Source organism: Pantherophis guttatus, chromosome 2 (assembly GCF_059756535.1).
Source record: "Pantherophis guttatus breed Tessera chromosome 2, ASM5975653v1, whole genome shotgun sequence".
Lineage (NCBI taxonomy): Eukaryota > Metazoa > Chordata > Lepidosauria > Squamata > Colubridae > Pantherophis > Pantherophis guttatus.
Window position 1 is genome coordinate 49930013 of NC_142064.1, and position 512386 is coordinate 50442398.

Below are 512386 nucleotides of genomic sequence, written 5' to 3' on the forward strand. Positions count from 1 at the left end.
TTTGAAATGGAAGATTTCTTGATATAGGAGTTAATGGTGCGGTGCTGAAAAGCTGTGATATAGCACACCAGGGCCAAAAGGATTGAAGCAAGTTGTTGGTAAACCAATGTGGGATAATGTCTTTGCAAAGCCAGGGAGGTTTCTGCTTAGCTTTCCCCATCAGCAATAATGGAATTGAATTCTGTGCTATAGATAATTGCCTCAAGTCATTCTCCGGACACAGGGAAGGTAAGATTAATAAAGAGCATTTGTTATGATTCTGCAACCAATTTATGTAATGGAGCTCATAATAAATAACCATGCCGAACACAGACATTCATCACAGCCAATTTATAATGTATTTGTTCACTATGTGTTAAACGAACCATTTATATGAATAAGCCTTGTTTTTACATCTGCCCTGTTCCACTGAGTGAAACAAAAAAGGATCATTAGTGCGTGTTTGAGGGAGGGGTGAGGTCATGTTCTGTAGCAGATATCGAAGGCTGGTGGGCATCATTTCCTGGAGCATAACTTAGATTCTTTAGACAGTGAGAAGCTCTTTTAAAGTAAAGAGCTCATCTCCATTTCCTAGACAAACCTATATATCTCATCTAACTGGATGCAGCTACAGGGAGAACAAAAAAACACAATTTACTTATTTATTTTATTTGAAAGATTTGTATAGCCATTCATTATACTGTACATAACATAACCCTGGACAGCTGATAACAGTGATAAAAAAAATAAAAGTATACAGATAAAATAATACAAAGCATAAAAACCAACAAAAGAGAATATCTCCAACGCCCAACTTGCATCCCTGTAAGTAAAACAACTGTAGAGGTTCCCTGGACTCCAGCCTCACATCTATCCAAGGCTTGTGGGAAAGGTCTTTTTAGTTTTTCAAAAGGCCATGAAGACAGGGGCCTGCCAGATCTCAGGGAGAAGGGTGTCCGATGATTGTTCTAATGGCAACCTCATTCTTCTAGGGGAAAAAATTTTGGAAGCTTCTGTGTAAGCTTCCTTTAACAAACACCCTCTCAGTTAGGTATGCAAACTACATGACATGTTCAAAACATAAATGAACATCTACCTTTTTGACCTTTCTTTGAAATCATCAGGTTGTCTTATCTTGTCCGTCCCCTGCTTTAAAAAAAAACACTAAGGAAATTTTGCGACTAAGAGCTGTGGGGAAGTGTAGCACAGTTGGATACTTGTGTTAATACGAGCATGAAGGAAGAAGCAATGCACACATTTAGCCTTTCATCTAGTTAGCCATTACACAGTGACTTGATTTTAATCTCACTCACTACTCTTAAGAAACTGCTTCTGCCTCAAATTTGCTGTAATATTGATTTGCCTAGGGGACCAAAGTCAGAATTGGTGTGCTTGGGTGCACAAAGTGTTTTTCACACCCTTACATTCTCATGGTAGTTTACAGATTAATTCCTACATGCTGGAGTTAGACACATAGGGTGTAGTGATAAGTTAAAGGTCCATTTATTTGCCAAAAGACTAAGAGGATGAGCCATATTATTAAGAAGACTTAGACTAACATAGGACTTCTGGAAGTATTCTCAATGGTGATGCAAAGCCCTATGAACTCACAACCTGGGATCACAGAAGAGACACTTCTCATCACAAGCATCAGCAAATATGAGATACCCCCCTCCCCAAATACCTGACAATACACAGACACCTACAATTTAAAGCCAAAGATATGAGAATGCAAGACAGTCAATTCCAAAGATATTTCTACAGTTCTATTAAAGAAGAAATACTCAGGCATGCTTAGGAATCAGACTTTAATACCAGATAGTATTGCTGATGAAAAACTGGAGCCATGTAGAAATTCTAGAGATTGAAGTAACAATATTGACTAAATTGGTTTTATTAATCTATTTACATTGTCCTCTTCTCTGAAAATTTTCATTCTTCATTTATTTGTTTGTTTGTTTTCGCCTTTGGTTAAACAAAACAGGAAAAGGTGGGGGGAACTAGAGAAAACAAAAGCAGGAAACTCAATTAAATTTATATAAGGGCTTCTTTTTTTAAAAAAAATTAATTTTTATTAATTTAAGAAACCACATAATACATTTATAAATGCAAGTAAAACAATTTACAACAAGCATCATCTTAATGACATCTACCTATAATATCTGAATTGTTACAATATCAATATCCTATATTCTTCAATATACATTATTTCTCTCACCTTATATAATGATATTATTTTATTGATATCTGGTGTCTCTTAAATTTCATTTGATGTAAAAATTTATTTTACTCTATTGATATCTTTTCTTTTATTTAATTTTTCTTTCTTTCTTCTTCTCTTTTTTTTCACTTCCTTCTAACCATTTATATTACTTTTGCCAGACCAGATAATATTCAGATTCTTCCTTTCCTTGGATCTCCTTGGTGAGTCTATCCATCTCAGCGCATTCCATAATTTTGGATATTAATTTCTCTTGAGTCGGGACCTCTTCTTGTTTCCAATTTTGTGTGTATATAATTCTTGCTGCAGTCAAAATGTGTGTTATTAAATTTCTTTTTCATATTTGCTTGTAGGTATTCCTAATAAGTAAGTTTCTGGTTTTAATGGTACCTTTTGAGTTATTATTTGTTCCAATTGCATTTTTATATTGTTCCAGAATTTTTTAGCTTTGGGACATGACCACCATATATGATAGTATGTCCCTTTATGCGCTTTACATTTCCAACGGAGTGGAGATGTACTGGGAAACATTTTAGAAATTCGCGCCGGTGGTATTTAAGGGCTTCTTATACGTGTGTGTGTGTGTGTGTGTGTACAGTATATACATACATACATACAACTGTTACAAAAAAGAATGGTCATATTTCATTATGATGGCCCACACCTAATGCATTTTTATACATTATGCATAAATAATGTATATTTGTTCATAAATTGCAAATAACATCAAGTTTTCAATCCACTAATTAGGCCATGAATTTGTCTATTCAAGAATCCATTTCCATTGCTCAACAACTTCCATGCAATTGTATAAAGTTCAAAGAATTCATTTCCACCGTTCATCAATTTTTATATAATTATATATAGTTCCAAAGAATATGGATATCCAAAAATATTAAACTTTGTCTCACAGTCAAATTAAAATGTCAATTATTTCTTCCAAGAATAAGTCCATTTTTTTTTATTGCTTTCTTGCTTATGTGCCATCAGGTTAAAATTGACAGTTAGTGGCCATATAAATAGATTTTCTCCAAGACAATTTGTCCCTAACCTGGTCCTCCATATTTTCCAACACTGCAGCCATTGCCACTACAGCTATGTATATCCATCTTGTTGTTTGTCATTCTCTTTTCCTCTATCCTTCCACCTTTCCTAGTATTAATTCTTGTCTGGAGAACTGGGTCTTCACACAATATGTTTATAGTAATATAATTTGAGCTTTATTATTTGTGCCTGAAGTGAATTGATTTGTTTCATGATCCATTTTTAATTTCTTGGCTGTCCATGTTATTCCAAATATCAAAAGCATCAATTCCTTTCTAATCCAATAACTACTGTATTTTAGGGTATTGCAAAAACATATCTTAATGAAGCATTATTATCCAGCTAAAAGATTTCCTCATTCCTTTTCCATACAAATGCAGTGGGTCCTAATACAACCAGAATATTATTTTTCTTAAATAAATTGTAGTCTAAGATCTATTGACTTCTTTATATGAAATCAATAGATCTTAGACTACAATTCTTCTCATTGTTCACATAATATTGAGATCCCTCATTTTTATTCAGCCTTCAAATTTTCATATAAAATTGATTTTCACATAAAAAGTATTTATAAGGACTGGTTATGAGCCTTTTTATCTCAGAAGATTTAGTGATCTCTTCTTTCAAATTAGGTGTAGCTGAAGCTGAAAATGGCCTAGAACAAGATGTTAACAGATGTTCCTAGTGGGCAGCAAGAAACAAATTATATTTATTTTTTCACATAAGAAATGATAAATAGTCTTCATTATCAACCCATAATGGATCTAAAATAAAAATTCAACATCCATCCAAATATTTAATGTAGCAGGCATACTGTAAATTTAATATAGGAATAAAGGATAAAATGTAATTTTCAAGGAGTATACCACAATTTTTGAACTAATATCATATCTGAACTATTATATTTTGAGCTTCAAACAATCCAATTAAGTAAAAATGCTATGCATTCCAAAAGACCAGGAGACAGAATTTATACCAAATAAAGCCAGCCAAAAATATGATGCTTATGTAATTTATAATGATATAATTCAAGATTTGGGATATCATATCCCAGCCCTTAATTGATAACTGCATTTTTAAAATATAAATTTTGGACATAGAAATAGCACAGCACTGAGTTTTGAAAATGTTTTTCTAACATATTTAAATCTTTTATGCTTTATTATGAATTCAGGTTGTGATTCTTGGAATAATTCCCCAATCAAGGTTATAATATCTGGCTGCATAACTCCAGATGTTTACTAGATGATAGCAAAAAGATACAGAAAAGTCTTTGCTACCTCCTACTGATTGTCTGGGATTTTGCAGCAAGATATCATAGTTCCAACTTGACCTTATGCTGCAAGATAAACTGGGTTTACAAAGAGTGATGGGCCCAAAGACAGCCAATGATCTCCACAGTAAACTGAAAACTTGAATCTGGGGCTCCCTGGTCCAAGTCTAAAACCGCAGGCAGAATAATGTAATAAATTTAACATTAGATATGTCTCTTTACTGACGTTTGAGATTATTCAACTGACCAATATGTTCCCGATATGTTTGACCTATATTCAAGATCCAATCTAATATTATATCTGCTCTATTTTTGACTTCCACTGAATGTCACAGTTTCTATTATACTTCGATCTTCATCCAAACTTCTTCTACTTCTATACCTCAGACACTACTAATTGTGAGAAAAGACAGAGTCTTCAGAGTAGCTGCCCCAACATTGTGCAGTATTTTCTTTATGATGGTCCATTCCTTATACTGCCATCTGATGAAAGCATATTACTTCCAGATTTCTGTTTTCTCGGTGAGATATTTCATTAGTGATAATTTAATGTTGGCCTCTACGTTCTTATTTTTGTTTTGTTTTGTATTCTTGTGTGATTCAATGACATCAGTGACTATTTATCTTGCAATTTTAAATTGAAACAAACAAATCTGAGTACATGAGCACTACAAGGGTGAGAAAAAAAATATTTAAATATGTATGTTTCTTCTCAAGCATGGTTGAATATACTTCCAGAATTAACTGCACAACTACTAATTCAGCCTCTAGTCATGGAAAAAGAGAAAGCCATCATCTGGCATTTCGTTGAGATTTCAAAATGTCTTATGCCTGACATAATAAATATCACATGCTTTATGTCTGATATTCCTTTTAAAATTTGTTTTAACGTGTATTTTTAGTTCTAAAATATCTCATTTACATTTAGTGCAATATGGGTTAGCAATTATAGCACACACTGCTTGTATCATCAGCATCAACTCGGGTTCAGCTACCTCAAGTGTTGTTATTTAGCTAGACATTAATATTAATGGAATGACAATGTAGATTGCTAGAGAAATGACTCATTTTTTTCCTACTTCTCGACTCTTTGTAGGGAATACACAATTTGTGGATTTTAAAGATATTTTAATTAAAAATATAAAACATAATTGTGAAGTAGATCATTAAAAGAAAATAGCAGAAATACAGCAGAAACTCAATATTGGAAGATATTTCTTTATACCATGCTACCTATTCCTAAATGAAAAAAAATACTATATCTTCTGAATATATGATTAAATCCAATATTTAGTCAGCACTCTTTTGATGCATTGGATGAACACAGAATTGTAAAAAAAATTATAACTCTGGATCTGATTAGAGCTTATGAATGGGTAGAGATTACAAATGACAGTCTGTGTTTGAGATTTTGAATGGCAGTTAAGCAAAACATTACAGAATTTAAATGATAGCATAACTACATGTATTGTAAAGTTTCTAGAAGTAGAGGTGTTTGATGCTTCCAGTTTAATTTCAAAATAGTGCCTTAGAGCATGCAGGAGAGCAAATGTAGAACCTATCTACAATTCTTCAAAGCAGCCCTTTATTTTCCCAGGAGTACCAGTAATGATCTTGAAAATAAATATTTACTTGCTTTAAAGAACTATATTTAAAGCACTATATTCTCATTTCTGTGCATTCCAAAGTACCTTTTCCAAAGAGTTTTCTGAAGCACCACAAGACAATGATATATAGAGGCCTGGTCGTGATATGAAATAGGCAAATATTATGGGTCCTCTTAACATTTGAATCATCTAAAATGATACCATTTCACCATTCCTTTTCCAAAATAATGCCTTTAAAATATTTTGGATGGCACCTCCCATTTTTCCAATAATTTGTAATTTTGACCGCAGATGAAAGAAAGAGAAGGAGGAGGTAGAAGAGCACTAACACAGTAGGATATATGTATGTAGGTCTGGTCTCTTTTCCAACCCTGTTATCTGAGGATTTATCTATCATCTATCTATATCTATATCAGTGGTGGGTTGCCCCCGGTTCGCACCGGTTCGATCTTCTGCGCTTGTGCACGTGCGACCGTGCTGCGAACCGGTAGTAAAGGTAAGTAGAACCACCCCTGATCTATATCTATCTATATCTACTATCTCTCTCTCTCTCTTTCATCTATCTATCATCTATCTAAATAAATAAATTATCTCTATCTCTATCTACTATTTATCTATCATTTCTGGAAATGCTAATTACTGTAATGTCACATGTGCTACACTTTGAGAGACTGGTACTCCTTCCCCAGTTCAATTATGCAATCATTCTTTAGTTCAGGACATTTGCACTGTAACAGTTCAGACTAGCCACTAATTTCCAGTCTGTGTTCTGCTAATCTTGTAGAGCAACCTCTTTAATCTTCATTCAGAGTGAAGTGAAGTTAGGAGATGATACACATGTACAACTATATTTTCAACTGCTCTTCATTGGGAACTGTGCTAAAGTATTTATCTAAATATGTTGATATACACACAGAATTCTTTGTTTCCAAACATATTCATAATTTGGTGCATCTCAGCCTCAAATCTGGTGCTACTCATCAAAAGACTGGTACTATCTGTGAGATATTGCCTCTCAGAAATGTTGTTCTCAAAATATCTCTGTGGCAGGATAGCCTTCAAAATTAATGTGCTTGGAGCTTTGTGTTGGCTCAGAGCAGTGCTCAGAGTATTGGACCATAATAATTATATACCAGAAATAAAAAAGATGTTGGCTAACATTGTACTATAAGCATTTGGAAGTTAACTCTACCTTCTCTTCAGCTACTTCTCAGTTTTCTAGTTATAGGTTTTTCTCATTTCTTATGTTCACAGAGTAATTATAGTGAAGTGTTGTTAGGGTTGAACATGAATAGATAAAAAGTGTAAAAACCCACCCAATCAAAAATACATATAGGTAAATTCTATTGGTCTGAGCAATATGCACAAATAAAGTGGGTGAAGGTTTGATATATTTTTAATTGTGCTATTTTGCTTAAATCCAAATCATTTCCGAAGCTGTGTTCTAAACAATCTTTTTTTAGGGCCGATATAAATAGTTGAGCTGATACTTAATTCAGAAAAAAAAAATTAAAAGTTTCCTCTTCCCTAAAGCAGATGTTTAAAAAAGGTCTGAAATAGAAATATAGATCTTGGAATTGATAGTTGTTTTATTTTGTAAGCAGATGTTGCAGAATCTCAATAGGCATTACGTGTATTTCAAAATTCATAGTTCTCCATCTCTGTCATTTTTAGCACTTTACACAAAAACAGCCAGCACAAAAATAATAAGCTTCTGGTTATTTTTAACAATATTGTCTTACAAATTAGTATTTAATCTATTTTTTCTCATCTGGGAACATCTGCTATACAAATCCCTTGTCTTATTTTACAGTATTTGTATTCTAACCTTCCTGCAAGGAATATTTTATACTCATAGCCTATAACATAATGGTAGACTTCATTAAAACAGGTCCTATTTTCTCCAAGGCCTTGTTTTTTCTACTATAATATGGCTCCTTGTTTTTCTCATATTCTCATTATATATCTCACTAAAATGTTTATATTAAGAAACAATAAATAATAGGCTGTTTTTAGATGATCAGGGAAAGGAATGGGATGCACTGAGTGCTTAATTAAAATCCTCCCTCCCTCTCTCCCTCCCTCCCATAGAATGTAAATGTAAACCAAAAAATGGTTTGGACGATTTTTACTGTGAAGCATATTAAATGAACATAATACAGCCCATTGAACTGGATAACCAATACAAATGCTAATTTGTTGCTGTGTACCTCTCCAAGGGGGGAAATATCTACAACATATGAGCTGCTTTAAGTTGTGAAATCTAATTACAGTTAATATTGCAATTCACCCAAAATTCCTTAGGGTAGGATTTGGCTTGGCCTCTTACCATGCAGAACTTTCCTTATTTATTGACAGAAAAACAATAATCTTCCTCAACAATGCCCAAGACATTCATTATATTAATTTTCTTTCTATATGCTATTAGCAGCAACAGCTTAGAAACAAGTTTCTGTTCAATATTATAGAAATGCACTGTGACTGAAAAAACTTCACTGTTTCTCCCTTATTTTTCTTTGATCTGAGTGCAATTGGTGTATTCTGTAACTACCATTCTGGACTGACTAAAGCATGATTAATGGATTCTGATAGCTATCTCAGGCATATGAGTACTAGTTTTACAGAGAACCCAAGTGTAGTAACAACTATTATTCTAGCTAAAGATTCATAAGCTGTGTGGTTCTGTAAAGCCCTTGTCACCCCTGTCTAACAAACTGGTGGTTGCTTTCTAGCAAATAAGTCCTTCGACTGCTGTAAAAAAAAAAAAAAGGTGAATGTACTATTCTTTGAGAACTGAATAATATGCAGAAAAATATGTGTGTTTTCTCTTCCAGTCCTCTTTCAATTACTGTTCTTGCACTATTCAACTAGGAAGTAGCTAGGGCCGTGATGGCGAACCTATGGCACGCGTGCCACAGGTGGCACGCAGAGCCATATTAGTGGGCACGCCAGCTCAGCTCTGGGGCGCATGCGCGCGCCGGCCAGCTAATTTTCGGGCCTTCTGGGCCCACCAGAAGTAGGGAAACAGGCTGTTTCCTGCCTCTGGAGGGCCTGGGGGCGGGGTGGGGAAGGCCCGTTTTTCTTTCTTACCTGGCTCCACATCCTTTCTGTGTATCTGGGAATGGCGAAAACAGCCTTTCCCACTCCCTTGGAGGCCCTATGGAGGCTGAAAGGGCCCATTTCCCCACTCCCGGTGGGACAGGAAGTGACGTTTTTTCCTGTTCCCCAGCCTCCAGAGACTCCTAGAGAGGCTCCTACAGACTCCTAGAGAGGCTCCTACAGACTCCTAGAGAGGTTCTGGAGGCTGGGGACAGCAAAAAATGTCACTTCCTGTCCCACCGGGAGTTGGGAAATGGGCCCTTTCAGCCTCCGTAGGGCCTCCAAGGGAGTGGGAAAGGCTGTTTTCGCCGTTCCCAGATACACAGAGAGGATCTGGAACCAGGTAAGAAAGAAAAACGGGCCTACCAGGCCATCATGTGCCAGGAGCGGGGGGGAGGGGGTTGCGCACACATGCGCGTGGGCACGTGCACGCGCGACCCTCCCCCGCCCCCCCTCTCCTGGCACGCGATGGCAAAAAGGTTAGCCATCACTGAGCTAGGGGATATGTAAACATGTCCTCCATTTCTTCTATAATCATTTTTCAAGTAGTCTGTTACCTTCCTGGCTCCTCGCATTTCCATTAGGGTCAGTAGTGAGTTTAAACATTTTTTACTACCGGTTCTGTGGGTGTGGCTTGGTGGGTGTAGTGTGGCTTGGTGGGTGTGGTGTGGCTTGGTGGGTGTGGCTTGGTGGACATGGCAGGGAAGGTTACTGCAAAATCCCCATTTCCTCCAAATCAACTGGGACTTGGAGGCAGAGAATAGATGGGAGTGGGGCCAGTCAGAATTTTTACTACCGGTTCTCCGAACTACTCAAAATTTCTGCTACCAGTTCTCCAGAATGATCAGAACCTGCTGAAACCCACCTCTGATTAGGGTTCAAGAGAAGATATTATTAAAGAATTCTTCCCCAGAACTTTTTCACTTCACTTACTAAAAACTATGGGAAGCCAGGGACACTTCAGAGTTATGGAAAAATGTACAAGTAGCCCTCAACCTGAGTGCACTGGTACCTCTAATGGGTGGAATTTTGAAGGAGATGGTGTTACTCTTCCAAAACACAAAAGACACCATGGAGAAAGGATTTAAGGAGATTATGGAAAAAATGGAAAATACCATACAAGGGATGATGAGTAAAGAACAAGATGCCCAGGAAAGGGAGAAAAGCAGAAAAGCAGAAGAAATTTTTTAAATTTATTTTTTATTTATTTGTTTTATTTATTTGTCAAGCATATATAAGATAACAAACTATAAACATGCATAAAAGTATAAAATGTATTTTAAAAGTATAAGCATATATAAATGAAGGAAGAAAAAGACAAAGGAGACAACAATGGAAATAACAGTGATCGATGAATTAAACCAGGGGGGAAATCAGTGGTGGGATTCAGCCAGTTCGCACCATTTCGGGAGAACCGGTTGTTAACTTTCTGAACAGTTTGGCAAACTGGTTGTTGGAAGAAATCATTAGGGCAGAGAACCGGTTGTTAAATTACTTGAATCCCACCACTGGGGGAAATGTATTAAGAGAGTTGGAAGAGATGTTTGAAAGGGAGGTAAGGGCCTGGGCAGAAATTTTGGGAACTAAGCAGTGAAAGAGGGTAGAGGTGGGAGAAATACCTAGATTGAATAACCAAGAAGCAAATTCTGACAGAGATAGAGATCCAGGAGAGGAATTTGGGAGGCAAGTTTTTAAAAAATCATAGCAGTTAAAGTATTGAATCAGGCAAGGGACGATGGATAAATGATTTTTCTTCTCTGTTGTTGTTTTGATTTGCTTTTCCTTTTCCTTCTCTTTCTTTTCTTTTTTTTTAGGTAGGTGACATGATTAGAAGCTAGGTAGGATAGAAAGAACATGTTTTTTTAGTAAAAGGTGATATGATTAAAAGTTAGAATAAGTGATAGAAATAAGAGAAGGGGGAATGTTAGTGTATACTCTTTTATATAATAAAGCAAAAGTAACAATAAGAGAAAACATGGAATAATTGAATAATGAACAATTGCAACTTATTATAATTATGTATCATTATTAGAAATATGTAAGTTGATTGAATCTAATAAAGATGATTAATTTTACAATTTTATTTGTATTAGAATGTTTGACACCCAGGTGCCACATTGATTTGATATGTTTGTAAAAAAAAAAAACTTTTAAAAATGTATTCAAAATATGATAGCCAATGATTTGTACCTTGAACAAGAATTCTGGATTGGTTGTGCTTTGATACATTTGCTTTCCTGGCTATCCGTGGTATTCTCAGGAGTCTCTTTTAACATAAAAGTTCCAAAACATCAATATTCTTTCTATATCGCTCCTTCAAAGTCCAATAGCCACATCTATTGCTTGCCACAGGGAAAGGCTTGTCTGCATGTTTCCAGTCTCTGTAGGTATAGACATGTCAGAGCCTCTGAATTTCTTTTTCAAAGCCTTCACTGATACCCTACCAAGTGCTAGCCAGCAGCAGATTTTTTTAACCATTATTTCCTTTCCTGTTGATAGTTTATCTTAAAAACCAGAAACTAACCACTAATGTGTTTATCTTTAATTCTGAGGCTAGTTGTTTCACTTGTCATTAGCTGAATCTTGCTCCCATTTTTCTTCACTGTGGTCCTTCATTTTCATTACTTGAATTTACAGACCATTTGCATTTTCAGCCCAGAGTAATGTCATCAGTGTAGCACAAGTTATGCCACATCATGCCCCACTGAGCCTTTGTCTTCCTGGCCTGTGTACAGATTTTGTATGTTAAACAAGTTGTGTTTGGATTCCCATTTTTCTAAGAATATTCCATGGCTTGACATTGTTGACAGAAATGAAAAGCTTTCTATGTGCACTAAAGCAGATATCGACTTGTTTCTGTTATCCTTTGACCTTCTCATTTATCTGCCATGCATCAACAATAATGCTTTATGATCCTTTTCTAAAACCAGCTGAATATCTTGTTTTCATTTCAATATAGGACTCAAATCTATACTGGATGATTGTAAGTATTATTTGCTAATGTGTAAAATTTAAGCTATTAGCTACAGTATGTCGCCAACCTCATTAGTATTCTGGAAGATCCTCAGTTCTTTCTCTGTATCATGTTGGGTACCTTCTGACCTGAAGGATCCATCATTCAGCATTATACTAACAATCACTTTATCTTGTCTGTCCATGCAATTTTATTGATAAAATGAAGGAAAGATTTAACATTACTTTCTTTCATACAGCATGAAATTATATTATATAGTGCTGCTGCCCAGGATAGATACCTGCTTGTTTTAGTTGGGCAGCAAGACCTTTCTCCTTCTTTCTTTCTTTCTTTCTTTCTTTCTTTCTTTCTTTCTTTCTTTCTTTCTTTCTTTCTTTCTTTCTTCTTTCCTAATCTTCCTCCTCCTCCTCCTCCTCCTCTTCTTCTTCTTCCTTCTTCCTTCTTCCTTCTTTCTTTCTTCTTCTTCCTTTCTATCTGTATTTTATTGGTATATGTATATGTGTTTATTCTGCTCAATGTGGGTTTTTTCCTAAGTAAACTCTTGGCATTTAAAAAAAAAATATCCAATTTTGTAGGTGGAATTTAAAAGCTACCTAACCCCCTCCCCCCCAACATTTCAGATGTCTGACTTTGCAAGTCTGTGGTGAAGTTCATTTTAAAAAGCAAGTGTTTAAGATGAAGGGAAAAAGTTTAATAGGATGTCACAATTACATTCATATACATAAATTTGAAATGATATGAATTTGCTTTTCATAAAGAAACCATTTACAAAATGCCATAGAGCAATGCAATACATAGCAATAGTAGAAATAATGTGCTGACACTTATGACAGAAATTGTATATTTTAATATACTAAGGATACACTTTACATTACAATCACATTGTTAGTGTTTAGCAGTTGTATTATCTGTTTAAATTTCCAGTTTTTGAATATGAAGTGCTGAGTTTTATTTAAGTGCAGGAGATTGCAAAACTTTTTTTATTTATTTGAGACTGAAGTAATAAGGAGATTATGATTGATCTAAAATTCAACATGTAATTGACTAGTAGACACTAGGCAAATATGTATTACACTAATCTCAAAATAATTTAAATTCCAGGTAGAATTTATTGTCCCCTAAATATGAATACAGCTACTTCAAAGATTGCTTCTTTCCTTCTGGATGTGCCATGTAATAATTCAACTATCAATTACCTTCTCTAGAATATGATGGCTCATTCCATTTCATGTAACAAATCTGAAGAGACAGCTGAAGTTTGATCTAAACAGATAATAAGCTAAGCTCCCATACCATATTTGAGCACTGAAAATCAATTTATGAAATAGAGAATCATGTATACAATATGGCAGATCATTGTTCTGTAAAACAAAATAATGGCAGGAAAATAAGTGGGCTCTTCCATTGCTAATCTCAGTACTTTCCACCTGATATATAGTTGCTTTGCTCAGACTTATCTCTCTACTCCTGGCTTCAGTTTGGGCTCTACAAACTGACAGCAAAAGGTCTTGAGATTATAATTTTTCTCACTTATGCTTCTTAAACCTGCTTGCTAAACCTGAATAGATACAGCTGTGGAACAGAGTTAGTTCTGTATATGTGTATATTTAGAAAATATAGATAATTTTTAATACAATCCAGAGTAATAAGACTATATTGTTCCTTGCATTGAGTGCCCAGATAAACTCACTATTTTTCCCTACAATTTTTAATTTTAATTGTTGTGTGTTTAAAATAATGTAATTGGTCTTCAGCTCTTTCTACTTTCCCTACTCTACTGTCTTCTTGAATTTGGAATATATATAAGGAAATCATCAGATATTTTATTTCAGGCAATAATATTATAAAAGAAATGGAGTTGCCATCATGATTAACAAAAGGACGACAAAATTAATGCTTGGACACTACACAAAAATTGATAGAATAATTTCCATTTGCGTCCACAGGAAACCAATCAATATTCTAATGATCTAGTATATGCCTTAATCATAATGACAACTTCCACCAATTTATGAATGCAGATGATGATGATGATGATGATGATGATGATGATGATGATATTATCAGTGATTGAGATGCTAAAGTGAAATAGCATACAGGCTAATGGAAAAATTGAAGCTTGGCCTAAAATCAAAGCAGAGGACATTTATAACATTCTATCAAGATAATTCAATGTTTATAGCAAACATCTTGACCTAACAACTCAAAGATGACTCTATACATGGATATAGTCAAATGTGCAATACTATAGTCAAAATTATTATAAACTCTGCAAACAAAGTTGGAGTAGCTCTGTTCAGTCAGAAAAATAAGACCTTAGAACACAAGCTGCTTTTTGCTGAATTACAATTTTTGTAGAATTACCAACTAATGAATATAAGCAAAGTAATCAAACCAGCAAACATAATTACCCAAATTCATGGGCCAGATGCAGGACAACACATACTAACTGATTGCAATGCTGAACATGACTGAGAGAGAGAGAGAGAGAGATGCTGTGAAGGTCATAAAAGTGAACATTGGTTTTCAAAGTTACTTTTTCATCACTATTGTAACTGCAAACAGTTGCTGTTTGAAGCAGTTGCTAAGTGAGGATAACCTGCATGAACGAAGCCTTGATCACTGAACAGTTTTAAACATTCTGGAAACTGTAATTAAGTGCTCAAAAATATTGTTAACAATAAAGCTGCAGGAGTTGATGAAATACCAGCCAAACTATTTAAAACCTTGCAAGATGATGCACTCAAAGGACCACCTGTGGTTGCTAAGCAGACAGGAAAAGCATAGAAGTGGGCAAGGGACTGGAAAATATGAATTTAGATCTCACAACTAAAAAAAAGTGCAATGCTAAAAATATTCGCATCTATGAAAAACTGCATTTATCAAACATACTTCTTAGTGTCATGGAAGGTGAAAAATGGAGCAGAAATCTGAGGCGGAAGAAAACCAACTTATTGGGAAGATTGTTGGGTTCTTATTGACTGCTTCCTAATATGATTTGATTGCTTATTTGTTCCCTATGACTATCATTAAGTGTTGTACCTTATGATTTTTGACGAATGTATCTTTTATTTTATGTACGCTGAGAGCATATGCACCAAGACAAATTCCTTGTGTGTCCAATCACACTTGGCCAATAAAGAATTCTATTCTATTCTATTCTATTCTATTCTATTCTATTCTATTCTATTATTACTGAAGTAGAAGAACATAGAACAAAAGAAAAGAAAGACCTTTAAAAATTTTGAATTGTAGAGTGGGAAATTCTATGGCTCTAATTCGCTGCCAGGATTTTATAACCTTAGAAGGAAAACTAGATAAATTTTGACTGTGTACTGAGAGCTTGGCAACCAAATTGCCATGCTTGGAGCTCAAACCAATAATATAACTACCAACCCGAGCTACTAATATTCAAAGACATTTCAACTGAGAGCTCTTTTACTGTTAAGGACAATCACACTTTTAAAAGTGGCAATAGTGTTAGAAATAGCCATTGTCACTTCTTAACAAGCAGAGGAACATTGATGGATTAGTGTTTCTACAGTTTTGCTTAATTATATTGTTACCTTTTCCTTATTAGCTTTGCCTTAGACAATTGCACAGACTGAATCTCCACTGCCTCTAGTCAACTTCATTTCACCTTTATTAAGGAGAGATTTTTTTTTTTAAGCAAGGAAAGAATGGAGATAATCTGGGAAGGAATAATTTCCTTGGTTATGATGGCTTCATATAAATATAAAGCTGAACCTAGTCTCTGTTACATCCATAGGGACAGAGGGAGATTTCCTAAAAACATATTCTTTTTAATTTCTGCCACATTAGATGGTACTTAAGAATTTGCAGTTCAGATTTCAGCATTGCAGATTTTGGCAGGACAAGAACTGCCAGTTATACAAGCTAGATTTAGAAGAGGCAGTGACACCTACTATCTCATTTTAATGGCGAATGAAAAAAGGCACAGGAAATCAAAAAATGGCATATACAGTGTTTTTGCTTTGTAAAACGTAACACATTGTGGGTATTAACAACATGGGCATAAAAATATGGGCATAAAGGACCATTTCACTTACCTATTGAAGAATTCAAATGATGACTAGGAAGCAACAAATGGGCCATAAAGCAACAAAATAGTTCAAAACTGGAAAAGCAGACACCTTATTTTTATAACATGGATAACATATCAAGAGAATGCATAACATATCAAGAGAACTGTTGGACAACCAAAATAAAATTTGGGATTAAAATGACTGGAAGAAACATCATCAATTTCAGACATGCTGATGGCCAAGGTGAGGAGAATTTAAGGAATCTCCTTTAGGAAAGTGAAATAAAAGAATATAAATACAAATCCTTTGCTTTGCACTTAGAAAAAAAAGCCTTTTAGGATTATATCAGCATTTGATGTCAATCCAATAATAATCAGTGAAGAAATTGAATAATAATAGACTTTATCTTCCTAAGTTCAAAAGTTCAGTGATGATTATATAATGATAAAACAAATAAATGTCTGCTTCTTGGAAGAAAATGACAAAGTAGACCAAAAAAAAATAAAAATAAATGTGAAGACATAAGCTTTTGTTCTTTTTCTTCTCCCCCTTAGTTTCTAACTGTGAAAACCAAGTTTTCAGAAGGAAGAAATGAAGATAAATTCACATTTTTGGATTGTGGTACTGGAGAAAATTCAATTACAAGAAAGTACAATAATGGATGTAACATTCTAAGTTCTTTTCCCATTTCCCAGTTCTTTTCTGAGTTCTTTTTATTCTCTTGGTCAATTTAAATTTTACAGGGCTCAAAATCCATGAATAAATATGTGTATAAATTTATATATTTAAACATAAATAGATATTATTTTAATGTTTAACATTATTTAATATTTTATTTAATATGTTTGTAAACCAACCAGAGCCATCTCTGATGAGATGGGAGGCACATAAATTTAATAACAAACAATAAAATACGGTGTAAGAAGTAATCACACACCCCTCTAGAGAATGAAATATTTTGGGGGATATTAAATGAGGCAGAATATTATATTTCCCCAAAGGAGAAATGGAGAAACATGTTCTTAAAGGCAGAAAGCAGCTCCAGTCTTTCTTAATAGCCTCCAGCAGATGCCTGAAGTTTTTAGAGATGGATATTTTGTGCCCTTTAAGAAATCCAGTCCAGCCTATTCACAAACAAAACACCTTTAGCTCCAAATGATAGGATTAAGAATTTACATCCCCCCTCCACCCAAATTTTAAGAACAGGACATGACCTTTATGACATAATAGGATTAACCCATCACCATTAGAATAGCAAAAGACATCAGGCTCTCTCCACTGCACAACCCCCTGCAGCATTTCAGAAACTGTATAAAAATCCTTACACTCATTAAGCTAATTTGTCAGCTGTCCCAGAACTGCATGCTATGGTTGGTTCTGCTGATCAGTAAACAGAGTCCTTCTTTCCAATCCACTTCCATTTTATTTCCCCTGGCCTTTCTCCTGGCTCGGAACTGAAGTGAATTTTTCTTCCAATAACAGTTTAATGTATTTACTTACTATGTCATTGTGATTAATATTAATATATCACCCAGCACATTGAATATAATATTTCACATTTATATATTTTAATAAATGCTTAATAAATCTTGTTTATTGCTGTTACTGTTATTATTGTACAGGTAGCTGGTTTTATGGTGCTCATCTTTTGAATTCAAGACTTATTGCATTGTTTTAGTGTCTGCTGTAAATCTGAAAGCAATCAAAAAACAATTGTGCGCTGAAGGTAAGGGGTACATTTCATAAATAATAAATTAATAGCAGCCTCTGCTACTTTCCTCTGTAATAAGCCACATATAAAATCCTTGAAACAAATGCTGGAGTTTAATAGATTTTTGCCTAGATGATTCTCCCCCTTCGCCCATGTTCTTGGAGGAATATTTGCTATGCAAATGTTTGCATTTCATTACTCCCCCCTCCTGATCCAAAAACAAACAGAAGCCAAATGGGAATAGAAGCACCAATAGGTATGCTTGACATTACCTTTCTCTGGGTGTTCTCCAACAGCAATTTGAACATAATGGTCCAAATTCAATCAGTGGCACTCTCTCCGTGGTTTTGAACAGAAAGCCTGTTTTTGCAAATATCAGACACCTTATAGGATGTCCCAGGCTCAGCACTGCGTGTTCCTTTTGTTTGTACTGACAAGAACAAATCAGTGTTCTTTCAGAAGAGATGTTTGTTTCTAGCCCGTTTGCCTAAAGCATTGAGTGTTTTGTAACTAAAGCATGCTACAGACAGTTGGGAATTGCGAAGAAAGACGAGACAAAAGGCTATTTATATTCTTTTGTCCTCTCCTCTCCATTCCCTTCTTTCAGAAAAGATCAATCATTTAAATTTAAATTGGGTTCCAGGAAAAAAAAAATCCACCAACCTTTCTCCATTCCCATCCCCCTACCCACCTTTTTTTTTTTTTTTTTTTTGCCTGTACTTCCTGGGTTTTCTAACAGTTACTTTGCACTCAAACTAAATTTCTCCTGCACTCTTGCTCTGTTTCACAATATCTAATGCCACTTCAAATATTTCATAAGTAACATTGTTCCAGAGAATAATTTACATCACAGAGAATATGTGGCTTTCAACCATGAAGACTACACCATGGGAAGCTCTATAGATCTTTTCTATTAGCTATCATCCTGATCAACTGGCTGGTATATAAAAGAATCCTGGCTTTCTGTTACTAATCATAGCAGGAAGCCATCAATCTTCTTCCTCTCAGAGACACGGTCAGCATTGCAATGGAGACCTAAAATACCAGGAGACCATTATGATAATGGTTTCTCTTTCTTTTGTTCTGGTTTTTTCTTTTCCCCCCAGGAAGGTGCAGGACCATGGTTGGTGGCTGTAATTAAATACTTCTGGAATTATTACTTGGTGGGGCTGATCATATAAATTTTATATAGAATTGTTCTTGCTTTTGCTCTTGTTTTTATTCTTCCTGTTTGTTGCTCTGATTTTAGCAACAATTGTGGCATTTATTTACCTGATAAAATGATAGAAAGAAGAGGGAGTGGGTTTAGGTGGTAAACTTCCTATGCGAGTTTTTTCTTTTGTTCTTATTTTATGTTTATTTTCCATATTTTTATCATTTTTTGTAATATTTATTTTGTTATTCCCCTAAGTATTACACACACACACACACACACACACACACACACACACACACACACACACACCACTGGTGGGTTTCAAAATTTGTTACTACCGGTTCTGTGGGTGTGGCTTGGTGGGCATGGCAGGGGAAGGATACTGTAAAATCTCCATTCCCTTCCCACTCCAGGGGAAGGATACTGTAAAATCTCCATTCCCTTCCCACTCCAGGGGAAGGTTACTGCAAAATCCCCATTTCCTCCTGATCAGCTGGGATTTGGGAGGCAGAGAATAGATAGGGGCGGGGCTAGTCAGAATTTTTACTACTGGTTCTCCAAACTACTCAAAATTTCTGCTACCGGTTCTCCAGAACTGATCAGAACCTGCTGAAACCTACCTCTGACACACACACACACACACACACACACACACACACATCACTATGGTTTATATTTCTTAGTTTTATTTTACTTTTTATTATAGTTTATTATTAGCTTATTCAGTTGGAATGCTAAAGGCATGTGTAATCATATAAAGTATAGACATTTGTTTCAAACTATATAGATATAGATATAGATATAGATATATAGATATATATATACACAATCTAGTTATACTACAGCTTGTCATATGTTAGTGTTAATACTAAGGAAGCTGGAGTTATGATTTTATTTAATAAATTCATAAATATAGTTACAGTTTTAAAATATTTGGATAATGAGTTATCTTTTAGTACTCTTTGTTTGAGCACATATCATTTTCATATTGTTACAGTAATTTTTATGACCTCACAAGAATTTTTCCAGAAGAATCTTATGGATGTTTCTCAAAATTATTTACAATACCTTTCAATTATTTAATTGTCGCCAGAGATCTTGTAATGGATTTTCAATTGGACAAAAACAATTCCTCCTAAGAATGTATTTTTATTAAAATTAGAAGTGATGCTAGCTTATATTATTATTATTATTTTTTATTATTTATTAGATTTCTATACCGCCCTACTCCCGAAGGACTCAGGGCGGTGCACAGCCAAACAATAAAAACACATACAATACAAAATTTAAAAAATAGAATAAAATCAAATTAAATAATTTTGGCCCCGACAAATTTAAAACCCCAAACTTTTAAAACCAATTTAAAATTGAATATATAAATACTAAAAAATATTTAAAATTTTAAAAATCTTTTATAAAAGAGGGGGAAAATTAGGCCAGGCCGGCCTGGTGAAATAGTAAGGTCTTTAAGGCGCGGCGGAAGGTGCGCAGATCCGGGATCCTCCGTATCTCTGGGGGGAGCTCGTTCCAGATAGTAGGTGCCCCCACAGAGAAGGCTCTCCCCCTGGGGGCCGCCAGTCGGCATTGTTTGGCTGACGGCACCCGGAGGAGCCCCTCTCTATGGGAGCGTACCGGCCGGTGGGAGGCTATTGGTGGTAGTAGGCGGTCCCGCAAGTACCCGGGTCCTAAGCCATGGAGCGCTTTAAAGGTGGTAACCAAAACCTTGAAGCGCACCCGGAAGACCACCGGGAGCCAGTGCAGCTCGCGCAGGAGAGGTGTTACATGGGAACGCCATGTCGCTCCCATTACCACCCGCGCGGCCACACTCTGCGCCAGTTGGAGCCTCCGGGTGCTCCTCAAGGGGAGCCCCATGTAGAGAGCGTTGCAATAGTCCAGGCGGGAGGTGACAAGGGCATGAGTGACCGTGCGTAAAGAGTCCCGATCCAGAAAGGGACGCAACTGGCGAATCAGGCGAACCTGATGAAAAATCCTCCCGGTCACGGCCGTCAAGTGCTCTTCTAAAGACAGCCGTGAGTCCAGGAGGACGCCCAAGTTGCGAGCCCTCTCCGTGGGGGCCAATGATTCGCCCCCAATAGTCAGTGATGGCGTCAACTGACTATATCGGGACGTCGGAAACCACAGCCACTCAGTCTTGGATGGGTTGAGCCTGAGCCTGTTCCTCCCCATCCAGATCCGTACGGCCTCCAGGCACCGGGACATCACTTCAAGGGCATCGTTGGGGTGATCCGGGGTGGAGATGTACAGCTGGGTGTCGTCAGCGTACTGATGGTACTCCACCCCGAAACCACGGATGATCTCGCCCAGCGGCTTCACATAAATGTTGAACAGGAGAGGCGAGAGGACCGACCCTTGCGGCACCCCACATATGAGGGGCCTCGGGGTCGACCTCTGTCCCCCTGTCAACACAGACTGCGACCGGTCAGAGAGAAAGGAGGAGAACCACCGCAACACAGTGCCTCCCACCCCCAACTCTTCCAACCGGTGCAGCATGATACCATGGTCGATGGTATCAAAAGCCGCTGAGAGATCTAACAGGACCAGGACAGAGGAGCACCCCCTGTCCCGAGCCCTCCAGAGATCATCAACCAACGCGACCAATGCCGTTTCCGTGCTGTACCCGGGCCTGAAGCCCGACTGGAACGGATCCAGATACGTCGTTTCATCCAGGTGCTGGGGGAGCTGTTGCGCGACCACACTCTCAACAACCTTCGCAACAAAGCGAAGATTGGAGACCGGACGATAATTTACCAACATTGCCGGGTCCAGGGAAGGCTTCCTGAGGAGAGGCCTCACCACCGCCTCTTTCAAGGCGGCGGGAAAGTCACCCTCACTCAGCGAAGCGTTTATAATCCCCTGGAGCCAGCCTCGTGTCACTTCCCGGGAAGCCAGTACTAACCAGGAAGGACACGGGTCCAATAAACAAGTGGTCGCGTTCAGTCTACCCAGAATCCTGTCCACGTCCTCAGGGGTCACAGGATCAAACTCATCCCAGATAACATTCTCAAGACCTGCCCCTGTCTCTCCCCCTGAGACTACCCAGTCGGAGTCCAAATCTTCCTGAATCTGAGTGATTTTGTCATACAGATACTGAACAAAATCCTCGGCTCTACCCTCCAAGGGGTCCTCCCGCGCTTCCTGGTGGAGCAGGGAGCGGGTCACCCTAAAGAGGGCGGCCGGGCGATTATCTGATGACGCAATAAGAGCAGCAAAATAACTACATTTCGCTGCTTTTATCGCCACTAAGTAATTCCTAATGTGGGATCTTACTAGTGTCCGGTCAGATTCAAGAAGACTGGCCCTCCAACTACTCTCTAGGCGTCTTTTCCGGCGCTTCAACTCCCTCAGCTCCTCGGTAAACCAAGGAGCCAATTGAGATCGGCGCCGGGTCAGAGGCCGCAAAGGCACGACCCGATCCAGAGCACCAGCAGCCGCCCTATCCCAGGCGGCCACCAGGTCTCCAGTCGAGGCATGTGCCAGAACCTCAGGAAATGGCCCAAGCTCCGTCTGGAATCTGTCAGGTTCCATCAGGCGCCTGGGGCGGAACCATCTGACCGGCTCCGCCTCCCTGCGGCGGGGTGCAGCGGTTCGAAAGTCGAGACGAAGGAGAGAGTGATCTGACCATGACAAGGGTTCAGTAACTATATCCCCTATATCAAGATCCCTCAACCACTGTCCAGAGACAAAAACCAGATCCAGCGTGTTTCCCCCTGTGTGGGTAGGGCCATGAATTAACTGGGTCAGGTCCATAGCTGTCATGGAAGCCATGAACTCCCGAGCCATCTCTGACGTCTCACCCACGGACGGCAGGTTGAAATCCCCCATAACCATAAGCTTAGGGGTATCAACTGCCACCGCGGCGATGACGTTGAGTAGCTCGGGCAGGGCTGTTGCCACGTGGCAGGGAGCCAGGTACGTGATCAGCAAACCCATCTGAACCCCATGACCCCATTTCACAAAAAGGGATTCACAGCCGGCCGTCTGAGGAACAGTGGCCTCCCTCGGTCTCAGACCTTCTTTAATGATAACCGCTACCCCCCCGCCCCTCCCCTGTGACCTCGGCTGATGGAATGCTTGGAAACCTGGCGGGCACATTTCAACGAGGGGAACCCCCCCCTCCTGGCCCAACCAGGTCTCCGTAATACCTGCCAGGTCCGCACCCCCCTCCTGAACAAGATCACAGATGAGGGGGGCTTTATTTACTACGGACCTGGCATTGCACAGCATCAGCCGAAGGCCTGGGTCCTGAGGGTCTATGCAACCTGAGGAGCGAGTAGAGCCTTGGGGGCCGGAGCACGCCACCGCTCGTAGACAGCGAGTGCGCACTCCCCTAACACGATATGGCCCCCTGCTCCCGCCATATCTACCCCTCCCACCTACAGTACTGATGTTCAAAAAACTATCCGGACAAGCTCTAACCCCCCCCTCGATCCCGGGTCCTCCATCCCCCACACCACGCTTCACTGCCAGACCCGACCCTCCCCCTTGTGGGTTATCCCCCATACCCACAGCCCGAATTCCAATCTGACCCTCCCCCTCCCTAGGACCCCTTAAAAATTTGACTAAAAATTTTGTTAAAAAACCCCTCAATCCCCTCGTTTTCACATGCCACCTCTCTGGGTCCCAAAACCCTTCCTTGAGGTGGGCCCTCGATAGTGAGGAGGGCCACATCTGCGAGAAGGGGGAATCTCGCAGCGCAAGAAGATCTGCAGTCGTATACATCTCCAAAATGCAGCGATGGAGGCCCAAAGCTCAGACAGGGGACTTCACAAAAGATGTAACACAGCCAATTGTTCATCGATGTGCTGTTGGTGTCTCAACTGTCCTCCCACAACAGCAAGAGGGTCCTAAATTATCTCCTCCAATGGGGGCGACCTCCGGCCCGCCCTCTCACAGCGGAACCCCACGGGGCCGTAGATTGAAAAAGTTCTCCCGCAGACAAGAGCCATGATGTAATAGAGGACCCCTCAACAGTTGCATCAGTTTGGCTGACCATGGTCGGAAGAAAGATTTATCAGTCTATCAGTCAGTCTATGAGTCACGCCAGGGGTGAAGATGGAAAATCCTTGGCAAAGTCTTATACTCAAGATCATATTCGAGTAAGTCCCGATGAAAAAGGGAAAGAAGGGAAGGGGAAGAAGGAAGAGGGGAAGAAAAGGGGGGGGGAGAGAGAGGATTCCCTCAATTAGGGCGAATAATAAGCCCATTTAGGCAGACACAGTACCTGGGAGGGGGAGGAGAAAAGGGCTGGTATCTATGTGACGGAAAACTCCTCCGTCGCCCCCCAGCCCTACATTCCTCAGATAGTTCAGTTCTTCCGGGATAACAAATCCAAACCCCAGCCTCCATTGGATGTCACAGGGGGCCTCCAGGTCCTCTACAGCTGCCAAGATATCCCGGGAGGGGGTCTTTCTTCTCCAGTCCGTTATGCTCCTCTCAGTTTTCACCCTCTAGCAAGGCCCCTTCTCCGGCAATAGGGCCTGAGAACAGCTCCAGTACTTCCATGGGGTGTGCCATGGCCCAGTTTAATGTTGGGGCCGGCCTCACCACCCCCGCTGATATCCACGCCACCATTCCCGGTTTCCAGGGGCCGCTGAGGAAGTTCCTGAGTGAACAATGTAATTTAAAGTTGAAATGGGCTGCTCTACAAATTGATTAAATGAATAAATAACCTGTATACATGGATGAGTCATTACTTATGCCTCTGTGAAAAAGAGAAACCTTAGATACCAATAAATGAAAATTTGAATAAGGAATATTTACAAGGAAAATTTGAATAAGAAATATTTATGGGCAAAGAACCCCACAGAGCAATTATTATGTATTTCTCTAGTAAAAAAGAAGGAAAATTGAAACAACTGAAAACAAAACATAACACTGAAAATGTTAATAAGTGATTGACTAAGAATTTCAGATGATGAATATAATAATATAGAAAAGAAACTTGATGATACAATAGATAAACAGCAAATAGGTAATTTTTGAGTGAGATTGATATTCAACTATTATCACAGGATTGGGAAGCACTTTGGCAGTATAAGAGATATTGGATACAACTCAATTGATGAAAAACTGGAAAGGCCCCAAACAAAATAGCTTTCCTATTGAATGATATAAATGTGTTATAGATTTATTGGTTCCAAAATTATTAGAGATCTGCAATGAATTAATTAAGTGTAGCAAATATCTTTTTTATCAATCACTAAAGATACCAATAGATTATCTGCTTGTTGGCTAAGCAATTGCCAAGAGTGTTACTATATATTATCCACCCCAGACTGGATTTATTAGAAATAGACAAGCATCAAATCATACAATTAATAGATATGTTTGATATAGCTCAAAATAGATTGGATTCTGCTGTATTAAATACTTGATAAGGCTTTTGGGTACATTCAGAATGGTTTTTTTTTAAAGCAAGACATTTGTAGATATGGATTCTCACTTTGTTTCATTAAATGAATTGTGATTTATTACTTGCAATGAACATTAAATAATATTTTCTGGATCATATAAGTTACAACCAAGCACCTTTCAAAGAGGCTCACTTTCTATTGCATTTTTATTTAATTTTTGAGTTATTAGCAATTAGTGTTAGGTAGATTCAGGACATTACAGGCATTACACTGACAGATTCTGAGTATAAATTATTTTACATGCTAATGATATTTTGGCAATATTGGATAATTATTCTGTTTAATAGCCTAACTTGATATGAGAGTTGTTAACAATCCAATTGTTAATTGGATAAATATTCAGGTTATAAGATTAATTAGGAAAAAACTACTTTCTTTACAATTTAATATATCAACAGAGCAAATAAAGATGTTGGGCTTTATAATATGTACAGAATATAATAAATATTTGGCTATATATATTTACAGTAAATATTTCAAAATATGTGGAAATATCTGTTAAATGATATAGATAAGATTGTAGTAGACATTACACTGATGGATGAAAACTATTAAATTGGTTGGGTAAGATTAAAAGGATTATCAGGAATATTATTTTCCATATAATTTGTGTTTTAAGAAGGATTTCAATGTTAATTCCAAACAGAGATTCAGACTGGTTTCCTGTTCAGGAAAATTATATGGGAAGATATACCACAAAGCATTTCATTTGGCCAAACTGAGATTAGATTTTGACAGAGATTTTAATTTTCCAGACTTTAAAAAACATCACTGGCTTTTTATTTTATTATCTATACTTTTTGTAGATTGAACATTTAAATGAATATCAACCACTATGGGCTTTATTGGAAAATTATGTATCTATTTTAAGATCCTGACAATTAAACAGGTAAATATATAGCAAAAAAAGAAAGTTCATTTCCTGGCTTATGTACAGTTACACATATTTGAGTTTTATTGGGATTTAGATTGAAGCTTGATGATTAGTCTCATGAACTCTTAACTTTATGGAAGAATACTCTAAAAATAAATTATATTAAATTAGATAATATTACTTTAAAAACATTAAAAAATATTTTGAGGTTGTTGTATTGTTCCATAACAGCAGCAAGTAACATGGGAATTGGTGCTAAGCCTGTGAAAAATAAAAACCAAATTATCTAAAACTTACTTTGCAATACTATGAAAAAAATAGATGCTGATCAGAATACAGTCATTAGTGTAATGTATTGTGCCGAACTATGTAAATATTTGAATTTATATTAGAAAATCTGACATTTCTAAATTCACTTTGCTCTTTATAAATAAAATCCCAAGAATGCATGTATATCAATTAAGGCAGTTGGATTTATTGTAATATAATCAGTGTTTCAAATGTTTATAATGTTCAGGCAACCAATCTATAGTTTAGATACATGAGAGGTGAGCTGAATCCATTAGGCACTCCTTTCTGCATATGTGGTATGAATATATTTTCCATCTTTTTTTCCTTTTCGGTAATAGCTGATTATTAAGCATATCATAGCCAGCACAGAATTCTGACAAATATTCAAAGTTTAATATATGTATTTCCGTCTGTTTTGAACAGATGGCAGTGGGTTCATAAATGAGTAATTGGAGAAATATGTTCTGTGGCTTTGGTTGCTTTTCATATTTCAAAGAAAGGGGAGAGTATATTCTCAATTTGGAGACAGGGTACCACATGCTCATCTTCTCATTGGCATATATGTAAAGCCAAGCATATTGGAGACATAAGCATAAAATATTAAGACACATGCTTTCCCCCAGGAAACTGAATGATAGTAATACCAAAAAGGAACAGATCACAGCAGGAAATATATGTTCATCTCATGCATGGTAATCTTTCAGGGTTTTTTAATGGAAATATGTTTAAAGTCACCATTCTACAAGTCTTGATGGAACAAAGTGTCATATGGTCATTATATTTAGTGACTATATTTGCACATGACATTTAACCTGATTACCTATTTAACCCTGGGGGGGGAGGGGGGTTCACTACACACCATATCATAATCTTACTGAATGAGCAACATTCCAAATCATAACAAATGGAAATAAAGTTAACACTAACTAACCTAATCATGTTGTACAAGGGTAGCCAGTAGATTTTAAATGAACAGGTTAAAGATACAGTGTAATCTCAATCAAAGTGACTCATCAGTCATGTCAAGCTCTTTACACAGAAAATATTGCACTAGTAGTAAATATGAATTTGAAGGCATGTATCTTATTCATTGAAGCCCCATAGTTTTTCCAGAAAAACAAAGTCCAGTTGCCTTTTGAAAAAGCACCTTTGGGACAACTATGACCTGGATGACTGAGAATGTTCATAGACATATTCATCGAAGCATAAGATTAAAGAAGCCTAATGGATAGGAAAAACACTGAATCAAATCTCAGGTGGATTTTCCTATGGATTTGCCTGATGCTGAATGGTTGCATTTGAAATCACACAGAAGACCTGGAATAAGGTAATCGAAGGTGTTAATTGGTTCATTTGAATTTTTATCCTTGGAGGCTACTGCCATCTACTTAGAGCCCTATTCCCATTGGGTGAAATTGCCTTGTCTTCAAGAGGCTGTTTATGAACAATGACTTAAATTGGCTAAAAGCTCCTAGGTAAATAATTTATTTCTAACATTTTTATAATATTTATAAAATTATTGTAACTATCCTTGATAAATTAGCATAGCTTAGTTATAGTTGATTGCCTCTGAAGACAATCTTTTGGGAGATTAGTTGACCACTGTGGGAACAAATGCTGATAGATCAGTTGTTCAATCCAGCAAGGTCCTGCTTATATTGTTATGTTATGGGAAATGTAATATCATAAATTTCCCATAACATAACAATTTCCTGCTATTTTAAATAGTAACTGGCCATTTATCTGTTCCTTGATCAATTATTTAAAAAGTATGCTCAACTGAGAATTGGAATCATTTTTACATTTTTTGATTAGCTTTGGGAGTGGTCTTATCAATGGGGCAGAGTCTGTTACATACAGATATGTGCATGTTATGGAGAACAAAAGAAAGTTCTTCAAAAAGTCTCTAAAGATTTCAATATTTGGCCCTCGATTTTGAAGTGTCCATGCTAATTTATTGTTGTGCCTGCTTCTGGAAATATATTAGAAAGAGAACCTGATAAGTGTCCTAACTTTCAAAATTACAGGAGTAGGTAGGCAGTAACACATGTCAGCAGATTTCTCATAGAATTATATGGATTCAACTCTAACATGTCTACCAATATTTCAACTCTAACATGTTTACCAATATTTCTTTTCCCCCCCCCATACTTTAATAGAACACTTGTAATGGTAATCATAATGGTGAACTCCTTATTAAACAAGCCTGTCACAACTTAGCTGAAAATAATCACTTTAATATCAATCAAAAATGTCTTTAACATAATCATCAGAATTACTAGTGAAGCTAATCATGTGAAAGATTACAATGAGCCTCAGCTACCTCAGCTACTTTTCTAGAGTACAATAACTTTTTTTTTTGTCAAGTGGGAAGTAACTAAACTCTACTGGTCCCTTCATACAATTTTAATGTATAGCAATTTTATTAAGCAAATTCCTATATATTAAACAAAGTTAAAATGTAAGTTCCTTGTATGCATATTTTACCACCTAACATAATCAGATGTTGAACATGTATAAAGCATCCCTCTCTTTCGATCAGGATAAGCATCCTGATCAAAATAGAGGGGATGCTTTATACCTGTAAAATATCTTGTTATATTAGGTGGTAAAATAATGCATCCCAACACAAAGGTGTCAAGTCGGTTAACACTTGGTAAGGATCCACCATTTCCTTTGGTTCAAGGTTACATCTGGTTTTTATGAGCCTCAGTGGCGCAGTGGTTAGAGTGCAGTACTGCAGGCTACTTCTGCTGACTGCCGTCTGACTGCAATTTGGCAGTTCAAATCTCACAAAATTGACTCAGCCTTCCATCCTTCCTAGGTGGGTAAAACAAGGACTCAAATTGTTGAGGGAAATATGCTGACTCTGTAAACCGCTTAGAGAGAGCTGTAAAGCATTGTAAAGCAATATATAAGTCTAAGTGCTATTGCTACTTGGCATGTCAAAGGACCAAGTGAGCCCTTTCTACTTTCTAGTGGGCCAAGATTCAATATTTGGTATAAGGAAATTCAGAATTTTAAATTTGGGCAGTATTTAAAGCAGTTAACCCATGTCCAATCCCCAAATATGTATACAATGAGATTACTTTTTAGGTTTGCCAATTCTGCAGGGTTCTGCAGGCCACAAAAAGAATGTTCTTAACCTCCTTTTTTGCAATCCTGTCTTAGGCTAAACAAATGATCTAAATCAGGAATTCCCCAAACTTTACAGCATCATGCTTACTTTGGGGTTTTTTGAAACCTTCACTCTAAACTTTCATTTAAACCAATCCCCTTTTAATACCCAAAATCCATTCATAATTACAAATAGAAATAAACACACAAACTTGATACATATAATAAGAATAAATAAGAATAAATATTTTTCTTTTATCAAAAATAGAACATTTAAAAATATCAGGAGTAGCATAAATACAGTACAATAGAAAAGATTTTCACTTTTTTTCTTTATGAACTGAAAATTCTAGGCTGGAGAAAATGGACAACACACATCAGTGTTGAGATCTGTTCCTTTGTTTAAGTTTTCTTTTAGAAATAAAGTTTTTTTTTTAATCAAAGAAAATAAAATAGTAAGACATGCCATTTTGTCTTTTTCATCCAAATTGGGAAATATTTTATCCAAAATCCAAGCTTAATTTTTTCCAAATTATCCTTTTCAGTGAAATTATGATTTACTGTATACTGAGTAGTTCTTCTAGTAATATGTCTGGCAATGCATCGACATCAACACTGAAGAGATTACATACTAATTTATGAATACTGTTGCCAGAAAAGCTATTTGGAAAATAGTGGATGAATGCAACTGGGAGACAGTTGAGTTGAAATGCAAAATTGTACTTCACATTCCCCTTACAATGTTCAGTGAGTAATTAAAATGTTGAAAAAGATAAAAAGTTGGGCACCTCAGCTTGTTTCCATTGTTTCAGAAAGCATTTTTTTGTGTGTGTGTGAATGCTTTAATGGCATGGTGATGTAATTGTTTCTTGGCAGCTTGAAACTGAGGTTGTTCAGAGAATCAAAACTGTCTACTAAATGTGCCAAAGAAAATTGGCAGTTTTGGACTGCAAAGCAAAATATAATCCCAATTTCTTATGTTGCTTGAGGACAAATTCTACTTCATCCTTTAGCTCAACTAATCCCAAAAGCATTCTTTTGGAAAGCTATTGTATGAAACAAAAGCAGTTTATGATCTGCTTCCAAATCCATATAAACAGATGTAGAAAAAGGCTTATTTTTAAAATGCTACTCACAAAATGTATAACTTTTATACAAATTTAGTGTATCACACAGATCATCTGGAAGAGTTTTAACAACCAATACTTGCCTGTATATGATGCAGTGAATCATACATATACACCAGGGGTGAAATCCAGCAGGTTCTGACAGGTTCTGGAGAACTGGTAGCGGAAATTTTGAGTAGTTCGGAGAACTGGCAAATACCACCTCTAGCTGGTCCCAGAGTGGAGAGGGAATGGAGATTTTGCAATATCCTTCTCCTGGAGTGGGGTGGGAATGGAGATTTTGCAGTATCCTTCCCCTGCTACACCCACCAAACCACACCCACCAAGCCACACTACACCCACCAAGCCACGCCCACAGAACCGGTAGTAAAAAAATTTGGATTTCACTACTGATATATACATATACATGTATAAACACTTAGCAACTTTAAGACTTGCGGATCTTGGCTCTCAGAATTCCCCATCCAGCATGCCCCATACTTACCAAATTTGGGAAGAAAATAATGGATTATAGAAAAATAATTATGTACAAAAGCTAAAATTCTCAGAGGTTGATATTCTGTTGAACTATGTACCTAGTTCATCTCTTCCCCTGAGAAAATAGGATTTGTTCATCCACCAAAAGTGGAAAACAGACACATATCTGTTCTTTTGTAGGCAGATGATATTGTGCTTTCTCAAACACAGTTTGGCCTGAGACAGGCTCTTTATATACTTGCTGAGCACTGTCAAGAAAACTGACTAGAAATTAATTACTCCAAAACCAAGGTCATGCTTTTTGCTAAGCATCCTAAGGCACATATCTGGCAGCTAAATAATCATTCAATAGAGCAAGTCAAGACCTTTAAATATCTGGGGACTGCTTTGCATGCTATGGGCAACCGAAAATTTCATGCTGCTTATATTAATCTAAATGCACAAAACCCAGCATCTTTCTACTTCTCCAAAGAAGTTCAGAATGTACTTGCAGCCATTGAAGTCTTCTTGGCTAGGATCCAAGCCCAGCTTCTTTTGGGAGCTCAGGTGGGCCTCTACTGATAATTTTTTTTCTTTTGAAATCCAAGTTCTTGAAATCAATTTTTCAAGTACCTTGATGTGTTCTAAATGTGGTGTTTTGCAGTGGAGCTGATTACTTAAAATAGCAACTTCTTCCTGTATTTTCATTTTCTTCTATTGGCTTAAGGAATCCATTTTTTCAGCTGCTTGGCTCCTCTAATTATGACGATAGTTTTCAGCCTTCCTGGTACAAGGCAATGCATGCCAATCTGCAACTTTGTGGCTTTTTGTGACTAATCATCACCCTGATGTGTTATGAACAGCAGGCCATTGATTTAGAGCTGCAAGCAGTTTTACCAGTTCTACCTAGAAACATCTTTCTAAGCTAGTCTGTATACCAACAGCCAGACACGTAAGAATTCCATAACTTAGAAGGGCCCTATCCTTGACCAAGTTATTGAAAGGAAATACTGAAAGATACATTTGGTAGAGGAATAATTGAAACAATATAACACATAATTTTGTATCATCCCCTCTATACAGATACTTGCCAGGAATTATCTCCATTCCTTACTAAACATTCTGGTCATTCTGACTTGTTTTTATTATCAGATCAATCTGATTTTACTTCTTGGACCACAACTAAGTACTGCTCTATAGTTGGCACAGTATGCCATAGTATTTCTTCTAGATATTTTATTTTTTTTCTTTTTTCATTCTAAATAATTATGACTTTGTTTTATTTGCTGCTCAATAACTGAATAAAAATTGATTGATATCTAAGTCATGGAATTTGACAATCAGAAGATGTAAATGAATTCACCACGCAGATAAGCCTACATGCGGACAAGCCAACCCTCAAAATGTTTCTATGTTTTAATTTTCAGAATTGGCTTATCCATGATTAATCCACCAATTATGCATTTTTCATGGTAAAAAATCTTAGGGTCATCAGATGGGCTTATCCATAAATATATGCAAGAAATACATGTCCTTTTAAAAACATTACTGTATATATTTGTGGCTAAGCCTATCCACAGACAAGCCAAAACCAATTTTGGGTGTGTACTTTGGCACCTAAAATTTTTGGCTTATATATAAGTATACGGTGTATTGTAACATCATTCCTGTGGATAAAATCAGAAGAATATTACCTCTGTCCATTCAAGGCACCTTGTTTCAATAGTAAAGACCATACTGATAGAATACCAATGAAGGTTCAGTGGAAATGTATATGGAACAACTGTATGGCTTTTATTATTCTTGTTATACTCAAGATTGTCTCTTGATACCTATTTATCATTATAAACCTGCCAAATCCAATTGAGGAAAACAAGGATAATACCATATTTGTCAAGAAGTACAGCAGGTTTTTCAATTATGCTCACTCTTCTTCTGTAAAGATCTCTAAATGTTTCTGAAAATGTGAAACTGGAGATTGACAGGATTCTCTTGCATAGACACATTCAAGAAGAAACATGAGACAAAAACTTGGTGTGCTTTCAGATATATGTGCTGGCACTTCATGTTTTTGTTCTACATATGATCCCACAATGGCATGTACTACGCCTAAAATACCTAGAAGAAATACTATGGCAAACTGTGGCTATAGTAATTTGTAGTGTAGTACTATAAGTTGTGAGAAGCTTTAGAGCTACATGATAATCACCTCAAATGTGTGTACAGAAATTAAGTATAAAAAAGAGTTCTTTAAAAATGAACACCAGAAGACATGCTATTGCTTTCAGCAGGTTTATACATTAGAGAATATGCCTTAAATTGCTTGAACGAGCATCATACAAATTTGGATAAATGCATAAAATATCCACAAATAAAAAGAAAGCAATATGGCAAAATTGGTAGCACAATTATGTAGAGAGGAAGGAAAGGCTTTGTGTAAGTACAAAGTAATGAGAGGAGAATATAAGATTAGGAAGAATTTAATGGCAACAGAGAGACCATTGGATAAAGATATTACTAAGCAATTTTCAGGTGGTTTTTCTTGACATTGTTTAGAATATCTGATTATGCCAAAACAGTAACAAAAACAAAGGTGTGATGTAATCCAGAAACACTAGTTTCAGAAAATTATTATTCCAGAAAGAGATTCCCCATATTTCATGGGAGACAATTCAATTAATCATTACGTATCAGTGTTATGAAACTGAAGACAGTGTCTTGCTGAGCTGCCTTGCTAAGATGAGAGGCAGTGCCTCACCTTTTCCTCATCTTCTGTGTTTATATGCAAAAACACTCTCAAGCTGGTCTAACTTCCCTCATAGGATTTCTGATATATTTTTATTCTTATAAACACACATGTGGAACATCACAATGAAAAACTGTTGGAGAAGCAACTGCAATCAGGAATACAGCAGCAATTATGGCTTTAGCACTTTCTTATCCACATTTCATTACTCAATATTGCAGAGCTTTAACTCAAAAAAAAAAAAAGAGTGTGAGAGGGGGAAAGAAGCTTTAATACATATATTTGCCTTTAGGGTGTAGTTATCTTTTTACACAGCTGGTTTCCATGTTTCTGACAGTTATACATTTGACAGCTGAGTGCTGCTGCTTGCTTCTGCTGCTTTTGTGTCTTCATGTTTAAAGGGCAGTTCGTATGGCCTGGTTGTCTTGTGCAGCTTTTCTAAGCGCCATATCATTATTTGCCTGAAGTGTTCCTCTTCCAACTTTTCCTTTGCTTGACGCTCTAATTCTTGGAGTTTCTCTTCTAGCTGAAGCCTGATCTGCAATTCCCTTTTCCACTGTTGCAAATAAATAAATGAACAAATATAACATTACTTAATAGAGATTTTGGCATTACATAAAAACACAAAACTTTGATTTAATCATTTACCAGATACTGTAGTGCAGATAATAGATAATAAATTAGGAAATGGATATTAATAGGATTAGACATGGTAACATTTTAGAAGCAGGAGCTGGTATTATGTAGCGTATAGAGCAGGGCTGTCAAACTCCCAGCCTGCGGGCCGGATGCGTCACGTGCTGACCACACCCATGCCTGGTTTAGTGAAGGGGGGGAGTCCCGATATGTCACATGATGCTGATGTGACGACATGAGTTTGACTCCCCTGGTATAGAGAGTAAGCAATCTTTTAGGTGCAATTGGTTAACCTGAAAGCTCATGAAGCTAAGGCTGATGTATTTCCGATATCTCTTAAGATATTGCTTAAGTGACTGTCAACTTGTGAATAAAACATTTGAAGAACAGGTATAAGGACCAAATATATAATACATTTTCACATATGACTTCATATCATCTTCATCATCATTTCATTTTAAAACTTTGGAGCCAACAATACTAAATGTCAGGGGAAACTGTTGAAATAGAAGAACTATTCTGCTTCCCCAATATGCCTGCCATTATTACCTGAAAGGGAAAGATATACACAGCTTGCATGCTGTCAACATCACAAAAGAAATGTAACACATATACTCCCTATGAACTAGCAAGCATGCTGTTTTCCAGCTTATGATTCCTCAATGAACATACTCAATAATTAATTGTATTTGAATGCATTATTTTATCATACTCCAGACTAAATGGGCTGTTTTGGAGGGGAAAAAGTAAATGTTTGCTGAAAAGCAATCACTGTTTTGATATTCCCTTGTTATTATCTTAAATATTAGAAATGACCAAGGTGTAGCTGTAGTACTTTATCAAACTTTAGAATACATTATTAAATGAGAACGGGTTTATATAATGTATTGGTGGTGACATTAAAAATATTCAGAAAGCAGAGAAAAGAAACTGAATTTGAGAAGAGAAAATGTTTTCTGTGAAATAATATATATTGTAATATTACTTTCACCTTTTCTCTGGTATGGCCTATAATTAGTAATAACCTCTACAGTTCTCAAAAAAAAAAAATCCAATTCTTATTTTGTTCTTTCCGCCCCAGGCGCCTGATGGATCCTGAGAGATTCCAGATGGAGCTTGGGCCATTTCCTGAGGTTCTAGCACACGACTCGGCTGAGGACTTAGTGGCCGCCTGGGATAGGGCGGCGGCTGATGCTTTAGACCGAGTCGTGCCTTTGCGGCCTCTGACCCGGCGCCGGTCTCACCTGGCTCCTTGGTATACTGAGGAGCTGAGGGAGATGAAGCGCCGGAAAAGACGCCTAGAGAGCAGTTGGAGGGCTAGTCGTTCTGAATCCGACCGAACACTGGTAAGATCTCATATTAAGAATTACCTAGTGGCGATAAGAGTAGAGTAACTACTTTTCTACTCTTATTGCATCATCAGATAATCGCCCAGCCACCCTGTTTAGGGTGACCCGCTCTCTGCTCCATCAAGAGACGCGGGAAGACCCCTTGGAGGGTAGAGCTGAGGATTTTGTACAATATCTGTATGACAAAATTGCTCAGATTCGTGAACAGCTAGACTCTGACTGGATTGATCCAGAGGAGATGACAGGGGCAGGTCCTGAGAATATTATTTGGGAAGAGTTTGATCCTGTGACTCCCGAAAGTGTGGACAGGATACTGAACAGACTAAATGCGACCACATGTTTATTGGACCCGTGTCCATCCTGGTTGGTACTGGCCTCCCAGGAGGTGACACGAGGCTGGCTCCAGGAGATTATAAATGCTTCTTTGAGTGAGGGTGTCTTTCCCACCGTCTTGAAAGAGGCGGTGGTGAGGCCCCTCCTCAAGAAGCCCTCCCTGGATCCAGCTGTATTAGCAAATTATCGTCCTGTCTCCAATCTTCGCTTTGTTGCAAAGGTTGTTGAGAGTGTGGTTGCACGACAACTCCCTCAGTACCTGGATGAATCGAATTATCTAGATCCGTTCCAGTCGGGATTCAGGCCCGGGTACAGCACAGAGACAGCATTGGTCGCATTGGTTGATGATCTCTGGAGGGCTCGAGACAGGGGTTGCTCCTCAGTCCTTGTCCTATTAGACCTCTCAGCAGCTTTTGATACCATCGATCATGATATCATGCTGCACCGGTTGGAAGGGTTGGGGGTGGGGGGCACTGTTCTACAGTGGTTCTCCTCCTTTCTCTCTGACCGGTCGCAGTCTGTGTTGACAGGGGGGCAGAGGTTGACCCCGAGACCCCTTATATGTGGGGTGCCACAAGGATCGGTCCTCTCGCCCCTTCTATTCAACATTTATGTGAAGCCGCTGGGTGAGATCATCCGTGGTTTTGGGGTGAAGTACCATCAGTATGCTGATGACACCCAGCTGTACATCTCCACCCCAGACCACCCCAATGATGCCCTCGAGGTGATGTCCCGGTGCCTGGAGGCCGTACGGATCTGGATGGGGAGGAACAAACTCAGACTCAACCCATCCAAGACCGAGTAGCTGTGGTTTCCGTTGTCCCGATATAATCAGTTGGCGCCATCTCTGACTATTGGGGGCGAGTCGTTGGCCCCCATAGATGGGGTTCGCAACTTGGGCATCCTCCTGGACTCACAGCTGTCTTTTGAAGAGCATATGACGGCCGTAGCCAGGAGGACTTTTTATCAGGTTCGCCTGATTCGCCAGTTGCATCCCTTTCTGGATCGGGACTCGTTACGCACAGTCACTCACGCCCTTGTCACCTCATGCCTGGATTATTGTAATGCTCTCTACATGGGGCTCCCCTTGAGAAGCACCCGAAGGCTCCAACTGGTCCAGAATGCGGCCGCGCGGGTGGTAATGGGAGCAATGTGGCGCTCTCATGTAACCCCCCTCCTGCGCGAGCTGCACTGGCTCCCAGTGGTCTTCCGGGTGCGCTTCAAGGTTTTGGTTACTATCTTTAGAGCGCTCCATGGCTCAGGACCAGGGTACTTACGAGACCGCCTCCTGCCACCAATAGCCTCTCACCGACCAGTTCGCTCCCATAGAGAGGGACTCCTCAGGGTGCCGTCGGCCAAACAATGTCGACTGACGGCCCCCAGGGGGAGAGCCTTTTCTGTGGGGGCACCTACCATCTGGAACGGGCTTCCCCCGGAGTTACGAAACATCCAAGACTTACGCATATTCCGCCGTGTCCTGAAAACATTTCTATTCCAACAAGCTGGTCTGGCCTAACTCTCCCTTTTTAATTGGCTTTTAAACTGGTTTTTAAATTGGGTTTTAAACCTCTTTAGATAAATTTGGATGTTTTTTAATCTTTGAGCCTAAATTACTTAATCTGTTTCTTAATAGTTTTTAACTTCTATATGTATTTGTATTTATTATGGCTGTTCACCGCCCTGAGTCCTTCGGGAGTAGGGCGGTATACAAATATGAATAAATAAATAAATAAATAAATAAATAAGTGAGAAACATTCATTAGACAGTGAGAGCCAGCAACTTTCTCAAAGACATTTTAACATAACTTCTAATGCTTATACAGAAGGCACCTATCATTTGTTTTTATCAAATATCATGATCAAATATGTGTCTCCCTGTGTGCATTATAGTTCAAGGTATATCATTCCACTGTTAATATATAAAAACCTCAAAAGTTGGCTCTGAGTAGGACTAGTGACTTAATAAGGTTAGTTATATGTATGTAAACATAACACAGTTATGTTTCCCACATGTGTCCCTTTGCTCCTCCATCTCCTTCCGGGTAAAATGACCTTGGAGATAAGGCTACTAAACATTAGACTTTCCTGAATGCCATAAGCAATTTCTAAACAAATATAAAAGTATTAGCATGTAAAATTAATATGATAAAATATTTCACAAAGCCATCTTTCTTTATGAAAATAGAAAATGTTAGAATGCAAATGGTGGCAGAAGATGGGTCTTAAGTATAAAAACTGCAACTCATAATTATTTCATTATTAAGAGAAAAGTACAGATTAGATTCAAATAGAATAATAAAAAACTAATATATTTTTTTAAGAAAAGGAAGTAAAATGCTTTGAAAATTTATACAGTGAGATTTTACATTCTGAGAAAACTATTGGTGGGATGCAATTTAATATTAATGCAATCCAATTATTTTGTGGACAGACTAATCTTAAATAATAAAATGTCTCTCCTACTGAAGTAATGGAAGCTTGTAGGCATTTTGCGCTGGTTATCAGGGGGTTATAAAATACATTTCAATGCACTTACAATATTTGTTTGGTGAATTAATGAACCAGAAAAAGTGTATTTCCTTCATTCAGTCCTGAAATGGATTTTAAACACTTTTGAAAGATGGGAAGCCCTGGACACTTCTTCAAAAGATGGCAAAAACGAAGGCCATGTTTATTGAAACAATACCTCATACCACCATCATTTCAATACTCCAATCTATCCAGAACAATCTGAAATTATCCAATTACTCTCGCAAATCTCAAAATACTGTAAACAACATTATTGCTTCGTCCCTAGAGAATCAATACAGAAACACAAAGAATGCCCCAGCTTGTCTACATTTTCAGCTCATGTTGCCTTTGCTTCTTTGATGATTCCCCACATCCCCACATGCACAATAAAGGGGGCCTATAAAGTCAATAAGCCCCTATCCTTCGGTTGAATTTGAAACTGCTGCAAAACTTGATTCTCTGACCTCTTTAGAGAGAGAATCTGGTTTGAGAACAAGTGTCAGAGTGAAGTAAGAGATGGAAATGGCCCTATACTCAACTGAGTTTCAGTGTTCCTAATGGAAAATAACCTTCAGTGTAATCCTGGATATACTACAGCTAAGTTGGAAATAAATCAGCTCAGTTATCAAACATAGAAGATATTTATTTATTTATTTATTTATTTATTAAATTTATATCCCGCCCTTCTCCCCGAAGGGACTCAGCGTGGTGAACAGCCGAGAATTAAAATAACATGCAATATAAAAGTTAAAATAATTAAGAATAAATTAAATTAAACGGCCACCCCAATTTAAAACCCCTAGCAATACAATTAAAAAACCCTTAAAACCTATTCAGGCTAGGCCGGCTTGCTGAAATAAAAATGTCTTCAGGGCCTTACGGAAAGTGCGGAGATCCGGAATCAGCCGTATTCCGGGAGGTAGCTCGTTCCAGAAGGCAGGTACTCCCACAGAGAAGGCCCTCCCCCTGGGGGCCGCCAGCCAACACTGCTTGACCGACGGCACCCTGAGGAGGCCCTCTCTGTGAGAGCGTATTGGCCGGTGGGAGGTTATCGGTAGCAGCAGGCGGTCTCATAAATACCCTGGCCCTAAGCCATGGAGCGCTTTAAAGGTGAGAACCAACACCTTGAAGTGCACCTGGAAGACCACCGGGAGCCAGTGCAGCTCGAGCAGGAGAGGTGTTATATGGGAGCGCCATGTCGCTCCCGTAATCACCCACGCGGCCGCATTCTGGACCAGTTAGAGCCTCTGGGTGCTCCTCAAGGGAGCCCCATGTGGAGAGCGTTAGCGTAGTCCAGGTGAGATTGCATAGATGATATTTTGAAATATGCAACGGCAATGAGTGGATGTGCCTTTATTCATACTACTCATACCTAGGGCTGCATTTCCCTCCACTATTAGGATGATTGTATTGGCCATATTTGTTTATAAAGGAATCAAACGCACAAGAGGTCAGTAATGTATGATACTAATGGGGAAGATGTATTGATTCCTTATGTGCCATCAAATCAGTGATAAAATTGTATTTGCACTCATTGTTTCCCTTCCCTCTTTTTCTCTTGCTAGCATAATCATAAAGAAGGTATGGGAACAAACAACATGAAAGGTTCATCTAATTTATCACTGAAATTATGTGTAAACCAGGCTTCTGAAACATTAAGGAGATATAAAACAGAAATAATTTACCATGGTGCACAAGCATGCACAAGCACATGCACTCGTGTACACCCACCCACGCACACACTTTTTCTTTATCACATATTTCTCATAGTTCAAAAAAACCTAAAACTATCAAATAAACAGAAGGTATTGTATATAGTATAAATATAAATATTTCACTTGGTTTCATGATTGAAAATAGTTAATTTAATATTTTAGATGTTATGACATTCATCAGAAGTTGTCTTATATTGATGACCATATAGTAAGTACTTTTAAAATGCCATACCAGATATTGACTATTATAAGCATTGTAATCTAAAATATTTGAATATAAAATGCTAGCTTCAAATGATGGCACTATATAAAATATATCTAGTGTTTCCAATAAATAAAAGAGAACATTTAAAATAATAATTTTCAGGGGACACTTTTTAAGATAATTTTCAGCACTTTTGTATAAATATGCAAAAACTATCATTCACATATTAATTAACTGGCTGTGCAAAACAATTGAATGTTTGTATGTTGAATTGGGCTACCTTGATGCTGTGAGTTTGACTTGTATATCAGTTGAACCTTCTGACATTTCATTAAAAATAGAGAGAATAATTTTCAAATTTCCCATTGGCTGGTAACAGGGGTGGGTTCCACTTACCTTTAATACCGATTTGCAATGGGAGCACACACACGCACTTCTGCGCATGCGTAGAAGCTTCTGCGCATGCGCAGATCAGCGGTGGGTTTCAAAAAATTTTACTACTGGTTCTGTGGGTGTGGCTTGGTGGGTGGGGCATGGCTTGGTGGGCGTGGCTTGGTGGGCATGGCAAGGGAAGGATACTGTAAAATTTCCATTCCCACCCCACTCTAGGGGAAGGATACTGTAAATCTCTATTCCCTCCCCAATCCAGGGGAAGGTTATTGCAAAATTCCCATTTCCTTCCGATCAGCTGGGACTTAGGAGGCAGAGAATAGATGGGGATGGGGCCAATCAGAATTTTTATTACCGGTTCTCCGAACTACTCAAAATTTCCGCTACCGGTTCTCCAGAACTGGTCAGAACCTGCTGAAACCCACCTCTGGCACAGATCATCAGTGATGATGTTGGGGCATGTGGGTGGAGCCTCCCGTCGCCATTACTACCGGTTCACAAGAACCGGACCAAACTGGGAGCAACCCACCACTGGCTGGTAGGTAGTTTCTAAAATATGGGCCAGTAAAGTCACATAGACTGATCCCAGACTCAGACTGCACTCTAAAATAGCACCTGCAGTCACTCAACATTTTCTCCCCATAGGATAGAACTGTGTATAAGTAGCTTAAGTAACGAACATATATCTAAACAGTGTTCCCTATGGCTCATTCATAGGTACATCTATTCATTTCAAATTGCTTATGCTGTGATATGAGTAGTGTATATACCATAAGAAAGTCTATGTGTTTAAGAGTCAACACCAATTTGATGTATATAAAATCAATGAAATAATTAATGCAGAAGGGAAGGATAGATCTTTTCATAATCTATTTTACAATAATATCTTTAGCCTTCTCTTTCCCTGCATCTGACAGACAGAGCCCATACAGAAGGCCAAAAAATAAATGGCCTTGAGAATAGTTATATTAGATTTAATGGGCTTGAAATCCTTACTATTATGCTCTATAACCTGTAAAAGATAGTCATTTGTTTTTCTACTGGTTGAGAGTAGGGCAACTTTTTCCAATTCTTAAAAATATGCATAAATATATCAAAATTTCATATATATGTGAAGTAGTTATGACATAGTTAAAACTTGGTTAGAATACATTATTTCCCAAAAATATCAAATTTATTTCCCAAAATTCAGGAGTTCCTGAAACTTACTGATAGTGATAAAGATGATCAGTTTGTGGCTACAGTAATGCAAATATACATTTAATCTCCAATTTTACCTGAGCATTTATGATTCTCCTTAGTTCCATATCAGTACGTGTAAGGTAATCAGGATATGGATATTTTGGTACACCAGCTTGCAAAAGTTCTTCCCTTAGGAAAAAAATGTTAAATGGAAATGTTATTTGACCTGAACTCACCTAAGAGATATCAAGTTTTTCAATGTTTTTATACATTGCCAAGACTAGTTTGACACACATCCATTACATGCTCATTTTTACATCTCTAAAGAAAAGTTATGAGTTGTCTTCTAGAGGGTAATATTCTAAATCTGTGTTACATCTCCAGTGCAATAATGTTTTATGTGCAATCTATTTAGTGGATATAGTAAAAAAAAAAAAACATTTATAAGCTGTATCTCATATATTTTATTTCTGTAGTTATGTCTGGCTATATAATTACTTTGAGTTTAAGCTATAATTATAATCATAAAGATTATTAGTTGCTGCAGTTTTGTGACTAAAATATAACACATGTTCATTACTGAAACATTTCCATAATTTCATCCCATCAAAATATGCTGTGTTTTTCGTTTTCCAAAGGAAAAAAAATTAAACACTAATATAAACTATAATGCAAAATTAACTAACATGCAGATAAAAAGTTTGTTCAGATAAACTTAAGGAAATGACACTATGTGGGCAGGAAGTCCCTGAAATTAGATGTTATAGCTGAGAAATCCCTCTCATATATTCTAACCAGGGGTGAAATCCAGCAGGTTCTGACAGGTTCTGGAGAACCGGTGGCGGAAATTTTGAGCAGTTCAGAAAACTGGCAAATTCCACCTCTGGCTGGCCCCAGAATGGGGTGGGAATGGAGATTTTGCAATATCCTTCCCCTGCCGCACCCACCAAGCCACAGCACGCCCACCAAGCCACGCCCACAGAACCGGTAATAAAAGAATTTGGATTTCACCCAGTGGTGGATTTCAAAATTTTTTACTACCGGTTCTGTGGGTGTGGCTTGGTAGGCGTGGCATGGCTTGGTGGGCGTGACTTGATGGGCAAGGCAGGGGAAGGATACTGTAAAATCTCCATTCCCTCCCTACTCCAGGGGAAGGTTACTGCAAAATCCCCATTTCCTCCTGATCAGCTGGGACTCAGGAGGCAGAGAATAGGGGGCAGGGCCAGTCAGAATTTTTACTACCGGTTCTCCAAACTACTCAAAATTTCTACTACCGGTTTTCCAGAACTGGTCAGAACCTGCTGAAACCCACCTCTGATTTTTCCACTGATTCTAACCAATTACAGACATATAGTATTGACCCTGTTTTTTTTTTTTAATAAGCGGACAAAATTCCACACGAAAGTCTCTTTAGTTATCCTAAGCCTAAAATGCTTGGGCTTTGAAACACAGCTTGCTCATCCATTTTCTAAAAGAATGTATGAGATGGCTCTGATGTTTGTGGGATTTAGGAGAAATTACCAAAATTATCCTCTGCCTATATGAGCAGCCAGTTGTAGATAGGGGAATTTTGACTGGAATTGATTCATTTCTGTTGATATAACCTCGGATATGAATTATAGAAAAGTATAATGGAGAAGTTGCTATTATAGGTGTTTTACCACCTGTTTTAAGAAATAACCAAGTTCTGTTGACAAATATTTTTGTTCAGTTTCCTCTTTTTTACTTCTCCTATTTTTGCCAATCTGGTTTATTAGATTCCATTCAGCCCCTTTATGCTAATTCTCTAAATGTTTTGCTGGTATTATTACAGCAGGAGAAATCTAGCATATTTTTATTCTGATACTAATTCAATGGCACCTGCCATGCAATTGGACATTTACTGTATGCACAAAAATGGCTTTGAATTAATATAATATATAACAATGAGAGTGCAAGGTAAGAACTCATTAGAAATAACCATGATAGAGCTTTTCTTCAATTATGTCATACAACTATAAGGATTCCAAATTAATGAGAATCTAAGAAAAAATAACTACTTCTGCTCTCCCTCCTCTATTCTGTGATTAAATAGATGGAATACTTTAGTTATGCTTTCCATGGGCTTTTGGAGGATTTTGTGCTTATTCAAGGCGATGCTGATTCAGCTTTTCTCATACCCAGTAGGTACTAAATAATTATTCTGAAAAGGTTTGGTGACCTCTCTATACAAGTCACTATTGGACTGAGGTGTAATTGTTCTTTTATTTAGCTTGGATATTCATCATTCATGGGTCAGTGATCATTCTGCCAGTTGGCTCTCTTGACATATATAGGCATGTAATAAACAAAGAAACAAACAAACAAACAAATTCCATTTCAATCCCTAATTAATCTCAGGTTCCTTACCAGAGGCCTGGAAGTTTGACGGTTCTGCATAGTATCTTAGCTGTTTCCAGCACTGCCCTTTTCTGGACAGAGTATTCTTTTGTTGTTCCTGGGATCTGTTGAAGTCCCACTTTAGGAGTCACAGGCTGAGTCTCCTACTACTACTGGGATCACTTTGACTTTTGCTTTCCAAATTCTTTCTACTTCCTCCTCCAGGCCTAGGTACTTCACCAGCTTCTCATGCTCTTTCCTCCTGATGTTGCTGTCACTTGGCACCACTACATCTATCACTACATCTATCATCTAGTCTTTGTCTACTATCATGATATCTGGGTGATTGGTGAGTACTTACCTGCCTGTCTGGATCTGGAAGTCCCACAGGGTCTTAGCCCTGTTATTCTCCATGACCTTCTGTGGAATCTCCCATCTGGACTTGAGAAGGTCTAACTATACACTGCACAGATGTACTTGTACATAATGCCAGCTATTTAGTTGTGCCATTCAGTGAGTGCTGTTCCTGCCTACATCTTACACTATGTAATGGACTGTTTCTAAGGCTCTGCACCTTGAGTTCGGTCTACTATAGTAGACCCCTATTTCTATCTGGTTACATAGTGCTTATTCTTGTGCTGTAATGATCAGTGCTTCAATGTTGTCTTTTACTCCAGTCTTTTCCAGCCACTGGTATCTATCTATTGATAAACCATCCCAAGATCAAGGGTATTATATTGTCTTTCCATGGTATTTCCTCTGCTTCATCTTCTTCCCATATCAGCAGTCTCTCAGCAGTTCATCTTTTGATACTGTCTTAACTGATATATTCGTGGTTGTTCTGAATTTCATCCAGGACAGTGATTTGACACTCATCAGATCCTGCCCATCATTTTTCCAGCTTTACAGTCTTGGGTGTTGGAATTGGGATGGAAACCTCTGTATATTGTGAGAAGCTTCTGCATCAGCAGTCTCCATGACCTCCTTTGGGCAGTTTACTATACCAGTCATTGACTCTCTTACCATACATAGCTTTGCATATATAACAGTAACAGAGTTGGAAGGGACCTTGGAGGTCATCTAGTCCAGCCCCCTGCTCACACAGGAGACCTGTACTAGGGATTCGAACTGCCGAACTGCCGACCTTTCCGATCAACAAGCCACTGTCTTAGCCAGTGAGCCACCTAGTCAGGCATATATACACATACATACAGGCATACACGCATACATGCACACACATACAGATATACACAAACATACATGCATGTGTACACTTACATACCTTTCATACAATTTCATTTTGGTATAAGCAGTGTTATAGAATACACAGAAAAAGTGTAAGTAAAAGAATGGAGGAAGCAAAAGATATTGAATATATAAAATCAGGAAAGGAAATATAGCTACTATAGTGAAACTGGCACACACACACAAATTGGAAGAAGACTAGCAAGTAAGTCTGGATGGCTTCAAAAGGGATCCTAGACTGGCAGAGAAGTGGGTGTTTTTAAAGTACCTTTTCCATGATCCCCTGACTCAGCAAAATTTGGGCAACATAAAAAAAACCAATATTTAAAATGCTGTCAAGAGGAGATATGCTTGGTGAACAGATGGCACTCCTGATTTTTTTTAATAACCAAGGAATCTTATCAACCTCTATTACCTTCTTTACTAATCTTTGTTGTAGTAGGAAAGCCAGAGTAAGATGTAAGCTTGCTTATTTAAGAAACAGACAGAGGGATAATTATTATACAGACATGCAAGCTCAACTGCTATATCTTTCTTTTTTTATATTGAATGTGAATGAAATGCAACACGCTCTATATGGGGCTACCCTTGAAAAGTGTTTGGAGACTACAGTTGGTCCAGAATGCAGCTGCGCGAGTTATAGAGGGTGCACCTAGATACACCCACATTACACCAATTCTCCGCAAGCTGCACTGGCTCCCTATCTGTCTCTGGGCGCAATTCAAGGTGTTGGTTATTACCTTTAAAGCTCTACATGGCTCAGGACCAGGCTATCTTCGAGACCGCCTTCTACCACATAGCTCCCAGCGACCGGTAAGATCCCACAGAGTCGGTCTCCTCTGGGTCCCGTCAGCTATACAATGTCGGCTGGCGGGCCGGCGGGGGAGGGCCTTCTCTGTGGCTGCCCTGGCTCTCTGGAACCAATTACCTCCTGAAGTCCGGACCGCCCCCACCCTATTGGCCTTCCGGAAAGCAGTGAAGATCTGGCTCTTCCGGCAGGCCTGGGGCCGTTGATCTCGTTATAGTGATCTTTAATGTTTTAATGTCTTCTTTTAACTTTTGTATGGGATATTGTTGCATTGTTTTATTCTCTGCTGTAAGCCTCCCTTGGGAGTTGGGCGGCATAGAAATGCGACAAAATTAAATAAATAAATAAATAAATAATCGTGAAACTTTGGAGTAATCTGTAATTCAAAGTTCCAAATCTACCCAGCTTTGCAGAAGTAAAGCCCTTTGACTAGGATAACAATTGGCAGATGTTCCTCTTGCTAAAAAAATCTCCGTATTTTTCCCCTCCTCTCATCACAGAAAGGGAAAAATAGATTGTGCATTTTTTTTCTGTCCATTTGACAACTTATTGTTTCCTGAAATCTTAAAGTAAGAATTTAGTTTTGTCCGTTTATTTGCTCATTTCTGCCAAAATATAGAAAAATATCTATCAAATTGCCCCTCAATCATTCAGCAGGTCATAACACTGGTTTCTGTTCAATTAAGCAAATTCCTCCACCCCCACTTCCTCCTTCTCCTCCTCCTCCTCCTCCCACCTCTTTTACATATAGGAAAATATGGGGGATTTTTGCCCTTTTTTCCAAGAACTATTCCTGACACAAACCAAAAAAAATGATCTGTCCTACATTTAAGGCTCCCACCACTATGCATCATTTATTAATTTATTCAATACAGTATTTCATCCACAATGAAATCAGCCATAATTTTAGGTTTAAAGTCATTCCATTGCCATAAGGATAGCCTTATGCTTAAACAAAATACTAAAAACAGACTTTTTAAACACAGTACTTTCATTTGTTTTTGTATGTCCACACACACACACACACACACACACACACAAACAAACACACAATTGATAAACAGCCAACCTCCCAAAATAAGGAATGTTCCCAACCTCCAAACATTGAAAAAAGATTTAAAGACTTTTTTACCACTATGAACATAGAAATGCTGATGCTACTTCAGCTGCCTTAGTTAATTTGACTTGCTGATCATTTTAATAGTTATTTTGCCTTGCATTATAAATCAGTTCAAGTTGTTTTGGAAGTAGACAATGAATAAATAATTGTATTAATTAATAAAAAAATAAATATATTTGACATTTGAGAGAGATTGCTGTATTAATAATGATATTATCATTAAAAATATGACTGACATGAGTTTTAAACGATTAAGCAAATACCAGATTAAACCCTCATGGACTTTTGCATAAAAATGAAAAAAAATAATGTGATTTATGATTTTGATGATTAGATAGGACAGATTATAGAAAGAAGAAAATCATGATGAAACCTTAAGAGACAGAGGTTAAAATATAATTGTATTTGTAACTGTTGTGAAAATCAGAAGCCAAATATGTTTAAATATTTTATTTTCTTCTTTTTCTTCCTTATCTTCCTTTTACTTTTTTGCACTTTTAGCTTTTTCTTTTATTTCTCCCTTTCTCTTTTTTCTTTCTCATTCTATTTTAATTTGCAGCATTCTTATTATTAAAACTCTCAAAAATTATATTTAAAAAGGGATATATGAGGCTATACACAAAATGGAAAATAATATTAATATATTAAACATCTAATCATTCTCCATTTATCAAAAATTTGGTTATTTCATGCTTGCATATATTTCAGGTAGATTTTTTAAGCAAATACTTATAACTATTGAAATACATAGAGATGATAGAGATTAGAGACAGAGATGATAGAGAAACAGATGATAGAGATAGAGATAGCAATAGAGACAGAGAGATAGAGACAGAGATATAGAGATGATACATATGACAGAGAGACTTAGTGTGATTGTTTCCAGAGACGTTTGACATTATATTTCAAAAGCTCAAATTATTATGCCTATTAAATATTAATTTAACTGCTTAACTAATACAAGAAACATAGTGGGGGATTTTTTTAAAAAAAATAAAACGGTTACAGAATCCAATAACTTTCAGTCTTATATTTTCCATTAGTATACATATATTTCCATACAATTCTTATACCGTGAAAGTCAGATAAGCATCTGAAAAAGAATCCTGCTCAGTCTGCTGTTAGCAACTGTTGCCTATTTCTTTTTCGTTTTTCGTGAAACCTGTCATCTCAGATATACTTTGCATTTTATTTTTGTTTAGGATGCAGTATATGTTGTTTTTCTTCCAATGATAAACTCTCTTAATTATAGCCTTTCAATTAAATGACCATAATTACAGCCCATCAGAGTGTGTCTATGTGCATGAAATATTCTAGGCTTTTTTTCTCATTTCTGGATTTAAATATTGATTGTTTCATCTGGGTTCATGATGATAAATTAATGCTTCCCTGAGTCTTTTCTGATTGCTTGTCATTGGAACCTAGTGTAAAAAGTGTTTTCCCTTTTTCAAAAAATACAAAGATATGTGCTGAATTGTAATTTTTTAATTTCAAGGAGGGACTTCACATTGACTTCCTGCTAGGTTGATAATTGAAGTCATTTTATTTATGTCAAACATGTCAGATAATAACTCCTTCAATATGTATTATTCCACTATGCACACACAGTATGAGGCTAATGTACATTAAACAATATGGGGGTGATGAGGCCTAACATCAACTAGTGAAAGATATGTGTACCTCAGTACAAATGTCTCAATTCTTAAAAATGAGTGCACAGTTTACTTTAAATGGATAGGAGCTGATAGCTGAAAACTATGGCATTTTGCCAATAAACCCTCTATAAAATGGCATAATAAATAATAAGCAACTGACACACTGCCAACTTTTTCAGCACTTTTGTGCACAGTTGACTACTGGGGAAATGTTATTTAAGTCACAGTGCCTGACATCAGCAGTGTCATGTCTATCTCAGCCTTAATTGCAGGTTCAATTGTTCCCCGGCTGTACCTTAGCCATTAAGGGAGTCTGATTAGTTAAAAGCCTCACTTTTATGGACAGGCACTGAGGAGGTTTATGTTTGCTTGAGGAAGAATAGCTCAGTTGTATTGGCAATGGAAGATGATACAAAATCGGCTCTCTTGCTCTCAAGCGTTTATCATGCAGTGGTTTTCTGAGCCCTTACATTTAACACAGCAGATCTGATCCGTCCAGAATGTCAGCATATCATTATGTCTGTTATTTAAAGCCTGGGGCAGTGGGAGGGAAACCTACTGGTCTAATGATTTCAGTGGTAAAATCAGAATGCTTAAGAGAGGTTACTTGTATTCACAGCATGGTCCCTTTGCTATCAATTTATTTTAAGGTTTGGTTCACCTAAGCGTGAGATGTGCTAAATATATTCAATGGAATTTCTAACAGCCTCAGTCTTGAAGTCCACCTTTATAAATTTGGGCTGATACAAGTAGGGACCTGCTCAAATTATAAGAAGCAATAACAGTGGTAGGAAGCAAATTCCCCAACCACAATTGTGATACAACTGGCATGTAGAATATATAGCGTAATTCTAGTCACCCGATTTGACGATCCAATGCCACTGAAACTACAGTCCTACTGATTTCAAAGAGATCTTGCTCCACCCAATAAAACACAGAAATTCTTTCTAGAATTTTTTTTTGTTCAAATATTCATTATTTTTTAGTATAAAGTGGGAATGTTTGTGAACAAGTTATTATTGTTGTTATTTTCATAAATCAATTATTCTAAAACTTGTTATTAGTATTTATTTCTTTATTTCCAGCTATTTAGATTTAGTTAGCAACTTATACAACTTTCTAATTGTTCTCAAGTCATGAATAATCTTCAATCAGTTAGTAAAAATTAATACTTCTCCAGCTTTGTTTTGTAGACTACGAAATTCTACTGCTGCTTGAAAAATATTGTCTCCTCATAGTATTTTCCCTGAGCAGCAGTTTGGTTATATACTGATTGAGAGAATGAATTCTTGGGGTCTTGCACTCACTTTAGAGAAGACCAGCCATATCAAAATTGTCTTCTTACTTTTTGCAAAACCATTTAATCTTTCTGTAGAAAGACATGAATGTTTAAAGTTTGGTGATCCATGAGAAATATGTTCAAATCTTATAATAAAATCTTATCCCCAAATTACTCTGGCTAGACAAAGTCAAGGAGAGGATATGCCAAGCACAGGTGTAATTCCAAGTTACATTCATATAGTGAATTTATGACTCTGCAGTGATGCTATTATAGCTATAGTATAATTTATGTTGCTGTCACTTTGTAATTATTTTACCAAGTTCACTCAACTATGAAATCATAATTGATAAGGTTGCTATTATATACTAACAATAATAACTATATATCAGGGAAAGACAACCATTTTGGGTCAATGGACTCATTTGGAATTGTATTTAATATATTGAAAAAATATGTTACTTTTCATTATGCCCTTGTCATAAGTGCTCCTATAAACCAGCTGCCTATCACAAAATATCCATCCAAGAGAAAGCAAAAATGGAAGCTGGTAAATGATGAGACATTTCATGGGGTCCTGATACTTATGGTTGCTCTGCTACATACATGCTTACACATGTGCTGTGCTATGTTATGCTATGCATACTATCCGTGAAACTCAAAGCTGCATGCTTCTAATTATCAGTCATGGGGAGGGGAGCAGAATACTATATCAGACCTGTGTGAAATGCTTTAATTTGCTTTACAAGGGATTTCATACCAGAGAAGCAATTCTATTTGCCTTGATGAATTACAAAATATATGTTATAGATCTCATCAAGGCATTTCATATCTATATATAATTTTCCAGGATGTCAGTCTCATGTAAACGTGTTAAGAAAGACAAGAATAGGGCTAGGAAAACAGAAGAGTAGAGTACCATACTTTTTGGAGTATAAGATGCATTTTTCCCCCCTAAAAGAGGGTAGAAACGTTGGTGCGCCTTATAGACCAAATACAGCCATTTTTGATCTCCAGAAGTCCCACCCTGTGCATCCCATTTTTGTGAAAAACAGGCCTGTTTTTTGCAAAAACAGGGCACACAGAGCAGTGGTGAAATCATCAGAGGATTGCCACCAGTTCACTGCCCGCACATGCACGGTGCACACCAAACACGTGCTGGCACATGCATGTGCAGTGCACACCAAAAGCACGCTGTGCACGCATGCGCAATATGCACCAAACGTGCGCTTCACATGGAAAAAGGAGGCTTGGGAAGCTAAATAGAACAGAGGGGGGGGAACAGCTGTGCCGCATGATTTAGTTTTGCTAGAAAGCAGGATTTCCTGCTTTCTAATGAATATAAACTGTGCAGCAGAGCTAATAATCGGAAATACCGATTTGGATGAACCGCTAGCTTTTTTTAACTAACGGTTCACCTGAACTGGTAGCTTTTAAACTATTGGTTCGCCTGACCAGTAGTTTTTAGCACTACTGGTTTACCCAAACTGATATGAACCAGTAGCATTTCACCCCAGCACAGAGGCTTTGGGTGGCCTGCAGAGTGCTCCTGTGGGCTGGGGAGAGCAAAAACGCCCCCATTTTTGCAAAAAAATGGGCAAAAAACAGGCATGTTTTTGTAAAAACGAGATACGCAGAGGGTTTGGAAGACCTGCAGAGTGCTCCTGTGGTCCAGGGAGGGCAAAAACTTTTTTTTCTTGCTTATCTCTTGAAAATCTTTGTGTGTCTTATACACTGGTGCATTTTATAGTCCAAAAAATATAGTAATCACTATTCCAATCAGTAAAATAGGCCTTTGGTGCTAGACCATCCTACTATGCCTTTCATTTTAGAATTTCAAAAACAAGTTACTGGAGCTACAGCAATTGGAAGAACCTGTGCTTGACAGGGTAGCATGGAAAGCACTTGCCTATAAAGTCACCAAGGATAGGACATGACTTAATGTTTAAAAACAAACAAACAAACAGTAATTACAATCCAACAGCTATCTTTCACTTAGTGAAGAGTCTCAAAAATTCTTCTATCTCCTTTGCTGAAAGCCACCTGCTTTCAGTATGGACCACTTATGAGAGAGAACAAATGTAAAGGAATGAATATTACTTGTCTTCTTATGCCATTGCCTTATGATGTTATCAACAGACACTGACCAGAAATGCTAACTCTATGCCTGCAATTACAATTATAAAAGTTTTATGCAGGTAGATCAGAAAAATAGTTCTCACTAGGATATTATCTACTCCAACAACTTCCATGTACATCCTAAGAAAAGTGCTGATCAAACATAGTCACGGGAAATAGAAAAATAGTGGCTAAACATTTATCATTTATTCTGGAGAGCAGCAACATTTTCAGTACATATTTAATAGCCTATATGAATAAGAATAATCTTAAGGAACAGGAGGAAGATCTGCAAGCAAGACAATGTTCAGATAAAAGAAATTTCAGTCCAGGCAGAAATGTAATTTGAAAAAACTCTGAGAGTTTTGAGCCCCTTAATTCTCAAAAGATAAATGCGGAGGGGGGATGTATGCAGACTTACAAGATTTTATTACTGTAACCTAACAATAAAAGTAATATCAGCATTAATAACTTTGATTTCCTAGCCCAGTGATGGCAAACCTTCTTCTTGTTGTGTGCCAAAAGTGTGTGTGTACGCGCGCAATAGCGTACGTGCCAGCACCCATAATGCAATGTGAACCTTCCACATTGTGCATGTGCGCCCCCCCCCCCACAGTAACAGACTGCCAGAGCTCCGGCTTTCTTCCCTTGATCCTAGTAAGACAGGATTAACACTCTGTGGAACCGGAAGTCAGCAAACGGGCCATTTCCAGCCTCCGGAGGGCCTCAGGGGGGAACCTGTTTTTACCCTCCTCAGGCTCCTAGAGAGGCTCTGGAGCCTGAGGACAGCAAAAAACGGGCCTTCTGGTCCCACCGGAAGTTGGAAACAGGCCATTTCCGGCCTCTGGAGGGCATCCGGAGACTGGGGAAGGTCGTTTTCACCCTCCTCAGGCTCCTAGAGAGGCTCTGGAGCCTAGAGCAAAAAACGGGGCTTCCCCACCCACTCCCAGGTCCTCCAGAGGCAGGAAACAGCCTGTTTGCCTACTTCCAGTGGGCCCAGAAGGCCCGAAAATCATCTGATATGGCTCCACGTGCCACCTGTGGCACGCATGCCATAGGTTCACCATCACGGCCCTATAGAGATACCTTGTAGAAAATTATCTCTATGGGAAGTAGATTCTCAAACAGCTAAACATTTTAAAAATCCTCTTGTACCTTCTTCGGTTTAACAAGATTTTCACATATTAACAATAGTATCTGGTTAGAATTGTTAAATTTCTTTTTAATAGAAGAGATCATCATCTCAATCCAGTTTTCTTGCTCTTTCCTAAACCCATGGCAGAACATGCCTATCATTCATGGTGACAGCCTCTTTCCCACCTCTGCCTTATTTGTGCTTAAACATTTGGCAGCATGGCTCCCTATTTTCCAGCCCAGTGAAAGAACCAAATTCTCTGTCTAATAATAGCATTTCCCCCCAACATTCTCTATACTCCAAAAAGTGTGATAGATATTTTATAATGAAATAATAATAGTAGCAGTATAGTAGATATATGCACCAATATAATTTGCTATGCATTTCAACAAGCAAGTTCCATGCTTAAAAAATATTGTATTCTTTACCATTTCATCTGCTTCGAGAAAAGAATGTGATCTTGATTTTTTTTTCCCCAAAGGAGAATAAATTTTCAGCGAAATTCTCAAGGATGTTACAGTGTTCTTGCAGTTACCTCACTACATAAGGCTGGGATTATAGCAGTTTTTATTTTAAACAGAGAGCTGCTTTATTCTCAGGTATCATTAGATTATTTCACAGATTTTCTAAAATTTTGAAACTTCCATGGCTTTCATCGCTTCAATTAAATTCTAAAGGAAGAAGACACCATGAGGAAAGTCTTCCTATATGGTATTTTTCAAATCAGAACGCATGAGTAGCTAGGCAGTCTGCAAAGGGACAAACGTGTATAATAATGGGAAAAGCAGCATCTTTTGCCATCTATAAATTGAAAAATATAATTTATATAAAATATTGTAAGTATATATGTGTGACACACACACACACAGTATATACACACATACATACACACATATACGTATACATACATACATGCATACATACATACATACCAGTGGTGGGTTGTTCCCAGTTCACACTGGTTCTATAGAACCGGTAGTAAAACCGGTGGGAGGCTCCACCCACCGACCCTGACATCACCAAAACACTTCTGCATGAGTGAAGCGAGCATGCATGTGCGGCCCCGCTGCGAACCGGTATTAAAGGTAAGTAGAACCCATCCCTGATACATACACTCACTCATTCATTCATTCATTCCCAGGATATTTATTTTTTATTTTTATTTTTTTAAGTGTTTTATTGTAAGAAGTTATAATAATACAATTTTTTCTCCATCCGGTTACATAGTATGGAAAAAGAAATAAATGCAAATTACATATTAAGCATAAGTGAGTAATTTTTTTCAGACCAGATACATAGTAGTGCATAGCAGTAAATAAAGAAAAAGTGGAGAATTGTGTTCTCATATCATTTAGGTCATATATATATATATATATGATAATCTTCTACTATACATTAATGAATACATAGATTTTTGTCTCCTACTTATCCGAGTGTCCTCTCCTTGCCATCTTATCTTTCCTACCATCCTCTCTACATCTTCTCTTACTATTCCGTTTTACTATTTCTTGTTCTGGTTCTGGTCTCTTCCCTTTTTATTTCAATTTCCTCTTCTCTAGCCACCCGTACCACTTGTCCCATACGCTGTAATAATCCGAATCATCTCTGTCATTAATTTCTAATGTTAATTTATTCATCTCGGCACACTCCATTATTTTGCCGATTACTTGTTCCTCATTCGGGATTTTTTTCTCTTTCCATTGTTGGGCGAAGGCAATTCTTGCTGCTGTTATTATATGCAATGCCAAATATTTCTTCTTTTTTGTCATTTCCTTCTGAAGAATTCCCAGGAGAAGTATTTTAGGATCTAATTCGAAAGTTTCACCTATTATTTCTGAGAGCCAATTACAAATCATCTTCCAGTACTTTTTTGCTTGGGAGCACATCCACCAGCAATGGTAAAAGGAACCTTGCTGGTGTGCACACTTCCAACACCTTGGGTTAGAGTTAGGGAAGATCTTAGCAATTCTAGCCGGTGCTAGATGCCACCTATAAATCATCTTGTACTGGTTTTCCTTATAAGTGGTTGCCTTGGTGAGTTTTATGTTAATGTTCCATAATTGATCCCATTCTTCCAAATTTATATTTTTCCCAATATTTTTTGCCCATGCTAACATTGGGCCTTTAACTACTTCTTCCATCAGATCATATTCTACTAAGTAGTTATATATTTTAGCTAATAATTTATTATCTGTACCCATCCAGATTTTATCAAAATCTTTGCTCCCCATTTCTATGCCATATTGTACTTTATCTTTTTTGTGTCTTGATTTTATCTGCGCATATGTCCACCATTCAATACAAATGCCTTGTTCTTTTAATTGTTCTAATGTTTTGAGGTTCCCTGCCTCATCTAGAATTTCTTTGTATTTTACAGTTTTGCCATAGTCCAGAACGTTTGGGTAGATTATCGCCTCCATGGTTGAGAGCCAACTGGGAATTTTAGTGTAATGTTTCCGTCTTATTTCGTCCCACGTTGATTTCAGTATGTCCCTCAATTTATGTTTATTGAAATATGTTTTGGTTTTTTTCCCGGTTTCCCATAGATAGGCATGCCAACCCATCTGAAGATCATGCCCTTCTAATATTAGAATTCTTTTGTTCGCTAACGTCGCCCATTCTTTTAACCATACAAGGATTGCTGCCTTGTGATATGTTTCCCAAATAGGTAATCCTAGCCCTCCCCTGTTTTTTTTATCTTGTAAACTCCTGATTGCTATTCTTGGTTTTTTCCCTCCCCATATAAACTTCCTGATAATGGCATTGAGTTCATTGAAAAAAATTTTATCCAATTTGATTGGCGCTGTTTGAAACAAGAACAGCAATTTGGGTAGGATACTCATTTTAATGGTCGCTATCCTCCCGAGGAAGGAAATTTGCAACTTCCCCCACTTCTCCAAATCTTGTTTTATACTTTTTACCAGGGGTATATAATTGTCTTCTTTAAGGGCCGAATACTTTATTGAGATCCATACTCCCAAATATTTGACTTTTTTCACAATTTGGATTCCCATAGATTCCTCCAGGACTTCTTTTTGATTTTTCGTCATATTTTTAGTGAGCATTTTAGTTTTAGATTTGTTTAATTTAAGTCCTGCTACTTCTCCATATTTATCAAGTGTTTCCAATATATGTGTACCTGTTTCAACCGGTTCTTCCATGATTAGGACGACGTCATCCGCAAACGCTTGAACTTTATATATTTCCTTCCTTATTTTGAGCCCTTTAATTTGACCGCTCTCTCTAATCTTTTTCAATAGCACTTCTAGTGCCAGTATGTACAAAAGTGGTGACATTGGGCATCCCTGTCTTACTCCTTTGCTGATCTGAAATGTTTTGGTGAGTTCCCCATTTACTAGAATGTTGGCCCTTTGTTTCTCATAGATCGTCTTTATTGTATTTGTAAAATTTTGTCCAAATCCCATTATGTTCAATTGTTGCTTTATAAACTCCCAATTCAAATTGTCGAAGGCCTTCTGTGCATCTAAAAAGACTAATGCTACCTCTTTTTCCGGATGTTCCTCGTAATATTCTAGCACATCCAGGATCATCCTAGTGTTATTCCTTATATGCCTCCCTGGGAGGAATCCGTTCTGATCACTATGTATTATCTTATTTAGAATTTTTTTTAGTCTTTCCGCTAATATATTCATATATATTTTATAATCCGTGTTAAGAAGTGAAATTGGCCGGTAATTCTGTATCAATTTGGTGTTCGATCCCTCTTTTGGTAAAAGTATAATATAAGCCTCTCTCCAGGATTCTGGTATTTTGTTTTTCATTAGGGCCTCATTGAAAATTTGTAGCATTCTTGGGAGTAGGATATCTTCTAATTCTAAATTTTTGTATAGTTCCCCTGGGAATCCATCCGGGCCCGGGGATTTGTTCTTTTTCAATTTGGCAATTGCAGTCTTTACCTCTATTAGTGTAATCTCTTTGTTTAATATTTCTTTTTCCTCCTCTCCAATCTGTGGCATTCCCTCCTCCAATAAATATTGTTTTACTTTCTCTTTGGATATATCCTCTTCCTTATATAAAGACGCATAAAAATTGTATGCTATCTCCAATTTTTTTTCTTCCTTAGTTGTGGTATGACCTTCGGTGTCTTCAAGTTGAAAAATGATTCCTTTCTCTTTCTCCTTTTTAATTCTGTAAGATAACCACCTTCCTGGCTTGTTGGCATTCTCGAAGTAATATTGTTTTGTTCTCTTAATGTTAAATGCAAGTTTTTCTTGATCCATTATATTTAATTTATGACGGATATTCATCCAGTTTGCTTTTATTACTTCATTGTCAGGGTTTATTTGAGCCTCTTTCTCTGCCTTTGCCAGTTCTTCTAGTAATATTCTTAGAGATTCTCTCCTCTCTTTATTTCTGAACGCTCCATAAGATATCATTAGGCCTCTTAAATAGGCCTTCATCGTATCCCAGATTATCCCCGGGTTCGTTGGTTCTTTTTCATTTTCTTCAAAAAAGATTTCTAATTCCCTCTTGACTTTGTCGATATTTTTTTTATCTCGTAAAAATTGTGTGTTCATTCTCCACCTTGTGTTTTTTCTCTTATATGTACTCTTCCATCTAATTTCCAGTGGATTATGATCTGCCCAGGTATTAGGTAAGATTTCCACTGACTCAATGTCCATACCCAAGTTCCTGCTTACCCACATCATGTCTATTCTGGACCATGATTTGTTGGGATTAGAGTAGAAGGTATACTGTCTCTTGTTGGGGTGTAGTGTTCGCCAAATATCCACGAGATTTAATTCATCGACTAAGTCAAAAAAGGTTTTTGGTAGGTTTTTCCTCATTTTCTTTTGACCTCTGGGTCTTTTGTGATCTTTATGCGCATCGACCACTCCATTAAAATCTCCAATGATGCAAACATTATTGTTGTCCAGTCCTCTTATTATATCTCTTGTTTTACTATAAAACTCTTTCAAATTTTTATTTGGGGCATAGATCGCTACTATTAAAATTGTTGCATTGCCTCTCTCGATTTCGACAATTAGTAATCTCCCTTTGGGGTCTGCATACTTCAATTTCGTCTTCATCTCCTTTCTAATATATAGTACCACCCCTCTCTTTTTCTTCGTAGCTAAAGAGGTATACAGATTCCCCAGTTTTTTATTATCCAAATATTTTATGTGTTCTTGTTTAATATGTACCTCCTGGAGGCATACAATATCAGCATTTTGTGTAACTAATTTGTTAAAGAAAATTTTTCTTTTTTTATGATCGTTAAGTCCGTTTACGTTAATTGATATAATTTTCCAGTCGTCCATCCTTTTTACTTTCTGTTGATTTACTTAAATTTGATGTTAGTATTAGCTCGAACTGCTCTTTGAGGCCTTTGTTGCTTTCCTGCTTCTCTTCTTTCTTTCTCTTCCTTTTCTTTCTCGCCTAAGCTCTCTTTCCCCGTCAAAGCCTCTTCTTGGGAGCTTTTCTGGGTGAGTTCTTCTTCTGTAGTGCCAGCTTCCAGTTCCTCTTTACTACTTTGTTCATCTTCTGACCCTCTCAGATGGTCAAGGAATTCTTGTGCCTCCACCAGGCTGTTTATTTTAATCCTCCTTCCTTGCCAGGTGATCAGCATCCCCTCCGGCAAGGTCCATCTAAAAAGTATATTCCTTTTATTTAGCTGTGAGGCCAGGAATCTGTAGTCTCTCCTTTGTTCTCTCACCCTCCTCGGCACTTGCTTCAGGACAATCACCTCTTTTTCCTTGTAATTAATCGGTTCTTCTTTTACCATTTTATAAAAGATATCCCTCACTTTCTTACGTGCGAACCTTATGTGCACCTCTCTAGGTAGATTGTTCCGTCTAGCATAGTTAGTTTGTATTCTATACACCTCATCCAGCTCTTTTATTATATCATTTGAATCCTGTTGGAGCACCTCCGCTATTATTTCGGCCATTACTTGGCCTAGATTTTCGTCCTTGTCCTCTATCACGTTTTGGAAGCGCAAATAGAAAGAGGCCTTGTCCATTTCCAATTGTATAATCGCTTCCTCCAGATCCCTATTCTGTGCCATTAATTTTTGATCCACTGTTTCTAGGTCTTTCTCTTGTTGTTCGACTTTAGATTCTATCTTACCTATTCTCTGTTCGTTATTTGAAATGGCTTGTTGTATGTCACCTATTTTCTGGTCAATGCCTTGTATGTCTATTTTGATTTCCTGGTGGTTGTTGGTCATTTTTTCTTGCATTAGAAGCATTGTTTCTTGAATCGTTACTAGTGATGCCTGCATCGCTTGCATTGTTGGAATCACTGATACCTTCTCCGTTTTTGATAGCCCTTCCATCGATTTCTGAGTTGCAGGAGATGACATTGTAATTGTAGGGCTTAAAACACTGGGAGTTATTTTCTTTCCTGTTTTCGCCACAGTGGATGCAAAACTTGTCATCTCCCTGAGGACCTTCGCCTGTTCTTTGACTATCCTTTCTATGTTCCTCCACACTGTCATCCACTAGTTACCTTCCCTTATTTGGTTAACAATACTGAGGAGGAAAAAGTTTTTGAGGCTATTCCCAATTCACCAGACAGGTAGAGATAAGGTTTTAACCTTTCCTCCGCTATGCTACCCACAACTTGGCTTTATTAACTATTCCTTATTTGGAAGCAGCGTTTCTAGTTTGGCTCAATTCTTAATTAGCAATTAATTGGGTTCTCGAATCTTAAAGGCCTTTCAATACCAATACATATGATCGTTAGAATAATACTTAATATCCAGTCATTAAGCACTTAATTAATTGGTGTTATAAATTAAATCACTGTTTTATAAAAAAATTTGTCCTTAAGAATATTAGTAATCTTAGACACCATAATCAATCAATAACCATAGAAGAAAAAAAAAATAGTTAATAACTAAATAGTAGATATATAAATAGGTAAATAGGTAAATGGTTAGATAAGTATATATATAAATGAGTCAATAGATAAATAAGTAAGAAATAAAAAATAGTGCGTTCTAATATAGCTATGCTAATATTTATATATATTAATAGAATATATTATATATATTAATTAATTTGTTTTTTTATATTACTACTTCTAATACCCTAAACTTCTATATGCTTTAAATACTTTGAATCCTTAAGATACTTATATAAATATTATAAATACTTTAAATGTGTAAAGAGAAAAAGAAAAGAAAAGAAAAAAAAGAGGAACAAATATATATCTATTGTGGTTTTAGACTATTTTTAAAATAATAACAAAATGTATTAATATAAATTTAAATTCTAGTCCTCTTAGTCCCTTCGAGTGCCACCTTTATTAAAGCTTATTGTTGGAAAATACGTTAATTACTGCACCCTTCTACTTCTCACTTCTTCAGAATCTTCAACTCCTTGTAAAAGTTAGTTTAATTGTTCTGTTAATTCTCTTCCTGGTGCTTCTTCTTTCCTCTCTAGCTTTTCGCTGTTCTTCTCGTTGGTATCAAGTATGGTTGCACTTCCGGTCCTAAATTTCCGGTCACTCTCCTCAGTCAGCAGAATCTCTTCCCCACGTCCTCCAAGCTCGATCTGTACAGCAAATTAAATCCCAAAAAAAAGGCTAGTGCCGCTGGTCCGCTGCCGATCTCCCTTCCTTCCTTCTTGCCTTCTTGCCGGCCTGTCTGCGATCTCGCTGTCACTCCTCCTCCTCTCTTTCAATCACCGCTTTTTCCCTCTTTGAGCCCTTCCGCTCCGATCCAGCCAGCAATGCTTTATTCGCTCCTCCGATGTCTAGCGCGCTCTGGGGTAGGTGGTTACCGGTGTTCTTGTCTCACTTCCCGGAATCTTTGCTTTCCCTCTTGTTGGCTATCGTGGCTTCGGGTCTGCCATTAAAAGGCAGACGCGCCCCGTTGGTTTGACAGCGGGAATCGGTCGCGCCGGGTGGGTTTGCACACCGCCACTCGACTCACCGAAGCCCCACTATAGTCCGCGAAGCCCTCCAAGCTTCCACGCCTCGAACGGTCTCCAAAACGGTGCGTTAGGTGGCAGTGGGAGAGAGCAAGCACTCTCACCATGCCATGATACCACGCGTCACCAACCGGAAGCCCCCATTCCCAGGATATTTAATATGTATCAATAACTTGAATCATTCCAGATGTTGCTAAATTACCAGTCTCCCATACACTGGTGGGACACCTAAAAAATATAGTTCAGCAACATGTAAAAGGGCTCACATTCCCCAACCATGATAATCTTAATAAACTAAATGAATAGTAAATATCAGAGTAACCCCCAAACACTTCTAGTATCAACAACTCCAAGATTGAAAAGTTAATTCAATACCTCTATAAATAATCAGATTTCAAATAAACTTCATTATTTTATTAATATAATAGTAAAGAAATTCAAATACATAAATAAGATTAATATTTGGTCACTAAGAAATAATTAGCTGAGACAGATTTTATTCTGAGGACTGTAGTGATTAATGAGCCAAAATGTGATAAATAAAATGCTTATACAATAACCTAATTTTCAGGTTTGTTGGGCAGGAATAATAAATAACAGTTCTGCATAATAACAAAAAGCACAACTAGCACTGCCGGTTTTCAGCTCCATTCATTAATAAGGCAGTGAATAGGAATTGGGTTACAGCACTGCCTGACAGATTGCTCTTTAGTGCTGCAATCCATTACTCAAGAATATCATGTAGATTTATAGGCTCTCCAAACATGCATGCATTTTTGCTGTAAAAAAAAGTTAAACCATGTGAGACAGAAAAGATTTTTCACTTATATTTAAGTGCTTTTTCATGTCTCTTCTTAATTTAAGAAACAGATTAGGTTAACGTTATAACCTATTTTGTGCATACTGCTGTTCACAATATGGAACATGTAGTTTTCTCCAAGTTTTCCTTTGAAAGTTCTTATTCCAGAGCTTTTACTGATTAGAAAGAAGTTGAGAAAGATCAGTCAAATTCACAAATAGTACCGGGCAAAACCTAAGAGCCACAGACAAGTAAATACATGCTCTTATTAATACAGTTCAGCTTTTCCTACAGAGCATTATTACATGGACACAGTTTTTCTTGGAAACTCAAGGAATAAAAATTGGCTTGGTATCTATTAAGAAACACAGGATGGAGGAAGCAGAGACTCATTTGCAAACAGGCTTGAACAGCCATTATTATAACTTCTGCATTATTCTGGGACTTTTTTCTTTCAAAAATTCTTGGGAAAATTGATATATTTCCCTTCAAATTATAGATTTATGAGTTTTTCTGCTTTAATATCATTGTTATGCACTATCTACTTAGACATGTATTTGCATATAAATCCTATAACTACTCATGAACAGTCTCAGTGGCATCTAAGGGATTATTAGCAAATGAGTAGTTTCTGGCTCCCTTTGACAGTGAATGTTTTTCTTCTTGGAAACAGAATATATTTTTATAGCAGCTTACTGGAAAAATGGCTTACAAGAAGCATATTGAATAGATATATCTATTGGGGATGTATACCCTTGGGACAGTTTTTCTAATGCAAATACTCTCTGTGTATGTGTGTGCATCAGTGTTTACACACGCAGATGTACACTTAGGATTCAAAGCTATAGCTCAATGCCACTTAACTGCTGAGTAAAGATGCACAGGATGCACTCTTAAGCTGCTCTCTTTGAAAATCAGGACTGCATAACCTCATCTCTTTACTTGCGATGCCAACTTTGTAACAAGCTTGAAGAATAACTGATTCCTTAAAACTGAAATCTACAGCGAGTTGGAAATAAAAAACTTTCTTCAGTTTACCAAGGAAGAGAACAAAAAGGAAACGTTCTTCAGCTACATGAAACAATGAAGCTAAAAAGGCTTTGTTTTTTTTACTTAATAGGATTTATCCCCAAACTTGGTGAAGAACCAAGTGAGCCTAAAATGGAAAGTGTGATTCCCTGAAGATTAACCTGAAAGAGGCCCTCTCAAAAAGGAAAAAATGTATATACATATTGAACTTCTGTTAAAATGTAAATACTTGCCACCTGTCTGCAATAGAAATATGATTCATATACATATCCATGTATACATATACATAAAATCTTTGCCACTATTTTGTTCCACTAGTTTTAATATAAGAACATATATATGAAATATAAATGGAACTGATTTTCCAACTAGTTAAAGATTATCCTTCTGGTGTTTGTGATAAAATAAACAGCAGAATTCATTATTATTCACATGGTAACATAAACACAGTAATCTATGAAAGAGTATGAGAGTGGATTGTTACTCAGTACAAACTATGTGTGCAAATAAAGACTTAATATAGGTTCAATTCCCTGCACATCCAGCTACAGCTAGAAGAGAGTACAATTATAAAGTCTTGGATCATTCTGTTCCTACATTGAGAAAATGGATATAGAAGATGTGACTATAAAAATATCCTCATTCATAGTTCCAGAAGGCAAAAGATAATACACAATAACAGATAGAAATGAGAAGATTTGGATAGAAAACTAGTCTTCAGTAATCTCTACAATAAAGTTAAGATTTGTTTTTTTTCCCCTTTATGTAATTCTTTAGCTCAAAAAGGGAAAATATAAAATTATACCATAATTTTAAGCCCAGATGATGGTGCTTTATACTTTCACTTCTGGGGTGTACCTATTATCACATTTAAGTGATCATTCAGCATTATATAATTAATATTTATTTATTTATTCAATATATATGCAACCCATTTTGCTTCAAGAGCAACTATAGTTAATAAGACAACAGTACCATGACAACAGTGCCATGGAAATATATTGGTGCACTCATTTCTAGTTAGAATTAAAAACATGGTATGAAAATGGAATATGAACCCACCTCCTCCCCACCTGCATCTTGCTCCTTTCCTTCCGATTTTGTCAATTTTAAGCTAATTTTAGCATCAATATTGTTTTAAGGTTTTATCTTTTTTATGATTGTAAGCTGCCTAAAGTCACCCAAAATTGGAAGCATATTATAAGTTTAATAAATAAATAACATTCATTTTACTAATATTCTCCATTTAGGGTATCATTATATATGCAATGCTGTACTGTCAATATTACAGAATCTCAAGGTCATAAGACAATTGCACAGAAATCATTTTATTTTACTACATCACGTAATTTTCAAGCAAATCCATAACCATGTTTATATATGGGTAGAGGTGCAACCAATAAGATACCCTGAGTTCTTTAGAGGAAGGAGATAAATCTAGTAACTAAGACAGCAGGCTAGAAATCAGAGACCATGACTTCTAGCCCCATTTTAGGCATGAAAGCAGTCACTCTCGTTCAGCCCAACTCATCTCACAGGATGGTTGCTGTAGAGAAAACGGGATGGATAGATTACTAGGTATGTTCACCACCTTGAGTTATAAAAATAATAAAGATGGGATAAAAATATTTTGAAAAAAAATGATGATTGCCTATTCTGACAATGAGGTTATGCTTAGCACTGTAAGTAAAATAACAGTATCAAGCACCTCAACAACTATCTTTGGAATGGCCTGAATCCAAAGAATTACATGACTTCGGTTGTGAACTGCCATCCTCCATGACATCTGGTAAATTCTGAAACTGCCAAAAGCAATTGCTTTTAAAATTGCCAAGAGCAATTAGAATATGCCTGCTATTCAAGGGAATGAAAAGCCAAATATCAGCTCAAGTATGCCGTTGGGAATACTTAACTTACTTGTTGGATTTCAACAACTGTATCTGAACATAATATTTCTTATTTGTACAGATGATTTAAATCAGAGGTCCCCAAACTTTCCACCTCTGCAGACTGGCAGTGGTGGTGACGAGAGGGGATGGTTTCATGAGTACCCTTGTCCCTTGCTTGGCCCGGTTTCCCTGTCCCACCGTCCCCAGTCGACAGAGCCAGAAAGGCTTGGGACTGCTGTTCTAAATCATCTGTATGAATAAGAAATATTACATTCAGATACCATTGTTGAAATCCAAAGAGTACTTTAAATATGCCCAACTATACCTGGTTTCAGACCAAAGGTTAGGGAATTTAGTGAAGAGGATATTGATTAGAGATACCAAAAGTAAGCATGGAAGTCATCTGTCAGGCTTTCTGTTCAGGTTGTTATAGATCATGATATAATGTTGGATTCCCAGGAAGGAGGGGCTGCATTCCAGAGAGAAAAGAGATAGCAAAACTTACATAGTATGGTTGGGGAAAAAAGTTAGGAAGGTTTCTCCCTAGCAATTTTTCAGAGTATATCTATAATGATGCAAGTAGTTACTTTAAACTGGCAACATTTCTGTCTATAGGTAAGGAACAATAAAAGAAACTGCTCAGAAATAATTTAATGTGTCTTTCTTGATTCTTAGGACTTGACACAATGATAGGTTTTGAACTTCAAATTTTCCCGTAAAACTTTCCTCCTTTGTTAAGAATGCCAAACTGTACTCTACTAGTTCCAGCTCCATTCCCATCAATAAAATTCTACAGAAGCGGGATTGCTACATTTTCTTTTGGCAGGACATCTTTGCTATAATCAACATGGAGAGATGGAGACTGCTTCAAAAACAACATGAACAATGTAGTGGCAACCTTCACAATGAATTCTATTCACGAGGGGGAAGAACAGCATTCACATTTGAATAGTGTATTATTAGTGTGCTCAATTCATTAAGGGATTATTTTGTAGCGATAATTTGGTTTTGAAAAATGTCAGAATGAGAGCATTATTATATTTTTGAAAATTAGTAATGACATATGCTGACTATGATAGAACAGAATAAAATTCAATCTGCAGATTAATTTGTCTAAACAATATTCAGATAGGCTACAGGTTAAATTAAATAGTGCTTTTGTCATTTCACTTCAATAGTTTTGATCTTAGACATATAATTTGATTTCTATTTTATCTAGTCTGCCTCATTTGAAAATGCATTTGTAATGTTTATCCACTCTATAAAGCCATTCACAGAATTAATGTGATGATTTTAGCATGTGATTGCAGAGTGTTCTTTTCTGTTAACAATTGCTTGTTCTTAATTTTTTTAAAATTGAATATCCTAACCACATGCAGTGATTAGTTATCCTGGTTAGTTATCGTGGCCAATAAAAATCCCTTAGTATGATTTTGGAAATTATGCACACGGTGTTAAATCCCATTACTGCAATGGTTTCTTACTTACAATTCACTGCATTTAACATCGGTTTTATTGATGTTTTGGCATCTAGCATAAATGCATTTATTTACCTATGCATTTATGAGTAGTTGTGGCTGCTGAAACAAATGCAGCATGACTTGTTGGCTGTTTACTTACTTATTTCTATATAGAGAAATCAATCACATATATACCTGGATGCTTCATAAACTAAAGCAGAATATTTAAAAAAGTAGTTATTTAATATTGTTACCCTAACAACAAAAAAAAACACATACCATAAGTGCAACTATAAAATGATCAGCTGAAAAAAATACCTGCTTAAGCCTAACAGGTAGAGAAGGGCCTCGCTCCTCCACGTTCTAGTACAGTGTTTCTCAAACTTGGAAGCTTGAAGATGGGTGAACTTCAACTCCCAGCAACGCTGGCTGGGGGATTCTGGAAGTTGAAGTCCACTCATCTTCAAGCTACCAAGGTTGAGAAACACTGTTCTAATAGGTGCATGAAACTGCCAGAGCACCTAAATCTCTATAGAGGAGGAGGAAGCCTATCAGACTGGTATCCAACCAAAATGGAGTTTCTGTGCAATTAATAAATACCTGGGGCACACTCCTGAGGCTATAAATAGCTTAAAAAGCTCCTTAAAGACAAAAAAAATATTGGGAGTCCTAAAGCCAATCATACTATTGCTACATATTGCACAGTCTGATGTCAGTGCATTTTCTGTTACGGGAAGTTTCATTTGCAGAAAATTATCCTTACGATTTATATTGACTGTTTCCTAATATGATTTGATTGCTTATTTGTTCCCTATGACTACCATTAAGCATTGTACCTTATGATTCTTGACCAATGTATCTTTTCTTTTATGTACACTGAGAGCGTATGCACCAAGACAAATTGTATGTCCAATCACACTTGGCCAATAAAGAATTCTAATCTAATCTAATCTAATCTAATCTAATCTAATCTAATCTAATCTAATCTAATCTAATCTAATCTAATATAATATAATATAATATAATATAATATAATATAATATAATCTTATGCACTCCAGTTTAGAAATGGCCAGAGCATGAACAACTATATAGTGAGGTTAGCTTCAAGTTGATCATTTGTTCTCTTTGCTGATTGCTTCATAGTTTTATGTGTGTCTTGGACTACATTATAACATACAAAGCAACAACAAAAAGCAAAATGCTGCCTCTGTAAAGAAGCTGAAAAAAGAAAACAGTGGACCACCTAGTTATCTGCCAAGAAGATCACACAGAGTTACTATAAATAACAGCATGAAAAAGTAGCAACAATGGTACATTGGAAGATCTGCAAGAAATATTATTTTCCTGTTAGCAAGAACTGGTGTGAACATAAAATAGGCAAACATTTAAAGAAAATGAAAATGCTGGAGTGTTCGGGGACTTTAGAATGCAACAGACAAGCACCTGCTAAGTAACACCAAAGACTTAACAACTGTCAATAAGAAATAAAAAAAGATCAGGATGATAGATGTTGCAGAACCTGGAAACAGCAAAACGGGAAACAAAAGAACTGGAGAAAATCACAGACTAGAAAGACCAGCAAATAGAAGTAGAATGACTGTGGAAAAACAAAGCAAAGATAGTAGCAATAGTAATAGGCACCTTGGTTGCAATCCCAACATATCTGGAGCACATATGAACACCATCGGAATTAACAAAATCATCATCAGTCAATTGCAAAAGGCAGCTTCACTTGGAACAGCTTACATTCTTTTAATACTATCAAAAAATAACATCCACCCATCCCAGATCCTTGTGTAGGACTCAACATGTGGGAAAAAATGTAAAAACCAGTCTAAACATCTGGATGACAGCGCTGCAAACCATAATAATAATAATAATTAGAAATGTTACTATGCAACCTTAAGATATCAGCACAACACATATGCAGTAAAACCTCAATGGATCAGACCCCTATTTAGTGGATATTGGACTCAGTTTCTGTCTAGACTTCCCTCCACTCCTGCCAAATATTTGTCATAGTTTGGCTTTAAAACTATAGGCTGTAATCTGTTCCAGTTGATGGTCCCTAGGGATTTAAGTTTAAAGCTCAGGTATAGGGATTACTACAATATCTAATCCTCCCTTGTCAAGAGACAGTCGTGAAGATATAGTATAGGAACTTGTATAGGAAGCTGTTTTCCACCAACTCAGTGCTGGTTCCTTCTAGTTTAGTGTTGTCAACAGTTTCCCAAATTTTCAGACAATTTTTTGTTCTTATAATAATTCTGTCACAGCCTTGCAAAGACAAAATATATGCTAAGCTTAATAGATAGCTTTTATATCAAAAATCGGTTTAGCTATATTGGGGACTTCAAGTTACAGTGGACAACATTACTATGCTTATGTGAGAAGATAATTTGGATACTAAATCATTTTGTGAAATGGTGTGCCTTTCTTACAGAAGAGGGGAAAATATTAACAGAATCTTTCCTCATTATATTACAAAGATTCCTACCCCTGATTCACCTGTTACTCATATTCCCTTAATCAACGCAGCATGGCTGTTTGGTCTCCCACTGATAATTAAAGTTAACTTGCTATGTATTTCCTCTTCTTAAGATTCCTGTGAGTGGCATCTTTTTTATGTGGTCCAAGTCTTAGTGGTAAAAGATTTTAGATTATATAAAAATTTAGCTTCACTGAACTTAGTGGGACTTATTTTTAAGTAGACGTGAAGCCATTATATCAGTGTTTCTCAAAATTAGCAAGTTCAAGATGGGGTACTTCAACTCTCAGAATTCCCCAGCAAGCATGGAGTTGGAATCCACATATCTTAAAACTTGCTTAGGTAGAGAAACACTGTTAGTTACAAAGTTCAAGATGCTAAACTGAACAGTATAGCTGCTACCTATGCTACTGTACCTAAAAGCTGCTACCTTAAAAAAATCAGAACGCAAAATACAAGCTGGATGGATACGACCTAACAGATGACCCTCACTATGTCAAAGACCTTGGAGTACTCATCTCAAATAATCTAAGTGCCATAGCTCACTGTAACAGCATTGTTAAAAAAGCATTAAGAGTTGTTAACCTAATCTTGCATAGTTTCTTCTCTAGTAATATTGAACTGCAAACTAGGGCATACAAAACTTTTGCCAGACCAATTCTTGAATACAGCTCATCTGTCTGGAACCCGCACTGCATATCGGACATTAATACAATCGAACGCGTCCAGAGATATTTCACAAGAAGAATCCCCCACTCCTCTGCTCGCAACAAAATACCTTATGCCACCAGACTCAAAATTTTGGGCTTAGACAATTTAGAACTTCGCTGTCTTCAGTCTGACCTAAGCATAGTACATAAAATAATCTGCTACAATGTCCTACCAGACAATGAATACGTCAGCTTCAACCAAAACAATACCAGAGCACACAATAGATACAAACTCATGGTAAACCGATCCAAACTAGACTGAAGAAAATACGACTTCAGTAACAGAGTTGTTAACACCTGGAATGCACTATCTGACTCTGTGGTTTCTTCCCCAAATCCCCAAAACTTTAACCTTAGACTGTCTACTGTAGACCTCACCCGATTCCTAAGATGTCTGTAAGTGGCTGGCATAAGCACACCAGCGTGTCTACCATCCCTGACCTAATGTTTTCTTTTATTTGTATCCTTTTCATCTATTTATAATTAGGTTTACACTTGTATCTGTCATGAAATACATGCTTGATGAAATAAATAAATAAAATAAATAAATAAAATAAAATACCTCTTGCCCCAGAAAACTCTACTCAAGAATTAAGATTTTTTCAGGAGGCTTTTTTTCTCCCCAAAAAATAGCATCAGTGAAGAAATATATAATTACAAAAGTTAGGAGCATCTCTATATTGGCACCCAGCCACTTCCCGATAGAGATACTAAAGTCCATTAGAATTGGGCAGCTAATAAATTCAAATAAATAAATACTCTTTTACTTGTATGAAATACAGGTAGTCCTCGACTTACAACCACAATTTCTGTCATTAAGTGAGACATTGGTTAAGTGAGTTTTGCCCCATTTTACAATCTTTCTTGCCACAGTTGTTAAGTGAATCACCGCAGTAGATAAGTTGGTAACTCGGATAAGTGAATCTGGCTTCCCCATTGACTTTGCTTGTCAGAAGGTCACAAAAGGGGATCACATGACCTTGGGACACAGCAACAGTCATAAGTATGAACCAGCTTCCAATCACCTGAATTTTGATCCCCTGATCATGGGGAGGCTACAAAGGTTGTAAGTGTGACAAACTGTCATAAATCACTTTTTTCAGTGCTGTTGTAACTTTGAATGATCATTAAAAGCACTGTTGTAAGTCGAGAACCACCTGTAATGCTTTTCACACAAGGATCTTTCATTTTGATTTCTAAATGACTGATCTGTTTACCTCATTTATTTGAATTATTTTCACACCACTTGCATCTTTATACTGAAATGTATCACATTAAGTACTCCGTCCTGGTATTTCTTACGAATGAAGAAAGATGATAAAAATTGAAGTGGTAAACTAAAGTAAGCTAAAACAATTTCATTTAAGCTATAATTACTGCCTGGTTTAGAGCTCACTAGACCACTTTTTATCCACCATGCATTATGGCCTTATCTCTGTGTGTGATTTGTTTCTTTTTGCATATTTATTTCTCTCTGCTATCGTGGACAGCTTGCTTCCTCACTTAGTTAAAAACACAGGGGACTCTGTTAAACATTTTTATCTGTGCTTTCTCATCTGCAAACATCAACTAAGACACAAAAGAAAGTGACAAGCTCCAGTTACTGCTCTTTGGTCAAGAGTTAAGTGGGTAAGGACAATTCTCTTTATGTATGATGGATGTTAAACAATTACTAATCTTAAATTGCAGGAACACAGCTGGAAAGGGACATGCAAGCTGCTCAGGAAGATAAATGAATATGACAGTTTATTAAATATACATGGTTAGTGTTTGATACTGCTGTGCTGTCTTAGAAGGAAGCACTGGATTAATATTACTTAGAGGCAAGTCATAGAGTACCAAAGTGCAGGAGGAAATTTATAGTATGCAGAGAATTTCAGCTAGAAATGGATAATGCTGACAGGACACTGCAACATTTTGAAATGATGTTCCACTTTAGAGAGAATATGACTATTTCCTCTTTTTTTTAAACAACTAGTTTTGTAACACAAATGAGAGAATATAGTTTAAGAATGGATTCAGTTGAAAACCTGTAAACATTTAAACTGCAATACTTTCCTTGCTCGCAAAAAATATGGATATGATTGCACTTGTTTGTGCAGTTATAGGCCATTATCAAGCTCATATTTAATTGTAAGAAAAAGTAGTTTAAGTCTAAAGGTAAATAAAGTTGCTATCTTATATTGATTCCTGAAGTCAGTAATACTTATTTGTAGTAGAAATGTCTTAATGTCTAATATAATTCTGACTTACAGAAGATAACAGTAGTAAAACCACTAAATTTAATAAAAGCCATCAAGAAAAGCAGATCTTGTTTTAGGAAATAAAAGAAAGCAATGGCCACATCCAGAAGGCTGTTATATAATATTGCAAAGCTGTTGCTTATAATGATGTCAGAGTCCCCTCAGGATACATTGATTTGCCACACAATCCTCTGAATTAATCAAGGCCCATGTAGGAAAAGCCTGAGCATCGATACCAGAGGTATCCACAGAGTCCAAAGGGGACAAATGAAGAAAGCACCACCTCAGTATTGCAATACAAGCTTCGCCTTATTTTTATGTCTGTCATTGATGTCACACACATCTCCTAAAGGGATGGGGCTTGCACAATGCTGAAAGATCATACAGGTTTCTGTAATTCAGACCATGTAATGGCTTAACATGGAGCCGAATTTTTGGAAGCGCCTTCATCAAACTTAATGAATGCTAAGAGTTATAAAAAGTGCAAGCTTTAGGTGTTGTTTTAATACCACTGATGATACAGCTGAAAAACAATGAACAATCTGACAGAAAAAATCCAAAAGTTAATAGAAATTATTATCCATGTGATCAATATAATTTAGTGTTATATTCCTAAATTTTAAAACTTTTAAATCCTTTTAATTAGTCTGTGATTTTTAATTTTTTGGGCCAAATTTTATATATATTTTTAAATGTTTTAATATTTGTATTCTATGTTTTTTATCTTGGCTGTACACCGCCCTGAGTCCTCAGGGAGAAGGGCGGTATATAAATTCGAAATTAAATTAAATTAAAATTAAATTAAATGCTATTGTTTTTCTCTAAGAGACATTTAGCTCCACTTTCAGTTATGTAAGTATTTCAAACAAGCTGTCCACTTAAACAAATTCTATAGCAGGCATTCATATACAAGTAGTCCTGTGCTCAATAAGAGGACAATTGAGTCCAAAATTTCTACTGCTAAGTGAAACATTTGTTAAGTGAGTTTTGCCCCATTTTACAACCTTTCTTGCCATAGTTGTTTACAGAATCACTGCAATTAATAACACAGTTGTTAAGTGAATCTTGCTTCCTCATTGGCTTTGCTTGTCAGAAGGCCACAAAAAGTGATCAAATGACCCTCGGACACTGCAACTGTCATAAATACATGCCAGTTGTCAACCACCCAAATTTTCATCACCTGTCCATGGGGATGCTGCAATAGTCATAAGTGTGAAAAACAGTCATAAGTCACTTTTTCAGTCCTGCTGTAACTTCAAACAGTCATTACACAAATGGTTGTAAGTCGAGGACTACCTGTACCAAGGAATGGAACCCAAATCATGTATTAATGGCACCAGAGAATACTTCCACATAGATTTCTGAACCACTCTGTACCATTTCAGGAATGGCTTTGGACTTCATTGATCCAAAGCCAATATCACCTGTTTTGGGACTTTTTATGTATTATCTGGAGCTCTTCCTTTCCCCAATCCAGCCACCATTGCAACATGCAATAATGGCTACACCAATTGAGAAAAATACTTAGCTGCAAATTTATTAACATGCTGGCCTTCAGAATTCAAAAGTTCTTTTAGAAGATTTTCGTGCTTTTGTTATGTTTTTCCAGTTGCTCTTTCCTTGCGTAGTTTCCCATCACAGTATCTTCTTGGGAATTCATTTTGCAAAACACTCATGTAATGCACAAAGTATAAAGAAAAACATACAGGGGAGCACTAGTAATTTAGTAGGGGTAAGAGAATACTTGACCAAAATTTACCCTAGCTAGGAAGATTGGAAACTGATTCTTTGTACTCTCCCACAATCAGCTTGAGAGAAAGAATGTAAGCAATTATTAGCACAAGATGTTTTTCACAGATCTTTAACTATTGATGGAGTAGTGTTTACTCAGACACAATTTGGCGGTTCTCTTAGATTCATGGTTCCTGTTCTTTATAGCCAAGATTAACATCATTTTATGTGGCAATTGTGCAAATTCTTCAATAGTTCAGCTCAATGTTGCTCAATGTTGCTCATGCCCTAGTCATTTCCTTATGGACTACTGTAATGCACTTTATATGGAACTGCCCTATGGACTGCCCAGAAATTTCAACTGGTCCAAAATGTGACAGTGTAGGTAGTTCTGGGCACATCACTTGCTTACAAACAAGCAAGATGTCTGAAGACTAGATTAAGCAGTTTTGATATACACTGTTGTCAATCTCACTTAGTTATTTCACTTTGGTTTTAAAAGTGAGGAGAGCACACTGCTTCATGAATCAGCTTAAGTGCCTTACTTCATTCAAAACTTCTTCAAAGCTAAGCATTCCTTTGAAGCTTCCCACAGCCTTAGTTAATATGTCTTTCACTTCACTGAGAGCCAAAGACCAAGAAATGCATCAATTTTTATTCCTTTCAATATTCCCCAATGTGACTTTTTATAATTTGAAATAAAATGTAAAGTGCATGCCACCATTGTCAGTATTGGAATATTGATGTCAGATTTTCATTTGCAATTAGTCATCACCTTACAATCATTCATTTAACAACCATTTGAAGTTACAATGGAACTGGGAAAAAACTGATTTACTGATTTTAGTAATTCCAAAGTCATAAGATCAAAATTCAGGCACTTGGCAAACAGCGTATATTTATGTTGGCTGTAGCATCCTAGGATCATGTGATTATCATTTGCGACCTTCCCAGCTGGCTTCGTGCAAGCAAGGTCAATGGGGAAAGCTGGATTTGCTTAACAGTCATATGATTCACTTAACAACGGCAGTGATTTATTTAAGCATGGCAAAAAGGATTGTAACATAGGGAATGACTTACTTAACAACTATTTTGCTTCCCAAAGGAAATTCTGGTCCCAATTGTTCTCATAAATCGGGGAAACCTGTATTGTAAATAAGTAGCAGTCTTCTGTCTTATCCTGAGCTTCCCTATATAGTTTATTTATTTGCAGAACTTCCAGAACTTCTATTTGGTGTGGAAACATAGCTATGTCGGAAGGGGATCATAGATCCAGCATATAACATATACATCAAAAATCCCTTGAAGATTCTTTAAAGGATTAGCTAAAATAAGCTTTTAGAAACTGTGAAGTTCCACACACATGGCTGATAAAATGAAAATATTTGTCTGCATCCCATTTACTCATATTCTGCTTGCTGACCTGTATTAATGTTATTTATTTGACTTCAATTGATGAAATTTATTTTATGCTTAACTTTCTCTTCTTCCCCCCTTCTCTTCTCTCCTATTATTCTCTCTTAGTCTATTAGATATTTTTCAAAAAAACAGTACCAACTCTCAAGAATATTTATAGTTATGAGAACATTTTTGTAAAAAAAAAAAAAAAAAAAAATTCAGGTCATATTCCACTATTCTGTCTGATGTTAAACTCATCATTCATTTTTCATTCAATTCTTTCAGAAGCCAAATGCCATAATGCAACAACAAATGCAAAATGTGTAATTTCAGAGATGGCATTATAAATACTTGACAGCCTAATATGCAGTCTCCGGTTCCAATTCTGCTTCTGCCATGATGTGATTACACTAGTTATCAGTTTCAGTTCTACCACTTGCAATATTAAAATAATAATAATGGCATATCTTTACCAAGTTGTTTCAAAATGTACTTGCATGATAAACCCTAGTTCACTAAAGGCTGGCAAGAAAACGAAGCTTAATTCTTCTAGTTTTCAACCTATATGGCAGAATGGACAACCTGAAGACCATGAGGAACATGAACCCCCACACAGACAAACCAATCTGCAAGGAAAGTGGACTTTAATAGAAAAACAGGTTTTGCAGAGCATCCCATAGCATGTTTTAAAACCCTGGATTTCTCCAATGAGTCATTATCTGAAGAATGCTTGTAAAAAGAGGTGGGGAAGAATACTGAAATAAGGACTAATTAGATAATTAATGTTCTTTATTTTCCTTAAGGAATTTGAATGATTAAAAATCTTAAAGGGATCTACGAGCTATGCCTGCATATTTCATTAGTGTTTAGAAAGAGATTTGTTAAAGTCTTCAAAACATTGTATATTCAGTCCATGTCTATTGAAGTACTGGAGAATACTTCAGTAATTGTGTGAATTATGCTGAAGGAAAAGAAAGCGGGACTATTATTATCTTTTTTTACTTAAAGTCTCATATTTTCTGGGAATTTTCAGGCAAAAGTTGTGTAGCAATTTTTTTAAATTGTTTTTTTCTGCCGAGGAAAGGGACTTCAGCTTATGAATAGGAGACTTGTCTGACTAGTGAAACTGAATAGATTCCAATTGAAGCAAACTTCTTTGAATCTTGGGACCAACTATTAGCCTTACGCACGGTCACTTATGCTCTCGTCACATCCCGCCTGGACTACTGTAATGCTCTCTACATGGGTCTCCCCTTGAGGAGCATCCGGAGGCTCCAGCTGGTCCAGAATGCGGCCATGCGGGTGGTTATGGGGGCGACGTGGCGTTCCCATGTAACACCTCTTCTGCGCGAGCTGCACTGGCTCCCGGTGGTCTTCCGGGTGCACTTCAAGGTATTGGTTACCACCTTTAGAGCGCTTCATGGTTTAGGACCCGGGTATTTATGAGACTGCCTTCTGCCACCGATAGCCTCCCACCGACCAGTACGCTCCCACGGAGAGGGGCTCCTCAGTGTGCCGTCGGTCAAACAATGTCGACTGGTGGCCCCCAGGGGGAGAGCTTCTCTGTGGGGGCACCTACCCTCTGGAAGGAGATGCCCCCGGAGATACGGCGGATCCTGGATCTTCGCACCTTTCTCCATTCCCTAAAGACGTTTTTATTCCAGCAAACCAGGCTGGCCTAACTCTTTTAAATTGTTTTAATTTTTAAATTGTTTAATTATGGGTCTTAATACAGGGGTGTTTTTAATTGTGGGCCAAATTAATTTAATTGGATTTTAATATTGTTTTTAAATTTTGTATTTCTTGTGTTTTATCTGTTGGCTGTTCACCGCCCCGAGTCCTTCGGGAGAAGGGCGGTATATAAATATAAACAATAAATAAATAAATAAATAAATAAAATACTGATGTTCATGTTCTGCAAAACACAGTTTTAGAAACACTGCTATGAAACATAAGGCAACTTTCCCATTTTTCATCCTCTCTTCTGTGTGTTGCTCCATGCATTCATTTTATGGATTTAGTGAATCAAATAGAGTGTTTTATAAAGATGGACACTGTTTGACTTCCGGTTTCCTTGTCTTCGGCGACGGCGGCACCTTTTGAAGCTCCGCCAGCCCCGCCGCCTGTAGAGCCGCTTCGAGACCTAGAAGCGGCTCGAAAACTTCAAAATCCTTAGGATTCTTGAAGCAGAGATCGCAGGGCACAGGTCGAGCCCCTGTAACCCCCCAGGGAATTGTTTCTGGGGAGAGAACAGGCACGGCTCCTTCCCAACCTGCTGAAACTCCGGGCGACGTGGGACGATTCTGCCTTTGCAGAACAAGCCGGCTGCAGGAAACTCAAAGCGAAAGAACCAGCTTTAATAAACAGCGAAACTACCTGAACCCTGAAACTAGGAAACGCAAGTATTAGCGCTTTGTTGACTTTTTAAATTGAGAAAAATGCGAATGAGTGAAAGTGCTTTGAAAAAACATGGCGCTCAGCCTCAGAGTTAACAAGCCAGCGAGTGTGGATTGGTGAAGTTATCTTGCTTTGTTACAAAGTTACCAAGTTGCTACAAAGTTGCCTTGTTTGTAATAAGAGAAACAAGTGAAAAATTTCTCCCTTTTCAATACTTGACTTTGCTTTACTTCAGCTTTTATTTGATCAAATCTGGGGGACTATTTTAGAAGTCTTTGTGCAGGAGGGAAAGGAAAAGGAACTTCCCTCTTTAGAAAAACTAGACTATGTGGCAGGATGGCTTCAAAGAAGCAGGAAGGGAAGGCAACAGGGGGGGAATCCCCCACACACAAACATGAAACGCAGCTTCCCCCTGCTCAACAGCTACAGACTCAGAAAAAAGAATTTGATGTGGGAGATTTAAAAGAATTTATTTCTAAAACTTTGGATGATAAATTTCAAAAATCTCAACAGGAGATAGATGATAAACTTCAAAAATCACACCAGGAATTTATCCAGGAAATTAATGAAGTTAAAGATATGGTGAAACAGAACCAAAACAAGGTGACCAAAAAAATATCAGAAGTGGCATCTGGCCTGGCAGAATTTATTGGGAAAGTTGATTTTAAAGTTGAAGAACTTAAATCAGAAGTTAATGTTAAGATGAAAGACAATGATTATAAAATTGCTGATGTTGACAATAAAATGCAAAGAGTTGAAAACGAGATTGTTATGATACAATTCAGGGCAATGGAGTTTGCCATACGGCTTCGAGGAATTCGAGAGGAGGAAAGACAGGATTTGAGACAAGTTTGTTCTGAGGCCCTGGCCAAGATTATACAAGTTAATCCAGATGTGGTTTTCCACAAAATAGACAAAATTTACAGAGTGAATTCCTGGGTGGCCAGACAAAGACAATTACCTAGAGATGTGGTCATATATTTTACAGATAGAGAAATAAGAAACGATATCCTGCAAAAATCCTTTTACACTTCTGTGCAAGTGGGGGGCTCACGAATTGGAATTTATAAAGAATTACCTCCTAAAATGCTGAAAGCTAGAAAAGAATTTGGCTTTCTTGTTAAGGAATTGCAAAATTTACAGATACCTTTCCGGTGGGACGCCCCAGTTGGTATAATTTTCAGATATAAGGGAGAAAGATATCGTTTGAATACCGTGGAGAAGGCACAGCACTTCTACACTACTATTTTCAAGGAAAGAACACCATCTCCACGTACATCTACAGTTTTGGAGATTAAGGAGAGTGAAGAGAAGCAACCTTTGCAAGGTGCAGAAGGAGGTTTTTTGGATGAGCCTTTGCTGGAATCTTCTCCAATCTTGGACCCGGTTCAGATGATCGAAGTTAAGGATCAACGTATAACTCGAGCTCAATCTAAGTTACTTAAACAAAAGCAACAACAACAGGAAAGACAAAACAAGAAGGCAGTTAAGAGTACTGCACAAGAGACTGGAGCCATGGGGGGAGCGAGATCGAAGCTTTCGGATGACCTTCGATTATTCTGCTCTTTGCTCCAGAAAGATGGAGATGACGTTTAAGTGTTTATCTTGGAATGTTAATGGGTTGAATTCAGCACAGAAAAGGAAGAAATTATTTACATATTTGAAACAATTTAATAATGATATAATTTGTTTACAAGAAACGCATATCACAACTCAAGATCAAAAATATTTGATAAACTCCAAACTAGGAACACATTTTATATCTTCAACTTCGCAAAAAAAGAATGGTGTGGTTATTTATGTAAATAAAAAGTTAACAGCTAAAGTTATAGAAGCAGATGAAGATGGTAGGTTTGTAGCAATTGAATTGCTTACAGCAAATAGCCAATTCTTCTGATTGGAATTTATGCTCCCAATCAACAACAGGACTATTTCTATAAGATAGTCTAAATACTAAATACTAAAATACTGCAATGGGATTACAGATCTATCTTAATTATGGGAGACTGGAATGGAGTAATCGATTCTAAATTAGATAAAAAGAGTTTGGCAAAGTCTAGGATCAGATTACCACAGACCTTTTTTGATATGAAAGAAGATATGGAACTAAAAGATGTTTGGAGAATACATAATCCAAAAGAATTGGATTATACTTTTTTTTCTGATAGACACAGATCCTTCTCTAGGATTGACTTCATTTTGTTGACAGATGACTTACTTCTTAAGACAAAAAGAACAAAGATTTTTCCAAGAACTTTGACTGACCATAGCCCAGTATGGATAGAAATTGAGATGGATAAGGTTGAGAGACGTTCTTGGAGATTAAATGAGAATTTGTTTAGATATGAAAAAAATACAACAGAACTTAAAAAGCATTTGAAAGAATTTTTTGAAATTAATTTGAATAAAGGTACCCCAATTGAAATTGTGTGGGACGCAAGTAAAGCTTATATGAGAGGGGTACTTATCTACATGAACTCTAAACATAGACTGTTTCGACAAAAGATAAGATCTGAACTGGAAATAGAAATAAAGAATAAAGAACAGTTACTTATTAAAAATCCAACAGACGAAAGAATACGTAGTGCTATAAAACTTTTGAAAGACCAATTTCAAATGCTTATGGTGGAACAAGTTGCAACAAACTTACAATATGCGAAGCATAACACATTTTGTAACGCTAATAAACCGGGCAGATGGTTGGCTTACACATTGAGGAAAAAACAAAGTATACGGACTATTGATAGTATTGATATTGGAGGGAAAGAAATCTTTCAACAAAAATTAATTAAAGAAGCTTTTGTGGACTATTATATCAAACTATATGCCAAAGAGGAGGTGCAGAATGGACTTATAGAAAAATATTTAAACGATAAAAGAGTTACAAAAATTACTGATCAACAAAAGGAAAGAATGAATTATCCTATAACAGAGGAGGAGATAATAGTAGCAATTAAACAGTTAAAAACAGCCAAAGCTCCTGGCACGGATGGTTTGACCGCAGTGTATTATAAAATTTTGCAAGCTGAAATGGTGGGACAACTCAGAGATTTATTTTGCAATATTCAACAAGGGGGTAAAATACCCCCATCATGGACAACTGCTTATATATCTTTGATACCAAAAGAACAAGTCGGTCCTAAAAAACCAGAGAACTATAGACCAATATCTCTTTTGAATACAGATTATAAAATCTATGCGAAAGTATTAGCCAACAGGTTGATGCCAGTAATCCAAAAGGTGATTCATGATGATCAAGCGGGATTTATCGAGGGCAGACACATGAAGGATAATGTCAGGCAAGTAATAGATTTATTGGAATATCTTGAGAAGAATAAACAGATTCCTGCAGTGCTGGTCTTTTTGGATGCAGAGAAGGCCTTTGATAGAGTGGATTGGAATTTTCTACTAAAGACTTTTAAAAAGATGGATTTTGGGGATCAATTTATACAGGCGATTTCAGCAATTTACCAAGAGCAAAAGGCACAGATCATTATTAATGGAAGTTTGACAACAGAGTTTAAAATCGAAAAAGGAACAAGACAGGGATGTCCGTTGTCCCCACTTTTATTTATTCTAACACTAGAAGTCTTGCTAAATACAATACGGGACTCTAATATTTTGAAAGGTATAATGATTAGGCAAGAGGATTACAGAATAAAGGCATTTGCAGATGATCTGGTTGTTACCCTATCACAACCAATGGAATCAATAATCCTGATGAAGGACATTATACAAGACTATGGTAAAGTTTCAGGTTTTAGACTGAATCCAAAAAAGACTAAAATGATAGCTAAAAACATGACACAAGATCGTAAACATGAGCTTGAAAGAAGGGCAGGTTTTGAGACTGTACCTAAGGTAAAATATCTAGGAGTTCAGGTTGCAGAATCAAACATGAAATTGTTTCAAAATAACTATGAGGTGTTGTGGCGAGAGGTGCAGAAAGACATGGAGACTTGGAAAAAACTGCAGCTGTCTCTACTTGGAAGAATAGCGGCAGTTAAGATGAATATTTTGCCAAGATTTCTTTTTTTGTTTCAAATGATTCCGGTGCTTAAAAGTGATAAACAATTGAAAGTCTGGCAAACTGGACTCAATAAGTTTGTCTGGAACGAGAAAAAGCCGAGAGTGAAATTGAAAATTATGCAAGATGTTCCAGAAAGAGGAGGTCTTAAACTTCCAAACCTACAGTTATATTATGATGCAGCAGCTTTAACTTTAACAAGTGATTGGTTTGGAAGTAAAAAGGCTGGAATACTGAATGCAGAAAGTTATGATCTTGAATTTGGATGGCATGCTTACTTATTTTATGATGATAAAGTTGATAAAGTATTTAAAAGTCATATACTTAGAGACTCTTTGATGAGAGTTTGGAAGAAGCATCAACTCAAATGGGATTATAAAATACCGCTATGGCTGGATCTTGGTCATACTTTGTGGAATACAAATATAATGTCACTCGGGGGGGTTTTATACAAAGAGGTTCTTTTTATAGATGCGGGCAGATGGCAGCTGAAGACATTGCAGACACTGTTGGACGAAGGGATTAATTTAACTTGGTTACAATATAATCAATTACAATTGAGATGGAAAGAGGACCAAAAAACTGGTATTATGTTGCACGAGGAAGAATTGGTTAGACATATAAGAGAGAAAGGTCCAATGCATATCAAAAGGCTTTATAATGTCTTGCTAGAAAGGGACTCAGAAACTGAATTAGTTAAAGACTGTATGATTAAGTGGGCACAAAATTTTGAAGAACCAGTGATGTTGGAAACATGGGAAAAAATTTGGGTTCAGAATGTTAAATTTACACAGTCGCAGAACCTGAGGGAAAATTTCTATAAAATGTTTTATAGATGGCATTTAGATCCCAAAAAGTTGTCATGTATGTACCCTAATGTTCAGCCAAAATGTTGGAGATGTGAATGTTTGGATGCTACGTATTATCATGTTTGGTGGACCTGTAGGAAAATTAAGGCTTTTTGGATAAAAATTTGGTGGGTCATGCAGAATGTTTTGAAGAAAAAAATTCAATTTTCTCCACAACTGTTTTTATTGGGCATAGTTAAGGGTTTTACATTGGGTGAAACAAAATTGATATTGTATATGATAACAGCAGCAAGATTGTTGATAGGTAAATACTGGAAGAATGAAGCTTTGCCCACTATCGAGGAATGGATTTTGAAGATGGCCAGTTTTGCAGAGATGGCAAAGATTTCAGCATACTTAAAAGATTGTTCACAAGAGACTTATGAATGGGAATGGAAAAGGTGGATAGAATATGTTCAGAACAAATATCAAACTAGAAAGTATCAAATAACTTTTATTTAAAAATAATGTATTAGAAATATTTTAATGTAATGAGATAAAGAGAAAAATTATACAGGGGAGGGAGGGGTTCAAGTTTATATATAAGTGTTATATTAAGGGTTTTTTTTATTTTTTTGGTTGTTTTTCTTTTACCAGTTATGAGTATATTATAGGGAAGTCTGGGGGGAGGGGAGGGTTAGGGAGGGTTAGGGAGGTTGGGAAGTTTGGGGGGGAAGGTGGGGGGGAAAAAAGGGTGAAAATGTAATTGTAAAACTTTTGCAATAAAAAAAAAAGATGGACACTGTTTAATCTGATCTTCTGGAATAGGATTTTCTGTGTAGAACAAAGGCAATTTGGCAAGGAAATCCACAGGGAACATTTTTACAGTCTGCACAGGATGGGGGGTTGAAGACAAAAGGTTTTTTTAAAGAACTGTGCAAAAGAACTAGGAAGCTTCTGGTTGAATTTTGGATCCCGGGGGCATTATTGTATTTTGGATTAATTACAGTTTGCTCTGTTTGCTCCTACTTTGCAATAATGCTTGTTAAGTTCCCTAAGTATAATTAACAGAAATCTCTTCTCAATTACCCTCTATCCAAATAAAACCGATATTGTAATATTCTTCAGGAAAACCAAGCCAAATTACATGGGATGTCGTACTTTACTACCAGTGTTCTTATTATTCCAACAAAATGTAGCTCCAAAAATCTGAAGCAGAATATTTTTATATCTTCATTCTTAGAAGAAAAAAAAAACATAGCTAGATATGGTTCTGTTTTTAAATAGAGGAATGAACGATTTAGCAACAAAAGCTCTGCCTACATTTTTCATTCTGGGTTTTTAAATTGTATTAGGGTAACTCTGCAGCAAAACCAGATATGATTTATGATCCTGATCCTCAAGTGGAGAGAAAATGGGACATAAAGCAAACTTACTTGCATATAGAATCACTGTCCCAAATAAAGCTCATTACAGATAGTCCACAAATTACAATCATTTGTTAACAACTGTTAACAACATTGTTTGTTGTTGTTGTTGTCAACATTGCTGAACAAAGGGACTAATGACTGGTCCCTGAATTTGCAGCCATTGCAGTGTCACAATGCCTTTGTGCACACTACATCCTCCTTCCCCCTTCACTCACTTGTACACCGCATCCTTTTTCTCTGACTTCCCAGTACTCACACATATGTGGACACCCACCAATGCCCTCCTTCCCAGGGCTTTATGTGTTCTCATACACCCCATATCCTCCTTCCCTGGCCTTCCTAAGCTCACTTCGCATGACAGCACGCCCCTCCCCCAACCCACATGCAGCCTGCACCGGGATTCTGCAATGGCCTCAGAGCCAGATTCCAACAGGAAGGTGGATCAGGTCCCACTAGGTCCTGTGCCTGCTGATTTAACAGTGACTAAATCCAATACTGATATCCTCTCGGGTCCTTCCTCAGATGGTACTAATCCTTCTTTAGCCAACATAGGTACCAAGAAGTGGGGCAAACTTCCTAGTCTACTTGGATTATACCTTCTCCTTAGCCGCTAGTAAGTTGTTGTGCATAGGTGCATGCTTTTTCTTGCTTCCACAACTCCTCTTCAGTTGCCTCCCCTCTGTCATCATTTCTCCTGACAATCCTTCCTGATGTTCTTACAAGCCTTGCTGCAAACATATTGCTCCCAAAATGTTCCTCTCTCCCATGCCCAGGATCACTGAAAGCTTTACCTCCAAGCGCCTGTATGACACCTGCAATTTGCTTGCCAATTGCATGAATGTTTTCCCATTTGCTAAAGCCAGGACACAAAATCCTTCCTACCCCTTCTGCAGCACCCCTGCTCCTTACCTGGAACTCCCTCCACTTCCTGCTTAATAACCCACGTGTCTTGGGTTAAAAGAGTAACCAGAATTGACATCACTAACCAATGTGATCATGTGACATCATGCTTTATTACCTCATTGCTTTGCAACGGTAATCCCAACTCTAATTCCAGTCCCATTTGCAGTCATAACTCAAGGACTACTGTATAGAATGACAACTGAGTTGCTTTACCATCAACAAATTTATACCTAAGACCATTTTGATGATAGTATAATGTTACCTAATCAACATTTGGACAGTATCAGTTTCATTTCAATTGATTTTATTTAATTGCAAGCAAAATTTAGTTTAGAATACTTTCATATTCTATGAATATGAATAGAATGATGAAAGTATTTAGAATACTTTCATATTCTATGAAACTATTTCATGTTGTCCTGTAACAAGTGGTTTTAATTTCAAAGATATGTCAGACTTTTTGCAAAAATCTAGTGATGTTCTTACCATAGGATTGTAAATTTAATCAGAGATGAACAAATACAGCTTACAGGTTGTTTTGGTTCCCCAATGATGTAACACAGGTATCCAGGCTGTCTCCTAAACTGTCACCAAAATCTTAGCATAGTCACTGCCAAAATCATGTAACAAACTATCTCTTTACATCATTTTCAATTGTGTATTGAATCATGTTTTTGCTGTTCTGACTAGTTTTTGCATTCCTCTGTCCAATTTTCTCATGTGGTCATCATCAGATTTTTAATATGATCTTAAACACACCCTTCTAAGGTCAAATGCAAAAGTAATCCACCTTAAAGTTCGCATGCTCTATCTGTGGGCAGGTAACCTATACTCATTACTAAGCTAATTCCTGAATCTGGTTTTATGGTTTCTAAAGACATCAGAATTTCTATCACTAAAAACTAAAGACAGGGTTTCCCATATTCAAGCAAGACATTTTTTTAACAAGTGTATACCAAGACAGCTATAGGAACAAAAATCACAGAATGATACAGCTCTGAAATTTCACCCCTGCCCCCTTTAGTGTCATCACTGGTCATCATTTTACATTTTGCATGTATACTTTGTATTTGTTTATTGATATTTTTTTCTTTTTAAATTATTTTTTATGCTGTCTCCTGCCAAGACTTGGGTGGTCTTATAAGTCTCAAAAATAAATGAATAAATAAATACCATATTGATCCATCAACTGCTGTACTTGCTTCCATAAAATACAGCCCCGGCTGCCAAATAGTTTGCTCTGATTACTAATTTAAGGAGAGCCAATAAATCTGACTAAAAAGCATAGACAGGCCTATATCCTTCAAGGGCTTCAATTTGAATGTCAATACTTAATGAAAGATAAAGGAGAAGAAAGAAAGATGAGCATGAAGGATGAATGTGAACAAATTAGTTAGGATAATCAAAGAATTAAATGCAAGTCTTCACAGAAAGAATGTGTTCTGAACCACCAGAATGTTCTGGAAGAATGTTCCTGGGATAGTCAGGAAGAATAAATACATTCATTAACATAATCATCCTGAGATGAAAATATACATTTATAATCCTGGGATTATATACATAGTGTATTTGAATCTCTTCTACAGATACAATCAGAATTAGGCCATGAATATATTATTAATATACTGTAACTCATTTATTTTTCTTGGATTATCATTACCTTTTTTCAAACTCTTTCTTGAATGAATTCTCAATGTTTTAAAAAAAAGCTTTAATCTTAGATATTGCCGTGTCAAATGTTTTCCTTATTCAAAATCCTGTTTTAAATTTAGCAGTCATGTAGAAAGATGAAACAAGAGACAGAGAGAGAGGGGAACCCTTAATTCAAAGCAGACAAATCTCTACTTCATCCAAAATTCTGCTCCATACCAATTAATTTCCAGGTATTTCTTCCAAAACCTTATAAGCCATGAGGATGATGAAAATGAGAAGCATTAAAATGATATCAAAACACATTAAATATGTCTATAGAAACAATAAATAGGCCCAGGAAATTCATACCTTAAAGACAAGCGTTTGGTTTTCTTCTCTGTAACTGGCTCCAATTTTTGATGTGGCAATAATACTGGTTTCCGCTCAGGCAGATGAGACAAAGGGATATTAGGGCCAATGGGTGGCAGGAAATGATGGCACATGGCAGTAGTGACTCTCCAACCAATGCATTGGGATGACAAGAGATAAGTAGAATTTGATGGCTCTTTTGATGAAAGGGAAGTGTTTATTTGACCTTTGGCTTCAACCTAGAGGGGAAAAAACACATACTATTATGTTTATTGTATGAAACAAGAAACAAGAAAATGACTGGGCAAGTCTAACACCAAAGGAGGTTTGAATTTTATTTTAATGCCTTTGAGTCACTGTTGTCTCCTGACAACTGCCTGCAATTTTCTTGGTAAAATTTCAAACATGGCTTCCTAATGCCTTCTTCCTAAGGCTGAGAGAGAGTGAGTGGCCTAAGGTCATCCAGATCAGGGGTCTCCAACTTTGGCAACTTTAAGACTTGTGGACTTCAACTCCCAGAGCAAAACTGGCTGAGAAATTCTGGTTGCCAAGGTTGGAGACCCCTGACCCAGATGACTTTGTGTCTAAAGCAGGACCAGAGCTCATGGTCTCACAATTTCTACCTGATGCCTTCACCACTATACCAAACTGGCTCTCCCAAAGGAGACATAATTATACTCTACCAATGATGCTCTATTCAGGAAGGATGCAAAAGATGTCATGTAGAAGGTGATAAGTATAAGATTATTTCTCATTTCTGTTCTTTGAAGCCCAAGCATATTTATCTTGATTTGAAATGCTAATGTTGATATAATTTATAAACATATAGAAATATTAAAAGATTTAGCACAAATCAGCAATTTTCCAAAAATATTTCCAAAATGACCTATTTGAGATACTTTGTCGATGTTGTAATTCATATTTCTCATCCTATGTGCTGCTGGCAGCCCATATTTTAGGATTTGGCTATGCTTCTATGTTTATCCACATATTTGATTTATTCTTTTTGTTTGTGCTCTGATTAATACCAGTTAACAAAACAAAAATATATAGATATAAAAGGTTAACAATATATTAAAGTTCACATCAAAATAGCCACTAAAGTAGTTTAAAGATTAACACTGTGGCAAATTGCTTATATGCTGAGTGATCAGTTTCAGTCTTCCATTAAACTCTGTATTGGGATTCATTTCAATCTGCCATAGATTTTTTCCTATGGAGTTTGCACTTTGGTCATGTTTGGAGAGTCCAGGAGAAGGGAGATTCATGTGTTGCCTGGGAATTAGGGAGGGGGATTGTCTTTGGAGATGGAGCAGACTCCCTCCCAGCTGGTTCCAGCCTGGTTTCAAGGCCGTCATGCCCTGAGAGTGCCCTGAGTCCCTTAGGAATAGGGCGGTATATAAATTTAATAAATAAATAAATAAATAAATAAAAACAACCTTGTGGCATCACATTGGCTGCCAGTGGACTATCAGGGGGATTGGGTTTGGGGATGAAAGAATTGCTTTGTACTTTGCACAGGCTTTTTCAGATTTTGCCTGATATTACTGTAACCATATTCTCTCAGTAAAAGTTATTTTGATTCAACCCAATGGAGTCATGAGTCTTGCTTTCCTGAGGGATTAGCTGGGGAGCTCCTTACAAAGGTTGTAACTGTGAAAAATGGCCATAATCACTTCACGCCTGGATTCATAGTAGTAATCTGGACATATTATTTCTAAATAAAATCCACAGAAATTTAATTATTTGATTTACGCATTTACTATTACATATTGTTTACTTCTTATACTATTTACTTCTTATATATTATTTACTTATTTACTATTGTATGTTATTGACTTATTTATTTTACACCTTATTTTTAAATAAGATCCTTTTACTTTTTGGGCAAAACCCTATTAGGTTGCAATAGCTAAACCTTTTAACTTCAAAGTGTGTGCAGTGTTTTAACCAGCTCCATTGTTATTCTTATAAGAGAATGGATCTTTCTTCCAAGTTGAGTTCAAAATGCTAGAAATAACAGATGACTATACAAATACATTAAATGAGTAAGCTAGGCTTCCTTTTAAATCTTTTAGCCCTTATAACAGTACACAGGTAGAATAGGAAATGCTTTTTAAAAAAAAAAAACCTTTAAAGCATTTTTAAATATAAAAGATCTCTATTTGGGTATAACATGCTTATTATTATGTTGTTATGTTATCCTACTATTTCAGATTTCAATACTTTCCAAATATAGTAGGGTTAGTTTGGGGTGGGTAGGTTAGCAATAGCAAGATAATCAACTCAACAACAAATCTTACACAACAGAAATGTTGAGCATTAATTAAAGACTGTATTTTCTGGAATCCACATTCTCTTAGTACTAGATAATCCTATTTGATTTGTCTTCTATTTATTCTTTGTAGTAGAACACTTAAAATCACTTCAGGTTTGCTAATACAAAAAGTGTCTCTTTTATCTCTCTTTTGTTTTCTTCCCAAATTTTGTGAGATTAGCCTAAGAATAAAAATAAGCTGGACATAATTCTTGGTACTTATTTGTACTTCCAAACTGGATATCCAACAACAGTTTATTTATTTATTTATTTCCAGAAACTTTGAGAAAGTCTATAATCTACATCATATTCTATTTAAAGCAAAAAATCTTACTCAACTAACTATAACTTAAATCCCAGGTACATTCCTGTTCTCTTTTTTTCAGATTTTCAGATTGCATATATGTTGCAGAGCTATCATAAAATATATACCCCTGACAGAGCTTTTGCCAGATGACATTTGACACAATATTTTACAAGAAAACAAGTGATGAGACCTATAAAAGTAGGGAAATCAGTCCTTGGTGGCTAATTCATATTTCTGTTCTTCAGAATAAGAAACAAAGAATAAGTAAAATCATATTTTATAGAGTAACTCGTCTTATTGAACAGTTTATGGTATGATGAATGTCCAGTTGTTCCTCATTTATTACTTTGAATCCAGCTGTCTTTCCTGCTGCAGGCACAAACAATGTGCTATCACGCTATCACTGAGGAAAATATGACTATATCCAACATGATTTCTGTGACTGGAAATTTAAGTTATGATTCCTCTGAATTTAGGCTCTGTGTTTTAGGGGAAGACATTATAAATTTAGAGAAATTAACTTGGCAGAACAGGGGAGACAATTCTCCCAGCATCAACTCTAGATGACTCCATTTCCCCAGAAGGCTCAGTGTATGAGAAATCAGTCATGCTGTTCCATCTCCCAAATCATTAAAGAGTCAGAATTTCTTCCACACTATAAGTTACAATATCTGTGACAACACCCATATGAAAGAGTTTTCCCAGAAAGAGAAAAATGCACTTCATTTAACTCTTTTCTTATGGTATTTTAACTTAGACAGCCAAGGCCTTCGAATATCCACTCTAGAGAATGGCATATGGCATTCTAACATTAGAGAGAATGAAGCTTATAGCCACAAATAAGGCTCCAAACAATGAGAGCATGGCATCATTTCTGCACATAGAAAATAGATAGAATTACCGTGACAATGGAAAATTCACAGATGGTGTTCTAGAGAAGTGGGCAAAAACATGGCAACTAGAGACATTCCTTATGGAAAGAAACCAAGCCAGAATGCTTCTGCTGTCTGCTCTGTAGCCAAAATAAACTCCACTGTAGCATGGGGTAACCCCCAAGAGTGAATCCAAGGGTGAAAAAGGCATACAATACTATCGGCATCAAAGCTGTGACTGAGGGAAGCAGCATCTGCCATTGCGTATTATTCTATGATAAGATTTCTTGAACAACCACTCTCAAATTATGGGAAAAATCACTTGGGGTGGGGGGGACCTTGAGATGAGCTCATTTTCCACCGTATTCATTAGAGCTTTTGTTCTTTTGTGCTCAATTCAGCAGTGACCACACCAAGAGAGAAAGAGAGAGGGAATGAGAAATAGGCAGGGGAATAAAAGTAAAAGGATTTACTTAAAAAGGAGTCTGTCTCTAATCACCAGAAAGAGAAGGTCAAAAAAGAACAGTGACAGATAAGAAATGAGAGATCTTTTTTGAGGGTGAAAAAAACACTTTCTGTCAGTGTTTTGGGTATTGTGAAGCAGATGGCAGAAAGCACTTACACATGATTCTTCTTCAGTATACCACCAAATGCTTTAGGACTGCTCACAAAAGCCAAATTCTTATTCAAAATTTCCCAGGAATCATTACTAACTCAAACTATTGTGATTAAGTTCAAAATACATAGTAATGTTCCTTGCTTTCCCCCACCCACCCAAAATATGTTCAAAAACCAATAAGTGACAACCCTAACTACTCTACCTAAGACCCTAATTTGTTTTTCTTATTCAAAAGTCAGTTCCACTTTGAAGACATTGAAGGTTGAAGACTGACATTTGAAGACATTTAAATTGAAATAGACAGGGAAAGACATTGACTTGAAGACATATTAGAAATTAGAGCAAAGGGGTCAATCTGAGGAACTCAAACCATTTTTACATCACCAAAAAATCATGGTATAATTTTCTGACACCTTAAAGAAAAAAACAAATATTAACATTAAACATCATAAAGAATAGTATATGGGTAAAAGAGAATACAAAAATCTTTTGATACCCCATCCCACGCAATACATTAGTTTTCCAAGGTCTGTACACTTCAGCATTTGCCTATCCACTATAGCAGTGTTTCACAAAGTATGGTCCAAAACCACTGGGGTTTCCCAAGACCTCCTCAGATGGCCAACTTCCAAGATTTTCTCTAGGCTGGAGTTTTGTATCAACAGATTCATGCCTAAGATTACATGATCATGCAAATTGTATTTCAGGTATCTAAACAAAGGTAGAATAGGAGAACACAAAAGGTAACATTCCACAGCTTGATCTTTATAGTCTCCCAACCATCTTTCAGATGGAAGTGGTTCCTGCCTCTTCCAAGCCAGACAGCATACTAGCACAACTCTACATGGTATCTCATACTGCTTGCTCAGATCATTTCTGGAGTAATTCCAATGTTCCCAGTAATCCCCTGTGCTTAACCAATACGAAATTAGTCATATCTTTATAGCTGAACTTCTGAGAGATCCTGTCCCCATTATCTACCTATTACATCTCTAGTGTGTTTTTTTCAAATGAGTGATGCTGGAGCACATATTGTTCTCCTTTTTCAGAGCTTATTGTTTATACTACTTAGTGGTTTTAGTTCTGTGGTATTCAGAATTATTCTATTCTATATGGTAAGGTTGATATTTATGGTTTCACAACATTAGAGTGGGATAGTATTAAATAGGGTAGATGGAGCTTTTATGTTACTACATTTTTATGAATTATCAGTTTATACAAATATGAGTGTGCTTTAAAGACCTTTACAGGGAGGAGTCATAAAATATGGGTGTGGCTGGCTGATGAAGTCCAAAAAGACAGAAATAGTGCTATCCCAGTCTCCCATAAGTCTCAGAACAAACAACAGAAAATGTCTGACAAGCCTGAAAGTGATGATTTGAGATATCATCCCACTATGGCCATTTAACAACTTGATCTACATAGGAAAAAAACCCTGACTACAAAAATATCATACATTTGAACCTATGAATTAAAAAGAATATATATATATATATATATATATATATATATATATATATATATATATATATATATATATATACACACATACATACACATACACACACACACACACACATACATACATACATGTATTTAAATCTCTGTTCTTTGAGGTCATCATTCAGAGAATTATATCCTCCAATCAGAGGATAAATTGAAGCTTTAAATATGCCAATGTCATTTACATCCTCCCAACAGCAAAATGTTCAGTGATAAATGAGCCTATAGAGATGATGACAACAGCCATTTTTTATATCCCATGTATGCTTATAGCCCCTGATGCTGTTTCTGAGGCACTCTGAGAAAGAATAAACTATATCAAAAAATAAACAGCCACTAGAAAAATTAGCAAAGAGAAATTATATTCATAATAAGTTATTATTTAAGAGCAGTTTCACTGCATGGTGTCAAAGGATTTACAGACCTGATTTTAGTCTTGGCTCATGTATCAGGCAAACTGACCAATAAGAAATCATATTTCTTTATTAAGTCTTCCAATGTGCTGAGAGGAAAGGATTCATTAAAAGACTGAATGCACCCATGTTGTCTTAGCTCACAAAAGGCCTTCTCAAATGTCATGTCGTGACTGCAGGGAAAATTAAAACTTCTACAAGAGAACATTTTATTTAAGAAATATCTGTCTATATCCCTTAGAGGAAATGAATTACAACTGCTCTCTTATTCTCCTATAAACTGACTGCATGAAATGGCCTTGGTTCACAAATTATGTTTTCAGATTTTACATCTTTCATGAATTTCAGCTAATCTGATCAAAAAAGTTAAGAAAACTCAATCAGCAATCCAGTGATAAAGTTATACTTCTATGCAAAAGGTTCAAGATGTAGTTCATTGGGATGTAAAAGAAACCAGGCACAGATATTTTTTTTAAAAAAGTGGTCTGTCATGTCCCTATGGACTCTACCAAAGCAGGTAGCAGGAATTCCTGAAATCTAGTGGCACCTATCATTCTGACTTTTTTTTTCTTTTGTAGACAGGCAGAAAGCAAAAGAAATAAATGGGACTGATAGTGGTAGCAGCAAGAATGCAGAGACAACAACAGTGGAAAAAAAAACAATAGGTGGCAGGCAGTGACAATGAAAAGAATAACAGAACAGAATAACAGAGTTGGAAGGGACCTTAGAGGTCTTGTAGTCCAAACCCCTGCTTAGGCAGGAAGCCCTATACCATTTCAGACAAATGGTTGTCCAATCTCTTCTTAAAGTATTGGAGCATTCACCACTTCTGGAGGCAAGTTGTTCCACCAACTAATTGTTCTAACTATCAGGAAATTTCTCCTTAGTTTTAGGTTGGTTCTCTCCTTAATTAGTTTCTATTCATTGCTTCTTGTCCTGCATTTAGGTACTTTGGAGAATAAATTGATTCCCACTTCTTTGTGGCAACCCCTGAGATATTGGAACACTGCTATCATGTCACTCCTAAACATTCATTAAACTAGACATACCCGGGAGGAAACAGGCGCGGCTCCCTCCCAACCTGCTGAGACTCCGGGCGGCGTGGGACGATTCTGCTTCTGCAGAACAAGCCGGCTGCAGTAAACATTTAAAGCGAAAGGAACCAACTTTAACAAGCAGCGGACATACACTTGAACCCTGAAACTTGGAATTGCAAGTATCAGCGCTTTGTTGACTTTTTAATTTAAGAAAAAATGCGAATGAGTGAAAGTGATTTGAAAAAATATGGCGCTCAGCATTAGAGTTAACGAGCCAGCAAGTGTGGATTGGTGAAGTTATCTTGCTTTGTTACAAAGTTACCAAGCTGCTACAAAGTTGCTTCGCTTGTAACAAGAGAATAACAGAGAAATTTCTCCTTTTTCAATACTGGACTTTGCTTTACTTTGGTTCTTATTTGATTAAATCTGGGGGACTTTTTCAGAAGTCTTTGTGGAGGTGGGAGAGGAAGAAGAACTTTCTTTTTTAGTAAAACCAGCCTACGTGGCAGGATGGCCTCAAAGAAGCAGGAAGCGAAGGCAACAGGAGGTGGATCTCCCACACATAAAGCACAGCCTCCCCCAGTACAACAGATACAGACTCAGAAAAAAGATTTTGATGTGGGAGATTTAAAAGAATTTATTTCTAAAACTTTGGATGATAAATTTCAAAAATCTCAACAGGAGATAGATGATAAACTTCAAAAATCACATCAGGAATTTATGCAGGAAATTAATGAAGTTAAAGATATGGTGAAACAGAATCAAAACAAGGTGACCAAAAAAATATCAGAAGTGGCGTCTGGCCTGGCAGAATTTATTATGAAAGTTGATTCTAAAGTTGAAGAACTTAAATCAGAAGTTAATGTTAAGATGAAAGACAATGATTATAAAATTGCTGATGTTGACAATAAAATGCAAAGAGTTGAAAATAAGATTGTGATGGTACAATTCAGGGCAATGGAGTTTGCCATACGGCTTCAAGGAATTCGAGAAGAGGAAAGACAGGATTTGAGACAAGTTTGTTCTGAGGCCCTGGCCAAGATTCTACAAGTTAATCCTGATGTGGTTTTTCACAAAATAGATAAAATTTACAGAGTGAATTGGGTGGCCAGACAAAGACAATTGCCCAGAGATGTGGTCATATATTTTACAGATAGAGAAATAAGAAATGACATCCTGCAAAAATCCTTTTACACTTCTGTGCAAGTGGGGGGCTCACGAATTGGAATTTATAAAGAATTACCTCCTAAAATGCTGAAAGCTAGAAAAGAATTTGGCTTTCTTGTTAAGGAATTGCAAAATTTACAGATACCATTTCGGTGGGACGCCCCAGTTGGTATAATTTTCAGATACAAGGGAGAAAGATATCGCTTGAATACCGTGGAGAAGGCAGAGCACTTTTACACTACTATCCTTAAGGAAAGAACACCATCTCCACGTACATCTACAGTTTTGGAGATTAAGGAGAGTGAAGAGAAGCAACCTCAACGAGAACTGCAAGAACAGTCTAAGCAGGAATTAGAGGAAATGCAAGGCGCAGAAGGAGGTTTTCTGGATGAGCCTTTGCTGGAATCTTCTCCAATCTTGGACCCGGTCCGGATGATTGAAGTTAAGGATCAACGTATAACTCGAGCTCAATCTAAGTTACTTAAACAAAAGCAACAACAACAACAGGAAAGACAAAACAAGAAGGCAGTTAAGAGTACTGCACAAGAGACTGGAGCCATGGGGGGAGCGAGATCGAAGCTTTCGGATGACCTTCGATTATTCTGCTCTTTGCTCCAGAAAGATGGAGATGACGTTTAAGTGTTTATCTTGGAATGTTAATGGGTTGAATTCAGCACAGAAAAGGAAGAAATTATTTACATATTTGAAACAATTTAATAATGATATAATTTGTTTACAAGAAACGCATATCACAACTCAAGATCAAAAATATTTGATAAACTCCAAACTAGGAACACATTTTATATCTTCAACTTCGCAAAAAAAGAATGGTGTGGTTATTTATGTAAATAAAAAGTTAACAGCTAAAGTTATAGAAGCAGATGAAGATGGTAGGTTTGTAGCAATTGAATTGTTTACAGCAAATGGCCAAATTCTTCTGATTGGAATTTATGCTCCCAATCAACAACAGGACCATTTCTATAAGATGTTACATACTAAAATACTGCAATGGGACTACAGATCTATTTTAATTATGGGAGACTGGAATGGAGTAATTGATTCTAAATTAGATAAAAAGAGTTTGGCAAAGTCTAGGATCAGATTACCACAGACCTTTTTTGACATGAAAGAAGATATGGAACTAAAAGATGTTTGGAGAATACATAATCCAAAAGAATTGGACTACACTTTTTTTTCTGACAGACACAGATCCTTCTCTAGGATTGACTTCATTTTGTTGACAGATGACTTACTTGTTAAGACAAAAAGAACAAAGATTTTTCCAAGAACTTTGACTGACCATAGCCCAGTATGGATAGAAATTGAGATGGATAAAGTTGAGAGACGTTCTTGGAGATTAAATGAGAACTTGTTTAGATATGAAAAAAATACAACAGAACTTAAAAAGCATTTGAAAGAATTTTTTGAAATAAATTTGAATAAAGGTACCCCAATTGAAATTGTGTGGGACGCAAGTAAAGCTTATATGAGAGGGGTACTTATCTACATGAACTCTAAACATAGACTGTTTCGACAAAAGAAAAGATCTGAACTGGAAATAGAAATAAAGAATAAAGAACAGTTACTTATTAAAAATCCAACAGATGAAAGAATACGCAGTGCTATAAAATTTTTGAAAGACCAATTCCAAATGCTTATGACGGAACAAGTTGCAACAAACTTACAATATGCGAAGCATAATACATTTTGTAACGCTAATAAACCGGGCAGATGATTGGCTTACACATTGAGGAAAAAACAAAGTATACGGACTATTGATAGTATTGATATTGGAGGGAAAGAAATCTTTCAACAAAAATTAATTAAAGAAGCTTTTGTGGACTATTATATCAAACTATATGCCAAAGAGGAGGTGCAGAATGGACTTATAGAAAAATATTTAAACGATAAAAGAGTTACAAAAATTACTGATCAACAAAAGGAAAGAATGAATTATCCTATAACAGAGGAGGAGATAATAGTAGCAATTAAACAGTTAAAAACAGCCAAAGCTCCTGGCACGGATGGTTTGACCGCAGTGTATTATAAAATTTTGCAAGCTGAAATGGTGGGACAACTCAGAGATTTATTTTGCAATATTCAACAAGGGGGTAAAATACCCCCATCATGGACAACTGCTTATATATCTTTGATACCAAAAGAACAAGTCGGTCCTAAAAAACCAGAGAATTATAGACCAATATCTCTTTTGAATACAGATTATAAAATCTATGCGAAAGTATTAGCCAACAGGTTGATGCCAGTAATCCAAAAGGTGATTCATGATGATCAAGCGGGATTTATTGAGGGCAGACACATGAAGGATAATGTAATGCAAGTAATAGATTTATTGGAATGTCTTGAGAAGAATAAACAGATTCCTGCAGTGCTGGTCTTTCTGGATGCAGAGAAGGCCTTTGATAGAGTGGATTGGAATTTTCTACTAAAGACTTTAAAAAAGATGGATTTTGGGGATCAATTTATACAGGCGATTTCAGCAATTTACCAAGAGCAAAAGGCACAGATCATTATTAATGGAAGTTTGACAACAGAGTTTAAAATTGAAAAAGGAACAAGACAGGGATGTCCGTTGTCCCCACTTTTATTTATTCTAACATTAGAAGTCTTGCTAAATACAATACGGGACTCTAATATCTTGAAAGGTATAATGATTAGGCAAGAGGATTACAGAATAAAGGCATTTGCAGATGATCTGGTTGTTACCCTATCACAACCAATGGAATCAATAATCTTGATGAAGGACATTATACAAGACTATGGTAAAGTTTCAGGTTTTAGACTGAATCCAAAAAAGACTAAAATGATAGCTAAAAACATGACACAAGATCGCAAACATGAGCTTGAAAGGAGGGCAGGTTTTGAAACTGTACCTAAGGTAAAATATCTAGGAGTTCAGGTTGCAGAATCAAACATGAAATTGTTTCAAAATAACTATGAGGTGTTGTGGCGAGAGGTGCAGAAAGACATGGAGACTTGGAAAAAACTGCAGCTGTCTCTACTTGGAAGAATAGCAGCAGTTAAGATGAACATTTTGCCAAGATTTCTTTTTTTGTTTCAAATGATTCCGGTGCTTAAAAGTGATAAACAATTGAAAGTCTGGCAAACTGGACTCAATAAGTTTGTCTGGAACGAGAAAAAGCCGAGAGTGAAATTGAAAATTATGCAAGATGTTCCAGAAAGAGGAGGTCTTAAACTTCCAAACCTACAGTTATATTATGATGCAGCAGCTTTAACTTTAACAAGTGATTGGTTTGGAAGTAAAAAGGCTGGAATATTGAATGTAGAAAGTTTTGATCTTGAATTTGGATGGCATGCTTACTTATTTTATGATGACAAAGTTGATAAAGTATTTAAAAGTCATATACTTAGAGACTCGTTGATGAGAGTTTGGAAGAAGCACCGACTCAAATGGGATTATAAAATACCGCTATGGCTGGATCTTAGTCATACTTTGCGGAATACAAATATAATGTCACTCGGGGGGGGTTATACAAAGAGGTTCTTTTTACAGATGCGGGCAGATGGCAGTTGAAGACATTGCAGACACTGTTGGACGAAGGGATTAATCTAACTTGGTTACAATATAATCAATTACAATTGAGATGGAAACAGGACCAAAAAACTGGTATTATGTTGCATGAGGAAGAATTGGTTAGACATATAAAAGAGAAAGGTCCAATGCATATCAAAAGGCTTTATAATGTTTTGCTAGAAAGGGACTCAGAAACTGAATTAGTTAAAGATTGTATGATTAAGTGGGCACAAAATTTTGAAGAACCAGTGATGTTGGAAACATGGGAAAAAATTTGGGTTCAGAATGTTAAATTTACACAGTCGCAGAATCTGAGGGAAAATTTTTATAAAATGTTTTATAGATGGCATTTAGATCCCAAAAAGTTGTCATGTATGTACCCTAATGTTCAGCCAAAATGTTGGAGATGCGAATGTTTGGATGCTACGTATTATCATGTTTGGTGGACCTGTAGGAAAGTTAAGGCTTTTTGGATAAAAATTTGGTGGGTCATGCAGAATGTTTTGAAGAAAAAAATTCAATTCTCTCCACAATTGTTTTTATTGGGTATAGTTAAGGGTTTTACATCGGGTGAAACAAAATTGATATTGTATATGATAACAGCAGCAAGATTGTTGATAGGTAAATATTGGAAAAATGAAGCTTTGCCCACTATTGAAGAATGGACTTTGAAGATGGCAAGTTTTGCAGAGATGGCGAAGATTTCAGCATACTTAAAAGATTGTTCACAAGAGACTTATGAATGGGAATGGAAAAGGTGGATAGAATATGTTCAGAACAAATATCAAACTAGAAAGTATCAAATAGCTTTTATTTGAAAATAATGTATTAGAAATATTTTAATGAAATGAGGTAAAAAGAAAAATTATACAGGGGAGGGAGGGGTTCAAGTTTACACATAAGTGTCATACTAAGGGTTTTTGTGTGTGTGTGTGTGTTTTTTTTTTTACCAGTTATGAGTATATTATAGGGAAGTCTGGGGGGAGGGGAGGGTTAGGGAGGGTTAGGGAGGTTGGGAAGTTTGGGAAGTTTGGGGGGGGGAAAGGGGTGAAAATGTAATTGTAAAACTTTTGCAATAAAAAAAAAAAAAAAACTAGACATACCCAATTCCAGCAACCATTCTTTATATTTTTTAGCCTCCAGTCCCCTAATCATCTTTGTTGCTCTTCTCTTTCTAGAATCTAAACATCTTTTTTACATTGTGGCAACCAAACTGGATGCAGTATTCCAAGTGTGGTCTTACCAAGGCATTATAAAGAGATTGTGTATGGCAAGGAAGTGTTAAAAAAAGAGTACTGGCAAAGAGACAAGCAGTATAATGGGCAGGCAGCCTGGTGACATTGTTCCCCACTGAACCCTGTCTCTTCATATTTGGTGGTCCTGACTGTATTTAACAATCAGAGAAAGATGATTTTCTGGACAATTCATGACAATCTTAGTTTCTGAATTTGAGATTAATAACACAACACTTACAATAGGCTGAAATCCTAAACTAATTTTCAGGCTGTTTTCAGTCAGATCTTTTAATATGTGATGTGCATGGTTGGTTATGGCAATTTCATGGAGCATTAAGATCTTTTCCTCTTAGTATTTCTTCTAAGCTTAACAGTAAGTTACTCAAAAATTTCATTCATTTATGTAATTATATATATATTTCCTATATTAGATAATGGTTGCGCAATGTTCCTTTTCCCTAATTCACACTCTAGAATTAGAAATAGATCAAGATGCAAAACCCTATGTGTGTCAATGTAAGTCTTTCACAGTTAAATGAAACAAATATATTAATTTTCATGTTCATCATAAAGTTTAATATCTTACTACTATTGTTATAATAGCACTTAGCAACAGCACTTATATACCCTGCTTCACAGTGCTTTACAGCCCTCTCTAAGCAATGTCAGCATATTGTCCCCAATAATCTGGGTCCTCATTTTACTGACCTTGGAAAGATGGAAGGCTGACTTAACCTTGAGCTGGTGAGACTCGAACTGCCGAATTGCTGGTAGCCAGCAGTCAGCAGAAGTAGCTTGCAATATTGCATTCTAACCACTGCACGACCACAGCTTTTTCTTTCTGAAGGATTTTCCACATTTACACTAAGAATTACTTACACGTCTCATCTTTTATACAGTATTTATACACTCAGATATATATGAATATATTATTATGATTGTAAGCAAGAGGATCCATTGTAAGTCACTGTTTTCAGTGCCATTCCAACTTCAAATGGTCGCAAAACTAATGGTTTTAAATTGTAAGGTTGTTTTTTTGTTTTGTTTTGTTTGATTTTTAGAGAGCTCCTAAATTAGTTATTAAGCTAGAATGAATGTTTCTTTTAATCAAATGGAATCAGAAGAGCAACTACCCTTCTGTTTTTAGGTAGCTTCATTATTCTCTTACGAATGGGATGTAGATAAGCCATCCAAACTACCATAGCACCAAATGGTACCAGTTTGCTCATTACAACTGGGGGGGGGGGAGAGAATAGGCTGTTTTTTAAAAAAAAAGATACAAAAAATAAAGATATGAATGAACCTGCTGACAACCTAAGCTCTACCCACTGCCCATGGGAAGTCCTGATATATTTGGCAAAATACCACATAATTGTAAGGGGATAAATGTTGTTATTTCAAAAATGAGAAAAAGAAAGAGTCACCAGTCAATCTGACACTGAAAGTTGGAAAATCCTAGAGTAGGTCATAAATTTGTCATTCTGCAAGTGGCTTGAAAATGAAGCAGTGATTATCAGAAGTTAGAATGGATTTGTCAAGAACTGATTTTGTCAGGATAATGGTATTTCATCTTCTAGCCAGGCAAATCGCCTTAGAAGACTCTGATAATGCTACAGGTATAATACATCTTGGGTTCAGCAAAACATCTGATAAATTGCCATATTAGATTCTGATAAGCTAGCTAGACAAGTATAATTTCGATATTTTGTTTATTAGAGGGAGCCATACACATCATGTAAACTATATTCAAAGCATGTTCCTCATCTAAATAAAGTGATATATAAAGTGGGGTTTAGTTCTCCTTGTTTTCATTAATCGTTAGGAAGAAGAGATGGAGGGAATGCTTCTAAAATTTGCAATGACACAAAAGAGGGCAGGTATCTAATAACCTATAAAACCAAATTCAAAATTATCTTGATTGATTAGATAAGTGCTCTCATATAATAAAATAAAATGTAACAAAAATTAGTGCAAAGCTTTTCATCAGAAAAAAAAAAATCCAAATCCATTTGTACCAGATGGTGATACGTGACTTGAAACAAGATCTTAGAATTGTGGCTGAATGAATGGAATGAATCAGCAGTATAACATTTCGCCATAGAGTCCAATGCAATTCTAAGCTGTATTAATAGAATTATATTTTCCAAATCCCAGGATGCAGTAATTCCACTATATTCTGCATTCAAAGTACCGGTTTGTTTAATTCTGGGGATCACATTTTAAAGAATTTCAAAGAAAGTGGTTCAAAGGAATACAACAAAGATGAATCAGAGGCTGGAAACTAAGCTTTATAAAGTGAAAAAGGGGAAATATGATATGTCAGCTTCAAAAAAGACAACTTTTTTGAGAACATTCTCAAGTACTTTCATCTGTGTCACAAGAAAGACAATCAAGACCTGTTCTATATTAATTAGGATGAAATTAAAGCCCCTTTCAACTATGTTCTATGAATACTAGTAATACATTTTCTAAGTCAGTGTTTCTCAACTTCAGCAACTTTAAACTATGTGGACCAGGGGTAGATTCTACTTACCTTTACTACCAGTTCACAACGGGATCGCATGTGCACGCTCACTTCGCTCACACATGCGTCTTGCTTCTGCGCATGTGCAGATCACCAATGATGACATCCGGGGCGGTGGGCAGGGCCTCTTGCCGGTTTTACTACTGGTTCTTGCGAACCGGTCCGAACCGGGGGCAACCCACCACTGGTGTGGACCAACTCCAGTTTGTTGGGTGGGAAATTCTGGGAGTTGGCATTGCTTATGTCAACACATAGCTTAAGGGTGCTGAGGTTGAGAAACACTGTTCTAGTTAGTTCTATGCAGACGAGTCCTAAAAAGAAAATTTTTAAAATTAGTTCTAGTATTCATATGCAATGAAAGGGCTCCCATATTGCATTGCCCAGCAAAGAGAAAACACTGCTCCTTTCCACTCTTATTAAGACAGTAATTTGGAAGAATTAGGAAAACACTTCTAGTTCCCCTAAGTTTATAATTCCCCCAAATCCCAGCCACAATGAACTAAAAGAGCCTGCTTTTTCCATAAAAAAACCTTGCGAGGTATGGTGAACTAAATACATTTCTGCAGAGAGTAGAGACAACAATCATGGCAAGGCCAAAGAACTGATGAATAGACAAGACTCTAGACTCTCCACGCAAGAAGAGAACAGAATATCATCGTGCTCCTGACAGCTGTTTCTCAAAAGGACTACAGGACACAGTCTCTTGTGGGTTTAAACACTGGGAAACAAAGAGATTAGCCATCATCCTCATAACAGCTCTGAAGTCTTTTAAATGGCATTGGGTTTGCTAAACTTACTTTCTAATCACTTTCATAAATTATTTATTATTCTAAGGCTGTTAGAGATCTTCAGAGTGACATATTTGAAAAGCTACCTGGTGAGTCTACCTTCCTTCTTGAACGAAAGAAAAATTAATATAAATATAAGAATTTATATTCAGCAAATATCCAGCAAAAGGCTGAATATGATTTTGATTAGAGGGTTATACATGAATTAAGAGTCCAGACAAATTGCAAACCCTTAGACATTTACTATAGGATTTTGGAAATAATTAAATAAAATGAATGGCATCCTGTGGAAACCAAATTGCTTTGTTTATATCAAGTCAGAATCTTGAGACATTATGATTTCAGAAATTGGTCACTAAAAGGGGATGACAAATTCCATTCAGACCTTGCCTCCTCCTTTTTTTTTTTTGGTTAGTATAAGGATTTACAAAATGATACAAAATGTTAAAACCTTTAAAATACTTCAGGAGATTTTCAAAGAATGGGCCAAGACATTAACATCTATAATATCAGAAATGTCATTAATAATATCTGCTTCTATGGACAGACTATGCCCAAAAGAGGTTAAATCTGATGCAAATTTAAGTTTGTTAAAGTTTTGAAAATCAAAGTGGAAATGCAAATGATAGACCAGAAGAATGATCTGGATAATGACTTTTACTGGATTTACAAGAGATTTCTTAAAGCCTCAAGAATCCTTTGCAATGGAAAAAGAAAAATTGAAGAGAGGCCAAATCCCACAACGTCATATGGATGAATGAAAAGTGAAGATTGTTGGACGTAAAGGGAAAGAATATAAAGTTGGTTGATTTGATCAAGCTTATAATAAAATATGTTTATGAAGCTCTGGTAACACTTTATAAATTTTTGGTTGAACATCAGGCCTGAAAAGTTGATGATTTATGGACGAGGGTATAGATGTTATGGGAAGAAAAGATATTTGCTACCTTATAGAGTTGAAGAGTTTTCAAATTTGCTTTCATTTGTGATGAAGCTCTAAAGTATTTTTTATGTATTTTTTTTAATCTTCTATTATTTTTTTATTTTTTTAAGTTTTTTATTTTTTCTATTTCTGCTTTCCTAGTTACAAATACAAAAATGTATTTGGTTTTACTATTGTAACTAAAATTAAAAATATGAAAAAATAAATAAAATTTCAAATCACAAAGTAAAATCCATTTAGTGCAACCAACCAGCATATAAAAATATGCTCTGCTGCCATGCCTTAGTAGTGAATTTTACCATGGAAGGTTGCTTTTTCAAGCATTCCTGTTCTTGGATGACTAGGCATGTAAAACAGGGTAATTGGCTGGATTTAGTATTTCACAGTATGACTGACTGGATAAAATGGATTTAACCCTATGCATGGCTGGATCTATTTTGTGCTAAATTTAACTTGCTAGAACTTAATTGGCTAAAGGTTAATTGTCCCACTGACCCAAATAAGCTGTTCCCCTCTTTTTCGGAGATGAACCTACATTGTATAAACTGAATTTTGGTGCATAATTTGCATTTATTCAAATATCCAGGCAGGGTGCTTATATAGGAGTACCTAGAATGACCAGCAGGCAAATTTCTCTATCTCTACAGCTACATTTAAATATTTTAAGTGTTTTCCTTTCAGTTCAATAAATCAGACTTTGTTATCTAATTTCCTAAAATAATAAGAACAGGCAGAATGTTTAATGTATAATTAAATTTTGCTTATAACAAATTTATCTTCCTTATCTGTTGGAATTATAAATTGTATTTCTCCAATGTCATTTAACTCTATGAAAAATAAGATCTGATTTCAAAAGGAAACACATATTCTTTCAAGCTGCCTGACATTTAATGCACAAATACACTACATACATTTTTTTTGTCCTTGTGAGTGAGAAATATTGCCCTATTTGGAAATGATATGCTATTTCCACAGCATTTATATAAGCATTACATTATCCTTACATGACTTTTTGTGAAATGCTAACATATACTTTATTTCTGCTTGTGTCTTCTCAACTACTCTAATCATAGATATATAATCTATATATCTAAAACATAGATATATAATCTTTTATGGAAAGCAAAAAAAAAGCAATATATAGTAGGTCAATCATTCTTGCCTTTTCTCACATGCAGGGTATTTAATATTTCTAATAGCATAACATTTTAAACTATATGGCCAGACACTCACCAGGTGACTTGACAGTTCAAAACAATTTAACTGTTTTTAAACATTGCAGCGCTGGTTCCAGTGACTAAAAAGTACTGAGAAGGCTCATGGAACAAGTCCAGATATGCATACTTTTGTCTATAACATACATCCCCATTCTTTTTATACTTTAAAATATTTTTAGACAATGCTCACATTGCTCATAGTCCAGTATTCATTCCATGTGAATGATGTGTACTGCTTTGGATATTTTTAAAATATACATTTCACTGTTTATATGCTCTTTTATTTGTTTATATGCCTTCTCTTTATTTCTTCACTATAAAAAAACCACATGTAGGAAAAAATAATGCTTAAATTATTTTGAATAGTTTTACTATTCAGACTTTGGATACATACATCTATCTGTAAAATATAAAAAAAGATCACAGCTTTGGGGCAAAATAAATGCTTTGCAAATACTCAGTTCTTCAATCTTTTTGGAGCAATCACAATTGCCATTTGGGATGGCATGAAATGGGGACCACTCCGAAAAATGGGGACCTGTTCCTGGGAAGGCCACACAGAAGATTGGCTGCTTCTCTTTCCCAAAGACAATCTTTGAAAAAGGTAAGTGGACCAATATGTGACAGGAGTGGAGGAGGCCCAAGAATGGAGGACCCAGCTGGCAGGAAGCAGAGCAAGGGGTAACTTCAGGGGGTGGGGTAGGCCCTGGGATATCCAGGACAAGTCACATGTGAGCTAGGTAGGTGCTGCAGTTGCAGGCCTGGGTCTGCGCCAGGCCACTCAAGGTCTCTCCCATCCCTGAGGCACCCCATGTTCCGCTTAACAACTACAATAAGGAGAGCAGGATTTGTGGTTAAGCAGGGCAATCATATAATTCCTCATTCAATGACCACTACAACTTATAACCATAATGATCAGGCTCTATAACAGTCATAAGTCAAGGAATGCCTGTATAATATGCTCATTCTAGTTTATACCCTGTTTTATCCTAGTGGTCTCCAATCCAAATTCACCAAATCCAACTCTGCTTAGCTTCCAAGTTCGGACAAGATTAGTCAAGTGTTGCCACTTGCTAAAATATTTAAATCAAAGCTACATTTGCACTATAAGCTTTGATAGTTTGTGAACAGGTTGAAAACCATCGTCCCTTCCCTGAAACTATAGGACACAGGAATTATACTGGGGGTCAGGAGCAAGAGATATGTAATTATGTCAAGTGATATGGCTATCTCATAGAAGGAAACATAGCCCAAACAAAAGGTGAGAACTGGTAATTTTCATAGCAGGTGATCCAGAAATTATAGAAAACAGGACTACGGCTAAAAAATTCCCTATGCTCTCTCACTTTCACCTCGTTATAGTGGGGGCAATTTGTATAGCTAAATCCTATTCCAATGAAAAGCAAAGCAAGAAATCAATCTTAGTCACATGCTCTATAAAACAAATACAAAATTGAAAAAGAAGTTGGGGACATTGGCTGAAAAAAAAAGAAAGATATTTAATAGAAATAAGTGATAGCTTTGTTTAGGAAAAGAAATCAAATATTTTTGCTCTGTTGTATTCTGTGGAGGGTCTACAGACTGGGGTGAGTTATAAAAGTTGTGAAATAAATAAATATACAGCCTTATAAAGTTGCATAATATGAAGGAAGATATGAAGGAATACCAGCTTTCTTGTAGTAGTTAAGGAGTTGATCTAGAACAGGGGTGTCAAACTGGCAGCCTGCGGGCTGGATGCATCACACGCAGGCCATGTCCACCCCAGCTCTGCAAATGTGAAAAACATCATGAAACATCACATGATGGCAACATGATGCCGCAAGTTTTACACTCGTGGTCTAGAAACAAGGACACTGTGAGTTCTCGGCCTCCCTCAGCCAGTTGGGTGATTTTAGGCCAGACTCCTCCTCTCAGCCTAACTCAATTCACAGGATTGTTGTGGTAGGGAAGTAGGAGACAGCTGTTGAAGTTATAACATTATTTAGACAATGATTTAAATATTAAATTTCAAGCTTACCTCTGCTACTTTTGCTGCATCCAGGACGCGATCATCCTTTTCAGTACCCTTTTGTTTTTGTAAAGTTCGCCAGACAGCATTTCTTAATCCTTCTCGATTCACATCTCCCAAGAGTTCACTACGCAGGATAACAAGATTGTAGATCACACCGTAACGTATAACCCAGAAGGGATCATTATCTGAAATAATGGTAGACCAGGGTACCATAACATGACTGCTCAAAATATGAGAAATGTTTTCCTGATCAAATCAAGAAATCCACATAGACTAGAATTCTGCTTTAAAAGCAGACAGCTGACACTTCTGCAAGCTCAGGCCAAATTTAGACATGTCCTTTAAACAATTATGGAAAGCATTTTACCATGTAAGTAATTCAATTAGCTGTTATTGCTTTTAAAAGGCATTTCTCTATGCACTGAGCCTTTGGTGTAGAACACTAGCATCCTAGCAATCATCTTTCTAGTCCACAGATGGTTGTGATGCTACTGCTAACACAGAATTGTTCAATTAATGTTATGACTTTTGAAAGAGTTGCCAGTAAAGGTAAGCCAGAGGAATTTACAGGCTTTTGACAAAAGCAACATCACAACATGTTGTACTCAAAACAGGTCCTAGCCTGGTGCCAAAGTCAATAAAGACCACAGACACGAGAAATGGCATTTTCAGCTTCATTTATTGGTATACTCCAGCAAAAGGGTCTCAGCAGCTAAAGGAGCAAGACCAGAGATGCTACCGGTTCGTTATCGGTAGTGTGCGGGTGCGTGCACTTGTTTTACAAGCGTGCGGTGCTTCTGCACATGTGCAGAGTATTTTTGATGACGTCTGGGCGGGTGGGCGGAGCCTTCTGCCACCACCGAACCAGGGCGAACCGGTAGAAACCCACCCCTGAGCAAGACCCCAAACAATGCACAAACACAAATTTTATTCAGCTATGATTAAGAAAGTTAACACCCAAAGAATCAAATATTGGTTCCTTGACACATGTTTCTTTTGATCCGTTTCTTCTACTTTACCCTCCTTTTTCTAAAATCTCATCTTTATGTTAATAAGCTTTCTTATCAAAAAAGGTGCATTTTTTACTATTATAATAAACTAGAGGTTACCAAAGTTTATATATCTACATGCCTTAGCTAGCATCCTTCTAACAAGTCCTTCTAACTTGTAACTTTTGTGTAACTTTCTTGTTGCTAGGCAGTAATGTCCCACTGTTGTTACACTCATTACAGCTGCAACTTTCTGTGTCAGCAATTCCTTTAACAAACTTTTCTAATTCCAACCTGAGTCCTTTAAACGTTAAACTGAACACTCCAGCCTTCAGTGAAAAGGGGGCAGGACTTACACTATGATGTTGCTTACATCATTCTACTTCCCTCCCCCTTGACTTTCACCATTGGCCTGGCCATATTACAGCAGAAGTAAAAAAAGTAACAGCGATCCCTCTGTAACTACTTCCAGTTTAGATAGTTAGTTTAGAATACATTATTTCCCTTTTAAAAAAAGAATCCAGATGATTAATATCTGCACTCTAGTGTTTTTCTACTTCTATTGTTTGATAAACCAGATTTTAAAAAATAAACCAACAAAATGTCAGTGCTGGCTTTTCAGGTGTTGACTTTCAAAGAACAATTGAAGCTATTTATGATGGTCTGGCTTTTGCTTATTAACTTTTGGGGGGGTTCTGATTGCCCCATTTTTGGGGGGGTTTCTGATTGCTTCCAGTTCAGAGCAGCAGCATTTCTATAGAGTGATTAATAATATCTCATAACTCCCACTCACTCAGTTCCACAAGGAAGAGGGGTTAATTATTAATTTCTTCTATTTTTTTTCCTTCCATTGTACTGCAGAATAACACTGTTTCACCAATTACACTAATTAAGGTGCAATTAAGAAGCAATTCATGAGCAATGCTACTGCTGTGCTGATCAAGAAGCAATGAAATGAAACTGCATGGAAGTAAACTAATCATTCTACTGTATTTTCTAGCTTTCATGATTTATTTTACAATTGTACATTGTTGTAAATCATTTAAGCACTGCCAGTATAATAAAAAGGTCAGTTACACGCTTTTAAAATAATTAACACTGCAGAAGAATTTTGGTGAATGATGCTTAGATTTGTGTAAGCCAGTGTTTCTCAATCTTCATTAATTTAAGATGTATGAATGTCAAATCCCAGAATCCCTCAGCCTCATGATCTATTGGCTGGGGAATTCTGGGAGTTGAAATCCACACTTCTTAAATGAAAATGGAACTTTTCTAAACTTCATGTTTAATATGCAAAGAGTTAACTTCATTAATCTGTTGCAGCAAAAGTAGCCAAGAATCATGTGGCATTTTTAAAATTATTACAAATTCATTACAGAGCTCTATAGTCCACAAAAGTGTATGCGGTAATAAATTGATTAGCCCTCAACAGACACAACATTCTGTTATTTTAATTCCCTTTCCAGTTGAATGCCAGAAAGCAGTGCCTCATCAACGTTAAAAATGCCTCATATGAAAGCGATGGTTATTTTTCCCTCACTTCTGCCATTGGGCTCTTTCTGTAGCCTTGCCAATGTGCTTTCCTCCCATCTTCAAAATGGGGAAGAGGTAAACAGCAGCCTCCCCCCACCGAACCGCTTTGTCACGCATCAACAAAGAGACCAGCAAATTGCTGCCCTTACAGGAGGGCAATGCTAGTTGTTGCTGTCGCAAGCAGCGACAATGCTTTGTACAAAGAAAAGATTGATTTGTTTAATAGCTAGATGGAGCATAGCCTTCAGTTAACATTTGACTTGTTTCTGCAATGCAATTGCAGTTGTGCTGTCTTCATGCACCGAGTGGTTTTGCTTCTTTGCTCACTGTTGTCCTGGATAAAGGCAAGAGTCACACTGCTGTTGCCATTAAGGAAGAAATTCAGTGAGCTACAGGAGCTGAATCAAGGAGACCCCCCCCCATCCCTTCCTACATCAGGAGGACAAACAGGTGAGCCCGTCTTCCCACAAATAGCTGAAAAGATTGGGTACTAAATAGTGGAGAGAAAGGGGAGCCAGGCTCCATGAAAACCCAGAGTTTTCTGCAAAGAGCTCACCTTTCCCAATCTTATCAACCAAATATTATAGCGAAACCCATAAATAGAATGTGGAGGCACAAGAATGTTTTCTATAAATACTATGGCAATGTCCTGAAAGTCCCATGATGATTTACAGCCACGAACAATTTTGTCCACCATTAAATGTTCATTATTCTTCTAAATCTTCATAACTAGTAGCTATTTCCATGCCTTGAGGTAGCATAAATTAATCATTCTCTTTTTTAAAGTAATGCGTATTTGAAGAATGATTCTGAGATTCTTAGAAATTGTTTGCCTCCCTTCATTTCTATTGCAAGAATTCTAGATAATCATCCAGCAATTAAGAGCTTTTCATACTTTCATTCTCTATCCTTTCAGAAGCAGTGTCAAGCTAATCAGTGATTATTACTTCTGTTGGCCTGTGCAAAGAAAGATCACCACATCTCCTATCCAATACAAAAGGAAAGGAAGGAAGGTCTAATCTTTTTGCATGTTGGCTGTTCCTCTTCTGAAGTGAAGGGTATGGTAAGCTAATTGTCCTTTGTATCTATAAAATAGATGCAAAGTCTCCTTTGTTGAGCTCAATTCCCCTTGACTTCATGAACATATCAATGTAATCATCTTGGCAATAAGATGTGGAAACTAATTATCAACTTGTCTCCTGATCATTTTGCCTAGGCTACATGAAAGCTGCAAAGTGACTGAGTTAGCTTGTCCCTTACAACAGAGATGAGCATATCCATGATTTACAGGGTACATGCTCAGGAAATGTGCTTCACTGCTTTTTTGGGGGGGGTTCCTATTTTTTAGTAAACGTACATGGGGCTTTTCTGCACCACAGTCTTCAGCTAGTTTTCTCCTGTGCGTGAACTGGCAGGGATTTAAACCAGTTTAAGAAATTATTTCCTATATTTCAATCCTTCCTTCCACTACAAAATTCGGCTCAGAACACAGTTAACATGGCCCTCAACTGTGAATTCCCTGCTTCTTTTCTCCTCTCACCCTTGCCAAGAGAGCAAGCGCCAGTTGCAAAAACAGTTTTACAGTTCTTCCTGTCACTTGGGCTGGAAGGGGAAACTTGACAAAAGCCTTGTCAATATCACTCAGTTAAAAGAAACATCCAGCATTTCATTATTCCACTACTGAACACACACACACAAACACATCACATACACATACCACAACAAAGATCCAGCCTTTCAGGGTAGCCATCCCAGCATGAAATGACCATTGGAGGCAGAGAGCAGTGACTACAGTGACTGCCCTCCAGAGCATATACCAGTCAATTGAACTGAGACAACTGAAGTGTGGCAGGCAGAAAGGGAAAAGCATTACTTTAATGCAGAGAAAGAAAACACAGGTGGGAGTCACCTTCCCAACAGGCTAGGGCTGGTCTAAAGCTGATGAAATTCACTTCTGCTCTTCCGAAATGGAAAGTCCCCATGCAGGGCAAGGAGGAAGTGCAAATCAGTCCATGGTATCAAGCTGTAAACTTGCAATTTTACATGGAGAAAAGCAGTGTGACTCTCCAACTAATGTTGAACTAGAGCTCCAATCAGCCGGAGCCAGCATGACTAATAGTTAAGGATTATTGGAACTGCAGTTGTCCATCCCTGCTGCACATATTTACCTAAATTGTAAATCCTTTTAGTAAGATTCATTTTGGAGTAAACATGGCTATGTTCTAGCCACACACCTACTAGCAACGATAAGTAACTGAATTAATCACAAGACACAGTCCTGTTTATAGACAGTATTTAATCAGATGTTTTGCTGAATAGGTAATAGTTTACATTTTAAAAAGAATACAGGGGATAATAACAACATTGCAGTACAATAGCTGGGAAATAAGATTCCTAATTAATTGCTTAAGCTGAAAGAACAAATATAAAATACTAGATTCCCCACTGCCAGCAGCTGCGAGATGCCTGGGGGAAAATACAAAAGGTGTTAAAATGAATTTCTTTGCTTCTCACTGGGGGAAAAAAATCCCAATCTGTCAGAGGTTATTCCAAATAAGTGAACTTTTTATGGAAAAAGAAAGTAAAAATAAGATCAAGCTCATAAAGTTACCAGGTAGTTGAACTGTTGTTTTGCGGGGAATCTGAAGCAGCTCTTTATTTGCATATACATAAGGAAATAGGGAAAAAATAATTCAGGAAAGTAGAGCCAGAAACTATTCCATAATTATTTCTGGATGAAAAATTGTGGGTACCAAATGGAAAAAATGGTGGATGCCTCAGCATAATCTGGTGAATGGGACAGATCCAAATGTCCTCATTTCAAAAATCAGAAATAAACCTTGGCACTTAAAAAAGATACTCATTTAAATTATGGTATTACCTTTGCATTAAGGCCAGGCGTAGACTTCAGTTTGCAAAGCAATAGAATATGATAGCGATCAATAGTTAGCAAGTAGAACAAGCAAGATGTCAGGTTCCATTATTTCCTAAGCGGATGAAGGGGGGGGGCATGCATTGTATTATAGCAGATATCACACTTTACTGCAAAATTCTGCAAAGTTTCCATTGAATGAACAAATAAAAGATAATTTGGCTCCTGAATGTGCTTGATGATTTCATCAAATCCTGTAGTCATCATACTTGCCAGAAGAAGACTGGATGTAAAGAGAACATTTTGAAGTACATAGAAGATTGTGGCAAGTGAGCTACCATGACTGAGGTGGTATCCCAAAATTGGGGCTTTTATCTATTTGCCAGATGCATGAAAAGTTAGAAAATTATTGACTTAGTGTACTTAATTAGCACACTTGTGAGCAAGCATTTCTACTTTCTAACTCAAGATTTATAAGTACAGTAGAATATTTGTCATGCAAAGGAATTTTCATAGTTTCATTGTTGTCTGTCTATTTGGACAGTGCTGCACCTGTATTAAAGAGCAAGAAGACTGAAGCTACTGGAGGACAACATGCAATGCAGTTGGAGAGAGGATCTCCAAAGTATATAATGTAGAAAAAGCTAGGAGCACTAAACTATCTACAGAAGGACTAGTGATGAAGTTTATCAATTGTGTTAATAGTGGACACAGGAGGGAGTATTGAAACAGTTAATAAATTGCAAGAAGCTCTGTAAATTAATGTAAGATTGTTAAGCTAAGGCCACAATATATTGAAAAGAGAAGTACATTGTTTTATTTGAACTGTAACAATAAGTCGCTCTCCTTGGCAGAAGAATACTAAATGTGTTTGGATTAGTTGTTGTCCCTTCTCTATGTGTTAATGGAGACATGTTCCCTGTCTTCTCTTCAAACAACTGGACTAAGATGGGCTACGGTGTGATGCAGCAAGACTATCCTTATGTTCATATCCTGCTAAATTAAATATTAAATATTTAAATATTAAATATACTGAGCTAGTTTTTCAACATTGCCCTTGGATAGGGAAGTGTCCTGCTTCCTGCAAGTAGAGGGTGAAGAATATGTTTGCATTAGATATATGCTCTGTTCTTTGTCATGTATTATTTTGCTGATCCTGTCTGTTATTTTTAATTGATATTTTAATTGTATTCTATAAGCTACCTAGAGCTACTTTGTGATTGAAGCAAACAAGTTGATAAATATATATATCACATAAATCAACAAATGGTAACGCATAAATTTGGTATACAATCCAAAACTACATGCAAATATCTCAGGCTGACTCTGCTATGGTTTATGCAAAAAATGATACTATAGAAACACTTGACAGGCACCCAATCAAACCATCAGATACTGATTGGTCAACATGAATTTCTGTCTTCAGAAGCTATTCCATTTATTCTAATCTCCCTCCAAAATCCTATTTGGAGCCAGTTGCTTTTTCTTTTAGCAAGTTGCTGAGTAAAGACTTATGTCTAAAATATGATAATCTCAGAGAATCTCCCTTTACAGACATCCCCAATTTATTTTCTCTTAAGTCTTTATTTTATGAAAGCTAAGTTACAGCATGCAAAACAATTGGGTTAACTCAATTCACCTTAAAATTAACAATATAAATTGTAGACCTTACTGATCCAGTCAACCATACTTTAACTGCTCACAATTTACCAAGTAAACCACTTGGGTTTTTTCCAGTTGAGTTAAGCACTGATAATTTATTACAGAATTTTTAAAAGAAGAGAGAAAAGAGTACCCAGAATATCCAAGTTTCATATTGGTATTGCATTCACACAGAGATACACAAAGACAAGCAGATGGCAATACGCTAGGACTGTCTTAAAAAGTGGACTATAATCTAATAAACATGTCTAGACATTTTGAAAGAAATCTGTTACAAAACTACTCATCCAAGTTCCCAACAACCTCACAAGGCTGTCTTCAGTTCTGCTTTGCATGACCTCATGGCAGCTATCAAAACTGTTACTTTAAATATATTGAAAGAAATATGTCCCTGACAATGCAGCAAGTGAATATGCAGAGGGTAGAAGGTAATATAAAAGGTTCTGCAACAAAAGCTCTTTAAAAAGAACAGAAGAAAAAGAGACTCATTAGATATTCAGGCAAGCTGAAAAGAAAAATGATTCTTTTCATATTCTAATTTCCCCCTGCTCATTGCTAATTGAGTAACCACTGAGAAAAAAGAATGTATTTAGCAATTCTGCAGGTGTTTTACCTCTCCCATTATCTCAAACACTAGTGCTAGAAGAAAAAATGCACTAAATACATTTTAAACAGAAAACATTTCTTTCTACAAAGACCCTATTTTAACATTTAAAGTTATCTTTTTACCTGCTTCATTACAACATCTGTCCTCTAGATCTTAGCCTACATATGGCATAGGTAATTTCAACATTGTGAGAAAACTATACCATTTTTATAAGTTTTTGGACTCCTGCCATGGCCATGTTTCTATGGGCACCTAGATTTCTTTTATGAACTTGAGCTTTAATAACCTTTATTAAAGACAAAATGACAAAAAGTGGTAGCAATAGCAATAGCACTTAGACTTATATACAGCTTCACAGTGCTTTACAGCCCTCTCTAAGCGGTTTACAGAGTCAGCATATTGCCCCCAACAATCTGGGTCCTCCTTTTACTGACCTCGGAAGGATGGAAGGCTGAGTCAACCTTCAGCCGGTGGGACATGAACTGCCAACCTGCTGGCAATCACAGTCAGCAGAAGTAGTCTGCACTACTGCACTCTAACCACTGCGTCACTATGACTCTTAAAGGTAAAATACTCTTATTTTTTTTCAATTATTTATTGCCACTTGCGCTTGCAGTAAAAGGGAAAAGTAGCAATTCCCTGGTTAAAACAAAAAGTCAAGTCTACCATTTCTCTGTTCCATCAGTGAACAGTTTCACCATCCCAGGGGTGAACTTGTAAAAACAATGTCCATGTAAGACAATGGCTGGAGAGGAGAAGGCACTGAAAGCAGAAAGCTTCTTTCTCCAATGGAATGAAGCACTAGAAGCAAACAGGACAAGGCTACTTATGACATTCAAGTCAGAAAATGCTACTTTTGAAGCAGGGTAGAAAAAGACAGGTGGAAATTGCTTTTCTGGTGGGCTGGAGTAGAAGGGGACATTCTTAGTTTTAAGAAGTGATTAGGAGCTCATACTCCTATCAGGGCAAACTGGAATTCTCTTAATTTACCTCTTAAGTTCATTTTAACTTTGTATAATAAGATGTAGAATTGCCTAAACTGATTATGAAAATGCTTGAACCTTACTCTCACCTGATTAATTTTGTAAATTCTTTGATTTATTTGTTCTGATTATTTGTAGTATCGATGTGAATGTCATCAAGATGACATCTCAACTTCTGAAATTATTCTCAAAACCAGAGTATGAAGTGACTGATTAATTACAAGTTGTCATGCCTTTATAAAAAGAAGCATGAATGATAATTTGAATATTCCTTTGAACGGAAATATGTATAAGTTTAGGATTTTAATATTCATTTTAGAGAACAGTGTGTTGATGTTATCAAGAGCTATGTGATGAGAAATACGCCTTGTAAAAACAACTGAAGTGACAAGTTCAGAATTGCAATATAAAGACAACAGTATTATCTAAATTAGGCAGCAAGAGCTTCGGATTTACCCCCATCCCTGATCTTCTTGTTGGACTCCTTCTAAAATCTTCAATGGTATGTTTTATAGTAATTGTTACACATACACATAATCAGGGCCGGATTTTCCTATAGGCTAACTAGGCTTCAGCCTAGGGCCTCAAGATCAAGAGGGGCCTACATTCAAATTGTTAGCAAAATTAAAATTACACTTTCACTATAGGTGAAAGGGTAAGGTGACCAGACGTCCCGCTTTTGGCGGGACAGTCCCGCTTTTGAGCAATTTGTCCCGCGTCCCGCGGCGTTTTAAAAAAGTCCCGATTTTTCATTCTGCCTCCTGGTTCCCGGCTGCCTCCTGAATCCCCGCTGATGGCTAGAGGGAAACAACCTGTTTAAACTCTTGCCGCGGGGCTTCAAAGGGCCGCCCTACGTTAATTAGCTCGGCTTCCCCCTCTCAGCTGATTTGCACAGGGCTCTGCTCTTGCTAAATTGCTCAGTTTTTTTTTCCTCTTTGTGCAAACCAAGCTCAAAACGAAACTGGAAGTAAAACAGGCTGTTGGCTTTGCGGTTTGCTTGCAACGTTGGAAAATTAGGCAGCAGATTTATTTTCCTTTTCCTCACCAAAAAAGGTAAGTGCAAACAATGGAAAATTATTTAGGGCAAAAGAGGAGAGTTCAAGATTTTAAAACACAAAAGAAAAAAAAGCTCTTTTTAACTAGGGAATTGTAATAATTGAGATATTATTAATTGTATACTGTGTTGAAAGCAGAAATGGTTAAGTTGTGGTTTGGAGGAATATATGGGGGAAATTATTTGGTTTATTATTATTGGTAAGTATAATTAATTGATTTGTAAGAAATTGGATTGCATGGAAATAATTGGAATATTCATGTTCATATTGATTAATATACAAAAAAGATAGTTATATAACTAATTGATTTATATTAAAATGTTGAATTTGTATTAAACAACTGTATTACATAATTACATAATTAACCAATGTGAGGATGGATATAAAAATAGATGACAATGGGAAGGGGTATAAAATAGAATAGAAGGGAAAAATTGAATTTGATTAAGATTAGAGATGAGGATGAAGGGTAATATTGTTTTTTTAAAAAAATAGATGAGGAATAAATATGACAAAAAGGAAATATAGAAATTGTAAATTTAATTGAAATTGAACACTGTTTAAATTTGTGAACCAGCCAAATATTCTGTTCAAAGAAAATACATTGTATGTATGTGTGTTTCTAATTATTGCTATTTATTCATATTTGTTCTCTTTTATTCTTTAAAGTTTAACAATTCATTCTTTATCTTAATATCTTTATATTTGTTTGGGGTTGGCTTTCTTCCCTTTCATCTTTTTTATTGTACAGCAATCTTTCTCCTCAAACCTACCACCTCTCTTTTCTTTCCTTCTTACTTTCTCTTCCCCCCCTCTTCTTCTCCTCCCTACTTCCTCTTCCTTTCTCCTTCTCCTCCTCTCTTCCTCCCTCTCTTAACCGTCACTCCTACTCTAATTTCCCTTCCTTTCCTTCATCCCTCTCAATTACTGTATCCTTTTATGCATATGGACTACTCAGAGGGCTGAAAAAGTTATTTTTGACTGGTCCTCGCACTTTTGACCAGTCCTCGAACTTACGACTGTCCTCACATTTTACATTTTTGCCCTATCTTGTCATCATGGTGAAGAGAAGCAGTTGTGAAATGAGTGACATGGTTGTTAAGAATGCTGCATGGGCATAAATATGAGGATGGTCATAAGTGTGAGGACCAGTCAAAAGTGCGAGGACCTGTCAGAAATGACTTTTTTCAGCCCTCTGGTTAGTCCTTTTGTGCATATGGACTACTCAGAGGGCTGAAAAAGTTATTTTTGACTGGTCCTCGCACTTTTGACCAGTCCTCGAACTTACGACTGTCCTCACATTTTACATTTTTGCCCTATCTTGTCATCATGGTGAAGAGAAGCAGTTGTGAAATGAGTGACATGGTTGTTAAGAATGTTGCACGGGCATAAATGTGAGGATGGTCATAAGTGTGAGGACCAGTCAAAAGTGTGAGGACCTGTCAGAAATGACTTTCCAGCCCTCTGAGTAGTCCCTATACACATAGCCATGGCCACCCGGTCACATGACCAGCTAGCCACGCCACCCAGTCACATGGCCTCCAAGCCACGCCCACACAATAAGCCACGCCCACAATGGTGTCCCTCTTACCAATGTTAAAATCTGTTCACCTTACCCTATACACATAGCCATGGCCACCCGGTCACATGACCAGCTAGCCACGCCCACCCAGTCACATGACCAGCTAGCCACGCCCACAAAATAAGCCACGCCCACAATGTCCCTCTTTACCAATGTTAAAATCTGGTCACCTTATGAAAGGGCCTCATAAGTGGAATAGCCTAGGGCCTCTTTTCATCTAAATCCGGCCCTGCACATAATAATGCAGAATTACAAAGAAGAGATGTAACTTACAAAAAAAAATCAGCAACCAGCTGGCATAAATGAATTGGCCATGTAGACCATTGAATCTGCATATGAGCCATAATGTGGTCATTGTAAAACCACACACATACATAATGCAGGAGAAAATTACTACTTTTGTACTTACAGTCATCAGATGGAAGGCAGAAGTTCAAAAGATCAGGAAAATTTGCTCCTCTTAATTCTTTGTCGTTCTCATGTTCCTTTCCGCAGTCACAGAATCCAAGAAAAGCGGTTTTTTGTAAATCTGCATTAATGCCATGCAAACAGATTTCTCTGAGGATATTTGTATATATGTATCCGATTTGCCAGTGCCAACATGACATCTTTTTCTTGTTACTCTTTTCCTATACAACAAAATGTTAATCAAATAGGAACCAAAATGTGTAAAAAAAAAAAAAACCCTACCGTTCTAAACTACATATTTAGAAAAATTACAGAACATTGGCTGCAGCAGGATCAATGCAGATCTTGGAGCAATTCATCTGGGATAGCACAATGATAAACACAATTCCTTTCTACACCAAGATTAACTTGGTTCTTACCTGTTTTTGAAGAGGCACAGAGCTTGAAATAAAATATTTTACTAGGTCCATTAAAATTTTCAGACATGACATATTTAATTTGGCACTTTCTCCCAGTACCATCAAGGCCAGTACTGATTCCAACCTAGATATTTGAAATCAATAAGGACAAAATTAGCCCACTTTTTTCAAAATAAAAATACAACATCATTAAAAATAATGCTAAATTCTCTTGGATTTAGCTGATACCAAATTCTCTTTATGTGCAATTCAGTCGAATGCATGGATTATCCCATGCAAAGTATTTTTTTAAGTGTCAGCCATTTTGAGTAGCAGTTTTATTGATGCATGCTTATACATTGTATATATCCATTCATTGATGCATGCTTATACATTATTAATTCAGCAACAAAATAAGTTGAGTAACTGACTACCAATATGCTAGCACAAAATGCCTAGGTCAAGCACGCAGCAAGCACATTTGAAGAAGGGAAGCAGCCATACAGAATATCAAAGGAACACATGTTCAGGATCTAGCAGCAACAGGAAACATCACAGAGATTTCAGTTTTTCTTATTTTTATTCAGAAAAAGATAAAGAAATAATCATTTTGATTTTTAGCCACGTCTTATCAAAGTAGACAAGTTTTTTTCTCTGAATCATTTTTACATTCTTTTATATGTGAGTCTCTTGCTACGTTCTCTTGGCAAGCATAGTTTAATTTATCATACATTACACATTTTCTCTCTAGACCTGTATGGTTCTCAAAAGCATTCTAGGTAAGAAAATATTTACACAACATGATATCTTTCTAATATATGAACACCTCCATCCAGGTGTCTAATTATGTTTATCACTCAAATTATGTTTATCAATCAATCAGAATAGAGCTGGAACAACCTTGGAGGTCTTCTAGTCCATACCCCTGCTCAAGCAGGAGACCTTATACCAGTGGTTCTCAACCTTCCTAATGCTGGGACCCTTTAATACAGTTCCTCGTTGTGGTGACCCCCAACAATAAAATTATTCCTAAAACCATTGAAAATATGTGTTTTCCAATGGTCTTAGGTGACCCCTGTGAAAGGGTCATTTGACCCCCAAAGGGGTCCCGACCCACAGGTTGAGAACCACTGCCTTATACCATTTCAGATAAGTAACTGTCCACTGATGAAGCACCTACAACTTCTAATGGCAAGCTGTTCCACTGCTTAATTGTCCTCACTGTTAGAAAGTTTCTCCTTAGTTCCAGGTTTCTTCTCTCATTAATTTCCATCCATTGTTTCTTGTCTTGCCTAAGGTGCTTTGGTAAATAAGTTAATTCACTCTTCTTTGTGGCAACCTCTCAAATATTGGAATACTGCTATCATGTCACCCCTAGTCCTTCTTTTCTCTAGATTAGCCAAACCCAAATCCTGCAACGTTCTTCATATGTTTTAGTCTCCAGGCCTTTAATCATCTTAGTTGTTCTTCTTTGCACTTTTTCCAAAATCTCAACATCTTTTTTTGAAATGTGGTGGCCAAAACTGGATGCAGTATTCCAGATGTGGCCTTACTAAGGCTTTATAAAGTTGAACTAATACTTCATGTGATTTTGATTCTACGCCTCTGTTTATACAACCAAGGATTGTATTAGCTCTTTTGGCTGCTGCCGCACACTGCTGGCTCATATTTAAGTGATTGTCCACTAGAACTCCAAGTTACTAGAACAGTAACTCTCACAGTTACTGTTTTTTGAGCCAGGTTTTTCCTAATCTTTACTTATACTTTTGGTTTTTCTTGCCTAAGTGTGAAACCTTACTTTTTTCCACATTAAACTTCATGTGTTGGATAGGGCCCATTGTTCAAGTCTATCAAGATCTTTTTGGATCCTGAGCTTGTCTTCTGGGGTGTTAGCTATTTCTGCCAGCTTAGTGTCAGCTACAAATTTGATGAGTTCCTCTTCTATTCCCTAAGTCATTTTTGAAGACTACTGGCCTTAAGACGGAACCCTGTGGCACCCCACTGCTTACTTCCCTCCATGTAGATGTAGTACCATTAAGGATGACTCGTTGAGTACGGTTTGTCAGCCAGTTTCAAATCCATCTGGTGATGATGCTGTCTATCCCATATTTTTCTAGCTTACCAAGAAGTAAGTTGTGGTTTACTTTGTCGAATGCCTTGCTGAAGTCTAAATATATTATGTCCACAGCATTTCAAACAGTTCAAAGAAAGTGCTTATAAACTTGGTTGGCATTTTAACCTCCAGTTGAACACATTGATGAGATTTGCCTCGGTCTCATCCAACATCCTAAAAGCCTAAGTAGTGGAACTACTCAATTGATTCAGGTTCTTCATCCAAACACAGTCCATTACAGTCCAACAGCCTTTAAAATTGCCTAACCCACCTTGGCCATTGTGAGACCCTTAATTGCCAACCAGGATTTCCCCAGAATTCACATTAATCTTGATGCATCCTCATGGAACTTTCTAAGCAGTCCCCCCTCATTCCTCCAATTGTCTGCCCCTTCTTCTTTTCTGGACAAGATGTCTTATGAGAAACCAAATAACTTATTTTACTAGCAAAGCATAGCACAGAATTAGAACAGGACTCCACACAACATGGCTCGTGAGCACCAAGCCTTCGGTTAGATATGTTTATCATCAGTTGAATAATAAAATAATTTAAAAGTGCAGTGCTTATAAGTACTTCTGCAATTAACTCTGGAATGTTGCTGCAAAATAAAGGAAGTTGGAAATGGAATTAGCTTATTAAGTATCAAAGAGAAAAGGTATCAACAAATTATTTTACTGAGGGAAAAACTATTTCTGTTAATTCATGATCATCCCTAGGTGGGCAGGGGATCTGTATGCAAGCAGAAAGGATATTTAGGTATTGGAGCTTGGAGGCAACATCTCCAAATTCAAATAACAAACTCTAGCCATGCAAAAATATAGACATCCCCATGATTATAGTGAACTAAGACTGTGTAGTACTTCAGACAAAAATCAGAAAAAAAATGTTTTGAAGCATGTGTGCATGCAAATGTAGCACCTGGGACTCTCAGCTGCATAATTTCTTGGAATCACATGACTATCTTCTAGCTGCCTGCCACGTCAACCAGGAAAATATATAAATTGAAATGTGTGTGTATTTCCTGATAAGTATTACATTTCTACCACCTCCCAAAGCCTCAGAGCACTTTTTGGATCAGTAGAGTTAAATAGGTCTATTTGAATTTCACTGTGCATTTTTATAAGAAATTATTTAAATGTTCATTGTAAACAGTTGGGAAATAGATGGGCAGTCACCTACAAAACTTCATTATACCAAACATGAAAATAAGCTTTATAATCTCCCCCACCCATCATTACTGAAATTTTTGAAAGAACTACTTTCAATAAATCTGCAAGAATGAGAATGTATATCTTAGCCTAGAGTGATTCTGCTAGTATGCTAGATCAAATGCACGCTTGATCAGTCAGCATAACAATAACCCAATATTTGTTTTGCTAACATGCAAACCCAACAGTTTCGTGTCTTTGGAATGAATAAGAGTTAATGTGACAGATAGGAATGCTTAGGGTTTCTGACAATATTGGAGACCATGGAATAACTTCTGGTGCATAGTCCTATAATAATTTAGGAGTAGATATTATTGGTGGATATAATGGTATATGAGAATGACCTTAGGAGAAAAGAGGAAGAGTAGCAAACTGGACAACTGGCATTAAAAGATATCTCAGGCCACAGAAGGTGAAAGGGCGTGGGAAGCATTTCAGAAGGGACCTGACCTAGCTTTCAGCAGAAGAAAGAGAGAGAGAGAAAAAGAGAGAGAGAGAGAGAGGGAGGGAGGGAGGGAGGGAGGGAGGGAGGGAGGAAGGAAGGAAGGAAGGAAGGAAGGAAGGAAGGAAGGAAGGAAGGAAGGAAGGAAGGAAGGAAGGAAGACTTTCAGTCTTGTAAGATTGTGCTAATGTAGCCTTACAGTAAACTTAACACTCATAGTTATGCTTCTTGTCTAGACTACCTTGAAGGGTTAACATCATGGATTATTCGCAAATTACAGCTGAATCTGCAATTTATATCACTCACTTCTTTCTATACATTTCTAGTTTTCAGCTGATCAAAATGCTGTGCTCAAGCATCAAAACATTTCTGTTTCAGTTTTAGCTGCTCTCATGATTTTTTTTCTCAAATTAAATTTAAGAAAGTTTAAGCCTGAGTGTAAAGTATCACCTGAGAATATCACCAACATTTGATTTGAAGATTCTATTGGAGATTCTCCTACTTTCTCTGCAAATTATCCCAGTCATGACTCACATTATATGAGGATTCTTCTGATTTCTACTACAAAAGACATATCAAGGAATACTAATATAATGTGGATTCTATGGATTGTTTCATTTGCCTCTACAATGTAAATTTATCTATTTCATCTGTATGATTGTATATGTTTTGCATCTATGCCCTCCATAGAACAAACTCCAGTGTTTCATTTGAGCAGCAGCTATAAACAAAACTGTTAAGGACTGGAGATTAATAGTTGTGGCTGTTGATGAATAATAGAGCATAGATTCCCTTCCATTCAAGCACTGGGTGAAATGCATAAAGTACAAACTAAGTTCAAGCCTTTTTTCCCTATATCATGATGATCAACGTCAGGGCATTCACTGTCATCTTTCACAGTATATGATGTAACCACATTGATGCCATATTGTGAGGCATCACAAACCTAAAAAGGATAATATCTGTACTATGTCTCATGGCTTTGGAGCATTTATGATTGCTTGAATAATCTATATTGAATATTCTCTGTATGCTTCTATATGCTTTGTGCACCAGAGATGCAACCACAATAAATAAGATTAGGTTCAAAGAATTCATATCTGTTATGTTATGCTTGAAGGCCATCATTTGCCAACCTCTGCAGTGCATCTTCCAGATGAACTACATCATTTTTACCAGTGGCAATTATGTCATCTAAATAACCCTAGGTGCCTAGATAATCTTGTAACACTTAGTTCATGGCTCTCTGTCAAACTGCTGGTGCAGATACTGCTCCAAAAACAAGTCTGTTATAATGGATAAGATTATGATGAGAAAATAGTTTGGGATCTTTCTCCTTTTCCATTTGTAAATAACCTTCTACTAGTTCTAGTTTGTCAACCCAAGTGAGGTTAGCAAAACTGTCCTCAGTTCTGATCAAGACTATAATATTGAATTAATAGTTCTCTGGATTATATCACATATTTTGGTATAGAAGCAGGTTTTGCCTTTAGATCTTCATTAAACTAATATTTCTATGTAAAACACTTTATCATCTATGAAGATAGATGATATCTTAATTCGTTTTGATCTGTTACTGTCTGTTGGAATGCTATTGTAAACTTATTTATATTTGCTTTTACTCCTAATTTCAGCTCTGTAGTAATTCAGTAGAAGTTTCCACAGAGATGGCATTTCATGTCTTCTTGTAAATGTTAAATCTGTCCCACTGTGAATCATTTTTCATCTTTTCTTTTAAAATTTCACTATTTTATTTAATTAAGCTACAATTAAGCCCAATTTTTTAATGTCTAGAAAGCTGTTTAAATTCAGGCAGATGTTTGGTTTGTGCTTATAAAGTCCTTTACAGTAATAGTAGCTTTGACACTAAACATTCCTGCCTTATTTCTACTGTTCTACAAAGCTACTGCAAGAGTTTTTATAGAGCAATTAAGCTTTTTCAATAAGCTTTATGCTTTGCTTCCCATAACACTCAGTGGAAAGCCACATTTTATTCAGCAACTATCTCATTTGTTCGAGTCTCTGTATATATAAATGTCAAATCATTTGTGATACTCTGAAGCACATTAATTTCCCCAATAAAGCTACTCATCTTGCTGAACTCGTAGTCCCTTTAGCTTCATTCTCTCTGACTGTTTCAGCATTATTGTTATTCTTTTATTTTATATTGCCCTTTTTTCCTCCTCCCCTACTTCCCTCTAAATAAGGCAAGCCTTAAAAGTGGGTTGGTCTTTTTTGCTTGTTTGTTTGTTTACAATCTCACCCATCCTGTTGTGCTTTTTCTGCTGTCAATTAAAGGACCCTTGAGTTTAAAGTGTTTTTTTCTGCTGTTTACTGAAACTCTTTAACAAGCTCCAGCAACTCTGCAAGTTTTATAATATATGCAGGCTACCCAAGGGAATCAAGCAATAATAATAGGCCAGAAGTATGTGTAATTAATCAATACTAACAGCTACCAAATACACTGTACTTTAGAAAACAGTAAAGAAACATACGAAATAATTGTAACTTGATAGGGCTTATAAGGTCTTTTTAGTATTTCCTCTCATATAATAAACATTCTCTGAAAGATGTATTAATCTTGGCATAATATATGGACATCATTATTTCCTGTACCTATATCATATATAAATAGCTAACTTCAATATTCAACCAATTAGCTAGCCAGCCAAATCAATTTTTATTTTCCTTAAGATGCCTTTATATTTATGATTTTCACAAGCTTATGCTATATTACTGTAATAATTTACATGCTCAAATGATGCAGAATTTTTAAAATTGTAGACACTTCATATTCTAAGTGATCTTTATACAAATTAAGTATGCTTTATCTTCATACTATTTTTATCTGTATGCAAATTTAATAAAGCGAGCTGCTGACATAAACAATAACTTCAGATTTCTTTAATTGGGAGGCTGTTAAATATTTTTACAAGTGATTATTGTTCTCCTAACTTAGCAGACGGAAGTAGATCTATCAGCACAGGACTTCAACCAATATCTTACTAATATTATAGGTCACTCAGTGTAGTCATTGTAGATCAATCTGAATCTTAAATTGTAGGCCCTATGGGTTCTACAGGGTCATAGTACTTCACAGCAAATACTGCTTATCTTGGAAAGAGAATTAACTATGAAAGAATACACTACATTTAGGACATTTCAATACTTCATATATCAGGATATAAAATAGAAACTTCTGGACAGAATAAACAATTCTTTTGTAAACATACAAATGAGAACTACAGATAGTCCTCAGTTAACTACAGCAATTGGTACAGGAATTGCTGTTGCTAAGCAACAGTTATAAACATCATATGACAACGCCACATAGTGATGGCAATTCTGGCACTCCCAGTTGTCATCATTAAGTGAGTAACCATTGGTGGTTAAGTAGGGACCTCACATGGTCCCCATTTGCAACCTGCTACCAGCTTCCCCATTGACTTTGCTTGTCAGAAGCTGACAAAGAAGGTCACAAACAGTGACCACATGACAGCAGGATCCTGCAACAGCTGAAACTATCACTAGTTGAGCCATTGACAAGTATGAATAGTCACTGAACAGTGGTTATTAAGAAAGGATTAACTAAAATATCAAATAATAGAAGCCAACTTGAAAAAATCTGTGCAAGTATAATGGTGGTGAGAGTTACAAAATATAATTGTTGTGCAATAAGCTCACTGTCAACAGTATAGCAAAATATCCACTGTATTTACAAGAGCATGAAGCATATTTGAAGGAGAATAAGGAGAACTGAAAACAGGCTACTTGCTTTGGGCAACAATAGCACAGTAGTAGCAGGAACAGCGCACATGTTCATTTTTGCTTACAGCTCCGTAGCCAGGGACAAAAAAACAGGTTTACCCCACCTACTTGTTCAATATTAAATATCTGATACAATCTTAAAAAGAAATACTTTTTCTGACCACTTAATTTGGGAGAAAGTAGACACCCATTCATCCTACATTTGGTGGAGGATGTTTCCTGATTTCACAGAATGTTAGTTATTTTCTCAGTTAAATTAGCCTTACTTCTGCCTAACTAAACTCTTCTACTCAACTCACAAGCACCAATGACACTGATTGAATTTTCTAAACTGAGTTACTTCAGTCTGGGTTTAGGAGAACTGCTTTCCATGCTTCCAGATGCAAATTATCTTTCTTATTGTAGCCCAAGTACTAATAGCAATGCGCTATTTCTGAAGGAAACTTAACACATTTTAGTTCTTGATTTTCAAACTCATAGATCCAACTCCCAAAATAATTCTTTATGGAATTTTTACCTCACCCCTTTTGCTATATTTTGGAAGTTCTTTCCCACTCATATAGAAAGGCAATTACATTTGCAAGATGTAATGTCCCTATTATTTAACCATACAGATAACAATATCTCCTATTTACATCATTCTTATTGAATTTTAAAGGTATTTTACCTATTACTTCCTTTAAATGGTCCTTCCTCTTAATCCATTTTATTACTCTTTTATTCTTTGATTCTAAATTTATAAATTTTAAAAAGATTCAATTTTTTCTGCTTATATAAATAATGTGTACTTTCTCCAAGTAGGATCCTGTCATTATTGAAACTCAAAATACTTACTAGCTGTAACTGAGCCAAAGAACTGTAATAAAAGCAGTAAGGAAAAATGCAAATTTGTAAGGGGAAATAATATCAGAAGAGTATGTTAAAACGAGTCCATTCTAAGTGTAAAGCAACTGATATAATAATAGTATATAATACTGGTATAAATCGAGGCTACGAATCTGATGAAGTTGGTAAAAGAAATGTGAAATTTAAATAATGCCTTTGCCCGAAGCACCACAGGCAAGGAGAGCAAGCAATGCAGTAGAGAAAGAATATTTAAAATTGGGAAAAAATGTATTACTCTTCCTTGAAGTCACTGTGCTTATACAAATAGGTGCTGCATTTGCATGGAGCTTAGAAATGCTTGGCAGGAACCCTACTCCTTTGAATTCTGCTAGGAGCAGCTTCTACTAATTTCTGTTTTTTTCCTCAATTTCCACAGATGTAACATGCTTTGTTGAGCTTCTTCAGGATATTTATTTTATTTTGAGATATTCTTTCTTATTTGATGGATATTTCATGTTTATTTCTGTTACGTCTTACACCACAGAGATCCATTATTATGAAACTTGCTTGCATCATCTAACTGACCAGTTGAGAAAGGGAAGAAAGAAATATTGTATGGTTAAAACCTCTGTCCATTTCACCCTATTTTTTTTTCCAAATGAAAGAACAAATCTTGTCCAGTTCCAAAGCTTTCAGTTCATGACTTGCTACTTTCTTTGCCCCTGTTACATACCAGTTTTTCATCTTCTATGGGAATAGAGAGAATGGAGCAGCATTATTTCAAAAGTAATACTTTAAATATAAAGTTTATTGTCATTTTACGTATATACACAGTATACCCATACAATGAAATTTACATAACACCCAGAGACCAAGCCCAACACATATGACAATCCCCAGACACACCCCCACCCACCAAAAGTTCCCCACCCCTAAACCACCCAAGCATCCACACAGCAGACCAAATAATGCTGTCCAACAGCTCACTGATGGTGGCCCTTTAGTTCATTGTTGAGTGCAATTATAACTCTGGGATAAAAACTATTCAGAAGCTTGGAGCAAGCATTGGAAGTTATCTACTCTAGCCTAATGCCTACACTTTCTCTCAACTGCTTCTTGCTTCGCCACTTTCTTGAAATTGATGACCATCTGTCCACTGTCTAGATGTCATGGTGTCTAGATACACTGAAGGAGCAAACCATTCATTCAGTATGACTCATTCATGTCAACATCTCATAAAAACTATTGTCTCTAGGAAGGGCAAGATGACTCAGCTGATGCATATTAGTTTTAGAATATATGGCAATGCTACTTTGGTCAACATATATTTATAAAGACCCCTAATGCGTACCTGGTACTACAATCTACTCTGCCAGAAATAAGCTATCCAATCTTTTAAAGATGAATATACAGTATTTGGACAACTTTCTGAAAGTGATGTCTTTTCCACTCCTTTCCTCAGTTAATGATAAGTTGCAGAGTGCAATCTATCCTCTCTGAATCTGAAATACTTTTTTCATATAAATAAATGGGACTCCTTGCAGATTTCAAAACCCTGTGACCTTTAGAAATATTTTTGTTGTATATATAAAATTGGTTTGGCTATTACATTACACTCTAAAACTAAGGGACTTGGTCCATGATCCTATATGATTTATATTATAAATCATACATTGTTGAAAATGTTGTCTATAAATAAGTTAAACGATGCCTCCAAATTGATTCCTAAGTGAAAAGCACATCATTCAATTGGATGATTATCTACCATTGCCGAATTCCCACCAAGTGTAATTCTGTGTCTATTTCTGCAGTAAAAAAAAGATAAGAGCACACTATTGGAAGACATGTTGCTGTTTTAATTGGATAAATTGGATGAAATCATTCTTTCACATCTTCCTGCTGATCCCTTTCCTAACTAAGTTAGTAGCTGGGTGTTTGGGCTGACTTCATGGTGGAAATCACAGTTCATATCACTGTTCTGTCTCAATTACATACTCTCTTAGATGCCCACACTTGCTCTTTTTCTTTGTTATGTATCTTACAGCTATCACATCATTCTAATTGTCATTTCTTTGTTATTGTTTTTGGATTTGCATTCAGATCTCTTAAAGATTTCATGAAGACTTTGCTTCAGTTATATCCATCTTTATATTGACTTGAAGCTTATCTAGAACAATGCTGAAACCATCTGAACTCTTGGTCATATAGTATATTCCTTTTAAAGAGTATCATGTATTCTTTTTATTGCTTAGAACATTATATTTCTCATTTCTGTGATATTTGCCAGGCACGTTAATGATCTGTGCATTCCCCAATCAACATACATACCTTGCTGTGAATAAAAACAAAATAATTCTACACCTTGTCATCCCTTTTCTGCCAAAGAGCAAAACTTCATTCCATTCACTCAGGGATATAATTCTGCATACATTATTCCAAACCTCAGAATGCTTTCTGAAAGCCTTGATCTCCTTAAAAATAATTGGAGGATTTCTAGAGAATAGTTCCCATTCATGTTCTTCCCAGGGTCAAGCAAGAGACTGGGACTAACTCTTCAAAGATCTTTTAAATGGACCGAACTATCATAAGACTACTAGGATCTGACAGAGCAGTTCCTGCTGTTTCTGTAGTTTCTATGAAAATAATGGCAACTTTTCCTCCAAATCCCCTCACAGGGCTATATTGAGCAGCCACTCAAATTTTATCTAACATAGATAAGGGCTCTAGTTGCAGGCCCAGAGGGACCTTGTCTTTCATTCCAAATAATAAAACCATTTGCCTACTTATCTGTAATTAGAGTTCTTCAGGTTATCATTTTTAATTCACACCTTATTTTCTCATCCATAGGAATTTGGATATGTTAACAACTGCAAATACGTTATATGGTTTTCATTGAAAAAGATTCATTGATTCCCTCTTCAGAAAAATGGCTAACTAAACTGTGGGAGTACACTCAATGTTCAGAATAACTTTGCATTTAGAAAATAAATCCAACAGGGCACCGGCCCTAATTTGCCAAGTCTGCATGTTTTGTGCCCATCCTTCCAATAAATATTTCTGTATAGTATTTGCAGACTGGAATTGACTGTGGCTTATGTTGTTCACGTTCTGCTTTGAACAATAAGCGCAATTTGCTCAAACCTGTCTGAGAAGAAAAAAAGATTCAACAATTTGTTCCATTCAGTTGCTCTCTAAAGGTAATGATCAAGTCAACCTATGAATACTGGAAGCAGTACTAAGTCTTTATTGATTTCATTTTGCGTGCTTTACTGTAGAGACATGATTATAATTAAATGTGCACAAACTAAAGAGGACACATAAGCAATGAAAGCCCTCATTAAGGACTTCTGCAAATGCAGCAGAAAAGTGAAGAAAAAGCCAAATTCCCCACAGGTGATCAAAAGTCAAACTTGATATATGTCATCAGCAAAAATAGGAATATTAATGTTGAACAGCAGCACACCAAGAAAAGAAACACTACTAAATTGTGCAATGGGTAAGTAAATAATGATTAAAGAATGCACCAGTACAACTCTGTAAATAATATATCTTAAAGCAATATAATATTTCCTTGTGCATTAAATGTATGCAACCTCATGAAATTATTAGGAATTAGAACTCCACACCAAATACCAAGCTAGTATTTGGGCAAGGAAATATTTCACAAGTTGATTGTTATTAAGAATTAACTTAGGCTGTTCATATTGAAAAAGAAAATACATCTAGCAAATTCACCATTAGTTCTACTTAATATTATTTTTATTTTCCACAGCTATTCACTATAATTTTTAAGCAGCAAAGGCTACTATTTTTGAAATGTTAAATCAGGGGTGTCAAAGTGGTGGCCCACGGGCCAGATGCGTCATATGCAGGCCACACCCACTCCAGCTCCGCGAAGGAAAAAAAATTGTGATACGTCACATGACGGCAACATGATGCCATGAGTTTGACACCCATTGGTTGGGTTAAATTAAAACCAACACTGTGGTTTAACAGTGTATTACATATCAAAACAAGTTTTCATCCTGGGGCAGCTGAGAAGCAAATTTAAGAAATAACAACAAAAATAAGGTCACTACTCAAATGTAAATACCCTCTCTAAAGACTTAGTATTTTCTGGAAAAGGGAAGGGAAGGGAAGGGGAGAGAGTGGTTACATTTTTTAAGCATTCCATTGTATGCCATTATGAAGAACCTAGTGTGTTCTGTTGCATCCTATAATTCACTATCTCAGATAAAAAGATACTTATGGATAATATTTCTCAGCATGGCTTTTACGTGCTCCGTCTTGAAAACATGCAATTATGGATAAATTCCTTATCTCCAATGCACCATTGAACCATTAGCATTTTAAGGTTCATTAAAAAAGACTGCACATTTCAGAGAACATGGAGCTTTTCTTTTTTTTCTTTTGCTTATCAATATTAAGCCAAGAAGTTAGAAATAAGTGTAGATTCTCACTGTTATAGGGATAACAAGAATAATAGTCTTCCAAATTGCCATATCACTTCAATTTCGTCTTCTGAAAAGATTAATGGAGTTAATGTATATAGAAATATCATTCTATTATTATGCATAATACTTTTCAGAGGAAACAGGCAAAAATAAACAAGTATTTTCATATGTACTCTAGAATTTATGAAGATTTGATTACGCAGAAACTATATAAATTAACCATCATCTTGAATTTGTTTCACTAAGTGATGTTGATGTTGTGGCTCCTTAGTTATTACTGTTATAAATATTGTCACAGCTACTAGCCTAAAGGCAACATAGGGTCTAGCAGGCAATTAAGCAGAGATGAGTGTTCTTTACATGAAAAAGTCATTCAATAAAGAGCCAGAATCAGCAAAGTATCTCTTGATGCTTGGGCAAATAGTTAGGGTATTGCCTTCCAGTATTCAGTGAGATTAGTCTAGTAACTCCTCTGTCAATATTTACACTGTGATATGCCTCCTCACTTTTGTTTAGGACCTCCAGACCACCTTAACACTATGAAGAATCCACATTAGAGATGTGCAGATTTCAAGGAATGCTTTGCCTGGTTATAAAATTAAGCTAGGCAAAACAGTGTGACCTCCTCCTTGCACCGCACTGCTGTTTGACTCCTAAAACATCTGTAATTGCAGCCTCAATCATGTCACATTTTTTTCATGCTTCCCTCCTCCATTCAATGGAAATAAAACTCATGGCTCTACATAAAATTAAAGTTACCATGGAAGTTATTTTTAAATGGAAGCCATGCACGTCCAATTGACATTCAGCTAAGACATAACCTGAGTTTGGCATTCCTCCATGTTGTTCAACATAAGAAATACAAAATTAATCCTCAACAATCATTGCGTTTACTCCATTTTGCCAACTTCTAAACCCACCAAAAAGATCTCAGACCAAAATCACAGAACAGGGATATCATTAGCTTTCCTGTAATTCCATATAATTTTGTATATCTGAGAAATTTTTTCTTAGCAAAATAGTTTAAGCATAAGGCAAAGTTCCAATGAGTGCAGTTTGCAATTATAACTTGTTGAGGCTTCAATTAACAGAAGCAATCAAGAATACAGTTCCAGCATAAAATTAATTGTAAGCATGCAAAATTAGTTTTATTACACTTTGCATAAAGAGCACCCAAAAATGAAGGCAAGTATCGGTCCCAGAAGAAGGATTGACACATTGCACTGCAGCTGTTTAGTTATGTGACAGATACTGTACTTTGTAATCATGAAATGAAGTTGCTATCAATAACAGACATAATTTAATAAAAGCAGACTGGTAAATGTCCTAGCCAAAAAGACAGAAACAATTTCTAGATAAAGTGAAGCAATACAAAGTATATAAATTGCTTCTCTTTCTGGCACAAAAATTGTAAATCTTTTTGACAAGCAACTGTAGAGTGATTAACATTTAGGCATAAAGGTTATTTAACATTTCAGCACAAAAGTGGTTTCCATCAAGGGTATATCTAAGTCATAAGATTGCCCTTACCAGTTTTTTTGATGAAGCTGTTCCTTATAGAATAGGACATGCATGAGGACTGCATCTATTTCAGAGCTGCTATTATGTACACAAACCCAAACAAGAAGGCTGTGCCAAAGAAATGGCTTAATTCTGAATTGCTTTTGTTTGGAATTTGACTCAGCTGCTGAGCTGGCAGTTGTGGATGTCTACCAAAAAGAACAAAAAGTTAAATCCATTAATAATACACTGCAAATACAAAATTAATTGGCAATTCTCCTCACAGATTTGAATCTCTTTTTAACTAAAATTTGATTTTAATAGTATTATATTCTCATGCTGAATTCCTCTAATTTCATTTTCATTATGCATTTGTGGTGTTTGCATTTTGTTGCTGCTATTGTTTTCTTAAAAAAAAATAAACAGCAGTCAAAAAAATAAAATATTTTATTTGCTGTTATTCACTGTGCTCTTTGATGTTAGTTTTTCATTGTATTGCATTAATTTTTAAGTAGAACTATGTGTGAACATCCCATTCTTGCTTTATGGTTGGGATCTCTACTGTGGAAGTTTTCCAATCCATCTTGAGACAGGTTTGTGTGTTTTACCAGCATAGGATAGAGTTAGTAGAGAAATTAGATTATTATGGGGGAATGAACATTTCCAACTGTTGTAGAAACTGGTGTGTAGGTGTTTGATGGCACTGCCTAATATGTTAATTCAAACATACTTATCAATAGAGCCAAAGCAGAACTGAGAAGAGGGATAAAGGATATCACTTTTTTAAAAAAAAGAAAGAACACATTTTTGTATAGCTTTATGTAGTAAAAAACTAATTAATAATTAGTGAGATGATGAATGATACCAATTTTCTTTAAGTAAAATATTAGAACCTAGAATATTTGCTGATGTAGAAAAAAAGGCAAAGAAGAGGTAAGGAAAGCAAAATTACATTTAGCACAATTGACGAAGCAAACATTGGACGAATGAGAATGGAAAATAGGTTGACCAAAAAAATCAGTTATTTGCAAGAGAGAGTAGCTTCAAATATAGAACCATCCAAATACTTTTTAAGTGATATAAAGAAATGATGGATTGTTTGTACAATGAATAAATGCATTTCTCTTACTCTCAACACACCACAATCTCACCACCACTCCAAATGGCTGCAATTGGAACAAATAATAGTAAGGGTGACTTGGTTTTGAAAATTGGACTTAATCAGTCTTCAGCCCTAGTTTTTTATTGTTACTTTATCCCCATATATATTGCCCTGTAATCTTATCTGATAGATGGCATAAGAATGATTCCATATATAAACAAATAAGCCGTTTGCATAGGTTGATGCCTGAACATTTTTTAACATACAACATTGTGCTATTTTAAGCATGTGTACCACATACAAAAAGACTCTCAGGAATCTTTACAATATTGCAAAAGATGGGAGAGGATACAGCTTTTGTACGATATATGATGCATGATGCTTTCCCTTTTTGTATCATAAGCAATTACAGGGATCATATTAAGAATCATTCACAAAAAATAAAATAAAGAACTATTACGCCAGAAATTTTAATTAAGATTTATTTTAATTAAATGCAAATAATTTTTTGGCATGAAAATAATTTTATATAAATTATCTTAATATAAATTTAGAGAAGGCATCATTTGAAATTGAAACCATCTGGATCAAGATTACCCAGTTTTAAGTACAAAAACATGTGTCACAATATCACTATTTCATTTAATGATTGTGATTCAATCTGTCACTTATTCAAATAATGAAGGATAAAACTTCAATGGCAACTGTTTTAATCAAGAAAAATATTAATTTGTACTGATTTCTTTATAATCTTAAAAAAATATTTCAATTAAAGATGTAAGACAATTAACTGAAACACTGAGCTATACATTTATTTTCCCCTACATATGGCCTGTCTATAACTTCGTGCGACTCCATGATTCCTATAATTGGGGAGTGGGATGATTGATTTATATTTGTTTTATACTATTTTGGCTGTATTGCGATTAGGGAGATTTACTTATATTATTGTCACAGTAACATGTGGAAAAAGATACCCAATATTCTTAATCCAGTTTAGTAATTTTGAATACATTTTCAGCTTAACTGAGCATGTAAAAAGAAGAGCATCTTTTTCATAAATGTGATGGGATAGGGGAGGGGGACAAGGTACTTCTGAACTGCTAGAGGAAGAAATTCATGAACAAAACTACAATTTAGGCTGATACAAGGCTTTTCCATAGTCCAATTAAAGAACCAATTCTTCAAAAAGTACTTACGGTAAATTGAAAAGTTTGGTACACATATTTAATATGAGAAGGCTTTAAGTACTAATGTTTAGCATACAAACAAAAAATCTCCTCCTAATCACTTGTGCCTGAGGCTTCTTCAGGTAGCCCATCCTCAAAGCAATCATGAGAGCTGAATAAATAGATAGGTGAAATACACCACCATGTTTCAGTTCCATATACAACCTGCTTTTATAACTCTGTTTTTGTTTTCCTTATTTAAACAACTCCCATTCTTTTGGCATAATTTTGAATCTCTCTATAAAAAGTAACAGAGCAGAAAACATTTCAGGGACATTATTAAGAGAGAGCTAAAAATATCAGGGTGGTGATTCAATTACTATTAATGGAGCTCAGTTTTTATAATATATTAAATTGTTCTGGATAATAAATTACTCCTCAAACTTTTCAAACTTGCAGAACACATCTCTGTAATATTCTTCAGGAAGCCAGGAAGAATAAAACAGGAACCCTGGGTCATTTAAAACAAAATAACTTCCAGACTTTCTAGCCCTTGAGTTTTCCATTCCAGATCATGCTGAAAAATAGAGAAGAGGTGCTCTAGCTTCTGCACTGCATTAATTTAAACCTGTAAGATTAGGATACAAATAAGAGCCTCTCTGGAAGCAGGAATGGCACCACTTTGAGTCAGCACTGTTCTTGAATGTCTCCATGAAGCTGTGGAATTTTAATCAATTAAATGCAAGAGTTAACCATATCAACTACTGCTCTAGGATAAATGTAGGTTTGCTTTGTTTCTTCGGTCTTATGAGGTGGCGGGGCCTGCATTGGCAGGAACTCACGTTTTGTCCCATTTCCTGCATCATAGGATCTCCCATCTCCACCTGAAGCAAAGGCACAATAGTGTCTTACTAAAAACTGATGGGAAACCTACCATCTCACAAAAACATTCATTTCTTCTAGGACAGCAGCTAGGCCAAATAAGAATTCATTTTTTGTTTTCTGAATATCCCTAAGACAAGTGTTTAAGATGGTCCTAAACAATAGAAAAGCTAGACATAAATACTGTATTTAGAGAACAGTACATTTTTATTTGATGTTCTAGAGATCTGTGACTCCGCATGTTTGAAGTATGCACAGACCTATTATTTTCAATCACAATATATTGGTCATTACCAAAAATTATAGCTATCATTCATACAAGATTTTTATCTTTTTTTAAGAAAAAAAACTTAACAAATTGAAGGATTATATTTTGAAGTCCAATAGGGCACCTTGCAAAGACAATACAGGTTTAGATGGATAATAATCTAGGCTAGTACTGAAGCAGTAGTGAAGTACCTGTGTTCCTAATGCATGCAGCATCTTTTAAAATTGTTTTATCTGGGCAAAAAGTAATATTCATCATGGTAGTACAGCTGATGTGAAAAACTCCAGCAGCCAATATCATGGTTCACTAAAAAAAAATCACCCAGGCCATTGCAGGGTGTTGTGGAAGAAGGATATCTGCAACCATGCAGAATAGCAGACACTGAATCTGTCAACACTGTACAAGTGAAGGGCTGCTGGTTGGCTAAGCAGAACCTGCTGGAATCAGAAACATATGTCACAGCAACAGCAAATGATTTTTAACAGCAAACAATCTCACAAGGCACTGTAAATCAGGAGTTGTCATCTCCTAAAGCAAAACTGGTTCTCTTAATTTAAAATCTGAAGCTTAGACTCTATCTCTGTCTTATTCTTCATCTATGGTCCTGAAAAATCTGTTAGTTTATCCACTGCTTTTATATCAGAATATATGTCAAGCCTGCCTCTTAATTCAAAGGAAAAATTGGTTATTTGAGGGACTAACAGTTTCTGCCTGCCAAGTAAGATTGGGCAGTGTGGCTGTGCTCAAGGTCCCTTCAATTAAACAATATCATCTATTAGGACCTAAGTGACACACCTTCTCCAATATGCTACCTAAAAGACATCTCTCCAGAGATCCATAAGGGTCATACCTGCAATTATTCTGAAATTCTTTGAAAAGCTGCCTTTGCTCTAAGTCAGTGTTGTTCAAACTTGGCAACTTCAAATTGAAGACCACGCATACGCTAATGACATTCCTTCTTGGATTGGACCTGCCTTTTCTGCCAGATTTGATGGAACAGGTAGACTTGATTGGTGAGAGGCAGTCCCTCAAATACCTTGATCACATGTTGTGTAGTGCTTTATAGATCACTAGATGACCCATGACTCATTGAGCCATAAGTTCAGAGATATTTCTTGTTACCTAAACAGAATGGCCATGGGCAGAGGAAAAAGCAGTGGGAGCAGAAGTGATTTCTGACTTTCTGCCAGCTTCCCCATTGACTTTGCTAGTGGGAAGCTGGCAAGGAGCATCAGAAATCACAATAATAGGACTACAGCTGACTGTTTACAAATACAACGTTTATGAAGTTCCTTCAATTTTAATTACATGAAGCAATAGATCCTCAATTTTGGACACATTTTTAAGTTAGCCCATTTGAAATAACTTGTTTCAAAAAATTGTTGCCTTATGATGCACCATTGTGGCTTACTGAAGGTTACAGACAGACAATAGAGATTAAGTAGTATATAGATTACTAGCACTTTGAATTGAACCTGGAAACAAACTGGTAGCCATCCTTGTCATCACATTTTGCCCCAGGCAAAACTTCTGGATGATCTTTAAGGAAGCCCCTTGTAAAGCTCATTATAGTAATCCATGCAGGAGATGACCAGGACATAAGTGACTGAGCACAGTCATTCCAGTAATGGGGTTAACTGGTGTACAACCTAAAGTTGTACAAAAGCCCTCTTAGCCACAGCTGTCATCTGCTCTTTAAGCAGAAGTCATGAGTCCAGAAGGACCCCCACATTGTGCACCAGATCAGTCTAGGGCAGTGCCACCTTGTCTAGAAGAAAATATGGTAAATTTCTGGATCCTGATGGCCCCAAAACCCAAAGCCCCCTAATCTGCAATCTGTTGGTCTCCCTACAGACCTCCACAGCCTCCAATGACCAAGTTAACATGTCAACTAATTCACAATTCCCATAGCCCTCTCTTATGTCTAAGGATATTTATCCATCTAGTAGGGCTGTATTGCTATTGTCCTTCTCATCTTTCCTATTACATTCTATTATTGGTATCTTATGATTATATTACTGTGTTGTTTGCATGTACACTGTGAGCTTACTGAGAGCTTACATTGAGAGACAAATTCCTACTTTGTCCACTTGGTCAATAAAGAATATTCTATTAAACAGCATCACTGATATCATCACGGTGGAGATATACAGCTAGGTATCATCAGCATGCTGATAGTACCTCATGGCTATGGTTAATTTCCTCCAGTGGTTTCATAAAAATATTAAACAGGAGTGGAGAATGCATCAAACTCAATAGCACTCCCCAAAGTCAAGTTCAGGGGCAGGAACTCTCACTCCCAATCAACACTGACTGGAACAGTCTATGGAAGAAGAGAGAGAACCAGCACAATAAAGTGCCACCCACCCCCAACCTCTGCAGCCAGTTCAGAAGGATACCATGATTAGTGGTATGTAAAGCCACCAAGAGATCAAGGATGGATGCACTATCCAATCCCACTCCCACCAGAGGCCATCTAAAATCACAGCCAATTTTGTTTCAATCCCATACCCAGGTCTGAAATCTGACTGAAAGAAACCCAGTTAATCTGCTTCATACAGAATCCTCTGAAGCTGCTACATGACCAATTTCTCAATAATCTTCCCTAAAAAGGAAACATTGGTTACTGGTCAAAAATTAGCCAGTATATGTTAGTCCAGCTTCTTGACAAAAGAATCGACCAATGCTTCTTTAAGGGGTAAAGAACCATACTCTCTCTCAAAGAAAAATTCACCACCACCAAAACTCAGGAGGCCTTTGCCAGCCAAAGGGTTATAAGTCTAATACAGTAACAAAGAGCAGAGTTCATCCAGGTCAATCAGTTGCCCAAATTATTTTATTCTACATTAAGTGTGGATTGTTTTATTCTTATGTTTGTGAAGGTTTCTTTATCTGAGTCCAAAGATTTCTTTCCTGAAATTAAAAGATCTGTTTTATCTACTGCTTTTGATTTGAAAGGTGTCAAGATTCTCTACACCACATAGTTTGATTTGCAACTTCATGGCCATTGAGAAAAATGGGGGAAATGCCAAATTATCAACAGCAGGGGAGGCGAACCTGCTCTGAATTCTAAAACGATGGTTTTCAACATTTCTCATCATTGATCATAATGCCTGAAATTGCCAGAAAATATAATCCAAAAATTCACATTCTCCCATTCCTAGTCTATTCCAGGGATAAGTAAATTGTAGCCTTCTAGATATTTTGGAGAACAACTTTCATAAATCACTGTCAGCATGACTAGTAATTATGTAGTGTGGTAGCCTTACACACCTGAAGAAGAGCATAGGTTATAAATACCAGGCCTATCTCAAAAGCAATCTTCCAGAATTTCAGGCAAGAGTTTTTCACAGTACTACTTTAGTCACTTCCAACTCTTTGTGACCGAAAATGGTCTGTTAGCATTGGTCACTCACTAGGATGGTCTACCGGTATTAGTACTGGTTTCTTCAATACCTGTAAGCTTTTGCTTGCGTCATTAGTGGCAGCACTCATGATAGCATCTAACTAGCTTGACTTCTGTTGACTTCTTTTTCAATTTGATATTTTCCAAGCATCAGAAACTCCTTCAATATCTCTTACCTTCATATGATGTGTCTAAAACATCCTAAAATTTAATCTAGAGTTACTTATTCATGAACTAGAGTTTTTGTCTTTTTGCAGGCAAGCATGTACTCTCCACACACCTCTAACTGAGGATTAGGAAAGTTTCAGAAAATACAAAAAAAAAAAAGACAAAGTTCCACCAAGGAACCAAAATCAAGTATGATTTTGAGTCTCTGTGATGAGGCCACCCAAATTGGTGATAAATGGGTTTTATACGCAACATCTCATAACTTACAAACTTCTGTCAAGAAGATAAATATTTGGCTCCAATTCTCTATATCTGTACATATGCCTATTAGGTTGACATACTTCTGATAGGGAAGATTTCAAAGAACCAGGCTTTGAACAGGATAATTAATCTTTTTTTTTTTTTTTTACTATTGCCAATCTGCCACTCCAACTACTAAAGTTCTCACTTAATTACTTATTTAATCATGATAATGCTGCTTGATGTACCATATATCAATTATGTGTTACCTACTGTGTCATGAAGTGCTTTTTCCTCCATTTCTTCTAAATTTTCCTGGGATTCTAATTGTGATTCAGAAACCACTGCTGTTTCACAGATAATTTCTCCAGCCTTCAGCATAAATTGCACCATAAAAAGGATGTTTGGGTAAAGTTGATAGCACATTTCACATGCTGCTAATGCTATGGCACAAACAACAACACCTTGTTAGTTTGTCCTGTTGAATTTTAGATACTATGTAATATCAACCATTGTTAGAATGAAAAGTATCTTTAGCAAAGAATTTTCTAGAATGGATATATAAATATTGTGTGACCTCTTGTGGATTGACAAATTACTACATGCACAATTCTAATGGAAGAATTTTATAATCTGTATAAAATACAGAAGTCCATTTTCCTTCCTATATTATTGACATATTTTTCATAAATGTTTCCTCTTCTTTTTACAACTCTTGGTGTAGAATTTTTAAAAATCTATATAAAAACAGTTGGTTTAGGTTGTAATCTTCTTTAATGGTTGTCTTTTTATCTGCAATGTTTTCTAATCTATTCATTTTTTTATACACCTACTTTTATAAAAGAACTGCAATCCAATAGTTAGGCAAAAATGCAGGAGTAGAGGCATGCTGAATCATATGTAGGAAGTGTAATTAATTCAGTTTATATTAAATTACAGATCTGAATTACTATCCCTCAATCTCAGGACACAGAATTTTTCTCTGGCTATTGTCTCCTTTATTAAATGGAAGGATTCAATGTGCTTCTTCTAAGCAACAGCTGCTAACAATGAAGCAGACAGAACAAGCTGGTAATTTAAACAATCTGCTTAATACTAACTTGCTGTTTTGTGTATAGGTCAGTGAATTTCAATGGCAGCTTTCATCCATCTTAAAAATATTATAAATTAAAATATTTATATGCATACAATGTAAAAAAAAATAGCTGTCCAATAACCCCTAATGAAGGAACACACACTTGATCATTATTGTACTGCTACAAGTGGAATGAGAACCTTCTTTAAATATATTTTCTATGGCAAAATGCTGCAACGTGTAAAGTTTTCTGAAATCACACTTTAAAGAATTACTAACATAGTTTAAAAATTAATAAAATATTTTTTAAAAATACTAACATAATCAGGACAATAAAGATAGCCCAAATCTGTGAATGGTATTTCTAATGAAATGTATATATTGGTTTTAATAAAATATTTTGTGGACCAAGTTTTTTTCACTGCCATTTTTCAATCTATATCCAATATCATATTACAGCATTTATTGAGAAATATACTGAGGGGTAGGGGGGTCATTATCTTTTTATACTGGATACTGCACATGGAGGGATACCTTAATGATATCAATATATCATTGATATTGTTTTTAATTGTCTGACTTTATATTCTTGATTTTGGGAATGAATGTGTGGCCATGACAACCAACAGCAGTTGCAAGTTTGCAACACCACTGCAATATTAGCAGCATCAGCCCCTGCCCCCCACCCCAGCCTGCTGAGTCACTGTAGGCTATGCATATGTATGCCAAAAATCTGATGTATATTAGGGAAATCTTTAGCATTCATTAGAAATACCAGCTTTGTGAGCAAAAACTATTCTGGTGTCGTCAAACACCATTAGCTGCTCTTTCAGTCACATTAACCAGCATGAAGTTCTTAGATTGTCACATTTGAATTTCAGGGAACTCTTAAGAAAATAGTGCAATGGTACATTATTTAACCTGTTGCAGAATCCCTTTCTCGTGGAATATGATAGATCATGGCAGCACAACAAAAAGCCTTCAGGGTAATTCAGGTTGAGCAAATTCTATTCATAATTTGGAACTGATCTTTGGTATGGAACCATATTGTTTTAACAGTTATTTTTACTTGCAATGAAAGATTTATTGGCAGAAATAACTTTCTTTTAAATTACAAAATGAGTCCAGACCAGACTGTGTAAAGCAAGTTCTTCCTACAATTAATTATAGGAAACCAAGTATGATCTCAGTATGAAGTCCCCCCACATGTCATCATTAACATTATTTTCTAAAACAGATTAAAAGCAAATTAAAGAAATGAAAATCCTCAAGAAAGGAAATTGGGAATAAACAGAGTGGTGAGTGCCAATATTCTCTTGAGTTGCCCCTTTTAAAGATAACTCCTTTAGATTAATGCCTATATTCTCTGGAGGTCAAAAATAATCAGTTCAAGACAGTCTGTCTGTTTGCCAGCAGAAGAGCAAGAAATGAACAGTGATGCCCTTTCCTCTCTTTCTTCTAGCTTCACCCTTCTATCCCATGCTTACTGGAAAAGACTAGATTGCTTTTGCCAAAGATTTGAACCAATCACTTGTAGACAGCTTGTAAAAATAGGCTAAGGATGTCATAAAATATACGTAAATATAGACCAGATGCATTCCCTATGTCAAAGCTTGCATGTTCCTATTAAGTAGGCAGGAGTAAAAAGAAGATGTCAATCTGGATTTGCCCTCAAGTTTCTTTTGATGTTGTTGTTGTTGTTTCTAACACAACTAGATTGGTCACAGAAGATTCCAAAATACGTTACAAATATAGCAAAGAGAAACAGAATTTTTTTTAAAAAAATCTACCTTTCAAGCCAGTCTGAAGCCTGTATTTGTGTTCTTCGGAATACCTCTGGTAACCAAATAAATATAGCAGCAGTAGTCTTAAAAAGACTAAAAACCCAAGCTGTCAAAAGAAACACACATGGTATTTATTCTATAAATTTCTATCTAAGTATTTGTCAGCGTCCATGTATAAGTTGTCAGATTTAGTAAATATTTATTTATCTAAATATTCAGTAATGCATTCTCATTTGGCTCACTGTTATTCTATACCAGGGGTGTCAAATTGGCAGCCCGCAGGCTAGATGCCTCAGGTGCAGACCACGCCCACCCCAGGTCCGTGAAGGGAAAAAATGTCGCGAAATGTCACGTGACAGCAACGTGACGCTGAGAGTTTGACATCCGTTTTCTGTACTAGATTATAGCTTTTTAACCATGTTTAAGGTATACTATTTTGGAACTTTTTGTTCTGTCCCCGCACCCAACCAGCCAGCCGAGGGTTAAATAAACTTCTTCAAACACTGAATCGTCAGTGATAAGGAACTTCCGTGGCTGCCTGCCAAGAACTTTTTACTCCAATAACACAGACAAAAATACACACAGTTTGAATAGTCCAGTTTGTAATTCAATCCACAGCAAATAGGCGTTGTGTCCAAAGGTGCAAAGTGACTCGCCAGAGATTAGCTTTGTCTGTCACAGAGTCCGAATGGCCACCACACTCCCTTTTATAGCCTGTGGGGTGTGGTCCAGTGACTCAGCTTAATCTCTGGCACGCCTCCTTTTCTGCTGCGCACGCTTATCTCTCCGACGCTGGCGTGGGTCCAATCACAATGTTTCTTCGTCACTATCCGACGGCTCAGAAACACCTGGCTCCTGGCCAATCTCTTCTCCCTCGGGAGACACCTGAGGCATTGCCAGAGATGAGGGTCCTGGAGAGGGAGGCCTGGCCGTTTCCTCTCCTTCATGTTCGGAGCCTTCTTCCTCCGATAAGATAGGCTCGGAGGACGGAGCCACAACACTTTTGTTGACTTATTTGTTTTGTTTTCAATTATTATCATCTGCTTCATGTGGAACTATTTCATTACATACTACTGTTCCAGGTTTGAGGACACAAAAGGTTCTCCAAATATGTAAATGAGAAAGGCAGGATCCCAGACACAGTTATTTTCAATGTCTGACCTCATCCTAAGAAATAATCTCCACCGAGAGATGCAGTCAGATCTAATTTTCCCTTTACTGTCTGACTATTTTATTTTATTTATTTATGAAAGCGTGTATGACTCACTCCCAGTGACTCTGGGCAGCTTACAAAAACAAAAAACCCAGTATACAAACAATAACATGTATGATAAAATTTTGCTTTGTCCAACTATTTCTGAAACAAGTACTAATTTGTGCCCCACAATGTAAGCATGAAAGTAAATTGTAAATATACGTAACAGTGACATTTTAAATGTTTATGTATTTCTTGAAGTACAAACTTAAAAGCTGTGTGTCCTCAAAAGATTTTTAACTCCCAGCAACTGCACCTTGAAGGGTTTTTTTGACAACCTTTTCAGAAGCAGTTTATTACTGCCTAGGGCTGACAGAGTAAGACAGGTTCAAAGTCACCCAACCACTGTTGTGCATAAAACAGGATTAAAATCCATAATCTTTACACTGCCTAAACATATTATTATGATTGGTTGCAGAGTTAGCCAGATGTTTAGACAGGATTTGGCATTTTTATCCACCTATTGAGTCTTTCCCAAGAACCTGGGATAGGTAGATGTTGCTGTTTGACAATGTTAAAATTATCATTGTAGGATGTAAGCTGTTCCAAATAATGCTGCCTGTTGCAATTGACAGATGGTGATTTTGTCAGTGCCATAGGTGTTCAAATGGTGCTCCAGATGTTTTAGAATTGCACTCAAGCTGCCTGTAATTATTGGTACAATCTTTGTTGCTTTTGCCACAGTCATTCTACTTCTACTTGGAGGTCTTTATATATTGTGATTTTCTCTTTTATTCTTATACTTCTTTTATTTTGCTGTTTTTCACGTACTACAGCATCTACCATCCAGACTTTTTTCTCTTTCTTATTGACAACTACTAAGTCTGTGGTATTACATGGCAGAGACTTCTCTGTTTAAATTCTCAAGTCCCAGAGCCCTTCATCTTCACCTGATGTTGACCAATCTTGATCTTTTCTCCACCACTTCTGCAGTTATTATATATTCTTTCATTTCAGCTTCCTTTTTTTTCCTTCTTCACCTCCTTTATCCAAGCCACATTTTTGTATATCTAATGACTAGAATTGTCCAATGATTGAGGCAGTTGTTGTTGTTGTTGTTGTTGTTGTTGTCATTATTTGGGGGAAATGTAATTTTGCACATGCTTTTTCTTTCTTTCTGTGTGCAATTTTAATGGGTGGGTTAGGTAGCATAATTTCGCAAGTCTGAAAACAAAGTTTATGCACAAGGTCTTTGAAGTTTAATTGTTGCCTAGATCTTAGCTGGTGCTTAGTTTGCTTTGGAATTCAAAAGCAACAGCAGTCTACAAATTAATATATCAAGTTAATCCATACTTGGGTCTTCAGAGAATAATTACATACAGTATATCTGCTAAAGTGTAGACTCATTTTAGTTTATCCTAATGTAAAGAATCGTTTTAGCCATTATGTTATTTCATTTTTGTCTGGAAGTTAAGTTATGGCAACTGGATTTTTTTTTTTTTTTTTGCTTTGTAACTGCTAGCTAAGTAACTGCCTCAGACTGAAGAATCTACTTGAATAAGCAGCAAAATCTTTCAAACCAAAAAAGAAAAGAAGTCCAGTTGCCATGAATCAACTTCCAGACAACTCTACTTGGTTGATTAAGAATCTTCATTGATAAATGTTTCATTTTATTTTTAAAAGGGAGATCTTTATTACTTTTCTGTAATATTTCTTTAAAGCAGTGAACATAAAAAATCATTACTTATTAACCAAAAATCATTACTTACTAAAAAAAAAAAAAGTCTAAACATTCCAAAGCAAAAAAAGCAAAAAGTAAATAATCAGAAAAGCAAACAAAGTTTCAGGTACAATCTGAACCTGTGATCACCGGATGCAGTTCCTGAACTATGAAATCTTTCCCAAACCTGCAGAAAGAGCAAGTCTCCATAGAAGACTAAAGGAATATTGGCATATAATGTATATATAAAATCACTGAAGATGACATATCTACATAAGGAAGCAGTGTGTCAATATTAAAAGCATAGCATACCTTCAACAATTTGATTTCACATGAGAATAGATACGGTTTCTGTGCTGCGTCATAACAGAGTTTATACAAAATGCATTCTGCTACAAAAAATAAAATAGTGGTGTGTTCTGGAGCAATGGGGGCATGATCCAATGAAATTCCAAGAATCTCAAGAGCTTCTAAAGGAAAAAAAGGAAAGGAAAAACAAATTCAGATTGGTCTTAATATTTTACAAGTCTACAAAATCTTAATATTTCACACAATACTCATCACACCTGCAACACAATGCTTGCCAAATTCTGAACAAAATAACAAGTGTTAAATCAATTTCCCCCAGATTGTTTGCCGGTTCTGATTATCATTCTGATGAAAATGTAATTAATGTAACTCATCCCTCTCATAATTTTGATCAACTGTTGCTGAAATATTTATGCTAGAATGTGAATTAAATACTATTGCATAATAAAGCCATCTAATAAAGTCAAATGGGCCACCAAGAATGTGCAATGTGAGGCCCTGGGAAGCAATGAAGAACTCAAGATGTGACCTCCCTATCATAAAACCTACTGATCATACAAAATTCTTATAAACAAAAGAACACTGACTCTGACATCCCCTAAACTCCATTGAATATGTTACCTAGTATGGTAACAAAACGTTCGGAAACCAACCCACAAGCTCAGAAAACGAACCTCCACCCTCATCTCAAGATGACTCCACTGACAGTGGAGCTGATGATCATAGCAGAATGAGAAAATGTGAAAAGACCAGTTCTTGGAATTCTTCTCTAGAAAAGGAAAGGATTCAGATTACCCTCCAATTACTCTAGACAGTAGCTCCCTGCAAGGAGACCATAACACAGCAGTCTCCAGAGGCTTTAGAGTTCTGGAAGCTGAGGGATCACCATCTGTGCTTTCTAAAAACTATTAAACAATAGCGATAACAAATCTGTCAAATTCTTTCCCATGTGGGATCAAACTCACAAGCTTACACTGATATATTTTAGTCATGCTAGCTGGAAATTCTGGTTATGGAAGATTCCAGGATAAAAAAAAGATTACCCTAGAACAATCCAGAACCTGGTGACTGACCCAGATTGGCTCCTGCAACATTATTCTATATTTGCCTTAATTTCATAATCTTTTAGAGACAGTTTTATGATTTGCCAGATGAAAACTATGGAAAAGGCAAGTGATTTTTGCTGATTCCATGTTTTTCCTGGATTGAAGGTCCTTCTGTAAATAGAAGAGCATACAGGTGAAACTCAAAAAATTAGAATATCGTGCAAAAGTTCATTTATTTCAGTAATGCAACTTAAAAGGTGAAACTAATATATGAGATAGACTCATTACATGCAAAGCGAGATAGTTCAAGCCTTGATTTGTCATAATTTTGATGATTATGGCTTACAGCTTATGAAAACCCCAAATTCACAATCTCAGAAAATTAGAATATTACATGAAATCAATAAAACAAGGATTGTACATAGAACAATATTGGACCTCTGAAAAGTATAAGCTCAGTACTTGATTTGGGCTCCTTTTGCATCAATTACTGCCTCAATGTGGCGTGGCATGGATGCTATCAGCCTGTGGCACTGCTGAGGTGTTACGGAAGACCAGGATGCTTTAATAGCAGCCTTCAGCTCTTCTGCATTGTTCAGTCTCATGTCTCTCATCTTTCTCTTGGCAATGCCCCATAGATTCTCTATGGGGTTCAGGTCAGGCAGTTTGCTGGCCAATCAAGCACAGTATTCCCATGGTCATTGAACCAGGTTTTGGTACTTTTGGCAGTGTGGGCAGGTGCCAAGTCCTGCTGGAAAATGAAGTCAGCATCCCCATAAAGCTCGTCTGTGGAAGGAAGCATGAAGTGCTCCAAAATCTCCTGGTAGACGGCTGCGTTGACCCTGGACTTAATGAAGCACAGTGGACCAACACCAGCAGATGACATGGCTCCCCAAATCAACACAGACTGTGGAAACTTCACACTGGACTTCAAGCATCTTGCAGTGTGTGCCTCTCCATTCTCCCTCCAGACTCTGGGTCCTTGGTTTCCAAATGAGATGCAAAAGTTGCTCTTATCAGAAAAGAGGACTTTGGACCACTGAGCAACAGATCAGTTCTTTTTGTCTTTAGCCCAGGTAAGACGCTTCTGACGTTGTGTTCCATCCCCCTTCCCCACACAGGCAAACACACAACCAGGCATGCCTGCCAAGATTTTATTAAGCAATCAGACTAGAAACCCTTGCAGATAAGAGTTTTGGCAGTAAACTGCGAAATGCCTGCCAAGTCAGTTTTTACTCACAGTAAGCAAGAGAGAGTTTATCCTCAGTCCGATTCAGTAGTAAAAAGTAATCCACGAAGCAATAGTTTGCCAAGGTCCAATCCAAATATGCACAAGCCAGATTTCAGGTAACACAATGTGACTCTCAGGTTTTTAACTTTGACTGTCACAAAGCCTGAAAAGCAATCACACCCACTTTTATTCCTTGTGGGGTGTGGCTCAGTCACTCAGCTCAATCTCTGGCCCTCCCACGCCTCTTTCATTGCTGCGCACGCTTCTCCCTCCGACGCTGCCTGGGATCAAGCCAGGATTCATCATCCTCACTCCCTATCTGTTGTTGTTCCGATATGCTTTCCTTCTGGCATATCCCAGGCTGTTCCTCTTGGCCTTCGGATGGAACCTGAGGCATTGCCAGAGAGGAGGGTCCTGGAGATGGTCCCCATCACCTTCTGAGTCCTCTTCCTCTGTTAGGACAGGCTCAGGAGTCGGGGTCACAACACGTTGTTTGTTGTTCAGGAGCGGCTTGAAAAGAGGAATATGACATTTGAAGCCCATGTCCAGGATCCGTCTCTGTGTGGTGGCTCTTGATGCGCTGACTCCAGCCTCAGTCCATTCCTTGTGAAAGTCCCCAACACTTTTGAATGGCCTTTTCCTGACAATCCTCTCCAGGCTGTGGTCATCCCTGCTGCTTGTGCACCTTTTTCTTCCATACTTTTCCCTTCCACATAACTTTCTATTAATGTGCTTTGATACAGCACTTTGGGAACATCCAACTTCTTTTGCAATTACCTTTTGAGACTTTCCCTCCTTATGGAGGGTGTCAATGATGGTTTTCTGCACAACTGTCAGGTCAGCAGTCTTTCCCATGATTGTGATTCCTACTGAACCAGACTGAGAGACCATTTAAAGGCTCAGGAAACCTTTGCAGGTGTTATGGCTTAATTAGCTGATTAGAGTGGGACACTTTGAGCCTAGGATATTGAACCTTTTCACAACATTCTAATTTTCTGAGATTGTGAATTTGGGGTTTTTATGAGCTGTAAACCATAATCATCAAAAGTATGACAAATCAAGGCTAGAACTATCTTGCTTTGCATGTAATGAGTCTATCTCATATATTAGTTTCACCTTTTAAGTTGCATTACTGAAATAAATGAACTTTTGTACGATATTCTAATTTTTTGAGTTTCACCTGTATTTGAATCAATTCAATAGCTACCTAAATATTATTTACACTGATAAGTTTTAGAACGATTTCAGTTTTAAATCTCTTTCTTTCTTTCTTTCTCTCTCTCTCTCTCTCTCTCTCTCTCTCACACACACACACACACACACACACACACACATATAATTCCATTGTTCCTGAGAATATAGAACAGAAATACTAAAGGAGAAAATATGCAGCCAGTAGAGACAAGCAAAGTAAGGCACAAGTATCCTTCTCCTATTACCATCCCAGAAACTTGAAAATAATAAAACCCACTCAGCTCAGCCATAAAACATTTAGGAGGCCAAGGAATGTTAATAAACCTAGAAAGTGAACGCATGCTCTGGGAAACAAGATCACCATGATTAAACCAGTAAAAATAGCTTTGGGGGGGCATATTTAAGAGAGTACTACCTTTGTTCCATCTATGTACATGGTTTCTATAGTTCCAACCAATTGTTTCATAGAATCCACCTCATTAATATGATATGCTGCTTTAGCTCATAATTTACCATCAATGAATCCAATCCTATGGATATTTTAATTTACATAAATACATAAAAAGCTGTTGCAGCCCCACTTTTAAGTTTGTTCTTCCTACCTCCAGTATTGTATAGGTAATCCTGGCCACAATTGAGCCCAAAATTTCTATTGCTAAGTGAGACATTTGTTAAGTGAATTTTGCCTCATTTACTATCTGTCTTGCAATAATTGTTAAATGAATCACGGCAGTGGTTATAATAACACAGTTGTTAAGTGAATCTGGCTGCCCCATTGACTTTGCTTGTCAGAAGGTCTTAAAAAGTGATCATCTGACCCTGGGACACTGCAACTGTCATAAATATGAGTCAGTTGCCAAGCATCTGAATTTTGATCACTATGGAAATGTTGCAATGGTTTTAAGTTGAAAAACAGTCATAAATCACTTTTTTCAGTGCTGTTGTAACTTCAAAGAATCACTAAATGAACTGTTGTAACTCGAGGACTACCTGTATTAAGCAGTCTGTGCTTCATCAGAATTGCATACTGGTTCCAGTTTAAATGAACTATTGGGAAAAGCCATGGCCTATTCCAAAGCCCTATTTCTTATCCATGATAAACCATAACAATCTTGTTCCAGATCTCTTTGAATGACATCCCATTTTAGTTCTGCAGTGAATAAATATATAAACTAACAAAGTACCATATTTATGTATAGAATATGGTCACTATTCACTTTGCATATTAAGCTTTAAATCACCAACCAGAACATATATTTCAGGTAACACATTATTATTGCCCTTATCCAACCACTTTATTATTAATTCACCCTGTATTTTCAAAATTATTATTTTAATTCTACTGTCAATTCTAAATTAAAGCTTAGGTACAAGATATACACCGGCATTTTTTAAAAAATGAAATGTTCTGCTCTCCGAAGATTTTAAGACAGAGAACAATTCATATTTTAGAGAATTCCCCATAATCTTTAGGGTCAATTATCATTTTATTCATTGTATAATTATTTCATTATTTAAGGCAAATTATTTCAGTAGTTTACACATTATGCTAAATTACACCCTATTCACATCTAAATTCAGAAAGAATTTCTAAAGCAATCTTATTTGAAAATGAAATCAAAAGAATGATGAATGTACCATATTTTTCATAGTCTAAGCCGCACTTCCCCCCACCAAAAGTGGATGAAAATTTTGGTGTGTCTTATACAGTGAATGTTGCAGGGGGAGGGGGTTGGTGCAGCGCCAATCAACTGTTCTAGAATTGACCGCTGTGGCAGTGGTGAATGGGCTGCGGCAGTGGTGAATGGACCATGGTGGCGGCAAATGGGCTGTGGCAAATGGGCCACGGCGGTGGTGAATGGGTCACACCAAACGGGCTGCAAATGGGCGGCGCCAAATAGGCCACGCCAAACAGGCCATGCTGAATGGGCCACAGAGGCAGCAAACGGGTCGCACCAAACAGGCCACACCGAACAGGCCACAGAGGCGGTGAACGGGCCGTGCCAAATGGGCCACGGCAGTGGTGAACGGACCACGGCAAATGCATGGCAGCAAATAGGCTGCATTGAACAGGCCACGGCAGCAGCGAACAGGCCACGTGAACGGGCCACAGAGGCACTGAACAGGCCACGGGGGTGCCAAACAGGCCACGCCAGCGCCAAATGAAATTAATAGAAATGGCTGCCTGAAGAGAGTGGGATAAAGAGACCATGGGCTACCTAATCTTCAAAAAGCGGTCAGAATTTCTACATGGGAGAAAGAATGTGTACAAAACAAAAAGATTGAAAATAGACCCTCTACAAAAGTTATAATTAATTGTGATGTCAGCAGCTACAATTTCTGATTTTTAAGTGCATATTTTGCATGCTCAAGCATGTACTTTTACCATTCAGTCATGTGTGGGTCATGACAAATGAGTTAGCCACATTATGAGGGCTCAGTAGCTCTTAGAGCCATAGTGGTGATTAGGTTTCTAGTAGTGGAACCCCTTGAGTGGCATAAAATGATCTCTCAGCTTTGAGTTCTTGGTTCCTGGGCCCCTATTGAACATACTCATATGTCCATGATCTTTATGGTCTGAAAGGGATTTAGATTCAAATTCATAGGGATCCTAAAAAAAAAAACCAATGCCATATATTCTAGGCCTATGACTGGATTGCTTCTCAAAGCTAAAAATGTGACTGGCCTTCTACAATTCAGTATCCTCCACAAAACAGGTACAGACAAAATAAAAGAGAATAAAGGGAGGGCAGAGTTATAAAAGCATTGCTAGTTCAAGTAAGTTCCATTTGAATCAATAGTAGTAACTGTGAGAGGGATCTTGGAGTTCTAGTGGACAACCATTTAAAATATGAGCCAGCAGCGTGCAGCAGCTGCCAAAAAAGCCAACACAGTTCTAAGCTGCATAAACAGAGGGATAGAATCAAGAATACGTGAACTGTTAATACCACTTTATAATGCCTTGGTAAGGCCACACTTTGAATATTTCATTCAGTTTTGGTCACCACGATGTAAAAACAATGTGGAGACTCTAGAAAGAGTGCAGAGAAGAGCAACAAAGATGATTAGGGGACTGGAGGCTAAAACATATGAAGAACGGTTGCAGGAACTGGGTGTGTCTAGTTAATGAAAAGAAGGACTAGGGGAGACATGATAGCAGTGTTCCAATATCTCAGGGGTTGCCACAAAGAAGAGGGAGTCAAGCTGTTCTCCAAAGCACCTGAGGGTAGGACAAGAAGCAATGGGTGGGAACTAATCAAGGAGAGAAGCAACTTAGAACTAAGGAGGAATTTCCTGACAGTTAGAACAATTAATCAGTGGAACAACTTGCCTCCAGAAGTTGTGAATGCTCCAACACTGGAAGTTTTTAAGAAGATTTTGGATAACCATTTGTCTGAAGTGGTGTAGGTTTCCTGCCTAAGCAGGGGTTGGACTAGAAAACCTCCAAGGTTTCTTCCAACTCTGTTGTTCTGTTCTGTTCTGTTCTGTTCTGTTCTGTTCTGTTCTATTCTATTCTATTCTATTCTATTCTATTCTATTCTATTCTATTCTATTCTATTCTAAGCGAGGGGACTTGAGAGCATAGAGAGCTATCAGAAATTTAAACAAAATAGAGAAATCTAGATATTTTTTCCAAAACATGTTTTAGTTTCAAATAGTCACTGGTTAGTAAATGAATATAACTTATAATTATTCTTTCATTCTATATCCATATCAGTGTAAATGAACTCAGATCTGTACAATATACAATATTTGCCTTATGCTTTGTTCACATTATTCAAATACTTTGAGTAAAGGTTTCCATTTGTGTTTTTCTTCCATGTGTAACTGAATTAAGAAGAGGTACCTCCCTACATCCTTCCCAAATGAGAATCAAGGAAATTTTCCTGCAGTAGAAAAATTATGCATTGTATTCCTCATTAAGAGATACCACCTTGGATAACTTTTGAACCGGCCAGTTTATAGCATGCCTTTTAAAAAGCAAGTGTATTTTAACTCTGCATAACTCATGATCACTAAAGTTCAGAGCAGCATAAGAATAGCTTCTATTTCCCTTATTGTTTCTAGCTCTCTCTCTCTCTCTCTCTCTCTCTCTCTCTCTCTCTCTCTTTTTTTTTTTTTTTTCTGAAGGCAATGAAGGACTGTAAGGCTAAATTTCTATCTATCAATCACAGCACCCTATTGGCTCTTTGTTGTGTACTTTTGCAATCCTAGGCAAAAGTTTCTAAGCCCCTAACTCACAGGTGTCAAACTCGATCACTTCATGTGATGTCACGTGACGTATCACAACATTTTTTTGCCTTTGCAGAGCTGGGATGGGCATGGCCTGTGCATGACGCATACAGCCCGCGGGCCACCAGTTTGGTCGGGGTCCGTGACAATCTAACTAGTATTTAAGCTACTTCATGCATCAAATTGGAGGCATTGTTTGCTCAGCTATGGTTCATTGCATTAGCCACAGTTGGTCATTTTACAAACCCACAACTGCATCCATACATGTTAAGTCATTCTGAAACAATGTTAAATTATGGATGCCCTGGATGAATTCAAGCAGTACCTGAAATCTTACGCTTATTCTTCATCTTAAGCAACCATTATTCTTTTCTTTGGATAATCCTTGATTTAACTGTTTTACTGATTCTTTGCTCACACTCTCAACAGACACAAACTTAGAAACTAAGCCCAAATTCATTTGGCTCTGGTGACCACACCAAGAATAGTTTCTTTTGTAGTCTTGAGTTTAGATCTTATATTTAGGGCAGGGGTGAAATGCTCCCGGTTCGGACCGGCTTGGGCGAGTAGGTAGCGATGATGGCCAGTAGTTCGGAGAACGGGTAGCAATGGCAGCTGGTGGGCGGAGCCGCGAGAGAAAGAAATTTAAAAGTTTTCCTACCGGGTTCTGTGGGCGTGGCTTGGTGGAAGGGGGTCGTGTGACTGAGTGGGCGTGGCTGTGAGTGACATTGAGTTGGCCACGCCCACTCAGTCACAGGACACCTCCCCACCAAGCCACGCCACAGAACCGGTAGGGAAAAATTTTAGATTTCACCCCTGATTTAGGGCTGCAGTACGTTGCTACTTTCTTTAATCCATGTTATGAACTCTGGGGTAGAAAAGAGCCACTTATCAGAACAAGCGTTTTATTATCCTAAAACACTTACCCAATTTAGCATGTGGAACAACCAGGTGTTCTTGTTTTGCACTTTTTTTGGTGCTGGCGAGTTAGAAGTAATTATAATCCATTCTTTTGCTCTTGCCTTTATTTTTCCTTTCTAACTCTATTTTACTCTGTGTTCCCCTTTCCTAGGGCTACATACTAAGGCATATCTGAAATGCATGAAAATATATGGCCAGTAGAGGGTAGCAAAACCTTAACATTTTTAGCTACTTCCTGCCAGCATTCTTATGTTTGTCCCAACCCATTTCTCTTACAAATACATTTCAACTAATAGACAAACCAACTAATCTTGATAATTGGCCCAATACAGCTTTTAGGCTTCTGATTGCACATCCATAATTTAAAATAATGTAAGAGTAAGAATAAGAAAATAATCTAAGCCACTGGAATCATTCTAAGACCAAAACACACTTGATACAAAATCTTAGGCATAGCATATTCTATCCAAGAGAAAAAAAGCTTTATTTTAAAGATAGCAAACATTTAGTCAATGTTGGATACAACAGCATAAATTTCCTTCTAAATTTCCCCCCAAAAAAAGATTAACTGCATCCAATGTAGTCTAGACAAGTTAAATGTATATTGATTTAATTTTACAATATCTGCACGATTTACCTCTTGTGGAATAGCAACATTTTGCATGTTAAGCAAATTATGCCATGCGCATCAATTTAAGTCATTTGCATAATGACATCATTATTCCAATAGCATGTTGATGTATTTTAGCTAATTGTGTATTTTTATATTGAACAGACATAACAGCTTCCTTCCATGAAATACTTTGTTAAAATGAGGCCCCTGTGTTCATAATTTAGCAGCATTTGTTCAGCAAAAAGAGAAAATGTGTATCAATTAAAATGAAAAAGCAACATACCTTCACTAATTTCTCCTTTGCACTGCGATAACATTATTGCCTCGGTCCATGCGACTGGAAGATTCACATACTTCCCACAACCTAATATGTTGAGACCCAATCGTCTCTGTCCAGAATATAAAATGGAAAGAAGCAAAAGATTATAATACCATTTTCCCCCCAAGCTAACAATAGACTTGAACTAAAAACTAATGAAATGAGCACATTCTGAAGACATTCAGAAGAAATTCTTCAGACTTTGCACGAAGTGCCTCTGAGCTAATCATTAAAGCAGCCTGACATTTTTCAGCCTTCTGCTTAGAATACATGTTGCTGATGCTGCTTAAGGAATGCACAAGACTCTTAAAGCAGTGGCATCTTTTGTCAAGACTGGAAAAGTGGAGCTGCTCTAATAAATAACAGAAACATAATGAATGGCAGTGCAAAATATAGCATTGTCAAAGTATGCAAAACTCTACTTAAAGATAACATTTAAAATGAACTGCTGACAAGAAAATACAAGGGCTAGCCGAGATAGCAATGTTTTCATCCCTCAAGTTAAGACTTAAATAAGAAGATAAATACTGAGTGCAATTATATTGTTACCATCAATTGAAGTGCCTTGAAACAAAGAGCAATTAATTACAAGCTCTGCATTCCAGCAATGACTTGCACTGAGCCAGTTTGTGAAGAGGGCACATATAGTGCCCAAAACCAATCCAATGAAACATCTTCAGGCATTTGGGAGTAAGCTTTGAAAACATAAATCTGTCAGAGTTGGAGTAACTTTGCCTTATTTTTATACTAGATTGCCACAACAATATTTAACTTAACTATAAAGGGAAAGTCTCATTTCTTTTTCCTCATTTCCTGGAACAAGAGGCCATAATTAAAAACTAAGATGTCCTTTCCTCACTGCCAAGATTGTTTTCATGAAATTACTTCAACCTGACTACGTTTAAAAAGAAAACAAGTATTTCAAGCATTTTCAGCCTGGCAATTTCTTACACATTTTAGGTGTCCAAATACAAATTATTTTAACAATGTCCTTTCTGCACATCTTTGATGAATAACTTTAAAAAGAAAATGAATGTGAAATGTAGTAAATGTGAATGTGAATGTAGTAAAAAGTATTTTCATTAATTCTCAGGTCTTAAACAGCACCATAAACATTTAGGTTCAACAGATGGTCTTTATAAATGATCTTGTATATCCTATATATACAAACCTTGCATCTAACAAGCATTTTTTTAGCCAGATCTATGAATGCTTCCTTTCTTTCTGTTTCTGAGGCATTATTGAAATTCTCAATGAATTCTTCAGTAAGTTCAAATGGATTTCTAGAAAGATACACCCAAGGGAATATCAATTTAATTGGATACATACATAGAATTAACTTTTCAAGCATAAAAAAAAAAAAAAAGCATAAAAACAGAAAGCTTATTTAATTTTAAAAGAGCCATTGTGTAATATGAGTCTTTAATATATTCAAAGACTTTCTGCTGCTGTCTCACTTTTACAACAAATTTTATAGCATCTACAGACTTGACAATTCTGTCCTGGTAAGATCAGAAATATGTATGTGTATGACAGGCCACCCTTTTATCTAGATGGAAATATTGTTTTTTTATCCTGAAAGTAATCTATCTTAAGAAGTTGCTTTGAGAGTTCAATATGTTCATTAGCTTTGGCACTGATATTGCCCAGGCTTTGGCCTAGAGCAGGGGTGGGCAACTGTGGCCCTCTTACGACCTGTGGACTTCAATTCCCAGAATTCCTGAGCTAGCTTGGCTGTCTCAGGAATTCTGGGAGTTGAAGTCCACAGATTGTAAAGGGGCCACAGTTGCCCACCCCTGGTCTAGAAGGAAGTTACCAAACTCCTAGCTAGTACATTCCTGTGCATCTTTACCACTTCCACCTTAAGATAATCCTTGCTTACTAACATCAACTGATGCAATTGAAAAGCCCAGTATCACATGATTGTGCCATTCAGTGATGGCAGTTCTGCATGTCCAGTTGGTATACAAATCCCACATCATCGTTAAATACAATCTCACATGGTCGCATTTGCAACCTCCTGCCAGCTTTACAAGTGATTTTGCTTGCAGGAAGATAGAAAAGAAAGTCACAAATTCCTGACTGTGACTGTGTGACGCTACAATGTCATAATTGCAATCCAAATGCTGAACAATCACATGCAGAGATGCAACAACAACTGGAACTGAGTACAGACATAAGTACCATTCGTTCAGCACCTAAGCACCACTGTAAGTTTGAATGATCACTGAAGAAGTGGTTATTTTCATTTGAATGGTCACTAAACAAATGGTTATTAAGTACTAGGAAAACAAAAGCAAGTTGTTTGCCTTATGAAGAGTGGGTCTTTCAGGACGCACAATTTTGTGTATAAGGTGTCTATTATCGTCTCTCCCTTGCAGCTGACATCTTTCTACTGGAACAGTAGTATATGCCAAAGGTACTGGTTTAAGCTCTCTCGGTGGAACTGTGAAGTTCTGTCTGCCTACAGTTAGCAGCTCAGTTGGAATTGCTCAAAGTAGTGTTTGATTTGGAGGTCACGAAAACAATGTGATCATCAACAAGTTCTTCCTGCTACAGGCATTTCCACTGCTATTGAAAATCTTAAATCTTTGCCCAACTGTTTTCCAAAGAAAAGAGAATTCACTATCTTTGCAAGTACCAAGTACAATTAATTTCAAATCTCTTCCAGAATAAAAACTAAGCGAGTAGCTGGAGCCACAAAAGTACAAATATATGCCAGGTGAAGGAAGAAGCACTGTTTATTGATATTCTCATCATTTTCTGAGATTAAATGAGTGCTAGTGAACTGGAAAAGGGATTCTCAATTCTGGCTTTACACTTCTGGCATGTTTTCCCTGAGAGTCACTCAATAATAATTATTGCACTTATCAATGCCATGCTGTAAGCAGGGGTGAAATCCAGCAGGTTCTGGCAGGTTCTGGGGAACCGGTAGCGGAAATTTTGAGTAGTTTGGAGAACCGGCAAATACCACCTCTGGCTGGTCCCCGAGTGGAGTGGGAATGGAGATTTTGCAATATCCTTCCTCTGTCATGCCTACCAAGCCACACCCACCAATACACATCACACCCACCAAGCCATGCCCACAGAACCGGTAGTAAAAAACTTTGGATTTCACCACTGGCTGTAAGCTTCAACCATGTTTATTTTGCCTATTTTGAATTTTTTATCAATTGTGTCCTGTATTTTCTTTCCTTGTCCATATTTTCATTTTTAAACATTTTGCTTACTATTTTTGCTTCTTATGTATCCACACTTGGCTTAACACTGCTTACCCCAAAAGGGAATGAATAATGTGATGTATTTGTTGTGGGTATGTCTGCATCAGTTTTGCTGGATTATATCTTCTGCTGTGAATCAACCACTTCTATGATTCTCACTGATTTTTTTTAATAAACAAAGGATCCACCCTGTGGCAAGTGTGGAATTTTTTCGGGAAAAAAGTAACATTAAGCTAGGGATATTTTTTTAAAAAAAATCTTAAATCCACCTCTTAGTTAAGGAATGTATATTCACTACATTTGGTATGACCTATCAGATTTTGTGCAGCTATAACACAGGAATCACTTGAAATTCTAAGGCAAAACTATGTCTTTTCATTTTTGTTTAATCAGTTGTTTAACTAATAATATTGGCTGAAATAATTCATTCAATTTTACTTGTAGATGTTAAATGTTTCATATGGTATTATAGTTCATATTTATATGTCTTCAATAAGAAACTAACATAGAAAGTTTTAATCAATACCTGAACTTTCAAAAATTAAATAATTGATACATAGGAATGCCAGAAATCAGAGACAGAGCAGAATATCTTTGAAAGAGTAAAAATCATACTTCCTATTAGCAGACTAAGAAAAAAAAACTAACTTATACAATGGTATCTATCTTCTTTACTTTCAAGGCAGAAATTGAAATATTACTCAGAGTAACTGGGTAATTCCAATGTGGAATTACTCTAGTAATTCCTACTCTAATCACTAGAGTAATTCCATATTGACAATACAGGTGGTCCTCAGTTAATAACAGTAATTGGGACCAGAATTATCATCACTAAGCAATGCAGTCATAAAGTGTGACATCACAACTTCATCATTTAGCAACAACAGTTCTGGCAGTCTCTATCATTGTAAGGATCCTGTAGGTCAGTGTTGGTGAACCTTTTCGGCACTGAGTGCTGAAACGGGAGTGTGCACACATGGGGGAAGCACCAGAAACTAGAATAGCAGCTCCCTGGTGCGCACATGTGGGAGCGCCGGAAACCGGAAAAGCAGTTCCCCAGTGCACATGTGTGCGCCGGGAAGCTGAGCTTCTAGTTTACAGCATGTACATGCACACTGGTCGCCTGGCCTTCTGGTTTCTGGCGTGCATGCGTGCACAAAGACCAGCTGGCCGGAATCCGGAAGAGCAACAGGCGACAACTGGCGAGCCCGGAGAGATGGCTCTGTATGCCACTTCCAGCATGTGTGCCATAGGTTCACCATCACGGCTGTAGGTCATTAGGCAAGGACCTCAATTGATCATGACTTCCAAAATACTTGTCAACTTCCCCGACTCTCACTGTGGAAAGCTGGCAGGGAACCTCACAAATCGCAATCACATGACTAAAGGAGTGGTGTGCCAACCAGAATTTTTGAAAGCCAGTCATAACTACCACTTGTTCAGCACCACTGCAAGTACAAACAGTTGCTGAATGAGTGGTTGTTAAACAAGGGCCACTTGTACGAAGCTAGTAAGTATGTTATATCAGTGGTCAACAGAAATATATTAATTATGACCAGTATGACCATCATACTGCTTTGAAGTTAATGACATTGATTAATGGATTGCATTTTTATAAGAAATAACCATTAATAATTTATGAATGTATCTATGTCTATTGCACTAAGCATATATTTGCTAGGAAGTCATCACTGTATCAAGTTATGACATATACCATGATGATATATTGTAAGGCACCTTGGAGTAAGAATTTAATTATGCATGAAATAATCAATTCTCCTCAGCTATAGTTCTTGGAATAATCTGTAATGATAGATGTAGGATGCTATGAACTCTTCATGATAAGTGTATTGTATTATTTTAACATTATTTAATCCAATTTTAATTCAATTGATAAAAGGAAAGTCAATTATTAAAATAAATAGATCCAGCATTTTAAAATGCCTTTCCAAAATAACGCCTGTCCAATTTAACCATCCAATTTTCTTTGCTTTGGAATTATTAACTTCCCCCCTCTTAGTTCCTTTCTTTCAGGCCTGTAGTTTTTCTATATATAGTTATTCACCGCTTTAACAAATAGTTGAGAGTCTCTTCTGAATTTTTTTTCCTCCTCTTTTCTTTTTAGGATTAGGTTTTAGGTAAAAAAGGAATAATCTCACCCAGTTCCATTCACTGTTCATTTACACCACTCCTGCACTTTCTTCGTTGCCAGCTAGGGACAAAAATGGCTGCCTCTTCTCCTCGTGAGCGAGAGGGAAGAAAACCCTGAATCAAGTGGGAGAGATTGCGAGTCTCCATGACCTGCAGGGCACCCCTCTTTTCTTCACCACCCCTCCAGGTTGGCTTTAGCTCCTTTTGGAGCCCTCTAATGGGGAGAATTCAGTGTGGGAACGCGGAGACATGCTCCTCATGTCCGATCTCACCACGACATCAGCCAGAAGTCCTCTTCTTACATTATTAATCTGCCAACTGATAGTAATATACTTATGATAAGACAGATGAATTTCATGTATGTGTGTGTGAAAGAGAGGGGATAAGGGGGAGAGGTGGGGGAGGGGATGACTATACATGGGCTGAAAAAGTCTAGATGTCTAATAGGAGCTAGTGAATTCTTAAAGGTGGCAGAATCTCTTTCATCTCCTCTGTTATTTATATAATTATTTATTGCATATATATTTTACCACAATTATAAACGACTTACACTGATTTATACAATATAACCTTAAATTATCCAAAGTGCAAATTAACAACTAAAACAAAGCAATATAAAAAAGCTATTTGAAGAAATCAATGAAAATAAATTGATGGCAAGATCTAAGCTAAAACTCTCTGCAAAATAACTCATTTTCAGCATCTTCTTAAGTGAAATCAGGAAAGGAGCAAGTCTGCAGAAGAAAGGTTACATTACTACTGTAATGCTCTCTACATGGGGCTCGCCTTGAAGAGCACTCGGAGGCTCCAACTGGTCCAGAATGCAGCCGCGAGGGTAATTATGGGTGCAACTCATTGCACCCATGTAACACCTTTCCTGCGCGAGCTGCACTGGCTCCCAGTGGTCTTCCAGGTGCGATTCAAGGTGTTGGTTACCACCTTTAAAGCGCTCCATAGCTCAGGACCTGGGTACCTACGAGACCGCCTTCTGCCACCGATAGCCACCCACCGACCAGTTCGCTCCCACAGAGAGGGACTCCTCAGGGTGCCGTCGGCCAAATTATATCGGCTGACGACACCCAGGGGGAGAGCCTTCTCTGTGGGAGCCCCTGCCCTTTGGAATGAACTGCCCCCGGACATATGCAAGATCTCTGACCTCCGCTGTGCTCTTAAGACCCTGCTCTTCCGACAGGCAGGGCTAGCTTCATAATTGAGTTTTAAATTTGGAATTAAATTTTTGGGTTTTTTAGTTAATTGGCCTTAAATGTAATACTTTTAATAATTTTTTAAATTTAAATTGTGATATTTGTATTGTGTTTTTACCTGGCTGTACACTGCCCCAAGTTCTTCGGGAGAGGGGCGGTATAGAAATAAAATTATCCTTATCCTTATCCTTATCCTTATTCCAAATTATGCCTAGTGCTTGTCTGGGTTTTGCAGGCCAGAAATGATTACACTAATCAACTTCTGATTTCATATTCTACAAGATACAAACAGATCTAAAAGATATTAAGATACAACACATTTTGTCAAGAACACAAGGACGTGTATTTAAGTAACATTACCACCATCCTCAAACAGTAATTTATCCTCTGTTTCCTTTATTTTTTAAGAAGGTATAACAGAAATTAATTTTATTAGTTCGCATCAAGAAAATTAATGTCATATAAAAATTCCATTTAATGTGGTGATAGCAAACTCTTCAAATCAATTTTTAAAATGTATTTAAATTCATCTGACAGGACACTACTGATATTGACTCACAGATGAGATTCAATATGGATTCTACTATTTCATTGAGGCAAACAAATAATATTATTCTAAGTAATGAGCCCAAGAAAAGAAATTAAGAGTTTCACTCCATCTATTCAGTTAGAATAGAGAGTTAATTTCTTAAGCATGAATCTTATGAATAGTTTCAAGTAAGTTCAGGGCATGGGATAATATTCTAGTTCCTAAATATGAAGGTCAGGTTTATTTTTGTTAACTCAGTTTAAGCGCTAAGATTATTTTGATTTCTTATTCCCCCTTTTCCCTAAACAGATAGTTATTACATTTCCTTATTACCGTGTTTCCCCGAAAATAAAACATGTCCTGAAAATAAGGGCTTTATTTTTGGGATGGACCTAAATATACGCCCTCCCCAAAAAATAAGGCCCCCCCTCTCTCTCACACACACACACACACAGGTCCCTCACCCCCCCAACCGTCCCAAGGCAGCCACATCCCTGCAAATTCTTGCACCCCCCTCGCCCCTTTCGCCACCCATGGCACCAACCATAAACTTCGAGCACCTGCTACTGCTCCATGGTAGTGGCCCGCCTCTCTCTCCCACACGCCGCATCCACATAGCCTGCGCTATGGTTTGGAAGTCTCAGAGGCAGAGTTTGGAGGAGAGAAAGAAAGACTTCTGCTGCTTCTGCTTTTGGCTGCATGCAAGGAAAGCAGCAGAAGCAGCAGAAGTCTTTCTTTCTCTCCCCCAAACTCTGCCTCTGTGGCTTCCAAACCCCACCCAGGGCAGCGGCCACTCTGGGAGTGTGCTTCCCATTCTATGGTGACGGCTGGAGCTGGAGCCTGCAGGGAGAGCTGGCCTAGGCCGTGGCTTCTGCTATGAGCTCAAGGACATGGTGCTCACCGGCTTCGCCCACATCGACATGGTTAGGCCTTGGAGGCGCGCGAGCGAGGGGGGGACAGGCACTCACGCGGCTTGGTGCTCACATTCTACACACACACCTTGCAGGAGGGGAGGGGCTTGATGGGGGCACACAAAGGAAACCTCTCTCTGCTGGACTCCCGGCTATGATTGCGCAGACCGCCCAGGACTCCTGCACCTCCAAAATAATAAGACATCCCCCCCAATAATAAGGCCAAGCCCTTATTTTGGGGTTCAAAAGAAAATAAGACCCTGTCTTATTTTTGGGGAAACATGGTATTTATGTTAATTTTTCCTACCTTTGACTGAAATCTAATAGTATCTGCCTGTCCACAAGTGGTACAGATACCACCATTGGAACAATTTGCTATTGTACATATGGAAAGTATTATTTACATACAGTAAATAATATGCACCAAAAAATGATCCAGAGAAGAATTTACAGGTACTCCTCAGTTAACATCAAAAATTGGAACCAGAATTTCCATCACTAAGTGATGCAATTGTAAAGCGCAATATCACATGATAGCACCACTTAGCAACAGCAATCCTGAAAGTCCTCATTGCTGTCATTAAGCAAGGATCGTGGCTCATCAAGTGAAATCTTCCTCACAACTTCCCACCCACTTCTTTCAAGTAAATTTAATGGGTAAGACAACAGGAAGTTACAAGTCCTAGGCAGCTTGCAAGCAGGTTAGTGGGCAAGTAAGTAGTTGCTATGGCATGATATGATGACAGCCAAGCATGGGTGGAGGGAAGAGGGGCTCCAGACAACAAGAGAGTGCACAAGCCACAGCCCAACACAAATGTAACCAGGTCATGATAGCTCCTGTTGGTGGCAGAAAGATATGTGTGTGGTTGCCCGTGGCACCACACAAGTGCAGCCATGGCACCACATATAAGGCATATGTGCACTACAGAATAAGAGAACCTTGGGATCTCACACTCCTGGCTAGGTTCTTTGGGAGAAAAAGTGATGGGAAGGGGAGTGATTTACAGGAGTGACCTTCCCTGCTGGCTTCCCCATTGACTTTGCTTGTGAGAAGCCAGCAGAGATCAAGAGACATCGCAACTATCGTAAGTGCAAGCCACCTGCCCAATGCTCAGATTGCGATCAGATGACTGCAGGAGTACTGGGATAACCAGAACTTCAAGCACAGATCATAAGTACTATTCATTCAGTGCAGTGGTAAAATCCAAATTTTTTACCAATTCTGTGGGTGTGGCTCGATGAGTGTGATGTGGCTTGGTGGGCATGGCTTGATGGATGTAACAGGGGAAGGATACTGCAAAATCTCCATTCCCTCCCTACTCCAGGGGAAGGATACTGCAAAATCTCCATTCCCACCCCACTCTGGGGCCAGCCAGAGGTGGTATTTGCCGGTTCTCCAAACTACTCAAAATTTCCGCTATTGGTTATCCAAACTGCTCAAGATTTCTGCTACTGGCTCTCCAGAACCTGTTAGAACCTGCTGGATTTCACCCCTGATTCAGTGCCAACATAACTTCAGTCACTGAATTAGTGGTTAACAAAGGACTACCTGTACAGGAAGCATAGGCTGAAAAGGCAAAGGTGAGGTCATGTGCGACCTATCGCAATGTACACTATATCTTTCATTTTCTACATTTTGATGGCATCTTATTTAAACTCTATTGAAGTGTTTAGCTGACTTGCTCTTTTCCTTAAGACATGGGTTGAGAACCCTGAAAACATTGAAGGTATAAATACTGCATCAGTTATGAATATTTAAACTTACCTACGTGGTTTTATCTTGAAATCAGCCAACCCTTTTTTCAGATATTCAGTCACCAGTCTCCGATGAAGCTTCTCATGCTCATCATGGGACACAATGCCAAAGTTATAACGCACCGGCACTTTTAAAATGGGCATAGTGTTGTAAATTCAATCTTAAAACAAAAACGGTATAGCCAAAAGGAAAAATTATCATTTCCTCTACAAAAAACTTTAAAAGTTTTCTGTCATGTACTCCAGGGAACTAAAAGACAAAACAAAACAAAACAAAACCAATAATGTGGATATCCTAAAAAGAATGGCAATTTTAAAAACTTAGGGTTTTTTTAGCACTCCACTTAGAAAACAATTTAAACTACATTTATGTTAATCAAATATTCATAATAGAATAGTTAAAATTGCAATATGTTATGCTGTTTATATCCAAAAAATATAATTAAGTTGAATTGCATCTGGAATCATGCCAAACTGTTTGATTTATTCTAATCTCTCTATTTCATTATTACTTCTTGATCAGATAGTTAATTACCCACCATACTAGACTAGCATGATGTTTGATTAATCAATTTAAATGTTATTACTGGTAATAATTGGTATGTGGTAGGCAATATAATATAAAAGAATTACAATATTATCCACAAAATAGAGCTAATGGAAATGTCCATTAAAATTACATCATGAGTTAAAATATAAACTCCTAAAATATAATTTAAACTATATCATTGATACTGTAAATGTAACAATAATTGCTTATAAAATTCAGAAGTAAAATATACCCCTTTGGGGGGTCTTTGGGGGGAGGCAACCATTGACAGTTGCTGGATATATACAGTATACTGTATAAATGTTATCCAGATACCGGTATATATTTCATTATAGCCTCCAAAGAAGGCTATAATCATCACATCAGAAATACCTTATAATAAAATTATACCTGTAGCATTAAGGAAACCACATAATAGATGATCCATTTAAAACCACTCTTTGGTTTTAAGGCTATCTAAGGACATAGTGGAGATCCTATGCGATTATCAGAAATACAGGTAAACCTTGGATTACAATGGCAACTGGAACCAGAATTTCTGTTGCTAAGTGATGAGGTTATAAGGTGTGATGTCATGTGACTGTATCATACAACAGCAGCAATCCTAGCAGTCCCAGTTCCTGTCATAACCCAGGATTGCACATGTCTCTAAGGAAGAAAAGGAAGGAGTCCCAAGCAGGCAGGGCAGTGGATGAGAATGGTGCACAATCAGGTGCCACAGACAAATGCTACAGAGCAGAGGCAGATGGGTGGATACCACAGAGAGGCAGGTGAAAAAGCAGCACCAGCAAGAGCATCTTGCAACTTCCTGCCACTTTTCCCACTGACTTTCCTTCTGAGAAGCTGGCAGGAAAGGTTGCAAATGGCGATCAAGTGACTATGGGATACTACAACTGTTGTAATTGTAAACCAGTTGCCTCAAGTCCAAATCACAATCAAGTGATTGCATGGATGCTATGATGGCCACAACTGCAAGGACCAGTTTTAAGTCTCCCTTGATCAACATTGTCCTAAATTTGAACCATTGCTGAACAAATATTAATGATCTGTAATCATTCCATAAATTCAACAAAATTTACTCAACTGTATGGTCAGGATTACAGACTCTTTTCATCATACTCTAATCTAATGTGTATTTACTCTGAATAAAATCCAATACAGTTCATTGTGGCATTTGTCATTGGAACTCTCTTTAGGGCTGTGTTAAGGATCTCAAAGACAGTAGAATTACTATGAATCCTACCACATAAACAGATTAGAAAACTAAAATTGCCATTGTTTATACCACTAGTGGGATTAAGAGAATGAAAATAAAGGATATTTCCAGAAAGTACCAATAACTAAGATAAATAATGCAGCAATTCCACATTTTTCCTTAATAAAAAAAATCTTCCTTATGAAAAAAGCTAGGAATGTTACAAATTTATTATTTATTTCGTTCATTTATTTTGTTTTGTTCAATTTAAACAGAAGCCCATCTCACTTACATGATATTTCACTAATTAAAACAGCAACAACAAACTTGTGTAAATAAATTAAAACAATTAATCAGAAACAGAGAACCATTGGAAAGCACCAGCCTTCAGACAATATAGATATCTTGCAGGCTCCACACATCTCCACAGTATAACATGAGGCAAAATAATCACAGAATAAAATCTTATCTGGAAATACACAGAGAAAACATTTAAAATAGGGGATAAACTCATGAGAGTGCCAAATAATTACTACTTTATTGTGATAAAAGGATTCATTTATATAAGCCAAGCCATAACTATCCTTTGTGAGTACTACTGGTGTTCTGCCTTTGGCTAAAATATTCCTTCTGAAACAAATAAAAAATGGAATATGATACATTTAATCATTAGTAGAGGAAGCTATTATTAGATGCCTTATTATCTGCCAAGAAACAATCCTGCTTGGCTTTTTTTTTTTTAATTTAAACTTTAGCAAATTATAGATGCTCCACTTCAGTTAGAAAACATGGTTAAATCCATAGTATAGATTATTTCATATATTTCCTCTTATAAAAAATGCTCTATTCTGGGAACAAAAAAAGCTTAAGTAAATTGTGCTCCATATAAATCTGATCAAATTTTATCAAATAAATTCAACTTAAAAACAGCTTTTCACCACAAATTCTATATTAGTTAAGGAGTAATTAAAAATCTGCATTATGCTTATAATGCAGATTATGTCAGGAAAGGTCATCTGCAGTGACTGATTTGTTTTTGCTGGGGTACATTTCTAGAAAGAGAACTTTTATCAGTAGTCCTGCACACTCCTGAGTCTGTCTGGTGACAGGTCAGAAGAAAGACACAGCCTAAATGTCCAAGACTCTCCTTCTTTTCCTAACATTAAATAACTGAGAGCATCATCAGTCACTCAGTATTCCAACAGCACTCACAGCTACTATCAGGATTTACTGACATTTCTCTCACCGCCTATAAATTTCAAAGCCACAATTTGTCTGCAATTTTCAGATAATGGCTACTCTGAAAACTCAACAACTAATTTTAGTTAAAAGTTAACAAAAGAAAATATCTATTCAAATAGGCTAACACATGAAAAATTAAATTACAAGAAAGAGCATGAAATTTGAAACATTAGATGTTTGAGAAATTGGACTTTTATATGGCAGTAGATTACATCTACTTACATTGCTTTCTAATGAGGTCCAAGTATATGTCATTTCAGGACCTTAAACTATTTTATTTATTAAATTTATGTGCTGCCCATGTCATCAGGCAAAGCATGCAAATGCGAGTAGATAAATGGGTACCACTTAAGGGAGAAAGTAACAGCACTTACACCATACATTCTGCACTGCGGTGTGATGTCATGCTGGCCACTTGACCACAGAAACATATTCAGACACCACTAACTCAAAGGCCTAACCCTAGAAACAGAGATAAGCACCACCTCCTAAATCGGATATAAGTATTCTAGCAAAGTAAAAACCTGCAGGGACTCCTTTACCTTTGCCATTTTGTCAGAGGCAAACATTAAACTAGTACACATTAAAATAATAAAACAATAAATCAAATTTATAATAAATACCATTAAAAGATGGAGAGGAGGCAAACATGAAGCACAAAGATAGAGGTGGGGTCTTTCCTAATCCAATAGTCACCTCCGGAATGGTGCACCCCTGAAGGGGCACTGGGTCAACTGGCACAGCCAGATGTTCAGGCTCTTTCAGAAGGTCAGAAAAGTGGGTGTGGATCTCACCTGGGGTGGTACAATGTTCAAAAGGACAGGATCTATGGCAGAAAAAGTTCTTCTCCTGGACCCCATCAGTTGAAAATCTTTAACTGATGGGGTCTGCAGCATAACCTCTTCTGTCATATAGGTGGGGAAGGCTATTCCTATCAAGGTGAAATGGTTCCTCAGGTAACCTGACTTTAAAGCCAGGCAGAGCTTTAAAGGTGATAACCAACACCTTGAATTGCACCCAGAGGAAAACCGGCAGCCAATGCACCTCACAAACAGCAGTGTGTGCACATGTTTGTGTAATGATCTCTGGGAGGGAAAAGATGCATTATGGTACCCACAGACACTATCTCACCGACTCCTGTTTATGTTATGATACTCGAAATATTTAAATGGCTATACACTGGTTCACATAAATGAAAATGTTAAGAAAGTATTTTTATCCCAGTTAACTGAAATTGCTGCATTATTTAAAATATCTCAATCTTAAACTGAATTGAACTTAATCACACTGCCACTTTTTTCTAGAATGAGAAATTTTGCTACTCACGCCCCAGCTTGTTCTCTCCCTCCCTCCCTCCCTCCCTCTCTCCCTCTCTCTCTCTCTCTCTCTCTCTCTCTCTCTCTCTCTCTCTCTCTCACGCGCACACACACACACACAACATGGTAGTAGGATAAGAAGCACACTGCACTGCCATTGAATCCACCTTTTAGCAAAGGCTTCTAGATTCCTTATGAGATATTTCTTTCCTGAACTCTTGTGCTTTTTGAGGAAGGGACAGAGAAAAGCAATGTATTTTTACTATTCTGTACATCATGTAAAACTGCTTAAAATATTTTTTCATCTTGATGTGAAAAAGACTATGTAGCCTATGTAGAGTGACAATAAATAGCTAGGGCAACAATATTGGCTTTGGATCCACTTGCACTGTTGCAACAGCCACACTGTTGCAAACTGGATCCACTTGCACTGTTGCAACAGCCACACTGTTGCAAAAATGACTAATATTGTCCTTATAGTTAGCAAAAAAATGTTTTGTGTGGCTATAACAAAGACATTTATTCTTTTCTTTTAATAAAACATTATCCTAAAAGCTCAATTAACCAATTCTAGGAGGGGTGGTGGAGATCAATGTCTAGAGACTCATCTAAGGGTGACCATGGCATATGGAAGACTGTGACTTGGAATATAAAAGGAATAAATAGTAAAAAGTGTCAATTAAAAAGATGTGTTGTGCGTATGTGAAATTTAAAAGTCTCCCAACAGGATTTGGGAAGCTCACTGTCTCCTGGTTTCTAGGCCAGCAGCTTAACTACTACAGCAACTGGTCATATAGAAGTCATTTAATAATTTTAAAAACAATTGCATTCTTAAAGTGATATATAACAAATAATTTAAACTACTCCACTTAGGTGTCTCTCAATGAAATCAAACTTTGTCATGTCATCGATCGAATAAGGGCTCTTTGATGTCTGCTTATCCACTGGTTTCAGAAACCCTTTCCGAAGGACAGCTTAGCCCATTTTCTTTCTACTGACTTACAAGCACCCTGTAACATCTCTGTTGGCAAATATACACCAGCGAAGACTTCAACCGCGCTCACAATGATTATGTGATAGCAGAATATACAAACACCGTAGGAAGAGAGCCATGTTAGGCTGTACTGGCAAATAATCAGGAGCCCAGGATGTTTCTGCCTAAACAAATGCCATTTAATAAAAATGCAATATCATTTGTGAATGGGAAAAGGGGCCGATTTAAAACATGCAGAAACAGATAGAAATAACAGACTGTGCTAACTGCCGCCCTCTAGCTGGTCCTCAGAAACTTTTCAGCACAGAACCCCACCCTCACCTAAGCAAGCTCTCGTACTACCTGTTACTCCTACTGTTTTCTCCCCGCAGAATGGAAGTGATTTCTCAGCGCTTTCTTCAGATACAGTTTCCACTACGAGGACGAAGCAGGTCCGAAGAACCCGCTTAACTTTCTCAACCCCTCCACAGTCCACTCCGTGCTGCCCTTCACCTGGGCGGGCGTTAAGTAAGACGTGGAACAGCAGCTCACGATCCAGTGTTAAGGACAGCTCCTAACCGGGTTACTAGGCAACCTGCCGGGATTAAAATCATCCCTTTGGGAAGCTCCCGATTTTGAACCGCGTCCGTGACCGTCTTGTTAAACTTACCCTACTCGGAGGAGGAGGCGCAAAGGACAAGCGCCCAAGACCTCGGCCCCACGCGATCCCTTCGCGGGGTTTTAATGAGTCGTGGCGACCGTTGCCACCGACGCAGCAGGAAGGGACTCCACGGAGTGGGAGAGGAGAAGCTCATCAGTGCCGCTTGAGATCCCGGCTCCCTGGCGGCTATTCCTGCGCCGCGTTTTGTATATGCCGCTGCTGTAAACCGGAGCTATGTGTAGCGGGGATCAATATCGGGATTTTTTAAATGACAAATGTGGTTTGTTTCATTTTTCCCTCCTTTCACTGCGTTTTTTCTGGCCTTTCTTTGCGAACTGAAGGCAATAGACACGGAAGGAGGCGGAGGAGGTCTGTCCTCTGGGAATTTAAGTATTTTAAACAAATGCACCCCAGCCCAATAAATAAAATGAGGGCGGTGAATCCAAAATAAATTCGCCTTTGTGTGTTCAGAAGTACCACTAACCTATTTCTTTCTTCCTCCTGAATAGATGACCAATATTAACTATTTATTCGATTCACAAATGCAATTCTGGTAAACCACTTGGGTGATGCAGCTTACCTAATTTTGTATTTATCTGCTTCTTCCCTGAGCCCCTTTTTTATACTATTTATCTGAAAAGTTCTTGGGAACTCAAACATTTACGCATTCATTTCTCAGCGATGGATGGGGTGCGAGTGTGAGCTTCCTTGAAAATTATAGACAAAAAAGGAGGTCCACCAATGTAGTCAAAATTGCCCAGAAAGTTTATGGGATTTCTATCAAAAATCAGTAGTAGAGGTAATCCTTGATTTACAATTATTCATTTAGTGACCATTTGAAGTTATAACAGCACTGAAAAAAAGTAATTTATGATCATTTTTCATACTTATGACCTTTGCAGCATCATCTTGGTCATGTGATCAAAATTCGAATGTTTAGCAACTGCAATGTCCTGGGATCATATGGTCACTTTTTGTGACCTCTTGACAAGCAAAGTCAGTGAGTAAGCCAGATTCACTTAACAGCCATGTTACTAACTTAAAAACTGTAGTGTTTTAAAAAATCACAAAATTGTTTAGCAAAAGAAATTGTGGGCTCAATTGTGGTTTAAATCGAGGACTACCTGTATTACATATAGCACATATATCATCTACTAGAATACATGATTTACAACATTGTAAGGACTTTTGATTGATAGGAAAATTCCTCATGAATAAAAGTAATAATTCGAAGATAAATTGAAATACCGTCTATTTTAATATCTTCAACCACAAATATTTCAGACAGATCAAGTTTCAATACATTTTTCTCTCCATTTAGAATATAATAGAATATTCTTTATTGGCCAAATGTATTGGACAACCAAGAAATTTGCCTGCAGTGCATAAACTTTCAGTGTACATACAAAGTAATATCATAAAACACCAATAATAGAAAGTAATAGGAAAGATGAGAAGGGTAATAGTAATACAGCCCTACTACATAGGTTAATGTCCTTAGAAATAAGACAGTGGGGTGCAGCAGAGTAAAATCCCCGCCCCAGTCCTAACCAACTACCCTCAACTTCCCGGTAGTCGCCAAGCTCGGACGAACCCTACGTTCCTAGCTAGGCGAAGTCATATCGCTCGGCAAGCTAACGGGGTTTGCTTCCGGTTGACACCCGGAAGTGAAGATTAGAAAGTGGGAGTCGCAGCTCTTGGTTCTTCCCGCTTCTGTCTCTTTGCTTGTTTTCCCCGATCCTGCCTGCTTTCACTGCCCAATGCATCCGCGGCGCCCCGAGGGCTTCGACGGGCTGGGCTATCGGAGCGCCCGAGAGGAGCCCGGAGGCTTCGCGGCCAAGCCGGACCTAGGCCACTGGGTCACTACCCCGCCTGACATTCCTGGCAGCCGCAATCTCCATTGGGGCGAAAAGACGCCGCAGTTTGCCGCAGGCACACCTTTGGTGGCGGCTGGCCTCAACGAGGACCCGTACCTAGGAGGCGCCGGCACCAACTCCGGTGCGTAAAACAAATCGCCGAGTGCGGGAGTGACAAGCGCAGGTTAAGAGCCTGGCCTCCGCCCTTAGGCAGCAGGTGCTCCGGTGCGTCAGGCAGGTCTGCTCTGCAGTGCTCATTGGTTAGGTCCGCTTTAAAAAGCCACCGGCGACGGTGTGCTGCTAACCCATCCTTTGCTTTGGATGCTGTCCAGCACTAGGTCTGCAATCCATGCCTTTAGGTGTGTCTCTTTTTGGAAGCATCTTGTCACTTGAGTGGCATATGCTAGGCACTTCCCCTTCCCCCCCCCCGCCCCCCAAAAAAGTTATACAGTACTTGGAATAATATATATTATTTAAGAGATGTAAGGAAATTAAGTATTTAACTTATTTAGAAACACTCTATATCCTGCAGTTAACAAAGATACCTAATGCGCTAAAATTCTTGGATTTGCTATATAATTCATTGCAGTGAATAGTAAAACTTCTATACTGAAATGTGTTGCTCACGTTCTGGCTTTAATGTATGGTTATCTGTCTTTTAGAGCAAATAAATCGGTTTGCAGGCTTTGGGATTGGCTTAGCAAGGTAAGAAGTTTAATCTTTCATTAGTGGCAATTTTTTAAATGCAAAGAACCTTTTTTTTTTTTTTTCAAAATTCATGCCCACTGTGTAATTCAGAAATTTAATACTACCATTAAACTTTAAAGAAAATGTTAGTTTTGTTTTCATAACTAACACACAGTTATTGATTTAATACTCGATGTTTGTTCAGTTTTTCGATATTTGTTTATTCAGTTTCTCAATCAATGACTCTAAGTGGCTTACAATATCTGAATCTATCTGATATTGCTAACTAACCAACTCTATTCATATTGTTCTTGCCTAGTTTTTGGCTATTAATACTAATGCTTGCAGTAAAGCTACACTAGAAAAAATTACTCATCTGGAAGGAGATTGTGTTTAAAGTCTCAATCTGAACCAACAATTCTTCCAGTTGGTCTCAACCTAGATAGTGAAAATTTGGAATGATAAATTTTCAAAACAGCTGCTTATAACTGAAAGAAGTTCATCTCTTTAGAAATAATCATCTGAGCAAATGGCTGCTTAACTATGACAAATTAGCTCTATCTTGCCAATGTATATGTATCCAATCCTGAAGTCTTATTAACAGTTTGTCAACAAGATCTAAATGGATGAATTGGATGGAGCAAAGGACTTCTGTTAGTTCAGCCCAATATGTAATGTATTTCCAATGTAGGCTGAAGTGAAGAAAGCAAAATTTCTATTATCTGGAAAAATCCAATTTCTTTCCAAAATTTTACATAAGAAGTTCTTTAAGAGTGTTTGTACTTGATGTTGCGCCCCATAAATGTTTTGAAGATTCTGTTTATGTGCCTTTCCCGTGAGCTGGCTTTTGATGTCGTTTTTAAAAAATTAAGACAGGAGTTCTGGATTATTTCCTTATTTTATTTAGATCATATACATTTTTAGCCTTTTACACCTACATCCACGATGAATATAATTTCATGAATTTTTGGTTGCTAAAAGACAATTGAGCACTTTCAATGTGTCATTTCAATGCATTCAGCATTTTGTTCTGAACTAAATGTAAGCTATAGGTCTAAAACTAGTTGTATTTTTTAATGGCCTCATGGTTACCATCAGTCTACTTTGGAAATAAAGGAATTTTAAAATCTTTTTAGATAATTTCCATTCAACATATCTGACGTCTACTGAAACTTTTGATTCATTATTATAGAGCAAATTGGAATAAATCATTCCCCCAAAGTATTGCCTGACTTAAGAACACTATCACATACTGAGATATATGGTATGATACAAGTCCATGAAAAGTAATAATTAGAATGCAGTTGACATAAGTTATTAATGGTTGCTTCTGAATATAAATCAAAATTCTTACTCATGACTAGTATTGCACTCAATACTAGAGCAAAGAAATTAGTAAAGACATCCCAGCAATATTTTGGAAAATTTAGGCTTGTAAATATAGGTAGTCCTCATTTATTGAGTAACCATTCAAAGTTACAATGGTATTGAAAAATGTGACTTACAACAAGGTCTCGCACTTAACAACCAACACAGCATCTCCATAGTTATATGCTCAGGGTTGCTTGGCATCTGGCATGTATTTACAATAGTTTCAGAATTCTAGGCTCATGTGATCATCATTTATGACCTTCCTAGCCATTTTCTGGCCAGCAAAGTCAATGGGAAAAGCCAGTTTTGCTTGAAGACCACATGATTCAACAACTGCAGTAATTCACTTAACAGCCATGGCAAACAAGTTCATAAAATTAGGTGTGACTTACTTATTGACTGCCTTAGCATGAATTTTAGTCTCAATTGTGGTTGAAAATTGAGGACTACCTGTATATCCCAATTTGGATGGATCTTGTTTAAGTAAAACCAGCTGTACAACAAAACCAACAATTTATCATGCTAGAAGCAATTGTTGTAACCATAATTAATAAATATAGCAGTTACTGTTTGCAAAAACAATAGCAAGTGGGGGGGGGAGAGAGGCTGCATTTATCCTATTGCAACCATTTAGTAGACTTATACATTACCTTGCCATGCTCTGCTATCCATAATGGTTTTGCAGATGCTTAAAGTTTATCACTAAGCCTGAAAGCCCAAAGTGCTATCAATCATAAAAAGAAATGTTTACAACATATACGTGGATTTTCCTCAGTACTGTAAGCAGAATTTTGAATAATATAAAAAGTGTATAGATGCAATGTATTTTAATTCTATCTAGGTCCATATAAACTCTTTGTTTCTTGATTGTAATTGGTATAGAAGCTGCTTGAGGGTATGTTCACTAAATGAGATTTTTTTAATGAGTTGATAGGCCCAATTGGCCATGCAAAAAGCAGAATAACTGTCAGATTAATTTCTCATGAGAAAGGACACATACTACTTGTTTCCCTCACTTTCCTAAAACAAAACCACAAATCTAATAGGATGGGCTTTGCCAATTGGCCATTGTGGTGGTTTTTAACTGCTGCTTTTTAAAGGTTCCATAGTAACCATAGGGGAGAATAACCCCTCCCCTTAGAAGTGTGCTGCCTAGCAACTAGTGCCAATAGTGCGGTATGCTTTCCTTTTTAAGTGGCAAGGCATTCTCACACAAGTAGTCGAACCAGCTACACAGTTCTTGCTGCTTACATGTGGCAGGGCTGACTGATGAAGTCTTGGACACGGATCATAACGTACAATAATTCCTGTCTGGCTGTTTAATGTGATCTGCTGATTTGTTTTGGTTTTTTGTGGCTGTGTGTGTATATAGATGGATTTCATAGCTGGCTCATGTAAACCGAATAGAGAACAAGTATTTCACATTTCACTATTTCTAGACGTCAAACTGACAGTTTTGATAGTTTAGTTTTTTAGACAGTTATCAAACCTATGTGTATTCATTTCTATAAATGCTTAATTTTGCTGGGTTTTGTAGGTTTTATTCCCCTGTATGTTTGTATTGCCAGGCTACCTACGTGTTAGAGTAGCCCATCTGTGTCTTTCAGCAGAGATGGACAACTTGGATCCTTTGAAATGTAAAAAAGATTGTGGGAGTTATATCAGAAACACATAGGTTGTCTGCTAGAATGAACTTATTTGGGGGAAGTATTTTGCCTCATCAGAATTCAAAACACCACTTCAAAACAAAACAGCACCCATCTTCTAATCAACAGAGTGGTTACTTGTTTTGGATCTAATAAATAAGTGGGGCTTCTGAAGATATGCTATGCATTCAATGCAGACTGTTACTGAAAGAAACATTCTACTCCCATTATCCCTGTAGAAGCAGAATGACTCATCTTAACAATTTTCCATATTAAAACAAACATTTTATAATTCTCATATATGTAATAGAAGCTGTAGTTCAGTATACAGCATAGATTTTTGCAAAAGGGTAGATGTATGTGTGAAGCTTATTGAGAGTTGTCTATGTGTTATAAAAACTTAATTTCCTAGACATCACAGTTGTACAAATTAGAATGACTAATGTTTAATGAAAGTTGAGCATTTAAAATAATTGTTTCTTCTCAGTTTATTCACAGAAAATGTGCTGGCTCATCCTTGCATTGTTTTGCGTCGGCAATGCCAGGTAAATTCTTTGGGCTATTGTAGGCTATTATTCAACTATTTGTTCTGTGCTTCTGTTGTGGTTATGTAATTAGGACAGAGGTTCCATGCATATTTAGTATTCAATTTTTATAACTTTTTCTGATATTAAAAATGTATTTCTTCCCTTTGGTAAAATAAAAAACAAAGGGTATCAAAGAATTATGAAAGTTTAGCCTGCATACCTGTTTCCCCCAAAATAAGACATTCCCTGATAATAAGCCCAATCGAGCTTTGGAGTGCATGGCAATAAGGCCAAGCGCTTATTTCAGGGTTCAAAAAAATATAAGACAGGATCTTATTTTCAGGGAAACATGGTAATATTCGTACAGCCACATAACTCACATTTCTACATCAAGTATTGTAAATAAATTGTTTTACTGTTCTAACTGAACTACTTAGTAAAATAGAATTGAATTTTCCATTTCAGACAGCTGGAATAACTTTCCCCTAAATTCATCTTTTATATTGTTCCTATTTTATAATTTATTTTGTAATTCAGGTCTAAGATTTTATATATTGATATATATATGCTGAGATACTGCAGCATCCTCCTTTTTTCCCCAAAATTATGAATTTGTTGAAATCTTTATGAGTATAGCCAATCTTAAGGTAAAATACCTAAAGAAATTCATTCAAGCTGTACAAATCTTTTGAACTGAATATCTTGGAGCCTCTGGGAGCACATAAAAACCTCTTCTCTGAATCAATACAGCATTGATAACTTTACAGCTTCATGAGATTGCTTCATAAGCCACTGCCAGTTGTTTCCCTTTGTGATACGTGTATACTTACTTTGTAATATACATATATGGAGACATCTTAGAGCAGCTTCCAAAGCAGCAGCACAAGCAGCACAAGCAAGAACTTCATGGATTTGAAAAAAGAAACTTCATATATGCTCCGTCATGTTCTGAAGCACCGCTTCTGAAAGAGCTGCCCATCCCTAAAAATCCTTCTCCTAATATTTTGAAGATAGGCATTTTAGTATTTGGATCTGAAGCAGGCAAAGCTGCTGTACCTGTTGGTGAAGCTCTAAAGGCGCTTATGCCTTTTGCTGGTTTTACTCATAGCCATAATGGCTCAGAAAAGTCCATATTTTCATTAAGGAAGCAGTGACGTGATCAGGCCCATTTCTGTGTCTTTGATATCTCCTAATTCATCTATGCAGTTTCTTACTATGCAAAACAAGAAAAGATAGATAAAATAAGGTATCCATACCACTTTAGGACTCTTTGGATCCAAAACCTGGAACTTCTAATTTAAATTGCTGGTGGCGCAGCAGACTAAAGCACTGTTATTAACATCAAGCTGTCTGCAATTACTTTAAGTTCAAATCTCACCAGGCTCAAGGTTGACTCAGCCTTCCATCCTTTCTAAGGTAGGTAAAATGAGGACCCAGATTGTGGGGGCAATAAGCTGACTTTGTATAAATATACAAAAGTATGAAGGCTATTGCTTAACGCATTGTAAGCCGCCCTGAGTCTCCGGAGAAGGGTGGCATATAAATCAATTTTTTTTTAAAAAAAAGTGCAACGAAATATAAATGTAGATATGAATGCACCATTTGTTTTGAATGTATTGTCACTAATAATGACATGGCTTTTCCAACAAATTTGCTGATCTGATGAGAGTTTTAACTAATCTTTTGGGGATTTTAATTGAATATTTTAGTCATAATTTTATTGTTTTATTGTTTTATCTTTGTGAGCCGCCCAGAGTCCTTCAGGAGAAGGGCGGCATATAAGTATAAATAAAAGTATAAACTAAACTAAACTAAACTAATAAATGGGATTTGATTAGATTTTCTTTAACATGTAAAAAGTATTCATGCAACATTTATCTAAAGACCCAAAGGATCCAACATCATTAAAGATTTGTAATCATGATTTGTCTACACAAAATAAGCAATAGTGATTTGGCATGTATATGAACCACATCGATACATCTCAAATTATAAATTATATGAATTTAGGACAGCTAATTTTTATACTTGTGTACATACTTTATATTTTCAGGTTAATTATCATGCCAAGAATTATCACCTTACTCCATTTACAATTATCAACATCATGTATAGCATCAATAAAACCCAGGTTAGTATTTACTCTCAATTGGAGATTATTTATAAATTAGCTGAATACCCGTGCTCCGCTACGAAACTATGTGATCGGGCTTGATAAATCGACACTTAGAATTTGAAAATTAATGAGTAGTTACGATCAGCCTGTCCTCTCCCCTTCTCTCCCTCAGGCTAGCCCCACAGAAGCCTCTCATCTCTATCCCCTTCTCTCTTTCAGGCTGGCCCCATAGATCCTCTCCTCTCCCCTTCTCTCCCTCAGGCTGGCCCCATAGATCCTCTCCTCTCCCCTTCTCTCCCTCAGGCTGGCCCCATAGATCCTCTCTATCCCCTTCTCTCCCTCAGGCTGGCCCCATAGATCCTCTCCACTCCCCTTCTCTCCCTCAGGCTGGCCCCATAGATCCTCTCCTCTCCCCTTCTCTCCCTCTAATCCTTTCTTAGTGAGCATCTAGAAACCAAGAGGAACATATGTGGCAAATTTCAAGTTTGTAGACTTTACGGTTCTGGAGATTTTATGATTAATGCGTGAGTGGTTTTCGCTTTTATATATATAGATTTAACTTACAAGTTTTGAAAGAACAAATAACTTTTTATTGTTTTTTTAATTTTATTTTATTTATGCACAGTGACTTTCTCATATTCTGCAATAGTACAAAATGGCAATATGTAAAAAGGTTATTATTTGGTAACATCGGCTTTTTCAATACATCCAATACTGAACAAATTATAACTTAAATTTTAGGGCCCCAGAGCTCTTTGGAAAGGAATGGGGAGTACTTTCATTGTCCAGGGTATAGCCCTTGGAGCAGAAGGCATCATCAGTGAATTCACGCCCTTGCCAAGGTATAATCATTTTCAATGTATTAAATAAAATAATAATTGTTCATGTATATGTGAAAGATTCTTTGTTTGAATTGGTTAAAAAAATAAGCCACTCTAATAATTATTTTATGATGAGACTCAATCAGAGTTGGAAGGGATCTTGGATGTCTTCAAGTCCAACCATTTGCTAAGGAAGGAGACCCTATATCATTTCAGACAAATTACTATCCAATCTCTTAAAAGCCTTCAGTGTTGGAGCACCCACAACTTTTGGAGGTTAGCTCTTCCACTGATTAATTGTTTTCACGGTCAGGAAATTTTTCCTTAGTTCTAGGCTGAATCTCTCCTTGATAAGTTTCCATCTGTTACTTGTCCAGCCTTCAGGTGCGTTGGCGAACAGATTGATCCCCTCTTCTTTGTGGCAGCTCCTTAGATATTGGAACATGCTATCATGTCACCCTTAGTCTTTGTTTTCACTAGACTAGACATATCCAGTTCCAATTCAGTTGAAGCTTATATATTTGAACTTCTACTGACTGGGAAATGTTAAAAAAGCATCTTTAGTTGGACACTACTGTTACATGGCACTATTTCTAGAGACACTTACTTCCTCTCCTTTGCTGAGCCGATCCACTAACGTGTGCCTGTAGGAGGAAGAAGAGAGTTTGGTATTGGCCAAGCATGTTCCAAATGCTTGTGAAGGTAGGCCCACCACATGGATGCAGACTAACCAGAATGACTAATAAAGCTATCTGGATTAGGATCAGCAGCACCAAGCAGGCATGCTCACATTCTTGGATAAACCAGATTTTTGAAGAAATTATTTTAACATCTAATATGAATGTAGTATTGTATCTAAAATACTGTAGTCCTTGATTTACAACAGTTTATTTAGTGACCTTCAAAGTTACAACGGTACTGAAAAAAAGGGACCTATGACCATTTTTCACACTTAAGACAGTTGCAACAGTTGCTTGACAACTGACTCATATTTATGACGGTTGCAGCGTCCCAGGGGCATGTGATCTCCTTTTGAGACTTTCTGACAAGGAAAGTCAATGGGAAAACCAGAGTCACTTAACAACTGTGTTACTAATTTAAGAACTGCAGCTATTCACTTAACAAATATGGTGAGAGAGATTATACAAGATAAATTGTGGTCGTAAGTTGAGGACAATCTGTATTGTCTATTCAGATGTATTGTAAACTAACAATAATAATAATACAGGCTGAAATTATGTTAGTAGGAATTCCAGAAATAAGATAGATTTTGTTACACAAAGTTACCAGTTAATAACCTCTATAAGATATCAATAAATGTACACATTTTCTTATTCTTTGGGGAGTCTGTATTATGCCTATATAATGGATCTCTACATCTATTACCAGTTCTGTATTGTTCTTAACATAAGTGTGTCTTAGTTTTTCTTCCGTTTTAATGTAAGTAATGAGATTGTGGCAAGATCCAATAAGTATTAATAAGTAAAATAAAACATAGCATACACAGGTAATCTTCGACTTACAACCATTCATTTAATGACTGTTCAGAGTTACAACACCACTGCAAACAGTGACTTGCGACCAGTTCTCAGACTTTTGACTTTTGAAACATCCCCACAATCATGTGATCAAATTTTGGGTTCTTCTCAGCTGGCATGTATTTACGATGGTTGCAACGTCCCAATGTCCTGGGATTGCCATTCGCAACCTTCCTAGTGAGCTTCTGACAAGCACAGTCAATGGGGAAAGCCAGATTCACTTAAGCACATGATTCACCTAACGACTTGGGTGACTCGCTTAAGAACCATGGCAAAAAGTTCCTAAAATGGGACAGAACTCAATAACTGCCTTGCTTAGCAATGGAAATTTTGAGCTCAATTGTGGTCGTAAGTTGAGGACTACCTGTAAATATTTGCATTTCACCCAATACCTTTATTTTTATATTACAAGAGCTTTTATGTCCCTCAAACAAAATCCAATGCGATGGTAACACTGCTGTGTGTATAATGTCCCAGTTTATTTAGAATACCATGGAAATGGATACTCCTCCGGTTTACTGTAGATTATTCATGACTCCTTACTGTAAGCATAGCATAAAGTAATGACTTGGTGTATATTCAAATTGCTGCATGAATAAGAGATCTTTTTTAAAAATTTCAGAGAAATTTCATACAAATGGAATCCCAGGCAAATAGGAGGACATCTGACTCTAAAAGCGTATGTATGATTGCCAGTTTTTATTGGTAAAATGCTTGCTATTATCATACTTTCAAATTAATGACCACACGGTCAAAACAAAAGTGAATGGTAAGCATAATAAGACTCACTCTGTTATAGAATAACAACATCAATTTGAGCAGGATTTTCTGGATTTGTTGGAGTACCAAATCCAAAATTCCCAGTTATAGAAAAAATACCATTCTGACTGAAAATTCTGAAAGGTAATCCAACACTGTGAATGGTCCAATTTGTGGAAAACGTTCTTGAGACTTTCAAGTTGTAGTGTTTTTTTAATCCTAAAATCTGTTTTCTTCATTTTATTCTGATGATTCCCTTGATGCACAGACACAAATGCAGCCTAGTTGACAAGCCGAGGATGAATTCTCGTTTCTTTTTTCTTCTTTCCAATTAATGAATTTAAGTAGCATTCAGAAATTGATACAGAATGGGCCAGTTTTGCAGAGATGGCGAAGATTTCAGCATATCTAAAAGATCGTTCACAAGAGACTTATGAATGGGAATGGAAAAAGTGGATAGATTATGTGCAGAACAAATATCAAACTAGGAAGTATCAAATAGTTTTTTATTGAAAGTTTTATATAAAAAATAGAAATATTTGAATTTTATGAAGATGAAAAACTATATGGGGAGTGAGGGGTTCAGGTTTTATAAAAAGGGGATCTTGATGGGATTATATTCTGTGGAAGTCGGGGGGGTTTGGGAGGGTTAGGTTGGGGAGTTTGGGGTGGGTTGGGGGGGAAAAATGGGGTGAAAATGTAATTGTAAAACTTTTACAATAAAAAAAAAAAGAAATTGATACAGAATGGTTTTGAAGAAATACAAAATACGAGTAGTTGTTGATTTGCAACCGTTCATTCACTGGCTGTTCATAATGGACTTCTGATTTTTGACTGTCCCAGCACTCCTAAAGTCAAGTGATCACAATCTGAGTGCTTGGCCATTGGTTGCCATTTAGGACCAGTTGCAACAGCCCATTATCATGTGAGCATCATTTGTGACTTCCCTGCCAGCTTCCCACAAGCAAAGTCAATAGGGGAGCTGGCAGGAAGTAGGAAGATGCAATCATATAAAGTCTTTGCTTTAACAATCCCCCAGTCTTCACTTAATAACAACAACAGGAACTGCTGGAATTGCCATTGCTAAGTGACATGGTCACATGACATCATGCTTTTTATGACCACATCACTTGGTGACAAAAATTCTAGTTCCAATTAACCTTGCAACCTGAGAATTAACTGTATGGCTGTAATAGATTAAATCGTAAAGACTTAAGGTGATTCTTGAGTGGAATGTTTGAAATTAAAATATGTGATTAGATTTTAGTAAATTGGATTTTGATTATCAAAATAGTAACTGTATTTATTCCTCTAGGTTGACTTGTATCATAGCAATGCCTTTTTATTCAGCAAGTTTGATTGAAACTGTGCAAGTAAGTTTTGATTTTATATATATACATATTTGCTTATTCTTTTGTATAATCCTGGGGGAATCGGAATTTGAAGTTCATAGCCTTAGAAGTGAGCTTTTACATTCTGTCTTACACCTATCGCTTCTGAAGGAAAATAGTTAAAATTTCCAAAATTCTTAGATGCATCTCAAGATCAGGTTTCATATATTTGGATTTTTTTAATAGAATAACATTCCTTCTTTTAGAGTCTCATTCAATTACTTTAAATCACTTAATCTCTAATATGGAAAACATTAACTATAATGAATAATAATTTTTTTGCACAAATCAGCAAGTAGTTTCCTTCCTATGCATTGCTTTTCAAAGTGCTTACCACTTGGTGGCAGCCTAGGAACTTCATAATCCATTTTTATCTGCGTTGGAAGCATAATAGTTGCAGATCTGTGCATTCCAGTCCCTATTTATTTATTTGATTTGATTTCTATAGTTGCCCATTTCAGTAAATGACTCTGGGCAGCTTACAATTCAAACACACATTACAATCAAAAATTTAAAAACATTTTAAAGCAATAGAAACGGTAAAAACATTAAAACCAATAGACAATGTTAAAACAACTAATTTACACATAAGAGCAAGATTTCTTGGCCCGTTAACAATATAGCCAGGAGGTAGGGCCCTTGGCTCATATAGTGCCCATGGCTCGGGAGCATAGCCAGGTTTTACAAAAGCTTTACAAAAAGCTAACAGGGCTGGGGCCATTCTAATCTCCAAAGGGAGGATGTTCCATAGGGCAGGGTGCTGCAGAAAAAGCTCACTTTCTAGCTCCCGCCAGCTGACATTCTTTGAACGAAGGGATTTCTGGCGTGTCTATTCTCTGACCTACTTGGATAGGTAAAGATTCTGGAAAAAGGGCAATCCCTCAGGTACCCTTGAATTGCACCATTGTTACCAGAAACATACTGGTAACCAATGCAGCTCACACACAAGTGGTGTTACATGTGCCATATATCTGGCACCAATTACTACCTGCTGCCCCTGCATACTAACCAGTTGAAATTTGTTAATGGTCTTCAAGGACACCCCATGCAAAGCATATTACAATATTCTAATCTGGAGGTTACAAGGGTGTAAATTATTGTAAGCAGGGTCTCCCAGTCCAGGTATGTGTGCAACTGGCACATCAGCCAAATACCCTCCTAGCCACGACTGCCACTTGCTGTTTGAGTGGGAGCTGCATGTCCAGGAGGATCCCCACATTGCACACCAAGTCTATTTTGGGCAATGCCACCCCATCCAGAACCAGAGTTGGAAGATCCTTGTCTCCAGAGGTTCCAAATACCCACAGCTACTCCGTCTTCCAAAGATCTTGAACTGAGATTAAAAAAAACAAAGCTGGCAAATGCTGAGTATGTTTGTTAATAATCTAGAACAATTTTCTCAACCTAAGTAACTTTAAGATGTGTGGACTTCAACTCCCAGAATTCTGGGAGTTGAAGTCCACACATGTTAAAATTGCCAAGGTTAAGAAACACTGTTCTAGAATCTTTCAAACTATGTCTGATCCCCTGTACTACTTTTACAAACTATACCTGATCCCTTTTACTACCATTAGAGGTTCACTATGTTCTGTAAAGTCACCAAGAAATTAAAACTTTGAATACAGAGAAGACCTAATGACATATAATTTGCAGGGCTCAATTATAGAAGATAATATAAGACTAGAGGATAAACCAAGCATTTAATTATGCCTTCCATAATTTCATAAGCTTTTAATAAATTTAAATTGTGGATGTCCAACCTTTTGCCTTGCCTGGGCTGCGCTGAGTGAAGAGGAATTGTCTTGGGCTGCATATAAAATATATAATATAGTTAATGTATATAAATCACACAATAATTTTAAAAGTTTAAAATCTTGTGAGGCCGCATTATAGCTGTCCAGGGTTGCATGCACCCTACGGGCTGTGGGTTGGACATACCTGCTTTAAATCAAAGCCTATTCAACCTGAAATACAGTAAGTTTGAAATCTAATAGGCTCTATAGAAGTTGATTTTTCTGAATAAGTTTAAACTAGTCACAGTAATAATAAATTCTGGGTATTTAGTTGAAATACTATGTTCTCTTACAGAGTGAAATCATTCGTGATAATCCTGGAATTTTGGATTGCCTGAAAGAGGGCATAGGCAGAGCAATGGGCTTTGGAGTTCCCCATAGCAAGCGACTACTCCCTCTATTGGCATTAACCTTCCCAACAGTTCTGCATGGAGTTCTTCATTACATAATCAGTTCAGCAGTACAGAAACTGGTCCTCTTCTTCCTAAAGAAAGAGAATTCTTCAAGCTTCCCATCTGAGAACTCTAATTCTGTACAAAACATGTTGGATGCTTATTTTCCTGAACTTATTGCAAGCTTTGCTGCCAGTCTATGTGCAGATGTTATGCTTTATCCACTGGAGACAGTTTTGCATCGCCTTCATATTCAAGGGACACGCACCATCATTGACAATACAGACCTTGGATATGAAGTTCTCCCCATCAATACACAGTATGAAGGGATGAGAGACTGTATCAATAGTATAAAACGTGAAGAAGGAATGTTAGGGTTTTACAAAGGGTTTGGGGCTGTAATTGTACAGTACACGCTGCATGTAGCTGTATTACAGCTTACAAAAGTTCTTTACTCTACACTGCTTCAGAACATTTCTTAATAACTAGTGGACATGGCCATTTAGTTGGCTACATTTTCAGAAAATAAGTACAGTAGTGAAGTCTGAAAGATTAAATGCCGTATATAATAATGTTTCCTTTGTAAATAAAAACGAAGACAAACATTTCCTTTACACAGGCTATGGTAATAGGAAATTGAAATGTGTAGATCAACACAAGGCTTTTAAAATACTGAAATGTAAATGAAATATTAGAAGGCATTTTATAAATCTCTGCAAAGTATGATTTTCAGAATGATGATAGATAGTAGGTACAATTCCACTGGCAATTTCTGCTGCATAACTATTAGAAATAAACAATAGCTACATAGAAGTAAAGCTGTGTTCTATTTAAAGCCTTGTCTCTTCTTAGAGACATCCGCACTGAACATTGTTAATGTGAAATTAATTTGGCAGTCTTGGAATAAACTGAGAAAACTATGTACTTTTGTCAGTTTTGTTGAAGGACTTTTCACATAATTGCTGTAATGTAAACAGCCTTTTTACACACTGTACTCTTGTTTTACAGTGTACTTCCCCCACCCTGCATTGTGTTGATTAAACAGTATGTGGTACCCCCTCAAAAAAAATCAAAACTGAAAACTGTTCCATTACTTGCCTAAAAGAAAACTGGTTGAAATTGTTCTACTTAATTGCTGAGAAGAATATTTGTTACAGTTGGCACTACTAGAATTGTTCATACAATATTGGAATGCTGCCTCACCACAATATGAACTCAGAAGAATGTCATACGGAGGTGTTAGTTTAGTTTTCTACTCTCCCTAAGACAACATCAAAATACTTTCCAGTGCAGCTTAATTGAGTTCAATTGAAGTAAACACATTCCAAATAAATATAAGTTATATATATAAAACAAGGAATTTTTGTTGATACTGTAACTGTCTCTTAGCACAATATCATAGCTTTTAATTAAAGCCATTATTAATTTGAAATATCCCATTTCAAATGTGAAACGGGCGGGAAATACTTTAAGCTGGAAGCATGGTGGTTTAAACTTTGAACAGTGCTGTTTTAAACTAAGAACAGAAATGTTTCAAACTCAAAACACTTCAAAAATGCGCAAAATAATCCACTTTCCACTTGATAGTTGTTTTACACTAAAATAGCACTTTGAATTCAAACGGGGTTTAATTGGAAATTGTTGCACATCTCTAATTGTTTTCAAATTTTAGTCAGAAGAGAGGTTGCTTTCAGTATTGCTGATATTTTTTCAAGAATTTAATTGAAATTCATCTGAGAAATCTGGCTGAATTTGATGATTTTATATTTCCCAACCACAGCATATATTGTAATTTTAGCTATCTAAATCCTTATGTTTTTTTCATGGAATAGCTGGGTGTAAGAGCAAAATTATTTTACCTATCAGTATAATATGCAACTCTGGACTGCAGTCCATAGTATGTTCCCTTTTAAAATGACATAATTTTTTCAAAAACCTAATACATTAGATGTCTATATGCTTCTGGGTCCAAGCTTGATCTAATGGAAAATGTAGAAAAATGTATTTAATAATGCATAAGTCCTTTGGAAAAGTTTTTGTCCCTTCCAGCAATCAGTGTGTAGTAAAAGTCTAGCTGTGTCTATGAATCTACAAAACAATATTTGAGTTCAAAATTTATGTACAAAATTCAAATTTATGGGATACACCTACTTAAATACACTCATGAATTATAAAGCACATCAAATTACTTTTGAAAAGAAATTGAAATGGAACAAGTTAATCTTACTAATTTTTGTAATTATTAAAGAATTGGTATGAGAATTGAAGACATCAGGCAATTTCTTTTGTATTCAGACTGTTTTGCCAAAATAATTGTTCCAAACAAATGAATTGAGAAGAGGATAATAGTAAGACATTTCAGCTTTTCAATGTATCTCATAGATGTAATTTTTTCACAATGCTTCTGCTAGGTTGAATGCTCAAGTCCTAAAGGAATTGTACACTTTGTAAGCTCTAATAAATATAAAATGTGCTGTGATGAACTTGTGGATCCCTCAGTTTATAAAATACATTTCTCAGAATTCTGGAGAAAATTTAAATAAAAATTGACATAAATTTTGTTAACATATTGGAAAAATATTTGGTTATGTGTGTGAAAAAGTATCACTTTAGTTTAAAATGTATAGCAGGTTAATTTGGAAATAGTGTACACAGATTTTAAAAAATTAAGCTCCTCTGTCAACTTCAGTGTATTACTACTCAAAAAGGTCAGATTTGGGGAGACGTTCATTATTAGTCAAATAATTTTTAAAACATGCTGAAAATAGAAGTATTATCATTTCAAAGGAACTTGTTATTCAACATTTTTATGCAATAAGATATAAAATGTCATCCTTGTTTCTATGACGAAACCTTTAATGCAGTAATATGTTCTAAAGCAATACTGTCACTAAATTTCTTAGAAAATGCTGGCTTCCTTGTTATTGTAATTGTTTCCTGAGGGCATAGGGCAAACAGCTGGAAAAAACAGGAAAAAATATTAAAGTATCTTATGATAGATTTTCATAACTTCACTAGTTTTTTAATATGTCCAAAATATAATTAGTTATTTGTTTTATTATTAATTAGTTATTTCTCAGTTACTCTCAACTGAGAAAATTTGTTCTTTGATCCATCGGCTGGAAGGGGGGGGTTTGGCTATCCTGATATTGTCAGAAACATCACATTTTGAAAGCATCAATAAACTTTCTATCCTTCTTGCAAACCCAGTTCCATACACTGTCAGAGGGAAAATCATTGCCTGCACAATTCTGATCTTTGTAGCTACAAACACAACCCTGCATCTGAGAATCTTTTCCAAGGCTTTCATTATTAAGTGCTAGTCTGTGCAGTGGTGAAATGTAAAATTCGTTACTACCGGTTCTGTGGGCATGGCTTGGGGGGGATGTGACGGTGGGCGTGGCCAACTTTTTTTTTTTTTTTACTTTTAAAATAATTTTTTCTACAACCTCTTTGGCCAAAGAGGTTGTAAAAAAAAATGCTTTTAAAAGCCTCTGACGATCCCAGTTGAGTTGCCTGATCATCAGAGGCTTTTTTTTCTTTTAAAAACATTTTTTCTACAAACTCTTCAGCTGAAGAAAAAATGCTTTTAAAAATCTCTGACAATCCCAGCTGAGCCGCATGAACATCGGAGTCTGTTTTTTTTACTTTTAAAAGCATTTTTTCGGCCAAATGCTTTTAAAAATAAAAAAAAAGCCTCTGATGATTGTGCGGCTCAGCTGGGCATGGGGGGCAGCAGGGATTTTTGCTACTGGTTCTCCAAACCACCTGCCACCATTGCTACCGGATTGGGAGATCCAGTCCAAACCGGCAGCATTTTCACCCCTGAGTCTGTGGCGTATTTATTTATTGCTGGTTTTCTGATTTCAATTATTTCATTGTCAGATTTTGATGCATAATCTTATTTTATATTAATATCATTTTACCTAGAATAATATTAAAACAATTTTAACTTTGGCTCAGCCTTAGGGGTATGAATTTTAGTCCTAAAATGCCTATATTAATTCCACATATAAAAATTGTGTTTATTTGTCTGAGAAACTGCAACTTGCACATGTATCAGAATTTAATTTATTTAAAGAAGGATCAAGCAGGTTCTCCTGAAAGCTCCCAGGAGTGGCTAGGAATGGGTTGATTCATCTGTTTCCTGTTGAGACCGAGCTGTCAATCTCTTTTGAGTCATGCCTCTGTCATTGTCCTGTGTCCCAGTTTTGGCTCGGTCTTAACCTGAAGTGACATTTCAAGTGATTCCTGATCATTGCTAAGACTTTTCATTGGGAGATGGTGAGTGGGGACCTCTTGCTTGCAGCAGCTGCTTGCCGGCTGTGGGAGCTCCGATTGCCATTTTAACGGTCAGAGCGATCTGAAGGTTCCCTCTTTTTGCAGCCAGGGAAAGCTCCAGGCTCTTGCGGCTTCGCGATTGCCTCTGCGGTGCGTGGCGTGCCTGGGATCCGATAGGATTGTCGGCCTCTTTCCCCTTGTGATCAGGGATTCGGGCAACTGCGGGATCGCTGTTGCCCAACAGACTGAGGCGCGCCAGAGCCCTATGGAACCATGGGGGATTCCCCAATTTTTTGTGGATTGCCTCATTGGCAGTGAAGCATCTCAGCACTTGCTGCAGAGCCGGAGGGATCGTTGGCTTGTCATCTGAGCCTCTGAGCCAAGGGAATGGTTCCTGGCGTAACCCTTGCCTCGCCAGAGTGAGAAGGAGTCTCTGCCTTGTTTTGGCCAGACACACTCAGTGGCTAAAGACCTCAGGAGAGGCATAGAATCCCTGCCCAGCAGTGCCTGGGCATATTCAGAAGCCACAGCCTCCTTGGAGGCTTGATTGCTTGGAGTCCCTGCCTAGGTTAGGCTAGGTACACTGTTTGCAGGCAGGCCTTGGGGATTGCAGGAGATTGCATCCTTGCTCATTTTCATTTTTTGAATTCCAAAATGGCAGGAAGGGCTACAAGCCACAGATCTAAGAAACAGAAACATTCTCGAGTTTCTGAAACAGCCCCCAATAAGGAGCCTACTTCTCAACAAGGAGCCCAAGGGAAGCGGAAGCAGTCTAAGGCTTCTGAAAAGGATGCCAACAGAAGGCATAAAGCTTTAGAGAAACACATTTCCAAAGCTACAAAGGAGCAGTCATTGCGAAACCTTGCTCAGGCTGCAGGAGAAAGTTCCTGCCCTTTTTCTCCTGGGTTGGTACTGGCTCAACAGCCTGTAATTCCACAAGCTTGGTCACCAGAGGGAGCAAGTGAGGATTCCTTTAACTTGTCTCCCCATACTGATAAAGTCATCCTTACAGGTTCTGTTTTCTGCCCAGCAACAGCTGCTGCACCACAGCCTTTCACTTCCAGAAGGGAAGCCTCTGCAACTTTTACACCGACGGCAGCAGGATTGAGGCAAGGTGAGGATTGTATCACAGATTTACCAGATAGCCTTAAAATCCTCATAGCCTAGACAGTCTCTCAGGCCATTGAGAATAAATTCCAAGATATCTCTAGGCCTGTTGTCCCTTTGAGGGAGCCCTCTACTGGTCTTACACAGGGCGTGCATTCACCATGGGGCCAGTCCTATGAGCAGGAGTCTGGTTCCAGCCATGAAGCTCTTACATCTGGGGACAGAAATCGACACCATCTTGGGACAGGTCTTCCTATCCCAGGACCGCAAGGACAACCTAATCTCCCTCATCAGACAGGTAAGGTCAGAGCACACTGTCCCAATTGCCCTATTGGCTCGGCTGTTGGAGATGTTTGTCTCTTGCATTTCAATAGTTCCCTGGGCAAGTCTGCACACCAGGACTCTTCACTGGTTCCTGCTCCCATATCAACGGGTGGGCAGCACCAATTCCAGCACCAAGGTAAGAGTTCCCCTGGACATGTTACGGTCCCTACACTGGTGGACATCCCCAGCCTTGGACAAGGGCTGTGTCTTCAAGAAGCCCAGCCGCATCATGATTACGTCGGATGCCAACCTCTTTGGTTGGGGGGCCCATCTTCAAGGCCACATGACTCAGGGTCGTTGGACTCCAGCGGATCTGACTCACAACATAAATTGGCTGGAGTTCCAGGCAGCACACTTGGCTCTTCAACAATTCAGGGACAGGATCCACGGACAGCACATCCTTATTCTCACAGACAACATCACTGCCAAGGGCCACATAAACCGTCAAGGAGGAACCCACTCATGGAGTCTCATGACGGAGGTAGAGTGTTTGGGGAATTGGGCAGAGAAATACCTGCTCTCTCTCCGGGCGGGGAAGGCCAACTTGCAGGCGGACAGCCTCAGCAGGTCCACGATAGACAATGCGGAATGGAGATTGCATTCCAATCTCTTCCAGGAATTGACCATCAAATTCGGTCTTCCAGTGGTAGACCTGTTCACCTCCCCACTAAATGCCCAACTTCCAAGGTATTTCACAAGGTTTCCATCTATGGGGGCAGAGGGGACCAGTGCTCTCCACAGCCCTTGGCCCAGGGGCCTGCTTTATGCCTTTCCACTGCTTCCCCTTATCCCGAAGGTCATCCAGAAGATATTAGGGGAACGGGCGGAGGTCCTTCTCATAGCCCCCACTGGCCCAGAAATCCGTGGTTCGCGAGCCTGGGAAGTCTTTCAATTGCCTGGCCCTGGAAGATCTCCCTCAGCCAGGGGGTCTTGGAGCACTCGGAGCCACAATGGCTCCACTTGACCTTCTGGCACTTGAGCAGAGCCTCCTGAAGAAGGAGAACTTCTCTTCCAGGGTCATTCAGACCATTCAAGCGTCACATAGGCCATCTACGAATCGCATTTATGACTCAACTTGGTCTACCTTTACTAACTAGTGTACAGTCAGGCATACTGGGTCCACCTCAGCATCGGTGCCCCAGATACTGGATTTCTTACAGAACGGTCTGGACAGGGGCCTTTCACACAACACCCTACGCCAACAGGTAGCTGCGCTGTCCATGGTATTGAGGTGTGGAACGAAATCATCCCTAGCCCATCATCTGGTACTTCAGAGATTTCTAAAAGGGGTGGTGAATCTTAGTCCAAGAGTGATCCATAGGTGCCCTACCTGGGATTTGTCTAGAGTTCTCCCGATCCTAACATCGTCTCCTTTCGAGCCATTACAAACTGTGAATATACAGTTTCTGACCTTTAAGGTTGTGTTCTTGGTGGCTATCACCTCCGCCACATGCATTTTGGAATTGACAACTCTTTCAGTATGAAGGGAATTATGTATATTCCATACTAACAGGGTGGTCCTCCGGATGGACCCCTCCTTCCTTCCCAAGGTGAATTCCTGGTTCCACAGAGCCCAGGAGATCATTTTGCCAGATATCTGCCCCGGGCCTACCCATGCCTTGGAAAGGAGATGGCATACCTTGGACGTGATTTACATCAGAAGGATATCCCCTTACAGGTGATCGGAGGCACTATTCCAGTGGTGGGATTCTGCCAGTTCTAGGCAGTTCAGCCAAACTGTTTGTTAAATTGCTGGCTCGCCCTGCCCCTTGCCAATAAAGAGTGGGGACGGGGCGGGGCGGGGCGAGGGGTGGGCAAGCCAGTAATTTAACAAATGTTTCTGTGTTTTTTTGTAATGTATTGGCCTCGCAGCACACCGAACCATTAGTTAACTTGCTGGCTCGCCCGCCCCTCGCACTGCCCCGCCTCCCATCCATGCGGCGTCAGCCTACCCTAGCCCAGGGGTGGGCAATTGTGGCTTGGCTGTCTCAGGAATTCTGGGAGTTGAAGTCCACAGGTTGGACTGTCTCAGGAATTCTGGGAGTTGAAGTCCACAGGTTGTAAAAGAGCCACAATTGCCCACCCTTGCCCTAGCCCATCCAGTCGCTGGGGGAGATGCGCGACTTTTCTCCACCCTGGAACACTGGCTGCCCAGGCTGCAGCCGAAGCTCTACATCGTAATGGGCTCCAGGAGGAGGAGGGGCACCGTCTGCCCCATTGCGAAGTTCAGAAAGAGCAACAAGAGCTGGCTACAGGCACAGCCAGGCGGACACATGCACAGTGGGGTGCAGGCTTAAGGTGCCGCCTCCAAGCTGAGGGGCGACCCAATGGTATGGTAGGTGCGCTGCCGCCACTGCCCAAGCAGGAGAGGAGAAAGAGATGGAGAGGAAGAGAGATGAAGGAGAGAAAGGGGGAGAGAAAGAGAGATGAAGGAGAGAAAGGGGGAGAAAGAGAGATGAAGGAGAGAAAGGGGGGGAGAAATAAAGAGATGAAAGAGATGAAAGAGACACACAGAGATATCTGTTTAAAAGAAAATACTGGGAGCCACAAAACCTGGGTGGGAGTAAGTGATATGGAGTTGGCAATGCCCACCCAGGTGAAGAGAAGTAGTGGTGAAATGACTGACATGGCTGTTAAGAATGCCGCAATGGGCATAAATGTGAGGATGGTCATAAGTGCGAGGACCGGTCAAAAGTGCGAGGACCAGTCAGAAATCACTTTTTTCAGCCCTCTGAATAGTCCCTATGTGCATATGGACTACTCAGAGGGCTGAAAAAGTTATTTTTGACCAGTCCTCGCACTTTTGACCAGTCCTTGAACTTACGACTGTCCTCACATTTTACATTTTGCGCCCTATCTTGTCACCGTGGTGAAGAGAAGTAGTGGTGAAATGACTGACACGATTGTTAAGAATGCCGCAACGGGCATAAATGTGAGGATGATCATAAGTGCGAGGACCGGTCAAAAGTGCGAGGACCAGTCAGAAATCACTTTTTTCAGCCCTCTGAGTAGTCCCTATGCACATAGCCACGCCCACCCGGTCACATGACCAGCTAGCCACGCCCACCCAGTCACATGACCAGCTAGCCACGCCCACCCGGTCACATGACCACCAAGCCACACCCCCAACTAAGCCACACCCACAGAACCGGTTCTTAAAAAAATTGAATCCCACCACTGCACTATTCGTGTCCTTCCATCCCGCCTCTAGAGGCAACAAGATCACGCCAGCGACCATTGGCCTCTGGCTGCATGCTTGAATAGCTACTGCCTACCAGGTTCAGGCTTTACCAAGATCCCGGGGGGGCACTGCCCATTCCACACACAGTGCTGCCATATCTGCGGCCCGGGCGACACAGGCATCCATTGAAGATATCTGCAGAGCCGCCATTTAGGCATCTCCATCACCCTTTATACGTCATTATAAGGTGGACGTTTACGCCTCCACGGAGACGTCATTTGGGCAGAGGGTGTTGCAGTGGGTTCATCGGGAGGCCGAGGGTTCCAACCAATCGGTTTCCCACCCATAGTGGGGGAGGCTTTGGCCACTCCTGGGAGCTTTCAGGAGAATGGGCATTTGTCTTAACTGACACGCCCTTTCTGAGTAGTCCCAGGAGTGGCCAAGCCCCGCCCTAGCAGCCATTTGATCAGTGGTTCAGGAACTAATGCTTGCATTTGAGCTTGTCTTCACAGCTACGTCCTTGCCGAAACTGGGACACAGAGGAGGAGGACGGAGGCGTGACTCAAAAGAGATTGACAGCTTGGTCTCAACAGGAAACAGACAAATCAACCCATTCCTGCCCACTCCTGGGACTACTAAGAGAAAGGGCGTGTCAGGTAGGACCAACGCCCAATCTACCTTCCTGTAATTAAAATGCATTATGCCACAACCTATTTTCTGGGATGATAAAGAACAGATATCTATGTGACAATTTTCTGTTATTTTCAACCATATTTTCCTTCAGTCTTCCTTCAGTCCTTCCTTCCTTCAGTCAATACATTTTCATAAAGATTTAACTTTTAGTTCAATTATAACCTGTAATGATATGTAAGAATGACCTTGAGAGACAAGGAAGGGGCAACAGCCAGGGGAATGATGGGATAAGAGGCAGGTTAGTTTGCAGAAGCAATGAGAGCATGGCAAATATCTCAGAAGGGATCCTTTCTAGTTTCTTAGGCTTTAAAGGCAACAATGGATAAATACACTTTCAGATTTACAAGATTTGATTAATGTAACTTTACAATAAAGTAAAATTAGTTAATCTGGGCATGCTTTCTATCTGGACTACCATGCAAGACTGACAGCATCCTTAGTGCCCATCTCTGAACTTGCTTCGATTCTATTTGTGTTCTGTTCGTTTTAAATGATCAGAACTACACTATACTCAAAGTGTGGTCAGACCAATAAGAAACAAAGTACTACTTTATGAGATTTATGAGATATTTCATTAACAGTTGCTTCATTCATAAAATTAAGTTTCTCTTTTTTGCAACTATCACTTTGCTCACTCATATTTGGTTAGTAATCAATTACAATTCTAAGTCCTTTTTCACAAATATTGTTGCCAAACCAAACATTTCCCACTCTAGGTAATATTTCTTTCACTTACATAAAATAATTGTGTCTCTGTTAAATTTAATTATAAGATTCAACCAGGGATGAAATCCAGCAGGTTCTGACAGGTTCTGGAGAACCAGTAATTTTGGAAATTTTGAGCAGTTCGGAGAACCGGTAGCGGAAATTTTGAGTAGTTCAGAGAACCGGCAAATACCACCTCTGGCTGGCCTCAGAGTGGGGTGGGAATGGGAATTTTGCAGTATCCTTCCCCTGGAATAGGGTGGGAATGGAGATTTTGCAGTATCCTTCCCCTGCCACACCCACCAAGCCACGCCCACCACACCCATCAAGCCACTCACACAGAACCAGTAGTAAAAAAATTTGGATTTCACCACTGGATTCAACCCATTTATATAAATTACCAATGTAATTGTATAATTTATTTCTGAAGTCTAATGGATTAGAGATCCCCTATGCAAATAAGTAAACCTCTCTAAATATTGACAAGGGCCAGAAAAAGGAAATCTCCCAGTATTGCTATCCATCCTGAAGTTCTGACCTTCCTTCAAAGAGTTATAGACAATGATCACTAATCTGCATGGGTAGGTGTCGGCCTTCTTACTTCTTAGACTGATTGTCATTGTGACTCTCTTGATTCTTGTGTGAGTCAATGCAGTACATCTGAAAGTGGTGAATCTTAATAGCCATTTCAACCAGGTTTCTGTCAGAACAGTATTTCTTTTCACCAGGAAGGTGTAGCACATTATATAGCCAGATACTATAACTATCGCCAGATACTATAATTGTGATTACATCAACCTTTTTGCTTAATGTGAACTTAGTCTTCTACTGTGTTAAGGAAGTCATGTAATTATAGTGTGGTCATGAAAATTTTTCTGAACAAAATAATTCAGAGATTCAAACAATACCTTAATATCTATCTGGCTGTCTAGCCTGGGATGCAAAAGCTCGGGTGCACAAACTTTCCAGATGGATTAATGTATGATAAAACAAACCTCTGACACACAGAATAAATTTACCTCACAGGCCCACCCAAGCCTATCACACTAGAATGCCAACCATTTTAACTTGCTTTCAACTTAAATACTCCCCTAGAAACATCTATACAATTGCAACATATAGTAGTATGTATCTTCTTTTATTAAGTGCTACAAACTTAATTCTTATACCTTATTCAAGGTGGGGGAGGGTGCTTCTAATAGGAGCTCCCATTCTTAAAGACAGTTCCTGTGCATCCCACTTTTTCAAATGCTCTGGCTCCACACTAGGTTAACATTGGGCTTATCATGAAAGTCCAGTTTGGCAGTAGAGCACCAGCCTGTCCAAACAGCATCAGGGAAGGAAGGTATTTAGAATTAAAACACCGATAAAACAATCCTGTTTGCTAAAAGGGCTAAATTTTCCTTTAACCTGGATTAACAGTGCCCAATTAGCTCACCTTGCATCTCTGTTTGGCAAACAATTCTGAAATTATATGCAGTAATTATGTAATCTTCTTAAGAGTTGCTTTGCTATTGTTCTTGAACAGAAAGATGCTAGAGACTAGGGTTTTGATTTGCATGTACTAGAAATACTTATAGCCACTTAAGTATTTTTGTTATTATCCCAAACTGATATGGCTCTGGGTCTTTTAATAATGCTTATTTGATCTCCTCCACACCAAAGTTGTCCTTGTGTGTCTATTTTATGTGTATATGTGCATGCACACGTGCACCTTCAAATCAGTCTTTTTTTTTTTTTTAATTTGATTTATATGCCGCCCTTCTCCGGAGACTCAGGGCGGCTTACAATGCGTTAAGCAATAGCCTTCATACTTTTGTATATTTATACAAAGTCAGCTTATTGCCCCCACAAACTGGGTCCTCATTTCACCTACCTTAGAAAGGATGGAAGGCTGAGTCAACCTTGAGCCTTGGAGAGATTCGAACCAGCAGTAAATTGCAGGCAGCTGTGTTAATAACAGGGTGCTTAGACCACTGTACCAGCAAGGCTCTTAACTCTTAAGAAATTAAAGGACAAGTCAATGCAGTTTTCTTAGCAACATTTTCTTTTTCCTTCTTCCCAGAACTAAGAGAGAGTGAATTTTTTAAAAAGGGATTTTGAATCCTCCTAGCAATTTTTAAATATCCTTTTTAAACCAATATGTTTCTATAAGATCACCTATTTCCCTTAATTCTTTCAATTCTATATCCCTCCATATTAAATCTCTAGTTACTGCTATAATATCTGGGACCACCTTTAATTTATTAGCTACCCAATAATTTCTAACATTTGGAAGACCCAGCCCACCCTTTTTTAATGGTTCATACCACAGTGCTTTACTTATTCTTGCTCTCTTACCTCCATTACAATACACCTCCAGCAACCTCTGTATTTGCTTTAATTCTTGGTCCAAAAATTTAATGGGGATCATCCAAAGCAAGAAATTAATTTTTGGTAAAACTTTCATTATCATTGCAATTCTTCCAAACCATGATAATTTTACTTTCTCATATTTTTATTTTATTTTTATTATTATTATTTATTAGATTTCTATACCGCCCTACTCCCGAAGGACTCAGGGCGGTGCACAGCCAAACAATAAAAACACATACAATACAAAATTTAAAAAATAGAATAAAATCAAATTAAATAATTTTGGCCCCGACAAATTTAAAACCCCAAACTTTTAAAACCAATTTAAAATTGAATATATAAATACTAAAAAATATTTAAAATTTTAAAAATCTTTTATAAAAGAGGGGGAAAATTAGGCCAGGCCGGCCTGGTGAAATAGTAAGGTCTTTAAGGCGCGGCGGAAGGTGCGCAGATCCGGGATCCTCCGTATCTCTGGGGGGAGCTCGTTCCAGATAGTAGGTGCCCCCACAGAGAAGGCTCTCCCCCTGGGGGCCGCCAGTCGGCATTGTTTGGCTGACGGCACCCGGAGGAGCCCCTCTCTATGGGAGCGTACCGGCCGGTGGGAGGCTATTGGTGGTAGTAGGTGGTCCCGCAAGTACCCGGGTCCTAAGCCATGGAGCGCTTTAAAGGTGGTAACCAAAACCTTGAAGCGCACCCGGAAGACCACCGGGAGCCAGTGCAGCTCGCGCAGGAGAGGTGTTACATGGGAACGCCATGTCGCTTCCATTACCACCCGCGCGGCCGCACTCTGCGCCAGTTGGAGCCTCCGGGTGCTCCTCAAGGGGAGCCCCATGTAGAGAGCGTTGCAATAGTCCAGGCGGGAGGTGACAAGGGCATGAGTGACCGTGCGTAAAGAGTCCCGATCCAGAAAGGGACGCAACTGGCGAATCAGGCGAACCTGATGAAAAATCCTCCCGGTCACGGCCGTCAAGTGCTCTTCTAAAGACAGCCGTGAGTCCAGGAGGACGCCCAAGTTGCGAGCCCTCTCCGTGGGGGCCAATGATTCGCCCCCAATAGTCAGTGATGGCGTCAACTGACTATATCGGGACGTCGGAAACCACAGCCACTCAGTCTTGGATGGGTTGAGTCTGAGCCTGTTCCTCCCCATCCAGATCCGTACGGCCTCCAGGCACCGGGACATCACTTCAAGGGCATCGTTGGGGTGATCCGGGGTGGAGATGTACAGCTGGGTGTCGTCAGCGTACTGATGGTACTCCACCCCGAAATCACGGATGATCTCGCCCAGCGGCTTCACATAAATGTTGAACAGGAGAGGCGAGAGGACCGACCCTTGCGGCACCCCACATATGAGGGGCCTTGGGGTCGACCTCTGTCCCCCTGTCAACACAGACTGCGACCGGTCAGAGAGAAAGGAGGAGAACCACCGCAACACAGTGCCTCCCACCCCCAACTCTTCCAACCGGTGCAGCATGATACCATGGTCGATGGTATCAAAAGCCGCTGAGAGATCTAACAGGACCAGGACAGAGGAGCACCCCCTGTCCCGAGCCCTCCAGAGATCATCAACCAACGCGACCAATGCCGTTTCCGTGCTGTACCCGGGCCTGAAGCCCGACTGGAACGGATCCAGATACGTCGTTTCATCCAGGTGCTGGGGGAGCTGTTGCGCGACCACACTCTCAACAACCTTCGCAACAAAGCGAAGATTGGAGACCGGACGATAATTTACCAACATTGCCGGGTCCAGGGAAGGCTTCTTGAGGAGAGGCCTCACCACCGCCTCTTTCAAGGCGGCGGGAAAGTCACCCTCACTCAGCGAAGCGTTTATAATCCCCTGGAGCCAGCCTCGTGTCACTTCCCGGGAAGCCAGTACTAACCAGGAAGGACACGGGTCCAATAAACAAGTGGTCGCGTTCAGTCTACCCAGAATCCTGTCCACGTCCTCAGGGGTCACAGGATCAAACTCATCCGAGATAACATTCTCAAGACCTGCCCCTGTCTCTCCCCCTGAGACTACCCAGTCGGAGTCCAAATCTTCCCGAATCTGAGTGATTTTGTCATACAGATACTGAACAAAATCCTCGGCTCTACCCTCCAAGGGGTCCTCCCGCGCTTCCTGGTGGAGCAGGGAGCGGGTCACCCTAAAGAGGGCGGCCGGGCGATTATCTGATGACGCAATAAGAGCAGCAAAATAACTACATTTCACTGCTTTTATCGCCACTAAGTAATTCCTAATGTGGGATCTTACTAGTGTCCGGTCAGATTCAAGAAGACTGGCCCTCCAACTACTCTCTAGGCGTCTTTTCCGGCGCTTCAACTCCCTCAGCTCCTCGGTAAACCAAGGAGCCAATTGAGATCGGCGCCGGGTCAGAGGCCGCAAAGGCACGACCCGATCCAGAGCACCAGCAGCCGCCCTATCCCAGGCGGCCACCAGGTCTCCAGTCGAGGCGTGTGCCAGAACCTCAGGAAATGGCCCAAGCTCCGTCTGGAATCTGTCAGGTTCCATCAGGCGCCTGGGGCGGAACCATCTGACCGGCTCCGCCTCCCTGCGGCGGGGTGCAGCGGTTCGAAAGTCGAGACGGAGGAGAGAGTGATCTGACCATGACAAGGGTTCAGTAACTATATCCCCTATATCAAGATCCCTCAACCACTGTCCAGAGACAAAAACCAGATCCAGCGTGTTTCCCCCTGTGTGGGTAGGGCCATGAATTAACTGGGTCAGGTCCATAGCTGTCATGGAAGCCATGAACTCCCGAGCCATCTCTGACGTCTCACCCATGGACGGCAGGTTGAAATCCCCCATAACCATAAGCTTAGGGGTATCAACCGCCACCGCGGCGATGACGTTGAGTAGCTCGGGCAGGGCTGTTGCCACGTGGCAGGGAGCCAGGTACGTGATCAGCAAACCCATCTGAACCCCATGACCCCATTTCACAAAAAGGGATTCACAGCCGGCCGTCTGAGGAACAGTGGCCTCCCTCGGTCTCAGACCTTCTTTAATGATAACCGCTACCCCCCCGCCCCTCCCCTGTGACCTCGGTTGATGGAATGCTTGGAAACCTGGCGGGCACATTTCAACGAGGGGAACCCCCCCCTCCTGGCCCAACCAGGTCTCCGTAATACCTGCCAGGTCCGCACCCCCCTCCTGAACAAGATCACAGATGAGGGGGGCTTTATTTACTACGGACCTGGCATTGCACAGCATCAGCCGAAGGCCTGGGTCCTGAGGGTCTATGCAACCTGAGGAGCGAGTAGAGCCTTGGGGGCCGGAGCACGCCACCGCTCGTAGACAGCGAGTGCGCACTCCCCTAACACGATATGGCCCCCTGCTCCCGCCATATCTACCCCTCCCACCTACAGTACTGATGTTCAAAAAACTATCCGGACAAGCTCTAACCCCCCCCTCGATCCCGGGTCCTCCATCCCCCACACCACGCTTCACTGCCAGACCCGACCCTCCCCCTTGTGGGTTATCCCCCATACCCACAGCCCGAATTCCAATCTTTATCAATTTTATCTTTTATATCTTTCTTTAGCTTTTCATAATTTATTTTCTTTAACACTTGAATATCTTTTGGGATGTCAATACCTAAATATTTAATACTATCTACTATTTTTAATTTATATTTTCCTTTCAATACATCCAGTTCTTCTTTACTATGGTTATATAAAATAACTTCTGATTTTTCCCAGTTTATTTGTAATCCACTATATTTCCCAAATTCATTCAGATGTAAATATATCCTCTCTATATTAACTACGGGACTTTGAAATGTTAATAATGTGTCATCTGCAAATAAATTTATTTTAATTTTTTTCTGTATACCAATTCCATCGATCACTGTATCTTCCCTAATTGCATTTGCCAAAACCTCTATCAATAATGCAAATAAAACTGGGGATAAAGGGCAACCCTGTCTCGTTCCCCGGCTTAAGGTTATTGTCTCTGTAATGCCATCATTTATAGCTATACTCGTTTTATTCTCTGAATATAATTGATTTATCACTTGTCTAATTTTTTTTTCCAAAATCTAACTTCTCTATTAATATCTTCAATATAGGCCATTCCACACAATCAAAGGCCTTAAATACATCTAATGCTAATACACTTGACTTCCATTTTTGATTCTTTATATAATATCCTATGTTTAATACCCTTCTTACTATATCTGACATTTGTCAACCTCTTATAAATCCATACTGGTCATTTTTAATATAATTCTCTATAAATATGTTCAATCTATTTGCCAATATTGCTGTAAAAATCTTAGCATCCTGATTAGTAAGGGATGTTGGTCTATATGATCCTGGGTTTGTATGATCTTTACCTGGTTTCGCTATCAATATTATCAGAGATTGCTTCCAGTAACTTGGAATATTTTCCCCTTCCATTGTTTTATTAAACATTATCTTCATCTTCGGCACCAATAGTCCTTTAAATTTTTTATAATATTCTACTCCTAGTCCATCTAACCCTGGTGCCTTACCTATTTGCAATTTATTAATAACTTCCACTATTTCCTTTTCTTCTATTTGTGATTCCATTATTTCTTTATAGTATTCTTGAATTTTACGATTTAAATTCTTTTCTATATATGCCTGACTTTCATTCATATTTATGTCATTTCCTTTATATAGCTTTTCAAGAACTTCTGAAATATCAACAATTTTTCTCTCATCATATTACATCTTTCCCCCTTATCATTTTTTTTTACTCCAATCAGGCTTTTTGCCTTTTTAGCTTGTGTGGCTCTAGCCAGCATTCTAGAATTTTTATTACTATTTTCATAAAATTCCCTGTTTAGGTATATTAGATTTCTTTGAACCTGTTCTATCTCAATATTTTGCAACTCTTTTTTCTTTTAGCTGATAGTTCTAACATGATCCTAATCTCTCTACTTTCTATATATTTACTCTCTAGTTCCCTAATTTCCTCCTCCAACTATTTTATATATCCCAGAACTAAGAGAGAGTGACTAGCCTAAAGTCACCCAGCTGGCTTTGTGCCTAAGGTGGGACAAGAGTTCACAATCTCAGGTATCTCACCTGGTGTTTTTAAGTACCACATCAAATCAGCTCTCATTTCCCTTAAAACTAAGAACTTCTGGGAATTATAAAGTTTTCATTACTAAATAAAGTCTTTGTGTGTTATTCTTTTTTATGGAACAAATAATTGTAGTAGTTGTTTTGAATGCGTTTCTTCTTGGAGTCATACATCAAATGTTGGCTAATATTAAGATAGATTAATAAATGAAAACTTTTTTAAAAAAAATCTCTTACACTAGATTTAACACAGAAACAAAGGAAAACCATCACCCACTAAAAAAATATGAGTGGGAAAAAAGGAAATAAAAACCCATCCCCTATCTCTTTGCATAGTGCAAGGTCACTTGGATGATGTCATCACTCTCTCTACTAAGGCTGCTGACAGCCTTCCAAGCCCTGGGATACTAAAAGATTGCTCACTGGTGATAATTTTTTTGACAAGAGTCTCCTAATGCTGTCATGAAAAATGATGATTCAGGCTTTGTTAGGATGAAACTGTTGGACGAAATGTCCATCTGGGTTCAGTTCCAAGTGGGGAAAAAGACACGGGATTCATGGAGGCTATTTGGAAAGATGGTTTATTGATGAACAGGATCACATGGCTTGAGATCCTGGGCAGAAAAGGGCAGAGATGCTAAGAGTACCTGGGTTTTATGCCCTTTGTTTGAATTTGAGCTTGTGTTCTGATTGGTTGTCAGACTCCCATGGGGTCATGCAGGGGTAATTTTGTAGATTGTCTTTTGAGTCCCAGGCTTTGCTGACTCTTGCTGGATGATGATATAATGAAAGGACTTTTTATTTGTTTATTTATTTTATTTATTTAATTAAACTTATATACCGCCCTTCTCCCCAGGGGGACTCAGGGCGGTGGACAGCCAGAAATTAAAACACAAATAGTACAAAAGTTAAGAAAAAACTAAAATAGATTAAATCAGCGGCATTACCAATTTAAAATCCTAAATCTACAAAATCAAAAAATTCCCAATTTAAAACCCAAAAACCAATAAAATGAAAAAATGAAAAATCCCCATTAAAACCATTTAAGCTAGGCCGGTTTGTTGGAATAAATAAGTCTTTGGGCAATTCCTACTATGGCTGTGCCTGAAGCAGTGGTGGGTTGCCCGCGGTTCGGACCAGTTCTATAGAACCGGTAGTAAAACCGGTGGGAGGCTCTGCCCACTGACCCTGACATCATCAGAAGTGATCTGCGCATGGGCAGAAGCAAGGCGTGTGTGCAAGCGTGCGATCCCGTTGTGAACCAGTACTAAAGGTAAGCAGAACCCACCTCTGGCCTGAAGAAGGTAGATCTTTGTTATATAGAATTGACTTGGAGGTCCAGGCCTTAATGGCCCATTGACAAATGTGAGGGGGGGGGCGAGTTTCTGCCTCCCTTTTAGGGGAAATATTCTGCCCTTTTAATATTTCCTAAAATATCTCATTTTCCTAGGAGAGTGGTGGGTGCTAATCTCCTACAAAATGATTCATTGGTTTCCTATGTTGATAGTTGTGTCCATCAAAAATGTGACAGGCTGACTTCTACATATATACAGTACTTCATATGAATTATTATAAGTAGGCCTCCCCAGCTCATGTTTTGGCAGGACTTTAGCTATTAAACAGCTATTATAGCAGCTGTTAAACTATTAAACTATTATTAAACAGCTTGATGCATTGTGGAACTCCAAAAATGAAAGTATAATTAATGTCCAATCAATATCATATAATAAATAATATTTTAACCTAAAGATATACAGCAATCAAATAATAAGCACTAAAAATTTGTGGGGAAAGTAGTAAACAATTTTATGCTATTATATACATAAGCAATTCAATAAGAAGCAATTAATAATCTATGAAAATTTAGCACATTATTTGATTCAGTGAGGGGGCTATGTTCCAACACCTTCAACCATTAGCCAAGAAGAGAAGAAATTGTGAAGTTGGGATAGAAATATGTGTCAGAGACAAGCTCTGGGATTTTATTTATTTATTTATTTAATTTATTCAATTTATATACTGCCCTTCTCCTATTGGACTCAGGGCGGTGCACAGCCAAGGATAAAAACATACCAATACAAAATTTAAAATCAATTAAAAGAATTATACAGCTTTGGCCCACAATTTAAAACAGTCCAATCCAATTAAAACCCAATTTACACTTAAAAAGCTAAAAAGAGCTAAAAAAGTGCACCCAAGTAAGTGCACCTCCCAATGCACAGAGTAATTGGTTTAAATAATAGATACATTAAAAAGGCAATTAATATGAATGACTAAATAGTAAAGACCTTTATTCAAGAGTAAGCCTTATTTTATTAATAGCAAGCTTGGAATAGTATTAAGAAAAAAGACACTTCAATTGATTTTTTTGTTCAACAATAAAATTTATTTTTATCCTTTTTTTTAATTTCATATCATATAGCAGGGATCCTCAACCCCTGGTACTGATCCATGGCCTGTTAGGAACGGGGCCGCACAGCTGGAGGTGAGCGGCGGGTAAGCAAACAAAACTGAAACCATTCCCCCACCCTGGTCCATGGAAAATTTGTCTTCCACAAAACTGATTCCTGGTGCCAAAAGGGCTGGGAACCGCTGCCATATAGTAAACTTACCTATATTCTCCCCAAAATCACATTACTAAAATAAAGAGAAAGATTGGTAAAAATCACAGTAACATCAGAAGGGATCTTATATAATGCCCTAGAAGAATATATATACTATTATTTCTTTGGGAATGCCAAAGTGACTGACCAGTTCTTGACAGGTTCACACTAGAAATGTGCAGAATGTAATAATTTAGAAAAGGAATGTTCCAAAGAACTCTGGAATATTTCATTTGCTTCAGACTGTAAGTCCCTACCGGAATCTTAAGATCACCAAATGAGACTCTCTTTTAGGTCCCCTCCCCAAAGGAGGGTGGCAATCCCAAGATTTTTAACTGTTTTAATTGCATTTTAATACATGTTGTTTTAGTTTTTGAGCAACCACCTTACAGCTGGCTATTTAACATGGTATTTTATGTTTGTATTCAGTCTATTTTTAATGTATATTTTATTATAAGCCCTCAAGACAGCTGAGGGCTTATTTTTTTATCAGCATAAATACATACCATATTTTTCGGAGTATAAGATGCACCTTTTTCCCCCAAAAAAGAGGGTGAAAATCTGGGTGAGTCTTATACTCCAAATGTAGCCCCACCCACCTTCTCAAACGGAGGTTTGAGAGGCTGAAAAAAGCATCAGAAATGAAGCTTCAGAAAAGAAGCCCCCAAACAGAGCTTCAGAAAAGAAGCCCACAAACAGAGCTTCAGAGGCTTTTTTTCTAAAGCTGTTTTGGAGGCTTTCAGAGGCAGGAAAAAAAGGGTTTTTTTTTCTGAAATGGCATTTCAGAAGTTTCAGAGGCAGAAAAAAAAGCAAGGCACAGAGGTCACAACCAAGGAACCTGTTGCTAAAATTCACCTCTGAGAACAGCTGATTGGGAGTATTCCAGGAGGCCGATCCACCTGCCAATCAGCTTTTTTCTTATTTTCCTCCCCAAAAACTAAGGTGCGTCTTATACTCTGGTGTGTCTTATACTCCGAAAAATATGGTACATTCAAGCACACCCCAAAAGGAAACAATTCAAGAAATCATTGTTGCCAAGTGTAAGAATCACAAGTATAACCTTGAAAAAATTATGCAATGATATTAGCAAAATATCATTTAAGTTCAGTATAGGAAGAAAATAGAAACTCACTGGCTCTGCTTTAACTCTTTCTATATAAGAAGAGGAAAAAGAAAATGCTGTTAGGCACTCAAGATTCTATTACTATAAGCCTATCTAATTGTGGAATCTTTTTCCTGACCTTAAAGGGCTTACATCAAGAAAACCATATGGATGTGTCCATGAAGTCATCAGAAGTCATTGAGTTGGATTCAGAGGAGACTTTATTTTCCTAGAACTACTAAATAGGGCTGCAACAATTACCATTAGATGATAGCAAAGTGCTATTAGCTTTGTAGCTCCTTCCCACAAATTCCTGCTTGTCTATATTTTTGTTATCCATGGATTATAAACCTAATTATGCTGGATTGGTAGCTTTCCACTAACTAGATTTTGCACTTTCCTCTTCCATTTGGAAGTATAGAATAGATAAGAAGATTGTTGTATTCAAGACAGAATTGTTTGTTTGCTTATCATTTATTAAATAACATTTCTAGCAACACTGAAAGATGCTGGTTGTGAAGGGCAAAAGCAAAGTAATTAAAAAAATGCAAATTTGCATACAGATAATCCTCAACTTACAACAGTTTGCTTAGTGACCATTTAAAGATACAACAGCTCTGAAAAAAATGATTTATGACTGTTTTTCACACTTACAACCATTGCAGCATACCCATGATCACGTGATCAAAATTCAAATGCTTGACAACTCACATTTATGACACTTGCGGGATCATGTGATCACCTTTTGCAATCTTCTGACAAGCAAAGCCAATGGGGAAACCACATTCACTTAACAACCGGTTACTAATTTAACAACTGCAGTGATTCACTTAACAAAGGTGGCAAGAAAAATCGTAACATAAATTTTGGACTCAATTGTGGTCGTAAGTTGAATCCTTTTACTTCTTCAAAATGCAAAAAAGTCTTGGGCCCACATGCGCACACCCAGGGAAAGTTTCCCAAAAGTGAGGCTACTACCAAAACTTGGTAGAGCTGAATATTTTCGTTTGAAAATAAGCATGTTCTCTGAAACCAGAACAACTATTTCTACATTTAGTGTAAATCAAGGAACTATGGACTCTTTCTTGTACCAGTATCTCTGATAGGTTTATCAGACAATGGTAGTAAGCTGCAGTAGTTGTACAAGTAGTTCTCAACTAACAACAGTTCATTTAGTACTGTTCAAAATTACAACAGCCCAGTGGTGAAATGTAAAATTTGTTACTACCGGTTCTGTGGGCGTGGCTTGGTGGGGGGTAATGTGACTGGGTGGGCGTGGCCATTTTATTTTATTTTTTACTTTTAAAAGCATTTTTTCTACAACCTCTTTGGCCGAAGAGGTTGCAGAAAAAAATGCTTTTAAAAGCCTCTGACGATCAGGCAACTCAGCTGGGATCATCAGAGGCTTTTAAAAGCATTTTTTTTCTATAACCTTTTCAGCCGAAAAGGTTGTAGAAAAAATGCTTTTAAAAGCCTCTGACGATCCCAGCTGAGCCGTGCGATCATCAGAGGCTTTTTTTTTTACTTTTAAAAGCATTTTTTCTACAACCTCTTTGGCCGAAGAGGTTGCAGAAAAAAATGCTTTTAAAAGCCTCTGATGATCAGGCAACTCAGCTGGGATCATCAGAGGCTTTTAAAAGCATTTTTTTTCTATAACCTTTTCAGCCGAAGAGGTTGTAGAAAAAATGCTTTTAAAAGTAAAAAAAAAAAAGCCCCTGATGTTTGCACGGTTCAGCTGGGCATAGGAGGGGAGCACAGGGATTTTTGCTACTGGTTCTCTGAACCACCCGCCACCATCGCTACCAGATCAGGCGATCTGGTCCAAACCGGGAGCATTTCACCCTTACAACAGCCCTGAAAAAAGTGACTTATGACTTTTTCACACTTACAACCATTGCAGCATCCTGATCATGTGATCAAAATTCACACACTCGTGATCGTGTGATCAACATTTGCAACCCTCTGACAAGCAAAGTCAATAGGGAAATCAGATTCACTTAACAAACGTATTACTAACAGCTGCAATGATTAATAACTATGATATGAATGGGGCAAAAGTAACAATTGCCTCGCTTAGCAACAGAAATTTTGGGCTCAATTGTGATCATACATCGAGGACTACCTGTGTGCACTACCATCCTGGTCAAGAATTCTATTTTAATTTCCTATAATTCCACAGAGAAAAGCTATAGATGGGCATGTGGGTCATTTTGATGAAAATTCTCAATCTTAGATCTGATTGCTAAGATAATCTATTGGAATTGACATTCAAATAATGAATGGCGGAAGTATGCGGAAGTATGAATCACTTTGTATGAAACTAAGAGGCTGTTACAAAAGAAAGTGACTTTTTATTGCTTATTTCTACCTTTGAACTAGAATTGGCAGCCAAACAAGAAATATAATATGTAATGTATTGTAATATGGGATGAAGCATTCATTGGGCATGGCTAATTCCCCTGGAATGCAGATGGGATTGAGTGATTGCTCCATTTTTTCTCCTGAATTTATCACTTTAGTCACTACAAATGGTAGCAATAATCTTTGAAGGCAGTGTTTAAATTCTCACTCATCCAATATTTAGAATACCTTGACTCACCTAATGCTCCAATTTGAACAGTGTCATTTTAATAAAGTTTGGAAAAAAATACCAGCTTGGATGCATGATACAAACTGAAGTCAGTGCTTATGACTAATATGATTTACGTTGACAAAATTACTCATTTGCTTCCTCCAATTTTGACACCTTCAGTATTTCAGGATTACATATTTTTCTGTAAAAGATAATTCATGAAATCCAACTACTCTGAGCAATACCACTCCTCATCTTCAGTCAGCAGCTTTGTGAGTATTAGTAGTTTTGGGCAATTCCCAACATTCTAATTCAACATATCTGGGTCTTCTGATCATTGGATGTCAACACAGTTGACACATGGATTACACATGTAAAATAACCAATCTATATGTCATTAGCCTAAAATGGCACGGTGCAGAACTAGCTAGTTAGAGTATAAGCCAGACAGTTAATTCAATATAGCAACTAATTGTACTCTTAAGTATTCTTGTATTTTTAAAATCTTATGCTAGAATCAGTAATGGAAACCCCTTCTCTAACTTACTTCCTAACAGTTAGGCTGACTCTAATAAAGTACAAGAGTCTTTTCTCCATAGTTTACATAACTCAGGAATACATTATGATTAGACTAAGCTGAGGGATATAACAAGAGGAGAAAAACTGGACAAACTAGGATAAACCAGAGAGAAAATCGGAAAATCACAGTTTGTGAGAATCCTTCATTCATTTGATTTCTTCAACACCTTTTGGTGACAGTTTAAAAAATGACCCCATAACAGTTAGGAATCAATAGAAACAAGTATTCAACCCAAAAGCATACACCACAGATTGAAGAAACATAATCTGACTTGTGTTCAGTTTGAACCAAGCAAAGTAAATATTTTCCAGGTTAAATTGTAATAGTTGCTGGGAAATGTGGGTAAGAAAAGGTTTTGAGCAGGAATGTAGGGAAATCCATCATCATGATCATCTTTAATATCAAGTGTGAGGAGAAGAAAATACAGCAGTAGAACACCTATTACATATAAATCCATTATGTAGAAAAGAATACAGGTAGCTCTTGTTTAGTGATCACAACTGAGACAGACAACTCAGTTGTTAAGCAGAATAATCACTAAGTGATACCACAACTGTATTTAAGATCTTAGTTCAGATTGCTTTACAGACCTGTAAATGTCATAAATATGAGGATTTGGTCACAAAGTTACTTTTTCCTCACCATCATATATGTTGTTGCTAAATGAAACAGTAGTTAAATAAGGATTATTGTATTGGGCACAAGATGGCCTCTCTTTAGGCATACACCTAAACATGTGAAGGTGGATAGGACAGGAGTTTCCAGATTGGGGCAGAGGGCAGATGAGTAGGAAACAGTCTCTGTTAGAATTTTAGAAATTTTAAGGATCTGAATGGTCCAGTTGAATGGTCCGGTTTCTTACGTATTCATATGCTGAATCTAAATCAATATGCTTGTTCTGGCTCTTTTGAAAAAGTTTGGATGCAACTCCTCTTATGTACAGTGGGGTAGTTGCTTGTGAATTTAGAATTTGGTCTGTGTGTGGGGATTTTCGATATATGCAGGTTGTAAATTCACCATTATCTTATCTCTTTATGTCAATGTCACATACAGTCCAACAACAGAGAACATATGAGAAAAAGAGAAGACAAATAATACCTGTACAAAGTGATTGCAGAACTTGAGAGCAGTTCACAGCAATCTTCCAGAACAAGAACCAATCACCATCAAGTAGCTGACATCCAATAGCAGATCAAGAACATGAAGAGTTGGACAGCTCCTGTCCTAGACATAATTCATAGCTACAGTCCCTGTTGCTTCCCTGCATAGGTTTGAACTTCTTCATTCAGATAATCACAAAGACTGTATATGGAAAGAAGTTCAAGTGAAAGTACCATCAGCCACCTCTTCTACATGGTTGTCATCAAATTATATGCTAAGACTGAATGAGATATCGATTCGCTGATCCCTCTGACACATTTCTTCAGTGAGGACACTGAAATGTCATTAGGACTAGAAAAGTGTGGCCAGATGGTAGTAAAGAGGGGGGAAAGTAGTTAAGACCGATGGGCTGAAATTACTAGCAGGCCACATAGCAGACAAACAGACCAGTTACAAATACCTGGGTATCTATGGAAATCATGAAGAGGCAGCAAGGAAAACAGCAACAGCCAATACCAAAGTACAACAAAGGTATAAGATAGATCCTGAAGCTCAATGGGAAGAACTAGATTCACGTAAGTCAGCAGATACCCTGCCAGTATAGTGAGCTGGCCAAAGGAGGACATGGAAGCTGCCAAATTGATGACCCAGAAACTCCTCAAATCCCAGGACTAACACCTAGAGACCAGCTAAAAAGAGGACATTCTGGGTCTAGTAAGTGTCAAGTGTCACTATAAATAAATCTAGATAAAACCCAGAGCATTCAGGAATACTTGTGTGATTAACGGTGAAACTGTTTTTAGAAGAAATTGATTACTATATATAACCTTTGTAAGTTTGATATTATGAAAATGGTTTCTGACTTTTGAAGAAAAAGGAATTTATTTTTATAGTAATGTTATGAACACTACAATTAAAAAATAAAAACTAATAAAAGTATAAAAATAAAAAAAATATAACATGCAGAAAAGAAGAAAAACTAGAAAGGAAAATAGAAAAAGTAAAATTAAAAATTAGGAATACACTAAAGAAAAAAGATATATAAAGAAATAGCTTTCCCTTCTTCACAACAAATAAAAACATTAACATTACTTTCTCTTAAAATGCAACATATCTTTTCCCATATCTCATCCTAGAAACAAATCCTAAAGTCCCTTGTTCGGTCCTGGTCAGCAAAAGTCCATCAAAGGTTATCAGAGATTACAACAGATCTCTTTTAACCTTAATCAAATAAATCAACTTTATATTCCTTTCTTTTAGTTTTGATAATCTTAATCTTTAGTCCCTTCAAATAAGGATCTAAGGCAGTGTTTCCCAAACTTGGGAACTTCAAGATGTATGGACTTCAACTCCCAAAATCCCACAGCCAGCTATGCTGGATGGGGAATTCTGGGAGTTGAAGTCCACACTTCTTAAAGTTCCCAAGTTTGGGAAACACTGATCTAAGGCTTGATTTTTTCCCCCCATTTTTTCTTTGTCCCCTATCACAATTCTTTTTCAAAACTTTAACAAGTCTCTGTTGTAAGAGGAAAAGGATAGTTATTTGATCACTCTTTTGGCTTTATTAAGACATCAGTCAGTTTCATTTTATATCCAGTGTAGAATCTTTTTCCATATCATTCCTGTAGCCTGTCACCTTTAATTCACTTCAGATATTTAAACTTTAAAAGATCATAGGATACTTTTCTGAACTTTTGTGAACTCATTGCTTAGCATTCATAGAATTCTTTGAATGTATAGAATTTGTTGATGACAGTATTAAAGCTTCCTGGATGCATGGTTTCCACAATGCAGAATACACAACAGTAGCCATGAGATCAGTGACTATGACAACATCCAAGAGAGGCAACAATTTATTTGGGTAATCTATTTACGTTTTCTATTACGTAATTGCAAAGTGCTGAGCTAATTTTTCTAAAAATTAGGAAAAAAGGAGGAAGCTGATGTTATGAGTCATTGTATTTTCAATCACGTTGAAAGCCAATGCAATCCTAAATTACATTAACAGAGGGATACAATCAAGATCAAGTGAGGTACTAATACCACACTACAAAGCCTTAGTACACCTAGAATACTGCATCCAGTTTTGGTCACCACACTATAAAAAAGATGCTCAGACACTAGAAAGAGTGCAGAGAAGAGCAAGCAAGATGATTAGGGGACTGAAGGCTATAACATACAATGAACGGTTGCAGGAACTGGGCATGGCTAGTCTAGTGAAGAGAAGGACCAGGGGAGACATGATAGCAGTGTTCCAATACTTGAGGAGTACCACAGAGAGGAGTGGGTCAAACTATTTTCCAAAGCACCTGAACGCCAATCACAGTGACATTCACACATAACCCTTAGGTCTCATTTATTTACATTCCATTTTACTTCTCATTTGTTTTTTCTTCAATGCATGTGCTTATGGATTCTAATGATTGTGAGTCACTCTCCCTACTAAAGGTGTGGCTGACACTATTCTCTGAAGTTCTGACACCACTCTTGAAATTCACACTGTTGTGTTTTTCAGCAGACTTTGGGACACAGGATTTCTAACCCCATTTTACTATATGGTTACAATGATGTGTGACTGCTTTTTTTATTCCATATTGCCCTCCCATGCCCCTTTGTGGATATTAGCTATTTCATTGTTATTTGCTTGATTTGTCTTTCCTTTGGATTATTAAAATATTAATAATGTACTGTGATTCACATTGGATATAAATCATTTAAACAGTAATTACTTGTTTAAGTAATTAATTAACCTACAGAACTGGGGATGGCTTCTCCTAGCAATAAATTGTTTAGCAACAATCACTGTTGTTGATCAGGGAAACCACACCACATCATTCAGGCCTGTTCATCTCAAAAAGCAATTCATACCATGTAGCACTCTTGATATAATACCTTCTCTTGGGGTTAAAAAAAAAAAGCAGGTGTGTAAGATGGTAAACTTGCAGAAATGCTCCTTTCTTCTTCTTCTTACTCCAGGATGCTATTTGTATTACTTTTAAAAGAACAGGATTTATTTGAAGAAAGCGCATATGCTTTGGGCAACTTTTTTCCCAAGTGGAAGAAACACTGGATATCTTTCTAGTATTAATTTCTCTCTCCTGTTTTCCTCACCTCTGTTTGTAACTTTTTTCCCTGAACTTTAATCTCAAGCAGTAAAGAAGTTTTTGAGTCAATCTGCTTAGTTACAGGTAATTCATTATAATTTGTTCAAAAACAAAAGGCAGAGTTTCTGTGCAGTCAGAAGGCACTGCATGGCTAAAATGTCAGGGAATAATAGCAAGAGGTCTTTTCCTGAAATATAGCTGTCTTGTTAAAGGCAGCCAGTGTGCCAGACACTATGTCTTCTCCAAGATTCCTGCTAAGCCAACAATATTCTCTCCTGTCTTCCTCAGAAACCTCAAAATCACTGCAAAACAAAAGGGAAAGATGCTCTACTTCTTGTCAGTCAATCCTTACCTGCCTTCTTAATCTAGAAGTTTATAGCCCAATCTTCTTCCACAGTGTTTTGTTTTGCCTCCCATCTCTAAATAATTTGGTGTGTTTCTTGGGTCTCTTGGATGGAAAGATAGAAATAACATTGTGTCCAGATGAGTTTCTCTTGTCCTGGAAATGAGATAGAGGCAAAGAACAGAACAATAAGGTGGAGAAGAGTATAAAACAAACAATAAACCAAATCACATACTAGAAACAATAGAGAAGGAGAAAGGATGAAGTAGCCTAAAATTAAACTAGGGGGAAATGTAACCGTTCTTTTAAAAACGATGCCAGACATTTCCACTGTCTTTGAATTAATGTTCATTAAGGAAGGAAATCTGTCTGTATCCTGTTACCAAATTGACTGCCAGGAGTTCAAGTACCGTATTTTTTGCAATATAAGTGCTCCAGACCATAAGACGCACCTAGCTTTTGGGGAAGAAAACAAGAAAAAAACATCTGCCTCCCAGCAATTTGCCTTTTTGCAGCAAACAGCCTGGTCAGCTTCAGCTTCAGCACAGCCCGATTTAGCACGAGCAACTGATTGGCGGTTGGATCGGCCTCCCGGAATACCGCCAATCAGCTTTTCCAGGCTGCAGGGATCGCCACTGCCCATTGCTGCCACCACCTATCGCCCCATTTTTTGCCTCCACGTGTCCCATTTTTGGCCTCCATGCATTCCATTTTCGGCCTCTGCATGCCCCATTTTCGGCCTCCGCACATCCCATTTTCGGCCTGTTCCAGGCGGCGAGAATTGCCATCGCCTATCACCACTGTTCACTGCCATTTGCTGCCACCGTTCACTGCCACCATTCGTTGCCACTGAATGGCAGCAATTGACAGCGGCCGAAAACGGGGCACAAAATGGGGCACGCGGCAGCAGCAATGGGTAGCAGCGATCCCCGCAGCCTGGAACAGCTGATCAGTGATATTCCGGGAGACCAATCCAGTGGTGGGACTCTGCCGGTTCTAGGCAGTTCGGCCAAACCGTTTGTTAAATTGCTGGCTCACCCTGCCCCTTGCCCCGCCCCTCCGCATCACTGGGCGAGGGGTGGGCGAGCCAGCAATTTAACAAATGGTTCGGTGTTTTTTTATAATTTTATTGGCCTCCCAGCTGCCGTGGGGCTTCAAAGGGCCGCCCTACAGCTGATCAGTGTTAAAAGAAAACAAATGAGTAGATCGGTGCCTGCAAATATAAATGGGTAGACCCAGTGGTGGGATTCTACTTTGGTAGAACCGGTTGTTAAGTAGTTAAGCCAGTGGTTGCTAAAGTGGGTGGTACCGCCCCCTGGGGGGCGGTGGGATGCCTTGGGGGGGCAGTAAGCGGCAAGGGGGGCGGCAGAGGGACGCTAGAGGCAAAGGGGTGCGACAGGGGGGCTAAGTGGCAAGGAGGGTGGCCCCCCCTTTGACCTGTGCCTCGCAGCACTTACCTCCTTGCAAGCAAACAGCAAGAAAAAAACAGCCTCTTTCAGCTTCAGCATAGGTTAATTAGCATGATTAGACCGGCCTCCAACTCTCAGCTGATTCGCTCTCAGCTGTTTTGCAGGCTCTTTTGCAAGCTCTTGTTTTGCAAGCACTTTGCTTGCTGCAAAGAGTGCTGGAGCAGATTTTTTTTTTTCCCCTAGCTAGAAGGAAACTGAAAGTAAAGCAGGCTCTGCTGCAACCTGACAAAATGAGGCAGGGAGAGAGATTTCTTTTTCTTTTTCTTTCTCCTCACCAAAAAAGGTAGGTGCAAACAATGGGAAATTTAGGGCAAAAGAGGAGAGTTCAAGATTTTAAAAGACAAAAGAAAAAAAGCTCTATTTAACTAGGGAATTGTAATAATTGAGATACTATTAATTGTATATTGTGTTGAAGGCAGAAATGGTTAAGTTGTGGTTTGGAGGAATATATGGGGGAAATTATTTGGTTTATTATTATTGGTAAATATAATTAATTGATTTGTAAGAAATTGGATTACATGGAATTGGATTACATGGAATTGGATTACATGGAAATAATTTGAATATTCATGTTCATATTGATTAATATACAAAAAATATAGTTATATAACTAATTGATCTATATTAAAATGTTGAATTTGTATTAAACAACTGTATTACATAATTAACCAATGTGAGGATGGATATAAAAATAGATGACAATGGGAAGGGGTATAATATAGAATAGAAGGGAAAAATTGAATTTGAGTAAGATTAGAAATGAGGATTAGGGTAATATTGGTTTTTTTTAAAAAATAAATGAGGAATAAATATGGCAAAAAGGAAATATAGAAATTGTAAATTTAATTGAAATGACTAAACACTGTTTAAATTTGTGAACCGGCCAAATACTTTGTTCAAAGAAAATACATTATATGTTTGTATGTGTGTTTCTAACTATTGTTATTTATTTATATTTGTTCTTTTTTATTCTTTAAAGTTTAACAATTCATTCTTTATCTTAATATCTTTATATTTGTTTGGGGTTGGCTTTCTTCCCATTCATCTTTTTTATTGTACAGCAATCTTTCTCCTCAAACCTACCACCCCTCTCTTTTCTTTCCTTCTTACTTTATCTTCCCCCCTTCTTCTCCTCCCTACTTCCTCTTCCTTTCTCCTTCTCCTCCTCTTTTCCTCCCTCTCTTACCCTCACTCCTACTCTAATTTCCCTTCCCTTCCTTCATCCCTCTCTATTGCTGTATCCTTTTATGCACATGGACGACTCAGAGGACTGAAAAAGTTATTTTTGACTGGTCCTCGCACTTTTGACCAGTCCTCGAACTTACGACTGTCCTCACATTTTACGTTTTTGCCCTATCTTGTCACCATGGTGAAGAGAAGCAGTTGTGAAATGAGTGACACGGTTGTTAAGAATGCTACAATGGGCACAAATGATGACCAGTCATAAGTGCGAAGACCGGTCATAAGTGCGAGGACAGGTCAAAAGTGTGAGGACCAGTCAGAAATGACTTTTTTCAGCCCTCTGAGTAGTCCCTATGCACATAGCCACGCCCACCCGGTCACATGACCAGCTAGCCACGCCCACCCGGTCACATGACCACCAAGCCACACCCCCAACTAAGCCACGCCCACAGAACTGGTTGTTAAAAAAATTGAATCCCACCACTGGACCAATCCAACCACCAATCAGCTGCTCATGCGAAATCAGGCTGTGCTGAAGCTGACCAGGCTGTTTGCTGTTTGCTACAAGGAGGCAAGTTGCTGGGAGACAGAGGCCGAAGGGTGAGGGCCAGCAGGTGGGCAGGGCTCCGGCAACATTTGCTCTATAAGATGCACAGACATTTCCACCCACTTTTTTGGGGGAGAAAGTGCGCCTTATATAGGGGTGGGATTCAACCTATTCAGTCTGGTTTGGGCGAGTTGGTTGGTCCAACGATCAACTGAGAGCGAACCGGTTTGCTCCTACCATCAGCTGGGCCCATCAGCCCGCCCCTGTGCTATACCTACCTTTATTTCATTCATTTGAAACCCAGCTGATCGTCACAGCAAAGCAGATTGCCGCACCTAAACTGTTTTTAGTGCTTTTAACACTGCTTGTAATGGTCTTTTCTAATGGATTGTCCATGCGTGTGCAGCGCATGATCGGCACACATGCGAGCGTAGTGACCATGTGTGCATGAAGTGCGTGCTCAGCGAACCGGTTGTTACACTGGTTGAATCCCACCACTGGTCTTATAGTGCGAAAAATATGGTAATTTGATCTCTTTCCTCAATTGCTCTATGGAATCTGTCCTAAAGTAGATAAAGATCCCAGACAGAAAACTGCACTGAGGAAAGAAGAGCAAACTTCTTCTTTGGTACAACACATGAAGGCCATGGGACACAATATTGATTTTAATAAAACCAGAACAGTGGCGAAAGAGGAACATCTCAACAAAAGAATAATCAGGGAGGCCATCGAAATTGAAAAGAGGCCGCAGAATATGAACAGATGAGACGACGCCTCTAGGTTATCAAGTATTTGGGGACCTGCACTGAGAGAAACTCAAGTGTTAACATCAGAAGAGAGGCAGAGATTCCAACAAGCAACCAATGGTGTTGTAAGGCCTGCCAGAATTCTTCCCTCTTTGCAGAGGGTGGCTAGCAATAGGGAGAGAGAGAGGATCGAGCCAGAAGACAGGCTGAGATCTCAACTAACAATCAAGGGTGCTGGGATGCCTACCAGAATCCTTTCCCCTCTACAGCAGACAGATAATAATAGAGAACCTGAGAAAGCTCGGCCTGTAACACGTAGCCAAACATCCAGGATGAGGAAGCAGGAAGAAAAACTGCTGTCCTCCAATCAGGACACAGAGTTACAGGCTAACCAGCATACGTCAGCAGCAGCAAACATAGAAAAGCGACAGCTCCGACCTCGCAACACACCCATAGCTTCTAAACTAAACAAGAGCCTGAAGATGACAGGGTTGTGAGCCTGTCGAAACGTTGCTAGAAAGAAAAACTTTTAAGGTACTGGTAGGATTTTAGCTAAGGTTTTAAAGGACCTTGCAGAGTGCTCTGTAAGGATTTTTGGAAGATTTTAAGCTAGGATTTTAACCAGAATTTTAAACATTTTAACTAACTTATTTAACATGACGCGGGAAAACACCTGAGATTTTAATTTTTTGCATATGTATGTATGTATGTATGTATGTATATGTATATGTATATGTATATGTATATGTATATGTATATGTATATGTATATGTATATGTTTATGTAAGTTTTCATGGGTATATATGTGTGTACAGTTAATATCTCGGGTTCCTTCCCATGTAATTGTAAACATATCCTTAAAAGGGTAGTAGTGACGTTTCGACGAAATCACATTCGTCATCTTCTGGCTGAAGTTCTCGGTTTGGTGCTTATGGGCAAACTGTGTGATCGTAACTGACGTTTTTCTATGAAAAGAGGCAAAGGTTGTAACAACACTGTCGACCAATCAGAATACACCTTCTCACTAGGCAGCATAGGGCAGCATAAGGCCTACTGGCTGCCAGAAGAAAAAAGCCCAGAATCGAGTGGATGTGACTCCACTGAGCTAGGGCTGTAGAAAAATCTTGGTTACGTAGGAAAAACCTGGCTAAAAGAAAAACACACATAAAACCTACGAAAAAGTAAGAATATATATATATATATATATATATATATATATATATATATATATATATATATATATATATATATATATACACATACATATATACATGTGTGTGTGTGTGTGTGTGTGTGTGTGTGTGTGTGTGTGTGTGTTTGTCACTATTAACATGGTCCTATTTTATGGATTTAACACTGATTTGTTATGTTTGAAGCTGATTTAAATTTGAAGTTATTTTTATTTAAAAGATGGCTAAAAATAAAAGAGGGATGTGATAGTATGAACCTTTGCTCTTCTGATCATCAATCCAGTGTTTGCAATTTTATTTTTTTTAATTCAATTAAAAATCTGTAAGAAATTAAACAATTGGTGTTTCTTAAACATTTGAGTGAACTTCAATGAAGGTTTTTTTTCTATAAATTATATCATTTTGACTGGAAAAATTGCATTCTACTGTAATACTGAAATTATTAGAGTGGAATTCTCTTAATCACAACATTGATGCTATTCATTCGACTGAGAAGTGAAAGGGAAGCTTCTGCCCTGTTTAAAAGACTACATGAGATTCTTTGAACAGGAAGTGTTGACCTTGCACACAATAGGAAACTGCTGCCAACAAAGGTTTTGACACACTTTAGAGCGTAAAGAAAGCTTGCGGAAGGAAATGCCACATTTGAGAACCAATGACACACAGATGACCTGGGACTGACATTTTGCCTAATGCTGCAAAACATTGTTTCTGAACCAGACTTGGGTTTCACTTCTGAGATCACCTTTCTTTCTCATTACGGAAGAAAGTTGGAAAGATACGGTAGAAGTTAGAAAGCCACTGCATAAACAAAGACATCCTGAAAAGAAATGTCTTCTATGTAGTTTTCTTGTTGTTTGATCAAATGCTGTTACAGTTATTTAAATTGTTTTATTGCAGCTACAATGCTTCTCTGCTGAGTTATGATTTATGTTTCTATGTTTTCATTGTTGCTCAATCGATCTACAATGTTATGGGGGGGTAGGCAGGACAGAAAATAAATTAATAAACAAATAATTATTAGCAGCCACTGATATAACCATTCATCCCAGGGAATTATCTAGGACAGGATTCCCCAACCCCCGGACCATGGACCGCTACCAGTCTGTGGCCCGTTGGAAACTGGTCCACACAAGCAGCAGGAAAACACACAAATCTCCATTTGTACATGTGCAGGATTAGGTTATACACATGAAACCATCCCCTCTCTCTGCTACTGCTGCCCACTGCTGGTCCACAGAGCCAGAAAGATTGGGGACCGCTGATCTAGGATATACACATTCATCAAAAACTCAGCTGGAAAATGCTGGGGTTTTTTGCCTGAGATCTATACTTCTATTATTAACTTTGGGATCCACCAAAGTCAGGTGCAAAACAATGACTCAGGAATGACAAAACAAGCAGTCTCATAGGGCTTTGGTTAGCTTAATAATTTTTTTTAGACATGGGTTTCCCTACCGAATGACTTGAAAGATTTATTTTTGTTTCATCTGCAAAGTTCCCTGATTTCAGTATGCTAATATTATTCCAATCAAAAAATTGGAAACTAGAATTTTTACAGCAAAACAAATAGAATACCAACAGATTTGCCTTTTCTGAGCTCTGAGCAGTTGTGATTGGATTGATCTAAAAGGAAGGGAGGGAGGGAGGGAGGGAGGGAGGAAGGAAAGAAAGCTTGGTTGGCATGTATTCATCATTAAACACAGGTAGTTGGCTACACAATAGATGTTCTTAATGCAATTGTGCTAATTTATCTCCTAATTAAGACAGGGCAAAATTTACAATTTAAATCTTGATAAAATGCCCTAACTACCTGTTGTTACAGACAACCAATCAGCAAGAATTCAGTAATTAAGTGTTTTCTGGAATCCCAGTACAAAGGGCTTAAAGTCCTCATTTTATGGAGAAACACCACAGTAGTAGAACATGTGTTGGAAGCCGCTTGAAGGACTGTCCCTGAGACTTTGAAGCCTAGCTAATAGTTTGTTACAGAAGAACAATTTACTATTCCAAGATTATTGTCCCAGTTTAAGGTCTTAAGATCCTCTTCACTTCATTTAATACAGCAAAGCAACTGCAAAGATTCACCTTGCCTTACCTGATCTCATGTTCCCCTGCCTTTTCTGAAACCTGCAAGTTCATTTCCCTTCTCCATGGGTCTATTTAAGAGTGTAAATAAATGGATAAATGTTTCATTTCGATCTTAAAACAATCAACTGCATCCTGCAAGTTCCAGTCAGCCATTGTGGTTTCACTATGATATCACAAAAATAAATTCAGGAATTTGGGGGTTGTTCTAGGTTAGGTTAAAACAATATTTGGACAAAGCAAATAGTGAAAGGACAGTGTGCATGCTCCCATGGTCCATCAATAGTTGCTACCACAACATACTGTATTTCACTAACACATTCAACCCCTGAATCTTCCCAGTTGCCAGTACTATCTGTTAACTTCCAGCTGCAAAAATGCAAGAGAATGGTGATCATGTTCCAGAATGCACTCTCAAGTCTATTCCAATACTTCTGAACCTTAGGAACTTTAAGATGTGTGGACTTCCAGAATTCCCCAACCAGCTTGAGGCCTATGCCCTTCAACACATCCTAACGTTCCCAAGGTTGAGAAACACTTAAGGCAACCAGAAAAGTGAGTGTCTTGGCCCACATCATATAGAAACCGAACACATATTTTTCAGCAGTCATTCAACTAGGTGTGTTCTAGATGTCTTTAATCATTCGTGACAGGAAAAGAGTCCTATTAAGATTTTGAAAGACTTTATAAGAAGGATAGACAAAAGGATAAACTTTACACGCTGGACTACAAAAGAGATTTTTTTTAAGGCTTTGAAAAGCTTTTGCCTTGAAGTACAGAGGAACACAAACTACCTTTGAGACTTTCTTTGAAGAATAGTTCTAAAAACTCAGGGAAAGAATACAAGATTAGCCTATTTCACCAGGGCAAAATGAATGCCCGTCTTGGATTTTTGCTAATGAGGAATAATTGACAAAGCATTCGAATTCTGTTTTTTAAATTAAGAGATGAACTACAGGAAGAAGAGAGATTATTTTCTATTTAAAAATGGTGATAAACTACTAAAATTGTTTTTAGTTGTTGGGATAAAAAGGGAAATTCCTTCTAGCCGCTAATTACAGCCGCTAGATTGGCATACGCACAGTTTTGGAAAGAGAAAATTCAACCACCAGAAGAGCTTACAATTAAGAAAATACTCGAGTGCGCAGAGATACTATATGGTGTGGGAAAGGTGGTACAAGTGGTTGCATGATAAAATGGAAGAAAGATCAAAGGTGTGTTAAATATTGGTAAAAAGTGAGTCAAAATATCAACAAGTATTATTTATGTAAACAGTTAAAACACTGCATATCCGATACAAATTGAAAATGTTTATTATATTTATGTGTTCTACGTTATTGTTTGAATGATTGTTTTGTTTGTTTGTTTGTTTGTTTGTTTGTTTGTTTTTCTCATTTATTTCCTTTTTGTTCTGTAAAAAATCTCAATAAATTCTATTAAAAAAAAAAAAGGGAAATTCCTTTTTGTTCTTTCCTGTTCTTTTTTGTGGGTTTTTAAAAAAAATTCTGCTCCCCCCACACAGACATTGCATGTTTCTCTTTGTATTTTGAATAATTTGTATTGGGTTTTATTCTTTCCATTTATTACCCTTAACAAAAAAATACTGAAATTCAATCATCCATGACCAGCATAACCCTATTTAATAATAATAATTTTATTGTCATTGTACATGAATACACAGTATACCCATACAATGAAATTCACTTGACATCTAAAGACCAGGTCCAACACACATAACAATCCCCAAACACACCAGCACCCACCACAAATTCCCCACCCCTAAACCACCCAAACATCCACACAACAGACCAAGTAATGCTGTCCAACAGCTCACTGATGGTGGCCCTTTAGTTCATTGTTATAAAAACTATTCAGAAAACATGTGGTCTGAGTTTTAATTGTTATTTTAATTTTTAATTGTTTGTTAATTATTTGGAGATTTATATGTCAAAACACACTACTACAACATCAATTAACAATGATTGAGGCTGCTAGAAAAGCAAGAACCAGGTAACTTCAATACCTGAAGAGGTAAAATAGGAAGGAAAGAAGATACTTCAGAATACCTAGAGGACTTCTGATTGAAGAACTCTGTAGAAGACCTCATTGAGATCTTTTGCAACACATAGGATGTTCCAGTCATTTGAGGCAATAATGGAACACACTGCATAAAAGTTCTGGTAATCATTTTTTTCTGCTGTTGCCACAAAAACGGAAAAAAAGAAATAAAAGTACAAAATCCACATCATATTCTGTCTGACACTTTCATTTTCTGCTTGTGAAGCTTCCATCCCTTACATGTGCTATCCCAAATCTAATTTTAGGTTCTATTTAGTTGGGTCAAACTATGTTATAATAATAATTTTAAATTAGCATAAATAAATTAATAAATTAGCAATTTTATGATGTTTGTGTATCTATATTTTTCCTGACTGTACACCGCCTTGAGTCCTACGGGAGAAAGGCGGTACAGAAATATAATAAATAAATAATGAATGAAAGAAAGAAAGAAAGAAAGAAAGAAAGAAAGAAAGAAAGAAAGAAAGAAAGAAAGAAAGAAATAATTATGGTTGGAATAAGGAACCTTGTGCTATTCATCTGTAGGATCAGATCTGGATCAAAGCATGCCTCTGCCAGCAGTATGCACAGTGCAAGGTCAAAATGGATAAGATGCCAGACACAATATTGCAAACCAAGCCCTTCCTTTTTTTATGTGTGCCAGCTGTGTGGTTTTTGCTGATTTTCTTTGAGACATTTCATTTACTTTCTTCTGTGTTGAATTTCTTGATTTAGATATCTTTTTGCTCTTTTCCTTAATATTGGAAGAATGCATTGAGTTGTTGTATAGTTTTATTGTTGCCCAAGGCTTTGTTTTTGTTTTTTTTGTCTGATAATATAGATCTTATTCTGGTTTTATGTCCACATTACAGCTTACTGGCACGCTTACAGTTTTTATCTTGTTAGATTAACTCACTTTGTACCACAATCTGCTCCTGGAAGTGATTTGGCTGATTGAATTGCACTTCTCAACTTTTTTTCCTATTATGTAATCCATTTGGTTCAAATCTTGTCCAACCCATATAGCCAGGTGTAAAGTTTGCATGCATGTTTCCTGAAACACATAGTAGCAATAAACCAAGAATTATTTTTCAAAACTCTATTGATTTATACCCTGTATTGTGTTTATGTCATGCAAATTTCTCTACCTTTCATAATACTATGTGCTCTCTTGATGCTGCATTCAGTAGACATTGCAATTTGCCACAGAATTATTCAGTCTGTTCCATCATTACCTCAGTCATATGGGCAAACACTTCTGTAACAAAACTATGATTGTATCATTTAATAGGTTATAATTCAGCATATTTTAAATATCACTGCCACTCTGTTCTTTCATTAGCCTCATGCTCTAAATATCATGTAGCCATTTGATTTAAATACAGGTAGTCCTTGACTTATGACCGGTTGCTTAGCAACTGTTCAAAGTTACAACAAAAAAAACCTTCTCAAAAAAAAAACATGTTTATGAGCTGGTTTCAAAGTTATGGCTGTTGTAGCATCCCCACAGTTACATTAACAAAATTTTGGTGAATTCGGTCTTATGACCAACCACAGGGATGCCATAATGGCCTCTACTTACCTACTGCCTACCTCCCCCCACCATCCTACCCTGTTGGATCCCCACAGGTTTTCAGCCTGCTTCCCAATCCCATTGGATTCTGCACCATCCCCCCATCTCCAATCACTCCCTTACCTTTTGTACTGTAGATCTCCTGAACTTCTGAGCTCACACTGGGAAAGGAGAGCAGGAGAGGAAAGGTGGCTTTTCTTGGCTACATGGCTCTGTCCCAGAAGCAGGGACATTTTCAGAGCAGCCACAATTTATCTCAAACCCAAATTTGTCTAAATATTTATGCTATACTATACTATTTTCTTGGCAACAATGCAGATTGTTTGGTATTGCCATTTTCCAGGTTTGATTTTGGAATGACTTCTAAGCAGGTTGTCTTCCGTCATTTGTGCTGTTACTCACTTGCTGTCATTCCAGTTGTAGATTGCTCTTATCTTTACCCCTCCCCTTTTGACTTTACTGGCAAGAGTGACCTTAGCGTGAACTTACATATCTGCTACATCATTCTCAGCCATCTGAACTACATATCACATTGGTAGCACCTGTTATTTAAAACATTAAGAGTAGCTGATATTCATCTATATATTTTGTAAACTTTCTTGAGAACTTTGGAAATTATCTATAAATGTATGCACCTTTCAGTTGAAGAAGAAAATGCCTGAATTTTGAAACATCTAGACTTGCTTATGTTACCACCTGTCAACCAGTCAATTAACTATGAAATAACAAGAAAATTTTATTTTAGAGGCTATTTAATTATCAAGAACTGGTGGCTAAATGACACACTATAAACTGTATTTTTTTCAGGCTTGCCAATTGTGCTTTTTATTATCTATATACAAACCAGTCCATCTAATTGCCTTCTTCATACTGAGGGGAAAAAATGAGAGAGTAGCCCAAAGTCACCCAACTGGCTTCATGCTTAAGGCAGTTGTTAAGTGACTCATACAGTCATTAAGGGAATCTGACTTTGCTCATTTACTTTTCTTTTTGGAAGCTGGTTGGGAAGGTAACAAATGGGGATCACATGACCCCAGGAGAGTGCAACTGTCATAAATACATGCCGGTTGCTAAACCACCCAAATTTTGATCTCATGACCATGAGGATGCTGCAATGGCCGTAAAGGTGAAAACTGGTCATTTTTTTCAATGCCGTTGTAACTTTGAAAGGTCACTAAATAGCTGTAAGTTGAGGAGTACACATACCAATTTCAAAATTAAAAAAAGTTTCTGTGACAACCATGGACATCGTTCAGGGGAACAATTCCCCTCTCCTTTCAGATAAACTATATTCCTCAGATTCACTTTCTTTAAAAAAAGCCAGTCTCCACACCAGCTAGAAACCAAGATATCCTAAGGCAAAATATGCAGTTATATTTGTTTCTTTCTATTTGGTAGTAAAGATCTCTTCCTGTTCCTATGGTTTCAGACTATAAATAAACATTCCTAACAATGACTGTTGGACGTGATGTGGAAGAGTTCTTCCTGAAAAACTTCTTTTAAGATGTTAGGAAATGATTTCTGCCTCATTTTTTAAAAAAGACTATTAAAATCATGGCCTTTGGTGAACATTTGTTTGTAGAGTAGTCTATCTCCCTCAATCAAAAAGAGCAAAGGCAAGAGCTGTCAACAATAAAGTACGTAAAAAGCTTGGCTAAATATATCAATTTCTCCACAATGTGAAAAACACCACCACCTAGATTCCACTGTTGCTTTCTGTAGAAGGCTTGTTAGTGATCTTAAGAAGTGTTATCTCAGAGGTAGAGTCTCTGCAGAATTCAGGTTTAGCCTCTGACTAAACCTGGGAAAAATTCATATTTAAAGCCAAAGGGTTCTCAACAAGCAATGTAGCCAGAACTGGCCCTTATGGACCAATGGCTGACTCAGTATAATATGCAGCTTCCCATTTCTGTTTTATGCATGGAATTATTTTCCTGACAAATTAAAAAAAAAACAAATTTAAGAAAAACATGGACTTTGTCAAAGCAACAAAAAGAACTAACAACACGATCCTAAGATTGATTTATTATTTTTTATCATGGAATATGACTCTACAATAGCAATAGCAATAGCTCTTAGACCAGAGGTGTGAAACTCGTGTCATCACCGGCGGCATTACGTGATATATCGGGACTTTTTTCCCCTTCGCTAAACCAGGCATGGGCGTGGCCAGCACGTGATGCACCTGTCCCGCAGGCCAGGCGTTTGACAGCCCTGTTTTAGACTGACATACTGCTTCACAGTGTTTTACAGCCCTCTCTATGTGTTTTACAGAGTCAGCATATTGCCCCCAACAATTTGGGTCCTCATTTTAGCAATCTCAGAAAGATGGAAGGCTGAGTCAACCGGGAGCCAGTCAGGATCCAACTGCTGGCAGTCGGCAGAATTAGCCTGCAATATTGCATTCTAACCTCTGTGCCACCACAAAATGTATCTAATGCTACAAAATAGCATAGATGGGAAAGATTAGGATTGTGGATTACCTTTGGCAGATCTTGTAGAGTGTCTAACAGGTGTTAGCTTTTACTTTTAGCACCAGACGTTGCCTTTTTGTTATGGGATTGATGCCATCCACAGCAGTGGTGGGTTCCTCCCGGTTCGGCCCAGTTCCACTGAGCTGGTAGCGGTGACAATATGGCGTCACCGAACTGGTTCTGCCCCCCCGCTCCCCGCCCCACCCACCCACCCCCCGCGTTATTCTTACCTTTTATTTGGCCCCACCCCCAATCTATTGCTGCCTCCTGAGTCCCAGCTGATGGCTAGAGGGAAAAAAACTGTTTAAACTCTTGCCATGGGGCTTCAAAGGGCCGCCCTACACCTGATCAGTGTTAAAAGAAAACAAATGAGTAGACTGGTGCCTGCAAAAATACATGAGTAGACCAGTGCCTGCAAAAATACATGAGTAGATCAGTGCCTGCAAAAATAAATGGGTAGATCGGTAGAACTCTGCAAGCAGTTAAAAGCCTGGTAGACCAGTACCTCTGCTAAATCCTAAAAAATTGTCACATGACCATCAAGCCACACCCATAAAATAAGCCACACCCACAGAACCAGTAGTTAAAAAATTTAGAACCCACCCCTGATCCACAGATATAGAACTCCTTTGCAAAAAGACAAACTATGCTATCCTCAAGAAGCAGCATTTATTTATTTCTACCATTTACATCATACTCCTGATGATTCTAAAAGGCTGGCAATTAAAAATATAACAAAAACAAAACACCAAAAATACCATGAATACCATGAATACCATACAGTGGTGCTTAAAAATTTGTGAATGTGTTTGAATTCACAATACTTCTACAAATATGGCCTAAAACATGAACTATTCTTCACACAAGTGTTAAAACTAGATAAAGAGAACCCAGTGAAACAAATGAGTAAAAAATATTGTACATTGTTCAATTAATCAATGAAGAAAATGATCCAAAACTACATATTTAATGTCTGGCAAAAGAATGTGAATCTTTTTTCAGTAACTGGTGTGACCTCCTTGAATAGCAATAACTGCAGCTAAATTTTCTAAAAAGTAATGAATCCTGCACATTAGCTTGGAGGAATTTTAGCCCTTTCCTCCTTATAGAACTGCTTCAAGAGATGGTGGGGGTTAGGTCTTCTTCAAGTCCTCTCACTCAGGGGTGGGTTCTAAATTTTTTTACTACCGGTTCTGTGGGCATGGCTTATTTTGTGGGTGTGGCTTGGGGGGTAATGTAACTGGGTGGGCGTGGCCAACTTTTTTTTTTTTTTACTTTTACTTTTAAAAGCATTTTTTCTACAACCTTAAGAGGTTGCAGGAAAACATGCTTTTAGAAGCTTCTGACAATCAGGCAAATCTGCTTGGATCGCCAGAAGCATTTAAAGGGATTTTTTTTTCCTACAACCTCCTGGGCTGAGGAGGTTGCAGGAAAACATGCTTTTAGAAGCTTCTGACAATCAGGCAAATCTGCTGAGATCGCCAGAAGGTTTCAAAGGGATTTTTTTTCCTACAACATCCTCGGAGGTTTGGGCAACCCGTCCTTTTTTGGGGGGGGGATCTTTGCAAAGAAAAGGAAAGCAGATAAGGCAGTTTTAAAGACCTCTCCGCCGCAAAGCCAGGGGCATCCCCTGGAAGTCCCAGTCATCGGAGATCCTGGCCCCCACTCCAAACAAGCCAATTCACAGGCTCGGATTCCCGCCCACCCCCCTCTCCCCACGAGCTACACAAAACGCATGTGGAGCGTCAGAATCCCCAACTCGCACCTGGTTTTGCAAAAGCCCAGTTGGATAGGATCCCCCCCACGCCGACCCTCCACACTTCCTCCACCGGTTTCCTGGTGGTGTAGGCAGCAGCCCAGGGTGGGGAAAGGAGGCACCGTCCGTGAGGCCGCTTTGCAAAGGCGCACCTGCGCAGCGCCTCCTGCGCTCTTACCTGTTGGATCTGCCCAGACGCCATCGCCGCCGCTGCAGCCACCGGAGCCCGTCTGGTGCCGGCGGGGAACTTTTTCAAACTTGGCCCGGCCCCGCGGAGGAAATACGGCACACATCTCGCACCCTCTGCTGGCTCTCCGATCTGGTCGGAGCCCGGGAAGCCCCTGTGGAAAACTCACCGTCTTTGCCCCGTGGGTTCCGCACAACGGCCCTTGCAGGTAGACCCAGGGACCTAGGAAGGTCATGGGGATGCTGGGCCCCGTGCACCCAGGTGAGTCGTGTTTGGCGCCGTGGGCGTATCGCGGGGATGGCGGCCTCTGGGGCAAGTTTTGCCTTCTGCTCTGCTCCCATGTGTCTGGGATGGATGGCTTATCCCTCGGTCGAGCCAGCTAAGAGGCAAAGTTCCTCCTCCTGCCATCCTCGAGCTCAGCTCCGTGCAGCGTCCAGCCAGCCATACCTGGCTTCTCCCTGCAGCAGCCCACATCGATCCCAGGCAGCGGAACTTCGGAGCCTTTCCTCATGGTGGCAGTGACGAGGCAGGCAGGCAGCCGGGTGCACGGGAGCGAGTGGCGGCAGCTCTCCTGGCTGGCAAAGGGCGGAGCCCCGGGGCTGCATGCGGGCAATGACGGTGGGCGGGGTAAGCGACCGGCGACTGGGCCAGGAACCAGTTTGGGGGCGTGGCCAGCTAATCTTATTACTGGTTCTCCGAACTATTAAAATTTTTTACCACCGGTTCTTGTGAACCGGTGCAAACCAGGAGTAACCCACCACTGCTCTCACTACATTCTTACAGGTTTAAGATCAAGACTTTGACTTGGTTATTCCAAAGCATTAACTTTTTTCTGCTTTAACCATGCTATGATTGTTATGACTAGACTATTTTCTTCCTACATGACCCATTTTCTCTTGAGCTTCAGTTCAAAACACTTTTTTGTAGAATTTGCTAGGACAATTCAGAATTCATAGTTTCATCAATTATGGCAAGCTATACTTGTCCAGTGGCAGACAAACAGGCCCAAACTAAGATACCGTCAATGCCATGTTTTTCTGATAGTGGAATTCACTATCTTTCACCAAACCACTTTGATTTTTATCTCTTCCCTAGAATGTTCTTCCATTAGCTTCTGGCTTATCCATGTGATCCAACTGTTCATGTTTTAGTCCAAGGTTGACTCAGCCTTCCATCTGGGTAAAATGAGGAACCAGATTGTTGGGGGCAATATGCTGACTCTGTGAATTGTTCAGAGAGGGCTGTAAAGCACTGTGAAAAGCTATATAAGTCTAAGTGCTATTGCTATTGCTATCTTTTGAAACTGTAGGGAGGCAGCAATGTCCTTTTTGGAGAGTAGTGCCTTTTTCCTTTCAACCCTGCCACACATACCATTGTTCCATGTTCTTCCAATGGTGGTCTCATGAACACTGGCATTCCCCAATACAGGATAGCTAAGTCCACATATTTGAGATTTTGCTAAGGTTGAGAAACACTACTTGAGAGTGTGACAATGGAGTTCTGAAGGAATTATCTCCTATCTTGCAAGGGAAGAAGAGAGTGAATTGAAAGTGCTGCACTCATAAAAAAAGGGCAGCATGAACTCAGATTCCTCTGTCTATTTACAATATCTGCTTATTGTTTATTCTTATGATGAGTTATTATTTGTAACTATGTAAAGGAATTCCAGATGGTAACACAGTGCAAAGTTCTGTTAGTTTCCTCTGCAGCTTTTGAAAAGTTTAACTCAAAACAACCCAAACAGTTTGAATACATACTGTAAGCAAGAGGATGCTTATCTCTTTTGAGTGTGATAATTTTTCTGTTCAAAACAGAAGATTTCCAGATGTCCTCAGTATATCCTTTTTATTAAATACAGTAAAAGTTAGAAGATTCTTCAGAAACCCCTTTCTAAGTTCTCATCTTCATCAAGATTCATATTAATTTCAAAAGTCACTTTGTGTCAAAACATTCACAGGTGAAACAAGGGAAGTGACAAAACCCTGTAACTTTGATAAAGAGATAGCAGAGCTGGACTCATTCAATACCTTGCATGCAAAAAGAAAGTACATTTGTTAACATTGAGGTTTTTTTTTTTAAACTCTCCAAGGCTCTGATTTTCATTAAAAAATGGAGTTAATGGATCTTTTAAAAATCTGAATGTATTTGTTATATAGTATCTTAGCAAGCAATGTATCTGTCAGGATTTGAGAAATATTGACTCTTTCATACCCCACCCATTTAGGGTGGAGTTTTTGAGAATCAGCATTGCAGTCACATTTATTGTAGTTAATAACTTTGACTGCAACTTTGAGGTAGGACGGAGATTACCTCATTTAAGCTATTACTGTATTGTAAAATGAACATAACAGTTAGAAATGTTGTCAGAAAATCAACTGACTTCTTTACGCTAGTCATCAGAGCCTACCAAATGAAGCAGCTCAGACTTTCCCTTTCTGATATTAGTGCAACTTCTGAATAAAACCGAAACCATCCAACTGGAAGAAAACGTTGGAAAAGATTGTTTGTGAAAAATGTAAGTAATTTATTATAATCTGGATAACATGTTTATAGAATTTGCTATCAAAAGTTGGGAGTTAAAAAGGCTGGCTAAAATTTTTTTTAAGTACAAAATAGCAGAAGACATTATTATGGTTTTCCTCTTCCAAGATTCCAGACAGACAAGCATTTTCTTTGTGTTCTCTTTTAAGGTTTCCCCCTATTTTTTGTTTTGCTTATCTTAGGAAATCAGGACTTCTTCTAAGCCTTCTGACATCTTTCACTTGACTATGGAAGGTTCCATTTTGGCCACATACAAATCCAGATGCAGAGGAAGAAATTACTATTAGCATAAAGACTACATCTTTACTTCATCCTTCCTTAATCCTGGATCTAATTTATTTCTCTTTCAGTAAATGCTGTGTAAGTATGGTATACAAGAATTTATTAATGTTTTCCTTTTCAGTAAGTAGTCTTGAAATTGGCAAATAAGTTTCCATAAAATGGTATCCACTAAGATTTCATTCATCTTCCATCCTTCCTCATCTTTACCTCCAAATCTTAGCTACAGAGAAATAATTTAAATATTTTTCTACAACTTTATACACATACTGGAATACTTAAGGAGTATACCTACCATATTAAATCATCCTGACAAAACAAGCTTAGTATAGTATTTTGTAAACCTAGGAATTCCTTTGGAATGATTATCTCCATGGCAGTATGTAATGCAATGTGAGCTGCAGTTTACAAAAGCCAATGCCTTTTTAAAAAAGTTGCAGGTCTTAAAAGGTGCTAACAGATTCCTTGAATTTTTAATATAACTTACAGTTGCTATTCAGAATTGATTTATATCTCATGCTTTTTAAAAACTATTTGTTTTCTGAACTTTGTTGATTTCATGACATAGAAACAAGTATTATTCTTGCTAAAATATGGGAAGCGGAGCTAACAAAAATAATAATGTTTTCTGAGTTGTGACATAGTTGTCCATTCATAAGTATATACATACATATTTCATCAGCTCTAGACCTCAGTTCATTCAGGATTACCCAAGGAAAAAAATATGTGAGGTGTATATAGGTAGTCCTCATCATATGACCACAATTGAACCCAACATTTCTGTTGCTTAGCGAGACATGTAAGTCAGTTTTGCCCCATTTTACGATTTTTCTTGCGACAATTGTTATGTGAATCACTTCAGCTGTTAAGTCAGTAACACAGTTGTTAAGTGAATCTGGCTTCCCCATTGACTTTGCTTGTCAGAAGGTCCCAAAAAGTGATCACATGACCCCAGGCCACTGCAACCGTTATAGATTGGAGTAGTTGCCAAGTGTCTGAATTTTGATCAGGTGACCATGAGGATGCTACATCAGTTGTAAGTGTGAAAAATGGTCATAAGTCACTTTTTTAAATTTTGAACAGGCACTAAATGAAGTTTTGTAAGTCGAGGACTACCTGTATTCATTATCTCATCCTTTTTTTAGGATACCTTCTAAAATCAGCCTCTCAGTATTGGATATCCACCAGACTTGTTGGGATTATAACTCCCAAGCTGGAAAAGAAACTGAATTAAGTCAATTTTCTGGATTTGCATGAGACCCTGAACCATAATCTAATCACATCGCCTGGATTCATGCTAAGCTAAAGTATGATTGGCTAGTTTGTGGCGTAACCCTCCTTTAAGTCAAGTTTGATGCCCGATGTTGCTGTGGAAGCACTTTTGTGTAACTTTCATGGAGGCAATAGGGAAATAGCTAGCTGTTGCTTTCTTCTAAGAATCTAGATTTTGTTTTAACAGTCTGGTCTAGTTCAGGTGTGGTATTCACTTACCTTTGCTACCAGTTCGCAAATGTGAGCGGGCGGGCAGGCCTTCAACACATGTGCAGAGCGTCAAAAACATGGATAAATGGGACGTGATTACATCCAGGTGGGTGGGCGGAGCCTCCCACAGCCGCCACTACCGGTTAGTCCAAACCGGATAGAACCGGCTGAATACCACCACTGGTTTAGTTTATAAGGCTGATCTTCTATTGCGGTTTCTCATTGCATCAAATCAAGTCTAGACCTACTTGGCTTCTGAATCCAAACAAGATAGGCGAGGACTTTAACTTATTAAGACTGTGGTTAAGTTCAGTAATTACAGGTAGTCCTTGACTTAAAATCACAGTTGGGAACAGAACTTCTGTCACTAAGTGAAGCAGCCATTAAGTTAGTCACACCTGATTTTATTACCTTTTTTTGCCATGGTCATTAAATGAATCACATAGTCATTAAGCAAATACAGCTTCTTTTCCGATTGATTTTGCTTCCTCGAACCCCCCTGGGAAGATCGAAATGGCAATCACATGACCCTATGACACTTCAACCATCACAAATACATGCCAGTTGCCAAATGCCTGGATTTTGATCGCATGACCACAAGGACGCTGTGATGATTATAAATGCAACGACTGTCATATGTCACTTTTTTTGACTGTTGTAGCTTTGAATGGTCATAAATTGAGGACTACCTATAGTTGTTTAATCAGTTAAATAAGCTATAGCTTACTAGCATAGGCTTAATGCAAAGCTTATATTTTCTTATATTTCACATATATATTTCTCTTATTTAAGAGAGACCCACAAATTTCCTGGTGCATATGTGCATCTAGTTTATTTATTTATTAAATTTATATTTCACCCATCTCACTATCAAGCAATTTTGGGTAATTTATCTATGTATTATATACGTACTGTACAGTTTGCACTAAGGCTTTATTTTTGAGATAATTTATTTAAAGATTATCTACAAAGCAAGGATGAAATGCTCCCGGTTCGGACCGGATCACCCGATCCGGTAGTGATGGCGGCGGGTGGTTCGGAGATCCGGTAGCAAAAATTCCTGTGCCCTCCCCCCATGCCCAGCTGAGCCGCGCGATCATCAGAGGCTGTATTTTTTTACTTTTAAAAGCATTTTTTCTACAACCTCTTCGGCCGAAAAAAATGCTTTTAAAAGTAAAAAAAAAAGCCTCTGATGATCGCGCAGCTCTGCTGGGATTGTCAGAGGCTTTTAAAAGCATTTTTTCCTAAAACCTCTTCGGCTGAAGAGGTTGTAGAAAAAAAATACCTTTAAAAGCCTCTGGCGATCCCAGCTGAGTTGCCTGATTGTCAGAGGCTTCTAAAAGCATTTTTTCTGCAACCTCTTAATGTTGTAGAAAAAATGCTTTTAAAAGTTTTAAAAAAAAAGTTGGCCACGCCCACCCAGTCACATTACACCCCTCCTCACCAAGTCACACCCACAGAACTGGTAGTAACAAATTTTAGATTTCACCCCTGCTACAAAGTACAAGTAGTCCTCATTTAGTGTTATCTCTTTTAGTAACCATTTGCAGTTAGTGACAGTGATATGAAAGTAACTTTTCAGCCAATCCTAGCATTTATGACCTTCACAGATCTGTAAAGCAAAGGGAATCTGAAGTAAGATAATCAGCACAGTTGCAGTTTCTCTTACTAACCATTTCACTTAACAGCCAAATTGTTGGTCCCAACTGTGGTCACTAAACTACCGATAATCAAATCCCAGTTCTTGAATAGGGTATACGGTACTAGCCTTAGAGATGGAGATTTTCATGCTTGGATTGAAAACAAGGCTGAAATTCTTTTGTATTAAGCTCTTTTTATAAAACATAAAGCAAGCCTTTCCAAGTATGCATCTTTTAAAACAACGTCTTATTTTTACTGTCTTAACATGTAAGCATTTCCATATACACAGCTGCTAGAAGAATTCATACTGTAAATCATCCATTTCAAACTGTCAAGAGGGGCCATAATAAATCTCTTAATAGAGATCTCAGAGCCAATTCTGTCAGCTGAATAGAAAAAGGGCAGTGATTAAACAGGCTGTTTTCTCTATTCTTCACAATTAACAATTACATTTTACTTGCCAACAAAAAGTCAAGATGATGGGCACAATGGTGTAATCAAAACTTTGTCTCTTTCATGTGCAGCTGAAAAGAAATAGTGCAAAAGTGTTGTAATCTTACTATCTCAAAATACTTATTTTGAAAAGAATACTATATAACCCAGCCAGGTAGTAACATAAGGCTATTAGCTGATTTCGAAAAATTAAGTAGAGTTGGCCCTGCTTAGCAAAGTTGCACAAGTCCTTCCGACAGAGTATAGAGTATCTCTCTTCACTTCATTAAAGCATTCCTGATATCTCCAGCTTGCACAATTGCTTTGTCAGTTTGACCTCTTTGTGTGTGCATTTATATACTCAGCCTTAATAATAATGAAATCACATATTATAACAGTGCATGGGTTCATAATTTTTGCAATGCTTAATTATGATTGTTAATTAAGCCAGAGTTGAGAGCCTGTCGTGATTAAAGCGCTAAACTAGAGACTGGGAGTTCTAGTTCCATTTTAGGCAGTGGTGGGATTCTGCCGGTTCTAGGGGGTTCGGCCGAACCGTTTGTTAAATTGCTGGCTCGCCCCACCCCTTGCCCCGCCCCTCCGCACCACTGGGCAAGGGGTGGGCGAGCCAGCAATTTAACAAACGGTTCAGTGTTTTTTTATAATTTTATTGGCCTCCCAGCTGCCGCAGGGCTTCAAAGAGCCACCCTATAGCTGATCAGTGTTAAAAGAAAAGAAATGAGTAGACCAACGCCTGCAAATATAAATGGGTAGACCCAGTGGTGGGATTCTACTTTGGTAGAACCGGTTGTTAAGTAGTTAAGCCAGTGGTTGCTAAAGTGGGCGGTACCGCCCCCTAGGGGGCGGTGGGATGCCTTAGGGGGGCGGTAAGCGGCAAGGGGGGCGGCAGAGGGATGCTAGAGGCAAAGGGGGGCGACAGGGGGTCTAAGTGGCAAGGAGGGTGGCCCCCCCTTTGACCTGTGCCTTGCAGCACTTACCTCCGTGCAAGCAAACAGCAAGAAAAAAACAGTTTCAGCATAGGTTAATTAGCATGATTAGATCCCTCCGACTCTCAGTTGATTCGCTCTCAGCTGTTTTGCAGGCTCCTTTGCAAGCTCTTGTTTTTCAAGCTCTTTGCTTGCTGCAAAGAGTGCTTGAGCAGATTTTTTTTTCCCCCTAGCTAAAAGGAAAATGAAAGTAAAGCAGGCTCTGGTGCAACGTGACAAAATGAAGCAGGGAGAGAGATTTCTTTTTCTTTTTCTTTCTCCTCACCAAAAAAGGTAGGTGTAAACAATGGGAAATTTAGGGCAAAAGAGGAGAGTTCAAGATTTTAAAAGACAAAAGAAAAAAAGCTCTATTTAAATAGGGAATTGTAATAATTGAGATACTATTAATTGTATATTGTATTGAAAGCAGAAATGGTTAAGTTGTGGTTTGGAGGAATATATGGGGGAAATTATTTGGTTTATTATTATTGGTAAATATAATTAATTGATTTGTAAGAAATTGGATTGCATGGAAATAATTGGAATATTCATGTTCATATTGATTAATATACAAAAAAGATAGTTATATAACTAATTGATCTATATTAAAATGTTGAATTTGTATTAAACAACTGTATTACATAATTACATAATTAACCAATGTGCGGATTGATATAAGAATAGATGACAATGGGAAGGGGTATAATATAGAATAGAAGGGAAAAATTGAATTTGATTAAGATTAGAAATGAGAATGAAGGGTAATATTGGTTTTTTAAAAAAAATAGATGAGGAATAAATATGGCAAAAAGGAAATATAGAAATTGTAAATTTAATTGAAATAATTAAACACTGTTTAAATTTGTGAACCAGCCAAATACTCTGTTCAAAGAAAATACATTGTATGTTTGTATGTGTGTTTCTAATTATTGCTATTTATTCATATTTGTTCTCTTTTATTCTTTAAAGTTTAACAATTCATTCTTTATCTTAATATCTTTATATTTGTTTGGGGTTGGCTTTCTTCCTTTCATCTTTTTTATTGTACAGCAATCTTTCTCCTCAAACCTACCACCCCTCTCTTTTCTTTCCTTCTTACTTTCTCTTCCCCCACTCTTCTTCTCCTCCCTACTTCCTCTTCCTTTCTCCTTCTCCTCCTCTCTTCCTCCCTCTCTTACCCTCACTCCTACTCTAATTTCCCTTCCCTTCCTTCATCCCTCTCTATTGCTGTATCCTTTTATGCATATGGACTACTCAGAGGGCTGAAAAAGTTATTTTTGACTGGTCCTCGCATTTTTGACCAGTCCTCGAACTTACGACTGTCCTAACATTTTATGTTTTTGCCCTATCTTGTCACCATGGTGAAGAGAAGCAGTTGTGAAATGAGTGACACGGTTGTTAAGAATGCTACAATGGGCATAAATGATGACCAGTCATAAGTGCGAAGACCGGTCAAAAGTGCGAGAACCTGTCAGAAATCACTTTTTTCAGCCCTCTGGGTAGTCCTTTTGTGCATATGGACTACTCAGAGGGCTGAAAAAGTTATTTTTGATTGGCCCTCGCACTTTTGACCAGTCCTCGAACTTACGACTGTCCTCACATTTTGTTTTTGCTCTAGCTTGTCACTATGATGAAGAGAAATAAGTGACACGGTTGTTAAGAATGCCGCAACAGGCATAAATGTGAGGATGGTCATAAGTGCGAGGACCGGTCAAAAGTACGAGGACCAGTCAGAAATGACTTTTTTCAGCCCTCTGAGTAGTCCCTATGCAGATAGCCACGCCCACCCGGTCACATGACCAGCTAGCCACGCCCACCCGGCCACCTGACCTCCTAGCCACGCCCACCCGGCCACCTGACCAGCTAGCCATGCCCACCCAGTCACATGACCACCAAGCCACACCCCCAACTAAGCCACGCCCACAGAACCGGTTGTTAAAAAAATTGAATCCCACCACTGATTTTAGGTACAAAGCCAGCTGGGCAACCATGGACCAGTCACCCCCTCTCAGCCCAAGGAAAAAGGCAATGGCAAGCCATTTCTGAAAATCTTACCAAGAGTTGCAGGAATTAGCCCAGGCAGTATCCAGGGGTCAAGACTGACTTAAAGGCACACATACACACTGACAAAAAAGCCACAGTTGGGTTCATGTATTAAGCAAAGCCATAAATGAGGGGTCCCCAACCCCCTGGTGATGGCCCACTACCGGGCAGTGGCCTATTTGCAACCAGGCCATGCAAGCGGCTGGCCAGTGCACATGTGCGAATGTGTGCAGCTCAACTCAGGCAAATGACAAGATAGGCGGCAAATAAATTTAACAAATAAATAAATCTCTCACCCACATAGGTGATAAGAATATTGAACCTATTTTGTTCTCTTCAATGGTCAGAGTTGATGAGAAGTGGGTGGTATATAAATAAATAAAAGGATTTTATGGTTATTACTGCAAACAACAGCACTAGAGACTGGGATTAAAAATAGGATAAAGAATAGACCCATTCATTCAGGAAATGCAATCACATCTTTAAACCAAAAAAAAGGGGGGGGGGCAAACTTTGTTATTTTGACTAGAGGTAAATTTTTATAAAAGATCATGGCTAAAGTTTGCCAGGAAGGCATATTTCTCCTTTTTGTTTCTTTTCCAGAAGAACAACAGAATGTTATAAAGCCATAAATAATTTTTGAAGCCGCAGATGTAAAATTGTCTCTTATTTTGTGGGATGATATCACACCCACAAAGTGGTAATAGGTCATTGCCAGACAGAGTTTAATTTTGGAAATGAATGGGAAGCTTTTAATAGCAGTTCACTTTTAAATACTTTACAAATTGTTATGGTACTAAAATGTGCTAAATTGTTTTTTTAAGTGTAAGGTCCCAGTTTTCCTGAGCCACTGAGATGCCAAAGAGAGTGAGACTCGAGACGAGGCTTGCAAAAAATATCAGCTTTTATTTATGGCCATAGCAAAAGCTGGGTGACAAAACTATATCCAAAACATACAAACAAAATGCATGTAAGGAATAGCCACACCCCTGCAAGAGTGGCTCAGAGTATTATATATATTTTACGCTGATAGAAACAAAGTTTACCCAGAGACAAAGGTTCATTACCAACATGATCTTCATAGTGTTTCTTTTTTCAGGCCCCTGTCTTTGTCCACCTTAATTATGGAGCATTTTTATAGCCTTGTGTAGGGGCAGTCCACACACACACCCCTCCTGCCCCTTTGGCCAAGTTGTTTATTCAGCAAAATGCTTTCAGGATTCAGAATCTATGAGGCAGGAAAGCTCCTTGTTCTGGTTCCTTTAGGTATAGAGCCTGATATTCTTGGGTAACAATTTTCTTTTATATTTGCAAGGATGTGCCTAGCTTTCAAGCCAAGAATAGAAGCGAGACACAGCAGTGAGATAACAAACTTTGCACTAATGCCGACCAATATTAAGGTTACAATTTACAAGCTAGAATTAGTTCCTAACAACTAATTTCTAACAGTATACAATAATATAAACAGAAGCCAATAACAAAGCTTAATTCCTAATAAATGATTTCTAGCAGTATATCATATCAGCAAACAGCAAATATTGGTTTAATCAGTAACAATTATATAGTAGCATAAGCAATTCATAATAAAAGCAAATAGCCAATATTGATTCATATACTCCTTCATAAACCTTGGGAGATTAGAACCTAGCTGGCCTGAATGCATCTAAACATTTATACATACAGATGTGCATATAAAGCCTTCACTAACTATACTAATATGACTTGCTGATCTCTACTTAATGAGATCAGACAAGTACAGCAGCTGTCACTATGTTCTACAGCAGTGATGGCTAACCTTTTTGCCGTCACGTGCCAAAAGAGGGGGGAGCAGGGGAGGTCGTGGGCGTGCATGCCCACAGCCATAATTCAATGCTCCCTGCTCCCCCGCGCATGTGCATGCAACTCCCCTGCACTCCCCCCGCTTTTGGCACGTAATGACACGGTGGGCCCGGTAGGCCCGTTTTTCGCTCTTCCCAGGCTCCAGAGCCTTTCTAGGAGCCTGGGGAGGGTGAAAATGGCCTTCCACATCCCCCGGAGGTCCTCCAGAGGCCGGAAACAACCTGTTTCCCAACTTCCGGTGGGCCCAGAAGGCCAGAAAATAAGCTGTCCGGCACACGCATGCGCGCCAGAGATGAACTAGGGCAACGCGCGCATGCCAATATGGCTCCACGTGCCATCATGGTTCTATAGGTTAACACGATTTATAAATCAACGCATGATTTATTTAGAAAACTAGGAGTAATCAGTTTAGCAGTACATAAGAATCCACTCAGTAGGGATTCATATACATTGTGCTAAATCATAATGTATTTTTTTGGTGGCTTAACATTAAGATAAACCCAGCCACTGATGGTCCTTCCCCAGTAGTGACTTATGTCTGTCGAACATTGAATCAGCAGGAAACTATCAGTCTGCTTTTCCTAATGTGTTCCTGATATATGCCTCTATTTATAACACTGACAATTATCTGACTTCCCTTCAAGCAACAGATAACAAAGCCTAACCATTTTTGCCCGTTTTGAAGCCATCCTAAGACAGCATCAGGATAAGGGTAAAACACTACTTGATCAATTCCACAAAAGAGAATATTAAATGGTCACCCAATAGAGAACACTATGGGGTAGTATTAGAATATCACCCATGGCTATAAATTAAATTACTTAAAGTACAGTCCTAAACTGCAAAACTATAAGAAGTAATGCAAGTACTGTTTTTATTAACATGCCCCTTTAGTTATGACATATATTTCTTTGTAAGGAATTTATCTGTCAGGCAGTTTTCTAAATGTTAAATACTGTAATGGCTCCTGGGACTACTCACTCTTTTCTCTTGAACATTCTGTGAATCATTCTCCCCCCCCCTTTTTTTTTTGCAGTAAAAAGTTCAGATGGGTGGGGTGATGGGAAAATGACTTAGTTACTGCCAGAAGACTGACTTCTCCTTTCCCCCCCCCCCAATTTCTTCTTCATGAATCTTAAATCCACCTAGAAGTAAATAAGCAGTTTCAATCAGGACTGAAATATACATGACTGGAGTCAGTGGTGGGATTCTGCTGGTTCTAGAGGGTTCGGCTGAACCGTTTGTTAAATTGCTGGCTCGCCCCACCCCTTGCCCCGCCCCTCCGCACCACTGGGCGAGGGGTGGGCGAGCCAGCAATTTAACAAACGGTTCGGTGTTTTTTTATAATTTTATTGGCCTCGCAGCTGCCGCGGGGCTTCAAAGAGCCACCCTACAGCTGATCAGTGTTAAAAGAAAAAGAAATGAGTAGACCGACGCCTGCAATTATAAATGAGTAGACCCAGTGGTGGGATTCTACTTTGGTAGAACCGGTTGTTAAGTAGTTAAACCAGTGGTTGCTAAAGTGGGTGGTACCGCCCCCTGGGGGGCGGTGGGATGCCTTGGGGGGGCGGTAAGCGGCAAGGGGGGCGGCAGAGGGATGCTAGAGGCAAAGGGGGTGACAGGGGGGCTAAGTGGCAAGGAGGGTGGCCCCCCCTTTGACCTGTGCCTCGCAGCACTTACCTCCGTGCAAGCAAACAGCAAGAAAAAAACAGTTTCAGCATAGGTTAATTAGCATGATTAGATCCCTCCGACTCTCAGCTGATTCGCTCTCAGCTGTTTTGCAGGCTCCTTTGCAAGCTCTTTGCTTGCTGCAAAGAGTGCTCGAGCAGATTTTTTTTTCCCCTAGCTAAAAGGAAAATGAAAGTAAAGCAGGCTCTGGTGCAACGTGACAAAATGAGGCAGGGAGAGAGATTTCTTTTTCTTTTTCTTTCTCCTCACCAAAAAAGGTAGGTGCAAATAATGGGAAATTTAGGACAAAAGAGGAGAGTTCAAGATTTTAAAACACAAAAGAAAAAAAGCTCTATTTAAATAGGGAATTGTAATAATTGAGATACTATTAATTGTATATTGTGTTGAAAGCAGAAATGGTTAAGTTGTGGTTTGGAGGAATATATACGGGAAATTATTTGGTTTATTATTATTGGTAAATATAATTAATTGATTTGTAAGAAATTGGATTGCATGAAAATAATTGGAATATTCATGTTCATATTGATTAATATACAAAAAAGATAGTTGTATAACTAATTGATTTATATTAAAATGTTGAATTTGTATTAAACAACTGTAATATTACATAATTAACCAATGTGAGAATGGATATAAAAATAGATGACAATGGGAAGGGGTATAATATAGAATAGAAGGGAAAAATTGAATTTGATTAAGATTAGAGATGAGGATGAAGGGTAATATTGGTTTTTTACAAAAATAGATGAGGAATAAATATGGCAAAAAGGAAATATAGAAATTGTAAATTTAATTGAAATGACTAAACACTGTTTAAATTTGTGAACTGGCCAAATACTCTGTTCAAAGAAAATACATTGTATGTTTGTATGTGTGTTTCTAATTATTGCTATTTATTCATATTTGTTCTCTTTTATTCTTTAAAGTTTAACAATTCATTCTTTATCTTAATATCTTTATATTTGTTTGGGGTTGGCGTTCTTCCCTTTCATCTTTTTTATTGTACAGCAATCTTTCTCCCCAAACCTACCACCACTCTTTTCTTTCCTTCTTACTTTCTCTTCCACCCCTCTTCTTCTCCTCCCTACTTCCTCTTCCTTTCTCCTTCTCCTCCTCTCTTCCTCCCTCTCTTACCCTCACTCCTACTCTAATTTCCCTTCCTTCATCCCTCTCTATTGCTGTATCCTTTTATGCATATGGACTACTCAGAGGGCTGAAAAAGTTATTTTTGACTGGTCCTCGCACTTTTGACCAGTCCTCGAACTTACGACTGTCCTAACATTTTATGTTTTTGCCTTATCTTGTCACCATGGTGAAGAGAAGTAGTTGTGAAATGAGTGACACGGTTGTTAAGAATGCTACAATGGGCATAAATGATGACCAATCATAAGTGCGAAGACTGATCAAAAGTGCGAGGACCTGTCAGAAATCACTTTTTTCAGCCCTCTGGGAAGTCCTTTTGTGCATATGGACTACTCAGAGGGCTGAAAAAGTTATTTTTGATTGGTCCTCGCACTTTTGACCAGTCCTCGAACTTACGACTGTCCTCACATTTTGTTTTTGCTCTAGCTTGTCACTATGATGAAGAGAAATAAGTGACACGGTTGTTAAGAATGCCGCAACAGGCATAAATGTGAGGATGGTCATAAGTGCGAGGACCGGTCAAAAGTACGAGGACCAGTCAGAAATGACTTTTTTCAGCCCTCTGAGTAGTCCCTATGCAGATAGCCACGCCCACCCGGTCACATGACCAGCTAGCCACACCCACCCAGTCGCATGGCCACCAAGCCACACCCCCAACTAAGCCACGCCCACAGAACCGGTTGTTAAAAAAATTGAATCCCACCACTGACTGGAGTGAAGTAAACCCATTTCCTTCATGCTCTGCCTTGTATTTTCCAGACCCATTTCTGATTATGTAAGAAATCAGATGATGAAATATAGTGGAATGCTAGTCAGAGAGAGCCATAGACAGTTTATTGTATAAACCAGGGGTCTCCAACCTTGGCAACTTTAAGCCTGGTGGACTTCAACTCCCAGAATTCCCCAGCCAGCTTTGCTTTGCTGGCTGGGGAATTCTGGGAGTTGAAGTCCGCCAGGCTTAAACTCGCCAAGGTTTGAGACCCGTGGTATAAACTACATTAAATATTCAAAGGTTGTCATTTTCTTTTAAATATTTCGTGTCAGCCCTTGGAGAGGTAGTCCAGAAAAAAACAGCAACTATGAGAACTAGAATCCTTTTATGGTAAGGTAACAGAATCTTGCAAATCCAAAACCACATCTCTCCTCCCTTGACTTTACAGACCCAAAAACTAGGGAGGATCTCTTCAAGATACAGTGTTTACCACACTCCATTTTTTTTCTGGTGATACAATGGTGGCACAGTGGTTAGAATGCAGTATTGCAGGCTAACTCTGCTCACAGCCAGGAGTTCAATCCCAACTGGCTCAAAATTGTCTGAGCCTTCCATCTTTCCAAAGTCAGTAAAATGAGGACCCAGATTGTTGGGGGCATTTGTAAACCACTCAGAGAGTGCTGTAAAGCACCATGGAGCGATATATAAGTCAAAGTGCTATTGCTATTGCTATTTCTGCAGGCTAAATTGCTTCTTATCTGACTTTGCCTAGGCTGCTGCTGTTGCTGCTGCTGCTGCTGATCTTCTTGTCTCTCAAGGATATTTTCAGGATTATTATACGTCCTTGTTTATCACACAACCTTTGAACATTCCAAAGTACAGCAAGATTTTCTCTGGAAAAAAAATTAATAAATGATTGGCCTATGGGACTTGACTTTTTGAACGCCTACTTTATTACATCTGTGCATCTTTGCATGCCATTATACAAAAATCCATCTTTGTTGTCATATAAAAGATCTTCCTTTGCAGAGCTATCCAACCACAAACTCTCACGGAAGATGAAAATGCAACTCGTTGAAATCTGACTAAGCAATTGAATTAACTAATGCAATAAAACAATGTTACATCTATTTCACTCAAATAAATCTCCTTTGGCATATTCTTCTGGGGTCATAAATAGATATAAAAAATGAAAAATTGATGCAATATAGTGAAGGAGTGACATTGTTCCTTTTTATTATGGTTGGTCAACTGGACAAACTGGTATGAATTTTATTGACTTAAGGCATAGATAAAATTATTGAACTTACAAAACATAGCTTCTGTGGTCACACCTGTTTTCATTCTCACAAGATATCAGGTAGTCCTTGAGTAACAACTACTTCTTTAGCAACCATTCAAACTTGCAACAGGGCTGACCAAATGGTATTTACAATCAGTCACATGATCACAATCTGAGCATTTGATTATGATGATGTTGTAGTTCAGTGATAGCAAACCTTTTCGGTACCGAGTGCCCAAACTGGAACATGTGTGCATGTGCATGCGTCACAGCGCCAGAAACCCGAAGATCAGCTGGCTGGCTCTCGAATGCCTGTGTTTTGGCCATTTTCATGCCATTTTCAGGCCACTTTCAGGCTGTTTTTCAGGCCATTTTCAGGCTGTTTTTCTGGCGGTTTTTGGCCCCAAAAACCGCCTGAAAACAGTCTGAAAACGGCCCGAAAAACAGCATGAAAAATGCACTGGTTTTTTTGCCCAATTTTTGGCGCTCTGGCACCCTTGAAGACCAGCTGGCCAGTGCCAGAAACCAGAACAGTAGCTGGTGATAGCACACGTGCCCACAGAGAGGGCTCTGCGCACCACCTCAGGCACGCATGCCATAGGTTCGCCATTATGGTTGTAGCTTCTGGCAAGCAGTCAGTGGAAAAGCTAGCAGATTGCAAATGCTGACATGATATCCTTGCTTAACAATCTGCAAGGTCCTTAACAACAGCAACCAGGAATTGCTGTTGCTGACGCTATGCAGGAGAGTCATGTGATGTCATACTTTACAACCACATTACTTAGTGATGGCAAGTCCAATTCCAATTGTTTTAATCTATGAGCCAAATTTTTATATATTCAATTTTAAATTGTTTTAAATTTTGTAAATTTATATGTGTTTTAATATAGCTGTACACTGCCCGGAGTCCTTCGGGAGAAGGGCGGTATAGAAATCTAATAAACATAACATAACAATTGGCATTATTTATCTGTTCAGGTAGTCCTCGACTTACAACAATTCACTTAGTGACTGTTTGAAGTTAACAACAGCACTGAAAAGTGACTTATGACCATTGTTCCACACTTATGACCACTGCAACATCCCCATGGTCACGTGATCAAAATTCAGATACTTGGCACCTGACTCACATGTATGATGGTTGCAATGTCCTGGGGTCATGTCATCACCTTTTGCAACCTTCCAACAAGCAAAGTCAATGGAGAAACCAGATTCACTTAACAGCCATGTTACTAATTCAACCACTGCAGTGATTCACTTAACAACTGTGGCAAGAAAGGTCCTAAAGTGGGACTCATATTTATGATGATTGCAGTGTCCCGGGGTCATGTGATCACCTTTTGTGACCTCCTGACAAGCAAAATTAGTGGGGAAGCCAGATTCATTTCACAACTGCATTACTAACAACTGGAGTGATTCCCTTAATAAAGGTGGCAAGAAAATGGGACAAAACACACTTAACAAATTTCTCACTTAGCAACATAAATTTTGGGCTCAATTGTGGTCGTAAGTTGAGGACTACCTGTATTGAAAAATTGACTAGATTTTACAATGTATTAAACCAAAATGTGATTAATTGGTTTTTGGTTCAGTACATTGCATGAGTAAAGACCCAATAGAATTTAAATCCTGGTTTGTGGCCATAAACGTAATCCTTGGCTTACTATGGTTCATTTAGCGACCATTGGAAGTTACAACAGCACTGAAAGAAGTGACTTATGACAAGTTTTCACACTTATGATCGTTGTAGCATCCCCATGATCAATATTTGGTCACTTGGCAACTGACATGCATTTATGACAGTTCCCATGGTCATATGTTTCCCATTTGTAACCTTCCCAGCTCCCTTCTGACAAGCAAACTCAATGGCAGAAGCCAGATTCATTTAATGAGAGGATTCACTTAACATCTGCAATAATTCACTTAACAACTGGGACAAAAAATATCGTAAAATGGGGCAAAACTCACTTAACAACTGCCTTCTTTAGCAAGGGAAATTTTGGGCTCAGTTGTGATTGTAAGTCAAGGACTACTTGTACATGATTTGTCTATCTTGGCAATTATTGGCAGAGTTGTATACCACCTATAAAACATATTGTATGTGACATGTTATATATTTCAAAATGTATCAGGAATGTAATTCTAAGTGTTCATAACTAACAATCAATTGTATTTGACTTTCATGCAACTTATCTAAACATATCCTATGTATAATATTTTACATCAGATACTAATGGAAGAAAATTATTGTAAAAAGGCCAACATGTTTAAACTGAATAATTGTTCATAACATGTTTGTATGTTTCAATGAAAACAACATATCACATTGTGTTTGGCAGCAGGTTTATTTTTTTAAAAAAGTTACAAAATTCCCAGCAAAGAACCATAATTATTGGTCTACTGGATGGTTTCATCAAATAAAACAGTGAAAAAGCAAAGGTAAAAACTGGGTGCTTAGGACGGATTATTGGGCTTCCTATTAGATTTAGCAGAAGTGGTTCTTGGGTTGGATTGATGGAGAAACGCCATATATGCAATCTCGATCTTTTCAGATAGAGGAATTGAGTTGTACTACTGACTCCCAAAGCTTCCGGATGTAACAAGCAAACAATTGTTGTTCAATATATGGAAACGGCATATATTTCAGCAGTTAAAGTCAACTCTATTTCTATCTTTCAATCTATCTACACATCACATGACAGAGAAAACAGAAGAGAGATTTACTAGGCAGCTTTGAATAAAACAGGTTTTATGGAGATTTTGCAATCTCTTCCGGTTCATTAAAAAAATCAGTGATAGAAACATTAGGTAGGATGAACTAACAGAGGTGCAATCTGGAAAAATACATTCTCAACTAGATAGAATAAAATATTTTCTGGTGTATAAGGATGCAAATGTGCTCCATTTTTTCAAAGACACACAAAACATAATTGTAGCTCTGCTAATTAAACAAACAAACAAAAAGCCCACCAAAACTATCTCAAGGATAATCTGCCAATTAAAGGATTCGATAGTTTAGCCCAATGGTTAAGGCACCAGGCTAGGCAGTAGGAGACTGTGAGTTCATGTCTTGTCTTAGCCTTGAAAGCCAACTCTGTGACATTGAGCCAGTTACTCTCTCTGAGCCCAACTTATTGCCACCTTGAGTTATTTGTAACAATAATAATGGTCGGGTACAAATACAACAATAAATTTCCAAAATATGTGCATGTTTTACATTTCTAACAAAGCTTTACCAAGTTTTACAAAGGATGATTACAAAAGTAGATGGCAAGAAAAAAATGGAGGAAATCATACGTGCACTTCATTCAACCGTGTCATGAAGTATGACAGCACCACCTAGTGAGAATGTCCAGTTATATTCCTGAATAACTGCAAATATGCTATGGAAATGATCATTTAAACATAGACATATAACTACCAGTAAAAGGAGAGAATTTGTAGCTTAGGGGTGAAATGAGGGGCCCTGGTGCTCTCTGAGCTTTTTGTTTCTTTCTTGCAGACATCTCATTATCCAAACTAGGTAACTTCATGCTTACTAGCATGATGTTACCTAGTTGGGGTAATGAAACATCTGCAAGAAAGAAAGACAGCTCAGAGAGCGCCAGGAACCCCTCACATATAGCTAGTTACATGTAGGGTTAAAAAAAATGGGGGGGACCCCAATGTATTTGATAATGACAGCTTTTCCTCCCTAACCCAAAACAATTGGAAAAATTTGAAAAGTTAGTCTCAGTGGCATATGTATGTATGTATGTGTATATATATGTGTGTGTGTGTGTGTGTGTATGAATTTTTAAAGTTGAAATTTAAAGTAAATTGGGTGCTTTTGAAGGGTCCTCCCCCACATTTCAACTCTGTACATATAATCCAAGAAATTCTTTACCAATTTTCATAATTTACAGTAAATTGCTGCCTGAAAAAATCATCCCCATCTAATAGCCTGTCCAAGATTGCTTGGTATTTAGTGTTATTTGTATATCTGTTTTACCTGTTTCTAGGGAAATTGGTAATGGAAAATGTACTACTTATGAATTATTTATTTTCAGATAAGGATGAGACATCCAATACTTCTATAACCTTGAAATGGGGAATACCCATAGGCAAAAAGGTAAATATATAGGGCGATCCTACTGCAGGGAAATCAGAAACGAACTGCTATTCCTAAGAGTCATCATGGGTAAATGGATGGATTTGATTTTCTCATATTTTGAGAATGGGAACACTACTGCTTCATTCTTTTATTTCTAGAAAACTTTATTCTAATATTTTAGATTAAGGTAATGTTTGCAATAGATAGATCATGGGTATTGCTTGTAATGTTTGTTTCTTTTTTCTCCTCCTTACAGTAACTTCCAAAGTGATTTTTCTTCTGCATTGTACTGGCTTGGCTCAATTATCCTTCTATGCTTCTCTTGTGGGAGCTTACAATTTCACTGTATGTAACCATACAGCTATTAAAACAGACTATCAAAATATACTACAGGTATGGCACTGGTGGGAATAAGGGTAGAATGTATAGATACAGCTAATTAGATAGTGTCTGCAATAGTTGAAATCAATGATAGATTCTCTAAGAGTAAATGTCTTAAGACTTAAAATTCAGGTGGCATCCTCAAATGGAAATCGTTTCACCATCATCTGTTACAATTCAGGCTATGCTGGATTTTCTACTAAAACGAAAATGTTTTTATTTTTAATGAATAAAAGTAGTACAGTGAAGAGTCATAAATTCTTATGTCTCGGTACATTACATTTTTAATAATTAAAATCAAACTTGCCCTAATAAGGAATAGTTTATTCTGACAGTTTATTCAATTTATTCTGAATAGTTTATTCTCATTCAAGCACTACTGTTTGAAACCTCATTGAAATTCAAAAGGGCTTATTTTAAAGTAGAAGTTACAGAACATCAGATTTAGGGTGACTGCATTTTTAAAAAATATTCATTTTACCTCTACAAGAACTTTTGTGAGTAAAGCATTCCTAGCAGTTTTTACTGACAATTTCTCAAAAAAATGTTAACCAAACACATTAATTTCTTCTTTAATTTCTTTTAGAACATTATTGAAAACAACTTGAGCAAGGTTTGTTTTATTCCACTCTCTTTCATGTGATTTTAACTGAATCATAATTCTCTTGGGCATTGGGCTTCAATTATAAATTAGTGTATGCACAGCATACGTAATTCCATACATAAATCTGTATGAATTTTCCGAGAGAAAGAGGAAAATTAGATTTTAGATGTGCATATTGCAGAAACAATCTTACTAAATGATTAGTAATACTTTCATTTCACTTAAACTATTGTTCACAATAATTTAGAATGTAACATATTATAAAATTCCTTATGGCTTAAATAGACAGGATCACTGAATATTTTGGTGTATAATTATGTGCCTAGTAACTTTTTCCTATCAATACTTAACTCGCTTGCTTAAAAGTGTATGCATATTGCTCATTATTTTATTCTTCCCCGCTAGGCAAAGAAAAACATTAAGAATTGTTGTACAATGGAGGTAAGATTTTATGTTACTTGGAAAAAACAATTTAAACAATTTAAAAATGCTTAAGGGACTAACTAGCCACAACACAAATCCATTGTTTCATGTTTTACTTGTTTTTGCAGCCTTCTAAACATTATAAATTGTATATATTAGATAACCTTGTCACTTTTTTTTGTGACTACACTGGTACGCACACAAATCACAATTTAGAATACAGTACCCAAAACGTTTTTCACATAGCCCAATTCCTAAAACAGCACATGAGCGCTCAAAGCAAATTAAAATTATAAAAGGAATTTTCTTATTTTTAAAAAAGTAAAATAAAACATTTTCCAAGGAAGGAGAGTGCGATGACGGGAAAGTTCGGAGCTTGTTTATCTCGCATTAATCCATAGATTTCTTTTCCTTGGTGCTCTACATACTTGGCAGGATCCTAAAGCTTACCTGGAGCTAACTAGATAGTGAATTCACGTGGAGCACGCACCTTCGTACAGTTTAAGCCGCATCACTGAAAGCTTTTATCCCCACCTTTTTTCAAATGCCGTGTCGCACCTCTGACACGCTAATGAGATTGGGCGCCCATTGGAGGAGACTGCACGGGAGGGGAAGAGGAGCAGCCAGTTCTCAGCCAATAGCCTGCAGGGATGCCTTGCTTTAGTGATCCTTTTCAAACTTTGTCCTCTTTTCTTCTTCCTTCCCGGAAAGTCTCAGGCTAAATTATTGGGTTGCATCTACCACTTCACCGAAGCCAAATTCTCTGCATCGAAAATCTGGAATTTCACCAATGCCCTCCTGAAAAATCACTGCGACGGCAACTCCGAGGTAAAAAGCAAAAAAACAAAACCGGCCTGTCAAAGAGACGGGGGGAGGGTTTCAAAAAATCCGCGTGAAGCACGCTTACGATGTTCCAAATAATACGTATGAACCAGGGAACCGCCCTTCCGATGAGTAGAAGGCTGAAACTGCTTGTTACAGCGATTGTCGCGTAGTTGCGACATAGTCTGATGTACACAGCCCTGATCTCGCTGCCAGAAAGGAATACCAGGGGTAAGGAAAATTAGGACCGTCCCTGTCCTAATATTCCTTTTTACTCTTATTCTTTCCATGTATTCAAATTATGTTTATACTGTTATCTTATATATGCTTGACAAATAAATAAATAAAACTTATTTCTGCAGATTTCAAAGCTTTGCTTGCTTTGGGGATGGCGGGGGTGGAGGGAAGGGACATAGGTTTGAATCTTAACAGTGCCCTGATGTTCGCCTATGTTGCCTGTGGAAGAGTAGGGCTCACTGACTAGCAAATAATGGTTAGGGTCAAGGTGTAAAAATGCCTTCTTAAGCATTTTTCCCTCCCTTGAAGAGTGTGAAGCCAAGCAGGAGAGAAACGGCTCTGGTTAGCATTGCAGAATTCGGCTTGGGCATTTTATATCAGAGATGTAAAGGTTTTGTTCTGCGTGGCGGACAGCGGCGTTGTGGCTTATTGGCATCTTCGAAGAATTGGCATGTATAGCAACCAAGTCCTTATCGTGTTTCTACCAATACATGCAGTTAATGTGTCTTGTGTTTTTAAATTGGCTGTACACCGCCCTGAGTCCTTCGGGAGAAGGGCAGTATAGAAATAAAATTATTATTATTATTATTATTATTATTATTATTATTATTATTATTATTAATGTGTAGTGTTGATTAGAGAATTTAGAGGTTTTCTTAATGCAGATAATCCACATGAAAGACCACAGAAGAAAGTTTAAAATATATTTAAATTGGCAGCATCTGCCTTACTTGGTTTGGGGTCTGGCTTATTTTGTTAGGTCAAGCCGAGTTGGTACTTAGTTGGGAACAGCTCCCCCTCCCTAGAATTTCAGGCTTGTAGGTTAGAAAGGAAAGTTTTAAAAGTCTCTCACAAAAATAGCAGAGGCAAATTACTTCTTTCTATTTGGCAAGAAAGCTGTATGAATTTATTTGTATCTTGTATTTTTTTTACAAATAACTCAAGGCAGAAAACATATCCAACATACTTTTCTCCTCTTATTTTCCCCACAATAACCCTATGAGGTGGATTGAGCTGAGAGAGAATGACTGGCCCAAAGTTACCCAGCTGCCTTTCATGCCTAAGGCAGGATTTGAACACATGGTTTCACAATTTCTAGCCTGGTGCTTTAACCACTAAACCAGACCTGGGCATTTTATGGGCCACATCTGATCCTTTGGTTATCACTGTCCAGTCCATGTGACGTCAATCTGAAATTAAAAATCAAATATAAAGTGTACACCATGCATGCAATGTAACTGCATTGCTTTTATTTTGAAGGTAATTGCTATTTTTTTCAATTTACTTTGTGCATGCCTATTCACTTTCACAGCCCTGTTAGTTTGACTCTCCACAACAGTCCCAGTTTCTCATGTGGCCCCTTGGGAAAATTAATGATCCACTCCTGGCACTAGACCAAACTGGATGGCCATGAAATCAACAGCCGTGGTGGGCAGTAGTTAGAATGCAGTATTGCAGGCTAATTCTGCCGATTGCCAGCAGTTCAATTCTCACCGGCTCAAGGTTGAGCCAGCCTTCCATCCTTCTGAGGTCAATCAAATGAGGACCCAGATTGTTGGGGGCAATATGCTGACTCTGTAAACGGCTTAGAGAGGGCTGTAAAACACTATGAATCAGTATATAAGTCTAAGTGCTATTGCTATCCACAGTCAAGTTCAACTGGTATTTAATAAAATTGTGAGATGGAGTCAGGAACAAAAGCATGTAAGGTTCACCTACTGGCAAAATATTAATCAAATTTTCAGATCTAGATTGATGGATCAATTTCATGACACAATTGTGTTAGTAATTGTTAATGGAATGAAGACAAAGCAGCTTTCAGTGAACAGGCAGAACTAGATTCAACTAAAATAGGTATAGTGCAGACTTTGTTTTTTTTAGAAAACACAGGGCTTATTTTAGTGATTCATGTAACTTGCAAGTAATACTTAGAAATATGTGATTTCTGACTCATAGGTCAATGGATCTCAGAATCATCGATGGACAAACTGTAACCGACAACCAAGGCATAGTAATTATTTACTTCGGGAACTCAGAGAAATGTGGAACAGCTATGAAAGATATTAAATACTGAATTGGAAATAAATCTTTACTGAACCATGTTTAAACAAGTTTATATTTTTTACAAAGTTTATTTTTAATGATATTAATTTATTTTGTATGAACATTTAAACATACATGTATGTCCTAAAATCATCTAACACAATAAATACTTTAATTACCTGCTGTATAATTTAGAGTCTGCTAGTTTATTCATGGTATTGCACAGCCCAGACAAACCCCACATGCAGCCTGGGTAGTTCTCCTAGACATACAATTATTAGTTTAACGAGAGTTCAAGATTATGGTGGCATTGGAAAAAGTGGCTTATAATCGATCTTTGGCATTATATCGCACCACCCACATGATCATAATTTGGGCACTTGGCTCACATTTAAGACTGGTTGCAGTGTCTTGTAGCCACACAATCTTAATTTGCAACTTTCCCAGCCAGCTTCTGACAAGCAAAGTCAATGGGGGAAGCCAGATTTGCTTTGCAACCTCATGATTCACTTAATAATCATGTGATCTGCTGAACTATTGTGGTAAAAGTTATTCTAACTCACTGGATCCATTCACACAATGACTGGCTTAATAATCACATCATTTAGTGACCAAAATTTTGATCTCAGTTGTGACCATAAGTTGAGGACAACCTGTACAGCAATTTGGTCTTTTTTTTTTTTTACATTTAGAGGAAAAGTGGGTAAGGAAAGATACTATGGAAAGTTGCAAGAACATGCCTAGTATGGACAATGTAGACAGTTTTTCTTTCTTTTCTACATAAGTGTAGAACTTGGAACTGTCCATTAAAACTAAATGCAGAAAGTTCCAGATCAGTAGAAGAAAATTCTTCTTTCTATTGTTCTTAAACAACAGAATTTGTTGTTATTGAATGTAGTCATGTCATATTAGCTTGCTCAGATTCCATGTTGGATTTAGCATGGTCCAGAACACTCAGGCCAATAATTATCTGGCCCACAGTCTGATGTAGTTGGACTTTTCTTATTTTCTAATATACATTGTGAATAATTCAAGAATAGAGATTAAGTAATACTGTTTATCGCATGCACTAAAAATACTGCTCAGAGCCCATATAAGGATCTGTGCCATATGGATGTCACGTTACAGGGAGTCCTCCCTTTACTACTGTAAATTGTAATTGAGTCCAGATTTACTGTCGTAAATCATTGTGGTTGTAAATTGAGGTATCATGTGACAAGACCTGATTTTTGACATTTGTCATTAAGCTAATACCACAGTCACAATGCCAAGCTAAGCAAATGCCAAGATAAGTAAGCAAATCAATTTTCCCCAATGGGCATTTTTTGCAGAAAACCAAAAGTAAATAATGGAAACAGGTAGAAAAAGTTGGAAATCATGGTCACATGACCATGGGATGCTGCAAACAATCGTAAAAGGGAGCCAGTTGCCAAATACCCAAAATGCAATCATGTGACTGTGGGGAGAAGAAACAGCCATTGTAACTGAATGGTCACAGGGTGACTGGTCATAAATTGAGGACTGTCTATATATTTAGTTAAATTGAACTGCATTTACTGTTTAGTTGACCATTCCATTTAAAGAGATCCTTCAGGAGTTCTTCACAAAGGCTTTTTATAATTACACTGTTTCATTTACTGCATTTCAGCTTCCTAATAAAAGCATTTCTTAAAGTCTAATTAATATTATAAATACGAATTTCACAAAATAACAATACATATATATATATCACAATATTCCTTTTGTAGCAAGCAAGGTTATATAAGCACTAAAAGAAATAAGTATTAAGTTAAAAAAAGGTATGAGATAACAAGAAAATAGAGATGTTTTCATTAAGCAGCCATTGTTTTCTTTTACAGACAAAACTAGCTTCATTGTTTTGCAATGTATACTTTTTCTGGTGCAATTTGAACATTAGAACAGGCTGAAAGGAATTTGAATGAGATATTCATATGTCATTAAAATGACTTTAAAGAGATTAAGGATATTACAGAAAATAATATGCTCAAAATTTATTAGAGCAGCAGACACAGATTTACTCCAATCCGTGTTATGAATCAATCTCTTATTCTAGTGCTAGAAGTGTAATTTGTATTTATGTGCTGGCACTTACATTCATTCTAATCCAGCAGGACATGAGGCAATTTGAAACGAACTACCGGTAACTTTTTTTGTGATTGCTTGTTTGAGGGACAGTGCTTGGAGCAGTGTAATAAATCAGACTCCTTTCTTCATGTTGTATGGGTACAAGCCCGATCTCAAAAACATCCATATTTTTGGTTCATACGCTATGGTGAACATTCCCTTAGCTCAAAGAAGAAAAGGAGGTCCAGCAGCAAAGAGACTGAGATTTATGGGCATTGATGATAACTCAAAATGGAGCAAATTTATTGACTCTAAACATGTAATTGTGATTTCTCAATCTGCTAATTTTGAGGAAGATGTTGACTGGTCCAGGATTCATTCCAATGATCCTGGAGTTTATTTTCCTAGAGATGATACTGCTGATGCCGCACAGATTGATGATCAAGATTCCACTAGTTCTTCTCAACCTGATGTTCCGTCTTCGCAAGCCACGGATGCTGACGCTAGCGACGAATGTGAGGACAAGGACAAAGCAGAAGAATGGAGAGTTGTTCCGAGACGTTCCAAGAGGGTCACAAAGGGAATCCCTCCACAACAATATTCTTGGCAACTGACAAAAGCACCCTTGCCTTTGATCTGCAATGTTACACTTCCACCTGATACGTTCATGCAAATCAAACATCTTCCTGATTCAGAGCAAGACAAATGCTATGAGGCAATGCAGGTTGAAATGGACAGTCTAAAGAAACTTAAGGTGTTTACACCTGCAAAACCTCCAGCAAACAAAAAGGTCATTGGCACTCGATGGGTCTACAGAATCAAAAAGAAGCCAAATGGTGAGTCATTGTACAAGGCCAGACTTGTAGCTCAGGGTTTCGCTCAACGTTATCCTGAGGACTACACAAATACCTATTCACCAACAGTCCGGACTGAGAGTGTAAAAATTGCTTTAGCAACAGCAACTATCCTTGGTTTAGAAGTTTTCCAGTTCGATGTTGACACAGCTTATCTACATGCAGACCTAGATGAAGAAATCTACATGAGAGGCCCTCCAGGGTTCCGACAGCAAGAAGGGGATACCTGGTTTCTAAACAAAAGCCTTTATGGTCTGAAACAGTCTGGTTTAATGTGGTACTTAGGTCTTACTGACAAACTAAATTCAATGGGCTTTATTAAGTCCGAAGCTGATGAGTGCGTGTTCACAAAAAGATCTAACAATGCATATGAGATAGTTCTTGTTTATGTTGATGATATTGTTTATATTGGTCCAAATAAGCAAATGAGAGAAATTTTTGCCAAAGCTTTGCAGAGATACTTCACATTGAAATCATTGGGTAATATTAGCACTTATTTAGGTGTTCAGATTGAAAAAACACAGAAGGGATTTAGTCTTTCACAAGAGGATAAAATTGAACAAATTTTGCATCATTGCAACATGAAGGATGCTAACACAACAAAGGCACCCACGCAAACAGATTTTCACAACTTGACACATGAAGCAAGTCCTGAGTTCGAGGATCAAACACTTTATCGTTCAGTTATTGGGTCATTATACATTAGTAGTTGGACCAGACCCGACATTGCACTTAGTGTTAATCTCTTGTCTTGACACGTAGGTAAGGCAAATCAGTTTCATTGGACATGTGTTAGGAAATTATTGAAATACCTAAAGGACACTAAAAATATGAAGTTATTGTTAGAACCAACACATACTGATTATGCAGAATTATGTTGTTATGCAGATTCTGATTGGGTGAGTGATAAGAAATCACGTAAAAGTACTTCAGGTTATATGATGTTCTTAAGTGGATGTCCTGTTTATTGGCAAGTGCGTAAACAGAATTTTGTTTCTTGTTCATCTACTGAAGCTGAATATGCTTGTGTTTCAAATGCATGTAATTCTCTAACATGGTTTGATGCTTTGGTCACAGATATCTGGACACGTCCGATCAGACCAATCACCGTGATGGAAGACAATGAATCGGTGGTTTATATTTCTGAATCACATTTCACAGGTTCTAGGTCCAGACACATTGACATCCATTATCAAAACATAAAACAATTAGTAAAAAAAGGTTTTGTTAAATTGCAGTATGTATCTACACATGATCAGATTGCAGATATGCTCAACAAACCGCTTCCAGCAGCTCAACACGAGTATCTGCGTAAGAAGATGTGCCTTATTTGATGATGTACCCAGTGGTGGGATTCAATTTTTTTAACAACTGGTTCTGTGGGCATGGCTTAGTTGGGGGTGTGGCTTGCTGGTCATGTGACTGGGTGGGTGTGGCTAGCTGGTCATGTGACTGAGTAGGCGTGGCTAGCTGGTCATGTGACCGGGTGGGCGTGCCTATGTGCATAGGGACTACTCAGAGGGCTGGAAAAAGTCATTTCTGACTGATCCTCGCACTTTTGACCGGTCCTCGCACTTATGACCATCCTCACATTTATACTCATTGCAGCATTCTTAACAACCGTGTCAATCATTTCACCACTACTTCTCTTCACCACGGTGACAAGATAGGGCGCAAAACGTAAAATGTGAGGACAGTTGTAAGTTCAAGGACTGGTCAAAAGTGCGAGGACTGGTCAAAAATAACTTTTTCAGGCCTCTGAGTAGTCCATATGCACATAGGGACTACTCAGAGGGCTGAAAAAAGTTATTTCTGACAGGTCCTCGCACTTTTGACCGGTCATCATTTATCTTCTAGTCCAGAAATCTCCAACCTTGGCAACTCTAAGCCTGGCAGACTTCAACTCCCAGAATTCCCCAGCCAGCTTTGCTGGCTAGGGAATTCTGGGAGTTGAAGTCCACAAGTCTTAAAGCTGCCAAGTTTGAAGACCTCTGAGCTAGGGCTTTGGGGCCAGCCTTTTGGGGAGGGGGTCCCATTCGGAGAGACCCCCTGCCTCTCAGGAAGCATCAGGCCCAGGCAGAGAAAATTGCCAAGGTTGGAGATCTCTGGACTAGAAGACCTCCAAAGGTCCCTTCCAACTCTGTAATTCTGGTATTGGCAAGCAAGCACAATTAAGCTACTTAAATCCTCCAGAGCAGGGGTCCCCGACGTTTTGGACCTCAGGGACCACCAAGTTCATAATTTTAAATTTCGTGGACCACTAATACGAATCCAGCGCGTCGCTTGCTGAAGCACCTGGACTCCCAGTGACGGGATAGGGTCCTTCAGGCACTCTCCCCCCCTCTTTCTCTCTCTCTCTCCCCCCTCTCATTCTCTCTCTCCCCCCTCTTTCTCTCTCCCCCCTTTCTCTCTCTTCCCCTTTCTCTCCCACTCTTTCCCTCTCATTCTCTTTCTCTCTCCCCCTCTTTCTCTCTCCCCCCTCCCTCTCATTCTTTCTCTCCCCCCTTTCTCTCTCTCTCTCCCCCACTCTCTCTCATTCTCTCTCCCCCTTTCTCTCCCTCTCTCCCCCCCACTCTCTCTCATTCTCTTTCTCTCCCTCCTTCTCTGTCTCCCCCACTCTTTCTCTCTCCCCCTTTCTCTTTCTCTCCCCCTTTCTCTCATTCTCTTTCTCTCTCCCCCCCCTTTCTCTCTCTCTCCCCCACTCTCTCTCTCTCATTCTCTTGCAGGGGGCCGATCTGGTGTCTGCAACGGAGAGCAAAAAAAACACCTCGGTATATTTGCGGCGCAAGGCAGCCCTCGTTTCCTACCGACTCGGAGCGGTAAACAGCGTCTGGTTCGGGAAGCAGCCGGATTTTGCTCTCCATTACTCTCTCGGCCCCCTGCAAGCTCTCATCTCTCGAGAAGCCCAACCAAAGTTTCCCGCGCCACTTCAGGGAGCGCTCCTCGAAAGACGAGAGCTTGCAGGGGGCCAAGAGAGCAATGGAGAGCAAAATCCGGCTGCTCCCCGAACCAGACGCTGTTTACCGCTCCGAGTCCCAAGCAACAGGAGATGAGGGCTGCCTTGTCCCGCAAATATGCCGGATTTTGCTCTCCATTGCAGACACCAGATCGTAATGCACCACCTGCAAAAATGCGAAAATTTCCAAATGTAGCCCTGCCCTCTTACAGCTCTCCTGATGTTCAACTATTGTCTTTCAAGGAGGATACTTGGCCAACTTCATGCTTGATGTCTCCCACCTTGGCAGCTTTAAGACTTGTGGACTTCAACTCCCAGAATTCTCCCCAATTCCCCAGAATGAGCTAGGCGGGAGTTGAAGTCCAAACGTTGTAAAAGAGCCACAATTGCCCAGCCCTGGGTTAGGGTAGGCTGACGTTGCGGATGGGAGGCGGGGCAGGGCGAGGGACGGGCAAGCCAGCAATTTAACAAACGATTCGGTGTGCTGCGGGGCCAATAAATTACAAAAAAACACCGAACCATTTGTTAAATTGCTGGCTCGCCCGCCCCATTTATTGGCAATAAATAGTGCAGAGGGGCGGGGCAAGGGGCGGGGCGAGCCAGCAATTTAACAAAGGGTTCGGCCGAACCCCCTAGAACCCCCAGAATCCCACCACTGGATGTACCTGATATTCGCTCAACTGGCAAAAGAAGGGGTTGTCACTGCGTTTTTGTATTTACCAGATGTGCTTTTATTTTGGGACTTTCAGACTTACCGTAGCTTGCCAAGTTCTTATCAGTAACTGATACTGCGCATGTCTACATTCCTTCACTTTCTTCTAACTTTTTTTTGTTCTCTGGCCAGGAGAGGTCTGGCCGGGGAAAGCTTTGCCAAGATGTAACTAATTAGCTAGTGAGATGTTTTGTTTTCTTTATAACAAATAAATGAGTTTTTCTTAGAAAATATATCTTCGGGTTTATTTTCTTAAAGTATGCTTCAAGGGAAAAGCCTCGATTCACTTCTCTAAATCAAGGTGCAATTACCCAAAAGCAGAATGGGATTAATTAGCACCCTGACAGAAATCTCATTACTTAATCTGTGGTTGTTTCTTAATGTGGCAACTGAAAAGACTTATTAAACTAGAAAAATTTGATTTTATTGTTTTTGATTGTCTGCTCTATAGAATCACTTTTCTGTGAGATGGGCAACTATACAAATATGATGAATAAGTAAATGAATAATGAATAAATAAGATTGAGTATCATTAGCATGGAGGGCATAATGGCTCAGTGGTTACAAACTCAGAGTGTCAGCTAGAAATTGACAGCCCTGGTTTGAGACCTATGTGTCGCGTGACAAAATGAGCTTCCATCCTTGACCCATTTCCTGTCCATTTAACAATTTGAAAACATGCATATGTGAATAAGTACCACTTTGATGGGAAGGTAACAGTGTTCCATGTGCCTCGGCGTATAGTCATGCTGGCCACATGACTACAGAAATGTCTTCATACAGTGTCGGCTTCCTCAGCTAAGAACTCCTTAGAGTTGGACACAACTGGACAGGAGAAACCTTTATCATTAGCATATTGATAGTACTGAATCCACACCTGTCATGTTGCTTTTCTCAGTCCCTTTAAGTATTGTATTGTAATATTTCTTACCCCCAAAGATAGCAAAGTACAAATAAGTTTGGCATAAGAAAAAAATGCATGGGTGAATATATTTCAGTTCTGGCAAAACAGCTGATCACCATTTGTGACCTTTCCTAGCTCCCCAGCTTCACTCAAGCAAATTCAATGGGGAAGCCAGCAGGGAAGGTCACAAGTTGCGCTAGTAAGTTCATGCAGTCTTCCTACATTCATGTCTCACTGTATTACACACACACATATCCCCTGGCTTCTCTGCCTTGCACTGTGCTATCCACCCATCTTTCTGTGCTTATGCCCTGCCACCCCATTTACACATTCTCACATTTCTATATTTGCACCATGCCTCAACACTCACCTCCTCTGGCCTCCAACTTGTGGGCTACCTGCACTAAGCCTCTTCCAGCCTCCTGCAGCACACACACACCCTCACTCCTTATCTTGGTCTCCCACTGTTCCCCTTTAATGACCTTCACCTCTTAGGGTTATGATGGCAACCTGGACCTCAAGGACTGTCATTACTAAGGATGTAGTCACGTGACATCACAGTTTATAATTGCATCGCTTAGCGACAGCAGTCCTAGTCCCAGTTGCCATTGAATCCAAGGTTGTGATTCTGTTAAACATTCTGTGCATCAAAATTGAGAAGCAGAAAGTGGGAACTGTATATTACTTCATGCTTTTGTGTACTACATTAGGGAATAGTTCTAGCTATAGGTACAGTAGTCTTCACTTAATGACAATTGGGACCAGCAACGCCATCATTAAGTGATGGAGTTGTTAAGTGAGACATCATGCGACCACAATAGCCTCACTCTGGCTACAGTTAAGCGAGACATTATTTGACTACAACTTGGGATTTTACTGCTGATAGATGAATACTTAAGGCTGATTTACATCGAATTTGGGGGAGTTCGTTTTCAGAAAATTCTTTAATGACCGCTCCTATACCAGCGTGCGAAATAATTGCCATTTAGAAGAAAAAACACGGTAGGGCGCGTTTGCTCAGTAATCCGTAGACCGGGTTGTATGTTTAATTCTGAATAAAAGCACCTTAAAGAATACATGAAAGGAGCGTGCAGAAAAGCAGAAAGAAACGCAAACCCGCCCGCTCCCAACACCAAGCGGAACTAGAGAGCCCCTGACCCAAATCAGCGAAGGAAGGCGAGCCGCTTTTGCGTACGGAATTAGCAGAGAACGCGCCGGAAGTAGCCGGGAGCATTTCCGGAAGCCCTATAGTTTTTTTTTATTTTTAAAAAAACGTGGTTGGGGAGGTTTGTCGGATGATGTCTGCTGCTGGTGCTGTTGAGTCGGAGGAGCCCAGCAGAGGCAGCGGGCTCTTTGCCGGCTTCCGCGTGCTCGGCCTCCAGTGCAATCACCTGGCGCACGTGCTGCGCTACCACCGACGCCACCGCGAGTTCTACCTGGCCGCCGCGGTGGGGAAGAGTTTCCACACTTACAACGTGAGTCGGCTTTGCTCCTGTGCGTAGATTCAACCCCCCCCCCACACACACACAACACGTTGACCACCGTCGTGGCTCTGCTCATTTATTTTCCTTCCAGGAGTCGTCACGTTATATATGTTGTCATATGGTGTACGTGGCTATTGTCATGTTTTATGTAGTGTTTGTTGGAGGTGGTGACCCTTTGAGAGCTGTATGCAACGAAATTTCATTTTAATGTATGTCAATTAATGTACATTTAAAGTGACAAAAAAAGTTAGTCTAAGTCTATAAGTTTATGGTCTCTTTTAATGAAGCAGGAACATACTACCTGCATCTAAGAAAGAATATGTAACTGCCTGGACTCACAGATGACGCCACCTCCTGCCTTTAGATGTTCTGAGCCATGTGGAGCTGGTCAAGCTGCTTTGATTAACAGTCATGCAGATGTTTAAATCTGGAGCCTGTATCAGAAGAATCACTGTTTATTTAAAATTGCTAGGCACAGCAGAAAAAATAATCTCATGAGTGTTTCTACTTCATTTCCTGGCTAATGAATCTGCTGAAAGGCTCACAGGCCTTTAGACCCAACAGATCCTAGCTGTGGCTTATTTCCATGTTACCCATGAGGATAATATCCTGACTTCAACTTGCCAGGGCCCAAGCTTTATACCATAAGATGACCAGACAATAGTGCCCACTTGTGGCATCCACTAGTGCCTTCATGGCATTGTACCTGCATACCATTCACCTGTGATTCCAGCTTGTTCCCACTTAACAACCCCTGCAGTTCTGGCTTAGAGCATTAATCAGGACTTTTGGGATTGCCATTGCTAACAAATGTGGTCACAGGATATCACACTTTATGACTGCATCACTTAGTGACAGAAAATTCAGATTCAATTGCAACCATAACCCAAATTTCCTTATTTTAGAAATCTTTTGGGCATGGTTTATATTCTCCAGAACTAGTTTGATATACATTTCTGGAAATGCAAGCAATTGTAATGGGTGTTAATTATATTTAACACATTTAACAATGATATTCATTTCATTCCGAAATGAAACTTTAATTAGGATTCCAAATAGCAACTTTATGTTTCTTGTTCTCAGATCAAAATGAATTTATTTGCCATTGAATGAAAAAAAATGAAAAAAGTTTTAATGAAAAAATTTGAAAAAAAATCAAGAGAGGGCCATAATCAAAATTAGTAATGTCCCACAAGAACAAAAAGCATCTAGAATTAGTAATTCAATTACATGAACTCATTTACAGATTGCATATCAAATATTAAAACACAAATTGCAGTGTGATTTATTGCCAACTCCCCACCCCCAAATGGAAATGCTTCAGTGTTCTGTTTTTTATTCTTTCTATAGTTTTAGATTATTAAAAACGTGCACATTGTGATGTTTTATAAAGTGTTTCTGAATTTCAAGATATTTTATATTTCTATCAAATTACTAAAGTATATTAATTTTTCAGGTGAAGAAGTTGGGGATAGTTGCTGTTAGTAAGTATAATATAATACAAATATGCTTAAATGTGCAACTTTAAAACATTTTCTCTCTAAAAAGTTAAAGTGGCTTTTAATACTACTGTTATGTTGAAGAACCTCTACAAAATGTTACACAAAAGAAATCTTTCTGTAATCTAATTTAGTAGTATTTTTTTCTAAATAGCTTGATCTTTGTAGTATGTAATTTTCATTAATGATCTCTATATTATAACTTCCCCTTAAAAGTATAGCTATTTTAATATCATATAAACACATTAATGACCAACATTGCAGCATATCAGTATTGTTGAATCCCAGGACAATTTCTATAATACCTACACACATTGAATTTTATAAAATTTCTATCAAGTTTTTAATGTTTGGTCAGATCCTTGATGGTTTTGATAATATAGCTAGTAGACACATTTTTCATGTGGAGGCCATAGGCCAAAAACAGAATCTGCGCATATATAAGAGAATATTTGGAAAGTAGGCAGAGCTCAGGCTGGGATTCTGACTAGCCATTAGTCTGATCATATTTTTTTGTTTGTAATTTTACTGTGACTTAAAGGATGTCTATTGTGCATATGCTTAGTTGATTGAGGTGTATTCCATCCTTTACTCCATCCTTAATGAAATGGGCATTGCTAGCCAAGTGGATCATTCCATATATCACTGACCATGTCCTGCCACATTGTTCTGGAAAATTAGCAGGCTTTTTGGAGTTATTTTTGGATAATATAATTATTCTATTGTATGATTAGAAGTATATCATAATGTTGAACTTTTGGATAGCAAGATGGGTAGCATATACATTTAATGATTAAAATGATAAAATTATGCAATAATAATTTAGCTATCTTCATGTATTTATATAACTTTTAAATCTGACAATCAGTTCATTTTCGATTGTGGTGTATTTTCTACTTATTGGCAATGCCAGACTTTGAAAAGTTACACTGCTGCCTTAAAAATTAAGATGGAGTAAATGGCACTGAAGACAGTGGTTTCCCCAAGTCAATATGTGTTGGATTATACTGCTATTCCATGGAGTTTAACAAAACAAGTAAATGGGGTGCTCCTTTTTCAGATAACTAATGCAACCTTTAGTAATTAATCTGTTTTAATTCTACGTATAGTTTTATATGTATATGTGTATGTATGTGTGTGTATGCCATAGAAACAATGTATATAGTTTGCAATGTTGAGAAAATCATAATTATATCATAAAGTGTTTCCTGGTAATATCTACTTGAAAACCGATTATTTGCTTTGGTTTGTTCTATGATTCTTTTAGGCAATGCCTTGCCACAAAATATTACATGTTTGGCAGCTGATCGAATGCTGGTCTTTGCATCATGTGGTGCGCTTTTGTATGCTTTTGCTCGCAACAAAGAGGTTTGTACTGCTGTCAAAGAATATGCAGTGATTTGTACCTTGCACTAAATTTAATGACTGTAAAACCTCAATTTAGAGAAATTCTATTTTATGAGACGTCAGATGCATTGAACAAACTGTGCATCTAGATATTTTACCAAAATATAGAATGAGTCCATTATATCTGAAGTGATATAAATCTTAAATTTATTTTATTTATTTCATTTGCAAGATAATGTAATTATATAAATGATATCATGCCATTTGCATCATTATACAAAAAAGCATAAATTTGGATTCTGTGGATATTCAGGAGTACTGGGGATATGTGTCTCTCCCCAAATGGTCCTTTAATTTGAGGGTTTACAGTATTTATATTTAACATAGAGGTATTGAAAATATTTGAATTTAGATTACTTAATATGTGAAGAAATATGCTGCAGGGCCAAATAAGGTACTTCAAAATATACTTTAAAGAAAATTCAGCTGAAATTAATTGGATATTTTTAAGAAAACATTATTGAACTCTTGCTTTAAAACTATAAAATAGGTATTTAAACATTGCTTTTATATCAAAGCTAGAATATGTTAATTTAAATAACATCAATTGAAGAATGATGTTTTCACGTATATTCTTAGTAATATTAAAACATAATATTACACTTTGTGTCCCTTTGAAAAGAAAGGGTGGAGGAAAGGTTCAAGAAAATTGTCAGCAGTTTTGATAAGCCAAATCTTTATCAAAATATTTTGTACAAAAGAAGTAAGGATAGTGTGAAGTATAGATGCATATGAATAGAATGGATATGTAACTTCGTCTTCCTACTACTAGACAGGAAAATGCCAGGAAGGAAGTACAATAACAGCTGGAAAAGGTCACTATTGTTTAGAATATAACTTAGGAGACTTAAGGACCAGCAACCATTTCAAATACATTTCACCGTGTTTGAAACAATTTCATTTTTTGTAGGAATTCACAACTATGCTTCCCTAGAAAAGGCATTCTTTTAAAAATATTATCCAAATCTGGAGGAGAGCTGAAGTATTTCTCTGCTCTCACATGAAGGCCAGGGCATCAGAAGGACATCTACTTTTAAAAATGTTCAGTATGACATCATAGAGATTTACAGCTAACAATTGAATAGAAGAATGATGATTTGTTTCACTATTTGACAATAGACTGCCTGTATAATCAAGGTCTGGTTTGTTTTTGCTTAGGAAAAGAGCCTAAATTCATATTTTGATTTATCTTTTGAATACTGTAAAAAATATTTAAATCTATGGAATTAAAATTTTATGTGAGACATATTAGGGCTTTTAAAAACAGTCTGATATATTTAACACATACTTATTGTCCAAATATAATGCATTGTTTTATTGAAGTAACTGCAGTACTTTGAATTTTAGGTGGTTCATACTTACTCAGGTCACCGGACAGATATACTTTTTATATTGCCATTTGGAGATCATGTTATCTCTGTGGATAATGAGAGCATTCTTATTATTTGGGATGTGCAGTCAGAAGGTAAGATTAGTCTGTTTAATGTAATAACTACTGGGAAAAAAGTAAAAAATAGATATTTGTGCTGGACATGGACTAATGCTGTTCTTTGTTCTGCAGAAGAATACTTGCAGCTGGATTTTGATAAGACTGTATTTGCCATTTCTGCAGTTCTACACCCACATACTTACATGAATAAAATACTTCTTGGTAGTGAACAAGGACCTTTACAATTGTGGAATGTAAAATCCAAGTAAGAACTATTCTCTCCAGAGACTTAAATTGTGTGTTAATACTTAGCTCTTAAATTTTAAAATATGGAACTGAATGAGTACAGAGGCCTGGTGGAGTTAAGGGAAATTGTATAGTATTAGAAGCTAAACAAGATCATTTCTTACTATAACAAGGATGGGGGCACCTTCTAGAAATTCTAGGGGCATTGACTCCCTAGAATTTTTTTTAAAATTCCCCAAAGAAGGCTGCAGCAGATTCTTCCATGAAGCTATTGAGGAAGCTTTAGGAATGCAGTTGCCAACACCCCTTCAACAACTTTTTAAAATGTTTTTATAAACAGAAGCTTAAAAGATATTTAATTTAAAAGGTCATATTGAAATGGTATAATACTCCTACATTTTTATTTTGCTTCAGAGTGGTTGGGTTGTTTTCTTCCTTGATGTTATTTGCCCTTTGAAAGACGTATTCTTCCAATTACTTTGGAAGTGCTATAACAGATATATGGGATAAATATATTTTTCCTTAATTCAGCTCATCCTGAGAGAAGAGCTGCCGGCTTTTTAACTTAAAAGGGGCAGCAGTATTGTTCACCACTTTCTTTGAAACTATTAGCAATCTTTTTGTTTCTTTTTCTCAAGCTCCAAGAAATTACAGCTAATTTTCCCCAATGCCACCTTTAAGCAATAAATATTCTGTTATAAGTGTCTTATATATTTAGCTGGCTTCTAGCAACCCCTTTTTATCATAGGGAGCATCCTGGACAAGTGAAAATTGGATAGTTTGATTTTTTTTAACAAAAATGTGCTTTATTTAAACTTTTAGGAATATTTATTTATTAAATTTATATGTTGCCCATTTCAATATCAAGCGACTCTAATTTCTAATTTCCACCAGAGAATTGATTGATGTTTCCTATTTTGTGGGGAATCAAGGGATAAAACAGGTATCAAGGTGTATGAAACCTATTTCAGCCTTAAGCCCCATTCTCATCTCAGTCTGAAAACCCCTGACCACTTTGGTAATATTATTACACGCCAGGCCCCTTTAGATACATATTTTTAAAGGGCAATACTCAACAATCAGCCCTCCCATTTCGGTGGATTTTTCAGTGGATTAAAGAAACATGTTTTAAAAAATACTTTCCTACTCTGTCATACAACACATGGTACAATTTGTCTTTAATGTGACTGGTGAAAAAAATTCTAATCTGTTGTTGCTAATTCTGTGGACAGTTTATTTTTGTTTCTCACCTTCTATTTTTTCATGATAAGTGTTATTCTGAAATAGGTAGCTCACTTCCTTTTTAAAAAAATTAATACCAAATTTTTGTTTCCCTTCTAAGGAAAGGTCTCTGATTAAAGCTTAGATACTTTGGTAATCCCTGGATAGTTAAAAGTTTCAGGACTATCTTTTTTCCTGTTGGTTAGTATACCTGAAGGAATGCTTTCAAGAAAGGTTTTTGACATAACTGAAACAAAATGAATAAAGTTGGCAACACTGCAAGGGAAATACTACCCCTGGACCCAGCCCGAGTCATTTCCAAGTTGCAATGATGATCTAAGAGAAGTTTTTTGAGGAGCGGGAGAATAAAACTTTTTGGGAAGAGTAAAAATGCAATTCTTCTATTGTATGAACACACCCCAGGAGATGTGTCTTAGTAGTAATTTAAATGGAAGGTAATTTCATTTCACACGATTAAGTATTCATGGGGTATTCATTGTATAACTTTTCATCCTCTGGTGTTTATAAACTGAGTAAAAAATGTCCTTTACTTAAAATTATTTTGGATAGGATTGTGAGTATTTTTTGGTCATTGAGTAATTCTTAATCTTTTCCTTTCCTCAGCAAACTTTTATATACATTTCCAGGATGGGGTGCAGGAGTGACAGTCCTTGAACAGGTAATAGGCTTATAAAAATGGTCATGTAACTCTTTATGTTACATTCTGTTCATTGATAGTATTTCAGAATGCTTTAGAAACTGTTGACTTGGTCAGGTCTATTCCACCAAGTGTGGAATAGACCTGAATAACACCAAGTGTTATTTCTTCAAATAACACTTACACATACATAGTAAAGCCTCAATTTTTCTGAATAATTTGCAGAGGTGTCCATTACAACTGAATGTCAGCGAGAATTTACATGTACTTCATTTGCCTACATTTATTTTATGTGTGTAATTACTGGATGTAATGGATGTATTTTTATAATTTTCATAACTTGACATAAATAAAACTATGTTAGCTGCCTTGGTGCTTTGAAAACATTGAGCCTTTCCTTTAACTTAGAATTGAACTCCAAATAAAGTTTCGTTAATTTCTAAAGCTGATCAATAACAGGAATCATAAATTCCAAGTGTTACTACAGCTTTTGCAGAATTCTGACTGTTTGAAATAAATAAATTACAGGTTGTACCTGTACTTTACTTATGCAGAATTATGGCTTAGTTTGCCCTCAAAAATAATAATTGAAGGGAATTTTGTTTTTATATAAAAAGTGTGTGCCAATGAAAATGTGCATAGTAAATAAAATCTATGTCAGAAATTAATTTCTGAACATAAATTCAAGGATAATAACTTGAGGACAACTTGTATTTGAATTATAGGATTGGATTATAGGATTTGGAATGGCATTATTAAGTTGGGATCCAAAATTAAATTAAGTATCATTGTAATCAAGATTATAGTATAGACAATTAGCAGAAGTATTCTGTGAAGCTTGCTATTCTAATCATAAAACATTTATTTGGAAAATAAAGGTAGGTATTCCTAGTAGCATGCAGATAGGTTTCCTATGTAAAGTTTTAATTAATTTTAGTTAATTTTCTTTAACTTGCTGCTTCTATTTTTGTTTGACCATAGTTCTCATAATTTCCCATTAATATATATATTTGGGAAACGTAATCTAAGATAAAAACATAAGACCACTTTTGGATCAGGTCATGGCCTCTAGTCAGGATTGTCAGACACACACTGACATATTGGATGCATTTGGAAAACTCACAAACTTGTCCTGGCAAGAAATAGCCGCTTCAGTTTTAGCTTCCCAATAACCAAAAAGTTGCTATGATTTAGGGGTAGAAAAAAAACCAATATTAGTAGCTTATGTTAGCTGACTTCTGTGCTGTTGCCTTTTAACCAACCAAAATGACTGTCATTACTGTACACCACATCTGTTAGCATTCCATATGCTTCTCTTAGCAATAGTAGATGAGAAGTTTCTTCTTGATGGTTTACATACAGCTAGGATTAGACTTATTTTATGATAGGATTTCTTTAGAACTAAATCTCATTCTGTTTTTCGTAAACATGTATATGAGCATCAGGTTTTTTTAAAAAAAATAGAGCAAAATAGTCAGAATAGAATAGCCATAGAAAAGACTGGAGGAGTCAACAGGTCTAGGAAAAAATTCTACTAGAATCATACTTCCTGGAGACCGCTTCTGAACTTCGTGCTTGTAGTGGAAAAGAATGAAACTTTGATTTTGGGTTTTACCAAGTAGATTGATAGGTCTTTACAGAAATGGCTGGTTCATATTATTATGAAAAAGCAAAAAGTTGTGATTTGATGTTAATGCCGTATTTTACTGCAACAGAGTGTGTCGGAAGTCAATGCTTCTTTTTCTTTTTTCTTATCCTTCCTCACTTCTCTTCCCCCTTTTCCTCCCCACTGTTTTTCTATTTACTTTCGTATTTTATAATATTTTATAACTCAATAAAAATGTTAAACTAGAGTCATATTTCCAATGCTTTCAACGCGGTGTATATATATAATATTTCAAAATTAAAAAAAATTCTTACGCATACTAATTTTCTTTGCAGGCACCAGCAGTGGATGTCATTGCAATTGGACTTGTGACTGGGCATATAATAGTGCATAATATTAAGTTTGATGAAACACTGATGAAATTTCAACAGGATTGGGGGCCCATAACTGCAATATCATTTCGTACAGGTAAATTTCAGTCTTTATTAAATAATAATAAAAGGAATTGCAAAAAGTTCAAGTAATCCAGAATGTCTCCCATGTTATGAATTAAAAACACAAACAGAAGACAGTATTAATGTTTGTTTGCTAGCTTAATAACTCTTATGCTTCTTCTAATTTTCTTCTTTTTTTGTTGTTGGCTTTGTATGCTCGTTTTGGTTGGCTTTGACTCCTGCAAGAAATAATCCCTGCAGTTTTCTTGGCAGATTTCAAAATGGTTTAGTCTTGTACTTTTCTTAGGCTTGAGAGAAAATGGCTGGCTGAAGGTCATTTAGTTGGCTTCATGCCTAAAGTGGGATTAGAACTCACAGCCTTCCAGTTTCTATCCTGAGGCCTTAATCATTATATCAAACTGACTCTCAGCCATAGAGTAGTGTAATTTTGTGAATTTGAATATAGCTGTTTAAAACATGTTTTAAAGCGCCTTGACTTTCTTCTCCAATAGTAACTCTTAAAAAGGAATATTTATGTTTCCCCTCCCCCCCAATTTTTTTGGATCAGATGGGCATCCAGTTCTGGCTGCTGGAAGTCCTGTTGGGCATATTGGGTTATGGGACCTGGAGGAAAAGAAGCTTTTGGGCCAGATGCGAGATGCGCATTCTACAGCAATTTCGGGTATGTCATTTGTCCAAGGAGAGCCACTTCTCATTACTAATGGTGCAGATAATGCTATAAGGGTAAGTTATGTCGGTTTACCTAAGCTTTCTCCAAAAATGTTTATGTGCATTTCATCTAGGATTAATGTTCTTTATTTTGTTCTTGGAAACAAACATGTTTTATATTTTCAGTTACATAACACTGTCTCCAGAATAGGATCATTGCTTAAAATGCAAAAAAAAAAAAGAAAAGAAAAGAAAAGGTTTATTTGTCAAAGAATTTTGCAGTTGAATCTTGTGAACTGAGAAATAGGTGAAATTATGTAAAGCATTAAATGAAAAGCAGACTATACTGATTGCTAATGTATTGGACACTGCTCAAGACACTTTGAATTATATAAGTTGCCTCTATTCACAAAAGTGAGAATTTGATCTGGGACCCTATTCAGATTCTCCAAAGGCTACCTGTTTCCCTTCTGTCTGAATCTTTTATTAGGAATTCTCAGTTTTGCATGATTTCTGATTACTAATAATATGAAATCCCCAAATTGGTATAACACATTTGCTTTTGTATGAAAATTATGAGTATTTTGAACCCTTTGAGGATTATAAATGAATAGGTGCAGGGATTTTGTGTATGCATCCTTTATGTTTTATTGGAGAGAAGAGAACCACCAATAGATAAAATTTATTGACAGATTTGGAAGAAATTTCCAAGCATGGATATTTCTTTTGAGAAGATAAATCTGTCAGATAGAGGAAAGGTCTCTAAAAGAATCTTTAAAAGATGTAGCCATCCTTGCACTTTTGTGAGCATGCTGTGTACAGATTATCCTCATTTTATACCCAGTGACCTGATGACCAAAATGGACCACCCAAAGTTACTTACAAGCCAGTTCTGAAGTTCCAACAGCCCCCCTCCCCATTCAAATGACAGCATTTTAAGCGCTCCACAACTAGCCCCCATTTACAACCATTTTCAATGTCCTATGGTCATGTGACCATGATTTACATCTTTGCCCAAAACTTTTACTTCCAGTTTTCAGCAAAACACCCCGTAGCGAACATACATTTGCTTGCCAACTATCGCCTAAAAGGTTGCAAAATCTGATCGGTCACCCAAGTGACCCACTTTATAACCATCCCAACTTATGACTGTAATGGGCAGACTCCATCGTGGTCACAAGTCAAGGACTACCTATACAAATAATTAATTCCACAGAAATGCTAAGTAAATTACAGAATTTTAAAGAATTATGTGCACAGCAGTCTTCAAAATTGAGCGGTGAGATTTGCTGTTCCTCCTTTTTTCTCAAGTGTGTTTAATTAGTGTATAAAAACAACATTCAACATGGAATGAAAGGCTTTGCGATTACGTACTGAATGGCACCTCTGCGATCTAGGGCAATTGCAGTGGTAAAGTTAGCTATCATTACCAACTGTACTCCCTGATTGACTGGAGCTGTGAGCCTGCTGACTATAAATTGCAAACAGGCATTATCTTTGTCAGTAAAATATACCTTGTATTCAGTTGTACCAGATTGCCTGAAATGATAAGTAGTTTTTATACTCCGGATAGTAGTCCACTGCTTATCGTTTCAGACAATCTGAAAGACAAGTATTGTGATTTTATTTGTAAATAGCAAATAGCCTAAATGAAAAATCACAGTCTAAAGCTTTATTTTATTTACAGTATTGAGCTTGGGGGCAGGGGTGGGATCTAAATTTTTTTACTACCGGTTCTGTGGGCGTGGCTTATTTTGTGGGCATGGCTTGGAGGTCATGTGACTGGGTGGGCATGGCTAGCTGGTCATGTGACCGGGTGGCCATGGCTATGTGTATAGGGACTACTCAGAGGGCTGAAAAAAGTCATTTCTGACAGATCCTCGCACTTTTGACTGGTCCTCACACTTATGACCATCCTCACATTTATGCCCGTGCAGCATTCTTAACAACCATGTCACTCATTTCACAACTGCTTCTTTTCACCATGGTGATAAGATAGGGCAAAAAACGTAAAATGTGAGTATAGTCGTAAATTCAAGATCTGGTCAAAAGTGCGAGGACCAGTCAAAAATAACTTTTTCAGCCCTCTGAGTAGTCCATGTGCACAAAAGGACTACCCAGAGGGCTGAAAAAAGTGATTTCTGACAGGTCCTCGCACTTTTGACCGGTCTTCGCACTTATGACTGGTCATCATTTATGCCCATTGTAGCATTCTTAACAACTGTGTGACTCATTTCACAACTGCTTCTCTTCACCATGGTGACAAGATAGGGCAAAAAACGTAAAATGTGAGGATAGTCGTAAGTTCGAGGACTGGTCAAAAGTGCGAGGATCAGTCAAAAATAACTTTTTCAGCCCTCTGAGTAGTCCATATGCACAAAAGGACTACCCAGAGGGCTGAAAAAAGTGATTTCTGACAGGTCCTCGCACTTTTGACTGGTCTTTGCACTTATGACTGGTCATCATTTATGCCCATTGTAGCATTCTTAACAACCATGTCACTCATTTCACAACTGCTTCTCTTCACCATGGTGACAAGATAGGGCAAAAAACGTAAAATGTGAGGATAGTCGTAAGTTCGAGGACTGGTCAGAAATAACTTTTTCAGCCCTCTGAGTAGTCCATATGCATAAAAGGATACAGCAATAGAGAGGGATGAAGGAAGGGAAGGGAAGGGAAATTAGAGTAGGAGTGAGGGTAAGAGAGGGAGGAAGAGAGGAGGAGAAAGAGAAAGGAAGAGGAAGTAGGGAGGAGAAGAAGAGGGTGAGGAAGAGAAAGTAAGAAGGAAAGAAAAGAGAGAGGTGGTAGGTTTGAGGAGAAAGATTGCTGTACGATAAAAAAGATGAAAGGGAAGAAAGCCAACCCCAAACAAATATAAAGATATTAAGATAAAGAATGAATTGTTAAACTTTAAAGAATAAAAGAGAACAAATATGAATAAATAACAATAATTAGAAACACACATACAAACATACAATGTATTTTCTTTGAACAGAGTATTTGGCCGGTTCACAAATTTAAACAGTGTTTAGTCATTTCAATTAAATTTACAATTTCTATATTTCCTTTTTGCCATATTTATTCCTCATCTATTTTTTTAAAAAAACAATATTACCCTTCATCCTCATTTCTAATCTTAATCAAATTCAATTTTTCCCTTCTATTCTATATTATACCCCTTCCCATTGTCATCTATTTTTATATCCATCCTCATATTGGTTAATTATGTAATATTACAGTTGTTTAATATAAATTCAACATTTTAATATAAATCAATTAGTTATATAACTACCTTTTTTGTATATTAATCAATATGAACATGAATATTCCAATTATTTCCATGCAATCCAATTTCTACAAATCAATTAATTATATTTACCAATAATAATAAACCAAATAATTTCCCCCATATATTCCTCCAAACCACAACTTAACCATTTCTGCTTTCAACACAATATACAATTAATAGTATCTCAATTATTACAATTCCCTAGTTAAATAGAGCTTTTTTTCTTTTGTGTTTTAAAATCTTGAACTCTCCTCTTTTTCCCTAAATTTCCCATTGTTTGCACCTACCTTTTTTGGTGAGGAAAAAGAAAAGAAATCTGCCTGCCTAATTTTCCAACGTTGCAGCAACAGTAAAGCCAACAGCCTGCTTTACTTTCAGTTTTGTTTTTCAGAATAGCTAGGGGGGAAAAAATTGCTCCAGCACTCTTTGCAAACAAGCAGCAGAGCCCTCCGCAAAACAGCTGAGACCAAATCAACTGAGAGTCGGGAGCCGATCTAATCAAGGGCTAATTAGCGTATGCTGAAGCTCCGCGGGCCAATAAAATTACAAAAAAACACCGAACCATTTGTTAAATTGCTGGCTGGCCGCCCCTCACCCACCACTATTTATTGGCAATAAATAGTGGTGCGGAGGGGTGGGGCAAGCCAGCAATTTAACAAACGGTTCGGCCGAATCCTCTAGAACCGGCAGAATCCCACCACTGGCTATAGGGCGGCCCTTTGAAGCCCCGCGGCAAGAATTTAAACATTTTCTTTTCCTCTAGCCATCAGCTGGGACTCAGGAGGCAGCAATAGATTGGGGGTGGGGCCAAATAAAAGGTAAGAATAATGGGGGGGTGGGAGGGCGGGGGGGAGAACCGGTTCGGTGACGTCATATCGTCACCGCTACCGGCTCGACCGAACCGGGAGGAACCCACCGCTGAGTCACATAATAGTAGGAACAGACATTGCTGCTTTAAGAAGTTGCTGACAGCACTCCTGCCTGGTGCAAAGTCTCTTTTTTTCCTTTAACTCTAAAGTTAACTGCTTGGGGGGAATTAATTGTTGAAAGCAGAAGATTACCTGCATCTGAATTGGCCCCTGAATAAAACAGAATAAAATAAAGCCTCATGAAATTAAGGTTCATAGCATTGCCAAATTGATTCAAATACCTTTACGTTTTGCAATATAATGGAGTGTTTGGGAGACAAAGGGGCAAGAGTTCCAGGAAACAATTCAGACAATTGAGGCAAGAGCATGCAATGGATTAAGGATCAGAGAAAGGGAGGGGGGACCTACCTTAATTGTTTGGGTGGTTAAAAGTGGCAGCAGACAGTTTGTGCCTTCAGACTCACAACATACTGTTAATGTGGCCTTAAAATAAAGTAGAATTAGCCCTTTTAGGCATGATTCATGTCTGGTTTACCTGAGAAAGCAACATGTAATAAGGTGTGTGTGTGTGTGTGTGTGTGTGTGTGTGTGTATCAAATATATTTTACTGATAAAGAAATAAAGGGAGACTGGTATAGATCTATTTCAAGCTTCTTAGCTCTCATCAGCCAGCCTTACCCTTACTTGGATTCGAACCTGGGCTGCCTGCATGTAAGCCCAGGTTCGAATCCAAGTAAGGGTAAGGCTGGCTGATGAGAGCTAAGAAGCTTGAAATAGATTTATACCAGTCTCCCTTTATTTCTTTATCAGTAAAATATATTTGTTATAAAAAATGGTTATACCACCGGGCAGTCTAGTACAGATGGCTCATTAAATGTCCTATTGAGACAAATTTTGTATAATTTCATTACTCGTCCTGAAGTTGTGCAAGATATTAGTATTCTCGCTCAAAATCTAGAAGATTTCAACTTTTTTTCCTCTTCAGTGTCCTTTTTTTAAAAAAAAAATAAAAATTGGGGTGTTAGAGGTGCCATCAAAGTTAATGCTGACACAACACTGCAACCCCTTGCATAAGTTATATTCAGTTAATGTTCATATTGGCCTAATGGCTTCTTTCAGTTAAAACATTGAAAGAGATTAATTCTCCCTGTATAAATAGCTTGAATGTAATATTATTTTTTTTATCCAAATAATGAGAAAAATTGTTCATCCCAAAAGAAATATCATATACAAACTCCTATTCATTAGTACTTTATAATGATTTTAACATTATGGAGACCTGATGTTAATACTTTGCATAGGAAAGCTTTTCTTTTAGTTTGTTGCTTACAGTTTGTTTGTTTGTTTGTTCATTTATTTACTAGGTATGGATCTTTGATGGCCCTGGAGGAAGTGGTAGGCTGCTAAGATATCGAATGGGACATAGTGCACCTCCAACAAAAATCCGACATCATGGGCAAAATGGGCAGCAGATCCTTAGTGCTGGTAAGAGTTCCATTTTCTGTTGAAATGACTGCAGGTAGTTGTCGCTCAGCAACCATTGAAAGTTATGGTGATTCTGAACAAATGATACAGGTAGTCCTTGACTTACAACCCACAATTGAGCCCAAAATTTATGTTGCTAAGTGAGACATTTCTTAAGGGATTTTTTGCCCCCATTTTATATGACCTTTCTTGTCATAGTTGATAAGCGAATCACTGCAGTTGTTAAGTTAGTAACACGGTTGTTAAGTGAAGCTGGCTTCCCCATTGATTTTGCTGGTCAGAAGGTCGCAAAAGGTGATCACAGGACCCTGGGACACTGCAACCCTCATAAATATGAACCAGTTGCCAAGCATCCAAATTTTGACCATGTGAGTATGAGGATGCTGCAAGAATGTAAGTGAAAAATCGTCATAAATCAATTTTTTAAGCGCTGCTATAACTTTAAATAGTCACTAAACAAATAGTTGTAAGTTGAAGACTACCTGATTTCAAGGACTACAACCACAGTCATTGCAGTTCCCCCATGATCATGCAGTCAAAATTCAGGGGCAGCCCCCTACATTTAGGAGCACAGCATGCACTTCAATTCCGTCCTAGGCCCTCCCCATCTTTTCCCTTTTGGACACTAAGCACTCATGCTTTTGCTCCCAGCCCCAGGCCCTCCACTATCTCACCTACCTTCATTGTCTTCCTCCTTCAACTGCTACATGAAGCACACCCAGCCTAGCTCTTCAGGAGGCAACTGCTGGCTGGGCCTACCTTAATTGCAGGAGGAAGAAGAAGACAGCAAAAGTAGCTCATAATAGTAGATGGTAAGGGAGTAAGGGCATTGGAGTACTGGGTGTCCAAAAAGGCAGAAATGGACAGGGGGATAGACAGATGGGAGAGTTGAAGCAGAAGCGACAGGGGTCAAGTCACGAAATGCTAGAGGTTCTTTCTTAACAACAGTACAGTCTTAACCTAACACTCACAACCAAGACTTCTAGAACTCCTATCGCTAAACTGCTTCACTTAGCAACAGAGCTTTTGGTCCCAGTTAGGGTTCTTAAGCAAGGACTACCTGTAACACCGTTTTGGATAAAGTGGCATGATTTTGCAGTTGCATGGTACAGTTGCTACATCAAGTGTCCCATATTAAAGTTTAGTTTTAAATGAGTTTGCTAAATTTGTTTTGGCTTTGTCGCCGATGCAAGTTTAACTGGAGTGTTATCTTGACATTTTTCATTCTTTACACATTTCTAAAACGTATTACGGATTTTGTAACCACTTCTCACGGAAGGTTTATTTTTGTAAATTTCCTGATGTAGCTTCGAAGTAACTGTAAAAGTTGTTGGGTAACCAAGCATATTTGTACTTGTAAATGCCAAGTTTTATTCAGTGGCTTATATAAAGGCTTGAATTTCATAGATGAATGAAAATGCCTAAAATAAACATTTACACAGGAAATACTTTCACTCTCTCTTTTATATTTTATCATAGGTCAAGATGGTACTTTACAATCATTTTCCACAGTGCACGAACGATTCAATAAAAGTTTAGGACGTGGTGAGTGTCATAGTAAAAACAAAATACAAATTGTTAGTTAGAACTAACAATATTAAAAATGTGGAATTTGTAATTCAGTATTATTTAAATATCAAGAGTCTGTTCAATACATTTTCTGGTTTCTAGCCATATTTTGAAAAACAATGTGTCTTTGTTGTAAATTCCTCTTTTGAAGGAAATATCATATAGCTAGCCATGAGAAATATGATGTTTATAAATCTGGGTAACAAAGAGGAGTAGAAAGGAAGGCCTTTGCAGGAGAAAGTTGGACTTTTATAGAAAAGATTTCTTAGTCCAGATGAGGTGGTAAATATGGGGGGAAAAAAAACTTTAATTATCAATCAAATTGCTAATAAAGCCTTTTCCAGAAATCGAAAGAATTCTTGTTTTCTGTTTGCTAGCCTTGCAGATCATGACTGCAGAACCAGCAGAGAAATATGATTGGTTGAGATGGGAGAACTTTTTAATTAAAAGTGTCTTCTTTGTATTTGAAAATATTCATTTTTATCTGTATCATCTGTTCTAATAGAAAATAAATGGAATTGGATGGTTTTCTAGGAGGAACTTGCAATCTCCATTGATCTGAGGACCTCACTAGGGTTTTTTTGTTTGTTCGTTTGTTTTTGCATTATTTTGCGTGCCGCATTGCAAAGTAGACAGGACTAGGGCCAAGTGGATTTTGTTTATTTCTTAAGTGCAGTCAGGTGTTTTAGGTTTGAATTTGTTATGTTAAGCTTTTGCACTACTTATATCACCCAATTTTTCCATTAAATCTCTAAAAAAAGTCAAAAAATGCACACAAAACCTCCAAATTATGGCTGTACCCTCAAGGGGCCTATGGGTGGAAAGCTAGGTAACCAGTGGCATAAGGCCACATATTTTATACTTCTTTTGAACACATAGGACTCAGAAGTCTTCCATAGATATGACTATTCAAATTATCTATTACATTGCACACATAGCTGTTTTTTTTATCATGTTTCAAGGTTCGATAAATAAGAAGAAATCAAAAAAGAAAGGACTTCGTCATGACACAATGGCACTTCCCCCTATTACAACATTTGCAACAGGTATGCAACTGCTGCTTAATTTGAATGAATAAGATTATAACCCATCACATCAAGCTTTTTTTTAATTCATGAGAACTTTATAAATATTCTTCATTGATAGAATTGCTAGCACTGTTTATCTAGATGAGCTGAGATAATTTATCTTTTTCACTACCGATAATGAGAGTCAAAGTGGTTGGCAAAGTGGTTAAGGCATGAGGCTACAAAACGGAAGACTATGAATTCTAGTCCCACTTTAAACCAAATTCTAGTCCCACTTTAAACCAAAGCCAGCTAAGTGACCTTGGCTAGTCACTTTTTCTCAGCCCTAGAAATGAGGCAATAACAAACCACTTTTTTGCCAAGAAAACTGCAGGGACTTGTTCAAGTAGTCTCTAATCAGACGTAATTGAATGGAAGAAGGGAGGGGGGAAGCCAACAATGTATAGAGAAGTGAAATTCTTGTGCTTTTTATTCTTGAAGAATAGAATAGAATAGAATTCTTTATTGGCCAAGTGTGATTGGACACACAAGGAATTTGTCTTTGGTGCATATGCTTTCAGTGTACATAAAAAGACAAGATTCATTCGTCAAGAATCATAAGGTACAGCACTTAATGATAGTCATAGGGTACAAATAAGCAATTAGGAAACAATATCAATATAAAGGATAAGGATACAAGCAACCATGTTACAATCATGCAGTCATAAATGGGAGGAGATGGGTGATAGGAACGATGAGAAGACTAATAGTAATAGTAATGCAGCCTTAGTGAATAGTTCGATGATGTTGAGGGAATTATTTGTTTTTGATTTTGATAAGATTTGTCTTTCCTGTTGATCCAAGCTATAGCGTTCTCATTGTGTTGGAAAGCATCATTTTGTAGATCACTTAATCCAGACCTCCACAAAATATGGCCCATGTGCCACATGCAGCCCATTGAGCAGCCTTCTACAGCCCACCTGTGTTTTAAAAATAAATTTGGCACTGCCCCAAAAGTCACACTGCTGAGCGCCTCCAAACTTATAGGGCTGCCACTGCTCCACTGGTTCTCAATAGCTGCTTGGTATGCCGTATATTCTTTTGCTGCCTGTGATGATTTTTAATTTATCAATGTAGCTATTTTCCCTTTACAGTATACATTGTGCCAGTAGGAACCCAACATTACAGCATTTCTGGCAGATGGCTGTCCAGCCTCTGTTTAAGCACTTTTAGCAAAGGAAACTCCACTATTTTTTTTTTTAATTTGATTTATATGCCGCCCTTCTCCGGAGACTCAGGGCGGCTTACAATGCGTTAAGCAATAGCCTTCATACTTTTGTATATTTATACAAAGTCAGCTTATTGCCCCCACAAACTGGGTCCTCATTTCACCTACCTTAGAAAGGATGGAAGGCTGAGTCAACCTTGAGCCTTGGAGAGATTCGAACCAGCAGTAATTGCAGGCAGCTGTGTTAATAACAGGGTGCTTAGACCACTGTACTATCACTGTACTATCATTTCCAAGTCAATCTGTTCCATTGGTGAAAAACTTAACCATTAAGTGTTTTTTTTGCCAGATACCTGACTTAAATCTATTTTCTTGTAATTTAAACCTTTTCTTGACTGCTCTTCTGGAACTACTGCCTCATTATCTTCCTGTGAACTGGACACAGTATTCTAAATGTGGTCTGAGCATCCAGAATAGAGAACTGCAGTTTCTCCTGATTTGGCACTGTATTTCTCTTGATGCATTTAGGGGTGGGTTTTTTTTGTTTCTTGTTTTGCAACTGCTTATCACTGTTGGTTCAACTTGCAGTTCATCAAGTTACCCAGATTATTTTGAAATGTACTGCAATATGTGATTTCCATCCCTCAAATCCTATGCTCATTCCTTGGATGTTTTTTCTTTATCCAGAGTTTTCATTCATAGGATTTTAAAGTTGGAAAGAGTCAGTTATAAGCCATAGCAAAGATATATCAGGCCTTAATCAGGTGGTGCAGTGGTTAGAATGCAGTATTGCAGACTAACGCTAACTCTGGCCACTACCTGACAGGGCTCGAAGTTGACTCAGCCTTCCATCCTTTCAAGGTCAGTAAAATGAGGATCCAGATTGTTGGGGACAATATGCTGACACTGTAAACTGCCCAGAGAGTGCTGTAAAGCACTATGGGGCAGTATATAAGTCCCATTGCTATAGGTACTTATCCTGACCAAAGCATATGTTTGAGATTTCCTCAAAGAATAATGTCAACCTGAAGGAAAGCTGCTGGTTTTCAGTGATGTTGACCTCTAAGTAGGAAAACAATAAGAAAACACTTAACTGGCTTACTTCAGCTGTTTAAGACATTTCATCATTTGATATGTATATAGTAAATATTATTTTCGCTATAAGGATAAATGGTTTAGAATGATCTTCACAGGCCCCAGACTGAGTATTACTGAAAATCTGTGAGTAGTTCTCAAATAGGCAATGCGTGCAAGGAGAATATCAAGTATTTCTGAGCTACAAGGAAGGGGGAGAAATTCCAAAAGAAAGAACAGAGATTCTTGTCAACTCATGTCTAATTCAATTAGGATAGGATAGGATAGGATAGGATAGGATAGGATAGGATAGGATAGGATAGGATAGGATAGGATAGGATAGGATAGAATAGAATAGAATAGAATAGAATAGAATAGAATAACAGAGTTGGAAGGGACCTTGAAGGTCTTCTAGTCCAACCCCCTGCCCAGGCAGGAAAGCCTACACCACTTCAGACAAATGGTTATCCAATATCTTCTTAAAAATTTCCAATGTTGGAACATTCACAACTTCTGCAGGCAAGTTGTTCCACTTATTAATTGTTCTAACTGTCAGGAAATTTCTTCTTAGTTCTAAATTGCTTCTCTCCTTGATTAGTTTCCACCCATTGCTTCTTGTTCTACCCTCAAGTGCTTTGGAGAATAGTTTGACTCCCTCTTCTTTGTGGCAACCACTGAGATATTGGAACACTACTATCATGTCTCCCCTAGTCCTTCTTTTCATTAAACTAGGCATACCCAGTTCCTGCAACCATTCTTCATGTTTTAGCCTCCTCTCCCCTAATCATCTTTGCTGCTCTTCTCCGAACTCTTTCTAGAGTCTCAATATCTTTTTTATATTGTGGCGACCAAAACTGAATGCAATATTCCAAGTGTGGCCTTACCAAGGCATTATACAGTGGTATTAACACTTCACATGATCTTGATTCTATCCCTCTGTTTATGCAGCCCAGAACTGTGTTGGCTTTTTTGGCAGCTGCTGCACACTGCTGGCTCATATCTAAATAGTTGTCCACTAGAACAACCATTTAGATATTAAATTCATAATTTAATGAATTATGGATTTATTAAAACATAAAATTTGACCAAGGATATCTAAACTTTAACTACTAACTTTATGCAAGTAGTTGGTGAGAAAGCTGCATAGGCTGCTGGATCAGACAGCACTGTGTTTATTCTAGACTAATGTATTTGTTCCTCTTGCTTTACTGTCACAAGAGTGTGCTTGAAAATATGAAACGGGCTATAAGTAAATATGCTATAACAATTTCAAGTGCATCATTTGGAATGTGACATAGTCCAATTCGTTTAACATTTTTATTACATTGTAATTTAGAAAAAATGTTATAATTACTCTGTGTTTTAAAAATCTGTCAGTTAAAAGAATTTTATATATAATGAGTATTGATTGAATTGCAGAGGTGGCCCGTCAAAATGACTGGGATGGTATCATTGCTTGCCATCAGGGTTATGTAACCTGTACTACTTGGAATTATCAGAAATCTTCAATGGGAATCCATAAATTGAAACCAAAAGACATCAGCAAAAATAAATCTCTTGGTATATATGCAACAGTAAGTTTTTTTTTCTTAAATTATTGGAGGCAATTCTTAAATTCATGTAAAGCTGAAATCTATTTAAGTACAGCTCTTCATCTTATTCTGTATTTAGATTACACAGCATGCATCGTTACCTTGATTTTCCAAAGCTCATTTGTATGAACATCTAAACATTATTTGAAAATAAGTTTGAATGAATAACTATAAAATATTTAAGATTTTGACAATGTAAATTGTTTGCTATATTCAAGAGATACCCCTTGATATAAATAACTTATTTTTTTGTCTTTCTCTTGAAAGGCAGTAGACATTACTTCTTGTGGAAACTTTGCAGTAATTGGACTTTCAACAGGGCATGTGGATAAATACAATATGCAGTCTGGCATTCACAGAGGACGTTATGGTGAAGAAAAAGGTGAAAATCTGATCTTTTAAAAAAAACATTGTAATCAAAGTTTCAGTAGTTAATGTGGAGTCAATATATCCATTGCTTCATTTTCATAAAAAATTCTGTCACTGTAGGCTCAGGACTAATGAACATCAAACTAGGTTTAAGATTGGTAATGCTACTTAGGTAATAAATGCTCGATGACTACCAATATGTTGTTCTTACTAGCTTTGTTATGGTATGTCTTCTCCTTGGAAGATTTCTAGTATTGAACTTCAGATCCATTTCAAGAATTTGGTTCACTTTAGAAGTAGTCTAAACAAGTACAGTTAAAGGTTCTATTCAAGAAAGCTCATAAAAGAAGGCTAACAATTGATTCATTTTTTCTGTGTGTATGTATAATCAAAGCTCATGAAGGCTGCATAAGAGGTGTAGCAGTGGATGGACTCAACCAATTTACAATCACAATAGGAAGTGAAGGATTAATCAAATTCTGGAAATTCAAGACCACAACATTTGTTCATTCTATTGATCTCTCCACGCCTCCAAATAAAATGTTGCTTCACAGAGATAGGTGAGATGATGTGGTATATTCAGTAAAAGCTACAAACAAAATTAAAACTCATAGATATATTTTTAATGATTGGTTTATCAATCATTTTAATACTGATACTTTAATTGATATTGCATGAATGTGTGTATGATTTTGTATGTATGTTGTTTTTTAACCAAGCAATTGTGCTACAGGTGATGGAATGATATTCCTGATCGATACTGCAAGTAGAATCTCCACCTTATTTATTTATACTCTATACACCTTGATTTCATATTTTTATATATATTTATATCATGCATGCCTACAAACCTACTTTTATCATATATCACTACTTTTTCTTCCATATTCATTGCTAGCCATTCATTTTTTTATTCTATTTCACCCTACAAATCTATTAAGCACTCCACTCCCATGATGTTCAGCATAACCTTTATGCTTCTTTTAACAAGATAGAGGGCCAGTTTGGTGTATTGCTTGAGGCATCATACTAGAAACCTGAATTCTAGTCCCACCTTAGGGAAAAAGCCAGTTGGATTACCTTGGGCCAGTCACTTTCTCTCAGCCCTAGGAAGGAAACAATGGCTAACCATTGTCATGAAAACTGCAGGGACTTGTCAGACAGTCTCCAAGAATCAGACATAATATGGAAGAAAATAAAACATAAACTGCACTTGCGTCCATATGACAAAGCGGCAAAAACATGTTATCTATAGCTATTTTCACTTCTTCTGATAAACAGTTATTCGTTGCAATGGGCCACATACTTCTTGCGGTCTTCCTACCTGGATTTGCACTTCTTCCACCTTCAGTCATTTTTCTGCCAAGATATACAAATTAATGTACTTGCTCAGTTCTTTTGCCATTTATGTATAACTTGCCATTGATCACATCATTATACATTATGCACTGTTTTAGTCTTTTATACATTAATATTCAGATTCATTCTCTGTTTCTCACCAAGAACATAGTACCATCTGATTGCAAAACTACACACATATTCATAGCCCCAGCCAACACACTGTGATCTCACCTTATATATTAAACCATAAGTACATTAAATAATCTTCTTAGGAACATTAATAATAAATAATTCTTATCTATTAGAACATTAAGTAATAATTTCAGACTTCCCTATCTTACTCCCTCTCAATGCTGAGTCATTCACTAAGTATTCCATTTATTCTTATGCATGTTTTATTTCCATTAAGCTCTTAATACATCCAGCAACCAACTTTCAATTTGCATTATGCAAAAATTCCAAAATGTAATTCTGTTCACTTCAACATATGTATTTTCTAAATAAACATCTCTGGTTTTCTCTTAGAAAAATGGAAATATGGTTGAAGCATCAGCAATGAGCATCATGCAAGGGTTTGTTTTGGGTTTTTTTTACCATTTTAAACGTTTGATTATATTAAATTTTTACAGTGGCATTCTGGGAATAGCTATGGATGATTTTGGCATCAAAGTTCTGGATATAGAAACAAGAAAAATTGTGAGAAAATATTCAGGACACAAAGGGCAGATAAATGACATGGTGAGTCTTTAACTGTAAATTATAAACGGTATGAAAACGATGTGTTTTCTGAAGTAATCTAGATTTTGCTATTTCTAAATTAACACTAAACATAATGCTTGTGAAAGTTCTCTGTATTTCTGTATAGAAGCATGTAAGTATAATAGATACTGGAATGGCTTGGCATATTTGTCGAATAACATATTTGTATGCAAATCTATTCAATGTTAAATTTATATTGCCTGCGGATGTTAAATTTATATCGACTGCCTGCAAAGGCTCCTGGATTGGGGCTGAAAGGTGAAAGCAGAAGCAGTATGCTCCATCCCGTATTTGGGTAGACCAGGTTGCCCTGATAAAAAACACTTAAATCTATCGAATGTTTTTTATTTAATGCAATATCCAACTTTCCATTATATTGCAATAAGATCTTAATTTCTGTTGGAGAAATGATTTGGCAAAAATTTAAAACCATTAAATGCCAGGCAAGACATGATTAAAAAGATCTCCGCAGAACCTCAGAAAAGGGATTGTTATGTTTCAAAGATAGGCTACCCTCAACAGTTTCTACACTCCAAGAGGTTGCTAGGATACCTAGGGTATAGCCAGTGATCTGGAGGCCACCCTTGCATTTCTTGATAACTGTTTATTAATCCACTATAAGGATATCATTGAACAAAAATGTTCTATATGGGAGGACACCAAGGAAGAATTCACTTTTCTCTGGAAACTACATTGCTTTCTGCCTTGAATTTGCCAGTGAGCATCTGGATGATCCAAGCAGGCGACTGGAATGATTTTCTGTGAGCGGATGAGACAAATCTAAAAAATTTTGACATTTAATGAGAAACTTTTATGTTAGGAGAAAATGAAAGTGTTTTAGTTGTTTCACTAAAACACTTTCGTTTTCTCCAAACATAAAAGCATCATAATCATAAAGCCAGATTGTGAGAGTATCATGGTTTGCAATCTCAAAATACAGGTGGCTTGCAGTTATTGAGGAGACAACTGATTCTGAATTGTATCAGCTGATTATGCTGATTATGATTATGAAAAATGTTGGGGTATCCGGGAGATGAAGCTTAAATAAATACATCACAATATCAGTTCTAAAGACAAAAATAATTCTACAGCACAATCGTTGAAACAGAAAAAAATTAATCATTTTGGAATGACCAAATTGTGACACGATCGGAAATGTCAGTGAATTGAAACAGTTCTATAAAGACGAATAGGCCAAAATCATTCAAAATTGGTCAACAAGTGCTGTTAATGTTAGAGGTATCGTTAATTCTAATTCTAAATAGTTTTTTTTTTCTTTTCCAAACAGTGATAGTGAATTTTGGATCAATGTATTAAAACATGAAATGATTCACTACAATTGTTTTTTAGAGGCAGGGGGGAGGGCTATCTGTTTTCCAGAATTCTTTATTAAAAGGACTTAGATAAAACTCAGACTATATCACAGGTTATGATATTATAGGACTACAATAGTTCTAAAGAATTCACAAACTTTTTCCTCATCATTGTAGATATAAAACTGGGGAAGTCCACATTTTTTCTAGCCATATTAACATAGAGGGCTAAATCATATGTGTAATTACAGCGATAGCATTACTGACTAGGATTAGCACCCCCAGGCTTTTCAGTGTAGTTTTGTGCCTTTTGTATTTTCTTCTCATTACACAATCTGATCTACCTTATAAAAATTCAGGACAATCAACACAGTGAACAGTGGAAAGTTTAAACAGGTGGATCAGCCAGTGATCCTCACATTGGAACTTGAGGAAGACATTGCTTCAATTACAAGTAATATTCAATTTACAACCATTCATTTGACAATGGTCTGAAATTACAACAGCGTCAGAAAGAATGCTTTACAGTCTAAAACATTTCCAGCCATTGCAAAATGTCACACAGACAGACAGACAGACAGACAGACACACACACACACACACACAAAGTCATGATTGTGATCTAGGTGCTTAGCAACTTGTTTGCACTTACAGCCAGTTGCCAAGCATCCTATGACTATTTGATCGCCATTTGCAATCTTCTCCAGAAAGTCAGTGGGGAATAGGAAACATAGCAAGCTGCTGCTGCTGCCTGCTAAGAGAACTTCCTCTTCTCTCTGAGAAAGAGCTACTCAGGGCTTGAATTGCTCCAGCAAGCAGCCAGGACTAAATTGTTGCAGCAGACAGCTGTTTGAGAGCAAAAAGGTACCAGCTCCACATGGGCGTGAAACTGTCCAGCAGGCAGCCCTTTCACTTTTAAAGAATTGTCTGCCGAAGGATTTCAATTCTGTATAGAGCTGAAATAGTTCAGCAGACCTCTCTTTCACTCCATCCACTTCACAATCCAAGAGATCGCTTAATAACTGCAACTGGGAATGCTAGGATTATGCCTGTTGAGTGAAACTATCATGTGATGTCTCGCTTAATTATTGCTTTACTCAGTGACCAAGAATCCAGTGTCAATTGTGGTTCTAAGTCAATGACTACCTCTACTGGTTGAGAAAATAGATTGAAAAAGAAATTCACCACAGTTAACGCCATTGAAAGATTATAGAGACAGTAAAGAATCTAGCTTTATCTAAAGGTTTGCCTGAAAAAAATAGCACACAAGGAATTTATCCAAGCCAAAAGGTTGACTTTGTGCTTGAATTCAAGGTTTTCTGCAAAGATTTCAAAAGGATAGATGTTCTAAGTTCAGTCAAGCATGATTCAGTACAAAGAGAACTGTCGGAGCTCTAGATTAATGAGTTGTAAGTGTGAATGGAACAAATATCTTTCTAACAATAGAGCAGCAAATCTTAAAAGTATAAAAAAAATTGGGACTTTTTTTTGTAATATTAATAATGAGGTTGCTTTACAATTTGTTCAGGTACCAAATTGGGTCAATTATAAGACATGCCATAAGTTAGATCCAAAATAAATCAATTTTATCAATGAATAGGTCACTGTTACCCAATAAAAGTTTAATTACAATTTTTTGTAGACTTTCAGTCCTGATGGCCGTTGGCTAATAACTGCATCAATGGACTGTACCATTAGAACTTGGGATCTACCATCTGGATGGTAAGTAAGCTTTACAATAGAAGTTTATATGTTACCCCCATATATTTTAAGTCTGAAATCTGAATTCAGATAACAAAAGTTTCTGGTTTTAAAAGATATAGCAATGTAAATTGTTTCATTTTGCACAATGTAAGCAAAATAAATAAAGGCCAGGAAAGCTGCTAATGGATATGACTTCCAAAACGTGCTTCAGAATATATGGGAATTTAATGTAGCGTACAGTTATGTAAAATAAATGATGACATGGTGCAATATGTCATTGTTGTTTATCTGAGGTTGTATTTACTTACTTTTAAGAACTACTAAGGACCAGATGATTTTTACTATGACCTGATATATAAAATCATAGAATACAAAGAGGGTGTACTTTCTTTTTCACATGACTGTATGTGCAATAGCATATAACATCTGCATGTATTTCAGGGATCATATTCCTTCTCTCTATTCTGTACTGAAATATCTCTTGCAAATTGAATTTTTAAGTTTAATATTAAAATATTTTATTACACTTTTGGAACTGCTGTAGGTTCATTACATTATATATCGAATGCATTATCAATGTAGTGTATAGATACAGAAACAGATAGCAAACAATTCAACACTATTAAAGCAGTGAATACATGATACGCATGATAATGTTTCTGACAAACCTCATTTCATATACAATAACTACTTGTATCATATCAAAATTGACGTCAGTACTGCTTTTTAAAAACATGTTATCAAAAGGACTGTTTACGTTTCTAGGCAATAAAAATGATACAAAATTCAATTCTTAATTGGGTGCACAATGGTGACTGAGTACAATAGAGGTACACCAAGGACTTGGTACAAAGCAAATAAACAAATAATCTTCAGGGATAAATTAAGTTATCCTTACCAAAAAGAAATTATCTTTTCTGGCAACTACACAACACGCAAATAAAACACAAATGATTAAAGGAAAATCAAATATAAGAAGCAAGACAAATCACATTTAGAAAACGCAAGTTCAGATCACAAAGAGAATGTTTAACAGAAAATTAAATGCTGCAGTTAGACTAACACTGCAGGATTCTCATAGGCTACAAAATATATTCTTGTTTAGTCTTTTGAGTCTAGAAGAGAGATGTGAAAGATGATTTTTAAACTAGACAGTTCTCAAAAGGCATCAAACAGGTAATGGAATGATAAGACCTTTTCCGTATTTTTCGCACTATCAGACCCTTCGGACCAGATTTGATACCTGGAATGAAAATGGGGTACCCATTTATTTGCGTGTGTGTGCACTGGTGTACGCCAATGATGGCGAACCTTTTCGGTACTGAGTGCCCAAACTGTAACGCATGTGCATGCGTGTGTGTGCCGGAGCACCGGAAACCCGAAGACCAGCTGGTGGGTGTGCGCATACCTGTTTTTTTGGCCATTTTTAGGCTGTTTTTCGGGCCGTTTTCAGGTTGTTTTTTCGGGCTGTTTTCAGGCCATTTTCCGGTGCTCTGGCACCTGCAAAGACCGGCTGGCTGGTGCGCATGTGCACGCCAGAAACCAGAAGAGCATCTGGAGATAGCACACGTGCCCACAGAGAGGGCTCTTCATGCCATCTCTGACACACGTGCCAAAGGTTCGCCATAATGGTACTATGCAATGGATTTTTTAATTTATTTTTTTTAATTTATTTTTTTTTTGCAGCCTGGTTGATTGTTTCCTACTAGATTCAGCAGCAGTAAGCATTACTATGTCTCCTACTGGAGATTTCCTTGCTTCCTGTCATGTAGATGACCTTGGAATTTACTTGTGGTAAGTTTTTTATTTTGCAATTCTGTTTTAAAAATGATTTGTTTATATTCTTTGGACTGTTCCACAGTATAGTCACAATTATGTGATGATTCTCCCTTTTAAAAAGTGCTTTCTAGTTTGCAAGGTTGCTACTAATCAGATAAGTATGGTGGAACCTTTTTCCTAATGTAATTGAAATGTAAAAGCTTTCGTCCTTAAGAAATATTTGAAATATAGATATTTATTTTTTTTCTGCATCATTTTAGTCCCTTCCAGAGTTTTTGAAAGATGATTGGCATACCGATTTAATATTGTAGTTGATCACATGGTCTGCTAGAAATTTAGACTAAATTTGTAAATTTTATCCATCTATTGAGTCCTTTCCAAGGATTTGAGATAAGCAGATGTTGTTTAAATATTTATTATATGGGTAATATATGTCAGATGTTTAGATAGATGGCATTTTTAATCATCTATCAAGTCCTTCCCAAGGACCTGGGATAAAGAGATGTTGCTTAACGGTGTTAAAGATATTGTCACGGGATGTAAGTTGTTCCAAGTAAAGCTTCCTTTTGCAATCTACTATTATTAATATCATTATTATTTATTGCTTTTTAAATTTTCTTTTTAGGTCTAACCGTTCCCTGTTTTCACTTGTTTCCTTGCGCCCTCTTCCATCAGATTATGAGCCGTCTGTTACAACACTTCCTGGTACCTGTTCAACTGAAGGTAGTAATGCATATAGAGGCAGGCCTTGAAATAATAATTTCAGAGTATCACATTAACAAAATATATAACACTTTGGAATTTCTTGTTGGTTTTTTTCACATAAATATAATTTGGGACATATATACTGTATTTCTATCTATTTTGATAACAGGATCTAGGTAAATTGTTAGTCTAAAGTTTTTACAACTGCAAAAACTTGACTACAAAAGTTTTTGTTTAGTAAAACAGTGTATTCACTGGAAAATCATGAATCACTTGTGTTACAGTGCTGCGTTTGAAATCTTATTTTGGAAATAGTTAATAATTGTAAGTTTTAGAATGTTTGTTATCTTGAATTGCAGTGGACTTAAAGATTGGGAGCTATTTTATTATTTTAATCTTTCCCTTTCAACTAGAATGGAGCAAATAATAATGTAAAAACTCTGAAATTACACTAATTACAATTACCAGTTTAAGAGATGGCCAAAATTGATGATAGCCAAGCACTGACTTAAATTTTTAATAATTTTATCATTATGCAAAACCAAGGATCTTATGTATAATCTAAAATTCATTGATATAAGGCAGTAATTCTCAATGTCAACAACTTTAAATGGTATTGATGTCAATTCCCAGAATTTCCCATCCAGCATGGTGAAAATAGTGGTGATATGATAGAATTGAACAACAAGGCATATTGTCTGTGTAGATCTATGCCTGCAAAATAAGTCACATCCAATTAATTTTAGCTGCAAATGATAAATTTCAGGGAAAGCTTTTATTCTGTCGTAGTAAAGATTAGAGTATACATTTTTAGCCTTTGTCTGGATTAGTGTTTTATAATGTTTCTATGCTTTTCTTTTACAATTGAAAATTGAAGATGTTACAGAAGAGGATGAAACAAATGATGAAATGATACAATATGAATCTCCACAACAGCTGGGAGAAAAAATTGTGACTCTTTCTTTGCTGCCAGAATCTAGATGGAAAAACTTGCTCAGTTTAGATATTATTAAGGTACCCATTTCATGACTTGCATATAAAGTTATTAGGAGTTGTTCCTATTATTGTCAGACAGTTATTTTAAACATTGTGAATAATAAACTTTTTTCAGAATAATCGGTTAGGAGAATGTTTAAGTCAATATTTTCATTTACAAAGTAGTAATGTAATCATATATAGAGTTGGACCAAAAATTACATCTTTCCCTAAAACAGAAAAGATAGAAAACTTTTTAGGAAAACATTATTTGCCCTAGGAATACTTTTTTGTCTCAGCCACACAACCAGTTATGAGATAATGTGCCAGTGGAATTAAAAAAATGTTTAACTAACATAGTGAAGCAGAATTAAATGCCATCTTGTATTCATGCAGTTCACTAAATCATAATATTTTTGAAAATATAATAGTAACAGTTCCAAAATACTGATATCTCCTTTTGATTTGTGATTATTCTGTGTGTAATGTTTTAGATGGGTTCAGTGTTTTTAATAGCAAGGAAGCTAATAATTTTGTTTGTTTATGTAAATAATAATAATAATAATAATAATAATAATAATAATAATAATAATAATAATGATGATGATGATGATGTAAATATTGGGTTTACATAAAATGTGACAGTGATGATGTGATAACTCCCATTAACAGCAAAAGAACAAGCCCAAGGAGCCACCCAAAGTACCAAAATCTGCACCATTCTTCATTCCCACTCTTCCTGGTCTTATACCACAATTTGCTTCTGTTGAGCATGAAACTGATGGACAGCAGGTAAAAAGAATTGATTATTCAAAAACTTCTTTACCTTTTAAATGTCTTTTCTTTTTTTCTCAGGGTTCCTAAGTGTTTCAGAACTGTATAAGTTCTGGTATAAGCTTGATCATATCTTCCTGTTAGCCATGTGATATTTAAGTGCTATATCAGGGGTTACTTGCACTACCTGGTCTTGGTGCATCCTTTATTTTTTCAGTTCTGGTCTCTTGTACCTTTAGTATATGTTAACAGCATAATTTTTGGATATTAAAGTGGGGCTTATATTTGAAACAGATGTTTTATGCTCCGTTTGAGTCCTTTGTCAGTAGTAAAATTTCCTTGCCTTTCCCATGCCCTATAAATTATATATTTTTCTTAAGAATAGTGATGATGAGATAGAAGCCAACCACTAATATTACGTTAATGAATTACAACAGTAAAATGGGCCAGTTTCACGGTAACTTTAGTATAATTCATTGACATCATTGTAGTGCCCCAAAAGCTGAGCTCTTCTGTTGTTGAGCCCATTGTTGTGGATTCTTGCACTTCCTCATACATAACTCTCAAAATAAGTTCGGAATATGGGAAGGTGAGCAGAAGGAGAAAAAATTATTCACCTGTAGGAACTGATTTGTTGTGATTTGTAACTTACATTTGTAAACATTCCATCAAAATATGTTTACCCTTGAATGTACTTATAAGTGATGTGATTTTTTTTTTTAATTCCAGTCAAAAGTGGTAAATCTTGGAATATTGGCTCAAAAATCTGAGTTCTACTTGCAGCTTGAAGAAGCATTAAAAAGTAGCAACTGTAAGTTTTCATATGAAATGACAGTGTACTTGATGGTAGTTCTAACTCTGAGAGCTTATGGATTGCAGACAAATCACACTTGGCTAATAAAAAATTCTACACTGATACAAAAATGTAGAAGGAAATTATATATTTTCAAGTGACATTTAATTAATATATTTTAACTAACTAGTGTCATTATTATATTGCATCATGTTGAGTCCTTTTTATTCTACTATATATCATTCTGATGATGCTTACATAATTATGAGCAGTTGTTATGTATCATATTGTGTAAATGTATATAAATAACTGGTACTATATGGCTATATGCCTTTGCAACTTCATATCTACCTGTCTGTCTGTCTGTCCATCTATCTACCCATCTTTCTATCAACATTTGTTGTGAGACTGCAATTCATGTCCCGACAGACATGAATATCAAAACAGAAATAAAACAACAATAAGTACATTGCTTAGAGTATCAACAGGCTTGTAATAAACACCCACATATCATGGCTTTCCCACATATGTTGGGAGCCAAAAATACACCAGCTTGCAAAATACAAGAAGGGATGGGACTGAAAATGCTAGTGAGAGAAAGGTTTGGATAGGAATGTGAGAAATCTGTACAGATCACGCATTTCAGATAATTATCTAGCACAATATGTGCGTGTAGTAACAAAGCAGGACAAGAGGTGCTACTCAACCCTAGAGGTTCCTAGCTGTTGTGTTTTCCCATTGACAGATTATCAAATAGTTTCTAGAGATACGATTTTTTCATTGTTAATTTTGTGTATGTGGGTGTGTTCTCTGTATTATGTTCTACTCCCCTCCCCCCCCCCCAAAAAAAAAAAAAACCCAGGAGTTTTGGAATGGGTTGCCTCTTGGAAATAGGATTTTTTAATTTTTTCTTGCAAAAACAATATGTAAACTAATCCAGATGAAGTAAGTATTCTGAGAGAGAAGCAAAATCATAGATTAAAATTAAATATGACAGGGTCTCTGTGATATCTAAAATATCTAGAATATTTTCTATACTTCTCACCTTTGTTTAATGTCTTTACAGATAAGCCTCCACTGAGCATTCTGAAGGACATGGGACCATCTAATATTGAGACAGAACTGAGAGGCTTGTCACCAGATGGCGGTGGCTCGATTGAGGTGATGCAGAGTTTCCTAAGAATGATTGAAACAATGCTGAACACAAAGTGTGACTTTGAACTAGCTCAGGCATACCTTGCCTTGTTTCTAAAGGTAAATACATCTTTGAATATACAGCTTTCACTTTACTGGGAAAGTGTTTGATTGAAGAGGAAGAAAAAATTAATGCTTTTATTTATATATGCACCGTACTTATATAGCATTTTCTTATAATAGATCAGTCAGAATAACTACTAATTAAAAATGCAAATACAATTTAAATTAAAGTTATTAGCAAACTGAAAACTTAAAAGATCTGGCCTTTTCTTTTTTTTTTTTCCAATAGTGTTTTCCACATATTTTTTTTTTTTTTGGTTATAAATTCATTTATACATTGCTTATTCACAAGACTATAGGCAGTTTACAGTTATAAAAACAAAATCAATGCAGCAGCTTGGTGAATGGCATTGGTGGATATTTCTACATCAGAGGCCTTGTAGACGAAACCATTTTTACATGTGTCTTAATGTTAGCAGGATTGGGTCATCCCGATCTGAGAGAGTTGCTATTTTTTTTATCTTTTAGCATCTTCCAATGATTTCTCAGGAGGGGAGTGTGGTTGTCTCTCCCAGCTGTTTCATAGATTTCACCTCAAATAAATGATCACAAGTAAATAAAAAAGTCATGAACTTTGAACAATGATCCAGCCTGATTTAGTTCCAAAAGGCTAATGGCAATCAATGCTGCTGTAGTTTCCAAGTTGTCTTCAAGGGCAACCCTGAGTAGAATGAATTGAAGTAGTCTAACTAAAAGGTGACAAAAGCATGGCCCACTTTATTCACTACTTCCTGAACCCAGAAAGGTCACAATTATAGGACAAGCTGAAGCTGTTTGAAGATTCTCCTGGAAATCGCCTTCGTTGATTGCTTTAGTAGAAGCCACAAATCTAAGAGAACTCCTCTGGCCCAGATTGCACACCTATTCCTTCATGAGAAGTACAACCTCATCAAGAACAACACATAGCATATCCATGATATCTCATGGCTTCCATCCTGATGGCAACTCTTTCTCGCTGTGATTCTGTCAGAGTCTGTTCGGTTTTACCCAGTGCCTCACAACTCTCAGACACATGGCCGAAACTTATGGGTTAGAAGTGCATAACTGGATATGTTTACCATATTGAAACCACCTCGTTTCACATCAACAGAAAGCCTTTCTCAAAGGTTCATATTAAATTCTGTGAAGGAGCAGGTCAAACCATCAGCATCATATACTGATATGCCCAATGGCCTGACAGCTTCTTGCCCAAAAATTCTAAATGGAACCACCCACTTAGGAAGGAATGGAACCATTGCAGAATTGTGCCTCTAATACACAAACTTGCAAACAGTTTTTCTTTTAAAGGATAATATAGTGTAGATGCCGCTGAGAGATCTTTTAGGTCAAGCAACAGGACCCCATTGCTGTTCACTGTAACTCAATGGTTCCTAACCTTTTTTTGGCCATGTCCCATCTAAGCATCTCAAACATCCTGATACCCCTCCCTCCTGTGACATATAATTCTTACTATTCAAAAAGTGAACTCCTACTCACAGGAGGAAGCCTAAAAGACCATTAACTTGGTTTAAACAAGGTTCCAATTGCCCCCATTAAAAATCAAATTGCCCCCCTGTGGAGCGTGGGCCCCACATTGGGAACCACTGCTGTAACTCAAAGGAATCCAGTTGTTTTGTTTAGTACAGAACCATTTTATGTTACAATTTTCATTGTTATAAACAAGGATTGAGCAATTTTAAACAGCATTTAGCATTATCTGCAGTACTGCTGCTTCCCAGATGCCTTGTTATGTACATTAATGCTCCATGATAGATATATGAGGCATGCTTAGATTTTAATACGATTTAGAAATTTGCATCCTCTTTAGGACAGCTGATGAGTTTATTAGCTAATACAGGCATAGTGATGTGATGGTTTTATCAATCAGCTAGTTCAGTTTTCTTACTTTTATCCTGTCAGTGCCATTTAAATGAACATATGTTTTCTTTTTTTTTCTTTTTAGTTGCATTTTAAAATCATTTGTTCCGAGCCTACTTTGTTGGCAGAAGTATCCAGGCTGTCAACCCAACTTGAAGAAATCTGGATTCATTTGCAGACTCTATTCAACCAAAACATTTGCATTTTAAATTACATTAAGACAGCTCTCTTATAAAGTACCTTTTGTTCTGTAAGATTGAAGATGTTGAATCCTTAATTTCTTGTACAAAGCTTATCTAATAAGGGGTGTTGTACATCAGTTTTTAAAGTATTATCAGTATAACTTGACTTTTATTCAAATTTAAATATGAATCTAGTATCTTCATAAACTAATAATGTACATTATATTTAAAAAACTACAGAGATAATAAAATTCTTAAAACAAGTTTAATACAGAAATATTCAATAGGAAAAAACGAAACAAATTGTAAGGGTTCATGAATGTTTTAGGATTCTTTACTATGGAGAGAACTATCCTAGTGATATGAATGGGGGCCAGTGGGAGCCTTTTGAAATTGGGATAAAAAAATGGAAGAAGTGAAAATGTGAGTGCTTGAATCTTGAAAAACATTTTTTTTAAAAATTGAATGGATAAAAACGAGCAGAATTTTTCAAAACTGTAAAATTTATACCTAGGCTAACTCTTACCATATTCCAACATAGGCACAGAAAGACACACACATATTTACACATATATACAAACACAACACACACACACAAAATTCTTAATTGTATTGCAGCAGAAATTTGAGACAGTTTTCTTTGTCCCAAAATGGTAGGTGGATCTACTGTAACACAATTGTATCATTATTAAGGTATTACTTTACAATCTCTGTCTTAAAATTGATTTTAAACGACTCACTTTGTGGATGAACATTGTTACCAAATTTTAAGACTTTTCTTCCTTTTTCCCAATCAACCATTTTTAAAAACGTCTCCCTGTTAAAGAGTTTAGAATAATTCAGAATGTGTACACTTTTGTGCATTTTAGTCTTAATAATTTTGGATTGTAAATTTAAAGGGCTCATTTTATCACATTAATGGTAGAAAGTATTTCTTCCACTCTTCAAGGTGCTACCCTCAAGGAAAGAAGGTGGCACCTGGATGACAAGACTTCCAAGTGGTCTTGTTTTGACTGTGACGTTCCCTTGTCCTGCAGCAGCCTTTGTTGGGGGAAAATTAGTATCGTCTGTACTTGCAAATAAGCCCATCTTGTATATATTTTGGAATTTAAAATGTTGTAGTTTTTTTTTAGGTGGGTCTGTTCATGAACTAATTAAGACTTAATCTGGGAGCCCAGTCTGATACTCTGCACACTGCAAATGCATCTCCATACAGGACATGATTCAAATAGTATTTTCAGATAGGACATTGCAATTCTGTTCACCAGAGTGGCTCAAATCTCTGATACAGTTTCTATTAGCCAAGTGTATCTGCCAAGAAGTGTTTCTCATAGTGGCACCATCCTGTAGCACCAATATTTAAAAAGTGACTCTTACCTTCCGTGAGAGGTAATTCTTGTAAAAAAAATTGTGCCAACAAAGTGTACAAATGTTCAATTCATTCCCTAAAGTGTTTTATAGGATAAAGTAAAATTATTTCCTGGCATCCTAAACACAACATATCCCCACATATCCAAACAATTTGTAGAGTTTCTCTGGCTTCCAGACTTATATAAGCCCTAAAGATTTGTGGGGAAAGATTGGTCTTGACACCTTTTCAGAAACTTTTTTTTGTTGGCTAAAAAAATAGCCTTCAGGAACAAGAGGAAGAGCAGCAGCAAGTCCAGTGGCCAGATAAAAGAAATCTGAGACTTGGGCAGGAATAGAATTAGAGAAAATGTCTCTGACTTTCCATCCTAATTCTCACAAATATAAGGGGGAGAGTATTCAGATTTATAACATTCTGTTATTGTAACCATATAATAATGATCTAGTATCCATAACTAGTTTTCTGGTCTGCTGAACCTCTAAATGGTTGACAAAAGGCCAGGAGAGAGGGAGGGTCTGCTAGATCTTGGAGGAAGATGTTCCACAGGGCAGGGGCAATTACCAATGCTGTCTATTTAGCGTTCAGATCCTTTAATCACATTTAAATCTTCACTAATCCTTTTGGTCTTTAAGCGTATCTCTGATGGAAACCAGTCATGCTTTTATATTTATTCCTTTGCCATGGTTATACATGAATAGAAATATTAGAACTACATGCATATATAATTTTATATTTTTAAAAAATCCCTTCTGACCCTATGGGTAGTGTGTGTATTCCTCAATCTCAGGTCTTTTTCTCCATGTTTTGCCAACAGGTCAACATATTCATGTCATTGCACTGAAGGAACTTATGTCACCAATATAGTGACATAAACTGTTTTATATTAACCAATTTAAAAAAGGTATGAGATTCAAAATTCTAGCAGTCTATCACATGGTATGGTCTTAGAACTACAAATATACTGTAAACTATAGGAGTTTATATTAGCTATGTATCGTAACTACTGGTAGCTATGCTAGCTACGTATCATAAAAAGCACCAGCAGGAGGCCCCCAGGTTCAGCCTACCCCCAGCGGCCTCAGCTACCCAAACAAACTGATTACAAGTGTAGTATATGTTTTCTTACTGTTTCTAGATTTTATATATGGTGTTTTCTTTTTAAATACAGAAAAATGCCTGTTGCAGAAATTTAAAGACAAAAATTAGAAATTGAAGGTGAGAAACTCCAATATGGACAACATTCTTTCTTGCTGAGTCCACATTTTGAAGTGGAAATGGGAGGGAATCCCATTTGCCTTTTTAGTTTCATCATTGGACTCCTTATGCTTCTATGCTACTGAAGCAACAAAAGAGAAATTAGTTACGCCGAATACATTGTCTTACGTCTTGGAAACAGGTTCAGAGAATGGGAGAACTTTGGATCATGTGACTTTTAATTTTCCTTTCCATTCGTAGAATTCCTTTTTGCTCTTTCTGAAATTGGGACAGAAGTGCTGGACAGACAAAAAATTCCTAATTTTTCTTCACTAAAAGTCTGGTAGATTTAAAGGTACCGTATTTTCCAGCGTATAAGACGACTGGACATATAAGACCCCCGATTTTTCCTGTTAAAATACAGGGTTTGGGCTATACTCACTGTATAAGACTACCCCTCTTCCAATGCACACCAAATAAAAATTAAAAAACATCAACTGGCTTACCCACAATGTAAAAGCAGCTGTGCTAGACCCAAAATGGCCCCTGCAACAAGCAAGAACTTCACACAGCCACAAAAAGCCCAAAAAAACAACTTTCACACTTTACACACATACAACACAACACAACAGGCTTACCCACAATGTAAAAGCAGCTGTGCTAGACCCAAAATGGCCCCTGCAACAAGCAGGAACCTCACACAGCCACAAAAAGCCCCAAAAAACAGCTTTCACACTTTACACACAAAATTCCACATACAGCTTTGTGAGATTTTGTATGTTTGTGTAGTTAGAGTGAAACACTACAGAAACACACTAAATCTCAGAAAGCTGCACAAATTTTATTTTTATTTTTATATGAAAACTAAATTTAAAACTTCCTAAACTTTAAATGGCTAGGTCTAAAAAAGCAACTAAAAAAAAACTCAATTAACTATTTTTTTAAAGCTCCCAAAGGGGAAAAAAAACTTACCCAATAGAACAGGGGTCTCCAACCTTGGCAACTTTAAGACTTGTAGACTTCAACTCCCAGAATTCCTCAGCCAGCTTTGTTTTGCTGGCTGAGGAATTCTGGGAGTTGAAGTCCACAACTCCCTGTCTGCTTGATTGCAGGCAGGGAGTGGCTTGCTGATGGAATGGATTCAGGCAAGCGAAGCAAGGCAAGCGTTGCGATTAGCAGCTAAGGTAAGCAAGCTGGAGGGGGAAAACTTTTTTCCTTTTACAGGACTCTGGCGATCCCAGCTGAGTTGCCTGATTAGCAGGCAACTCAGCTGGGATCGTCAGAGCTTGCAGAGCCACGTAAAAGGAAAAAAGTTTTTTCCTTTTACATGGCTCTGGCATCCCAGCTGAGTTGCCTGATTAACAGGCAAAGCTGGGATCGTCAGAGCTTGGATCGCCAGAGCCATTTAAGGCTCGTCAGAGTCTTTCGGGCTGGTCTGCCTGGTTACAGGAGAATGACACCCGGCGTATAAGACGACCCCCGACTTTTGAGAAGATTTTCATGTGTTAAAAAGTCGTCTTATACGCCGGAAAATACGGTAGATATTCTGCTCTAATCTTGGAGAAAGATAGCCAGCTTTTAACAACTCTACCAGGATTTTAGCCTTAGGGTCTGACTAGCTTTAAAGTTTATAACTAATTAGTTATTTTGTCACAAACATATATCCTACTTGGAAATAAGACTATGAAGCTCATAATAGTACATAATAGTACAGATGGATAGCTAACAAATTCTAGAATATTAAGAAATATTAAGAAACATTTATCTATGGTAAGAAGAATTGGATGGTGGAACCAATTACCAAAAGTGGATTTATGGCATGGAGATCCTAGTGGCTAACTTGTCTTTCTTCTCTTTGTTTAATTTGTTGAACTGGGGGAGTTATCTTTTTGCTTTTAAAAAAACTTGTTACATACATTTTGATCTTGATATTGTTTAAAGAAAGTCTAAATTTAATTATGCCTCATAAAACAAGACAAAGAAAGTCTTATCTTTTCTGATGATGAGGTCATTCTAAATCCTTCCTCCATAGAAGAATTATATTAATAGATAACATCTCAAGACAGCTTATGTTGATGGATGACATCTCAAGCAGCTGAGATTCTTGATATTCAGCTGGAAAAGTTCACTATGACTTCTGATACATCACAGGCTGAGGGTGGAACTTCTAAAGAACAGTCTGCTCTGCATATCACCCAATTGTCATCCATAGGTAACGTTACGTAGTTTGATCATGGTAAATTATATTTTGAGATGGAATCAAATCATGAAAAAATATGCTTAGAGATTGGTTCTAGGGGTTGTTGGGGTGGGGGGAGAATAGCAATTATCCATAAAGCTATCTGTACATTGCATGAGAATGTAAATACCTGGTTAGTAACATTAAATCCCTATATGTTGAAATGAAAAAAACTGCAATTTGCTAAGATACATCAAGAGCTAGATAATTTAAAAATAATAATTGGGTGTTCACATGAACCAAGATTGAGTGCAGCTGGATCCAGAATTGAAATACATGCAAAGGACATAGATCTACATAATACATTTTTGATTAAAATAAAATGATGACCTGACTTTGAATCTGCAAATTGATAATGCCTATCAATCAGGGTTTCCCAAATTGTGAAGGTGTGCCTCCCTTCAAGAGGTGCAGGCTGAGTCCACGAAAGGTGTGAGTGAATAAACTTTTCATTACATTTTCATTGTTCACATATGTTCATTTTTGTATTTGGATTTTTAGGGGAAGTGTGTACATTAAGATTAGATTAAAGGGAGATGTGATGAGAAAACTTTGGAACCCCTGATATAGATTATCTTCTAGATCAGAGTTTCTCAACCTCAGCAAATTTAAGGTGTGGACCAACTCCCAAAATTGTCTGGGAATTGAAGTCCACACATCTTAAAGTTGCTGAGATAAATACTTTATCCTTCCAAAAAAATCAAAACTGGAAAAATGCTACACTTCTAGAACTTCTCATTGCTCTGAGAAATTGATCCTTAAAAGTTGTTACTGCTTGTTGCATTTCAGAAGATGACTATATAAGAAAAAACAAAGCAGAAGAAAAATGCTCAAAATCTGGGTATTTTTTTTTTTTTTAATTTGATTTATATGCCGCCCTTCTCCAGAGACTCAGGGCGGCTTACAATGCGTTAAGCAATAGCCTTCATTCTTTTGTATATTTACTAGAAGAGCTCACCTAAAAGAAAGGATGGCTATGGGTTGGGGTAGGTCTCCCATAGTTGCAAATATTTTGTTGACTACTAGATGGCAGTAAAGAGATTTAAAAAAAAAAAATTCTTACCATCTGCTGGCCATTTGTATATTTACACTCCGTGTATGGTAAGTCTAGGCTGGAGAAAATAATAATTGGTGAAATGTCTTCAAAGGAACAAGTTGAATAGCTTTTTTTATCCTGCCACCTCCCTTTCCTTTTACAAAATTTGAATCTGTTAATTGTATGAGAAGTTACTTTGTTTACCCTGACTATTTCTCTCATTTTGTCTTATTTCATTGTCATGGAAACAGCGGGATAGACATCACACCAAGGCCATTTCCTCATAAGTGATTTATCACATCTTATAGTATTCCTCAGTCACTGCTATACTAATTGTTGGTCTTCATGGTTTGAAGACACTTAAGATGTGATAAATCACTTATGAGGATATGGTCCAAGTCCCTAGTTTGCTTGCTTCCTAGTTTCCTACATACATAGCCATTCCCTCTTTTCTATTTTGAAAAATCAACACATAATTTGTGATTTGTTTTACAAAAATTAGATTTAGACAGCGATTTCCAATCTGGCTTCCTTTTCTGACCTCATTCTTCAATGATAAATAAGAACAATCCTCATAAAATAGAGAGTGATGGACAATAGAGTGATTGTTTTCATTTCTATTAGTCTGAGTGTCTGGAGTCGGTTAAGTAAGAGAGGTGAATAGGAAAAAATATTTTTTCTGCATTGAGATCTTTCTTAGAGCAAATTCTTCTCTTAATGTAGGTTGATGTGATTGAAATGTTTTTCTGCATCTTTTTAATTGCTTCTAATCATATATTCAGAACAAGGTGTATTTTTATGGTTCTTTATTTGAACATTGTGCAGTCATGAAAATTTCTCACAGTATTTCAGAACAAAATGACACTCACAATGTTATATTTTTTCTTACTTTTAAGGAACTTTTTTTCACAGTGATGTACCCTCTATATAGACTCTTCTTCCAATCTGCTTCTCTGTTTTGGACCTGAAGAAATATCAATGCATCTATATAGGAGAGCTGTGCAAGCTCTGAAAATGATTTGAAAGAAATGCTTTGGACATTATGTAAACACAGTTCCTTTCTACTATTCACTAAACTTGCTCAGGGCTGTAGCCAATGCTCACAAGTGATATGAAGCAATTATTTCAAATCATTTTAAAAATGTTAACAGTCCCACTTAAGCCTATTCTATCCCATTGTTGAAATATGAGGAATACATAAACACACAACAGAACCACTGCAGCAAGCAGGATTTATTACTAACGAGTGCCCCAACAAAACTACACTTCTAATATGTCATTCACTGAACCTCTGAATCTATGAAACTTTTGGATGTAACTGATGTCTCTGTAGTTTCTTTAATTGGGTTCCCCTAATGGAAAGAATACAACTTTTAAACGAAAGCAACAGTCTTCTTCATCACTTTTGCAAGTTGCAGTATGGCAACCATAAGTGAATTTTGCCTATTTGTGAACAAGAATAGTTTTTTGAATCACAGCCTAAATTTATGTTCTGAATTACAATTTGGATAATATGATCAGCTTCAGATTTAAGAAATAAAAAGTTAATTAGAAAATATTTAAAAGTAATTCAATCAGTATAATTTGTCTTAGCATAATAATAGAGACTATAAATTCAAGCAACAGAAGGCACAATAAAATAAAGAATAAATACAATACAACAAAATATAATATTGGTATTAGTTCTAACTTGGCTGAATATGAAAACTAAGTATACATGGGTCTGTTTAGTACTTGGAAAGGGTTCCTGAAGAAAATCCCAGCTTTTTAAAATGAAGTGATGTATCCCTTTTATATTATAGCCCCCCAAAAATCATATATGGATGTGTCATTAAAACATCAGAAGTCAAGCTGTGCTCAAAGAAATATTTATTTTTACTTAGAACTATTCAGTTAAGTATAATACTTACATGTACGGTAATTGTTCCTAATTGTTTCCCATTTGAACACACTTAAAAAAAGAACTTATATTAAAGCAGAGATGTTTTAACTAATTTAGATAGTTGGCAGTTAGTTATTTAATATTTCTCTTTCATGTCACAAGAAAGAGGTAATAATATGTCACCTAGCAACAGGAAGACAAAAAAGTTCAACATCTAGCAGAAAGAAGCAGTAACTGGGACAACAAGGAAAGCCATGAAAGAATAAAGAGGTAATCTGAGAAACTCCCCAGTGTTGGGAAAGGAATGGGAATAACATTATTGTAAATATAGCAAAATATAGCAAACACCTTTAATTTATCCATACATGATCTTTCCTAGGTTTCCTCAAAATGAGCCTATTTATCATAAATTAAATTTGGATTGGGCCCATATTTGCTCAGTACAGCCTGTCTTGAGCCCCTCATTCTACCACAAGGACTTACAACCTTTAGATCAATATGCATACTGAAAATGTTATGGAGATATTGTGTTTGTTTTGACAAAATAAGTCCTTCGGGAGAAGATTTGCCTATTTCCAGAGTGGCTGCTGCCACAAACAGATGCAGTTTTGCTTTCGTATCCCAGGTTTTTGCTCGTATTCCCCTCTTCTCCAAGTAGTTAGGCACACTTCTAAAACACAAGGCTGCAACCAAGTGCCTCCCTAAAGACATGACTTGGAATAATTAGGAAATGGGAAGTATGCCCTTTCTCTATTTAATCTTTTAAATTTTAAAATCTAAAAAGAATTAAAATCAGAGAACAAAAGACCAGGAGGAAGCAATAATGACACCACATTGCCTAGTGCTACTCTATTAAGAATGTAATTTTCCCAGAAGCTATTTCCACCCATATTCTGTCCATTTTCTCCAATCCAAATGTGTTGCCGGGAGTGAAAAGAAGAGCTGTAGTAGCAGTGTTCATTAATTGTGGGATAATGGATCAGGCAGAAAAATCTCCCAGCATTTTTGGTCCCAGGGTTTCTGGTCTTTCGGCAAAACACAGTGTTATTGCCATTTGTAATGAAAGCCACAGTTGCACTCATTCCTAGTATTGCCATGGTTTGATCCATAATCTCAGTTTCAACAGAGCTCAACAGCAAGAGTGCCTGGTACTGATCTAAAGGCAAATAACCCCTAAGATTTGGCCTTCACTTAGAATAAGTCTGAGTTACCTGAGTGTAAGAAATTCAGGATTTTACCACATAGTTCAGCTGTATCCTTGTTTCTTTTGTTCCAACAAAAGTCAGGGTCTGATGTTTCTCTTAAATACATCGGGAAACACTCTAGTTTAAAATGTATTCCCTGAACAATACATGGGAAGACCACTCATCAAAAAGTTTTATTTCATCCACAAAAGTTTGAATTGAGATTGGTTTCCTGCCTACTGCAGTTATTAATTAATTTTAAGAATTAATTCTATGATAGCTATTAGCTACTGATAATATACATTTTCAATTGGTTCAGTTTATCTTAAAACTTTATGTTGAATTGGCACAGGAATTAAGGTTTCTGTTATTGTTTTAACTTCACTATTTACTATTAATTACTTCATATGTGTGCCCAAGAGAGGGATTATATCCAACCTCAGGAGAAGATGAATGAATTTGATAATGTAAAATGGTTTTATGCCAAAATAATCTAATGTCCTTATGGAGCCAGGAGTCATTTTGTTGACCTTTTTTTTACCTAGAATGTAGAGTGGATACAGCCAATGAATGTTTGTAAATAAGTTTCATTGGCACAGGTGTAATAATTATGAAGCTTCAGGCTAGGGATGCTGGATGTCAGACAAAAGGAAGATATGTCCTCTTGTTTGTACCCATGTCCTCCATCAGAAGGCATAGCCTTAAAATCAAGCATTGTTTGGCTTTTGAGAATCATGGGGGGTGGGTATCTGTTTTCACAACAGGGGTCATCCAAAGTTGCATCGTGACTCTGTATTTTCTGTTTCTTTCCTTCTTCCATCAACAGACTTGACAGTCTCAATTTACATTATTTAAATTATATCTTGATTCCAGAAATCAATTTTAGTCCAACCCCTTCTAATCACTGTAGTGTGTAGATCACAACTCATCATAAGTTTCTATGACAAATTTGAAAAGCACGCTGAAGTCAATTCTATTTCATAGCTAATTTCTAGTTTTCAAAAATAAAGATATGTTGGAGAAATATTGTGACTGAAAAGTCAGTCTTTCTGATGTTGGAAAAAGTAATTTCATATACATGTAGGCTTAGGTAGGGGGCTTTTTTTGCTATTTTTTACTGTAATTTTTGTCGCAGATGCCAAGAAAGTTAAGCAGTTAGTGAGTCTTTCTTCCAGCCTCCCATTTATCTGCCATTCTAATTGCTCATGTTCTCCTTTGCCTATTCAGATATCTGCTAATCCTATTTAAGACTGAATTTATATTTGATATTTGATATCAACTTTGATAGTAGACAAGATATGCCTTCAGCACAATTTAAACAGCGCTCAAACTCCAATGCACTGTTTCTTAAAGCACATTTCTGTCTACTGCTGATTCAATAATTAGTTCTAGAATTTCAGATGTCCGATCGCATTTCGAACATCAAGCAAGAGGTCCTATGCTAGAACTTAAGTATGTTTAGCAGTGAACAGGGAAACTTCAGTCCATCAAGGAAAGCAAGGATGTTTTCAGATTTGCTTTTACTGTTGAAAAATAAGAGTAAGAAGGATACAGGGATGGTAGTACGAATGGACCATAAAATTCAAGGACATGTAGCCTGGTTTAAAAGAACCTAGAAACAAACTGCTGGTCTTGGTCCTGTCTCCTTTTCTCTGGGCAAGGAAAAGGATGTTAGGACCAGACAAAAGGAGAGGTACCACAACTGGGGTTCCTTGTCCTGGTGCTGTGTCTTACGTGCTCTCCCATCCCCACCCCAGAGAGAGGCTGAGGGAGAGAGAGGGAGGGAGGGAGGGAGGAAAGGCAAGTGCTTTGCCAAGAAAGAAGCAGCCTCTGAATCCTGCCACTGATTTGGTATCTCAAAGTCCAACCCTTTGGCACACGGTTGTCCGGGAGCAAAACTCCCTCCTGCCTCCGATAGGAACTTGCCCTCGCCAGGTGCTTTCTGGAGTCTTTCCGCTCTCCGGGCTTCATCGCGACCGTTCCTGGCTTTAGAGGTGATTTCTCCGGGCCTTCCCTTCCCTTAGTGGATGACTCCTCGGCTCGCCCCCCATCCCACTCCACCCTATACAGTAGCCGCCTGTGTGCGCAGGGCGCGTTTGGAAGAGACAAGGAAGCGCGTGCCCGGGCGCGCGCATCCGACCGAGAGCGCGCCCTCCCCTGCAGCCCGAGAGGTTTCCTCGCCGGCTGCTTCTGCCGCTGCGCCCGGCTAGAAGTTTGGCTGTCAGCTCGGCTTCCTCAGGCAGCCCGCGAGAGTTTCCTCCCCCTCCCGCTTCGCTCGTCAGCTCGAGAGCCGGAGGCGGGGGTGGGCGCGGAGAAGCCGCCGCTAGCCGCTTTGTCCTCTCGTTTCCTCGCAGCTTCTGAACAGCCGGCGAGTCCCGGCGGACCCCAACACCGCCGCTTGAACCGCCACCGCAGCATGCTCAAAGTCACCATGCCCTCCTCCTCGTCTTCGTCGGCTCCCTCAGCCTCCGCCACCCCCAGCGCCACTAGCACTCTCGCCTCTGCCCCTCTCCCTGCCCCTACCCCGGGCCGGGTCGCCACCCCCGCCGCTGCCGGCTCTGCCAGCCCGGATTTTTGGATCGACGGCTCCAATAGGGACACCCTCACGGATTATTACGACCTCGAGTCAGAGCTGGGACGGTAAGGAGGCGAGGGGGGTTTGTGGGGCGCTGCGAACAAGGGAAGGAGGGGGGGATCGAGGGTAGGCGCGGGTGGAAGAAGACCCCCCCCTTCTCCCACGCAAGCCCCGTTCTCTTTTGGGGAGGGGGCTGAGCAAGCTCCTGGGATGCAGGGCGGGAGGCTGTCTGGGGTTGCCGTGATCGTTGGACTCGGTGGCGCTGGCCAGTCTTGGGTCTGCTGTGGCGGAGGGTGTTTTTACGCAGAGCAGATGATGTGCCTAGACAAAACAGTGCGGCTGACCGATCCCCGTGTTCCCCGTGCAGGAGAGAGAGAGAGAGGCCGCTGGTGCAAGGAGACTGCCCCATTTGGGGCAATGCAGGTTGGGGCACCCTCGCCTCGAAGAGTGCAGGGGAGCGTGGGCGGGGGAGCCCCGGCCGAGGCGTGGAGCGCGCCGTTCCACAGGAGACGATGCCTGCACATTCCTAGACAGCAGTGGAAGCGGGGTGGCGCGAATTCTAGTTTTGCTTGGAACAGCCGTCTCCAACCGGGCGCCCTCCGGATCTGCTGAGGCTGGGATTTCCAGGGTTTCCCAAAGAGCATTGCCAAAAGCGGTAATATGGAGGTGGGGGAGGGGGAAGGGATGTGCAATTTTAATCCAATTAAAGGTCAGAAGGTGGAGAAGGAAGGAAAGAAAGAAAGATGAGGTGGGTGTGCAGCTGTTTGTAGAGGGAAGAGGATGCAATTGTAGGGCAACTGAGCAAACCTTTCAGACTAAGAGGGATACTCTGCCTTTGGCTTAAAAGAGATGCAAGTTGGAGGAAAGGCTGCAGGGAAGGCTGTAAGAGTCTTATGAGCATCACTGTCCAAAAGGGGATGGCTCACTGATATCTTGTTTGGATTTGCTGGCACTGGAGAATTTGCCTGATTTGCACAGCAATTCAGACTGGGTTGGTTCCTTTACAGTTCTCTCCAGTGCTGCTGCTGGAGATCCTTCCTTTCATTCCCCCCCACCCCAAAACAGTGTGGGAAGAAAGCAAAAGGAGCTGAAAATGCTTCAGTTATTCTTCCCCATTTGATGTTGCCCCTTTCTTTATATAAGTGGGCGGTAATACTGAAAGGTGCACCATCTGTACTTGTCAAATAGGAAGTGAAAATCTGCATGTTGTTTTTGAAATACAGGTACATACAGATTAGGGTAATCAACATTATTTCATCCAGTTAAACTTACTGTTTTATAAGCCAGACAACACTGAAAACTCAACCTAAGTGCAAACATATTGTTGTAGTTCTGCTAATAGTTGTTAGGAACAAGGAGATAATCACTTAAGACAATAGGATGCAAGAATAATATGATGCCCCCACCCCTTCAGATAAATGAACAGCCTAACACTAATTATCTAGGAAGAGGCTGAGCGTCCAGCCTCATCTTCTGAAATGTAAAGAAATGTTTTCCAAATACCATCTCAAGATCTTCATGACTTAGCAGTAACAGCTGTTGAATACTTATGGCTTGAGAAAATATTTTCATGCATGTTAACAGAGTAATTTTGAACATTTTGTGTTCCTAAGGCTTTTCCGATCAAAGTCTAATCAGATAAAGGTGTAAAGCTGGAAACCAGATGGCTTTATTCACACATTCATGTTCCTAATAATGAATATTATTTGCTTTAAATTGAAACTTCAATAATGTTATTGTAAAAATGAGGCATATTGAATTCTATTATCTTTAAAACTTAATTTTCCAAAGACTACATTATTACTCAAGTGTGGAAAAACCACAAAAGCAATAGTATTTGACTTAGCGGGAAGAAACAATGAAAGAGCAAGCATTAAATAATAGTGTAATAACAATTATAAAAGTTAGGAGGAATTTCAGTCAGAGTGTGATCCACCTATAACAGGGGTGGCAAATTTGATTTTATTGAGGGCTGCATCACTGCATTGAGGGTTGTGTTTGACATCAGGTGGGCAGAGTGGGCATGGCCAGTGCGATGTCACTCGTATTTGGGGCACCTGTGGTGGCCCAAGCGCTCTGCCAGCAAAAACGGGCTCCCGAGCTCCATTTTCAGCTGCAACAGCTTCCTACAACCCTCTGCCAGTAAAAACGGAGCTCGGGAGGGCCACACGTGGCCCTCTTGAGCTCCGTTTTTGCTGAGAGAGGCACCGCAGGCCAATCCTTTGCTGTTTCCAGGGTAGCCCTGCGGGCCAGATCTAAATACCCCTGGGCCAGAGTTGGCCCATGGGCCTTGAGTTTGACACCCCTGATCTATAATATATGCTACCAAGTGTGTAAAAATAAAGAAGCGAGAATGGTGATGAATACTCAAAGAAAAATAAAGTATCATGTGACAATATGTTCTATAAAATCTTGAAGATCTTTAATATATGGTTGATAATAAAATCTAAGACAAAATTATTTATAGTGCTCAGAGTAGTTTTAGAAGACAAAATAAGAAAATATAGGGTTAAATGATAAGAAAGCAGGTTTGCAGTATACATCAGGAAGCATGTATTAGCAGTAAGCACTATTCAATAATGGAACAGCCTGCTTGGGGCCAAGTGAATTCTTTTCAATTAAACAGACTGACTGCCCTTCAGATATCTGAAGCCAGATATCATGTCTCCTCACAGTCTTTTCTTCTGTACCCAACTTCTCAAACTTCATCATTTTTTCCTTCCAGCTTCTTTGTCATCTTATTTCTTTTCTCTTTTGGATATGCTCCAGTTTGTCAATATTCTTCCTAAGATGTGGTGCCCAAAACTGAACACAATAATCTAGTTATGGTCTGACTGTCTAGAATAGAGAGGAATGATTAATTATTTGGGTCATGACATTATACTTTTATGCAGCCTAAGACTGCATTTTCTTTTTTTTACAGCTGTATTATACCATTGGCTCAAGTTCAGCTTGTGATCCACCAAAGTACTCATTATGTACTCATTATGATCTTCTTATCCTTTATTCATGCCTTAGATGTTTCCTGTCCAAATGTAAGATGCTGCATTATTCCCTTTTAAAATTCATATTTCTGGTTTTTACCAGCCTATTAAAATTCTCCTAAATATTGATATTGTCTTGTTTGATGCCCTCTCCTCTTTTCATCCAGTAGACTGGATAATCATATTTTTAATCCATTTGCAATTCAAGAAAATACATTATATATATTTTGAACAACACAGAGACTAAAACTGAAGCTTCTAGTACATATACTATAATAGTGCTTCCTTTCAGCTTGACAAGAATCAATTTTGTATACTTATAGAATATAATTGGTTTACCAATTCTATCCCATAAGTGGTAACAAGGCCTAGCCCTAGCCTGTATATTGCCACCTTTTTACTAGTTAAATAATGAAAGGAACGTGATATATTTAGGCAAAAATAAATTCTATTGGTATTTGTAATGCTGCAAAATTAGAAATAATTCAAGAAAAAATAAACAATAGTTTAAATGATATATAACAAATTAGATGTGTTTTAAAAATAAATTCTACTTGCATTTTAGTGATGCGAAAACTGAAAATAATTTAAAGCAAGGAAACAATATCTTAAACAACACTTTTCTAAATTGCTGTTGTAAACCACCCAGGGCCACTTAGATAAGCAATATAGAAATTTCATAAATAGGTAAATAAATTGGTTATACTTTACATTTTACTGAAGATTTAATACCGGCTGAATAGGGCTGATGGCTTCTTTTTCCCTATTAGTAAAGGTTATTGGTGTGCTGTGATTTTTAACTTTGAGGACAAGAACTGTTTCTAACTCATTGTTAAAGTAGCATAGAAATGTTTTAAACATTAAAGCTTTTTGAAACATATCTAAAGTTATCAGAGGATAAAGTTTGCAAAGGATTACTTACAAAATAGTTGGCCTGTTCCCCATTTAACAATTTATTTGCTAACTTCGCGTAATATAGGTCACCATTGTAACAAATGTGAAGTGACTTCTATTTGAATAAGTTGAAGAACTATTCTGATACATTCATATTTCTAGACAAGAAACATCCTGCTGATCTTACCAATTCAAAGTAAAATTAAAATTTGATGAATGAGATTAGTAAATTCCATAATTTAATGTTTTATATGATCTCATCATTTAATTGTATATATTTATAGAGTTATATTAATATTTAAAGAACCCTGAGTTCTGGGAATGGCAGTAAAGAAACAACAGTATGCTGTATTCATATATTTTATCAGCTACTCTAGAATGGCATTATTTCTTGCTTTGTCTTTTTGGAAAAATGTTATAATAATACTTTCCAACTGTTGCAAGTCTATCATAAGTTCTAATTTATTTTTATTTTGAGTTTCTCCTCCAGTCATTCATATAACTTATCGAAGCATAGATTTACGTCAGACCATTCTTTTGTAGCATAGCTGGGAATCCTAGAATAATAGGCCCAGCGGTTTTGGAAGATACAAGATTATGGATGGCTATACTAGAGTTTAATGTAAAGATCAAATCTACATTAACTTCTTCTAAATTCCCTTTTATATGACATAGCCAGGTGTCTTTTACTGTTAGTTTTTCAAATGAAATTTGTAAGGTGAGCATGCTTTCATGGTTAAACTCTTTTCACTGGACAGAACCATCTATTTGTACAATTTGCTACATAAGTGAGATAGGGTACCACAATAATTCAAAGAAGAATCAGTAATACCCTTAAAAAAAAGGATATATCTCTATGGTTCACAAAATATGGTCTGGGGATTCCTGGAGCCTTGAGGCCCTTACAGGCAGTCTGCGAAGTTAAAGAAATACTTTAGAATGGCTCAGTTTTAATTTCTAATACTGGTATAGTAAATATCAATAGATAAAACCTACATGAAGCAAAGCTCTGAAGAGTTTTAATCATTTTTAAGAATGTAATATCCATGTGATATAAATATCAATTATTGTTGAAATCCTTCCTATGGAGCACGGGTCTCCAAACTTGGCAACTTTAAGACTTGTGGACTTCAATTTCTAGAATTCCTCAGCCATACATTGTGTTTATTATTCCAAGAGTTAAGGGAACTTTGGCAACATTTACACAATTGTCCAAGTTTTTCAACTTAATACTTTAAATGGGTTGCATCTCACCTCTAGAAGACACCAGTTTGGGAAAGGTTTTTTACTAATCTTATTTCTCTCAGCAGTGAGTCTCTAATAACTGTGGTGTTGTTTTGTTTTGTTTTGCTTTTTGCAAATAGAGTGTGATGTTCTTCTGGCATCAAAAGAATGCCTATCCATATGTTAGGAAGGGAGCTGACTCAAATGTATTGTTATTGGTTATCTTTAATAAACTATTTTGACATTGGAAGTATTGATATAATTAACATATGCAGGTAAGACTATGAATAATACTTAACTAGTTTATACAGTAGATCTTACCTTCCATATTATGCCTTGTGCTATTTTATTTAGTTCAGTACAGAGACCAATTTTTATCTTCAATAACTTGGAGATAATGGGAACCGTTCAAATGATACATCTTTGGTCAAATTAATATTTGACCAAATATTTACTTGAAACAGACTTAGATAAATGCTTTTGAGATGGAGAGCTGTCTATATGCAGTGGTTTCCCCCCACCCTCACAGTTATAGTAATTTGACTCTTGGTTGTATAATTTACAAATTACATTAGGATGAACTAAATTGAAGAGGCTAATTTACAGGTATGTATTTTGTAAAATAAGCCAATAGAAAATATTTGGTATCCTAGTTACACTCAGTTTATGGTCATAATAATATTAATGTAATGATCTTTTGCTTATGTGTTAAAATGCTTTAAAAAGTATGAGGCACACTAAGATATCAATCACCCTTCTTTGTGGAGAAAATCTTAGGAATGGTTTATATTTTCCAAAGTCAAAAATCTTCCATTGCAAGCACTATGTGTTCAGAAAGCTTTTAGCTTAAACTCCTCCCCCCAAAGCACCTAATTGCAGGTATTCAAAATAATTAGCTATCAATGCCTCTTTGTAGATTAATCCACTTCTAGTGCTATAATCCAAGTAATGACCTAATGCCACTTCAGTTGTACTTCATTATGCTCCAATACACTTTGGCTGTGTTCAGTTCTCTGTGTTGTAATTTTTCTTTGCTCTGTTACTTTGCACCCGGCAACAATATGCGTGTCATAAAGCTATGCTATATTGTTTCATGTTGGCTTACAATTGGCAGATTCTAAGTCATAAGGAGTATGGACAGATTCAAGTCTTGAATCGAATTACACAGGAAATATTTGGAGAAGGAAGAAATTGGCTTATTATAGAGCAATTTAATAATAATGATCAAAGAGCAGCTAAGCACTTTGTTTAATATCTACCCAGAGAGGTCAAGAAGCAATAAAATTGGCAGAAGCATTACTCAAAGGTATGTTGGAGTTGAGATCTGATGTATTTTCTTGCAGTGGAAATAGATGGTTGTTCAGGAATTGGGGCTGCTGGAGTGATTTGAAAGAGGGAGCTTTATCAGTCAATATTTGAAGAGAACTGGAGCCTTAATGGAAAAGTAGGAATCAAGTTGACTGTGATGCTTTCTCTGATTTTATTAGCCTTGTTGTTAAACACAACTAAATGTCACTGGATACTTTTAGAAATATACTCACGATATCATAATGGAAATATTCAAATTTTAAAGAAACCTATTGTATGAAAGAGTTCTCTTTTCTTTATGGAAGCTACTAATGTTGTTAAAAAGGTATTTTCACAGAACTAATCGAAGTATCACTCAACAAAGCCAAGCACCTAGAACATTTTTTGAAAAACACCATTTATGTGGCGATATTTGTATTTATCAGAAATGGTGTGTCTCTAGCCTTTAGGCTTCCCAGATACTGCAAGCTTTTTCCCATATCCTCTTTCCACCAGTCTACTGTCCCCAACTATTATAATAACAGTATAACACACAGGTGTCAAATTCGTGGTGTCACATGATGTTTCATGATGTTTTTCCCATTTGCGGAGCTGGGGTGGGTGCAGCCTGTGCGTGACACATCTGGCCCGTGGGCTGCCAGCTTGACACCCCTGGTATAACAGATTTGGAAGGAACCTTGGAAGACTTCTAGTCTAACCCTCTGCTTAAGAAGGAGACCCTATACCATTCTTGATAAATGGTTGTCCATTTTCTTCTTTAAAAAAAAATGGAGCACCCACATCTTTCATTAGCAGCTATAGGAAAAAAAGAGCTATTCTTCCCACACATGTAAATTTTAAAAAGCCTGATTTTAATGTGTGCAGTTTAGGAATAGGTTTTACTATTCAGGAAGGGTAATCCTTTCTCCTCCATTAAGAACTCATCAAAAGAAATCTTCCACTGCTGCATTTCAACTTTTAAAAGGCTTAGTTGTAACACAAAGAGAATTCTTTGACAGGGCTTATTTTCTGGAGTATTGGTATCTCCTTCCAAATTGCCATGAACCTCTGTTGGGAGCAGTGGAAGTTCTCTAAAATCTAAATTGCTGTGAGGAGCAGGGAGTGAGTGAAACTATGAATATGAATGTGTGTGAAGAAGAGAGAGAGAAGAATGGATTTGTGTTAGATAAAGGAGAGTCTGAAGTCTTGGGAAAGCACTTTGGAACTGCTTTGCTGCAGTGAGGCAGTTCTATCTATTTGGGCCAAGACCTCTCCTGTTTTTATATGTGACATGTCCACCATGAATATCTTCCAACATGAATTCAGCCACAATTACTGTGAAGGGTCAAAATTAGATCAGGCTGAACTTGACTCTTGGTGACTTCATGGCCATGCCTGGGTTTCTGTAGTTTTCTTGGCAACAATAAGGGAAATATAGAATGGAGTAATACTAATACATCGTTTCTCTAATGATATAGGAAATTCATAAAGGAATTCCTATTATCTTGTACTGTTGCATTAATGGAGAGAATAATGATCCATAAAAGGGAAGGATTCTCTGGATTTGTCAATCTTATTTCACAACTATAACAGAATAATCTGAATTCCATTCTGGCCATAAGGTTATGAGATGAAGTAAGATTCTAATTCAGCTAATTCCCCTCTTCACAGGTCAGATTTTGTGTGTGTGTGTGTATGTGTGTGTGTGTGACTGGCAATTCCCTGTTGATTTTTTTTCTTTGCCAGATACTCATTTACATGGTTCATTTCTGCAGAATTGGAGACTGGGAGATAAATAGTCAGTTTCCTTGCCACCTTGCAATCCTAACAGGAGAAGTGGGGAGAGATGGTTCTTTTTCCACCAGATCTCCAGCTGCACACAGCAGCTCAATACAACCTTCAAGGGAAAGAATTGGCCCCTCCTCACTTTCTTGCTATTTCTCTTATGGTTTGGCAAGGGGAAGGCTACTCTTTTCCACCCACCTCTCTAATCAAATAGAGCAGCACCATGCTATTGAGGTCAGGGGTGGGCTTCAAAAATTTTAGCAAAGGGTTCTCTGCCCGGTTGCTGGGTGGCCGTGGCCATTGTGGGCGTAGCCTAGTCGGCCTCCTGCACCATGGCGGGGGGGGGCGTTTTTGCCATCCCCAGGCTCCGGAGGCTTTCCTCGAGCCTCCGTGAGGGCGAAAACAGCCTCCCCAGGCTCCGGAGGCCCTCTGGAGGCCAGAAATGGGCCCATTTCCGGCTTTCCTGAACTTCCGGTAGGCCCATTTTTCACCCTCCCAGAGCCTCCACGCACACCCTGCACTTACCTGCATCCAAAACAGGCGTCATGGGGAGGGGGAGGGGCAGGCCCAGCCAGGAGTGGGATTTGTGGTTCTCTGAACTGCACAGAATCTTAGCTAGAGGTTCTCCCGAACCCCTATGAACCCCCAGCAACCCACCACTGATTAGGTCTTGGCAAATAAAGCCTGGCTTGATTAATCAAACTCTCCTCTCACCAAAAAGACAATGGTCCTAGGGAAGACCACAGTCACAGATTACAATATCAGTCATATTGATGAAGAATTCTAGATTGCTTGTACAGCAAGATATCTTTTGGGAGAAGAAGGGAAACACCTTTAATACTAGAATAGTGAACGGTGAAAGCTGGCTTCATACGGTAGTAGGCTTGTGTGAAGACAAAGGGAACTTAATTAGAATATTTACTCTATTCCACACAACTCTCCTTGTATCAGAATGAATGCAATGAGGTTGCATTTCTGGCCACCTAAATTTTGTCACTCTCTGAGAGAATAGAATGTTTACCTTCTACCATCTTTTCAGGCATTTTCTAGTCATTGTGAAAACTGATCAAAGAGTTCCCATGCAAACGTATTGCTTGGCTATTGATATTTTTTAGTAGAGAACAAGACTCTGATCCATTACAGTGCAAAGAATCCTAATACAATTATAAATTGATGAAATGATAGTTGTTCTGTATGCATACAGAAGCAGTATATTCCTAGGAAGCAGAGCATAATTAACAACCTGGTATATCTGGACTCACACATCATGCTAAGATTGATCTTTTAAAAAACATACATACAACAACAGACAAACCATAGTGTTCACACATAATACTATAGATCATGTGTTATCAGAATGGTTGAGTTCAGATTTCACATTAACTCAAAACCAAATAAATCATATTATTAGCACAATCTGAAAAAAAAAAAACACCATTATTAGCATAATATGTGAACCCAGCCACTATGTCCATTGATCACTTTGCTTGATGAAAAATTTAAAATTTCACATTTTCTTTCAAGCCTGATGGAGAATAGCAGGCTTAATGCAGGTATTGTATGGTTACCTAGAAAAATAATATGATCTACCCCTTCCCAGTTAAACTAGAATTCCAGGTTTAGAATCTGTTTTATCATTTCAGTACTGATATGTTGCAAAAATCCAGATGCCCAATACTACGCAGACAGCAGCAAAGACCCTAATTCTTTGCTGCCTTATAGCATGTTTCCCCAAAAATAAGACCCCGTCTTATATTTTTTTTGAACCCTGAAATAAGCGCTTGGCCTTATTTTCGGGGAGGTCTTATTATTTTGGAGCGCGTGGAGCAAGATGGGGCTCCTCTTGCTGTCTTACCTGATTTCCAGCTCTGTCTCCCTAACCCTAACCAGAGGAAATGGCAGGGACTGGCTGCACATGTGGTTAAATATTTTCAGGGAGAGCTCATTTTTGGGGAGGACTCATTTTCGGGGGGGGGCTTATTTTAGCGCATGTGCTCAAAAGTCCAATTGAGCTTATTATCCAGGGAGGTCTTATTTTCAGGGAAACAGGGTAGTGGTCCTCTCCTCGTGGTGAAACCAAAGTGTTCTACAAAGGTATAATTCTGGCGCCATGGCTAGAAGGATTCTAACTTTTTTTTCCTGTAGAAAAAGATGCTGTAGCTTTCTTTCCCTGTTCTGGCTGTACCTTGCTCCATAAAGTGCAGATATCTGCGAATTCCAACTATCACTCTCAACAAATCACCACCTGCCCCAGATTTTTGTCAGTTTCTTTCAAATCTTACTGCCTTTCTCTTTTATCTTGGGAATCTCAGGAACAGCCAACAAGTTAATGGCCTGTATCATACTCTTTGGGGATTCTTCAGTGTAATTTTCCGATGACAGTGAGCATATAAATATTTTTATAAGGCAAAACTCTGGAGCTTTCCCAGCGAGCAGTCTGTCTTTGTGAATTGGTTACGGTTTTTAAACATTGAAAACTGAAGAGGTATCATTGGTGTTAGTATTAGATTTTGTAATATTTGAAAAATGGTGGTTCCAAATAAATCTTACTGATTGCTTCATTTATGGACTTGTTTGCCTGTAGCTGTACATTGAAGAATGCTAAACTAGGAAAATTAAGACACTAACACAAAAGCATAAAAGGTACAAGGCAAAATATAATTAAAATACATATGTAAAAGTACAGATTACAGTAAAACAACTATTCGATGTGTGTGTGCATATTCACATGTACATGTTGTTGATATGTCTATGGCTTAGTATGCACAAAGTATCCTCCAAAGCCAGGGTGAATTATATGTAATAACACATACATACATTCATACATATTCATCTGTCGAATTCTGTACAATTCACAGAGAAGGTCTAGACAAGTCCCTGCAGTTTCCTTGATGAGGTTTTTCAGAAGTGGTTTGCCATTGCCTCCTTCCTAGGGCTGAGAGAATGTGATTGGTCAAAAGTCACCCAATTCGCTTTGTACCTAAGGTGATATTATAACACATGATTTCTAGTTTGATACCTTAAGTACTACTTCCTTTCAACAGTTCCAAGAAGGCTCCACATCCATACGCACTCATCAGGTGACTGAGGAAACAGATAAACTTCCAAGTGGCCTCAATGACACTCTAAAAGAATGCAAATGACCAACTGTCTGCAAGGAGTATAAATTCTTCCATTTCCCACCATCCAGTCAGAGCTGAAGAAGCTTCTTGGATGAGAAGTGAAATGTCTTCAAAGAAAAAAGAAAACAAAAAGCACCTTTGGGAGAACCATGATCTGCATGATTGAGAATCTCCATGGACTTTAAGTACTACACAAAATTGGTGCTCTATTTCTGTTAGAAGAAACATAAAAGTTATGTTGAGCATCATGGAACTGAGTGCTTAAGAGGTTTGTAGGGTGAAATAGACAGAATCAAAAATGATTCTATCATTCTAGAGCTCACAGTCTCTCTGGTCTCGAGCTTGATGGTCTCTATATATTGGCAGCATATTTGTCTGTATTTGTATATTGTTTGTTGCTATAATGCTGCTACCTAAAAAAAATTGTGGTTTATGTAACTAATTTATCACATAATATAGTATTAGAAAATCTGTATGGGATCTCATCCATTTGATTCAGAAACTTTTGAGTTCAGTTGAACTTGATCTCAGGATCCTATGTTAAAAATTTATCAGAATAAACTCTTAGCTATTGAGAATATATATTAAAAATTATTAGCAATGTTCAAAAGATGTGCTTCAGAAGGTATGGGGCATGTTCAAATACTTCTTGTCAAAGAAATACCTGTGGTTTTTTTGCAGACTTGGAGAAACAGCCGCAAAACTAATATAGCAATAGCACTTAGACTTATATACTGCTTCACAGTGCTTTATAACCTTCTCTAAGCAGTTTACAGAGTCAACATACAGTATTGCCACCAACAATCTAAGTCCTCATTTTATCAACCTCGGAAGGATGGAAGGCTGAGTCAACCTTGAGCTGGTGAGAACCTAATTGCAAGTGTGAGCAGTGAGTTAGCTTGCAGTGCCACATTCTAACCACTGTGCTAGCATGGCTCTTACCTCATACCTCAAAAAGATATGGCTGCTTTATTAATTTGAAAAGAGACACACCACAAAATTCACCTTTTAACAATTTGCAAAGCATTGTTTTTCACTTATTTTGAACCTTATTTTGCGATGTCAGAAGACAAAAACAATTATATTTCTCTACTGGATCCATTGTCTGCATTTTGCTGTATCATAGCCATGGTACTATTAATTGAAAAGAAATGTCTTGATCTAAAATGTACTTCTGATATTGTGAAAGAGGGAAAACTTGGCATCAAATATGACTAGTCTTACTAATTAATGAGATGTATACATGGTTTCAAATATTGAACCATTCTTTGGATGAAATTCACTTTTAAGTGTAATACTTGAGGACATTGACCCCATTACACCCCCCCCCAGACCTTACTTCTGTAGTTGAACATCTGTTCTCTGCAGATATGAAAACCGTGTCTATGTCTACAACTAATATTCAAGGAAGGAGGACCAGTATTATATTTTTTACATTAACCAAAATTTAATATTTGGAAACCAGTTGGGGAAAAAAGCAGAAATATATATTCATAATTTGGATACAGATTCATAAAATATTATATGTTTTCTGACAGTTTAATGTCATAAACACTAAAAAGCTCACAGCTTTTGAAGAACATATGCAAATTACTACATCACAAATTTAGGAACGACCTTCAAACATCTGCCAGATAATTTTAGACGTAACTGCAAACCTCTCCAGGATGATTTAAAATAGTATGGGAAAAACCTTTAGAAGTAGAAATTAAGGAGAGGGTGAGAATGAACAAAAAGAGGCCATTACAATCTGTTTCAGTTAAGGGAAAATTCAAATAATCTAATGTTTCACTCATCTGACATACAAGCACATATTCTAAAGAAATAGGATTTTAAGAAATCATTTATTACAAAGGATTATATTGATTTAGTTAATATTTTAAGAAAAAAAATTAAGCTTTTTAAAATAATCTATCAACCATAGTTCTCACCAAATACTTATAGAATGTGAAAAGAAAGACATCTCCATTAATATTTAATACCAAAAATGTTACCATAAATAATTTTGGCAGAAAAATTCACCATCGGTTATAGTTTTTGAAAATTCAGATAAACTGTTTTGTCAACTATTCATTGGAAGAGAGCCCCATTGCCTTATGAATCATGGAAAATGCATAAACAGTGAAATAGATTAGATTAGATTAGATTAGATTAGATTAGATTAGATTAGAGACTAGACTAGACTAGACTAGACTAACAGGTTTGTTTGTTTAATTGACACATTTATATAGCCTCCCATCTCACTAACCATGATTGTGATGGTATACAAACCACAACTACCGGTAATAAAAACTTTAACAAATAAATAAGAACAAGATAAAATAATAAAAACAAGATTGTGGGAGAATACACATTTAAAAAGAGTACAGCAATCACACAGGCTCCCCATTGGATCCCAGGTTGATGAATGCATGAAATAATTTCCATTTAATCTGCTTCCATCTTTGAAATCTATATAAGCAAGAAATAAAAACAAGTTCTTCATTGTATCTATAATTCTAAGGATTTTTTTTCCTTTTTAAAAAATGTAATAGTGCTGTTTCTACCTAAATTTGTAGAAATTGTTCCACAAATTTTATCTCTCTGGTTTTTAAAAAGGCTGCTTGAGAGAAGATGGAAAACCCAAAAGGAAAATATGGAAAATAGATACTGAATAGCAGCAACATGTGGTTGAGCCATAAGAAGTCGATTAACAAAGCATTGAAATTCACATTATGTGCCTGGAGTGAATCTAGTATTTCTGTTTGCCCTTGATAGAAATAGCTCATTTTATTAATCTAAGGGAGGGCTTTTATTAGTTTAGGACTTTCATGCACACAAATCTTTTTACAAAGAGAGACAGCTTTTTTTTGTTGTTCTTTTTTCTGAGATGAAAAAATCATTTAGTGGAATTTCCTACTGACGCCCAAAGATCTGAAGACAGACAATAAGATATATAAGTCAGTGTAACTATAAGGGTGTGCTAAAGAAAGCAGATCAGTTATTAAACATAATTGAGTGGAGGTGGTCTTTGAGAAGGTGGGTAACAGTAAAGGTTTAGAAAAGATTCACAGTTTACTTGTCATTCAAATCATCTTACCTCTGCTAAACTTAGAAACATGGCCATAAAATCTGTTGATAGATGTTCCCACACCTTTCTTTTAATAAAAATGGTTAAATAAAGGGTCTGGCCTTCTAAAACTTCTTATATTTGAGGTAATTTTAAAAGATTTTTGTATTTCATTGCCAATACATATCTTGCAATCAAAGCCGTTCGACACTATTTGAATTTTATGACAAGGAAGAAAGATCTGGAAGGAGAAAAAAGAGAAAGGATTCTCACTTCTCACTGGTCAAAAATCTTTGTGACATTAAAAAGCTGTGATTTAGATGTGGCTGCCATCTGCTGAGAATGTTAATATCCTGCAGATTTGGATTTCTGCAGATTGGGAATATCACACATGATATTCACACACCACAGGTAGGTACACACACCCATGTCCTGCATTTCACAGAATGCCAAGCAGCAGACCATCCTCTGTCAAAGTCTTAAGATATTAAGAACTGAACCAATTCCCTATTTTACATTTTAATTTCCAACTGATTCCCATAATATTACCTGGCTCAGTTGCCCCAGTATTACGTACACAACCTGAAGCTATTGGTCACAGATCCTTGTCTTTTTTTTTTTTTTTTTTTTTTAGGCGCCTAGGTTTTGTTTTCTTTTAGTTTCTGCAAACTTGGATAATCCTGTAAGTTTGCTGAAATCACCACTTTAGTTTTGGGTCTCCCTGTTTTAATTTAAAATTGGTTCTATTTGTATTGAAATTACAGAAGCAAACACAATGGTGGGCATCTACTCTGCTTCTCTTGAGACCTGTATCTTTCTCTGAAGACCTAAACCACAGTATACCTGAATATAAAATCTCTCCTGCTTCTTTTGCCTCTGGAAAAGTTTATTTTTATAAATTTATATTTATCTTCTTTGAGTAGTGAGCAGAGATTCTACTGATGTCTGTCTTGACTATCTCATGAGTATAATACCAGTTTAATTAAGAGTTGCCTCCTGCTGCCTTTGTTGACCAGCGGAGTGTGAGCTGATCTTGGCAAACTCTGAGATGCAATCACATGATCACAAGGTGTTGGAAAAACTGGCTGTAAGTCACCAAATATTCAGCTTGCAATCATGTGACTGAAGGACAGTGTGACATTTCATGACAGCTGGAAGTGTTTTACAGCCCCTTAAAGCACCCTTTCTGAGACTGTCTTAAATTTGAATGATTGTTAAATGATAGTTCATAAATCAAGGACTACCTGTAATTAGAAGTAGTAATATTCATTTGTGTAGCACTCACAAAATGAGGCGCACAGAATCTTTGCATGTAAAAGTTCCATAATATCTATTTTTAAAACTACATCAAATGTGTCAGGGTAATGATTTAAGAACTGACCAGTTGCTACGATGATGTAATGCTGGGAATAAGTCGGCAAGGTTTTTGAGCTGATATCATTTTAAGAGCCTGTAACAAGAAGAGGCCCTGTTGGGGGCATATCTCTCTGTGTGGGTGTGGGTGTGCTTCTGTGCTGTAATTGCTGATTGCTGTTTGTTTGAGGTCTGACTAAAGTATATGTATGTATATATTCCTTGTAGATAAAACCACTATTTAAATACAAACCTCTGTTTAGTGTATCTGCTCCTGGATTGTCTTACATAGTCACACTGTGCACACGCTGACAAAATGAATCAGATATTCACTGTGAGTTTATGATATTTGTGTTACAATTTTAAATATTGTTACCATCCTACAATCACCACAATATTATGAGTTTGAAATAACAGCCATTTCTGCAAAGCGGGAATGGCTAAAAATATTCTTTGTTTGCTGTCAGACCACTGCAAATGCATCTTCAACTTCTGTTTTCTTCCTCTGTGTTTGAAGTAGTGCTTTCTGGTTTCTGGCAGCTCAAGCTTTGCTGTCTGGTTTGCCTGCCACATTTTCCTTTCTTCTGGGCAACCCTCTGCTGTATTTGGCTGCTGCAAACATTGGCAGGAACGCCCCCTCAGCCCTGCAATAGCATTGGGGGTGGGGGGATTCTTGCATTTTACCACATTTGGCTTCCTAATTTCTGCTGCAGTGACTGTTTCAATAGTTCCAATAGCATAATACTGTATATGATTACATTGCCTCATTTTTTTAAATCATTTCAGAAAAGAGTTTTATTTATCTATTTTCTTTTTTCTGTGAGAGCTTTTAAAGAATTGAGCAAACAAAACAGACATGGACCTTAATGTGAATAAGTTCATTGTTTTTTATTTACATTGTATATCCAAGTCAGGTTATTTTCTCTTTCTACTATGTGAGAAGCATTTAGTTCAGGGCGGACAAATTCCTGAGCTGCGGGCTGGATGTGTCACATGCTGGCCACGCCCCATCCAGTTTAGCGAAGGGAGTAAAGTCCCAATACATCACGTGACAATGCCATGAGTTTAACACTCCAGATCAGGGGTAAAATCCAGCAGATTCTGACAGGTTCTGGAGAACCGATAGTGGAAATTTTGAGCAGTTCGGAGAATCGGTGGTGGAAATTCTGAGTAGTTTGGAGAACCAGCAAATACCACCTCTGGCTGGCCCCAGAGTGGGGTGGGAATTGAGATTTTGCCATATCCTTCTGCCAAGAGTGGGGAGGAAATGAGGATTTTGCAGTATCTTTCCCCTGCCATGCCCACCAAGCCACACCACATCCAGCAAGCCAGGCCCACAGAACTGGTAGTAAAAAAAATTGGATTTCACCACTGCCCCAGATCTAGTTAAACCATATGGCCATTCCCCCTTCTTTCTAGCTTCAGATAAGTGTGGAATGTAGTAAATTGGTGTGTATAAATGATATCTCTATTAAGACTTAAGCCTTCTTACCTGAAATACTAATGTTTCTACTATGTAAGCATACCTTTTTAAGATATAAAATTATCTAGCTATCTATATACTACTAAAAGTCCTGTATTTGTTTCTTTGTAGCCATCAAATTGGGCAAAATAGTGTATCACAGGGCAACAGTTCTTGAATCAATGTATCTAAAATGGGCTTATTTATAGAATGTTTCCAAGATCCAGCATCCATGGCTTCTATGGGATTGAAATTTGACACACCTGTGGCCACTTCATGAAATGTCAGTCATTTCTGACCACACTTCTATTGTGTGGTGCAAGGGAAGATGGGAAGAACATGTCTCTGTCCTCTTTCGTGCTTCTCTCTGGCCCTTTGCCCAGTCAGCTGGCAGCAAGGCTGAATGGGTGAGCAATGAGTGGCTGCTTTGGATCCCAGGCCAAAATTTGAAAAAGGAAGTGGCTTGAATGCTGGCTGGTGAGGGGGGGGTTAAGGGTTGGTGGGTTAGCAGTCTTTCTTCCTGGGATCATAGCGGGATGAGCAGGAATGCAGTTTTCTTCATGGTACATTAGTAAATGTAGTGGTAAGTCTTTTCAGTATTTTCTCACTTTTTAAAAGAAGCATATAGTACATGTTCAATAAATCCCACATAGATAAAGGAAAATGATGAGGAGTTGCTTCCTTGGGAGAAGGCATAGCAGTCAGGAAATTGTTCAGTGTAAGGTCAAAGTAACCAGCATTCCAATCCAGACAGAATTTTCTTAAACTGTTTTGGTCCAGCTGGCATCAGCATGGAGTATTCGCACCTTCACGATGCAATGAAGAAGAGCATTTGTTTTATGATCAAAAGGAATGTGCTTGCACATTAAGTGTTTCACTTCTCATCCAAGAAGCTTCAGTTCTGAAGAAGTTTCTTGGATGAGAAACTAAATGTTTTCAAGGAAACAAAACCAAGGAAGCCCAGTTGCTTTTTGAAAAGCATCTTTGGGATGTCCTGCCTTAATTGGTTTCCTATCTCCTATATTTTACTTAAAAGATGTGTGTGTGTGACAGAAAGAGATGGGGGGGGGATTCATATACAATCAAGCCATCCTTCTCTAGATGGCTACACGCTCTTCTATATAATTTAAAATTCAAAAAATGCATAAAATAATAATATAGAAATGTTAATATAGACGTTTCAATAGAATTGTGTTCAACTTTAGAGTTAAAGGAAAAAAAAGAGACTTTGCACCAGGCAGGAGTGCTTGGGTAGCAGCTGTCAGCAACTTCTTAAAGCAGCAATGTCTGTTCCTACTGTTGTGTGACTGCTCTCTGCAGTTACAGCACAATTGCAGGAAAAGAACCTATTTGGATTACGAAGTTGCTGACAGCTCCTCTACACACACCAATATGCCCTCTGAAGCACCCTTTCCCTTAAAGTCAAGAACCCTAATAGCATAATTAGCTGAGGTATATCCCATACAGCTAACTTCACTGTTAATTATTGGTATATTGTATGAAATTAATATCCAATTTATATGTGGCAGAAAGCGATTAAACCCAGACTTTATGGGGTTATATGTATTATCATTTAGGCATAAACTAGCATTGAAATACAAGCAAGGATTTGTAAAACCATAGGACTAGTTCTAATTCTATCAGCTTTGTCCTATCAGATTCCCATATATTACTGAGAAGATTATTTTTGAACCTGGGAAATTTTTTTTTTTTAAATTCAGTTTGGTGTGGTAAAGTACACTTCCCTAAATATTGAAGCTGTTTCAAATGTGGTATATTGTTAAAACTAAAAGGGGAATTTTAGTTTTAGTTTAAAATAGTTTAACTTAGTTTAAATAAATGTAAAGTGATATTTTAAAGAATAAAATATACCTTAAAAATATAAAATACTGAAGGACTACTTTTGAAGAATTTTTTTGGTATATCTTTGGGCTGAAATATACATAAAAAGCTAGTAATGCCTCTTTTAAGCTTTTTTCCAGGAAGGACTGTAGATTTTTATATTCCGTTTTCACTGGTAGATATCCCAAAGTAACTCTTATAATTGCAAAGTTTGCACCATTTATAAAACTTGCAGATTGTTGATAGCAAAACAGTGCAAATACATTTTTCACCTTGTACCCTTATTTTGAATGTTGTTTTCGAGGTTGTATTTGGTAGGTTATATTTAGCAAATCTTATTTAGTCTGTGTGACTGATCTGGAACAATAAAGAATTTGAATTTGTGTATCTTTGCTCCCATCTAGTGGTCTTCTGGATTTTACTAGCTCAAATTGGACAGGCTTAAAAATAAATTATATTGTTTTAATAAGACCAAAAAAAGAAAGGAGACGGGGAAAAATATAAAAACAGGCTGTGACTAAAAATAAATGAATTGAATCTGTTGTTTTTCTATTTCTTTGCTGAATAATCTGTTTAAAAGAGCTAACAGGGTTAAACAAGAAATATCTCCTTTAAAATCTCTTGAGAAAAGAATTGTATCTGTTAAAGACTGCCTTGATTAAGGAAGGATTAAGTAACTAAGGAATGGAGGGAAGTTATTATAGGATGATTCTCAGTAGACATGTTTCACAATTTGTTGAATGGCCCGTGTTACTGACTCAATCATCTCTGCTGTGAAATCTTACTGATCATATTGTTTCTTTGAGATTTAGTGTATCTCATAACTTCTTTTAAAATATTAAATATTTTAATATGTTGCATTAAATATACTTTAATAATGGGATAGGCAAATTCCCAGTTTCCTGTTTTTTGAAAATATGTAAATTTCTGATTAAGAAAAAAGTTGCATTCAGAAAAACACAATTTTTATTCATTATTTGAGTCAAAGGTGAAAATACAAGAGCAGCACCGGGAGAAACACGATTTTTTTCCCATTCAAGACTCCAAATGTTAGATTTTGAAGCAGGCATTGTTTTGAGGGAAATCTGTGCTTTCTCTGACAAATCTATTACCAACTAAATGATACATCTTTCTTTGTCTTTTCATTCAGGGGTGCTACATCTATTGTCTACAGGTGCAGGCAGAAAGGAACTCAAAAGCCTTTTGCTGTCAAAATCTTGAAGAAAACTGTAAGTGTAGCTGTTCCTATTCATGAGTTTTTTGTTGCTGAATTTTGCTTTTGAGCAGAGCTGCATCAGAATATAAATGTATTAATTTCTCATAGTCTCATTATGTAGAGCCTTACACTTCTTTTAATCCAAATTAATAAGGCATATGGGACTTTTTATGTTGAATTCAAAGCAAACTATTACTTAATAGGACATCTGCAGAAATGTTTGAAATCCACTATAGTTCAGCAGAACCAAATTTAGAATTTCAGAATGTTATGCTGAAACTCCCGGTACAACATACTCACACTGCCAATCTTCCTAATCATTGCACTCCCAATCTTCCTGGCATCTTTCCTGCCTTTTTTTAGTTGCCACTGCTGATGTCCTTTGTGCTCTTCCCCAAACAACTGGAATGACTGTATTTTTGATCTATGTACGTTGCACAATAATCCTTGACTTATGCACAACAAATTGCTCAGCAACCATCAAAAGTTATGATAGAGTTACTTATGACCAAGTTTTGAACTTCCAACATCGTCCCCCTGTAGTCACATGACTGCCTTTTGGGCGCTCAGCAACTGATCCACATTTGTGGCTATTTAGAATAGAATAACAGAGTTAGAAGGGATCTTGGAGATCTTCTAATCCAACCCCTGCTTAGGCAGGAAACCTACACCACTTCAGACAAATGGTTATCCAACATCTTCTTAAAAACTTCCAGTGTTAGAGCACTCACAACTTCTGGAAGCAAGTTCTTTCACTGATTAATTGTTCTAACTATCAGGAAATTTCTCCTTAGTTCTAAGTTGCTTCTCTCCTTGATTAGTTTCTACCCATTGCTTCTTGTCCTACCTCAGGACAAGGGTAGTTTGACCCTTTGGAGAATAGTTTGACTCCCTCTTCTTTGTGGCAGCCCCTGAGATATTGGAATACTGCTATCATGTCTCCCCTAGTCCTTCTTTTCATTAAACTAAACATACCCAGTTCCTGCAACCGTTCTTCATATGTTTTAGCCTCCAGTCCCCTAATCATCTTTGTTGCTCTTTTCTGCACTCTTTCTAGAGTCTCCATATCATTTTTACATTGTGGTGACCAAAACTGAATTTGCTGTGCATTGTGGACACATGACCATAATTTACTATGGTTTTGACAGAAACAGATATTTACTTACAATTTCTGACAAAAAGCAGTCCGTAGCAAACAATGAGGTCACTTAACAACTATAGCATCTGCTTAACAACTGCTGCAAAAAAAAAGGTCATAAAAATGGGTCTAGTCACATGGTGACTCTGCTGTCCCTCTCTCCCACACACACAAGTGTTAGAAGTCTTTATTAGGGGTCCCAAGCCTGAATTAGTATTCCCCAACAATTTCCTGTGCCAGGACCAGCCCATTCCTGATGAGACTATTCAAAAGAAGCCAACACTAGTCCGCAAGGCAAAGCCACAGGTGAAGAGTCATGATCTGAACACACACAAGAGTCATGACAAGGACAAACAGCAAAGAAATAGTCACATTATTCCCAGCACTGTTTCTCTCCCCTTGCTCAGCTAAATAACTGCTTCCTGGGACAGCTCATCAAGAGGGGGTGAGGCTGCTCCTCGCAAGTAGCCTAGCTGACCTTCGTTGTGCCTGCCTCCTCTCAGCCCTAGGTGCTCTCAGATCTGGAGAAGGAGGCGGCAGTTCTTCATTTCCACTGACAAGGTGCAGCTGTGTGCCCTCTCCACCTGAAGTCTCTGGGCTTCCCAGCTGCAGCTGTGCTAAGCCAGCTTCTCATCCAGTCACTGCACTGTGCTCGGCCCCTCCACTCCTTGCTCGTAGCCCTTGGCTGCCTCTCTTCCTGACAAGCCTGGGACTGGCTCATCCTCCTCTCCTCATCTGGAGAGACATCTGGGAAAGCATTCAGGGGAGTCATCACAGCTATATGCTATATGACCATCACAATTTATGACCATAATTGCCTTGGTCAATTTTGATTGTAAGTCAAGGACTACCTGTATGAACAAACAGCTTTGTCTAAAGTATGAAACTTACTGTTATGTAAGAATTGTTCAATAGATCTACTCCAAAAAAGCAATGTTTATGGGAGCCTTCCTTAAACTAACATTCTTCTGATTCTTTTATATTCCACTTCCAGGAGTCCCAGCCAACATAGGTGAACCTGTGCTGACCAGGTTTCTTGGAACTACAGATAGGATTATGTTGTAACAGCATTTAATTATGACTATATAGCTCTTATTAAATGTCTATTAAATTTAAGATTTCAATATATGATATTTGTTGCCCATGGGACCTAATCTCCCATTAAGTAGAAGGTATGTATCACTCTTCATTATGAAAAAAATCCACTACATGGTTTATAGCAATTTATGATACTGTTTTCCATTAGGGAAATTCAATTTTAGAATGACAATCAAAATGAAATCAAATAGATCTACGGTAATTCAAAAGTGCCATAGATATTGATTGCAAAAATTTCCGTGCAATATCTTGCAGTGAATACCATTTATACTACTAAAAATCATGTAGCATAACATTAAAATTAGAGTACCTAAAAATTGAAGATTTTAATATTTGTAACATGGTATTCGGAAAACTGAGGAAGATGTGATAGTGACTTAAAATGTGAAAACTAAATTAAAGAGGGCTAACTTCTGCTATACTGAATAGAGCTATGTAGCTTGTCTCTTTTTCTCCCTCCTTTATTTGGAATTCCTAGTGGAAGAAAGGCGGATGGAGCTCTGACAATCATAGACTGAGAAGATCAGGGTATAAATCAATGTTTTTCAATCTTGGCAACTTTAACATTGCATTGACTTCAACTCCCAGTATTCCCCAGCCAGTCATAATGGCATGGAATTTTGTGAGTTGAAGCCCATGGATCTTAAAATTACTATGGTTGAGGAACACTTGTATAAATGTTTTCCTTTCAATATTGTATCATTATGACATGAAACAAATCCTTTAATATTATCAATACTTTTATCTTTTTTGTCATTCAAAACCTACAAAATAAATTCTAAATTGATATCTGATTTTAGTAAGCAGTTGGATAAGGAAAATCCTGTTGAAAATTAATTCAAACAAGACAGGTGCTGTTTGTAAATTGAAATGCAAATCCAGGAATAAGGATGCAACCTGCACTAAATGAGGTTATGGTCATAGTTTGTGTTTATTCCTAGATTCAGCCAGGATTTGCGTATCTCAGCATCTAAGATTTGCACATCTCAGACTCTGCAGAGATGTAACCATTTCTAGAAATTTCTGTTAAGCCAGGATGATATATTCCTTTTGAATATGGCAATTATATTATTTGACAGCTTTTTGGAAACATTGAACAATTTCAACCAGTCCAATGCTATTACCAAAATGTTTCCCTCAGGACAGCCATAGTGGGATGTAACTCCTTCATTATAGTATCATCACTGACTGGAGGACTTCTTATCAGCACAGTGCCCTAAATCCTACATAATTTAGGATCAGGTTTTTGAAATAATATATTTATTATTACACGTTTGCACACAATTAATGTCATTGAGAAGAAGCCTTCCTTCCTCCCTCCCTTCTTCCCTCCCTTCCAATTATTGTAGAAATTTTTGATTAAGAGATCTGACAGGTTTAAACCAGGCTTCTGGCATGTAATTTGACTAGCTGTTGAGTGCATTGTAACTGAGTGTGTATTCTTTTTATTGATATGCTTTTAATGGTATTTTAAGTGTTTTAATTGTTAATCTATTTTATTTTATTTTTCTTACTATTAGCACCATATGTGTCATTTATGGTGAAAAGTAGGGTAATAATTTCAGTAAATCAACTAATAAATTTTATAAAAGTAAACTAAATATTACTGCATGGGAAAATTGCCGCATTTGTTTCCCTATAGACTCTAAAGAAGACATAAATAATAGATGTTTTATTCCAAATTTTACATTAGCATTTTATATCAATCTTTACTGTGAAACTTAGGAAGCAATTTTATGTTATAGCCAAGAAACTAAATCAGATAAATTATGCAGTGATGGTACCCAGTCTGCTTGCTAATTAAAAAATAAACAAACAAAAAAACTTCTGCATCTAACTTAGTTGAAAAATTATGTGCAGACACAGAAATCACATTGATACCTCCTCAAATCAGACCTTAAGTCTGTTTCTCCTGCTTGGTTTCTTATATATGCCTTATAAGAAACTGAAAATTGGTTCAGGCCTCTTTCTTTGCTATTTAACTTTTACAGTTTTTAAAAACGTAACTTGAGGTTTCATACACCTGTCCGCTCATTTTTAATACATGAAATAACCAAATTTTTAAAGGCGCAAAAAGTGTTTCGAGGACTTTTTTAGCATTTCTATAATAAAATAGTAATGCTGAATAGATTCTTGCAGTTATCTGTAACTAAGTTTAAAGTGGTAAATCCATATAAAACAAATTTTACACTATACAGCATAACAATGCCATTCATTCTAAGTGAGAACCTGAGCTCTTACTTAGTTCTTCTTACTTAGATCTGCATTCCAACTGATTCAGTGGGATTTACAATGAGAAAAGTGAAGTTAATAACACTACCTCTGTTTATGAATGGAAGAAGGAGAAAAGGCAAAATTGGAGTGACATCTTGTTTCATAAAGTGGGAGGACTGAATAGGAAGCAGCAAAGCTGGTCAGCTTGGAACAGTCTTTTCTCGGCAAGTTTCTGCTGTTAAGATTAGTGACCATATTACAAAACAGTCTGTTTCCTCTCTCTTTTCCAACTAAAGTTCTGGAATTAATATGTCATTCATCTCATTGTTACCGAAAATCCAAATGATGCTGTGGAACTTTTGCTTGATTATGTGTGTGTGTGTGCATGTGTGCACATACATACACTTTGTCTAGACTTTTGAAAAACAGTTTAATAAAAAAAATTAGAGAAACAAATCAAGTAAGAAAAACTATGGTTCATATCCTTTGAGACAATGTATTTTATACATTCACTTCAGCATACTGTAATTACTTTGGATCAGGTGCATTAAATTGAGTGGCACTTGCTTATTTATGTGTTTATGACTTTTCTATAACAACAAATTTCTCTAAGAAATTTGGGGTGCCCTCCCTAATTTTAATCGCACAACAGACATAAATGGAAAGTTAACAGAGTAGAAGAGAAAGCCACTCAATGAGTTCTGTGATTGAGACTTGGAGTTTCCCAGTGCAAGTCTAAACAAGCTGTGACTATATATGCATAAAATCATTTTAACCTGTACTTCCCACCCTCCCCCTGCAAATACATCCAGATGTACTTTTAAACTAATGTTTCTCAAACTTAAATTTGAGAGGTATAAGACTTCAACTCACAGAATTCCCTAGCCACTAGCTTCTGTGTACATTTAATTTTGCCAAGTTTAAGAAACATTGGTTATAACCTTGGGTGATATTACAGTATAGCAAAGCATGTTTTTCCCCTAAGGGATAACAAGATTTTCTTACTGGTTTTGCATTTTGCCTCATAAAAAGTAAAAACAATTTCTTTGAAAATTAAACAATTTAAAATGATTGTTATTATTTTTAAACCGATGTAGCACTCTCTCTTTTAAGCACTGAATCTTATTTAACTACCCCAATCCCCAAAGATATGGGCATTGTATACAACACCAACAGAAAGGAGGAAAAACCCCAAAATAATAACTAAGTGCCCATGGTCAGTTATTAGAGCACATTGAAATAAAGCTGTGTATTTTAAGCTGTGTGTGGAACTGCGAAAAGGTGGAAGCTGAATGTACTTCTGGGGACAGAGTATTCTATAAAGGAAGGGATAGTACAGAGGAAGCCTTAAGGCCTCTGGAAGGCATGAAACTTTTAGAAGGGATATTCTTTCTTGATAATGGGATATGCAGATACGATGGCAAGATTGCTTGATATATCCTGGTGCTGTGCTGTTTAGATTATGGTAAAGGTAATGAGCAGCACTTTGCATTGTGCCTGCTGGCAACCATTCACTGACTTCAATGTGCCATTGGTCAAGCAATGTCGATTGACGACCCCCAGGGGGAGAGCCTTCTCTGTGGGGGCACCCACCCTCTGGAACGAGCTACCCCCAGGAATACGACTGATCCCGGACCTCTGTACTTTCCGCCGAGTTTGAAGACCTTCTTATTTCAGCAAGCCAGGCTGGCTTAAAATTTTAATGGGCTATTTTATGGGTAAAGGGTTTTTAAAATTTAGGGGAGCCAAATTGATTTAATTCTGTTTTAATTTATTTTAATTTTTATACTGTATGTATTTTAACCTTGGCTGTTCACCACCCTGAGTCCTTCGGGAGAAGGGCGGTATATAAATTCAATAAACCATAAACCATAATATACTGTAGGTGTAATTCTGAATTGGAAAGGTATCCAGTTAATAATCTTGATAGTACATTTCCTACCAGTTGCAATTACTGGTTTGTCTCCAAAGGCAGCCCTACCTAGAATACATTACAGTAATCCTCTCAAGGAACAATTGGGACTGAGTTAGTAATAGTACATTAGAATAGTGATATATGTCACTACCTGTGCAACTGCAATATTTTCAGGCTTGAACAAGCAAAAACGTACGGCATATTGATCTGGCTGATAAAGCAGCTGATTACCTAGGGTCCAGCACTGTTCACTGTCCATGTTTTCTGATTTGAAAATCTGCTGGGGATTCTGCATGTGCAAATTCATATACTTTTGACCTTAACTTTGAATGAATGTGACTTAAAATAAGAATATTAAAAGTAGCCTGATTAAAGTATGATAACTGAAAAAGTATATTTTGTTTAGCAAAAGAAATGCTGTATCTTTGAATTTTCTCCTAGCTGATGGTACAATCTTACAAACCTTACTTGATTCTGAAAATCAGATTTGAGTCAGAGTTGGTTAATACCTAGATAGGAGACTATCAAGAAATCTCTGAATTGTAGACCAACTGGGAAGTTGAAAAAAAAATCACAGAAGATAAAGCAATTTCCATATTTTAAAAAAAACACATTCAAAGAAATGGAGTTTGCCTGAAAGAATAGCAATACTTCTTTGGTTTTTCAGCTATTACTGACTTATTTCACAAGTGAGCCATTTGTGTGCATGTGAAAGGTCCTATAAGGTGAGAGACATTGTTTTCCTTCCCATTTTACTAATGGAAGTGATTCTATTACAGCTGGACAAATTAATCATCCTCCCTTTTTCCTTCCATTCTTCCAATAGTTAGTCTGTTCCAAACTGAAGCTCAGGTTAATAAAACAAGGAAAAGCCAACTATATGAGTAGTCTTTGACTTATGATAAATTCCCCAAAAGGTACTTAAGACCTAGACTGAAGTTTCCAGTGGCCACTCCCCATGGTCATCCGGCTGCATTGTGGATGCATGGCAGCCAACTCTCACTTAAAGCCGTTTACAGCATCTCATAGTCACGTGAGCGTAATTTATGACTTTTTTTGGGCTGGAAATCGGCATTTACTTCTGATTTTCAGCACACAAAAAAACTATCATAGTGAACTAAACTCATAGTGCATTTTAAAACCCCAGTGTTTGTTTAACAAACACTACATTTACTTTACAACTGTGTTCACTTAACAGCAGAATAAAAAAAAGTTGTAAAATAATGTGTTTATGTGATGACCCATTTAATTATCAGCATGACCTATAGCCATAATTGCAGACTCAATTATGATAGTAAGTCAAGGACTACTTGTATATGAAATATAATTGCCTGGACTAATATAATAAGCTAATAACTAAATGTAGTTTCTATTACCACTATAGTAAAGCGGAGCTTACTAGTAATAGCATGAGTAATTATTATTTTGTTCAGAACTGAAATTGTGACTTTAAATCCTGGTTCCTCTATTAATGAAAGGAGATAATCCCTCTCTTGTTAATTCAATGAATAATAATGAATAAAAACTTTATTACGGTTATCGACCAGCAATAGACATACAATAAATTAAAAATAATACTGACATTAATCATGAATGTTAAGGTCACTCCCTAATTTACATGAGTGGAGAGCCAATAAGTATGTGAGTAAATGTATTTTTCCAATAATTGTTATAGATATCTCCAAAAAATTACAATATTTCATTTAAACTTCTGAGATGTTTACTAGTAGTGCCAGTTTTTTGCCATTTCTAAATTATAATTTCTTCTAAAACTTTAAGTTAAAGAAATGTTGCGTTCAGCCTTAAGAAGCAGAAGTATGAAATGCCATTAAAAAAAACCTAAAAACATAAGCATTTCACTTGATAGTCAAAATGATGAAAAACTCACTATTAAAAGCCAATTAATTCACAAGTGCATTAAGAATGAAGTGGGAAATTGGATATATCTATATGTAAATATAGATATTTTAATGGAAAGATGGAAAATAGATGAGATTTAGAAAAGCTTGCATTAATAAATGTTTAATCAGGATATAATAAAACTTACCAAAGTATCATCCTAACCAAATGATGTATAACACATTCTTTTCATTGATAGTCCCAGCAAAATAAGTGCCAATGTGTTCATTGGCCCAAGGAGAAAAAGAGTCCAAGAGCCATTTTTTATTATAGCATTTCGATAATGTTATAAAAAAATGTTGTTTCAGGAGTTGCCTGCTGAAGAGCTCTGTGCAACTCTAAAGAAGTTATTTGAAGAACAGGTATTGCCTTGTTTATACCTATCGTATATAATTTGGGGTAGCTATATATTTTGCAATTAGGGAAGCATTATGGCTTTATATAAGAATTGTGAATTATATTTGTCTGATTTAATATATTGATATAAGTCTAGGAATTTTGATTGATGGACAGAGCAAATTTTGCAATCACTTTTCCACTCATCAGTGAAATGATTAGATGATGAGAACACTAAAAGTTATGTGCATATTGTGCTGATCCATAAAAGATTTGCCTATGCAAGAACTTAATGCCCACATTCATGAACACAAAGCTGCAAATCAGCTGTGCTAAAAACAGACCTTAGCTTATACCCCATTCAAGTTCTTGTTAATAAGTTACTGGTTTTGTTACTTGTTTAACTGTTATAAGTGTGAGGAGAACATTCTCTCTCCATGTGAAATAATGGAGATTGTAATTTTGATTGTAATTGTGAACCATTTCTTTCAGCTACTGTACAAATGCCATGGTCTTTATTTATGTAAACTCTCTCAATGGTAATGGTGCAGTAGTAGTTGCTTAGTAGATTGCATCAGGGTTTACATGAGTTAATAATTCCAGGACATGTTTATAGTCCATTTGTTTATATGATTTTTTTAAACAAACGTCAAGGCTTTAACATATTTCAGTACAGCAGTAATAAGCAAATAATTATGAGCATGACTATGTAAACAAAAACACATTTATAATTTACTTGTACTCCTTTTGATGGTGATGTGTATACAGCAGAGATTATCTAAGGAAATTTGGAGCTTTGTGAATGGAAACTGGCCATGCTGTGTTTGCAAAATGTGTTGAAGGGATATGCAACTAATGTTTACCAAAATCTGTGATATTGTACAGGCACAAGATCATCTTAAGTAGAAAGACAAGCCCCAGAATGTCTGAAGCTTTAAAGAATAGTTTTTAAAAAATCTGTTTGCCCATTAACCATTTATTCCTGTTCTCCTGATTCAACCAATTTATTTGGATTTTGATAGCACAAAAAAGGCCTTTCCTTTTAAGAAATAGCAGTCTCTTTTTCCAAAGTCCAAGTAAGTAATATATAAAATGATGACTTTGTTTTGCAAAGAGGCTGGCAATCCTGTGTGATGTATTAATGATAACAACTATAAATATGGCTTCCATTCACTAATCTGTACCAAAAAGAAAATATTGGTTTATCTATACTTTGCTTTTCTCAGTTTCATGGTAAACATTGATTTAAAATCTTCTTGGCCCTGGTCTCCCCCAGTATTAATTTTATTTTCAAGGGATTCATTATCTTAGGCGCCATACATAGGCTTTAATGATGCAAACCAAAGTGCTTGTAACATTTTCACCATACATAAAGTATTAAGATTTATTTGAAAGTTGTCATTGATTCAGTTCTGCACATTCACAAAAGGATGTGTGATATTGTCTTGCAAACTCTTCAGAGAAAGAATATTTTTTCAAAATAGTTTTTCTAAAACTTCATATGCTGATATTATTTGGGCACTATGTGGATAAACGAAATATCAATTCTAAATGATAAATAGCATGCTTAATTTTTGTTTTGTTTCTTGTATTTTAAAACTTTACTTTACTTTTAAATTTGGTGACAAAGTTCAATAATATTAATCAACATTTTTCCATATATTCCAGAGACAAATTTACAATTTTCTTTTTTAACTTACTTTTTGACTTTTGCCATAAGTGTTTGGTTCCTAAAAATATTAACACATAAATTTTCACTGACTTTTAAAAATGCCCAGAATGAATACAGCAGTCAAATCATTGAAAAAATTACTTTCAAAATCTTATTATGTTTTCTTTTCCTTTTAACCAGGTAGATAAGAAGATTGTCCGAACAGAGATAGGTGTTCTTCTTCGACTTTCACATCCAAATATTGTAAGTCGTATCTGTTTGCAAGCCCAGATTTAAAAAGGTTAGCCTGCATCTTGATTTCTGATTGTGGACATATTTTCCTGTCTTGCTGCACATAAGAAGACCAAAAGAACTCTACAAGTTTTTAATCTGTCCTTATTTGTTTGTTTATTTGTTTGTTTGTTTGTTTGTTAGCCTGTTCTGGGAAGTATCAGGTTTCTTGTCCACTTAAAATTATTTCCAGTAGTCTTTCAAGATATTTCAAACACTCTGAAGAATCACTTAAGAAAGTAATTTTTAGTGCATGCTTTTTTAATTATGCTTTCTACTGAACCATCAATTGTGAAGTTTTTAATTAGAAAGAAAAGAGGAGAGAAATGTGGGGGGGGGGAGAGAATAAAAATTAGAATATACCAAACTATCAGATAATATGTAACATACATCTATTTATTGTAACTTTATTGTAAATTATGTACATACAGGGAAGAAGAGAAAAATAGACATTTGCTTACTTTGTTGCTTTTCTCAGATAAAATTGAAGGAGATATTTGAAACCCCCACGGAAATCAGCCTTGTCTTAGAACTGGTAACAGGAGGAGAGCTATTCGACAGGTATGTGGGGAGTTGTGCAGGTTGTTGTACTACATGTTGCCTATGTATCTATTATAAAATAGATATTCATTTGGTTTTAATTTTTTTTAGAAGAGGCTGAAAATGCATTATTTTCTCTGTGACACGTGCTTCAGTTGCTGGTATTATATTTTAACAGATCTGAATGCAGATCTTCAGGTCTGTTCTAGCTAGCTGGCCAGCCTTTCCATCTTTCCACCCTTCTTAATCCAGTTTAAAACACATTGGCAATGCATTTGTGCCGTTTTGACTATTTTCAAATCTATCTAAGCGACAGGATACTATGAGTGCAGCTCAGTTTGTATGTATGTTTGGCTTGCAGAAAACCACTTGCTAATTAGCTCTTTCCTGTTTCGCAACATTATAGAAATAACGCTGCACCAATCAGTACTTGTTTGCCAGCTAATCACCACATAGCTTAGTTCCCCATAGCCAAGGCTTAACATAACTTTTTAAACTTTTCCAGGTCCTTCTGTGCTCACCATATTGGCAGATTACCATTGCCTACTAAACCCATAAGGCTGGCATGCCAATAATTCTGCATTTGACTGTTTTTTAGTGACTCTAAAATGCCAGCCTGAGAAAGAGAGGGGCAAGGAAAGCCAAGAATCTGCTTACTATTATTAAATTCATCTGATAGCTACTTAATTGTTTAGATCGGGGTCCTCAATCCCTGGACTGTGGCCTAGTATCAGGCCAAGGCCTGTTCGGAACTGGGCCATGCGAACGTCAGGTGAGTGTGTATGCGCACACAGCTCCACTTGCATGAGCAGTGGACACTTGTGCTCACGTACATAGCTCCACCCACACAAGTGCCAGGTGCTTGCGAGTGGAGTTTTGCAAATGCCAGCCTCTTGCATGAGTGGAGCTGAGTGTGAATGGAGCTGTGCGCTCAAACAGGAGGCACTTGAGCTCACATGCGAAGCTCTGCTCACATGAGCAGCGCATGCTTTCGCTTCCATACAAAGCTCCACTCACACAAGTGGTGGAAGCTTGCACTTGCACAAATGAAGCTGTCCACGTGCGCACACCTGCCACTCACACAGAACTATCCCCCACTACCCTTGGAAAGGTTGGGGACTGCTGGTTTAGGTGGTTGTAGACTTAATTTTTGCTCTACTTACTTGACTTTTAAAATTTTGTTGCCTTTTTCTGTTCTTCTGTTTGTATTCTGTTGTATTCATTAAAAAAAAAATATTTTAGGTCAGGTAGTGCTTGACTCAGCAACTGTTTGAAGTTATGACAAAACTCCCCAGGGCTACATACAACCAAGATTTAAAGTTCCAATTGCTGCCCTACCGTGATCACATGATAGAATTCGGGGCAACTGGCTTGCATTTACAGCCATTTGCAATGTCCCACAGTCACATGATTGCAATTTATGATGGGTTTTTTTTTCTTTTGATGGAAACTGCATTAGATTAGTTCTGGTTTCCAACAAAAAAATACCCATTGTGGATAATGGATTCTTTTAATGACCTTGGTGTTAACCCCTGCAATAAAGGTCATAATTGGATATGATTGCATGGTGACCCACTAAATGATCAGCACAATTTATGGCAATAATTCCAGGTTCAATTATGGCCATAAATCGAGGATTACTTGTAGATAAGATTGGAAATCTAAATCAAGAAAGTTAACACAAATGTCTCTATGAGGTTACTAGGAACTGAGCTGTTTGCTAGAGTCCTTACTCTCTATTATCATATTATATTTAAAATATTTATTTATTAAACCAGAGTAAAGTTGTTTTTAGTGAGAGCTTTATCCATCAAATCATGAAAGATTATATTGTTGCTTGATTATTCTGTGATTTATTTTAATAAGGTTGCCTAGAATTGTGCTGTTCTAGAAATCCTGAGTTTGAATGGCATATTTTTGTTTCTTTATAGAATTGTGGAAAAAGGATATTACAGCGAGCGAGATGCTGCTGATGCAGTGAAACAAATCTTGGAGGCGGTTGCTGTAAGTTTTACTAGCTTCACAGCCTCAGATTAATATTTCATTAATCTCAAAATACTTGTTTGATCAGAATAGACCACTAAATGAAAGAAAAACTTCTTGATAACAGTCTGAATTCCTATATATTTATCAATCTCAATCAATGATCAAAACAACATGGGAGGAGGAAAACCATGTAAAAGCACATTTACTCTACATTTCTTTCATCACCCTACTAATGTTTCTCCTCATACTGAAGATAAACATCTAAACTACGGAATCAATTCTTGACATAGAATGACTTTTCTTAAGCTGGGAACCTTCCATTGCTCAGAATCCTAGCAGTTGAATGATGTCTGGTTTCTGGAAGGCTGCCCTAGAGGTTCTCTGTGTGAGGTAGCATTGGAATGTTCTTGGCAGCACCATCTAACTTCCCTGGCTACACTGTTCTGACCTAGGCTTCCTTAGAAAATATACAACACAAACTTAGTCTCAGCAAACCTCTTTAATTCATATGGCTGTGAATTATTGTCATTCCCAGTCCGAAAGGCTTATCAAACAGTCTTGCAGGGGAGTGTTAAAACACTCAACTTATCTCCCTTGGAATGCTGCCAGAGAACTAATTGCCACACGCAGGGCAAGGACAAACGTAGCACAGAGTCAAGCAGAACTTTTTCACAGCTTTTACCGGCCAGATGAACTAATTGCTTCCTGCAAAAGCTCACGTCCCATTCACTTCTCTTTTATGTTTTATGGAAGGGGCCAATCATCTCCAAGCCTTACTCTCAAGTCGACCCTGTTTTCTTAATTGTTCCTGTCTCCTGGCAGCTCTGCACATGCACACACTGTGAACAGGCTCACGCTGTTCTTCTGCCTCGCTGATGTCAGACTCTGGAGGCAGCAAAGAACTACCAGATGGCCTTGGCTCCCTCTCTGCCTCCGACTCAGAGCCATCGTCCGAGCCTTCCCCAGACTCCAGGACTGGCCCACGTTCCTCTCCAACCTCCTCACTGTTCGAATCTGCTGCCAGCTCTGCTGGCCGCTGGCGGGCCACAATATACACTATCTTTATTTAAAATAAATGCATGCAAAATAAAAGCCCTGTGGAAAAGTCCATGAGAACATCAAACAAAATGCAGGGTACTAAAATAACATATACTACCAGCACCAGAATTGGAAGACAATGGTAACCATGGAGAAAAGGTGTCACGTGTACCAAAAGAAAGGCCTCCATAGCTACTTATGCTGCTGCATTTCAGTTGAAGTTTCTAAATGCTCTTCAAGGGTAACTACATGAATAGACCATTGCAGTAATATAATTGGGAAGTGAAGACATGAGTGACAGAGCAAGCTGTCCCAGTCTAGGAATAGGCACAATTGGTACACAATACATACATGTGTAAAGGTCGTCCTCACTATAGTTGCCACCTGCTCTTTGATATCCTTTTCATCATTCTTAGTCCTTTTTTTTTGTTGTTGCTGTGGTGATAAGCAATCTTCCATTTACAGTTGCAAATGGCATTGCAGATGTGGTTGTATTTCATTCCAGTTATTCTCATAAAGCAGTCTGTGACCTTTGAAAGATGCCTAATTCATCACACTTTCCAGCTTCTAGTTTCCCAGGTTCAGGAACAGACGAGACAGAGAACAAAATATACAGTTAGAATCCTCTCATGTCAAAACTTTGATGTCAATAAAGGCAATAAGGGAGCAAATCAGAAGAGGCCTGGAATCTACAAACTTATTCAGTCCCTAGAACTAACGTCATAGCATCTATGTTGCCATAATGACTAAAGGAAAATGAAGGAGAAATGGGAAGAGAGAGCTGAAGTTAAATGCCAGTATAAGTTAAGGATCATTTTAATAAGATGATTTCTGTTTCAGATCTCAGTACTTGGATTATTATATAGATGCATAATATTTGCCTTATTTGTGAATTATAATTGAATGGTAGCATTCAACTTAAAGAATACTCTTTCACTGATTTCCCCTGCTTTTTGTAGTCTCTGTCTGTGCCAGTGGGAAGCATTATAGGAATTGAAGAAGTGAGGAAAATTACTAAAAGACTTTTCTATGAATACATCAATAGAAAAATCCATTTGATCAAATATTCTATCAGAGGGGGCAATATAAATGGAACCTAGCTCAATGAATTTTATAGAAAGTAATTCATTGAATTGCACAATATATGCCTACTTTAAAGACAAATACCCTATATGAATATTTAAAATACATGGAACCCCTTATCCTGCCATGGAATAGCACTTATCAATAGCACTTAGACTTATATACTGCTTCACAGTGCTTTACAGCTCTCTTCTAAGCGATTTACAGAGTCAGCATATTGCCCCCAAGAATCTGGGTCCTTATTTACCGAACTCAGAAGGATGGAAGGCTGAATCAGCCTTGAGCCTGGTGGGATTTGAACTGCCAAATTGCAGGCAGCCAGCAGGCAGCAGAAGTAATACTGCACTCTAACCACTGCGCCACCAAGGCTCTTTGAATAGTTCCAACATAAGTTTTATTCTTGATTGATTATTTTTGTCCACTGGTTTTGCCGCTTTCCAAATATATCAAAGATTCTAACACACGATGTCAGAAACCAGTAATAATATTACTCCTATTTGGCATTGCCAGCAGTGAAAGTTGCTGGGCTATTTCATTCAATGACATTTGAAGGGCCATATGTTTCTTAACTGTGTTCTTTATAATGGGGATTTAATTATTGTAATTTCAGTCATAGGTAACATTCTGTTCAAACCGAGGCAGTCAATATGCTGCTAGTCTAATCTGCACAGTACATTGCAATAATTCTCTGTTGCTGTGGGATGTGTGTGTGTGTCTATTTATTTAGTTATTTATGTATATTTATTTTTGTCAAGCATGTATAAGATAACAGATGTAAGTATAAACATGATTATGAAAACAGAAAATGGATAAAAATAAATGGGGACAGTAGGACAGGGACGGTAGGCATGCTGGTGCACTTATGCACGCCCCTTACTGACCTCTTGGGTATGGGGTGAGGTCAACGGTAGACAGTCTAAGGTTAAAGTTATGGGGATTTGGGGATGAAACCACAAAGTCAGGTACTCCATTCCAGGCATTGACCACTCTGTTCTCTCTATCTAAGATTGCAGATAGTAAGTAAATACAATTTACTTACAAGTACAATTGGGACCAGAACTTCTATCGCTAAGTGAGTGGCCATTAAATGAATCACACCAAATTTTGTAACCTTTTTTGCAAATCTCCATGATTGTTAAGTGAATCGCCCAGTAATTGAGCAAGTCCAGCTTTTTCCATTGACTTTGCTTGTTGGAAGCTGTCTAGGAAAGTAACAAATGGTGATCATATGACCTTGGTTGCTGCACCATTATAAATACATGCTGGTGACCAAGTACCTGCATTTTGATCATGTGACTGTAGGGACGCTGCAATACAGTAATTGTAAGTGTGAGGAGTATTTGTAAATCACTATTCTCACAGTTAGCAGTGCTCAATTTGCTACTGAATTTTACTAACCTTCTTCTCCATTAAAATAAGCCCTCAGCATTAAAATATCATTTTTGTTTGGCTCCCCAAAGACTAGATTCTGCATGTAGGCTGCTTTTACTATAATTCATTATGTTCTTAAGGATTTGCTAATGCAACCCTTTATGCAGATTTAAAATCATGCTTTTGTTAATGGATGCTACTTTACAATATAATAACTAAAATAATATTTAAATAGAGATATTTGTACTGTTGGAAAAATAGGATTCCTTCACTGTTTGCATTTTTAAGAGTATTAAAACAATTTTTGTATTAATTATGAGTCCTGCTTGGTACATTTATTGTTTTATCCTTTGGTGTTAGCTCATTTATACAGGTGGTCCTTGACTTACGATCGATCATTCATTTAGCGACCATTCAAAGTTATGATGGCATTGAAAAAATTATTTATGACTAGTCCTTCCACTTATGACCACCGCAGCATCCCTATGGTCATGTGATCCAAACTCAGGTGATTTGCAATTGTCATGTATTTACAACAGTTGCAGCATCCTGTGGTCATGTGATCACCACTTGCAACATTCCCAGCCACCTTCCAACAAGCAAAGTCAATGGGGAAAGCTGCATGATCCCATCTTGTTATTGTTTCTAGCTCTGCAGTGGCACAGAGGGTGTTGTAAATATACTTTTACAGTGGAAACCTGAGGCTTACAACACCTGATTTCCAACTGTATAGCATCCTGCATTAAAACCAATTTACTAATCATGTTTTCCTGAAATAACTATAATGGGCTGGTTTCACATAACATGTTAAACTCTAAACAAATCACAGTATGGCTTTGCATATTTTGTGAACTCAGGTAGTCTCTTGTTAGATATGGAAAAATTTATTATGTGTCCAAGATCATGTTCTTCTAGAGAAATCAGGATTCTCTTAGACCAGGGGTCCCCAACCCCCAGGCCGCGATTCACTACTGGAGTGTGGCCTATTTGGATCCAGGCCATGTGAGCGACGTGCCCGCATGCGCCCACAGCTCAACTTGCACAAATTGAACTGTGCGCGTATGCACACTGGCCCGCTACTCACAGGCTCCAGTTACCCTCTCCTCCCCAGACGGGCCGCCAACCTACAAAAGTTGGGAACCGCTGTCTTAGACTGATTAGGGTTCTGTGAAAACATTATATTATATGATTTAAATAGTGTACATATATACATATCTCTTGTGGTATTTGATTAGTGAGCTACACAGTTAATGGCAGGGAGTAAGAAAAAAAAAGTCTAACTAAATCTAGTTTACAGCATTACCATTTACTATCTCTCCCTACTTTCTTTTGTCTTATTGTTGGTTTCTCTGTTTCCATACCCTAATTTGTACTGTGCCTTCTGTTTATGAAACCTCTCATCTTTTTCTTTTTGTGGATCTTCATAGTATTTCATTTGTATTGGCCACCGACTTTAAAATTCAACCCATGTTCACTCTCATTTTGACTACAACTCTTATTGTTTTACCACACACACTGATACCTACATTTGCACTGCATTCAGCCTTGTCCACAAAAAAAATGGAACAATCAGTAACCAGTTTAATCCACTGTTTTCTCAGGTCCTTTGGGAAGGCCACAAAAAGTATTTATTTGCAGTTTCATCTTGATACTCATGGACTGTGGTTCATAGTGATTGTTAGACTTCCTTTTTTTTCATTTTCCACATGAATGTGCAAATTGTTTTTCACATCACAAATTATACATTTTTCTATTTTCAGTACATGAAATTGTGGTCTGCATATTTATTTTATTTCTTAGATTTATATTCCACTCTTCTCCAGAAGTCAAATCCATATACATAATAATACACAATATTATGAAAACGTAATAATTATATGAAATAACATTGCATACCCTCACTTATTCCTTCTAGTATTTACATGCCAATGGAATTGTTCACCGGGATTTGAAACCAGAAAATTTATTGTATGCAACTCCAGCTCCAGATGCACCTTTAAAAATAGGTAATTGATAATTGGTATCTTTTAGTAGCATCCTTAGCAAGTTGGTACTAAAGCAGAGGTGGACGTCACATACTGTAACAACCAGTTCGCCCAGCACTGGAAATGTGAGCGTACGCCACTGGTGGGTTGCCTTTGGTTCGGACCGGTTCACAAGAACCGGTAGTAAAACTGGCGGGAGGCCCCGCCCACCACTCCGGATGTCATTGGCGATCTGCGCATGCGCAGAAGCTTCTGTGCATGCATGATCCCATTGCAAACCAGTAGTAAAGGTAAGCAGAACCCACCCCTGGTGTGCACGTGTCCATGCATGCGTGCAGCATCAAAAACAGCGATATAGGATCGGATTGTGCCCAGTTGCAATTACAGGTTTACCTGAACCGGCAGCAGCCCACCACTGGACTAAAGGGTACCTGGGACCTCAGAATCAGCAGAGATATAACCAAAGCAATATTTAGGGTGCACAATAAATTAAGCTAGAAACTTATTGCAGTAGCAGATAAGTTGAACAAAACAAATTTCTAGAATAAAAAGGAGTGAGTGCCATAGAGTAGAGGCAATATATGAGTTAGAAACAAAGTCACTTTGTTCATATTGCAGCCTTGTACAATTCCCAAAGAATGAAGCAAGTTAAAAATAACTATGTCTGATGAAGGACAAAGCTGCTGTTAGCCTAAATCAACCACTGCTTGTTCCTAATTAGGCAGAGGGAGATGATATATGTAAGCAGCTTGACAAAAGAGCTTGTTTGGATCACAATTTTATCTTCTCCTCTAAGAGAACACCCTGTGATGACAGATCAGTAAAACTTTAAAACATCCTTCAATTTTAGGTTTATTGCATTTAACAAGGGGAAACTTTTTCTTACAGGACTTGCCCCATTCATTTCATGCTGAAATTCAATTATGATGTTTTGTGTTTAAAAGACATGAAATTGGGAAGAAAAAGAACAATCATACAGCCTGTTTTCATTATTTTGCCACGTTAAGCTGAAGGTCACCTTTTCAATCTATATAGGCTTCCTACCAGATTTAGAACATTGATTTACTATGTCTAATTCAACAATTATTTCATAAGAAATATAATTTTCTGATTTCTGTATAACAGCTGATTTTGGACTTTCCAAGATAGTTGCAGATCATGTTACCATGAAAACAGTCTGTGGAACTCCAGGATATTGCGGTATGTTTCGGAACTTATCTTATTTTTGATCTGTTTTTATTTGTATTCTGTTGTTTTAACTTCCTATATTTTCTAAATTTAGCAACTATCACACTAAAAAACCCCAGTTCACATTAAAATATATACAGCTAGATTGTATTCACTTATTCAAAATATCTTTTATCTGCACAAGTCATATATTAACTATAACCCTACACGGTTAGCAATGGTATACTCATCCCAAAGCTGCATTTTTGCTTAGAAAAAAGACCATCCAGATGGAAGCATGAAATTTCTGGTTAAATGTAACAGTTTATAATACAATAAAATCTCTATTTCACAGACTTCAGTTTAGTGGATTTCATATGCAGCGTTTAGATTTTTATATCAGACTTCACCCCTTGCAATGGTGTGGTTAATTGTTGTACTTTATTCCATTTGCACAGTATAACTCACATTTTATGTATTTTGCATAAATTTCTACCATATGCCCAACATTCACATGTTGATGAAAATAACAAATGAGGCGAATATAGTTTCTTGATATTAGAAATAAATCTTACCAGGTTCATTTCCAGACATAAAGAACACAAGCAGTTGCTTGAATCAAAGGTGCAGTTTATTGCAAGGACCTAATACACAAAAATAACTGTTGGAGGCAGCCATGGTTAGGCATTTCTCAAACGCCCCTTATATAGGAAAATTCAAACTTCTTTCTTTGAAAACGTGCAAAAGTACCCCCTGCAGGAATTCTAAGAAAATGCACTTAGCCAGCTGAGAATAGGCCCTTTTGCAGTCAGGCAACCTGCTGAGTTATGCTCAGTTCTGGTTATTTAGCATTTGTCGATTAAAAATAGTAATCTCTTTGGGGCAGGGACCTTTTTTCTTAGTTGATCAAAGAGATTTAAGTTTCAGACTGGGAACAACGTTCACCCAATCGTGGTTTCAGACAGGTGTTCACCCAATTACATTGGCATTTTCTATTGCATTTTGATCTTTGTCTGGAGCCTATTCTGATTTGTGATTTTGAACCTTTTATCTTTGATTTCAGCAGGAAGACTCTATAGTGGGAGGACTTTGACTGCCTTTCCACACTGGCTATCTGTCAACACAGACATTCCTAAAAGACATACACCTTCTCAAGCACACTTGCAGGTTTAGAGTCACCTTCTCCAGGGGCAGATCTTGTTTATCATGTCGAGATAGATTTTTCTCCACCTCACTTTCTCTGGGAAATAAAATTCCTTTTAAAATGTCTCAGAAGTTCCCCTACGGAGGCTGGAAAACCAATGGAGTATGCCATCTCCACAAACAACCTCTGATACACAGCTGGAATCTTCAGGAATCTATAACAACGTCTAAATAAATTGAGAAGCTATGTAGAAGGAACATTCACCAATTGATTTAAGGGGGGAAAATATGTCTTCTGAATGAAGCTCATCCCCCCCCTCTGTAATATTTAAATAATTGCAGTAGTCATTAAAAGCATAACATAAAAAAGATACAGATAAAAGTTTAAGCATGCTTCTTGAAAAAGAAAATCTCTTGAGCAAATCTATTTTGAATATTTTAGGAAATCCCATGTGAAAATCAGAAATAGGTTGTTAAATAAAAAATTGCGCCCATATTATGCAGAATCAAATTGGCCAACATTCTTGAAAGTATTTGCCATAGTGACTTATAATTTTTGTTGTTTTAATTTTAGAACTGTTAATGTCAAAGTATCATTCCAAAATCTCTTTCTTGCCCGTTTAGTTGCTAAACACATTTAAAAGCTTTTAACTAGTACTAAAACTTACTTGCATTTCATACAGAAATATTTCACTTTGCCTTCTTAAGTTCTATTTTATTTAGTTACATTTATAATTTTTGTCATGTTGAATTTGTAGAATTATGCTTTTTTTCTTCATGAGTTTAGACCATGTATTTTATGACTGTTAACTTATTTTACTGACAAGGTTTTTATCATTTGCAGCACCAGAAATTCTACGAGGGTGTGCTTATGGCTCAGAAGTGGATATGTGGTCCATAGGAATAATCACCTATATCCTGTAAGTTTAGAAGACATAAGTATGGAACAGGTGGTTATTTCATTATTTTCTAATAATCAGCATTTATTTACAGGGTCAACAAGAACTTAATCAATAATTTGCCTTGCTCTGGTTTTAATGATTTGAAGCTTGAAGGTCCAACAATTATTCAAAAGCAAAAAAATCAGATTTTAAAATATGCATTAGTTTCAATTTGTTAAATTACAAGTCTTGGGGCATTATTTTTCTTTATCTTTATGGTAGCTTGTAATTGCATTTGAGACAATGATTTTCCCTACACTGAGATTCATGAATGAGTTTGGATTTAAATCTAGGTTGCAATCCAGGGTAGGCCACCTCTGCCTCTTAAGAACTCTTCATAAAGCAAGATATTTCCCCTCCTCTCACTATCACCACTCCAAAATGGATATAAGAAAGAGACATGAAAATTCAAAAAGATGGATTTACCTAGAGTGTTACAGTGTGGAAAAAAAGTCCCAAGATGGAGAATGTGGGCTGAGTGGAGGGTCATTATTAAATGATATTAATATGAAATTGTATTTAATATCCCATCACCATGCTTTGAAAACATAAAGGACATGCATACCAGTGGTGAAATCCAAATTTTTTTACTACCGGTTCTGTGAGCATGGCTTGGTGGGTGTGGCAGGGGAAGGCTACTGCAAAATCTCCATTCCCATCCCATTCCAGGGGAAGGATACTGCAAAATCCCCATTCCCTCCCCAGTCCTGAAGGAAGGATATTGCAAAATCTCCATTCCCACCCCACTCTGGGGCCAGCCAGAAGTAGTATTTGCCTGTTCTCCGAACTAATCAAAATTTCCGTTACAGGTTCTCCAGAACCTGTCAGAACCTGCTGGATTTCACCCCTGATGCATATTAATGTTTTGCTTTCTAAAAACTTTCTTGCTTCTTCTACACCTTGCTTCTTCCTTTAAAAATGGCCATTGGTAATTATTTTTTGGATGAATTGAAGGGAAGAAGGCCATGATGCATTGCTCAGTTAAGCAGGAGATGTAGAATAAGAACTCTACTGGTGTGAGCATAAGTCTAAGTAGATGAGTGTTGTCCAGTAAATGAGCATCTCGTGGCCTTCTTTTTCATGAGCCTTTCCATGCAGAAGAGACTTCTCAAGCTCTTCTTCAAGACCTATAACCATCAACTTGCAGCTGATTACCAAGCAAGAAAAGGGCCTTTTCAAGAAGTTTTAAGCTGAAATATTTTTCTTTTATTTCTGGAAGGTTTTCCTAGCCTCGTGTTTTATCTATGTTCTGTCTTTATTTTTATTTTACATACACACATGCATATCTACTTTTTCTCTTTATCATATGTATGTATGTATGTATGTACATATGTAGATGACAAAGAAAAGAAAGAGGAAGTAATGTCAAATTCTGAAAACTGCAAGAATAAAAATTGCCATTTAAATTAATTTAGCTCTAAATACAGGAAACCAGCAAATATGTGTCCAGCCAGCAAATACGTGTACAGCCATTAATGTATTTTACCTATTTATTAAGTGATAAGCGGTGCCTTGCAGATTTTCAGCTGACAACATAAACATAGTTTTTTAAAAATCTAAATTGCCTTAAAATAAAAACCAAATGTCCACCACCTGTGTGCATGTGATTGCTTTTCTAGATGAAGACCTTGCATTAATTATTATTTGTGTATAAACGTGGACAAAGACCAAATTAAATTGCAGTCTTTATTTTCAGGTCATTTTTCATACCCATCAACATAATTTTGAAGCTTGATTCTGTCTTTTAAGGCATTACATATCCCACTCAAATTTGTGTCATGTTATCTAATAAGCATTTCTTCTACTTCTTTGTCCAAGTGATTAATTAAAATATTGACGAATACAAAGCTCTGAATGTACCCTACTCAATACTTTCATCCAGTTTGCTGAAGAATCATTATTGAGCCCTCTTTGAATTCAATTTTTAAACTAGCTATTTACTTAATAATGCCATTCAACCCACATGTCATGGAAAATTTGTCGAAGTTTTACTGAAATCAAGATGTATTACGTCTGCAACATTCCCACATTCTGCTAAGAATATAACCCCAATCAAAATGAAATACAGTAACCAGTGCAAGTGTTATGCTAATCCATGCTGACTCCTAATTAATACTGCATTGTTTTCAAGTTTTTTTGCAAATTCATTTGTGATCTTCTCTAGAACATTCAAAAGCTAGTTTCCTAAGCCTTCCTTCCTTCCTTCCTTCCTTCCTTCCTTCCTTCCTTCCTTCCTTCCTTCCTTCCTTTTACAACCATACATTTTCGAAACCTAGAGCCCAATATGAGATTTTAAAAATACATATGTACTCTATTATAGAAGTCTATTGCTAACTGTTCATATTAAAGAAATCTATTAACATTTCTGTATCACAATGTATTATTTTTAATCTCGAAGATAATGCACAGTGCTTCACTATTTGCATACTCATTTTCTGGCTATAAATACAGTTTTTTAGAAGGAAGCTAAGGCTGACCTATATCATTCTGTCTCACCAAATTTATACATTTCTCTCTCATTTGCATGTAGACTTTGTGGCTTTGAACCATTCTATGATGAAAGAGGAGATCAGTATATGTTCAAGAGGATTCTGAACTGTGAATATGATTTTGTTTCTCCCTGGTGGGATGATGTATCTCTGAATGCCAAGGATTTGGTAAGTTCAGTAAATTTTAACAACTTTTGAGTGGTGAAGTCACCTGCCTTTCAATTCCTTTTAATATTGATGTAATTGAACATACATCATTTACATCATACTCTCTACATAGTCAGGGGAGGAGGTACAAACCACTGTAAGAAAAGTTTGTAACCATTTCAGTAAATAACTCAGAGCAAAAAATTCTTCTCTGCCTTTTGGCTTCTCAATAAGACTTTTATTCACACAGATAATTTACAGAATATTACAGGGAAAAGCCTGTGTGACATTTGCTTTTACTTGGAGCACTCCTGTATTTTCCCACTTATTTTTTTCTGTCATTGATTAATGAGGGAAAGATGGACAAATGGCCAAACAACTGCCTAGTCTACATAATTTCCCTTCTGTTGCTTGCACTGGATAGGATTTTAAAAGAATCCTTGAAGAGGGCAAAGGAACAAGCATGATTTCTTCATCGTGCTTCAGTTTCATAGCATGCACCAAGCATAGCTTTGGTATCTTGAATATCTGTATTGCAAAATGCCATCCATTATTATGATTATAAATTAGTGGCCATAATGCATACAGAAACATGAAGGGTAGATGGATAATATCTGCAGTGGAAAAAAGGGATCTCATATATGGTTTCAGTTTTTTCAGCACTGACAACTTTGAGGTTTTTAAAATGACATCATAATGTTTTGATTTGTCATGCCATCCCAATTACTTCTGGTGGGGAAGGAAGTTGAAAGTTTAAATTCTACTTCAGCTTTTTCAGTTTATTGCAGCTAGAACTAAGCTTGGTCACTTGTCAGAAAGTTATTGATGCATGAGATCTGCTGGATACATCATCCTTAGATTAGAACCTACGGAAACAATAAAATAAATACTCAAGGAATTAAATCGTTTTTGTTAACCTTATATTTTCATATTATGCAGGTTAGGAAGCTAATTGTGCTTGACCCCAAAAAACGCCTTACCACTTTCCAAGCTTTACAGCATCCTTGGGTCACAGGAAAGGCAGCCAATTTTATTCATATGGATACAGCTCAAAAGAAACTCCAAGAATTCAATGCTCGACGTAAACTGAAGGTATATATCTGGAGGGAGAAAAAGGTTTTAAATAGGTTTTTATTTTAATTGACAAACACTGACAGTTTTTATTTTTGTAAACATGTCATAATATTGACTGCAGCATATGCATATTCCAGAAACTGAAACTGCCCAATTACATTGAGATGAATCCAATATTAACCATACTTGGATAAAGGGCTCTGGCTGCAGAAGGCTTCTAAGCTATTAGGACATTTCTGGTATTGGAATGCATATTGAGACAATTAACTCCTGTGAAAATCCCTTTCACAGAAAATATGTTCTACAAGTTTAGAAAATATTACAGAATGATGAGGGAAGATGTTATAAAGCGAGGGGAATCTTTGATAGACGTATATCTATTTTCATCCGAAGACCATTTTGTTCTGTTCAGAAGGTAGTCCTACTGACTAAATGTAATACTATATCTAGTTAATTGTTTAAACTAAAAGTAAATGTGAACCCTGTAGAGGGAATATCAGTATAGCTGCTGCCAACATGTTCACATGACACTTATTCATGTTTAATGTCAAATGTGCCATAGCTAATAGCTTGCATACTGTATATTCACTGACTTTGTGTAGTTGACTGAAACATAAGTGCTTACAATCCTGATTTATAATACATTCAGTGTTTAAATTCATGCCATATAATAGCAATAGCACTTAGATTTATATACTGCTTCATAGTGCTTTATAGCCCTCTTTAAACAGTTTATAGAGTCAGCATACTGCCTCCAACAATCTGGGTCTTCGTTTTTACTGACCTCGGAAGGATGGAAGGCTGAGTCAACTTTGAACCGGTAAGAATCAAACTGATAGCAATTGGCAGAATTAGGCTGCAATACTGCATTCCAACCACTGCACTACCGTGGCTCATAGCTTATAGCTATTACCATAAATCAGAAAATATATTCTTATTTCGTGATACCTTACTCTGTTTTTTTTTAATGGCCAGAAGTATCATCGAATGTTTGGATAATAGACTTACAAGTGTAAACCAGCCACAGATGGCTAGTTTGAAAATTGCTCCAAGCATTTGCAGTAGAGTCTATGGCAGTAGTGGGTTTCAATTTTGGTCGCTACCGGTTTGCTCGTGGGCGTGGGCGCACTTATATGCACGCACGATGCTTCTGTGCATGCACAGAGATGTCCAGGCGGGTGGGCAGAACCTCCTGTCGCTGCTGCTACCGGTTTGCCCAATCCCGGGCGAACCGGTAGCAACCCACCACTGGTCTATGGGCATGCACAGGGTGTTTGCATTAATTTATCTGCTAGTTAGCCAAATATAGTTAAACGTGAATACAAATTAGCTCAATGTTTGACAACAATTCTTTTTAAAAAGCAGTATTTTTTCTAGAAACATTTTTAGCATTTTTCTATCATCTTGGCTATCTTCTACAAAATTAAGGTGTAGTCAATACTTTGGGACACATATTTTGGAGGATGCAGTTCAAGAGCTCATCTTAATTAGTTTAAAATAGTGATATGAATAGTGGGTTATATTTTAAGAAATATGTGTATTAATTTCCTAATATCAAGATAGAAAAGGGGCAATGCTAGTCTGTATTAGTTTAACTTTTTATTTTGACAATTTAATTTTTTTTTTTATTGCAACCATAGTATTTTCTGAACTGGCTCAGAACTGGCGGTGGGATAGTGCTATGGTAGTTCTCCTTTGTCCAGTGTCAATTCCAGTAGGTACTGGTTGGGAGAAAAAAGTTTAACCCCACAGCCTCTGCTTTGTGTGGGTTGCTTTATGGCTCCATCTTCTCCCAACATTTGTTTTACCTGTACATGAAGTCCCTGGGTAAGTCACTGACTGGCATGGGGCCAAGTCTCATCAGACTGCTGTTAATATTTAGTTGTACTTCTCCAGTCCAGCTAATAAAATAATTCCGTCTCAATGCTTTCCCAATACAGAAAGGTGAGAAATAGGCTTTGACTCAGCCCAAGCAATATCAAATAGTTGTGAATTTTGGGGGGCTGGGATTTGTATCAGGGAATTTTCTATCTATGATTCCAGTAGTTTAAGAACTGGGGGAAAAGGCATTGATAATCCAAGGCAGGCTAAAGAGAGTGCTTACCTACCATGAATGTATGTATTTCAGTCCGTAGGGTCAGATTAGTTACTTCTGAATACTCGAGGAAGCTTACATATGACAACTTGGGATAACTGTCTGCGATTTTTGAGAAGTTATAGAAGATGAGCAAAGTGCCAGAGGATTGGAGAAAGCCAACTGTTGTTCATATTGTTTGAAAAGATGACTCATGTAAAAGCAGGTCACTTGGCTTAATGCTGATACTAGGCAAAAGTCTAGAACAAATTGTTAAGCAATCAATGTGTGAAACTTTAGAGAGAAAAATGCACTGCTTAGCAGAAGCCCATAAGAGTTTATTAAGAATGAGCCGTTGTAACTATTCTGATTTCATTTTTTGGATTGACTGAGCAGCTTAATAGTTCAGGTGGACAGAAAGATACCTCAACTTTAGCAAGACATTTGACAAAGGCTCCCTTGAGAACCAGTAGAAAAGATGGCAAAATATACATTGGATTATATACTTGATGAATATAGAGCTAGTTGCAAAATGTACCAATTAAGCATACTTTAGTAACTCCATGTCAGTCTGGAAGAAGATTGATTTCTGGAAAGATCTTTATATTCATTACCCTACTAGCAACAAAGATCATGGAAGCCAGTCAAAGCAGTTATCCAGATTTTATTACACAAAGCATCATTAAGGCATAATTATTCTGAGTCTCTTTGTCAAATTTTTCCCCTTCCTGGGGTAAGAGATCGTTTTTTTGGTAATGATCCAGCTCCCTCCCATAAGAGCTTTGCTTCGTCCTTCATTCCATGCTCTGTTAAATATTCCACCACAACTTTGTACCATTTAATAAGTTTGTAAATGACTTGGATGAATGGTTAGAAAATATGATTGACACATTTGTAAATAACACACAGTTAGGAGGATTAGCAAACCCATTGCTATTTGGGAAACGTCAAGAGTTGGAATAACGGGCAGAAGCCAGCAACATGAATGTCAACAAATCCAAAGTCCTCCCTTTGGGTAGGCAGAATCAAAGGTATAAGATGGGAGAGGCCCATGCCCGACAGAGGCACATGTGCAAAAGATCTGGCAGACATGGTGGATTATGATATGCACAGTTAGCAGTGTGATGCAGCACTAATAGAAGTATAGTTTCAGAAAGCATCATTCCTTTCTATTCTGCACTAGTTAGACTATACCTAAAATATTAGGTCCAATTCTAAGTGCCATATTTTAGGAATTTGATAAACAGGAGCATGTCCTAAAGAAAACAGTTAAGGGACTTGGAAGGAAACATTTACAAGGAATGATTAAAGGTGCTGAATATATTTAGTCTGGAGGAGACAGCAGAGAAACATAAGAACTTTCTTCAAATACTTGAAGAGCACTCATAAAAATGGGGCTGATTTGTTCAAAATTGTTCCAGAAGGCAGCTCAAGGATCAATGGTCCTAAATTACAAGGATCCCCATTTCAATTAGACATTAGAAAAAATGGTAACAGACTTCCTTGGAAGAAAGGAATTTGTCTTCACTGCAGGTGTTTAAACAGAGACTAGATGCTTTCTATCAGGAACGCTATATTAATGGATTCCTGACTCAGCCTAAGGGCTCGATTATTTCCATCCTATCTTTCAATTCTGTATGTCTGTGAAATCATTTCATTGTAATATATAGTGGAATATAGAAAGTTTCTGCTCAGGCAGAATTACAGGTTGGGGCAACCCCTTTTTATGATCTAAGTAAACACACAATGGAAAATAAAATTAAGGCGGAGGGAAGGTTTTTTTTCAATGGTACATCAGTAAGGATAGGCTTGAAAATATAATGCAGTGGGTCATATTTGAGATGTCAAAGAAGGCCGTATTACTTTGAAAGCTGCCCCAAATGCCCCAAATTACACCCATTCTGCACAATTTAGTTTAAAGTGGAAAGACAGTAAGAATTGCCCACAAATCACCTGTTCTGATTATAGTAAGCTATAAAAGTTTTGAGTTATGAGCTAATTGTCACTTATTTCTCTATCCTTATGCCCTGTAGATATGTTGAGACTCATTCCATAAATGGTATAATTCTTTTGGGATTCTGGGAGATAGAAGTCCTAACATATTATAATAAGGAGCCCTGGTGGTGCAGTGGTTAACTGCAGCATTGGCAAACTCTGCTCACAATCTGGAGATTGATCCTGACAGGGCTCAAGGTTGACTCAGCCTTCCAAGGTCGGTAAAATGAAGATCCAGATTGTTGGGGGCAATATACAAATATGCTTTACAATATGCTTATAATGTAAACCACCCAGAGAATGCTGCAAAGTTCTGTGGGGTCGTATGTAAATCTAAATGCTCTTGCTCTTGCTGTAAGAGGAGGACATACAAGGATGGAGAAGTCTGCCTTAATCCTATCAAGATTATTTTATTATTATGTCATTGCAAAACTATGCATGTATATACTATTTGTAGTTTTTGGCATAAGTTTTTGGTTTGCTTCCCCCCCCCCCCCCCATTTTTCTGTCTGTATATTTTAGTCTTATTTATATCAGTTTGCTTAGTGGAGACAATGTGCAAGAAAATGCATACTTTCTCCTAGTGCATTTTAAATAACTTTACGCAAATGTGCATGTGCATATCCCTTATGTATACATTTTGTGCTTTGTACCTGTATTTTCTTAAGGTTTTTAAAGAACAGCATTACCAAATTCTTCTATATAAGTACAGCAAGGGTGAATAAAATTCATTTTTTTCTTAAACGATGTCAGTTAATAAAGTTATTTACAGTGTAAACCTAGACTTTATCACATATTACATAAGAAAAAATCTGTGATTTAGCTTCATTAAGGCTATATCATAATTTTTATATATATACGTGAATGAACTACCTTACATTCAGTGCAGCCAAGCTATACCATACATGGCGAAAAATATGATTTCTGTTTTGTTTTTTAAAAAATCAGGCTGCAGTGAAAGCTGTTGTTGCATCAACTCGTCTTGGAAGTGCAAGCTACCATAGCACCCATGACAGCAATAAGCTCAACGAAAACCAGCGTGTAAGCTTAGATGATGATACAGAAGAAAAAGAGACAACTGCATGCCACATAACTCAGGGAATGGACATTCAGGAACAAGGATCTGAAGGAGGAGAGCCGTAAACCTTGCAATGTCTTCTTTTAGCAAAGACCTCCCATTTCATGCACCAGCCAAATTACCATTCAACAAGAATGAATTATGGATGACTTTGCTTTCAGGTGTAAAGTCCAACTGTAGCTGGTGACCTGAACTTTAATGCATGTGATTGCTTCTGAAAAACAGTAAAGTCTTTTATTGGCATGCCGTGGATAAAGTGATGTTTACAATAATGCCAACAGATGAATTGGAGAATAGGAAGTATGTGCACATCTTATGAGCAACACAAATAAGTAATGTAGAATGTTTAAAAGATAATATATAAAATGCAGGGTGGTTATTGTTGACACAAGAAAGGCATTCTCTAGCAATCATGACATTTTTCCAATATGCTTCCTTTCAAATTTGTAATTATCCAGTAGGCACAAGATCCACCAAGTGTTTTTTTAAAAGCCTATGAAAGAGTTTTATTTATCAAAGATACCTTGAAAATATTTATGATGGAAAACTTAGAGATTTATATGCAAAAACATTATGTTTGTTCCTTTGAAAAATTGAGAAGAGATTGGGATGACTAAAAGATCTTGATGCTGATGTTAAGAATGCCTTACCTCTGTTGATAGCCATTTCTGTATAGTCTTAATTTATAGCTGTCATTTGGCATTTCAGAATTAAATCTTCCCTTGGCAGAACCATATTCCTGTAAGAGTTGCACACAGCTCAAGAGGCTGAAGAAAAGATGCTCCAGAAAACTTAGAATCAGTCATCATTATGAAATTGTGCCCATGTTTATAGAAAATTGGGACTATTGATCTGAAATTTTAGAATTATACTGCAAGAAGGATATATGGTATCCAGAAGGAGAGTACCCAACATACTGTAGAAATACTTGTTCGGTAGGTGATACAGGGACTTTCTGCAGTCAGAGGATGCAGAATGGGGTGCCTTGTCAGTATACAATCTTTACTAAACATAGTTTATGTGAATTGAACTATCAGCAGAATGGCTTTTCAACAACAAACTTTTCTTTGTAATTCTAACATCTGAATTCCTGAATGCAAAAAAATTACAAAGAAAGTGGTGACAGTTACCTTAAACAGCCCAGTTCTATATATTTCTACTCAGAAATAAGTCCTAAAGAGTTAATAGTATATATTCTGTGATAACTGAGTATAGTTTTAGAATTTCAACCTCTCAGAAACTAATTAAGTATATAATTACAGTCTCATTTGCTTTTTAGTATATGCACAATAACATAATATGTTCAATAATTTTTTTCTTTTCTTAATTATGCTTTCAGCAGCATTGTTCATCAGTGGAACTACAATTATTAGTAAACCAAGAGCATGTTCCGAAGCAAAGGGAATGCATTATTTTAACTTTTTATTATATTAAAATGAAGGGTAAATGAACATTATTTGTGTGAGGCTAGGCATGATAGAATCATGATTTAGTACAAAATAGTGTATAAGTTTGTTTCTGCAGTAAATATTATATATGCTTTTCTAAAATATACTATGTTATTCTGAATGCATGAATAAGAACATGAGAAATATTTGTTTCACACAAGGAATAATTGGAGCAAGCATAAGGAATCATTGCAAGATCTCATTCTTGTGAGTTGAAAAAGGTGGCTTAATATCTGTATTGACAACTACGTTTCTTGCCTGGAGTAAATGATTTAGACAGTAAATTAGTAACAACTATAATAAACCTCCAGCAATAACTATAGCACTTCATATATATGAAGACGTATGTACACACACACAGACACACACACAAAAAAAACCTTTTTGGTGAAACTGCATTCTCTGAACTCAAAATAATCCCCTCTTTCACATGCTGAATGATATATACAAATTCCCTAGGCCTGTGGAAATCTGTGTAGATATTCAAACCATCAGGTCATAGCTTCTAGGTGTAGTTAAATGCATGCCCAATTGAAATGAATCAATGAATTACTTTTGTGGTTTTCACCATGGCTTGCATTGAAGGTTTAGGTAGCATGAATATAAGGTTATTGCTTTCACGAATTTGCTTTCATTGATTTTGCTATATGAATGTATCTGTGTGTTTTAGTCCTAGCAAGTGTGGAAACACAGGGTATAAGTGGTAATTTGTTTGTTTTTATAAGATTATGCTGCACATTTTCCACTGAGATTCTACTACAAAAATTAGTATTTGATGAAACATACAAATAGACCTCATTTAGCAATTGTTCTCAGTTACAACAGTAAGGAAGAAGTAATTTTATGACCAGTTCTTGCATTTACGATCTTCGCAGATCTGTAAAGCAGAGGAAAATTGAAGTAAGATGATAAACTCAGTTTCATTTAGCACCTCCTTCACTTAACTACTGAGTTGCCAATCCCAATCGTGGTCACTAAATAATTACATTACATTTAAAATTGTCTGTAAAATGCCACATTTTAGTACCAAGGAATCTAAGTTAGGTACTACTGAGACAAGTCCAACTCCAGTTCACTTTTTAGTAAAAACTCAGCAGTCTCCTTGAGCTATCTAATCAACTTTATTTTCTTCATCCTGATCAAGTATCATGTTTTTCCTAACTTTTCCCCTCTTGTATCATATGCTTAGAATACAATATGTGAATTTTTGTTTGCTGTTCATTGTCTTAAGGGAACAATCAACTTTCATTTGGAACAGGAATGGTTGATGTTTTAGTAACATTCCCAAAATTTTAAACTCAAAGGACTGTACCTCATTTTTTCTCAATATTGGGAGTTACACAATGCCACTGAAAAGACCAGTATTTAAACTATTCTGTTTAATTTTTCATTTCTTCCTATAACTTCTTTCTTCCTAAAAATAATTCTCCTTTTTACTTTTCCAGCACATTGTTCATTTTTATCTAGAGTAGTGTTTCTTAAACTATTTTTCTCCTCAAAGTATCCCTTCCCACTTTGAAAAAATTATGGAGGATCCAAAAGAGTTTTTATTTGTATGGGTTATTTTTATCACTATTTAGGATATTAAAAATTAAAATTGAACATTTGTTATTGCAACCACTTCTCAAGATTGTTTGATTGGATTTTAATATTGAATTATTTTTCAACATAGCCTGATAAATATTTTGCAGACCTGAGGGGATCTTGAGGTATGCCTAAGGGTCCTAGGATCACCCTTTAAGAAACACTGATCTAGAGTAATATTTACTTCAAGAAAACAAAAACATCAAGCCTTCACTTCTTGATTGTGATGCAGGTAGATGTTATTTTGGTTGTCTTAATATTTAATATTCATCTTGATTTTTTATTTTCTATTTTAACATGCACAATAATTATAATCCTTTGGTTGATAAAATGGTGTCATAAGAATTTCTCAAAGCATTAGTATTTTAATTTCCAGTGCTGATTTCAACCTTAAAATCCTGGAAACTGCAATTCTTAAAACACACTGGTGTGTGCACACTGGTAAATGCAAGGGAGAATATATATTCTTTTGTTGCTCATTTTCCTATTCCAAATCACTCTGTTTCACAAAATTTAAAGAAGCTTCTTGATCATACTTAACAGTTAGAAAAACAATCAGGTATTCTGGCACACCATTAGCCTTAACACCTTCTACATCCTGTATGATTTACATAGTGAAAGGCTTTCCTCTACTCAATGAAGCAAGGATAAATTTCTTATATTTTTTGCTCTTCATTATCTATTTTATATTAGCTGTTTGTTCCGCTGTCCCTCTGCCTTTCTGCAAACCTGCCGAAATTTGGCATTTCTGTCTCCCTGTACATCTTTATTCTTTAGCTGATACAGGTATGTAAATCTCTAATCCATTGTCTTGTTCCACATTTATTGACCCAGACTCTTAGCGCATTATCTGTTTCCTGACCTTCATACTTCAATTTCAAGTAGAATTCCTGAATATATTCCCACAAGTGATTCTGTCCTTCTATATTCCTGCCCTAAAGAGTTTCAGTGGTTTTTCCATCTTTCTTTTAAGCACACTTGCCTCCATTTTCTGTCTTCTGTGACTGTTTTAGTTGAAAATTTTCTTATAATTTCTTTGATCTTATAAGAAATAACTGTTATTTTTCTTTTATCTCTATTTGTTGAATGGTATTCTCAGTTTTCAATTTTCCCTTGTCCTTTTTCATTTAACTTTGTTATCCTATGTTTAATTATTATATATAATCCTTCTTGCTGATCAAGCTCTTAATTCCCTATCTTTGTTTTTTATTATCAATTGCTAGTTCCGCAAAGTAGTTGAATCTTTTCTTCTTTGAAATGCTGATTTTGCTTTTCCTGCTTTGGATTTCTTACTATCTCTTATTTCTGCTTATTGCTCCATGGGTTCTCTTCTACACGAGTTAAGTGTTTGTTTGTTGCATTTTTACATTTTGGCTGCTCAGATGGTTTCTGAGTCTTATCTTGCTGGCATACCTACTTGTGAGACAGTTCCAATTAAGTTATGGTACAAACCACAGAACAAAAGATTGAATACTTTCCTTCATCATTAAATGGTTTATTAAACAAGATATACATTTACAGTGTATTAAACCTAATATACAACTAATCTACTTATGTGCCTAATAACCTGATGCCTGATAATGATGTAGCTCTAAGTGAAAAGGAACAATATTTAATAAACTAATGTTTTCCCTTTTCTCTATTTTAACTGTCCCCTTTTTCCAACAATAAAATATTATTGCCACAGTTTTATTTAACCCTCACATTTAAGAACTAGGATTCTGCTCCTTTTACTTAGGGCTTTGTGTCTTTTACACTTAGCCCTGTATTATCCTTCAACCCCAGCCCCTGCACCTTGATGGGTGCCACTAAAATTTGAAGTAGTTTTGTAATTGTTCTGTTTTACTGAATTGCTTCTTTGGCTCTTATCTGTTTATAAGACACAGAAAACAATTACTTGTTGGCTATAGCTGGTCTGCATCTCTGAAAGGCTTCTGAGGCTATAAGCTACTCCTTTCTCAACTGTAGGAGGTATTGGGTCTCTTTGCTCGCTCCAATTGTTTTAGTCTCACCACCTTAACACACAGCTGGCTGCTTTAAACACTCTTGCCTTTCTCTCTTCCACTGACAGCCACACCCTGTGCCTTCAGTGTTCCTCTTTTATCTCCATGCAATACAGGAGTTGTCCTTACTCCCTTAAAGTCCCAGGGGCATAATCCATAAAAAAGGAAAACTCAGGTCAGCAGCTTTCAATTTTTCCTGCCAAATTCCTTCTCCCTTTAACTGAGGGCCCCTTTACCTATTCAGCCTGTTATCTTTGTTAGCTGTTTGACAAGAGGCTTGGGGTTCTCACTCCATAGCATGATATGTAGTCTGCTTGGATGTTGCTTTTTCCATAAACTTGTATGGTTGTAGGCTGGTCAGTGATGATTTGGATTTCATCCCCACAGAAAGACTTTAAGCTCCTCCTCCTAGTGCCATCATAGTGCCAAGTGTTTTTTTTTTTTTATGGGATGGTGCTATATGTTTGCTGTTCTGGTGCCAGTTTCTCAGCCAAGTCTATGACAGGGTGATCTCCATTACTGGTATACAGTTCTGTAATAGGGCTGTTCCTAGTCTTATTCTATTTGCATCAACAAACACTGTAAAGGGTCTATCAAAGTTGATTCTGCATAGAGCAGGCTTGCTGCATAAGTCACTTTCAAATTCTTAAAATCTTGTTCACGTTTAAGAGTCCAATGCATTTTATTGGGTTTTGTCTTCCATATAAGGTCTATAAAAGCTTGAGCCCAGTTGTGAAATGGGGAATAATAATGGGTAATAATAATAATAGCCTACGTTACGACTTTTTAAAACTATTTTAAGTGTTTCTCCCAGATTTTGCTAGATATGACTATGTCATTAAATACACTCCACACTAACTACCTCGTCCTGTAAGTAAGTATTTTATTCATTAGCTTTTGGAGGGTTTTGGGTACCCCATGCAACCCAAAAGGCATTTGTAAGTTGATAAAGTCTCTTCTGGTCTCTCTATTCAGCTTTTTCTTTTCTTTTCAGATCTCTTTGGTCAGTCTCTTCAAATTTTCTTCAAACTCTCCCTCCATCTCTTATAAATAGGTAGATTTTTTTCCTCCTTTTTTCTGAGTAATTGTCTTTTTTTCTTCCTCCTGCTGCCTAAGTATTTCCCACATAATTTCCACCCATGAATCTGGGGGAGATTGTTCACTCTGAGCTTCTACAAATGGGGTGGATCTGTCTTGCCCCTTATTCCTTTTCCTCTTCCATATTTAATTGTATAGGGAATACCTCTTTCATATCCTGAACTGCTGTGGTCTCTCTAGATTTAAATTCCCTCTAGGTCAGGGGTGTCAAACTTGCGGCGTCACGATGGTGTCACGTGACATATCACAACTACACCCCTTCGCTAAACTGGCTGTGGGTGTGGCCAGCACATGACACATCCAGCCGTGCTCTAAATCTTTCACTTCATTTAGTATTTTGGTTTGGTAAGTTTTTTTACCCAATATTGGACCATCCCATGGCAACTACTAATTGTGAAAGGCTTCATTTAACACTCTGTAATTTAATTTTGTTAGTCTTCACATATACATTATGATCTGTTTATATTCCCTCTATCCTCACTAAAAGTATCTTGGCTGATTTTTATTTTTTTTTATTTTTTTTATTTCCTATTATATGCCAGTTTCATTCATTTCATTCTGATACTGTCCATCCGGTGACATCAGTTTATAGAGATTCTATTCATGTTGCATGAAGGAGCTGTTGAAGAGTAATATTCTTAGAATTGATTTATTTCTGCATTATTAATTTTATCTAATCCTTATTTTATATAATTCCAGATTCCACCATTTCTCCCAGCATTCCAAACACTTATTAGCAGTAGCATGTCATTTCTTGATGTTGCATCTAGTACTTCTTGCAATTTACCATAAAATTCCATACCTTATTTTTTTTCCATTGCATTTCTAATAGGTGCATACATTGATATAACATTGATATTTACTGGTTATCCATTAATGCCAATAAATATATATTGTTTTCCTTGCTTATGTTTTTCACATTCCATGTTCTGATTCAGTGGTGGGTTGCCCCTGGTTCGCACCGGTTCTATAGAACCAGTAGTAAAACCAGTGGGAAGCTCTGCCCACCAACCCCGACATCATCAAAATGCATCTGTGCATGCGCAGAAGAGCGCGTGCGCGGCCCCGCTGCAAACCAGTAGTAAAGGTAAGTAGAACCCATCCCTGTTCTGATTGCATATGTCTTGTAAAGCAAGAAATTCATTTTTTTCAGGATAGTATTAATGACATTCTTTGCAGCTTTGATCCAGCTACATCAACGTTCTAGATCTAATTATGGAAGTTTTGTTCAATAACTAGAGAAGGATTTTCCAGACTAGGATTAAGATGGGGCCTCATACCTATTTCCAACCATATTTGTATGATTCAGCAAAGTTGTAGGGCTTTTTGACAAAACTGTAGAACTGGCTTGCCATCAAATTCTTGGTCATCAGATTGATGGAGCTGACAGGATTGTCTTAATTGTTGTTCTACTAGGGAGACATGAGTCAAAACTAATGTATTTTCTGTCTCTTGTGGGAAAACCACTAGTGATACATTGTGAGGATATTGCAAAAGAAATAAGAGGATTTGTAGACATAATCAACAGGAAACTTAGTTAGTGGCTCATCTAGTGGCAGCTCAGTCCAGGATGGAAAAAGCCTAGGAAAAAAAGATTCATAACGTACAGAGACTCCACCTTAATGAATGTAATGTTAAGAGGGCTGAAGCTTTCTATCACTGTTTCCAAGATATGGTGCTGTACCCCCCTCCCCCCATTCCTGCATTAAAACTCCTTATATAAATCTATGAGATTATTGATTTTTTAATAATCCCTTGTTGTAAGGGGCTTGAAACTTTCCTTTTGACTTCTCAGGAACAACAGCATTGTTTTTGCACCAGTCTTTATAGCTGAAAATGGAAGGAAAGAAGGAAGGGAGAAAGGGAGGAGGGGAGGGATTAGGATGCAAAAGAGTGGCAGATACAAGAAGACGGGACCATTGAGTGAGAGTGTATTGTCACTTTTTTTTACCTTGTTTTGCTCTAAATATTACATCCACCAAGGAGATCAATAGGGGACTTAGTGGCATCTGGGTAGGCTAATCACTACATCCTCTAGAACAGGGGTCTCCAACCTTGGCAACTTTAAGACTTGTGGACTTCAACTCCCAGAATTCCTCAGCCAGGGAGTTGAAGTTCACAAATCTTAAAGTTGCCAAGGTTGGAGACCCCTACTCTAGAACAGGAGTGTCAAACTTGTGTCGTCACAGCATTGTCACATGACATATCAGGACTTTTTTCCCCTTTGCTAAACCGGGTGTGGGCATGGCCAGCTTGTGATGCATCCAAGCCGCAAGTTTGACAGCCCTGCTCTAGAAGGCAACACAGGAAACAGCAGATAAAATCTACCCCATCCCACCAGAACCAGCAGAGGTTTTAGGAAAATCTCTTGAATTCATAGAAGACACACTGATGATGCTTGTTGTTTCTTACATTATTTGGTGTTTTGTGAACTGCTCAGAGTCATCTGGAGTTGAACAGCATCAAATTGAAATAAATAAATAAATAAAAAACAAATATAACAAATAAATATCACACAAATCTGAAAGGAGATGCTGCAGATTGCCTCTCCCCAGGAGATGAATATGGAACAGCTCATTTCCCTATCCAAGGAGCTAATCAGAAACCCTATCCAACATACATCTTTTCTGAGAGTCCAAAAGAAAAACTCTAAACAAGAAGCTCTCTGCTTCCCTCCTGTTCTTCCCACCTATGTACTTATGAGGGGCAGGCTGTCCAAACCAGAAATATTACCAGTATTGTTGAGGAAGATAACAAGGATTCTCATCTATTGCTACAAATGCTACATCGAGAAGACTGACACCTCAACCAACCTAGTATGTACCAAATAGTAAACATTCTGCTATATCTGGGGGAAAAGTTTCTCTGGCAAATGTATGAGGAAGACAGAATTGGGGAGATCTTGGGCTTTCCAAAAGGAAACAGGGCAATTTTCTATTTTTATCAGTTTCCAAGGATTCATCAAGCTATGGACTCAAAAGAAATCATGTTTTATAAAAATATGCCTGAAATACCAAATAATTTCTCAAGCTATAAATAATGTATTACAAATAGGTGGTGTGAACTTATTTTCCGAGGGAACATGCCCATCCTTTTCACAAACAAATGGAGACTAATCCTGCCTCCTAAACAAACCAATGCACCACAAATCGATTAACGATGTCCATTTCAATCTCTAAATTCATGGAGACCTAACATTAGCCCTAAATGGGTTTGCCACCGAATGGGATTTTCTCACGTATTTTACAAAAAAAAACCTAGATAGGGTGAGCTCAAAACATCAGAGCCATCCTAAGTATAATGATACATTATAAATCCATTGGAGATGCTCATTTCACTCTCCAAATTCATGGACATCTCACCCCAACTCTCAATAGGTTTGCCCCCCATTGGGATGTTCACATCTATATTACTGGGAGACGTGGTAAGGCAGGCTAGAAAAGTCAGCAAACTCCTAAAGATACTAATGCACCATGAATCTGTTGGTGATGTCCATTTTACTATCCAGATTTATGGTGCTCTAAGTTGATTTGCTACCCAATAGCATTTTCCCAAGTATGCCATGTAACCAGGATATCTAACATACATCTAACCATGTACAGTGGGGCTTGAAAGGTAGGAACTTTACTAAGCATAACAATGCACTAGAATGCCATTGATTATGTCCATTTTGCTCTCTGAATTCTTGAAGACCTAACACTAAGCCTAAGTGGGTTTGTCCCCCAATGGGATTTTCAAATGCATTTTATCAGGAAACATAGCACAGGCTCAAAAAGTCAGCACCCTCCAAAGCATAATGATGGTTTATGAATATCTTGGCAATATCCATTTTGCTGTCCTAATTCAAGAAACCCTAATACTACCATGTTTCTTCAAAAATACGACCAAGTCTTATTTTCTTTTGATTCCCCCAAAAATGACTAGGCCTTCTTTTCAAGGGGTCCCTTAGTTTTTCCCCCATGCGCCTTACCTGGCGATCGGGCTGCTTCTTTCACAGCTGAAAAGAGTGACCCACTTGCCCAATGCACCTGGCTGGGCCACCGGGCCGCTTCTTTCGCAGCTGAAAAGAGCGAGTGACGCAACCCACACACCTTGCGCACACTTGCCTACCTGTAACAGTCACTCCAGCTACCAGTAGCTGTCCATCCGAAAAAGCCTACCATCGTCCACTCCAGCAAGCCTGGCTGCACCTGCTCTTAAATAGGGCCAAATTTTGGGAGTAGGGCTTAATTTTAACGCATGCACAAAACAATGCTGGACCTTTTTTGGGTGGGGGGGTCGTGTTTTAGGAGAAACACAGTAAATGTAAGTGTGTTTTCCCCAATGGGATTTTCCAAAGTATTTTACCAGGAAACATAGGGCAGACACAAAAAGTCAGTGTACTCCAAAGCTTACCAAAGGACTATTAATCTGGTGACAATGTTAATTTTTCAGGCCAAATTCAAGGAGACTTCACTCTAACCATAAGTGGGTTTGCATGCCCATTGGGATTTTACCATGTATTTTACCAGAAAACAGAGATGGGGCACACTCAAAAAGTCAACAGCCTCCTAAGCTAATCGATGGGCTATGAATCTGTTGGTGACGTCTATATTTCAGTCTGAATTCAAGGAGACCTGACCCTAACCCTAAGTGGGTTTGCCCGCCCATTGGGATTTTGCCATGTATTTCACCGGGAAAAGATAGCTCACACAAGAAAAGTCAGCACCCTCCTTTGCTTACCAAAACGCTATGAATCCATTGGCAATGTCCCTTTTTCAATGCAAATTCAAGGAGACTTAACCCTAACCCTAAGTGGATTTTTTTGCCCTATGAGATTTTCCATGTATTTTACCAGGAATCATATATAGGTCAGACTTGAAAGTCTCTGCCCTCCTGAGCTTTCCGAAGGGTTATGTATCCATTTGTGATGTTTCTATGTCAGTCTGAATTCAAGGAGAGTGAATCCTAACCCTAAGTGCCCCCCCCCATTGGAATTTTCCCATGTATTTTACTAGGAAACATACATAGGTCAGACTTGAAAAGTCTCCGCCCTCCTAATCATACCAATGCGCTAGGGAACCTTTTGTGATGTCCATTTTGTTATCAGAGGTTATGGTGAATTAATCCTAGCCCTAAATGGATTTGACACCCATTGCAGTACTTCCCATGGATTTTATCTGGAAACATAAATACAGCAGACCTGAAAAGTCTATATCTTTCCTGGTGAAATACATTGGATAATCACATTTGTGTGAAAACCCAGTTAGTATTAGTGTTAGATCTCCAACATGGATGTCCCCGACAACTTTCTAGTGCATTGGTATGCTTAGGATGGCAGGGACATTTCCAGCCCTCCCACTATATTTTTCCTGGTAAAATACACGGGAAGATACAATTAGTGGGAAATACACTTATAATCAGTTTTAAGTCTCCATGAACTCAGACAGTTGGACCTTGTCAATAGATTCCTAGCTCATCTGTATGATTAGGAGGGCACAGATTTTTCAGGTCAGTCCTATCTGTTTCCTGGTAAAATTCATGGGGAAACCCCATTGGAGGATAAATCCACTTAGTGTTAGGCAGTGGTGGGATTCAAATAATTTAACAACCAGTTCTCTGCCCTAATGACCAACTGGGTAGGTGTGGCTGGGTGGTCATGTGACTGGGTGGCCGTGGCCAACTTGATGTCACTCACATCGAGGGGCATTTCACCTTGCCTGGCCTCTTGTGACCATGGGGATGCTACAATGGTTGTAAGTGTGAAAAACAGTCATGTCACTTTTTTCAGTGCCATTGTAACTTTGAATGGTCACTAAATGAACTGTTGTAAGTCAAAGATTACCTGTACAAAAATATAAAAAGCTTCTTTGCTGGCAAAAAGCTGCCTTAAATACCAATCATTAGATTAGAAATACCTGCAAGGTGGAGTTACAAATCAGGCTGGGTGCCAGAACACCTTGAGGAATTACAATAGTTAAAATGTAATTAAAATTATCAGCAGCCAACTCTTGCTCATAAAGTGAAATCCTTTAGCAGAGAGGTCATTTGAGCTCTCCAAAAAGAGCACACCCAGGAGAAGCAATCCTTAGATCCATTTGCACCACTTACAGTTTCTGTAAGCAGGGCAATAAAGATTAGACTAGAAACAATACCAGAATGTCTTCCTTATAGGATTAGCCCTGTAAAGTGGGGGTGGGGGGGAAACAAAAGGAGATTTCTTCCACCAACTGGTTCTTCAAACTGCTTAGAAAGTTTAACAACAGGTTATCTAGCGAATAGGTGCGAACCGGTAGAATCCCACCTCTGGCGTTAAGTTTCCATTAACTCACAAAACAAAATGGATACCGTCAATGGATTCCTAGCATATTGGTATGATTAGGAGGATGAAGACTTTTCCAGACCTGAGGGAAAATCCATTTGAGTTAGGTCTCCAGGGATTCACAGAGCAAAATGTAGGCCGCTAACAGATTTGTGGTACATAGGAATGCTGATTTTTCTAGCCTGCCTTATCTGTGTCTTCAGATAAGGGAACCTTCAACAGGGAACCTTCAAGATGGAGATAGAGGCAGTTTTGATATGCAATGTGTTTGCATTTGACATATTGGAGACTTGTTTTTATATCATTAATTTAGCCCTCTGGATATTCCTATGGTTTTCCAATGACAGCAAACAATTCCAGTTCAATGCTGTTCTTTTCAGCCTGGGTTTCAGTTTTTAGGGAGCTAGAAAAATGATAGTAATGCTATTAAATCCTTGCATTACCATGTGTGGCAATCATGAAACTGTCTTGCACACAGGGGATGATGACAGCAATCATAATGGGTTTCTCTAGTAGCCTGCCTGACTAGAGTCTCCACTGGTGAACCAGTTTATTCAGTCAACGGTTGAGTTTCACAATGTATCACTGTATCACTGTATCAATTCCCATCACGTAGTTGGAAAGGATTAGTTGATTAGCTGGTGACTTCAGCCTTAAACAGTGCCTCTGACACGAACGGGGGACGTAGCTGGAACGTACAGCAGTTTGTCAGAATTGACCACCCGTTCTATGCCATCATACCTCAACACACCTGGATGATAATATAACAAAGTTGCACATTAAGTTAATACCAGTGGTGAAATCTAAAATTTGTTACTACCGGTTCTGTGGGTGTGGCTTGGTGGGGGGGGAGTAATGTGACTGGGTGGGCATGGCCAATTTATTTATTTTTTACTTTTAAAACCATTTTTTCAGCGAAGAGGTTGTAAAAAATGCTTTCAAAAGGCTCCGACGATCCCAGCTGAGTTGCCTGATCGTCAGAGGCTTTTTAAAAAGAAAAAAAAAGGTTTTTTTTATTTTAAAAGCCTTTGACAATCCCAGGTGAGCCGCACAATCATCAGAGGCTTTCTTTTTATTTTTAAAAGCATTTTTTGGCCGAAGAGGTTGTAGAAAAAATGATTTTAAAAGTTAAAAAAAAGTCTCTGATGATCGTGCGGCTCAGCAAGGCATGGCGGGGACAGGGATTTTTGCTACCGGTTCTCAGAACCACCCGCCTCCATCACTACCGGATCGGGTGATCCAGTCCGAACTGGGAGCATTTCACCCCTGATTAATACTATATGGAGGCCTCAGATCTATGATGCTACAATGGGAAGTGACTCAACTGATATCTTTGCCCAAGCAATGCAACGCAGACGAACATCCATCCCTATGGATTGGCTAAGCCATAAGAACTTGATTAAAATTATAAACTCTCTTAAAATAGGCTTAAAATAGTTAAAAGCGCTGGTTTAAATATGAAGGTCTGAATTTCCTTTTTCATCACTAAGACACATAAATATGATGTGTTTACCGTAAGATATATTGTGCAACAACTAGAATTAGTTACGTTCCCATGGCCTTGGTTAGGCAACATATGTACATATTTAACTGAATTATATTCCCTATGTATTTTCTCCCTCGTATAGCACTCACTTCCTTCAAAAATCTGTTCTTTTTTCAAGGCAGTGTTGCAAAAGGAAACAAGAAATTACTTTTTTGTTATAAACCTGCAACATGAAATCATGATAGAAGTATTTGTGTTCCATGTATTACAAGATGCAAGACTGATGGACTTGTCTTGTTCCAGCACTGGATTAAATAGCTTTATTAGAGAGAATATACTTCCATAACTTGCTATAATGAAGAAAATTAATTTTCTATTGAATTTCTATTTCCTTCATTGTCCCTTTCATATTTTTTATCATATCTACTAGGATTTAAATGTCAGCCTACAATCCTAGAAAAACAAGTATGCTATAGCACAAAGTAGCTACTACCAAGGCACATGTAACTATATTTTATAAATAAAGTGTATGTAGAAAACAAAAGGAAGACTCTTAAAATGAATAAAGCTTTGAGATTAAAGCAGAATGAAAAGAAAATTAAGAGATTGGTTAGAGAAAAAGTGGTTTTCTAGACAAAACAAAACAGATAAAACACTGAAATAACAGATTAAAAGAGGGATACAATTGAAGTTTGATTGCATCACATCTTTTTTTCTCGTTTTTATAGAGTCATTGTCAGTATGATTAATGCTGGAATAGATGTGCCGATGACATGAATCAATTTAGATGATTAGATATGTATATATTATTAGATAAACCAATGTATTTGTTCAGTTTTAATAAACACACAAAACGATTTTGATCTAAACACTTTAATACATAAATATAAATCATCTGTTCTGTATAATAATACAGAACAGCAATGCATCACAATTTGCATTTGTTCTTACACTACAAACATCCTTCTTGCATCTTTTTTCCCCCTTTCCCTTAAATGGAATTCTTACTTCAGCCTGCAAAGTGATTTCCAAACATCTATTTAAACTGACAAGAAATTCAGATCAATAGCATAACAGTGAGGATTATATTCTGCCAGATTGTCATCTGAATGCTTCATAAAGATAGAACAAAAGAGGGAGCATGAAGAAGCACTGTTTAATTTCTTAAAAACTTATAATTTTATTCCTGAAAAAAATGTTGCATCAAGCCTGGATACCATCCAGTTGTAATGACACATTTCTAAATCATAAAGGTAAAGGTTCCCCCGCACATGCGTGCTAGTCGTTTCCGGCTCTAGGGGAGGCGCTCATCTCTGTTTCTAAGCTGAAGAGCCAGCGCTGTCCAAAGACGTTTCCATGGTCATGTGGACAGCATGACTAAATGCCGAAGGCGCACAGAGCGCTATTACCTTCCCGCCACAGTGGTCCCTATTTTTCTACTTGCATTTTTTATGTGCTTTCAAACTGCTAGGCTGGCAGAAGCCGGGACAAGTAACGGGAGCTCACTCCGTTACGCGGTGCTGGGATTCAAACTGCTGAACTGCCAACCTTCTGATCGACAAGCTCAGCGTCTTAGCCACTGAGCCACCACGTAAATCATACTGAATCATACTGAATAGTAATTGATTTTACTAGCTGAATCTGGAGAGGCATCTATTCACAGGTACGTTAACAGGTTGCTGACATTCATCTCTTTATTTTTCTGCCAATAACAAATGGCTTTAACCTTTAAGGGAAAAACAGAAAGGGCGCAGTAATGGGATGTTTTCAAAATGATGGCTCTTAATGTCACCAATCAAAAGATAGATTGTGTATGTAATACATCATTCCCTTGGCTGAAACAAAACAAAAGTAATGGAAAAGCATGGGATAATTGAAACATCTGGATTCCCCTCCCTTCCTCATAAAATAGAAGCATCTTGAAACCAAATTCTTAGGTCTAGATTAGTAAAAATATATATAAAATATATATGAACATATACAGTATCAACTATATATTCAGTCCTTTAAAAAGAAAAATCCAATGCAAGTCTGCTCAAGTCCTCTAGCTACAATCCAATGCATGCTTTCTGAGGCCCACTAAGTTTAATGGATCTAACTGTCTAGTTCCTAGGAAGAAGAATATGGAATTGCATCATTGTTTTTATTAAAGGAGTCAGAAAAGAAAATATTTTGCTACCAAAATCTGCAGATTCTGAAACTACTGAGAATTGAGCAGTTTCTTTGCAATCAACCTCTTAAGCTAGAACTAACAGTTGAAAATCTATAAACCTTATTATTATCAACAAACAGAAAAGGGATTGCTAGCAGCATTAAACTAGAAATCTGTAACAGATTTTATTTCTATTATAGAGGTACTGGAGCAAATACTAGGCTCTACAGGAGGCAATTTTTTTAAAAAAGCATCTTCTAGTCAAATCTAAGATTCTGCATTTTGGCTTGAATAACTATATTACACAGACACAATTGGCCTGCACGCATTTAATGTTAATTTTGCCATCTATTCACAATTCATTTAGAATAACTTCAGGTAATGTTATTATTTTTAATACTGGCATGCTATTTATAACACTTTCTGAGCCTAGATACCATTTATTAGGCATTTACTTTGCTATCAAATAATGAAATATATAATGTCCTTTCCTGGAAAAAAATGATATTCTATGCCTGGTAAACGAATATCAATCAGCTACCACATAACAAAAAAAGCCAGGTTAATTGTCTATTTAAATAACAGTTAAAGCAAGTTCATGGGGATGTTACAATGTTCTGATTTACGCCATACAATATGTGAATGTAGCCCTTATGTTCAGCCGTTTGTAATAATGCAGAAGCAGATTCTTTTACATAAATTCAAGCTGCGTCAGAAAATCTAGCACAATTTCATGCTGCTGATGTAATTTTCCCAATGCTGTACATCAGGGGTGTCAAACTCGCGGCCCGCAGGCCAGATGCCTCACGTGCTGGCCATGGCCACCCCCGGTTTAGCGAAGGGGAAAAAAGTTACGATGCGTCACATGATGACAATATGACAACGCAAGTTTGACACCCCTGCTGTACATGTAAACCAACACTATAAGAAGTGCTACAGGTGTGATGACTATAAATTGTAGTGGTTTGAGCTGCCCTTAATAAGGAGTCTGTGATTTAGAGTTGGTGTGAATATTATGAGTAGCTTTTGTATTGTGCCAGTAGCATCACTGATATTCTTCCTCATACTTGCAAGGCAAAATTAGGAAATGGAATGAATTAATGTTAATGAAAAGTTATATCACATAATAAATATACTTTCAGGCCAAAGTTTCCTATGGAGTTTCCAAACTATGCATTAAGCCATAATAATTTCAAAAAGTTAAAAATTATGGCATAAGAGGTTTAACAATACACTGTTCTAATTCTTTCACAAAAACACGTTCTCCAAATTCTGGTCACAGCAAATGTTTAGAATGTACATTATGAAGTAGATGGCTTTATAAGACTTCTAGTTGGAAGTGTCATTTTTGAACATCAACTAATAGTGTAGGGATTAAAACTGCCAAGCACCCCCCTCCCCCCAAAAATAGATTCAAAAAGATCAATTATCAATATCTGGTATAGGAGTCCTCTGTATTGAAGACTACGAAATAAGTTGCAATAAGTCTATCCCTGCATAATGGTGGAAGAAACAGATGCAGAATTTAAACCCTGAGGCTGCTACACCCAGACGACTGAACAATTACATTCTGCATTATTTGATTTCCTTCACTACTATGGCTTCTTACATCTGTTCTAAAAACAAGTATTTATCTGAACCCTATCCTTTAATCTTATTTTTGGTGAGTGATGTTGCTCTATCATCATGGCTCCAGAGATCTGGGAATACATGAGGAATAAACATGGGATAGTTCATTTCCTAAAACCCATGCTTCTGTTCTTTTAATTGGAATAAGCACTGTGGTGAAACCTTACTGGCTTGATGAATTAAATCTGGATCACTTGGAAGCCCTTTAAAGATCAGGATATTTTATTCTATCCATGATTAAACAAGCAAAAGCTGAGGTAAAGCATTTATAGCAATTTTAATCTCTCAGCTGTGAGCTCATTCTTTAGTATCCCATATTTACATCCTCAGGTGGTGCTAGTCTAACATAACAAGCCAAGTATATTAGCGTATTTTCTCTTATTGAAAACATTGCTATCTCCTTTGCCACTATAAAGTCATGTACCACAAAAATGGATATTTGTAATATGGCCTCAGTCTTCTTATAATATATAATTTGACTACATAATGTGTGTTTCATATTCCTATCATCCATATAACCTTCCACTGAAATGATATTAAATAAAGAAGGTAATTTAAAATGTCAGACTTTAAATTATAGAAATCATGTACAATTTTCAAATAAGCATCTTAAATGCCAAATGTTTTAAAACCTAAAATTTAAAAGCACAGCATGGAACAATTTTGAAAGAGATGATAAAAGTCCTCGAAAATCTTTCAAGTCACTCAGCTGCAAAAGCAGCTTCATTGGTTTCATTGTTTACATCACAATTCAGTTATAGTGCCCCTCAAGGCAATGATTGGGAATGCGATTTCTATTCTCACTGTACTACAGTATAAGTAGACATACACATCTGGGACCCAGATGATCTCTGATACATAACAATAGCATTTCCAAAACAAATGTGCAACTGTATTGTGTTGCAGTATTCCCAATATGGAAAGGAGAGCTCCAAAAAACATACCAATTCTGCTGCACTGAAATGTGTGCCATTTCACAAAACCAATATATTGTTCTGATAACTCTAAGTATGTGAACTTAACCTAAGATCTTACTTGTAAAACTGCAGACTTCTTAAGACCATAAAAACAGGTCTCTGTGTATTCGGAATAATGTCAACAGTATATTTGCATTCCTATCACCTTCAGTGCATTGAGGGGGACTATAACTGAATATAGTCCAATAAAGACCATAGCTTTGAGCCATGGAGTGAGAGAGTGCCTTGGAACCGAAGGACCCTAAATTATGTTTAAAATTCCAAGAATTGCAGACGTTCTGCTGTAAAGATATATAGAAGGCAATGGGGAAGAAGTTCCCCAACACAAATACACTGGTTTCTGGTTTCCTAACATTTTATTTATTTTTATTTTTTTATTTTATATTGGATTTCTATACCGCCCTTCTCCCTAAGGACTCAGGGCGGTGTACAGCCAGATTAAAAAAACATGCAGAACAAATATTAAAAACAATTAAAAGATATATAAATTTGGCCCAATTAAAACTCATTTACCAATTAAAAACGTTTAAAACATTTAAAAACAGTTAAAAATTTCATCTTAAGCCAGCCCGGCTTGTTTAAATAAATGGGTTTTAAGGGCGCGACGGAAGGCACTGAGGTCTTGGATTCTCCTTATCTCTGGGGGGAGCTGATTCCAGAGGGTGGGTGCCCCCACAGAGAAGGCCCTCCCCCTGGGGGTCACCAGCCTGCATTGTTTGGCTGATGGCACCCCGAGGAGGCCCTCTCTGTGGGAGCGCACGGGTCGCTGGGAGGTCGTCGGTAGCAGCAGGCGGTCTCGCAGATAGCTAGGCCCTATGCCATGGAGCGCTTTAAAGGTGATAACCAACACCTTGAAGCGCACCCGGAAGACAACTGGGAGCCAGTGCAGCTCGCGCAGGAGCGGTGTTACATGGGAGCGCCATGCTGCTCCCGTCACTACCCGCGCTGCTGCGTTCTGGACCAGCTGGAGCCTCCGGGTGCTCCTCAAGGGGAGCCCCATGTAGAGAGCGTTGCAGTAGTCAAGGCGAGAGGTGACGAGGGCATGAGTGACTGTGCACAGGGAATCCCGATCAAGAAAGGGCCGCAACTGGCGAATCAGGCGAACCTGACAAAAGGTCCCCCTGGTTACAGCCGTCAGATGTTCCTCCAAGGACAGCTGCATATCCAGGAGGACTCCCAGATTGCGAGCCCTCTCTGTGGGGGCCAATGACTCGCCCCCAATAGTCAGTGATGGAGTCAACTGACTATATCGGGATGCCGGGAGCCACAGCCACTCAGTCTTGGAAGGGTTGAGCTTGAGCCTGTTCCTCCCCATTCCTAACATGCTGTTAGGAAATCAAATTCCTTGAAATTAATACCCTGATAAAACACTTTCCACAATTATAAAAAGTTCTGTGTTCAAGAGAATAAAGTAATTCACACAAGTCAGGTCTTAAAATTAGGACATGTACTTTTTTCTAACATAAACATGGATAAAACTTTAGAACAATCATCTCAACTGAATTATCTGAGTGTCTTATTTCAAAATAAATATATTGATCTGTGCAAATAAAACTACTGTACCTAATATGGAAAACCACAGGTCTTCACATGAAATTTTCCAACATATCGTAATTATATATATATAATTCCATATATATATGTGCTGTGTAAAACAGAAAAAGATCAAGAATGATACAGAGAATTTGTAGTTGCACTAATTATGCCTTCAGAGCTTTCCTAAGATCAGAATAAAAACTGATCAGTGTACCAGCCATAGCTGTGTCTACTACTGATTGGGGGAGCATCCCACGCAGGTCCGTCTGGATAAAGCCAACTAAAAGACTATGTCTTGGATTGTCCATGAGTGGAAAGCAGAACCAGCCACAAGGGTGGTTAAATCCTCGAACAAAACTTGGCCTTACTTCACCATGATCCAGGCTAATACCTATTTTAACAAACAACATCAACAGCAATTATATGAGGATCTAGAGGAACACATTTTTAAAATGACTTTTTAACTGAATGAACAACATTTTGGAAATTGCATAATAAAAAAGCATACAAAACAATAAGCATAAAATAAAGGGACATGAAAAGATTATTTATCTTAGGCACATGTGCACTCACATAAACATAATTTCAGGGAGACATGCAACTATTTTATATATCAAAGCTCAGAATTTCTGTTCCAAATTGTTTTGTACAGATGAGAGTAAAATTTTAAAGGAAGGGACTATCTAAACCCCAGACCTGAACCATCACTTTATTCGCCAGGAGAGTTGTTATTCAGCCATATAAATTAAGGAAATCAGCATGTGAAGAAGCATTTATGCATGCCTAAAGTTATTGAGAGCATTGTGCTGATTATTTCATGATACTGCAAGTACTTCAATTTTATTTTCTGTGGATTAGCATAATCAAGAATAAAATAGTTTTTTAAAATGTCAAGGTGCCCGCTTTTGTGACCCTTGCCTTAAAATGACTGATTTTTTCCAGTGAATTAACCATTATAATAATCAAGGATTTTCTCCATATTTCTACACTTCATTTATTTATTTATTTATTGGTTCAATTTATATGCCGCCCTTCTCCGGAGACTCAGGGCAGTTTACAATGCGTTAAGCAATAGCCTTCATACTTTTATATATATCTGCTTAGTAGGGCTTTCGGCCCCCCCAAGCGGTGTTCTTTTTTATACAAAGTCATCTTATTGCCCCCACAATCCGGGTTCTCATTTTACCTACCTCGAAAGGATGGAAGGCTGAGTCAACCTTGAGCCTGATGAGATTTGAACTTGCAGTAATTGCAGGCAGCTGGTGCTACTTAACAGCACTTTAGTCTGCTGCGCCACCAAGACTCCTTACATTTGTCACAAATGTACTAAATTTATTTTTCAGATAGAAGAAAACAGGTTTAATTGACCAGGTAATTTTTTGATATCAATAATTCTTTTCACACAAGTAATATTCATTCTAAAAAGTTAGCACATAACTGCTGTGTAGTAACACCAACTGCACATTTCAGATTCTGCTGTAAATCTGAAGGAAATCATATATATATTAGATTGCTCTTACAAAGCTGGATTAGAAGATAAAAGATTATTAATGAGAATTTACCACATGAGAGCAGTCCATCTTCACAATTGGTTGTGTAGGAGAAATCAATGAACTCTCTTGGTGCAATGATATTCAATATTTGACCAGCTGTAGTATAACGCATTACACAGCAATTCTGCAAAGTGATCATAGAAAGGCAGTTTATGGGTGATTCATTTTTATTAAGCAAATTTTTGCAATCTTATTAAAAGTCCTAAAGACAATGGTAGGGTTTATGTACTGCATTGACATGTAATGGATTTCCTGGCTTAGGGTACTGAATGAACCAAATTAATTGCAATTTATTCAAAGCAAATCTTCGTTCAGCATATTTTAATCCAGCCTATATGTACAGTATGTACATATACAGATGTTCCTTGGTTAATGATCACTTGTTCGTCAACTGTTTGAACTTATGATGGTGCTGAACAAAAGGTACTTACAACCAGTCCTTGAAGTTCTGGCTGTTGAAACACCCCAGCAGTCATGTGATCACAATCTGATTGCTTAACAATCAGCTCATATTTCCAACTGTTGCACATGATCATGCAACCTTCACAACCTTCCCTGCCAGCTTCCCACAAGCCAAGTCACTGCGGAAGCCGGCAGGAAGTCAGAAGTCATGATCATGTGAGGTTCTCGTTTAACAACCTATGGTTATTCACTTATCAATGGTAACTGGGGACTGCCATCACTAATTGGTAAATCATGTGACATTGCACTTTATGATTGCATCACTTAATGATGGAAATTCCACTTCCAATTATTGTCACTAGGCAAGAACTACCTGTATTAATATTGTTCTAAGGCCAAGAAAATCTTTTCAGGATCACGAAAATTATATTCAGCCAGCGTTAAGTGCTGTACAGGATGAAAGAGTTTGGGAGAAAGGCTTTATTTGCCCTTCCATCAGTAGAGATCTAAATTAGAGTATTCTACAACTATGACCTTTAAAACAATTACATATCATGCCTTCTTAATTTCTTCTGATTTTCTCTAATAAAGAACTTTAGACAGGGATGGGCAGATTTCAGATGTGTTAGCTAGCTCTACTGAGGCCCCCAATTTAGGAATAAGTAAGAATGTCACTTATAGCATATGCACAAATTAATTTCTTACTGATTGTTAAACATAATGCATCTTACATTTGCTAATCAGAATCCTGATAGTTATGATCTGTAAATGAAAACTCCAAAAGTGCTAAGTGCATGAAATATGGTCCATGCATTACCTCTTCATACTTTTCAACAATGTCCATTGTGGTCATCAGGCTATCCCAGCTGATCCGATAAGGTCCAGGACGTATGTGGTCTATTATTCTATTGGTATCATCTTCCACAATACCTTGTGTCTTATAGCTAAAGACCAGATTTAATAGAAGAGGGTTTAAAACTGTTAAAGCTTACAATGAGGATATTTGTAGACATCTTTAGAAGTTGTTGAAAAACTAATAAACCTCTGTAGTAAGTGTCTAACTCTTCCAAGTATTTATGCACAAATCCCATTTGAAAGGGTGGAGTTACACTTATAAAAATTACTCATTCCTCAGGACTGGATTATAATATTGTGTCCTATAATTCAATGTATTGCACTTACCAACAAATCCTTTATCCTTCAGTTGCACAAAAATATATAGTTTACATGCTTCAAACATGGCTAATTGATGAGTTTGATATGTTATAGTTACGATATTTAAGTAAATAATTGTAAGGAGCTATGGAGATAATCTTATAGAAAACATCCAAAATCTAGACAACAAGGAAGCATGTGTTAAGCCCAGGGAGACAGAAAAGTTTTAGAACAACACTGTGCCAGCTTCCCCTGAATCTCGGGAGTATAAGAGGGAGGGAAAAGAAAACACAGGCTAATTTGCAAGATTCTGTCACCTCGGACTATTTCAGTATAATTCTCATCTTCCTATAAACAGACAGTTTTGCGATATGGTATACAACATAATTCTGATAATAAGGTATTGGTGGGTGCCCAATTTTTATTTTGCTCTAATATTGCAAGATCTTATTATTTATTTTGATTAAATCAGCACACGTACATGCACATGTAGTTTAATCTAGTACAAATGTTTTATTTAAAGTTCAACTTACAGATACCCACTGAATTCTTCTGATGGTTTACGCCAAACAGTAACATCTTTCTGCAGAAAAAAAAAAGAAGGATCACAATTAAGATGTTTAAAAAGTGTATTTCAGATCTTATTCAGAGACCTTATTAGAAGGAACTTTTCACATAGAGGCAAACCTTAAAAACTTCCTGGATACAGAGACATTATTTTAAAAAATAACAAAGAATACATATGATAATTACTATTTTGCATATCCATCTTCATTTATTGATACCAATGCACCACCCCTAAATTATTATATTTATAAGGTAAAGATAAAGGTTCCCCTCGCACGAGTAGTGGTGCTCATCTCTGTTTCAAAGCTGAGGAGCCAGCGCTGTCCAAAGACGTCTCTGTGGTCATGTGGCTGGCATGACTAAATGCCAAAGGTGCACAGAACACTGTTACCTTCCCACCAAAGGTGGTCCCTATTTTTCTACTTGCATTTTTTATGTGCTTTCAAACTGCTAGGTTGGAAGAAGGTGGCAGTTGGCAGAAGTAACAGGAGCTCAACCCATTACGTGGCACTAGGGATTCGAACCGCTGAACTGCCGACCTTTTGATCGACAAGCTCAGTGTCTTAGCCACTGAGCCACCACATCCCTTTGTTATATTTATAGACATTACTTAAATGTGAATTCATTAAATAATATGTTTAAACTGATCCAACTCAGAAACTAAGTACATTTTATACATTTTAAGACCACTGCAGAAAGAGAAAGTTAATAGCACTTATGTAAAAACAATATAACGTATAATTTATCACTATCAAAATAATAGCAACACATCTTGTCCAAAGGTTTGGTTGGTCATTTTTACTTTTTTGGAAGCTAAGAATCACCATATTGTGTTCTATTTTTCTAAAACTAGCACAGCAAATATGGTCATCAACACAATTTAATACAATATAAATGTTTATATTGATGTCTTATTCAAATAAGAAAACTTGCTCAATAACTTACTGTTTTCCTAGCAACTCTCCATTCATTGTCCTCAATGTTATAGTACTGAATCATTGTATTTTTTAGCCTTGTAGCCAAAGAATCTATATCAGAGGTATCTTCCATTCTTTTTGTAACCTATAAGGGAAAAAAACAATTTAAAAATAAAATCACCTGAGATTGATTTCTTTTCCTGTTTGGCATTAACATCAAGATAAATCAACTTGTCTCCAAATTGCAAAAAAAAAAAAAAAAAAAAAGATTATCCCAATATTTAAACCAGAGGCACTTCCTTAATAAAATGCCCCAGATTTCTTAACAGTGATGGTATTTTGGCAGTTATTCAATTCAAATTAATCATTTTAACCTTTGTATAGTTGAATGTCAAATTTCTGTGACTATTTTTTTTAAAAAAACAGGTAAGCTATTTTTAGTATTTTTCTTACCTTCAAACCATTACTACTAAGATTTTCTAAAGCAATTACTGCACAATTAAAGCAGAAAGTATTAAATTTCATATTTAATAAAGGAGCAACAACACCTTGATTAATTATTTATTTAATATTGATTGGTTGATTGATTGATTTTGCCTTCCAATTGACTCCTGGTGACTGCCTGAACAAATCCCTGCTCAATGTTTCTTGGCACAATGTCAGAAGTGATTTTGAAGGTGTCATTGCCTCCTTCCTAGGGCTAAGAGAGAATGACTGTCCCCAAATCTACCCAGCTGGCTTTATGCCTAAAGTGGAAATAGAACTCATGGTCTCCTGGTTTCTACCCAGATGCCTTAACAACTACCCAAAATTGGCTTTCCATCTTACTTTTAGGATATACAAATTTTAAGTTTACCAGTAACTTTGTACATTTTATTTTTTAACTTAAAATATTTTCATAAGTTCCCGAAATGTCATAGTCTCTACACACTGTGCCTGTTGTGCCCAATGGATAATATATGGAGATAGAACTGTGTGACTCCCAGACTAAGAAACATGTTCCTAGTTGTGTTGCTTTTTAGCCCCTACTCTTTTTACCTTTGCAAAATAGCCAAAGTATATTTCACTTAACAATGTTGAAAATGTTAGCTTTAAATTATACATTTTAAATTTTTGTTTTGTATGCTGTATTTTTGTTGTTTATTTACATAGACCATTCAGTTTAATCAAAAGGCAGGGTATAAATCAAACGTTAAGTATTCTTTCAAATAATTCCGTTAAATTAAAACAACTCTTCCCACATTCCCAACTCTTTCAGACCTTAACCACTGATACCCAAAGAAAGAAAGAAAAAAAAAATCAGAAATCTGGTAATACATAAGCATCACTGACCTGTCTCCCTCCCCATCCCAGAGATCTCAATTTAAATTGTACAACAGTTTGGTCTTTTTATACACTTCATAAAATGAAATGCAAGCTCAGGACTGCTTACCCTTTTTAATCAAATTTGGTGATCCCAAAAAGCGCTATCAGATTCCACCCGCAGCCTAACAAAGTCTCTCCTCTTCCGATGGGGAAAAGGGATGTCACCGTTTTGCCTTCATTGCGGTCCGACGACCCCCTGACTTTAAACCCAACTATCCTGAAATTTCCACGGGTTAAAAACGGTAATGGACAATCAGGTACCCTGCCCGACGTGAAAAAGGCTCCGCAGGTGATGTAACGCTCACGTGCCGAAATCTCCCGAGGTTGGTGAGATCAAGCAAAGAGGATCCTTCTCTGATGTTTTCTGTAATCTCCTCCTACTTACCGGGGGCGAAGCAGGGGAAGGTTAACTCGTCAAAGCCTCGACTCTAACGAAGGGTCTCCCCCACCCCCAAGGCAGCAAATGGGATCCTTCAGGTCACCAACGGATCCCCGTAGCTAAGGCGGCTTCCCTCGCCTTAGTTTCCGATCTCCTCACCCGGTCGAGCGGCTCATTCACGTAGCCAATCCGAACCCAGCTGGCATTTCCCCCGCAACCAATAAGCAGCAAGTCTACCTCCCTCCCCACTCTTTGTTATGATTCTACTTGCACTTTGGTACAGGCGACCTGCGGTCATTGGCTGTTGATTCAGTGACGGCGGAATCGCGCGTGGTAACTGGCCAATAGAAAGATGGAATGACCGGGGGGGGGGGGAAGAGCTGTAAATAAGTTACGGTGCTGCTCAGGGAAGGGTTTCCTTTGGTTTTTAGCCAAGGTGTGGCAGGTGCTTTGGTATCACTCAGAGTTGAATGATGACTAAATCAGAACACACCCAGATCATGAAAACTTAGAACATGTTTCCAAGTGACAATCCCTTTGGAAAGTTAAGAAGAAGAGTTGAAGTTGCCTCAGTATTGAGAGACAAACATGGGCAGAAGTTAGTGAAGTTCCAACTCCCAACATCCTTACTGGCCATTGTCCCTGCCTTTGCAGGGATACTCTCATATGATCTGACCAACTTTTGCTGACTGCTTTCTAATGTTTCTGTATGTTGTGCCTGCAATTTAGGAAGTCAGTTTGATGTAGGGCTTAAGACATCAAACTAGAAACCATGAGTTCTAGTCTCACCTTAGCATAAAGCCAGCTGGGTGACCTTGGGCCAGTCACTTTGCTTCAGCCCTAGAAAAGAGGCAATGGCAAACCACATCTGAAAAACCTTGTTAAGAAAAGTGCAGGAACCTGTCCAGGCAATCTCTAAGAATTAGACATGATTGAACAGAAAGGGAAAAAATATGAAATTGAGGACGGAAGGAAAGCAATTCATGCCACTGCCTGTTTAGGCCCCATCACACACTGATACTAAGGAGTTGTACTCCCCCTCACCACCTGAAAAGAAATCTGTTCCAAGTGCAAAACGCAAGCAGAGGAGTTTCACTTTCAGTTTTACTTTCACAGCAGCAAGCAGCTTTACTACAGAACAGTTGAGCTAAGCCATGCCCAGACTCCTTCCTGTCTCCTTCTTGCTCACACAGCAAATACTGTTTGAGTTTCCAAACACCCCTCAACTCTCTCACACACTGACAGGATGCTAGCCAGATGGATGCTGCAGGCTGGGACATTTACTCCCCCCTTCCCCTCTGTTCCAACTGCCAGTTGCATTATATTAACACACTCTGATGTTATGGAGTTACACATTCTACATTAAGTTTCAGGCTGCAAGTGTCAATTTATCAAGCCCGAGCACATAGTTTCGTAGCGAAGCATGGGCGTCCAGCTAGTCATTAGATATATGCATATACAGGTGGTCCTCGACTTGCAACCATTCATTTAGTGACCATTTAAAGTTACGACACTGAAAAAAGTGACTTACGACTGTTTTTCCCACTTGCGACCATTGCAGCATCCTCATGGTTACGTGATTAAAATTCAGATGCTTGGCCACCAGCATGGGATACCTTTTAGCGACCTTCTGACAAGCACAGTCAATGGGGAAGCCAGATTCACTTAACAACCGTGTTGCTAATTTAACAAACTGCAGTGATTCGCTTAGCAAGTGTGGCAAGTATGGTCCTAAAATGGAGCAGAACTCACTTAACCACAATCTTTCTTAGTAATGGAAATTTTGGGTTTAATTATAGTCATAAGTCGAGGACTAGCTGTATTCACTCACTTGAAGTCCAGGTTATTTCTATTTTTATATTTTATTCAGCTTCTTGGGAATATGAAAGTCAAAATAAGAAGCAGGTCAAAGCAGCTAGTATATTATAAAGTATTTGCTTATTTCATTTAAGATACATGTACAGAATTATTAACTCCCATGGTCCTGCTATATTGCTTCATCATGGCGGTGGTGGAAGGTGTTCCTGGGAATGGCAAGGGCATCATTTCATACTGTGTAGGAAAAGGCAGTGATAAACCATTTCTGTATTTTATCAAGAAAGCCACATGGATAGAAAATATAAAATGAAACAGCATAGTGGTGGGTGATGGCTCTCAAGTGAGACAGTGCTCAACATTTTACTGAGGAAAATCTGAGGATCTTTAGAGTACGAATTGTGTTTACAAGATGGCCAGATTAAAGCCTTAGAGACATATAATTGTTGTTGATGTTGCCATGCAGGAAAAGAAAATCTACAGCTGCTAAGAAAAAATGATACCCGGGAACATGGAATATAAAAAGCATGAACAAGGAAAAGGTCAGCACAGCAAAGGTGAAATAAATTGATGATACATCGATGTCTTAGGCATCAGTGAATTCATATGGTCTGAATAAATGAATGTCATGCTTTTATTATTCAGGAAACAAAAAGTGTTGCTTTTATATCAGGAAGGATATAGCAAGAGCAATGCTTGACTACAAAGGACCAACTATTATCAATTAAAGTTTATGGAGAAGCCTTAATGTGACAATTATCCACATTTATGCTCCATCCACTAATGCAAAAGAAGAGGAGGTTAATGAGTTTATAGTCATATTCAATTTGAAACTGACAGAACATAAAAGTAGAATATACTGCTTTGGTTAGAGACTGCAATGCTAAAGTTGAAATATTAAGATAGAAAATATACTGTATATTTATTTATTTATTGAATTTATATTGCCGCCTATTCGCCCATGGCAACTCAAGGTGGCTTACAGAATATAAAACCACATTTAAAACAATAAAAAGTAACAAAAAGAACCAAACAAATTAACATAGTATAATATAACAAAATCACCTCCCACCCCCCGCCCTGGCAACAACAGATCACACGAGCCATTTAATGGGTTCCATCCCACTCTGGCTTCCCCAGGCCTGCTGGCAGAACCAGGTCTTCAGCACCTTCTGGAAGAGTATTAGAGTGGGGGCCATGCTAATCTCTGGGGGAATGATGTTCCAGAGAGAGGGAGCCACGACAGACAATGCCCTTCTTCTGGGTACCAACAGGTGTATCTCCCTTGGGGATGGGACCTACAACATTCCCTGCCTCCCTGCTCTGATGGGTCAGGTAGATGTGACTAACAAGAGATGGTCCCTCAGATAACTTGGTTCCAAGCCATGAAGGGCTTTAAAGGTGACAACCAGCACCTTGAATTGCATCCGGAAGCAAATCGGCAACCAATGCAGCTCCTGCAGGAGTGGTGATACAGGTGCACACCAGGGCCTGCACAAAACCATGTGGTTTTGTGCAGGCCCTGGTGTGCACATGTATCATTTTGCACCAACTGGAACTTCGGCCTCTTCGGCCAAAGAGATTGTAGAAAAAAAAATGCCTTTAAAAGCCTCTGGCGATCCCAGCTGAGTTGCCTGATCGTCAGAGGCTTCTAAAAGCATTTTTTTCTACAACCTCTTAAAGTTGTAGAAAAAAATGCTTTTAAAAGTTAAAAAAAAAAAGTTGGCCATGCCCACCCAGTCACATTACCCCCCCCCTCAAGCCATGCCCACAGAACCAGTAATAACAAATTTTAGATTTCACCCCTGCCCTAGATTACACACAGGGTCTGTTCGGTGCCACCCCATCCAAGACCAAAGGTGACAATTCTCCCTGAGCCAATGAACCCCAAACCCAGAGCCACTCAGTCTTCCAAGGGTTTTGTTTCAACCCGTTGCTCCCCATCCACCTCTAACAGCCTCCAGTCACTGCGGGAGGGAGGACACGGCATCACTTAACTCACCACGGGCCAAGACATACAGCTGAGTATCATCAGCATATTGGTGATACCTCAGTCCATGGTGATGGATGATCTCACCCAGCGGCTTCATATAAATGTTGAACAGGAGTGTAGAGAGTATTGGGCTCTGGGGAACCCTGTAAAGCAGTGGGCAAGGGCTGGATCTCTCCCCTCCTATCAACAATGACTGAGAGCGGCTGCAGAGGAAGAAAGTGAACCAGGATAGCACAAGGCCTCCCACTCCCATCCCCCGAAGCCACCCCAGGAGAATACCATGGTCGATGTATTGAAAGCCACCGAGAGGTCAAGTAGAGCAAGGATGGATGCACTATCCCTATCCTGGTCCCGCCAGAGATCATCCAAAAGTACGACCAAAGCAATTTCTGTCCCAAATCCAGGACTGAATCCTGATTGTTGGGGTTGAGATAATCCGTTTCATCCAGAAACCTCTGGAGCTGCCGCACAACCACCTTCTCAATAACCTTCCCCAGAAAGGGAAGATTGGAGAGAGTTCAGAAATTATACAATTAGGTGGAGTCCAGCAATGGCTTCTTAAGAAGAAGGCAGACCACAGCCTCCTTAAAGTGCTGGGGCACTGCCCCCTTGTATAGGGAAGCATTAAAATATATATATAGTAATTGGTCTTGGAGTCTAAGAAAATGAAATAAAGCAGAACAGTTTACTAATTCCTGCCAGTCCAATTATTTCTTTATTCTTAATACAACCTTCCAACAACAAAATAGTGCCTGCATACATGGACATCCCCAATGGCATACAGAGAAAACAAATTGGTTGTATTATTATTATAAGAAGGTAAAAGAGCTCAGTTATAAGAAGGATATGGACCAGGGTAGGACTGTAGAATCAATCGTGAACTCTTCATTTGAAAATTTCAAGTTAAACTGAAGTGGAAGAAGAAAGCCCTCAATCAATTTCCACAATAAGATCTTGAGCATATGCCCACCCTTTCCAGGAACATCAGGAATATTTTTTTTTAAAAAAAATTATTTTCATTTTTAAAAATACAATACTTTACATATATATATATATACAAGGTTATTGCAACTAACGTACACAAATCTGCACCTATACCACTAATACAATCCATTTCATTTCCCTCTCTTTTCTTTCACCCAATTATACCATAAATTCCAACATTTGTAATAATCAGGATCTTTTTGGTTCCTAAGTAATTTCGTTAACCGGTCTGCCTCTGTGCATTCTGTAATTTTCCAAATCAATTTATTTTCTGTGGGTCTTCGTTTTTCCATTCTTGCGCATATAGTATCCTAGCTGCAGTAGTGATGTGGAGGATCAAATACCATTTTTCCTTAGTTATTTTGTCTGGTTTCATTCCTAATAAAAAAATCTCTGGTTTCAGCTCTATATTATATCCTGTAATTTCCACCATCCAGTTCCGAACCTTGGACCAATATTTGCCTGCTTTGGGGCACGTCCACCATTGGTGGTAGTACGTCCCACAACCATTCCCACACTTCCAGCATGCCGGAGAAACTCCCGGGAAGATTCTTGCGATTCTTGCCGGGGGGATATGCCAACGATAGACCATTTTATAAATATTTTCCTTGTAGGGGGTTGACAAAGTAAGTTTCATATTCCTATTCCATATCTCATCCCATTTATCCAGATTTGGAGAAAATCCGAGGTTCTTTCCCCAGGCAATCATAGTGTCCTTAATCACCTCCTCTCCAATGCATCATGATTCTAAAAACTGGTAGCTTGAAAGTAATTTCTTTTCAATTCCAATAAGATTTTATCTAACTCCTGTAGTGACCTATATATTCCCTCCTTTCTTTGGTCCCTTCTGACTCTCGATTGTATTTGGGCATACACCCACCAGTCTACCTTTTTGCCCTGTTTTGTAAGCTCCTCTCAGGTCTTCAATTCCCCTTGAGGGTCAAGCAAATTCTGATAAGTCAATGGTGTTTCCTTATTATATAGTGTCGCATGTGTTACTGCCTCTAATAGGGCATGTGTTTGCCCTCTAATGGGGCAAACCAAATCGGAATCATTGAATAATGCCTGTTCCTAACTCTTTCCCAAGATTCTAATAATATTCTCCGAAAGTAGTGTCTCTTAAACTGTCCACATTTCTTGCCCCTCTCCCTCCATAGAAAATGGTGCCAACCTTGACACAAATCATAACCCTCCAATGTAAGAGCCCTCTTCCTATTTAAAAGCATCCAGTCTCTGATCCAAATTAAATTAGCCGCTTGGTAGTAAAACTCCCATTTCGGTAGATCAAATCCAGGGCTTCTTCTTCTGCCACACAAATTTCCTCACATAACTATCTAGCAGTTTAAAAAAACCACTATCCAGTCTCGCGGGGGCAGTCTGAAATAAGTAGTTCCATTTCGGAAGTAGGTGGGTTTTAATCATAGCTATCCTACCAAGTAAGGAGAGTTGCAGGTGCTCCCACTTTTCTAGGTCTGTCTTTGTTTGGGCTAAATTATGGCTTATCTGCCATAATAGACGTATTTTTAGAAGACATCCAAATACCCAAGTATTTTATTCTTTTAGTCACTTGAAGGCCCAATTATCTCTCCAATTCATTCCAACGATTTCGTGTCATATTCTTTATTATAATCTTCGTCTTGTCTTTGTTGATTCGGAGACCTGCAATTCTACCATACTTCTCTATCTCCTGAAGCAAGTTTTTACCTGATTCTAATGGATCCTCTACAATAAAAACCAAATCATCCGCGAATGCCTGAGTTTTATATTCTTCAGATCTCACCTTCAGCCCCTTTATTCCCTGATTCTTCCTAATTTCCCATAGCAGAGGTTCTAGTGTAAAGATAGGAATAATTTTAAAGTCCTGAATCTTATTCATAGGAAACCAGAACAACTGTGGTATAAAATCAAATAAGATGTTCATGATTAATGTGAAAAAACACTGCCAAAGATCAGCAAAAAAAGAAAGAAGGAAAGAAAGCTGTCAGAACAAACAGTAGAAATTGACAAAAATGCCAAAGCCAAGAAAGGCAAAGATCTCAGAAAGGAACTTTAAAAGTCTTGTTCAGAGATCTGTTGGAAGAAACAAGAAGCCCTATTACAATGACATTTGTAAAGACATGGAAGATGGAAATAGATATGAAAAAAAGGAAACTTTTCCAAAAAGATCTTCAAATTCAGAAGAAAGCTCCATCCGCAAATTGATATAACAGTAACAGAGTTGGAGGGGACCTTGGAGGTCATCCAGTCCAACCCCGTTCACACAGGAGACCTGTACTAGGGATTTGAACCACCAACCTGTCTGAGCTACGAGCTCAGTGAGTGTCAAAGGACTGATAGCAACTGATTCCAGAAGATCAAACCAAGATCGAAGGAGTATATTGACAGTCTGTTCAACAGAGTTGCCAGCATCCAAGACACTTTAGAAAAGTTTCTCTACTTACAAGAATCTAATATTCGAAGATGAATTAAGATCAGACTCAGGCATGACCAAGTTAGAGGGTTGCAGCAATTGATGGAATATTTGCAGATTTATGGCACCAATAGAAGAAGAATCTGTAAATGTTCTAACCAAACTCTTCCAGCAAATCTGGATAATGACACAATGGCAATAGTTTGGAAGAAATCAGTCTACATATTCATACCAAAAAAGGAGAGTTAACAGAGTGTATAAACTACTGTATAATATTCTTAATATCACATGCTAACAAAGTAATGCTTAGGATCATCAAATGTAGATTAGAGCCCAACATGAAAAGGGAGATGCCAGATGTTTAAGTTGAGTTTCAAATCTGAGAAATAAGAGACATTATTGCTGATGTACACTGGATAGTTAAGAAAGCCAAAGCATAGCAAAAGGCTATCAATATGTGCTTCATAGAGTGTAGAAGGGCCTTTAATTGTGTTGATTATGTCAAACTATACGGTGTGCTTAGAAAAATTTTAATCCCAAAACATCTCATTGTCCTCATGAAAAATTTATATACAGATCAAAAAGCCACAATCCAATCAGAGATGGCAAAAGAGACTGGCTGTAGGTTAGCAAAGGAGTGAGATAAGGTGAATAGTCTCTCGTTATTTATTCAGCCTATATACAGTATATTCCAGGGGTGGGCAACTGTGGCCCTTTTACAACCTATGGACTTCAACTCCCAGAATTCCTGAGCTAGCTTGGTTATATCAGGAATCCTGGGAGTTGAAGTCCACAGGTTGTAAAAGGGCCACAGTTGCCCACCCCTAGAATATACTGTATATTGAAGGACATTGGATTAGAAGAAGATAAGCATAGTTTTAAAATTGGAGGAATAAATATCAGTAACCTGAGTAATGGTTACCTGAGTAAATATTACCTACCGTATTTTTCAGAGTATAAGGCACACCGGAGTATAAGATGCAGCTTACTTTTTCAGGAGGAAAATAGGGGGGAAATCTGCCTACCAGATATTTATCTGGCTAGCGTCCTTAGTCTGGTTAGCTTTAGTACATTAGTTTGCTGGTTTTTTATCCCCTGCTTGGGGATAAAAAACAGCTTCTAAGGCACAGTTGAGAGGAAGCAGCATTGAGAAAAACAGGCAAAGCAGAGGGAGATTGCTTCACTCGGCTAGCACCTAGTTAGGGCTTAGTTCAGACACATTATGCAAAGACCTATTTCTCTAGGAAATCTATAATGTTGGGAAAGATGGAAGGAAAGACAAGAGAATGATCAGCAGCATGGTAGATAGGCTTAATTACAGCTGCAATGTGTACACCACTAGGAGAGATGAACAACCAGGCTGTGGACAGTTGATTTGGAGAAAATCTATGTGCTCACTAAGAGTCAACACTAACTTGTTGGCACATCATCAATCATTCACAGAATGATCATTTAGAGATATTACAGCACTGGGTGTTTTGATTATACTGTATTGCATCTCTTTCATCTGCATTAATAAGAGCTACTTACACAAACAAACACCTACTACTTGCCAAAGCAAGCCTTATTAATTTCTGGTCCTCACCCATAAATGCAATGAATTAAGAATCAGACTGACAGTTAAACACAATGTTGTTATTTCTGTTTTGTGAATAATTTTGAGAGTGCTAATTTATACAGATGTATTTTGAAAAGCTTATTAAATGGCCGTTCACACAAAAATACTTATTTTTCCTCAAATTCTACTTTTTATTGGCTATCCTTCATCATTCTTGTTTCATAATTGCTTTAAAATTGTTTTTCCTAGTTTTCTCAAAATGCATTAGACTGGTTGAGAAAAATCCAATCCAAGAGATCTGGAAGGCATTAGACTCAACAAAGCTGTTTTAAAATTTGTTGATAATATTGCTTGTTTCTTTAGCCAAATTTGGTGAATTATTTAACATATACATTTGCATTTTGCAAATATTTTGAGATTTTCTCACATTTTTTTCTTCTTTGCCAAATGCTTTCATTACACTACAAGATCTGCTCACAAGATCTAAACAAATATTCTTTTGAGCAATTGGAGTTTATTGCAGTACTACTACAACTAATTGCTGGAGAGTAAATTTTGTTGAATTCAGTTAGCTCTTCTAAGTAAATATATTTAGGGAATTATTTTATTTGTGTCTATTGTTGAATACTCAGTAAACATGGAGTGAAGCCGAAGAAGTGAAGGGTTCACTCAAGTCCGCCGTCCCAGGCGGGAAGAATAGTTTAAACTGATTGGTCGAGCCCAGTGGTGGGTTGCTCATGGTTCTGTCCGGTTCTTTAGAACCGGTAGTAAAAGCAGCGGGAGGCTCCGCCCACCCACCCGGATATCATAATTGATGATCTGCGCATGCGCAAAAGCTTTTGTTTTGCTCCCGTTGCGAACTGATAGTAAAGGTAAGTAGAACCCATCCCTGGTCGAGCCGTCTGGCAGCCCCTATAAAAGGGCAAGCTGCCAGACAGGCTTTGCTTGGATTTAATTTGTTCTAATAAAGAGTTGAAGTAACACATTGGTTTCTGCCTCTTCACTCCACCCACTACCCTGTTTCCCCAAAAATAAGACAATCCCTGATAATAAGCCCAATCGGGCTTTTGAACACATGCGCTAAAATAAGCCTCCCCCGAAAATAAGCCCTCCCCAAAAATATTTAAACGCAGAGCTGGAAATCAGGTAAGATGGCAAGAGGAGCCCCATCTTGCTCCACATGCCCCAAAATAATAAGAGCTCCCCGAAAATAAGGCCAAGCGCTTATTTTGGGGTTCAAAAAATATAAGTCAGGGTCTTGTTTTTGGGGAAACACGGTACTTAACATCTATAATTTACCAAAGAACCTCAGAAAGTATTTAACTTATGGTATGGTACATTCTCATTTGCAGGATGTGCTTTCCCTAAATCAACTCCATTTTAAATTACTCATTGTGCTCAACATTACTTAACAGTTTCTGTTCTGGGCAAAGTTTCAAATGTATTATTAAGCAGGAATTTCCTGTTCAGTGTCTTTTTCTCAGCACGTCTGACAGCAAGCAGTCATGAAGGATCCTTGGTGCTCTCTGAGCTTGCTTCTTTTATTGCAGACATTTCATTACCCAAATTAGGTAACATCGTCAATGCTAAACTGAGAGGACCCCTCATATCAACCTTGAGCTATAAATGTTCTCCTTTATTAGTAAGCAGTCAGCAGCACTTCCCTCAGTCTGGTGTCCTCCAAGTATGTTTGTCTATATGCCCAGCATGTTTGGAAACTGCAGAACAACTATTTGAAAAAGTACATTTTTATTTTTTTAATTAGTTAGAATTTGCAGCTTATTCATATATTGCTTAAATTGTGGTTCTTCATAAACTTTTTATGCAGTCATGTTTTTTGCACTATAATCATCAAATGGCTGAATTATTTTATCCTGTTCTTTTGTAAGGTTCAGCGATGCGCTTAAGCCAACAATGAGCCAAAAGAAGAACTTAAGCAGAACCTTGAGAAAGAATCAGCGTTTAATTTGATCAAAGCAAAGAGCTGGGTAAACCGTTCCAAGCATATAAAAAAGAGACATGTAGAGAAGGTATGGTGTCCTTTTTATACTTTTGGAAACATCAGCTTGGTCCCCAATTCCGGCCTCCTGATTTAGGTTTTCATGTTCCTCATAGTCCTGCAAAAGATAGATGGCTCCACATCAACCTTATCTCATCCTTGGGTATTCCTTTGTTCTCTTCTTCCCATTTGCCACTAGGCCCCCTGGTCAGTGATGGGATTCAAAAAATTTTACTACCCGTTCTGTGGGCATGGCTTGGGCAAGGCATGGCGTGGCTTGGTAGGTGTGGCAGGGGAAGGATACTGTAAAATCTCCATTCCCTCCCCATTCCAGGGGAAGGTTACTGCAAAATCCCCATTTCCTCCCAATCAGCTGGGACTCGGGAGGCAGAGAATAGATGGGGGCGGGGCCAGTCAGAGGTGGTATTTACCGGTTCTCTGAACTACTCAAAATTTCCGCTACCGGTTCTCCAGAATTGGTCAGAACCTGCTGGATACCACTTCTGTCCCTGGTGCTACAGGGAACAGAACTGGGAGCTAACAACACAGAAGCACCCAGGGGGGCGGAGCCTCCTGCTGCCACTGCTACCAGTTCATCCGACCCAGGGTGAACCGGTAGCAACCCACCACTGCCCCATATGTGTCCACTGCGTGAACCCTGATGATGATGTTCGCAGCTCCAACCCAAGATAGGTGCCAGGCTCCAGATGGTACGAGAAAAACAAGAATAAGATTGATGGGGGTTCAGACTGATGGCAGCAGCATATGTTTGACGGATAAGAAATACTTTACAGAGGCCTAATGCAGCATATATGTGTTACAGGAAACAAATGTTTAGCTGAAACAAATGTTTACAGAATAACAAGTTTCTACTTATTCTATTATTCCTGTATATTATATTCTACTATTATTTATCATGTCCTTATTATTATTTCCCTTCACTTCTAATGTTATTCATATGGGTCAAGGAAGCAAGTACATAATTTGTCAGCTTTCGAAATCAGAAATTGTGCAAGGTTAAATAAATAAAATATATTACTTGCTCTTTCATTTTTTTAACAACCCCATAACTACTTTATCTGGTCTTCTTAGATCAAACTATTATATTCCCAGTGAGGCCTTTAAGCAAATAAATAGAAAGTAATGCTTCTACAACCAGCAAAAATATCTATAACTCTATTGGAAGAATTTCTCACTATGGTTCATTCCTTGCTCAGATCAAAACACTGCCAAAATTCAGACTTTAAAAGAGATCTCCTGAAATAACAAAAAATAGTCCGAAGTCCACATGTAATCTTTGGACTGTAGATTACCCAATTTGATGCAGTAAACAGATAATACCTACATATTGCAGCATGGTGAGATCAGCATAAATAAGTAATATAAACATCACACATCATTTTTATTGCTGTTTATCTATAAATTACTGGATGATAAACTCATTGATGATGAGATTGAAAATGATAATCCTTTTACTTCTGAATTTAGTACTGTACAATTTATTTCTGAATAACCCTAAATAGTTATTCAGTTATATATATGTGTGAATATTTTGACAGATTTGTTAGTGCAAAAAAAATGTATAGATTATGCAGTAAACAAGAGAAAGAAATGGACTTGGAAAAAGCTTAACTAGGTTAGCCAGGTAAACAGTCTTCAGAACTATGATAGTTATAAACATCTGGGAGGGCAAAGGAACTGAACTCCTCTGATGTGGAAGCTTTTTACAAGTCCACACAATTTGGTCTGCTGCAAAGACCAGCTGTATCATTTGTTCAGTCTTCGAGACCAATTTTAACACGTGGCAGAAATGTGAGATGCTGTTTTATTTATTTATTTATTTATATGCCGCCCTTCTCCGGAGACTCAGGGTGGCTTACAATGCGTTAAGCAATAGCCTTCATACTTTTGTATATTTATACAAAGTCAGCTTATTGCCCCCACAAACTGGGTCCTCATTTAACCTACCTTAGAAAGGATGGAAGGCTGAGTCAACCTTGAGCCTGGTAAGATTCGAACCTGCAGAAATTGCAGGCAGCTGTGTTAATTACAGGGTGCATTAAACCACTGTACTACCAAGGCTCCTGTTAAGCTATATATGCCCATAATAGCATAAATCCTTCAAAAAGGAGCAAGAAGGGGAGTGTGTTCTGCAAGCCATCTTAGTGGGATTTCATATATTATATTATTATTATTAATAATAATAATAATTATTATTATTTATTGGTTAATCTTTAGTGAGATTCACAGCCTTTGAGGCTGGTTAATAGCTCAGCAGCTCGAGTCCTAACCAAGGACCTAGGAACTGTTAAGGTATCGTCGGAGGATGTAAGCTGTTCTGAGTAAGGTGGTTTTTTGTAGAGTCAAAATGTTCAAGTCCGGCAAATTTAGGATTTCTAAATAGCGGGGTAGCCCTTTGGGTATTGCTCCGAGGGCTCCAATTACAATCGGGACAACACACGATTTCTTTTTCCACAGTCGCTCAACTTCAATTTGTAAGTCCCGGTACTTTGTGATTTTTTCTTGCTGCTTATCTTCAATTCGTGCATCACCAGGTATTGCAATGTCAATGAACCATACTTTTTTCTTTTCAACTATTGTTATGTCAGGTGTGTTGTGGACCAAGTGCCTGTCAGTCTGAATCCTAAAGTCCCACAAGATCTTGAGTTTCTCATTCTCTAAAACTTTCTCAACCTGATGTTCCCAGTGGTTTTTGCTGTACTCAAATCCAAACTTCTGGCACAATTTCCAGTGAATGATTTTAGCAACACGGTCATGGTGTTGTAGGTAGTCAGTTTGTGAAATTTTGCTGCACCCACTGATCAGGTGGTCGACTGTCTCATCTTTCTCATTGCAGAGGCGGCATTTGCTGTTGGTGGTAACATGTTGAATTTTTGCCTTCATACAGTTTGTGGCTAGGGCTTGTTCTTGAGCTGCCAAAATAAAGCTTTCAGTTTCTTTTTTCAGTATTCCTGATCTTAACCAGTTCCAAGTTAGTTTCTGGTCAGCTTTGCCTTCAATACTTTTCAAGTATTGGCCATGCAGAGCTTTGTGTTTCCAATTTTCAGCTCGCTGCTCAATTACTTCTTTCTTATATTCTGCTTTTGTTTTAGTTGCCATTATTATTATTATTATTATTATTATTATTATTATTATTATTATTATTATTATTTAATTTTTATACCGTCCTTTTCCCGAAGGACTCAGGGCGGTGAACAATCAGAATAACATACATATAATGGGAAATAAAAACAATTTAAAATAATTAAACCAATTTGGCTCATCAGTTAAGATCCTCAGCATAGAATTTAGACAATTTGAAAATTTATGCCAGCCCCGCTTGGTGAAACAGAAAGGTCTTCAGGGCACAACGGAAAGTACGGAGATCTGGGATCATTCGTATCCCTGTTCCAAAGGGCAGGTGCCCCCACAGAGAAGGCTCTCCCCCTGGGAACCACCAGTTGACATTGCTTTACTGACGGCACCCTGAGGAGGCCCACTCTGTGGGAGCGTACTGGTTGGTAGGAGGTTATCGGTTGCAGAAGGTGGTCTCGTAGGTACCTAGGTCCTAAGCCATGGAGCACTTTACAGGTAAGAACCAACACCTTGAAGCGCACTCAGAAGACCACCGGGAGCCAGTGCAGCTCACGTAGGAGAGGTGTTACATGTGAGCGCCATGTCGCTCCCATAATCACCCGTGCGGCTGCATTCTGGAACAGTTGAAGCCTCCGGGTGCACCTCAAGGGTAGCCCCATGTAGAGAGCATTACAGTAGTCTAGTCGGGAAATGACGAGGGCATGAGTGACTGTGCATAAGGAGTCCCGATCCAGAAAGGGACGCAACTGGCGAATCAGGCGAACCTGATAGAAAGCTCCCCTGGCCACGGCCGTCATATGCTCTTCTAAAGACAGCCAGGAGGACACCCAAGTTGCGAGCCTTCTCCGTGGGGGCCAATGACTTGCCCCCAATAGTCAACGATGGTATCAGTTGGCTATATCAGGACGCCGGCAGCCACAGCAACTCGGTCTTGGAAAGATTGAGTCAGAGTCTGTTTCTCCCCATCCAGATCCGCACGGCCTCGAGGCACCGGGACATCACTGCAAGGGCATCATTGGGGCGGTCTGGGGTGGAGATGTACAGCTGAGTATCATCAGCGTAAAGATGGCACTGCACCCCAAAACCACGGATGAGCTCACCCAGCGGCTTCACATAAATATTGAACAGAAGAGGTGAAAGGACCAACCCTTGCGGCACCCCACAAATAAGGTGTCTTGAAGTCGACCTCTGCCCTCCTGCCAACACAGACTATGACCGGTTGGAGAGATAGGAGGAGAACCACCGTAGAACAGTGCCTCCCACTCCCAGCCCCTCCAGTCAGCGCAGCAAGATACCATGGTCGATGGTGTCAAAAGCCACTGAGAGATCTAATAGGACCAGGATAGAGGAGCAACCCCTGTCCCGAGCTCTCCAGAGATCATCAACCAATGCGACCGATGCTGTTTAATGCTGTAACCAGCCTGAAGCCGGACTGGAACGGATCTAGGTAGACAGTTTCATCCAGGTACTGCGGGAGTTGCTGTGCCACCACACTCTCAACAACCTTTGCTACAAAGCGAAGGTTGGAGACTGGACGGTAGTTTGCTAAAACAGCCGGGTCCAGAGAGGGCTTCTTGAGGAGGGGCCTCACCACTGCCTCTTTCAAGGCGGAAGGCAAGAAACCCTCACTCAAAGAAGCGTTTATAATCCTCTGGACCCAGCCTCGTGTAACCTCTCGGGAAGCCAGTACCAACCAGGAGGGGCACGGGTCCAATAAACATGTGGTCGCGTTCAGCTTCCCCAGTAACCTGTCCACGTCTTCAGGGGTCACAGGGTCAAACCCATCCCAAATAACATCCTCAAGACCCGCCTCCATCACCCCATCCAAACCCACCCAGTCAGAGTCCGAGCCTTCCCGAATTTGAGCAATTTTATCATGCAGATATTGTGCAAAATCCTCAGCTCGACCTTGCAAGGGGTCTTCCCGTGCTACCAGGTGGAGGAGGGAGTGGGTCACCCTAAACAAGGCGGCTGGGCGATTTTCTGCCAATGCAATAAGAGCGGAAAAATAGTTATATTTTGCTGCTGCCATCGCCCTGAGATTCTGAGCAACCCAGGGAACGAGAAGAGCCTTGGGGGTCGGAGCGTGCTACCACTTGAAGACAGCAGGTGCGAACCCCCCTAACATGAAGTGGCCCCCTGCTCCCACCATATCTGCCCCTCCCAACCATGACCTTGATGGAACAGCCCCCTTCCATACAAGTATTAAGCCCCTCCATTCCCAGCTCCGCACCTCCTATGATGTAACTCTGTGCCGGATCTGGCCTCCCCTTTAAAAAGTCATCCTCTAACCCCTCCCTCTGTGGGTTGCCCCCCAAATCCACATGACCCACCCCGCTCCCACCTACCTCCCTTTTAGAAACCTTTAAAATTTTGGATAAGAAATTAGATAAAAAGACCCTCAACCCCCTCTTTGCAACATGCCACCTCTCGGGATTCCAAAATCCATCATCAAGGTAGGCCCTCAATAGTGTGGAGGGCCAGGTTTGCAAGAGGGGGGAGTCTCGCAGAACAAGAAGCTCAGCCGCTGAGTACATCCGGTGGCCAAGGGGTGATGTTAGAATGGCCAAGAAGATGACATAAGTTCTGAAGGTCCTGGAGAGAAGGAAGATGTAGATCTAGGTATTGGTAGAGTAAGCTCCATAGTCCTCTCACAACAGTAGGAGGAGTCTTATGCCATTTACGAACACCAGGGAAATAATGTCCAAGGCCACCCTCTCACGGTGGCTGGCTAGAGTATAACTGGCCATGGAATCTGATGTGCCGATCCTTCTGGTGATGAATAGAGCAATGTACTGACTCATGCAATATCTGCATCCTAGTGCCAGATTTCGTTGCTATCTTAAATAAACTTCATTCTCAACCGCAAGGTCTCTAATGAATCTTTTTTTTATTTAAGAATAGGAGAACGACATCCCTGAACTCTTTGTGCAGCCAAAACTGGCCTCTCCTTCCAAAACCCTCCCTTTCTGTTCTTCAACCCCAATGTCTCATTGGCCATCATGCAGATCCATCTCTTCGTCCCAAGCACTTTCTTTTCACAGGAATTTCCCCCCCTCCCTCTGTCACCCAGGTAACACTATCTAGTAAAGAGCAGGGAACTAGGTAAAAGTTCATCTCAGCATTAAAGCAAAGCTTCTCCCTCTTTCATTCATGTCAGCGCTGGAGGAGAACATAATTTGGAATGCTGACACCTAGCTGTTAACTGTCCGTCCAACTGAAAGAGTTGATAGAGTACAGGGCCGGTCTATGGAATCCTGCTGGTGGTGATGTTATGAGAAGATGAGATGGATTAGCAATGGAATACAAGGAAGATGTTATTTGCTGTGGGATAATCGGTTAGATGGTCAGTGATCGATGTATGTTCTGGGACCAGACCTGGGTGTGTGTGTGTGTAACATGAGGCGGCCGGGATTACCATTCCACAATCATCCGCTCACCCTTCCAAGCCCTCCGGGTCGTGTTTTTTTTTTTACCCCCAACCTCAACTAATCTTTATATGGATCACAGGTCATTATGAGAATGGCCCCTTCAAGTAAGATTAAGTATCCTGTGGCAGTCCAGGGGGTTCTGTAATGGTGAATTATAAAAGATATCCCTGCAGCATCTGTTAAGGGCTGCCAAGGCTGCTACTGGCTTTCATAATGTCGCCCAACGGTCAGCGCAGCACTCTTCCACTGCCGCCGCTGCCCCTGTCCTTAGTGCTGCGGTCTCGCCATGGAAGCTCCAAAAGTATCCAGAGACTCCCAGGGCCCCGACAAGGACCGCCCCCACCGACGACGACATACATTTCATGTAAATATATGATTTACACAGAGGGGATAGATTATTTAATTATTTGATTTTAGAATAGAATAGAACAGAATAGAATTTTATTGGCCAAGTATGATTGGACACACAAGGAATTTGTCTTGGTGCATATGCTCTCAGTGTACATTAAAGAAAAGATACGTTCATCAAGAATCATAAGGTACAACACTTAATGATAGTCATAGGGAACAAATAAGCAATCAAATCATATTAGGAAACAGTCAATATAAATTGTAAGGATGCCAGCAACAAGGTTACAGTCATATAAGTGGGAGGAGATGGGTAATAGGAACAATGACAAGATTAATAGTAGTGCAGACTTAGTAAATAGTTTGATAGTGTTGAGGGAATTATTTGTTTAGCAAAGTGATGGTGTTCGGGGAAAAACTGTTCTTGTGTCTAGTTGTTCTGGTGTGCAGTGCTCTATAGCGTCGTTTTGAGGGTAGGAGTTGAAATAGTTTATGTCCAGGATGCGAGGGGTCTGTAAATATTTTCACAGCCCTCTTTTTGACTCGTGCAGTATACAGGTCCTCAATGGAAGGCAGATTGGTAGCAATTGTTTTTTCTGCAGTTCTAATTATCCTCTGAAGTCTATGTCTGTCTTGTTGGGTTGCAAAAGCATACCAGACAGTTATAGAGGTGCAGTTTACAGACTCAATAATTCCTCTGTAGAACTGTATCAGCAGCTCCTTGGGCAGTTTGAGCTTTCTGAGTTGGCGCAGAAAGAACATTCTTTGTTGTGCTTTTTTGATGCCGTTTTTGATGTTAGGTATCCATTTTAGATCTTACAATATGGTAGAACCTAGAAATTTGAAGGTCTCTACTGTTGATACTATGTTGTCTACAGGGGTGGGTTCTAAAAAGTTTTACTACCGGTTCTGTGGGCATCGCTTATTTTGTGGGCGTGGCTTGATGGTCATGTGACAATTATTTAGGATTTAGCAGAGGTACTGGTCTACCACGCTTTTAACTGCTTGCAGAGCTGTACCGATCTACCCATTTATTTTTGCAGACACTGGTCTACTCATGTATTTTTGCAGGCACTGGTCTACCCATTTATTTTTGCAGGCACCAGTCTATCCATTTATTTTTGCAGGCACCGGTCTACTCATTTGTTTTCTTTTAACACTGATCAACTGTAGGGCAGCCCTTTGAAGCCCCACAGCAAGAGTTTAAACTGTTTTTTTCCCTCTAGCCATCAGCTGGGACTCAGGAGGCAGCAATACATTGGGGGTGGGGCCAAATAAAAGGTAAGAATAACGCGGGGGTGGGTGAGTGGGGTGGGGGGTGGGGAGGACAGAACCAGTTCGGTGACATCATATCGTCACCGCTACCAGTTCGGCGGAACGGGCAGAACCGGGAGGAACCCACCACTGGTTGTCTAGTATTGTAAGAGGTGGAAGTATGGAAGGGTTTCTCCTAAAATCTACCACCTTTTTTTTATCCTACATTTACTGTAGTTTGGAATGTCAAACCCGCGTTGTCATGGAGTCATCACATGACATATCACGATTTTTTTCCCCTTCAGTAAACTGGGTATGGGCGTTTCCAGAGCGTGACTGGCTGGCCCGCAGGCTGCAAGTTTGGCACCTCTCCTGTAATTTATAAATAATTCAGCTAATATTCCTTCCTCTACCAATTTTCCCAAATAACCCTATGAGGTGAATTTGGCTGGGAGAAAGAGTGACTGGCCCAAAGTCAACCACTTTGTTTTTCATGCCTACAGCAGAACTAGGACTCACAGTCACCTGGTATTTATGCCTGATGCCTTAATCACTGGACCAAACTGACTCTCTGGTTCTGCTTTGGGAGACACAAGATGCTAATGCAATGAATATAGGAATTTGTGTGTGAAAAGTATAGCATAACTTTTGGGGCTCAATAAGGAAGAGTATTTGGGATCTGCTTCCAAGCAGGAAATCAACCACATAAGCAATGTGAGCCAGTGGGTCCAACAATAAATCCCTTGGCATCCCTTGGATTCTTTTACCATTTTGCTTTTAAAGGTTCCTTTACTTAAGAATATAAGTGAGAAGTCAGTGTTCTGCAACATCAGCTTTAAGGATATATTTTATTTCCAAGAAAGTTTTTGGACCTCCTGTAAATTCCAGAGGTCCTGTCAGAAATGAAAATAGAAAACAGCTGCAGTCTAGTTCTTTGTTTGAAAAAGTGCTGGAGGAGTGGGAGGAGTTAGGAAAGAGCATCCTAAGAGGCTTGAGGGGGTGGTGGGGAGCAACCTCATTGGTCTTCTTTGATAGATAGGTGTTTTGTCATTGGCTGTGGGAGCCTTTTTGAATATTTATTAAATGCTGTCAAAATTCCAAATATGACCATCAGCCAGAAAACATGGAAAGTTCAGATACAGACTCCTCATTTTAGGACTAAGCAAGCTTTGAAAATTATTCACAAGTGCTTCAGATCTTATAGGAGCACATGTCTCTTTGTTGTCATTAAATACATCTATTGTTTTACTTAAGTTAACATTTTAAATTCTGTCTGAAAACAAAATAGCAACTAGTAAACTTAAGCATAAAAGTTATAGTTTAATTATATCTGATAGCTATACTACAACTATTAATACAGAATGGAATAAAAATGTTCCATTCAGAATCTAATTTAGCCTGGTGTGATTTGATGGCTCATGTAACTCAGACAGGTAGCCATAAAAGTTTCATAAAGAACAAACAATTCCCTATGGCCTATGTCAAACAACTAAGTTTCGTAAAGGCAGATTATTAAAATAGGCTGATAAAACTTGTTTCTCTATACAGTACTGTAACAAGCATTAGCATTTCATGATTCAGCATCATAATACTGTATAAGCAGGCTGGTTAACATATTTCTTAAAGTTATATGGAAACTATAGCTGAAGCTTGTTATAAACCACTGGAGGTACATTTGAATTATAGCAGGATAGTTAATAAATAAGTGGGTCAAATAACAGATTTTCTTGTGTTTCAAAATACTTTTGGAAAAGAATGATATTAATAAATTATATAATAATTATTGTAAATTATTTTTATGGGCATTAAATGAAGACACTTTAGGATGAAAGTATTTCTTCCTGAATGACCTATCATTCAACTGTTTTCTTGTCCCCATGTCTTGTTTTGTTCTCCAAGTGGTAAACTCCTTAATTAAGACTCTTGCTGCTGCCTTTTTTCCTATGTCTGTTTCATGTTATTCTTTTTCACTGAATATTTTGTTACATTGTGCTGCCTGTGTTTGTGGGAGCTGTACAAAATGATGAGATACAATATTTTAAGGCAAAAAATATTAAAATTGAAATTTGAGGGGGCCCTCACAAAAGAGCATGCAATTATCATCAATTAAAGATCCTATTACTGTGAGTGCTACAGATAAACAGAATATGGCTTTTTATAGTTTCCCTCGTTCTGAATAAACAAATTCTCTTTTTACAGAATTTCCTATTCATGTGGATATCAGGGGAATATCCCTTATCAAAGATTAAGCATAGATGTAGCATATTACGTGCCTTCAAGTCAGTCTTGACTCCTGCTGACAGCCTAGACTGGATCATACAGTTTTCTTGGCAATATGTTTCTTTGCCTCCTTCCCAGCATTGAGAGAAAGTGACAGACCCAAGGTCACCCAGCTGGGACAAGAATTCACAGACTCCCGGGTTCTGGCCTGGGAGTTCTTAATGACTACATTATCAAGATAGGGTCATTGATTATTTTTCCAAAAGGGGTGAGATATATTTTATTATGTGAAAATTGATTTAAGTTTAAGATGAATTGTATAGCTTCTACAGTAGAATAGCAAGAAACAGCAATTAATAAGATCTCGCTGTTTAAAAGTAAGGTGAAAATAACTTGGAAAGCCTCTCTGGCTGTTTTTTCTAACTTAATAGAAAATGAAGACCTGGCAAGGAAAATAAAATCATCAAAGCAATTTTTTTTTAAAATGGCTGGCTTTTTTCTAAAGTTGCAAAACTCTGATAGCAAAAAGCCTGTTATTCCTGAATTGGCAGAAGAAAGTAGCAAGTTTGAGAAAGGTTGTTTTCTCTACTCCTCCCATTTTGGGATATGCAAGGAACTAAATGGTTGACTTGTTTATTTAGCAAAGACAGCGTGGTCAGAAAGCAAAGGAAAATGGTTAAAAGTGCATCAAAGCCTAATCTTAGCATTTAGTTTTACCTACTTTTGTGTCTTCCGATCCAATTGTTCTCTTTGTTTTAGAAAAGAAAAAGAAAAAAAGGCTGCAATATTTTCTTTTTACCAGTAGAGGGAGCAAGAACATCACATAAAAATTTCAGTAGCCTTCTGCCCTCTACCTACAAAAGAAAGGACTGCAGCAAATGTTTTGTGGGAGGATTTTTGCTGCTGTTTTTGCTAAAGCACCTACAAAAATAATAAAAGTATTTTTCACAAGTGTTGCAAATAATAGATGCCATACTCATTAGACTTATTTAAGTGAATGGAGAAATGAAAGTGAGTGGAAATGATGAAGCCTAGAACTTCAGTAATAGAGTTCTTGAATCAGTACTTTGTAGAAACTGAATGTGAAGAGTGTTGTAGAAGTATGTGTGTGTGTGTGTGTGTGTGTATGCACATGCACATGCACATGCACATGCACAAGCACATACACATACACATACACATACACATACACATACACATACACATACACATACATATACATATACATATACATATGTAAAGGTGTTGTGGCTCCGTTACCTGAGCCTGTGTCATCAGCAAGAGAGGACTCTGAGAGTGAAGGAGAGGAGTTGGCAAGGCCTCCCTCTCCAGGACCCTCCTCTCTGGCAATGCCTTCGGTGTCTGCCGAAGGGCAAGAGATAGGGCCGGGGCCAAGCACGTCCATGCAGCCACAGGTGGACAGTGATGAGGGTAATGAGTCTTGGCTGGATCCTCGGCAGCGTCACAGAGATAAGCACGTGCAACAGAAGAAAAGGCGTGCCAGAGATTAGGCTGAGTCACTGGAACACACCCCACAGGGTATAAAAGGGGGTGAGGTGGCCATTCAGACTCTGTGATGGACAAAACTAACTACTATCGAGTCACATTGCATCTTTGGAAACAACATTATCGGCCTTGGATTTATTTTATGAACTGGACAAACCTTGACTGTGTGTATTTTGTTTATTTAGTAAAAGTTCTTGGCAAGCAGCTACTGGGTTGCTGCCAAGCGTCTTATCGGAAGAATTGGTTGTCTGCCAGTTTATTTAACCCCTGGCTGTCTGTTTGTGTGCGTGTGTGGGACGGGGACAGAACAAAAGGTAAAGGTTCCCCTCGCACATATGTGCCAGTCGTTCTCGACTCTAGTGGGTAGTGCTCATCTCCGTTTCAAAGCCAAAGAGCCGGCGCTGTCCAAAGACGTCTCCATGGTCATGTGGCCGGCATGACTAAATGCCAAAGGCTATTACCTTCCCATCAAAAGTGGTCCCTATTTTTCTACTTGCATTTTTTACGTGCTTTCGAACTGCTGGATTGGCAGAAGCTGGAACAAGTAATGAATTCAAATCCTGGTGCTACTGGTTCACTATTGGAGTGCCTGGCACTTCTGTGCATGCACAGAGCGTTTTTTATGACATCTGGGCGAGTGGGCGGACCAGCTGATAGAAGATGAAAATAATTTTCAACATACTTTGTGTTAAGAGATAAATATCATTTATCAGGTATACCCCAAAGGCAATATTTACAATTACAACAATGTTTGTTAATAACATAGTTTGGACTAGCAGCATTTCAGCTTCTGAGATACCTGAGATACTGAATTAACTTGTTAAATCCTTTAAAATTGAAAAAAATGATTATTAATTTTTATATATATTTGGTATCTGTAAATCAGTTTGATATGCACATCTTAAGAAATGGAATAAAGAATGAGAAGATTCTTTATTGTCTAATAAATTGGAGAGTGTCTTAATGTCTACAGCAAGTGTGTCAATAGACCTCAAATTACAATTTAGTCAACAAAAAATAATATTTAGAATTTATTGGACTCCCTTATGCTTGTATAGAAAAGGCCTATGAAAACCAGCAATTTTGTTGGAGATGTAATAAGACAATGCTTCTTTAAAACATGTTTTACAATGTCCTATACTTAACAAGTTTTTGAAGAAAATAGTGGATTATATAAATATGATGTGTAACAAAAGCTAAATTCTCAAGAGGATACTATACTATAGAATTACATGCTTAGAATTTGGAATTTGGCAACTGGACAACGTAAATGTGTTCTCCATGCTGTTACCCTGGCCAAAAGACTGATATTTTAGCATTGGAAAGAGAAGTGAATGGCCCTTTTCAATCAATGGACTGAAGACCCGATTGTACTTACTACCTATGAGCGGATTGTCTATAGATCTAGACTGCCTATGGACAAGTACAATAAAATATGGGACTCCTTAATATAGAATACAGAAATACATGAAAAAAGATAGTTTTATAAATGTACTATAAATAGATAAGCACTTGAATAATATTTGCTTTAGATAAGTACATATAGAATTATAATTGTTTATTGTTATAATAACATGATTTTTTTGGTCATACTTTTTGCTTTTTTATCAGAGCACTTGTTATGTGTCCTTTTCTTCTTCCTTTTGACAATGTATGCATCATTACTGCATTATTCCTTTTATGTTTTGCTCTTTATTTCATTTTGTTATGAATTAAAAAGCAATTAAATAAATAAATAAACTTCTGTTGGAAAGATGATATTGTTCTGCAGGACAGTATCTTTTCTGACCTTAACAAATAAGGTTAAATCTTTGGCTTCCTCACATGTTAACAATGCCAAATTGGACAACTTCCTATATTACTTTTGCTTTTTGGAAAGTATTGAACTGTTTCTTGGAAAAATGGTCAGAGAGCAGATAGTGTTTATTCTAGGTTTTACAGTATTTCTTGTTACATAAGAAACAAATAAATAAATAGGTAATAGCCTTAAGGCCAAGTCAAACAAAACTGAAATAACAGAGATAATTTCACCATTATATGTAAGAAATGTTTTCTAAATAATATACGTATTAAGAGATGTCCCATTATTTATTATTACATATGCTGTAAGGGCATAAGAGAACATAGGAACTACTTGAAAAGTTACTGGTTGGTTTTGGTTAAACCGTTAAGGGGTCAGGGTTAACTTTTCTCATTCTGTGACCATTCATGGAACAGGTTACATCTATTTTATAACATTCATATCAGTATTTCAAACAAGGACTAAGTATCTTCTATAGTACCTCAGCAACTGCTTACACCATCTGCTTACACAGTTACACTTAACTGTGTAAGCAGAAACATTAGCTTCCCAATCTGGAATGTGTTCATTTAATTTGGAAATTCTATGGATACTAGATTAATTACATTCAATTAAACAGCAGCTTTCAGAAACCTGGTGCAAAAGGAAAAGATATTTTGACCATTTTCACACCTGGTTTCAGTTAAATCTGCCACTCATGCATTCATGCATTCATTCATTCATTGTTTTCATGCAAGCTCTAATGAGTTGGAGAGTCAAATAAATAATTTTAATCTCTTAATTCTTTCCTTCCTTTCTGTATTGATGAAAAAGGATAAATGTTTTTCTTCTTTCATTTACATAAGGATATAAATCTGTTTTGATTTTGATTTTATATAGTATTTCACTGTTTCTTTTATTATTGTGTTAGTTACTTTGATCATTTGGGAGGATAAATGTGGAATAAAAATGAAACAATATAAATATATATATAGATTGTATCTGTGTAACTTTTTTAAATAATTTGAATGGCTTTGGAAATATGTAATTTTCAATAATTATGGATTATATAGAACCGAAAGCATCACTCTGCAGTCTTAGATTTTTTAACAGTACAATCTTTTGAGGTTTTTTTTTATGGGAAATTGACTAGACTAGGTTTAATAATCCTAGTATCAGCAGTGCACATGTAGGATTCTGGTTCAAATCACATTTATCAATCCAGACAGACTGAAAGAAATACATACTACTCAATCCAAATTCTTGGCTTTTCAAGTCCCAAACTGCCATCCTGAGACTAGAGACAAGTCTTGTGAAAGTAGACGCTAGAGTTTGGATGACCATACTTAACTACTGGCTCAAACTATTCCTTTTTTCCTTTGACCTTGCCCCACTAACTATGAGGGATGATTTTCAGTCCACATGGAAAAAGTGATAACTAAAATCTCATCCTTGGGCTTCTCTCCCGGTCTTCTATTCAGCCATGGTGGGCGTGACTAGAGGGTGTGACAGGCAGCATTCGGGCTCCTGCACTCTCCTGGAAGCACAAATGGGGCACGGCGGGATGTGCCGTTCCCCCGTTCCCCGTTTTGGGGCTAGTAGGCTTCCCTGCAGCCTCCTGGGAGTGAAAACAGGGTGCAGGGTGGCTGCCCTGCACCCCCTGCACTCTGTTTTGGGCTTAGGAAGCCTCCCTGAAGCCTTCTGGGAGTGACAACGGACCACGGGGGGGGGCTGCTGCAACCCCCATGCCACGTTTTGGGCCTAGTAGGCCTAGTAGGCCTCTCTGCCCTTTACCCCAACCAAAATGGGGTGCATGGGGACTCGGGGGAGGGGAGGGGCCAGCCAGAAATTTAACTAGTGGTTTGCCACAACCGGCTGAATCCCACCACTGTAAACAGTGTGTTGTAGACACAGTGTGCCAGTTAGATCTAGCTAGGCCCCCAACCTTTATTGCCAGTGAATCCAGCCAGTACTCAACCTTTCTATGGCATACTTAACTAACTTTGAAGTATCTAACCATCGTAAAGCCTTTACTTTGCAGTCTCATGCCATCCCCTCAGCTGTCCTTGAAGGCCAAAATAGGAAGATCCCTACCCAGAGAGACAATGCCTCTGTGACTCTGGACATGAAGAAACTAGAGAATACCTGTACTAGACTAGTCTAGTACTAGTAGATGAGAAGACCTCCCTTCCAACTCTGTTATTTAGTTATACCTACTTCTCCAGTGCCTATACAAAGACATTCATACTAACCTCATCTCATTATGGCAGAAATAACCAGGACACAAAGGAAAATTTTATACCTCCCTACTGCTCCCTGCTACATCATAGTGTTGCTTGGTTCTGAACAGCTGCACTTAAAATTCGTCAGAAGACCAATTTTAATGAGAACCTAGTTGTCATTATAGAGTCACTATATTATGAGTTAGTTTTCCATATTCCCTTATATCCATTTATTTCTTATGCTGGTCTTTGACTATAATAAAGTTTTGATTTGATTTAGCATGATCATATTGACTTTATCTTGATAAAATTCAATTGATAATATTGAATTTATCTTAAAGAAACGATTGAAGGAGAAATTATAATGTCTATATTTCCCATTTTGCCAACTAGAGTTGACATTTTCTCTAACTAGAAACCAACCTAGAAACCAATCTAATAATCTCTTCCTCACCAATAAATGCATGTATATCACCATTATGTGTGTATATACGTATGTTTGTAAATATATCTGCCAGAAGCCATACTGCAAAAGATGAAGATATAAAAGATAATGTATTATTACTATTAAATATTAATTGAATTATTGAGTAAAACTAATTCTCCATAAAATAAGAGGTTGTATTTATAAACATTATAATTATGTACATATGCCACAGTTCTTTCACACACAAGCCACTCTCCAACAAGAGTGCACACATACATATATTTCCCTCCTTCCTTCCAGAAGAAAAGAAGGAAATGGGAAGGAAAGTAACCTTTTAAGGTAATCCAGACAAGAAATCAAAACCATGAGTACTTATGCTATCTTAATGCAGGGATACAGTTAAGAATCTTGCAAGTCTGAAAGCACTTGTGTCAGATCCACCCCCTTTGGCTTGGCACTTCGCTGGTATCCTACCATCAATGAACCAGGGAAGGGAGGGAGGAACAAATGGGAAATAAAAATATATATAGAGCTCTATGGTGGGTAATTGGGAGGGGGGAATGACAGTTGAGGAAGAATGGAGTTTTTTGGAATCTGGTTCATGCCAGCATCTTCAAGGCCATTTACCATGAGAGTGGAATTTCACCAGTCTAAACACCTCAGCACCTCCCAAAATATCTCGGTGGTGCCAGATTGGCTATACACAAATGGACAATGGTGTGGAGGGGAGAGAGAGACCTGAGGAAACCAAGGGGCTAGTTTTGTATTGAAGCACAGGAACTTCAGATTCCACCTGACTCTACTGCAATCAGCATCTCTTAGTAAAACTACCTTTTGCTTCAATCAAATGGAGTTGAAAGTTTTACTTCCCTAGGAGATCAGACTGGGGCAACTCCTCTCCACTCCTTTTTCTTGTACTTTCTAAAAAATCTAGCATCCCTTCTGAGATGGTTTTTCCACCCCCAGTCCTTCTGTGGGCTGAGATATCTCTTTTCTGACTGCTGCAGCTCCAGTCTTCCGGGGTCATTCTCACATCCCATTACAGTATCTCAAAGGTACAGAAGGAAAAGAGAAACTATAGCACATGGGAAGAAATTCTATCCCACAATGTACAGATACTAAAGAGTTAAAGGAAAACTTAACATTGACCTATTTAAGCTATCAATCTAAATAGTGGGCATAGACTCTCAGAGCCAAGCAGAAATAGGATGAGTTACCTTTGTTGACTAAGGTTTTTTTAAAAAAAATATAGGAGGGGGCAATTTGGTTTTGTCTTTATGGCACCTTTCTCACAGGACTGCAGCATCTCTTCCTGACTTTAAGCCAGGTAAGCAGAGCCCCAATGACCCAGGAGTCTGGGTTGGGAGATCAGGAAATACAGAGGAAGTTAAGAACTAATTGAAGCTACAGTAGATGTCAGCTAATATTTTTTCAAATTTGTTGGGAGTTTTAGTGTTTTTGTTATCCTTGATTCTTTTTTGTTTTGTCTGTGTTTTTAGTGTGCATGGGTGTGTGTGTATATTCAGTTCTTTGTCTAATTTATTTATTTGTGTAATTATATAATTGGGGGGGTTGTCCCTTTTTCTTTTGCTTTCAGTTCCCATTTAGTTTCATAATCTTGATAACATAATGACTTTCTTTTTTTAAAAAAAAAACCTGAATCAGTCTATTCATTCCAAAGGATTTCAAGTTTAGAGCGTGCATCTACCTGCTTGAATTATAATATAGAAAAGGAAGGAAGTGGAGACTGGAGGTTTTCTGCTCCTAAATGAACTCATGTAAAGATGGGGTTTCTCTGGAAGAAAGAGCATGGCAGCAGCATTTAGCAAGATGTTCTTGCTCAGGAATTGTGAGAAGAGGTAGGAAGATAGTGGTCAAAGTAGACCTTGACACCTGGGGGCCCTCTCAACCATATTCCTACAAGACAGTGTTTCTCCGTCTCAGCAACATAAGATGACTGGATTTCAACTCCCAGAATTCCCCAGCCAACATGTTTAGCAACATCCACATCTTTAAAGTTGTTGAGGTTGAGAAGCTTTGTTCAATGATTATATACAAACTTACCCTATTATCAAAGCCCTACAAAGCCCTACGTTGCATACAAGTTTAAAATTCAGATGGTAAGTAGCAACTTTCAAGTGACACTACCATTCAGAGTCATCTCCCCCCTCCTTTTCAGCAGTCATGTCTGAAGTCATGTTTATCTCCTGCCCATTCAACCTCAGAACTTCTATATTTCTCAGGGAATGCAAGATGATTCACCACAAATTTATGCAGACAAATGTGGAGAGAAAAATTCTCATCTTCCCATTGGTTACATTATGTAATATGATGAATTACAAACATAATCCCTATCTATTAACTGAGTTTCACAGTTCATTCTTCTGGCTGAAATTCCAAATACAGTTATTGCAATAGTCCATAGTCGCAGCTGCACTCTACACATGAACTGGGTTGAAGATATTGTGCAGAATTTTATAGCTGCACTGTAGCTGCTATATGTTACTTGCACAGTCATTGTTTTATTTTTATTAAACATTTCCATCCAGATCATGATAGCTTACAACAACCACAAATTCAGGTTGTCCTCAACCTGGGAGCAGAATTTCTATCACTAAGTGAAGTGATTGTTAAGTGAGTTGTGCCTGATTTTATAACCTTTTTTGCTGTGTTTGTTAAGCCAATCCGGCTTCCCCTTTGACTTTGCTTGTCAGAAGCCACCCGGTAAGGTCATCAATGCTGATCATGTGATCCCTGGATGCTGTAACCATTGTAAATACATACCAATTGCCAAGCACACAAATTTTGAACATGTGACTGTGGAAACACTGCAATGGTGGTAAATGTAGAGAACAGTCATAAATCACTTTTTCAGCATCACTGTAACTTCAAATGGATGCTAAATGGATGGTTGTAAATTGAGGAGTACCTGTATACAAATAGAAATAATGATCTAAAAATAGCTCCCAAATCAAAACAGATCCTGAAAAATAGATCCAAAAGGTTTCATAGATTCAAGATTCTTAATCATAGTATGTACTAGCAAGACTGCAGGATAATAGTCCTTTTATGCACCAGCTAAAGAAGTTAGTACAAAGTCAAAAAGCCCTGGAATATTGGGTTGGGGATTCTGGTCCTGGTTCTGTCCTGTTTGATACTGCCATAAATCTCTGGAACATCCAGATGCAAACAAACAAGGCAGGTGGCCAGACAGTTAAGCATACGCCTCAAGTCTGCTTGGGAAGGATAGTCTGTTCTTCCCCTGCCTCTTGAAAGATTTAGAAATTAACAAAATCAAAAGAAGAGGGTTTTTACGACATCATCTGTGAATGTATTTGAGCTGCCACAGTAATATATCAAACTTTGAGTAACTTAATACCAAAGAATTACAGCATCTGCAAAAAATAAAGATTGAAAATTGAATGCCTTGTTCTTCCATGTGCACGTATGACTTTGTCCTCAAAAGAGTTATTTATTTGCATCCTGCCTTTATTATTTTTACAACTACAGATGCACAATGTATGAGGGATACTAGACCACTTAGCTAGGATTATTCTGTTGCTTCTTCCCATCTGATTTGAATAGAGCACAGGCTTGGACATACGCAGAAATAAATCATTTATTTATATCTCCTTTCTTCTCTACTCCCTGCCCTCTTATTATTAAACAAATAGCTTGTCTTTCCTCTAGTAACTTTGGATGTATTTTTGCCCCCATTTTTCCTCAAAAATATCATGAGAGTTAGTTTAATTTGGGTTAGGTACCAAAAAGACTGAGTCTTTTTGTGTGTGTGTGTGCTATCAGACTTCTTGCTTCACCTTATTTTATTTTATTATTTTTAAATGAGAAAAAAATTAAAAGCTAATGTATTTTGAAAAAAAAAAAGAAAGACTGGCCCTGTAGCATCAGTTTTGTTTTACAAGAATGAGTGGACATCAAAAGGGCTTAAAGGCATTCTCAGAAAGTAAGCAATAATGGGTGCTATTATTCTTTTCCCTTCACTGTATTATGAGAGACTTTTCTGGCAATGTACTGTCTCTCTTTAAAAGATTTCACAAGTTTATATAGCCTTTCAAAAGACAGTAAAGCCTGGTTGATGTGACATAACATTGGGCAGGGGGAGTGGGGAGCTAGAGGCTTATGGAGATATTTCTATTGTGTAGATGTATGAACCATTTTGATTTCCTTGTAAAAAGATTCCTTCCAAACTGCTGGAGTCGCAATATTTTTAAGGGTCAACATAAATGACTCTTTACTTTGCTGACTAAAATCTCACATACTGGCGGGATTGCAGGGTGTGCAATAATTTCCTGCTGTGGTTAAATTAACATTCCAGAACCTAATGGAATTTTTTTTTTTTTGCTGCCCCTGCAGTAACCTGCAGTTTAGGTAACTGCCTTTGACAAAGAAGAGCAATACTCAGACTGAGAGACTAACCATGCTCTGAAACTAACTGCCTTGAGACAACTTCTCTCAGTTATGTTTAAATATAAACAGTGGGATGTGTCTTAAGCCTTGACTTAGTCATCTGTGATGCCCTTATTTATTTTACAAGTTAGCTCTAAAATGTTTAGAGGATCCAAGTGGTTTTGAATAGGGAAATTTAAGATTGTACAGGAAAGGCACTTGGCTCCTGCTACCAGCAGACTCCAACAGAGTAAGCAGACTTAACAAATGGAGCTAGTGAGTCACAGGCAAAAGGTCTGCCTTTAAGCAAACAGGAAGAGGGAAACTGAGAAGGAGCCAACATGACTCAGAGGGAAATGAAATTCGACTGAGTGAAATACTGCTGTGAGAACTTGCTAGCAGACTTTGCTACATAACACTTGATCTCTGGTTTTCAACAGGGACTGCATCCCAGCTAACTTATACCAAAGGTTTATACTTAAGTCAGCTGCATGTTATGACTTTTGTGGCTCTAACTTGCTCTAACTAAACTGGGGCTCACACTTGTAGGAGGAATTCATTAATCTAAATGCCCAATAGTCATAAATCTCAGCAAGTAGATGGTTGGAAAAAAATGAAAGATACATCCACAAAATTGAGCAACATCCATGCAACTCCATTCCACATTGTTAACACCAGGATTCAAAGTATATCTTGGAGAAATACTGCATTTTTATGCACTCCGTGTTTTAAATTTCACTTAGATTTTCCATAATATTGAAATTAGGGGACCAGGACCAGGATGCCATTCAAAATCTTTAATTTCCTTTCTTATAATTATTCTGCAGTATTCTGCAGTATGTCCTGGAGTTATTTTCAGATAAGTGGCTTGTTGAAAAATCCAACTCTTTCTTTGGATTTTTCTTTTGACAGTGATTTCTTTGACAGTGATTTCTAGACACTGCTGATATTCTTTCCCCATCTAGTTTCCTAAATTTTGAATGCCAGCCCCAAATCCTAATAGAACCACTTTTGCACGTGCTTCACACTTTTTATTCCAGATATTTATGTGTATAAACATCAAGCATACAGCAATGTATGGTTGTAACATTTTTTTCTCCCTAGTATTTTCCCACAAAAAATATGGTTTTAACTGAACAATTCAATTTTTTTTTTTTTTAAATTTGATTTATATGCCGCCCTTCTCCGGAGACTCAGGGCGGCTTACAATGTGCTCAGCAATAGCCTTCATCCTTTTGTATATTTATACAAAGTCAGCTTATTGCCCCCACAACTGGGTCCTCAATTTACCTACCTTAGAAAGGATGGAAGGCTGAGTCAACCTTGAGCCTTGGCGAGATTCGAACCTGCAGTAATTGCAGGCATCTGGTCTTAATAACAGGGTGCTTTAGACCACTGTACTACCAAGGCTCCTTAATTAATTAATTAATTTAATCAGCCCATAGCACTTTGTTCCAGAATGTTTTAGGCACATTAAAATTTTATTTTGCATGCTTTAGATGAATGACTTTTGTGATGAGGTCAGAGTTGTCAAAGACTTTCTTCAAACAACCACTCCAGTGCCAGCTAAATTCTTCCATTGGTTGTTTGGAGTGGTTTGTGGGTTATGTTTGCATAGTCATAGCACTGACCAATTGAGAGCTAGTCCTAGCAGAATTTTCTGAGTCTTCCAGATTTTGCCTTGACTTCAATAGTTCCATGTAACTTCCATTTCCTAATAACATTTTTTTCAAAATTGAAATTGCATAGTGAAATAATTTCACCAAGGTTATTTTATAGCCTGCCCTTGGAAGACTGAAATTTCAGATGATTAGAAAGAGCCTACGGCAATCACAACCTGAGAAGCTGGAAAAGGAAGTATATGTGGAATTGTTTTAATCTCTTTGTAGGCCTAGTGAGTCAATCAGCTTTTGGGGTTTTAATGACAAATTTTCATTTTAAAAAATAGCAGTGAAACAACTGCAGCTGCCATTTTCACTATTTTCTAACTCATTTATATAAAGAACTGCTCATAAATAGTATACATCAGAGGTTGGTTTCAGCAGGTTCTGATCAATTCTGAAGAACCGGTAGCAGAAATTTTGAGTAGTTCGGAGAGCCAGTAGTAAAAATTATGACTGGCCCCGCCCCCATCTATTCTCTGCCTCCCAAGTCCCAGCTGATCGGGAGGAAATGGGGATTTTGCAGTAACCTTCCCCTGGTTTGGGGAGGGAATGGAGATTTTACAGTATCTTTCCCCTGGAGTGGGGTGGGAATAGAGATTTTACAGTATCCTTCCCCTGCCATGCCCACCAAACCATACCCACCAAGCCATGCCACACCCACCAAGCCACGCCCACAGAACCATTAGTAAAAAAATTTGAAACCCACCACTGATACGCATGTATTCAAAGTTGTAGAACTATATAATATTTTAACTTTATAACATATAAAGGCTATATCAGTTCCTGTTCACTTAGAGCAGTGTTTTTTAAACATGGCAATGTTAAGATGTGTGGACTTCAGAATTCTCCATCCGGCATGTTTAAAGTTCCCCAGCATGCTTACAAAGTCACAGGCAGCACACATCTTCAAGTTGCCATTTTAAAGTCTGAAAAACACTGACTTAGAGGTTCATTGAAACTTGAAAGGTGACCAGGGGATCCCTAAACAGTCTCTATATGACAGTGTTCTTAGAAATTCAACATCCCTATTATACAAAAGTGTTCTCTAGTCATATAAAATTTGCACTATTATTCAAAGAGAAGTAACCATGTTTGCTGCTGCCACTTTTTAAAACAATGAAATGTATTTAGAGATTAGAAATAAACACACTGAGAGTAGTACATGGCTAGGATCCATATTCCTAGGTATTAGGGTTTTTCTCCAGCTTCTTTTGTAACCCCTTGCATATCTGAGACCTCTGGTTCAGCACTTGATGTGGTCTAACAGATTCTGGAATCCATCCATATACAGAAGCACTGCTGTATAAAATACATTTTATGAAAGATAAGTTTAGGAACAGCTTTTGAAACTGCAAATAATACATTTAACTAGTGAGCTGTCAAAGAAACATGGTATAATCACAAAAGTTTTATTCATTATATAGGATAATCTTATTTACTAGAGAATTATGATGCTGTTTGCTTGGTCTTGTTAGCAGGCTAGGCAACCTGGTACTTTCCAGATGTCTTAAATTATATTGTTATCAACACCAGCTAATCTTGCAAATATACAGAAATTTGGCAGCTATACTCTAAACATTATCAAGAGGGTATCAGGTTGTCTATCTCTAACACAAAGCATATTCTTAGTTCAGATTTTTTTCAAAGGAAGGTTTGTATCTCATACATATATGTGTGTGTGTGTGTATATAAATATATAGACCACAGTGTATACAGTATGTGCTTACATGGTAGACATTTATGCCCTATACAGCAAATGTTCACACTATCTAGAGAGATCTTATGTCATGAGTTCAATTGCTATGTTATGCGATAAAAAACGGTATCCATTGTGGCATCAGTTAAAAAACAATACATTTGATTTAAAAAATCCTCTGAATTTATCCAATTCCTCCATCATTTAACATAATTTTCATATACAGAAAATAAACTTTCTTAGTGAAGAAAGAAGTATCTGAGGTTCTCAGAGATAGAACTGCCCTTTCATACTCTCCCTTAACAACTGCTTCTTTAGCACCTTTCCTCTCGTCTTCTTAAAAGAGCAAGTTCATCTTTCAGGATAGTAGCACCTGAGAGAATGCAGCTATAGGTGTGTCCACTAGATGGACCTTAAGGTCCTGGATACTTGTTGACTGAGACAAAACATTTTGTTAATTGATTCAAGATTTGATTCTTCTTTTTTCCTTGAAAGAGAGAGTCTCCTTTCTTAAATAATTTCTAGAGATAGTTTCCTGATTGGCTTTGGATTTTGGCTGAATAGACTGTACCCAATGCCAACTTGTGATTGTGGTCCAACGTAGCTATTTCTTTAGATAGCAAAGAGAATACAGTCTTTTCTGAATTTTTGAGTTTGAGATCAGAAAGTGGCAAAGAATCAGACAAATTGTAGGTATCTGGGTTTCAGCCGCAACTGTAATCTTGCCAATGATTTTTCACCATCTTCCTATCATTGAAAATCTGAGGGAGATTTTTGAACACTGAAAAAAAAAAGAAAAGGTAAAGAGGACTGGATGGCATGCATAACATGTGCGGAACTCCTGAAAGCCTCCCCAAAAGGATAAAGAAAATGGACGGGGGGCTTTCCCACCTCCTTCCTTTTTTCCCTCTTTTCCTTTCTGGGCTTGCCCTGAACCTCCACCTGAGCCTTGTTTGCAGAATGAGTGACTTCAGACTCAGCTGCCTGGCCGTGATGAGGGCAGGTTGGGAGTCGCAGCTGCCATGTTTGGTTCAGCTCTTTGGCAGCGTAGCGGACCAGCAATTTAACAGTGGCAGCAGCAGCAGCAGCAGAAGTGCTCTGGAACCAACCCCAAGGCCTCATCCAAGCCCCGTTTGATGGGCAAGCAGGGGCAGTTTGGATTTTAGCTACTTAGTAGTGGTGGAGCTTGACCAGCAGCTGAAACTGCCGTGCTCAGCTGAGCTGCTCGGCACAAAGTTCCTTGGTGGTGGCAGTGGAAGCAGCAGCAGTGACAGCTTTGCAAGGTTTAGGGCCCTGTGTTTGGTTTGGGGCTCTTGTTTGTCCGTGAGGACTGCGGTGGTGGTGATGACAGTGCCATAAGGAGTAAGATTGTGAAGATTGATTCAGAGCCAGAGTGTCAGGGACAGTGGAAGCTATGCAAGAGGAGAACTAAGGGTCTCGAAGCATCTGAGGATCTGTTTCTGGGGTGAGAGACTAGGAGCAGCTAGTGTGTTCAAGTGTGTATCTGTTAGCCCATCACCCAGAGTGAGACTTGGGTGGAGGATCTTGGATGAATCTGCCCTCTCCCTGACTGGCCAGTAAGAGGGACCAGTTTAGGATGGAGGGCATTTTGTATGTTGGGGGGGAGCAGTGGTGGATTGACCCTGGTTCAGACCGGTTCGCAAGAACCGGTAATAAACTGGCAAGAGGCTCCACCCACTGACCCAGACATCATTATAGGCTATCTGCACATCGAGCGAAGCGAGCGCACGAGCGTAGGCATGATGTGAACCGGTAGTAAAGGTACGTAGAACCGACCCCTGGGGAGGAGGTCTGGAGGGGCAGAGCCCTTTGTGCTGAGAACTGGAGCTATAGCATCATGGGATGCTATATGGGATCTCTGTCACGCATCTCTCCAGACTGCCTGATAGAATGAGAGTGGCTGGAGGGGGATGGTATGAGGAAGGGGGTAGGAGGATGATAACCTTGTGGGATGTAGGGTGGGGCAATGCATTATGGTGATGATCAGGGGTGAAATGCTTCTGGTTCGGACCGGATCACCCAATCCGGTATCGATGGAGGCTGGTGGTTTGGAGAACTGGTAACAAAAATCCCTGTCCCCACCCCCCCAGGCCCAGCTGAGCCGCACAATCATCAGAGGCTTTTTTTTTTACTTTTAAAAGCATTTTTTCTACAACCTCTTCGGCCAAAAAATGCTTTTAAAAGTAAAAAAAAAAGCCTCTGATGATCGTGCGGCTCAGCTGGGATTGTCAAAGGCCCTTTTTTTTTCTTTTAAATGCCTCTGACGATCGCAGCTGAGTTGCCTGATGGGCAGAGTCTTTTTAAAAAAGCCTCTGACGATCAGGCAACTCAGCTGCGATCATCAGAGCCTTTTGAAAGCATTTTTTTACAACCTCTTCGCCAAAGAGGTTGTAGAAAAAATGGTTTTAAAAGTAAAAAAAAAATTGGCCACGCCCACCCAGTCACATTACCCCCCCCCCCACCAAGCCACACCCACAGAACCAGTAGTAACAAATTTTAGATTTCACTACTGGTGGTGATGCACATGGGATGCTATGGGAGCCAGAGGGCAGACTGTTACAGGGGAAGACGCCTGTGATGTCTAATATCAGTGGTGTGTCCCAGCCCCCTGAGCTCATTCTCTGGGCAGTATGCCCTCAGAGACCCAGAGCTTTAGTTGCTGCTTGTGGATGCCAGGTTGGTTAATAATAAGCCCCCCTTATTCAAGATCTCATTTAGTAGGAGTGAATCAACCTGGCATATATCACCAAGTTCTGACTTACCTGGAAGTTGGGAGGGGGTGCTCGCAGAGATGTGTCCAACCAGGGTTAGGGTTGGTACCAGCTAAGTTCCCAGGGCAGAGGAAGTGGGGTAGCAGTGGTCACCGTAGAGTCTCTTTTGGCCTTTAGGGGTTTTTTGCTCTTCAATCTCTGGTTGTGAGATTCTCTTTCTGACGCTGGGGGTCACAGGATCAGTTGGGATTGTTGCTAATGTAACCAGCCTTCCTACTGCACAGCAACCTCCTTGCCTGGGCTGCTGGAGGCTGTCTTGGGGCTGACAGTGGAGTTCCCCAGACTTATCATTCTGGGAGATTCAACCTGTCATCTCTGGATTCAGCCTTGGAAGCGGCCATAGAATTTGTGACTACCATGGCAGCCATGGACCTATCCTAGATCACCACAGGTCTGACTCAGGACAGTGGTCACACATCAGATATCATCTTTTGTCAGAACAATAGCAATGTGATCTGGTAGGCGATTTAACATTATCTCCCTTGTTATGGTCAGATCATACACTGGTGTCCTTGAGACTCTTATCCTACCCATCTCCACAGGAGGCTGGACTCATTCAAGCAGTCCATCCCCAGCGACTGAAGGACCTGAATGGGTTCCAGAGGGAACTGGGGGATATCCCAGGCATTCTGCTGCATGGCCTTTCCAAAGCCTTGGTAACAATATGGAATCAAAGGATGATTGATGCTTTGGATAGGACTGCACCCTCTTGACCCACTGCTCCCAATGCTTACAGAAGAGTTGCAGGTTCTGAAAAGGGTTAAGAGATGTCTAGGGTGCCGCTGGAGGAAAATGAAAAATGACTCCAACTGGACACAACTTAGAGCTACTAGTAAGGCCTATCTTGTGGCGGTAAGAGTGACAAAACAGCATTATTTCTCCACCCTAATTGTATCTGCAGAGTGTCACCTAGTGGCCCTGTTTCGGATCACAAGGACCCTCTTGGGATAGGAAGGCTTGGGTGATCATCTTCAAGGCCGTGCAAAGAAATTTGTTCAACACCTGATGGACAAAGTGGCTTGGATTCATTCCTAATTGAAACCATGCATGGTGGAGATCTATATGAGATGCCTGGGGAAAGATCTTGTTCAGATATCTGGTATCAGTTCGATCCTGTTGGACCTGAGGAAGTGAAAATGGAAAGGATCCTCAAATGTTCAGTGTACAACAACTTATCATCTAGATCCTTGTCCCTCCTGGTTGGTGAAAACTTCCAGGACTGTGACTAGTAGGTGGGTCCAGGCAGTGATAAGTTCATTGCAGGAAGCTATGTTCCCAGGACGTTTTAATGAGGCCCTCCTCCTTAAAAAAAGTTACTTGATGCTACAGTACCTGCCTGGATAATTTTTGTCCAGTTTCCCATCTTTCCCTTTTGGTGATGACATAAAAGGTAATTGCTTGACAGTTTGAGGAGTTTGGATGAAATTGATTATCTGGACCCTTTTCAGTCATGATTCAGGCCGAGTTATGGGACAGAAATAGTATTGGTCACACTTGTGGATGATCTTTTAGAGAGTGGTCCTTGACCTCTCAGCAGCCTCCAATACTACTGATCATGGTAGCCTTTCAGGTTAGGTACAGGATCCGGGGCTGGACAGCACAGTCTTATGCTGGTTTGGCTCCCATCTCCAATGCTGGTCCCAATCGGTGTTAATAAGAAGTGAGAGATCAAGCCCATGGCTGCTCTTTTGTGGCATGCTATAGGACTCAGTACTCTCTCCATTCCTTTTTAACATCCATAAGAAGCTGCTGGGTGAAATTATCTATCAACATAGGTTAAAATATCATCAGTATGCTGATAACACTCAACTTTATATCTCCATCTCTGGTGAGTCAAGTGATGCTTTCACTGCCCTCATGGTGCCTGCAGGCTGTGGTGACCTTGATTTGGGGGACAACAGGCTTCAGCTGAACCTTGGCAAGACCAAATGGCTTTGGGTATATGGAGCTTTAAGATCTGGGACTTTCGATATCCTAAGTTCTGGATGGGGTGGCACTACCCCAGACAGACCCAGTCCGCAACCTGGGGATCCCTGGACTTGTATCTCCTGCTTGAAGAGCAGGTAGCAGTTGCAGGCTTTGCACAATTTTGGATTGTGTGCTAGTTATGGCCTTTCCTTTGTAGACCTTCTGATCAAATCTTCAGATACTCTTAGTACCAGAAATTAAAGCAGGAAATTAACAGTGATAATCCTGAGTTCTTGGAATAATTTCTTGTACCCATCCCTCTTTTACTTTTATTTTCACCTTCAAAAAGGGTTGCACAGTAAAAAAAAAGTTACTTTTGATTAGGCTCTCAGAGATTAGAAATTTCTGCCACATAATAAGTACATTTTAAGATGCAATCTTACTATGGCTTTATTTTTGGTATTTATATTTGTAATGCATTTGAAGTTAATGGACAAAGAATACTAAAATATTTTAAACCAATAAATGTAGATTAAGAAAAAAAAACTCCAAAATTTTGGTTACTCTTAGAGCTTGCATATTTATTGAACAAATTCTACTAAAAGAGCTAAAATACATTGAGTGTTAGTGCATTATTAAAGATCACACTGTTACAAAAGCCAACATTTTCAGCAGTACACAATTGCAATTATACATAAATGCCACAACTGCTGAATACTGTTTTTTGTTACATGTATATACAGCACAATTGACTTACCTAAACTACTAGAAAAAATGTGCACAAGAATAGGGTAGGAGGAAGAGGGAGAGAAAATTAAGAAGTGCAGTGCATGCATTGGCATTTAACAGTCAGAAGCTAAATGGTTCTGGACAAAATCTGTCCAGTAAAAGGAAGAGCCGAAAGACAGAAGTTATATAAAAAATCAAGGTGGGCTCCCAGACTGTGTCTAACACAACAACATTCCATGAATAGATGACACTGTTTTATTTTGAAAATTGTTTCCTAATTTCCTGGGAGCAAGAACAAAATTGTAAAATCCACATATTGGAAATACTGTGGAAATATATTAATTGTCATTTTAAGAGTTCCCATTTCTGCATGTTTAAAAACAGTTAATTTAATCAGTTTTTAAGATGATATTAAAAACATGCTAAACCCCCGTTTAAAAAATATGCCTTTCTAATGTATTAAAAAAAAAAAGACAAGAGAAGACCCCTAAAGATCATAAAAAATTATTGCTGTTCTTCAACCAAATTACTAAGCAGAATGGCAGAAACAAAAATTGTAGTAAATTACAGTTTTGTGATTGCTCCCGCTATCAATGCAAGATTGTGAGCATACCCAGGTGGGAATCAGTTCCTTACTTGCTATATTAGGAATTACTCACCCTACAACACTGAATAAGAAAGCCACACTGAAGACACAAAGAAACAAGTCAGTCCAGTCTAAAGAACGAGAACAAAGTACCAACACCTTCTTAGAACATGGAAATTAAAAATAACTCCATCAGAGCTACCTTGCCAAGGAGCATGTTTAAAGTCCAAAATAGCACCATTCATCAGTGTCTCAAATCCCGTGGCAGCATCTCAGTCACTTACCACAAGGAAACCATGAGTTTCATACTACTTCTATACATCAAAAGAGTACATGGATAAAATATAGAGATATACAGACAATTGATGAAAATAAACTACTAGGCTTGTTACATCTAAAATGAAATAAAAGGGGGACTCTCAGCCTCTGCAAGAAGCAGTTAGGAATCATGGAAATGGAGAGGCAGCAGTTTACCAGTTGCATGTGGTCAGTTGATTTTGGCTAGTGGAAGACATTGCTGTGGTAGAACAAGGCCTGAAGGCCCACCTGTAGTGTTTGTAAACTTGGGTTCACAGTGTGAAATTCTGAGAGCTTTTACTTGAGTCAGAATGGTTAAAAACCGGTTTATGGTACATATATTCCACTGTAATTCTCTAAAGCAAGGCTCAGAGTCCCGTACTTTTCTTCTTATGATTTACAAAGAAACAATTCCCGATATATGACACCATGATGACCTCATCAACACCCATACACCATATTTAATACAAATGAGGAGTAATGATTAAAAAGAGAGGTAATAGATTTTGTTGAAATGGTGTCCAAAGCCATTCACTGGTGTCAGGAACAGAGCTGTCTCATTCTTTTTGCGGTTAACTTCCTTTGGGATGGGAAGATTGTCCTATATAAGAGGGGGAGGAAGAAGAAATTAGTTGCATTTGTACAAAGCCTCCTCAATATAAACTCATATCTCACAATCAACTGCAACATGTTCTCCCATCCAAACTTTAGTACCAACATTAAAATGAGCCATTTCAAGCATATCAGGAGAATCTCTGCTCTGAATGGTCCATTAGGAAGCCAGAAAAGATGTTCTTATAATTCCAATTAGAACATTTCAACTATGAAATAGTTTATACAGTTAACCAAAAGAATATGGAGACGTGATTTCATATTAATTTTTTAATGTGTTCTTTTAAGTTTTCAGATTTCTGGGTATAGATAATCATGGCTGATCTATAAATGATGAAGTACTTTCTTCTCATTCAGATTAAGCAAGTTCCTGTGTAGCATATATGTTTCTTTATTGTCAGAAGATATAGAAGCAGAGTTAAAACTTGGAAGAAGCACAGATAGACTAAAGATTTGGGCAGTATGACAAAATACTGTGTTATGCAGTTCCTATTCAGCTGTAAAAACAACTGCAATCCTGAAATTCTGCCATACAATCATGAGATAAAAATCCCATGTGACTATTCTAGGATCTGCAAATACAGTTCTGTTCCATATGGCCATTTATACATGCCTCCTCTGTGAAAAACAAAAAGGGCCTCTTTATCTAAGTTCTGGTTTTTAAAAATCCATTTATTCTTTTATTGTTCCTTCATATGTGGTGTTCATAAAACTGAATGACTTGAGCTGTTTTCAACAGACTTCTTTGGTCAATTAGTTTCTTTGTATAAAATTTGACCAAACACCATTGATGATAAAGTCCTATTTTACATACGTCTGTGGAGAGTTTTAAACTATTGAAGTCTTTAATAAAATTATAATAATAAACTTGCTTGTACTTAATGAAGCATAGTGGTGTTTATTTTCAAACCAACCTACTAAAGTTTGCTTTATGTTAGTTGGTATGGAAAAAAGTTCAGATTTCAGGGGGGGGACGGGATCTGAAAGAGCTTGAGATACAGGTGGTGTTTTCTTCACCTCTTCTAGACACAGGACAGGGTCCGGAGGATAGAAATGAATGACTGATTATAGAGACAGTATTACTGGGAATAGTTTAGATAATTTCCAACTCCTGTATTCTATTATTTGTCTGATTCCAGTCTTGTTTCTGCGTTCTGATATTGGATGCTATTCCAGTTATATTTTTTAAATATGAAATCTTGCTGTGGTTGCCTTCTCAATTTAACCATTAATTAATAGGCAGTTTTAAGACATTTCAATTAGTGTGAAGAAAAGAGTTTGTGAATCTTATTACTATGTTTGGAATGATTTCAGGTTTGATTCCATACAGCAGAAGGTAGAGGGGTAGGATCTACAGTTACACTTTAGAGAGAGGTTAGCTGTGTTTGTTCTTGGTAATTTGATTGTTTGGGATGTGTGCTGGAAGGAGGTGTGTTGATTGAAGGGGCCAGAATGATTGGCCCAGCCAAATTACTAACATCTGCTATGTACTGTTTGGGGAAGAGAATGGTATAATTGTAAATCTGCAACCTATGTAAGGCTCTTGGACATTAAAACAGAAGGATAATCCAGTTGTGAATGAATCTGCAATGGTAAGGCAGGAAATACTGAATTTGCCATTACAGGATAATGGAGACCAGCAAATCAGTACCAATACACAGTTCCAGTTTATGTACACCTTATTGGCTTACTTGGCTTCAAACTGTTGTCTGTAAATGCTCCCAGGTACAGTAAGGGTTTTTTTTATTCACAATTTGGTGGTAAACAAATCTGCAGATTTGGCGTCTATTACTGAGAACTGATTGGGTACCCTCACCGAAATCTGTTCTCCTTTATCAACATCAATGCCAGAGCCAATGTGTGTTTAGGTGTGTTCATCTTTAAAGACACTGTATTTGCAGCCAGGGAGTCTGCTCTTGAAGAAGTGGAGTGTGAATGTCTATCTTAGATTAGGTCACAGGGACAAGCTAGAAATGGTATTAATATATTGGCTATTCTACTGCCCAGAAGAATCCCTGAGCTACTTGACCAGGTCTTTGGGCTAGATCAGGCATCCTCAAACTACAGCCCGCGGGATGGATCCGGCCCACCAATGCAATCTATCCGGCCCTGCACAGTGGTGATTAAGCCCCGCCCCACCCTTCCCAGCCGTCACCCTTATCTTCCAGCCCATGGGGTCTGCTCACTGCTAAGGTAAGGCTGAAGGGCTGGTGGGTGGGCACCGGCTGGCGTAGCGGCGATGCCGGTGGCACAGCCACGTGGTCCCTGGCTGCCCCCAGCAGCTGTGCTGTGGAGAGTCTGGGTGGAGATGCAGGCTGGGGGAGGGGTTGAACGCCGTCAGCCTCACCTTCCAGCCTGCAGGGCTTGCAAAGCTCACTGTGGCTGCCTGCAAATGATAGGGGAGGGAGACACTCCGCGCCCACTGCGTTCAGCTGGCCAGCTGGCAGGTGGGAGAGAATAGTGGAGGCGGATCTTGCAGGGTGGGGGCCATTCCTCAAGTCTAGCCTTCCTCCTCCCCCCCCCCCCCCCCGTCCTATGTCTGTATGTCTTCTCACTCAGAAAGCCGTGCGTGCTTTCCTTGGGGCTTTTTGCTACCCTGTTTTCTTTCTTTCTTTGGAAATCCGGGCTTGCTGAGGAATGAGCAGCAGAGGCTTCTCTCCTCCTCCCACTCCTCTCATGCGCACTCTCCTGGCCCTAAGGGGGTCGCGAGAGGAGGACGGAAGCCTCTGCCGCTCATTCCTCAGCAAGCCCGGATTTCCAAAAGGAAGAAAGAAAACCAGGTAGGTAGCAAAAAGCTCCAAGGAAAGCATGCAGGTCTTCCCTAGAGAGTAAGAAGAGACATAAAGACAGAGAGCGAGAGAGAGCAAGAGACAGACACACACAGACACACACAGACAGAGAGACAGGGGGGAGAAAGAGAGAGAGAAAGAAAGAGAGAAAGAAAGAGAGAGAGAGAGAGAAAGAAAGAAAGATGAGGGAGAGGGGCGGACAGGGAGAGAGAAAGAGGGAGAGAGAAAGAGAGAAATGAGAGAGAGTGCTTAAGGTTGCAGACCCCTGAGTCAGGAGAAGCAATGGAATCTTTCTCTTCAAGTCTTTAAAGAAGAAACAGATTTGCTTCATGTTTCAGAACCAGTGAGTTCATATTATGGGGAAGGGGTTTATATATGCTAATCACAAAGCCTTTCAGCTTTCAATAAAATAAAAGATGCTACTAAACTTCTGAAATAAGGTGATCCAGTCTATGTCTCACTAAAGATCAGGATTTTTATGGGCTTTGCTGTGAGACGTTTTCTCTCCACTCCCTTCCCAGGTATTTGAATATCTGCAATGATGCAATCTCGCCCAGGTTTTTATATGAATAGTCCAGTCCTGCAAATGCTTTTATAAAAGCTGATTTAGCTTTTGGGTCCTTCTGAATATTTTTGTGTTAGATCCTGATGAGAGCAGTTCACCAAAGGTGACTCTGGGTGGCACACAACAGTGAGATAAAACTATATAAAAACTATAGATGTAAAACATAAAAATCCATATCAAATAAATTGGCCATGCCCACCCAGTCACATGACCATCTAGCCACACCCAGCCAGCCAATCTGGCCCCAACAGTCTGAGGGACCATGAACTGGCCCCCTGCTTAAAAAGTTTGAAGACCCCTGGGCTAGATGCTGGATCAGGAAGCACTCAGGAGTTTATGGCCTCCATGAGAACCATAGACTTAGCCCAACTAATCTTGAGCATGAACCATGCAATTCCTATTAGCTCTTTAGTGTGGTCAGATCACTTTCTGATCCAGAAAAGGCTGGTGGTTGCCACTATGACTGACTTCCAGGGGTGATTGGACCAACTGCAGTGATCTTCCTGAGTCACCTTATTGTTTCTGGTAGGTACTTGGGGACTTTTCCAGTAAACCTATGAGCAGTTTAGAACCTAATAATGGAAGGGAATCCAGGACCTTGGTGAGCTTGCTCTTAAGCAGTCTCTCTCCATACCCCAATCCCAGTTGACACATTGAGGGATTCTGGGAGATACAGCAAGAGAAGTGATGCCTGGAGTGTAATCTGAGGGAGACAAGAAATGAACAGACTGACCATTCATTTCTCATTCAGGCACAGTCCGTAGCTGTAAGAGAAATTAACTGCCATTACTTCTTTTATTTCATTGGCAGGCAGCATATATAAATAAAGTAATCTGTTATATAAATAAAATATTTGTTCATGTCCTTTCCAACCCTTACAATTTATGATTCTGATTCAAAGGCTGCATTTGGAGAAGGTTGCTTCTCCAGTTTCTCCAAGATTTAAAAGTCCTGTTTGTTGCCCTGTATACTAAAGGGGAAGCTGCAGCAGCTAACCGTCCTTGGCTGATTTTCAAAAAACTAAGCAGGGTCATACCAGATGAGTACTTGGAAGTGACCATTCAGAAACTATAGTACTTGAAATTGAAGTCAATATGGAAGAATACAATGAAAAAGCATTATGATACGTTGTCAAATAAACTATGTAGACCCCAGGAATAATGCTAAAGGGAGACTTTATCTTCTCTGGATGACAGGTGATGCCTAGAAACTTTACTATGTACTTGAGCTTATAGGTCAGCGATGGCAAACCTTTTCGGCACCGAGTGCCGAAATGGAAGCACGCGTCCACGTGCCAGAAACCAGAAGAGCAACGCCCGGTGTGCATGCGCGTGCCAGGAAGATGATGTTCTGGTTTCCCACTCGGTTAATCCAGAAGCACGGGTGCAATGTGATTTTTAAATGAACCTCTTAGCCTCTTCAAAAATAGACACTTAAAGGAGTCCAATCCTGAATAAAATAATAAACTAAGGAATTAGCCTAATATAAATTGGGCAAGACAGATGGAAGGAATTAACTCTGAAGCGCCACACAGAGGAAATGTTGCCTCTTTCCTGCAACTATAACCAAAATCGTACATGACTCATTCATCTCCTGCTCTTTTAAACATATTCTATAAACTAAGGGCAAGAAAACAATGCACAATGCTCAGAATCCAGGAACCATGTTCTTCCTTTACATTCCTGATACATCATGCCAAGACATAACCTTGCCGTATTATGATGGGAAGGACCCAATAGAGTCATGGCTTTATCAATGGCCATTTTTGCAGCCAGCATGAAATCAGGCCCGTCAACATCCCCAAGAAAGTACATTCATTTTCTTATGTCCAATTATGTCCAATTTCCAACTTAAATGTAATGTAATCTGATGCTTTATAAACCATATTAAATACAGGTACTCCTTGAGTAATTACCATTCATTTGGCAACCATTCAAAGTTATGGAAGGACTGAATGAAGGGTATTTATGTCCTATCATCAAAGTTATAGCTGTTGTGGCACCCCAACAACCATAAAATCAAAATTCAGGGGCTTGGAAGGCTGACCACATTTACAACCAAAGAGGCGCTTGTATGCTTTTGAATGGTTGCTGATAGCCAAAACTATCTGTATTTCACAGTTGGAATATACACAGATTCTAGGAGTATAAACAAGTTTCTTTTTAACCAGTTTGTTATGCTTGGTAGCAATTTCAATCCCAAAATATTAAGCCATTGGTAAATATTTATTAAATATGGACAAAGAATGGAATAATTATGTTCTTTTAAATAATAATTTTATTGAACACTACAATTAAACAGGTAAGAATAGAAACTAAAAAAAAATAAAAGATTAAAAAAGTAGGAAGTGAAGAAAGAACAAAAAAGAAATATATAAAGAGTTTATATAGTCAAGGTTTTCTCTTTATATATGAACTTCTGGCAGAGAATATGTTTCTGTTTCTAACCATGGTGGAATGAGGAGCCAGTGAATGGACCAACTCTTCACAATTCCTCTCTGGACAAAGAGAGAACTGGGGTCACCCACATTAATTCCAGTTTTTCCTTACAAGGAGACTACAAAGAAGAGTTCTCCTGCACGTTAGAACTCTGGCAGATGAAGGATCAGTATTGCAATCAAAACCACAATTTGGTGCCTTCAAAAGGATACTGTGTCACAAACTTCCTTTCTTAATGATTTTTGGAAACTGCTTGTTAACTGCTTTTTCCATATTAGGAACCTTTATAATGACATGTTTCACCATACCAAATGAGTTTCCTTCAAAGAAGTTTTATATATTTTTAAGGAGTTTTTCTTTTTCTTTCTTTCCTAATTTGTTTTAATACAAAAGGGTGATTAGAACATTGATTTTTAGAAAGTTACAAGCACACTAAAAAACCAAATGTCTTGAAATAAGATTTTGAAACCAATTGTAGGAATTCTTCCGATGAGAAAATATTGTTGTGTTTAATACTTAAAGGTTCAACACTAGAGGGTGGAGAGAACCAGAAGGAACTAAAGATTACAATTAAAGAAAAGCACTTGCATTCGACTTACTAATACAAAATAGAGCAAAATATAGAAATAACATTGATTACACTGAAGGATATTTGTGAACAAAGGACCAAGAAGTTAATTTGAAAAATGTCTGCCACTATAAAATAGACTGTGTTTGGAAGCTGATATAGAAAAATAACAACCTTTACTGAATAGGACTAAGACTGATTTGAAAGTGGGTTTAAAAATCATGAAATATGGGAATAATGTGAAAAGAGATACTACACTGCACATACACATGAAACCAGTTGATGTCTCACCAAATCAAAACAGTGACCTGGATAATTTTCTTATTTTGGATTTACAAAAGAGGATTCTTAAAAAGTTTTGAAGAATTTTGTGAGAAGAGACAAAGAAAAAAGAGAAGAAATCCACTTTTAGGACATTATTTATGGGGATTAATGATCAAGATTATTAAAAGTAAAGGAAATGAATATAAAGTTGTTTATGTGATGATTCAGGTTAAAATAGATAAATTGTTATCTCTGGTAACCCTGAATAGATTTTGGCTGAATAGAACTGAATGACTGATGCTTTAAAGATTTGTTTATAGATACCTATATGTAAAAAAAAATAAAACGTAAGTGCTTTTAAAAGAAAGTTTGAAAGATACAACAAAACCAAAAAAAAACCCCCATGTTAACAGTAAATATTTACAATTCTATATATGGTTATCTAATTTAATTATTTAAGCATATCTATCTATCTATCTATCTATCTATCTATCTATCTATCTATCTATCGACACACACGCACACTCTTATATAACCATCATGGCTCTTTTTAACCTACTGCAGTCCCATATTTCATTATATTTGTCCATACATGAGTCTACATCTATAATCTGCTCATAGGTGGTAAGGGCAATCAGCCCTCATCCACTAAGTAACAGGGGCCATATATTTATCTTTCCAAAATGCAAAATTTTGGCATAAGAGCACGCAGAATTCATTTACATTGTCCAATTGTCAAATCCGAGGTACTTGTTATGTAGTTCGCAAAAAATTGTATCTTTTGTTGCTTATGTTTATATAATCTCAAAATCACTCATAACTTAGTAAGTTTAAGACATTGAATGAATGTATATTTTAAAGAAACACCATTCTTTTACATCTCAAACAAAATGCTGGTTTTCATAGTTCCTTTTCTATACCAATGTAATGTAGTCCAACAAATGCTAAATATTATTTTTTGTTGTATAAGTCATGATCTGAGATTTATTGACACTTTTTCTATAGAAGTTAAAATACTCTCCCTTTTTCTAGGCAATACAGGAACCACTAATTCTTTATTCTACTTATTTTAGGATCTGTATATCAAATTGATTTATTGATAACAAATATCAATAGAAACTAATAGTGCTTTTTTTTAGTTTTAATGGATTTAACAAGTTGTTCTATTATTTCAATGTCGCAGGAGCTGAAAATGCTGCTGGTTCAAACAATGTTGTTCTATCTGTAAATATTGCCACTGGGTGACATCTGGTAGATGATACTTGTCTCTTAACACAATACATTTAAACTTACCCAGAAGACTATTTACTATTCATCTATAATACAACCAGAAACCTATGTTTTAGTATTACTAAGATTTAAATTGGTTATAGATAAATTACTTGAGATCAAGAATATTAATGGTAACATACAAATATGCAAAGTTTTCAAAAATGTTTATTGCATTTTGTTATACATGTAATTGTTCGTGCACATGTATACACTTACATGCACACACACTTTCAGCATTCATTCTCTAGAAATCATAAAATAATCCCAACTAATACTACACTTTAAAGCCTTTTTAGTTAATGAAAGATTTTAAGTAATATATAAACAAACATACCTTAATAAATCCTCCATGTCCATGGCTCATTGGAATATGTTTCTGGCTGACTGTGAGCCTTGGATGATAAACCTATAGATAATAATGACATAAAAGAAGCAGTTGTCATGATTTGTCTTTGGATAATTGATCATTAAAAACCCAAAGATAACATCTGTAAGGACCTAGCCCTAAAAGATATGTCTTAAGTGTTTGACTCACACTTCCCATGCAAATACCAATGCTTTTTTTTTGCTTAACTTGGTCCTGTTTTTCTCTAATTTTTCACTAATCTATAAACAGACTAAGGCTTTGAATCAGTGATAAAACTGATGCTTTGTATCCCAGGTTCAAAGAAGACATTTGCAAAGTAGAGCTGAGATAGACTGACTTAAATCCTGGACAGCTGTTGCCAGTTAAAGAAGATAATAATACATGAATCTACAAACCCCACACATCTTGGATATAAACTGTTTTAACTCCTCCCCTCTGGACGCCACAATAGGGCATTGCATCCAAAACAACTAGATGTTTTCCCTCATGCCATCACTGCTGAACACCTAATTCCGACAGCACTATGTTATATTTATGAATATTTACCCAAGTAATAGGGCTGTATTACTATTATCCTTCTCATCTTTCCTATTACCTTCTACTATTGATATCTTATGATTATAATACTTTGTGTACATTTGTTTGTATGTACACAGTGTACAACAGTTTGTATGTACACTGAGAGCTTATGCACCAGAGACAAATTCCTTGTGTGTCCAATTATACTGGCCAATAAAGAATATTGTATACTGTATAATTAAAAATTACTGTCTTAACCAACATGCTTTGTATAACCCAACAAACATTTAAAGCCAGAGTTGTGTTTCTTATCCATTCTTTGTTTTGGTAACATTGAATATTAATTTATTTAAACAAATGACTTTTAGAAAGACAGCTTGGTGTATGATTAAGGCAACAGGCTAACAGGCTGCCACACCACATAAACATAAGGAAGCAGGACAGACTTTTAACTTTCCCTGTTGGCTTCCCCACTGATTATGCTTGGATAGGGCAGGAAAAGCAGACCTGTTTTTATATCAAAAAGCCATAAGGAGAAAATTAGCATAATAAAAGGTTATAGAGAAATGTAGTAGAAAAATGGAATTGTCCTTCCAATGTTTACAGGATGGAGATTTCAAATGAATCCCAAAGTCCTTTAGTCCATTATAATTGTTTGATTAATATTCTGGGGTAAACTACAACATATCCTGTAGCTATATGTGCTACAAACATCTTTAAGCTACCCAAGAATTAGTTCACAATACTACCATAATGGATTGATCTTCTAGTCATATTCATCTATAATCCGTGTAATAACTTAAATCCCTCTGTATGGTATGCTCCCGAATCTTCATTTTTTGTTTTGTTTAATGAAATATATTTCATGCTCTAGTTTAATGTTGTTTTCAAATGCAACTAGAAAATTCATTTGACATACGAACAGATATGGCCATGTAACAGAAATGTTCCAGTTAATCTTGCAGTTCTATGACTTATGTCAACTACTAGAGTGACCTAATTCTATTTCTATAGTCATTCAGAAGAATCCAGAGCTAGAACTTCATTGATTTTCTTCACTGACAGCCAGCTAAATAATAAAGATGAGCTTTGCCAGTTTGGGGAAAGTAATTACAAAGAGTAATAATACATATCTTCGTTAATAAAAGAACTTTAGACTTATAGATGTAGGCTGCCATGATAGTATCCTATACTGCCTTCACTTGATGATTGCTCTTTTATTCTAGTTCTTCCCTCTACCTCCTCTCTAGAGCTTCCGAATGAGAATCTCAGGGAGACATGGAACTACGAGTCTTATCTTTCAAGTGCTAGTTTGGCATCCATGGATGTCTTCTGGTAGTCTTCTGCCCGTCTATCCTATATAATGGTTGTAACAGACCTTACCCCTATATGTTGTAGATCACTCCTGTTTTTTCTTCTTGGGCTAGTGGGACTTTCGGGTTAAAGATTTTGGAGGGTTTAGTTGGCTTGTTTTGTATTATGATGCCATGTGGTTGTAATAGTCTATTGTTGGTTTCTGAAGTGTTTTTGATGTATAGCAATGTTATCTTTTTCATTGCTTGTGTCTTGTCATAGTGTTTAGGAAGAATATGCAGTATAGGCAGTTCCTGGATTAAGAATGAAATCCATTTGCTGTCTGCCCTTAGATCAAATTTTAAGTCAGAATTCATGGGCTGTCTATTACTGAAAGTAGTGAACAGCTTTCTCCTCCCTCAAGCTGATGAACCCCTAAAGCTATGCAATGTTTTCATGAACCGCTTAAAATAGGTTGTATATTGTATATTGAAAACATGTAGCTTGTCCATAAATCAGATGTTCTTAACCTGGCAACTGCCTGTAGTTCAACTGGAACAAATAGCTAGTACAATAGATAATTATCAGTTGATTTCAGTTTGGATCTGGAGACCAACAATCCACAACTGAGTACAATCTACTGTATGTTCTTGACCTATTGCTACAAGGTAGTCCTCAACTGATGATCACACAGTTGGGAATTTCTATCATCAAGTTGAGTCATCACATGACTAGTCCCGGGTTTTATGATGATTTTTATGATGGTCATAAATTGAGCCATGCGGTCATAAATTCAAATCCAGTTTAACTAATGGCATTTTGGGGGAAACTGGCAAAAAATGTTGCAAATCACAGTTGTGTGACTGCAGGACACTGCAATTAGTTAATGCAAACTGGCTACCAAGAGCCCAAATTATGATCACATGAATGCCAGAGTCATTAAGCAAACCCATTGTTTACTGTGGGGCAGTTTTTGCTGGAAATTGGAAGTAAGCACCAGTTTCCAATAAAAATGGCATAAACATCAGTCACATGACCATGGGGCATTGCAAATGGCCATAAATGTGGGCCGTTGCAAAGCAGCCAAAATGCAGTGACCTGTTTGGGGGGCAAGGTAACACCAGAACTTTAAAGCTGGGTTCTAAGTCCCTTTTCCGGGGTCCATCATAAATTCCAATGATTGCTAAGTGATTAGTCCCAAGTCAAGGACTACTTTAGGCAATTGCCTAAAACAATAGCTCCAAAATATTAATCTAATATAAATACCTGTGACCTTTAAAGGACAAGGGCTTTTTTTGCAGCAGGAAACTTTATTTTTTCTTTATTATTTTTTTAAATCCAGCAAAAATTTAGTGGTAAAGTTGTTATTTTTGCTCCTTTTAGAGCACAAATAACAACAGTTTGAGATGCAAAGAGAGATGCAACACTATAAAGATGTCTAAAAAACAATTACAAAACAATCAGAGCAACTCATTCTGGAGGGCATACGTAGGCAACCAAGATCATAATTAACGGAACATAGATTTTAACTTTCTTATAAAGGCCACTTAAAAGCCACTCCCTTTTTGAGAGGGCCATGTACCCCATGTAGAACATTTTATAAAGTGGGAATCTCAGCAGAAAATTCTCCTGTATTTTGAAACTGATAGAGATCTCCTCCAATACTAGTCTGTATCTTTTCCCCATCCTCAATAACCTGACTATATCTGAATTACTACTAATCAATATTGAAAGGTTTGTTTTCTTTTTATTTATTTTACAGGGCATATAGTCTGTTTCAATCAGATCTGATTCTAAGGCTCAGATTTAATCAACTGAAGAAATAAATTGGACAAGGCAAACAAAATTATCTACAACTTCAGCGTGTCTGTATTTACCTTTGAGCTGATGGCAAACTTTTAAGGACAAGTATGCTTTCTGATAGTAGCTTTCCTCAGTAGAATTAGGCCAGTGTACTTTTTGGCTCAATTCTGTCTACTCTGTAGTAGCAATCAATGCTCAGCAGCAAGTGGCTAATGATTTTTGGACTAAGAGAATGAATGCCATTGCAAAATGACTCCATGATGAATGCTTGTTTGGTTTCCATTGGTTCCTCTTCTCTGGCTCTGCACATTTCACTTACTTTCTTCTACTATATGGTTTTTCTTGGTTCTTTGCATCCAATATTTGAAGCCACTAAATATCCATATTATCAGACTGGAAAAATCCTAAGTAACTAAAACCAGTATACATTTTCCGCTCAATCTCAAAAGCATCCTTCATACTTTTTGCATTTTTGTTTTGTAAAACAAACTACCAAGTTCACATTCTGATCATTTTTAACATATAACCATGGGAGAAGTTTTCAGGAAGATCAATATGCAGATAATATGAACAAGTATCTGATGTCTTCGGGAAATTTCTTGCAGATGTGAACTTAGTGAGTGAAAAGCAGTCTTGTTTACACATAACTTCTTCACTTACATTGAACTTGAAGGGCTGAGTTAGAGCTCACTGATAAAATGCAGACTATGCATATAGGAAGAGTCTGCATCAGTTCCTGGAATCTTCTGGAAAGACGATCCCATTTGGTAAATTGGGAAGGAACTCTGAATGCGCAGAAAGACTGCACATGAAGGAGCAAACATACAGTTTTCAGATAGGTTGAATGTGAATTTCTCCAAATACTGCGTGTTAATGTGGTCTTGTGATGGACAATTTCCAATGGATCAGGCCTATGGAGAGCCAAGACTGATCAGGTTTTATTAAAACCAGTCACTAGACCTAGGAGTATATGTAGCCTTACTGGCAATCAGTGTTTGGATATAAAAATGTAATCAAGGAATATCAGACAAAAAAATAAATAAAACCAACAGCAAAGAATAATAGCCAGGGATGAAAGACAAACCACAGGCAATGCACAGCTGCGTAATTGGAAAAAAGGGTCAAAACTGCAGACTAAGAACTGGAACACAGCACAAACTCATAAGTTAAAGCCTAGGACACAGAGTTACATAAATGTAACTCATATAAATCTACAGTTTATATGAGATTGGAGGGCATAGTATTTTAAAGCATAATCTTTAATTTCTGGGAAGAAAAAAAATACTTAAACCTGAAAGCAAAACATTATTGCTATTAGTACTTAATGAAGATTGTTTAAGAAATGTATTTTATATATCAAAATTTCCCATTAGTACTTGTGTTTCTGTCCAAGAGCACAAGATGAAATGCATGAATTGTGTACTACTGTGCTTTGGATGCTTGCTGAAATTGTTATGTATCTTTCAGATAAATGCAAAATAAAACCATGTCAAAAAAATCAAAGTACATTTTTGCATTAATATCTCTATCAGACAGAACCAAAAAGGGCAAGGAAACAGTGAATGTATGCCAACACTCGGGAGGCACCGTGGCTCAGCAGGTAAGACACCGGGTTTGTCGGCTTGAAAAGCCAAAAGCCGGGGTTCGACAGCCGATTGCTGCATGGTGGGTGAGCTTCTGTTCTCACCCCAGCTCCTGCCAACCTAGCAATTCAAAAGCATGCAAATGCGAGTAGATAAATAGGTACCACTTCAGTGGGAAGATAACAGCGCTCCATGACATCATGACTGTGGAAATGTCTTCAGAAAGCGCTAGCTCAAGGGCCTTGATAGAGAGATGAGCACAACCTCCTAGAGTCAGCAATGACTAACAAAATAAAATCTGCAGGGACTCCTTTACCTTTTTTTTTATACCAACACTTCCACCTGCATATCAGAACTTCCCATATTTTCTTTTAATTGAACTATACAATACACTGGCCTAGAAACCAAGAGACTATGAGTTCTCTCTCCATTAGGAATGAAAGCTGAATAGGTGAATTTGGGCCAATCGCTCTGTCAAATCCACCTTATATGATTGTTGCTGTGTATAAAATAGGAGGCAGCAATATCAGATATGTTCGCTGCCTTGCGTTATGTATAAAATAACTTCTGTTTTTTAAACATAAAAATGTCTAAGCCGCGTTACCTGGGGGGAGTTTGGACCATTTGATCCAGGGGTGGAAAGACACCTCATGACTGTGTGCTCAGCTATCAGTGTTCTGGATCCATGCCCGTTCTGGTTAGTTAAGGCCTCCTGGGAGGTGGTAGATGGCTTGGTCCGCTTTGTTTTTAATGCCTCTTTTTGGGAGGGAATGGTACTGCCTGCCTTGAAGAAGGCAGTAGTGTACCTCCTTCGCAAGATGTCATCCTTGGATCCAATGGTGTTAGAAAATTTTCATCTAATCTCCAACCTTTTCTTTATAGGGAAGGTTGTGGACATTTGTAGTTGGTGCTCAGCTACAAAGGGACCTGGATGAAACCGTTAACTGCACCCTTTTCGGCCTGGATTCAGGCCAGATCGCAGCACTGAAACATTGGACATGCTTGTAGATGACCTTCTGAGCTCAGGAAGAATGTGATGCAACTATTCTGGCCTTCTTGGAGTTTTCAGTGGTTGTCAATACCATTTGCAATGTTATCCTTCAGGATCAATTTCAGGAATTGGAAGTGAAAGGCACTTTTTGCAAGGGTTTCAGAGCTTGAATCTTTTGCCTTTCCTTTTTAACTTCTACATGAAATTTTGGGGCAGCTCAGTATGCTGATGATAGCCAGCTATATATCACTCCTTACCAGGTAGGTGATACTGTTGGAGTGCTGGACAAGTGCCTGGAGACTGGGCAGAATAGGCAGAAACTGGCTTCAACTCAACACCAGCAAGACAAAGTAGCTCTGAATCTTTGGCTTCCCACGCCTAGGTAGTATGTTAACTTTTGACTATGAACTGGGTGGCACTACCCTGGACTAAACTGGTGTCAATTTGTGGATCCACCTAGGCTCATGACTCCTAAGCAGGTGGCAGGTGTAGCTAGGCAGGTCTTTGTACAGAGTAACTTGTGCTCCAACTGTGCCCTTTACTGGACTGGGATTTCTTGCTTATAGTAACTCAAACCCTGGTCATGTCCTATCTAGATTGCTGCAATATGTCCTATATGGGGCTGGCTTTAAAGATCACTCTAAAGTAACAACTAGTCCAAAATATTGCAGCATGAAGTGATGGGTGTCTCTAGGTTCATCCACCTTACACTCCTGTTGCGCAAGCTGTCCTGTCTCCCAGTTTCCTTCTGGATGCAGTTCAAAGTGCTGGGTATTAAAAGCTTATTATGGCACAGGACCAGTTACTTTGTGGAGCTGCCTTCCCTAAGGACTTAGGGTAGGCACACACCTAGTCCTCTTTCTTAAAACTTTTTGGTCACAGGAAGTATGCCTTGACCGTAGCAGCCTCCCCACACTTTTAACCTTTTGAAAAGCATTCAAGCCTGGTTTTATCTCCCAAGCACTGGGATAGGGTGAGATTGCGGAGATAAATCTGTGGGCTGCATGGGAAAGTTTAGCTGTGGTGCCAAGCCTTTTGGTTTTAATATTTTTATTGTAAATACATGCTATTTCATTTTTTGGTTGTGAGTTGCCCAACGTTCGGTACAAAACGGGTGGCTATATGTTATAAATAAATAAATGAATGAATGAATGAATAAATGAATGAACGAACAAATAAATAAATAAGGATTAAAAAATAACTACAATATGGCTCTTACAATGTCTTCGAGATGTTTCTGAATTTATCCAGATTTTAGAAAATGTCTATTAGGTGAAATATGGACTAACATATGAAAAGATCCTCATGAATTCTAGTGTTCCTCGGTCCTTTGGAGGCAAATAAACATTTGCATGAAGTTTTTCTACAGATAGAGAATAAATTTGCTAATTGATGACCAAAATAATAAGAAACTTGAACTTGATATAGAATTTAAAAATTGTGAATAAGATGTCAGGTTTAATGAACTGGGCAATTTTATAAAAGCAATTTTTTAATGATGTAGAATTAAATTGGAACCCTGCGATTCCATGTTATAATCTATAAACCACTGAATTCAACAGAACTTACTTCTATGAAGAAGAGTATTGCACTATAGCATTATCTTGCCTACAAATAATTGTAATGCAATAGGTAAGTTCTAGTTCTAAATAATTTTTTAGGATATGAACTTTTCTTTTAAAGAAAAAACTGTTCTACAAAAGTAAATTCTAGAAAATTGTATGGCATTAGCTAATATGCAGCTATGTCAGGACAGATACATAGCTGTGGTTAGTTTTATTACAAGCATGTTCAACTGACATTTATTAACTCCTGCTGGGTAGTTGAGATTTTTTCATCCCAATTTTAATTCTCAGTAGCCATTTTGCTTTCACTAAACTAAGAATCTTGTCTAATGGGGTACCATAAATCCAAAAAAATTAAACTGAAGGAATCATAAAATAACCATAAAATATATCTAATGTCACCCAGTGGAGTTCTGTTTCTGCAATGTAAGTTTTTCTTATACTGTTCCTCCTGCAGCTTCATTACCTCCAACAAATAAAAAAGTGGATTTTTTTTTTTAGGGAGTGGGAGGAGAAACATTGAAAGGCAGTGTGAATTAGAATTCCAGCTGCCAGAGGTGCTGACACCCATTGGCAGACATACTTAGAGATAACTTAATATTCACAGACAAGTTTGACTTTCAGTTTTCTATTGAAAAAATGTATTAAATGATAAGAAAAAAACCTTCCCAAAAGGAAAAGAGCATATACAAATTCTTGAAAAGTACTCTTCGTTTTGTTTTCTGGAAAGTTGGACCTGGAAAAAAAACACCTACTATATTTTCTTAGTTTTATTACATTGTAGCACAAACCAGTCCAGTTCATATTTGTTAAGAAAACAAGTGTTTCAAATATGACAAAAGTGAAGTATGCATACAATTGCAATGCCATTCCTACTTTACATAAAAATATTTATAAAATCCCTTGCTTTTTGCCTCTATTTTGTATAAAGTTTTGTGACAATATAAATGCAATACAGGTCAGATTTAATCTATTGAGCTCATGGCAAATTAAGTTAATTCAAGGCTGATCTATACAATAGTGTCTTCTTCTGATGCTAATTATATTATCACTAAACAATTAGTATAGCAAAGAGATTGGCCTTAGAACTTCCAACTTTTTCCAAAATGGCTTACCAAATTTTATAATAGGTATTCCCTTACACTGCTATTTTTACAAGGAAAGTAGGAAAGTGAACTATCTATACCATTATATAACTTATATTACTGATATTTTTCCCAATTACACTGATTAGTACACATGATACTAATTATTGGGCCATTTTGTTTTGATTTTATTATTATTATATAATAAGATATCCTGGCATCAGAGATTGCAATAAAAGTTCCTTATGTGTACCTATTTAATATGAAAAAATATAAAAAAGAAGAAATAATCTTAATAGTAATTGTATTACAGGACAGGAAAGCACATTATAAATGGTATATTTTCATACAAACATTAATACACCATGCAGATAATTTAGTCAATTTTAGAAATTAAATTTCTTTTTTTACAAAAGTATGTCAAATATTTCTTATCAAAAGATAAAACAATTCTTTTCAAAAAATAAAACAAATTGTTTTTAGCAAAATCATTATATCAGATATTTCTGTTGTCAACTATGATTGTTTTAAAAATGTACTGTACAGGATATTCCCATGCAATTTAGGGTTTTTTTAAAAAAAAAAAACCCTGTGGCATACTTTAATGCGTATGATATATTGAAAAAAATCTTCTTCTCCAAAAACCCTTAGTTTTAGGAAGGTAGGCTGCAAGTTTCCATTCCTGAAAATGAAAAATCTATTCACAAGGACTTTTCAAGTGCATTATTCATTGCATGGCAAATCCCCAAAACCTCAATACATGCATTTTAAATATCATGTCTATTAAGATGTGTTGAAATAATATACCAATTTATTTTTTTAAATTAAAACATTCTTACCATTCTTGCACTCTTTTAAGACTCAGAAATTCACTGTCAGCAAAATGAAAATTCTCTGCAAAAGATTGAAAGAAGAAAGAAAAACTCAACTCATGCCACCAAATAGGAGGCAACTTGCCCAATGACTTAAGAAAACAAATAACCTAATAGTTAAGAAAAAAAAACCCTTGTAAAATCCTTTGCTCACATAACCTTTCTCCATCCTTATCCCTTGGTCTGAACTGCATACTAGATATTCCACAGGTTTAAACATAGCACAAAGGAGTTCAGGCTATCTAGATCTGCAAAAATAACCCCTCCAACCCAAAATAAACGTGTTATAGTTAGCAAATTAGACCCACACTTCTTTGAAGTACAGCATGGATTTAGATTATATCTAATTGAAAAAAATAGAGAAGGCAAAAATAGTGCTTTCTGTGTCAGCTGCATAGCTTCTCCATTGTTCTCAGACATACTACCAGCTGTCTTCCCCCTCAATGAAGATTGCAGGATTACAGTCACACTTTCAAAACGTAATAGCCTAGAGAGGGGATATTTTTGGAAATGGCACTGCATTACATAACCTACCTCAAGCACTAAATACATGCTTACACCTTTTCTCTGAGAAGATTATGAACTTCAACAAAAATTTTGCCTCGGAATTCATTAAATTTGCTGCAAAATAAACAGCAGATTTACTGTTTGCAGAATACAGTTACATTGACCTCAAAGTGATTTTCCTTTAAAAAAGTAACATGCAGTCTGAAACTTCTATTTTATCATATCCAGCTTTTATTAAGCAAAAACCTAAACGGGTTTGAGCAAATGAACATAAGGTTGGTGGGTTTTATTAGAAGAAAGGGCAGAGGAAATTCTACACCAAATGTGTTTCCATTAAAAATCATATTTAATCTGATCATAATTCATGGAATCTGCACTAAAAATGCATAATCGAAAAAAAAAGAAGTCATTCCAGACTTTACTGCTGCACATTCAAATGTGTAGAAAGCTGTTGCAGGAAGAATTGCCTGTTTCTAAAAATACACTCAAGGCAACCATTACTATCCAAGCTTCTAAATCCTCCCTTTGCATAGAAAGACAAAGAGTTAAATCTACATATGTTGTACTTTTCCCTTCTTTATGCAGCCTTCTATGGAACCACAAAGCAAGCGAAGAATAAAAAAGGGAAAATCCCAACGACTCCACTAGAGTCCCAATAAAGTAGAGGAGAAATGGTAGAAAGGATATTCCAGAAAGGAAAGGAAACCAGACAAAGAAAGGGGGAAAAAAAAACAAAAAACAGGGAAGAAATCTTTTCAAAAGATTCTGCATTGGGGATAAAATGCATATACTTACGACAAATTCCCCTCCTCACTTTCTCTCCTTTCTACATGATCTGAAATACAAATGTGAGTTTAAAAGGGGCAGCATGCTATAGAAAAGAATTTATAGAAGGGGGAAGGCTGGGTAAGGGGTGTGGGAAGGAATGACTGCACCTTTTTCTGAGTGCAGCCTTGGAAAACGGGGGAGGGGAAAAACGGGGTGGGGGCAGCAGCAAGAGGGGAAAAACTCGCTCTCTTTCAGGCTTTGGTTGTCTATGCTGGTTATATTGAACAATGAGCTAATTCTGATGGTAGCTGGCCCAGCGCCAAGCTCTCCCCTGCTCTCTAGAACGCGCGAGCGCGCGCCCTTGTACCCACCCTCCCCCTTCCCTTCGCTGCTGCAGAGCCAGACTGCTTAGTCTGCAATAATCTATAGCAAGAAGAATACCCCCCCCACACACACCCTCCTCCTTTCCTTCTCCTCCTCCTGTCTAGCAGCCCTAGAGCCACCCGACCAATCGCTAGGCACGGACCAGGGAATGCTGGAAACCCAGCAGCAGGGCAAGGTTGGCAGAAAGGGGGAGATCTCGAGCTAGGTCGCCTCCCCTCCCTTTCTAATAATTGTGTCAGAGGCCCAAAACTACCTCTCTGCCCGAGTCCAAGGCTGGGTCAAAAGAGAGCACCCATTGGTGAACGTCGCTGTCGATCAGCCCCCTAGCTCCCCAAGCCCCTACCCCCTTCGCCGCCGCCGCTGCTTTCCAGACAAATAATAAAGAGCAGAGCTGGCCGGAGGGCTGCCAAGCATCAAGCCCGGCCAAAGAGCTGCACAGCCACGGCTCGGCGCCAAACCTGAGCTGGAGGGGTGCGGGGAGAAGGGGAAAGAGGCGGAGGAGCGCGGCCACATACTGTAATAATAAAGCGGCGGCGGCGGCGGCAGAGGGCATCTGAGGAGACCGGGAGAGAGACCGCATGTGTTGCCGCCTTGCCTGTTTCTCTGCCTGATATAAAGGGGGAAAAAATGGTGCCCAAGACGGCTGGCCGGGGGCGGGGAGAGCAGGCGGAGCGGAGGAGATTCGGCGCACTGACCCAGAAACGCACCAGATCGTGAAAGGGAGAAGAGCGGAGAGGGAAGGGGGCGCACAGACCCTCGTTGGGGGGCGGCAGGGGGGCGGCAGGGAACCCACATGAACGAATTTCACGGGAGATTGCATGCAGACTAGATTCGAGCGAGTTTTGGGGGAGAGGGATTATTGATTTAACTTTAGTTCGTTGAACAAGCTACAGTGGCTTGGGTTCCCACATGAAAGCCATAAACCAGGTTTGGCAAAGGCTTTGTTCACATAACACCCTCCGGTAAAGCAAAATAACTTTTTTTTGTAATTGTCCAGTGAGAGGTATGAACACAGCTGTGGATTTGGTTAGACTGACATACATCCAGTTGCCTTCACCAAAGGGATCAAGAATCATGGCCATAGTTTTCCAGGAGGTGAAGGAAGCAGCAAACACCATGCAACAGTTTGGGTCGGAACGTTTTGCTATTTCAAGAGTTGGCAGTTTTGCCACAATTTGTGCATATGCAAGTGCACTTTTCTTGTTCTGTTGGCACTGCGGGATAAATTTTGTTTTGATGATGCCCTAATGGACAGCACTGGCTCTTTGGCTTTGAAAAGGAGATGAGCACCGTCCCCTAGAGTCGGGAACAACTAGCACATATGTGCAAGGGGAACCTTTACCTTTACCTTTTAATGGGATTTACATGTCAAGAGCAACTATCAGATTAAAAAACTACAATATTGTTTATTAAATTTATATGCCACTTGTCCAAACTGACTGGGTAGCTTACAATACAAAAAAAAGCACAAATATAAAAATCATTAAAATCGTTAAAATTAACAGGAATTAGATAAAACTAGTACAGGAGAGATAAAAAGGTGAGATTTCTCTTATTTCACCAGTCATCTCTAGCATAAAGCGCCCTATTGCTTTATATGCAGGTAATTAAAGGATACTATCTTTAAAGTTTGTCTTTTATTGTGCAGTTGCCTTGCCGTGTTCATGGAATTTCACAGGTGGTGTGCAAGGATGTTTTTGAATTTTAAACTTCTGGGTGAATTCCCACTTTTTTGTTTCCTGCAGAAGCTATAAAAAAGAAGCAAGAAACATAACAACTTGTAGGTTGTTTTTAATCTGAAAGATTATTAGCGGAAGGGGTAACTAGTATCCTTTGGAAGAAAGCAGTAAAGTAGAAGAGAAATGGTAAAAATGTTTTATATAATACACGTGTCAAGAGAATGCAATTCTCCAGAAAAAGATAGAAACTGAAATTATTAAGTTAATTGAGATATACTACCAAATTCTACCTGAAAGCTGTTATGGTCAACTTGATACAGATGAATATTGAGAGAGAGAGAGAGAGAGAGAGAGAGGGAGAAAGAATTCTTTGTTGTCCAAGTGTGATTGGACACATAAAGAATTTGTCTTTGGTGCATATGCTCTCAGTGTACATAAAAAGAAAAGATAAGATTCTCAAGAATCATTAGGTACAACACTTAATGATAGTTAATAAGCAATTGAATCATACTAGGAAACAATATAAATTGTAAGGATACAGCAACAAGTTACAGTCACACAGTCAAGAGTGGGAGGAGATGGGTGATAGGAACGATGAGATATTGAACATACTTGGGCTGCAGTATATTCACTGATACTTTCAAAATAAGGTTATTTATAGTTTAAGAGTTTATGACTGAGAATACATTTCATATACCTGAAGATTCTCAAGTAATAAAAGTCACATACAAGTAGTCCTCAATTTATGACCACAATTGAGCCCAAAATATCCATTGCAGTTGTTAAGTGAGTTTTGCCCCATTTTATGACCTTTATTCGTACAGTTGTGAAGCAAATCACTGCAGTTGTTAAGTAAATTTAGCTGCTCCCATTGACTATGTTGATGGGAAGCCAGCTGAGAAGATTACAAATGGGGCTCACCTGACCTCAGGACAGTGCAGCTGTCATAAATAATGCCCGAATTTTTATCACATTACCATGCACATGTTTCCATTCTTGTAAATGTGAAAACCATTCATAAGTCACTTTTTCTAATGCTGTTGTAACTCTAACCAAACAAAAGGTTGTAAATCAAGCACTACCAGTATACACAGAGATATAAAATACGCATTTCAATAATGAGTCAAAACGGCATGCAGTCAAAAAGTGATGCCTAAGAGAGAATCTGTGATCTTTCTGTCCATGATTGACCAAGTGCCATAAAATTGTTGTTGAATTTTAGGAACCATATAGTTATATTTTCTCCATAATGATCAGTCCCTAATCTTTCAGATTCCCAGTGGTGCAGGCATTGCTGCTATTACTGAATCTATACATTTTGCTGCTGGTTGTCTTTTTCTTGTCTTTCCTTCCACCTTTCCCAGCATTAGAGCCTTCTCCAGAGAGTTAGGTCTTCACCGGGGTGAAATTCAGCCAGATCTATCCAGATTGCGCGATCCAGTAGCGCCGGCGGCAGGAGGCTCCACCCACCCACCTTGACGTCATCACGTCCCATTTTTGACCCTCTGTGCATATGCAGAAGTCTCTGCGCATGTGTGGAGGAGGCAGTAGGGAAAGGTAAGTGAATCTGTCTGAAGTAGGATAATTTGGGGGCCTGGTCATTTGTGCCTCCAGTGAAAACTCTAGGTTGAATCTTCTCTATCACCATCAGATTCTACAAAGCTCAAACCCACACAAGATAAGCATTTGGATCATTCACAAGTACAGGTAGTCCTCAATTTATGATCACAACTGAGCCCAAAATTTCTTTTCCGGAGACATTTGTTAAGTGAGTTTTCTTACATTTTATTATCTTTCTTGCCACAGTTGTTAAAAGAATAGCTGCACTTGTTAAATTAGTAACCCGGTTGTTAAGTGAATCTGGCTTCCCCATTGACTTTGCTTCCCAGAAGGATGCAAAAGGTGATCACATGATCCTTAGAAGTTGTAACTTTGAATGATCACTAAACAAACTGTTGTAAGTCAAGGATTACCTGTATACAAACTGAAAACAATCTCTCTAGAATTTTATGCAGTTCACAACAATAACAGTTAAAACATTGTTCTAAATAATCTGCAACACAATATAATGTCCAAACTATTATAAATTTATAATAGTAGAAGGGTCAGAACCAAGCAATATGAAGATTTTGAAAAGTACAGTAAAGTAGCAAAAGAAGATATGGAATATTTTACACTGAACTACAATTATTCCAGAAATATTTTATACCAAAAGCCACTGAAGTTCACCACAGGGGACACAAGTATAGCATGAACGCACGTGATCTATAGGTAAAGGTAAAGGTTCCCCTTGCACATATGTGCTAGTTGTTCCCGACTCTAGGGGGCGGTGCTCATCCCTGTTTCAAAGCTGAAGAGCCAGCACTATCTGAAGACGTCTGGTCATGTGGCTGGCATGACTAAACACCAAAAGCGCACGGAACGCTGTTATCTTCCCACCAAAGGTGGTCCCTATTTTTCTACTTGCATTTTTTACGTGCTTTCGAACTGCTATGTTGGCAGAAGCTGGGACAAGTAACAGGAGCTCACCCTATTACGCGGCACTAGAGAATTGAACCACTGAACTGCTGACCTTTTGATCAACAAGCTCAGCGTCTTAGCCACTTGAGCCACCGCATCCCCTATAGCTAACTTTAAAAGATGGAATATCATACAGATAGAAGCCACCACCAACATAGGCTTTTAATTTTCATAAATCCCCTTCTTTAAATCTCTTTATATTACTGGCCAGGGCAGTTCAGAATCTCACAGCTGGACTCAAAGATAAGAGAAAACAATTGGAAGTGGTCTGAACAATTAAAAGGCACAGTTGAGGCAATTTCTTCCAAGCTATTCTTTTACACCACTAGTAAAATGTCCCATTTACTGGCTGTTTGAAGATATTAGAAATATACCAGTGTGAGCTCAATTTTTGTTCTTTTCTCTTTTTTTAAAAAAAAGGGTATTTTTTCCTTAGAAATAAATTGTTATTGCTGCCATCATTTTAACAGCCAAATTGTAGTAGCATTTATCCAGATCACGCAAAGGCTCTTCTGTGATTTTTTTAAGCCTACATCTATATGCTTTTATCATTTGATTTCAGTCAAATACCAGAGCATTATGGCACCTGGAATGAATATGTATCTATTTAAAATACATTTCCAGATTATTACTTAGATATTGTGCAACAACAATGTAGCTGTGGCTCATTCTTTTCATAAAATTAAACCAGAGATTTCAAAGGAAAAAAATCCATTTTAAGATGTCCGTGTAATTTGTTAGTATTCATTTGTTAGATTTATATCCTGTCTTTGTTTAGGAAGTTCAAGGAGACATACATAGTGCATCCTTCTCCTATGTTTTTCTATATACTGTAACAACAACTATGTAAAACAAATTGGGCCGAGAGGTAGTGACTGATCCAACATTATCTACTGAGCTTTCATGGCTGAAAGTGGATAACATAGGGGTCTTTCTAATGTCAGTCCAACACTTTAACTATGGTATGTCACTGGCTTGGAAACTGAATTTCACAGTTATTATCTTGTGAAATAATACTTCTTTTTCTAGCTAAAGATATCTTTGTGATTTAGAGTGCTTTCTGGAGTGGGACTAAGTATCATAGGCAATGTGTAGTGTTTTGTAACATCACTGAGGCTGAACAATACAACCCACCCACTCACTTCCCAACCTGAAGCCAAAGAATGGCTCTATAAGAAGAGAGAATAAATGTATGAGTGGTATGGAAAGTGAACTGATCAGTAAAGGTGAGAGAATTGCTTACTATATACAGGCAGTGCACATGCAGATTATATATACAGGTAGTCCTTGATTTACGACCACAATTGAGCCCAGAATTTCTATTGATAAGTAAGAGAATTGTTAAGTGAATTTTGTAACTTTGAACAGTCACTAAATGAACTGTTGTAAGTTGAAAACTACCTGTATAAGAGCTATAAATTAGATGAGTGGTTCTTAAACTGTTTGACCGAATTATTCATTTTCCTGAGCTGAAAAAAATGGCATTTCTTCCACAGAAAAAGTAGGCTGCTGTTTTCACAAGAACTTCAGCAGTGGCAGGAGGAGGAGGAGGAGAGGAAGAGGAAGAGGAAGAAGAAACAACTTCATAAGAACAAGTTTGATAATGGACAAAAGTAATTGCCTTCCTCTCCCTAGATTTGTTCAAATGGAGGTTAAATGACTCCTCAGGATATGCTTTAATATGGTTCCTTGCATTGAACAGAAAGTTGGATTAGATACCCTGAGATGATCCTTCTGACTGATTCCATATTTATTTATGGAATTTATTCAATTTATTCAAATAGCATGGGTACCGAGAGAGAGTGACTTGCAAATTATAATTGGAAAGCAGAATTGATAGGGATAGGCACTGTTTGAAACTGATTCATAATAAATGACTGAAAACAACTTTTGGGCACTTCAAGGTGCCAAAGTTCACATTGTGAACTTACTCCTGAAAATAACACTATCTTGTGTGTTTGTCTATGTGTGTATGTGCGCATGTGTGTGTAAGTCTGAAAAAGAATGAGCTGCTGTAATAAATAGAAATGCTAAATCCACAGAATAATAACAGAATAACAGAGTTGGAAGAGATCTTGGAGGTGTTCTAGTCCAACCTCAGGCAGGAAACCCTATACCATTTCAGACAATCTCTTCTTAAAAACCGTAACAAGGACCATAACACTTGCTCTGAATCTTTGTGAAGTCTGTTCAGTGACAAAATGCATCGTATTCCGTCTGAAATTGCCTCAAGGCAAGACTGATTTTCCTATGATGGGCTTATTTTGGGTCAGTCCTCTCATTTGGTGGTTATGTCCTAGCAAATCCCAATTGACCTCCCACTCCCAGCTTCTGCAAAAGCAGTTAAGGAGAAATATGCAGTTGGAAACTCCTGTTTCAAAACTAATGCATAGTTTGACTCAAATTTCATATTTTTTCTAGTGCTGTGCAGTAATAACACTTAATTATCACAATTCCTTCAACTGTTATTATTTGAAGTCAAGCTTTAAAACAGAGAAAGGATATTAATAATTGTAAGTTACCAAGAGCCACATAACCAAGCAATGAGCACTTATTTTGGCTTTGGAAAAACACTCCATGAAGTTTATAAGTGTTTTTAATTGTACAGAATAGTTGCCAGACACATTCCAGGAAACTTTTCATGCCAAGAAATTAAGATCTGCTCAATTCAGTCAGAAGAGATTATGTGCATTCTGTTCTATAAGGACCAGTACTGGAACAGAGTTCTATTGCTTCATTGTACAAACAAAGACCATATAAGTGACTGAAAACAACTTTTGGGCATTTCAAAAGTTCCATTATTAACTTATTACAATTAAAAGGAGAAAAATTAATACAAAGTAAAAAAGTGCAGAAATGAAAAGATGAAAATGAAAAATAGAAAAGAAGAATAAGAATCTAGTAAAGAAAAAAGAAATATATAAAGAAATATTTCCCCCTTCATAACAAGAAGTATAAACAATTTTAGTAACATCACTTTTTCTTAAAATACAACAATCTCTTCTTATATTCTATTCTTTATCTATAAATAAATCCTTCAAGCCTTGTTGTTCAGTAATCCTCATCAGCAAAAGTCCATTAAGTGTTACCAGCGATAACAACATATCTATTTTAACCTTGATCAAATAAGCCAACTTTATATTCCCTCCTTTTACTTCTAACAATTTTAAACTTTAGTCCCTTCAATAATGTCTTAGCGCTTGATTTCTTTTCCTTGTTTCTTTGTCCCTTCTCACAAAATTATTCAAAGCTTTAATATCTCTTTTGTAAATGCAACATAGGAAAAATGACTATCAATCATTTTCTTGGCTTATTTGTATATCTCTTTTAATTATTAAGACATCAGCCAATCTCTTCTTTGTGGCTAGTGAAGCATCCTTTTCATATCACCCTTTTTTAATATAATTGAACCATATTTTATTACTTTTATAAAGCCTCTACATATTGATTTTTCTTTTATCACCAAAGATAAAATACAAAACAGAAAAACAACAAAAAAGAAAAAAATAGATTAACAAACATCCAACACCACAAAAGAAAAGATCTTGTGTACAAAAAAAGAAGAAAAAACCCAAAATATCAAATAGATTTAACATTAAACATAAAAGAATCCACCCTGGCTGAATGCTGAAAGATACATCAAAAAATAATATGTTCTCCTCCTGTTATGTAACAGGCCTACAAATAATTATAAACTTTCCCATCTGTTTAACAAAAATGCTACATTAGATAAACAAATATCCCAGATGTGGAAATCAATTTGTCTAATAATCAAATCAACCCAATATCTGTTCATGATGTATATATAAAAAACCAGTCAATAGGTTGTCCTAAATGTAAAACTAATCTTCAAATCCTTCTATTATTTGTATATTCCTTTTAATTATTAAGACATCAGCCAGTATTTTTTACGGCTAGTGAAGCATCTTTTTTCACATCAATCTTGAAGCCTGTTATTTTTAAATCCACTTTCAGATCAGTCGCAATCTTGTCTGGTAAAACTTGTTCCTTAGTCATAATATTTTTGAAACACAGTCTATCTATAGAGACAGACAGTCTAAAAATTAACTTCTAGATCCATTGTTCAAAAATATTCTTCAGTGTGTCCAATTTTAAAATATTTTGCTTTTTTCTATACTAGTGAATCAAAAGCATTTTCCTTTAGTTGTAGTCTTTGGTTTCTTCTGGTTCCCTCTCATGGCAGCTTTCAAAGTCTCGTCTTATGTTTTGTTTTGTTTTGTTTTTTGTTTTTTGTTTTTAAAAGAAATTTCAAAACAAAAGCATTTTCCCATGGGAATTTTTTTTAATAATTAACTCCAAAATCTTTTCAAATCCATATGGGACCTTAGTCTAGACAGCCATGGTGATGTAATGATTAGAATGAAGTGTTGCAGACTGACTCTGCCTGTAGCCAGGAGTTCAATCCTGACCAGCTCATCCATCCTTCCAAGATCAGTAAAATGAGGATCCAGATTTCTGGAGGCAATATGCTGACTTTTTAAACCATTTAGATGGTCCTGTAAAGTAGTGGCTCCAAACATTTTGAGCACCAGGGACCAGTTCCGTGGAGAGTTTTTCCACAGACCGGAGGGGCATGGCTTCATGTGCTGCTGCATGCCATGGATGGGATTCACTTGTCTGTCTGGCCCAGTTTCTGACATGCTGCGGACCAGTGCTGGTCCATGGACTGGGAGATGGGGACCCCTGCTGTAAAGTACAATGAAACAGTATATAAATCTAAGTGGTATTGGTAATCTGTTTGTAATTGTCCAAAATCAACGTTCTAATCATCCATTTTTGTTTATTCCAAAAGAAAAACAGGGCATAAATTGTGTTTAAAAGTTGTCAGTTCTAAGACTGAAGGAAACTCACACAATGCTGTACAACATGTTAATCCATATCTGATTTCTAATAGATGAAAAGACGTTAACAAGTAATTTCTAAAAATTATTAGAAAGGAGAAGTATGTAAACCCATTATCCTGATGAAGGAACAGATTGTGGTTTGAGCAAAAAAACCCCAGCTATTCCCTTGTCTCTCAGAGTTCTAAATCCACCAGAGGCTACTGTTTTATGATCCCCTCCTGAGGAGCAACTGTAGCGTGCACTTGTAGGTAATCTCAACTCCATTCTTTGCCCAGAGAGGAATTACAAAGAACTTTTACTCTATTCTGCTTTTACTCTACTCTGCTTATAGTGGAGCCATCTTCACCATTTCTTCCCTGTAAATGATACTGTAGAAAATTAGCACCCACCCCTCTCCTAGAAGAATGAGATATTCTAGGAAATATTAAAAAGTCAGAATATTTTCCCTAAAAGAGAAATAGAAATCTTAAGGGACACAGAAACTCAGCCCCAGCAGATATTTTGGTGCCAGCTTATCTACAAGACAAAAGACTGGGCCATCTTGTCTACAAGACAAAAGACCTTCAGCTCCAGGGTGATAGGATTAGCCCTCACTTAAGATCCAAACCAGGACAAAGCCATTAAGCCATAATAGGAATTGCCCACAGCCCCTTCATTACATCACCTCAGCAAGATTCAACCAAGCCTCGGACTCAAGACAACCTACAAGTTACCCCTGCATGGCCCCATGGGAGTCTGACAACCAATCAGAATACATTTATTTCACAGGAACAGGAAGCAAGTTCAAAACCCAAGAGAGGGTATAAATTTCTCTCTCTCTCTTTCTCACCCATGTGCTTGATTGCCCAGAACCTCAAACCATGTGGTCCTGTACACCATTAAACCATCTTCCCAAACAGCCTCCATGTTGCCAGTGTCTTTATTCCCACTTGGAAATGAACCCAGATGGACTTTTCTTTCAACAATACAAACTAATTATCTGGGGTCAATACCCTGCACTAAAAAGTATCTCTTAAAAAGTATCTCTAGGGCAGCCTTCAGTCTTGGAGCAGGGATGTCCAAAATTGAATATAGAGCTTAAAAGTCAGTTTTGACATATTGGTTGAAGCTTCTATTTTTCTCAAGCCTAGTGCTGCTGATTCCAACAGATGATTATACTTTTCCATGGGCCATGACAGTAGAAAAAAATTAATTACCCTTGTGCTAAATGCCACCCTGGATTTTCCTGTCTCCAAAGTTGGCTTCCCTCTGTTGATAGGATTGTCTTACACATGTATTTTGATAGCAAGAACTATAATTTGTGCTATCCTGCCTATATGGACATTTTTGAGTTGGAGCTACTGTCATTTTTGTCCAGTCTTGAAATTAGAAGATATCTTTTAACATAATAAAATAATAATAATAATAATATTTTCTTCAACTCTTGCCATATTTACATGTTAACATTTATCTGTGTAATGCTATGGGAGAGTTAAGCTATTTAATAATATAAAAATAACTTCTAATACAGATTACATTTATACAGATTGTTTGTTTGTTTGTTTAAAAATAATTAATCTGCAGTAAATTCCATAATCAGTCTTCCTTCCTAACAGCTTGTTGTGTGTAGGAGGATGCAGTTCAATTTAACTTTTTTATCCTTTCTTGTCATATGTCTGTCATGATGATTTGGCAAACAGAGAGTGTGCATACAAACACACACACACACCTCTTTCCATTATTATATGCTAAATCTATATGACCTTGGTTATCTGAAAATGCAAAACAGAGTTGGACCCAATTTATATTTGGATGGGAGATCACCAGACTAAAATAATTTGCTGAAAAAAACAACTCAAAAATAAATTGCAATTTTTTTTTCTACCATTCCAAAAAAATAACAGGATATATCCATTTAGTCACTAGGAGTTAAAATTGAAGGACATTTTCCTATTTTTTCCCCCTTTCTTACAATTTTAGATGATGGGAAAGAATCATTAAACAACAAATTTGTTCAAAAGTTTTGCTTCCTGAAAACTGTAATGACTATCATATAGGAATCTTGAGAAATATGAAATTACCTTAATGACTATAATGTATTTAATCAAATAATGTTTCTAACATGCTACATGAGTTCAACAGGGCTGAAAGTGTTTTGCTTTGCTTGTTTGTACTCAGTGTTCGATGTATCTCACTGCAGTATCCAACAATAGTCAGACAGCATTGATGGATTCCACATGTCTTGCTATTGTTTTCTCATTCTCATTCTCATTCTCATTGGTGCAATATTCTGGTGATACCTTTCACCGTGTCTGTCACTGTCATTGACTGCACCTAGCTTTTCAGGAAAGAAGTTGAGGTGTAAATGCAGAAAACGAATCTTCAGTGACATGTTGTACTTCATGGTCTTCTATATTGTAAGAGGTTTGTCAACTAGTTGAATGTAGTTTAATGCTCTGTAGTTGCCAAGAAAATTCACAGCAACATCTTTGTATGCTTCCTAGGCAATTTTCTCCGGCCCCACCAGCAGATCTTCAAATGGTTTGTCACTGAAGATGTATCTGAACTGTGGACCAACAAAATGCCTTTCGTAATCTTGGCATCAGTTATTCTTGGAAACATCTGTCTCAGATAATGAAAACCTTCACCTTCCTTGTTCATTTCTTCCACAACATTTTTCATCAGTCCGACTTTTATGTGAAGCAAAGCAAAAATACCTTTGTTGGGTCAACAAGTGGTTCATGTGCTACATTTTTCTGACTTGGAACTAAATTATTTCCTTTTTTTTAAAATGTAATGTGACTCTCTTGCATAGCTACCAGTGGTTGGTTGCTACCAGTTCGTCCCGGATCGGGCGAACCGGTAGTGGTAGCGGGAGGCTCCACCCACCCACCTGGACGCCTCTGTGCATGTGCAGAAGTGTCGCATGCGCAAGTGCGCGCGTGTCCACAAGTGAACTGGTACTGACAGGATTTGAATCCCACTTCCAATGGCTACCCCATTTTCATATGTAACAGCAGTACTTGGTATAACTGAGTTGCATTCCAAGCAGAGAGTCACTACTTTTAGAACTCCACAGCTATTCCAGTTATACTTGGTACACTGGACATACTTGAACAACATTTCCATGTTTTTGTATTTTTCTTTTATGTGTGCAGTGCAGGCAACAAGTTCTAAAGAGTTGAACGTTGTCATTGTGATTGAAGATTTCTGTAAAACAGGAGATGATAGGTTAAAGTACAGCAGGGGTGAAATCCAGCAGGTTCTGACAGGTTCTGGAGAACCGGTAGCGGAGATTTTGAGCAGTTCGGAGAACCGGTAGCGGAAATTTTGAGTAGTTCGGAGAACTGGCAAATACCACCTCTGGCTGGCCCCAGAGTGGGGTGGAAATGGAGATTTTGCAGTATCCTTCCCTTGCCATGCCCACCAAGCCATGCCCACCAAGCCACACCACGCCCACCAAGCCATGCCCATAGAACCGGTAGTAAAAAAATTTGGATTTCACCACTGAAGTACAGGTTATTTTTGTGATTAGCAGCCAAAAACTTATAAGGTACACCAAAAGTGTTCAGGAAGCAAATCTTTATTGTCCAGTGATAAGATCTGGATTATTCTGCATCTCAGTACAATATTTTACATTTTAAATTATTTAAATTAGATTTATATACATTAATGTTTAAACATGGATGTATAAATTATGAAAGAGCTAGTTTGGTGTCATAGTTAACGGCACCAATCCAGAAACCAGTAGATTGTAAAGTCTAGTGGTATCTTAGCCATGAAAGCAGCTGAGAGATCTTAGTCAAGTCTCTCTCAGCCCTAGGAAGAAGACAACAGCAAACCACTTCTGAAAGATGTTGCCAAGAAAATTGCAGGAACTTCTCTACATAGTTGATAGTAAACTGATTCAAAGACACACCACAAAAAGTTAAGGAAAGATTAGGTTTTAACCCCAGATTTGGTATTTTGCATTTTTTTCAGAAATTTGGAATCTAAAATGTTTAGCATGTATTTGTAGTGTAATAATGTAATGAAATTTGTTGGATGAGGTAAATTGAATGTACATCAGCAAAGCCATTCCTAGATCCACTTGTACCTTGAAAAAAACTTGGACGATGAAATTTTTGAAAATTGTAACATTTTTCTTAAATACTCAGTTGCAGTTTCTTGCTGCACTTTCAGGCATTTTGTCTAAAATTGTTATATTAGAGTTTGTTCAACTTTTTAAAAAAAATTTGATTTATATGCCGCCCTTTTCCAGAGACTCAGGGCGGCTTACAATGCGTTAAGCAATAGCCTTCATACTTTTGTATATTTATACAAAGTCAGCTTATTGCCCCCACAATCCGGGTCCTCATTTTACCTACCTTAGAAAGGATGGAAGGCTGAGTCAACCTTGAGTCTGGTGACTTCATCCTATGACTTTCCTCTGAGCCTGCAATCTCTGAACTGGACTATTTTGGGACACAGGTTTAGCATTCTTTCAAAAGAGCTCTAGACTCATATTCAGAAATTGTCTGATTAATTAGATTTCTGTTCAGTCTTCCTGAAAAAAAGCATGCTTGAAGGATTCAGTTCAAGACAAGCTTAAAGCTATTTTTCCTACAAATTTGATAGAAGTGTTACTTCTTTTCATACATATAGAAGGTATAGAAAAAAAAATCTCATGTTTCCAGGAAGAAATCATTATGATTAGTCACCTCTATTCATACTTAAAGCAAGCTAGGCTATGCACCAATTCTTTACATAAAACTGATGGATGTGACAATATTTAGTATCTTTGCAAGCTTTTCTGAAATCCATAACATCACATTTTACTTTGGTTATTTAATGTATTTTAAATCAGAAGAATGTGTATTTATCAGGGCTTTCTGAGGAGAAAATATTTTCTCTACCCTGTGAATGATTCATGGATGTTTTCCATGGAAACCATAAAAGAAAGGAGCTGCAAATGAATTAATTAAATGGAGCTTATATGTTTTACATAGAAAATTCTAAAATGGAAAGAGTTATGTTCATTATATCTTTGACAAGGGAACAGCAAAAGGTCAGTTACAAACAACAATTTCTCAAGTTTTCAGGGGAAAAAATTCCTTAATGATTTTATTTCTCTCTACACAATTTACAAGCCCACTTCTATCAAATCTTTAAAGCACTAGAATGTCTGGGATTCCTGTCAAGTCTAGACTTCACATCAGCTCAAAAGAATTTCAGTGTAATGTAATGATTCATGGACTGCACAACCATCAGTATTGCACTGACACTGTGCAAAATAATTTCTAATCTTGTTCATGTTCATTATTCATACCACAGATAAGTCCAGTAAGTCCCTCCCCTTCATGCAAGGACGGGAGAAAAATGAGATCTTTCATGGTTTGCCCAGGATGACTATTAAAAATTCAAAAACTTAAGTTAATTACATATCATCAAGCTAGGCTCAATCCTGGTGACTTTATGAACAAATTTATCCCATTTTGACCTGCTCTAGATGTTAATTCTACCTTTTTTTAGGATACTTAAAATGCTGTCAAAATGTATATACAGTTCCTTTAAGCTCTTAGAGAGGGAAGATACATGTGTTGTATTATATCATATCCCCCCTATACACAGCATTCTTGCAAGTTATTCTATGGGAATAGAACAGAGCCAGGAGTTGAACAGAGCTTATTAGAAATGATCTCATTCATCTGTCACTTCCATTGACATCTCCTCCTTCTGCTTCACTGAAGCTGAACTAGCATATAAGTTTTTTCTGGCCATTTTGCTCTCAATCAAACACTATATGTCAGCTTTTTTTTTTTTTTTGCAGAACATTACCTCAAAGAAACAATGAGCATTGACTGATTCTTCTTGCAATCCATGGAAACTCTGGTGTTCTTCTCAAAATCCATAATTAGAAGATGTTTTTGTTTTGTTTTACTTTTTCTCAATTCCCTGCTTTCTCAGCTGTTCATTACAACAAAGACAATTGCCTGAATTATCCTGAACTTTAATTATCTTTATTGTAATCATTAAAAAAAAAACAAGAAAATATAAAATAAAATAATTATTCTCTTACTCGTGGCTACTGAACACTTAAGAACAGAAAAATTTGAAATTTTAACCTATGCAAATACTACAATATATATAATTCACTTGACATTGTTCCAGATCATGACTGCATGGAGGAACAATCCATGCATTGCAAGAAACTTTACATGGTCAGTACATCCCTAAATGCTTCTTGCAGTGAAACATGTTGTTCTACATTCATAAAGTCAAATCATTCAGTTCTTGAATGGCTATTCCTAAATTCCTAGAAAATCTGATAGAATCTTCCTTGGTCAGTCTAAAAAGAACAGTCATAAAACTGTGTCCTCCAACCCAAGGACCTAAAATTGGAAATATCAGACAAAGAGTAGATTTTTAAAAACCCATAGAAAATGTATATACATAGGATAAATTCATATTAGAACTATATTAGAATATTAAAATTCATATTAGAACTGTACAGTATCTCTTCAATATGTCCAGATGTCATTTCCAAGAGTATAGCAGAAGCCATTACATCAATCACTCTTCTTTGCCCTTTCACATCTATTTGTGTGATTGCAGCTTTCAGTGCTTACAAGCAGCTGCTGCATATTTCATTAGGCCAATTTTGCAAATCATTTGACTCTCACTGTAGATGCATCTATTTTTATATTCGTTGTTTAGCTATTTTTGCAGCTCTCAGGAAACAATAGGACTAAAATTATCACATTCAAAGAACACACAATGAAGGTATACATTCTATTTAGTAGGTAGTTTACAAATAGTTGAAACAAACAACATATAACAAAATTAAACGCTAAAAGCAAATTATTATTATTAAGATGTACAATGTTCAGGAAGATGTAATGGGAAAACAAAAATCTATGAAAATTTTTCAAAAGAATTGGGCCAAAAAAAATAATTTTGTAATAATCAATGTGGAAATTAAAGGGCAAGAGTTACAACATGTCACTGAAGATTCGTTTTCGGCATTCACACCTCAACTTCTTTCCTGAAAAGCTAGGTGCAGTCAGTGACAAACATGGTGAAAAATATCACCAGGACATTGCACCAATGAGAAAACAATATCAAGACAAGTGGAAAGCAAAGCCTGCATTATTGCTGGATACACAATGAGTTAACAGTGCTGCACGTGGGGTGTATTCTGCTATGATGTAGCCAAGCCACAGAAAGATTGTTTTTTTTTTAAATCCAACATACAATGAAAGAACTTCCTTGAAGTTGGCCATGCAAAGCGGTCCAGACAAGAAGCACAACAAACTCTATATTAATTGTTAAGGTTACACTAAAAGAATTTTCAGATCTTGATGCTTTGTGATCTTCTCCAATTCTTTGTCTTCTATTCGGCTATTCCCTGATATTGCCATATTAATTATCCAAAACATTATCAGTTTGTATTCAGAAAATCCACAGCATTGTAACCTGCTCATTTGGACGATTTTTTCAATTTTATATTCCCATCTATTTTTCAGTAATGACACATGATAATTTTTATAGATATTCCAGTTCATTTTGGCAAATGTATAATGCTGTTGTTTATAATCAGTTTCTGCAATCTTCTTGCACAAGCTAAGTATATGATCTATTGTTTCTTCTGGTTCTTGGCACAGTCCGCACTTTGAATCATGTAACCAGTGGTGGGATTCAATTCTTTTAACAACCAGTTCTGTGGGCGTGGCTTAGTTGGGGGTGTGGCTTGGTGGTCATGTGACTGGTGGGTGTGGCTAGCTGGTCATGTGACCGGGTGGGCGTGGCTATGTGCATAGGAACTACTCAGAGGGCTGAAAAAAGTCATTTCTGACTGGTCCTCGCACTTATGACCTTCCTCACATTTATGCCCGTTGCGGCATTCTTAACAACTGTGTCAGTCATTTCACCACTACTTGTCTTCACCACGGTGAGAAGATAGGGCGCAAAACATAAAATGTGAGGACAGTCGTAAGTTCGAGGACTGGTCAAAAGTGTGAGGACCAGTCAAAAATAACTTTTTCAGCCCTCTGAGTAATCCATATGCACAAAAGGATACAGCAATAGAGAGGGATGAAGGAAGGAGAAGAGAGATAGAACAAAGAAGGAGAGAGAGGAAAGGAAGAGAAGGGAGGAAGGAAGGGAAGGGAAATTAGAATAGGAGTGAGAGTAAGAGAGGAAGGAAGAGAGGAGGAGAAGGAGAAAGGAAGAGGAAGTAGGGTGGAGAAGAAGCGGGGGGGGAAGAAAGTAAGAAGGAAAGAAAAGAGAGAGGTGGTAGGTTTGAGGAGAAAGATGTACAGTAAAAAAGATGAAATGGAAGAAAGGCAACCCCAAGCAAATATAAAGATACTAAGATAAAGAATGAATTGTTAAACTTTAAAGAATAAAAGAGAACAAATATGAATAAATAGCAATAATTAGAAACACACATACAAACATACAATTTATTTTCTTTGAACAGAGTATTTGGCCGGTTCACAAATTTAAACAGTGTTTAGTCATTTCAATTAAATTTACAATTTCTATATTTCCTTTTTGCCATATTTATTCCTCATCTATTTTTGTAAAAAACCAATATCACCCTTCATCCTCATCTCTAATCTTAATCAAATTCAATTTTTCCCTTCTATTCTATATTATACCCCTTCCCATTGTCATCTATTTTTATATCCATCCTCACATTGGTTAATTATGTAATATTACAGTTGTTTAATCTAAATTCAACATTTTAATATAAATCAATTAGTTATATAACTACCTTTTTTGTATATTAATCAATATGAACATGAATATTCCAATTATTTCCATGCAATCCAATTTCTTACAAATCAATTAATTATATTTACCAATAATAATAAACCAAATAATTTCCCCCATATATTCCTCCAAACCACAACTTAACCATTTCTGCTTTCAACACAATATACAATTAATAGTATCTCAATTATTACAATTCCCTAGTTAAATAGAGCTTTTTTTCTTTTATGTTTTAAAATCTTGAACTCTCCTCTTTTGCCCTAAATTTCCCATTCTTTGCACCTACCTTTTTTGGTGAGGAAAAAGAAAAGAAATCTGCCTGCCTAATTTTCCAAAGTTGCAGCAACAGCAAAGCCAACAGCCTGCTTTACTTTCAGTTTCATTTTTCAGCAAAGCTAGGGGGAAAAAAATCTGCTCCAGCACTCTTTGCAAGCAAGCGGCAGAGCCCTCCGCAAAACAGCTGAGAGCAAATCAGCTGAGAGTCGGGAGGCCGATCAAATCAATGGGCTAATTAGCCTATGCTGAAGCTCCGCGGGCCAATAAAATTACAAAAAAACACTGAACCGTTTGTTAAATTGCTGGCTCACCCGCCCCTCGCCCACCACTATTTATTGGCAATAAATAATGTTGCCAAGGCGCAGGGCAAGGGGTGGGGTGAGCCATCAATTTAACAAATGGTTTGGCCGAACCGCCTAGAACCGGCAGAATCCCACCACTGCATGTAACCATTTTTCAATGCTGGCCTTTGATTGCATTAGTTTGAATAGCTTGTTCTTGCACAACCAAAATCAAGCTTTCAGATTTTTTTTATAATCTTCCAGTTGTAAGCCATTGCCAGGTTTTATCTGTATCCACTTAATGCAGATCTTTTCTGTGATCTTTTGTGGAATTGACCATGTAGTGCTTTTCCTTGCCAGCATTCTGTGTTTCCATTACATTATTTTGATGTCCGTGCTTTATTTCCTGTACATTCAATAAGTTTTGATTTTTAACTTGCATCAATGTTTGTTCTTGGTTGTTTTTACATTATCAGCCAATGCATGCTTTTCTTCTTCTACTGACTTGAAATAAATCTCTGTCTCAATTCTGTGGGCAGGTATAACATATCAATATCACTACAAGGATGTAATGCATAGTGACTACAGTAGATATTAGCTTTCTTATTGCTTATTTATTAAATTTGTATAGTTCTTGTTTTTTAGTCCAAACTGTCGAGTTCAGATATGTCCAGTTAATAATTCCAGCAGTATATTGTACAGGTACCACTTAGGTGGGAAGGTAACAGTGTTCCATGTGCCTCAGCATATAGTTATGCTGGCCACATGACCATGGAAATGTCTTCAGACAATGCTGGCTTCCTTGGGTAAGAAACGGAGATGAGCACTGCCCCCAAGAGTTGGAATCAACTGGGGAGGAGAAAACTTTCCCTTTTTATTATATGGCCCAGGTCTTCATGGCTTTGGTGGTGTTTTCTCCATTCAATTTTATTTTTAGCACTTTTCTTACGTTTCAATGTATTCTTTATTAATCACATTTTAACTTGTCCATGCTTGATATTATCCAACTATAAAATGCTCAGATACCTGTATGCTTCATCCTGGTGGCCCCTAATAGTTTGGCCATTCAGCATTTTAATTCCATTATAATTTGTGATTTTACCCCAACTTATTGCTACTGGAACACATTTCTCTAGATAGAATTCCACTGGTATATCTATGCTAAAATTCTTTGGTATTTGTCAATGAATTTTGATTTCTGATTTTCCATAAAGCTTCAAATCATCCATATAAAGCAAATATGAGATTTTATTGTTGTTTGGTAGCCAAGATTTGTTTTCTTGAAAATCACTGGAAGTGGGATCATAGCAGACAAATAGTAAGTGTGATAATGAGTCCCCCTGGAAAATAACTATCCTAATATTGACAAGTCCATATTTTTTATTTCCTACCATCAATTCTGCCCTCCATTGCTTCATTATTTTTTTCTATAAACATTCTAATATTGTTATGGACACCAGTTTTTTCAAAATATTTGATGATCCAAGTATGTGGTAAGGAATCAAATGCCTTTTTTCAGTCAATTCAGACCATATGTAAATTTGTTTTTCACATTTTGTAATTTTCTAAAACCATTTTATCAATCAGAAATTGATCTTTTGTATTTCTATTCTTCCTTTTATTTTTCTTTCTGTTCTACTGGAATAATATGTTCTTCTAAATCAGGGGTGTCAAACTGGCAGCCTGCGGGCCGGATGTGTCACACACAGGCCACACCCACCCCAGCTCCATGAAGGGAAAAAACTTTGCAAAACATCACATGATGGCAACGTGACACCGTGAGTGTCTAACCCGAATTTGACATATGTGTAGCCATTTATTCCTTTTCTTTCTCTTTACTATGTAAGGGGGGTTTCTGGGCTTGCCACATTCTTAAGGTGAGGGGGAAAGAGCGAATAGATAGTGAGGATTGTTTTAGCTAGGTGACTTTCTTTCCCGTGGGGACAGAGGCCACTCCTGGTGAGAATGGAAGGTGGAGTTTGAAGATACTGAGAAATGTGGATTGAGTGTTTATTGGAGAATGTGACTTTTGAGGGATGTTTCTAACTTGCAATATTATGTGGTGTAATTCCGGTTTGTGTCAGATCCGGAATTACAACAGACTTTGCCAATTTGATGACTACCTAAATAAAAAGAATTTATTTTGGAAGATGGACTTTGCCTATTTCTTTTTTGAATGGGTTTCATCACTTGGAAACCTGACAGTGAGTTTGATACCTGTGTTCTAATCAATCTCAGGTGTTGTCTGATATTATACCTGTGAGCAATTTAAACATTGTAGTCAAGCATGTTATCAGCCTATAGTTTCTTAGTGTTGTCCCTGTCTCTGGGTTTTTGAATAAGATAAGCTTTGCCAGTTTTTAACCAATCACTGATGTATCTTTATGCAATGCTTTATTAAACTATTTTACTGTTGTTTTAGGATCTTCTATTTTCACATTTTTTTTTTTGAATTTCTTCCAGTTCTGCATCCCTGAATACTTTTTTTTCCTGCAAATGAATCTTGTTTGATCTTCTAATCGCTGTTCAGTGATATATGAGTCTGGATCAGGGGTGAAATCTACTTACCTTCCTTACTGGTTTGAAAGTGCACACAATTCCCTGCAGTTTCTTGGCAATATATTCAAGCATGGTTTGCCTGCTCCCTAGGCTGAGTTGGAATGACTGGCTCAAGATCGCTCATTGGCTTGCTGCCTCAGGTAAGGACTAAAATTCCCAGTTTCCTGGTTTCTAGCCCAGTGCCTTAACTACTATTATTATTATGTCACCTTTTGACATAGGTGCAATCTATAATGAAGATCATAGATGTTACTAATATATATGAGAATCAGCATACTTACATTTCAAAAGGAAAAAACTTGGTGAGTTCATATCTTCCCACTAATATAATATGTATTTTAACAGATTATCTATATCTAACTGTCTATGGAATATTAAAGATTGGAACATAGAAAATAATGCCACATCGAGTGCTGAATAACAATCATTGGATAGAAACCACAATGTCATTAGCTTCATGACATCATTCATCACATCAGATCTTTTCTGCCACTACTGCCCCTCACCAAATATTAGTAAAAAGTTTTAAGTATCAGAACAATGGTGATTATTCTAAAATTACCATGGAATGGAAACTGTTAAAGATTAAAATGTTAGTAATCTAGTCACCAAGTTTTGTGGTAATCTCTACCTTCAGTCTTTTGCAAAACACACCAAAACTATTGTTAAAATATTGAGGCATTGCACTTTCAAAATTATTTCTCTTTTCCTTTCTCGCAAAGTAGCAATGTTGCGATAACACATAACAGCTGATTATAATGAGGCATGCACTCTGGGAGAAGAAATAGCTTTTGACACAGAAAACAGGCGTGAAGAGAACAACACTAAAGTTATGAGTACAGTATAATTCATACAAGAAAGAAAGAATTCTTTAGGTTTGTTTTTATCAAAGAAAATAAATATAATTTTTTATTTAGGAAATTACATGGCTGCAGGAAACAAAGTTACTTAAACAATAGTCAGTAGCGCCCTTTCCTCAGTTATGGAGAAATAATGAATCAGGAAATACTTGAACTGCACAGCTCAGAGTAAAAAGTGAAAGAGAAAGTGAACAGAGACAGGAAGTGCTGAAAATATCAACAGAAGGCATATTACATAAAGACCCGTAAAATACATTTTTTAGGTTAAGAAAATAAGATACAGGTAGTCGTTGACTTAAAACCATTTGTTTAGTGACCATTCAAAGTTACACCACTGAAAAAAGTGACTCATTTTTCACACTTACAATTGTTGCAGCATCCCCATGGTCACATGATCAAAATTTGTGCACTTGGCAAGTGGCATGTATTTATGACAGTTACACTATCCGGGGGGGTCATGTGATCCCCATTTGTAACCTTCCCAGCTGGTTTCTGACAATCAAGCTCAATGGAGCAAGCCAGATTCACTTAACAACCACAGAATTCACTTAACAAATGCATTAATTGACTAAACAACTGTGGCAAGGAGGTTGTAAAATGTGGGGGGTCAACTCACTTAACAATAGTTTTGCTTAACAATAGAAATGTTGGACTCAATTGTGGTCGTAAGTCAAGGACTACCTGTAAATGTAAAGACTCCATCTGCTAACTGCCTTTATATCTACTATCCCTGGTGGTCAATAAGTTTATAGGAACCGAAAGCCATGTACACAAAGTGGAATTTCAGCAGAAAAATTAAACTTTTTTATTTGACATATAACACGCAGCATTTGTAAATCCACTATGGTTAAAACACACTTCATCCACCACCTACTTCTGGTGGAAGAAAGCCACTGATTCCTAAGGATAATAATTTCTACATTATAAAAACATTCTAACTCTATTAAAGCTAATTAGTTATGGAAATTTGATTTAAACAAATAATGTTTATACAATTAGAATAGGAAACGTATCTTCATATTCAATTAATTTTGGTTATTTCAAGAAATCAGTGAACCAATATTAGGCTTACCAACTTTATTTTAATGCAAATTCTCTATGAAAATGCAACAGAGCTCCATGAGGAAATTATTGTGTAACTGCAGCATGAATCATAGAAGTGTGTGACAATTTCATTGTGGAAAGCACTAACGCTTGTCACAAATTCAGTGTAACAACTCTCACTTTTTGAAATTTAAACATCTATCTATAAATTATTCTATCATGTAGCAAGCTGACGAAGGCATCCAAAAGACCTGATGCTTTCATCAAAACAAGCATCAGACCATTACAAGCCAAATTCAGACCCTTTTGTAGCTATGTGTCTTGTGATGATAGCAAAATAAAGCAACAAACAAAAGAGTGGAGCTTACCTTTGTTTATTTTTATATATTTCTTAAATTTCTACATCGCCGTCTCATGGAGTGACCAGATGGTTTACAAGAACTTAATAAAACCATAAACACATGACTAAAAGCACAGTTAAAAACAGAATCAAGAACAAGATTAAAATGTATAGATTAAAAGTGAAAAAAATCACAGTTAAAAAATTCAGAAGACTACAAAAATTAACAAGGTGGAAGGAGTGGTCTCAAGCCCTCAACCATCTGCAGGCTTGAATTACATTGAGACCCCTATGCTAATTGACAGAGTCAAGTCTTAATAATTTTCCAGAAAATCAGAAGAGTCATCTCACTTCTGCAAGTAAGATATTAAAAGGGGGGGACAACAATAGAGAAAGCCCCCCCACCCCTCCTAGATCCTGCCAGTTAAAATTCTTTGTTGTCAGGATTCACAGCATGCCCTCCCTGCTTCACTGGGTGGGATGAATCAATGTAATATGGACAAGACAACTTCTCAGGTACCCTATGAAGGACATAGGTGGCTCAGGGGCTAAGACACTGAGCTTGTCGATCAGAAAGGTCGGCAGTTCGGCAGTTCAAATCCCTAGTACAGGTCTCCTGCGTGAGCAGAGGGTTGGACTAGATGACCTCCAACGTCCCTTCCAACTCTGTTACCGTTACATGGGAGAATAATGCTCATCTCATCATTATGCACAAATACACACCTACCTACCTCAGAGAATTGACAGTGTAGATGTTAAACCCAAAGAATGAAGGAGACAAGATGGGGCATTGTGTGATTCTTTAAAAGTTGATTTCTCCTTTTCTGTCTTTAGAGTCACCAGATCTATATTTAATCCAGAATATAGGTTCCAAACACTTTGCAATTGAAGGAAAGGGGAAAATGGTGAGGCAAGCAAGGGACTAGGACCAGGAAAGCTCTTCCTAAGACCAAGTTAACATTTCCCTCATTGCATAGTCTGCATAATCACTCACCCAATTTCTTTATGTTACCCAGAAAGTTGCAGCATAGTTGGCAAGTAAATGAACCTGGTGCAAATTATAAGGGTTTGCAATGAGAAGCTAAGAAAGCAGTTTGGGTACTAAAAATCTATTTGTACAACTCTTAATTGGAAGAAGTGAGAAGGAGAGAAACAGGAACTCAAACTTAAAACATATGATAAAAAATGAAACCTCTATGCACATAAGGATATTGCTATGCCAAATCAAATTTTGGAACTTTCAGTAGAAAATTCAAAGAATTTTGCTTTCCTCTCCAGGAATTTCGGGTCTAGTACTCATGTAAATATCCCACATTTTAAAAATAGAACTGTATCCTAATGACATAGCAACTGCATATTTTTGTAAGAGTCACACTTTTTATCAGTACAAACATTGATCTGGTTTGTTTGCTTGTGTCAGGTTTGCTAAGCAAGGGTTCAAGGACAAATGTGAGGAAAAATACCAAAAAAGCACTAGTTATACACTTTTTTAAAAGTTCCAAATCTAAAGACTAATGTGAGAATACATCAATTTACATATCTGAGCAGCTGTGCTAAAGGAATAAGCCAAATGTATAGTATTTTTCCTTCTTGGTTTTTTCTTTGAAATCCTTCTGTAAGTGTATTATATCAATGGGATAAAAATGGATTTCCTTTCAATCATTCTCATTTAAAAACTTATTAACTGCTTTGTAAAGCCTGGCGCATTAAAGAAACTTCTTGACACACTGCCACTCAGCATATTTAGCTATATAAACACACTAAATAAGGTTACACTGTATCATAGTCACAAAGGAGGCAATGTTGAATTTAAATTTTGCACTTTAAAATTTTGCAGTTTTAAATACATCTAGAACCATAGGCATCTGGTGGAAGATGTCATTGTATCATTGCACAAATGATATAAATTATTTAATTTGCATCTGAGCTTTTTTGATATACTGTAATTCATGCTTAAATTTACTTTTAGTCCAGGGGATTACCAAAATCTTCTCTCATGCTATAAGAATTATTCAAAGGCAGCTATGGGAATCCCTTTAATAGGTCATTAGCAGAATATGGCAGAAACATCATCATAGCTGCTGAAATATCATGTGATCTTTTAAAACAAAAAGAAACAATTACTGGAGAGGCATAGGGTCAATTCTAATTGAGGTTAAAATATAAATTCCACTAAACATGAAAGTATAATCATTGTTTTCTGTGGAAAATACTGTAGCTATTCTGCAGATGTAGTTCAGTTCACTCTAAAATAAGGGCCAAAGAAGGCAACATTATACTATTGTACTACTTCTATTCTCTTTGTCTGTTATTGGAATTCCACAGTATGATGCATGTGAATTTAAATATTATCATAACCTATCTTAAAATGAGAGATGTTCCATAAAATACCAGTAGGAGGGGATTACTCCATGAGTATTTAAAAGAAAACCAAGAGTAGTTAGAAAAATTCACTTAGTAACTACTAAGTTACTAAGCATATGTAACTTATGGCATATGTAACTTAAGGCATATGGAACCACGTATTACATTACCATATTTCATAAAATCATGTTAGACAAAAACAAATCTCCCTACTGTCAGAAATAAAGTCAATTTCACAGAATTTCAAAATGCCACATCTTTAGTATATAACTGTTATCAAAATGTTAGAGGCAGAGATAGAATGGCAGAATGCAATCCAAAAATTGCATTATTTCCAACATGAATCTACAGACCTATTGTACTTAGAATTATGTAGCTGACCATTTCCACTTGGATATTCTGGATATCCAAGTAGAAATCACCCAAAAGAGAGAGCAAAGTATTTATATATTGACCAAGTTTTATATTCATTGTTTGAATTGTTCATGCAGGATCTTTTAAGAGATCAACTCCATGATATGGAAGCATTCAATGTAGGATATACATTTGTCATAGTGTGGGGATAGCAAAATGTTGGTGAACAGGATTTTTATTTATTTGCTTGTTTATTATACTTGCATGGTCAGGCAGCTGAAGATTCAAATGCCTACTTCCCACAAGCAGATGAATTGCATATTTCCTATTTCTCCAGAGTATCCTCTATTTCAGAATTACAAGTATGGTAACCATATGTAACGGCAAAATACCAGCATGAATCATGGATTAATAAAATAGTCTGAGTTGATTAATCACTTGGATCCAATTGATTTATTTGATCATCATAGGATTCTAGTATCAGAGCAAGGTATTGTGAATCTAGGCACTGGATTCATAAGCAGTAATTTTAATCCTGGAGACTTGAGTATATTTTGTCCTGTGAGATTGGGAGAAAGGGATGCTTGATTTACTCTCAAAATTTCAACCTGAGCAAGGCAATAAATGTATTTCTAGGAGTGCAGACATGCACTCATGAGCTTAGTAGTGGATTATTCAAGGTTGAGACTTGAATAAATTAGTTGCTTTTATTGCAGAAGATTTTATAGTGACATAGTTCAGGTATGACAGAATGTAGAAATTTGGTCACATTTATAGGTCAGTTTGAATATTTAAACCCTTTTTTTTCTCCTGCCCATACATAGTAACAGATTTTTGCTTCACTGAATGAAGGCTGAAATGTTGAGGGCACTTTCACAGTGGTTTAACAATAATGTCTGGTTTCAGATTTTTTTTACTTCAGGCCTTGCCAGCTTCAACCCTTACATTACTAAAATAAGCAACAGTATTGTCATCCTGGAATAAAGAAAAGAACAAGGATGGACTTCATAATGGAAGGACCGTGAGTTCTTTTTTTCTTGGTACTTAAGATATATGTATTCAAAATTCTTAAATTTCATGACTCTTGTACCAAGCTGCAACTGGTGGATTTCAGGATTTTAGTAAGAAACCAAAACACAAAGTAAACTCACCAGTTTATTGATGCCCATGGGAAGTGTCAAAACAGGAAAGATGGTCATTTAGCATCATAATCTAAGAATACTCATATAACCCTGTCTCATTTGTGTGTGTGGGTGGGTGTGTACAAACACACACAAACACACACAGGCAGAAGGGACAAGGATTGGATTATATTGCTTCAGCCACCATCTTGACTGATGATTAAAACAGGCAATATGGTGGTTGAGGCAATATAACTCTTTATATTGCTTTAAATTTTTAAAAGAAAAAATTAAAATTGAGTCTTTCAAACCAACATTCAGGGATGTATTTGCAAAAATAAAGGAGAAAAAGATGTAAATCTTATCTCATATTCTTATTTGCATTAAGAGTTACAAAATCAAAGATTTAGGAGTTACGGATATGCATTCTTTTGAAACTGCAGTATAACTGAAAATAATCACAGTAAGAAGCCAGACAAGTTTAGTTATAATCTTAAGAAATGGGAGTACTCTGTAGCATTTCCTAAGAATGAGCAAGCCACATCTGTTTATCCAGTTTCATGCTATTATGCTACTACAGGTAAAATAACCATCTCATACTGGGTATTATGAGTAAGGCCACAAATTAGTGCTGTTGGTCGAATCTTGGGAAAACTGTCAGGTGTCTACAACATTAAGTTTCACAGCAGTCACAGAAAACAGTGAATAGTGCTACAGATTGTTTTAGCTCATTCCATTCTGGTCCAGCACAGAACTCAGAACACAGAAAAAAGCCGAGGTGGCGCAATAGTTAGAGTGCTGTACTGCAGCTACTTCAGCTGACTGCTAGTTCAGCAGATCAGCAGATCAAATCTCACCGTCTCAAGGTTGACTCAGCCTTCCATCCTTCCAAGGTGAGTAAAATGGGGACCCAGATTGTTGGGGGCAATATGCTATTTAGTATACTGTCGATTGTTGTAAGCTGCCCAGAGTCCTTGGAGAGTGGGCGGCATAGAAATATGATTAATAAAATAATAAAAAATAAAATAAAATAAACTCATCACAAAGTTTTTCTGGGTGATCCCTCAATACTACATCAAGGTATTTTCTCAGTCTTTAACTCTCTTTCAAGATAAAAAATATATAATCAATTGCAGGTGGATACAGCTTCAGGGACAGACAAACTGGAAATGAGAGACCACATAGTTTGTGGACTATGAGTTATCCATCTTGTTCCAGGGTAGCATTTTGAAAAACAACAAAAAGATGGATTTAATAAATGACATTGGCCTTCTATGCAAGAATTTATCAGAGTGATATATGAGCAGAGTCATGAGCATTCAGAATCTTCAAATCACAGTCATGAAGTCATTACTGTATTATAATGCTTTCATTCAGGAAAGTGAAAAAATAAAAAGGTGCTTTTTTTCAAGCCTGCTCAAATCAATGTTGGGTGTAGGCAGTGATATGGTATTCAAGTTCTGATACCCAACAGGCTAAAGGGAGTGACCACCACCTTGAAACAGTATCTAGAAATACATAGGTAAGCAATGTAGTTCTCAAAACACATGTATTTCATGAACAAACCTACTGTGTTCAAGTACACATTGCAGTAACCCATATAGGAACTGACGCATGCTTTGGGCACTCAGTCCGCTAAAGGTTAGCCATCACTGGTCTAGATGTTCTCATAGAAAATGCCTAGAATTAGAAAACTGATTGGATTTTTCTCTGACTATAAAAGCAAGACTAAACTGATTGGAGAGCACTTAAACCATAAAGATGCCCATGGGTGCATTCCATACAGCTTGCTTAACCAGCAAAGCAGTGGTGGGATTCAAAAATTATTACTGGTTCTGTGGACGTGGCTTGGTGGGCGTGGCATGACTTGGTGGGCATGGCTTGGTGGGTGTGGCAGGGGAAGGATACTGTAAAATCTCCATTCCCACCCTACTCCAGGGGAAGGATACTGTAAAATCTCCATTTCCTCCCGATCAGCTGGGACTCAGGAGGCAGAGAATAGATGGGGGCGGGGCCAGTCAGAGATGGTATTTACCAGTTCTCTGAAGTACTCAAAATTTCCGCTATCGGTTCTCCAGAACTGATCAGAACTTGCTGAATACCACCTCTGCACCAAAGGCATTGTGACCTTTTAACCTACTTTTTGTAGCTCACTAGAGGGCAGCAAAATCTCCAGGAAATTCCTTAGATTGGTACAGATTAAGCTGTGTCACTTTAAGATATTTCATGTTAAGTTGGGTGAATGAGGACGCAGCAAGCCAGGCAGTGAGTGACAACAGCTCTGTTTATTAGGGTGAGAACCCAGCAACTGACCTAGGGAAACAGCTCCCTTTATATACCTTGCAGCTGTGGTGGTCAACCAATCAGCTGAGGGTCAGTTAATTTGAACTTCCCGCCAAACAAACCTATTTACATAACACTCCTCCCCTCCCAGAAGTCACTTTGGGTATTATTTACATACAAAGTCTCTCAGGTGACCAGGGCGTGCGCGTATCCTGGTCGACCTGCACAGTTCAGTCGGAGGGGCGGCATCGAGCAGGCCGGAGGGACTCCCTGTTTCTCCCTGCTCCACCACTGGAACCTCTGAGATCTCTTCGTGGGTGGCGACTTCTCCGGCTGGCGGGAATTCCTCGCTGGGGCAGCTCCGGACGCCAGGATCGTCAGCTAAGTCCTCCGCTGCACTCGGGCTTGACTTAGTTTGTTGTTCTGGCTGGTAGTCAGGGAGCAGTCGTTGAAGTTTTCCTCAGCGTCTGTTGTGATTGACTTTCTCAGTTGGCCTATGTGCCTGCACCAAACTCTCCCGTCCCCTATGTCTACCCTGTACGATTTGGACCCCGTAATTTCCATGATTGTCCCTGCTTTCCAGAGTGGGCCCTTTCTGTAGTTTCTGGCATGAACTGGAGTCCCTATGGTGAACTCCCTAAGTTTCCTCTCCCCCCCCTTGAGAACCTCGGGGGAATAATTGGGATTTAGCTTATCCAGTACCCCTCAGAGCTTCCTCCCCATTAGTAGTTCTGCTGGGCTTCGGCCTGTGGCTGTACAAGGCGTGGAGTGTTGGGCTGTTAGGAACCGATCTATTCTTTCCTGCCAGTCCCCGGGGCCTAGGCATCAGAGGGCCTCTTTGGCCGTTTTTACGAATCTCTCAGCCTGTCCATTACTAGCCGGATGGAACGGGGGCGAGAGGACATGTCTGACCCCCAACTCCGCTAAATACCCTTCGAACTGTGTGGCTGTGAATTGGGGCCTATTGTCTGACACTAAGATGTCCGGTAACCGATGGGTAGCGAATAACTGCCTCAGTTCCCTAATAACCGCGTCGGTGGTAGTGGCCTTCATGAGCTTAATTTCCAGCCACTTGGAAAAGGCATCTACTACGACCATGAAGGTCTGCCCGTGAAACAGCCCCACGAAATCTATGTGGATCTTGGACCAGGGCCCCTTGGGTCTTTCCCACTCCCTCATCGGTGCTGTCGGTGGATCTGGCCTAGATTCTTGGCAGGCTGGCATCTCCCCACCCACTCGGTAATGTCTGTGTCCATGTTGGCCACCAGACCAAGCTCCTGGCTCCTGGCTAGTCCCTTCATCCGTACAATCCCAGGGTGCCCCTCATGCAACAGCGTTAAGACTTTTTCCCTTAGGCACAAGGGAACAATAACCCGTTCGCCCCATAGCAAGCACCCCCCTTGCATTGTTAGTTCATCCCATTTACTCGCGTATTGTTTGAATTCCCCGCTCCCAGTCTTTTCCGGCCACCCCCTCGTCACCCAACTTGCGACCGTCCGAATCACATGGTCTTTGTTGGAGGCTCTGGCTACCTCTGCTGATGTGATGGGCCCTGAGTCCAAAACGTCTATCAGCAGGATGGGGATGCTGGGTGTTGGGTCGTCCAGATTGTCTGGTAGTGGGCAGCGGCTGAGTGTGTCGGCGTTTCCCATGTCCGCCCCAGCCGATGTACCAGGCAGTAGGAGTAGGCTGCGAGGAAGATGGCCCAGCATGTCATCCTGGGTGATAGGGCTGCCGGTGTTGGTCGGTCTCCTGAGACCCAGGAGCGGGCGATGGTCGGTGATTAGATCGAAGTCCCTCCCGAACAGGTACTCGTGGTACTTCTTTACTCTCGAGACGGCGGCGAGGGCCTCTTTGTCAAGCTGGCTGTAGTTTCTCTCGGCGCTTGACAGAGTTCGGGAGTAGTAGGCGATGGGCGCCTCTAGGCCATTCGGGAGTCTATGGCTCAGGATGGCTCCCACACCGAAAGGAGACGCATCACAGGCTAAAACAAGGGAAAGCGTTGAATTGTATTGAATCAAGAAACTCTCGGCTGATAGCAATTTCTTGATGTTTGCAAACACCCTATCCTCGGTCTTCCTCCATGTCCATGTGGACTTCTTGGCTAACAGTCTGTGTAGGGGTTCAGCCACTGTTGCCTTGTCCTTTAAGAAGTTAGCATAAAACTTAAGCAGTCCCAGGAACGCCTGTAGTTCCGCCTTGTCTTTAGGGGTGGGGGCCTCTTGGATTGCCGATTTTACTTTCGGTGGGATGTATGCCGGTGCCATCCACTCGGTACCCCAGGAACTCTATGGAGGGGACTGCAATCATGCATTTGTTGCATTTGACCCGGAGTCCAGCATTTCTGAATTTTTCTAAAACTGTTCTCAGCCTCCCCCCCAGTTGTTGCTCGTCTTCCGCTGTGATGAGTACATCATCGAAATAGGGAACCACCCCAGGGATCCCTTGCAGCAGCCGCTCCATTGTACTTTGAAAAAGTCCGGGGGCTATGCTGACTCCAAATTGCAGGCGTGTACACTTGAAGGCGCCTCTATGCGTTACGATAGTCTGTGCCTCCGCGGTAGCACCATCTACCGGTAGCTGCTGGTACGCCTGCACAAGATCAAGTTTGGCGAAGATCTTGCCGGGGCCCAGGGAATGCAGGAAGTGGTGCACAATTGGGACTGGATAGGCGCTCTGTTGCAGGGCCTTATTAATTGTGCATTTATAATTGGCGCATATGCGCACTGACCTGTCCAGTTTCATGCATGTCACAATTGAGGTCTCCCATTTGGCGTGGTCAATTGGCACAAGCACCCCTTGCTTTATTAGCTTGTCCAGCTCAATGTCTATCTTGGGCTTTAGGGCGAATGGCACCCTCCTAGGCTTTAAGCGGATTGGGGCAATGTTGGGGTCGAGGTTGAACGAGATAAGGGTCCCCACATACTTGCCAAGCCTTTTGTTGAAGACGTCCTGGAACTCCTGCATCAGGTCGTCCTTCAGGGTGCTCTGGATGTTCTTCACTCCGGTGAATCCAATGCCTAGAGCTCGAAACCAGTCCATGCCCAGGAGGCTTGGGAGCTTGCCGCTGATGATGGTGAGGGGGAGTCTCTTGCTGAACTCCCCGTATCGTACCTGGAACTCGCCTATTCCTTCGACTGAGATGCAGTTCCCTTGGTAATCTTTAAGCTGGCGTCGCTGTGGTTGGAGCTGCCGCTTGTGTGCGCTGGGGATGGCTTTCTTGAGGTTGGCCCACGACATGATGGATATGGGAGATCCCATGTCGATCTCCATCTGGCACTCACATCCCTCGATCTCGACTGCGGTGTAAGTCTTCTCGCCGGGTGATGTGCAGGTCTGGCCGATGCGGATGGTATAGGCCTCTATGTCTTCAATTTTTGCGCCCTTCCGGCTTCCGTCATCTTTATTGGGCCTGCGGCACGGCACCATCTCGGATTGGCTGGTTTGGCCATGTGGTTTGTGGCCTTGTGCTTGCTTGGCTCTGCAGACTCGAGCGATGTGCCCCTTTTTCTCACAGAATCGGCAGATCGCATCCCGGAACTTGCAGTTGTGTCGGGGGTGGGGGCCTCCGCAGCTGGCGCAGTCGTCTTGGGGTCCTCATCAATCTGGCCTGGACTGCTCAGTACGGTAGACTTACTCCTCGGACTCCCCTTTGCTCTTGGTGCTCACGGCTTCATGGTGCACGGTCGCTGACCTCTGTGCTGTCCAGCCATGGATGGTCCCTTGCAGTCTCTCAGCGGCCTTCATGGACGACTCTTGTGCTCTTGCTTCATCTAGGGCGATGTGCAGGGTCAGGTTCGATCTCGCAAGTAGCCTCCGTTGTAGCCAGCCTTCTCTCACTCCGCAGTTTAGTTGCTCTAGGAGCATCTCATCTAGGTCTCGGTACTCACACTGGTTTGCGGCCTTACGCAGGGCAGCGACATACTCGCTGATCGACTCGCCATCCTGCTGCAGCCTTTGCCGGAACTCATACCACTGGACGTACTTGGAAGGCGTTGGGGTATAGTGGTCTTTCAGAAGGGTCTGCAGCGTTGACCATGATGTGGTGTGGACTGAATTCGGCTCTGCCAGGGCTTCAGCTGTGTCGAACACTCATGGCCCGCAATGGCTCAGGAACAGAGCCTTCTTCCGCACATCTGGTAGCCCTTGCAGGTCGTTGGCCACCATGAAGCTCTCGAACTGGGACATGTAGGATTCCCACTTCTCCTCCTTGGGGTTGAAAGGCGCTGGCGGGGTGTAGGCAGACATCATTTGCGATTCTCCTGTGCTCCGCTCGCTCGCCTGGCTGGATTCTGTAATCGGGTGTTCCGTTTCTCTCTCGGAACGTGGTTTCAGCTCTTTTCGGTTGTGGCTTCAGCTCTTTCCTTGGCTTCTGGCCTCAAAATCCCATCCTCGTCGCCAATGTTAAGTTGGGTGAATGAGGACGCAGCAAGCCAGGCAGTGAGTGACAACAGCTCTGTTTATTAGGGTGAGAACCCAGCAACTGACCTAGGGAAACAGCTCCCTTTATATACCTTGCAGCTGTGGTGGTCAACCAATCAGCTGAGGGTCAGTTAATTTGAACTTCCCGCCAAACAAACCTATTTACATAACATTTCAGACAATACAACCTCTTACCAGAAGTTTGTTCAGGGCATTTTCCTTCCTGCAGGCAAAGTCAAAATGGCTTCCTTCAAGTGCTTTCAGATTTCAGCAACAAAGTTAGAGCTATTAACACAACTGTTTGATGTTGTAGCAGCAGGAAAGTGATCATTAGTCAGGGAAGAGCTTCCTCTTCCCCCCCAAGTTTTTATTTTGTTTTATAACATACAAACATTCCAATTTCAATTGAACAGTATGTTGTCTGGGTACAAATCATTTTAGAAAATAATAAAGTGTTTACAACAATATTCCTTGCATAAATATCAATTATATTAATATTAATAATTATTATTATATTTGTTTAACCAAGTTAACATATCTTCCTTATATCACTGATCCCTCCATGTATTTCCCTGTTTCTAGCTCCTGTTTTTGTCAGCTAGCCATTGATAAAATAAGTCCCAAGTCAAAAAATATTCAGTCTCTTTTTTTTCCTTAATTGTAAGTGTTATCTTATCCATTTCTGCATATTCTAATATTTTTCTAATCACATCTTCATCTGTTGGGATCTCTTCACTTTTCCATTTTTTGTGCAAATACTATTCTCGCAGCAGTCAATACATGTAAAATCAAATATACATTCCCTTTGTTATACTTGTCTGGTAAAATGCCCAACAAAAATGTCTCTGGTTTCAAATCTATGTGTTGTTTTATCATTTTTTCCAGCCATGTATGTATTTTTGCCCAATATTTTTTTGCTTTTTGACATGACTATCACATATGATTGTATGAACCAGGTGTCTGATGACATTTCCAACATTTTGCAAAGGAAGAGCTTCCTTATACACCTCTGATACAATGGAGAAGACAGTGTCATGGCAAATGTCTTGAGCAACGAGTCATCTATAAATCATCTTTTACATAAGCAACAGGAAGAAATTCTTATTCCACATTATTCCCCATAGCAAAATATCTTATTTAGCATATTCTGATTGAGAAATAGAAGAAATGAAAACAATTTAGGGTCAGCAAGAAAAGACATTTCCAACTAAGCCTTTTTGTCTCCAAAACCTATTGTTCTAGTGAAAATGTACCCAAAATTGTTTGAAAATGTAGCCAAAATTGTTCTGTGTGATTATGAATCTTTTTAAAAACAGAAATATTTGCTACATTCTACTCCTTCCTCCCTCCCTCCCTCCCTCCCTCATACATTCAAATACATATTTGTAATGTTTTTCATTGTGTCACTCATTTTTAAAATATTCTTTTAGTTTGCAGTTTTAAAATATATTGGATTCTACTTGAAGTATATGACTCCATGAATGAATGCTTTTCAAATATGGTCTATAATCTTCTTAGCCTTTGAATATATTTTTTCTCAGTATGCCTAGCTCTCTCTACATCAGGAACAATATTTTACATGTTCACTTGACATGCATCTTCATGCAGATACATTCCCAGACACATCTCAAGTATTCTCTGATTTTCCCAGTTGAAAATCAAATAATAAAAAATAGTGCCTTGGAACTATTTTACTACAATATTGTTACATTTAATGGTGAAAAGCAAGGATCAAACCATAATTTAAGAGTTAATACTTTTTAATACTTTGATCTCAGAGGGAAATTTTCTTTTCTTTAAATAAGTCACTTTATGCAAAGTATTTTCTGTGATCATTTCCCCAAGATTTGAACTCATTCCTAGTATACTCACAATGCCACAATTTACTCAAAAGCATTGCACAAGCTCCTCTGAGACCAATATGTTACATGATTAATGTACAAACCAACAGCCGATAGCATACCATCTTGCCTTTGAGTTAGATTATTAATCATCTTCCATTTATAGATTAAAAACACAGCATTTGCACAGAGAATACTCGTTAAGATCATCAATTTGTGTTGATATTAACATAGATTTTAATTATAGACTAATCTTGTGTTAGGAGTTTATTAAAAACTATAGCAACAGCTGAGTCAACGAATGATTCAGATACAATTTCCACTGATGACAGCATCTTTTACTTATGAAACTTCTTAAATTTAAATTAGGGTAAACCAAACAGTTGACTTAAACAAAGTCTATGCTAAAAATTATCTGCTAATCTGTCATCATAGAATTATATTGAATGTTAATTCTTCTTCTTCTGCATATTATAGACAGTCATGAAGACTAGCAATGATTGTGTCATTGAGTCCTCTGTAACTTGCAATAAATCTTCCCATAAAGAATCTAGTCATTTCTAGCCCAACTGTCTGGACATTATGATTGCCAGAAACTTATCTGACAGTGATAATAATTTCAGCTAAAGGCTGAAAAAATATCAGGAAACTGTTTTGTGCTGCTTTTATTTATCAAAGCTAGAAACGGCATATGGTATAAACACTTTGCCCTTTAATTATACTGTATTTCTTCTGAAAAACTTCTAATACTATTTCCTCCATTGGCTGAGAGTCAGGAAGCAAATTCAAAAGGCAGTGATTGACTACAACTCTCCACAAGCCTGTGTTTCTTGTAAGATAGCAATTAAATAGAAATAAAAACAGCAGATTGAGGCCTACAAGGGAAGGAAATCTACAGAATGAAGACACATAGCAATAGGCAAAACATTTTGGTTTTGTTTCTGTGAGTGCACATTAAACCTTCATCTTCTAGGCTTCAGGAAATGAGGAGGGTAAATTATATAGATGAGATCTGTGGATCAAATATTCTTTCCTTTTATTTACTTATTGGGGTTTCTTAGACCATTAGTAATAAAATCCAAGCAAATAGATAAGTAATCTTTTTTTAAAAAAAATAAGCAAGAATAAAACAATCCAGATAATCACAGTCATGACATCAAATGGTTATTTCATTATTATTGCTGGAAATCTTATATATAATTTATGTCTGCATTTATAAAGATGCAGAGAATGGCTTGCAAGGTAACACAATCCAAGCAGTAAAGGAAAAGCAATGACTTGGCTATGTATATTTTAATTCTGCAGCAGTTCAAAAGAATTGAATTACCATAATAATCCCTTGACAAATTAATCTGGCAGCATAGCTGATCAAACAGATTTCTTCATGCAAAAGAAGCAAATTGTATTAATTAAATTCAGAAGAGTCTTGATCTTTGATTATATTCAGAAAGCAGTAAATTATATCTTGCCTTACACAACTGCCTGGACTTACCGGTAAATATATTTACATGACTTACTTGAATGTCTTGCCCCATTCTCACCTCCCTTCCTCCCCATTCTGTTTCTACATAGGTGCAACTTGCTGCATTCGTAGCAAGGAGTTGTTCAGATGCAAGGTAATTTCTGTTCCAGGCAAAGTGAATTATGCAGACCTCCTCTGTTTTGTTTCCTAGAGGTCTTGTTTCAGGAGGACCTGCCAATATAGGTGAATAAGATAAAAAGGAAGACAGTTGGTAGTATTGGTGAAAGTGGTGCAAATGGTATGATGGCCTTGGCCACCTATTCAGTAAATGGTTTGATGTATAGCCATGATGATCTTCTACTACTCTTACAGTATGTGAGCATCGAAGAGAACATTTGTCACAGCAGACGTGGCTAATGCTGTCCAGCTATGTTCCCTTTGCAGCCTGCTGTGATCCTGGGTAGCAGCATACAGCTCAAAGGCTGCTACAATATGTCTGTGAAATAGTCTGCAATGCTATTTAGGGGACTGACACAATCAACTGCAGAGCAGGCAGAAGGGATTCTGGAAAGACAGCACAGCACAGGACTGTTAGAGGCTTATATTTATCAGCACCTGGTTTCCTTAGTAGCAAGCAATTTGCACTTCCCTTTGCAACCTGCAGCAATGGTGGATGGAAGTAAAAAGGTTTGGCATTATAGTCATGAAATGGACCAACATGTAGCAGTAAGCTACTCTCTCATGCAAGCATCAAGTGCTGCAAATACTTCACTCAACAATAGCCCCCTTAGGAGCAAGGGTGGGTTCTACTTACCTTTACTATCAGTTTGCAGCAGGTGTGCGCGCGTATGCACATGCGCAGAAGCTTCTGCGCATGTGCAGATGACCCATGATAACGTCGTGGCAGATGGGCAGAGCCTCCTGCTGGTTTTACTACCGGTTCTATAGAACCAGACAAAACCGGGAGCAACCCCCCACTGCTTAGGGGCCAATCCAGATTTTTAAAATAGAGGCAGCAACTATAAATGGAGCATTGTACCACTAACTGAAAAAAATGTCTTCTGGTAGTATTTGGAGTCCATCATTATGGCTGTCAAAAGGCTAAGTCATAGATGGCCATCAAACAAGTGTGGTGTGCTGCTCACTAGAAAATAATTGTTTTGACTATTGGCAAATTGGGGATCGATATCCCATCATTTATCTTCCTGTCCAACAACATGGCCTGTATTCTTACTATTGCAAGTACTGCCTCCATACCTCTCTGGGGAGGGGAGGAGAAATGTGCTCAGATAGTAGGCCTGTGGCTGACCCTAGCTGAGAGGCAATTGGTATGTTGCATGATGGCTACATGTTTTTGTTCAACTTCAAAATACTTGTCTGCTATCCAGGATAGTCCCTTGCCTCTTTATTACAAATGCTTTGAGAAGACTGGCAAGTGAGGGACACGAATAGCGGCACTGTGTTCTCTCTATCAGGAAGATTAGTAGCAAGCCACCACTAACTTGTAATCCTTCTGCTGTTTTAAGGAATTATTCAAAATATTCACCATCAATTGACATCATTTTTTACATTTACCAGTGGGCTTTAGACTGTACAATAAACTTGCCATGCTGAAGTAGTTATGTGGATTATCCCTTAACTATCACAGACATCATTGATCATTTCCCTGAACAAATGAAAGCTGAATGATTTCTCTCATTCTTATTGCATAACAAAATTGTGGGTAAAGCAAAATGCATATAATAAGTAGCTGTTACAAAACAAATTCTAACATCATTCCTTCTTTTTTCAAAACGAAGTGTGTGAAACTATTTAGTTCAAATAAAGATGAATAGTGTAGTGTTCAAATGTGGAAACGAACATACAATTTTAAAGTAATTTAAAAGTTACTTTTTCAATATTCTTTGCAATAAACAATGAATATTTGATAGAAATATAATGGATTTAAACCTGAAATAGCTAAATTCTTAAATAATTTCTGCATTAGTAATGCTTTGTTATTGCTCTTTAGTTGTATAATGTCATGTTTCATTATCATCCATCTGAATCTGTTACTTAAACCAATACAAATGTTTTTTTTAGCCCTCTGTTCAATGTCCTTTAATATAAATCACTAAAATGAGCACTTCGGACATATGAAATGCAAGCCACAAAAAAGACCCAGTTTATTTCCACCACCCAATCTAAGTAGTGCCATTCAGTTGAGCAGCCTGCAGGCTAAGTATCACAAAAAAAATCTGAGTTTTAGTTTCCATTATAATCTTCCAAATGAAAATTAAGTTTAATTCAATGAATAAAATCTGCCATATAATGTTTGTAAAAACAAAAATGGAGTCAAAATGGGACAAAAGAGAAGTGGCATCCAGGTTGTTTTTATCAAAAAAGAAAAAAGGGAAAGAGATTCACAATACCACCAGGCATTTGCTCAAGTCTAATCTTGAGAACCTCAAGAGAATTAAATTTAAAAGATCAAGTTGTACCTAATGTGTTCTTAGATTTTACACTGATGTCATTTTGGCTGTACTGGAATTATTGGTTGATAGCCAAACAGTGTAATTCAAGGACACTGGAATAAAATGTAAAGAAAGAGTATACATATATTTAGTCATTAAATTGTCAAGGGAGTTTCATTCATGGAATGAAAAATAAGTGAGGACACATCACAGCTCAAATTATACTTCCCCCCCCCCCAGAATGAATGTTGAAGGAGAAAAAAGAGGAGGGATAGAGAGCAGTCCAGATTATTTTAATGGTTTTACTTGGTATGATGGCTCAGGCATAGGGAAGAAATGCATATGGAAACACCTTTTCCTTTGTTATGAATGAAAATATGGCTAAATATGTTATATTTGAAGTAATATGAATGTACATAACATTTATTAAGAAATTGTAAGATAATGAAAAAACACATTGCACATTTGTCGATTTAGGGAAATATATGATAGTAAATAGGCTTGGATTTTGAATAAATATGAATTTGAAGATTGGTTGCTGATTGCATTAAGAACAGTGTATTGTGAAAAAGCAGGAAGTAATATAAATGGAATCTTTAACAAATAGCTCAACATTGAGCAAAGATACGACAACAATGTGTGATGTCCACTTGAGTGCTTAATATTTTTAAAAGATATAACCAATGTTCATGATGATAGTAAGTAAATGTACTTGTACTTTTTTATGAAAAAAATGCTGCATTGTGGGCTGAGAACTCAAACGATTTGTAGCATATGTAACATAGATTGTACTATGGGATGTGGACTATGGATATGAAAATTAACGTATTGAAAATCAAAGTAGTTGTATCTGATAGGGAACCATCTAAAATTGTACATAAATAATGAGCAATTAGAATAAATAGATATATATGTATACCTTGGTAGAATGTTTATCAAAAATAAAGGGAAGGAGAAATTTTAAGATGTGCCAATAGAAAGATGATGGGTAGAATATAATTGGTTGTGAGAAATGAATGCTCCTTCCTTCCTTCCCTTTGGCTTTTGATTGCTTGCACTTTTCTGTAATGTACGAAGTGTTACTTATCTCCAAAGGGAATGCCATGATGAGTATGTATGACTATGTGTATTTATTTATTTATTATATTTATATCACAATGTTCCACTAAAAATAATGCCTAAGGCAGGATAGTACATAAGTTGCCCTTCCAGTTTTACTGAAAGATAGACAAGGTATCTTTTAGCTTTGAGTAAAAGAGTCACTTTTTATCTGAGATGGGTGGCTACACAAATATGATAGATAAATAAATAAATAAAACCAAGGGAAAGTATTATTTTGTAATTACCTTAATGGCAAAAGTAAAATGGAAACAAAGATGATTTATCTGACACTCAGAGGTATATGATAAATATATTCCATGAATAAATGGTAGAAGAGAAACAGAAAGCTGTTTATAAATCCCAAATTACAATCTTTTTGGAGGTATGGGAAGACATCCAGAACACAAGTCTGAAGACTATAGAATAAAGAACATCTTTGCACAAAAAATAAAAAAATAAAAAAAATGGGATGGGGAGAATTGTGAGTGAGGCTTCTTGCTGGAATAGGAGGGAGATTTCCAATAGTTTAGACTTGTAGAGTAAAAGATCTGTTTAGGGGAGAAAGTCAACATGCGATAAGTGTTAGGCAGAATCTTTATGTCTTATTTAATGAGCAAAAAGCATTTCTTTCAACATATCCTAAAGGTACTGATTTCTTACCATTAGTTCATTTGACCTATATCTTGCTTTTCCTCCAAGACACAAGATAGCTTTTCTCTAGGAGATCAAGGTAGTTTTTCTCCAAAAGATCAAGATAACTTTTCTCTAAGAGATCAACAAAGCTTACATGAGTATTTCACTTAATTTATCCCAAACAATACTGTAATAACCCTGTGAGGAAAACTGGGCTGAAAAAAAGTGAATGGCATAGGATTGACTGAAAAAGGATCATCTCGATCCTAACACAACATATTAATTACTGCCAAGTAAAATAAGTAAGGCCTAAACCAATCATAATTAAACAGAAATTTGAATATGGGACTGCCTAGAGTAGACTTAGTCTGAAACTCTAATCAATACACCACACTGATTCGGAAAAGTTGCAGGCGATGCTGTGTTGCACTTCAATTAGCTGCAAAGAGTTAAATCCCTTTCTGCTAATTTTCTATTGATAGTTCCATAATAATTGCCTTTCTGTTTATGAAATGGGTCATTAGCTGCCTTGAATATATGAATCAGCAACACTATCAGTTTCAAGGATACTGTTAACTTGGTCAAAGAATTGGCACTGAACATCACACAAATTTAAGCATAGCATTAGCTAGAGATTATCTAGCATAGTTGTAAACCAATGGGGACTTTCAAACCTGACCATGCATATTATTGTTAGTAATGTGGCAAATCCAAATAGGTGTCCTAATAGATGAAAAAGGTAAGAGATGTTATAAAAAATTAGAGAAATGTGAAATTGTTAAAAAGTTTTTTCAAGAATTATATCTCAAAAAAGAAATTGATAATTGTAAATTAAAAAAATTTTTAGAAAAATATGGTCAGAAGAAAATTGATAATAAATATAAAGAAAAAATGGAAAAGGATATTACCTCTGAGGAAATTAAAGATGTGATTCAGAAGTTAAAACTTGGAAAATCTCCAGGTGAGGATGGGTTACCAGCAGAATTTTATAAAGAGTTTAAAGAAACTTTGATCCCAAAACTACAGAAATTGTATAATAAGATATTACATGGAGGTGATATTCCCATGTCCTGGAATAGAACAATTATATCCCTAATCCCGAAACCAGGTAAAGATTTAGAAAAGATTGAATCCTATCGGCCCATTTCCTTGATTAACCAAGATGCTAAGATATTTACTGCAATTGTAGCAAATAGATTGAATAATTTTGTAGATAAATATATAAACCACAATCAAGTAGGTTTTGTTAAAGAGCGTTATATGTGTGATTTAGTTAGAAGAGTATTAAATGTTATTGATATTGCTGAGAATAATGGTGATAAGATAGGTATTCTTGCCTTGGATATTTTTAAAGTCTTTGATTCTATTCAATGGGATACTATAAAAGAAATGATTTCTGCATTAGGATTTGGTAATAAATTTATTCATATTATTTCTAAATTGTACCAGAGGGGTACGGCAAGAGTGAAGGTAAATGGTATATTTACACAAGATATAAATTTGGAAGCAGGGACGAGACAAGGTTGTCAGCCGTCTCCGACCCTATTCTTATTAGCAATGGAAATTTTAACAACTTTGATTGAAGAGGATTCAGAATTAATAGGTTATAAAGGCATCAAAGTTAATTTATATGCAGATGACACTCTTGTCATTTTAAATAATGTTACAAATGATATAAAAAGAGTTCAAATACATTTGGAAGAATTTGAAGATATGACTGGTTTGAAAGTAAATTGGGCAAAATCAGAATTATTAATGGAAATTGATAGGGAAAACAAATTAGAAAAATTACAAAATCAATTTGGAATTAGGATAAAGGATTATTTAAGATATTTAGGTATTATACTTTCACTTAAAATTAAAAATTTAAAGAAACTAAATTATGACATAGTAATAAAAGAAATTGAAGAGAAAATTGGGAAATATAAAAAACTAAAGTTATCTTGGTTTGGTAGAGTAGCTATATGTAAAATGATGTTACTTCCTAAATTTAACTTTTTATTTGAGATGCTTCCGATTTTTTTAACTGAGAAGGACATTGAAGTATATCAAAAAAAATTAGATAAATTTTGTAATGGGGATAAAAAATCAAGATTGATTAAGAAAATGTGGTATCAGAACCAAAAACAAGGTGATTTAGGAATTCCAAAATTATTAAACTATTATAGAGCATTTAATATAAGAACAGTAGTAAAAATTTTAAAAGGAGATGTTGAACTTTGGGGTAGTTTGGAAATGAAGGAAATAAAGAAGTTTGGTTACAAATGGTTTTTGGAAAATTTTAAAGGTAAGGTTAAAATTTGTAATTATTGGTTAAATAGTCTGACTAAAAATTGAGACAGAGTAGCAAAAAAATTAATACCAGATGTATTTAGGTAAACTGAAAGAGAATTGCCCAATGAAATTAAATAGTAACAGAGAGAGGATTATAATAGAAGAGAAAGTGGAAACAATTAGTGAATGGTTGAAATTTACAGAAAATGAAATGAGGAAAGAGGAAATTTATGGAAAATTAAACATTAATTGGTTCGAAAGAATTCAAATGAATAAATGGAATAGGAAATGTAAAGAAAGGAATGATGAGAGTAGAAAGGAAACGGAATTTGAAAATTTGACATCTCGAATAATAAAAGATAAAATTGGACCAAAGGGATTAGTTAGTAAAATTTATAAAATTATTAATTTTGATAATAATTCACAAATGGTAATGAAAGAGAATTGGGTAAAAGAACTGGGTATTGAAATTTCTAATCAAAATTGGAATATGAACTGGGTTAGCAGAATAATGAGGACATTATCAATAAGGATTAAAGAACATAATTATAAAGTTATTTGGAAGTGGTATCTGACCCCAATAAGACTTTTTCAAATGGATAATAAAGTGGATAAAATGTGTTGGAGATGTAAAGTGGAACTTGGGACATACGTTCATATATGGTGTAAATGTAATGGGGTTGAACTTTTTTGGTCTAGGATAGAAAATGAAATATTTGAAATGATTAAGAAGAGGGTCAAATTGAAATTGGAAACCATATTATTATTAATATTGAATGAAACAACATTAACAACTGGAGAAAGAGAATTGGTGAGGATTTTGGTTATAATGGGGAGAATTATAATTGCTAGATATTGGAAATTAAATGTTGATTTAAAATTAGAAGAATGGTATAATGAAACATGGAAATTTGCATTAAATGATAAATTGACTTGTGATATTAAAATTAGAAGTGGTATATACAAAGAGAATGTTTTTTGGAACACTTGGCAACCATTTGTGGACTTTGCACTTGGGAGATTGGATGAATTGGCGCCAGTACCTTATCAAAGAGATTTCTGGAAGAATTGAAGACTTTAATTTCCTAAAACTTCCTTTCCATTTGTATAGCACGTTGGGGGGGGAAATTTTTTTCTTTCTTTACTATTGACTTTGTATTGTTTTTTTTTCTGTTATTCTTTAACAATAAAAATACAATAAAAATTTTTTTTTAAAAAAAAGTAATGTGGCAAATCCACATTCATTTTAGAAACCTACAATTTCCAGACTGCCTTACAGCAGTTGTCCCACCCCATTGAAAAATAGTGTACACTAGGAAAAACATTGTGGATCCTCCTCAGCTAGCTTGTTCATTTTACCATGCCTAGCTCTACACAGTAAGTCTCAGCATCTTAGTTTTCTTTGGAAAATAAGACTGTCACCTTATGAAACAAGATTGTAATCTTGGCTTTGATACAGGACTTCAGCTGTGTGATTCTACAGAAACTTGGTGTAATTAGGAATGGGGAATTAGCGGACCTCCAGATATTGCTGAACTACAACTCCTAATCTCTTCATTATCAGCCATGCTGGCTAGAGCTGCTGAGAGTTTGATATCACAGTGTCTGCACAGCCATAGATAACCCACTTTCATATAACAGAAAATCAATAAAGTTTGATAGTGTATAAACACAATTATGTTGTCCACAGTTTTGATTACCACAAAAGGTGTGAGGCTCTAGACTAAGACGAAGAAGTACATTTCAGTGCCCCAGCTACACATGGCTTAACTTGGCAGCTAATTTTAGATTTGGATGAAGCCTCGTAGGATATGCCACTGTGTGGTGGCTAGATAAGAGTCTTTACAAATTAGAATGAAACTACACTGAACAATTGATTAAATTCTGTCACAATGATAATGTAGGTCCCTTCTTATGGCAGTTTAAACTTGTTGCCTCTTATTTCTGTCCTCTCCATATTTCAAAAGACCTTTGCCTTACACTTCATGACCTTGAAGTTTGAGGAGTTAGCTATTACATGTCTTCCCTGCCCACTGATCTAATACACTTTGTTTCAAGCTTCTTAGAAATCATGGGCACAGTCTTAGACAATCTTAAACAACCATGCAATCTTCAATCATGTAACAATGATTACAACAACATCATTAAACAATGATAAACCCTGAAAGTGATTAAGAGACATTTTCCTGACAATATTAGTAAATGGAGTGCTTATAGGAAATCTTAACATAATCTAGTTATGAAGGCCTGAATTTCTTGAAAGAATTGGGAGGCTTTCTGGGAAGGGTGAGGGCCAGAAGACTCTCCAGAAAGTGAGAATGGTGGCCATAGTTGGTTTTAAATGGTGACAACTGACTGGAGGATGAACCAAATAATTGTAAGTGAATTCAACTCTGAGAAAATAATTTAGCCAGTTGCCTTGCTGATTATTAACAGTGAGATGAGTGCAGGGGTAAAATCCAGCAGTTTCTGACAGGTTCTGAAGAACCGGTAGCGGAAATTTTGAGTAGCTCAGAGAACCAGCAAATACCACCTCTGGCTGGCATCAGAGTGGGGTGGGAATGGAGATTTTGCAATATTCTTCCCCCAGGAGTGGGGAGGGAATGGGGATTTTGCAGTATCCTTCCCCTGAAGTGGGGTGGGACTGGAGAATTTGCAGTATCCTTCCCCTGCCACGCCCACCAAGCCACACCATGCCCACCAAGCCCCGCCCACAGAACCAGTAGTAAAAAAAATTGAATTTCACCACTGGATGAGTGGCAAACAAATTTAATAAATAAATAAATGAAAATATAATTATTGTTCAATCAATGGATCAGCCACCTCAATTGCCAATGCAACTTTAGGCAGAATGCTATAAATTGGTGCTGACATTTAAAAACAAAGCAAGAAAACTATTACACCAATATTAAACACTAAATTGGGAGAAAACAGCTTCATTACAAAAGAATTAAAATATCTAGGGTCAAATGTAGGATCACAAATCAGCCTGCTTCAGAACTTGCTGAAAAAGCCAAGTTTTGAAAATTTCATAAAAGATTGCAGTTTTATAATTCTTGCTTCACAATGTTTGTTTCAAAATATCAAATAGAAAACTAATTAAACAAAGTGATAAGTTATTATATAATAATATTCTTGAATATCTAGACCTGACAAAGAAGACTATCTGATTTAAAATCTTGCTTTTAAAAGCGATGTAAGTTATAATAGGCATTGGGAAAATGTACTGTATTATATTCTTTCAATCTGAGAGGATCCCTTAATTAAACACTCTATAGAGTAGCAGGCACAATCCAACATCTTTAGACCTGGAGATAGTAGCCTCTCATTTAAGTAAAATAAAGCTATTTATTAATTCTTCCTTCATGCACCCTGGATATTTTGCCACTCTGTAATTTATGGCCTTAATCCAGTCGAATCATTTTTCTTCAATAAAACTCACCCAGGATTTCAGCAAAATTCAGTTTATTGTTTACTATAAGAATTATTATAAGAAATCACTTTATAGATACTCCAGTCTATGTAATTATTTACAAATGAAGTTGACCATTTTTGAGTGAAAAATTATATGCTGCTCTGTTGCTTACATTGCCATGACTGTCCGTCATATCTCAGTAATCTCTCTGCTGGATCCATATAACACAGGGGTTTTTTATGACATTGTATTAGACTACAGGCAGGAATTTTATACGGTAGAGAGTAGCCGTGGGTTAAGTGAGTCTCACATAGCAACAGTTTCATGATTGGCTGGTGGGCCTCTGACTTTCTCCAATACGATTGAGGTACGCCTTTGCCTCTGTTTTGGAAAAGACAGTTTTGCACGGAGCTGAAAAAGAGAGGCTTTACCAGACTCTGTGCCTGCCTCTCTGTTTGTACCTTTTCTTTTTATTTGATTTTTGTATTTTGTAATCCTGTAACCTCTCTAACTTCTGCTTGATTAACTCAGTCTTTCTCATAGCATTATTTGATTTGGGAGTACTTAATGCACTTGTTTTAATATTTATTCAGGTTTGTCCTACCCATCCAGGGGAAAGAGGGGGGTGCCTTCGAGCACTCGTACCATCAAGCTGTATAGACCAGGGCTTGCTACTCAGCTGCCAGCTTAACACTATGGGATTCGGCTAGGGAAAAGATGTTTCGGGAGCCAACAGGTATGCTGCAAAAAAGATAGTGGCAGCTTGAATCAACTACCTTGACAGCATGTAGCACCAGAATGAAGCTTGACACGAACGAATTTCAACATCTAGGGCAGTGGTCCCCAACCTTTTTATCGCCGCGGCCCGCTGAGTGCGCGCAGGGGTGGGGGCACGGCCCAGGAGCTTTTGCGCACGGCCCAGGAGCCTTTGCGCTGCAGCGTTCATGTCCCCCGGCCGCTGCGCGGCCCGGTGCCAGGTACTCCACGGCCCGGCACCGGTCCGCGGACCGGGGGTTGGGGACCACTGATCTAGGGACTCTAAGAAGACTAACCTCTGTTCCCTGGATAGAGCAATATAGCTTACTAAGTTTTGCTTCTTTTCATTAGCAGTTGTAGAACTTCTGAGCTAGTCTTTTCCAAATAAACGATTTTCAATATATCCTTTTGCTACATAAAGAGTCCTGAAGTCTGAACCATTTTGTGAGAACCTATTCATTGTACAATTTGAGCCAAACGCAAAAATGTAGGAGATGAAAATACAATTTCACCATCCTTTAAGTTATTTTAATGCAGATCTGACAAAAGAAACGATTTAAAAAGAATCAAATGTGCAATTTTTACTTCCAGACATCATTTCTTGCTGTAATCCAATCTAATAATAGTTTTTGCATTTCAAACTCTATTCATGATTTCCTCTAATATTCCTATGAAGCATAATGAAAAACTTATTCCAGCCACTGAAATGTGCTCTTAGTATGTGCCTAGTGAGTCTGCATTTATAGAGTAATATTTTTTATTACCCAATAACTCCATAGTTGATTTCCATCTAAAAGGTTATTAGGTTGTAAAATTAGGTTACAACAACCTAAAAGGTTATTAGGTTATAAAAGATGAAGTAATATCTAAAACACGAGAATTCAATTCACAATAGCTAGAACCAACTTAATTAATCTAAAAGATTACCTTGAATGCAAGACATATCCTCTGGAGAAAGAGTGGATAGAAAAAAAATATCCAGAGGTAAAAAATTTCCGAACTGCCCAGTGTCTCCACTTTGTTAATCATAAGGTGCCATCTTCAGGATAATCAAACCCTGAATATTTCATCACGTTCCCAATAAATGTGTGTTTGTAACACACTTCTGCATGTGAATGCATATGAACATCTGCCAAAAGGCATGCCAGTACAAAACAAATTTCTATTAATTGAATTAATAAACTACTAATTAAAATTAATTTCTTTCATGTAAGGAAATTTATAAAATTAATACTATAATTTTCTATCACATTTCTACAAGAAACGCATTCTAAGTAGGCATTTCCCTCCTTCAGCAGCAGAAGAAAAAACTGAAGTGAAGTGGGAAGTGAAGGAAAGAGAATAGGAATAAAACTGCATAGAGTAATTCAAAGGGAACTGGTAAGTAGACAAGGAACAGGGAGAAAAGGAGCTGTTTAGATATTACTAAAATAATTCAACTTACTACGCAAATAGCCCTGCTGAAGCTAATCTTTGGAAGGATCAAACTCTTCAGCATTATCTCCACGGCCAATATCATCTCAGTCCCTTTGCCTGTTTTCAGCAACAATTCCTGTTTTTTGTAGATACACTTGTAAAGGAAGAAAGCTCCATCTTCCTAGCAGATACGTACAGCAATTATTCACTCTTCTTAGATTTTATGATATCGTACATTCATCCAAATCAGCCTGTCATATGCAAATTTCTACATGTTGCATGATGTTTATTATCTCACGAGTCATTATTTGTTGATTTTTTTTAATATTTAAATTTTAACATTGAAGACATTCATATTGAACAATAAAAGAATTAACCTTTTAGGAAGGTGAATCCGTGCAAACTATTTATTTATACAACCTTCACTGAAATGAATACAAAGGGTAGTAAGCAATTGTCTAGGACCTTTTGTTTTAATTGTTTAACTTTGTGTTGGGTTTTGCAAAATATCATAAAACACTTAAGCCTTAACACTTAACACTAAGCATGTACATCAGGAGAAATGTTGCATGGCCCCACTCCCCCACCAATATTTATTAATTATTAATTATTAGAAAGAGGGACTAAAGATTATTAGAGATGACAAGACTTCTTGATGGAAGGTAATATTTGTTTACTGTTTCAGTAAATGTCCCATTGCAGAAAATGCCTTCTTAATTTCCCACCTTAAACACCCAAACATCTTTGAGCTGTTCCTAGAAAGATCCAGGAAGCAAAGCAGAAAAGAATTGCTCAAAATGTTGTTCTCTTGTTCTATTCTACAAGTTACTTTTCAACTGCCACATTCCGAAACAGTGGAGAATCATGTGGTTTAACAGTCTTCCCCCTCTCTTGAAAATTTTATATTTTGGCAGCAAAAAGAGGCTCACTTGGCAGCCTGAGAACTAAATGTTAATTTCAGTCTTGCTACAGATGGAATGCATTACATTTAGAATTGTCTCTGCCCTGGGAACAGTATTCAACTACAGCCAGAAAACTATGAATAACAGCCATGAATAAAATAAATATTGAGACCTTTGTAAGTTTTCCTTTTAGAAATGTTCTTAGTGCAACCCTGTGCAAGTATATATACATAGAAATAAGTCCACTTTCTTCAATGGAACATCATCCCTGGTAAATATATTTAAACTCCTGTTGAAATTGGTCTACTGAGAATTAACATTGTCTTCAGGGAGGTTCATTCCCAACTACATTCTGGATAACTTGCAGTCTTGAACTCTGGAGTTCAGGATTATATATTCTCTATTTCTTTTTTTTTTCTATTCTTTTCTCATATAGGAAACAATTCTGAATCATTCAAGTAATAACATACAATAATCAAACTATTATTAAAGTAGTGGATGGAGCCATCCACTGTGAATTCCTCCACCTCAATCCATGTAACACAACTTTTAATTTTCAAAGTAAATAATGAAAGTCATTCAAAATGTTGCTGATTACTAAGGAGAAGGTAAAGGTGAAGAAAGGAGAGAAGGAAAAAAATGAAAATGAGACAAACTTCTAAATCATGAAAGACACCAAAAGTTATCTGTTGATGTGCAGGAGAATTCTGCAGCATGGAATGTTCCTGCTGTAGACAGGCATGTCTTCCAGAACATCCTTCCAACTTCTCTCAATCTCTCCAAATTGAAATTTGGAGAACAGCAATGGATTTGCTATTCCCTCTAACTCTTCATGCCAAATATGCTCCATTTTTACTGAAAGTGGGACAGGGAAAAGTTAAACAATTCTCAATCTTGGAATCTCCACAGCTTGTTCTTAACTTCCTTTTGAAATGCTGTTTTGCCTTCAAGGTTCTACGATCAGAGAATGAGTTTACTGAGGATTTAATTATGTAGTTCATAACATGTTTTATGTTACTGGTGCTAGGCAACAAAAGCTTATTTTATTTATTTTAATGAAATAAGGTTTTTTAAAAATGATAGGTCTTAACCCTAATCATTACAGAAATAACTTTATAGTTATATTTTTCCCACATATATTGCAGTAAGTGTGATGAACCTTAGTACACAGAAGTTAGCTATTTTAAGTCATGTTTCCCATCTGTTTCTCTTTTAAATCAATGAATCACACCAGACTGACAAGACACCATTTATCTGCTGGATGGAAGTAATGAACATTGTAGCAGGGGTGAAATCTAAATTTTTTTGCTACCGGTTCTGTGGGCGTGGCTTAATTAGTGGGCGGGGCTTGGTGGTGAGGTGACTGGGTGGGCGTGGCCAAGTCAATGTCACTTCTTTGCCCTTTTTTAACCTACAAAACACAACACAACACAACTGGCTCACCCACAATGTAAAAGCAGCTGTGCTAGACTCAAAATGGCCCCGCAACAAGCAGGAACCTCACACAGCCACAAAAAGCCCCCAAAAACAACTTTCACACTTTACACACACACAACACAACACAACACAACACAACTGGCTCACCCACAATGTAAAAGCAGCTGTGCTAGACCCAAAATGGCCCCTGCAACAAGCAGGAACCTCACACAGCCACAAAAAGCCCAAAAAACCAACTTTCACACTTTACACACACAAAATTCCACATACAGCTTTGTGAGATTTTGTGTGTTTGTGTAGTTAGAGTGAAACACTACAGAAACACACTAAATCTCAGAAAGCTGCACAAATATTATTTTATTTTAATTCATTTTTATTTTTATATAAAAGTAGCTAAATTTAAAACTTCCTAAACTTTAAATGGCTAGATCTAAAAAAAGAACAACTAAAAAAAACCCCAATTAACTATTTTTTTTAAAGCTCCCAAAGAGGAAAAAAACTTACCCAGTAGAACAGGGGTCTCCAACCTTGGCAACTTTAAGACTTGTGGACTTCAACTCCCAGAATTCCTCAGCCAGCTTTGCTGGGAGTTGAAGTCCACAAGTCTAGGCAGGAAGGCAGGAAGAGCTGCTCACCGATGAGCTTGATTGCAGGCAGGGACATTCATTTGCTTGCTGATGCATGGATTGCGATCGTCATGCGATCAGCAGCTAAGGTAAGCAAGCTGGAGGCTTGTGGGGGGGAGAAAAAAAGAAACTTTTTTTCTTTTACATGGCTCTGGCGATCCAAGCTGAGTTGCCTGATTAGCAGGCAACTCAGCTGGGATCGTCAGAGCTTGGCTGGTCAGAGCCATTTAAAAGGGAAAAAAGCTGATCGGGGGGGCTCAGCTGGGCATGGGGGGGCAGGGGCAGGGATTTTTGCTACCGGTTCTCTGAACTGCCCGCCACCATCGCTACCTACTCGCCCGAGCCGGTCCGAACCAGGAGCATTTCACCCCTGCATTGTAGCCATTGTAGGTAGTGGATAACCTTGCAACTCACTTAAGTACTGTGAAAAATTGTATGTTCCAGAATCTGATGTTTTTCCTTAAAAAATGAAGCAAGAGCATAAAAGAGATTAGTACAAGACTTCCAGATTTGTCTTTTCTTACATTCCCACACAATAGCAATGACAAAAAGCAAACTGATCAATGTATTCAAACTGCTTGGAAAGTAGCAGCTATTATCAGAAACATTTGGAGAATGTGGCTACATCTTGATCCTTTTCTCAAGGCATTTCCACTAGAAAAGAAAAAGAATTCAAGATCAGACCAAAAGTCTATTTGATTCAATATCCTGTCTCCCATAATGTCCAGGCAAATTCGAAAGCAGATCATATCCCCATTCTATCCCCTTAGAAACAAATATTAATGGCTTGTTTCCTCTGAGTTTTGCTTTGCCTTTGAAATGAGATCTATTCTGTTGCATTACTTTTTTAGGTAGAATAGTCCTTTTGGGAGTTGCAGCCAGCTAAAATGTCCTTTCCCAGCCCCCAAGGTAAATGCATTTGGTCCCATCTGAAAAGAATCTGTTCTCTTTACTTACTACCATGTTTCCCCAAAAATAAGACCCTGTCTTATATTTTTTGAACCCCAAAATAAGCGATTGGCTTTATTTTTGGGGAGGTCTTATTATTTTGGGGTGTGTGGAGCAAGATGGGGATTCTCTTGCCATCTAACCTGATTTCCAGCTCTGTCTCCTTAACCCTAACCAGAGGAAATGGCGGGGACTGGCTGCACATGAATTTTAATTTTGGGGGCAGAGGGCTTATTTTCAGGGGAGGGCTTATTTTCGGGGGAGGGCTTATTTTTGGGGAAACACAGTAATACTCCTGATTTGATGGCTGCCTGCTAGGCTCAGATTTTATGATAATATATACAACCTTTTCCCAAGTGTCATAACAGTTTGAGAGAAACTCTTTGAATTTTCAAGAGTAAATGCAAGTGCAAATGATATTTATTTATGTATTTATATCCCACTCTTATTGCTTTTACAAATAACTCAGGAGAGTGAACATATTTAGTAGTTCTTCCTCCTCCTATTTTCCCCACAATAACAACCCTGTGAGGTGAGATGGGCTAAGAGAGAATGATTGGCCCCAAATCACCCAGGCGGCTTTCATATCTAAACAGGCCTAGAATTCATAATCTCCTGGTTTCCAGCATGGTCCAGCTGCCCTGAGTCTCCGGAAAAGGGCGGCATATAAATCGAACCAATAAATAAACAATAAATAAATGGTGCCTTAAGTACTAGACTAAACTGAATGTATATTAATACTATCTTCTTCCCCTCCCCTCAGAGAAGGCAGCTATGAGAAGATTAATGTTTATCTTTGTATTCATGATGATACTGTTTTAATAAATTTATGGTTATGGGATACATCTTTGGTTTCAGAGTGTTGGTTTATATTATAGATTTTCCCAAAAACTCTTTTGCATGAAATGGGACTGATAGTGATTATAATGTTTGAAAGCTGTTTTCCATCCAGTTTAACCTAATTGCATGGAAACTCATCACACTTGTTGCCAGGACTATGTGGTATATAATGGAAACTGTACATAGAACTAAGTCAAACCATGCTGAAATTTGCTTTCAAACAGAGCTGGCAAGGAGCCCTACCTTGCAGAAATAATTAGGGAGGCTTGAGAGCCAGACTAGAAGTTAATAGAATTAATAGGTTTTTTTTGCTGTTGTTTGATGCAGTTACCAATCTTGGGGTTCCTAAAGCTTGTTGACCCTTCTTGTGGTGCTATTTCAATTTCAAAGTATTGCACTCGAACAACATTTACATTATTGCTATAAAAAAATTGCAAATTGCTATTATGATGTCATGTGATCAGCACTAAGCTCCTGTCATATACATTCTGGGATATTTTTTATTACATTCAAATAAGCTTAAACTCTCTTGACTTCAAATGAATCATATTGCTTTGTATTGCATGAGGGAGGGTATTCTTATCATACTCACCAACAGCCATGCAATTTGAAGTCATCATGTAATGGTTAATGCCAATACACTGGTTTTCTTAATCTAATTTATGGGTGTCAACTCTCAGCCCGCGGGCCAGATGCATCATGTGCTGGCCATGTCCACCCGCAGTTTAATGAAGGGGGAGAAGTCACAATATGTCACGTGACGTGACGATGTGACAACACAAGTCTGAATCCCTGATCTAATATGCATATGACAGATGAACTCTGTTGCTTAGGCTGCAAATTTGGAGTGTAGCTTATTGTGCCCCCAGTCTTTACTGCTGCTCTCAACATTCATCATCACCACAGTTTCTTCCTCTCTTTTTTTAAAATTCTCATCCGCTACAGCCTAAGTAGTGACTACTGTACCATTAGTGGAGCATCACTATTGATTGGATAGGCGAAAGTTTGTGTTCTAAGAAAGATTTATTCAGCAGGGTGGTCCAAAAAGCTTCTACCAGTTTGCTGTAACAGTGTCTGTCATAAGCCTTTGATTCTCCCTCATTAGTCTGAATGTATCTCTGACAAAAGAACACATTCGCCTGCTCAGATTGGCCTGGCATCCACAGACACCAAACTGGCTACCCTTCCAAGGCAAAGTGTTGTTTTTTTTTTAACTCTCTCTCCTATAACATATCCTTAAAATTGTTTTGGTTAATAATTCTGATATACTTGCTATTCATGACGGATCACTCTTTAAAACTTTATGCCATATGTCTCATTACTGCCCTGCTAAGTAGAGGGGAAAAAACAGTTTGCTTCACAATGTAATGCTGTTTTCCTGGTTTATTCCGTTTTTCTTTTTTTCTGCACCCTCCCTTTGTAATTAATTGCATTCTTCTGTGTTTTCTTTTTATTTTCATTTGTAGTTTGTTCTTGTGTATTTTTGGTAATAAGTATGAGTTTTAGAGTATTTTTCACATTGCTTTTAAACTTGCAATCAAATAAATAAAAGGCTTCACAATGTAATGCCATCTTAAATCCTGCTATAGGTTAGCCATTATCATCACTGAATAAAAAGCATCCCAAATTCAAGATGATTCATGTTGGTTGCCAGGATGTTCCAAAGGAGGTACCTATATCATATTCTCACAATGAATGAAAACAAACTTTTGGACTTTTTCTTATATCTGCTTTTTCTCTAGCTTATATGCTTATTGCATGATTTCCTCATCTGTTTAGAGGGTTTGTTCCCTCTAATTTATATTCCAATTTTCCTAGTTTAATTAAATAACAGTTCAATTTTATAAGATAATATAGGTAGTGTCAGAGTTTCTTGCAAAAATCAAATCCAGAAGCACACACAGATAAACTGATGCAGCAGGATTCATTAACTTCTTTATATTCTCAATAATAGAGGAAGTAAGTTTACAATACCAACAGCAGATTCACAGTTTCATTTCAGATCAGATCAGCAGACAAGTTCACACATACTGGTTTCAGTTTCTCTTTTTCTGCACAGATTCAGAAGCTGCAGACTAAGACACACCCTGGCTTCAGTCTGTCTCAGCTCCCATTGGCTGACTTAGTTGCTATGCCTATTCATTGGCTGACCTAGTTACCATGTCTTCCCAGTCATGAATATTCTGACAGGTAGTTCACAGTGCTGTGACCAAGAGTAGTCTTCTTCTGATAGATACCCAGTTATGAAATTCTGTCCTGAATTAAGTTTTTCACTGCCTCCTCCTTTTTTTTCACCTGTTCCCCCCAGATATTTATGGAATATTTTTTTAAATGTGATCTTGCTTTATTTAAGGTTATTTTTTACTATTCTCACATAAATTGCCTCTGCTTCCTTGAAGGAAAGAGCAGTGTAAGGAGAACAAATGAAGTAAAACTAGTTTTATGTACAGTGTAAGGGATATATGTTTTAATGAACCATTTTCCCCCTCTCCTTTGGAGCCTGCACATTTCTGGTTTTTCTGATGCAGTTCTCCAATAAAAGGAATCCAGTTATTTTAAACAAGTTTTTAACACTGTTTTTCCTTCTTTAATCCCAGGATGATTTGTAGCAATAATAATAAAAACTAAATAAAAGGTGCTGAGACAACATAAAAAATGCTTTGTAGCAATCAGAGATAAATGTCAGATGGAACAAAGATCAAAAGGAGTGTCTTAAATCGTTAATAAAATATTGATACTGAATTTTAACCATATCCAGTCTGTAACAATCTGGATTATCAATATATGGCATTAAATTTTAAACTTTCTGCCATCTAGTGGTTGAGTATCACTTATTGCAGCATTACCAAATTGCAAAGGATTCAATTAAAACTCAAAGGGGGGGGGGTTGCCTTCTCAAGGGAAGCCCAATGCAACACTACATTTGGAAGCAAGTGTGGGCAGCAGTAAAATTTCACTAAATTATCAGCCATCTTAGATACCTGGGTAGAGAACAAACAAACAAAAACAAGTAAAAGAATTAGATGTATCAATCAATCAGTCAGTCAATCAATCAATCAAATTTTTAAGCTTCCCATCTCATCACAATTTAGGGTAGCATATAAATTAAAAGCAACATTCAGTACAAGAAAAACTGTGCAAAAGAACACAAAAGCCAAGAAACTAAAACAATTTATTGATAAAATCCCTCTTTTCCCCAGAACATGTACATTTAATGGGGTACCTAGAGCATTATTTCTCAACCATGTCAGTTTCAAGATTTGTGGATTTCAACATATTCTGGCTAAGGAATTCTGGGATTTGAAATTCATACATCTTAAACCTTAACAACGATAAGAAACACTGAATTAGAAACATAGACAGGTCTCCAAGGTTTATTTTAAGGATGAGATGCTTGGAGCAACTTGACCCTCAGCATGAATGCTGTTCCAGAGGGCAAGGATCATAATAAGGAAGACGCACTGCCTATACCCCATCAGATGTCAATGTTTTAAAGAGAGAACTTAGCATGCCCACTCTGTTAAATGTTACTGCATGAGCAGAAAGGATGGAAGAAAGGCTCTCCCTCCAATAGCCAAGCCATATATGCCATAAAAAGCTTCACCATGTTGATTAAAACCAGCATCTTTACTGTATTCATACTTAGACGTTTACTGGTCACCAGTGCAGCTCATGTAGCAGAGTGCTTTATACTAGGGCTTTCTTCAGTATTACCACCTTGCGTTGGGTTAACTTACACAACTTATTGTTTACTTAGAAAAGGAAAAGGACATAATACAATATTTTTGTAGTTCTAATACAGACCTCTCCAACCTGTGTGTTGTCCAGGCATGAGGACTTCAACTCCCAGAATTTTCAGAAAAGTCATACTGGGTTGTGGAAATTCTACAAATCCCCTTCTAAACCCCACATATCAGGAGATCAGTCAGGTTCTAGAAAATCAACCAACCATTTACTTTGCTTGTATTTTTCAGGGATAAAAAAGGAAGCTGTAAAGTCAAGGCACACCCAAATAGAATGCCACATATCTAAGCTCTTTCATAATATATAGGAATTATGGAGAGAGAAAACCTTTGGAGGAAAGAACTAACAAATTTATCATTTTTTTAAACAATCAAATTTCAATCCAGCTTCAGAGGTCCAGTAAGAACACTGTTTCTAAGGATTTGAGGTAAATAGCATCTTTGATCATTGAAAGAATGAATACTATTTTAAACCAAAACTAGATTATTAAGGTTGATATATTAAGCAGAGGAAAAAGATACTCCTACGTGCAGTTTAGCACTGCAGCCTACAAACACTGTCATTTTTAGCACTTTATAGCAAAAGCTGGAGACTCATATTTCAACTTGTCTAAAAACAAACGCTTGAAATAACCTACTCTTAAACTAAATAATTACTGCATTCATTAGTATAATGTATGTAGTATTAAAACCTGCCTACCATTATTACATTGAAATATTCTGACAATGATTAAATAAAAGTAATTTATATATTGTAGTCCTATCGTTCCTAGGACAGCATCTCATATGTTACAGAATTTCTGGGATATTGCCTTTAAGAAACAGTGGTCCACCTTTTAAGAAAACTATCAGATGCCAGTTAGTTATCCCTGTCCTTGAAAAGCCCCTCAAAAGTGTGTGTTAAGAGTTTGGCAGCAGCTATGGAAGTCTTTGAGCCCTCTTCCAGCAAAATTATATTCCTTCCCATGGACAGGAAAGGGCAAAGCAAAACAAAATCTTCCAAGAGGAAAGCAGAGAAATACAAACCTCTCAATTATTTCTGCTGCTGCTCTGCAGCTAGACAGATATTTGTTAATGGCAAGATATTCAAAAAACATAACTCTGATTTTAGTCACAGGCTGCTCTGTCAGCCATTAAATATAATACTGTTTAACACTTCTTGATATACGCATCATATTATTTTAATCAAAATAAAAATACTATACCTTGTGTTTCCTCTACAAATAGAGGTCTAAAACGGCTAACACCAATGAACAATAAACTATATCAAAACGAAAGAGCAAACTCAGTACTAAAAGTAAATTTAAGAGATACAATTTAAAGTTACTAAATCAAATTATCAAAAAATCCACAGTCCATTCAAGAAAAAATGTTTTCAAACATGGCAATGATAAAAAAAGATGACAATTTACCCTTCAGGACAGGGTTTTGGCCATACACTATACAGAAAAGCCTCTGTCAGCCTTTGATCCCAATTAATTGTTTAAATCTTAAAAGACAACCATTAGCAATTTGAACTATGTTTGCGAATAGATTTGACTAGCTGTGTAGCTGAACATACCGGTAATAAAGGCATGATATAATCCCTGAATTTCAGGCATTTTGTTCTAAATGAACTTGGAAATACCTTCACTAGCTACTACATGTGAACTGTACTGCAGCTTATTTACAGCTTTGACTACTATGCACTGACACAATTCAGTGAGGACCTGGGGCTCTTTGAAAAGCATATTCCCACTATGTTGCGCTCAAATATCCATTGGGATTATTTTCTGGGACTTCATCCTGAATCTGGCAGAGAATTTCTTCTCCTGCTAAGAATATTGCTGTTCAAATGACTGCTTGGTTTGCTTTTCATTTACATTTACATTGATCCTATAAATACAGGAAATAAATATAAAACCTTTATTCTGATTCTGAAAGGTAAAATTCTTTTGCAGCCCTATACCCTGGAGTAGCTGTCCAAGTAAATGTCCCTTAGCTTCATCAGGATCTTTGGGCACTAAAGGAGCCATTAGCAAGTCTGCAAGAAGTAAAACATAGATGTTCACGCATATAAGATGGTGTTTGTTTTACTGGGGTATTCTGAAGTGTTTTGTGGCACCTTTAGATGTAGCTTGCTAATATTATTTTTTCTCGAATGCCATCAATCTGCTAAACAAATAATTCCCTCAACACTGTCAAACTATTTACTAAATCTGCCCTACTATTAATCTTCTTGTCGTTCCCACCACCCATCTCCTTCCACTTATGACTGTATGACTGTAATTGTGTTGCTTGCATCCTTACAATTTATATTGATATTGTTTCCTGATTGCTTAATTGTACCCTCTGACTATCATTAAGTGTTGTAGCTTATGATTCTTGATGAATGTATCTTTTCTTTTTATGTACACTGAGAGCATATGCACTAAGACAAATCCCTTGTGTGTCCAATCACACTTGGCCAATAAAAAATTCTATTCTATTCTATTCTATTCTATTCTATTCTATTCTATTCTATTCTATTCTATTCTATTCTACTCTACTCTACTCTACTCTACTCTACTCTACTCTACTCTACTCTATTCTATTAATGTTTTATATTATGATAATATCTGTTACCAAAGTTTGCTGTTTAGAGCTATGGCTGAAGGAGGCAACAAGTCTAAGAAATAAAGTATTATGATTACCCACACAAAAAAAGCAAAAGAACTTTACAGTATGAAAAAAAAGAATCTCAAGGTCATTTAGAATTATATAAATGCAGCATATCCAACAGTTGATTGTCCAACCTCCACACTGACAATACCATTAAGAAAAGTACACCAACTCTGCAAAGTGTAATCTCTGTCAGTTTGTGCCATGAAAAAAGTTTCTACTAATTTTAGTCAGTGAAGTTTTAAAGATCATTATCTCCTTTTTTAGTAATTATTATAATGCTAATTACATACATGGGATATCATGCCTTTCTTCAAAATACATATACACAGGAGTGTATTCAGTACAGTACATATTACAAGACTCATAGTACACCTTGTTGCACACCAATTTCTGCAAATTTTCATCAACAATTAGTTAGAGGTTTCCATGACAACATTTCTTGCTTATCACCTAGGCCTATGAAAATAAATAACTATATATGGATCTGTGGTTGAACACATCAGAAGCCATGGTAAAAATATACAGAAACAGTAGATTACATACAGAGCATACACAATAAACAAGGAATTATTTATTCATAAAAGCTCCACTGCAAAAGAACTGAATGGTACAAGACAACCTATTTAAAACAAAACACCACAAACTATTAGAACAACACACACAAACTATTAGAACAATTTCATATCTTAACTGACTGATTATAACTGGTAATTTCATCATTTTCCCTGTTGCTCAATAATTTCCATCATATCTAACAGTGCTTAAAACAAGGAATAATGAGATGAATTATTTCAAAGGAGTGTTTGGAATCTGTTACGTTTATTGAATCTTAAAATACATTTCCAGTATATTTTGTGTACCTCTGCTTTCTGGGACTTTATTTTATAAACCAGCAGAGAGGCCTGGACTAGAGTGAAAAACTCTGAAAGTCCCTATCAGACGGAACATGTAATGTGACTATATTAACAAGAATCAAGCTATTATATAAACTGTTAATATCAGTTTTATTATATTTATAGTGAATTT

At 37.7% G+C, this 512386-nt stretch overlaps 6 protein-coding genes and 6 long non-coding RNA genes across 30 annotated transcripts; 6 read left to right on the plus strand and 6 right to left on the minus strand.

Annotated features, from left to right (window-relative positions):
- Positions 1-33687: 33687 nt before the first annotated feature.
- Positions 33688-173213, minus strand: TMEM232 (transmembrane protein 232). 6 transcript variants are annotated; one of them, XM_087885943.1, is made up of 14 exons: positions 172886-173086; positions 166950-167189; positions 158339-158450; positions 157132-157237; positions 147614-147771; positions 144393-144492; positions 141801-141970; positions 134323-134501; positions 120004-120127; positions 119586-119805; positions 107900-108078; positions 87388-87626; positions 42572-42665; positions 33688-34711 (listed from the first exon to the last, which is right to left on the minus strand). In XM_087885943.1, exons 2-14 carry the CDS (start codon positions 167081-167083, stop codon positions 34493-34495), a joined length of 2034 nt encoding a protein of 677 aa, XP_087742069.1. In that variant the 5' UTR covers positions 167084-167189; positions 172886-173086; the 3' UTR covers positions 33688-34492. The 6 variants fall into 6 exon arrangements, with proteins under 6 accessions (XP_087742069.1, XP_087742070.1, XP_034288630.1 ...); XM_087885944.1 differs by having other exon boundaries at positions 166950-167100; positions 172886-173060; XM_034432739.2 differs by having other exon boundaries at positions 172579-173060.
- Positions 173214-174512: 1299 nt separating this feature from the next.
- On the plus strand, positions 174513-190252 carry SLC25A46 (solute carrier family 25 member 46). Its single transcript, XM_060690599.2, has 8 exons — positions 174513-174874; positions 175395-175437; positions 178924-178981; positions 181017-181094; positions 181821-181921; positions 184061-184117; positions 185513-185570; positions 187677-190252. The coding sequence occupies exons 1-8, from the start codon at positions 174637-174639 to the stop codon at positions 188253-188255; spliced, it is 1212 nt and encodes a 403-aa protein (XP_060546582.1). The 5' UTR covers positions 174513-174636; the 3' UTR covers positions 188256-190252.
- LOC148115102 (uncharacterized) lies at positions 184125-224292 on the minus strand. 3 transcript variants are annotated; one of them, XR_015732167.1, is made up of 4 exons: positions 224103-224292; positions 216880-217026; positions 187349-187395; positions 184125-184605 (listed from the first exon to the last, which is right to left on the minus strand). It is a non-coding gene; the product is annotated as an uncharacterized LOC148115102 (long non-coding RNA). The 3 variants fall into 3 exon arrangements; XR_015732168.1 differs by lacking the exons at positions 184125-184605; positions 187349-187395 and adding an exon at positions 212946-213624; XR_015732166.1 differs by lacking the exons at positions 184125-184605; positions 187349-187395 and having other exon boundaries at positions 216602-217026.
- Positions 224293-226801: 2509 nt separating this feature from the next.
- Positions 226802-228092, minus strand: LOC117674632 (uncharacterized). 2 transcript variants are annotated; one of them, XR_004593920.3, is made up of 3 exons: positions 227847-228092; positions 227299-227405; positions 226802-227204 (listed from the first exon to the last, which is right to left on the minus strand). It is a non-coding gene; the product is annotated as an uncharacterized LOC117674632 (long non-coding RNA). The 2 variants fall into 2 exon arrangements; XR_004593921.3 differs by having other exon boundaries at positions 227299-227408.
- A 1050-nt stretch (positions 228093-229142) lies between these two features.
- On the plus strand, positions 229143-253365 carry LOC117674630 (uncharacterized). Of its 2 annotated transcripts, none has more exons than XR_015732169.1 (4): positions 229143-229339; positions 234864-235041; positions 247700-252695; positions 253270-253365. It is a non-coding gene; the product is annotated as an uncharacterized LOC117674630 (long non-coding RNA). The 2 variants fall into 2 exon arrangements; XR_004593918.2 differs by lacking the exon at positions 229143-229339 and adding an exon at positions 234411-234655.
- Positions 253366-254167: 802 nt separating this feature from the next.
- LOC117674631 (uncharacterized) lies at positions 254168-257002 on the plus strand. The gene is made up of 2 exons (XR_004593919.3): positions 254168-254538; positions 256726-257002. It is a non-coding gene; the product is annotated as an uncharacterized LOC117674631 (long non-coding RNA).
- Positions 257003-264905: 7903 nt separating this feature from the next.
- Positions 264906-301160, plus strand: WDR36 (WD repeat domain 36). The gene is made up of 23 exons (XM_034432746.3): positions 264906-265798; positions 267264-267291; positions 268574-268674; positions 270061-270178; positions 270275-270407; positions 272234-272288; positions 274209-274341; positions 274876-275051; positions 280499-280619; positions 282099-282164; positions 283151-283234; positions 286917-287071; positions 287357-287471; positions 287853-288018; positions 289429-289537; positions 292514-292593; positions 294262-294369; positions 294980-295077; positions 295937-296073; positions 296707-296826; positions 297538-297619; positions 298668-298855; positions 300801-301160. The coding sequence occupies exons 1-23, from the start codon at positions 265619-265621 to the stop codon at positions 300948-300950; spliced, it is 2703 nt and encodes a 900-aa protein (XP_034288637.1). The 5' UTR covers positions 264906-265618; the 3' UTR covers positions 300951-301160.
- Positions 270091-298719, minus strand: LOC117674635 (uncharacterized). The gene is made up of 3 exons (XR_004593924.3): positions 298647-298719; positions 288783-288817; positions 270091-270130 (listed from the first exon to the last, which is right to left on the minus strand). It is a non-coding gene; the product is annotated as an uncharacterized LOC117674635 (long non-coding RNA).
- A 10761-nt stretch (positions 301161-311921) lies between the features above and the next one.
- Positions 311922-363490, plus strand: CAMK4 (calcium/calmodulin dependent protein kinase IV). Of its 4 annotated transcripts, none has more exons than XM_034432747.3 (12): positions 311972-312441; positions 332529-332607; positions 341167-341220; positions 343047-343109; positions 343615-343697; positions 345608-345680; positions 351070-351160; positions 352265-352339; positions 354294-354369; positions 356921-357047; positions 357966-358118; positions 363118-363490. In XM_034432747.3, the coding sequence occupies exons 1-12, from the start codon at positions 312218-312220 to the stop codon at positions 363310-363312; spliced, it is 1293 nt and encodes a 430-aa protein (XP_034288638.2). In that variant the 5' UTR covers positions 311972-312217; the 3' UTR covers positions 363313-363490. The 4 variants fall into 4 exon arrangements, with proteins under 4 accessions (XP_034288640.2, XP_034288638.2, XP_034288641.1 ...); XM_034432750.3 differs by lacking the exon at positions 311972-312441 and adding an exon at positions 318572-318784; XM_034432749.3 differs by lacking the exon at positions 341167-341220 and having other exon boundaries at positions 311922-312441.
- A 19860-nt stretch (positions 363491-383350) lies between these two features.
- STARD4 (StAR related lipid transfer domain containing 4) lies at positions 383351-389964 on the minus strand. Of its 2 annotated transcripts, none has more exons than XM_034432753.3 (6): positions 389806-389964; positions 388084-388200; positions 387105-387154; positions 386234-386360; positions 385024-385138; positions 383351-383852 (listed from the first exon to the last, which is right to left on the minus strand). In XM_034432753.3, exons 2-6 carry the CDS (start codon positions 388186-388188, stop codon positions 383626-383628), a joined length of 624 nt encoding a protein of 207 aa, XP_034288644.1. In that variant the 5' UTR covers positions 388189-388200; positions 389806-389964; the 3' UTR covers positions 383351-383625. The 2 variants fall into 2 exon arrangements, with proteins under 2 accessions (XP_034288644.1, XP_034288643.1); XM_034432752.3 differs by lacking the exon at positions 389806-389964 and adding an exon at positions 389488-389799.
- A 10068-nt stretch (positions 389965-400032) lies between these two features.
- LOC148115103 (uncharacterized) lies at positions 400033-406467 on the plus strand. Its single transcript, XR_015732170.1, has 3 exons — positions 400033-400130; positions 400449-400589; positions 404625-406467. It is a non-coding gene; the product is annotated as an uncharacterized LOC148115103 (long non-coding RNA).
- A 23396-nt stretch (positions 406468-429863) lies between these two features.
- Positions 429864-451837, minus strand: NREP (neuronal regeneration related protein). Of its 6 annotated transcripts, none has more exons than XM_087885972.1 (5): positions 451682-451837; positions 450810-450849; positions 449475-449529; positions 439764-439835; positions 429864-431522 (listed from the first exon to the last, which is right to left on the minus strand). In XM_087885972.1, the coding sequence occupies exons 3-5, from the start codon at positions 449475-449477 to the stop codon at positions 431406-431408; spliced, it is 192 nt and encodes a 63-aa protein (XP_087742098.1). In that variant the 5' UTR covers positions 449478-449529; positions 450810-450849; positions 451682-451837; the 3' UTR covers positions 429864-431405. The 6 variants fall into 6 exon arrangements, with proteins under 6 accessions (XP_087742098.1, XP_087742100.1, XP_087742099.1 ...); XM_087885974.1 differs by lacking the exon at positions 451682-451837 and adding an exon at positions 451420-451541; XM_087885973.1 differs by lacking the exon at positions 451682-451837 and adding an exon at positions 451309-451429.
- Between the last annotated feature and the right edge of the window lie 60549 nt (positions 451838-512386).

Bases quoted from the DNA above. Each gene is read 5' to 3' on its own strand.
- TMEM232 (XM_087885943.1), bottom strand. From the start codon at position 167,083: ATGCCCATTTTAAAAGTGCCGGTGCGTTATAACTTTGGCATTGTGTCC. The intron at 157,238-158,338 runs GTTTGTATATAT...TATTCTGGACAG, and splicing joins AAATGCTTGTTAGATGCAAG to AGACGATTGGGTCTCAACAT. The intron at 120,128-134,322 runs GTAAGGGCAATC...TCAAATATCTAG, and splicing joins CAGCTTCATCAAAAAAACTG to GTTGGAATCAGTACTGGCCT.
- SLC25A46 (XM_060690599.2), top strand. From the start codon at position 174,637: ATGCATCCGCGGCGCCCCGAGGGCTTCGACGGGCTGGGCTATCGGAGC. The intron at 181,922-184,060 runs GTATAATCATTT...TAAAAATTTCAG, and splicing joins GAATTCACGCCCTTGCCAAG to AGAAATTTCATACAAATGGA. The intron at 184,118-185,512 runs GTATGTATGATT...TTATTCCTCTAG, and splicing joins GGACATCTGACTCTAAAAGC to GTTGACTTGTATCATAGCAA.
- WDR36 (XM_034432746.3), top strand. From the start codon at position 265,619: ATGATGTCTGCTGCTGGTGCTGTTGAGTCGGAGGAGCCCAGCAGAGGC. The intron at 287,072-287,356 runs GTAAGTTTTTTT...TTCTCTTGAAAG, and splicing joins CTCTTGGTATATATGCAACA to GCAGTAGACATTACTTCTTG. The intron at 296,074-296,706 runs GTACCCATTTCA...TCCCATTAACAG, and splicing joins TCAGTTTAGATATTATTAAG to CAAAAGAACAAGCCCAAGGA.
- CAMK4 (XM_034432747.3), top strand. From the start codon at position 312,218: ATGCTCAAAGTCACCATGCCCTCCTCCTCGTCTTCGTCGGCTCCCTCA. The intron at 332,608-341,166 runs GTAAGTGTAGCT...ATGTTGTTTCAG, and splicing joins TCAAAATCTTGAAGAAAACT to GAGTTGCCTGCTGAAGAGCT. The intron at 358,119-363,117 runs GTATATATCTGG...TTAAAAAATCAG, and splicing joins ATGCTCGACGTAAACTGAAG to GCTGCAGTGAAAGCTGTTGT.
- STARD4 (XM_034432753.3), bottom strand. From the start codon at position 388,188: ATGGAAGATACCTCTGATATAGATTCTTTGGCTACAAGGCTAAAAAAT. The intron at 386,361-387,104 runs GTAAGTTGAACT...TCTGGTCTTTAG, and splicing joins GAAGAATTCAGTGGGTATCT to CTATAAGACACAAGGTATTG. The intron at 383,853-385,023 runs GTAAATTCTCAT...TTGTTAAAATAG, and splicing joins AGATGGACTGCTCTCATGTG to GTATTAGCCTGGATCATGGT.
- NREP (XM_087885972.1), bottom strand. The intron at 431,523-439,763 runs GTATGTTTGTTT...CCTCTTATATAG, and splicing joins GACATGGAGGATTTATTAAG to GACAATCTTCCCATCCCAAA.